General features: G+C 42.0%; 9 protein-coding genes and 1 pseudogene across 30 annotated transcripts in view; 1 reads left to right on the top strand and 9 right to left on the bottom strand.

The window, feature by feature from the left end:
• LOC309701688 (SH3 and multiple ankyrin repeat domains protein 2-like) overlaps positions 1-132,958 on the bottom strand; it is a 303,803-nt gene extending 170,845 nt beyond the window's left edge. Inside the window, exons 1-8 of one of the 2 annotated variants that reach the window (XM_082525846.1) lie at positions 132,503-132,958; positions 36,666-36,893; positions 26,963-27,166; positions 25,399-25,470; positions 22,816-22,924; positions 11,256-11,407; positions 10,479-10,646; positions 6,066-6,182 (exon numbers count right to left, since the gene is read on the bottom strand). In XM_082525846.1, the coding sequence (XP_082381972.1) occupies positions 6,066-6,182; positions 10,479-10,646; positions 11,256-11,407; positions 22,816-22,924; positions 25,399-25,470; positions 26,963-27,166; positions 36,666-36,869 (1,026 nt within the window). In that variant the 5' untranslated portion in view covers positions 36,870-36,893; positions 132,503-132,958. Of the gene's footprint in view, positions 1-6,065; positions 6,183-10,478; positions 10,647-11,255; positions 11,408-22,815; positions 22,925-25,398; positions 25,471-26,962; positions 27,167-36,665; positions 36,894-54,269; positions 54,300-132,502 lie in introns of those variants that run through there. The other variant, XM_082525845.1, reaches the window with a different exon arrangement.
• Positions 132,959-204,086: 71,128 nt separating this feature from the next.
• On the bottom strand, positions 204,087-244,940 carry LOC309701583 (uncharacterized protein). 6 transcript variants are annotated; one of them, XM_082525786.1, is made up of 30 exons: positions 244,557-244,655; positions 242,696-242,754; positions 241,847-242,002; positions 238,718-238,852; positions 238,413-238,526; positions 237,057-237,212; positions 236,696-236,872; positions 236,489-236,611; positions 236,292-236,405; positions 235,646-235,949; positions 235,361-235,476; positions 233,211-233,328; positions 233,033-233,124; positions 232,785-232,935; positions 228,289-228,395; positions 227,277-227,400; positions 225,199-225,332; positions 224,556-224,665; positions 222,144-222,312; positions 221,959-222,063; positions 217,495-221,856; positions 210,136-210,218; positions 209,871-209,904; positions 209,093-209,221; positions 208,683-208,799; positions 208,465-208,562; positions 208,244-208,336; positions 208,042-208,156; positions 205,300-205,497; positions 204,087-205,079 (listed from the first exon to the last, which is right to left on the bottom strand). In XM_082525786.1, the coding sequence occupies exons 1-29, from the start codon at positions 244,564-244,566 to the stop codon at positions 205,339-205,341; spliced, it is 7,764 nt and encodes a 2,587-aa protein (XP_082381912.1). In that variant the 5' UTR covers positions 244,567-244,655; the 3' UTR covers positions 204,087-205,079; positions 205,300-205,338. The 6 variants fall into 6 exon arrangements, with proteins under 6 accessions (XP_082381912.1, XP_082381914.1, XP_082381913.1 ...); XM_082525788.1 differs by lacking the exon at positions 244,557-244,655 and adding an exon at positions 244,813-244,940 and having other exon boundaries at positions 204,087-205,497; XM_082525787.1 differs by having other exon boundaries at positions 204,087-205,497; positions 209,093-209,218; positions 244,557-244,657.
• Positions 244,941-249,399: 4,459 nt separating this feature from the next.
• Positions 249,400-255,215, bottom strand: rdh14a (retinol dehydrogenase 14a). The gene is made up of 5 exons (XM_082540928.1): positions 254,806-255,215; positions 251,431-253,897; positions 250,382-250,513; positions 250,229-250,302; positions 249,400-249,452 (listed from the first exon to the last, which is right to left on the bottom strand). Exons 1-2 carry the CDS (start codon positions 255,046-255,048, stop codon positions 253,280-253,282), a joined length of 861 nt encoding a protein of 286 aa, XP_082397054.1. The 5' UTR covers positions 255,049-255,215; the 3' UTR covers positions 249,400-249,452; positions 250,229-250,302; positions 250,382-250,513; positions 251,431-253,279.
• A 1,641-nt stretch (positions 255,216-256,856) lies between these two features.
• LOC309710972 (ras association domain-containing protein 8-like) lies at positions 256,857-265,013 on the bottom strand. 4 transcript variants are annotated; one of them, XM_082540889.1, is made up of 5 exons: positions 264,514-265,013; positions 260,120-260,248; positions 259,228-259,869; positions 258,873-259,135; positions 256,857-257,752 (listed from the first exon to the last, which is right to left on the bottom strand). In XM_082540889.1, exons 2-5 carry the CDS (start codon positions 260,220-260,222, stop codon positions 257,600-257,602), a joined length of 1,161 nt encoding a protein of 386 aa, XP_082397015.1. In that variant the 5' UTR covers positions 260,223-260,248; positions 264,514-265,013; the 3' UTR covers positions 256,857-257,599. The 4 variants fall into 4 exon arrangements, with proteins under 4 accessions (XP_082397015.1, XP_082397016.1, XP_082397017.1 ...); XM_082540890.1 differs by having other exon boundaries at positions 258,879-259,135; XM_082540891.1 differs by having other exon boundaries at positions 257,611-257,747.
• Positions 265,014-282,317: 17,304 nt separating this feature from the next.
• On the top strand, positions 282,318-439,233 carry LOC309701726 (serine/threonine-protein kinase BRSK2-like). Of its 11 annotated transcripts, XM_082525926.1 has the most exons (22): positions 282,319-282,825; positions 361,646-361,740; positions 385,352-385,437; positions 390,980-391,120; positions 393,169-393,285; positions 395,389-395,422; positions 397,801-397,869; positions 400,648-400,794; positions 401,610-401,641; positions 402,308-402,472; positions 402,708-402,805; positions 405,745-405,898; positions 409,993-410,052; positions 415,868-415,928; positions 418,917-419,574; positions 420,087-420,135; positions 421,101-421,224; positions 423,697-423,877; positions 425,760-425,852; positions 429,651-429,698; positions 436,601-436,859; positions 437,097-439,233. In XM_082525926.1, the coding sequence occupies exons 1-21, from the start codon at positions 282,732-282,734 to the stop codon at positions 436,816-436,818; spliced, it is 2,724 nt and encodes a 907-aa protein (XP_082382052.1). In that variant the 5' UTR covers positions 282,319-282,731; the 3' UTR covers positions 436,819-436,859; positions 437,097-439,233. The 11 variants fall into 11 exon arrangements, with proteins under 11 accessions (XP_082382061.1, XP_082382052.1, XP_082382062.1 ...); XM_082525935.1 differs by having other exon boundaries at positions 282,318-282,825; positions 419,367-419,574; positions 436,601-439,233; XM_082525936.1 differs by having other exon boundaries at positions 405,748-405,898; positions 419,367-419,574; positions 436,601-439,233.
• On the bottom strand, positions 432,105-433,698 carry LOC309701889 (piggyBac transposable element-derived protein 4-like). The gene is made up of 2 exons (XM_082526215.1): positions 432,814-433,698; positions 432,105-432,724 (listed from the first exon to the last, which is right to left on the bottom strand). The coding sequence occupies exons 1-2, from the start codon at positions 433,426-433,428 to the stop codon at positions 432,176-432,178; spliced, it is 1,164 nt and encodes a 387-aa protein (XP_082382341.1). The 5' UTR covers positions 433,429-433,698; the 3' UTR covers positions 432,105-432,175.
• Positions 439,234-444,806: 5,573 nt separating the features above from the next.
• LOC309700729 (ankyrin repeat and BTB/POZ domain-containing protein 2-like) lies at positions 444,807-468,305 on the bottom strand (annotated as a pseudogene). Its single transcript, XR_014280884.1, has 17 exons — positions 467,241-468,305; positions 456,627-456,755; positions 455,454-455,661; positions 455,213-455,365; positions 454,717-454,882; positions 453,644-453,733; positions 453,464-453,565; positions 453,240-453,336; positions 452,767-452,893; positions 452,424-452,676; positions 449,810-449,988; positions 448,950-449,055; positions 448,762-448,864; positions 447,169-447,241; positions 447,016-447,084; positions 446,220-446,333; positions 444,807-445,630 (listed from the first exon to the last, which is right to left on the bottom strand). The product of XR_014280884.1 is annotated as an ankyrin repeat and BTB/POZ domain-containing protein 2-like (transcript).
• A 2,482-nt stretch (positions 468,306-470,787) lies between these two features.
• Positions 470,788-498,831, bottom strand: LOC309707550 (USP6 N-terminal-like protein). Its single transcript, XM_082534944.1, has 14 exons — positions 498,512-498,831; positions 493,546-493,619; positions 485,739-485,824; positions 485,607-485,646; positions 485,442-485,522; positions 482,934-483,041; positions 482,287-482,396; positions 479,038-479,086; positions 476,300-476,420; positions 475,965-476,059; positions 475,806-475,871; positions 474,351-474,450; positions 473,610-473,762; positions 470,788-473,505 (listed from the first exon to the last, which is right to left on the bottom strand). The coding sequence occupies exons 2-14, from the start codon at positions 493,609-493,611 to the stop codon at positions 472,811-472,813; spliced, it is 1,770 nt and encodes a 589-aa protein (XP_082391070.1). The 5' UTR covers positions 493,612-493,619; positions 498,512-498,831; the 3' UTR covers positions 470,788-472,810.
• Positions 498,832-503,808: 4,977 nt separating this feature from the next.
• LOC309701939 (coiled-coil domain-containing protein 42 like-2-like) lies at positions 503,809-509,216 on the bottom strand (the record flags this gene model as incomplete). The annotated part of the gene is made up of 6 exons (XM_082526261.1): positions 503,809-503,931; positions 504,013-504,171; positions 504,269-504,490; positions 505,962-506,153; positions 506,237-506,323; positions 509,157-509,216. 6 exons carry the CDS (start codon positions 509,214-509,216, stop codon positions 503,809-503,811), a joined length of 843 nt encoding a protein of 280 aa, XP_082382387.1.
• Positions 509,217-518,503: 9,287 nt separating this feature from the next.
• On the bottom strand, positions 518,504-542,617 carry LOC309706940 (para-nitrobenzyl esterase). Of its 2 annotated transcripts, none has more exons than XM_082533948.1 (10): positions 542,527-542,617; positions 539,945-540,215; positions 536,359-536,779; positions 532,369-532,476; positions 529,809-530,005; positions 528,797-528,996; positions 528,657-528,715; positions 526,466-526,633; positions 522,873-523,100; positions 518,504-521,024 (listed from the first exon to the last, which is right to left on the bottom strand). In XM_082533948.1, the coding sequence occupies exons 2-10, from the start codon at positions 540,206-540,208 to the stop codon at positions 520,882-520,884; spliced, it is 1,788 nt and encodes a 595-aa protein (XP_082390074.1). In that variant the 5' UTR covers positions 540,209-540,215; positions 542,527-542,617; the 3' UTR covers positions 518,504-520,881. The 2 variants fall into 2 exon arrangements, with proteins under 2 accessions (XP_082390074.1, XP_082390075.1); XM_082533949.1 differs by lacking the exon at positions 542,527-542,617 and adding an exon at positions 541,997-542,099.
• Between the last annotated feature and the right edge of the window lie 34,099 nt (positions 542,618-576,716).

The raw sequence follows: 576,716 nt of genomic DNA, 5'->3' as shown, positions 1-576,716 counted from the left end.
ACCAAGAGTTTGCAGTGCTGTCAACAAAGCAAAGGGTGGCTACTTTGAGGAATCTAAAATTTAAGACATATTTATTTATCCATTGATAAATAACTCTACATATGGAGGCAAATTGTGAACATTGTAGTGAAGACATTAATACTTTGAGTTTTTTAATAAAATGCACCCCATTACCTGGCGTGGTAATGCAAACATTATTGCACAGCAGTCAAAGTGTATACAAAGTGAAGAGCAGTGTTGGGACTAACGCGTTATTAAGTAACGCGTTACAGTAACTACGTTATTATTGTGGTAACGAGCACGGTAACTAGTTATTATGCCAAAATCAGGAACGCGTTAGTCGTTACTGGGATTTAGATAGGCTCGTTACTCATTACTTCGTGTGGTGGCTATCGCGGAGCTTCCACAGATTCAGTAACATTAGCAAGTGGTGGAAGCCAGCAGGTGGATGAAGGAAAAGGGCCACAGAAGGAAAAGAGACCCGAGGCGGCCGCCGGTCCAAGTGTGAACTGAACTTCAGGTAAGAAGTTATGACCTGCAGTCTCTCTGGGTCAGATATAAACCAAGTTTAGGTGGAGTTTATTTTCGTTATTCTGACTTTTTCCGTACTGCGTGCTAGCTAGCATGACGGAGTTTCTATACAGCTGGGTGGTGCTATGAAGTTAATGATGTTGAACTTTTATTTTGTTCATAAGTTATTAGAGTTGCCAACCGTCCCGTCTGGTATTCAGAGAAATTATTAAGCGTTTCTTATTGAGGTGAAAAGGAACAGTTTGTCCCGTAATTCAGCTACAATGAAAAAGGCACAAAGCTGGAGTTACTCTGTGTCTTTGCTGCACAGCTGCCTCTTCTTCTCTCATTCTCCCCCTCCCTCTCCTGTTTCTACTTCAATCATGAAAACTGATCAATGATCAGCTGATCAGCTCTCTTGTTTGTTTATCGCTCACTTTGCGCCGAAAGAGGAAACCAGCGGATGTCGCGCTAAACAACAGCAGCACGTTTAAGCTTGATCAGCTGTTGTTAGAATTTATTTAATATTAATTTCTAGTATCAGCTGATGTTTGCTGGAGCCACAGCTGTAAAAGCTGCTGGTCATGATATGGTTTGGTTATGTGATGAGAGGGAAACATGAAGATGAAACCAGGAGATGTCCTTACTGAATCATCAGAGCTGTGATGGAGAAACATGTTTACCTTTTAGGTGACATGAATGAGTTGAAGGGAAGTTATGAACTGTTTCTGAGAGACAAATAACACCAGGATCCTTTTCTAAGTAGCTGACAGCTGGTAACTGTGCAGGTGCGGATCTAGCAAAGTGTTGCCAGCTTTTAAAAAATAATTATCTGAATCTTACAACAAACGATTGATAGATTGATGCATATATACCATCAAAACAGTGTACATCACTGTCACAACAGTGTTTATTTTCATTCAAAGGCTTTATGATTTTTCCTATAATGGTGGGCCATTATAGGGCCATCTAGTCAAAATGTCCGGGCCAATTTTCTGTCCCAGTCCAGCCCTGTATGCAGCTCATCTGCAGTCTGGTGTTACCTACATCTTCCTATTCAGAAGGCAGAATTTCCGAGTTCTGAGTACAATCGAAAGCACCACGACTGCAGTTTTTGTGTTGGATGTAAAAGGCGCACATGACGCTGTGACGTAGGCTAGAATCATGGCAGCAGTCAATGACGGTCCAGGCGTGGGATTTCTCTCGTGGAAATATGCACGTTATCATATCCTTTCTATTGGTAGGTGGAACAGTGCACTTGTGGCAAGTAAGCAAGCTAGAAGACTGGCAAAGTTATGGAAGCAACACATTAACAAGAGAATTCTGAGTAAAACCAAAGTTACTTTCCCTAGTAACTAGTTACTTTGAAAGTAACGAGTAACTTGAAGTAACTGAGTTACTTTTGAGAGAAGTAACTAGTAATGTAACTAAGTTACTATTTTAAAGTAACTTACCCAACACTGGTGAAGAGTGATTTTATATTTCGACCAGATGTTACAAAAATAACTAACAATAATAATGCTGCAACTGCTCAATTTCAAAAGCTATATGTGTGAAAGTTTTTTAAGTGTCCACATGCAGTTGCTTGGGTTGGCTTAATTGGTGATTTTAATTAGCCATAAGTGTGGCATGTGAATTTGAATAGCTGTCTGTCCCTGTGTGATAATCCAGTGATGTGTCCAGGGTGTACTGTGCCTCTCACACTATGGCAGCTGGGACAGGCTCCAGCCCACCCCCAAGCCTGAATTGGATCAACGGAAGACACCAAGATCTTAAACATTTGACACCCCTACGTTATAAGTTTTGAATAGGTTTTCGTTTTTGACCCATTAGTGAGGTGGCTGTTTATTGAAATCTATTTTTCATTGTTACAAAGGTTTGGTCTGCGTCCGAGCATCCCATGACGTAATTAATATGCGACATGAACGCTGCAACAAAGGTGGACATCAAGGCAAGAATATACCTGCTGCTCGGTCTGTGGCTTCTCGTCAGACTCGGGGATCATGGCGTTGTTTTTTGTGGCCATTTTCCCCGTTTCTGGGTTTCAAAAAATTTGGTTCACATATTCGGAACCCCGGCCGAGCAGGTACTTTTTAATACGTGGTACCAGGTGGTATGACGTAATGGAAAAACCCTGAAAACCATGGTGAACCATGGCAAGTCGATCTGAGTAGGTAGTAATGGAAAAGGAGCTTATCGGGTCACACTTTGAGAACCTTGGCTAGGCTGTTTTACAGAAGAAAAGATTCCCCAACCCCCAAATTATAGAGCAAGTTAATGAGGAAATAGAATCGACATTATACAGCAAACTTTAGTCTCAGTGACTGCTCAGACCAAATTCGGACCACATGTCACATTCAATCATACATTTATAAGCTTCTTTTGGATTTTTCTCAGCACATCACCCTGCAGATGAATGTTTGCTGTGGCACTGATTTTATACCAGATGCCTTCCCATGTGTCTGGGTTTGGGACTGGCACTCAGAGTACATTGGTTTTGGGCCCCCTAGATTATGTCTTGAAATCTTTTGCACATAAAGAAAACTATCACACCACAGAGCCACACTCTATATTACTACAGCACTTTATTCTATGCACTTAAAGCACTTTATCTGTCTCACATCCAAGGCCAGTTTAGAATGATCAATTAACTTAATGTGTACACCACTGGACACCGCTGCCCAAAGGTGAACAGAGGTAGTGTATGTACAAATTTCATCTGTTCTCTGCAATCCTTCCTCCAACCACAAGCATCACCACCCCAACAACCGCACTCCAAACCCCACTGACAACTTCACTATGCATATGGTTCATATACTGATATGGAGTTTTAAGCTGTTGTCCATAAAGAACACAGTCTCTTGTAAAAATAACAGGAAAGCTGAAAGGATTTAAATAGTCACCTTTCATTTGAAAACTAACTCTTTTTAAATGCTTAGAACATATTGGTTAGGTCCAAGAACTGCTACTGAAAAATTCTTTGTAACAGAGTAGCAGAATTATTTGGAGCTTACAATTTAGAACTGATAAATGTACAACTTCTGACAAAATTCACATGTAATTCTCTGGATGTGTTGGTGGTCAAATCATTAAACATCTGAAATGTGCTAAATGAAAACTAATCCCTCTTCATAGCTTTCAGTGTTATCTGTCGTGTAATGGAGAACTGTATACCTCTCACACAGAAGTGGCAGACTCGAAAATGAACTTTTTCATCAAGACTGGAAAATGTGAAATGATTATCATTAAATTTAGGCTATGAAGAGATAAGAAGTACAATGTAACTAAATTTCCCATTGCACTAATCTTATGAACCTGTCATTGGAGTTGGGGAATGGTTCATATGTCTTTTTTCTTGTTCTGCAATCAGCTGACTTCAGTGCGTGTGCATTATGGAGAAACGAGCTGTCTGCAGCTTCTGAGCAGTAATGAATATTACTTAAAGCTTTATTAAACGGTAAATGACCTGTATTTATATAGCGCTTTAAAAGTCCCTAAGGACCCCAAAGCGCTTTACACAACCAGTCATCCACACATTCACACACTGGTGATGGCAGCTACATTGTAGCCACAGCCACCCTGGGGCGCATTGACGGAGGCGAGGCTGCCGGACACTGGCACCACCGGGCCTTCTGACCACCACCAGTAGGCAACGGGTGAAGTGTCTTGCCCAAGGACACAACAACCGAGACTGTCCAAGCCGGGGCTCGAACCGGCAACCTTCCAATTACAAGGCGAATTCCCAACTCTTGAGCCACGATCGCCCCAATTATTAAATGAAAGGACAACAATACGATGGTGCAAAGTACACCCAGGACATAAAGAACTATCCACTTCCGCTGACATGATATAAACTCTTTCAAGCACTAGCATGGACAGCATGCTTACACAAAATGGCAAATATTCCAGAATGATGTTAAAGCTGGAATATTGTATCACGGCAAAGCGTGTAATAAACATGCTGGTAAACCATTTGTACTTGAAATGGACATGCATACTGAATTTGCAGTACCAGCAGGGGGAGCCAATATTTAAAGCCAAGAAGTTGCTAATGACCAAGTAATGTCAGTGTCACTTTGTCATATAAACAATTATGCTAGGTGGATAATGTGTGTTTTCATGTAAATGTCTCAGTGACGTCTCTCTAAATGCTTTCCCATGGTCTTTGGAATTAGCTTGAAACAAAATAGCCACCTCCACTTGTACTGGAGCATATTCCAACTTAAGCATGCTTTCCCATCTCATGCTAATGAGAAGCAAAGCACGACACACACAGGGTGGGCATTAGACCCTTTGCCGTGATACTGAGTTGAGACCAGCCAGCTGCCAGAGCTTGAACGTCAACGGGTACAGAAGCAGTAATGACAAGTCAGGTTTGTAGCTTCATAGACAACGTTTTTGTTCCTTTGCTGTTAAATATGTTTTGAGCTTGTTGCTTTTATTTTTGTGTTCTTGAACAAAAATATCCAGTTTTTCCTCATTAGGACAGAGATTTGATTCACTTAATTTATAATTATGTGACAATGCATCTCAGCCATCTTACAGAGTAATGCAAAACTAATGTAATACAACACAACAGTCACAACATTAATGCGTATTTAAAATGAAAGTTATCCAGATTCACAAACCACAAAAATGTGGGATCAACCAATCTGAATAGCAGATGGATTTCAAAATAAGCCAGGCTGTAGGTGTAGCACCAGGAATATACCAACCACAGAACACACAAAATACACACTCAATGTGTGTATATAAAATAATTAACCTACATGTTTTAAGCAGAGAATAAGACACAGAGTAAGCTCAAACTTTCAAATGATTGTTTTTATTAGCACACAGCTAAATTCAGAAGCTACTACTTCTAGTATAAAAGCTAGAGTTTTACACCAGATACCATCCCTGATGCAATCCCAAAGGATTGTGTCTTTGGCTGGAAACACAATTTTTACTCACAAATTTAACACAAATGGAGACGCCAGGCATAAAGCAAAAGTAACCCATGCAAAATAGACGACTGATGGTTTAGCTGCAAATCTTTGCAAATTTGCAAATGCCGCAAATTTTGCAGCATTTAGGTGCATTTAAATATTGCACTTCCTCTCTCTTTCACCACAACTTTGTCTCTGATCTAGAGGGTGCACGTACACATTTACTTGTGCCTCTGATGTGCCTGTTATAGAAACTGTGATGAGAGCATACTGTCTGTGAGTGAGTCACACCTAATGTGTGGATTCTGGCCAAATCACTCCTTTACTGTTTCACACAGGGAAAGAGGTTTGGAAAGTTTTTTCCCTTAATAAATGAAATCATCATTTCACACCTATTTGCATAGGTTATCTCTGACTAATATTAAAAATCAGGAACGGGGCAAAAATGTTTTTACGGCACTGTGTGCCTGCACGTATGAATAAGACACTCAGAGTGGCAAAAATGTTAAAATGCCAAAAAAATACCCTAAAAATGGATTTGAATAAGAAATCAATATTAAATCTACATTAACCCTAATAGAGCTCCAGTTCATGAACTGTCAACATATGTAATCGCCCACGGCTCACCTGGTTGTATAGGGCACAGATGTGTAGAGCAGCATTTCCCGAGGCATTCTGGGCGCCCATGTCTGCTCCATAGAACAACAGATGCTCCAGGTGCTGCACATGGCCATGACGACAAGCCTGCACATACACAAAAAAGTCAATTGACGCTTCCACTCGAGAGAAGTTGCAGTAAAATGCCTCCAACACTAGATGTCAGTGTGCTGCAAAGGAGATAACATCAAAATGAGACGCAGCTGTACCCTCAGTTTGAACCCAGTCATGAAAAGATGGAAGGATAGGATGAGAGGAGGAAGGCTTAAATAAATCCGATAGCAAATCAAAATGCAACAGAATGTACAAATGAAGCCATCTGGTGTTAAAAAACAGACTGAGGAGGAAGTTACTGCGCTCATAAACCAATTTCCTCGTCAATATCAGTGAAGTTAGGAGTTATAGTGACGGGTGCCAGTTATTGTGTGAGGAAGAGCTTATTGTGAAATGGCCTATTTACTCTGGAGCTTCTTTGAGAGACTGATGGGTCTGTCAGAGGAGAAGATCAATAACTGCTCATCAACTAAAGCATGTTACAGTGAAAAGAAATTCATTATTACAGTATTCAGTATCACGCATCTAAACCCTTTCACTGGGCTCATTTTTTTGTCGTTTTTGTAACATATAATATTGAAAAGCCTAGAGCACGTGGTCCTGTGCACGTGTTCAGAATTTTGAAAAATTGTTTCAAAATTCACCAAATTTGTTTTGAATAAAGACTTGACACAGGAGCCAACACTCATGGGAAATCCAACAAATACAATAAGGAAAATGGTCTGGGAAGCATTGGGGACTCCAGCCCTGAGATCTCATATGAAATCTGGCACTAAACAAGCTCATGAACATTTTTCTGTATTAAATGTTTTGCTAAGTGAAGAATCCTAATATTACAAGTTTTACCATCATAACATACTTACATTACCTAAAGTAGTCACTATGTAGAGTGGCCTTATTCAGAATGACACACACACACACACACACACACACACACACACACATACTGTGCCTGCATTAGGCTGGAGCCACTCTTTGGGGGTTATGGCTCAAAAACACTCCTATTACCAACTGCTCCTGATGTTACTTCAGCTCCTGGTACTTGACTTTTTTCCAGTGCTTCTTCATTCTGATGCTGCTGTGTAATGTCTGCTGGGTTGTCACATCTATTGCAAATTCTATCTTCTGCTCCTTGTCAGCTGCCACTGTGTTTGACTGGTTTGCCAGCAGCTCCTCTTCTGTCTGGGGTCCCACATGATCTTAGCCCCGCTGTTCTCAACCATCTTTGGTGGTGTCTCCTATCAGAAATTGGGGATATCCTAATCCACATGTGCCGCAGATGTTCCGGTGCACTTTTGCATCCACTTGATTGTTCCTCCCAGTGAACGCTGAGAGGCAGATTACATCCTACTACTATTTGCTGAATACTCTCTGTGGCACCTTTGCACAGCCTGAACTTGGGTCTGTCAGCTGTGGTAATTCAATTCAATTTCATTTATTTAGCACCAAATTACAACAACAGTTGCCTCCATGCACTTAGAGACAGACTGTAGGCAGACTCCTGCCTCTCTGGATCTGGTGCTTGGGGCCTGTTCTCATGCTGCCATGATCAGGGCCTCTGTGCTTCCCACTTCTATTTCACATCACAATTTGTCTTCAGCTGTGTGATGTACACTTTGAGCAGCTTATCTTGGGGGGAGATTTTATTCCTATTGTTTGAGCTTCCTTCTTGGCATCTATCTTAGCTTTTGTGGGTATTTGGCTATGGCTGACCGTCCATCTTCATCATGCTTCCCATTGGTCTGTGGGGCACTCAGCTACTTATAACTGTTCTCTTTGTCCACTATCCTGCCACTGGACTAAATGACTACAGACCCGTGGCTCTGACATCTGTGGTCATGAAGTCTTTTGAGCGCCTAGTTCTCTCCCATCTCAGGACCCTCACGGCCCCCCTCCTGGACCCCCTGCAGTTTGCATATAGAGCCAACAGGTCTGTAGACGACGCCATCAACATGGCCCTACACTTCATCCTGCAGCATCTGGACTCCCCAGGAACCTACGCCAGGATCCTGTTTGTGGACTTCAGCTCTGCCTTCAACACCATCCTTCCAGACCATCTCCGAGACAAGCTTTCCCAGATGAATGTGCCTGATCCCATCTGCCGGTGGATCACTGACTTCCTGACGGACAGGAAGCAGCATGTGAGGCTGGGAAAGAATGTCTCGGACTCCCGGACCATCAGCACCGGCTCCCCTCAGGGCTGTGTTCTTTCTCCTCTGCTCTTCTCCCTGTACACCAACATTGTGGCGTGCAGCTCGGATCTCAGCTGACCCCTCTCACCCTGGACACAGTCTGTTTGACCTGCTCCCCTCAGGCAGGAGGCTCCGGTCCATTCGCACCAGAACCTCTCGCCATAAGAACAGTTTCTTCCCCTCTGCTGTTGGACACATGAACAATAACCATATGACTGTACCCGCCACTAACACATGACCCTACGCTGTGTTCACTGCATCATTCCATGTTTGGCACTGATCACCACCTGCACTCATGTATATATCTTTCAACGTAGCACTCTTAATTCTTATTCTCATGTATATATCTCATGTATATCTCATGCACATATCTTTCCACGTAGCACTTTTAATTCTTATCCCTACTTTTATTTTTTTCCATGTCTATTTAAGTGCTATTTATGACACTATGTTTGCACTGAAGCACCGCAGCAATTTCCTAATGTTGTAAACCTGCTCAACATTTGGCAATAAACCCCATTCTGATTCTGATTCTGATTCTGGTATCTCCATATATTCAGTCCAGATCACTTTCCCTATATTTGCAACCATTTGGCCAATGCTCATGGATCAGTGAGTTGATGTCTTGCCCACTCCCGGCATATAGTTTGATGTCATCCATATACAGAAGGCAGGTGATGGTCACTCCAATCCTGAATCTATTTCCATATGAATGTCAGTCCCTGTACTTTGACCCTCTGGACTGTGGGAGGAAGCTGGAGTACCAGAGAGAACTCATGGAAACTTCACACAGAAAGGTAGAGATGGTAGAGTGAAAGTCAGGAGCTTTTTGCTGTGAGGCAACAGTACTAACCACCGGGCCACCATACTGTACACCCTGAAGGTGAGCGGTGGAGCAGATAGAGAAAGCCTCCAACTACGCCAACAGGGTGCTTCTCTTCTCATGGAAGAGAAGGAGCCGGTCTCACGTCTAAGAACAATCAAACCCTACTTCCTGATGGACCTGATGGCATCGCTCATCCAGGACCGGAGGCAGTCCTGGAGCTGGCTCTTAGGATGAGCACGGCCAACACAGACCCTTTCAAAGATAACCTACTTGAAATCTATCTATCAAATTCAAAAGATGGTGATATAAACATTAGTTCTCAGGGGAAAGGGGAGTTTTTTTATTTTCCTTTTTATTCTTTCTTATTCTGGGATGAATCGAGGAAAACTTTTAACTGTGTAACTGACTGAACATTGTTTTAATGCAACTTGGACAAATAAAAGTTGCTTCAAAATAACTATCAAAAAAGCATTTCTCTGCCAAGTACCAAGAACTGGTCTACAAGAAATGTAACATAAAGCTTTAATATCTCCCCAATAGGCTTGTGTTATTATTGTGTTAATATTATTATGCTGAAGTTAAATTATGTGATAAAAAATGATCTTTATGTGAAGAGATAATAATTGGCTTCTTGGTGGTTCTTTTGGGATAGAACTATAAAATAAAATAATTTCTTCTCAGAGACCAATACAATTCATTTCAAGATCAATTAATCTGTCAAGCGCCAACAATACAATAAAGCCATTACTGTCCAGTGAAGGGATAACATTCTTGTGTCCATGAAGTTTGTTACATTACTAACGCTCAGTGCTTTGTTTGCCTGTTAGCATGAAACATACCAGCGTATGGTGTTCGTTACGTTCCTTGATGGCATTTTCCAGAATTTTATGGATTAGTAAAGAAAACTTTACAGTCTGAGCCACCATCAGCCATCCTATACATGTAATTGTTAATTGACAGCAGAGTGTTATCATGTCTGAAATGGGACAGTTGGGGGAGGGCAGAGTTTTTGACAGCTCCACAAGGATAACGAGATGTAAGGAATCTGATAAAGCAGATGGCTTGAACGCAACCTCACACACGCTTTGTGGAGATGCTCACAGTTTGTTACTGCTGCAGAGTGGCTCTCTTTAAATGCCTTTATCTACTTCAACGGGTAACAGCTGCCAAGACAGTCGCCCACAGCCGGAGAAAGGCTATGTGTGTGCGTGCCTTACTAATACAAGCTGTTCCAAATAACCACAGAGGAAATTTTTTTAAATCTATTTTTATGTGCGTGTCTAGAGGTGCACGTCGTGCACAGGGTCGTACCTGGTGAACTTCATGCCAGCCGTTCTCGTCTTGGCAACACACAGAAGCGTGGTGGTTCAGTAGAAGCTCGCAGCAGCCTGGGTCCCCACCCACCACCACACTGTGATACAGGGGAGTCAGACCCCGGCTGTCCTTGTAGTCTGGAGAAGCTCCCAATTCTAGCAGCGTCTAAGGATGGACAGGTAAGAAAGTTAGACAGGTAGCTGCTACATTAGTATAAAGCAGATAAGCTGTGATTCTTTCTTTGCAAAGAGCTCGCAAACCTGCACACGTGCTGTGTGCAAATGTGAGTGATATTTCAGTTCACCTAAAGTCACAGGAGTCACTAAAACAGTTTTCTGGAACCAAGTTTCTTTAACATTTACATAAATTTATAATCAAAATATTTTTACAGACTCAAAGCTGTTAAAAGCTGATATAAAAGCTGATGCATGTGCACATGACACACACACACATACCATTATGAAACTGACTGTCCATTGTGAGATTTCAACGATAAAACACATTTTGTTTCTCTTGCAGAAGTCTTGTCTACACTCACCTATAGCCTTCACTTCACGAGTACAAACAGTTAGAGGCATCATCCCTTAATCAGCTCAACATGCTGTGAAATGACAGGTCTGCATGCATTAAGAATGCATGTCGGTTACGTTGCAGCAAAACATCTTCGAGCATGATCTATCAGCTGTCAGACTTTCATTGGGCTTCTAACACAAAGAAAGCCAGCAATGCACAAGTAAGCAAGTGCTAAACAAATGAAAGGAGAGGAACCTTCACCGTGAGTATAATCTGGTTCTTCGACCTTGCAGCTTTGTGAAGAGCAGTCATGCCATCTTTTGCCCTGAAGTCCAAATGAGCTCCTCCATTCTTCAGCACCTTTATGATCTCCCCCGCATTGTCCAGGTGAGCTGCAAATGTCAATGGGCTCTCTAGAAAAACAAGAAATAACAACAACAAATAAATATTTTAATGACTGAAATTCTGTCTGGAAAGAAGAGAGAGTGAAGAAAAAGAAAGTGCAGACTGAAAACTCAAGGGACAGCATGTGTGCTATCATTCAAACCACATTTTAAGATTTGCTTTTACTTTAACACTTTAGGACACCTGAGAAAATTAGCACTTGTTAAGTGGTATAAGCAGGCATTGTAAAGTGAAATCTGCTGCTGATGAACCCAATGAAAGTCATGAACCAAAATGCACTGATCAAATAATATTCTTCTTCTGTATACTCTGCACTTGGTTTCAGGCAGGTTTTTCCACTTATGGTTTTGATGATGAAGAATTGGAATCAGAATAGGCTGTATCCGGTCTTTACGTCTGACATCATTAGCCCTTTCTGGGTCCAAACTCCACGTCAGGTCAAACAAACACTGCAGCATCACTCAGAGTTAAAAACTGTCTAAATTCTTTCATTTTTAATAAAATGATCAGCGTTGCTGCTTTACCAGGTGCAACAATTAAGTTTAACATCCAGGCATCCATGAAAACAGAATTTATTAAATTTAACAGAGTTAGAAGTTAGCAGGAAGTTAGCTCGCTAGTTTCCACCTAAGCATGATATAGCATGTTCTGACTGAGAGATTTCTAGAAAAATTCAAACGTACAGCTCTGCTATCACTTCCAACATAAATGAAGACAGAAAACTAAACAGCAGTGACGTTTGTAGGGTTACTGAAGTTGGACTAGCTGGTATATAATGATGTGCCACGTGATCGCTAGCGACACAGCTATGTTAGCATAACATAAACACAGTGAAGCTGGAGGATGAACGCGAACTTCTTTCCACTCGATAAAAGTTAACGTGAGGGTTCCTGATGGTTAGAGACAAATGCAATCGCATGGCAGGATGCTGTAAACAGACCAAACTTCAGTCAGGAGAACAACTGAGATAATCCATCCACAATACGAGGTTAGTCATTCATATACTGTTGCATGGGCTGGGCTGTAGTTACATCGTAAGGGTTTAAAAACGGAGCTTTAAAATGAACAGTGATGATAAAAACTGAGGGAGGTGACAGTGATCATTGACTGTTTTTAGGGGCTTTTTCAGATTAAATAGAACAAGATACAAAGCACTTAAACATGTTAGAAACACAAGTCTTAACAAACGCAGAGTAGTTTGGACCTGGAAGCAGGATTCATCACGTCATCACTTAAAGACTGAACTGACCAAGTATGTGTACAAATATGTAACAGAGTAGACGATAGACACGACTGACAGTTTGACATCAACATGACAATGGTGCAGAGTACAAAGATGCTGGAATAAATAAAAATGTGCATCAGCTTCTGCTTGGCTCATTTTTGTCCTTAATAAATCCAAAACTGACTCCCAGCTGCACGGTGCATTTTAACAAGATGTGTTTTGTGATGGTCTCGTGCATTTGGCTTCTTTTAGACTCACTCTTAGTACAAATAACACTTGACTGTAGTAAACTGGTGGATATACAAGTTTGAATGGACCTATACTTACATACTAAAATGAGGTAAATATATACGTGCTTCAGAAAGCGCAATCTGAATTTCAATGAGAGCGCTCTCATGTATACTTTCTGATGCAACATTTGGGAGTTTGTAAATTTTCATATTGCTTTTTTCACCATTCCATAATTCAAGTGGGGTTTCAGCACACCTTTCAGCGCTTACAGTCGAGGTTCAGGTTGTTACCTCATTTAAACTGACATGAAGCGGGCCGATAAAAACAGGTCAGTTCGCTGTCAAGACTAATTAGAGTAGTAAGGGATAAACTTTGAGGTGATTTAAACATCGACGAATGTTTCTCAATTAGGTCATCAAAATAAGACACTTTAGCAACAGCTGTGACCCAGTTTGATGATATATCAAACAGTCATGCTCAATCATTTCTAAACTGACACAGAAATCATCTATGGAAAGCATGTATGATTTTTCTGTAGTTATGTCAAAATAAATGATTTCATTCCAGCCAGCAGCAGTTCTTTCAGTTACCTTATTATATTGAGAGATAATACTGTCTCCTGCACACTTGTGTAAGTTTAGTTTGTCATTCTTGTAAAAATGTCACATGTGAGAAATATTGTTGTGGCAGAGCAGAGCCCAGTGTAGTGAAACTGGATAAGAGCGACCAAAAATTCAGTCGCTATGTTTGTTGTGACAAAGAGTCATGAGCACTTTTTGAGAGTGGGAAAGCTATTTCTCGCCTTGTACCAAAATGAATGGCACCAAGTGGGTAAGTGGCAGCTTCTGAAGGGATGGAAATGAGGCTTGATTTGTCCTACTGTGCTGACATGGGGAGCTAGACGAAGACGAGTGATTTTATTTTGTTTCTGCGATCACGTGGAGCTTTTGCTCACTGGCTGTAATCAATAGCTGGTACGAGCTGAGTCCTGAACACCAGAGACGCCTCTTCCTCTAAGCAGCAAGACATTCATTTAACAATAGCGCCCAACAGCTCTCAAAGCCCAATATGATAACCTCAATTCTCTGCCTAATAACCTCTTCTGCTCTTCTGCTCTTCACTCCATCTTTATTTGCCTTGGTAGACCATTTTTATGGCCAGTCTGTCCACTCAATACTGACCATGTTAAGCTCTCCAGCACTGGACATATTCATTAAGTGGACATAAATAAACATAATTGTCATCCTTAACAATCAGGTGAGTCAACAGCACTTAAATCGGTGCTTACCAAATGATTGGAGAGAGGTTTTTTGTGGGGGGTTGAACAACAATAAGGTCGACAGACGTGATCCCTTCTTACAAAAGGGTCTTCTGCTTTCTTTTGTTTTTTTAAAGGAAAAAGAGCAGCTTGATGTTTCTTCCTCACAGGCGGTTCTTCTAAAGTCCTCACGGTCTGATTAGCATCCTCTCAGGGGCAAGTACAGCTGAACCATGAGTGATTCTCTGTGCCATAGTAATACATGCCCTCCAGAAGCTCAGATCTCAGTGTAAATGTCTCCTCTTCCTCCTTGTTGTTTTTTTTTAGCAAAAGCTTTGAGAGTTTTCTGTCAATCCCATTGTGGTGTGAATAAGGCACGGCGGGACCACAGATCATCATTTAGAGCCATTTATTGTCATCAGCTGCAGCTCTTAAGCTGCCAGCCGCACATCACACCACAACTTACAACACACAACCCCTGCTCCCCCGGTTTTACCACGCCGGGTGTGATTGCAGATGCCGTGCAGGTGCGTCTGCACGACATCACCGACAACGCCTCACCACGCACCCCCATCGCCTGATTGAGGCCAGGGAGCCATCCGGCCAGACCTACTCCCCCAACCAGTTTCCAACCCGGTGACAGGACTGTGTCTCTTCTGGCAAGCTGGCACAACCCCGCGGGCATGGTCGTGAGCCCCTGCTCACAGGGACCTGTGCAGATGTCCGGCATGCACTGGCCTCTGGTGGATGTGAGGCTGGTCTGGCGAGCACGCCGATCTCAAGCTTGGTGCACGCCAGCTCCAATCGAGCAGGCTCCCCTGGCTCTGGGACCTCCGTCTCCTCTGTCACCGCCGCCGCTCCCGGCTCGATCAGCCACTCCTCTTCCTCCGGCCGGAGCAGACCCCTGCTCCCCTGTGTTTTACCACGGCGGGCGTGATTGCAGATGACGTGCAGGTGCGTCCGCACGGCATCGCCGACCATGCCTCACCACACCCATTAACTGTTGAATCTGTAGTGAGCTGGAGAGTGGGTGATATTTTAGTGAAAGGCTGATAGGACCAGTGCTTAGAGCAGCTGGTCCTAGCACACTTCAAATCCTGTCTCCCCCCACCCTGGACCCCCACCAATTCGCATACCGCCAGAACAGGAGCACAGAGGATGCAGTCTCCATCGCACTGCACTCTGTCCTCTCACACCTGGACAACAACAACACCTACGCCAGATGCTTTTTATAGACTTCAGTTCAGCATTCAATACAATCCACCCCTCACAACTCATCAGGAAACTGACAGACCTGGGCATCAGTTCCCTCATCTGCAAATGGTTACTGGACTTCCTGACCAACCGCCCCCAACATGTCCGGCTGGATAACCGCTGCTCATCTACAATCACGATGAACACCGGTGTACCACAAGGCTGTGTGATGAGCCCTTTCCTCTACTCCCTCTTCACCCACGACTGCAGACCTGCCGGTGGTTCTAACACCATCATTAAGTTTGCAGATGACACCACGGTGACCTACAGGGAGGAGGTGGATCGTCTGGGTGAGTGGTGTGACACAAACAACCTGCTGCTTAACACTGAGAAGACCAAGGAGCTCATCGTGGACTACAGGAGCAATGCTGACCCACATCCGCCCACCTACATTAAGGGGACGGCTGTGGAGCGTGTGAGCAGCTTCAAGTTCCTGGGAGTCCACATCTCCGAGGATCTCACCTGGACGACCAACTGCTCCAAACTGGTCAAGAAGGCTCACCAGCGCCTCTTCTTCTTGAGGACTCTGAGGAAGAACCACCTGTCCTCAGACATCCTGGTGAACTTCTATCGTTGCACCATCGAGAGCATCCTGACCAACTGTATAACAGTCTGGTACGGGAACTGCTCTGCCTCGGACAGGAAAACGTTGCAGAGGGTCATGAAAACTGCCCAGCGCATCGCCGGAGCACCACTTCCTGCCATAAAAGACATCTACAGGAAGCGGTGTCTGAAAAGGGCTGGGAAAATCATCAAAGACCCCAGTCACCCATCACATGGACTCTTCACCCTCCTGCCCTCTGGGAGGCGCCACAGGAGCCTCCGGACTAAGACCACCAGGTACCGGAGCAGCTTCTTCCCCACAGCTGTCAGACTCCTGAACTCTGCCTCCTGACATCTGACCCACATTAAACTCATGGACTGAACATACACACACCCACAATGGACAACTGTACCCTCAAACACAATAATAACATGGACTGAACCACCACTCACAACCACTAGCACTTTATATAGCCTCTGTAGAAACTATCTACACCCTCACTTATCTTAACTGCACTACTGTATAGCTCTGTGTAAATAATCATTCTGTACATTCGATAATCTTTAATCCTACAACTGTTTACAACTTGCATAGTTCCCATTTCTGTATAGCTCTATATCTCAGATTCTGTAAAGTTATTTATTTCATATTCTGTATAGTTTTTCATATTTATATCCTGTTCATATCCTGTACATAGCTTGTACTCACTACAGCCTGTACATACTTATAGTTATAGAATATTCACAACATACTTCATACCGTGTACATTATAACATACCATAATAGACCCATTTCTGTAATATACTCACATATCTATATTATAATATATATTGTAATATATCTATATCACTAAAGCACTTCTGGATGGATGCAAACTGCATTTCGTTGCCCTGTACCTGTGCATGTGCAATGACAATAAAGTTGAATTCTATTCTATTCTATTCTATATAAAAAGTCTGTAGCTTTTAAAAATAGATAAAGTTGTTACCGCCTTTAAAATACAAGTATGAATTATTAACCACAGTCAAGGAACAAATTTATGCTTGAACTAAGAGAACCCACCCCTTACATTTCCAAGAATGGCTTTTCACACAGTCTCTGGTGTGATGCTATGAAATGAAGGGTTTATGAGTTACATGTTGCTTGTTTAAGCATTAAAGCTTTTGGATATTAGCTAAGATGTTGGTATTATCATTAGAGGAGCAGCTCTATTATTCTTCCATAATCATAAAGGGTTTTGGTTTTTTATTTCCCTGCAAACTTAGAACACTGAATGTGTGGGATTTTGTGTTTTACACCACCGCTCATCAGAATGAACAATGTTTACTGTTGTACTAAAGTGCATGTTTGGCTTCTTTCAGTTGAGTGGCACAGGTGAGTGCAGCTCCATGTTATTACAGGTCAGACATGTCTCCTAATGCATGCTTATGGGCCACACATGTTTACAACACCATAAACACAGGGACAATGGCAAATATTGATGTGCTGTTGTGGAGAACTTGGACTATCTGTGTAACCTCTCAAGGATCCAGCTATCGCCTCAGGATGTTTTAAAGCTCTCCATTATCTATCAAGATGATTCCACACTGAGTGAAAGCTCAGTGTGGAATCACTGAAATGAAAGCTATGCCATGACAAAGCCTGCACTGCATTTTATACAGTAGATGTAAATGTAAATGTTTTCCTGAACTCTTCAACAGTCATCAGTGATGATTTGATGGAAACTTTTTAAATTTGGATTTTCAGTCCAGTCCTTTGACTCTTTCGCCCTGTTTCCTTTTTTAGGTGTGGCATCTTGACAGCCACTCGAAATCCACTGAACGGCCAGATGATCTACACTGAACAAAAATATAAACTTTTGTTTTTGCTCCCATTCCCCATGGGATGGACGTAGAGACCTAAAATTCATTCCAGATACACAATATAACCATCCCTCCCAAACAGTGGTCACAAATCAGTCCAAATGTGTGGTAGTGGGCACATCTGCTATATTGAGATAATCCATCCCACCTCACAGGTGTGCCACATCAGGATGCTGATCTGACATCATGAGTAGTGCACAGGTGTACCTCAGACTGCCCACAACAAAAGGCCACCCTGGAATGTGCAGTTTTGTCTCACAGCAAAATGCCACAGATGCCACAAGCAATGAGGGAGCGTGCAATTGGCATGCTGACAGCAGGAATGTCAACCAGATCTGTCGCCCGTGCATTGAATGTTCATTTCTCAACCATAAGCCGTCTCCACAGGCGTTTCAGAGAATATGGCAGCACATCCAACCGGCCTCACAACCGCAGACCTCGTGTAACCACACCAGCCCAGGACCTCCACATCCAGCAGGTTCACCTCCAAGATCGTCTGAGACCAGCCACCCAGACAGCTGCTGGAACAATTGGTTTGCACAACCAAACAATTTCTGCACAAACTGTCAGAAACCGTCTCAGGAACGCTCAACTGCATGCCCGTCGTCTTCATCGGGGTCTTGACCTGACTCCAGCTCGTCGCCGTAACAGACTTGTGTGGGCAAATGCTCACATTCGATGGCGTCTGGCACGTTGGAGAGGTGTGCGCTTCACGGATGAATCATGGTTCACATTGTTCAGGGCAGATGGCAGCTGAGAATGTCCCAGTTCTTGCATGGCCAGCATACTCACCGGACATGTCACCCATTGAGCAGGTTCGGGATGTGCTTGACCGGCGTATACGACAGCGTGTACCAGTTCCCACGAATATCCAACAACCTCGCACAGCCATTGAAGTGGAGTGGACCAACATTCCACAGGCCACAATTGACAATCTGATAGACTCCATGCGACGATGTGTTGCACTGCATGAGGCAAATGGTGGTCACACCAGATACTGACCGGTTCTGGGTCCCCAGACCCCCAATAGCGCAAAAAACTGCACATTCCAGGGTGGCCTTTTGTTGTGGGCAGTCTGAGGTACACCTGTGCACTACTCATGATGTCAGATCAGCATCCTGATGTGGCACACCTGTGAGGTGGGATGGATTATCTCAATATGGCAGATGTGCCCACTACCACACATTTGGACTGATTTGTGACCACTGTTTGGGAGGGATGGTTATATTGTGTATCTGGAATGAATTTTAGGTCTCTACGTCCATCCCATGGGGAATGGGAGCAGTAACAAAGGTGTTGCGTTTATATTTTTGTTGAGTGTATAAGATCCTGTTTTAGGTAATGTCCATCTGCTGTGGATTTTTTTCAAGAACATACGGCACACCATGCTGAGATGCGGCAAATGTTTGGCTAGCAGCACTTGGGAATCATCTTGTTGGTGCAAAAATGCAATTGTATGCCAATTATATGCTTGTGTTATTACTGTTAATCGATCATTTTAATCACTGCCTTGCTTGCTGTTAAAAGTGATTTTTCTGAGAACCCTTGAGTGGTGTCTGTGGCATAATTACTTTAAGGCAATAACTTGATAGTAATGGAAAGATCACGGAGCAAGCCTTTGGTAAATGAACATGACCACTCACAGAGGAATAATAATACGCATACCTCTAATGCAACTTTATTTCAGTTTTAGGTCCGTCACCATCTGCAGTTAAGGTATTTAAAGGCCTTGCCATATTTTAAGAATATATCATCAATAAAAATAAATAGATAAGCACAACCTTTCAGAATCATAGGAAACCCCAGATGTACATGATGTATTTGACATGTCCTTCATTTCCTATTTTCCCTGAACACGTCTCATCCTATTCCATATTTTTCTGTTTTCACAGTCAGCAGGCAAAATGTTTCTGGACAACCACAGGCAGCGTGCATGTGCTTCCTGTTATATAACAAACGAATATTGTGTGTATTTCGTTTTGGTCTTTTGAAGCTCCTGTTTAAAAAAATGTGCCTGTGTTGCTCCTGATAGATTTCTCATCTGTTTAACAGAGAACACCGATGATGTTAAGTGGAAGAAGAAGTTCCACAGCAAATTAAGTTGAGTGAACAACAGAGTGGTGCAGTGCATGCTTGGAGATTATATGTTGTTGTACTTGCGGGGTGTTAGTCTCCTCAGTCTGCTTCCAAGTGGTCCTGTGAGGACTCCTAACTATCATCCTGGCCTAGTGCAGCATGAAACACCTGCTCACTTTGATTTTATGGAACATTTGTGTGTTGAGTACACACTGACGTTAGGACATAACTCATTAGCTGGGTAGTAGCTGCCCACCCTCCATGTGTGGCTCCAAAGACACAGAGCCATGCCTCTGGCTGGGATAACTCTATTTGCCCAGGATGGAGCAGCCAGACCTAACCCACATTTTCCTCAAGGGAATTTCTATACACCACTCACATGTTCACACCTGGAACAAAGAAAATCCTTCACTGCTGCCCACAGGGCAGTGTCCTCCACTTCAGCAGGTTTCTGAAGCAGTGCACATGTTTGGTATTTAGTGGCTCCTTTTATATTTGACACCAAGGCCAAACAGCTCTGTTTTCTCGGTTTAATTATAGAATACTTTCACAAGGCACTCTAGCTTGTCTTGAAGGGTGAGTTCAAAGCTTTTCTCGCTTTCTTTTTTGAGTTCAGCAGAATTGAATGGCTTCTTCTTTATGCCATAAAAATTACATATATATATATTTTAAAAATGCAGTGTCCCCAACATACATGTGAGTTCTTAAAAACAAAGCCTTCATTCCCCTCCATCCTCACAGATTTTTACATGTACCATTTCTAATTTAGAGTGCAACTTAGTGCCTTGACAGCCATTCAAAAATTGAACTGCCGATTGCATCGAACTGTTGCTTCTGGAAGGATGCTGCTTTCCCTACTAGTATTCCTAAAACGACAAGTCACTTAATCCTGTGCATGGAGCAGCCTCTGGTCATGATGGGACTGGAAGTAGACCCCTTGGCTTTGGTGTTGGCTTTTTTTTTTTTTCCAATGAAGGGCTCTCGACCTTGGTGGACCACATATGATATCTTACACAAATCAGTACTTTTTTGGCTCTGGCGTCTCCTCCCATTTAGCTACATTTTAATACATTTCTTCAACAACATTTTACAACAACAGTTATCTCAAGATCATTTCATTGTAAGAAGCTACAACATTACAGAGAATGATTCACAAATAATACTCTATGAGCGAGCAAGAACCAGTTCAACAGAACAACCTGGCTCAGGAAGGGTTGGTTAATGACATACAATATTGCAATTAATTAGAGTAAAAGGGTGAGTGGAGAAAAAAAGGCTCCGGGTGTAATGGTTAGCACTTAAACAGCACGAACCTCCAACAGTTTAACAAAGAGGCAGTTCAGGATCACCTGATTCAACTCTTTAGCAAAGAGAAATGTTCTTAAAGTTATACGAGGTCTCCGTGTCTTGAAACCAAACTGGGAGCTGGTTCGATGGGACTTTGCCTCTCATTCTGCTTATGTAAACTCTTGTAACCACACTTTTCCATTTGGATAATATGTTCCTGTGGGGGCTTCAGATACGATGGAATCTGATCACTCCGATCTTAATTCTAAATTAAATTCTCCTCGTGTATGCTTCAGGGAGCTTTTAGGACAACCTGATTATAAGGAAGTACACTTTGACCAGCCTAAAGTAAGAAATACATGGACGAGGTTTTCAGTATCTTTTAGATAAGATGCTTCTAATTTGGTATAAAATTAGCACACAAAATGGGGAACTTGAAGATCATTAAAGGGCTTTTGCATTTTTAACTTTTTAAATATAATCAAAGTCGAAAATAAAGGCAAAAAAAGGTGTGGGCATACTTGGGGACTGACTCTTTTAACTGACTCATGCCCGTCCACAGTCTGCAGAAGGTTGTAAAAGTGCCAACAAGAGGTCGCTGTGGAAGCATACTTGCTCACTTTGGGAGATTTACACAGATGTCCTGGTAAGAGCGAGGGAGAGCAGACGCTAACATCCAAAAATCCACATCTCATTTAGGTGCTACCATGAGATCCACTAATGATCCTTCCACAGGTTCATGAATGGTAAACCTTTGACTACCTTTGCTTCTAATAAGCTGTCTTTTCTTCATCTTGGCCAAACTTCAAATAAATGGTCGATTTTTAAGCAAGGGTTGATAATAAACTAAAAACTTCAATACAATAAAACAAAAATAAAATCCAGCCAATCCAAAAAAACCCAGCTCTATGTTTTTGTAACTGGATTCTCCAGGTCCATCCATCCATCCATCCATCCATCCATCCATCCATCCATCCATCCATCTTCTTCTGTTTATCCGGGGCCGGGTCGCGGGGGCAGCAGCCCAAGCAGCCCAGACCTCCCTCTCCCCAGCCACCTCCTCCAGCTTGTCTGGGACCAGCCGAGAGATATAATCTCTCCAGCGTGTCCTGGGTCTGCCCCGGGGCCTCCTCCTGGAGGAACATGCCCAGAACACCTCACCCAGGAGGCGCCCAGGAGGCATCCTTGTCAGATCCCCAAACCACCTCAGCTGGCTCCTTTCGATGTGGAGCAGCAGCGGCTCTACTCTGAGCCCCTCCCGGATGGCCAAACTCACCTTATCTCTAAGGGAGAGGCCAGCCACCCTTCGGGGGAAGCTAACTTCCGCCGCTTGTATCCGCGATCTCGTTGGCGGGTGCATTGTGAGATGGGCGGCAGCTAGGAGTGGAGGTCCTGGCGGACCGATCCCCGGATACCAAGACTGGCAGTTGGGAGTCTCCAAGTGTTTTTACATTTTCTTTTTTGCAAATGAAGAAAAAAATGGACATATTCTGATAACACCTGGTGAGTTTTCTTCTTCTATTATGTGCTTCTCTGCTGTTGCTGACCCTCCTCAGAGTAACAGTGTGTATACATACACATTATCAAACCAGGACTTGCACTTGTGTAAACTGTAAATTGTGCTTTTAGTGTACTTGAAGTGTTTGTTGTCTGTGCTTATGAGCAGCATGTTGCCTTACCGCCAGTGTCACTATCGTGATAGTTGGGATCAAAGCCTCTTTCCAACATCTTGGCCACTTTGTCCACTTGATTATGCTGAACAAGGTCCATGAACTTCCTCAGATTGGCCTACACAGCCAGAAAACACAAAGCGCTATTAGAGTGAGGAAAAAGAACAAATGGTAGTGGGTGTGTGAGAGCGAGAAAGACAGGATAGAGGTTCAGAGCTGCAAAAAGACTGAAATAGAAGTTGAGATAAAGAATAACGAAGGGTGAAAAGTGGAAACGCTTAGGAATACATTGTTAAACTGAGAGAGGCTTGCAGATGGAGATGGAAGGAATATAAGGTAGAATACAAGGAAACTGAAAGCAGGCTACACAGAAAGGGACATGACAGGACTGAGAGTGTGGCGAGTGGAAAGAGTGGAATGGTTGCTCCTTCCTGTTCTGTCTGCTTTCTTTCCAGGCCACATGATAAAAATAGATAAGAGAGCAGCTCCCCAAAGGACAGGAGTAAAATGAGGAATGAAGAATGAGATGGCAAAAGAAGAGAAGGACAATAGGTAGCAAAATAAGAACGGACTGGAAAGAAAAGCAGGAGAATAAATGAGGAGGAGATTTTTCCTTTAAACTAACCAATAAAGAACGAAACAGTTTAAAAAACATTCCAAGCTTTATTCATAGAAGTAAAGGAATAAAATAAATAAAAAGCAAAAACAATAATCAAGCATAGATTTACCTCAGACTGGTCATGTAGTTGAGCTAAGCTGCCATTCAGCTGGATCAGCCAGTCCACATTAGCTAATGTGACAGCTGATACTGTTCTATCAGGCTGATGTGACCGAATGAAACGAAGCTGGTTTTCATCACAGATGCATAGAGCTGCTGTTTAAATCTTAACCATGATGAGTCAGTTAAATACCCAGAAATGTCAAGAGTTCATGTGTTTTTCTGGAATGTTTTATTTAATGTAGCTGATACGTCCCTTGTGTGTGTGTGTGTGTGTGTGTGTGTGTGTGTGTGTGTGTGTCTGCGCGTGTGTGTGTCTGCGTGTGTCTGCGTGTGTGTGTGTGTCTGCGTGTGTCTGCGTGTGTGTGTGTGTGTCTGCGTGTGTCTGCGTGTGTGTGTGTGTGTGTGTGTGTCTGCGTGTGTGTGTGTGTGTGTGTGTGTGTGTGTGTGTGTGTGTCTGCAGGCCTGATGAATCAGTCTGCAGGACGGTACCCTATCCTTCTCTCTCTCTTTCTCCTTTTACTGAAATAGTTTGGGAAATTGAAGTTTGATCGGCTCTCTCAGTGTGAGCTCGAGCCAACCGCAGGGCAGCAGACTGCATGGCAAACAGGATTAGCTCCGAAAAGTTGGGTCAAGCCAAGAAACAAACATTAGAAACATTAGAAACAGATGTCTGTCAAACGCATTTGCTAAACTGACCCTTTTGTAAACTTGGTTTGAGCACATTAACCACCGTGCCCCATATTTATTGAACATGTGCTTTTTCTGAACTTTTTGGATTCTAGTAGCCTACCACCTCTCGTCCATCCTCTCTTCCCTATAGTTGAGGTGGAGTTAGAGCAGCTGTCAGACTGTTTCCCATAATGCCGGTAACAGAGCGCTGCCAGAGACACTTATACTTTGGCTGCAATACAGGATTACAGTAGCAGTGGGAAAGCAGCCCAGAGCTAGCCTTTCACAGCGATGGAGACGCTAGAAATCTTCAATTTACTGTATACATTTATTTCAGTTCATGTGGGAGGAACAGAGATAGAGTGAGGGAGCAGTCTGCTGTTGGGCTGCCAGAAAAAAGAACAGCCTTCATCTGAGCAGCATACAAACTCACAGAGTTTTCTCGACTATCACACAGGAACAGCAAAGCCAAATAAGCATAACTGACAGGTAAGTCGCACTGTACGCTTGCTTGGACTTTCTATCCCTCACTCTTTTCTCGTCACAACTCGAGCTGCCAAGAAGCACAGCAAACAGATGCAAGCGTTAATCCAATTGAGAGAGTGATTATTGAGGCCACTACAAAGAAACGCAATCTGTGAGCGTCCTTTCTTTTCTCATTTTTATGATTTTATTTTGGCAACACCTTTGGTGTGAAACAGCCATTACTGTTGTGTTTTCACACTTCCCAGGGGTCAGCCAACAGTCAGAGTGAGGTGGGTGGAAGTGTGACATTTATTGTCGCACATTTCATTTATTATTTATTCTTGGATTTCATGATCATTTGTCTCAGCTACATGTACCCGGTTTCTAAGAGCATTTATCTGCTGTTCCAAGCACCCAGTGTCAGGTAGGTGCAAAGAGGCGCATCCTCGTTAAATATCATCTTTAATGTGTTTTTACCTCACTGGGATTTTTAAATCCATTCAGTTCAGCTGAATTGTGGGTAAAAGCTTATCGATAGTCTTATCGATGATCCTCTGTCTCTATGTGCATGTCAAAATCAAGGTGAAGTAAACATGTCAGGTCATGTGGCATTATTTGGAAAACCGGTCTCTGCTTTTAGTCAAAGTTGGCTCATCATAAATGACTTGCAATCCCTGTCTGAGAGTCAGTGTGCTTCCTAAGCATGTGACTAAATACTAACTCAACAGAAATCCTACCTTTGTATGAAGTTTGGCGATCTGTTTCTCATCGACATTGGGCTGTCTGTAGACTCTGCTCTTGTATCGGAACTGTTGAGTAAAAAAAAGTAAGCAAAACGGTTACAAATTGTAGGCATCAACAGAAATTCAAGAAAAATCATTATGACTTTATATTTAATATTTCTCCTGACAGTCAGTAACTTCTTACTGTAAAGCAACAGTTATATTATACCTCATTACACGTCTGTGCTGTACTGATCTGAGATCAGATACCACAGAGTGAGTGCAACTATGCCTTGAATAAAAGTCCCGAATCAAAAGGGTGGCTCCAGTAAGCCCTCTATTAAATTAGTACACATTTGGGATAATAAGTCTCAGTCACAGCCAGTTTACTTTGCACCTCTGGGTGCATCTTGAAAGCAACTTTTCCTCTGGAAAGGAAATCACTGGGGATAATGCCTAAGATGCGTCCTTTTGATCAAGAGCACACTTCACTACTTTTACGGGCTGTCTGCTGTCAGCTGTAAACATTTTACTGCAGGATTCGTTAAAGATCCATACTAACAGGATTTTTTAAATTACTTGCAAACTTATATCTAAATCAAAGTATTGCACAGAACCTTTGAGCCACATAAGCAAAAGAATGATTCCTTCAGTCCTTCCTCACTTTTCAACGATACTGAATTTCAGTGTTGATTTGAATTTTTTAAAATATACATCTCAAAAAATACATTTGCGGTTTGAGGTTTACACACAGTCGTCATGGGCATGGATGTCATTGTAATTTGGGGATTTTAATTATTTGTTTGAGCTGTCCTTTTTCCAGGCTACAGCATATATCTTTAAGAAGAAGAATTGGGTGCACAATGTTGGCTTTATTTAGGGTTTTCTATGACCAACATAGGATAAAAATCTATATATTGATTAAATGTCTCTTAGTAAGTTGCACGTTGACCAGGCACTTTTGTTGGACCATGTATTCCAGTAGTTTCCAGTTCCTGAACATCCTAACCACTTCCCTCTCATCTGAGGCTAACAGTTTGGCAAAGTGATGACACCAAATAACTTGTGCTTCGATAAAATTGTTTGAACTGATTATCTTGGAATCTGCAGCTGTGTAAAAATGGCTCCAGTAGACTTTAATGTAAATGTAGAATTCTCCTTGGATCTATCCTGTTATTCTGAGTATTGGTCAGTCCAATGAGTGCTGACAAATCCTTTTTATGCTGACAAAGAGAAACTACAAGCTACAGCAAATCATGCTCACTAATGACATTTGAGCCTGTACATATATGTTTGACCATGTGTGGATTAGAGAAAATCCAAGATACATTTATGCATCTAATTCAGATTTTTTTTTAAGTGATTAAAATGTGAACTGTTTTTCATTCCACCCTGGAAAGAAAAACAGTATAAAGAAATTTACCCTGATATTCATGATGATGAGTGAATGTAAACTTCTAACCTCACCTGTATTATTTACATCAGAATTTAAACAATTTCCCGTTTGAACTTTTAGATTGTGTAACATAAAATATCCAAAAAATGTGATGTGATTCACGTAAATTTGTCAACAGTTTACCTCCAGAGCTGGGACGCCCTTGCTGATTGGCTGGGGGTATTCTCGGAGGATGCGTTCTTCATCCAGGAACTTGCCTTCTCTCCCGTTGCTCGCTGGCTGGAAAAGCCCATAGTTGAGCACATCTTTCAGGCTCTGATTAAGTGTACAAAGGATCCGCTGCTTGGCAACCCAGACCGTTGCATCCGGGTTGAAGCGCATGCATTTCTGGTTGGGTTTGGAGCGCAGCAGAGGGGGAGGGGGGATATGTGAGAGGAAAAAAATAGACAAACTGATTAGAAAGTGATGCCTGAAGTGTTGGCTGGCAGACACAAGCAAGAAAAAGTAAATAATCACCTCTGAAAACAACAAACATTATGTGACACACATTTCACTTGTACTGGACTTCCAACTTTTGACTGGCAGATGCAAATAACTTGGACCATAAGACTCAAGAGAAGATTAGACCAGAGCTAAAGAACAATGGTGCCCAATTAAAACAGTTCTAACATATCCAAACTGGTGTTTTAATAACCCAAACCCTGTCCCAGTTACGAAAACTAGACACACACATCACTGCCAAACCTTTTTTAATTTGTTTTATTGTTAGGATGCTAAGCGGGGCCGCTGTCCTCGCTGCGGATGTAATTGACAGAACCCTTCTGCCCCTGCTCTTTCTCAGCTCCAGCTTCTGTGAAAAAACCCAAACAAATAATGCAGGATTTCTGGTCTGAATCAGAGAGGATTACGGGCACTGTGCCGTGGCACTGCTCAGCCAGTGATAGCAGGCCTGTGTCTTTAATAAAGTCTGAAGTGATGAACAGTTTGTGAACTCTGTGTAGCTTTAATCCTCTTGCCTGGCGTTGAGACGAAGACAGGAGGTGAAGGGTTGGATGTGTACAGAAACAGATGTCTGGCATCTGGCAGGGGCTGTGTGGACTGATAGGGCCTCCTGTCCTCTTCTTACAATAGCAGACTTCCATCCACTCCCATTGTTAGTGCTTCCTGAACCGACTGTGCTCAACTTCAGCATTATATATGAAACAGTGATAGTGTGTGCATGTGTTAGGGTTTGCTCTTGTACACCAGTGTGTGAATGTGTGCGTGAATGGGTGGATGACTGGATATGTAAAGCGCTTTGGGGTCCTTAGGGACTAGAAAAGCGCTATATAAATACAGGCCATTTACCATTTACCATTTGGACGTCAGCACAGAGATATACAGAATAAAAACTGACAAAACTGTGTTTTCCAGTGGTCACGCTTGAACTGTAGAGATATTCTCCTGGAGAAACAGCATCTGGCCACCTAAGACTGGAAATAAACCACTCATTCTTACCCATTGCTGTGACTTTATCCCTAACACTGTAGAAAAAAAAAAGCAACACTTTCACTTAGGTTTTTTAAATTTTTGTAATTATTAAGGACAAAGACATCACAAAAGTATGCCAAGAGGACAAAAAGGCTCACGTCCACTGAGATCTCTCAGCACCTGTAAGAACTAAATGCTGCATATGCTGACCACTGCAATGTTTAATTAAACATTGAATACTCTATACTGTTCCAGGTGAGATCCATGGCTCTGCACTTGGAGCTAATTCTTATCACAGCCACTTCACATTGGCTGCAAATTACTGCAGGAAATGTTGGAGATCATCACTCAGTAAAGCCCAGACATTTTGTGCATAAATGTTTTTAAAGACCCTAAAAAGCAGGGCAACCCTGAACTTGAACTTTTGCTTCACAAAATGGACGTTTGTACCACCAACCCTGGGCGTCAATAACTGATGGTAAAGATGCAAAACATATTATTTTAAAGATGTGACAAGACGAGCTCCAGAAGAAATGATGTGCTGGTGTTGAGGATGTGTTCAGTGACATTCTCAGGTTTGATCCTTGGTCCTTTGTGATGCTTAATTTCACCTGTCATCAAAACCAAGTAAATTCTCCCGTCAGTGAACCTTCATTACACTGGCTTACTCTCATGACTGGATGCCCTGCAGGAGGTTGTAGGGAGTCCTAGCTTTTTAAAAACTAGCTTAAACAGAAATAAGATCCCTTAGTATTTTGTGTCATCTTTGCTACTTTGGTTGTGACCATTGAAATTGGTGAAAACCTAATCTGTTATCATCTCCACTGGCACCCACCTGACTGTGAAATTAGCATGATCCACAGTGGCCAGAACTGATAGTGTAAGACCCAGACCACAAATACAGAATATTTGAAAAGATAATTTCAAACAGTGAGCATTTGCTGCAGCAACTGCTTTACATGGCACCCGACTAGGTAAAATCATCTTATTGGTTACTCCTCTTGTCAACACACATTTGATGGTGCTGGTGTCTGAGTTAATGACAGTTAGACTAAGCATATGTCCACAGCGGCTTTCTGGTGTTCACAAACCCGTCGTCTCCTGTGGTCCAAGCATTCAAACCAACCATGTTTGGAAAGCTCGCTTTGCTTGTCACTGAGTCCAGCCTCTGAATTTTTAGCAGAAATTAACTTTGAAAAGATGTTGTCTCTGTCTGGATGTAAGAACTGTGTACTGGCATTGAATGACAGTGGAGATGGATGAAATAAAGTGAGAAAAGAAAGCTTGTAAGAGAAGAACAGTGTGAAGATTGTGGAAGAACCAAGAACACAGAAAAGCATGTGGGAAAGAGGAAATGTTGTCACTCCCTACACCTGCCTTTTCTTGTCCAAGATGTTGGTTCTTTTGAAACATTATACATTGCTGCAGCTGACTTTTAGACTTTTTTGGATAAATTGCAGCGTGACAGAGATTATTACACTGTTAAATATTTTAGACAAAGTCTGGATCTCTTTTTCTCCTGCTTCTAGTCTTTTCACTCAGAAATGATATGAACGAGCACAGTTTTCAGGAGCCTGCCTCACGTGTCTGTGAGCAAGTGTGTGTTTGTGTTAGCTTGAATTATTCACTTGATTTTGATTTCCAAGCGGACTGTGTGACTCAATCATGTGATCAAGTGGCACCACTGAGTACTCACTGATGAATGTGAAATCAGAAGCACTAGTGCATACTCGTGAGAGAGCTTAGTGTACATGTGAACATGCACATACATATTTTATGCTGCAGTTCTTTTCACTTTGATAATTACGTCAACGGGTCATGAGTTTATTTCATCACTGTACATTTCAATCCACTGGATTGTACAAACTCAATGTGCAGCATAAAAGGGCATTACAAATGAGACAGAAAGGAACGAAACTCAGGAGAGGAACATCAAGTGGCTGAAGATAGAGCTTTGCCAAGCAGCAGCCCCGCCATCTTTGGTCCCTTTTACTCCTTTGTCCTTTTACACATGTGCATCCAATAAAAAGCTATTATTCCTCAAGGACATGCACGCATCAAGCAAAGAGCTGCAGTTCAGAGCAAACTCAAACTACTGCACAGACTCCAGAAGCACCTAGCTGCTCTTTCACATTCACACTGGCAGTCTTTTATGACGACGTTTACTTACAGATTCTCACTGTGAATGAAAGGAAGGCTGCATCTATGTACAGTTAAGGTCGCCTACATGTGGTACATGGTCAGTGAGGATGTAGGCTGCTTGTACTGTATGCACATAGTTCTCACAGAGCTTTAAAGAACAAGCAGCACCATACTGACCCACAGTGTAAATGTACCAACGCTGCAGTTTATGAAAAGCTAACAGCTAAAGTCACAGTTCCCACAGTTCATGTAAAACAAACAAAACTCTGTGGAGTCACTGTTTACCAGAACGATTTTAAAAGTAGAATCTTTCTTTTTTTTGGGGGGGGGTGATTTATTTTATTTATTGTTTTCTATTTTATATCCTTTACTTTTGTGTGAGTCCTCATGACTTGTGACTTAAATATTGTCATAACTAATTTAATCCAGGATTCTTCAATGAGTTGTTGTAGGTGCTGATGGCTGTGGGCAGGAAGCATCTCCTGTATTACAGCAGGTCTGAAGACACTCTGCTGCTGTAAACTGACTCATGAAGAGGATGCTCAGGGTTGTCTGTAATTTTCTTTTTTTTTTGATTTTGTGAAGAATCCCTCTTTGCACCATCATCTCCACTGGTTCCACAGTAGGACAGAAGCAGTGTTCTTCATCAGGTTTTTGAGCCGTTTTAAGTCCCTGGCTCTGATGCTGCTACCCCAGCAGGTGATTTAAGAAGACTCTCCACAACACACTTATTGAAGGACCCAAGCTTCCTCAGGAAGTACAGTCTGCTCTGACTCTTCTTGTAGATAGCTTCACTGATCAGTCTCCAGTCTAGTCTGTTGTCCAGGTGGACACTGAGGTATTTATACTCTTCGACCACCTACACTTCTAATCCATCCATCCATTCGCTTCCGCTTATCCTTTTCAGGGTCGCGGGGGACGCTGGAGCCTATCCCAGCTGTCATAGGGCGAGAGGCGGGGTACACCCTGGACAGGTTGCCAGTCTGTTGCAGGGCCAACACACAGGGACAGACTGACAGACCATTCGCACTCACATTCATACCTAGTGACAATTTGGATTAACCAATTAACCTATCCCCACAAGCTGCATGTCTTTGGACGGTGGGAGGAAGCCGGAGTACCCGGAGAGAACCCACGCAAACACGGGGAGAACATGCAAACTCCACACAGAAAGACCCCGGCCTGATGGTGGAATTGAACTCAGGACCTTCTTGCTGTGCAGCAACAGTGCTAACCACCGTGCTGCCAGGTAACATCCTAATCCCATGATGGAAATAGCGTTTGACGTAACACTTAACATGGCCGATCAACACAATTTAAAAACTGGTATAAAGTCCACACTTTTTCCGTCAATTGTTCCGTCTGTCCTGCTCACATCTCCAGTGGTTGTACACGGTGTCGTTAACTTGGCTTCACTCCACATCAGCCGCTTTGCTAGCTAAACACCGGTGTCGGCACATAAGGACGCTGTCATAGCCTGTCAACGATGTTGATTAGCTGTGTATATACGAATGTGAATCGCATCATTGGCTGGACTATGGGATAAGGCGGCATCGTTCTAATCCCATACAGGAGCAGCCAGTCACTTACTGACTCACACTGCAAAACAGAATTGTTAAAGTATTTCAGGTTAGATTTATTTATTTATTTTTGTGCGCAACGCAGATTTTCTGTGCGCAGAAACCAGCAGTGCGCAAATGCGCACGCGTGCAGCTTAGAGGGAACGTTGGTCAACAGGAGAATAACTTGGTGACTTTTTTCCTTAAACAATCACACAAACTTAGAATTGGGACTAACTGGATGGTCAGTCAGGTCCAGTAGTTAAGTTAAACTGAGTTGATCATTTGCTGTGAAGCGTTTGTGTGATAGTCTTTCACGCACATATGACTGTTTGGACAGTCATAGCGACAACATTAGATGACAAATTTTACACTTTGAGGTTTTGGTCCTACTGGATTACAACTTCCAAGAACTTGGAATCTTATTGGATTATATCCACACAGAGATAGGCACGTCGTGGCCAAGGCATGCCCACTCTGTCCAACCTGTCTCGTCTCTCACATCAGAATAAAATCAGCATAATCTCAGAGTAGGTTAATGAGATAAGTCCACCGATTTGATTGTGTGATTATTATGATTTGATGTGGCTTTTGCTTTGTTCCTGCTGAACTGCTTTTAGTAACACGCCCTGTATTCAAAAAGTCTAAATTGTGGACATTCCCTTTTTAACTTTTTTGAACAGTGAAGCATAAAACCTGCATATTCTTATAACATCACTCGAAGGGCTCTTACAGGTTACGCTAACCTTAAAATTAACAGTTAACTTGGTTTTCAAGGCCACTAAATGTAACCCAGTTATTTACCAAGTGCACCAATTTAGAGAGCCGTAGATAACCGGCGATACGGTCTCTCAATCACACCACCACACAGTACTGACCCACACATACAGTTCTTACACACACTGGACATTCTGGACATTGTTTCACTTCATTACTTAAATCACGCTGCTGTTATTGTGTATATATTTATTTATATTTCTTCATACATTCTTATATAGTTCTATATTGTGTATTTTGTTGTACAGTTATTTTATTTTCAACTTTAATTTATATATTTTATCTTATTCTCCCAGTTAAATTTACCCTTCATTCTAATTTGTGTTGTACAGTTATTTCATTTTTAACCTTAATTTATATTTTATTCCTTCCTAGTTAAATTTACCCTTTTTAATTTTTCATATTTATTTCCTATCTTATTCATAGCCTTTTCCTTTAGGTCACGAGCAGTTGTCCAAGCATTTCACTACATATCGTACTGTGTATGACTGTGTACGTGACAAATAAAATTTGAATTTGAATTTAACCGGTGTGAAGGTGCACCAGGGCCACCCTGGTAAACATGCCTTCAAAGGGACCAGGTTCGTCTCCCATAGGGACTCAGTATCAGTTAGAGCTGGGCAAGTCTCCTACCCGACTCCATCTAAGCTCTCTTTGCCTATTGGGTAATTCTTAGAGAAGAAACAGAGAAACACCGGGGACGATACACAGAATGACACGCAGACGCTCCGACGAAGAACAGAGGTAACCACACACTAAAAATACACACAGGGTAACAATCTAACTATACAAGACAACAGGGAAACAAAACAGAACACATGACCTGGGACACCTTTTAAGTAAAACAGGAAATACAACTGGCTCAAGGACACGGACTTGAAACTACACACGGGAGTACAGGGACCAAAACCTAAGAACTAGAGAAACCATCACAATTGCAGTGAAGCGCCAGATAACAACAAAGATCAATAATAATACACCCTGGACCGTGACAGTTATTGGCTTGCGAGTTGTGAGAATTTTCTGTGTCATGAAAGTAACTCTCTTTTGACCTGGCTAAATCCATGGTAACATGCTGAACACATAACCTGATTATATTCAGATTTTTACTTTCGTGGCTCAAGAGTTGGGAGTTCGCCTTGTAATCGGAAGGTTGCCGGTTCGAGCCCCGGCTTGGACAGTCTCGGTCGTTGTGTCCTTGGGCAAGACACTTCACCCGTTGCCTACTGGTGGTGGTCAGAGGGCCCGGTGGCGCCAGTGTCCGGCAGCCTCGCCTCTGTCAGTGCGCCCCAGGGTGGCTGTGGCTACAATGTAGCTGCCATCACCAGTGTGTGAATGTCTGTGTGAATGGGTGGATGACTGGATATGTAAAGCGCTTTGGGGTCCTTAGGGACTAGAAAAGCGCTATACAAATACAGGCCATTTACCATTTACTTTAGAATCTTTAAAAGTGCCTGAGTTTAACAGATTATTTAATTTACAGCATGGTTTAAGTGAATCAGTCCTGCTTGATTTACCAGAACCATCTGAAATTTGGTCAGGAAAGCCTTAAAGAGTTGGAACAACTTTGAGTAAACTCAGTTTTTTCAAATGGCCTCAGTGTTTTGCTATGAAGCACAAAAAATACTGTAACTTAAACACGCATTTCTAATCTGTCCCAAACTTTACATTTGATCAAAGTCCCAACAAATAGGCACCGACAGCCAGAGCAGCACCGAGTGGGAATAGGAAATGTTTTTGCTTTGAGTATTATTCCTCACAGGCTGACCACATCCACTTAGAAAGAGGTCTATATAAACTTCCAGCCTTGATGATGCCTTTGTGTAAAAATGATGGCTTTTCATTTAATGGCGGCTCTAGTAGCATGGCACGAAAAAGGAAGCTGTAATTGAGGGGTAGGATTTTAGAAAATCATAACATTATTATCATTATTATATATTATACACCCACTTATATATATATTAGTGGGTGTGTGAAACCATGAGGCAGGCCATGTGGTAGGTTTGTCTGTGTTTGAGGCTGAAACAGCCAAAAACCTTATGAGACATTTTAAATTTAAGATTGACAGACAGACATTTTATTGTCATTCAGTGAACAAGGAATGAAATATTTTTGGAGTTGGCTCACCAAAGGATGAAAATGTATCAAAAATATGTTAAATATGTAATAAGTTATGTTGCATCCCACTTCCATCCCGCACAGAGATGCAGCTGGTCACACACTCAGTGTACAACACTGTGACATAAACTTAACATGTGTTCTTGTACAATGTCTAGCAGGCACAGGAAGTGTGCCTTGTTTATGAAACAGACAAATTAGAATTTTCTGAAAGACTGCAACAAACATCTCGAGTGAGTCGAGCCCGGCACACGTACACGGCAGCAGGCGCGATGCCACGGTCCTACTGCTGCTCGCAGCTTTAATGTGGAATATGAAATAAGGGCCTAAAAATAAGATTAATTAGGCATCATTTACTTTCAGCTATTCATCTACCTGCTATTCATTTACATATTAATAGGAAATGGAAGGACAATCTAACATTCATTTACTTTCTCCTTTTGGCTCCCACATCTGGGTTCATCATCTTCTATTATAAACTGCACAGCAATATTAAATTGTATAATCAGTATTTGAGTCCTAAGGGCAAACTGTGTCATTAAATGTTGTAGTGTGACTCTCACCAAGCACCTAATCCAGTAAACGCTTTTCTTCACTAATTTTCCAAATAGCCCCGCCCACCTCATGACCCACCTTAACTTTTGATACACACTCTTACACATATGCAGCTATATATAACAACCTGCTACACGTCTCCCATTCAACAGTCACAGACCAACTAATATCATATTATGATTCTTGATGGCCAGAGCTCGTTTAAGTCCCCGGCTTTAAAACTGTAAATGAGTGAAAGATTACTGGTAAGCCTACTTTAAACAGCAGGAAGCCTCCAAGGCTGAGATTACACTCCTTTGCTTCCTCTGAAAACATCCATTTGCTTAAAGGTTAATCTCACACAAATGGAAGAGATAAGGATGTGTTATATTATCATGCTAGAGGAGTCTTATAATGAGTATAAAATAAGATAAAACAACAAACCGATGGAATGTGCTAACAGGTGTATGTGTTTTTCAAGTTTTGGCAAATGTCTTTGCACATTTCCTGCAAATTTCTTTTATCTCTCCAGGTATATACAACAGATGATATATACCAGGGGAGCTAATAGGGATACTACTTTATACATGAAAGGACCCTTAAAGAATATTCACCCTCTCAGAAATGCCAGTGATTTCGTTGTTGGAGTTGGAGTGAGCAGAGTGCAGTGAAGCACATTTGGATCACTGTAAAACCTTTAACATCTGGAAATGCACCTGTTTCTTTCTGCCTGCATTATCAATTTTTATAAAGATTCCTATCTGTTTAATGCATGGTGACACTGTTTGTAAGCCACAACTGAAATGCCACCGACTGTACCTTTCCTGCAGGTCTCACACATTAATGGCATCATTGCGTTTGAGTTTACTGCAAGCCAGCTTTCAATAAAAGCTTTTAGATCACAAAAGAGGTTAGAAGGTGTTAGAATACACAGCATTCATTTCCAGTACATATCAAGTCGCAAGTTTATGTTCATCAGTCACGTTAATATTTCACACAGTCACAAACATGATCAATTCGAAACATTTATCGGGTTACTGGCATCCCATCTAGGGTTAGGGTCGAGGTCGTTTCCCTTACTGATGAAATCTCATACGTTAATGTTAACATTAATATTGTTCTGTTAAACGCTTTGAGCTCTGGCGTCCCAAAAAGATGAAAATTTTAACAAAAAAAGAGGTGGATGTTTGCCTAACCCTACCCTAGATGCGGGTGAGCTGGTGGATGCTACGAGGTTAACATCAGCACTCTCAAAAGCTCTGTTCTCATCCTTCACAGATACTCACTGTCTGCTGCAAGTCAGGGATCAAGAGACGGATAACCAGTGAGTTCGTGTGAATGTCGTCCATGCGGTTCTGCGATGGCTCTGCAGTGGCCCTTATAGTCTCATAGATGGTTTCTTCGCGGGAGCTCTCGGAGGCACAATCATCAGAGTAGTCGGAAAAGCTCTGGGCCATCTCATCCTCACTGGAGGTGGAGCTTTGGGGCATAGTCAGCAGGCCCGGGGAATTCAGCTGGGACAGAGAAGCAAACAGGAAATAATATCAGGCTCTTGCAAAGAGATGATTAAAGAAACTAGATATTCAAATTGAATAATCTCCTCCTGTTCCCATCAGACACCTTCTGTCATTTCAGACAGCCGTCAAAGACCACGCATGCTACTTTGTCTCATCCATCCTGTGCTAACAGCTTGTACAGTGGGCTTCAGTAAACTCCCAGAGGTACTAATATCACCTAATATATGCAAAAACATGGTCTGGCTCATTAGTGCTTTCTGTATATCACTAAATGAACTTCACGAGGGTGAAAACTGCACCTGAGAGTTAATCTATTCCCTATGGCCAAATGATCCACTGGCAACATGATTTATGGTCTTATCAGTCAGTGCCTCCAGCTGTGTGCTTGTAAGTGACCCGGGCAGAATGAAGATACTGAAATAACCCGAATGTCTGATTAAATATATTTTCAACTTTTCTCAGAAGTCAGTGTGTGGGGGATTTGGAGGTTAAATGTTTTATATTAATTAAATACTAACAATTAATATCCCCATATGTCATTGACCTTACACTGACAAAAAAGATTTCTTTTTTAAAGTAACTGATTAAAACAGTACCCAACACTCACACTGAACTATTCTCACTTGTTGACATTAGATAACAGTTAGAGGTCTAACATAAGTACCAAACACAGACAGAGATTAAATGATTTTTAGGTAAAACCTTCCCAGTGTATAACTTATTCTTCATTTCGTTCATTAAATATTATTTTTCATTTTTAAAAAACTAATCTATGACCTTTTCTTTAACTAAAGAAAACACTTCAACTTGGAAATACAAGCAAAAACCATGTAAGTCAAAATCTGAAGGTTATAGTTCAACATAGGAAATGATCATGCTAAGATGTGCGTATTTCACTCTACTTCTTTTCAGAGTGCCAGCAAGATACAATATTTCACAAGATGACTTTTCAAACATCTGTCTGTTTAACTGCGACTGCTGCAAAAACCAAACAAACAAAAAAGAAAAAACCCAAACCTGGACTCTGTCACGGGTTCATAACTCTAGGAACAACAAGTAGGCCTGCAGAGCGAGAGCGAAGTGCTCTAATAGGGTGATATGGTACTACAAGGTCATTAAGATAAGATGGACCTGATTATTTAAGACCTTGTATGTGAGGAGCAGGATTTTGGATTCTGGATTTAACAGGAAGCCAAAACAGGAGAAATCTGCTCTCTTTCTAGTCCCTGTCAGGACTCTTGCTGCAGCATTTTGGATCAGCTGAAGGCTTTTCAGGGAGTTTTTTGGACATCCTGATAATAATGAATTACAGTCGTCCAGCCTGGAACTAGTTTTTCAGCGTCACTCTGAGACAGGATATTTCTAATTTTAGAGATGTTGCACAAATGGAAGAAAGCAGTCTTACATAATTGTTTAATATGTGCGTTGAACGACATGTCCTGGTCAAAAATGACTCCAAGGTTCCTCACAATGTCATACTACACTGAGGTCTAGCAGGACAAGCACAGAGATGAGTCCACTGTCAGAGGCCATAAGAAGATCATTTGTAACCTTCACTAAAGCTGTTTCTGTGCTGTGATGAGCTCTGAAACCTGACTGAAACAAATAAACCTCTGCAGATGATCTGTTAGCTGTTTGACAACTACTCTTTCAAGGATGTTTGATATGAAGGTTGGAGATTGGCCTATAATTAGCTAAGACTGCTGGGTCTAGAGATGCTTTTTAAGCAACAAGATGTGTATTTAGAATCCTTGTCTTTTTTGAATCCCCAATCGGGTCCAAGTTTCAGCTGTCTAGCTGTTAATTTGAGGTGAAGTTGAAGAATCTGAAAGTAGTCCTTTTTATTTTTTAATCCACTTTGTTCAATGTCCTCGTGCCACTGGTAGTAAAAGAGCCCCACAGGATGATTCCTCTACCACCATTCCTGACAGCTGGTACAGTCTATTTGAAAACGATTTGTAATTTGCAGTTATTTAGAAATATAGAATCTTAAGCAGCACCTTAATGAGTGTATATTTATATTTGTATATATTTAAACAAATACCGGTATATAATTTTGACCCTGTGCAGATTATAGAAAATCCATAATAAATTGTACATCCACTCCCTTTTTTTTTTAAGTCATCAAGGATATATGTTGTACAATCATGGAAAAAGAACAGTGCAAAGAAACCATAAAAAGCCCAAAATGACTATGACATTCATGGCTATGATGAGTGTACATATCCAACCATATATGCCCATTAGCTGAGATGTCCCGGATTTGATGACACTGCAGGTAACAATAGATAAAGCTGCCATTTTCAGTGACATGTGTAATGGATAGATTTGCCTTTTTCCAGATTTCTTGAGTTCGTATTCCCACTCGTGATAACAGATAACTCTACATTGTATTCCTTGAGGATTTGAGAAATGTTTTTAACAAAGAAGGATGAAAATGGGTGAGAAAAGATGAAGAATCAAGGTGTGACAGTTAAAAAATGCCAGTTTTATATCAGTTCGAAAAGCAACTCCTGATTTTGTTTTTGCACATTTTCATTTCAGCCTCCTGCTGCGGACTTTATTCTGTAATGTGTATAATTTCCTCCCATGCTTTTCCAATCAGCATGTGGCCAATTACAAATGCACTCGAAGTGTCACGTAACATGTGTCATGTTTGAGCATTCAAGTGATACGAAGGAAACCTGGTCTTGTTAGGAGAGACGGCATCCATCCCACTTTGGATGGAGCAGCTCTCATTTCTAGAAATATGGATTATTAAACCCCCCAAAATATGACTATCCAGAGTTGGGACCAAGAAGCAGAGTTGCAGTCTTACACTCCTCTCTGCAGCTTCTCTCCTCCTGCTACCCCCCCCCCCCCCCCCGAAAAACCCCCCATCTCCATAGAGACTGTGTCAGCTTCCAAAAAGACAAAAAACAAACTAAAACCAGCAACAAACAACTTAAACATAAACAATTACAAAGAAAGAACAATACAGTATCCACATCTGAACCAAAGAGTAAAACAGTGAAATGTGGATTATTAAATATTAGGTCTCTCTCCTCCAAGTCTCTGTTAGTACATGACTTAATAATTGATCAACAAATTGATTTACTCTGCCTTACAGAAACCTGGTTGCAGCAGGATGATTATGTTAGTTTAAATGAATCAACACCCCCGAGTCATTCTAACTACCAGAAATCTCGAAGCACAGGCCGAGGGGGCGGGGTGGCAGCAATTTTTCACACCAGCCTATTAATTAATGAAAGACCAAGACAGACTTTTAATTCATTTGAAAGCCTGATGCTTAGCCTCGTCCACCCCAGCTGTAAAACTCAGAAACCAGTCTTACTTGTTATCATCTGTCGTCCACCTGGGCCTTACTCAGAGTTTCTGTCTGATTTCTCAGACTTTATATCTGATTTAGTTCTGAGCTCAGATAAAATAATTATTGTGGGTGATTTTAACATCCATGTAGATGCTAAAAATGACAGCCTCAACATGGCATTTAATCTGTTATTAGACTCAATTGGCTTCTCTCAAAATGTAAAAGAACCCACCCACCACTTTAATCACACTCTAGATCTTGTTTTAACATATGGCATAGAAACTGAACATTTAACAGTGTTTCCTGAAAACCCTCTCCTGTCTGATCATTTCCTGATAACATTTACATTTACAATAATTGATTACACAGCAGTGGAGAGTAGACTTTATCACAGTAGATGTCTTTCTGAAAGTGCTGTAACTAAGTTTAAGAATATAATCCACCCACTGTTATCATCTTCAATGCCGTGTACCAACACAGAGCAGAGCAGCTATCTGAACGCTACCCCAACAGAGGTCGATCATCTTATTAATAATTTTACCTCCTCACTACGTACGACTCTGGATACTGTAGCGCCAGTGAAAACTAAGGTCTCTAATCAGAAGTACCTGACTCCGTGGTATAATTCTCAAACACGTAGCCTAAAGCAGATGACTCTTAAGCTGGAGAGGAAATGGCGTGTCACAAATTTATAGGATCATCATTTAGCCTGGAGAAATAGTTTGTTGCCCAACGGGCCTGCCTTGGGTTGAGCTGCTTGGCAGAACGAATATGGATCAGGTTCTGATGATCAGTCCAGATCAGAAAAGGGTCTTTCGCTCCCAGGAGCCAATGCCGCCACTCTTCTAAGGCCCACTTGATGGCCAGGAGTTCTCGGTCTCCGACACCGTACCGTTGCTGCGTGGGAGAAAATTTCCTTGAGAAATAGCAGCATGGGTGAAGTTTTCCATCCGGGTCGTGTTGAGAAAGGACGGCGCCAGCGCCAACATCGGAGGCATCCACCTCCACCACAAAATCTCTGGCAGGATCAGGGTGGAGCAGGACGGGGGCCATAGTGAACCGGTGGATAAGGTCTTGGAATGCCTGTTTTGCACCTGGGGAGAGGCAGAAGGGCTTAGGCAGGTTAGCTGGTTTGGTGAGGGATGTCAGTGGGGCGACAACGGTGCTGAAGTTACGGATAAAGCGCCGAAAGAAATTGGCAAAGCCCAGGAAGCTCTGTAGCTGCTTAAGGCTGGAGGGCTGAGGCCACTGGGTCACGGCTTGGACCTTTTGCGGGTCCATGGTCAGGCCATCGGAGGAGATGGTGAAGCCTAGGAAGGTGGTGGACTGCTGATGGAAAGCACACTTCAGTTTGCAGAACAGCTGGTACTCAAGCAGCCTGCTCAGCACGGCCCTCACATGGTGAATATGGTCCACTTCGGTGCGGGAGTTGATCAAGATGTCGTCTAGATAAGCAAACACCCACCGGCCTAGCATATCCCGCAAGACATCGTTGATCAGATGTTGGAAGACAGCAGGGCTGTTGCAGAGGCCGAAGGGCATCACCAGGTACTCCCGGTGCCCGTTAGGGGTGATGAAGGCCATCTTCCATTCGTCCCCTTCCCTAATGCGCACCAAATTGTAGGCGCTGCGTAGGTCTAGCTTGGTGAAGATGCAGGCCTGGGAGAGGGAATCGAGTGCGGTGGATAGCAGAGGAAGAGGATGGCGGTTCTTGACAGTGACTTTATTCAAGCCCTGATAATCTATACAGGGGCGGAGCCCGCCATCTTTCTTCTTGACAAAGAAGAATCCAGCAGCAGCAGGAGAGGTAGAAGGGCGAATAAAGCCCTGTTGGAGAGCCTCAGCAACGTACTCCCCCATGGCCTTATTCTCTGCGGGTGACAGAAAGAACAGGCGACCACGAGGGGGGACCGCTCCCGGGAGGAGCTCAATGGCTATGTCGTAGGAGCGATGAGGAGGTAGAGTAGAGGCTCGCCTCTTACTGAAGACCTCAGATAGGTTGTGGTAAGCCGGAGGGATCTTATCCAGATCAATGGGCTCCGGGGGTGAGGCCTCTTCTGACTTTGAGTTCTTTTGGGTCCGAGAGAGAAGGCAGCGGACATCCTGGACACTGGGGACCCCAATCCAGGATCTGGCAGGAAGACCAGGAGATGTGGGGGTCATGTTGACGGAACCAGGGGTATCCAAGGATGAGAGGAGAGGAAGTAGCCGAGACTACTAGAAACCGGACCTCCTCCTGATGATCCCCAATAGACATGCGAACCGGCTGGGTCTGGAACAGGATCGGGTAGGGTTGGAGGGGTCGCCCATCTACTGAGGTCACCGGGAGAAATTGATCAACGGAAGTTAACGGAATGCAAAGTCGAGAGGCTAGTTTTTGGTCGATGAAGTTCTCAGCGGCTCCGGTGTCCAGGAGGGCTTCAGATGAGAACTGTTGGTGTTTCAGGTGAAATATTACTGGTAACAGAAAACGAGAGGGGTCAGAGGAGTGTGAAGGGCCAGGTGGGACTCCCCGGCAGTCTACCTGGCGTCATCGTTTCCCGGACGTAGCGGGCACTGGGGACGACGGTGTCGAGCTGATCCACAGTAGGCGCAGAGACCCTCATGCCAGCATCTCTCTCTCTCTTCTTTGGAGAGTCTACCCAGCTGCATGGGCTCCTCGCTGGATGTACTGCTTGGGCTAGCAGCGGCTCCTTCAGAGGGGGGAGGAGGCTGGGAAGACGTGGCCCTCTGAGGCTGGAAGGGTTTGAAGGCCCGAGGGGTGTGGCGAGGCCGCGACATCACTCGTTGGTCCACGGCCTCATCCAGAGTTTTTGGGGCCTCACAGCCGGTCATCTCATCTCGGATGTAATCAGCCAGTCCCTCCAGAAAAATGGAGCGTAGAGAAGCGTCTCCCCACTTTAGCTTAGCGGCCAGGGTATGGAATTGGGAGGCAAAGTGACAGACGGGTCGACTGCCCTGGCGTAAATGAAGCAGCTGTGACTCCACTTCACTGCTCGGGGGAACAAACGTCTTTTTTAATTCCTCCACAAACAGGGCATAGTCATTGCAAGCTGCAGATTTATTGTTGTAGAGCATAGGTGTCAAACTCTGGCCCGCGGGCCTAATTACATTTGGCCCGCGAAGCCACACCAAATTACTATTAGAGCTGGCCTACTGGTATTATACAGCTAATATATATATTGTTTAGTATTAAGCTTTGCTTGTTCCATATTCAGTTTTTCAGCAAAACTTGTTTGAGTCCATAAGAAGAGATTCATTCTTAAATCTGGAGGAAGATTTTTTTTTTCAATAAATATTAATGTAAGCCCGCAACCTTGTTTAAGTTTTGAATTTTGGCCCACTGTGTATTTGAGTTTGACATCCTTGTTGTAGAGAGCCGCGGCCCATTCCTGAGCCTGGCCAGACAAGAGAGAGGTTAACATTGCAACTTTTGCACGGGCGGTGGCGTATTTAGTGGGCTGACATTCAAACAGCATGTCTAAAGTGGCGAGCAAACCATCAGGCTGGCCATCAACTCCATTCCACTTATCTGGTAGTCCGATCCGGGGCTCCGCGCTCACCGGTGCTGGCTGACGTTGCAGTGAGGTGACGGAAGTGGAAAGTTGGAGGACAGTTTCGGTGAGAGACTCCATTTTTGTGCTCATCCGATCCACCACACCGCGAAGATATAGTACTTCGGCTTTCAGCCGTTCGAATTCCGCTGGGTCTATATGTGGCTCAGACATCCTGTCATGATCGGGCGAATTACACACAGTAATTCGGCGTGCCCGTGTGGCATGCTGGCTAGATCCAAACGCGGCGAAGGCTAGCGGTGGGTTGGAACAGACACGCAGTTATTCTAGTAACGATCAGTGCACGAAGCGTGGCTTCGGAACTGGCGTTACAGACGGAGAGCGAGCGGAGCCGAGATGAGAAAAAGAATTGAAGGGAAAAACACTCACAGTTGCTGAATCAGGCGGAGACTGACGTCGGCAAAGTTTCGGAGCTCCTGACATGAAGAGAACGATGTCTGAGCGGCGAACAGGTGGGTGGCGTCTCTTTTAAACCCGGCCCCGTGATCAGCTGATCACCAGCTGACACCCTTTAACGTTAACTAGTAATGACTTCATGAACTTCTTCACAAATAAAATTTTTATCATTAGAGAAAAAATTACCAATAACCATCCCACAGATGTAATATTATCTACAGCTACTCTTAGTACCATTGATGTTAAGTTAGACTCTTTTTCTCCAATTGATCTTTCTGAGTTAACTTCAATAATTACTTCCTCCAAACCATCAACGTGTCTTTTAGACCCCATTCCTACAAAACTGCTCAAAGAAGTCCTGCCATTAATTAATTCTTCGATCTTAAATATGATCAACCTATCTCTAATAATCGGCTATGTACCACAGGCCTTCAAGCTGGCTGTAGTTACACCTTTACTCAAAAAGCATCTCTGGACCCAGCAGTCTTAGCTAATTATAGGCCAATCTCCAACCTTCCTTTCATATCAAACATCCTTGAAAGAGTAGTTGTCAAACAGCTAACAGATCATCTGCAGAGGAATGGCTTATTTGAAGAGTTTCAGTCAGGTTTCAGAGCTCATCACAGCACAGAAACAGCTTTAGTGAAGGTTACAAATGATCTTCTTATGGCCTCTGACAGTGGACTCATCTCTGTGCTTGTCCTGCTAGACCTCAGTGCAGCGTTCGATACTGTCGACCATAATATCCTATTAGAGCGATTAGAACATGCTGTAGGTATTACAGGTACTGCACTGCAGTGGTTTGTATCATATCTATCTAATAGACTCCAGTTTGTGCATGTAAATGGAGAGTCCTCTTCACACACTGAGGTTAATTATGGAGTTCCACAGGGTTCAGTGCTAGGACCAATTCTGTTTACATTATACATGCTTCCCTTAGGCAGCATCATTAGAAGACATAGCATACATTTACACTGCTATGCAGATGACACCCAGCTCTATCTGTCCATGAAGCCAGATAGCACACACCAATGAGTTAAACTGCAGGAATATCTTAAAGACATAAAGACCTGGATGGCCGCTAACTTTCTGCTTCTTAATTCAGATCAAACTGAGGTTATTGTACTCGGCCCTGAAAATCTTAGAAATATGGTATCTGACCAGATTCTTACTCTGGATGGCATTACCTTGGCCTCCAGTAACGCTGTGAGGAACCTTGGAGTCATTTTTGACCAGGACATGTCGTTCAACGCACATATTAAACAAATATGTAAGACTGCTTTCTTCCATTTGCGCAGCATCTCTAAAGTTAGAAATATCCTGTCTCAGAGTGACGCTGAAAAACTAGTTCATGCATTTATTACTTCCAGGCTGGACTACTGTAATTCATTATTATCAGGATGTCCAAAAAACTCACTGAAAAGCCTTCAGCTAATCCAAAATGCTGCAGCAAGAGTACTGACAGGAAAAAGGGAGTTTTTCCTTCCCACTGTCACCAAAGTGCTTGCTTATAGGGGGGGTCATATGACTGTTGGGTTTTTCTCTGTATCTATTATTGTGCGATCTACTGTACAATATAAAGCGCCTTGAGGCAACTTTTGTTGTGATTTGTGATTATATAAATAAAATTGAATTGAATTGAATACTGTGTGAATAAAATTGTACTACAATAAAGACACAAAAGACAAGTCACAACAGATGTTTAGAGCATTTTTGATCATTAGATTGTATGTGACACGGCTTTAATTTCATGGGAACCAATCTGTGCTGCACTTGTTGCCGACAGTTTATATACAGTGTTGTGTTTGCCCCCTTTATGATTTCTTAAACTTTTCCATACTTTTAAATCAAACTTCTATATTTCAGGTCATCAAACAATTTTATTATTAAAGAACGATAACCTGAATAACCAAAAACTGCATTTTTTAAAGGAAAAATGTCAAACCTACCTGTCCTTATGTGAAAAAGTAATTTCCCCCTCATTACATTTTTATTTCATTTCATTTTTTGGAAACCCGAGTTCCACTAGCCACATCCAGGCCTGATTTCTGGCAGTCCTGCTGAATAAAGAAATCACCTGTAGGAATGTTTAGCTGATTTTAGAGTTTAGAAATGTGTTAACATAGAATGTAGAGCTATTGTAGAGATACTGACACTGCCCTCAATATAATAAAGGCCTCACTGTGTCGTGAACTTAGGAGTAGATTGTAGGAGACCCCTCCCCCACTTGAACTGTGAAAGTAAAACAGAGAGGAGTTAATGCTGAGTGGAAATTCCCCAGAGAATGTTTGGGTGGGGGTCTCAACATTTGTGACTGGATAACTGTGGTCTGGAAGGGAGATGGGTTTTATGACCTAGGGAGTCACCTAAACCCACAGTGTTTTAACTGTCACGCGCACACATCCACATGCACACTCACTCATGTGCACACACATGTCCACATGCACACTCACTCATGTGCACACACATACACACAGGTATGCGTACACAGTCACTCACGAGCACTCACAGACACATGGGAACGCGCACATGTAGGCATTCATGTGCTCGTGCACACAGACACAGAGTTTGCAGCACACCGTGGGGGTTTTATGATGGGGTCACTTCTATAAAACTGTGTTTCACAGACAAAGGAGTGAAGATTTGCAGAGGGACACACCGGCCTGGCAAGTCTTCCCTTCTAGAAGATGCATGCTTAAATGAGGATAAATGAAGAAGAGTAAAGATAAATGAAGATGAGTAAAGATGAATAAAGGTTTTGTGAAAATGACTACTGAGTCCGGTGCCATCTCTGGATGCTCGAGGAATAAAAAGAACCGGGGTAAAACTGATTTCGCAACAGTTTTGGTGCCGTGAAACCCGGGATTTGCTCGAGGCCCAGAGAGGAATTGGCAGAGCTGAGATCGTGAAACGAGGCGAACAGAGAGCTAGCTCACATGATTAAAAGGTAAGCAATCCTAGTGATCAAATAGGAAAAAATGAACTAAAGTAAATAAAGCAAATTAAAAAGTGGATTAGTGTTAAAGTAATGATAAATAAATTGATAAAACTAATAGTGACATTTAAAGGTGATCAAGTACTCAAGGATGAATGGAGAATTTGATTGCTGACTGTATGAGAGCTGTTGGGGTGATAGGAAAATGAGGTTGGAGGAGTGAGTTAACAGGTTAATGTGTGGGTATAAAACAATGGGGTAAAACAGGAGGACAAAGGAGGGGGGAACAACTAAGCTGTAGTGCCTCTTCACCTCACTGTGCAATACCTTTTGTGCAATACTTTTGTAAATAGTCAACGGTGCAATAGACTCAATACTTGAAATGTGCAATTCACTTGTATTTTTATTTTTATTCCTATTTATTATATTTATCCCCTTCGTATATTTTATTTATATTGTCTCTGTATTTATATATATGTGTGTGTGTATAACTCTGTAACTTCTGTCGGTGCTGTGCTTTTTTGGAAATCGAATTTCCCAGAGGAACCCACCCGAGGGATTAATAAAGTTCTATCTAATCTATCTAATCTAATCTAAAAAAAGAGAGAAAGAAAATGATGAAAACAAAGAAAATAAAAAGTGTGGAAGTATGAGTGGGAAATTGTCTCCAACTGGGGGAAGCAGTGATAGTAGAGGTCACCTTCTTCCCCTGCTGGACACAAAAGAAAACATAATTTGGAGTGCTGTGGATGAAAATAATTAACAACAACATCAAGAAGATTTTTGTGTTTGCGGTTAAGAACAAATAAAAATTTTATTTTTGGGGTTTAAAGTCAGAGTTTAAAACAAAATGAGTGGAGATGTGTTGCTTTAGGGTTAGTGATGAAAATATATGCAGTCACAGTGAATAATGAAAGTCTCTCAGTCTGTCGATTACAGGTGGGGAACGGACCTGGATCAATTCTCCACGGGCAGCAGTCGGAAGAAAATTATAGGTTAAAATCATTAGAAAAAAATAGAAACACCCAGCCAGAATTTTTGGCTGAATGGTTTTGCAGCTTCCCGTCCTCATCCTGAACAAGCAAGCTCCAAGGAAGCTGATCTCTCCCTGAAGACACAGAGTGCAGTTTCAGAAGCACGAGTATGAACATCAACAGTGGACAGGAGTCCAAGAGACAATACCAGAGTCCTGAGCAGAGAGGTCCAGCAGCGCTGTGGGCAAACGGCATCAGAAAGAGAAGAACCACCATCTAGATTGGATGGATGGAGATGCGTTTCCAGCAAGCTGCAACCTCACTGTGTGTGAAGGACTTTTGAGAAGACTGTCTGAGTTTGACACTTGCCATGTTTGGAGTGAGATGGCAATGAAAGAGACAGTGGGACAAAGAGAGACACGGGACAAAGCTGAAGAAAACTGACTGCCATTGGACTGAAAAGTGGGAGAGAAGAACGGAGAGAAAGGAGAAGTGGAGGGCTGAGGCTGCTGTTTTAGTGTGGGGAATCAAATTGGGTTAAGGAATCCGGGGAGACAAACGACTGCCTGGAAGTGGAGGATTGACACAGTGTCCAGACCACCACAAAAGGGGGAGGAAGACAAGCACTGAGGTATGCAAGTGTACTGTTAGCAAAATGGAAAGGTGACACCACACATGCAGATAATATGCACCAGAGATAACAAAAAATCATACACAAAGTGTTACACATTAAAAGAGGGTATTTGTAGAAGGGGTTGACAACACTCAGCGCGGTTGCCTATGGTAACCTGCAAGCATTTGGGGTTTAGCTGTGCCTGACTATGACAGAGTTTTTCATTTAGATGTTTCTGAAACAAAATTTGGAGTGAACGGAGTTTTGTTTCAGAAAAAAGGGGGAGTGTACATAAAAGGATACATAAAAACAGAAAATGTATTAACCCGACTAACACACAGACACACACACACGTAATTAAGATCAAACACAATTTTAAGTAGGTAACACTGTTACCATCATCCTGTCTGGTTTATTGAGTGGGTTGAGAACTGATACATAGACGACTGAATTAGTATTATTTTGGGGAACATGATAGCAGGGGTGAACAGAATCCTGCAGCCAGAGTTTAAATGAGTGAAACTAGCAGATTTTTGTTTTTGTTTTGTTTTGTTTTTTGTTTTTGTTTCTGAAGTATGGGGAAGGTTTTACCATGGCCAGTAAAGATGAGTAAAGATGAATAAAGGTTTTGTGAAAATGACTACTGAGTCTGGTGCCATCTCTGGATGCACGAGGAATAAAAAGAACCGGGGTAAAACTGATTTCGCAACACACCTGAAAACGTGCCAGAGAGAAGTTGGCTCAAAAATGTCAGAAAGCAACACAAACACAATCTGAAGAACCTCCTGAGAAGCAAACGTTTGACTTTTACCAATTTGGAAAGGGTTGCAAAACCATTTTAAGTACTCACTGTACTGAGGCGTCAAGTTTTCATCTATCTGCTCTTTGGAAATCACCTTTTTGTTGAAAAAAACACTAATTTGTACCTTTCAGACTGAGCTATCTTTGGTGTTGACAGGTTGCTGCGGCGCAAAAGAATAGAATTTGAAATCGGTCCTTTGTTGGCTTCCGTTATATGTCAACAAAGCATTGATTCATTTCTAGAGTTGCCATTTTAAGCTTGAATGATTCATAGGTCAGTTTGAAGTGGCATTTTTTTTAAATTGCTCTAAAAATTAGAAGGAAACCAAGGAGTGGACTGAGAAAACAGAGAGGAGCTTCCAATCAAAAAACTTTAAACGACCTTCAGAAAACCTGGAGATGTTTTTCTCAAGACCACTTTCAAAAATGGCAAGACCAACAACCTGCAAATGGAGGAAATGTCAAACTCTTGTTACAATTCATTCCTTTTGTGGGCAAAATAGGTGCAATGATCACACCAAAAGCAAAAAGTGCAAACCTATACGAGGTGAAGGAGATCTTAAGGGAAACAGCAACACCCTTCAAATCCTTAAAGATTCCTAAAACCTCTGTTTACTTATTCACAGGACGAATGACACTGAATCGATTAAAACAAGATTTGGAGTCCAGATTTTACAGAAAAATGTCAATTTAGCAGTCTGTTACCTGTAACCTAGGCTAGGCTGGCTGATCCAACAAGACTATCACCTCATAAGTAAATCAAAAAACAAAGAAAAGTCCCAACTGTGGTGGTTACTCAGTGTTCAATTATGATAGGGAAAGCAACACTGGCTGAAACTGAGAAATAAAAGAAAGAATTGCTACGGAGCTTCTGATTTTAACCAAACCTGTGCAAATTATTAATCATAACAGGCCACAAGCACACACATAACCACACAAACAGTACGATTATCGGAGGAAATACATTAATGAGACACAGTCCTCTCATGCAGGGTTTAACTTCCAGTCTCCAACATGAATCCTAATTCTGTGTTTTTAAAAAAGGCAACTGAGGACACAAATAATCTCTTGATAATTATCAACTGATTTCCATGATAATTAATTTATAGCCAATTATTTTTCAACGACAACACCAACAGATCAGACATGCTGGAAAACATGTTGCCTCAAACATCTCCATGGCGATCATTATGTCATGGCTGAAGCTAAACTGCATGTTAAAAAACTAAACCTGACACTAAACACAAGTTATATTTAGATTTATGTGACTAGCCAGTCATTATTCCACCGAACGTAGTGTCTGATGCAGTCCCAAAGTTTGGCCCAACTTTGGGGATGATTGACAGTTTTCAGGAGATTACATCATTCCAGCGACTTCTACAGATAAACCTCATTAACTCGATTCTGCCTCACGCACACAGCCACATCTATCAGGTTTCTATTGTACAACCCAATCACATGGAAGAACTTCTGTGCGGACTAAAATTCACTTGCTGGCTTTAAATGCCTTCTCTTCCTCTGGCTGCTCTTTTGAAAGTGAATGCGTGACCTGAGGTGGAGAGAAGGAGAGGGAGCATTTCTTTTTTCTTTTATTTATTTACACAAGCGCGCGTGCACACACACACACACACACACACACACACACAGAAGGGGTTATTTTGAGGACTGTGCATAATAGTTTCGGCAGTTCAGTTGTCTGTATGATATTTTAGATGACACAAGAATGTATTGTGAAGAAAGTTAAATGAGCCAAAGATACTGTAACTAAGGATACAGTATGGTGACCAACAGGCAGTATTCCTGGGACATTACAAGGCAATGTCCTTTACTAAGAATGTTCTGTTAATGTGCAGTGTAACGTCACCAAATGTTCTGCAAACCCAATGCAGAACATCCTGAATGTCTCCTGAAACAACATACAATTTAAGAAACTCTGCATTATATTTTCTTTTCTCAAAATATTACATTTCTTGCTGGGTATAACAATTGTCAAAAAGCCTTTTCTCGTCATCTCCGAACAATGCTTTCTATCACAAAGACTTTCTTGGAGTTTTTAAGTACCTGAGAGAACATGCAGAGTTCGGTAATGAACACATTAATTTGCTTTGATTTGCATGACTTGAATATTCATCTGAAAAAGCAAGAAAAACAGGGCGAGAGGAAGCCCAAAGAGCAATGTTCTCTGCGGCTGAAATGTCTGTGACATAAATAGATTAGGGGTATGCTGATCACCTGTGAAACTAAAGCATGGAGTTAGTGCTCGGAGCCATTAGAGCAGATGAAATGCATTAAATACACTTTCTGCAAACAGTTTTAATTGCTCTTTGAATTAAATTTAGCAGAGGCTTTCTTTCACTGTCAATCAAGGGCACACATTCCTTTATTTTAGTGTCTGCAGTATTTGAAGGGCAGGGGGAGCTTAGGATGTCTTCATTGTTATCTTTGCGGTTGACACGGAAGGTGTCAGTCATGATGGCGGATGGTTGCACTCATCAGCTGGGTGACTTACCTTTGCTGTGAGAGAAAGAGTGGCATCCTACCAGCTCAGACAAATATTAAACACACACTGAAAACCAACCATCTGAGTTTCACCTACTGCACGTACTTTAAATTAGTGTAAAAACAATAACATCAGCTGCTGCTGTGATGATGCCAGTGCTACTTACACTAACCACACACTGTAAATAAGCCAGTAGAGAACATTTTCCTGTGCAACTGACACAGAGGCCAAACATGAAACAAGAATACAGTATTTCTCACAGACAACCTGAGCTTTAGGAAACTCATTTACACTCCAATAGCCTGAAGTCAACTGCTTGTGCTGGAAGCCTTTTTGCTATTTGAACCTTCTACCTAACTGCACATGACAGACAGCTGGAGTCAAACAGACTTAGTCTATTACAGTCTCGAATATAGAGATTTGTAGCTGCTTTCCCTTGGCAATGGTCATAACCATGAAGTTTGAGTTGCAAACATTTTAAAATGACAGAAACTAACCTTTATAATCATGTCACGGTTTGCACTGGCAGACCGTGTGGAGGGGGGAAGAAGACACAAATGTACACACTTGGAACAAACTATAATTTAACAAAAGGCAAGCTGTTTATTTGTGGCTGGGAAAAGGTACAAAACAAAAGGCAGACGCACACTGAGGCGAAACTAACCAGAACTAAACTGGGAAAAACTAAATGCCAAATCCTCCCTTAGTTATGCTGCAATAGGCATAGGCTGCTGAGGGATTCCCATGATGCTTTGAGTGTTTCTTCTTCACTCACTATGTGTTAACAGACCTCTCTGCATTGAATCATATCTGTTATTAACCTCTGTCTCTCTTCCTCAGCCTTTTATCCTGTCTTCCTTCTCTCACCCCAACCGGTCGCAGCAGATGGCCCCGCCCCTCCCTGAGCCTGGTTCTGCTGGAGGTTTCTTCCTGTTAAAAGGGAGTTTTTCCTTCCCACTGTCGCCAAAGTGCTTGCTCATAGGGGGTCATATGATTGTTGGGTTTTTGTCTATAAGAAGCTTTGTTTAACCCTCCACTGCTGGATAAACTAATAAGACGACTAAGTCAGCAGTACTTACAGGCTGCATGGTTAAAAACAAACAAACAAAAAAAACAAAAGTTTCAAAAAACCATGATAATCCTTAGACATCTACAAATAAAACACTTTTGGGTTTTTTTGTTAGTTTTATCCGCGCCCTTTACCAGAGGGTCACTCTATTTGATTTTATATTGGCTCTCGATTATCTGGGCTTGTGACTACCACAAAAAGTACATGACACATGACATTGTGACTGTGCAGCCAGTCTACAGCAGACACTGAAATGCTGCTGTAGTAAATAAAAAAAATGAAAACATTTTTCAGCAAGACTTTTCAGATGTAAATTTGAAAACAGGAACATTTCTGTTATCTGATAGTGTTTTACTCAATTACTGCGGTGTAGTGTGAATGGCCACGAGGGAGGTCTTTATTAGCAGAAAAAGCTGTTAAATATCTTTGGCCCTCCTTCAAATTTTCCAAACCCATTAGAGTCAATCCCGGGCCAATTCTGGGCCCCGGGCCTAGTGTAGACCAGTGTTTCTCTTGGTCTACAGTAAAATCATTTGGAGGACTACTTCTGTGCAGTCCTACAAAATCCTAACTGTGCATTGCTGGAAGTAGATGACAGATGTGTCTGATGAATGCTGATTGGTTGACAAGTGGGCCAGAATAGGAAAGGGAGCAACAGCAGAGTTCAATGCCAATGTGGGAATCGTGAAATAAACATCAGTCATCAAAAAGAAATCAGCATGAAAAGTGCAGAGAGTAGACGTAAGATGACAATATAAGCCAGAAGCACTGCTATGGCAAGAGCAGGAAAAATTCTGAATAAATAAAAAAGTAAGTAAGTAAGTAAGTAAAATTTATTTATATAGCGCTTTTCACAGATAAAAAATCACAAAAACTGAAACAAAAGTATCTAAGAGAGCAAGATGGCTTTGAATTAATTAGTTCATTAATCAATCAAAAAAGTGAGGCTGAATTATTTCCAGCTAAAAAAGATTGAGGTTCATAATTTTGTTTCCACTGAGATACTAGTAAAGTAAGAGTAGTAGTAAAAACAAGGTTAGCATTAGTATTCAGTTTAAATGTGTGCATTTAAATTTTGTAAGATAGCCAGCCTTTGTTTGTTGGGGGTGGCTGTAGCTCAGGCACACGTCATCTGCTAATCCGAAGGTTGGTGGTGTAATCCCAGTCTGCACGCCGGATGTCCTTGGGCAGGATACTAACCCCAAGTTGTTCTCTGATGCATCCATCGGAGTGTGAATGTTAGGTTGAAAGCACTTAAACACAGAAAAACAAGCGCTTGTATGAATGGGTGAATGAGACTTGAAGACTGATTATCTTATGTTACAGTGAAACACACTGGGCTCTTTTTTTTCACAAACTGATTTAGAAGTCCCTGCAAATCCCACTTTTCCTTGCTTTTTCAGCTTGACAATGCAGCATTACTCCAAGCATTGACATTCAATTCAATTCAATTCAATTTTATTTATATAGCGCCAAATCACAACAACAGTCGCCTCAATGCGCTTTATATTGCATAGTAGATCGTACAATAATACATACAGAGAAAAACCCAACAATCATATGACCCCCTATGAGCAAGCACTTTGGTGACAGCGGGAAGGAAAAACTCCCTTTTAACAGGAAGAAGAAGATGTAGATGATCTGCTCTACCTCCTAAGCTACAGCCACCCCAACATGTTAAAAAAGAGCATGAACACAAGGACATCCCAGGTTAAAGGTTCTAAAGAGGCTGCTTTGCATTTCTACAGTAAGGATTAGGGTTGGGTCAGACCAGGGGTCGGCAACATGCGGCTCCGGAGCTTTTTAGTCTTTATACTGCGGCTCCATGGTTTGGGAAAATAAATTGTAAGTTTTTAGCTGAAGTGTATTTTATTTGTGTTAGTTCTTTTTTAACTTGTAGTTCTAAAAGTTCTGGAAGATTATCATGATCTTTAAATATAAAAATAAAATGATATTTTGTTATTTTTTGTCGCTCAAAATAAGAGTCACACTCGCGGAAGCCGGTATACCCCCCCTCCAAACGCCACACATTTATCGAGACTTTCAATCCCAGGTAGGCCAAGTATGGAGAAATTTAAGAAAAGAAAAATATCTGAAGAAAATAGAACATTTAATGATGCCTGGGCAGATTTATTTGCATTTACTTCTGACGAGAGCGGCCTACCAGCATGCCCAATTTGTGGATTGTCGACATTCAGGTCCACATACATATGTGAGCAGCTATTCTCCACCATGAACTATGATAAAAACAAAAAACGCTCACGCCTCACAGATGACAGCTTACAGTCCTGCGTAAAGATGAAGTGACTTCCGGTCTGCAGACGCTGTGCACAGAGATTCAGGAGCAGAAGTCCCATTGTAAACATATCACGGCAGACCCGACGCTGTTTGCATGTACATGCTTTACAGCTTCTCTATATTGACCACTTTTCACACACGGTTGCTGTACACATGCAGCTGGCTTTAGCTTTCCAGCACACAGCCTGACACATAACACAACAGCAGAGAGAGCACAGACTGTAAGGCGGCGAGGCGTGATTGCGGCACTGTGGTTTATAAATACTTTGACCCAAACTTTGTAACAAAGCAACCATGGACTCATCTAAGCAGCTTTGTAGTGGTCTTAAAACTTGAATAACAGATTCTTCCATCAGACTCTTTTTAATGTCTCTAAGAAATCGTAGCTGGCATTCACAGAGAAGCTCAAAGTGGTCAAAGAAACCAACGAGACTTTTGGAAAGAAATGGTTGCAGGTTTGCTAAAAAGACAAATTAGCTTCAGATGCAGAAAGAACTGACTGCATGAGCACATGTGTCAATCTGGGGGCTGGAACCACAGTAATAAATAAAACTGCTGTTAAAACTACTTTAAACGATGTGACTGGACTACAGTTTGTTAAACAGTGGGCCTGAGCCTGAAGCAGACTGATAATGGCCCAATATATGGATAGAGTGGATTCAGTTAAAAGCTAAGCAAGGACTGAAGTACTAGAAGGGCAGAAGTTACTACACACACACACACACACACACACACACACACACACACACTGTCTTTTAAAAGTAATGTAAAAAGAGGAAATCTTGAGCTTTAAACTGTACGGCCCTGTCAGTCTCGGGTATTTAGTGGTACATTGCACATTGAGTCACACCCACCACATGTATGCACACACAAGTTCATCAATATAATTGTTATTAATCTACATCCTGTTGCTTTAATCAGCACAGAAGAAATCCACATTCACATTCAGCAGCTCATCTGTGTTTTTCACTTCGTGTTCTATGCTTCTCAGATAGACCAATGCTGATACAGACAAAAAAAACTACAGCAATAGTGGTCGTTACTTAAAGCATGTTAAACAGCAGAAAGGAAAGCAGAGATGAAAAAAATCCACTATTGTATTATTTTATAGCCATCTAATTTGCCTTTCTGCATTTCTTCTTGCCTGAAGGATTAAAGACCTACATATAGACCTAAATAAAACATGTTTAGGTCTATTTGTCCATGTATAGCATGTATATAACACCACTTGCAACGCAGGAGGTCTTTGTTTGTTCTTCACGTTTACCAGAGGCCTGGGAGCTTGTCTTAGTATAAGTTCACAGTATCTCAGCTGTCCCTAGGGCTATGCAGCTATAACGTGCAGTGGCGCTGCCTGTCGTCCTGTCAGAAACAGAGTAAAACACAGAAAAAAACATTTTGCAAGCCTTCACTAATTCCAACAGAAATTCCTATAGCATAGAGGATGAGGATGAGGATGAGGGCCCCCCCGAGTTCATGAAGGCTCTGCTTTTTGTAGGGCTATCTTGGTTGACACGTCTCTACAATGTTGCATGGAGATCAGGGGCAGTACCCCTGGACTGGGAGACCGGGGTGGTTGGCCCCAAGGAAGGGGACCGGAGGGTGTGTGCCAACTACAGGGGAATTACACTCCTCAGCCTCCCTGGGAAAGTCTATGCCAGGGTGCTGGAGAGGAGAGTCCGTCCGTTAGTCGAACCTCGGGTACAGGAGGAACAATGCGGTTTTCGTCCTGGTCGTGGAACACTGGACCAGCTCTTTATCCTCTCCAGGATACTTGAGGGTGCATGGGAGTTTGCCCAACCAGTCTACATGCGTTTTGTGGACTCGGAGAAGGCATTCGACCGTGTCCCTCGGGGTGTCCTGTGGGAGGTGTTGCGGGAGTATGGGGTGTCTGGCCCATTGCTACGGGCCATTCGATCCCTATACAACCATTGCAAGAGCTTGGTTCGCATTGCCGGCAATAAGTCGGACTCGTTCCCGGTGGGTGATGGGTTCTGTTCCCGATTCTGTTCATAATTTTTATGGACAGAATTTCTAGGTGTAGCCAAGTGGCGGAGGGCTTTCACTTTGGTGGCCTGAGAATCTCATCTCTGCTTTTTGCAGATGATGTGGTTCTGTTGGCTTCATCAGGTGATGGCCTCCAGCTCGCACTGGAACGTTTCGCAGCCGAGTGTGAAACGGTGGGAATGAGAATCAGCACCTCCAAATCTCAGTCCATGGTCCTCACCCGGAAAAGGGTGGAGTGCCCACTTGGGTCAGAGACGAAACCCTGCCCCAAGTGAAGGAGTTTACGTATCTCGGGGTCTTGTTCGTGAGTGATGGGAGAAGGGAGCCGGAGATCGACAGACGGATTGGGGCCGCGGCTGCAGTGATGTGGACGTTGCACCGGTCTGAAAAGCGTCTGGACTTCTTTAAGTTGCTTGAAGACGTTTCACCTCTCATCCGAGAAGCTTCTTCAGTTCTAAGGTCAAATGGTGGAGAGTCCCAGATATAAACCTAGTGGGAGTTTCCCCCCACAGAGGGACAAAAGGACCCCCTGATGATCCTCTAATCACCTGAGCCAAGGTGGGAAACTGGGCGTGGGTCCCAATCAGCCAGAGTTTCGGGTGTGTTCATTGTGAAACCTGGCCCCACCTTATCATCCGAATTCCTGAGGTCAGACGGCCCAGGATGTGAGTGGGCGTTAAGGTGTCTGGGAAGGGATCTCAAAACTGGATTATAGATGGCAGAGAGTTGGTGTCGTAAGCCCCGCCTCTGTTCAAAGATTGTCGCTCACAGTGGACATAGATGGCTTCTTTCACTCCTCTTTCAAACCATCTGTCCTCTCTGTCCAAAATGTGAACATTGGCATCCTCGAAAGAGTGTCCTTTATCCTTAAGATGCAGATGGACTGCTGAGTCTTGTCCTGTGGAGGTGGCTCTTCTGTGTTGTGCCATGCGCTTGTGAAGTGGCTGCTTGGTCTCTCCAATGTAGAGGTCTGAGCATTCCTCGCTGCACTGTACAGCATACACCACATTGTTAAGTTTGTGTTTTGGCGTTTTGTCTTTCGGGTGAACCAGTTTCTGTCTGAGCGTGTTGCTGGGTCTGAAATACACTCTCCACCATTTGACCTTAGAACTGAAGAAGCTTCTCGGATGAGAAGTGAAACGTCTTCAAGCAACTTAAAGAAGTCCAGACGCTTTTCTTTGCAAGCTCCTTTGACAATTTAGTTAGTAATTTTTCATACAAGTATATTTAAATAATAACACGACATAAACACAAAATTAGACTTTTTTATACCTTTGTTTGTAGGTTAGGTCAGTCACATTATGTTAAACTTATTTATATTTATGCTAAGTTGGCCTCAGTTTAAGTCTGTTTAGTAGCCACCTTTTGGATTTCTTTACATTTTCGATTTTATGGACACTGTCACGGTTCTGGGTCAGTTTGACCCAGTGTTTTGAGTTCTCATGTTGTGGTTTGATTTTTTATTTTGTATTGTATTCTGATTCTTTTCCTTTCTTGATTATTATTAGAATTCTATGTTTCAGTTTATTCTGGTTAAGGGGTTGTTCTTAGGTTTTGCTTTGGTGTCCTCGTTTTTTCCTGCAGGTGTAGTCCGGACTTTAGTCTGCGTCTTTGTGTTGTTATTTCCTGTTTTATTGTGAAGGTCCATGCCTTATGTCTGTGTGTCTAGCTTCGCTCCCCCTGTCTCGTTAGCCCTAATCTCTCCCAGTTGTGTCTCCCTCCTGTTTTCTATTCCTTGATGACTTACTCAGTTTATTTAAGCCCCGTGTTTCTTTGTGTCAGTGTCGCGTCGTACCCTCAGAATTGCCTGTGTGTTCCAGTTTGTGTTTTCACGGTTTGGTTTCTGTTTTTGTTTCGTGCCAGCAATAAAGCTGAGGTTTTCAGTTACAATTCAGTCTCCGAGTCCTGCATTTGGATCCTCATCTCCGCCTGCCCGCGTACAGAGCCCTGACAGAACGACACGACCAGTAATGGATCCAGCAGACTCGGTGAGGGAGCGTTGCTAACCTTTTGATGGGACTTGGCTAGCGCTTGGAGGGCCTCCATGCTGCCGTTCCTCATTTGCCACCTACCCCTCTACCCACTCATCCGTTTCCTCCCCACTGTTGACGCCTGCATCTCGGACCCGAGGAAAGCGCTCCAGGCGGCACCAGGAGGAATACTATGAACCTATGAGCAGCCAGCTCATGCCAGCACAGGCGTTTCATAAGATGCTGGGGATCATCATCGTTCCCCCCAGTTCACCCAGCATTTTCCAGGAGCAGCCGCGGCAGAGCTTGTCCACATCATCGCAGTGGACAGATTTTTCCACGTCACCTTCAGCCAACCCTGATCCCTCTTCAACAGGGAAGCGGCACACGCGTCGCCAGCATTCACAGCTCCAGCGGGAGCCTGGGATTTTTTCTGGACAGCTGGCTAGGGTGAGTGGTGGGGCTACTCTTTTGCCTCCTGCTGAAATAAAAACTGCTAATGAAATGATTGCTTATTTGAAGGACAATTATCCCAGTTCATTGAACTATATAAACTGTCCCACACGTGTTCTTTCTAAGCCTGTTGATGAAACCAGAGAGTTTTGTGTCTCTAAGCTTCATAATGTTCTGGGTGACTGTCATGCTTCTGAACCCGTCAAGCATGTAAAAACTGCTCCCAACGCCCCCAACTAAACACTTCTGTGAGAACAAACAACGTGTGTGTCATCCCAGAGACTTAAGTTCATGTCAGGCAACTAGGAGCTGTTAATTCAGAAGTTGCATGGCCTATTCCCATGCCCATGTTTAAGAATGACTGCTCCTCCTTTGCTTCTTTCAGGTCAACAGTAGCTAATACAAAAACTGCTAACAGCATCTCTGAAAATCAAAAGACCGTTCGTCCTAGTGTTGAGTGGTTGTGAGCTAAAAGCTGAAACGAAGGGTCCTGAGGTTTCTGTTAAAAATGCACTGTGTTGCCCAGCCGCCACCAGCTCAGTCTACCACTCCACCTGCCGCTAGCTCAGTCTACCACTCCACCACCTATTACACCTCCACCACAATCAGCCCCGCTACCTGTAGCTCAGTCTTCAGCCCCCGCTACCTGTAGCTCAGTCTTCAGCCCCCGCTACCTGTAGCTCAGTCTTCAGCCCCCGCTACCTGTAGCTCAGTCTTCAGCCCCGCTACCTGTAGCTCAGTCTTCAGTTCTGTCAGCCACTCAGCCACCATCACAACCAGCATCACTACAACCTTTATTGCAGTCCATAGCTCAGTCAGTAGCTCTGTTAGTAGCTCAGTCATTAGCTTTGTCACCAGTTCAAGCTCCAGTGTTGTCACCCATCCAGTCAGCCACTCATCTACACCTTCAGCCAGGGGCCGCAATGCCTTCTGGCCATGCATCAGCTCCTACTGGAAGCTCGAGTGAGCCAATCCAGCACTTCGCGGCTCACACTTTCCTGAACTGCCAGTCTTCGCTGGAGGGTCCGGGGGGCCTATACAGTTGTCTGCTGTTTTAGCTGGGGGTTCAGGAGAACCCAGCCAGCATCAAGTCTCGTCAGCTGGGCATTCTGGAAAGCCCGGGCAGCACCAAGCTTCGTCAGCTGGGGGTTCAGGGGAACCCGACCAGCATCACACCCCGTCAGCTGGTTATTCTGAGGAGCCCGTCAGCATCACATCTCGTCAGCTGGGGGTCCTGGAGGACCCAACCAGCACATCCTTGTTGTCTGCTGACAGCTCTGGGGAGCCCGTTCAGCCACCACATGCTCCACGACCTGCAACTTCCACACTGTCACCTGCAGCGTCTGATTCCGCAGCTGCCATGCTGCCGTCTGGTCCCGCGGTTGCTACACCGCTGTCAGATCCATCTCAGCCTGTACCACCTAGCCTTCGTCGGCCGCTCTCCAGGCCCCTAGGCTGGACGTCATTATTGTCGAGGGCGGCCTCCTGAATGAGTTCGTCGCCGCCGCTGGCTTCGCTGCCGGCCGCTGGCTTCGCTGCCGGCCGCTGGCTTCGCTGCCGGCCGCTGGCTTCGCTGCCGGCCTCTGAACCTGCTCTGTCGCCGCCGCTGCCTTCCGCGTGGCCGGCCTCCGGACCTGTTCTGTCGCCGTCGCTGGCTTCACGGTCGGCCTCCGTACCTGCTCTGTCGCCACCACTGCCTTCCACGTGGCTGACCTCCTGATTTGCTTTGTCTGCGTCGCCGCTTCTGTCTGCACGGCTGGCTGAACTGTTTTGGATGTGGCTCATATGCTGTCGACCTCCAGGCCGACCCCTGAACTTTTTTGTGGACTCAGGTTTGGTCTAGTTTTGTTTTGTTTTGAACTGTTTTCTTGGGTTTCTGGAACCATGCTCCTTGTCTTTTGTTTTGTTTCTGAGGTTTGTTTCTGTCACAATTTCTAATTTTCAACTGAAATAAAAAAAACTTTTTTTTTTTTTTTGGTTTACTGCTTAGTCCTTGACAGGCAGTTTGCCTAGCATGCAGTTCTCCCATCAATTTCCTGTGAAAATTTAATACAAATTAAAACTTGAATACAATTTGACAGGAGAGACAATTAAAGATATGATGGAGAAATGGATGGGCAGTGAATATAGAGAGACAGAGATGAAGGGAGGCTAGTGCGACAACCGAAAAGAATGAATGTCAGAATGAAATGCTGAAAACTACAGACTACATGCCTTTGGGAACAGGAGTCGTTGGTTTGACTCCAAACCAGGGCGTCTGTATCCAGTAAGGGTCCCTAGGCTATCCGTCAGGTCCACGTAAGGAACAGGGAAACACTGATAAGAGGTGGGATTCTGGAACGAGAAGACATAAGTGGACAAGGAATGATGAGAATCCGGTCTTTAAGTGATGACGTGACGAATCCTGCTTCCGGGTCGAAACTGCTCTGCGCTTGAACCCATGTTGCAGAGAGGCATTTTTTGAAATATGTATTGATAGCAATGTTGAATATTATACACAGGAAAAAAACAACTACACGTAAAATAATCACACCGTGACACCTCTGCCTTTGTAAATGGAGGGACAGTAACTGTGTGTGTATATGTAAGCGTGTAAAACTTGTAGATAGTCAGATTAACAGTATTTTGCCTCTATCTCCCATTTTGCAATTCATCTCATGTAAATAATAACGTGCGCACAGCATGACGTGAAATTAATTTATCAACATTTACCAACACAACGGAAGCAGGATTCATAACGTCATCACTTAAAGACCGGATTCTCATCATCCCTTGTCCACTTATGTCTTCATGTTAGTGATGTGTCGGTTGCGAACGAAATGGCTCTTAGAGCCGGCTCTTTGAAGTGAACAACGCGAGCCAGCTCTTTTTTTTTTCTTCTTTCTCTCACCCTCTCGCTCGCACTTTTTTTCCGCTTCACTCTGCATGCAAGCCTTGTGCTGGGCAGAGGGGGGAGGGGCGGTAGTTACAGGCTGAGTAGCACAGGAACAGAGCGGGAGGTAGAGAGAGAGATAGAGAGCCAGGAACAACAGCGTCACATTAGAAAGGTATAGTAATCATCCACAACGATTTTCAGTTGCAGATGATAAAGGATTCAGAAAGTTTATTCATGCAGGCCCATATGACAGAGAAATCAAATCAAATCAAATTCAAATTTTATTTGTCACGTACACAGTCATACACAGTACGATATGTAGTGAAATGCTTAGACAACTGCTCGTGATCTAAAGAAAAAAAGAAAAGGCTATGAATAAGATAGGAAATAAATATGAAAATTAAAAAGGGTAAATTTAACTAGGAAGGAATAAAATAAAATATAAAAATTAAAGTTAAAAATGAAATAACTGTACAACACAAATTAGAATGAAGGGTAAATTTAACTGGGAAAGAATAAGATAAAATATATAAATTAAAGTTGAAAATAAAATAACTGTACAACAAAAAACACAATACACAGTATAGAAATATATAAGAATGTATGAAGAAATATAAATATATATACAGAATAACAGCAGCTGTACAAGTATTAACTGGAAATGAAGAATATAATGACCAGTGTTGTGCAATCCACATTATTTAGTGTCTTGTGCAGTGCGAATATGCTTAAAGTGATTTAAGTGATGAAGTGAAAACAATGTCCAGAATGTCCAGTGTGTGTGTAAGAACTATATGTGTGGGTCAGTACTGTGTGGTGGTGTGATTGAATGTGCATCTTCTTTTTGTTTTCATATTTTAATTTATATTTAATTGTGTTGTGGTTTGCAGTTTTTGTGTTGTTTCACTTTAAATTTGTTTAAAAGGAAAAAGCTGAAAATTTAAATAGTTAAAAGTTGAAATGTGAATAGTTGTTTTTATATTATATGATTTATTTATTACATTTTATGTGGAGTGAATAAATAAAAGTATATTTACGGCGGCACCTAGAGACAAAATACGTACAGACTCCGAAGCACGTACAAAAGACAACAGAAGTGCTCCAGGATGCTAGGGGGCAGTGTTGAGCTTTTGTTACCTAGTGGCTACACAAGCCAGCAAGTACCAACGACCGGATTTGGTGTGTGGTAATAACAGGTAAATGAAGTTTTTAAAAAAAATTTTAATTATTTGAATATATATGAGTGCTTGTGTATAAATACACAAACAATACATATATGTTTTCAATTGTGTAATTTAAGTGATCTAGGTAGCTCTGTTTTGGAAGTTCAGTTAACGCTAGCAATGTGTTTTGGAGGTTGTACGTGCTTTGTCTCTAGGGGACACTGTATTTATTTATATGTAAACATATAAATAAATCCACGTTTTTTTTACATTAGTCATTTTTTTTGTGCATAATTTTATATTGTTGTTGATAATAAATGAATTAAAGAAACAAAACAACCTGAAGAGCCGGTTGGGAGCCGAAAGAGCCGGCTCTCCAAAAAGAGCCAGAATTCCCATCACTGCTTCTTGTTCCAGAAGCCCACCTTTCATCAGTGTATCCCGGTTCCTTATGTGGACCTGACGCCAACCTTGTTAATCTAGGTATTGTTAATCTGTTAATTGCTGGCATGTGGTGGTTGACAAGGACATAGAAGACCGCAGTTATAATAGATGTTGTAATGCCAGTGAACAGCAACATCAGGAAGAGTGTGGATGGGAAATCAGAGAAGAACCAGGTGAGCCAATCCAACAAATGGGCTACTTTAGCTCACATTTCTGAAAATGTTAATACCAAGAAAACTAAGTTTGTTGCAAATAGAGGTGCATAGCTGCAGAACAGAACAAACTGTATTTCTGATGTTTTTAAAAGTACTGTTTTGTAATGTTAAAGTAGATTTAAAGTTACAGTAACTTTTGGTTTCTGCGCTTTGGATTACATAGATTAATAATCATTTTAGAAACCCAGTATGAGCAGTGATTTGCTTCAGTTAAAAGTTGTCTCACTGCCCAACGGTAACTGCACATACAATAACATTATTCCTTCAAGCAGAGTGGCAGCTTTTGTGCTCTTTCCTCCACGCTACATGTCACCACCATCACTCAGTAGCATTATGCCCTACGATTCCTTCCCTACTGACCCAACAATCAGACGGGATTGGAGTGAGTCCCTGCTGAGACCTGAGGAGAGAGCAGCAAATGCAGTGAGGAAGGAGAAAAAGTGCAATATAGTGAGAAAAATGCTCTGCTTTTTTTTTTAACGATGAGGAGGGGTGTCTTATAAAAGCAGGTTGAGCAGCAAAGAAGTTGGTAGTTGAGATAATAGAGGGACTGACATTCAAAGTCAGTGCTTGTTTGGAGTTAAATGAAGTGAAATCCTGCTGTGGTTCAAAGAAGAATGTGTGTAGCATCTACCAAGGTCAATAAAGAGATGCCTCCCATATAAGTGGAACTTCTGCTAAATTACTAAGTCTATGGTATAAAATATCTAAGGCAATCGGCTCACAAGCAACCCCAGCATATGGCTTTGATTCTTCTTTGAAAGAAAACTTCTCTTTCTTTTCTCATAAAGCAAAGGAAAACAGAGCACGCAAGGACACAGATGGTCCAGTACTTTTAGAGAGAAAACCCTTTCTCGCATGCCTGTGTGCATATTTGTGGATAAAGCAAGTGAAAGGAGTAGGGGAGCAAAGGAATAATCATACTCTTCATTTCACAGTGAGTAATTGCTGTGCCAACTTGAGAGCATGTGGCCAGTGATGGAAGTGCTCTCTGGCTTCTGTCTTCCTTGAATTCACTAATCTTGAGAAATTGTAAAACGGAAGTTGTTACTCTGAAACCGTTTCCTCCAGCTTTCAAGTGTATACTTTCTTTGGATGAATTCTGATTTTTACTTTTCATTCAGATTCACTCATTCAAATTTAAAAAAAAGCAAATCAGCAATATTGTGAATCCATGTTGATTTGAAAGATATGCTCTCTTGAAGACAGAGACAACGCTTAGAAGAAATTTGAAGTCAACTGAAGTTCACACCAGAGGTTGGAAAGAAAAAAGAAATAATATTTTCTATCTCTCATTTTATCTATTTAACAATAAGTGAGCAATCAGGGTGTTGAGGTTGTTCTGCAGTACAGTGAAATAATTCACACATAACACCATAATTAGTTTTCAGTGTCAGAGTTTGAACTCTTTGTTAACATAAGAAAAAAAATCTTGTAAAATCTGCTGGTCACAGAGTGTTGCAGAAGATAAAGGCTGTCATACAGGCCATTTTTATGCATTGTTAGCGTTTTAAATATTAGCGTGCTAAGTTGTCAGCTGAGGCTAGCAAGCTTAGTTACTAAGATGCTTTCAAAAACTATATGGGAGAAACACAATGATTTGTAATTGCTTAAATGTTCACGTAGCACTTGCTCATGCTAATAAAAATGTATTTTGAAACTATAAACCAATTAACTTTGCAATCAACACTTCACAAAAACCCTAGAAATGTTAAATGTAAGGTGAAGACCCTCCAACAACATCTATCAGAAAGCACTTGGCAACGCTGGGAAGGAAGAAGAAAACAAAAAGAGACCGGAAAAACACAAACTGTAATAGAGAGCCAGAATTTAATAATTACTGGTGATTAAATACAGTAGCGGTGTATGAACACAAAGAGAGTAAAAAGAGGTGAGAGAAGAAGAAGAAACACTCAGTGCATCCCGCTAACAGCCCTATTTTAGCATAGCTAAGGGAGGGTTCAGATTCCCTGATTATTCAGAAGGATTTTTAATTCTGGGTTTAAAGCAGTGAACAGAAACCGATATAGGAGAAATATGGTCTCGCTTTCTAGGACTCTCACTGCAGAATTCTGAATCAACTGGAGGCTTTTCAGGGAGCTTTTAAAGCAATCTGATAATAATAATTAATTACAACAGTCCCGACTAAAAGCAATGAAGCATGAATTAGCTTGTCAGCATCACTCTGGGACAAGATATTTCTAAATTTAGCAATACTGCACAAATGAATGAAGGCAGATCTACAGTGTGGAGCTTTTAACACTAAAGCAGGCACTGTGTCTAAGAATCCCCAAACAATGATGTCATTTAAAACACAAATCTTCCATATCTCATACAGAAAACACGCAAATCATTAGTGTCACTATCTTCTTTTCTTCTGTGTCGATTTAAATGGCTGTAAATGACGATGCCTGTGAGTGACAGGCATACTGACAAAATTGTAATCATGAAACTATTCAAGCTCCTCTGCACCATACATTGTTGGTTTTGGCTTGTGAAGGCAGATACGGCATCCAGGCCGTATTCATTAAGATTTCACTTTTATCTGTGGGACATCCTCAAAAACAACTTTATTTTAGATTATTTTTTCAATTTGCAAGAGAGAAACAATATAACAGTATACCAACAATTATATCTCTGTGAGTAAACTCAAAAATCTATTCTGTTACAGTCGCCTTGTACTAAACGAACATATAAATACTTTAAAAACTGGATCTGCATGCAACTACACTGCATATAATAATGATCTCAAATCACTCCAGGTTGAAATTGCAAACCAAATTGTACGAGAAGAGACAAACCAACTTTCTATTTCCATAGGGGCTGTGATGCACACGCACAGAAGTAAATAGTATAATGCATGTGGAGAAGTAGAAGAGTGCTGTATGAGTGTCCACATAGTTCATCCTAACGGTCTGTGGACAAATTATTGGATTGAGGCGGTGAGCAGTTTGCTGACAATAATCTGAAAGAGATCAGAGGCAGCAGACAGGAAGAGACATTCATTAACAGCAATCCCAGTTATAGAATTGGCATAACAGCTTTAAAATTGCTTACAGGATCAATAATGTGTGGGTGTGTACACACTCCTGTGGGCTCTGTGGTTTGAAGTATACCCTACAATTAGGGTGAAAACTAGGGTGGAGGTGGGTTGGAAAGCGACTTGCAGGGGCAGCCTGAAGTAGCATTGTGATTTTCTAATCTTCAGAGATTCCTCGGTGAGCTTCACTCTGCAGCCTGTCAGCATTTCAGAAGAGTTTATATTGACATGAATATGAAAAGCTAACAGTTAAAGTGCATGATGACAATGATTACTATTGTACTGCAAAGTGATGAACAAGCTGAGGATGTAAGGAACAAATTAAATCACATTGTGGAGTGTGGTGGAAAAATGGTCCCAAAACACCTCAGAAAACAAAATCATATTATTCATAATAAACAGCTGGTAGACTGTGATGTTAGCGATTTATTAACACAAGTTTTGTGTCATTTCATGTAAGAAAAAGTATATTTGTTGCTTTTATACTAACTGGTTAGCTCTATAATCTGAATCACTATGTTATGTTATTGTTTTTTTGTTGTTTTTGATCATAATTCATGTCTAAATACACAAAGAATATCAAGTTTGTTGACTGAACTCCTATACCTGTTTTATTTTGAAATATTGTGAGATATATGGGATGCACACACAAAGTAGATGAACAGCTGTTGCACTGTGCCTCTCCTGACATAAAAATAAATGACTGTAAGTTTTGTTATTTAACATTGTAGTTACACAATCTAGGTTACTTTCTATGCACGGTGCAGTGTTTTTTGGTTTCTCACCCGAACCCCTAAAGGTTTTGGCAATATACAAAATTGCGCTGATGGTGTCAGTACAGTATATGCATATACCATACCATAGTTTATTTATATAGCACTTTAAAAACAACACATGGCTGAATAAAGTATTGTACAACAGAAATATAAGAGGTATAATAAGAATAATAAATACAATAAATAAATAACAATAAAATAACAGGGTCAGTTCCCCACTGAGTCAAAGGCCAGCGAATGAAAATGATTTTTTAACCTGGATTTAATGATTTAAAGATGTAGATTGCATAACGTGAAGACGAAGATCATTCCAAAGCTTCGGGGTCTCAAAAGCGAATGCTCGGTTTGTGCCCCCATTGGCACAAAATGTTTTATTCTAGAGTGTAATATTTTGTTGAAGAGCATAATTTTTGTGGTTAGTTGTTTATTGCATTTTGCCAAAGTGGATGGGAGAACTGTAACTGTAACCGTTTTCACCTGCGTATTTTGAACCTGAGGCGTTCACACAACACAGCGAATGCTTGGCGGATCTAGGAGTATAGATGCAGTTCACCACAAGAAATCTCAGCTCAGACAATAAATTGCCCATTGCTGACTTCTTGTTTAATTTCATGATCACAAATTTTAGCACCATGTCCCACACATCTGTCAATTTACATTTGAAACAAGCTGCAAGGGCAGCACGGTGGCACGGTGGTTAGCACTGTTGCCGCACAGCAAGAAGGTCCTGAGTTCAATTCCACCATCAGGCCGGGGTCTTTCTGTGTGGAGTTTGCATGTTCTCCCCGTGTCTGCGTGGGTTCCCTCCGGGTACTCCGGCTTCCTCCCACCGTCCAAAGACATGCAGCTTGTGGGGATAGGTTAAATGGATAATCCAAATTGCCACTAGGTGTGAATGTGAGTATGAATGGTTGTCTGTCCTTGTGTGTTGGCCCTGCGACAGACTGGCGACCTGTCCATGGTGTACCCTGCCTCTCGCCCTATGACAGCTGGGAGCTCCAGCACCCCCCGCGACCCTGAAAAGGATAAGCGGTAGCGAATGGATGGATGGGCAAGCTGCAAGGTTTACAGCAGTGATGAAAGCTGCCTTTCAGCCTTGTATGATGAGCCTGAATTATTAGCTATTTGCAAAGAGCAAAGACATGTTATAATATAGCAGTCTTCTTTCTTAAATAATACATGTGGTGCATATTGTATGAATATAGGAGTTGTTTTCAGCAACCAAAACTGACAAGACAGGTGGTGTAATCTGGTTCAGTGCTCCTAGGGGTCGCTTTACGAACCTTTATGAGCCAAGCTTATCCATGCTTATGACATCTCTGTACAATACAAACAAAGACGAAGACAATCTGACTGCTCTAATAAACATCCTGACAGGAAATTGTGACTGCCAACAAATACGAAGCCTCAGCAATCAGGTGTGTGAGTCAGCATGACTGTCTGGAAACCAAAATGGTGTTGCACATTTGAAGTGAGAACTGAAGACAGCTGGTAAACATCTCAGTGCTCGTTGGACAATTTTCTTACAAAAGTATTTTGTTCTCCATGTATAATCTCTTTATGTGAATAAATCATGTGTGCTACTTGGAAACTACAATCCAATCACTGTTTTTTTTCTTCTTTAAACCATTTCAGTCTATCAACAAAATATGACCTCTCACTCAGGCCATGAGTGCTCTGGCTCTTTCCCTTTTTCTTATTTGCTTTGGATGTGAGTGTCAGCTGAATGCCTGGAAAGTAAAGATACAAAAACTGTGCAGCAGGCATGTCCATTTGGGGCCAAACAAACAAATGAGTCGAAGCTCTCAAAAGAACAAGGCTTTTTTTTCTCTCTTGTTTGCCCAATTTCTGCTATGTTCTCTCCACATCAAAATCCTCTGGCCATTGTTCAGCAGCATACTGCATCTCTTCACATGTTTAGTGATTGTTCAATCACACTGCTTTTACCACCTGCCCACTTCTTTAACAGACCATTTTGACTAGCGTGTTACATTAAAATGATCTCTGCAGTAATATCATTCAGCCTCCCACAGCACTGCAAAACAGTACTGTCCACCGCTCAGTCTGCTGCTGTTTGAAACATGATAGCTAAACATTAGCATTAAAAAATGACAAGGGTCATAAAGGGGAAAAAAAAAGAAATTCTTGCTTACAGCTAATTTTAGGATATCCCACACCATTTAGAAAGTGTGGGTGCTTCACTCATGTCATGATATTATTCAGATCATGCAGTTTATGGGGCAGTGATTTCTACAGTTTAATATTTGAACTGAATATTCCACTGGAGCAGAGATTGGTTGAATAAACATAAGTGAGTGGAAATAGGGCAGAATAAAAATGCATTAGCCTCTTAATAGCAGCTTGTTGATAACCTGTCTAGAGTTAAGAATTGGGCCACTTCCGTTTTTTAACCCAATGCTCAACAGAAACATTTACAGAAAGCTGAAAATGTTAAATACTATACCTAACTCCTACTAAATGGTAACAGATTAAAACGTAATATAAATAAATACATACAAAGAAAATATGATAGGAAACAAATCATTCAGATATCCAGGATCAATTATGACCATATACTGTGGAGATGGAATAATACAGCATATGCTGACCCTTAAGACACACACAAAGAAAATAAGACAGGAAGCTAAAATTATTTAAATTAACTTAAATTATATATGCTATTTAAGTTATTAGTCCGATCTTTAAGTCTGACGTCATTAGCCATTTCTTCAGGTCCCAGAGTCGCACGAACACTGCAGCATCACTGAGAGTTACAAACTGTCTAAGTTCTTTCATCTTTAATAAAATGATCAACGTTGCTGCTCTACCAGGTGTAACGATCAAGTTTAACATCCAGGCATCCATGAAATGTATTAAATTTAATGGAGTTAGAATTGTAGGAAGCAGGAAGTTAGCTTGCTAGTTTCCACCTAAACATAATATAGCATGTTCTGACTGAGAGATTTCTAGAAAAATTCAAACGTACAGCTCTGCTATCACTTCCAACATAAATGAAGACAGAAAACTAAACAGCAGTGACATTTGTAGGGTTACTGAAGTTGGGCTAGCTGGTATATAAGGATGTGCTACGTGATCGCTAGCGACACAGCTATGTTAGCATAACATAAACACAGTCAAGCTGGAGGGTGAACGCTAACTTTTTTCCACTCAGTAAAAGTTAACGTGAGGTTTCCCGATGGTTAGGGACAAATGTAATCGCATGGCAGGATGCTGTAAACGGAGCAAACTTCAGCCAGGAGAACAACTGAGATAATCAGTTGAAGAAGCTTCTCGGATGAGAGGTGAAACGTCTTCAAGTAACTTAAAGAAGTCCAGACGCTTTTCTTTGCAAGCTCCTTTGACTACGATGACCTGGATGACTGAGAACCTTCACAGACCAACTGAGATAATCCATTCACAATATGAGGTTAGTCATTAATATACTGCTGCATGGGCTGGGCTGTAGTTACATCGCAAGGGTTTAAAAATTGAGCTTTAAAATGAACAGTGGTAATAAAAACCGAGAGACACCAACAGCGATCACTGACTGTTTTAAGGGGCTTTTTGAGATTAAATAGAACAAGATACAAAGCATTAAAACATGTTAAAAACACAACAGCTTTATTAAACGCAGAGTAGTTTTGGTTCATCACGTCATCACTTAAAGACCAGATAAGCTAAACCTTTAGATATGTCACAGGTTATCTGCTCTAGAAATCATATGGTAATCTGAGATATATTTCAAAATGTCTTTCTTCTTTATATGAAATTCATCTTTGATGAAATTACATTCATCCAGTCATGTTCACTTGATAGACTGACATAGCCATGACGAGCCTTTGATATACTGTTTTCTTCACTTCAAAATATTATTAAACATTATCAACTGTTAGCAAGGGTCACATAGGGCTGTTTGCGGGGCAGCAACTAATATGGCTGCAAGACTGATGAGCTTCATTTCTAGCATTACAATTACCCCAACCAACTGCCGGTTAGTCAAGGTATGTCTGATATAAATTAGGGCTGCCACAAACGATTATTTTGATAGTCGACTAGTCACCGATTATTTTTGCGATTAGTCGACTAATCAGATCATCATCCATTGGACGTACAGCTTATTGCACCAGCAGCATCTGGTCTTATATAACTATCATTAGCTTACAGCTTGAAGTGTTTGTGCTAACTAAAAATAAAGACAAGATGGTAGTTTATTAATTTTTAATGAAATTTGCAGATTGTTTCGGTGAAGTTTAATAAACTCCTTGCTTTCTAAAATATAACAGGACACCGGAGTATATTCTCCAGCATCTCACACTTCTGATAATCAGCTGTCTGCTTGACAGTTTTAGCTGTGCAAAAACTATAACTTTAATCTCAGCCAAACCGATTTACTCAGGAACAAATAAAATACTAAAGAAAGCCAAACAATAACATTTTTAAGTTATCTAAGTGACTTATATATATGTTTAACCTGACTAGCGAAAGACGGCGGTGGGTTTGAAAACGATTTGCCGGGAGTCCGGTGTTCTCACGGCTCTAGTTAGCCTTGCCCCCGTCTAGCTAACGAGCTAGTGGGGAACAGACGTCTCCGAAAATGTCGGAGCGCTTTTGAAAATATGTGGTGTCCTGATAAACTGAGCAGATATTTGAGGTTTACACAGCTACATTCTCGCCTGAAAATATGTTAAACGTTTATTTTGTGACCCAGAAAGAATAATAAGAGTAATATTAAAACTAACTAGCTGCCGCCATTGTTGACAACTGCGCTGGGCTGCGCTATGAATTCTGGGACACAGCTTCTTCTTCTTCGGGGTTTAACGGCAGCTGGCATCCTTGTACATGCAGTGCTGCCATCTTCTGTTTCAGTCCGTTATTACACTCTTAAATCCTGCTACTTATTCCTGCGTCTTTTGGGATCTTACAAAGCTTCAAACGATGCGTCGACTATTAAATTAGTCGTCGACGATTTTAATAGTCGACATAATCGTGACTAGTCGACTAATCGTGGCAGCCCTAATATAAATTGAAGAAAAAAAAACACAATGGAAACCTACCAGTCATTGTTGAGCCTCCCTAGAATCAGTGTGGGATTATCTTGAGAGAGAACACGACCAAAGGAAGCCAACATCCAAAGAAGAGCTTTAAAATATTCTTCATCAAGAAGTTCATGCAATGATGGAGAATAAAGGTGTTCATACCCAGGAGTTAAAGTGGGATTTGGCAGGTGCGGGAACCCTAGTATCGGGTGTAGCAGTACAGCATGCAGAAAATAATCAGACTGTGATCACCTGACCCGTCCTGCTACTATGATATTCATTATTACTTATTGTGGTTTTTAGCCAACTGAATTCATCAAGCACTAAGCAGATTTTTTCCACAAGCAGTAAGGTTGATTGTCCAATCCCAAGACAATATGAAGTCTGTATAGAAAGTAGAATTGAATGAATCTAATCAACATGTTCGCCACTGACCACTTACCATGTCTGTTCCGTGCCACTCCAATATGAAGTGCATTACTCTAAACTTCACCAAATTCTGCAAATGACCAAGTGCTTAGTAGGCCCAGAGTATTTGCATGCAAAGTTTGAATGACACAAAATTAGTATACTTCAATGTGTTTTGCAAGACGTTTTCCAAAAACAAAAAACACAACACATCAGGTATAGACCCAATATCTGGTTTGAAAACTTACATATTTATCAGAGTTTTACATTATTTGTATTTCACACTTCCTGTCAAATTATCAAGAGCCACATTTTGTTTCTGACACCTTTTTATCAGAACCAGCAAACTGAGCTGCTTGTTTGTTGGATTGGAAAGTTGGAAAGCATGAAAGTAAAAGTGGATACAGGTAACACCTGATGTCTCAGCATTTCTCTATCAAGTGATTCTGTGAAATACTGTGGAGCAAACATAACTGCAACATACTAAACCACTGCACTGCTTTTTGCACAATCACATGTAACGACCGTGTGACAGTGATGTTAAATTATTGTGCTGACTAATTTGTAAGTCTGAGTTATTAAAAGACTTTCAAAGACTTTAAAATACTGTTCAACACAACATCAATAGAAAATAAAATAAATAGCTCACTGTGAAAAATGCTCCACTTTTGAAAATAACTTCAATGTCCTTTTAATCATTAAAAGCAGGAAAAACAACAGAGATGAACAGGAGGTTTATAAGGAGGAACTCGAAGAGAGCCCAAATGTGTCCCGCTCTGCTTTGGGACAGCATGCTTCTTCAGTGTAAACATAAAAAGGCCCAATACGTGCCAGATAACTGCAAGCATGCAGTTACAGCAGGTACAGAGGACGCATGAAACTGAAGTGGACTATGCTATTCATCTCAGCTTGACACATATTGACAGCAGAGGTGCTGAGATCCATCTTGTGATGACAGTTCTCTCTGTGGTTCTATGTCTTCCTGTCAACATGAAAGCTCAAAAGGCCTTTAGAAGGTATATGCTGACATCACTTTTGATTACAAAACTACACCCCACTCTACTACGCTGTTATGAAAAAACAGCTGCAACAAAAAAAGAAATAATTCCAGAAAGTGTGGCTGAAACTACCTAAAATATGGATACAATGAAAGTACTATTGGATACAATATAGATTCATAATACTGTACCACATTTTCCAGAATTTAAGATTGTTAATCGTACTTCATCTGGAAAACACTCATCAGTCTATTGTCCAAATAGTTTTGTGCCTCTAAAAATGACTACTCTACTGTGGTAGTTCCTAAACGGTTAATGAAATCTTAATTAAAGCTTGAATTGAAGCTTAAATTGAAGCTGAAAGTGAACCTAAATCAGATTTGAATTGTTTTGACCTGAATATCCACCAAATACTCTTTCCTTCCTGTTGAACGTTAATGTTAATTCACCTGCTTCAATGCTGCTTTACAGCCCAATGAATTGACATTAGTAGGAGTCCCTACAGCACCACACTAAATGATGGCTGAAATAGCAACAACTGTTCACATTTTGGCTGTGTTGGTGGTGGCATAACTTTTGCTGGGCTTTCATCCAAAGAGTTGGAGTTCATGTGGAAGATTTATGTCACACTGCTGCAGAGGCAAGAGAAAACATGGGATTCACAAAACATGAGAAATGGATGACCAAAGAGCCTCTGTTCAGTCTGAAGAACACTTACAGACAGCAATCAAAGCACATGCATAATTACCATGAACATACATGCTAAGGTTTATTGTCACTCAGTCATATCCTGCTGACCCAAACAATCACAAAAGCACCAAATGCAGAAAAATTTACGACTGAAACAGCCTCCAACAAATGCTGCCTTGTTGGCATTAAACATGATGAAATCTAGCTGCCAACTAGAAATAAGTCTACAGTTTTAGTAAAGCTAAATACATAGACTATAGACTTTCATCACATCTAAATGATTCTGATGGTTTATTTTTCAGAATTAGATCATGAACATGTGTATTATATTGTAGCCCACTCCTTTAAAAGCATATCCTTGCTCAACTGAATATCTAAGGTTGAATCACAATTCCGGCTCAAAACTAATTGCATAACTTATTATTTAATCATTGTCTATTTTTTTTATTTTTTTTATTTTTTTTGCCTGTCCCGTTTTGCTTTTTTGCCATCAGAATTATTGTCTAAAGGCAAAGAAAGATGCCCAACGGATTTACTTTACCAAATGGACCATCCCAGCCTTGCCATATTGGTCTATTTGATTCACCTTTTATTGTTTATTTTATTTTCACTTGATAAATACGGGACAGACTTGACTGGGGAAAAGAAAGAGGGAAAGAAAAACAGCAGGGAAGAGGAAACGGGGATAAGGGGCAAAAAACAAACAAAATAAGCAGACAAAAAATACAAATATCAATCACCTGGATCACCTGTTGAGAAAGAAAAAAGAGAAAACAAGCAGAAGAAAAAAAAGAGCAACATAATAAACAACATCACGATGATCTATGGGAATATAACAGTAAATGCTAAATATTAAACATTGTTGTGCAGCACGTAAGATCGACAGCGCACAGTGTGCTTTGAGGTAGGAGCCAAAAAGGGTGTAGTTTGTGTTTGTGAGCACCCGTGTGTACAGCCTGTGAGGGTATGTTTTAGCCATCCTGAGATAAACTGAAGCCTGTTGGCTAAGAAGTAGTGCTGAAAGTTAAGTAGTTCTAATCCTCCTTTATCCTTGGTCTTTTGTAGTGTTTTTAAGCTTATACGTGGGGGTTTATTTTTCCAAAGGAATTTGGACATACATGAATCTAGAGATCTGAACCAATCTTGTGGCGGTTTAGTTGGGATCATTGAGAATAAATAATTTATTTTTGGTAAGACCATCATTTTTATAGCGGCAACCCTTCCCATGAGTGATATGGGTAGACATTTCCACCTAGCCAGATCACCTTCTACCTTCTTTAAAAGTGGGATATGGTTTAATTTAGTCAGATCTGCAAGCTTGGGAGAAACATTAATACCTAAATATTTTATATTTCCCGATTGCAGTAGTATAGAAGAAGAATTATGGAAGGAGCAATTAATCGGGAGGACTGTAGATTTTGACCAGTTAATTGAGTAATCTGATATTCTTGCAAAAGAGTTTATCAATTCAATCACCCCAGAGATATTGGTTTGTGAGTGTTGGAGAAAAAGTAACACATCATCTGCATAAAGGCTGATTTTATGTTCCACGTTCTTGCATTTTATGCCCTTAATTACTGAATTCTGTCTAATTGCTGCTGCTAGTGGTTCCAGTTAACTCTGTCAAACACTTTTTCTGCATGTAAAGAAAATATTGTAGTTTCGATGTGTGCCTACCTTTTATGAAACCAGTTTGGTCAGGATGAATTAAGAGGGGGGTTATTTTCTCTAATCTCTTTGAGAGAGTTTTGCAGATTATTTTAAGGTTTACCTTTATAAGGGATATTGGACGATAGCTTGAGGGATATACAGGGTCTTTGCCTGGTTTTAGCAGGAGATTAATGTTTGCAGAATTCATATTTGATGGAAGTTTGCCCTTTTCTTTGATTTCCAACAACGTTCTGTAAAAAACTGGTGCTAGAATCGACCAGAATTCTTTGTAGAATTCTGCAGGAAAGCCATCTGGACCTGGAGCCTTATTATTGGGCATACTTATCAGGGCTTCCTGGAGTTCACCTGGTGTCAGTGGTGAATCCAGTGCCATTGCTTGAGTGTCTAATAATTTTGGAAGAGTTATGTTGTCTAAAAACTGATCAATTTCCTTTTTAGATGGTTTATTTGTGGTGAATGCAATCTTTTATAGAAATCCCTGAAAATGTTGTTTATTTGTTTCGGGTCATATACTGTGTTCCCAGATGAATCTTGAACAGCACATATAGTTGTTTTTTCTTTATTTGTTTTTAGCTGGTTTGCTAGAAATTGACCGGATTTATTACCATGTTCGTAATTTTGTAAGCGTAGTCTTTGTCCTAAGAATTCTGTTTTGGTTTTTTTTAATCAATTATCTCATTTAATTCTAGTTTTGTTTTGCGTATTTTGTTCAATGTTTCCTGATCTTGGTGGGACACGTAGGCTTCTTCTAGGGTTTTGATGGTTTTTTCTAATTCCTGAATATTTTTGTTAATCAATCATTGTCTATTGCTAATGCTCGCTATTTCAACTACACTTAGGTTTATCGTTTTGTTTATAAACACACATTTCTGTGGTCATGTCCCTGTGCCACAGTGGATTTTAAATGAAACAGTCGTTTTTGTTTTGTTTTCTTAACCTCTGGGTGGTCTTGGGTCGATTTGTGCCATTTTTCATTGTTCGTATACACGCCATTCGCACTGTGTTGAATGGAATATAGCGAAAGTCTGCAAAAAAAAGTTTGGTCACATTTACTATTAAAATTCCAGTATGACTTCCGGAAATTAGCTTCAGTGGCTAAGCTACAGACAAACTTACACTATTGGTCTTAGTGGTCGATTTGTGCCCCATTGAAACCCATTATAAACGCTATTTTTCACTGCAGATTAATTACGGTTAAAGGGATCGTGATCGTTCCACCTTCAGTCTTTGTGGGGAGCTTGCCAGCAGCTGGCCGCCTGGGGGGCTTTTTATGCTCCTGCGAAAAAAAAATAAAAGTGGATCGAAATACATGTTGGTGCTAACCCTAACCCTAACCCTTAAAACAACGAAACTATAATTAAAACTTTGTATGAATATTTCAGGGAGAAGTAGTTATAACAGACTGGCTAATTTAAAGTGGAAAAAAATATTAATATATAATCTTTTTATAGCACTTTTTATGGCGTGGTTGATTTGTGGCTCTAAGACCAATAGTGTATGCATTTTTCTAGGACCCCCCAGAGGTTAACCATGGAAATAATTCTGCGATCTTCAGCTGTCATCTGTGGTCTTTTGATGTTGCTGAGCTGAAAAGCACATCTTTTCTTTTCCAAATGTACCTGAATATTGATTTGGCCATTCTTAATCATTTTGTTATCTGCCTAATTGATTTGCTTTGTTTTACAGCCCAGTGATGATCTTCCTCATCTCTTGAAAGCCTGCTCTTCAACCACATTTAAGTATGTGATTCAAAATCGCATGTACAGAGGCAAAACTAAAAAAATCTGTCTCTCAAATTATGGACTTCCATTAAAATCAAACACATTTGGAAATGAGTGTTTGGGGGCTGTAATTCCAAAAATCCTGATTTAATCCTGGTCACATCTTTAATGAGATTAGATGTCTCTGGATGTTTCACTTCTTCAACAAGTTTGTTGATTGACTTTTTAAACCATCTGGGAGAGATTTCTACTCTTCTGGCAACAACAAAGACTTTAACTGAACAAACACACACATCCACACATGTGCAATAACACTAAGTGCAATAATCTTTTCTGGCATCGTTGTATTTTTACTCAGTTGTATATAGCATTCGTATTCTATTTTTATCTTATTGTATATTTTTATTCTATTTTATTCTACTGTATATAGTATATTATTTTATTCTATTCTGTACAGCTGTGTACTGTATTTATTCTTATTGTATTCTAATTTTTGCGTCATAACTTTTGCACTGTCCACTTCCTGCTGTGACAAAACAAATTTCCCACGTGTGGGACTAATAAAGGTTATCTTATCTTATCTTATCTTAACTGTTTGTTGGAGTTGGATGAGGTTCAAATCTCCAGTGGGTTTACAGGAAGCTGGAAAGATTAGAGCAGAGTGGGCTCACAAAGGAGGCAGAGTCATCAGAGCTGCAAAAAGTGTTCACTATGTGACAAAACAAATGTGTAACAGAAATATACTTCATTCATTGTATTCATATATTGTTATACAACTCAGGTATGATGTGGGTCATAATTTGATCGAGCTGAATCTCAGGGCCTGGAGCTTATCCCATCAGACATTGCATCCAGGGGGAAATTGCAGGATTGACTGCCAATCCATCCCAGAGCACACACATTCACACATTGGGGCAGATTTAAACCCTCTGACATGCTTGCATCACACTGCAGGGGTAAAACCAAACCACCTTGAAGAGCAAGAGTCAAAGCTTGAATCTTTCTCAGCTCCCTTTGGTCACTAGACCTGTCTTGTACTCTTACACTTGCTATGATCAGTGCATGTCAAAAAATCAACAAATTCCCACAACAAAATAATTGCCAAAGCCTTTGAAAATTAGAATGCTGTTTTAACATCTACCAGCATGATGTTTATTGTCCTGTCTAAACCTACTGACCATTCTCGCTGAGGTTTGGTTACAATTGAGCACAAAAAGCAGCTTATAAAACTATCATGATGTTGATTAAAATATTTGCCCAAAAGTATTTTTTTTAATGAAAATATTCTCCATTTCCATTTCTATTCAAGTTTTGAAAAAACAAATCAAAAACCAAAACACAGTGCTAAGGATAAGATAATACTGGTGATGCATGTAAAGACTTACTTAATTCTCTTTTTTTCTTACAGTCGTATAAAATAAGTAGGTCCCAGAAAAGCAGCTCATGAGATATAGTGTATACACATCTTCAGTATACTAAAATGTCAAATTTGTCACATCTGCAGCGGCAGACTGTGTGGACCCAGATGCAGACAATGGAGACCGTACTGAAGTAAACAAAGGTGAGCCATTTATCTTTTGGCTGCATGGAAATACAAGCAAAAGGTGAAGGAAGACCAAGATTAACTAACAAAATTAAACTGAGAAAAAGGAATACTAAACACAAGGTACACTAAAAATGAAAACCTGAAACATGGAATCGGAAACAAGAAACCTGAGAATGGAAACCTGAAAGGAGGAGAAAAGACGATCAGACCAAGGGAAACTCACACAATACATACACAGAGGAAAACCAGAGGATGGGAAACAGGAGGGAACACAGCTGGAACTAATCAGAGAAAAAGACAATTGAAAAGACTAGTGTCTCTAGCGTCACACGTCTCAGACCAGAGACAACAATAACCAGAGTTTGATCCCCGGTAGATGTGTCGCCGAGTTTAGAAAAACAGTTAGACACATGTGGCGTACTGGGGGCTTCTGCTTAAGACTATGCTTCTTTCTTACCAACACCCAGACATGTTTCCCTGGCTGCTCGGGACAAAATGCCAAGGGAGAGCTAATGAAGTTATCTGTAAGTTTTTAATTATATTGGATATGCACAAAGGCACCACTGTGTGTTGGAACCAGAAGTGATACTGTACCGCAAAACTGTGTGGTAGAGCTACATCACATCACTTTTGGTGTTACAGTGAAGGTGTCTTCAATCAACTAAATAACTTTAAATAGAAGGATTATTTTGAACACTCGATTTGCATTAACTGACATAAAGTTTAGAACCCATGGATGTCATCAAACGCTATGCTCCCTGTCTTGAGATGCTCTGCTCCACCTCTGCTCCACTGAGTCTTTCTGCATTCAGTTTTACCATTTAAAACTAAAAAAGCTCTGTTGGGTTGAGGTCAGGACTTCATCATTGAAGAATATCCCATTTCTTTGCCTTGAGTAACTATTGAGTTGCTTTTTCAGAATGCTTTGGGTCATTGTCTATTATCCATCTATTTGCTTTGTGAACCGCTGTCCAGTCAGCTCTGTGGCCAGCACCCTGGACAGTGGTCCCGGTGGAGCAGCCCAGGACAAGCAACAGGTCTCATGCAGAATATTTTAATGAGTTGAAAGCTCTTGTGTCCAGCTTTACAAAACAGGTCACTTGTGAGAGACCCACGGGGAACGGAGAGGTCCCGGACGCAAAGGCAGTGTGGCTGAAGGTCATTAAGCGAAAGTGGAAGGAGCCCCGCTGGACTGGTCCGTATGAGGTGACCGCCCGGACGGCTACAGCAGTCCAGCTGAAAGGGAAAGGCGACACCTGGTACCACTGGTCGCAGTGTGCACCCGCACACGAGAGCTTGGTGGAGGAAAATTCGTCTTTAAAGAACGCAGGTGTCAAGAAACAGAGGCAGAATAAACCTCTTCACCTGTGTAACGGGCCGACCAGTAGTCTACCTGGAAGGCCGAAGAAAGAAGAGCAGCCTAGGAGGAGATCGCCGCGCCTACAGAAAGGAGTGGTAACAAATTGAGAGTTTGAAAAGGGGTGGTTTAAATAAAAAGAGTAAAAAAAAGGGAAAGTGGAAGGGGCTTGTTCTGTCAATTATGTTGTCTCTATCTGTATTGGTGGGTATTTTGGTGACCTGTGGTTGTTGTCTCATTCCTTGTGCCCGAAGGTTGGTAGAGAAAGTGATTGTAAAGGCAGTGGACCCTGGGGCGGTGGCCCCTATGTCCATAATGCCGATGATGGATCTGGAGGTAGCCGAGTGGACTGAGGAGTGAACAACAACCTGTGTATCGACCTCTGGTGTGCCAGAGGTCGAAAGGGGGATTGTGGGGATAAACAAAAAGTATTTTACCAGCATAATATAATCTGCAGTATGATCATTGCTTTAACAATGTAACAGATAGCTTTAAGATGGCCTTAAGATGTTTATGATGATGTTAACTTTGTATTTCAGGTGCAGTTATAACTATTTTATACATATTGCATATCTGTGCTTATTTGAGTTGATGTTCAGGTTCTTTAAAGGTCGTAAGCCTCACTGACGTGACTGTTCAGGTGATACATGCTGAGGGAAAACTAGAACATAGAAGGAATTGCAATACATGCTTACAAAACACTTATATCAGTTTATTTTATTATCTTTTATATGTTCATATTCTTATATTAAGGTTTTAGTAGAGGTTCTTGGTTAAAACATTTATTTAGTAGAAGACATACACATAGTCTCAGTGAGCTTCTGGTCTGGTAAAAGGTCAGAAGTGCAACAGGTGAATTGAGAAAGAGCATTTGAGGACGAGACACAGACAGTAGGTGAAGAGGTGACACAAAGAGCATGTGAGGTCAACACACACACACACACACACACTTTAAGTTAGATTTATTTAGAGGAGAGGTTAGTTATGTTTGGCTGTAACTGCAAAATTGTCTTGGTAAAAGAGGAACCGTTTCTTGGTGTCTCGGCAAGAAAGAGGAACAAGACAAGAACTGAAAGGTAGACAGGAAGGGCTAGCCATGAAAATAGAAGATGATTTTCTAGGTGAAAAGTCATGATGATGTTGATCTGATCTATGTATAAAATGTATCTGTGACGCATGAAGGGGCGTCAGTAAACAAACCCTGATGTTATAAAATAATTGTTTGTGCTTTAGTAAGTCGAAGATCAATTGCTGTGTTCAGTGATCTTCCCACATGTGAATTAAAATCTTCGTTTGACTTCACCCGGCCGGACCAGTGTGGTTATTTTTCGATCACCTCTTGTACCCTTTCTCAATTCTTGAATCTTAACATTATTCTGAACAAAAAGTCAGAATTCATGCTACTGCTTCAATCAGCAGTCGTATCATCAATAAATACTGCTAGCACAATTCCACTGACAGCTACAGTATACATGTCCAGACCAGAACATTTTGTAAACTCCCTCGAATTAAAAGTGTAAGTTTGTACACAAATGTGTGTCTTTTTCCAATATGTTATACTAGAAAAAGCAAGAGGTGAGCAAAGACTTTAATATCTTTTATCAGTTCATAAACAACGACAGTTCTAATTTGCTTTAGTTAAACAGTCTAAGAAGAAAAGTGTTAAAATTATTTTGAACAAATAAAAGCACCAAATCTTCACATAAAAAATATAGTGAATTGCAAATTACGTCAGAATTCTGAGTTGCATTCATGAGCACTGCAGAGTTAGAGGATGGTTGATTGTTTTCACAGCAGTCCAAACAGGCATGAGCAACATATGGAAGAGTCTCCTGTTCCCTTTGTGATACATGAGCTGTGACAAACAGGGTCTGCAGACAGTGCCTTTGGACACACTGCCCACTTACAAATGGGACTGCTGCCATGGACGTGTCCATGTGCAGGCTCTAGAGGTTTTTTAAAAAGACACAGAGCCTGAGAAGCAGCCTTAGCTGAGCCATGCCATGTGAATTGTAGATCCTATTTCTATGCTGCAAAATGAGCAATGTTCACTGCCTCATTACCTCCCAGCCTCTCTGATATGTTCACTGTTCCAGTCAAACTGTTTGTGTCTGGACATATATCTATGTTGAACTGCTTCAGCTCAAATTAATGAGCACGCTGCTCACTGGTTGGGTTCTACTTACAGAGTTAAATATCATCTGGTGATGTGATGTCCAAATGGTGATTTGTACCCTTGATTTCAGCATAACAGCCGTAATTTCCAGAGCATCTCCTGCTGTCAGAATGAACCACACAATAAACCCTGTAACGTAATGTGTATTCATATGATATCAAATAACTCGTTGTCTCCATGAGAGGATGTCAAGTTGCATCCAAAGGCAGTCCTGCAGTAAAATCAGCACAGCATATTTAGGCTTTCATGTGCTTAAATGTCAAAGCCTGCTAATATATTAGAGTGAAAGACCGGCTGCAAACAGTCCACATGACTCAGGCACAGAGAGGGATTTGGCTGAGGGAGAGAAAGGGTCTCTGGGCTGAACACTCTCCGTCTGCCACTCTCCTCCCCACGATATCCTCCAGACCCCCAAAATCTGTCATACTATGTCCAGAGCGGGAGCTGAAAACACTATATCAAAATACATAGGAACATCAATTATTTCACAGCCTTTCTATTCTAAGCACTGTAAAATGATGTATGATATTTAATTTATTTATTATTTCTTTATGTATTTAATTCAAAGTTACTTTTAAATTATCTGATGCTCCCCCAGAAGCTCATAAATAGTGACTTTGAGGAGAAGGTTTTCTGTGGTTTACAGCTGCAGAAAATTTGAAATGACATCAGTGCAATTTCCTTTTTGCAGTTTCATGCAGGACATGAAATTTTAATTTTAATAGTCATCCCTTGGTTGAATGCTGAAGTACAAAGTATGGAGCTTTCATACGATCCACAGATAGTGAATTATTAATTATTAATACATCATTAGAGTTTCGTCATGTGAAGATTTTACCAGAGTTTCCTGTTAGCTTGACTGAGCATCATGGTATCATATACTGTATGCACCTATTGGACAAATCTGCAGCACAGAGTGAGCAGTGCAGAACTGATACATTCTAACTCCTATTTTCATTCCCAGGCATAGTGCCAGGGTTCAGGCCAGTTTCACAAGGCAAGATATTTTGGTGATCAGGACAACACTGTTAGATGAAACTGTCTCGGGTTATCATGGAAATTGCTAAGACGTGCACCAAACACTGATTTGCTACAGCATTAAAGTCATTAAGCCCATGCTGTGAAAAACTCAGATTTTCTTATTACAATGTAATATTCTTCTGGGAGCTATAGTGTCTTGACATTCATATGGATGCTACCTTGATACTGGTTTTATTTTGTTGATATTAGGAGACCTCATTGTTATTTTGCATCTTGTAGATGTAAGTTCTCAGTGCAAGATTTACCAAGTTTTGCAAGGACACATGTTGAACCTCTTAGCATCAACCTGTCTATTGTCACAGTTAGTGCTGAGTTTTATTAAAGCCAATATGTTTTAACGTAGTGAAGTTCCTTACATTTTTCTTTAAACGAAAAAGACAAAAATACCGAATAAAGCATTCACCTAATTAATGTCATGTAAACCCTCCCCTAAGCTTAAATGATTTGCCTGTGACCTAGTGGACATTAATAAATAAATGCTGCAAATATTTTATCACTTCCGACACTAACGAATTATTAAATCAATCAGTATCATGAAAGTTTGAAAAATATGTTCTACAGGTTACTGTGGCATTGTGCCAAGAAACAGTAGAGAGCTTCATTTTGTTTTTTACACAAGACCAACCGGTGACGCTGACTACACCAGAAATTCTGAATGGAATGAAACCTATCATCTCTTAGGCGCTACAAAGGAGACAAAGCTGGAAATAAACAAAGAACTGAAAGGAGGAAATGGAAACCATCCTTTCTATGTTACAGTTCATGGGCAAGAAGATGGACACGTTTGGTGCACAGATTAAAACCCAGAAGGAATAACATAAGTACAGTATTATGTGCTTCATAGAAACACTTTCACACACTTTCTGGGATTCTGGAGGTAGCTGACAGGAACCAGCAAGCCAAGTGGGTTCTGGCTCTGCCATCAGCTGAGGCACAAACTCAGCTGTGGGTAGAGTTTGGTGAGGCTGTGGACCAATGCTTTCAGTTAGCCTCAAAATGGCTCTAGGAAATATTCATATAGCTTGGAAAGAGGAAGCAGCTTCCTACTCTCACTGTATACATTGCGATGGTGTACTGCTGACTTCAAATAATGGCACAGTACGGTTGTGGAAGGAGTATCCCACTGACATACCTTCCATAGAGCAAGCTGAGTCTAGAGATGAGGAGGATGACTCACCCACCACTTAGAGAGCTGTCACGGAGACAGTTAAGGCTAAAACCACTGTAGACATTTTGACCTCATAGAAACTAGTCTTACCATATAAAAATATAGCAGGTTGTAATAAAGAATAAATGACTAATTACTGTAGAGCTGAAACGGATGGTTGGGATATGAAATAGTGTCAAAGCAGGCAGAGTGTGTGACTCTGCCCTTCTCACATGAAGAACCAGGCAGACTGTTAGCTGTGCAGATTGGAGCAGATCAGCTGAATCAGACAAGCTGGTTTCTGTCCTGAGGAGCTGAGCTCAGAAGGACAGAGGCAGAGCAATGTCAACAGTGAATGAGAGAAAGGCTCCAGGTCTGGTGAAGCAGAGGCAGCTGTGGAAGAAGGCAATAGTCTTGCTTTGTCCTGCTTTTAAAATAAGTAGAAGTACAACCCTAAGCACCCAACCCCCACGGGTTTGGAATACTGGTAGTGTTAAACAAGTCCTTGGTGGCAGGTCCCCTGGGGTGGATGACTTTTTCAAGGCTGTGGACATTGTGGGTTTCTCTTGTTTTGTGGATGTGGAGAATGTCTAAAACCACAGCCTTTGAGGTGTCCTGTTTGGATGCTTTGTGAGTATGGCACATTTGGCCCGTTGTTACCGGCTAATCAATCCCTCACTGCAGCTGCAGTGAGAGTTTGGTTGGCATTGGTGGCAGTAAGTCAGACCCAGAACTGCTTTTTTTCTCCTCCAACTTTTTCTTCTGAAGATTTTTGCCTGAAATATTACAGCTTGACATTGTGTAGGTTGACATGTTTGTGCAAAGTGGAGGATAAGCAGATATGCTTGAGCTGAAGAGGAGCCAAGGGGTGGGTGGAGAAGCAAGGGCTAACTTCCATACTCACAGATCCACCCATACTAAAGAAGGCAAAGGTGTAACATTAGATCTAGTTCTAATTCAGAGGAATGTTTTTTCTGTCTTTTTAATAGAATAGAATAGAATAGAATAGAACAGAACAGAATAGAATAGAATAGAATACCCCTTTATTGTCATTTTACTTGACAATGAAATTGTGGGTGCTCCAAAACAACTGTGCTGGAATAAAATATGCAATATAAAATATGGAAATAATGCAATGGATTCATTGTTAAATTTTATATCCAATGTTTAAAAAGACAATTATAAAATATCCAGTGCACATTTTAACAGTGAGATATGTGAATAGTATGAATAGAGTCAGCTGACAACACCAGATACTTTAATACACACTATACTTACTATACTGTAATTATCTAACTGAATCTGAAACACTATTCAGGAAACCAGTAAGGAAAAATAGTTACTACACTAAATGACAATGAATCAGATGATGGTGCATCATCATCTTTCTTTCAACAACAGAAAGAAAACTCAGTAGTGCCTTTTACAGCATAATCAAATTAGAGTGTTTATCCTGCCATGCTCTTACCAACGTATGGCTCTTCCCTAAGAAGAGCAAAACTAGAAAACTATTCTGGATGACCTGATTGGCTTTGTCCACTTGGGCTTACTGGTGGAGGCAAGCTACAGTTGTAGCCACAGCTGCCCTGGGGTAGACTGACAGAAGCGAGGCTGCCATATCGCGCCATCGGCCCCTCTGGTCATCACCAGTAGGCGGGGATTCCCATGATGTGTTGAGTTTTTCCTTTCCAGTCACCTTTACTCACTCACTATGTGTTAACAGACCTCTCTGCATTGAATCATATCTGTTATTAACCTCTGTCTCTCTTCCACAGCATGTCTTTATCCTGTCTTCCTTCTCTCACCCCAACCAATCACAGCAGATGGCCCCGCCCCTCCCTGAGCCTGGTTTTGTCGGAGGTTTCTTCCTGTTAAAAGGGAGTTTTTTCTTCCCACTGTCGCCAAAGTGCTTACTCATATAGGGGGTCATATGATTGTTGGGTTTTTCTCTGTCTGTATTATTGTCGGGTCTACCTTACAATATAAAGCACCTTGAGGTGACTGTTGTTGTGATTTGGTGCTGTATAAATAAAATTGAATTGAGCTATCTATGCTAGGCACCTACATGGGAACATGGAGGAAGCTAAGAGCAAAGAGTCAACAAACTCACACTGAATAGTGCCAACAGGTATTTTACGACGTCAAACCTTCCCTTTGTGTGTTTGTAACTGGAGTTAGTTATAATCACTTTCCATGTTTAGGTTTGACGTGGGTTATTATCACACCGTAAGTGCAATAATACACAACACATACAAGCAGAAACGACCATTAATCACAAAAGCATATAGTAAAGACTCACACTGAGCTGAAATGAGACGAGTACAAATAAATAAAATGTGATGAATGTATTATGTTATTTTTTATTTTATTTATTTTGGTCCTCTCGTTGTTTATTATTTTCCTAATATATAACAGTATATAAAGTACTGGAAATACTAACACAACTGTAAAAGCTGAGATCAGTGCACTTCTATTTCTTCTTCTTCTCTTGTATGGACATTGTATGTATATGTGTAGTGTCACCAGATTATTTTAACAATTTCTAAAAAATATCCAAATCTTAAAGGAAAATATACAAGATGGACACAATGCAGTTGTTAAGAGAGAAAGCAGGTGTGGGTGACATGTGAATTTCAACTGTCACTTTTTGCCACAACAGTCCATTCTTGCAGAATCAGTCTTGCTTTCATTTTGTTACTAATCATTATAGTAAGCACACTGACACAACTCCACCCAGATGGGTCTCTGCCTCGCTGAAGTCTCCCTCCGTGCTTCCCTGACTCATCGACACGAACGCTGCCATCCCTTCACTCAGCTCTCCCTCTCTTCTCTGTTGATGAGACAGTGTAAAGAGGCCAACACACAGTGGAGTTCCTCCAAATTGAGAAGAGTCTAAATGGAGCCTAATAGGCCAGCCTCCCCTCTTTCTCTGTTTCATCTGCTCTGTCACTCTCTCCACCCGCTCTCCTTTTCATAGTCTTCCTTTCTTGGCAAGTGACTGAACATTTATTTCCTCAAGAAGCAGGCGTGCGACCATTCATTGACTAAAGTCTTGGTGTGTTCTCGTCACACATGCTCTTTCACATTGTGTTTCTGCAGGTTTCTACAAATGTGTGTGCAGTGCATGCATCATACTAACATATGCACTGATGGCTTTACATCAAGTGTGTAACTCAAGAGGCTCAAACCCCAGTAAATGCTTATAAAATGACAGATGGAGTTTCACATACAGGGAGTGCAGAATTATTAGGCAAGTTGTATTTTTGAGGAATAATTTTATTATTGAACAACAACCATGTTCTCAATGAACCCAAAAAACTCATTAATATCAAAGCTGAATGTTTTTGGAAGTAGTTTTTAGTTTGTTTTTAGTTTTAGCTGTTTTAGGGGGATATCTGTGTGTGCAGGTGACTATTACTGTGCATAATTATTAGGCAACTTAACAAAAAACAAATATATACCCATTTCAATGATTTATTTTTACCAGTGAAACCAATATAACATCTCCACATTCACAAATATACATTTCTGACATTCAAAAACAAAACAAAAACAAATCAGCGACCAATATAGCCACCTTTCTTTGCAAGGACACTCAAAAGCCTGCCATCCATGGATTCTGTCAGTGTTTTGATCTGTTCACCATCAACATTGCGTGCAGCAGCAACCACAGCCTCCCAGACACTGTTCAGAGAGGTGTACTGTTTTCCCTCCTTGTAAATCTCACATTTGATGATGGACCACAGGTTCTCAATGGGGTTCAGATCAGGTGAACAAGGAGGCCATGTCATTAGTTTTTCTTCTTTTAGACCCTTTCTTGCAGCCACGCTGTGGAGTACTTGGACGCGTGTGATGGAGCATTGTCCTGCATGAAAATCATGTTTTTCTTGAAGGATGCAGACTTCTTCCTGTACCACTGCTTGAAGAAGGTGTCTTCCAGAAACTGGCAGTAGGACTGGGAGTTGAGCTTGACTCCATCCTCAACCCGAAAAGGCCCCACAAGCTCATCTTTGATGATACCAGCCCAAACCAGTACTCCACCTCCACCTTGCTGGCGTCTGAGTGGGACTGGAGCTCTCTGCCCTTTACCAATCCAGCCACGGGCCCATCCATCTGGCCCATCAAGACTCACTCTCATTTCATCAGTCCATAAAACCTTAGAAAAACCAGTCTTGAGATGTTTCTTGGCCCAGTCTTGACGTTTCAGCTTGTGTGTCTTGTTCAGTGGTGGTCGTCTTTCAGCCTTTCTTACCTTGGCCATGTCTCTGAGTATTGCACACCTTGTGCTTTTGGGCACTCCAGTGATGTTGCAGCTCTGAAATATGGCCAAACTGGTGGCAAGTGGCATCTTGGCAGCTGCACGCTTGACTTTTCTCAGTTCATGGGCAGTTATTTTGCGCCTTGGTTTTTCCACACGCTTCTTGCGACCCTGTTGACTATTTTGAATGAAACGCTTGATTGTTCGATGATCACGCTTCAGAAGCTTTGCAATTTTGAGACTGCTGCATCCCTCTGCAAGATATCTCACTATTTTTGACTTTTCTGAGCCTGTCAAGTCCTTCTTTTGACCCATTTTGCCAAAGGAAAGGACGTTGCCTAATAATTATGCACACCTGATATAGGGTGTTGATGTCATTAGACCACACCCCTTCTCATCACAGAGATGCACATCACCTAATATGCTTAATTGGTAGTAGGCTTTCGAGCCTATACAGCTTGGAGTAAGACAACATGCATGAAGAGGATGATGTGGACAAAATACTCATTTGCCTAATAATTCTGCACTCCCTGTACAAATACCACAAGACCTACAGAGATCTCGAGAACAGATAGTAATGAAGTCATTTAAAGCAAACTGTCATGTCCACAAAGACGTGATGTGAAACAGGGAGAGAAAGTAACAGCGTTTTAACTGATTTGACCCCTTTTTCCTCTCTTTCTTTTTCCCTTCTGTGCTGGAGACAACCTTATTGGGCATTTCAGTGTTTCTCATACATTTGCCCTGACCGGGACACCCAGGTATATTAACACCTGATGAAATATATAGAAACTCATTTCAGGATTGTGGTTTTTCCACAGGATCTGTCTGATTGTGACCAGTTTTGCCAAAGAAATTTTCAGTAACTTCCCATTTTGGACTGCAGTTGATGAAAAGCTCTCAAAGACCTCCAATAAAAAAAAAAAGATGTCCAAATTTCTGATATAGCTGAATAGATTGGTTGTTGTTTAGGCTGACAAAAAGCAATTGAGGGAATGGTACACCACCTACAGCATTTAAAACACATATGCGCACCACCTTCTTCAGTGCAGATGTACAAAAATGCGTCGACACAAACAGAATCTAAATTTGTGAGTTTGATTGATCATCAGAGGATCTCTCTCTTTGCTCTTGCTCTTGACGAAGGCGGTCGCACTTATCTCCTCTCCTCCTCTCCCTCAGCTTCCCTGCTTAGCCTCTTATGTCCTTGTCTAGTCTCGTGTTTTTTGTATTACTTTTCCCTGGAACACTCTCTCACAGTCTGTTCTCTAAAACCTAAAAGAGGAATTATGGATTTGATCAACTGGTCCCTAAATGCAATTGACACCCCTTTCTCATCGAGAAGTTTGGGCTCGGGTGAGCCTGAGTGCTGAAGATATCTACCCATTTGGAACCATGGTAACAGGGTTCTTGCTGATTGGAGCTGGCTTGGCCCTGACTTATCGAAGAATTAAGAAAGCGGAACCGGCTGTTCAAACCCCCACAAGGCTGCCCGCTGGGATTGGAACGATGGGAGAGGCGTGAGTTTCTCAAAATGGGCTCATTGAGTGCAGCAAGGATACGATCTTGGAAAGGCTGACGGCTGTCGTGAATACTCGAATAAGATCTCTGAGTGCAGACTGGATACATCTCGGAAGGGCTCGCTCGGAATAACATCTCTGAGCGCAAATTGGATGACATCTCGGGGAGGCACACTGCCGTGAGTTCTCAGAATCGGCTCTTTGAGCACAAGAAATGACAACATCACAGAACGCAAGTATGGCGAAGCTCGCGGCCACCTGGGTTGGCTGAAAGACTGTTGACTTAGCCTAGCAGGGCGAAGGACACTGTCTCAGCTGAACTCTGGACACGCACACACATACATATACACTGATATGCACACACTCATCCCCCCTCCCTTTCCAAACGCCTTCGATGCTTGTTCCCTCCTGGGAACACAGCGGGTTTGAGCCCGCGCTGGAATGGTAGCGCTGGGCAGGATGGCTGCTGTGTTTGCTTCGGATTACTCCTCACCCCCCACCCGACCCTGTGACTTGTCACGCGTTCCATAATGTTGTGCCGTGGACATTTATGTGCTTTTTTGTGCAGAGGAGTTTTTTTTGTTTCCTGTTCTCATGCTGTCCTCCCAGGAGCCCAGCATGAGCAGAGGTCTCTTTTTTTCCTCTTGTACTTTCCCATTGTAGTGTATATTTCAGGTTTTTTTTTCTGTAACGCTACCGATCTCCGACCTGTATCCCCATGTGATGTCTGTGTTGTGTGTGTAAGGCGAATAAATTCAATGAGAATTATATTTATTTACTTTGATCAGAAAATAAAACCAGACCACAGGACAGTAATTCAGTAATTTAAAAAAAGATTTTCAAACATAGTTTGTGCAGCTGTAATCATGGAGTCAGTCAGGTGGTGTAACTTGGTAACTAAAGTGGCCCATGGGTTTCTCTTTTCAAGCCATAAATATAGTATATTAATAAGCTACCTTTTAGAGGGTTGTTAAAAAAGTGTATAAGCTAAAAAAGGTTCAGTTCATATTTAATTCTAATCTGAGCTGCATCTGACAGCCAAAGGATACCAGCACTGGAATTTGTGTGTTTAATTTGTAGGTAGGCTGGATGGATAATCAGCACTACATGACAGAGCAAAAATTTCAGTTTGATTTGGGGCTGAAATGTTGTTTGAAGGAGTAAATACATTTGAAATCTACAAATACTGAATTATTTTACTGCAGTAACACTGTACTGCATAGCTCTGAAATGATATGCTGATTATTTGATCAGTGAAATGGCAGCAAAAATAGGCAGTTATGTTGATGAATGATGAATCCTTTAAATTTACTATGCAGAAAACAAACTAATTCCAGCATTTCTAACCTGTCATTGCTCATGGGAATGGCACATAAAAGCATTTCTGAAGTGGGGACCTTTGTCTGTTCCAACATACCTAAAATCTACAAAAATAACTATGAAAGGTAATCACCTGCTTGAATGTGCATGAATTTAATTTCACGATAAATTATTCAGCTGACACTGGCCTTAACAATAAATGACAGATAAATGAGTCTCCCCTCTGCACAGTTTTAAAAATATATATTTAATATACATTTTCTTTAGTATAATGAAATTTTGTTCTGAAACACAGGCTAAGGTTTTAGAACAAAGAGCACAATGATTAAAAGAAACAACTGTTATGAGAAAGGATGTTCTTGCTTGGTACGGTTGTGCGCCACCTACTTGCAGGAAAAGACACTACAACATCAGTATATGACTTCTGCTGTGATTCTGAGACATAAGAATCATAATTTCCAGGGCTACAAACAGACGTTGTTAGGTAAACATAAAGTTATTTTGGGCATTTTACCTCGGCCAATGAGAGCATCATGTGTGCCATTTCTTTGTCATTTAGAGGACCAACATACTTTTCATGAAACCATGTAGAGAAACATTAAATGTACAGAATAATAATCAGTTTATCAATAAATATTGGTACAGGTCTTGCTTGATTTCCAAATCCTGGAAACATTTTTCAGTCAAAACTGCCACTATCTACATGTCACTGTGCTCTGGGTCATTAGAACTGTAATATGCTCCCTATAACCAATAAACACTTTGCATTGACATCTCAGTTGGAAAACTATGTAAATGGGCCCCACTTAGGGAGCTGTTCAAAGAACATGAGCTACTTTAGTATCTGTGTTACAAATGGAAAGTTATAATTAAGGTGGAAAGCAGATACAGCACAGCAGCAGTGGAGAAGATAGTGAGTTGATGAGAACTTAACATGGCACAGGTCTGCACTCATGAGTATCAAGGGTTTTTTTTTCTTTTTTTCTTGGTACTTTTTTTAAAAGTAACTTTTTCAGGTGGGTCAGGTTGGGAGCTAGCACTGGAGGTACAGACATGTAATCTGTTATCCATACGTCATAGACAGCAAATGTTCAAAACTTTCCACTACAAATTTCATAATCATGCAGATTATTGCACATGTTTACCCTTCATGCTGGTATAATTACTTCAGTTCACTAAGGGATGAGCTGCTGGAATAGAAATGAATAAAGTGGTTGGTTTGTTCCACTGGACAGCTTTTCAAATAAAAATCAAGTAGCAAACAGAAAGTGAAGAAACATTTTTGCTGCGCACACTGAGCCCAGAGCTTCACTGTAAGAAAGTAAAAAATAAATAATTTTTTTAAAACTGCAATTCTCTGAGGACAGTTTATAAAAGCAATTTCTCCTTACACATGATGGCGGTTGTAGACGATCTTGTTTTGCTGCAGAAAGGTGTGAAATTGTGTTGTCTGAAAACTAACAATGAAATCCAACTGCAGCACGTCCCAGATAACAGACTAGGTAAGCTCACTTATGGTGCCAATCAATCATGTTTACCAAGCCAAGCAAACCACAGCAGAAAAATCAAGGCCAACCAGCACATTGTCTAAGCTTCCTGTCAGTTACTGCAAGGCAGCATGTTCTTATTACAATCACACTGTCATCCAATTTCCTACAAGAACATTTGCTTTGTCTTAAACAATGTGAAAGCAATCACAGCATTGCTATTTTATAGCAAATTTCTTACCTCTATTTGTGATAGAAAGATTGAAGGAGCCGCATCCCACTTCACTTCCTATAAACTCAGCAGGCTTCAAACAAAGTGGTGTTAGTCTGAATGTTATGTTTGCAGAGACAAAGTGATTTGTGTCCTGCATTAATGGTGTAACGTTTGCAAGAATGTGAAGGAGCCTGTGTCTAAGCATGAACCACAAAGTATAAAGCTTTTTGCTCATGAAGGTTACGTGTACATACAGCGTATCGAAACTTTACGTACATTCATCTTGGGCATTAATACCATTGTGATTTTGTGCTTTTAATAATGTCTTTGAACTGCAGAAATTGCACAATTTATTTTGGATTTTCTTTGATTCATATACCACTGGTCAGTTTTTCCAGTTTTGTATTGAAAATAATGCAGTTTAATGTCTCACTGCACTAAACAAATAGAGTGACTCATCAGAGTAGCCAACTTTGTCAGATATAACAGCTGAACACATCCGTGGCTTCTTACTACAATAGAAATCAAATATTCTCCCATATCTGTTGCAGAAGTTCCCATAAATGTGGACCTTGTAGGCTGCTTTACTTTCACTCTTCTATCCAGTTCGTCCCAAACCTGCTCGATGGGGTTTAAGTCTGGAGACTGTGCTGGACATGCCATGTTTTCAAGCTCACCATCTTGTTCTTTTTTCCTGAGGTGGTTCTGGAATAGCTTGGACTGATGTTTTGGGTCATTATCTTGCTGTAGGATGAACCTCTGCCCAACTAGACACCAGATGGTACTGAATGGAGCTGCAGAATGGTGTGGTAGCCGTTTTGGTTCAGCGTGCCTCTCACCCTGAATCCATCAAACAGACCCAGACCATCACACTTCCTCCTCCATGGTTGACAGTTGATGCCACACACTGTGGAACCATCCTTTCGCCTTCTCGACTGTGTCAAAGATCCTGCGTGACGAACCAAAGATGTCAAATTTTGAATCATCAGTCCATAATACCTTCTTTCTTCTGTAGTCCAGTGGTGGTTTTTCAGGGCCAGGCAAGCCTCTTTGTCTTGTTCTGACATCTTAGCGATGGCTTTGTTGCTGCAACTCGTCCTGTCAAACCTGCAGCTCAAAGTCTTCTCTTCACAGTTGAAACTGAGACTTTCTTACTACGACCTCTATTAAGCTGCGATGACGCTGTTGTCCTGTGAGCCGCCGATCACACACAAACTTGTCCTCTGACTCAGTCGTGTCTTTGGGTCTGCAGACCTCTTCCTGTCACAGTTTGTTTCTGAGTACCTTTGATGGTGAAGGAAAGTGTACTCACTGACACCTTTACTTTCTTTGCAATTTCTCTGTAGGACAGACCTAAGAGTTATGATGATCTGCCTCTCTTCTATTTTCTTTTTCTTTTTCTTTTTTTTTTACCTTTTCTCACCATTTTTGTAGCAACACACTACTTTCTGCATTACTGTTCAACTGAAGGTATGGTACCACAGTGTGTTCCAACACTGCTTTTATGCAGACAGAGGGGTTGTAAGTAATCCAGAAAAGTTGGATCAGGTGTAGGAATTAGTAGCACAACAGCTTTAAATTTTTAACCCAGGTTTTGTTCCCTGAAAAGGGCCTTTTGTATAATTCTGTACATTATTTTTTCCGTTTTGGGTAACCTTGCCTTTTGTTAACCTCTGGCAGTTCACCTGTTACCTTTGTACCATTTCAAGCTCTTCATTGGACTTGAACGACTTGAACTGCAATAAATACGTTTGGCCGGTAGTGTGTAAAAATTCACTTAATTTTTTTAATAAGTGGTGCTGAAGCTTGACAAGGCCAAGGCTTAATAAGCTCTCAAGATCAACTCCAGCTGGTAGTCCCTCTTTCTTAGCATTAAATTGATTTGTTAGAGAGAAAACATTGCATTAACCAATACTCAGAACAACAGGAAAGTCTGAAGAACTCGGGAAGATCTAAGAAGTAGAACTGTAAATGTACACAAATTGGGAATGTCTCTTGGAGCCATTTCAAAACAACTGCAGTGACCATCTGTTCAGAAAACTTGAATACATCACCACTTTTCCAAACTCTGGAAATGAGAGAAAATTGGTTAGGATGTTCAGGAAATACCCAGAAAACAAAGATCGAGCTATTTGGCCAGAACGAGGAGAGGTATGTTTGGTATTTTGCTGCCAGTGATACTTGTATATTTCACAAGTACTAACAGGAAACAGGATCTAACCAGCAGGAACAATCATCAAAACTGGTTTTGGAATGGAAAGTCCTGAACTCAACCCTACTTTGTGGACTGCTTAATAGAGCTCTGTTTCTAGGTATGGTATAAAAACTGACAGCTAATTGTGTTCAGAGTCAGTTAAGACCCATTTAGCTGATCACGTGGATGTAGCTGAATGTTTACCACCTATGAGGCCATCGACTTTACAACAGTCTTGAGCCATTTTGGTTATAGTCATGAGGTCCCTTTCTAATCATAATGGGTCTCAGTGTGAAGCAGTCGTAGCATGCAAAGTAATTGTGGTTGGTACCTGCTGTATCAGAATAAAGACAGTCTGTCTCTTTCCCCTCTTCCCTGTATTCATGATACTGATGAGCACAGCAAACAAATGAAAAGCTTCAATAACAGCCGAAGTGATAAAACGCCTCTCTTGTTGTTGGTGAGCTGGAGACCTCCTTTGAGCCTCCATTCAGCAGATAAGACAGAGAATCTCCTGGAGAATCTCCTGGAGAATCTGCGTCTCGTATCACATGCCACAATGGTGTTGGTCACAAAGCGACACTTGATCTCCATTACACAAATGTCACACCTCATTCCTCTGCAACTATAAAAGCTTCTGGGATATCCAAGCCACTATATATACTGCTGTTTTATCTTTCAGACAATCAACTTAAGAACTGACACTGAACGAAACACTGCTGAAAATGTGTTTTTCGTGCATCACTTAACACTCTGAGTCCAGTGTCCTGTTCTGTTTTTATGCTCCTGTGTATATTTTGGTGTGAAATTGGTTTTCTTCTGCTCCAAGCTACTGTGAGCATCTTGATCAGGGAGATGGTACAAACCAATTTTTTGAGTTAAATGGCAGTGAGGGTGGCAGCCCCTTAAATGAAAGCAATCACCAGGCTTTATCTCAGTGCCAGTTTGGTACAAATGCTGCCTGCAAATCTATTAACTGAACAAACCAGTTAGATTTTAGAACAAGAGAGAAAATGGTAGCAAAAAACATGAATATCAATCAACAGAGATATCACAACCGCAGAGGAGCCATTAATAACATTTGTAATTTGATTTTATACGAGTGGAGTAAATGATGTTTAAAATCAACCAGGAGGAGAGAAACAAAAGAGTATTTTGTGTTATATACAAATAAACACATTTCTTGATTTTGCTTCAATTCAATGCAATATTCTGATCATGCCAGCTGCTGCAGGTGTGAACACATAACAACAAACTGCTTTTTCTTTTCTACTCTGGAGCTCTCGGGGAAGAAAATGTGATATTGAAATGATTACACATTCATTCAAGAGATCTAAACAATCACTGCACATGAGCATCGCTCATACTGTTGGATTTCACAACCCACTCTGAATCCTTTCCAGGTTTCCACCTTATTCCACCTTACACAGCAAAGATTAGATATACATGCTCCGATGGTGGGGTCTGTGGCTCAGGTGTAGGATTGACAGATAGCAGAATGGTTGTAGGTGTGGCTTTCAGTTAAACTTTATTTATATAGAGCAGCGATCCCCAACCTTTTTTGTGCCACAGACCGGTTAAATGGCAGACATTATTTTCACCTTTAAGGTGTCGCGGATAAATACAACAAAATTAAATGATAGGAACAAGACCAAAACTGTGGTATTTTGTAAATATAATAAAAAACACAAATTCACTGTGTAATTGTGTAACTTTATTAGCAGCGTCCTCCTGAAATGTGCCAACAACATTGAGAGTAACATCCTCCTCTCTGCCCCTTAATGCTCTCTCTCGCTATAGCAACGCGTAAATATTTCTTTCCAACAACTACAACACAGGAAAAGACTCGGGGAAACCGAGCTAATGATAAAAACCCTGAAAACCATCAATTTCACACCTGAGCCTCAACTCTCACAGCCCAGAACCGAACAACCGGTCCGTGGTCCGGGGGCTGGGGACCACTGCCAACTCATAACAACAGTTGACAGTTACACGAGTCCCTATGAGAAAGAACTTTGTGACAGTGGGGTAGAAAAACTCCCTTTTAACAGGAAGAAACCACGGGCAGAATCAGGTTCAGGTTGAGGGTGAAGGCAAAGGGAAGAGTGCAAAGAGAGACGGGAAAAAAGACAAACTTCTGGAGAGAGAGGCAGAATACAGTAGTGGTGTATAAACACAGAGAGTGAAAGATTTGGATGAAGGAGAAAAGCTCAGTGTATCATTGGAAGCCCCCCAGCAGCCAAAGCCTAACATAACATAGCTAAGAAATGATTTAGGGTCCCCTGATGCAACCATAAGTATAAGCTTCATCAAAAAGGCATTTTTAAACCTAATCTTAAAAGTAGAGACAGTGTTTGTCAAACTGGGAGCTGGTTCCATAGAGGGTTGATATAATAATAAAACCAACAGGGTGTGTCAATTTTAAAATGAACTCTAAAAGACACAGGCAGCCAGTGCAGAGAGGCTAGCACAGGGGATATATGCTCTCTTTTACAAGTTCCTGTTAGGAGTCGTGCAGCCGCATTTCGAACCAGCTGCAGATGTTTGAGCAACGGCTGACTGACCCCCACATTGGGTGAGTTACAGTAGTCCAGGCGGGATGAAATAAAAGCATAGGTCACTGCTTCAAGGTGCTGCCTCGAAAGAAAAGATTTTACTCTTGCCAGTCGCCTTAAATGATAGAAACTGGACTTCACCACTGCTCTGATTTGGTTTTCCAATTTAATCACTGTCCAACTTGAAACCAAGCTCAATAACAACAGGTTTAAAATAGACTTCCAGGGATCCCAAATCAACAGAGGAAGACTCACAGGGACCACTGGGTCCAAACATCAACACTTCTGTTTTCTTTTCATTAAAATGTAAAAAAGTTTAGAGCCAACCAAGTTTTAATGTCATCAGTTATGAATAAAGGTGATGATGAGGGTTGTGATAGCTGAAGGGTCAGCTTCCCATTCTAAGTGTGTACATGGGCATATCCACCAATATGGTAAATAGACTGATTCTTACAAAGCACTTTGCTGCTCTCCCAGAGTATTCAAAGCACTTAGTACAACATGCCACATTCACCCATTTACATAAGCACTTTCTTCTATGATTTTAAGTGCCTAAGTACAAGGGCAAAATGTATAGACTATAGCTGCTAACATGTGGACCTCCTGAGAGGTAATTACTCTCTCTACAGAGAAGGGAAGGAGACTTTTGGACTGACTGAGAAAGGCAGGAGGACACTCAGAGGTTGGGCAGCTGTGCAGCTTTTCCTTGGATGTGGAAATAAAAGCATGTGAGCAATAATCACTCACTTTCTGAGGAGAACCTGCTACACATGCATGTCACAACACATGATGTCATTAACATAATTAAGGCAAAACCATACACTAATTAAACTGTGCTTATCTGATATTCAAAGTGTATGGAGTGCAACTATTTAATCAGCATAAATAAGCACAGTAAATATGGGTCTTTATCCACCTCAAGTGTGGAGAGATTTTTCTTTTCACTGAAATGCAATCATCATTACTCTGGTGTTCATCAGCTGTTACAGAAGCTAAAAATCAATCTTCACTGGCTTCTAATGGAAAACATCTATAGGAACTGATGTGTTTTATCAGCAGAAGCTTAACAAATGACAAATTAACAGCAAACAGGAGCAGTAAGTTTTAGTGTTAAAAACAGCAGCTTCAAGCAGTATTATATTTACTTCCTTTATTTTTGCTTGAGTCATGTCACCAATAACTTGCTTCCCCTTCAACTTGTTTTACTTCCACTTGGAAGAACAAGCAGCTTTTTTGTTCAGTGACATTTATATGGACTTTTCCTTGTATGCTGAGAAAAAGAGGAAAATAAGCCAAACTTCTCAAAGACAAAGGAAATAATACAAAAAAGAAGACTAATTTAAATGTGGAATGTGAGTTTAATGGTTTTTATTATTGTCAACAAATCACAAAGAAATACTAAAACCAATACTGCTTTAGTCTTTGTCAGTAATATCTGACCTCTCTGCTCTATGGCTTCCCTTGTGCAAAAACACAAAGTACTTAAATGTTTTTCTTCTCAAACAGGAGAAAATGTATTTAGTTGGGCCTATTTTCAGCACTCAAATAATCAGTTCTTGGTGTTTTAGTGAGTTTATATTATATTAGTAAAGTGTACAGTACTGTATTTGAGTCTCTCATAATCATTTGTTTGGAAAACAGGAAATAACTACAGTGATTTACTGAAGAGTACAAATATACATGGAAATGCAGCATACAAAGCAAAAAAAAAAGAAAAAAAGAGTTTGCACCATTCTGAAGAGCTGGAAAGTTCATATTTGGTGTGGCTACCATATTTTTCAACACTCTTAAGAAAACTTGTAATTTCTTGTAGAGATGGCACGATGCCACTTTTTTTATGTCCAGTACCGATATCATAAATTTGGATATCTGCCGATACCGATATGAATCCCATATAGTGTGTTTTTTGATCAATAAAACTGTTTTTTAATATCTTGCTGCTTTTTGTATAAGTTCATACTTAAGAAAAAAAAACAAAACAACAACACTAAAGCTATTCTGTTACACCTGTATGCAAAAAATACACTGCACCCAAAATATTTCATAGTTCAGCAACACTGATCAATCTAATAAACTTAAACTTGCACCATCCTCCCTATTCTGGTATTTTAAAGAGTACTTAGCAGAAATATTAAGCAACCTAACCAATAGGGTTCCAACTCCCAGCAAAAAAAAAAAAAAAAAAAAAATAGGGAACCACCCTCCACCTCATGATGCTAAATCGATGTAATCAACTTCAATTTGATGCAGTGTGGGAAAAAGATGCCCAGAAATAAATTATTTTTCAAGAATAATTAAATAGATTCAACATCTTTCTTCAACAGAACTGCAGACTGCACAGATGGTAAGTACTATAGCTTACTAGGGTATATTAGACTTAACAGTCACTATATACAGTAATGGACTTCTATATATTTTACATCAGATTAAAACTTTGGGTGTAAGATTCAGATAATTATTTATTAAAAGCTGGACATTTTAAATGAGAATAAGAAAGAAAAGTATGTCTTTGTGCCCCCTTTTCCCTGTTAATGCCCTATCGGCCCCCCTGGCTAAACTTTGCTAGATCCGCCCCTGCACAGTTACCAGCCGTCAGCTACGTAGAAAAATATCCTCGAGTAGAAAGTAATATTAAATACATTCTAACAACAGCTGATCAAGCTTAAACGTGCTGCTGTTGTTCAGCCGCTGGTTTCCTCTTTCTGGTGCAAAGTGGGCCAAAAACAAACAAGAGAGACGGACTCGCGACAGAAAAGCCGATCAGCTGATCATTAAGCAGTTTCATGATTGAAGTAGCAGCCGGAGAGGCAGTCGCTCCATATATCGGTTGTTAAGCTTAACGCTGCAATGCTTTACAAACATTCAGAGACGAACTTACACACTTGCTTTACTTCTCTCTGGGATCACTTCCTCATAGATGAAATGCTGGTTTGGTAGCGAGGCTACAAATACACACTCTATCACCTGACGCATAGTGCTGCGACTGCTACGGTTATGAGCCGAGTTACGCCGTGTCGCAAGTTTTGTGAGGTGCTTTTTAGATATTTAATGGATCGGATTACATTTTTTATTTCTCTCCGATATCCGATCCGGTAATCTACGTCAGTATCAGACTGATACCGATACGTGATATTGGATCGGTCCATCTCTAATTTCTTGTCAGGACTAGTTCTCCGGGCCTCTTGAGGGGCAAGCTATTCTTTGGATGTTTGTCCCATAAAGGCTAAAAATCCAATCTTCCAGTTGTGCAGATTTTGGGTTGAATTGAAGACATTCAGAATAGCAGGATGGAAAGGTGTGTGCCAGCATTTTTAATAGCTGAGTGCTCAGCCTCTTAGGTAGAATTTGTCTGTTTTACTTTGCAGGCAGTCAACAAAGGTGAAATCCTCAAAATAGAAGACAATAGGCAGATTACGTGTTAGTTAACACAGGGATGTCATCGGATCCAAACACCTTTCCACTTCCTGTTCAAGACTGTCCTAATTTCCTCCTAATTAACCTCTGCACTTCTTGATTCACTAACTTTCCCTTTATCCAGCCTTATCTCTCTCATCTTTTTCATTCATGAACTCCTCAAAATACTCCTTCCATATTCTCAACATCCTTTCTTTAATCATTAGTACTTTTTTCCCTAATATGTGGGACATCCTTTCCAGTTCAATCTCTCAGTCTTGACAGTTCTTGATGATCTGCATGTTGGATATGTAGCTTTTTTAGACCAGAGGCCCCACCTGACATAACCCTTCCCATTTATCCAGGCTTGAAATTCTTCGATCTTTGCCCATGTACGGATAGATGTTTTGTTGAATTTTGGTGAACCTTGGCTTTTCTGGACATTCATTTCACAGTTTATCCAGAGCAGTTGCAAAGATTAGACTATTATCTAGTGCTATTTAGCAATCATTTCATGTTTGGTTTGCATATCTTCTGCTATCTCAACCCCTTCAAACTAAATCCAGGCTCTGCATAATTCAGCTCAATGCTCTCTTCAGCAAGCCGGTCCGTGTTACCAAGCTCAAACTCTCAGTCTAATCACTGCACTCGATCATTCCAGCAGCCACCCCTTCAACCCCCTTGGGGCATATACTCATGCTCCGCTAGAGACAAATTCTTTAGCAATTCTAGTGAAAATAATTGTATTTGCCCCTCTGCTCTGCAGTGCTTGTAGCAAGAAATTCAGAAGTGCATACATTAAAGTTTGTTTTCCTATGAATTGCATCTCACTCTATGTAGAAGATGATGATTGATTCCACCCTCCAGCTCAGTCCTAGGTCCAGAAGCAGAACTTTTTACTCGAGTCGCTTTGCTATTCAAAAGCCTTACGGACAGTACACTCATAGTGAAATCTAGTTGCAGCCAAAGCAGAAGTCCTCAGGAGAGACGTTTTCTTCAGGGGCAAGAGAGATCTTTCCTAACTGAAATAGTAGGAACTGTGCAGAAGCTCAAGACTGCTCACTCAAAAGAATTACATGAACTTGCACTATGATAACATACGTGCGACAAGGGTGTTTGAGTTTTTTCTTTACCAAATTATATTAATTAGTGTAACTTTTAGTCAGAGTGTATCAATAGAATTCAGAGTGACTTTATTGGGTGGGACTGGACTACCAAGCTGCCTCCCCTGCTTGGCGGTCTGAATCTCTTTAATATCACTCCACAAGACATGCAGAATTTCTCTCGAATATTCAATTTTGGCAGTGTGACTCTCCTGTTTGGTTGCATTAGATAAAGGTTGGCTCAAATGTTATTTGAGGGGGCTCTAGGGGCGCTCTACCCAGAATTAGAATCAAAAACAAGATAGACGAAAAATCAATGCAAAGAAGAATACGCTACGTTTTCTTTAGCAGATAGAACACGCACGACAAATTGTCAACTGGTAATTATTTTCAAATCCTCGCCCCTTCATCATGGAAACCACACAAAGAAGTTCATATGATGCAAGTTTTAAGTTGAAGGCCATCAATCTTGCTATCCAGGAAGGGAAGAGCTCATGCAATGCCAAAAGTCGAGAAAAGCTTTCAGTGAACATATAAGCAGGTGGACTGAACTTGAAAATGTCCTGGAGGACTGGGTGAACACACAGAGAGCAGGTGGCTCGTACGTCACTGTCATGAGACACTCTCACAAACAAAATCATGATTTAATAACGCAGTAATACAGAGTGCTTACAGGAAAGTAACAGTAATCTAATTACCTTCTTTGCAATAGTTATCCCTTACTTTACCGTTTACTTGAAAAAAATAATCGGATTACAGTAACGCATTACCTGAAACGTGTTACTGCCCATCTCTGGTCATAACTGCTCAATAATTTGAATGGTGTGTCCATTTCTATGTCTTTATATTTTCTTCTGTCCTCAATTCTTCCTGCATATAGCGCCACCTACAGGTTTGTGAAGTACTATCATTGGTGATAGTTAGCAGGAGTAGAGCTTCACAGTTTCTGCTGTTTTCCAGTCCTCCAGAGGAATAACTTCTGTCTCATGGCATGCTTGTTATGAGATTTAGAATTAGCAATACATGCATCCCCATATTACATGTCAAATATAGTCTCCCTGGACTTTTTCTTCTCGCATCTGATTCAAGTCCAGCATCATCTTGGATCCATATGTTTGCTTACATAATGTTTTCTTACCCTGTGGTTCTGCTTTCCCATTTCTAAGTCACTCAAGTCTAAAACCACTGCCGTGTCGACATATAGCTGGTGGTGGTACCAAAGTCTCTTCCATCTTTAGTTACATTTCTCCTCCTATTAACAGGTGTGTCATTCTCTGAGCTTCATCAGCTGGTAATCTTTCTGTTGGCTCTCCTTTTACTATGTCAGGGGTCGGCAACCCTGGCATGCGTGCCACAGTTGGCACGCGAAGGGTTAACTGATGGCAGGACCATAGCTGGACTGGCCATCGGGCACACCTGGCATTTGCTCGGTGGGCCGATGGTGATTTTTCATTTTTATGGGCCAATGATTTTTTTATTTTCTTATTTTATAACAGTATAAACAATGAAAGGAGTCAAGTCAATTCAAGTCAAGTTTATTTATAAAGCACATTTAAAAACAACCAAGGCTGACCAAAGTGCTATACAATAAAATACAAATATAAAATACAATAAAACACAGGTACCTCACTGATAAAACAATAAGTTAAAACAGTAAGTTAAACCTTGCTAAAAGCCAATGAGAAGAGGTGAGTTTTAAGAGCAGTTTTAAAAGTTCCTAGGCTTGTGGAGAATCTGATGTGAGGAGGTAAACTGTTCCACAGTCTGGGTGCAGCCACAGCAAAAGCCCTCTCTCCCTTAGTCTTTAATCTGTACCTGGGAACATCTAAAAGCATCAGGTCTGCTGACCTCAAAGATCACCTGGGGCGGTAAATGCTAAGAAGCTCTGCCAGGTAAGGAGGTGCAGTACCATTAAGAACCTTAAAAACCAGCAGTAAAATTTTAAAATCAATCCTAAAAGCAACTGGGAGCCAGTGGAGAGAGCAGAGGACCGGAGTGATGTGGTCTCTCTTTTTGGAACCGGTCAGCATGCGAGCAGCAGCGTTCTGCACCAGTTGGAGGCGATGCAGACAGGAACGATCTAAACCAGCATCAAGGGAGTTGCAGTAGTCCAGCCGTGATGTAATAAAAGCATGGACCACCCTTTCTAGATCGTTCCTGCACAGGTAGGACTTGACTTTAGCTAAAATCCGTAGATGATAAAAAAAGATCCCTTGACTACGGAGCTGATTTGTTTATCAAATTTAAAAGCACTGTCAAAAGTAACACCGAGGCTCTTAATGGAGGAAGTACATTTGAAAGTTAGGGGTCCCATAAAATCAAAGGAAAGGTTGGGGTCTTTAGGAAGCCCAAACACAATGACTTCAGTTTTACTTTCATTTAGATGTAGGAAGTTAAGAGCCATCCAAGTCTTAATGTCAGACAGACAGGAGAATAACAGCTGCAGAGACTCCTTACAGTCTAACTTCAGAGGGAGGTAGATCTGAATGTCATCAGCAAAGGTGTGGAAGGACACATTATGTTTGCGCAGCACATCGCCCAGAGGGAGCAAATACAGAGTAAACAGCAGGGGGCCTAGAATGGACCCCTGAGGTACACCACAAGTTAAAGGAGCTCTGGGAGATGACAGTTCACCGAGGTGAACAGAAAAACTCCTGTTATCCAGGTAGGACTGGAAAAACTTTAAGACAGTACCTTTCAAACCGACACAGTGTTCTAGGCGGGACAACAGTATGTTGTGATCAACAGTGTCGAAGGCTGCAGTCAGGTCTAAGGTTACTAGGACAGCAGCACAACCAGAGTCTACAGTTAAAAGCAAATCATTAAAAACTCTCAGTAAGGCGGTTTCAGTGCTGTGACGAGCTCTAAAACCAGACTGAAACTTCTCATAGAGATTGTTGTTGTCTAAAAATGACTGGAGCTGCCTGAGGACAACTCGTTCCAGTACTTTGGACAGAAAGGGCAGATTGGAGATGGGCCTATAATTAGAGCGTATAGATGGATCCAGGTTAGGCTTTTTGAGGAGAGGTTGAACAACAGCATGCTTAAAATGACCAGAGCTGAGACAGGCATTGATCAGGACCAGAAGGAGAGGTCCAACTGAGTCCAGGACCTGCTTCAGAAGACGAGAGGGGATAGCGTCAGTGGAACAGTTGGTAGACTTGACCTTGAGTGATTAGCTCAAACTGGTTAAAGGCAGCAAACAGAAAACCAGAAAACAGGTGGAGTGACGGCGAGCCGAACATACTGGTGCCATCTTGTATAGGAGGTGGATTGGCCAGATGCTGGCAGATGTGTAAAAATAACTCCGTTGTTTGGTGGTGGCTGTGGCGGAGCTGCCACAGAGGCCAGCAGGTGGATGAGGGAAAGGTGAGGCAGGAGGAGCAGAGACCCGAGGCGGCCGCCAGGTGAACTGAGCTTCAGGTAAGAAGTTATGACCTGCAGTCTATCTGGGTCAGATATAAACCAAGTTTAGGTGGAGTTTATTTTCGTTGTGCTGACTTTTTACAGTCCGTTACAATAACTCATACTGCGTGCTAGCTAGCATGACGGAGTTTCTATACAACTGGGTTTGATGCTACCGGTAGTGAACTTTATTTCATATGGTTAGTTAGTAGAGTTTCCAACCGTCCCGTATAAAACGGAATCGTCTCGTATTCAGAGAAAATATTACGCGTTTCGTATTGAGGTGAAAACGAACACAGTTTGTCCCGTACTTCAGCTAGAATGAAATAAGACACAAAGCTGGAGTTTTTCTGTGTCTTTACGCTGCAGCCGCCTCTTCTTCTCTCATTCTCTCCCCTCTCTCTCCTGTTGCTACTTCAATCATGAAACTGATCAATGATCAGCTGATCAGCTTTTCTCTTTTGTTTGTTGATCGCCCACTTTGCGCCAGAAAGAGGAAACCACTGGATGTCGCGCTAAACAACAGCAGCACGTTGTTTAGTGTCCATAGCCCCTGATCCCCGTTGCAGGCTCAGCCTTTACTCTGCTTTGCTTTACCCCTTTGCCATCTGGAATTTTTCCTTACTTTTCTCACTCACCATCATGCAATTTATTCATGTTGTGCCTTACCCTGTGCCTTTGCAAGTATGCTGCCAATGTTAATATGTTTTATATTGTGTAAGATGGAACTTCCAGCCATGGTAAGACTGCTTTTTATTCTTTGGGGCCCTGGTATAATTCCTATCGCCACTGAGATTCTGTGATGGCCATTCGAGTTTAACTTCCAGATAGCTTAATTGAATTCTGTATGATTGTCATGAAGCTTGTGCTTAAGTTCAATAAGGAACTTTTCACGAGACGGCCTACCTGAAGGAGATTAGGAATCTGGAGAACTGGTGCCAGAGGAACAACCTCCTTCTAAACGTCAGTAAGACAAAGGAGCTGATAGTGGACTTCAGCACTAAGCAGGAGAGGAACTAGCAGACCCCTGTCATCAACGAGTGCCCAGTGGAGAGAGTGGACAGCTTCAAATACCTCGGAGTTCACATCACGCAGGACCTGTCATGGTCCTGTCACATCACCACCGTGGTGAAAAAGGCCCGTCAGCGTCTCTACCACCTCAGACGCTTGAGAGACTTCCAACTGCCCTCCAAGGTGCTCAGGAACTTTTACTCGTGCACCATAGAGAGCATCCTGACGGGAAACATCTTAACCTGGTTCGGGAACAGCACCATGCAGGACAGACGAGCTCTACAGAGGGTTGTGCGATCAGCTGAGCGCACCATCCGCTCCGAGCTCCCTGACCTGCACTCAATCTACAGCAGGCGGTGCTGGACCAAGGCCAGGAAGATCGTGAAGGACCTCAGCCATCCCAACAACAGACTGTTCTCTCTGCTGAGGTCAGGAAAGCGATTCCGCTCCCTGAAGACCAACACAGAGAGACTGAGGAGGAGCTTCTTCCCGCAGGCGATACGGTCTCTCAATAACACCACCACACAGTACTGACCCACACATACAGTTCTTACACACACACTGGACTTTCTGGACATTGTTTTCACTTCATCACTTAAATCACTTTAAGCATATTTGCACTGCACAGGACATAATGTGGATTGCACAACACTGGTCACTACATTCTTCATTTCCAGTTAATACTTGTACAGCTGCTGTTATTGTGTATATATTTATTTATATTTCTTCATACATTCTTATATAGTTCTATATTGTGTATTTTGTTGTACAGTTATTTTATTTTCAACTTTAATTTATATATTTTATCTTATTCTTCCCAGTTAAATTTACCCTTCATTCTAATTTGTGTTGTACAGTTATTTCATTTTTAACCTTAATTTATATTTTATTCATTCATAGTTAAATTTACCCTTTTTAATTTTTCATATTTATTTCCTATCTTATTCATAGCCTTTTCCTTTTTTGTTTTCTTTAGGTCACGAGCAGTTGTCCAAGCATTTCACTACATATCGTACTGTGTATGACTGTGTACGTGACAAATAAAATTTGAATTTGAATTTGAATTTGATACTTTGTAATCACACATTTGTCAGCTTCCCAGGTGCTTGGTGGGTAATCTATGCTTTACATCACTTCCACTTTCCCAAGATGTCAAGCCTTCTCCATTGTGGAGGCCTTCATGCAACCCACCTCTGCCCCCATCTTTGCCTCATTCATATTATTCAGTCTCCATCCAAACCTTCATCTTCATCTTCACCACCAGCATCTATACTATGTGGGGTCCTGGTCTATTTCCCATTACTGCTGGAATTCCATTCTGCAGTGATGGGTGATCTAATCATGTAATAGCTTGACTGAATTCTGTATATCAATAAATCCTGTTCAATTCTTTCTAATGATCTCTCATTATTAAAATAAAAATTGAATTGAATTGCTCCAATCAACCCGGGGTTTCTTAAAGTCAGCAAAGAGGCAGAGAAAAGAAGACCAGACACCAGCGAGGGAGGATAAGAAGGACAGACGCAACAACATTGTCATCCCCTATGTAGCCGGTGTATCAGAGAAACTCAGGAGAGTTTTCTCCAAGCATGACATCCCAGTGCATTTCAGACCCAGCAACACACTCAGACAGAAACTGGTTCACCCGAAAGACAAAACTCCTAAACACAGACTTAACAATGTGGTGTATGCTGTACAGTGCAGCGAGGAATGCTCAGACCTCTACATTGGAGAGACCAAACAGCCACTTCACAAGCGCATGGCACAACACAGAAGAGCCACCTCCACAGGACAAGACTCAGCAGTCCATCTGCATCTTAAGGATAAAGGACACTCTTTCGAGGATGCCAATGTTCACATTTTGGACAGAGAGGACAGATGGTTTGAAAGAGGAGTGAAAGAAGCCATCTATGTCCACTGTGAGCGACCATCTTTGAACAGAGGCGGGGGTTTACGACACCAACTCTCTGCCATCTATAATCCAGTTTTGAGATCCCTTCCCAGACGCCTTAACGCCCACTCACATCCTGGGCCATCTGATCTCAGGAATTCGCATGATAAGGTGGGCCAGGTTTCACAATGAACTCACCCGAAACTCTGGCTGATTGGGACCCACGCCCAGTTTCCCACCTTGGCTCAGGCGATTAGAGGATCATCAGGGGTCCTTTTGTCCCTCTGTGGGGGGAAACTCCCACTAGGTTTATATCTGGGACTCTCCACCATTTGACCTTAGAACTGAAGAAGCTTCTCGGATGAGAGGTGAAACGTCTTCAAGTAACTTAAAGAAGTCCAGACGCTTTTCTTTGCAAGCTCCTTTGACTACGATGACCTGGATGACTGAGAACCTTCACAGACAACCCGGGGTTTGGTTACTGGTGATCCTAACTGCCCATAGATGTGAATGTGAGTGTGAATGTGGTGGTCTCTCTGTGTTGGCCCTGCGACAGACGGGTGACCTGTGCAGGGTGTACCTTGATTCTCATCCTCTCTCGACTAGGATAGGATCTGGGATAAGTTCTAGGGTTATCTCAGATAAGCCTAGGAGATTGGATGGGTAGGAACTAATGGAACTTCTAAAGGAGTAACCACACTCAAAAATGAGTTCATAAAAAGGTTTGTAAGATAAAATATTCTGGCTTCAGATTTGTGACTGATCTTTGATCTTTGTCACAAAATCCTCAGTTTTAGACTAGAGGCTGCATTTGTTTGTTCTGCTTCTCCTAAAGGTTCTGGCTCTTAAAACCTCAGAGTTGTGTATAACACGTGTTAAAAATTAAACAAATAACAAATATAGTTAATAATCACATTACTCTTTTTCCTCCAGTAACCCAGTACTAAATAGAATAGCCATATTACAGTTACTAAGTAAATTAAGTTACTTAAGTTATATAAGTTGATATAAGCCTTCTCGTCCAACATCACGCGTGCTCGTGGAAGAATGGTCAAAAATTCCCATAAACACTCCCCTAAACTCTTCCCAGAAGAATCAAATCTTATGGATTAAGAACAGGATATTACTCAAGTTCATACACATTTGAAGGCAGATGAGTGAATACATGCAATATATTCAAACTTTAAACCATAGCATTTTCATTCTTTCATTCTCAGAGCAGAAATGTTAAAAAAAGCCTCAGAACTGGAAAATGTTCTGCGCAGTCAAAATCTTTACGTAGGTCTACTTCCTGTTATCCAAGTGTACATGTAATTTTTACCTGTCTGTTCTTATTTGTATGTATGTGTTTTATGTATATATGTATACATGCCTACTATATATTTTGGCTATGTATTATTCTTATATTTTGTTTATGTTTAAAACATCTAAAAAAAATCAATAAATACATTTTTGTAAGAAAAAAAAGATAACAAAACCTGACTGAATATAACAAAAAACAAAGTGAAAAGAATAAGGAAATTACACAAAACAGATATGTTGGCAAAGTTAGCAAAGGGAGGAAATACTTGCAGTAACATACTTTGTTCTGGATACTGAAGAGCACAGGGGTAGCTCGATGTTTTCGCAGTATTGTGAGGGGCTAAACCTCCTCAAGCAGTGTGTAGGTAGCTGCTCGATATTGTGCCTCCACCTGCTAGCCTCTCTCCTCCTTCCTCTCCTCATCTCTGCTCCTTGCTTGCATCAGCTTAAATAAGAGCATCAGCAGAGTAATGAGTTCTCCTGACTAAGAGATCAAACTGGTGCATCCATCGTCCCCTGATTAATAACTGTCACCACACACACTGGGGAATGTTACCCATCTCCCAGAAGCAGAAATCAGGGGACCAAGAGGCAGTGTGCATAGATGTGCATTCATTATGTGTTTGTACTACACGCATTAATGGGAGCGAGGAGTAAAAATGGCTGAGAGACATCAAGAAAGACTGGAGAATTTGTGGTGTGTATTGTACACCACACGTGCACTCCAGCCTAACCCCCAGCTTGCCAGAAACTGCAGCTTATTAAGGCTAATTGGCTTCTTTATGGACCCTCAGCTCATTATCTGGACATTTTCAGAACCCTTATAGGATCTGTTTGGCCATCATGTGAATCTGGAATATATACCACACGTCTCGGGGTTATGATTAAGCTCTTGTCTGGTATTTCTGGTACTGTATGATTAAATTCACTGCACTTTGTATAATGCAATCTTATATTGCAACTGTTTTCACTGCAATGTACATTTTTAAAACTATTTCTATAACAACACTAATTCAATGTACTTCGTATCGTATTAATGATGGATAAGCGTTTTTGTGAAATTCAAATCACACTTACATAAGAGCTTTACAGCAAATATTACTACATTATTGTTTATATTATTGCAGAGTCTTTACCACTCCACATGCAAGGTCTTAAATAATCAGGCCCCATCTTATCTTAATGACCTTGTAGTACCATATCACCCTATTAGAGCACTTCGCTCTCGCTCTGCAGGCCTACTTGTTGTTCCTAGAGTATTTAAAAGTAGAATGGGAGGCAGAGCCTTCAGTTTTCAGGCCCCTCTTCTGTGGAACCAGCTTCCAGTTTGGATTCAGGAGACAGACACTATCTCTACTTTTAAGATTAGGCTTAAAACTTTGCTTTTTGCTAAAGCATATAGTTAGGGCTGGACCAGGTGACCCTGAATCCTCCCTTAGTTATGCTGCAATAGACGTAGGCTGCCGGGGGATTCCCATGATGCATTGAGTTTTTCCTTTCCAGTCACCTTTCTCACTCACTATGTATTAACAGACCTCTCTGCATTGAATCATATCTGTTATTAATCTCTGTCTCTCTTCCACAGCATGTCTTTATCCTGTCTTCCTTCTCTCACCCCAAACAGTCGCAGCAGATGGCCCCGCCCCTCCCTGAGCCTGGTTCTGCCGGAGGTTTCTTCCTGTTAAAAGGGAATTTTTCCTTTCCACTGTCGCCAAATGCTTGCTCATAGGGGTCATATGATTGTTGGGTTTCTCTCTGTGTATTATTGTAGAGTCTACCTTACAATATAAAGCGCCTTGAGGCAACTGTTGCTGTGAATTGGCGTTATATAAATGAAATTGAATTGAAAAATTACAATATAAATTGAAAATATATGTTGTTAGTGTTTGTAATTATCTTTGTGACACAAGCCTTCCTGTCTGTGCTCATAAACAAACATGTTTCTCATCGATGGACCACAAAACAAGACACTTTTTCGTCAGTGGTTTATTTATGGAATGGAGTGATTAACAGCTACAGTGAGTTCATCAGTTAACAGAAAAGGAAAAATACTGACTAATGAATCCCTACAGCCTACAGTATGAGTCGGTGTACTAAACGTACCCACGTGTTGCCTGATTCTGTCTTCTGTCAGAGTAGCAGCTTATTTTTACTGTTCTTAGGCAATACAAGCCTGTGCTAATAAAAATACACTTAGTGTTACAACCTACAGTATAACATGTCAGAAAGTAACACAGTATACTTGCTTGCTTGATTGATTGATTGTGGATAAGGACCAAAACATGATTGTGGCCAGTCACAAAAGAATGAGCAAATGCTGTGAACACAAATCTTTCCACACAGTAGGAGTGGGTGATCTGAACCAAAAAAAACCCTGACACCAGACAGCTCTTTCTAACAAGAAATTTAAGCTATTACACTAAACCAGACTTCACATGGCGCTCATAGTAGAAAGCTCACTGAGGTTCAACTCAATTTCTAATTCAATAATTTAGTTTTGTTAATATGACACTAAATCACAGCAGCAGTTCCCACAAGGTCCTTTATACTGCAAGGCATACAATAACACAATAACACAACTCAACAATCATATGACCCCTTATGAGTAAGTGCTTTGTTGACAGTGAGAAGGAAACAGTCCCTTTTAACAGGAAGAACCTCTCTAGCAGTACCAGGCTCAGGGAGGGGTGGCCATGTGCCACAACTAGTTGGAGGTCAGGGAAGGAAGACAGGACAAAGACACACTGTAAAAGAGAGGGTCAGATATTAATATCAATTAATGATTAAATGCAGAAAAAAAGGTGAGTGAAGAGGAAACACTCAAACATTGCATCATGGCAGGCCCCCAGCAGTCTAGGAATATTGCAGCGTAACTAAAGGAGGATTCAGATTCTCACCATATGCTTTGTCAAAAACTAAAGTTTTTAACCTGATCATAAAAGCTAAGAACGTGTCTGTCTCCTGACTAACTTTAGAGATATTGAACAAATGAAAAAAGCAGTTCTTAAAGAAGTTTATACTAAAGGACAAAAAATTACTCCAAGATTATTTACAGTGTTACTGGAGACCAAAGCAAAGCTATCCAGACTAAGCATCTGGTTTGATACCGAAAGATTTTCAGGGCCGAGTACAATAACCTCAGTTTGATCTGAATTTAGAAGCAGAAAGTTTGCGGCCATCCAGGTCTTTATGTCTTTAAGACATTCCTGCAGTTTAACTCATTGGTGTGTGTTATCTGGCTTCATGGACAGATAGAGCTGGGTGTCATCTGCATAGCAGTGAAAATGTATGCTATGTCTTCTAATGATGCTGCCTAAGGGAAGCATGTATAGTGTAAACAGAATTGGTCCTAGCACTGAACCCTGTGGAACTCCATGATTGACCTCAGTGTGTGAAGAGGACTCTCCATTTACATGCACAAACTGGAGTCTATTAGATAGATATGATACAAACCACTGCAGCGCAGTACCTGTAATACCTACAGCATGTTCTAATCGCTCTAATAGGATATTATGGTCGACAGTATCGAACGCTGCACTGAGGTCTAGCAGGACAAGCACAGAGATGAGTCCACTGTCAGAGGCCATAAGAAGATCATTTGTAACTGTAAATGCAACACTGGCACGGCTTTGTTGAAGAATTTGTATTTCATCAGTCAGGGGTTTGGTGGCTGTGCCCAAGCTTTTAAATGTTCAAGATAAAACTATATTGATATAAATAACACTGTCATAATCTATACCTGTGATGAAATCATTTTGATATATTGCTAAAATTCAATATATTCTCCAGTCTCCTGCAACACAGTGGTGCAGCGGTTAGCGCTGGTTAGAATTGTGGTTACTCTGGATTCCTCCCACAGTCCAAAGACATGGGTGTTATGTTAATATTACATAAAGTCCTTAAAGCATATAGAAAAAATACTGTATTAAAGCATGGCCAACTCTGGTATGCAGTTTAAAGTGTTTTGAATACAGTAAATGCCATTCTCCACTAAACCAACATGCTAATACGAAGCCAGTACAAAAATCATCCTGGACTTTGATTAGTGCAAAAAACTAAGGGTATAAAATTTCATTTTCAGTTTTTTTGAAAATCAATCTTTTCATTTTAATTGTAGAGAGATTTGTCCAGTTTCTGCAGACAAGTCAGTCATTGTATTTGTCATAGCAAGTAACAGTTAAGTAGACTAGCAACTGCTAATTTCATACAATGTGCAACAAGTTATTTCAGAATACTTGCCCCCATTTTATGTAAAAATGTCATGAAAATACAACAAAAACCAACTGAATGATCTGTAAGCAACAAAACAGCATAAAAGAACAAAGGCCTCGATTCTATGCAGCTGATACCTCTTTTAAGTGAATGTGGAAGCCATCCTTCTCATGGATCTTTCCTGTGAATATTTCCAACCACTGTACTACATACAGACATACATAGATACAGTGGGGACATATAGGAAATGAATTATTTATATGTCCTGTAAAGGCTAAAAGTGGGTCAGTGTACTGAGAGGTACAGAACGAACAATCTTGACTATAACCCCCCCACCAACAAAAAAAAATATCAGTAAAATTTAGTTTCATTTTAATAATCTCTAAATTAAAAACTGCCTTAACTCAAAATGGCTAAACCCCCCATAAAATGAGAGGTAGCAAAAATTAGTTAAAGGTAACATCTCTGGTTGCTCATGCTAAAGCACATAGTTAGGGCTGGATCAGGTGACCCTGAATCCTCCCTTAGGTATGATGCAGTAGGTGTAGGCTGCTGGGGGATTCACATGATGCATTGAGTTTTTCCTTTCCAGTCACCTTCATCACTCACTATGTGATCATACATCTCTCTGCATTGAATCATTACTAATACTGATAATAATGTGTAAGTGTATGCCAACCAAAGCCCAACAGCCTGAGCCAAACCTTCAACAGGTAACAAAAAGAGGGATAAGCAGTCAGTCTTACAGCCTTAATTTCAACATATTTATGTTTGTAAAGACGAATCAACGTTTCTTTGAAGTCTCTTTGGACTGAATTTCAATATTGTTTTGCGTTTGTATTCATACAAAAAACAGTAAAAGAAAGATTGTGCGTGTGTGGGATTTGTGTTAATCTGTGGAACTGTAGCCTCAAGTTTATATTGTTAACTGGTAACTATGTGACACTGAGTTTTAGGTCATTTTACAGAGTAACAATGTAAAGTAACGAGCAGTGTAACAAATCGCTTTCTCCTGTCAGTTATGAATTAACATATATACATAATGTATGATATATGACTTTTTTCATTAGCTCCCCCAACGCTCTTTAAAGGTCAGCAGTTCAGAGAGTCCCTATATGATCATCTATTTCTAATATTGTTGGTTTCCAAGTGCTGGAATTATACACCACAGTTAGCATAACCTGTAGGAACAAACGCAGTGATACCGGCCCAAGCAGAGATTGAAACTCAAAGCTCCATCTTCTAGCACATTTTCAGGGCTTTATTGAGTGTTGACTTTCTCTTGAGAAGGTTACCACCTTCACGGGTCAAGGTTATCCTCTTTGAGTTCTGCCACTTTTCATTTCTGCCATCTAATCAGAAGCAGCATCTACTGCAATGTGAAAGGCAGCAGGTCAGAGGACTGTGATTTCGAAGCAGGACCTTCCGTTTCTCTCTGTATGTCTCTTTGATTTAGTGTCTGCTCTGCCTGAATTTGTGCCCTGATTCTCAGTTTTCTTTGCCAAATTTGTTCACTTGGCTGGTAATTTGTTTGCTCACTCAAAAACTTGGAACCCCACCTCCCACACACAAGCACGCAAACGCACAAACACATACACACACACACACACGCACTCACTCAGACATTTTTATTTTTCAGTGTCCCACTTTTTATCTCAAAGCACTCATATTGTCATCTGCCTAACAGACTGTATATGCTCATCTCCTTTGTATTAGTAGCCATCTGGGTCCACACTTAAATGAGTCCAATTTAAAAAGAAAAGCAACTCATCGCGGTCACAATGAAACTTCTATACTGGGAAAACACTCTTATCGAGCATCCCATGTCAATGTTTGTTGAAATAACAGCAAAAAAGCATAAGGTTAAAAAAAATGTCGAGGAAAATGGAGGCTGAAATCAGCAGCAGCTCAGAGAAAAGTGAGTAAAAAGTGTCCAATCAGTCACAGGCAGGGAGATGGGGATGGGGGGTTGGGGGCAATCAATGAAACTGCGTGAGATAAATGACACAGATTTAAAGGCTGTGAGATGAACAGAGAGAATAAGCACCATCCTGCATAAACACAATTGCAAGGTTAGTGAGTGGTTGGATAATGAGATATAATGACCATGAAAACATTGCACTGAAACCAACTGAATTCTCATTTATATTATTATTTAAGGTGCTAGAATGAAAGACGTCAGAGGTTTCAACAGGAAATTAAATCACTGGAGTATTCTATACACGTCTATGGTTAAATATTATCAGCTTTAAATATTCACATTTACAAAAAACCTCATATCATATTTCATATGGGGTCTATGTATTCTGCAAACTTTCACATGTCGTACAGTGAATATCGTTTGTCTCATGGGTTGTCGTCTTTAAGACTTCTACACTGAGTGATACGAATTGCTTGTTACATGCAAATTCCATTTATGATTACGCAACATGGTAAACACAAAGCATCAGCATTAATCACATCAACTCATCCACCTACAACAGTTTTCCTCCCCACTAGTGTCCCTGAAGTGAAAAAAGAGTGGGTGGGGGAGGGGTAGTCCTTTGTGAAATTTGTTTCCTGCTTGTTGTTTATTTTATGTTCCGTGTGCATCTCTGTGCTGCGCTAGGAAATTTACAATGTCATAAAATATTACTAATTCTGCCTCTACCACTTCATTCTTGAGGATGTCATTCAAATGACAAATGCAAGATTTGATTGGTTGAATAATGCAGAGTCTGTTTTAAAGTTGCAGAAAAGGCCCATTTATAAACAAAATTATACGACACAATAACCTGAAACACAGTTACTTCCAATATCTCCTGTAAGGTTTGGACCTAGAATTAGAGGCTGTAAATAATTTATTATATTCTTGTAGAGTAAATGCATTTAGCAGTTATTGTATGTTTCAGTAGAATACGATTACACAGTAAAGTTGCTGTTGATGCAACTGCCTTTGCACACAGTCAAATCTCTAAGGAAGGGTGGGGAGGAGAAACGGGGCAAAACAAACAAGTAAGCATCTGAGGATCAAAGATGATGTGATGTGATGAGTCACTACAACAGTTAAACATGATCCCGGTTTGTACTTGTTATTGGTTGATCAGCTGGTTCTGCTATATAATCAAACTTCCTATCAAGGTTTAGTTTTTGCACAACACATGCTCTGTATTTATTACCAAATGGATTTAAAAAAAAAAAAAAAGACATTCAAGCTCTGTCATGTAGCACGGGGAGCATCTGCACATCCATCACACAGATGTTCTATGAAAGTACAGGAAGAGTCTTAAAGCCACTCCAGGATTGTCTTGGTGAAGAACGAGGAAGCACTGTTTCAATGCTGTACTCTGTAAACTCTCTGAACTCTTTCATTCCTTTTTTCTAACTAGTCTGTATAATTCCTGGGACTCCTCCTGTTTTTCAACTCGGTCCATCACAAACCCACAACATAATGCAGTGGCAAACATCAGTGATGGTTATATTTGCAGCAGAAAGAAAAGGTTAGCAAATGACGACTGGTAAAAATACAAACATCACAGTGTGTTTACATCTCTACTGGTCCTACTTGCAACGTGTATGCTGCAAACCCGTTTTCATTTTGGTGGCACATCGTTTTTAAGCTTTTTAAAGAAGATGGAAGAGTATTAAAGTAATCAAAGTAATCCATTCCTTCTGCATACTGACATGCCTGTTTCTCCATGTAGGCCGTGTGTTTATGCTGAGGTGGATCACTGAGAAATGAGTGATAATGTCCTAAGAGAGCAGCCTGACAGCTAAAGAAAAAAAAGAATTTCACTAAAGAAACTGAAGTGTCAAAGGATTAAACCAAAATGGCCACACCTTTCCAAACAAACAGAAAGTGGTGTATCCACTTAAACATAAACTGTGGTTCACCTTACAAGAAAGAAAAAGGCTGACATCGGAGTTAATACCAAAGAAGAAGAAAGCAGATGGAGGACAAAGGAGCACCTGATCACTAAGTCCATGATGAGAAACACACAGCAGTTACTCAGTAAAGCAAAAAACATCCTTAAGTGGGCCAAGTAATGTGAGTAAGAATAGGATAGGATTTATTATTTCTATTTAATTCTGAAATTGCAATGAAACTGGAGGTTTCAATCTCAGTAACCACTCAACAACATCACCGAGCACTCGGGGAATGATCAATTTTCCCTTATTAGCAACTGACTTCACAACGACTGCCTGCACCCACAACTGGTCAGGGAATACACATTTTATCCTAGTGACTGGTGGTTACCAGGAGGTCACTAACTGGTCACCTGTGTGACTGGGGCCTCAAGCCCAAACATTCCCACGTTACCAAAATAACTATAAGTGTTTGTACAACGGGAAATTATGAAAGGATCTAAAAGTGGGCACTGTAGTCAAAGTTTTTTGGGATAATGTATGCAGGTAAGAAGCATGAAATATAGACCCAATATCAATCCTCCAGTGCAATCCGCTGCGTCACAAATACCAGTCTGAAGCGGCAGTGGGCATGCTGGTGATTCCCTGCCAAGACTAAAGATCAGCCTTTTCCCCAACAGATGCGAGTCACAGCAGGAGAGGGCAACAAGCACGCCGGGTGGGCGAAGAGATAGAGAGAGAGAGAGAAGTAAAATAAAAACTGGGGGGAGTGAGGGGACAGGAAGGGAATGAGAAAGTTTTGAAGCACGACAGATTGTCAACCACCTCCTCCCTCCCATCTTCTCCATATCTATACAATCTCTCACTTTCATAGTTATCCTCATTTGCTGTATGCCTCTCTTAAACTGCTTTTATACATGGACATCAGTTCAGTTCAATGCATTTACTTATTTACTGTTACGACCCGGCTCAAGAGTTGCAACACAAATATGGAGACTAATACCAGAATTTCACAGAGATGAGGTTTTATTTTAAATTATATAGGGGGTTAGCTAAAATAGCTGGTGTGCTTCCCCGAAAGCCTGCCTCAGGTACGCCTTTATCCACACCTCACCAGGTGTGATCAATTAGCAACAGCTGAATACTCTTGCACTGCCGCTGCAAAGAGATTAGGGGCTGCAGAGGGGCGTAACATTATTTGTATGCTACCGAATCACAAGGACAATCAACTCAAAGCACTTTATATCACAAGCTAAAAACTCTGCAACAGCACACGTCTCACAGCGTCAGGAGAATCCCATCCTGTCTCTGTCCAGAGTTGCCCTTTCACACATGTAGCCATGCAACAGGAGATGGTTTGTGTCAGACACATTCTCACTACCTCAGATTGGTTTGGGGCAAGGATGCTGCCTAGACAGAGCGTGCATGAAGAAGGACAGAGAGTAGCGTGCTCTATTCACTCAAGCAGTCAATCAGACATTACAAAGACTTTTGGCTAGCGACCCTACGGCGTACATTTCTAATAAGAGTGATGAGCGACTCCTTCAGGGCTGATAGAGGGTTTGGACCCTGACATCAAAGTTTAACTTTGATCACGTCTGAAGACAAGTTCAAAGTTTGCTCTCTCTCGTTCTCTCTCACACACAAACATTTCCTGTTGTCCCCTCCCCTCCCTCGGCTCTGTGTCAGAGAAGAGCTAAATGAGGAGCAGGAAAGGGCAGCACTCTCCAGAGACATGAGGGCGACTTCTTACTGGCAGCTCAGGTTTTCCATTTAGTTTCTGTCTAATACTCTTATATTTATCTTTATTATGGTAAGGCAGATGTGGATTTCTCTTCTGGCTTCACATTTCCCAGAATGACTCAAGAACCCTTAAAGTGAGGAAGAAAAAAATCTCTTTTATTTCAGTCAAGCTACAGAGCTCATAAATCTGGCTTGTAAACTCCTTCAGAATGGCAGCATCTCCTGTGGCTGCATTAAACCTTGGTTTACTGAGGCAATTGTAAGTGCAGATAATAGTGTCTTTTTTTCTACAGCAGATCTGTCCATTCAAAAGATGCATCATACAAAACACATCTAATACTAGTGTGCTTTTCCAAATGCTGCAGGTTTCACACTTTAGATGCACAGGCTTAAAGCACATATGCACGTCTCTGCTTTAATTATTAAGTATTATTCACCTCTGGCTCTCTTCCACAGCACGTCTTTGTCCTGTCTTCTTTCTAAAAGGGAGTTTTTCCTTCCCACTGTTGCCAAAGTACTTACTCATAGGGTGTCATATGAGGGTTGGTGTTTTTCTTTGTTGTCTTTGTATCGCTGTGTGTTCTTTACGTTACAATATGAAGCACCTTGAGGCAACTAAATTTAATTGAAGGTTCCTCAGTCTTTTGTCTTAGGAAAAGACTTTAGGGTTTGTTAAATTTTGAATTAGTCAGCTGATTATTAACACTATCTTAAAAAAAACACACACACTAAAACCCCAATATTCAAATTCCCAGTGTCTCCAAAACATGGCTCAATGTGCCTGGAAAGAATCCAAGAAACATAACAGCTAATGGGAGGAGGAGGAGGAGGAGTACACCGGGAACTTGTTGAGCAGCCATTTCCAAAGTCAGGAGTCATAAAAACCCAATCCCAGATCTTTATTTTAATTAAAATACAAGAGACAGTGATGTATTTCTTTTAAATATTTAAACAAAACATAAACAACACAGGATGTTGACTATAAATGTTAAGGCATAAACAATGTGTAAGGCCAGTGTTTGACCCACCTGCCACTGGAACACTCGGTTAGTGTCACCTGTTACCTTAGCACTCAATGCTCTCGTCTAGATATTGAACATATTTGGTCAATATTTGATCATCTTTAACCTGTATATTTTAGTTTATTAATTTTTTTTTATCAAAATAAAGCTGGTTACAGTAATAAAAATATAACATTCACATTTTTAAAATGTTAGAGGGTCTATTTCCTTATTTTTTCACCTGCAGTAGATGTATAACTCTGCAGTAAAGTCACAGTTAACCACCCAGCCCCAGTATTTCCCAGCCAGGTGTCTGTTTGTGGTCCTTGAGATCTGGACTTCAACTGGCAATGTCTGTACTTGTTTAGTTCAGGAGATATGAGGTGAACCTTCATGATCTGGAGGTTCACTCCAATCAGAACCTGCAACGGACCTAGAATTGCTTCATGTGCTGAGCTTACCAAGGCTGCAGGGACAACCAGCACCGTTAGAGTTCATCCACAGCAGAGCACAGAGCTGATTATCAAGTTACTGGCATACCTGGCAATTTAAATATTTGCTTAGGAACAAACCATACGCAAAATTGGTTGGCTTGCTTCCTCCATTCAAGTGCACATGTACACAAATGCACATAATATTACCTATGCTAGAGGTTAGGCTTAATGTTAAAATAAGGTTTAACCAACGTTTAAAACCAAAGCTATTAAAGTTGCGTGTAATTTCGTAGATGAATCCCAAGCTTGTTATTCTATTTATCATCCCCCTTTATTTTGTGCTTTTTCCTCTCTGTGGTCTCTCTCCGTGCATCCCTGGCCCTGCACCTAAAGGCTTCTGATCTGCAGCTTCTAGACTCACCAACCCGAGTGTTTGCACTTCTCTGTTCCGGATAAGCCAGATGGCTACCTTCCCTGACTCTAGTTCTATTTATTCTTGTTAAAATGTAGTTTTCTTCCCCGCTGTCTCAAAGTACTGCTTGAAATAAATTATAATCTTTCTCTTTGTGCTATAGTAATACAATTTGACTTTTGCAATACAGTTCGAACTATCGGATGCTGTCAGTGGTGAGTTTTCTTTTAATTTCTGATTAAATCTGATGCTCTCCTTAGCATTTATTACCCAACATTATTGCACATTTAATACCATATTTAATATATATATATATATATATATATATATATATATGAACTATAAACTATAAAAGAAATTTGTTGTAACAATGCTTCTTGCCAATAAAGCTTTCTATTGGAAAATGTCTTTATTGCTCCTTAAATGGTGCCACATTTGTAAAGAAAATATTTTTTGGGAGTTCAGTATGTTGGTTGCACCCATGAAAAAACTACTGCAGCCTATTCTTCTATCGACTCTTGTTTTGAGCTTCTGGTACTGCGGTGCTGATAACAAGGCACCTGGTTTTCACCACCTGTGAGCATAGACCTTGCTAAAGTGGTCAATAGGTGTGTTTGACCAAGCATACCATGATTGACTGGTCTGTATTGCCATAGAGCAACTTCAGGCTGGTGTTCTGCAACTCTGGGCTGCAGCATTATTTGGAGTGAGCCATGGTACTACCTGCAAACTGAAGGCCAAGTTACATTTAAGAGGAAATGTCAGAAACAGGCCACGTCCCAGTGTACAGTATAGTACTACTGTAGGCAGTCTTCTACAGATTTTAAATCAAGGTTTGCAGGACAATATGGCCGACGGCTCTCTAACCCAGACAACCAGGAAGAGACTGCACACAGCCAATCTCCGGTATCATAGGGCTGCCAGGAGGCCTGTCATGATTATGTTTCAGTATCAGGCTGTTTGTGCTGGTGTTCACAGCATGGACATGGAACCTGAACATGTGACAAAATTCTGCAGCTTGGGTCGTAACTTGCACTCCGTCAAGAGCTCATATTACCCCAGTTTTTCAGCAGCTTCACTGGTTGCCCATAGAAGCCAGGATAAATTTTAAAATCTTACTTCTTACATACAAGTGTATCCATAAATCTGCTCCTTCATATTTGTGTGACCTGCTCCATATCACCACTGTTTCCCGCCCTCTCAGATCATCATCTGCTATTCATCTTTCTGTTCCATCCTCACACCTTATTACTATGGGGAACAGAGCTTTCAGTCGCTCTGCTCCTCGGCTCTGGAACTCTCTTCCTCCTGCACTAAGAAATATTGACTCCTTCTCCGTATTTAAGACACAGCTCAAAACACATCTGTTTAAACTGGCTTATTCGCTTTAATGCTGATTTTATCTGTTGTCAAGCTCTGTTTTGTCATTTTAACTTATTTTATGTATTTTATGACTATTGTTCCTTTTATTGATTTTGTTTTTTGTAAGGTGACCTTGGGTTTCTGAAAGGCGCCCTCAAATAAAATGCATTATTATTATTATTATTTATGGATTGTTATGTTCAGCGATGAGTCCAGCTGCATACGGCAGTTGGATTCCCACAAAGACTTGGAGAACACTATGATGACAGCTGCAATGATAGGGTAACAGCTTTCAGTGGAGGCATTGTGATGGTGTGGGGCAGCATCTCTCTCACTGGAGACACAAGGCTTGTAATCATTGGACACAATCTCTGTGGAGCGAGATATCAAGACGGCAACCAATGGCAATTCTAAATCTCCACCTGTCGGTAATACCGATTAATGGTATACTGAGGTCCTCAGATCTCCTCTGCTAGCATTAGCCATGGCCCAGGTAGAGTGGTGGAGTGCAAAATAAAGAAGGGGTAGCCATCCCACAGCAGTATGTAACCAGCGTGAGGATGGGGTGCATGGTTCTTTCACATGTTACTGAGGAGCCTGGTGTCGTGATTTGATTTGTTATATGAATAAAACTGAACTGAATTGGAATACTATATGTGCACATCATAATACAATATCTGTACGACCGCTGTGAATGCATATGCAATGCACCAAAAAATTCAAGACATTTTTCATCTTTGTTGCATTGACTTCAGAGTTGGAAAATTGAATGTAGTTAATGGGAGTTGTATGCACTTACATCAAAAGACTGATACCAGATTCTGAAAGGAAGGAAATAATTACACTGTAAACAGTACTTCCTGAAAACCATAGCGAAGAAGAAGAGTTTTACAGCATATAAAGAGGCAGTAATTAGGTTTAACATTTACCATATCTTTTTACAGTAACAGTGCTTTTTGAAGCCATTGAGATACTCTGGGACGCAGAACACTCATAGACTAATAATTTGTAAGTCAGACAATAAACCAGTTTTATAATAGAGTTAGAATAGAATTCAACTTTGTTGTCATTGCACATGTCACAGGTACAAGGCAACGAAATGCAGTTTGCATCCATCCAGAAGTGCTTTAGCCATGATATAGATATATTACAATATATATTAGCAATAATATAGATATGTGAGTGTATGTTATAATGTACACGGTATGAAGTATGTTATGAATATGCTATAACTATAAGTATGTACAGGCTGTAGTGAGTACAAGCTATGTACAGGCTATGAACAGGCTATAAATAAAAAAAAACTATACAGAAATCTGAGATATACAGCTATACAGAAATGTGAACTATGCAGGTTATAAACAGTTGTAGAATTAAAAATTATCGTATTGTACAGAATGATTATTTACACAGAGCTATACAGTAGTGCAGTTAAGATAAGTGAGATATGTGGATAATTTCTACAGAGGCTATATAAAGTGCTAGTGGTTGTGAGTGGTGGTTCAGTCCATGTTATTATTGTGTGTTTGAGGGTACAGTTGTCCATTGTGGGTGTGTGTATGTTCAGTCCATGAGTTTAATGTGGGTCAGATGTCAGGAGGCAGAGTTCAGGAGTCTGACAGCTGTGGGGAAGAAGCTGTTCCGGTACCTGGTGGTCTTAGTCCGGAGGCTCCTGTGGCGCCTCCCAGAGGGCAGGAGGGTGAAGAGTCCATGTGATGGGTGACTGGGGTCTTTGATGATTTTCCCAGCCCTTTTCAGACACAGCTTCCTGTAGATGTCTTTTATGGCAGGAAGTGGTGCTCCGGCGATGCGCTGGGCAGTTTTCACAACCCTCTGCAACGCCTTCCGGTCCGAGGCAGAGCAGTTCCCGTACCAGACTGTTATACGGTCAGGATGCTCTCGATGGTGCAGCGATAGAAGTTCACCAGGATGTCTGAGGACAGGTGGTTCTTCCTCAGAGTCCTCAAGAAGAAGAGCCTTCTTGACCAGCTTGGAGCAGTTGGTCGTCCAGGTGAGATCCTCGGAGATGTGGACTCCCAGGAACTTGAAGCTGCTCACACGCTCCACAGCCGTCCCCTTAATGTGGATGGGTGGATGTGGGTCAGCATTCCTCCTGTAGTCCACGATGAGCTCCTTGGTCTTCTCGGTGTTAAGCAGCAGGTTGTTTCTGTCGCACCACTCAGCCAGACGATCCACCTCCTCCCTGTAGGCGGCCTCATCGTTGTCACTGATGAGGCCAATCACCGTGGTGACATCTGCAAACTTAATGATGGTGTTGGAACCATCAGCAGGTCTGCAGTCGTGGGTGAAGAGGGAGTAGAGGAAAAGGCTCATCACACAGCCTTGTGGTACACCGGTGTTCATTGTGATGGTAGATGAGCAGCGGTTATCCAGCCGGACATGTTGGGGGCGGTTGGTCAGGAAGTCCAGTAACCATTTGCAGATGAGGGAACTGATGCCCAGGTCTGTCAGTTTCCTGATGAGTTGTGAGGGGTGGATTGTATTGAACGCTGAACTGAAGTCTATAAACAGCATTCTGGCGTAGGTGTTGTTGTTGTCCAGGTGTGAGAGGACAGAGTGCAGTGCGATGGAGACTGCATCCTCTGTGCTCCTGTTCTGGCGGTATGCGAATTGGTGGGGGTCCAGGGTGGGGGGCAGACAGGATTTGAAGTGTGCTAGGACCAGCTGCTCTAAGCACCTTGTGATGATGGGGGTGAGTGCTACTGGGCGGTAGTCATTGAGGCTAGATGGGTTGGAGTTTTTGGGCATCAGGACGATGGAGGTGGATTTGAAGCAGGCCAGTACCACAGCGTGGGCCAAGGACAGATTGAATATGTCTGTGAGCACTCCTGCAAGCTCCCCAGAACACGCTCTGAGAACACGCCCGGGGATGCCATCAGGACCTGCAGCCTTGTGGACATTGATCCTGCTCAGCACCGCTCTTACATCGGTGGGGGAGAGAGTCAGAGGTTGGTGGTCTGGCGTCACGTCTGCTTTGGTTGTGGTTGTTGGATTCCCTCGCTCAAAACGAGCATAAAGGTTGTTGAGCTCGTTGAGGAAGGAGACATCAGAGGATGCGGGGGAGGGTTTGGTGGTCCTGTAGTCTGTAATGATCTGGAGTCATTTATGTTGGAAGTGATAGCAGAGCTGTACGTTTTTTTCAGAAATCTCTGTCAGAACATGCTATATCATGTTTAGGTGGAAGCTAGCGAGCTAACTTCCTGCTAACTTCTAACTCTGTTAAATGTAATAAATTCTGTTTTCATGGATGCCTGGATGTTAAACTTAATTGTTGCACCTGGTAAAGCAGCAACATCGATCATTTTTTTTGTTTTTAGCTCTCAGTGATGCCGCAGTGATCATTTGACTTTGGGACCTGAAGGAGATGGAGTTTTGGACCCAGATTACTCAGCAAGGCTCCTGACTACGGTAGCCGTAATGCTCTGACAATTCATCAAGCAGTGCAGCTTCGTAGCTTACCAAAGTCGGGCTAAAACATTTTTGACAGATTTGTGAGCGCCGTGTACCACATAAAATTGGTTCGAGGTCAGTAAGCACAACCAGTGTTGCCAATTTAGCGACTTTGTCGCTATATTTAGCGAGTTTTCAGAGCCCCTTAGCGACCTTTTTTCTAAAAAGCGACTAGCGACAAATCTGGCGACTTTTTCTGGTGTTATTGGAGACTTATTTATGACGACTTTTTGACGTGAAAACGCCTATCGCTCTTACTCTCAACAAGCAGCGGTGCTGCGGTGGGCACCTCACCCGTGCCAAAGCACTCACGGGCGGAGGATAGTCCTCACCCAGCTGCTATCAGGGCAGGAGACGTTCACCCCTATGCGTCCAAACTGCAAATGAATGGCACATGAGCGAAGCTGCTGCTCCCGCACTGACTGTAACGCAGTCAGTTCTTCTTTTACTGTTATGCTGTTTTGTGGATCACAAGGTTTAAAACTACTTATAAACACACACACACACAAAGTAACCTCACCAGAGTGCCTATTTCGGGTCACTTTTGCCGGTCCAAGCCCAGATAAAGAAGCAGGGTTGGAATTGTGACATTAAAAAACAATAATTACTAAAAGAAATTTCTAGCGACTTTTAGGACAGCCAATAGCGATTTTCCTTACTGAGGAGTTGGCAACACTGAGCACAACCAAAATTCATACATAAGGCGCACTGACGATTTTTGAGAAAATTAAAGGATTTTAAGTGCGCCTTATAGTGCGGAAAATACAGTGTATGTAACTTTTAATATACAGTTACTCTTGAAACAGACCTTTAAATTTGTAATTTCTAATTGTATGACATAAAATAGAAGACAAGAATAGAGCTGAAGAAAGACTTTTCAGACCACTGACAACATCTAAGAGAACCAACAAGCCTTTTCAGATCAGTGATCTAAGTAGTGGATCTGAGCATGGATCGGTTTCTCTTGTGTCCAGGAAACAAAAACAGGCTGTGGGAGGAAATTGAAAGCTACAGAAATTAATATTCCTTTTCAAAAACCTGTGGCATGATGCCTGAAATACATACTGTAGCACAGAAAGAAGGCAGCAGGTGCAAGCAGTACAACCGTCACACATTAATTAAACATCTCTAGGTAAATGAGGCGGTCCACCCACCTATATGCTTACACCTGACATTTAGGTAAATTAGCCAACAGTAAATGCCAAACCTTGGTTGCTCAGATTGGAAGTCACTTATGAGAGATACAGGGGGACTTAAATGATATGGTTTCATGAAATCCTGGCACAGCTTCCTTTAACAGCACACAAGTAACGTGAATCCTTATTTCTGAAAAAAAAAATGCCTATCTGGCTGAGATTTTTTAAGAATTTTAAAAGAATGAAACTTTGAAATGTTCCCCAGTCCTTAAACTGTTTCTGCAGATATTGTGTAGTACCATTTATTGTTAAAAATTGTCAAACTAAAGCTGGATTAACTTGGAGGATGAAATTCCCACTCAGTGTGCCTAACATGCAAAGAAAAAAATCCCTGGTTTAAGAACAGGAGGGTACACAAATCCCTGGGAGAGCTGTGTCAGGATGGGCATCTGGTGTAAAAAGTCTGCCAAGTCAAACGTGCCACTCTGCACTGTGGTAACTCCTCGTGAATAAAAGAGCAGCCAAAAGCTGCTTTTTTATGGAATGCCCACCCAGAAGGAAAAAAGCTTTCTTCTGCTACCTCACAGTCAGTCGCATCAAGTTTTTTAGTAAAGAGGAAATAAATAATATGCAAAAAAAAGATAAATAATATGCAAAAATATACTTGAAAATTTGACACAGCTGCTAGCAAAGTGTAGATAATGCCACCGAATATAAGTGTATATATAAAAAGTTTTCTGGAGGAGGTTTCTAAGAACTTAAAAAAATGGATAAAAGGAATTCAAGAATGAAATAGGTGATCTCTCCGGTAACATCACTGTTTCTCCTAATGCATTTATGTCAGGACAGGAAGTCTACCCACATTCAAAGAATTGTGATTTGATACTTTTAACAGATTTTTTGGCTTTTTTGTTGCAAACAAAACCAATCACTAAACAAACGTGATTAAATCCTGGCTAATTTAAATGCATATTTAGTGCAAATTAATGACCTTTTTCCAACATATTTTCTGTAATTTCATGAGATCTGATTAAGGAAACTTTATTTTTGCAGGTTATAATTCTTAGAAAGAAAAACAATGTATTGGCAGGTCACACATGATATAAAATGGAGCAATAAGTAAATCTAGTCATAATGGAGAAAACTAAGAGTGATGCCTAAAAATCTTAAAAACTGCCCAACTATTGGACAATTTTAAACATTTTTCTAATGGATTTTTAAAGGGTTTTGTTGAAAATAAATCAATCACACAATCAATCTAACAAAAAAGTACAAATGGCACATCAGAAACCCCTTTCCATTTTAAAATGCCTCCTTCAAAAAGAAAATGAACCCAACAACATTTCAAGCTCAATTTGGCTCTTTGTCAGTTACAGGGAAATGAACACACTCAGCTGTGAGTCAAAAGACTATTTTCCACTGCAGGAACTAGTGGGCTGCTTAAGGGTTGCCCACAACTTTTTGGTTGGACTGTTTTTGAAATAAAAAGCATCAGCTCCGGATACAGCAGCAATCTAAAATGAAATCTAATGTATTTACTATCCTGTCACTAAACCGTGTCCTCATGTGTACTGGTAGCCATGGTAATGACGTACGGATAGTACGGATGTCATTATGTTGTCACCTGAAGCGTCATCAACATCTCATGGTCTCCAGGTGCTACATAACTGCTAATATAGTCACTTTAAAGGTACAATGCCTATACTAATAGAAGCTGGAGCTACTGCACATGACCTACATTCCCTTTAGTGTTGCAGCTACTTTGGCGCAGAAAGAATTTTCATGGCTGAAAAAACTATTAGACAGCCATTCTTATAAAAATTAGCACTATCACACACATGCTCCTGGGAACAAGGGAAAAACTACTATTGGAGAAACTGTCTTAGCAGTGGCACTACACAATAAGACATATTCCAGGAAATATAAACTTAGTGGTTATGAAAACATTTATCAGTGCTTTGCCCCACCCCTTACCCCCACCGCCCAAGTGGTAGGACATTTGCCTGCCCATCATGGTCAAAATTAAATAATGCCCAATATAGTTGTCTTGTTTAGTCTAAAATTATTTTTGCCTCGTTCATCATACATGTAAGGATATTCAGTTTACTATCACAAATACCTGGGACAGGAAGAAAATATCAGAATATGTGAGACGAGTGAATCAGTCCATTTTGATCTGATTGTTTCGGATTCATTGATTTTCTAATTGATAAACTAATACACATTTGCTACCTCGTTTTTTGTATTAAGACTTGTGTTTACAAATTACAAGTTGTAGCTTCTGGCTTATGACAAAGTGAAATATCTATGACCTGTGATGCTGCAGGTTTATCACAGCCATTCCCAAAGAAATTCTCCACACCCTCGTGTGAAATATTCTGCAATCCAATCACTACATTAACTGTGCAAAAAACAACAACAAACACCTGCAGCAGGTACAACACAAGTTAAATTGCACTGTAATAGTTCTCTTATTTCTCTAGCCTGCCTCTTCATTGTGACCTGTGATAGCAGGAAAAGCAAGAGGTGGTCAGAAAGGCAATTAAGATGTTCCAGCAATTACTGCAGCCTGGTGTAGCAGTTAGTGATGCTATTTGCTGTAAGTGTGTTTGACAAGTCAGAATGTCTGCTGTGAAAAACGTAGCTTCAGTTTTCATCATGTATAACATTTCATATGGGAGTTTAATAAAGAGTTACTGTTTCAGTGTAATTTTTACATTTTAATTTGTAGTATGTATATGTATGTATGTTGCTATTATTATAATAAAACAGCCAATTATCAGCTGCTGTTTTTTTTTATTCTAATAGCCAAGAGCTATTAGCTATATTATATAATAATATAACAAATGTGCCTGACCTGTTAGCCACTGATAAAGTTGTTGTTAAAGAAAGGTGGCGCTGAAACGTCTTTAAGTAGGTTAGATTAACCAACATCATGCACAGCTCTAAGTCCCGCTGACTTAACACACATAACAGTAACATTCAGCATATGAGGAGATGCTCCACAAACTCTGTTGCAAGACTTTTAAAAAAGTCCATGTGCTGTGTACAGCTCAGTCAGAAGCTACTGCAGGGTTCTGTTTACTGTAAAAAGTGATAAATAAATAAATGTTTAAAAGCCACATTTTTACCTTGGACGTCTTCGGTGGTGACTCTTCTCAATGATTTATTCCTTTCGCCTTGTTGGCCCCTTCCTCTCTTCTTTCTTCTCTTAGTGAAGCTTCATTTCTCCGACTCTCCGGGCGCACCGAGGACAGTGGAGCGGCTCTGCTCTGGGGAAACTTCCAGCCCAAGTGCGGGTCTGTGGACGGGAGGAGAGAGGGGGCAAGTAGCGATGGGAAGGAGGAGAGAGCGTCGAGAGAGAGAGGAGAGCGAGAGGCGGCGAACGATCTTTAAACCCGATCTTCTGGAGAGAAAGCCGACTGCTGTCGCGCTGAAATTCAATACGAGGCGACAGACACTCGGCGCGGCTCCGTGCGGCACGTCTCCCTGCCTGACAGGGAAACAGGGGAGTGAGAGAGGAGGTGGTGGGAAGGGCGACGGGGGGCCGTGTATTATAGGGACACCAAGAAAGTGCCTTCCTTCAAGACAAGTGGATGTGTGTCTGTGGACGGCAGTCATTTCTGCATCCAGAGCAGGAATCATCCCCACACTGCGTGTACCGTCATTTTAAAAAGGATTCAGATATTTCATTATCAGCAGAGGAGGTTACACTGAAGCCTCTCGCCGTTTAATAAAACATCTTCATTAAAGCCTGGCAAAAGCTGGAGGTTTTCTATGGAGCTCATGAAAAGAAATCAGGTATTAAAGGATCTGAATTTCTTTATAAAAGATGAAGCAACCCCCCTGACACTACATATCACCAGGGTATTATTAAAATATCATACATAGCACAATGTAAGAGCCCATTGAGGAGTTTACACTCTTTTTTTCAAGCATGATAGTGGCCCAAAAGTAACCATCGTAATAGTTAGAATAGTTATAATAATAACTATTTTTTAATGTTGGATTTTGTAACGAGTTGACTGGAACCAGAAGAGGTTATAACAAAAACAAGTTTCCTGATGTCAGGGTGCATTCACACAACACGAAGTTGCTGTGTGCTTCAACAGCGTGGCTTATCATTAACAAATAAGGGTGTCCTTGTGGTAGAAAGAAGACGAAGAGATAATTCCATGGAAAACATTAGCAAATGAAAAGTCTGATAACACAGGGTCATTGCCGTGGTTGAGTTTGACTTCATTGCTTGTTAAAAGTACAAGTTAAAAGGATGTTACAGTGTCCAGCAGCAGCCCTTATACCATTAGAATATTGTGATAAAGTGATTAAAGAGAAACAGTCAGTGTTTTGTTGGGTTGTAAATTCAGTTTCACTGTAACGTTTATTAGAGATGGCACCATACCACTTTTTTATGTCCCATACCGATACCGATATCATAAATTTGGATATCTGCCGATACCGATATGAATCCGATATAGTGTTTTTTAATCAACAAAACTGTTTTTTAAATATCTTGCTGCATTTTGTATAAGTTCATACTCAAGTTTAAAACAACAACTACACTAAAGCTATTCTGTTATACCTGTATGCAAAAAAAAATATTTCATAGTTCAGCAATACTGATCAATCTAATAAACTTAAACCTACACCATCCTCCCTATTCTGGTATTTTAAAGAGTACTTAGCATAAATATTAAGCAGCCTAACTAATAGGGTTCCAACTCCCAGCAACAACAAAAATAAATAAATAAAAAATAGAGAACCACCCCTCACGCTCCACCTCATGATGCTTAATCAACGTAATCAACCTTAATTTGATGCAGTGTGAAAAAAAATGCACAGAAATCAATTATTTTTCAAGAAATATTAAATAGATTCAACATCTTTCTTCAACAAAATTGCAGACTGCACAGATGGTACCTTCCCAAAGTAAAAAGTACTATAGCTTACTAGGGTATATATTAGACTTAATAGTTACTATATACAGTAACTGACTTCTATTCATTTTACATCAAATTAAAACTTTGGGTGTCAGATAATTATTTATTAAAAGCTAGACATTTTAAATGAGAATAAGAAAGAAAAGTATGTCTTTGTGCCCCCTTTTCCCTGTTAATGCCCTATCGGCCCCCCTGGCTAAACTTTGCTAGATGCGCCCCTGCACAGTTACCACCGTCAGCTGTAGAAAAAGATCCTGGTGTAGAAAGTTATATTAAATAAATTCTAACAACAGCTTATCAAGCTTAAATGTGCTGCTGTTGTTCAGCCGCTGGTTTCCTCTTTCTGGTGCAAAGTGGGCCAAAAGCAAACTAGAGACAGAAAAGCCAATCAGCTGATCGTTAAGCAGTTTCATGATTGAAGTAGCAGCAAGAAGAGGCAGTCGCTCCATATATCGCTTGTTAAGCTTAACGCAGGAATGCTTTACAAACATTCAGAGATGGACTTACACACTTGCTTTACTTCTCTCGGGATAACTTTGTCGGAGATGAAATGCCGGTTGCTAGCGAAGCTCCACATGCTATCCAGACCACTGACAGGTCTGGCATGCCACAGCCGCTCTATCACGTGATGCATACTGCTCCGACGTGCTAACGTTCTGAGGTGAGTTACGGCGTGTTGCAAGTTTTGTGAGGTGCTTTCCTGATATTTAATGGATCGGATTACATTTTTTATTTTTCTCCGATATCCGATCCAGTAATTTAGGTCAGTATCAGACCGATACCGATACCTAATATCGGATCGGTCCATCTCTAACGTTTATCTTTAGAGACAACAGAGAGAGCGGGGAAAGGAGCGACACAGCTAAAGGAGAAAGAGCAAAAAGAGAAACAGGTGAGAAAATAGAAAATATTCACTTTGTAAAAGAACTTATTCATACCAATGGAAGAATTGAACAGAATCTATGTCACACAGCTCGAACAGGATGGCTGCTGATGGCTGAAGTGCAGTGTGATGCAGTGTTTATGTCTGTACTAAATAAAGCTACTTAAACTGCATAAAGTAAAATGGACTGACTTTATGTGGTTGTGAGACTGAAACAACGCTGAGCACGTTTCTCCACTGATCTGATTTACAACATATTTTTTATTTGACCTTCTTTGAAAACTTCTGGTCAGCTCAGCTAAACCTTTGCCTCAGGTTTAAAAAATGAAGTTAGCACAACTCTAAAGCCAGTGTATGATACTGAAAACTGGGCTCTTTCAGTCGTTCTTAGACTCTACAATGTCTTAGGCTGCGTTTAAAGGTAACACCTTAATTTGTATACTGTTAAACTGAGGTTTGCAAAGATGAAAAGGATTGAATATGATATGGGATAATACGTTGATTATTTAGGGAGCTAAGGCCCCCTAAAAGTTAACTTACCCAGTCGTGTTCATAAGACTTTTGAGCAGAGTTGCTCCAAATGACTGACATCGAGATCAGTCTTAGTCTAATATAGACGTGTAGCCTTATGCACAGCTGCATGTTAACAAACTTCATTTTAAATTTCGACTTATTATTATCAGAGAATCTTTGCAGTATAGGAAATAGACATAAATCTATCAAACTGAGTGGCAGTGCCACTCAAACAATTGTAAGGATGTGACATTCAGTCTTTTTCAGTTTCAGTTCCTGCATATACTGTAAACAAAAGATGGCAAATTACCTATTAGTTTGTGAGGTCCAGTTTTTAAAACCTTGATCTGAGGGTTTTCACAGTGAAACCAGGGGACACTGTACAACTATAAAGAAGTGACTTGTCAATCATAAGGAGCTCCCACTTTAAACCATACCGTGCCATAATTTACAACATTCATCTTAGTTACAACCCCAAACTTGCAACTGAGCACTCACCAGTAAAGTGTTTACTGAGGTCATACGTTTAGAGAGCTGAAGACAATGTTCCCTCAGACTGCTGAGAAACCAGACTTGTTTTTGCAGCCATGGTATTTAAAAAACAGCTAACTGTCATTAACTGTCCATCCTAACTGGACACATGCTGATGCTTGGCCAGGACCAACAGGCTTTACATTTTAACATCAATGATGCTCTTCAGCATGTTTGTTCAATTCACACATTTATGCGGTAAATTTGGTACTGACCCATCAAATTTGGTTTGTCTTATTAAATATATTAAAAAAAGATTCAGTGGTACTGATGATGAGTAAATTTTCTAGGCCTGTTTGTTAGTGTTGCTGTTGGCCCACAGATGAATATGAGCGATATGACACTGATTTATCTACCTGCCCTTTGAACAGATTGTCTGTCTGGCTACTCCCATTCTCTCTTTGTCTCACCTTCACTTTCTCTGTCTTTGTGTTTCCCGGAAATATTGGAGACTAGAGTGCCCCCTGCAAATAAATGGTCATTACCATGACAACAGCGGTACAAGCTGCAGCCGATGTTGATCATGGCAACAGTGGCAGGCAGCCAGATCAACAGCCTGGCTCTACCCCAGGGGCGAGCCAATGTGTGAACTCCGGGGTGTGTGCATACGCTGACTTTAACTTCTATCGCAAATATAGTGACAGCAGCTCAATGTAAATGACATCCAGACCCCAAATCACTGGAATCAAAGTGTGATGCTATTTTTTTTTCTCCACCGCAAACACTTCAAGTCAAGTCAAGTCAAGTCAACTTTATTTGTCAATTCTGCCACATGTACAGGACATACACAGAATAGAAATTGCGTTACTCTCAAACCCTAGTGATTAGAAAAATGCAAATAAAATAATTAAAAAGTAAAAATTTAAATAAATACAATACAATTTTACGTATAACAAAAAAAAGCTATGCAATATACAATATACAATATTCAAGTAAGAAGGCATAGTGGTGCAAAATAGGCAAATAGTGCAAATGGAGATTTAGTAGTGTACGGTAAGAGATAGTGTAACAACAAAGTCTTATGAGGTCCAATGCTTAAGCAGTCCAATGCTCCACAAAGTGACTGGAGCAGGCCAGTGAGTGCGTCAGAGAGTGAGTGTGTGTGTGTGTGTGTGTGTGTGACAGAGTTCAGTGAGACCGTGGTGGAGAAGAGGGGAGAGGGGGGCAGAATCGGGAGGGAGTTTAGCTTCCTGACAGCCTGATGGATGAAGCTGTCCTTCAGTCTGCTGGTCCTGGCCTGGAGACTCCGCAGTCTCCTCCCTGACGGCAGCAGCTTGAAGAAGCTTTGCATTGGGAACAAGAACAAAAGGCTTTGTTGGCTTTAGACTGGCGTATTTATGTTGTTTCACACCACCTCTCCAATAGTCAGCCCTCCATCTTTCCCTTAACATAATGTTTACCCGCAAGCACGGCTGACTGTTCCCGAAAAAGTCGTTTGACATCTCGACAAAGACACTTACTTGGTTTATTGCCAACATTTTGATAAGAAGAGTGATTATGTTCAATCTTCTCAACAACAGAGGCAGAGGGCAGTCAGCTTAACTTTGCAAAATCCACGTCATGTGACATAGAAGGTAATAACAACGTGAGAGATTTTCACGTCTATGACTGAGCGACAATAGATGTCAGCCACCAGGTTTTTTTGTGCTCCTTAATCATAGCAGGAAATGCAGTTTACAACATTTTTATTTCTTAAGTGTTTGAAAAGATAAGGACAAGCAAAGACAATTAAAATCATAACATATTGCATATCTATCACTCTGTGGGAGAGAGCGCTGTGTCCGTTTGCTGGGCAGTGGGGTGAAGACAGCTGATGCCAAGGTTCAAGGTTCTTTATTATTTGTCACATGCATAGTTATACAAGTATAACACACAGTGAAATGTAGCCTGACACGCTCCTCGACATGTGCAAAACTTGGGGGGGGTGTAGAGGAAGAACATTTTATATAAATGGTAAATGGCCTGTATTTATATAGCGCTTTACTAGTCCCTAAGGACCCCAAAGCGCTTTACATATCCAGTCACCCACCCATTCACACACACATTCGCACACTGGTGATGGCAAGCTACATTGTAACCACAGCCACCCTGGGGCGCACTGACAGAGGCGAGGCTGCCGGACACTGGCGCCACCGGGCCCTCTGACCACCACCAGTAGGCAACAGGTGAAGTGTCTTGCCCAAGGACACAACGACCGAGACTGTCCAAGCCAGGGCTCGAACCGGCAACCTTCCGATTACAAGGCGAACTCCTAACTCTTATATATATATATATATATATATATATATATATATATATATATATATAAAAACACCCAGCACGCCCCTGCGGGCGGTTTATCCTTCAAGCTCGGGTCCTCTACCAGAGGCCTGGGAGCTTGAGGGTCCTGCGCAGTATCTTAGCTGTTCCCAGGACTGCGCTCTTCTGGACAGAGATCTCCGATGTTGTTCCCGGGATCTGCTGGAGCCACTCGCCTATCTTGGGAGTCACCGCACCTAGTGCTCCGATTACCACGGGGACCACCGTTACCTTCACCCTCCACATCCTCTCGAGCTCTTCTCTGAGCCCTTGGTATTTCTCCAGCTTCTCGTGTTCCTTCTTCCTGATATTGCTGTCATTCGGAACCGCTACATCGATCACTACGGCCGTCTTCTTCTGTTTGTCTACCACCACTATGTCCGGTTGGTTAGCCACCACCATTTTGTCCGTCTGTATCTGGAAGTCCCACAGGATCTTAGCTCGGTCATTCTCCACCACCCTTGGGGGCATCTCCCATTTTGACCTCGGGACTTCCAGGTTATACTCGGCACAGATGTTCCTGTACACTATGCCGGCCACTTGGTTATGGCGTTCCATGTATGCCTTGCCTGCTAGCATCTTGCACCCTGCTGTTATGTGCTGGATTGTCTCTGGGGCATCTTTACACAGCCTGCACCTGGGGTCTTGCCTGGTGTGATAGACCCCAGCCTCTATGGATCTTGTACTCAGAGCTTGTTCTTGTGCTGCCATGATTAGTGCCTCTGTGCTGTCTTTCAGTCCAGCTTTGTCCAGCCACTGGTAGGATTTCTGGATATCAGCCACCTCCTCTATCTGCCAGTGGTACATACCGTGCAGGGGCCTGTCCTTCCGTGATGGTTCCTCGTTTCCCTCCTCTTTCTTGGGTTTCTGCTGCCTGAGGTATTCACTGAGCACTCGGTCAGTTGGGGCCATCTTCCCAATGTATTCTTGGATGTTCCTTGTCTCATCCTGGACTGTGGTGCTGACACTCACCAGTCCCCGGCCCCCTTCCTTCCGCTTAGCGTACAGCCTCAGGGTGCTGGACTTGGGGTGAAACCCTCCATGCATGGTAAGGAGCTTTCTTGTCTTTATGTCAGTGGCTTCTATCTCCTCCTTTGGCCAGCCTATTACCCCAGCAGGGTACCTGATCATGGGCAGGGCGTACGTGTTGATGGCCCGGATCTTGTTCTTACCATTCAGCTGACTCCTCAGGACTTGCCTGACCCTCTGCAGGTACTTGGTGGTTGCAGCCTTTCTAGCGGCCTCTTCATGGTTCCCATTTGCCTGCGGGATCCCCAGGTACTTGTAACTGTCCTCTATGTCTGCAATGTTGCCTTCTGGTAGTTCAATCCCCTCAGTTCTGACTACCTTCCCTCTCTTTGATACCATCCGACTACACTTCTCCAGTCCGAACGACATTCCAATGTCATTGCTGTATAGCCTGGTAGTGTGGATCAGTGAATCAATGTCTCGTTCACTCTTGGCATACAGCTTGATGTCATCCATGTACAGGAGGTGGCTGACAACTGCTCCGTTCCGTAGTCGGTATCCGTAGCCAGTCTTGTTAATGATCTCACTGAGGGGGTTCAGGCCTATGCAGAACAGCAGTGGGGACAGAGCATCTCCTTGGTAGATCCCGCACTTGATGGTGACTTGTGCTATGGGCTTGGAGTTGGCCTCTAGTGTTGTACGCCACATCCCCATTGAGTTCCTGATGAAGGCTCTTAGGGTCCCATTGATCTTGTACAATTCTAGGCATTCCAGTATCCAGCTGTGGGGCATTGAGTCATAGGCCTTCTTGTAATCAATCCAGGCAGTGCACAGGTTGGTCAGTCTGGTCTTGCAGTCTCGGCTGATTGTTCTGTCTACCAGTAGCTGGTGTTTTGCGCCTCTGGTATTCTTGCCAATTCCTTTCTGTGTCCCGCTCATGTATTGACCCATGTGCCTGTTCATCTTAGCCGATATGATGCCTGACAGGAGCTTCCAGGTAGTACTGAGGCAGGTTATTGGTCGGTAGTTGGAGGGGACCGGTCCCTTCTTGGGGTCCTTGGGGATCAGGACCGTCCGGCCTTCAGTTAGCCATTCCGGGTGCCTCTCGTTAACTAGCAGCTGGTTCATTTGTGCTGCCAGATGCTCGTGGAGTGCAGTCAGCTTCTTCAGCCAGTAGGCGTGAACCATGTCGGGCCCTGGTGCTGTCCAACTCTTCATACTGGAGACCCTTTCTTGGATATCTGCCACTGTGATGGTTACTGGACCCTGTTCAGGGAGGTCGCTGTGGTCTGCCCTCAGATCCTCTAGCCACTGAGCATTGCCGTTATGGGTTGCATCCTTCTCCCTCTTCCAGTATTGCTCCGTCTCCAGCCTTGGTGGTGCTGTTCTCTTATTGTTCCCTTGCCACTGAGAGTACACCTTTGCTGGTTCTGTGGAGAACAGCTGGTTTATTCTCCTGCCTTCTATCTCTCTGGTGTACCTCCTCAAGCGGCTGGCCAAGGCTGTGAGTCTTTGCTTGGCAGTTTCCAAGGCCTCAGGTATGGACAGCTTGCTGTATTTCTTAGGCACCTTATTCGTCGCACCTTTCTGCAACTCCGTTAGTTGGCTAACCTCTCTCCGTGCTACTTTGATCTTGCCCTCTAGCCTCCTTCTCCATGGAGGGTACTGCCCCTTGTGGCTGTTCAACTTGTAGCCAAGCATCTCACTTCTGCCGTATTGTAGATCAGCTTGTTAGTGTCGGTAATCGTGGTTGTAGGTATTGCCCGTAGTGCTGCATTAACATCATCTAGCAGACCTTCTGAGGGTACTTCACGTAGTCTTGGTAACCGGCTACGGGGGATCCAGGTTTCAAGCTTGGCCATGATCCTATTTTTCAGGTCAGTTCCTCTCGCACTCAACGATCCTTCTCCTATCACACTTGGGGCTATGTACCCAATCTCGGGTGGGGGTGATGATATCTCCCCCCTGACCTGGCGTCCTGACTCCTCCTTGCCGTAGCATTTGTGTTGTACCTCGTCAATCTCTAGCTGTGAGAGCAGTCCCTTCTTTCGAATGTTGGAACACTGAGCTACTAGTTGTTTCGCAGTCATTGTGGATGTTGGGTATCGAAGAATCCATAGGTCCCTCATCCTATTCATGTAGCCCCTTCCGCCGGGGTTACTTGCGTAGTAGCATTCCAACAACGCCCTGTTTTCGTCCCTTGCCCACCGATGCCTTCTTGTTCCAGTAGCCCACTTTTCGTCAGGGTGCCCTGGTTCCTCAACACCTGACGCGGACCTTGTTGATCCGGGCGACGTCCGAGCCGGCATGCCTTCACATTTATCTGTCTCGCTCATGTCTGCGGTAGGCTTGCTTAGCATAGGGGGTCTAGCCTTAGGACCCTTACTGGATACAGACGCCCCAGGCAGGAATCGAACTTGCGATCCTCTGTTCCAAAGGCGTGTAGTCTAACCACTACGCTATCCAGCTGCTTTTATATATATATATATATATATATATATATATATACACATATATATATACACATATAGTATATACACTGGGTGAATGTGCAGTAGTAGCAGCAAGCAGGTGAATTCTGTACATTAATATGAATAGATATCTGACTATTTTATAGGATAGACAATATAAACATATTTAAAATTAAAGGAATTGAAATGTACATTGTGCCTGGGTTTAGAGTGTCTGGAAGAGTCCTGTCTCAGTCAATTATAGATGATGTGAGAGGGCGGGTGTGTGTGTTTAGGGCACGGATGGCTTGGGGATAGAAGCTCCTCTTGAGTCTCTCTGTCCTTGCCGGGAAGATGCGGAACCTTCTACCAGATTGCAGAAGTTGGAACAGTTTGTTGCCAGGATGGGACGGGTCCTTCAGTATCTGCGCTGCTCTAGTCCGGCATCTCCTGGTGTAGGTGTCCTGAAGCGGGGGGAGAGCAATCCTGCAGCAGCGTTCTGCTGTACGGATCACTCTCTGGAGAGCTTTTTGGTCCTTCACACAGCTGTTCCCAAACCACGATGTCATGTTCTGTGTGAGGATGCTCTCCACAGCGCCTGTATAGAAAATCCTGAGGATCTTTGGAGAGACCCTGAACTTCTTCAGTTGTCGTAGGTGATACAGACGCTGCCTAGCCTTTTTGGTCTGGACCTGAATGTGGGCAGCCCATGTCAGGTCTGAGGAGATGTGGACACCAAGATACTTGAAGGACTGCACCCTCTCCACTGGAGCTCCATTGATGATAATGGGCTTGTAGTCTCTGTGCTGACCCCTTCTGAAGTCCACCACCAGCTCCTTGGTCTTGCTGACGTTCAGCTGGAGGTGGTTGTCCTGGCACCACGATGCCAGATTCTTCACTTCATCCATGTAGGCCGCCTCATCGTTGTTGGAGATGGCACCCAACACCACTGTGTCGTCAGCAAACTTCACAATGGTGTTGGAGCCATGGGTGGCCACACAGTCTGAAGTGTAGAGGGAGTAGAGCAGTGGTGAGAGGACACATCCCTGAGGTGCTCCTGTGTTGATGGTGATGCTGTTGGAGAAGCACCTGACCACCCTCACCACCTGAGTTCTGCCAGTGAGGAAGTCCAACACCCATGCACACAGACGGCTGTTAAGACCCAGATCCCTCAGCTTTGTGAACAGTCTGCAGGGCACTATTGTGTTAAACGCTGAACTGTAATCAACAAACAGCATTCGCACATAGTTACCCTGTTTCTTGTCCACGTGGCTGAGAGTGGTGTGTAGGACGTGGGCGATGGCATCCTCTGTGGATCTGTTGGATCTGTAGGCGAACTGCAGCGGATCTGTGGTGTCTGGGATGGAGGAGGAGATGATGTTCTTCAGCAGCCTCTCAAACACCTTCATTACTACCGAGGTCAGTGCAACTGGCCGGTAATCGTTCAGGGATGAGGGTTTGCTGTTCTTGGGCACAGGGATGATGGTGGATCTTTTGAAGCATGTGGGGACCACAGACTTCGCCAGGGACTCGTTGAAGATGTAAGTGAACACACCTGCTAGCTGGTCAGCACAGCAGCGCAGCAGACGGCCGGTGATGCCGTCTGGCCCCGCCGCTTTCCTTGTGTTCACTCTCCTCAGTGCCGCTCGGACGTCATGCTCCGCGATGCTGGTCACCGGTCTCTCGCTGATGACGTCACTGTCCTCGGTAGTCAGGCGGTAGATAGCATTAGCCGCCTGGCTAACCTCAAAACGGGCGTAGAACCGATTCAGCTCGTTGGTGAATGCAGAGTCGGCGTTGATCGGCGCAGTGTCCCTGGCTTTGTAGTCCGTAATGGTGCGTAGTCCGTGCCACATACTCCGTGTGTCGCCCTGTGGAAGCGGGACTCCACACGTTCCCGGTACCTGCGTTTGGCATCTCTCACCGCGCGCCGCACGCCGTATGAGGCTGCTTTGTAGGCGCTCATATCGCCAGTGGCGAGACCCGCGTTGTAGGAGGCGGTCCTGGTGTTTACTGCAGTGCGGCTCGATCTGTCCATCCACGGTTTCTGGTTTGGGAATGTGGTGACTCTCGCAGTGGGGATAATCTCCTCTGCTAGCATATTGACGAAGCATACTGCTACTTCTGTAAACTCGTTGATGTCGACTGCGCATGCTCTGAACATGTCCCAGTCTACGTCGTTGAGTGCGTCCTGTAGCGTAGCTTCTGATTGGGCAGTCCACCGTTTTACTTCCTTCGTGGTCACGTCTTCCCTCCATATGCTTTGTTTATACTGGGGAACAGTATAACAGGCTGAACAAGCTGATTAAAAAGGCTGGTTCTGTCCCGTGTGTCAGACTGGAGAACCTGGTGGAGGTGTCTGAGAGGAGAACACTAAAAAGCTTCTCTGTTTCATGCACGCCTCCATGATGGACCATCAGAGCACACGCAGCAAAAGACTCATCGCCCCGAAATGCAGAACTGACTGCCACAGGAAGTCCTTCCTGATGACGGCTATGAGACTGTAGGACTCCTCCTCGCTCTGTCGTGATTTTTTTATAGGATTAATATTAATGTTATTATGTTCTCATTCAGATCGTGCAATATTACTTAACAGTATGTTATTGAATGTTTGTTTCATCCCCCGTCATATGCTGCTACTCTCTTTTATTCATCACACAATACTATGTCACTTGTTTTTAAAAATCACCTGCACTGATAGTTACGTTATTAATTTTACCTGATATAGTTATATCGTTACTTTGTTACAGTTATTCTTACTGTATCCTGCAGTTCTTATTGTATATTATTGTATATATGTTTTTGCCTCTGTTTCTCTTGCTGTATTGAGCATGTTTATGATGAAAGAATTTCCCTCGGGATAAATAAAGTTCTTCTTATCTTACCTTATACAGTGGGGCAAAAAAGTATTTAGTCAGCCACCGATTGTGCAAGTTCCCCCACTTAAAATGATGACAGAGGTCAGTAATTTGCACCAGAGGTACACTTCAACTGTGAGAGACAGAATGTGAAAAAAAAATCCATGAATCCACATGGTAGGATTTGTAAAGAATTTATTCGTAAATTAGGGTGGAAAATAAGTATTTGGTCAATAACAAAAATACAACTCAATACTTTGTAACATAACCTTTGTTGGCAATAACAGAGGTCAAACGTTTACTATAGGTCTTTACCAGGTTTGCACACACAGTAGCTGGTATTTTGGCCCATTCCTCCATGCAGATCTTCTCGAGAGCAGTGATGTTTTGGGGCTGTCGCCGAGCAACACAGACTTTCAACTCCCGCCACAGATTTTCTATGGGGTTGAGGTCTGGAGACTGGCTAGGCCACTCCAGGACTTTCAAATGCTTCTTACGGAGCCACTCCTTTGTTGCCTGGGCGGTGTGTTTTGGATCATTGTCATGTTGGAAGACCCAGCCTCGTTTCATCTTCAAAGTTCTCACTGATGGAAGGAGGTTTTGGCTCAAAATCTCACGATACATGGCCCCATTCATTCTGTCCTTAACACGGATCAGTCGTCCTGTCCCCTTGGCAGAAAAACAGCCCCATAGCATGATGTTTCCACCCCCATGCTTCACAGTAGGTATGGTGTTCTTGGGATGCAACTCAGTATTCTTCTTCCTCCAAACACGACGAGTTGAGTTTATACCAAAAAGTTCTACTTTGGTTTCATCTGACCACATGACATTCTCCCAATCCTCTGCTGTATCATCCATGTGCTCTCTGGCAAACTTCAGACGGGCCTGGACATGCACTGGCTTCAGCAGCGGAACACGTCTGGCACTGCGGGATTTGATTCCCTGCCGTTGTAGTGTGTTACTGATGGTGACCTTTGTTACTTTGGTCCCAGCTCTCTGCAGGTCATTCACCAGGTCCCCCCGTGTGGTTCTGGGATCTTTGCTCACCGTTCTCATGATCATTTTGACCCCACGGGATGAGATCTTGCGTGGAGCCCCAGATCGAGGGAGATTATCAGTGGTCTTGTATGTCTTCCATTTTCTGATGATTGCTCCCACAGTTGATTTTTTCACACCAAGCTGCTTGCCTATTGTAGATTCACTCTTCCCAGTCTGGTGCAAGTCTACAATACTTTTCCTGGTGTCCTTCGAAAGCTCTTTGGTCTTGGCCATGGCGGAGTTTGGAGTCTGACTGTTTGAGGCTGTGGACAGGTGTCTTTTATACAGATGATGAGTTCAAACAGGTGCCATTCATACAGGTAACGAGTGGGGGACAGAAAAGCTTCTTACAGAAGACGTTACAGGTCTGTGAGAGCCAGAGATTTTCCTTGTTTGAGGTGACCAAATACTTATTTTCCACCCTGATTTACCAATAAATTCTTTACAAATCCTACCATGTGGATTCATGGATTTTTCTTTCACATTCTGTCTCTCACAGTTGAAGTGTACCTCTGGTGCAAATTACTGACCTCTGTCATCATTTTAGGTGGGGGAACTTGCACAATCGGTGGCTGACTAAATACTTTTTTGCCCCACTGTATAACATGTTCATTGTGTTGACATTTTCTGTATTTAATTACCTTCACCAGTCAACTTTGGGTGTTGTTGTTAGCCAAAAAAAATCAGCACTTCTAATAGAAAAACCAGAAAAAAAATGACAATTTTTCAATCAAGATTTGGATATTTATGTCTCACAAGTAAGAAAGCAGCTATTACAATAACAGATTTAATACAAACTCTAAATTTAAAATCTTTTATTTTCAATTGGTGCACAGCCATGTTTGTAATCATTATTATACAAAAAGTCAAATGTATGTCGTGACACAGGCGCTGCCTCAGTGGGGCCGTGAACACAATCACTGTGTAAAGTGTACATATGCAGCCTTCTGGATAAACATCTTTAATGTTGCAAAAACGAAATGTACTTTCAAAAGAAGAGTCATTTGAAACAGATCTTAGTGTTGTAGAGAGTCACAGTCAATAAAGGCTGCGTAGGCTGATTTAATAAGGGGGACTTTTATATCTAAGGCAGGGGTCGGCAACCTGCGGCTCCGGAGCCGCATGCGGCTCTTTTGTCCTTATACTGCGGCTCCGGGTGGTTTGGGAAACTAAATTATAAGTATTTAGCTGAAGTGTATTTTATTTGTGTTTAGTTCTTTTTTAACTTGTAGTTCTAAATTGGAAGATTATTCTGATTTTGAAATATAAACATAAAATTATATCTTATTATTTTTTCATCGCTCAAAATAAGAGTCACACTCGTGGAAGCCGGTGTACCCGCCGAAACGCCAGTATTTGTCGAGACTTTCAAACCCAGGTAGGCCAGTTATGGATCTTCGGATCCACATTATGTCGGCAGCTGTTCTCCACCGTGAACTATGTTAAAAAAAACACCGCTCACGCCTCACAGATGACAGCTTACAGTCCTGCGTAAAGATGAATGGTAAATGGCCTGCATTTGTATAGTAGCGCTTTTCTAGTCCCTAAGGACCCCAAAGCGCTTTACACTACATTCAGTCATTCACCCATTCACACACACATTCACACACTGGCGATGGCAAGCTACATTGTAGCCACAGCCACCCTGGGGCGCACTGACAGAGGCGAGGCTGCCAGACACTGGCGCCACCGGGCCCTCTGACCACCACCAGTAGGCAAACATGGGGTTAGTATCTTGCCCAAGGATATTTGGCATGCAGCCAGGAGGTAGCCTGGGATCGAACCACCGACCTTCTGATTAGTGGCTGACCTGCTCTGCCACCTGAGCTACAGCCACCCCGATTTGCAGACGCTGTGCACAGAGGTTCGGGACCATAAGTCCCATTGTAAACATATCACAGCAGACCCAACGATGTTTGCATGAACACGCTTTTCAGCATCTCTTTATTGACCACTTTTCACACACGGTTGCTGTACGCATACAGCCGGCTGTAGCTTTGCAGCTCACAGCCCGACACACACCAACACAACAGCATAGAGAGCACAGACGTAAAAGCGGCGAGGCGTGATTGCGGGTGCTGCTCAGGTGCGTCCGCCTCCCCTGCAGCGGCGCTGCAGACCACGCCCCGCCACACACATTAACCAGATAAAATACATATTTAGGCAGAATTTTGCAAATATCTATTTTTTTTAGCAGCATAGAGCTTTTTTTCCAATTATTTTTTAAAAGTCAGGTCAAGGCTCCAAAAGCCCAGAGGAGATATAAGGGTTGTTTGCTACACGGATCATTTCAGTTCTGTCTTTCCTTTTCTTTAAGAGTTCAAAATGTGTTAATTACATAAATAAATGTAATTTTCTCTGTAGCACTTCATGGATTTCATAAGCAGCACACCTTAGTTGCTCTGTGGATTCTTTTAAAAAGCAGTTAAAAACGTTTCTGTTCAAACGAGCCTTTTGTTGATCTACATATTTTATATTCTTTACATTATGTACATTTGATCTTTTACATTGTGTATAATGTCTATTGATTGTATTGTTTATTTTAATATTTGTGTAGAGCACTTTGTGACTGCCTGTCTGTGAAAAGCGCTTAATAAATAAACTTTACTTACTTACTTTAGTTGTTCACACAAAGTATAAAGGTAAAAAAATAAACAATATATGCAGTGTTATCTTCATTTTAGATGTCAAAAAGTATTTGCGGCTCTTAGTGTTTTCTTTTGCGTGGAAACCGAGTCCAAATGGCTCTTTGGGTGTTAAAGGTTGCAGACCCCTGATCTAAGGGATGAACAGTGTGTGTTCAGTCATGTCAGCAAAGGAAGGAACTGAAAGCTTTATAAATTTAAAGCAGTAATAGTAGTATTAAAATGTAGTTATCATTATCATGTTCTTGTTTTACTGAAAATAACAGGAGCAATGTGTTCAAACCCCTCGGTATTTTGTATGTTCGGCACCATTCTGAATAAGATGAAGTGCATTTAGCATCTACCAGTCCAACACTGCAGTGCATCACAGCAACCCGGTAACATAAAATAAGAACATGAGGCACAAACAGACTTCAGAGAGACTCTACTGGAGAAACAAAACCAAATAATGTAAGTTAGAAAACCTGTGATTACTAAAACAAAATGAACTGTGGCTTCAGCCTAACTCTGTTACCAGTGACCACCTGTGGCTGGTTTCACAAGGGCAGAATTTGGCTTATATGAACCAAATAGTTTGACTTTGTTGGTCTAACGCTGGAGACCAGTCTGAAGCATCTTTGTGAAACCACTCTCAGAACGTCCACAGTTACCTTTGGGCTTCATCACATCTTCATCATGGCTCCACACAGGAAACAACTGATAGAAGAAGTAAAAACTTAATTTAACTGTGAGATTTGTGTGACTAAAGTGAACAGTGTGAAACTTCATAAAGATGCTTTTAAAAATGAACGCCAGAACATCTGTGGCCAACTACAAATCAGTGGAAGCACAGTGGCTGCAGCAATCAGGAGGCACAGAACGAGCATTAGCTCCACTAATCAGCGCCACCACGGCTGTCCTCCTAAAACGCTGCCACCGACAGTGTACTTGTTCAATCTAGATGTTAAAATGGGCAAGTGCTCAGACTTGGCACGGACATCATCAGTTTAAATTAGAATTTCTGTGACAGCTCAGACAGAACAAAGACAGCGCATTACATCAGTCCAGACAAAGAAAACTGCATTTGGGCATGATGAAACTTTTCATAGGAATATATAAAGAGCTGTATACTATAAGAGGGGAATTACTATCTGTAATGCAGATTCTGTAAGCTGATATTACATAACAGTGTCCTCACATTAGAAGATGCATGAACTACCTTACCAACCATGTCATCTAACACTTCAGTTTCTTTTTAATCTTTTGCTCTGACATTGTTTGATATACTATAAAGTCAAATATTTGGTGCTGTCACACTAGAATGTGTTCTACCCAGTACAGTACAAAGTCTTGAGCCACCCCACAGGTCTCTATTACTCTAATGGAAAATACTATATGTTTAGCAGTTTATTGCAATGTCAGATGCATCTCTGAGGTCCTTTGTCCAGTTGCTCACTTAGGTTTTATGTTTAGTATAATTTTCTCAGTGTTTACTTGTGTTTGGTCAGCGTTAACCAAAAACATTTGGTTAGGTTTAGTGAAAACAAAAAACATTAACCCTGAAATTATATTAAAGGGGGATCAAGCGGACTAAAAAGATGTGTTGAGGTATATAAGATATATAAGATTCTGGGAGAGAGTCCAGCAGCACTCAAGCAATGGTGCGTGAATGTGGACAGCTTGGAAAAACAAGGACGTGAAAACAGAAAAGCTGTCACTGAAAATGAACCGGCCATTTCTGTAAAAGCAATATTTCTCCACTGGAACAACTAAAAAGCACTCCCAAGGAGCACAGCTCCATCATGCCTGCCCAACGCTAAGTCATAACGTTTAACCTCTGAGTGGATCCAGCTTTGCATAGTGAAGCATGGGATACATGTGCCAGATAGTTTTTATTCAAGTAGTAATGTTTCAAAATGCCTCTCAAACAGGGAGCCAAACGCAAACTGCTCCTCTGGCAACGGAGAAATACTCCAAATGTAATTTATATTGGTAAACAAGTTTTGGAAATATGCTGCTAGCTACGAAACAAACTTGACCAAACACATAACCTTCACTGGCAGAAAAAAATGTCCAATAAAATATGGGATCAGTTGAAGATTTTGATGTCATCACATTATCATAATGAGACAATAATGATTCCTGCTTGTATGTTCATGTCTTAATAACTGCTATGGCTGATCTGTAGGCCCTCAAGAAAGACAAAACATTGTTGTGGTTGGTGTCACTGACTGTGAAGTTTAGAAAAAGGATCAGAAACAGCAGCTCTAACCAAAGCAGCAGCAGGGGCACCACACTGTCTCAGCGCATTTCAGCCTTTGTCAGAGGTTCTGCAGAAGCAAGTCCCTCTGGGTTCAGTTCTCGCAGTACTTGTGGAGTAATGTGTGAATGTGTGTGTGAATGGTTGTGGCTACAATGTAGCTTGCCATCACCAGTGTGTGAATGGGTGAATGACTGAATGTAGTGTAAAGCGCTTTGGGGTCCTTAGGGACTGAGTAAAGCGCTATACAAAATGCAGGCCATTTACCATTTAAAAGCCGCCTTCCTAAAATGGTCAAATACTCAGTATATCTTGGTCCAGTTAGTGTTATTGCTGGCACTAAGACTCATATTGTTGAACTGGAAATAAAGGAAACCACCCACCCATCTAACGCCATAGAAACATGTAACGAATTGGCTGAAAAAACAAATCAGTCCTCAAAGACTCGGATTTGGTTTTTTTTATCAGATCATATTGCACCATAAAGAGCCAACTAAGAGAGTTGTTCTTATAAATCATTGGCTCTACTGATATGCCTTAAGTTGGTTTCCTATGGTTTCTTGTTCATTTCATCATTAACAAGAAGAAATATTCTTGCATCCTTAGTTGCCTTCCCTTTGGTTAAGTGGGTTTCCATCACATCGCTGCCTACAGCCCAGCACAGCTATGTAGAGCTCAGCCAATGAAACCCTGCTGACAGCTCTCCTGGCTCATCTTCTGACAGCTGTGAGGTGGCCACCAGCTCATCTGTGTTTGGGGACTTTTCTTTAGACACCTCCAATTCTGTCTTTTATAATTCATTAACTGTCTCTTGGATTTTGGAAAAAGCTTCCAAGTCATTTTTATGAGCACAGAAAATAAATTAAATGTCAAGTCACGAGTCTTATTACAAAAACAATTACAATTTTAAGTAAATGGGGGTTTTTTTGTTTTGTTTTTTAATCTTTAAAAATGAATTTATTGCAGTAAAATCTGTTCCAAGAGTCTGGAAGAGATAAAGGGATTGATAACCTTTTCTGAGTCAGCAGAAAGAAATGGCCCGATCTTGGTTAGATATCTCAAAGGACTGTAGAACCCTTTGCAAGAGCATACAGGGACAGTTCAGTCAGAACCACAATCCCAGTACTTTATTATAGGCTGTAAAGGTTTGAGAACTCCTCACCCCTTCATGTCATACATGGAAAATTATGGAAAGAAAGGTATGGAGAGCAGCAGCAAAGTGCCATCACAGAGCCACTGAGACCAACTGATCTGTGGGGACTTGTGACCTCCCTGTAATGACCCCGTGCCTGATTTCTGAGCTAAAAATGACAAATTCCAGGCCCAGATACCCAGATGTGGAGACTAATATTGTCGCTTGTTCTAGGGCCACAATGACTCCTTCTTCAACGAGGCAGGAAACTATTAGACATCTGTGTTTTCAGTTGGACATAATTTAGAATGCACTGGTGAAACCAGGTTTAATAGATGCATGAAATTGCATGCATCTGAATAGTGTGCATACAATTTTCCCAGGTAGAAATCAAACCCCCACCTGTAACATGAGTACAGACCACTGAGACACCCGCATAGAAAAAGGTGAAGACATGTTTAGGCATCACAGAGAACTGCCCATGTGAAATATAATAAATCCCGAATTATAGACTTCTTCAGATGATTGACCAAGTAAATGCATTCAACAGTTGCTGAGCTCAGATTCCACCATTGTTTATATCGTGACACAGGAGTGAATACTCCACATCCAAACTTTTAATTTTTCATTGTTGTTCACAATATAGAGAGCGTTTCTTCAACAGACAGTAAACAGTGGCATGTTTAAACCCGGAGGGGAAAATTCCAGTGAACAGTTAAATGCGGCTACAATATCTGGATCGACCATCTAGAACGCAGCTTTGAGAATGAAGTCTGAAGGGCAGATAAAAGTGCGTTTCAAGGTTGGCAGAGAGATTTCGCTAATGTGGGCTAATGCCGAGGGTACGAGTCAACATGTAACTCTGAATTTAGTGGTACAGTTCTGCTGAATCTCTACAACTTAAATTTTTTTAAAAAGTAGCTATTTTCAGCTGCTCCCTTATTCACAAGGGGTTGTTATCCACACGTTTGAGTTGGCAGATTATGGCAGTAGTATATAACTGGCTCCTTTTTGCGTTTTTCTGTGTGCAGATTGGGAGAGATGCTATATTTTTTAAACTTGTCCAAGCCAACAGCACCAGTGCATTGTGAGACCCCCCTGAGTCTCCCCCAGCACTGTGAATTCAGACATCTCGTCCATCTCCACCTCTGTGTGACTTGCAGGGCACATCTGGACCCCTGGAGCTACTTGAAGAAACTGTGAACAACATCAAAGTCACCACTTTTCACCTGCTTTGGAGAAGTATCACAAAAAAGTCATGTTTCGTTTGTGAACGCCGGTTCCCGAGGTTTTCTACACAGGCTACTGTTGAAATTATTAAAAGACTATGGATGGCAGATGAACATCCCTGCCATCAATGAACATTGCAAATGCCTCCTATGAGACTTACAATTCCTTGGTAGATGATGATGACTGGGACGTATGACTGGGAATCAGTTGGGAATTACTAGAGAGAAAGCAGAAGATTTAATGGTTAGGGCCTTCCAGTCTTATTGTACAAAGCTCAGTATTTTCATGTGTAATTTGAATTCAATAAAAGGTATGTTAACAGTACAGTCCAGTCATCTTGTGTCTCACAGTGATCATGAAAATAACAGTTTCGGGCTGATATAAATCCACCACTGTAGAAAGTTTTAACAGAAGCTTTTAAAGCCTCTTGTGAAAACATGAAAACTCATGATCTAAGCTCCTGGACAAGCCTGTAACAAGTCTTATGACAGATCAAAGTGACTCCCACTATGGTGAACAAACAATGAGAAAAGATGAAACATGAAACCCAGGAAGATGATGACTTTTAAATGTAATGTGGGTGATACGGTACGAATATCAAAACTGTGAGGTTTGTTTAGAAAGAGTTACAAACGGATGAATTATTTCCCTTCAAAGAAGCATTTAGGAAGAGCTGATATGTCACATTACCATCTAATGCTTCAGAAAATCTTAATCCACATAATGAGACATGGAATTAGCTAAGCTTATTGTTCTGAATGAATTGTATGAAGTATGTGAAGTACTGCATTTAGATGCCCTGAGATCTGGACAGTTTTTCCAAAATCATTTGCAATGGTGATTGTTTATGTCCGAAGTGGAAAAAAGATGACGTGTAGATTTCCTGTGAGTTATTACATTTCTGATGACATTGAAATTGAATGATAACCAGTGGATCACTGAGCTTTGTCTGCCTTCTGTCATTGTGTGGTAAGCGTAGCATTTTGGAAACCCAGAGACAGACTCTGTGATGTAATCCTCCCCTCCCTCTCCATGGCAACTGTCCATTCATCTCATCAACCCGCTCGCTGAGGTAGGGACCCAAGGCAGGGACCCACTCACCGGGTTGAGAGGTGAAAATAACATTTTTTGGATCCCAATACAAAACACACTTGTGTGGTTTGTCTATCAAATCACACAACCCGAGCCTTGCATAAGGCGTAGTCATGGCACCCACAAAGACATCCTTCACGCAGGACCCTCTGCCGTCAGCATGACGACACTGCACCATAGCAACATCATCAGAGATGCAACAAAACTTTTGCACTTCGTATTGATCCCTAAACATAGCCTCTGTAGAAACTATCTACACCCTCACTTATCTTAACTGCACTACTGTATAGCTCTGTGTAAATAATCATTCTGTACATTCGATAATCTTTAATCCTACAACTGTTTACAACTTGCATAGTTCCCATTTCTGTATAGCTGTATATCCCAGATTCTGTAAAGTTATTTATTTCATATTCTGTATAGTTTTTCATATTTATATCCTGTCCATATCCTGTACATAGCTTGTACTCACTACAGCCTGTACATACTTATAGTTATAGAATATTCACAACATACTTCATACCGTGTACATTATAACATACCATAATAGACCCATTTCTGTAATATACTCACATATCTATATTATTGCTAATATATATTGTAATATATCTATATCACTAAAGCACTTCTGGATGGATGCAAACTGCATTTCGTTGCCCTGTACCTGTGCATGTGCAATGACAATAAAGTTGAATTCTATTCTATTCTATTCTAAAAACCGCTCGCGCCTCACAGACAAAAGCTGACAGTCCTGCATAGATGAAAATTCAGGCCAAGGCTCTGCTACACGCTCCGAAAGCCCAAAGGTGATATAAGGATGATGGCTCACGACATTTTTGGTTTGCTACATGGATCATTTAAGTTCAGCTTTTTAATTGTGCTTCTTTTTTGTTATTATTCTTTTCAGAGTACAAAATGTTGAAAATGTGTTCATTACATAAATAAAATTGAATTTTCTCTCTAGCACTTCATGGATTTCATAAGCAACACACTATAGTTGTTTATAGTGTATGTACAGTATATACAGTGTTATCTTCATTTTAGATGTCAGAAAGTGTTTGCGGCTCCCAGTGCGGGGTTTTTGTGGAAACCGGGTCCAAATGGCTCTTTGGGTGTTAAAGGTTGCCGACCCCTGGTATAATCGGATCAATAATCACAGTAGCACTCACCATTTAAACATGGTTCAGCTATGGCAAAACTATTTTGCGCTGGCCTTTTACCATTAGGGCTCAAAGAAGAAAAACAATGAACACAACACAATAGTTTCAGAGACAAAATCTTTGTAAGTGCTAAAACATTCACAAATAGTGTTTGATCCTACAATAAGACAATACAAGTATGTATTATTGTAGGGTCGACCTTACGACATAAAATACCTTGAGGAGACTATTGATGTGATTTGTGTATAAATAAAATTAAAAATCTGTAAAAATTGTCTGAATTTGGTAGAAGACTGTTCTCTGGACATAGAACTACATCTATAAAAACAGCTATTTTAATAACCTATAACCAAAATTAAAACAGCAATATAATAGAAATAGATAAACCTTTATTCTTCTAGACAAAACAAAATGAACAAGACTGAAGTGAGTGCTGACAAATAGCACAATGGTGGTATAACTGAGAGGGTTAGAGTCCAAAAGCCCTTTTGACCCACCCTGCTTCTGGTTGTCGTGGTCCCCAGGGCCTCTGCCTGCTCCCTCTTTTCTTTCTCTCATTCACTCTTTTCTGATGTGAATGTGTGTGAGGTGGTGTCCCTTATAATGTATAATGTATCCTTAACCACTCATACTCACACATAACAGGATGTGCTTTTCACTCACTTGCTGCCAGCTAAATAGTACTTAGCTCAGGCTTAGCTGTACTTCTTTTTTTTTTCTTTTTTTTTTGTGTCCCGTTTGGATCTTTAGCCATCAGAATTGTTGTCTTAAGGCCAAGAAAGATGCCAAGTGGATTTATTTTACCAAGTGGATCATCATGGCCTTGCCATATTGGTCCATTTGATTGACCTTTATTATAATTATGAATTTATTTTATTTTCAGTTGCTACAAACGGGACAGACATGACTGGGGGATAGGACAGGGAGAAAGAATGAAAGAAAGAGAGGGAGAGAAAGAAAACCAAAGGGGGGAAGAGATGGTGAGAAGGGGGGGAAGAAAGAAAAAACAAACAAACAAAACACCTGGGTCACCTGTATGGAGGAAAAAAACAGAAGATAAAGCAAACAACAAAGAGCAACATAATAAAAAAACAGCACCATCACAATAAACTAGCTAGCAGTAGATATCAGTAGATACTAAATAATAAACGATATTGTGCAGCACGCAAGATAGACAGCGCACAATGTGCTTTGAGGCAGCAGCCAAGAAAGCTGTAGTCCACGTCTGTGAATACCCGTGTGTACACCTGTGTGTACACCTGTGTGGATCAGCATGCTTGCATTCCAAAGGTTTCTCCATGTAACGATCTGCTAGGGAGTGTGGGGGGGCCACAGCCCCGTCCTCCAGGGCATGAAGCAGGTATGGAGGAGATCAAAACTCCAGACATCCAGAGGCCCCCAGAACACAAGAGACCAAGGAAGACCAACAGAGGGGCAGCCGCGCCACTGTCCCAGAAAGAGCTGAGGAGAGTCCCAGATGAGGGGTCACTCAGCAGCCGCGGAGCAGAAGCCAGGGGGGGTTGCAGTGACGCGCCCGTGAGCTCCGCCGGCAGCCAGCTGTGCCTGAGTGACCGAGCCCCAGGCCGAGAGGCCGGGGGCACCCCACCTCCGAAGTGGCCCGAGCGAGCCCCAGGCTCCAGGCCCCGATAAGCGGCCGCCAAGGAGTGAGCCGGTGTGTACCCGGACGCCCACCCCCAGACACAAAGAACCACCAACGCACCGACACCTGAGGGAGTCCGCCACTGGCAGGGGAAGTGGTGGTGGGTGGAGATAGGCCTCCAAACCTTGGAGGGCCTGAGATGTCCCCAGAGAGGTGGCGTCTGACACCCAACCTGACATATAGACACAGACATACAGGCACACACAGACACAAACATCCATTCCCACCCTCATGCTCTCATATGCACTTACTCCACACTCAACCAACGTGGAGACAGACATAAAGGGACGCTGTACACACGATCACACTCCCCAAGCGTACTCTACAAACCGGGTCTAGGTACCCTTGCCCCTGGAGGGGGGAACTGCACCCAGACCCAGGTGGTGTTACCCTTTTCCCTGCGGTGGGGAGAGGCAGACCGCCCCGACTCCGCAGCAGCAGGGAGGCCCCACATTGCAAACCGCAGTCGGACGGCCAACTCCTCCTCCTAGCCCCCCCGCTCCAGCAGGCCGCAGAGAACGGGGGTGAGAGAAGACTCCAAACCTCCCTCCACCCGCTCATTGTAGTGTTGATGCATGTGTGTTCTAAGGTGCATTTAAAACCCAGGAGGGCATGGAGCTACCTGCCAGAGAGCAGCAGGTAAGCGCATAGTCCCTCCTGCTAGCCCTCAATGTCTACGTGTATTTAACATTGAGAGGTGGGCAACGACGCCAGGCTTAGCTGTACTTCTGCAAAGTGTTTTCCAGTTACTTACCTTAGCTTCTGCCTCTGTGGAATCCATCTGCGGAGTCATACTCACCTTCTGCCCACTCTCCGTCTTGTCCCTGCTTGACCCGTAGATGCATGACTGACTGGACACTACACACTTCCATAAGGGTCCAAAATGACCCGTCTTAGAATCAGTGTGTTTTTATGACACTTTTGTCATTTTGGTCAAGAATAATATTAATATATTATTAATAATTTTTTTGTTTTTTAACAAATTGGAAATTTAAAAAAAATGACACAAAATCAGTAGAACAATGTCAACATCAGTTTTGTGTGTGCGTGCACATGTGCAGGATAGAGAGTACATGCATGTTTGGGTAACTGTCAGGACAGTTTCTTGCTTTGTCTCCTCACTGTTTGGGGTTTGGACAAACCACCTGTTACTGGCTGTGATACCTGCACACAGGTACGCTGCATTTCCTGCACCGACTGCTGACTTTACATTACTTGGATGGGAAATCTTTTCCTTTCGTTGGCCTCGTCTGCTTTCTTTCTGTGGCAGGGTTGTGGCTTTTGTTCCCTCTCACCTTCTCATTGCTTCGGTGATCAGGGTTCACAGTTTGTGGTCATCTTCCATTTAATTCTCATATGTGTTGTGGCTCCTTTGTGTCACGGGCCTGAGTCTGTGGACTCAGTGTTTTTCTGTTTGTATTAGTTATCTTTGATTTCATGATGTGTTTTTATTCTCTTGGGTTTGATTTCTGTCGCTAGTATTCCTAACTCCCTAGGTCCTGGGCATTTCTTGTGTTCTCCTTCTTAGGTCGTGGTTCTGTGTTACTTCTGTTAGTATACAGTCGTCTCTGTCAGTGTGTCTCTTGTTCTGTCACTGTATCCCCTAGTTTAGTCCACGTCTGTTCAGTTTCCTGTTTTACTTTGAAAGTCTGTGTACTATGTCAATGTGTTGAGTTTTGCCTCCCCTTGTCTTGTCATGTCTGATGAGTCCCAGCTGTGCTCTCCTCCTGTTTCACATTCCCTAATCACCTCAGTATGTATTTAAGCCTTGTGTTTTTCCCTGCCAGTTGTTGCGTCCTCCACGTTTGTTGTGTGTGTATCCATTGTTGTCTACCTTCAGCATCTCCTGTCTAGTTAGTTTAAGTTGTTGTTTATGTATCGCCAAGGGTGACTCTCCACCAAATAAAGCTGTCGTTTAAGTTAATGTTTTGTAGTGATGGCCAAATGAAGTTTTCCGAAGCACTGAAGCTTGTATTGAAAAACGGTTCATTACTCGAAGCTGGACAGGTTCATACAAAATATTAGATTAGGCCAATTGTCCTATACATATTTTTGACCTAGGGGTGGGATTGATTGTGAACTGGAAAGGGAAAATGCTTAGGAAGCTGAGTACGGCTGCATCGTCACTGATTTGTAGAATCATTTTGATTCGATACAGGATCCGATTCAATTTGATTGGAATCTGGAAAGTTTTGCCTCAGTCAGAAATATTACAATTCTGATCATTTAACAGTATATATCCATAATTTCGTATCTATTAAAAGAAAGCTGACACATGTGAGACTTAATTAGAGATGTAAACAGAGAGTTATGAAACCTGCAGCTGCAGAAGCCAGCGGAAAAAAAAGAGGCAAACACAGCGCGGACCCGACGACGCACCAAAATCTGACTCTGACGCGTCGGGTCCGCGCTCTGTGTTTTCGTTTGTATGCAGAATCCGTAAACCTGCTCCCAGTTACTGTTTTAGCTGTATGGTGTTTGACGACATGTTGTGAGGTTTAACCTGAGATGCTGGCGTTTCAGGCATAATAACGTTAATTTACAAATCGACACGGGATTTTAATGAATCAATATCACTTTATTCAATTTAGCATGGATTGTAATCAGAAAGGCGATAATCAAAACCCACCCCTAATCAAGAACTTGCAAAGTAAAAACATGATCAATGTAAGGTAGCCCTTTTGTTATTTACAGTTAACAAGAGGATTAGTGTTACTGTGCGCTGGCTGAGTCTGTTTCTTTTCTTAGAAATAGTTTCTCCTGCCCTGGAGAAAATCCACTTGCATGGAACAGAAGAGGCTGTGGAGTGCAGGAACTACACTGCAAGCTGGTAGATATGCAGGTATTCCTGGGTCCTGCAGACTATCACCTAACAACAATAAACAAAATGATTTTCTAAACTGTGTAGCAATGTAATGTACGTATAGTGTCAAATACATTGTTGTAGTCTTCATTAGCTTTAATTCACATGGAAGTGTTCCTAAAGTCATATGCTGTAATGATATTTCCATTATGAAAACATGATTTTGGACATTTCAGGTTTTTCACTTCGGCAGATAAAATGAATTGAGCAAAATCAACTCAAAATATTCCCACACGCCAGAACGTCCTCTCTTCCTCGCTGGCTCCATATCTGTCAGTGGAATGATAACCTCGTCGCTATCTGTCACCATCAACACACTCCACGAATCCCGTGGATGATTCACTTCCTTATATCTGTTTGAATCAGGTACCGAAGCAGTTACGTGCGTAATGAAGCTTCGGACGTCACTGGTCACGTGACTTTTGCCAAACGAAGCAAGCCTCGACACAGTGCTTCTGAACCAGTGTGTTGTTTTTTTCGACACACGCTCCGGAGCGTCAGCTTCAAGCGGGCCATCACTAATGTTTTGTCTCCGAGTCCTGCACGTGGGTCCAGCCACTGACAGCCACACAACTCATCGTGACACTTTGAGAGCTCTGTGAGGAAGAGCAGTCATGTATTGGTGATACCATTCTTGTACTCAGGGTGCTGAGCCTTGAAAATGGTGTCGTCATTCAGGGTGGCAAGGCGTGAAGTTGTACCACAGCACCATGGGCCATCACTATGTTTTACACTTGCAGGTGTACAGTAAGTGCCATCCATCTGGTCCATAGTTTCCCCCCTGCCTTGGTCTTGTTGTAGAATGTCAACAGTTGGGCTTTTTTCCTTTTTTGGATATTTTCATCCATCATTTTGTCATGTCCATACATTGCATAGCAGAAGTGTGTATCACAAACCCTGAAGATCTTTAGGTCATATTTGACGGGCTTGTTTGGCCTCTGTGTAGAAATCTGAACCTCCCAGCTGTTCGTCCACAGTGACACAATTATTGGGGAAAAATCGCTGTCCGGTTGCTGAATGAAGGTTGTCTCTTATTTCTCGCTGTGTAAAATGGTCTTCTTAAACAGTGGCACTCTTTGTGGTCCACAAAATATATATTTCTGACAGTCAGAGTTAATAAGGATCAAATGCTCCCATGAAATTCAATAGGACATGAATGTGGCTCATTTTTGACACACTTATGAAAGTTTGGGTTATTATCACAAAAATACAAGCTGTGGAAGAGAGACGGAGATTAATAACAACTTGGAACTAAGTGCTGAGACTGAGGAGTCTACTAAAACATCCTGTGCTGGGGCTTAGTGTCGAGAGCAGTTTACTAATAAAAACAGAACCCCCACACTCTTTTAAGAGGTTGAAAAAGTCAAAAATCCCTTGTTGTGAGCTCAAACTGCTGATGGCCTGTATCATTTGAGCCTACATTGACTAGCACTCGAGAAGTAATGAATGGAAAGCATTTCAGCAGTGCAGGGACTTCATCCAGGATAAGAGGGACTGGGAGTGGCGTCTTGGAAACACTGTGTGACTGCATTAGAGAAAGCAAATATTTCTAACAATAGAGTCACCCACGATAGAAGTGGCTGGAAAAAAGGGGGATAAGCAGGTGAAGGTGTGTGTGTTCATATAATACCAAAGAGCTTGATGTCGTAAACCACCGCCTCTAAGCAACCATCTTTGAACAGAGGCGGTGGTTTACGACACCAACTGTCCGCCATCTATAATCTAGTTTTGAGATCCCTTCCCAGACGCCTTAACGCCCACTCACATCCTGGGCCATCTGACCTCAGGAAATCACATGATAGGGTGGGGCCAGGTTTCACAATGAGCTCACCCGAAACTCTGGCTGATTGTGACCCACACCCAGTTTCACACCTTGGCTCATGTGATTAGGTAGAGGATCATCAGGGGGTCCTTTTGTCTCTCTTTGGGGGGAAACTCCCACTGGGTTTAAATCTGGGACTCCCCACCATTTGATCCTTAGGACTGAAGAAGCTTCTCGGATGAGAGATGAAACATCTTCAAGCAACTCAAAGAAGTCCAGACCAGGGGCGATTCTAGGATCAGAGCTTTGGGGGTGCTGAGCACCCAGAGAGCTGCCCAGCCAGGCAAGATAAACCCGTCTCTGTCAGTTCCTGCATCCTTAAATGTTGTCCCGAGTTCTCTCTGACTGTCACTTTGGTGCATTTAAACCCCTGTACCTCCCCGTCCTTGTCGTCTGTTGTCTTCGTCTCCGTTATCAGTCATCATAATTTTACCATCTCTGCGTAAGTCTGCAAATTTCTTTATTAAATCATAAGATTCTTAAATTCATCAAGTCTCTCTGTGCCTGGGTCCTCGTCACAAATCATGACATCACTGTTTTGTGCATTTTAACACAATTTAATCCCACATTTGTGAAAGAAAAGCAAAACACTTTTTTGAAAAGTCTGTAACAAAACCATCAAATCTGATAAAGGTTATTTAAATGCTGCAAAAGAAGAATGGATTGGAATAGAAAAAATGCATATAGTTCCTTAATTACTAGGGGGAAATTATGAATGATGCTCATAGTGAGTGAAAAGTAAACTGAGTGCATTTTTTGGACAGAGATTCATTTTTAATGTGTGTGTATAATACAATACAGATACATAAAAATACTCCCAAAACAGAATAAATTATTACAAATAAATTATTACAAAATATTAATAAAAACTATAAAAAATGGAGGCAACTTTGCCTGTGGTAGAATGTATACAATGTATGAAAAAATCTTTACTGCAGATGCTAATTTTACTAATTTAATAAGACTAATTTTGTGTTGTAAGATTTATGAGTTTCATGCTTTCATAGTGGTCCTTAGGAGAGCTTGACATTTTTATCAGGTGGTCCACACTGTAAAAAGTGTGAGAAACACTGATAATGTGTGCTATTGGAAAACATTTACAGCTGCTGTACAGAATCTTTGAAACAAGCTTAAAACATTTTTAGAATATAAACAGAGCATCTGCTTCTCTTTACAGCTCCTCACTCCACCAGGGCTGTTTGGCGCTGATAGTGTGCAAATGTGATGTACGTACTGCAGCAGTCATACAGATAACTGGACGGTCCAAAAGTTGGCCTACCTATTACTGGCTGAGGTTTTAGTAGAGTTGTGGCTGATTTTATGTTGGAATGTTGTTAAAGAGGGTCAAAAATGTTTCAACCTAGTTTGTTTTGCAGATTCTGTACAGCAGCTTTAATATAGGGAGGACACAACTTCCAGATTGTGAGTAAAATCAGTTTTTTTTTTCTTTGTCAGTTTAACAGTTTCTGTTGTGCCTGTCACTGTTCCCTGTCTGTTTGCTTACCTGGTTCTTCCTGACCTTGTACTTTCTCCTCACGTTCCCTCTTTCCTCTCTCCCTCTTTGGACTGACAATCATACACAAATAGATTCAATTAGATGAAAAATTACATTAATATGAAAAAAATTCTATTAAGATCACTAACAAAAAGTCCTCTCTCAGTGTACTTTCAACCAAAAGGCAAATAACCAAACCACATGAACATCTAATAAAAGATATAAATATTGAAACACTGATCCAACATTAGTCTTGATTGATGGATCATTTGATTTTACACTTTTACCTGAATGTGGCTCCTTTTTTTGAAAAAAACTTCCTTATATCCATTATGAACCTGGCTGTCTCTCTGTACACAAACACACACACACACACGCACACAACAGGAGTTATAAGGTTAATGGGCATTCAGTCAGTTAGCTAGTTAGTATCCATTTCAAACAGGACAGTGGCAACAACAGCAGGCTGCGGACAATTTAAAGTTTTAGATTTTAAATAGGCTGTATACATTTCAATGGGAGCAACAGGACGGTCAAATGTTGCTGATTTTACTACAGAGCAGGACGGATTGTAGGGTAGCAAACATCGTCGGAAAACACGTTTTCAACACTGCAGGTTACCTGGTGTAATGTTTTTCAGCTAAAAAGAAACATGGCCTGACTCCTACCAACTATATAAAGAGTAACTGAAGGTTAAATGCAGCTAATATGTCCTGTTTTAAGCCAGGCACTTCCACCTCCGCTCTGCTGAGTCTCAGCCACCATCGCTCTGGCAGCAAGAGCGCTCTTTCTTTCTCCCCTTCTTTCCCCCAGTCAAGTCTGTCCCGTATTCAGTAAGTGAAAATAAAATAAACAATAAAAGGTGAATCAAATGGACCATTATGGCAAGGCTGGGATGGTCAATTTGGTAAAATAAATCCGATGGGCATCTTTGTTTGCCTTTAGACAACAATTCTGATGGCAAAAGAGCCAAACGGGACAGGCAAAAAAAAAAAAAAAAGCAAGAGCGCTAGAGCCAGAGCAGGGGAGAGGCGAGCTGGAACAAGCCATTTTGGGAGGGGGGGGGGGGGGGTTATCTATACTTTTGTTGTTAAAATGTTACGTCTCAAACAAGTACAGTACTGTATGCTTTTTATATTTTTAGTAGTGTGTCACACAAACAGCAAATATTGTCAAAAAAAAAAAGTAAGAAATCTTTGGGGGTGCTTTGATTCATTTTTGGGGGTGCTTCAGCACCCTAACCCTGCTGAAGCACCCCCAAAAATGGGCTAAAATCGCCCCTGGTCCAGACGCTTTTCTTTCCAAGCTCCTATAACACATAAGCATTTTATATAAAAAGGTGAACATTACCAAATCCATATCCTACCCGTAACCCTAACCCTGACACCACATGGACTGAGAGGTTAGATAATCAGTAGGGTTTCTTGTTTTGCCTAATAAACTGATGAAATGTGTTTTTTAGCAGCTCTGTGTAATCTACTGCCAAACAGACAAATAGAATTGAAGATGCTTGCATTCTTTTTACACATCAGCATGTGATGTTTGACAGACTATTTGGCTTCCATCAGTATCACAACACATCAGTATAACTGGTAACAATTTATCTTTCAACGTATCCATTTTGAACATTCTCTGTATCTAAGACATTTTTCCTTCTCTTTCAAGTTCCTGACTACAAAGCTGTAATCTGTTCCTCTTTAACTTCCCTTTTGCGTCTAAAGAAGCTGATAAAAAAGCTTTCATGTTCCAGACTCTTTGTCTTCATTTCTTTTAAAGAGTTTTGTTTTGTTTTTCTTCACTAATAGATTAGTATTAGTATTAGTAATTACATTATTGTAATTTTGTTTGTAACCTTTTGTTGTTTCTTTTCTTAATTTGTGTCTTTTCCAGAGTTTTTACTTAATTTTTGCTCCTGTAACTTTGCACTGTCCACTTTCTGCTGTAACAAAACACATTTCCCATGTGTGGGACTAATAAAGGTTATCTTATCTTATATCTTATCTTTGGGGAATTATTCCATATTGTTTTGTATGAATGTTTGCGGGGACCACCACAAAAACAAACTGGTACATCTCAAGGGGTTTATCCTGCACTCTTTGGAATAACTACACTCACTTTCTGTCAGGAAACATTCTGGTGATAGTTGGCTTGTGCTTTGTTTGGGGGGCCCTTATCTCTTCACTGTGAAAGAACACATAAACACATGTACAGGAAGATATGTGACGGTAATGCAGACAGGCAGCTGTGCTCTTATAAAAAGGTCACAGCCTTTGAAGAGCAGAAAGGAAAATAAACGAAACCTGTCCCATAAATGAAGATTTACTGTGCTTAATAAATTAGTAGTAATATGGATGCGGCAGTCCAATATGGCGGCCAGTCAAACCGGTTTGACAGCCTGTTTGACATGTTTCGTGCGTGTACGCATGCGCGTTCAGGTGTGCTCAGGGTTATGTTTGTTCATGTGTGGAAACACTCCAGTGCGACTGTTGGTTATATGAGTTCATGTGTTTTTAACTGGGTTTTAATTTAGTCAAACCATAGGGTTTTTAATTAAACTATTTTTATCGCTTTGGCATGTCTCAACATGCAGACATATGTGTTCTTCAAAGCAATTCTTTGTTTTGCGTGGAGGGGTGGAAGCCGTTTTGTTTCACTGTGCACCTTCACAAACCTGGAATCGGTACTTGCTTTTTATTTACATCTAGTCAAAAGTGTTACTAATTGTGTTTCAGTGACACTAATTTTGTGATTCTAATGTCTCAGGATGCTGTGATGCAAGAATTTTATTTAAAAATGTTTCAAAAGGGAATTTCCTCTGTACAGGGTTTCATAGTTTCAGAGCCTGTTAGTTTTAACACAGCAGATGGTCGCAAATAACATTCCGCCCCTTTAGAAAATTTACGCTATTGTGGTACTTCTAAAACACGTTGCACAGGATCTCGTCTTTTGCCGCAAGCAGTCAGTATCATTCTTTCAAAGAAATTGCGTTTTAATCAGACTAATTTTGTGATTCTGATGTCTCAGCATGTATGATGCATGCATTTTTATTTTAAAAACGGCACAAATGGGAATTTCTTCTGTACGGGTAATTTCAGCCTTCAGGACTGTTCACAAGCATTTCATTTAATCAAACCACTAGTTTTAATTTAACTAGTTCTTACGCATCTACTGGGGTTTCTTTCACGGGGTGATGCGATCCTTTTATTTAAAAATAGAGATTTTGGAATGTTGAACTAAGAGGGAGACGAAGCCAGCTAGTTTTTTAACACAGTGGATGGTCGCAAATAACATTTGTAATTTATTTGAACAAATCTAGGGAGACATATCTCCTTTTTAGCTTCAGGGACACATATACTTCACACACCTTAAACTAGATGTTAATGTTCTTAAAGTTAACACGCTCATGTTACCATCGCGTATTTCTAAAACACAGGTATGGCATATGCCCTGCAGACTCTCAGATGGAAACACCAACAATCTAGATATTTACAAATATTCATCAGGCCATCTTTAACGTCTTAAGTTTTGTTGTTTTTATATTTTACATATATCACTTGATTAAATTAAAGTTTTTTAAACTACACAGGGATTTATTTTCTCATCTGATATAGTTGTCATATTGAACAGGCAAGTGATGAAAGCTAGAATATAAAGAAAAATAGTAAACAGCTGGCTAATTAAACTGTTCCTGTGACCCTTAAGCCCCAATCAGCCTTAAATCATCTTTTAATATGTTCGATGTTACAAATTTGAAGAATCACAGAAAAGATCATCAGAAATTAATCTAATCAGTTTCAGGCTTCATTCATATTGAAATGTTGAAATCTTCACTTGATACCACTGAGCATAACATTTTATTACAGCTATTACAGTGGGGCAAAAAAGTATTTAGTCAGCCACCGATTGTGCAAGTTCCCCCACTTAAAATGATGACAGAGGTCAGTAATTTGCACCAGAGGTACACTTCAACTGTGAGAGACAGAATGTGAAAGAAAAATCCATGAATTCACATGGTAGGATTTGTAAAGAATTTATTGGTAAATCAGGGTGGAAAATAAGTATTTGGTCACCTCAAACAAGGAAAATCTCTGGCTCTCACAGACCTGTAACGTCTTCTGTAAGAAGCTTTTCTGTCCCCCACTCGTTACCTGTATGAATGGCACCTGTTTGAACTCATCATCTGTATAAAAGACACCTGTCCACAGCCTCAAACAGTCAGACTCCAAACTCCGCCATGGCCAAGACCAAAGAGCTTTGGAAGGACACCAGGAAAAGTATTGTAGACCTGCACCAGACTGGGAAGAGTGAATCTACAATAGGCAAGCAGCTTGGTGTGAAAAAATCAACTGTGGGAGCAATCATCAGAAAATGGAAGACATACAAGACCACTGATAATCGCCCTCGATCTGGGGCTCCACGCAAGATCTCATCCCGTGGGGTCAAAATGATCATGAGAACGGTGAGCAAAGATCCCAGAACCACACGGGGGGACCTGGTGAATGACCTGCAGAGAGCTGGGACCAAAGTAACAAAGGTCACCATCAGTAACACACTACAACGGCAGGGAATCAAATCCCGCAGTGCCAGACGTGTTCCGCTGCTGAAGCCAGTGCATGTCCAGGCCCGTCTGAAGTTTGCCAGAGAGCACATGGATAGGGTTGCCAACCGTCCCTTAAAAAACGGAATCGTCCCGTATTTAGAAACAAAAGTACACGTCCCGTATTGAGCTAATAAGGGACGCACTTTGTCCCGTAATACAGTGAGAATCAAAAGTAGTCTATAAATGTTTATGGAATTAACACTTTGTTTGAAAACATAATTCCCAGCCCCTCTCCTGCTTTGTGACCAATGAGCTGACAGCACACTTATGACAATTCGAGTATAACAATTCAGATTACCGCTCATCTCATTGGTCGAGGAAAGGTCGCTTACGGAGAAAATACCGGAAGACAACAGATGACCACAACAAGAAGCATGGCCAACAGGGAAACAAACGCCGACACTGCGGTGCAAGTCTCGGACAACAGTACACCTAAAGCTGGGCAAACACTGTGCGATTTTTTCAGTCGCGTTATTCAGCTCCTGCTCAAACTGCACGATTGACTCGCAGGGGTTAGAAGTTGGTAGGTCACGATGCAGGTCTCACACTATACCGCCCGATGATCTGATGCGACCTGAGTGCTCACACTGTGCGTCCATAAAATTAAGGTTATAACAGAAAATCTGTCGCTCTCCCTCTCTGTCTTTCACTCACACAGACACACCACCACCATCAACTTTGCTAAATTGCTAATGAAAAACATTGATCAGGCAGCTGTGACTGAGCAGCATGTAGATCCAACTATTTTCACGGTTGTTGTGGTCGTGATAATTTTGTGATGCCACATCGAAAAGGCTCGGATGAGCTTTCCAAAGTTCTCCAAGTTGTGCCTCCATCGCTTGTGTCCAGATCACACGCTGCACAGCCGTGCTGCTCCGTCTTTTACACCAACGTTTACGTGTTTGCGCGTGAGCAGTGAGCCCCTGTGGTGACACCCTCACGAGCGATTGATGATCGGGAGCTGGTCGTGAGGTGTTAATCACTTCTCGTTACCCCACGTATACTACACGACGCACGATGAAGGCCAAAATCGGTCCGATCACTCAAAAATCGTCTCAAAATGGGCCTAAAACCGCACAGTGTGAGCCCAGCGTTAGAGCAGCAATGTTTGTTCCCCTCAGAGAAAGGGAAGAATGGGAAAAGGAAAACACCTGGCTGGAAAAAGTTAATATGGGCATGTGCAGTGAATATCAGCGCTATGTGGCCAGAAGTGTGATAATATAACTTATTTTGTGTAATAAACAACTGCAAGAATAGATGATTACAACAAATTGATGACTAATACATAAAAGTAATACATAGATGAATAATGATGATGAGTTATGATACGTAATCATGGGAACAAGCGGGTTTACAAACAGGAGCAGCTGATTAGCATTAGAAAAGCTGAAATAATACCTCAACTGAAGCCAATTGTACTAAATGCACTAAATGTGCACTGTTACAAGAATGTTTTTCTTTCTATTGTTTTCTATTATTAGTTAAGCAGGACAGAGTTCTTTTAAAGAAAGATTTACTTATATTCTCAAAAGTTAAGCATGACAGGCTTCTGTTTAAGAAAGAGACCTGTTTTCTTGTGTTAATGTTGTCATTTTGAGCTAAAAATAAATGGCTAAATGATCACTTGTTTCACATGTGTTCATATCACAAAGAATAGAATATGCATCTACTTAAATCAACTTCAAGTCAAATGGTTAAAAAAAAAATTTCACACACAAAAAAAGAGCTAGAAAATTCACCACACTGGGAAGGGTGAAGACAACTGGGTCGCCCGGCCCTGGCCACGAGGTGTCCCTTATTTATTTTTCAGGGAGTTGGAAACCCTACACATGGATGATACAGCAGAGGATTGGGAGAATGTCATGTGGTCAGATGAAACCAAAGTAGAACTTTTTGGTATAAACTCAACTCGTCGTGTTTGGAGGAAGAAGAATACTGAGTTGCATCCCAAGAACACCATACCTACTGTGAAGCATGGGGGTGGAAACATCATGCTATGGGGCTGTTTTTCTGCCAAGGGGACAGGACGACTGATCCGTGTTAAGGACAGAATGAATGGGGCCATGTACCGTGAGATTTTGAGCCAAAACCTCCTTCCATCAGTGAGAACTTTGAAGATGAAACGAGGCTGGGTCTTCCAACATGACAATGATCCAAAACACACCGCCCGGGCAACAAAGGAGTGGCTCCGTAAGAAGCATTTGAAAGTCCTGGAGTGGCCTAGCCAGTCTCCAGACCTCAACCCCATAGAAAATCTGTGGCGGGAGTTGAAAGTCCGTGTTGCTCGGCGACAGCCCCAAAACATCACTGCTCTCGAGAAGATCTGCATGGAGGAATGGGCCAAAATACCAGCTACTGTGTGTGCAAACCTGGTAAAGACCTATAGTAAACGTTTGACCTCTGTTATTGCCAACAAAGGTTATGTTACAAAGTATTGAGTTGTATTTTTGTTATTGACCAAATACTTATTTTCCACCCTGATTTACGAATAAATTCTTTACAAATCCTACCATGTGGATTCATGGATTTTTTTTTCACATTCTGTCTCTCACAGTTGAAGTGTACCTCTGGTGCAAATTACTGACCTCTGTCATCATTTTAGGTGGGGGAACTTGCACAATCGGTGGCTGACTAAATACTTTTTTGCCCCACTGTATTAAATGGAGAGTTGTCTTCACACACACTGATGTTAATTATGAAGCTCCACGGGCTTCTGTGCCAAGACAGTTATGTTTACATTATACATGCTTTAGAAGGCATAGCATACATTTTCACTGCTATGCAGATGATAACCCCTTTTATTGGTTAAACTGTTTGGATGTCTTAGATACATAATGAGCTTTAAAGCATGAAGTATATGTGTCCCTGAAGCTAAAAAGGAGATACGTCTCCCTAGATTTGTTCAAATAAATTACAATTGCTTTGCATAACTTTGATGCATAATACAAAAAAAAATGTACATGAAATAGTTCACATCAACTATGCAAGAGTTGTTCGGAATCTCAAATGTTAACGTACACTTACTGCGTACATGCGCTAGTGTAGGTGCTCTAAAGACACCCCGACTGAAAAAGAAGCGTTTGGAGAAGCTGTGCTGTCACTTCACATATTGTGAAGTTTTCTGTCTTTTCTTTGAGAAAACACAGAAGCCATATACTCCTTGCCATGCCGATATTATGTCTGTAATGCACACAGACAACATATGATATTGAAAAAAAAAAAGAAAAAGGAAAAGGTGAGCTTAACAGTTAAGGTACGGCCCCCCATACAGTCCATACATACATTGTCATAGATGTAAGAGCACAGAAAAAGGGGTAATAATAATAAATACAGCCATAAATATTAATTGAGTCTTTTTATTTTTCTAAATTCAAAATTACTTTCTGTCCACCATGTGTGTGACTAACAGTCTCACTAGCAGGTGACTGTTGTTGTAATTTGGTATGTAGAAATAAAAGTGAATTGAAACTTCTGCTGTACATTTTAAAAGGAGGGCCTGTGATGGGACGCTGTGCAATCACACAAGAAAACAACTTAAAATTCTGTATAACCCTCCCTGGAACAAATCTAGCAAAAGCTACTTCTAACACGCTTTTTATTTCAGATCAGTGTCTAAAAGCACCATTAAATAAATTTTCTCCTGAATCTATAAAAGCAATTCCTGTTGTATAAATTCACACCCAAAAACCAAAATACATACCAGGGTGATAAACAGAATGAACACGTTATTGTCTGCAGGTTACCGAGAAGTTGTTCTGAACCTGTCTCCCAGAATACGGTATGATAGTGCTGTTTTATCTCGGATGAAAATTTGTCAGGTGAGTTGTCTAACAAGATCCCTACTCTGGTAGGCATTGCCTTGAGCCGCTGTTGTAGTGATTTGGCGCATTATCATTAAATTGCTGTGTGTAAACCTTAGATTGAGGGGTGGTCCAACGATCAGTTGTTAAGAACTATAATTTTACACCAATAACCTTTCATCATTCTTAAAGTCAATCATGGATATCATCCTCTTCTTTCTCATTTTATTCATTTATTTATTTATAGTTTGAATATCATTGTTTTGTATAGAGGGCAGTAAATAGTGACTTACTTAATCTGATGGTGAAATGCAGCAATTAACAGTGAGTCTCTGCCCTGCATTCTCTCTTTGAACCAGCTGATCATGTTTTTGTGGATGGCTTCACAGCGATGTAAATAAACCATTGAGCTCTGGAATGTGAAACGAGGGAACCTCGCATGAACTGATGCGTCCTCTTGGTAGAGTTACTGGTTTTTCATTCATCAGCATTTCTCTGGCTTGACATTTCACTGCACCCAGAAACACTGTAATCAAGTTCATCAGTGGACAGTAGCACGTGTAGTGTATGTACACATGTTTATGTTTTTAAAAACATCCATCTGTTTTCTGAATGAAGCTCAATGTGACATAAGCTAATTATAAAAGGGTTACCAGGAACTACCAGGAATAGTTTGTTTTTTGGAGATTTTTTAACCTTTTTTTTTTGCCTGTCCCATTCCCACTGTAGCAATCAGAGTTACCGTCTGAAGGCCAAGAAAAATGCCCAACGGATTTATTTTTCCAGGTGGATCATTATTGGTCCACTTGATTGATCTTTTTAGACATGACTGGGGGACAGGAAAGGGGAAAGACAAATAGACAAGAGAAGCTCAAGAAAAACAGAGGGGAAGAGGGACAGTGAGAAAAGACATTAAAAAGTCCACTGGATCACCTGCTGGGAAAAAAGAGAACATCACAGTAGGGAGACCACAGCAACAACCTAGATAACTATAAGTAACAGTAAATAATAATTATTGATGTTGCTGAGCAGCACGCAAGACCAACAATGCACGGTATGCTTTGAGGCAGCAGCTAAGGAAGATATAGTTTGTGTCTGTGCACACCTGTGTGAACGCCTGTGTACATGAACACGCTTGTATTCAAAAGGCTTCTCCGTATAACTATCTGATAGAGGGTGTGGGGAGCCATAGCCCTGCCCCCCGGGACATGAAGCAGGCATGGAGGAGATGCCGGCCCCAAACATCTAGAAGCCCCTCAAGCCCCCCAATGCAAAATGATATTTTGCATTTTGCATTTTGCTCCCTTCACCCCAACAGTAAGGAATATTCTTTCTTCTCACATGTTCATCACTCCTACTCTCGTCTGGATTATTTTCTGGTCAGCAGCTCACTGCTGAACGACATTTCAGACACTGAGATTCATCCTATAGCTGTCAGCGATCATGCTCCTGTATCTTTAACACTAATACAGAAAAATAATACTACACCAAGTAAAAACTGGAGATTTAATACATCACTGCTCAAAGACGAAGAGTTTAACAAATACTAAAGAATGGACTCTATATTTAGGCTTTAATGACATTCCTGGAACATCAGCATCTGTCCTCTGGGAAGCAGGGAAAGCCGTGATGAGAGGTAAAATAATCTCTTTCTCATCACATAAGAAGAAAGAAGAAAACAAAAATATTCAGGAACTAGAGAAAAACATCAAATTCTTAGAAAAAGCCTATGTGTCACACCAATATCAAGAAATATTAATCAAAATACGCAAGACAAAACTAGAATTAAATGAAATTATTAATAAAAAGACTAAATTCTTTTTTTCTTTTTTTCTTTTTTTTGTGTCCCGTTTGGATCTTTAGCCATCAGAATTGTTGTCTTAAGGCCAAGAAAGATGTCAAGCGGATTTATTTTACCAAGTGGATCATCATGGCCTTGCCATATTAGTCCATTTGATTGACCTTTATTATGAGTATGAATTTATTTTTTTTTCAGTTGACTAAAGACTAAATTCTTAGTACAAAGACTTCGCCTGCAAAATTATGAACACGGTAACAAATCCGGACAATTTCTTGCTAACCAGTTAAAAATCAATAAAGAAAAAACAACTATAAGTGTCACGGTCCTGGGTCGGGTCGACCCAGCATTTTGAGTTTCTTATGTTTTGGTTTATTTTTGCATTATGGATTGGTTATTCTCTGGTGATACTGTTTTGATTACAATTATATTCTGATTCTTTAGTTATCTGATGATGATGTTGATGACGATGATGATTATGTCTGGTTTAGGTTTTGTTATCTTGCCCTTATGTTTGGTTTAGGTTGCCTGTGCTTGGTCTTCTCTGCCCGTATGTCCCTCTGTTTGTCCATGACGTCATTATGCCTGTTTACGAGTCTGTCTCTGTCTGGCGTGTGCTTCCTGTCTTATTTTGTAGGTCTGTGTCCTTTGTCAGTGCGTTCAGCTTTGTGCTCTCCCTGTCTCGTCAGTGTAATCAACGTCCTCTTTGCTCCGTTCACCTCTTGTATTTAGTGTCTGTGTCTTCCCCTACTCGGTGTCGCATCGTTAACGTCTGTTCACCCTCACTTGCTGCGTGTTTAGGATTTCCAGTCCTCCTGCATCTCTGTTTAGAGTTTTGTTTGCTTTTGTGAGTTTTATTTTATCTTGATGTTCTGCTCCAGCAATAAAGCTGCATTTTCTGTCTAAACCTCGTGTCCTGAGAATCCTGCATTTTGGGTCCACCACTCCTGCCTGCCTGCCACACAGCCGACCATGACAATATGTGCTGTTTGTCATGGTCTCCGCTCCTCGTCAGCTGACAGCCGTCAGGTGCTTTGTTTTTGTTTACCTTTCTCTCTCACCTGTGCTCTCCCTTTCTCTCTCGCCCTCTTCCATTCTCTCTTTCTCCTGCCGGGGCGGAGCTCAGTATGGGCTCCTGCCCCTGGCCTACGCACCTGGAGGTGATCAGCACATCTGTCGCTGATCATGAAAGATTGGAACCCTTCTTAAGAGGGCGAGTCTGCTCTACTCGTCGCTGGATCGTTGAGCCATCAGCGTCAGTCGTCCTGTATTTTGTAAAGTCAGTTTGTGAGCATGTCTAAACCAGGAGACTAATGTTTTTTTTCTGCCTGTGCATAGATTGCCTCTGGACTTATTCTTCCCCTGTGCATGGCGACTGAACGGGAGCAAGAGAGATAGAGGAAAGGAGAGGAGATGTGCTAGGACTGAATGGAAACCTTCCCTTCCTGGACTCCTGCCTCTTTCACTCCTGGACCCTGGAACCCCGGCCCCTTTTTTCCGTTGACACCATTATGTGTATATATGAATTCCACTGTAGGAAACACTGTAAATAAATGCACCTTTTGAAGACACTAGTGGTCTGCGCGTGAGTCCGATCTACGAAACTTGACAGAACGATCCAGCCACAACATGGACTCAGCAGATCAGAATACCATCGGTCAGGCACTGGCTGCCCAAGAAGCGGCGCTGACTCGCCACGAACAAATGTTACATCAGCTGCGAGGTGAGATCGCTGCACTAACTCAAGCTGTTTCCGGTTTGACTACGCCAGGGGGAGTACAGCCAGGGACCTCCCAGCCGGCTCGCCCTGCCCCGCAGGAGACACTCGCGGCGGCTACGGCCGGTCCCTCATCGGCAGCCACCCCATCCTCTGACGGTCCTCTACCTTCGCCTGAGCCCTTTTCGGGGGAGACAGAGAAGTGCCCTGGCTTTCTGGCCCAGTGTTCATTGATTTTCCGCGAACAGCGGCGTTTTCATAACAATGACTGGGCAAAGATTGCGTTTTTGGTACAGATGCTTCGTGACCGGGCTTTGAAATGGGCCCAGGTCGTGTTAAACTTCAACCCGGAGATCTCTTTTGAGAGGTTTGTGATTAACTTTAAGACTGTGTTTAATCAGGGCTCTGGAGTCGAGGCTGCGGCGCTCCGCCTCCTTAACTTTAAGCAAGGTAAGCGGAGTATGGCAGATTATTCAATCGACTTTTGGATTTTGGCAGAAGAAACCGGCTGGGGACCGGATGCGCTCAGGAGCACATTGTTAAATAACATCCGGGAAGATCTGAAAGATGAATTGATTATGCGGGACCTACCCACTGCTTTTGACGAATTGATGTCGTTATGTATTAAGGTGGATGAGCAGCTACGAGCTCGTCGGCAAGCACGGAACTCCAGTTTCCAGGAGGCCGCAGGGCCGCGAGGGGCGGAGGCTTCGGCCAATTACCGGTCCTCCCGGACATCAGGGGGCGCCCACGGAGAGGTACAGCCCATGCAAATCGGCAGCTCTCACCTAACTGCTGCAGAACGTCAGCGACGCATCACGGCCGGTGAGTGTCTGTATTGTGGTAATAAGGGACACATGATTGCCTCCTGTCCGTCGCGAGCAAAAGGCCGCGCCCGCCAGTGATGGTAGGAGTACTGGTGGGCGGTTTGAATCAGGATAAATCTCCTCCACGTTTAGCCCTGCCGGCTAAGCTTCTGGTCCACTCCGAGTGTCATTCACTTTCTGTGCTTATTGATTCTGGAGCAGAACAAAATTTCATTGACTCTGAACTAGCTAAACGACTCTGTGTGACTGTGGAGTCACTACCCCACGCCTTACGCGTCACGGCTTTATCAGGGCAGCGCCTCCCCGACATCACACACATCACTGAACCGCTCACCCTCACACTGTCTGGCAATCATTCGGAGGAGATTAGTTTTTTTGTTTTTCACTCCACTCAGACGCCGTTAGTTCTCGGTCATCCCTGGCTCCAGCAACACAACCCCACGATTAATTGGCAGAAAGGAGGCATTACGGGCTGGGGAGAGGAGTGTCATATGACTTGCCTTAAGGCTGCCGTACCTCTTAACAAATCTGTCACCGGCCCAGAGCCACCGCGGTCTTCCGACTTAGCAGATGTGCCGTCTGCTTACCACGATCTCGCTGAGGTGTTTCGGAAGGACCGAGCCCAGTCGCTGCCACCCCATCAGCCCTATGACTGCGCCATAGACCTGCTGCCGGGAGCTCCCTTACCGACCAGCCGCCTCTATAGCCTCTCGCTGCCGGAACGGGAGGCTATGGAGAAATATATAACTGAATCCCTCGCTGCCGGCATTATCCGGGCCTCTTCCTCACCCGTCGCAGCTGGTTTCTTCTTTGTGGAAAAGAAGGATAAGACCCTCCGACCCTGTATTGACTTTCGGGGACTCAATAACATTACGGTCAAGAATAAATATCCACTGCCCCTGCTCACCTCCGCTTTCGAACTTCTCCAGGGCGCCGTCATATTCAGCAAGCTGGACTTGAGAAACGCTTACCACCTGGTCCGGTTTCGGGATGGCGATGAATGGAAGACGGCGTTTAATACCCACCTTGGACATTTCGAGTATCTGGTCATGCCGTTCGGCCTCACTAACGCACCTGCAGTATTCCAGGCTCTGGTCAATGATGTTCTAAGGGACTTTATTAACCGATTTGTGTTTGTCTATCTAGACGACATTCTGATCTTCTCTTCCTCCCAGGCTGAACACGAGACCCAGGTCCGGCTGGTGCTGCAACGCCTTCTGGAGAACCGGCTGTTCGTCAAAAGCGAGAAATGTGAGTTTCATGTGCCCTCGGTTGCCTTCCTAGGGTACATAATCGAGCGGGGAGATCTTCGACCCAACCCTGTGAAAGTCAAGGCTGTTGTGAACTGGCCAGAACCAGACAACCGTCGCCAGTTGCAACGCTTCCTTGGCTTTGCTAACTTCTACAGGAGATTCATACGGGACTTCAGCAGGATTGCCTTACCATTAACCCAGTTAACCTCTCCCAAGCTTGCTTTTCAGTGGAGTGACGCTGTCCAATCATCCTTTCAGGAGCTCAAGAAACGGTTTGCTTCAGCGCCCATCCTGGTCCAACCTGATACCACTCTTCAGTTCGTGGTAGAGGTCGACGCATCCGACTCAGGGGTGGGGGCCGTCCTTTCCCAACAGAGGGAAGGTAAGATGCACCCTTGTGCCTATTTTTCCCGTCGTCTCACCCCTGCAGAACGTAACTACGACGTGGGCGATCGGGAGCTCTTGGCGATTAAGCTCGCCCTGGAAGAATGGCGGCATTGGCTGGAGGGCACCACTCAACCCTTCGTGGTCTGGACCGATCACAAAAACCTGGCCTACCTTCAAACGGCGAAACGGCGAAACGTCTCAACGCTCGACAGGCCAGATGGGCCCTGTTTTTCACCCGTTTTCACTTCTCAATCACCTACAGACCCGGTTCCCGAAATGTCAAGCCGGACGCTCTCTCCCGTCAGTTTTCCGCTGCTGACGAAAAGGCGGATCCGGATTCCATCCTGCAGGCAACCTGTACTATTGGGGTCATCACCTGGGAGATCGAGGCGGCCATCCAGGCGGCCGGGAGGCCCCCCGTTGTTAAAGATTTATCTGGGAATACAATATATGATCTTAAAAAAATAAACAAATTTTTTAGGGATTTCTATGAAACTTTATATACACCACAAATAAACCCATCTAAAAATGAAATTGATCAATTTCTCGACAACGTAACTCTTCCAAAATTATTAGACACCCAAGCAATGGCACTGGATATGCCACTGACGCCAGGTGAACTCCAGGAAGCTCTGATAAGTATGCCCAATAATAAGGCTCCAGGTCCAGACGGTTTTCCAACAGATTTTTACAAAGAATTCTGGACGATTCTGGCACCAGTTTTTCACAGGATGTTGCAGGAAATCAAAGAAAATGGTAGACTACCACCAAATATGAACTCTGCAAATATCAGTCTCTTACAAAAACCAGGCAAAGACCCTGTATTTCCTTCAAGCTATCGTCCAATATCCCTCATTAATGTAGACCTTAAAATAATCTGCAAAGCTCTCTCAAAGAGATTAGAGAAAATAACCCCCCTCTTAATTCATCCTGACCAAACTGGTTTCATAAAAGGTAGACACTCATCAACAAATACATGTAGATTACTTAATTTAATAGACTACTCATGCAGTAAAAACATTGAAACCATAATATTTTCTTTAGATGCGGAAAAAGCATTTGACAGAGTTAACTGGAAATTTCTATTTGCAACTTTACACAAATTTGGTTTTGGAAACTCTTTCATAAACTGGTTAAAAAAATTATATAATTCCCCAACAGCTTGTGTCAGAACAAATGACCAAACATCCTCCAGCTTCTCTCTTCTGAGGGGCACCAGGCAGGGATGCCCACTCTCCCCTTCACTGTTTGCAATTTTTATTGAGCCACTAGCAGCAGCAATTAGACAGGCTACAACAATTAAGGGCATAAAATGTAAGAATGTAGAACATAAAATCAGCCTTTATGCGGATGATGTGTTACTTTTTCTCCAAAATTCACAAAACAATCTCTCTGGGGTAATCGCATTGATAAATTCTTTCTCAAGTGTCTCAAATTATTCAATTAACTGGTCAAAATCAACAGTTCTTCCAATTAATTGCTCTTTCCATAATTCTTCTCCTTCCCCACTGCAATCTGGAAATATAAAATATTTAGGTATTAATGTCTCTCCTAAACTTTCAGAATTAACTAAATTAAACCACATCCCACTTTTAAAGACAGTAGAAGGCGACCTGGCTAGATGGAAATCTTTACCCATATCACTCATGGGAAGGGTCGCCGCTATAAAAATGATAGTCTTGCCAAAAATAAACTATTTATTTTCAATGATCCCAAATGAGCCATCACAAGATTGGTTCAGATCTCTAGATTTGTACATGTCCAAATTCCTTTGGAAAGATAACCCCCCACGTATAAACTTAAAAACACTACAAAGGACCAAGGATAAAGGAGGATTAGATCTGCCTAACTTTAATCACTATTTTTTAGCCAACAGGCTTCAGTTCATCTCTAGATGGTTAAAACATACCCTCTTAGATGAACCTTGGATAGATGTAGAACAGGCACTATGTAATAACCTAGAAATTTCAGACCTACCATTTATCAGCTCAAACATCAAACGACATGAATGCTTTAAAAGCATCAATATCAGCTCTTCTCTGACAGCATGGTGGGAGTTTCTAAAAATGACAGAGTCTTAATTAATCCCATGCAAACGTACACCTATCTGGAACAATCTGGACATATTACAAAACAATAATATGATAAACTTTCCAGATTGGAGTTGCAAAGGAATTAAAGGAATTGGAACATATATTGGAAGGAACAGACTTTATTTCATTTGACAGACTAGTTACACAATATGGGATCAACAAGAAACGATTTTTGGAATATCAACAAATTAAATCCATAGTAAAAAAGAAATTTAATCCCAGTGAAGCTGAATTACAAATACCACCAACTGTGGTACAATTTTCTAGTCTAAAACCCCCCAAATTATTGTCTAAAATATACAGAACACTTTCTAAAATAGATGAATCAATATCCCTTCTATTGCAAAATGGGAAGCAGATTTATCAATCAGCTTAGACCCAATCCTTTGGTCTCAGATATCCTTAAAAACCTTTCAATGGATTCAATGGGCATTGAGTCATAGGCCTTCTTGTAATCAATCCAGGCAGTGCACAGGTTGGTCAGTCTGGTCTTGCAGTCTCGGCTGATTGTTCTGTCTACCAGTAGCTGGTGTTTTGCGCCTCTGGTATTCTTGCCAATTCCTTTCTGTGTCCCGCTCATGTATTGACCCATGTGCCTGTTCATCTTAGCCGATATGATGCCTGACAGGAGCTTCCATGTAGTACTGAGGCAGGTTATTGGTCGGTAGTTGGAGGGGACCGGTCCCTTCTTGGGGTCCTTGGGGATCAGGACCGTCCGGCCTTCAGTTAGCCATTCCGGGTGTCTCTCGTTAACTAGCAGCTGGTTCATTTGTGCTGCCAGACGCTCGTGGAGTGCAGTCAGCTTCTTCAGCCAGTAGGCGTGAACCATGTCGGGCCCTGGTGCTGTCCAACTCTTCATACTGGAGACCCTTTCTTGGATATCTGCCACTGTGATGGTTACTGGACCCTGTTCAGGGAGGTCGCTGTGGTCTGCCCTCAGATCCTCTAGCCACTGAGCATTGCCGTTATGGGTTGCATCCTTCTCCCATATGCTCTTCCAGTATTGCTCCGTCTCCAGCCTTGGTGGTGCTGTTCTCTTATTGTTCCCTTGCCACTGAGAGTACACCTTTGCTGGTTCTGTGGAGAACAGCTGGTTTATTCTCCTGCCTTCTATCTCTCTGGTGTACCTCCTTAAGCGGCTGGCCAAGGCTGTGAGTCTTTGCTTGGCAGTTTCCAAGGCCTCAGGTATGGACAGCTTGCTGTATTTCTTAGGCACCTTATTTGTCGCACCTTGCTGCAACTCCGTTACTTTTCGTCAGGGTGCCCTGGTTCCTCAACACCTGACGCGGACCTTGTTGATCCGGGCGACGTCCGAGCCGGCATGCCTTCATATTTATTTGTCTCGCTCATGTCTGCGGTAGGCTCGCTTAGCATAGGGGTCTAGCCTTAGGACCCTTACTGGATACAGACGCCCCAGGCAGGAATCGAACTTGCGATCCTCTGTTCCAAAGGCGTGTAGTCTAACCACTACGCTATCCAGCTGCATATATATATATATATATATATATATATATATATATATACACTCAACAAAAATATAAACGCAACACCTTTGTTACTGCTCCCATTCCCCATGGGATGGACGTAGAGACCTAAAATTCATTCCAGATACACAATATAACCATCCCTCCCAATGTGGTGACTCTCGCAGTGGGGATAATCTCCTCCGCTAGCATATTGACGAAGCATACTGCTACTTCCGTAAACTCGTTGATGTCGACTGCGCATGCTCTGAACATGTCCCAGTCTACGTCGTTGAGTGCGTCCTGTAGCGTAGCTTCTGATTGGGCAGTCCACCGTTTTACTTCCCTCGTGGTCACATCTTCCCTCCGTATGCTTTGTTTATACTGGGGAATGAGGAAGATGGCGTTGTGGTCAGACTTCCCAAAAGACAGCTTTGTAGCCCTGCTTGTATGGCGTGTAGCAGTGATCCAAAATCCGATCCCCTCTCGTTGGACACGAGACATGCTGGTAAAAGTTTGGCATGACTTGTCTGAGGTTCGCTTTGTTAAAGTCTCCTGCTACAATGAGGGCTGCGCCCGGGTCCTTGTTTTGAAGCGAGCTCAGCACATCATGTAATTCGGACAAAGCCATACCTGTGTCCGCTTGAGGTGGGATGTAGACCACCGTGGCGATGACCGAGGTGAACTCACGGGGCAGATAGAAAGGGCGGCACTTAATACTCAGGAACTCCAGATGTGGCGAGCAGCCGCTGGAGAGAGTAGAAATGCTCCTGGCATCACACCACTTTCTGTTTACCATGAAACACACTCCTCCACCTTTGGTTTTGTTCGACTCTGCCGTTCTGTCCGCGCGGAGCACAAAGAATGAGTCCGACGGAGTTACGGCCTGGTCCGGCACGGTGGGGGTCAGCCATGTCTCCGTGAAGCACAGAATGTTGCAGTCCCTCATGTCACGTTGGAAGGTGACCCTTGCTCTTAGGTCATCGAGCTTGTTCTCCATGGATTGTACATTGGCCAGTAGGATACTGGGCAGTGGTGCGCGATGCGCCTGCTGTCTCAGTCTGTTCCTAATACCAGCGCGTTTTCCCCGGCGCTTCTTTGTTCTGCGCCTCGGATGAGCGGCCCGTCCTTTGTTGTTCTCCGCGCCGCGTAGAATCTCTGGCGGCCAGGAAGGGTCAGGTTTAAAAGTGTCCAAGATTAGATGTGCAACCTTGGCACCGATGTTTACACGTGATCCGCTGTCGTATACTATAAGACTAGAGGATTTTGGGATGTAAACCAGAGCAAAAAATAAGTAAAAAACAAGAAAAGTGGATAGTCGGAGCGGAGCGGTCAGGAAGGCGTCTGGACGTGGCCGCGCCATCTTACATCTGGCCCATCAAGACTCACTCTCATTTCATCAGTCCATAAAACCTTAGAAAAACCAGTCTTGAGATATTTCTTGGCCCAGTCTTGACGTTTCAGCTTGTGTGTCTTGTTCAGTGGTGGTCGTCTTTCAGCCTTTCTTACCTTGGCCATGTCTCTGAGTATTGCACACCTTGTGTTTTTGGGCACTCCAGTGATGTTGCAGCTCTGAAATATAGCCAAACTGGTGGCAAGTGGCATCTTGGCAGCTGCATGCTTGACTTTTCTCAGTTCATGGGCAGTTATTTTGCACCTTGGTTTTTCCACACGCCTCTTGCGACCCTGTTGACTATTTTGAATGAAACGCTTGATTGTTCGATGATCACGCTTCAGAAGCTTTACAATTTTGAGACTGCTGCATCCCTCTGCAAGATATCTCTGTCACAAACTGAAAGCAGGGACTCAAGCGCAGAGCAGGTTGACGTATCAGAACACGATTTATTTACACACCAGTGCAATACTATATACAGTGACGGGGGAAAGGTCAGGGTTCCAGGGAAGGCTCTCTCTCTCTCACGCTCGCTCACGTCCTTACATCCGACTCACACACGTCCGTACCGCGGGGAGGTCACAGGTCCGGGAAGATAAACTGGAATAGGGAAGGGAGAAATCACTCACAAATCACAAAGGTAGGTATAAGACCAAAAGAAAGACTAACGTCAGTAGCTCAATCATCCAGCGATGAGAGGATCTGTGACCCAGCCTCAAATAGTAGACCGGTAATCAGCTGATCGCCATCAGCTGATCGCCAACAGCTGTGTGAGCCAAGGGTGGGAGCCAGCTGTGAGCTCCGCCCAGGCAGAGAGGTAGGGGAGAGAGAGAAAAAGCAAAAACACAAGTGTAGCCTTGTGAGGCCGGCTGGGCAGGCACAGGGACCATGACAATCTCACTATTTTTGACTTTTCTGAGCCTGTCAAGTCCTTCTTTTGACCCATTTTACCAAAGGAAAGGACGTTGCCTAATAATTATGCACACCTGATATAGGGTGTTGATGTCATTAGACCACACCCCTTCTCATTACAGAGATGCACATCACCTAATATGCTTAATTGGTAGTAGGCTTTCGAGCCTATACAGCTTGGAGTAAGACTACATGCATGAAGAGGATGATGTGGACAAAATACTCATTTGCCTAATAATTCTGCACTCCCTGTACAAAAGGACAGTGGATGGGATATTTAGAAGTAGAATGGGAGACAAAGCTTTCAGGTTCCTCTTCTGTGGAACCAGCTCCCAGTTTGGACAGACGCCATCTTTGCTTTCAAGATTAAGCTTCAAACTTTCCTTTTTGATAAAGCATATAGTTGGGGCTGGAACAGGTGACCCTGAATCCTCCTTTAGTTTTGCTGCAATTAAGATGTTACGATGCACTAAGGTCCTGCTAGACCTCAGTGCAGCATTCGATACTGTCGACCATAATATCCTATTAGAGTGATTAGAGCACGCTGTAGGTATTACAGGTACTGTGCTGTAATACCTACAGCGCAGTATCTATTAGATAGATAATTGGAGTCTATTATCTATCTAATTATTATACTGCTGATTTATAAGAAATACTGTTTTCAGAGCATTACCTTGGCCTCCAGTAACACTGTGAGGAACCTTGGAGTCATTTTAGCTTCCAGTTTGGATTCAGGAGACAGACACTATCTCTACTTTTAAGATTAGGCTTCAAACTTTGCTTTTTGCTAAAGCATATAGTTAGGGCTGGACCAGGTGACCCTGAATCCTCCCTTAGTTATGCTGCAATAGACGTAGGCTGCCGGGGATTCCCATGATGCATTGAGTTTTTCCTTTCTAGTCACCTTTCTCACTCACTATGTGAGTCGCCTTGAGGTGACTGTTGCTGTGATTTGGCACTATATAAATAAAATTGAATTTAATTGATGTTATCCCTTACGATGTTTTGCCTTGTCAGAATCAAGCATAAAGATTTTTTTTAATTAATAAAATACATATGTAGTAGATATCCATCTACACTTACAGAGAACATTGCCATCAAATTTGCTGTTTGTGCCATAGCCAATCAGCTGCTCAGCAGTGACACCTCCAACACTGATCAATACAGAGAGGAGAATCCTCTCCAAAAACGTCAGTAGTTATGTTGCTGTTTACCAATGGTCTAATTGGATAACTCCTGCTGATCTGATGTTTGCTATTCTGTTCTGCCTTTCTTTACCTTGCTTGGTGTTTCTTACATAGATTAAACAAATGATGTGCAGGTTAGAACAGTGATTTGATTTCCTAGCTGACAGCTTCTTTTTGTTTGTCAGGTTAGATTACTTGGCAGTCTGTGTGCATGTGCTGACTGTCCAGCTCTGTCCATCCAGGTATTTTCTTTTGCTTTGATCTCCTATAATTGCACAACAACCGGACCTGCGGCTAATTTAGAACCACGCATTAATCCAACGTGCGTGTTGTTGAATTGTGTGAGGACGCTCAGACAGGCACATGCAAACTTCACACAGCAGGCTCCTTGCCAGAAATTAGGGATCGTCTTGCTGTGAGCCAGCAGTGCTGCCCATTATGCCACTTTATAGTTGTTATTCTAAGTAGAGGACATTACAGTGCACATGGCAGCAATGAGTCTGAGAAATTGTGGTAATAACAGGTCATTTGGAAAAGTGATTCCACTTCAAAGGAAGCAAATCCAAAGTTAATTATAGCATCTAACAAGTCACTTTGAAGACACTGCATGTCAGTAAAATGTTCACAACATAGACTAAAATGACCTTTTCTGACAATAGCAGATATTTTTGTGACACATAAAGAAATAATTGAGCAAATTATTAGTTCTTTCAGACACCTGAATAAAGCACTGCCAGAAATGCAGCAGATCAGCCGATCTCATGCATTGTCTGATTGCTACCGAACACCAGCTGATAACTGCAGAGTTCAGATTTCCTCCTTTTTACATTTGCATTGCTTTACTGAACACAAGCCAAAAGCAGAATTACAATTTCAGGAAGCAATATTTCATTACAGGTTCAGCCTTTTCAAATTTCCTTTGTGCACATAAACAGTCAAGGAAAAAATAATTGCAGGAATTGCCTCTGACTGGCTCTCCAGCTGTGGATACTTTTGAAATTCATCCAGTCGGCCCAGTTTACAGCAGCTGATGTCAGAACAGTGCACAGGTGTGGAAGCTCCAGCAACACTTGTGACATAAAGATCAACTTTATATCTCAGTTTCCAGCCTGTGGCCTTCGTTTGCTTCGTGTTCTGTGTGTTTTCACACCAGTGCAGGCTCTACAGGGTCACCACCAGCTCTGTGTGGTGCATGCAGGCAGCTCACTCTTCAGATGACTCTGATATACAACTGAAAGCAACGTTTTAAATATGCTGTATAATTAACTGCCAAGTACTTAAGTAAAAGTGCTTATGTGTCACTACAGTTGGGTTTAGTCATCAGACGCACTCATTTTGTATGAGTGCAGTTAAAGTACATGTATTGTAGTGTTTGCAGAACGTTGTACAACAACTCTTTGTACTATAACCACGAGATGAGAATAAAACTATGAATTTAAAAAATGTAGGGATGCTTAAATTCTCTTTCAAACAACTTTTCTGCTGATGAAAGATGGAAGAAGGTACTGTAGGTAAGATGGCTGATGCCACGTTCTGATATGGTCTTTGTAATCCATTGTTTCAGTTATAAATCTGTTTTCTAGTCTCTCACACACACATTTTAAAAAAACTGTTGCAGAGCTCATTGAGTTTTAAGCTTGACTGTGCTCTCTAACGCCTTACAACTTTGGTATTTAATAAAAGCGATTTTCACAGAGGCCACTGTTGGAGTTCTTTACCTGGATTAATAATCATACCATGTGTAAAGTACTTCACCTCACCTCTTCAAGTAGAACAGTCTACCCAATGTCCTAAGACATGTTTTTCATTGCAACAGCCAAAGAACTGACTCTTTTGTTATTGTTATTAAAATTATTATTATTATTATTTAGGAAATATAGTTAGACTTTCATGTTTAAATGTCCATGTAACGGTGGACCCAAGAAATACCAGCCGGAGCGACTTTGACAGTGCAGAACTTTTTATTAAGCTCGGGGTTGTACGTGGACACATATACTCCGCGCTCTCTTTCTCTGCTGTCACCTCCGTCTCCGTCTGTCACTGCCAACACATAAAGAGACACAATCACTGTCAGATCCCAGCACACCTGTTCACCCCGCCCCTGCGCCGCCCCGGGAGCTCACTGCGTCACGCCTCCTCTGCAGCTGGCCAAGGACCACACCCACGCCACACATCCCCACCGCCCGACTGAGGCCGGGGCCCATCCGGCCGAACCTACTCCCCCCCCCCCGCGAGCGAGAGAGGAAATCGGCCACGACCATCTGCGCGCCCGGCCTATGGATCACCTTGAACTTAAAGGGCTGCATGGCCAGATACCACCGAGTGATCCGGGCGTTGGCATCCTTCATGCGGTGGAGCCACTGCAGCGGGGCGTGGTCCGAGCAGAGGGTGAACGGGCGGCCCAGGAGGTAGTAGCGAAGGGAGTCGACCGCCCACCGGATCGCCAGGCACTCCTTCTCTACGGTGCTGTACCATGACTCGTGGTCCGTGAGCTTCCGGCTGATGTAAGCGACCGGCCGGTCAACTCCCCCCACCTGCTGGGACAAAACGGCCCCCAGCCCTCTGCTCGAGGCGTCAGTCTGCAGACAGAAAGGGAGGGAGAAGTTAGGTGTGAACAGCAGCGGCTCTCCACAGAGAGCCCGTTTCACCTGCACAAACGCCGCCTGGCACCGCTCCGTCCACTGGACCAGATCTGGGGCACCCTTGCGGGTGAGATCAGTCAGGGGGCTGGTCAGGTCCGCGAACCCTGGGACGAACCGCCGGTAATAGCCGGCCAGCCCCAGAAACCGTCTCACCTCTTTTTTCGTCTTGGGACGCGGGCAGGATGCAATCGCCGCCGTCTTCTCCACTTGAGGTCGCACCTGCCCGCTCCCCAAGTGGTACCCCAAATACTGTACCTCCCTCCGTCCAACCGCACACTTCTTCGGGTTGGCCGTGAGCCCTGCCTGCCTCAGGGACTCCAGCACCGCGGCCACACACCGCACATGCCCCGCCCACGTGTCACTGTAAATGATGACGTCGTCTAGGTAGGCGGCAGCATAGGCAGCGTGGGGCCGCAGCACCCGGTCCATGAGGCGCTGAAAAGTGGCAGGGGCGCCGAACAAGCCGAACGGAAGCGTCACGAATTGGTACAACCCATACGAAGTGGAGAAGGCAGTCTTTTCCCGGGACTCTGTAGACAAGGGAATCTGCCAGTAGCCCTTGGTTAAATCCAGAGTCGTAAAAAAGCGAGCGGTGCCCAACCGGTCCAGGAGCTCGTCGACCCGGGGCATGGGATAAGCATCAAAACGTGACACCTCATTCACTCTGCGATAATCGACACAGAACCGTATAGACCCATCCTTCTTCACTACAAGGACGATGGGGCTACACCAAGCACTGTGTGATTCTTCTATTACTCCCAGCCTCAGCATTTCCTTCAATTCCCGGAAAACAATTTGCCTTCTATGTTCCGGCAGCCTGTAGGGCCGTGAACGCACCGTCACGCCAGGCCGCGTCTCAAAATGGTGCTCTATGAGAGAAGTACGGCCGGGCAAGGGGGAGAACACGTCGGCAAAGCGCTGTTGCAATGCAGCAACATCCGCCCTCTGGGCCTGTGTGAGATGGTCACTGCAATGGAGGGAGGCGGGGATGCTAGACTTTGGCGCCTCCGGCCCCAACTCATCTCTCCCTCTTACCAAGCTCACTAGAGAAGCGGTCTCCGCCTCCCTCCAGGCTTTGAGGAGGTTGAGGTGGTAAATCTGCGTGGCCCCGCCCCTGTCCGACCGTACCACTTCATAATCAACGTCCCCCACTCGCTGTGTGACCACGAAGGGTCCTTGCCACTTGGCGAGTAATTTAGAGCTGGAAGAAGGAAGTAACACAAGCACCTTATCTCCCGGTGAAAATTGCCTGAGTCTAGCCCCTCTGTCATACAGGCGTCGCTGCCGCTGCTGGGCCTGGAGCAAATTCTCCCGCGAGAGCCTCCCCAGTGTGTGCAGCTTTGCTCGCAGGTCCAGCACGTACTGAATTTCACTTTTCGCAGGGCTCGGACCTTCCTCCCAGTTTTCCTTAATCAGGTCGAGCACCCCCCGCGGCTTCCTGCCGTATAACAGCTCGAAGGGAGAAAATCCCGTGGAGGCCTGGGGCACCTCCCGCACTGCAAACAACAGAGGGTCTAACCAGCGATCCCAATTGCGTTCATCCTCGCGAATGAACTTACGAATCATGGATTTTAAAGTCTTATTCAGCCTCTCCACCAACCCATCAGTCTGAGGGTGGTAGACGCTGGTCCGAATAGATTTAATACCCAGTAATTCGTACAGTTCCCGCAATGTGCGCGACATGAACGACGTGCCCTGGTCAGTCAGTATTTCTTTCGGAATACCGACTCGGGAGATGACCTGAAACAGTGCCTGCGCCACGCTCTTCGCTGAAATGGTGCGTAGCGGCACTGCTTCCGGGTACCGCGTTGCGTAGTCCACCAGGACCAGCACAAAGCGATAGCCGCGTGCACTCCGGTGCAATGGCCCGATGAGATCCATGCCAATACGCTCAAACGGGATCTCCATCAGCGGTAATGGGCGCAACGGCGCCTTTGGCACGGCCGGCTGGTTAACCAGCTGGCATTCGGGGCACGACGCACACCAGCGGCGCACGTCGGCCCAAATGCCCGGCCAATAGAATCGGGCCATTATGCGCTCCAGAGTTTTCTCGCCACCCAAGTGCCCTGCCATGGGGTTCGAATGAGCCGCCTGGAAAATCATTTCCCGGCGGCTTTGCGGCACCAATAACTGTGTGCGGATTTCATTAGTGTGAGTGTCACGGCTCACTCTATAAAGCCGATCGTTCCGCAATTGGAAATGAGGGTACGTTCGCGCAGCGTCGGGGCGCACCGAGCGACCATCAATATCCATCACTTGGTCATAGGCTGAGCGTAGGGTGTCGTCCCGAGACTGCTCTAGTGGAAAATCTTCCGTGGGGTACACAACGGGAGGCGGCGGGGCTTCCGTGGAAGTCCCCGCCTCCTCCTCCCCCCAGAGTCAGCGTCGGTCGACCCCGCGTCACCGCCGAGCGCCGCGCAAACGTCACACGAATTTACAGACCGCGATCGCATCCCCGCGTACTGCCCCAGTAAGCTGTGGAACCCCGGCCAATTCGTACCCAAAATAAGGGGATGCGACAGGCGCGGGCTAACCGCCGCCTTCACTCTATGCGTTTTGCCCCTGAATTTCAGCAACAGTGACACTACTGGGTACTTGTGAATATCCCCGTGCACACATTTAACCTCCACCCAGTCAGCCTCCAACAATGCCCCGGGGCGAACCAAACTTTGGTGGACCAGAGTCTGCGTGCAGCCCGTGTCCACCAAAGCATGGCGAATACCCCCTTGACACCTTACCGGCACGCGGTACGTCACTCCTGGACCGGGGGCGGGCGCTGGAGCGCCGGCAACGCGGAACACCTGCCCCACCTCCATGAGCGGACAGTCTCGGCGCAGGTGCCCCGGCCGCCCACACTTCCAACAGTCCGGCCCCGGCGTCTGTGCGGCTCCCCATGGCTCCGGGGCAACCTCGGCGGCCGCCGGGGTTCCGGCGGGAAGCAGCGGCCGGAACGGGTTCCTGGGGCTCCACCCTGCTGCCTGCTCCGTTCCCGCAGGGCCGCCGCCTCTCCTCTGCGACGCCGCCGCCGGTGGCCTGGGCGGCGGAACACGGGCGCCCCGCCGCGGCTCCTCACGGCCCGGTACCGGGTCGGCCGCCAGATGGTCCTCTGCCAGCGTCACCGCCGCCGTCAAATCCGCCGGGCGGTGGCAGCGAACCCAACGAGCCGTCGCCTCGGGCAGGCCTCCCACGAACTGCTCGAGGACGACCATGGTCAGCATCCGCGTCTCCCCAGCCGAGGGGCCCGGTCGCAGCCACCTCGCTGCCGCATCCTCCAGCTGCCGAGCCCAGGCAAACGGCCGCTCCCCCCCCCCGACATCCTGCTGGCCCGGAACTGACGGCAGTAATCCTCCGGGGAGAGCCCCAAACGATCCAGCACCGCCCGGCACACGTCCTCGAACACCCCCCGCGAGCCGGGGGGCAGGCTCAGCGCCGCCGTCTGGGCCTCACCCGACAGAAGCGGCAGCAGCCGGGCGGCCCACTCCTCCTCCGGCCACCGACAGGCCACCGCCGTGGCCTGGAAAGCCTCGATGAAAACCAGCGGGTCCTCCCCATCCCGCATCCGGTGCAACGTCACCGACAGCGGAGGGGCGGGAGCCGGCGCGGCCGCATTCCCCAGCAGCTGCCCCAGAGCCGCGGTCTGCTGCTCCGATTGCAGGCGAAGCAACGCCAACTGTTGGTCCTGCGTGGCCGCCTGACGAGCCGCCATCGCCGCCATGTCCACCATCATCTGGCCCAAGATCTGCAGCGGCTGGGCGGGCGGTGGGGCGGGCGGCGGCGCCGCCGGGGGAGCAGGGGGAGCCGGCAGGGGACCGGACATCACGCGTGGGTTTCGGCACCAGTGTAACGGTGGACCCAAGAAATACCAGCCGGAGCGACTTTGACAGTGCAGAACTTTTTATTAAGCTCGGGGTTGTACGTGGACACATATACTCCGCGCTCTCTTTCTCTGCTGTCACCTCCGTCTCCGTCTGTCACTGCCAACACATAAAGAGACACAATCACTGTCAGATCCCAGCACACCTGTTCACCCCGCCCCTGCGCCGCCCCGGGAGCTCACTGCGTCACGCCTCCTCTGCAGCTGGCCAAGGACCACACCCACGCCACAGTCCAATGCACCAAAACCTTTTTCATGTGTATGGCTGATTTCTAATTTTTATAACTGCAAACTGCACAGGGATGAATTTGTTTATCATTCACTCATTTAAACTGTATTAATGCAAAACATTTTGCATTATTATAAGTGTTGCATTGAGTGACTGGTGAGTGTTGTTGTGTGGATGGACAAATTAGCAAATTTGAGGCTTCAAACCAGTTGACAAAATCATAGGAATGTCACAGTGCCTGTGTGTAATTATTCTACAAAGTGTCGTCCCCAGTTTGCCCCACCTGAACCTAAATTGTATTTGCGTCCCCTTGTGTTATTGCTCTAACCTACTACCCAGCCTAGGATTTATGTAAAAAACAATTTCTTTGAGAAAATATGCAAAAATCTCTGCTTTTTTCTGGCATAAGATTAATCACTGTATGTTTGAAATACCTTGGGAGCAAGCAACTGTGCTGCAAAGATATAAAGCAGTGTATAATAGTCCTGCTTTTCTCAGATCTTATCTCTAAAATCACTGCTGTCAGCACGTTTACGTTTTCATCTGTGTATAAATTTCTTCAAGCACCGAGGACAAAGAGCAGACATCTGGACATGCTATATGATGTACGGTTGGATGAGTTGGGGGTCTTGAGCTCATAGCCAGAGAAGACCATGTTGCTATGGTAACTAATTAACCACACTGAGAGGGAGGTCATGCATGTAGCATTAGATCTCTGTTAAGATGCTTTAGTGGGCCATTTCAGTATTTGTAATAAACCAACTGTTAGAGGAGCACAGCTTCTTATACAGGACGTAATAGAAAACCAAGGTCAGAATGGAGAGTTATTTAGATGACTGGATCACAGGTTTCTGTGTATAATGGGACTGGTGACTTGTAGTAGAGGAGGTACACAAAGGGAAGCAGAAGAGAAAGAGGAAGAGTTGAGAGAGGCATGACCAGCTCTCGAGAGAATGGCAGGCGGGGTGTCTGTCAGGACATGTCTGCAAGCGAACCCAATTTCACATGCAACTAAAGGCAGTCTGAAAGTTTAGAACAGCGCGAGGCTGGATCACAGATGACCTGACAGACACACACACGCACGACAATCTGCAGCACAGACGAAATCTCCATCTAGCTGTTCCTCTCTGTACAGCAGAAGCAGACCTAATTGCAAAGTGGGACATTATATAGGGCACACTGGAAAAAATGTTGGGCTAAAAAGAGAATAGGAGGCAAGCGGGAGCGGTGCGGTACAGTCCTACAGAGTCCAAACAACACAAGCACTCTCACTCACCCCTGACATTTACAGCGTGGGCCCAAAGGTGCTCCATGGTGTCAGCATCACTGTCATTACCATTATCATCAAATATGATGCTGTTAGGGTTATATTGTTGGATTGTCATTTATGCTTGGAAACATATACTCATTTATGCTTTGAAGTATATAATCGTTTGTAGATGGAAAGAATGTCTCATCCTAGGAGGTCTGCAACAACCCTGTGTACCGTGAAGAGGGGAGTACGTTCACTCCTCTTCAGAGGATCACACGCTTCCTAGGGTCATGAGAGAGGTTGTATCTTCTCTTTTGATATGTGGTATAGCAAACACGCCTATATCTGTTTGAGTGTAAGTGAACTGCTGGACTCCCTGGAGCCAGCAGGTCTGGGGAGTCTTCACAGGGTCACATCTGTGACACACACACACACACACACACACACGCACACACACCTACACGTACATACAGACTGGTACTTTATATGCATGCCTGTGTAAGATGTCATATGTTAATATACTTATGCATATTCATGCAACCACAATAAAGAGCAGTGCTATGGGGGAGCATACTGAGAGTGACTGGGGTTCAAGCGTCAGGAACAGCGCTCGTCAGTTCTCTCCCTCGTGCACGAGATTACCCAAAGAGTTCAGCCTGGTGTCTAATGCTTTTGCTGTTGTAGTAGAATTGTCTTGGTCGTTCCAGCAATAGGTCTGTGCCAGCAAACCTATCAGATGCACATTTAAAACTCCCTTTATCCTGACTGATTGGTTCATAAATTGCATTAATGTGTTACTTCAAAACTAGTAAAAATCAGCCTGGTATTTCTGCATTATCATTTCATTATTAGTTAATATGCAGGTCTCATTTGTTCATTAGACAGAGGATGTCCTATTACTCCTGTTGTTGTTGTTTTTTCCAGCTTGATATGTGGTTGATTGCTTTGATTGACTGCCTGCGAATTAAGTTTCCCCCGCAGGGACGTTATTGTCTGAATTACACTGATGACTGATCTGCTTACATCACAGGAGTCGTGTGTGGGATTCTTCTCTAGGAGCATAAATTATAGTTTTTTAAAAGTCTATTTAAAAAAGGTTAGTTGATGTTTAAAAGCTTGGCTTTCAAATTTAGCTTGTAATAACTGACAAAACATGACAACGATTATAACGGTGTAATCGTACTCATAAAACGATGATGCATTATGTAGAGAGAGAGTAGATTTTTTGAAAGACCCCTCCAGTCACCAATACACTAATGAGGAAAAGAAAAAAGGAAAGCATTACAAACACTTATAGTGCTCATGGTTTGAAGACAAAACATGACTTTGGAGTCGTCTTCCACGTCACAGCGTGTCCAAATCCTAAATAAAAGAAACTGGACTCGCTCGAGGTTATTCGAGATCCTTCACCTTACCTTTTCTCCAATAGGCTCCTTCAGTTCTGACTGGTGAGGAGTCTCCAAGCTTTAATCTTCTCCTTGGGTGGTTTGAACCTTAAGATTTGCTACATCTAAGTTACCAAACCACCCAGCAGTGTCTGAACTGCTGCAGTGAAACTGAACTTTTTATGCTGGATTTTTTATCCGATGGTTTTCTATCCTGATACTTTTTGATCATTTATATTTATTTCATTTACAAAAATCAAATAGAAAACTAGGAGGAGATTATTGTCATGTGCTAATTATTATAGTGGGCTTACACGGCATACCAGAAAGACCTGTCACCAGTACACTTCACTGTAGTGTTAACACAGTACTGCTAGCCTAGATCAAGTGTTACAGTCAGATGACTCGAGCTGTGAAATGGTCCACAGTTAATCTTGACTTTTTAAACTCAACAAACCTGACAACACCCGACTAAAGGTCAATGAAAGTAAACAATTTAGAACGGAAACAACTTAATAGGTAATAAAATCATTAAAACTATTCAAATCATCTATTATCTATTCTGTTGAAAATGTTGAAATTCTAAAAAAAATAAAACATTTTGAAGGAGATATTAATGACATTTAGAAAAATCCATTTTTGTATATATAAAGGAATAATAATGATGATAAAGTTTAAATGACATTTTCACTCGGTTATTTTATGAATATAGCTAAAGGTGCTGAATCGACTGTTTCTCTGGCAGATGCTACATTTACAACGCGGATTTGATTTGTGAAAAATATTTGGTGTAATATTGAATAAAATAATGAAAGTTGTTGTATGAGTTTGTACTGTTTCCACATTTAATCTATTTGTACATATTAACCGGCTTCTGTGTGCGGACAGCAGAGAAAGTATTTCATTGTACAGAGAAATGTTTTTTCTTTGCATGACAATAAATGCTTTGAATCTTGAATTGACCCTGGTCTGGATCACTTCGAATCCATTTGACAAAACCGTCTTCAAACTGTAGAACACTTTAACGATGTTGGTCAGAGGAGCAGTTATTTAACGTAAATCATTAAAACTGTTCCATAAGCTTATCCTGGTTGAATTGTCAGCATGAACCGAGGATTCTGAGGCACAAGTTTTTTCTTTGTTGTAAGCTTCAAAGATCACTCAATCCTCAAAACATAAAGGCTACAGCAACTGTTTATTTAGCCAGGAAATAAAAGTAGTGGACGATGATGACTCACAGCAGAAACATACTGAAAAAGATTTCCCTAGACATCTTAACATCATTGAGATTTGGTTAAAAAGGCAAAGATGAAAAGGCATCTCAGGTGACACAAAAGACATCCTGAAAACGTATGTCCAGACATCTACACGAGACACTTTCCTTCTGTGTAAACTCTTCAAACTCCTCATATCGTGTTGCTGTAGCACACTCAACAGTAAATGGTAAATGGCCTGTATTTATATAGCGCTTTACTAGTCCCTAAGGACCCCAAAGCGCTTTAGATATCCAGTCATCCACCCATTCACACACACGTGATGGCAGCTACATTGTAGCCACAGCCACCCTGGGGCGCACTGACAGAGGCGAGGCTGCCGAACACTGGCGCCACCGGGCCCTCTGACCACCACCAGTAGGCAACGGGTGAAGTGTCTTGCCCAAGGACACAATGACCAAGACTGTCCAAGCCGGGGCTCGAACCGGCAACCTTCCAATTACAAGGCGAACTCCCAACTCTTGAGCCACGATCGCCCCAGTACAGAAAAACACAACTTACTTGTACAATAGAATAAACATGATTTTTAAATCTTTGATTTAATTTAATTTAAACTTTAAGAATTTATTTTTAAAAATTCAGTTAGACAAAAGAAGGAGCTCGGTTAAACAGAAATACAAAAAAGTGAAAAGCTTAATAGCCCAAACCCAAATGTGGTGCAATGAGGAGTCTAACAGCTCAGACAGACAGTAGTAGGGTCAGGATCCAGTAATTATCCAAAGCCATTCACCATGTCACAGTTATTTTCATGGCCTCTAAATCCAAACAGCAATTGATCAGTTGATCCAAAATTCTGCAGCAAGGATACTGATGGTGACTAGAAACAGAGAGCACAGTTTATTGAATTGTATTTTAAATCCTGCTCCTCACATACAAGGTCTTAAATAATCCGGCCCATCTATCAGAGCACTTCGCTCTCGCACTGCAGGCTTACTTGTTGTTCCTATTTAAAAGTAGAATGTGTTTATACACATTCACACCCTAAGTGATTAATCATGGTGATTAATCATTAGTTAATGTTCATTTTTGGCTCTCTTACACCACGTATCTTTGGCCGCCCCTCCCTGAGCCTGGTTCTAGAAGAGGTTTCTTCCTGTTAAAAAGGAGTTTTTCCTTCCCACTGTCGCCAAATCACTTGCTCATCGGGGGTCAAATGATTGTTGCAGTTTTCTCTGTTCTCTCTGAATTACTGTAGGGTCTACCTTACTAAAGTGCTTTGAGGCAACTGTTGTTGTAATTATATATATATATATACAAATTGAAGTGAATTGAATATGGAACCACTGCGAAGCTTTAAATTTGAAGTCTCTGAAGAAGTGATGCTCCAGGTTAGCGTACTGTTCGTCAAAGGTTTTATTAACATTTGGAAGAATCAGAATTGAATCGACCCCTTTCTTTGTGGTGCCATTGATCTTCTGGTATCAAGAGGATAAAACCAGGGTATATTATAAATCACTGTCGTACCTGTAGAGTCATTGGGGCATTCACATTTCTGCCTTAATGGTCATCAGAAAACACACAGGGAAAACAGGCAAAGTGGAGTTCTTATCCAAGAAAGAAAATCGCCTGATGTTAAGCTATCACTCTGACTTTGCAGGTATAATTCCTGCTGAATTGGTGAGGTAACAGCATCACCATCAACACGGGAGCGCCACAGGGGTGTGTCCTCTCACCACTGCTCTACTCCCTCTGCACTTCAGACTGTGTCACCACTCACGGCTCCAACACCATTGTGAAGTTCGCTGACGACACAGTGGTGTTGGGCGCCATCTCCAACAATGATGAGGCGGCCTACATGAAGTGAAGAATCTGGCATCATGGTGCCAGGATAACCATCTCCAGCTGAACGTTGGTGGACTTCAGAAGGAGTCAGCACAGAGACTACAAGCCCATTATCATCAATGGAGCTCTAGTGGAGAGGGTGCAGTCCTTCAAGTATCTCAGTGTCCACATCTGCTCAGACCTGACATGGTCTGCCCACATTCAGGTCCAGACCAAAAAGGCTAGGCAGTGCCTGTATCACCTCTGACAACTGAGGAAGTTCAGTCTCTCCAAAGATCCTCAGGACTTTGTATACAGGCGCTGTGGAGAGCATCCTCACACAGAACATGACATCGTGGTTTGGGAACAGTTGTGTTAAGGACCAAAAAGCTCTCCAGAGAGTGATCCGTACAGCAGAACGCTGCTGCAGGATTGCTCTCCCCCCGCTTCAGGACACCTACACCAGGAGATGCCGGACTAGAGCAGCGCAGATACTGAAGGACCCGTCCCATCCTGGCAACAAACTGTTCCAACTTCTGCAATCTGGTAGAAGGTTCCACATCATCCGGGCAAGGACAGAGAGACTCAAGAGGAGCTTCTATCCCCAAGCCATCCGTGCCCTAAACACACACACCCGCCCTCTCACATCCATAAGTAACTGAGACAGGACTCAGGACTCTCTTCCAGACACTCTAAACTCAGAGGCACAATGTACATTTCAAATTCCTTTAATTATAAATATGTTCATATAGAATAGAATAGAATAGAATAGAATAGAATAGAATAGAATAGAATAATCCTTTAATTGTCCCACAAGGGGGAATTTGGTTGTAATATTGTCTATTCTGTAAAATGGTCAGATTGTTTATTGTTATTTAATTCACTTAATGTACAGAATTCACCTGCTTGCTGCATACATGCCACTACTGCACATTCACCTAATCTATATATTATATATAATGGTGTCAGGTTTCATTTCACTGTGTGTTATACCTGTATAACTATGCATGTGACGAATAAAGAACCTTGAATTACTTTTATGCTTCACAGTTTCACATGGATGCATTAAAATGAAGATAGGATCATTTATTTGTTGAGCGTACCTCACCAAAGCCTACTTGTTCTCTCTCCACCATCACCACGTATCACAGGTGCCCTTGTTCTGCTCTCTCTCTCTCACTCTTTCTCTTGCGCTTTCTAACTCTCTCACTCACTCCAGCTCTGAAAGCACATTAATCATAGCAGTCTCCCACATGTTTTCACCTCTACCTCCTCCCCGCCCCTTTTCTCCTACTCCTCCGGTTCTCTTCCTCTGGTGCTGTAGGCAAGTGGGTCACCGGCAACTGGAGGACTGTTTTCACTCTGGCTGAGAAAGACAGAGATAGGGAGGAGAAGGCTGCAGGAGCAAAACCGAGATGCAGATTTCCTTCTTTTATTAGAACATGGTCGGAGCGGTTTCCTCCAGAAGCCACGAGATTCAAACCGAGCTGACTTTGTGTCAGTCTGACTGTGAAATTTCACCGTCCAGTCTTTAAACGTGGAAATGAATGAGTCATCGTCATCAGTATCAAAATGAAACGTCTACCTCAGACGGGCCACATTTCACATAAAAAGACAAACGTAGTATTACTAAGAAATGTGTCTCTTCAGTAATGAAAAATCTGCAGGAAGGCAAAGAAGTGTAATCCCTCTGTGATCAGTGTTGTATAGAAGAGCACAATAGCGGTCGTAGATTGATGTCGCACTGAGAAAACTTGGTTCTCAGTGTGGTCCACCCAATCACATATCTGGCCCCGTGACTTAAACAGGACACCGCAGTTTAAAAGATGAGATCCTGTCACAAAAGGGAAGAAAGGGAGAATTCTCCATGAATATTTATGAGACTGGACAGGCCTTCCAGGCAATAAATTAGCCACAGTATTGTATTCCACAGCTGAAATAACTCCAATAGAATGAGGAAAATGGGCCAAATTCATGAACAATGGCACATATAAGGACAAGATACAGAACCCACCTCTCTCATCCGTCCCTTCGTGGTTATCTCAGATAATACCAAAGTACAGCGCAGTTACATAAAAGGGTTGTTCCGCACCTTAACAGACTTTGCCATCTAGTGGCCTTATGTTCACATTACATCAAACATCAAAAACGTAAATGAAGAAGCCTGCAAGCCATTGCTGTTAAATGTTACATTCACCATCCACCTTATCAGGTACATCTTGCTAGTACTACTGTTAAGTCTTTTTCTTCAAGAACTGCTTGAATTCTTTATTGTCAGCAGCCTGACTGCTAATGCAGTGTGAGATAGAATGAATATTTGCTTTCATGTTCACACCAAGTTCTGATCCAGCCATCTCTCTGTCACTGCGGGAATCAAGACTCAGACCAGGTAATATTTCCCCAAACTTCTGCTGTCCAGTGTTGCTGGGTCCACGTGAACTGTACCTCAGCATCCTGCAGGAGAGCCGCACAGAGAGCTCTGCTGCTGCTGCTGTAGCTCATCAGTATGGTACCTTGGGAATAATGAGTGGCTGTTTGAGTTACTGTCTGGTTTTCAGCCCATTCTCTGTAAACCCTACAGATAGTCGTGTGGGAAAATCCCAACAGATGAGCAGCTTCAAGTACTCAGACCAACACGTGGGACCAAACCATGTCTGAACAACCATTTAAATACCATTTCTTCCTCACACTGATGCTCAGTCTGAACTTTTAACCATGTCTACTTGTCAGGATGCACTGAGTTACTGCTGTGTGATTGGCTGATTTGTTTTCATGAGCAGTTGAACAGGTTACATAAAGAGTCTGAATAGTTTTCAATTCTTTTAGACATATTTTCAGTTATTTTATTTTATGTGTTTTGGTTAAATGAACTAATTAATAAACAACTATAGTAATCAGTTTACTTTGAGATAATTTCAAATGACTTTTTTTTATAGCCCCACAGCCACAGTCATTTCATTGCACACAGTACAATGTTAGAGACATAACCACAGCAATCAGGTGATACTGTGAGCAAGCATTTGGCAACAGTGAGCAATACCAACCTCCAGAGTTGAAAAACAAATTCAACACTGAAGTGCCAAAACTTGCAGTTTGGCCCCTTCGAGCTGGCTCCAAAAGTCCCCATGGACTCCATGTTAAATGTCTACATGAACAAACCCAGTGTGGCCCGTTACAGGAATCCTAACACAGGCAGCTGTAGCCAGCTGGTGTGTGCTAAGCCTCAGCAGCCTCAAGAAGCCTGTGCTTCAACTGCGTGCACGTTTTATCAGTGCAGCTGGTTAATCAAGTTAGCTAGTGGTGGATGATAACGCGGCACTCCACTCTTAGCCAAACATTGTCACATCTGACTGAAAACCTAACATGGGGGGCAAATAAGGTTTCAAAATGTGCATTCAAAAACCAGTCGGTGGGCTTCACAGCAGTCGTCTTTCTGTGGAAGCCTGTTTCCGCCACTAAATAAAAACAAAAAAGCTAGTATCCATAACTCGAAATTTCGAGTTATTTTCTCGAAATTTCGACTTATTAACTCGAAATTTCATCCATGAGCCAACCCTCATTAGAAGAGAGGGACTCTGCCTCCTGAACCCAAAGCAGGTGGTGGTTCCAGACAAGAGAAGCCTGATAGTTAAAAGATTTTAACCTTTAAATATATTGACCCCTCCACTTCTTGACTTTGTTCCCAGGCTTTAGAAAATCTAGCATGTGATAAGACATTACATGAGCTATTATGGCCGATTTTGATCCTCTAGCATGTAAAAAGCATGGATTAGATAAAGTATGGCAAGTAATTCTAAACAGTGTCACTTAGTTGTTTTAGTAGCAGTAGTAGACTGGCAGCCTGCTCTGTGCAGTAAGATGCTGCCTTTAAATTATTCCTACTCTCAGACTGTGGATCTGCTCCTTATCAGCAGTGAATTAAGTTTCAGTGAAGCATTGTTCCTGGTTGGCCAGCAGAGGCTTGCACCTAGCATACATTACCAGCCTATACAGTAACTGAGTATAGGATCTGTAATTCAATTCAATTCAATTTTATTTATATAGCGCCAAATCACAACAAAAGTCGCCTCAAGGCGCTTCATAGATACAGAGAAAAACCCAACAATCATATGACCCCCTATGAGCAAGCACTTTGGCGACAGTGGGAAGGAAAAACTCCCTTTTAACAGGAAGAAACCTCCGGCAGAACCAGGCTCAGGGAGGGGCGGCCATCTGCTGCGACCGGTTGGGGTGAGAGAAGGAAGACAGGATAAAAGACATGCTGTGGAAGAGAGACAGAGGTTAATAACAGATATGATTCGATGCAGAGAGGTCTGTTAATACATAGTGAGTGAGAAAGGTGACTGGAAAGGAAAAACCCAATGCATCATGGGAATCCCCCGGCAGCCTACGTCTATTGCAGCATAACTAAGGGAGGATTCAGGGTCACCTGGTCCAGCCCTAACTATATGCTTTAGCAAAAAGGAAAGTTTGAAGCCTAATCTTGAAAGTAGAGATAGTGTCTGTCTCCCGAATCCAAACTGGAAGCTGGTTCCACAGAAGAGGGGCCTGAAAACTGAAGGCTCTGCCTCCCATTCTACTTTTAAATACTCTAGGAACAACAAGTAGGCCTGCAGAGCGAGAGCGAAGTGCTCTAATAGGGTGATATGGTACTACAAGGTCATTAAGATAAGATGGGGCCTGATTATTTAAGACCTTGTATGTGAGGAGCAGGATTTTGAATTCAATTCTGGACTTAACAGGAAGCCAATGAAGGGAAGCCAAAACAGGAGAAATATGCTCTCTCTTTCTAGTCCCTGTCAGGACTCTTGCTGCAGCATTTTGGATTAGCTGAAGGCTTTTCAGTGAGTTTTTTGGACATCCTGATAATAATGAATAGTCGTCCAGCCTGGAAGTAATAAATGCATGAACTAGTTTTTCAGCGTCACTCTGAGACAGGATATTTCTAATTTTAGAGATGTTGCACAAATGGAAGAACGCAGTCTTACATATTTGTTTAATATGTGCGTTGAACGACATGTCCTGGTCAAAAATGACTCCAAGGTTCCTCACAGTGTTACTGGAGGCCAAGGTAATGCCATCCAGAGTAAGAATCTGGTTAGATACCATATTTCTAGGCTTTTCAGGGCCGAGTACAATAACCTCAGTTTGATCTGAATTAAGAAGCAGAAAGTTAGCGGCCATCCAAGTCTTGATGTCTTTAAGACATTCCTGCAGTTTAACTCATTGGTGTGTGTTATCTGGCTTCATGGACAGATAGAGCTGGGTGTCATCTGCATAGCAGTGAAAATGTATGCTATGTCTTCTAATGATGCTGCCTAGGGGAAGCATGTATAATGTAAACAGAATTGGTCCTAGCACTGAACCCTGTGGAACTCCATAATTAACCTCAGTGTGTGAAGAGGACTCTCCATTTACATGCACAAACTGGAGTCTATTAGATAGATATGATACAAACCACTGCAGCACAGTACCTGTAATACCTACATCATGTTCTAATCGCTCTAATAGGATATTATGGTCGACAGTATCGAACGCTGCACTGAGGTCTAGCAGGACAAGCACAGAGATGAGTCCACTGTCAGAGGCCATAAGAAGATCATTTGTAACCTTCACTAAAGCTGTTTCTGTGCTGTGATGAGCTCTGAAACCTGACTGAAACTCTTCAAATAAGCCTCTGCAGATGATTTGTTAGCTGTTTGACAACTACTCTTTCAAGGATGTTTGATATGAAAGGAAGGTTGGAGATTGGCCTATAATTAGCTAAGACTGCGGGGTCTAGAGATGCTTTTTGAGTAAAGGTTTAACTACAGCCAGCTTGAAGGCCTGTGGTACATAGCCGATTATTAGAGATAGGTTGATCATATTTAAGATCGAAGAATTAATTAATGGCAGGACTTCTTTGAGCAGTTTTGTAGGAATGGGGTCTAAAAGACACGTTGATGGTTTGGAGGAAGTAATTATTGAAGTTAACTCAGAAAGATCAATTGGAGAAAAAGAGTCTAACTTAACATCAATGGTACTAAGAGTAGCTGTAGATAATATTACATCTGTGGGATGGTTATTGGTAATTTTTTCTCTAATGATAAAAATTTTATTTGTGAAGAAGTTCATGAAGTCATTACTAGTTAACGTTAAAGGGATTGTTGGCTCAACAGAGCTCTGACTGTTTGTCAGCCTGGCTACAGAGCTGAAGAAAAACCTGGGGTTGTTCTTATTTTCTTCAATCAGTGATGAATAGTAAGATGTTCTGGCTTTGCGGAGGGCTTTCTTATAAAGCAGCAAACTATTTCTCCAGGCTAAATGATGATCCTCTAAATTTGTGACACGCCATTTCCTCTCCAGATTACGAGTCATCTGCTTTAGGGTACGTGTTTGAGAATTATACCACGGAGTCAGGTACTTCTGATTTGAGGCCTTAGTTTTCACCGGAGCTACAGTATCCAGAGTCGTACTGTAAGACTGGTACTGTCATGTTTCTTTGTAGAGGAAATGGTAAAGACTGCACATCATAAATATTATTAGATATTTTACTCCTTACCTGTTAGAAGACAGCGTGCCTTTACTCTGTTTATTTCAATAAAATGTTGAAATGTCACATTAGGGTCCAAAACAACACCAAAGACCAGAGGCAGTGCTCAGACTGCATCTTGCTACTTCAAAGCAAAGTGGGATCTGTTCTCAAGACTGCCACAATTTGAATGTTTTGCTCTTTGACGTTCGACTATCCTTAATTTGGATGGTGTCAGTGGCCATGTCCATCTTTCATATACAGTCTTTGGGCTGATTTAGTGAGTCCTTAAAGACGCAGGAGAGCCTCTAATGTGAAACCAGAAGATATACAGGCTACAAAGTGGACTTTGACATGTACAGTACTCAACACTCAAACAACAGCACTGACTGGAAATGTTAGAATTGATACTTCTGCTATTGTTAAGAGGACGCATGCAGTGAGGGCTTTGGCGTTTATTACTCTGTCTTGATTGTTAACTCCACCTTTTGTTATTGCAGTGGTCAAATCACCACAGATTTAGTAAAAAACAATTCATGTGGGCAGAAAACTTCAATGAGCTTTATTAAAGTCCGTTCTAGATGGTGAAAGGCGATCAGAAAAGGTTCTCCCCGACACAGTATTGCATGACGTCAAGCCTCATGAGCCTCAAGGCCAACTGCTTTGCTAACGTTTAAAAATAGAGGCAGTAGAGAAAATATGCCATCTGAACATTTTTCAGTAGTTTACCTTTTTATAAATAGATTTCGGTCACTGTTCGTTGATTGAACCCTTTATATACAGATACTTATAACACAAACATGTGCAGAACTGCATTTTTCAACAAAAATGCATCAACTAACAAGCCAGAAAACAGATCCTGACGCTCATTTGCACTGTTTGTGTTTTTTTAGTTGAACCTACACAAAGAGAATTCTGGCTTGTTAGTCGAAGTTATTTTAGAAAAAAAAATTCTTACCAACCTGTTTTTAACCTCTGAACAATCAAGAAGAAATTTACAGTCAATAAACATCAAGCAGACAGGATAAAAATCATATGTACAGAAATGTGACATACTGTACAGCGTGCATGTGTGGATGCAGACATAAATACACTTAAATACAAACAACTCGTACCTGCTACTGCGTTGCAGTACAATTTCAATGGCACACCATGATACTGGCGTTAACTCGAGAATATTATGTCTCCCACTAGCTTTTACAGGCATGAGGGTGCTCGCCAAAGTAACAATACAGACACCTTTGGCTTTACAGTTTAAAGGGAACAGAGTGGGAGAGGTGTAGTGCTTCGGAGCTTCCACAAAATGATTACATACACATTTGGAGTTTCAGTGCATAGTTTAAACTCAGCATTTTGATTATGTGATCATGTGCAACACACGAACTCAGGCAAACAAGAAAAGCAGCAGCTGGTGTGTGCAGGAGATTTCTTAGTGTTAAGTACGGGTGTATATGGCTTTCTGCAAACTGTGCAGCTTTTCCCCGAGGGTCACATCAAACAAACTCTTTTCTCGTCTCCTGTCCAGTGTGGCTCTTAAAAAATGAAAGAAAAGAAATTGAAGGCAAGCAAAACCAACGGCTTTAAGGCTTGGTCTACTTACAAACATAAGAAAACTTAAATCAGATGCAAACAAACTGTCGTCCCCGCCCCCCCATTACCATTACATTTAAAAGAGAACAACGTGTCAGTTTCAGGTTTTACTGTGTATGCACAAAGTTATTCACTGAAATCTCTGTTAGCTTTCATATGTACCCTTCAGCCAGTTTGTGTTTAGTCCAGGAACGACTTTGCCTACAGGGTTCCAGTGAGGCACATGAGAACGAGCACATGTACGGTGAACAAGTAAGCCAGAAAGAAATATCGAGAGCGAGTGCGACTCGTCAGCAGCCTGGAGAAGTAAAGGCTCCGGCCTCGGAGCCACCGTCGACACGCCACCATCCCTCCTTTCATCTGCGAGGAGAAACAGAAGCAATCAAAGAAATGCTTACATTTGCACTGGAGAAGCTCCAAACACGGCTTTAGTGCACTGGCCCGAATACAGCGGGGAAAATAAGTATTTGACACATCAGCATTTTTATCAGTAAGGGGATTTCCAAGTGGACTATTGACACAACATTTCCACCAGATGTTGCCATCAAGCCAAATATTGAAGTCATACAATCAAATCAGAACATATAAGTATACAAGTTAAACCATAATAAATAAAGTGAAATGACACAGGGAATAAGTATTGAACACACTTTATTCAATACTTTGTAGAAAAGCCTTTGTTGGTGATTACAGCTTCTAGACGCCTCTTGTATGGATAGACCAGTCGTCTGCATTGCTCAGGAGTGATTCTGGCCCATTCTTCCACACAAACGGTCTTTAAATCTTGAAGGTTCCTTGGGCCTCTTTTATGAACTTTAATCTTCAGTTCTCTCCATAGATTTTCTATGGGATTTAGGTCAGGTGATTGACTGGGCCATTCAAGCAACTTGATTTTCTTTCTTTGAAACCACTTCATTGTTTCCTTGGCCTTGTGTTTGGGATCATTGTCTTGCTGAAATGTCCACCCTCTTTTCATTTTTAGCTTCCTGGTAGATGGCAGCAGATTTTTATCCAGAATGTCCCGGTACATCTCTCCATTCATCCTGCCTTCAATAATATGAAGTCTGCCAGTACCCCTTGCTGAAAAGCAGCCCCAAACCATGATGCTTCCACCCCCAAACTTGACTGTTGGTATGGTGTTCTTGGGGTGGTGAGCAGTGCCATTTCTTCTCCAAACATGGTGTGTAGAATGACTGCCAAAAAGTTCAATTTTGCTTTCATCTGACCATACTATAGTCGTCCAATAATCCACAGGCTTCTCCAAATGCTGTTGCGGAAATTTTAACCGAGCCTTGACATGCTTTTTGTTCAGCAATGGAGTCTTGCGTGGTGAGCGTGCATGGATGCCATGGCGGTTCAGTGCATTGCTTATAGTTTTCTTTGAAACAACAGTACCTGCTGATGCAAGGTCTTCCTGAAGTTCTGTCCGAGTGGTTCTTGGCTCTTGGAGAACCCTCCTGATTATTCTTTGGACTCCTCGGACAGGGATCTTGCGTGGAGCACCTGATCGTGGCAGGTTTATGGTGAACTGATGCACTTTCCATTTCCGGATAATGGCCCCCACAGTGCTCACAGGAACATTCAGCATTCTGGAAATGCACCTATAACCATTCCCATCAAAATGCTTTTCAACGATAAGATTACGAAGATCTTGAGAGAGTTCTTTGCTTTTACCCATCATGAAGTCTTTCCTGTGTGCCTTCTGGGTAATGAGGAGCCTTTATAGGCCATCAATTAGGACTAAAGCAGCTGATATCAATTGGTACTGATAGGGGACAGGATTTCTCTATCAATACTGACAGATTTCAGGTGATCTCCTGGCTTTCTATGTCATTTTGCCCCTTGTTATCTCCATGTATTCAATACTTATTCCCTGTGTCATTTCACTTTATTCATTGTGGTTTAACTTGTATACTTATATGTTCTGATTTGTTTGTATGACGTCAATATTTGGCTTGATGGCAACATCTGGTGGAAATGTTGTGTCAATGGTCCACTTGGAAATCCCCTTACTGATAAAAATGCTGATGTGTCAAATACTTATTTTCCCCGCTGTATATGGTGACCCTAATTAAAAGACTAACAAGACTTATTGGGGGCAAGAGTCCTCGTCATTAAGCCTTTTCTGTAATGGGCCACTGTAGGCAAAGTAGAGCAAAGAAAAATGTATCTAAAACTCTTTATTTGATCTCAATGACGTTCTAAAAATTCTCGGTCTCAGACAGTTTGATCCATATGTACTCCATTTTCTTATTTGTTTTGCATGTGCAATAAGTGACAGTTTTCACATCGCTGTGGAGGAATTTGTACTCATCCTCAAACCACACTGGAGAGTTCGGAGCATAATGGCCGGTTTATGGTCACGGCAAAACATCCCAACTGAATTTGAGTCCGGACTTTAAGCAGGCCACTTCAAAACTATAACTCTGGTTACTTTTTTTATTAGTTTTATGGTGGGTACGAGTTCACAGGGTCGGGTAGGATAATAAATGTAATCACCTTTTAAAAACTGCATTTTGTATTTACTCAGGTTATCTTTGTCTAACATTAAAACTAAGCAACCGGGAATGGGATTCATATTTTCCACAGCACATCCATACATTACATAGCTACATACAAATAAGTTTCCATACTTTTCTTTCATAATAAAAAGTCTGTCACACTCACACCTGTCAGGCTCACTTTTCACTGATCTTTGTGTTTCATTATCGCTGCACAGACCTAAACAGCCACTATGAACTTGTTTTCTCACGTCATCGATTTATATGACTACTCCACGACAGCAGTAAGGTTACGCTGTCAAACACACCGTTCTGCAAAAGCCAACTCGAAAAAGCTGTGTCATAGATTCACGCTGGATCTGTACAGTAAGCAAATCAAAGGAAAATAAAGTGTACCGAGTACCTTTCGAGTTATGAGAGGCTGGTTTGGGTTGAGAGTTAGAGCTTCCCACTCCTCTTCAGCTTCCATCTCGATGCTGAAGTCTCTGTGACTGTCCCTGGACAGACTGGAGGCAGCACTGCACAACAAAAAAACTCATTAAAGATCTGCTGTGTTGACGAATAAGAGTCAGGTGTACGGCTGAGTGACTGCATCTGGCTCCAACCTCTTTACTCTGTCCTCAGCAAGACGCAGAGCCTCCTCGGCCGTCTCTCTCCTGGCTCTCTCATCTGCCAGACTCAGCTCCACCTCCAGCAGCCTTAAAGACAACCACACCCAGGGATAATGTTAGCATGTCTACGACTTCAACCGACCGTACGGATCTCTCCAGGACAATGTGGAGATTTTTGCAGGGATCCAAACTGAAGGCTGTTTGTTTTTTTTCACCTTTCTCTCAGCTGACTGGCTTCAGCACTTTCACTTAACATGGAGTCGTTGCTCTTCTCCTGTGGAGCCCCTGGTGCAACTTCAGTGTGAAGTAAACCCTGGTAGGAACGAGTGCAGGATTACAGGTATAAACACACAAGAGCATACAGAGACAACGCAACTGGATTCAGTGGCAGCTCGGATTTGAGTTTTTAAAGCACATGTATATAGAGCTTTACCTGCACCCGGCCTTGGCTTTCCAGCCAATGACATCGATTCTGGGTGTCCCTCAGAGTCTGGGAAACAGCCCTTAGCTGAGCTGTAACAGCAGCTTTCTCCTCCACTGCCTCCTGCAACTGTGAGTATTGATAACCCAAAGAGGAGGGGCAGATGGCTGTTTGACTGTTTTGTACATTTAGAGTTATTCAGCATTCAGTTGCTTTTATATTTGTATATTATTTTGTAGGAAATGGGAAACAAAAATCATGAAATCAAACCTTGAACATTTGAAGTTTATTGTAGTGTGGTTTAATTAGACAGCTTGCCTACACTGTCTGTATCCTCAGGACGTTTTTGCCTGCTTACAAAGGGCTAGCTGAACTCTGATGGGTTTGGCTTTAAAGGACAGTCACCTGAAGCGTTTTCATACCTTTGTGTTGAGCTGCTGGAAGTACTGGTCTCGCTGCTGAATCTCATACATACAGCGCTGCAGATCTCTGTGAAGCTGCCTCCTCTCTGCATCCAATCGACTCACCACCTCCTCCAGACCGCTTTCCTGCTGTGTCGGAAGGAAGAAATGGGATCGTTTGGTGTCACAACTACCAAAGAGAGAAAAACTGGTTTATCAACCAGGATATCTAAACAGTTTAACTTAGGTAGGATTTCCTGTTCTGTGTGCTGGTTATTGTTTGTTTACATATGCAGATACATTTTTCAAAACATACAAAGTCAAATCACAGTCAGACATTAGCCAAGAGTTTTCCCTGCTTTGCTCTCCTCTCTACTAAAGCTTAAATATGACTCGTGAATAAAGAGCAATGTCTACAGATTCTACATATTCATATGCAGATATCTGTTTATGATTAGTCTCGGTCGTTGTGTCCTTGGGCAAGACACTTCACCTACCGCCTACTGGTGTTGGCCAGAGGGGCCGATGGCGCGATATGGCAGCCTCGCCTCTGTCAGTCTGCCCCAGGGCAGCTGTGGCTACAACTGTAGCTGCCTCCACCAGTGTGTGAATGTGAGAGTGAATGAATAGTGGCATTGTAAAGCGCTTTGAGGGTCTCGAAAAGCGCTATATTAATGCAATCCATTATTATTATTATTATGATTAAATTCACTGTGACCGTGAAGGTCAAAAGCTGCACAAGTGCATCCGTGAGTCACAGCCTCCCAACAAAGGAGGACGACTGAGAAGTGTAACTTACTTTAACTGGCAGGTCCTTCGGCTCAGCATCAGATCTACATAACAAAAAATGTGTTAAAAATTGAAGTAAAATGAATTTAAGCTGTGTGCATAACAGTGCTGCAGTCAAGCTTTCAAGCCTTCACATAGATGGAGGAACTTACTTAGCTTACTAGCAAATACAGTAACACACATTTCCTGTTTCTGCTGTATGGAAAAACCTTTGAGCCGGGCAGCTTTGGGAATACTTTTAAAACTTGAATAGGAAACCGTTTTCCTTCCTTTACCTCTGATCCACTGTTGCTTCCTGCTGGCTTCTCACTTCTTTGTGTGCCATTTGTTGCAGTTCGTCCATCTTCTGATGTATCCCCTGCGATGACAGTAAACAGAAAGAAAATGCATCATTCACAAAGACAAACAATGCATTTAACATTTATGTTATTGAAGTGAAGTTTTAAACAGACACCACAGCGTGAGTATTTAACAAAAAAAACGAAAAAAAGTATGCAAGTCATACCGATGGGATGTGAAACCAAAAACACATCTAAGCTGACCCTGCATGCTGTTTGAACCACAGAACCACAGCAGAGAAAAGGAAGTGCAAGCAACAGCCAAACTTGACTTACCAGCCCATCTGACTCAGTCTCCAAGGCACTGACACCACTTCCCTTTGACTTTTCCACGCTCGCCGTACCGACAGTCTCTGGGCTCGACCCTTGCCTGGACTCAACCACTCTTTTAGCCCCGGCCAATTCGTCCATCAGCCGTTCACGATCGTTTTGGAGACTGGCCATGGATCTGGAGAATGCTGACAGTTGCCTGCTGTAAGTGTTGTTTTCCAAAATGACTTTTTTTAGTTCTCTTTCCTTTTCTGGCAAGACCTCCGTCAGCTCGTCCAGCAGCTTGTTCAGCTCTGCGTGTGCGTCTTTACTCTCAAAGGCTTTTAATTTGCGAGTAAGGATGTCCCTCTCTTTGGCAAACATGGCCAAATCTGACGTGGTGTCCTGCAAACTGCGCTCCACCTTGTTTAAGGCTGCCCGAGTCTCTCTGAGTTCTTCATCGTATCTCTGCCTGAGGACCTTGAAGTCCTCGATGAGCTGGTCTCTGTCATTCTGCAAAGCAGCCATTGCCTTGCACAGGGATTCATTCTGAGCCTTGGTATCTTTGCTTTGCGATTTAGCCTCTGATAACTGCTGCTCTATTTCTAGTAGGTCTTTTGCGAGCTCTGCCACCCTCTGATCGGCAGTTTCTCGCTCATTCCTCATCAGCTCCACCTCGCGCTCAAAGGCATCCAGCTCACTGTTGTACTTTTCCTCAGCTTCTGATAATTTTTTGTCCGTTTCATCTTCCAGCTGCTGCATTTTCCCCTGGAGCTCATCAGTTGAGAGCTTCTGAGAAAGAAGTTTTTGTTGAAGGTCATTACATTCAGATGCTTTGGCTGTAACAGCTTCCTGCAAGTCAGCAATCACCTTGCCCCAGTTTGTTGACTCACTGTCTTTTCTCAGAGTTAACAGTTCCTCCTCCAGCTTGGACGCACGAGCTTTAAGTTTAGAATTCTCTTCCTTTAATGCATTGCTTGCTTCTTCTTCCTTCTGGACGTCCAGCTGAGCCTCTCTGTGTTGCTTTTCAGCCGCAGCTTTTTGGGTTTCGAGGTTTTTGATCACCTCCTGTTGCTTCTTTAGCAATACTTTCAACTGGTTGTCCTTAAGGGACAAAACCTGATTTAAATCCTCCCTGTATCGGACCAGTTGAGCCCTGAGCATCGCGTTCTCAGAATTGAGATCATCCATCTGATGTAACAGTTTTCTAATTTCGTGTTTAAGGCCTTTGGCTGCCCCACCTTCCCCATCGGGAGAGCCCTCTTTGCCCTTTAACCCCAACTGACTCTTTGCTTCCAGTATTCTGTATTCTGACATCAGCCGTTCCCGTTCGCTCTGCAAAGACACCATTGAGTTCTTGAACGACTCCATCTTTGCTTCCATCTGCTCCTTTTCCTGGATAGATCTGTTTACTTTAATTTGCAGACTTCGGACCTTGGCCTCAAGCGCTCTCAACTCCTTGTCTGTCTTTTCCTTTTGGTATCGTGAAGACGTCAGCCTGTCCTCATAAACGGACACCTGGTTACGATAGTTAGCCTGCAGTTGCTCCAGATAGCCTGACATTTGTCCATCTTTGCAGGACAGTAGAGAGGAGATCTCAGCATCTTTGCTCTGAAGGAGCGTTTTGAGCTGCAGACAAATTCCCTCCTGCTTCTCAAAGTCAGCTTGAGTTTTGTCATTTTGAGACTGCAAAAGGAATATCTGAGCTTCCATGTCAGCGTTTATCTTCTCCACTTGCTGTAGACTGAGCTGCATTTGGGAGATCACGTCTTCTTTGTCAGCCAGCTGTCGTTTCACTGCGTTTTTCTCTTGCTCTGTTCTTTCCACCTGAGCGCTGAGCTCCTTCACCTGCACAGTCATGAGCTCTGCGCTCTCACTGAGTTCAGCATTGCTTGCGCTCATAACAAACAGCTGCCTCTGATGCGCAGCGGCAGCTACAGAGTATTCATTCAGCGTCCTCTCCAGTCTCGACTTGGTCACCCGTAACTCATTCACCTCTTTGTCTTTCATTCTCATATCTTCCAGGAATCTTTTAATGATGAAACCTTGCTCAAGGAGCTGATTGTCCTTCTCATGTAAGGTTTTTTGGTACAAATCATTCCAAAGTTTGGTAGCATTAGCCCCGTGTGGTGTGGAAGCTAACGCAGACAGCTTTGCTTCTTGAGTCTCAGCCGCTCTCTTTAGAGTATTTATCTGCAGATCTCGAGAGTCTAGCTGCTGCCTCAGCTCATCAACTGTTTGACTTTCTTTCTCTTTCAAATCCTTGAGATCATCTATCTGCCGCTGTAACAAAAACTGATTCTCTATGTAAGAGTTGATTTTTGCTTCTTCTACATTTTGAGGTGTCAGATGTGATTTCTGATTTTCAGACTGTTTATTTTGCTGTGACACTTGAAGAGCCAGCTGGTCTCTTTCAGACTCGGCACTCTCAATCTTTTCTTTGGCTTCCCGGAGATGACTCTTGTGCATAATTAGCTCAGCTTCAGCTTGTTTACCTCTCTCCTCTAAATCTGCAATCTTCTCTAAGTTTTTCTTCAGTTCTTTCTCCAAGTGCTCACACGTTGATTGTGAGCTCTTCAAAGAGCTCTCCAAATCTAAAATCAGTTCCTGGTATTTGATGCAGTTTTGCTGCAGCTGATTTATCTCCTGATGCTTTTCTTTGAGCAGCTCTTGCAGCTCTTTCTTCACGTTCTTTGAACCCTCGTTGCCTCTCTGAACTGTCTTGAGTTTCTCCTCAAACTCTTTGACCAACTTGAGCTGCTCCTGTTCTTTTTCGTGACGAATCTGATCGTTCATCTCCTTGCTAGCTGCAAGTTGAGTGGAAAGCTGCGCAGTTTGGGACTGCAGGGCACCGACGGACTCGGTGAGTTCGTCGATCCTTTCCGAGTTCTTGAGGATTACAGTCTCCAAATATTCGTTTTCACTCTTCACCTTGTCTGAGATCTCTTGAGCGTTCTCAAGTTCCTCTTGCAGAAGTGACTTGTCATCCTCCAAAATTCTCACCTTCTCATTCAGGTTAATAGTCTCTTGGCGGTGCCTGGTGATAATGTCTTTGAGGTCCTTAACTGCGTCATCTTTTATTCCCAACTGCGACTCATAGTCATTCTGTATGTTCTCAATTCTCTCTGAAAGAGTCTGCTTCTCCCTCTGCACCAAGTTGTTGATTTCCATTTGAGCAGCAAGTTCAGTTTTCTGAGCTTCAATCTGAGCAGTCAGTGAACTATTCAAACTGAGTGCTTCGTCAAGTTTGTTCTGCATGTTGCTTGTGTATGTATTGGATTCCAGGTTCTTCTTTTCCAGCAAACAGGTAGCTTCTTCCAGCCTTTCTGCTAGCTGGATATTTTCAGCTTCCATCTCAGTAAGTTTCACTCTCAGAGCCTCGAATGAGTCCTGAAATGGGGCAGTCTCTGCCTCCGGTTGTTGGTTTTTATCATTTAGATCACACATCACCTCCATCACCTGTTTCTTGATTTTCTCATTCTGCTCCTCCAGCTCCTCGATTCTCTGCCTTTTCTCTTTGGAAACTTCCTCCACTTTTTCTTTCATTCTTTTATTTTCTTCCTCCATCTCTCGGGCTTGCTTCCCCAGGATCTCCATCTCACTTTCGTGCTTGTGTACTTTTCGGAGGGCTTCCTGCCTGTCTCTTTTAGCTCCCTCCAAAAGCTGTCTCATCTTGTCCATTTCACTGCTGACATTTTCATACGCTTGCAAAAGCGACTCGTACTCTTGCTTGAGCTCTGCGTGTTTCGACTTCCACTTGGTCAGCTCCTCTGTTTGAGAATCTTTGAGCGATTCGAGCTGGCACGAGAAGGCTTGTTTCTGCTGAGTGATGCTTTCTATAGTTAGTTTCAAACTTTCGCAGGCTGCAGATAGGTTGCGATTCTCGTTAAGGATGCGGTCGACTTCAGTGCTCATTTTGTCCTTCTCTTCGGAGAAACGTGACACAGAACTTTCCAGGTCCGTATTTTCTTGTTTGAACTTTAAAAGAGATGATTGCAGAGCAAAGTACTCTGTTTCTTTTGCTTCGTGTTTGGCTGACAGATTTTCTACTTCTTCCTTGAGCGCTGCATTTTCCTTCATGAGTTCTTTCCTAGAAACCAAAGCTGCTTGAAGTTTCCTTGTTAGAAGGGTAACTTTGTTTTGGTTATCCGGATCATTCATCCTGGCACCCTCATCAGGAGATTTCTGAAGCTCACCACCCTCTCTTCTCATCTTTTCAGTAGTGGTTTCAAGCATTTTGCTTTGCTGTTGTAGCTGAATTTCAAGGGCAGCAATTAGTTCCTCCTTTTCTGAAACTTGAGCTTGAGAAACTAACAAGGCATCATCTCGCTCCTTTAGTTTTGCTTCAAAGATTTCTGCACATTTGCAAGAAAAACAGACCCCTTCTTTGTTATGACCCTCTTGTTCAACGGGTGCATCGTGCTTCTTCAGCAGCTGCTCTTTTACCTTCTCTGACTCCTTCGATTGCTTTCTCAGGGAGGTCACCTCATCCCTCAGTTCATTAAATAATTGGACAAAATGTTCTTTTTCCTGCTTCAGCGAATCCATATTCCTCTGTGTTTCAGTAAACTGCTGCTGCAGATGTTTAAGCTCCTTAGCCAAAGATCGGTTGCCCTCAGTGAGCTGCTGCTCTGTTTGTTCTAATGTCTTCTGAAGGGTCAAAACTTCAAAGGATTTCTGCGAAACTAAATCAGCTTTTGTTTCAAGTTCTGCTTTCATCTGATTACTTTGCTCCAAAACAGCCTCCTTTTCTTTCAATAAGGTTTGATGCTTCTCTTCATTTGCATGCATATGTTCCTCTAGTGACGATTTTAGGATGCACAGTTGAGTCTCTAAAGCCTTGTTTTTATCAAATAAAGACTGTTTCTCCTGTTGGGTCTTAACCTCAGCAACTCTGACTGCATCCCGATATTTGTCAACCTCTTCAATTTTCTCTCTTAATTCGTTCTCTACGATGTGCAGTCTTGATTTCAAAGAATCTGCTCTTTGCTCCATGGCTATGAGAGACTCTTCTTTATTGGCCATCTCAAGAGAAATAGCCTCTAATCCGGATTTAGTAGCTTCAAGTTCTGTTTGCAGGCTTGAGAGAGAATGGCATTGGCTCTCTTTCTCAGCCAAAGACATCTTTAAATCTTGAAGAGTTTTGTCTCTCTCCTCGACGAGCTGTCTCAGAGTTTGCAATTCATCCAGATAACAAAAGGAGGTTTTGTTGAGTTCCTCCGTTTCTCTGGTCTTCTCATCCAAGCTTAACTGCACTGCGTTTAGCTCGTTCGTCTGCTGGCAGTGTTGCTCCAAGAGCGCCTTGTAGTCATCTTTTAGTTCAGCGAGCTCTTGAGTTAATTTCTTTTCATTTTCTTGAGCTTTCTTTATTGATTCTTTGCGTGCCAGCAAGGCGGCCTGGGCTTTCTTCTGTAAGGTCACCTTTTCTGACTTTACCTGTGCAAGCTCATTTTCTAAGTCAACAGCACTAGCAGCAGAGGAAGACTTGTCCTTTAACTCATCTTTGCATGTCTTGATTTCATTTTGAAGCTCTTCTAATTTCTGCATCAAGCCCTTCCTGTTCTGCTCAAATATCTCTTCCTTCTCGACAGCACTGGACTGCAGCTGCTCGACTAGTGAGTCTTTCTCACTGAGCATTTGTAATGTTTTTGACAAATGAGCTTCTTTATCATTTAAGATGGTTTGCAAACTCTGTTTTTCTGACTCTAGCTGTTCCAAAAGTGTTTTGCTTTCGGTGTTATACTTAAGAAATTCTCCCTCTTTCTCGAGAGTTTTCTTTTCAAGTTGGGAAATATTTTCTTTATGCAATTCTGCTGTAGCTTGAGCTTGACTTTTGGCTTCCTGCAATTGTTCATGCAACAGTGAAACCTCAGTTTTACTGCTTACGCTCTCTTCTTTTTGGTTTTCATATTCTTCAATCCTCCTTAACAGATCTTTTCTCACAATAAGCACAGCTTGCAGCTTCTTCTTCACTGCATCTTTTTCTTTCGATACTTTTGTGAGTTCACTTTGTAGCTCATCCTTTTCCTTAATTAGCATGAGCTTCTCTAAATTATTTTTCTCAGTTTCACTTGAACTGTGCGAAATCTGTTCTTCTAACTGTTGCAAAATCTCTTCATGTGCTCTCTCCATGCTCTTTAATTGTGCCGAGAGCGAGTCATTTTCCTCACCAAGTTTCATTCTCTCATTTGAGGCGGACTCCATGACCTGGGCAATGGATGCATCTTTTTCCTTTATCTGCTGAGTAAGGCCAGCAAGCAATTCCTTCTGTTGACTGATCTGAATGCTCATGCAGCTTATTTGCTCATCTTTTGTTTGCAATTCATCATATAAAGAAGAGTGTTTAACAGTAGCTTCTTTCACTCTTACTAACTCGGCATTAAGCTGAGTCTGTAAATGCTCCACAGCCTCTTGCAAAAGAGCTATTTGTTGACCTTTCTCGCAACTATTCTGCTCTCTCTGATTAAGTACAGTCTGTGTTTTTTCCAATTCTGCAACAGTTTTAGCCAACTCGGTTTGCAAAGCATCTACCTCACTTTGATGACTTTCTTGTAACCATTTTATCATGTCCTCCAAAGAGGCTTTTTCGTCATTCAAAGCAGAAGATTTCAATAGAGAGGAAACTTTGTCCGTTTTTCTCACTACCAGTCTTTGTAACTCGTCTTCCACAGCTTTGAGAGCCTGCTGCAAAATATGGTTCTCGTTCTCCTTTTCCTGGATAGATGCTAACACATTCTCAAGCTGAATTCTGGATGCGGATGCCTCCAGCTCTTTCGTGCTCAGTTGATTAGAGCCCTCCCTAATGGCAGAGGAAGCCTCTGCTAGTTTCTCCTGCAAGCTGTCCATGTCCTGTTTCAAAGCATTTACTTTAACATCTTTAGATTTCATCTCATTTTCAACACTTTTCAATTGTTCTGCAAGAAGGTACTTTTCCTGCTTTTCTCTATCCAGAACTAAAAGCCACTCTTTCTCTGAATCCTGCAGAATTTGTTCTATTTTTTGAATGTTTTCGTTCAACTGAGAAATTTCTTCATCTTTGGCACTAACCTTTGCTTGAAGGCTCTGCTTCTCGGACGTCATTCTCTCCACGAGTTCATTCACGCTGCTGGATTTCTGCTCCATTTGAACCTGCAGCTCCGCCAGCGTTTGTTGACGTCTTCTTTCTAGCTCTTCTTTCTCTGCAAAAAGTTTCCTAAATTCCTCTTTCAAATGTGTGTTTTCATTACTGAGAGCAATGTGAAGTTTCTGATTCTCTTCCTTTGACAATCCTATCTCCTCATTCAGGCTCTTATTCTGCTCTTCCAACTTCTGCATTTCTGAAACCAGCTGAGATGCATGTTTGGCCTGGGCGCTGTACTGACTATTGATTGCGTGGAGAGCCATTTCTCTCTGCTCGAGGTTTTCTGTCAATGCATTCATCTGTGCCACGACCTGAAGATGCTGTGATTTGAGTCTTTCTATTTCGACAGTCAACAATGACACGCTCGCTTGATGCGAAGCAAATGCGTCATCTTTTTCCTTTGAAAGACTGGAGTTCAAATCCTCAGCTTTCCCCAGTTTCTCCTGGATCACATGCAAGTTACTTTTCAGTGTCTCTACGGTGGTCTTTGCAGTCTGATATTCGTTATTAGAATCATGCAATGACATCCGGAGCTCAGACACCTCATCTGTCCTTTGAGAGAGTTGCTTCCTCGAGTCTTGTAACTCTTCTAAGGTGGCAGCATATTTCTCCTGCAGGTTATTGAAGGCACTTTGGGTTTCTTCTGCTGTCTTTCTACATTTTTCAGACTCAGTGGACAGTAACTGCATTTGACTTTGCAGCTGTGATGCCAACTCTGTACTTTCCATGAACTGAGTTTTGAACAGCAATGCTTCGTCTCCTCTTTTCTGGAAGTCCTGGAGAGCTTTCGCTTGTTCCAAAAGAGCTGCTTCTTTTTCTTCCAAGGCCATTTTGAGGTTTGTCACTTCAGATGTCTGTACTTCCAGGTTGCTGTTGAGCTTTGAGACAGATTCCTCAAGGTGTGATATCTTTTCTTTCAAGCTCTCACATTCTGCCTCTTTGGCTTGTAGATGTGAAGTCAGACTATCAAAGGCAGCGGAAGAAGTACTTTGATATTCAAGACTTGACTCCTCCTTTTTCTCCAAAGTATTCTTTAGTATGGAAGACTCTGATGTCAGACTGTCAACTTGGCCTCTGAGTGTACACACAGAATCTTCAAGCTCCAAAATGGTGCCTTCTTTCTCTTTCAGCAGCTCCCCCCGCTCAGCAATCTCACTGTTGAGCTGCTGGATCGAATTCTCCTGCTGTTTCAGGGCGTCATTTATTCCTTGGATTTCCAAGTTGAGATTTGCAGCTTCTTCGTTTGCTTTGGCCAGCTCTGCCACTGCTTTCTGAAGTTCAGATTTCAATCGAACATTCTGTTCACTGAGGGCTTGAATGTTGTCATGAAAATCAGTTACCTCTGCTTTCCTCTGGCCCTCGTCCTGGATCAGCTGACAATTTTCTGCAGTGAGTTTCTGCACAGATGCCTTCAGGTTAGTAATTTCCACCTCCATCTCTGAAGCGCTCTCATTCATGGCCCCAAGCTGAGCACTGAGCGAAATGACAGATTCATTTCGTTTATTCAGCTCATCTTTGTGGTTCTGAAATTCGTGTGTTGCTTCTTTCAGTGTTTGTTCTTTCTGCTGTAGTTGTTGTTTGGCCTCCACACATTCTTTCCTGAGCAACTCTACCTCAACCTGCATCTGTGATGCGAGCTCTTTCTGTAGCTTGACTTCATTCAGAGATACACTACATTCCTCAACTTTCTGCTGCAGCATGACATCTTTTTCCATTAGTCCTGACTTTAAAACTGATCCCTGCTCCTGAAGCATAGATACAGTATCCTGAAGCTGCAGCAGCTGGTCCTGCTGGGCCATTATCTGTGAAGTCTGCTCTGACACAGTTTGGTCTTTTTCAACCAAGGACATGCTCAGCTGATCGACCTGCTCTTGTAAACTCTGAAGCTGTTGCTCTTTCTCCCTCAGATTTTTCAACAGATTAGCACATTCGTTTGTTTTCTCGAGTAGACCTACAGAGATTGCCTGTTTGCTTTCCTTGAGGACCTTTTTTAATTCATCTGTTGCTGCAGCGAGCTCCTCTTTCTCCTTCAACAGGCTAGCAACTGTTTTTTGACTATCTGAGATCTGAATTTCAAGGTCCGAAGTTTTTTCTTGGAGAACAAGTCTCTCAGCAGTAAGTTCGGAAACTGATTTCATGTTCTGTGCCAACTCTTCCTGTAGTCTTTGATTATTTTCTGTTAGACTGCTAATCTTCATGCTAAAGCTGGAGTTCTGGTCAAGGGTCGCTTTAAGCTGCCCATCAAGGTCAGACAGAAGCTGCCTTCGTTGTGCAAGCTCCTTTTCTTTGGATTCACATGCAGCACGAAGCTGGCGGTTCTCCTCGGACAAAGCTTGGGTGTGGCTTTTTAAACTAGCCAATTCTGTTTTGCTCTGATCAGCTTCACACTCAAGCTTTCTAGCATTTTCCTCCATGACACTGACTCGGTCACTTAGAGACCTGATAGTTGTGTTTTTGTTATTCAGTTCATCTTTGTGCTTCTGACATTCCTGAGTTGACTTTTTCAACATTTCGTCTCTCTCTCCCAGTTGCTCTCTGAGTTGTGAGCGTTCCTCAATGAGCGATTCCGCCTCAGCTTGTAGCCTGGACGCAATATTTTTCTGGTTTTCAGTTTCCTTCTGCAAACTCTGGAACTCCTCCTGCTTCTGTTTATACATTGCATCCTTCTCCAATAACCCAGACTTCAGACTACTTTGTTGTTCCTGAAGCAGAGACAGAGTTTCCATAAGCTGTGCTTGCTCATTTTGTTGGGCCTCTATTCGTGCTTGAAGTTCAGTGACAGTCTGCTCTTTTTCGGCGAGGTCGCGCTGCATTTTGTCTATCTTAGACGTCAAGCTTTGCACCTCTTCCTGCTGCTGGGTCACTGTCTCCTCTCTTTCCCTGAGTAGCTGCTGGAGCGAACTACATTCATTTGTTTTTGCCAACATGATCTCAGAGGTTGAATGTGTGCTTTGCTCAAGAACTCTATTTAGCTCAAGAGTTCGAGTAGTTAGCTCCTCTTTATCTTTTTGTAGCCCTTGAATAATTGTGTTACTTTGTGAGTGTTGCATTTCCAATTCAGATATTTTGACATGCAAGGAATCCATCTCGGCTGTAGCCTGTGAAATATTTTTGACATGCTCAGTTACTTCCAATTCAAGCCCGTCTCTCTCTTTTGTAAGGACTTGCACTTGATTCTCCAGACTGCTGTTGAATTCAAGAGCAGATGTAACCTTTTCATTTAGCTCTTTTAAATTCCTACGTTCGAGTTCAAGCTCCTCATTCAGCCCCTTCAGGTTTTCTTGGAGCTGCTCTTTTTCAGTCGTCATGCTTTTTAAGAGATTTTCAAGCTTGGAGATATTTTCAGATCTGCTTTGAAGTTCATTGCACAGTTTCTCATTTTCAGTGTTGAATTTCTGCCTCTCGTCCTTTAGCTGGTTTTCGAGTGATGCCATCTTTTCCACTTTCTCTTGCATTACTTGCTTGACATTCTCTTCACTCAGAACTTGCTCGTCTAATTGCTTTGATAAGGTCTGAAAGTCATTGTTATACTTCTCCACCTGTGCCAAAAGCTTATTCTGTTCTTCCTTGAAAGACTTGAGCTCCTTTTCATACGTCTGCTCTTTGTCATTAAGCTCTTGCTGTAGTTTCTCATTACTTGCATTTCTATCCTTAAGCTGCAAAACAAGTCCTTCTGACTCCTGTAGTTTCTGTGCAGATATTGCCAGCTGTTCCTTTAGTGAAGTGATGTGCGTTTCACATTCAGAAAGATGATTATGATGGCTCACATTCTGCTTCTGGATTTCTCCTCGAAGGTCCTGAATAGTCGTCTTATCCTTTTCAGCCTGCTTGATTAAGTGTTCCACCTCAACTCCTTTAGACTCTCGTTCATCTCCGGCCTTGACCATCTCCATCTCAGCTTCCTTAAGTTTCTCCACCAGCTCTGTGATCTTATTATTAAGGGCCTGCTGGTCTGAACTCTGTGATTCTTTCATTATATTAGCCTCCCTCTCTGCCTTACTCAGTGCATTTTCTACTTGTACCAGGCTCTCCTCTTTGAGTTTGATCTCTTGTTTCAGTGCTGTGACCTGCTCTGCATACTCAGCCATGTTCCCAACAAGAGTTGATATCTCTTTATCCTTTTCCAGCAGAGCATCTTTAAGGTTATCGATTTCCCGCTCACAGCTTTGAAGGTCATAAATGAGCTGGGCTCGTTCCTCCAAATGCGAGGTGTTCAGTTTGTCCAGCTCCTCGTTTGTCTGATCAAGGTCAGTTTGTAATGTTTCAATGGTGACATCTTGTTTTTGCATCTAAAGAAAATTAGGGAGGAAAAACACCATTGGCACCTTTTTCTTAATCTTTACAGGCAAAACAACGAAAATCTTAAAAAATCTTTATCTTTTCAAGCATACCTTCTCTTTCAGCACACTCAGCTTTTGTGTGAGATCCATAACTTCTGCTTTCAACTCAGAGCATTGTTTCTCTGATGTAGCGTATTTCATGGAAATGGTCTCAAACTGAAAAAAACAAAACAACACATTTAAAGACTGAAAAATGGCAAATCATAACACAACGAAAAAAGGAGCCCAGCTCTTACAGTGTGCTCCGTCTGAAGGAGCTTGTCAGACAGCTCTTTGCACTGAATGTCTTTTTCACTCAGTGATTGTCGAAGGCTGCTGATGAGCTCAAGTTTCTCAGATGTCTTGGCCAAAGTATTCTCCTTCTCAATCAGGGAACTTTGCAGGCACTCCTGTGTGTCAGTCAGCCTAAAGAAAAAAGTGACAATCGATTGAAGGAAGTCTTGAAAATAATTAAAATCTTACGGTTCATATATTAATGTCTTGTGATCTAAACCATCACAAAGGACCAAAGCCATACTCTAGCCAAAACGTAACCATAAAAATCAAGTCTTTAACCCCAATGAAAAACTCATTCACTCATCTTGACTCTTTAGATGTCTGCAACCCACAACCCGCCCAGTCTAAACAACCATGTTTTCCACAATCATTTAGTGAGTGCATGTTCACAGCAGTCCTTTTCCAAACTAATAACTTTATGATTGCCGACATGGCAAAACATGTACTACAAAAATGGATTACACTCTATTTGAACATTCAGTGCACTAGCTTATTGTTAAAAAGTGAAATCCTCTCATTAATAGCCATAAATTAGACTAAATTAGATGATGTGAAGTAAGAGCTAGCTTGTTGACCAAAATTTGTCTGAACCATCTGACCCCAATTTAATCAAGTAGCCACTTAATGGTTTGGTGTAATAAAATCCTCTCGAATAACAATGTTGAACATAACCCAGAAACACCTCCTTTTACATTTACTATCTTTTGTTAAAAACACTTGTTGGTGGTTGAGCTTTATCGGCTAAAACTGACTGTGGACACCATCTGTAACGGTGGTACTAAAAGTATTTGTCAAAGCACTTAGGCTACGTTCACACTGCAGGCGAAAGCGCATCAAATCCGATTTTTTTGACCCTATGCGACCCATATCCGATCATGGTATGACAGTGTGAACGGCACAAATCCGATATTTTCAAATCCGACCTGGGTCACTTTCGTATGTGGTACTGAATCCGATACATATCCGATGTTTTAGAAAGCGACTGCTGTTTGATGGTCATGTCGCATTAAATCCGTCTTTTACGTCACCGACAGAAGACACACTAATTATCAGCACCGGAGAAGACATCGCGAACGCTTCCTGGCCATACGGTGAAACTGTTGGGAAGACAACGTGAACATTTTATTTGTACTGTATAATCTGCAGATTCTGACAGAAATCTGCAGCTATCCTTTGAAGCACCGCTCCTCTCTAAAACAGCAATAAGGATCATTATTAGGTTATTTACATTATTATGTAAATAACAAAATAACTTAAAGCAAAAATTGGGAAACGTAAAGTCCGAAGTCTTTATATTAAGGGCCATCGGTCAAACAATATTGTTTGCTTTGGGTCTAAACAGAGCGCGTTGTGTGTGACGTCTTCTTTTGCGCATGCGGGCCGCTTTGAGCGCTCACACTAGAGCGCGTTTGCTGTCGCATTTTAGTTGTAGTGTGAACAAGCAGACAAAAAAAAATCGGATTTGATCAAAAAATCGGAACTGAGCATTAAGACCTGCAGTGTGAACGTAGCCTTTGTGGAATTACTAAGGCGGGAAATATCAAGGCAAAGCAGTCTTGAAGAAAGAAAAAAACAAAAAACAACTTGTTTCGCCCAGTTCTCGAGCTCGCAAAGCAACTGGCGTTTGTAATTAATACACTACATTAATTTAATCCTAAGTTTAAGGGTACTGCAAATTACCAATATTACTGAATCATTTGATGAACATCAAAAATATGTACGGTTGTTTACTACTTTATTAGTTCTATCTGTTCAGCTGCTCATAATGCAAATATCTAATCAGCCAGTCACATTTCACATTTCGTAGGTGTGGTCAAGACAACCTGCTGAAGTTCAACCTGAGCATCGGAATGGGAAAGAAAGGAGATTTAAGCGACAGACAGCCTTTATTTACAGATATTACCCACACGACCATCTTTAGTCTTTACAGAGAACGGGTAAAATGGGCGAGTGAGCCTCGACTCACATTTGCGTTCAGTTTGTAGGCAGCCTGAATGACCCACTGAGTACCGAACCTGTTGGTTTAACAGTCCTTGTTTTACTATCCGACTCATTGCAGCCAAAACTAAGTACAGGTTATTCTGGATGCTTTAATGTCGTTTATACACTTTGTTGGTGATATTACATTTTTGAATTATTGGTTATGCAACCCTGCAGCTACCTAATTTACCGTGCATTGACCTCAAATAATTTATATAACACTTTACTTCTAACAATTACAGCACATATCACATACAGTCAGATGAACACTTCAGTTCCTTTTGCATGTCAAATAAACATAAGTAAACATTTCTTGGTCAATGAACAGATGAAGAATTTCGATGTAGCACTGTAATCACAGTGAAGGGTTATGGTTTGAATAGTTAACTTACCCTTTGAGCTGTTCATTGAGACTGTTAACCAGCAGCTGATGCTTCTCTGCCTCTCTGCTTTGTTGACTTCTGACACTTGCAAGTTGGCTCTGCAGTTTGTCTGACTCGTTCTGCAGCGGCAGAAAACCAAACATCAATAAATAACACAAAGATCGTCACTGGATGAAGACATCTGCACTGCACACAAACGTGGATGACAGCAGACCTGCTGAAAACAGCAGAACATGAAATCTGTTACTGCTATCATCAGTCATCTATTTGTGTGGACCACGCACGTGATGCAAAGGAACTTTGTAAATGTCAAAAGATCAGCAGTGTGAATACAGACAATCTGTGAGCTTTGTGCTTTGAACGTTACTTGACAAACGTATCCAAGGTTAAATAAGCACACCACACCATTAGCCATCACCGCCAGAGGTGCTCTCTAACGCACACAGACATGAGTGACCCAACACACCTGAGAGACCCAATTTGGCTGCTCATCTTCATCTACATCAAACGTCACCTGTGTTAGAAGGTTTTGTTACAAAATCCCATTCCATGCAGTTCACTCATCGTTTACTCAACAGTTGGTATGTTATACAAATGCTGCTGTCAGTTAACCCTGGGATAGCACATATGGTGTGTTGTTGGATGGAGCTACCTGTAATGCCTCTATACGGGCCTGCAGCTGCAGTCGATCCTCCAGGTCCTGGCAGCGCTCCTCCAGGCTCAGTATCTGCTCCTGTAGTTGGTTTCTTTCCAGCTCCAGCTCCTCCACAACAGACCGCAGGCCATCTGGAATCAATAGGAGGGAGAATAAACACTAGGTATACAAAAACAGGCTGGTAAGGTACAGTTAGCTGTAATGATTCACAGGGTAAATTCCACCGCTCTAATTTTAGCAGCAGAGCAAACTCTAAAAGGAAATGCAATATTTTAATCAATGCATTTTTGACATTTATAGAAATACTGTTTTCATTCACTTATTTTTTCCTTTTTTAAATTTCTGATCAAATATTTGAAACAATTCAAAGCCTAACCCATCGTTGCTAACTAAATTTAAAAACTCTGCTTTAGTGGGAAAGCTGGGAAAAAGAAGGGATGCCCCAGACCAATATATCTGATCTTGACCAAACATCAAGCTGAACTGAGTCTCTCTAGCAAAGGGCTGATTGCAGAGGCAGGAAGCATCCCTGACAGGTTAATAATAATAATAATAATAATACAATGCCACTATTCATTCACTCTCACATTCACACTGGTGAAGGCAGCTACAGTTGTAGCCACAGCTGCCCTGGGGCAGACTGACAGAAGCGAGGCTGCCATATCGCGCCATCGGCCCCTCTGGCCAACACCAGTAGGCAGTAAGGTAAAGTGTCTTGCCCGAGGACACAACGACCAGGACAGAGAGCCCGGGGATCGAACCGGCAACCTTCCAGTTACAGATACGCTTCCCAACCCCCTGAGCCACGGTCGCCCCAAGTTGCCAGTCTATGCAAGGTTAACAAATCTGTTGCTGAGAAATTCCAAATAGTGAAAAAGTTCCTGCAAAAGAGCACAGGCGCGCACTGACCTCGCTTTTATATACAACCAGCTGAAAAACAGCAGATTGAATCTCTTATTACAAAGAGATGAGTCGCCAATGAGTTGTGCTCATCAGCACAGACTGACTTAGATTGATTGCAATGTATGGCAACAAGGTATTTAAAAGTTAGCTAAAATGGTTTTAGTTTGGCTTTGACAACAGAAATAAAACCAAGAACTCGACTTTTGGTTGGTAATTCAGACCAACAGAATACAGCGGTCTTACCCTCTAAACGGGTCTACACAAACAGTAACGAGTACAGCTTCATTAAATACTGGCATCAGATCAGTACTATCAGCCCAGGGGTCCGTACCATGTGAGAACTGGAAACAGTTAGATTGGTGCATCCCTTGGAAAAAGGAGGATTTTCTTCTTATAAAAAAGAAGAATCCAGAAATCCAAAATTTAAAATTTAAGAAAACTGCATCTCCTAAGAGTATAGAATAATTCACTGACAACTTCATTTACTGCAGGGTGTGAAATAGAATTTCAAATAGAATTTCAGTGCCTATCCACAAACAACCAAAAAAGACACCAGTCAGTTTTCCAAAAGTCCTCAGTCATTAATTTTAATCTTCATTATAGTGCTTTTACTTTTGGGTGATCTTTTTTTTCCCCAAATGCTGGTGTATTTTTTGGTTTTATGACAGCAACAGTGCAGAAGACAGGATGGAGAAGAATTAAAGAAAAGGAGGTGATCATGCACACGACCAAAATATAAAAATAAAACTTACCACAGATGGAAAGCATCTTGCCACCTACATTTATATCATGTCACAATCAGTTCATTAAGACACAAACACTAGCCAGCTCAACCAGCATGCACATGTCCCCAAAACACTGGAAACTGAGTCACATGAATGAGAAGCAAAATATAAAAGTGAAGGTGCTCAATGTCAGGTTTTTCTTCATAAGGCGGGAATGAACTTAACTGTAGCTTTCTGTGTAAGCAGAAATATAAGCAAGCTAATCCCTGTTCCTACAGTCACAGCAGTCGGAGGTTAGACGACAAACAGAATAAACCAACCAGCACCAACAATCCAGTGCTTAATAAACTAAGTCATGGTGAAAACACAAAGACAGCTCAGGCCTCCCAAAGTAATGTGCAGGTGACTGTGTGCATGCCAGTGGAAACTGTCCAGCGGGTCTCACACCTGTGTCAGGAGTACTGTACTCGGGCCACCAACCTCCCATGTTCTCCCCTTCCATTGGAGTGGTACTCTCTGAGATACTTCGAGGATCCTGAAACGGGGCCTGCCCATGGAGCTCAAAGTCCTCCTGCCAGTGCAAAAGTTTGTTGTAGCAGGGGATTAGATTTTAAGCATTTAGGAAAAAAAGGCAAACTGTTTTTGCAAGTCTACTGTGTACGAGGCAAACAAGATCAAGCAGGCAGGTAGCGAGATTATTCTTCCTCTTTGAATAAAGTAAGCTTCTTGTTCTCTGTTATTAACCAAAAATAGAAAACTGGTATCCATCCATCCATTTTTTTTAACTATATATACATTTTTAGACACTAGTAGAGACTAGTCAAGCACAATCCATAGTTGAAAAACTGATCCGTATTTACAGCAGACCTTGTTACCCTCAATTATTTATTTTAGCTCCTTTTCCTCTCCTCCGGCTTATTGCTGAGGTCTGTGTGCTGCTCACATTAGGGATACCTGCTCTCACTGACATCAAGAGCAAAATGTGAAGAAACTGGGTGAAAAGGGGAGATTATGCTATTCTCAATGAAACTCAGACCAGTGAATATCTTTTGGTGTTTAATTGCAGTTAAATAAACTAAAACTATTATTTTTGTTTGCCTTTCTAAAGGATAACGCTCATTTTGCTGATGATTCCATGCATGTAGTGTTCAGCTCCCTGTAAAACCTTGTATTAATGTTAACATGAAAAACACTTCAAAATAACAATCGCAAAAAGGATTTTAAAAAGGCTGTTGTGAAACCGTTTTTTCTAGAAGGTCTGCCCTGAGCTGCAGGATTTGATCTGAACAGGATTTATTTCATAAAGAAAATGTTGCAAGACTCAGCTTCTGAAAATAACTGCAGACTGGTTGATATTAAGCTGTACAGTTAGCCCCGCTCATTCTTCAGCAAATGTCTGAGGCTGTGCTGGTATAACCATGATACAGCCACAGAAACGTCTATAATAAGAGCCGCCTACCTGCAGACTTCGCTGGGATGGAAGCGCCAGCTTCTTGGCCCTGTGCTGGTCGAGCCCCCGAGCTTGAGCCAACTCCTCCTCCAACTCCTGCTGCCGAGTGACCAGTGCTGGATCGGAGCAGCCAGGAAAGAACCAGTCATCCTCAATCAGTTTTGTGCCACAGGGAAAGGGGAATGATGGGTTGGATTGAGGGTGTATTTACGGATGGGAAGTGAGTTTAAAGTGGACTAGACAGAATTATCATAGTGTGGAACAGGATAATGTTTTTGAAGACAGGATGACAGAGATGGAGAGTTGACAAGAAGTATGATGGCATGAATGATGCTGGTGGTTTGGTGAGACACTTTCAACACCACAAACATACTCTGTGACAAAAAAACAGTTTAATCCAATAGTATAGGCAACGGGAGCGACAGTAAGACTGCAAGAGAAGTACAGCAATGACAAGAACTGAGGATGGAGAAATGGAAAGTTACTCCAGGTGTTTATGCACTTGTGTATTTGCATAAGGTAGTGAACCTGAGAAACACTTCAAAAGCAGCATTCTGGTCAGAGCCATGCACACCTAATTTGCATAGCAAAGAAACACACATTTAAACAAGTGGGAAACAGGGAGGAAGGAGAAAACCCATCTTTATGAGTCACATTCAAAGCGAGTGCTTCATCACTCTGTCTTCGAAATGAAGAGCAGACAGAAACACCAGGCAGGTGCATATCTGAGGGGACTCTGATGGTGCTTTGACTTGTATTTTCATTTAGCAGCAAGGGATTCAAGAAGGGCAACGTCAAAATGATTACAACTAAACATGTTCCCATCTGTTTTGTGACGACAGGCCAATTTTTGACACGTTGGGAGGAAAAAGGGGGGCAGCTCGTAGCAAAGGGTGGGGCAGGAAAAGGAAAGGAGTTCTGTGTGTTAACCGCGGTCAGTGTGGGTTCAGTGCACAAGCAGATTTAAACTAAAATGTATCAACCTAATTTTAACAGCGTAGCCAAAACAATCATGACCCTCTGCAGCAGAATAGAGCCAGTCTGCCACATGCTGGGCATTTCACCCACACTGACTACAGCAGAGCAGATTACAGTAAAGCACATGCAAGTTCAGCAGAAACGTGAGCATTATGCATGATTATGCATCAAGTCAAAAAAGTGCTGTGAAGTCTTATTACTAAAAATCAGCTGGTCTCAGGTCGGCTTTGTTTCTAGTGAAAAGCTGTGAAAAACATCAAATTCATCATTTAATCCATAATGTTAAGTAGTCATCTACACAGAGAGCTATCGATGTGAATATGCTAGGTAGGATTTTTTAAAAAGTGAACTTAACTCCCTAATATTTCACAGCAAAGACCTCTTTGCTGTCAAAATCATTGTGCATCATAATCCAACGTTTTAACAGCATCATTGACCCACACAGTACTGACTAACGTCTGCAGCAGACTTTAATCTGCACTGGTGAGCTGATATGTGCAAGTATATAGAAAATCAACTTGCAGATCATCTTTAATGGGAGATTGGCCAATTTGAAATCTGGTAAGACCTTTTCACATTAATGAGTTAATTCATGGAACTTAACGATCTCACCCTGTAGCCGCTAATAAGCATCAAGTTTGATACTTCTTAATTCAAATACATGAATATGAAACCAACATCACAGCAAATCACAGAAGACCCGCTGACAAAGGAGTATTTGCAGCTCATCATGAGTTAGAGCGCATGCTTCAATAGTAACTTTATCTGAATAAAATGACCAACATTACACCAGTGAGCAAGACTCAGATGAACTCTCTTTAAACTCAGTATGAAAAAGCACAAATTGTTTTCCTAAAATTGATTTTGGTTTTCTGTCACACATGGATGAAATGTCAGTGAAGTGGAACACGCGGCTCGACAAAACTCAAATTACCTTTTTTGCAGGGTTTTTATTGATTTATGAGGTTGACCCTTATTATTTGAGATCACGTCATTATTGTCAACTACACTTGATTGATTCATGAAACTAATACGCTGTGACACCACTAATCAAAATCAGGAGGAACAATTAGTACGTAAGAGACCATCAGCCATTTTTCTTTGAGTATGATGTTGGCTTCATCTAACTAGGATTAAAGAAGACTCTCATTTGCATGTTTACCACTGTGATAACATTCTAGATTATTCAAGCAGCGCTTTGGATTTTATAACAGCAGTATCATGTGATAAAACTGCATTAAAAAATATATACTCCCGTGTTAAAACCAAAAAAAAAACCTGATACGTTTTGTAATAAACGTTTCCAGATTTACAATAATGAGCTTAACTGAAGCTTGATTCTTATTGCTGACAAAAATCCAGCCTGTAATAATGAGGCTTGTGCATATTTTAAAAGCTAACTAACATTTTAGGATCACTCACTTAAAGATAATACCTGCTATGTCTGTCTCTGACAAGCTGAGTGGGACTATGTTGCTGAGCAGTAATACAGATGTTTCACAGATGTTTCACATTTCTGAGTATGAAATGTGCCATCTGAAGCAGAGGTGGCATGCATATTTTCACATTTAAAAACAACAACAAACAAACAGAAAACAAAAACAAAACAAATATCCAAATCCCCAAATTGAAAAGCACAAATACCTACACAATGACCGAGTATCTGAGGGCACTTGTGCATAGCTCTACTAAGCCAGGTGTGTCTGTCTGTATGGAGGATAGGCTCTGGTGTCAGCCTTGTAGCTCTGATGAGGTTATATGCATTAGTCTTTTTAATAGGGTTAGTGCAAACCTACCATCCCACCACAATAGAGCAGCAATTTTCTTTAATTATATTTGAGACCAGTTCATTATTGTTGGTGATTTCAGATATCTTAGCACACCAGAAATCAAAAGTTGAGAAGAAGAAACAGAAAGACAGAAGAAAACTAAAGGGTAAAGAATGGAAAAGAACAACACGGGACAGAGAAAAGAAGAGACTAAACTAAACAGCAGACTCGAACGTGCAGCATGACACTGTACTGCCTGTCGTTTCCACCAGCAAATGCAAAATTCAGGGAAACTCCAGGCAGTACAGTGTGCACGAGCTGCACTGGAGGTTTGGAGGAGCCTGCATGCACAAAACTGATGGGAAACTGTTCTGGGTGGCTGCTCCCATCCCTGGAGCAGGGGCTGGACAGGGAGAGTGGGGAGGGGGTGGAGGTCCATGAGATGGGAGGCAGCACAGAGTAAACCAAATCTCGCCAATGACAACAGTGAGGATGGGGAAAAATGAAGAAAACAAAGTACTGTTCAGTCAAACAACACATGACGAAAATGGTAAAACAAGCTAGCTCTATGAGAAAAACAAAGTGTGTGAAATATATTTGAAATAATTCCAATTAGTCCAGTCCTCTCCAGACTGAAGTTGACTCAGAGTTGATCAAACATTAACCCTCTGGGGTCCAGGGTATAACTGGCTGTTTTTGACGTCTATATTTCACCTTTAAACACGGTTTATCTTGCCTGTTTGGCATCATTCTTTTCAGCAATCTACCTTTGGAGGCTTTTTTGGAGCAACTGTGACATTCACTAGTAGAACTGACACACAAAACAAAACAACGACTACACTACACACTAAGTACACACTAACTATAGCCTCCGAACACGCTAAACATCACAAATCTCTCACATGTGAAAACTCGCTCTCTCTCCTAAAACTTCCCCCTCTTCCTAAACAACCAAGTGCCACATGTTGCCATATAAGTTTTTTTGATTGGTCAACATGGTACACTTTAACACCAATAGAAAAGGGGTGTTTTTACTTTTTTTTTTTTTAATTTTGCTCGCAAGCAGAGAGTGTTTGCTAGCGCTCTCCTTAGAAAATGACATTTTTACCGTTCTTTCCCACAGTAAACACCACTGTAGTTTTTATCTTAACTCTGGTTTTACGTGCCCTATCACCACAATTTAAAAACTGGTGTATGGTTCTAAGTCTGCACTTTCGACCCAAGTGGAAATGGAGACTGTGGGTCGCTGCATCTGAACTGAACTAAAGTTTCCCCAAAACCACAGCTACCACTAAGGTAACTTGACTCTGACAGAACCCCGTGATCCACATTTGTGTTAACAAACAAAATGCCAAAAATGTAGACATCAGAGTTTGTGTTTTATAGTAACACTAAGTTCCTTTTTAGATGCTAACAGAGGATGTGTACTCTGATATACTAACGGGTTTAAGAATGACTAAATAATTAAAGTCGAATTTTGAGGAACAGAAATACAGAACAACTTTAAAGTATTAAAGAACAGGTTTTACTACTGCGAGTCTTTTCTTGCATTTATGAAAAAGTTTTGTTTTTAGGTTCCTCACATATATGAATGTCAGCAGACGTGTGTCGTTATTTCACACTGGCTGAGGATTTATGAGCAGATTAACTGTGACTCTGATGTTCACCCTGCTTCTACCTCCTAGCTATAACTGATCCCACCATCATTAGCTAGTTTGATCTAAATGAGTTTGACTCATCCTCCAGTAAAAGTCTTACCCTCTCTTTCCTCCTCCATGTGGCTGATACGGAGGGACAAGGCAGCCTTCTCCTCCCTGGCCCGGTCTCTGGCACTGACCACCTCAGCTACCATCTCCTGCCACTCCAGCACCTGGCTCTGAGTGTCATCAGCGCTGCCTGATTCACTTGCCTACGTTCAGCAGGTGCAAAAAGGGATAAGAGACCATCCGTGAGTATTAAATGTAAAACAAAAGCAGCAGGTTTAAGAAAGCGTTTGGGTGCTGGACCTGAGAGGCAGCCCTCTTGGTGAACTGCTCCAAGTCTGCCTGTAGTGTCCTCTGTTGCTCCTCATACACCACCAACTTTGCCTCCAGCATTTCTAACGATAACATCGAACAAAAATAATGTTCATTTTTGAACTGAGGATTTCCCTAAAGCATTTTCCAGAAAGTTTAATTTTATTACCGTTTTTTGCTTTAACCTCCTCGTATTGCTCCACCTTCCAGAGGTTTTCTTCTCTCTCCTCCTCGAGTGCAGTGATGCGACTCCGCAGGGCAGTCAGGTCTGGGGGAGCAACTCCAGCCTAAATAGAGTCAAACGTGTCTGTTTACTTGGCAGCTTTGCTTACCAAAGGACTTTCAGCATTTTGACGCGTTTTCGATTTTCACTCTGGATAACAAATTGAAAACGGCGTCCTGCAGACGATCGGCTGATATAAAAGGAAAACGGATAACGTGACGGATGCTGCATCAGCTTTATGGTCATGACGAGCAGCGCGAGCAGTAACGAGCTCAAATCTAAAAACAGGTATCGTTTTAACAACGCCAAAGAGAAAGCGATCTCTCTCCCTACAACTCAGAACAGTGTCATATCCTGTAAGACACAGTGTTACATGATTTAACACTGTGAAATGAACTCTAAATCTACAAACAGTGGTCCCTCGCTGGTTCTCCTGTCGCGGCTTTGCCGTTTCCCGGATTTTTTTGTGCAATTTTCCATGATTTTTAATTAATTAATTTATTTATTTTTTACAGCGCTTTATGTTCTGCGTCCTGATTGGCTGTAGACCACTGTCAATCACTCTCCTCCGTGCTGTGTCTCCTGTACTTTACAGAACGCGTTCAGTTTGTCAAATCTACATAAATCTCTGATCGCCAGCAGTGTGGCTCTGAAGTGCTGGACTTTTTGTTTGTAAGTTTTCTCCCCAACAAAAACAATCTCGACGAAACGCTTTGGACCGTCAAAGGCAGCTGCTGTTGGTTTCGTTCTATAACACTGGACTTATTTTTCTATGAAGGTTTGAAGTTTGTGTTTAAACAAGAGAGAAAAGTGTGAAAATGTTCATGCCTGTCTGAGAAAAGCGTATAAAGTGTGTAGTGAGGGGTTTAAAACAGCTATAATAATTGTAAAAAACATAAAGTTGGCTACTTTGCGTATTTTACCTGTCGCGGGTTATTTTTAGAACGTAACTCCCGCGCTAAACGAGGGAGCGCTGTAGTATAGTACACCATAAACATCTACATTTCTATGTTTTATTGATAAAGATTGCATACAATTGTAACATTTATACTTGAATAACTGCTGGTTTTATCATTCATAGCTCAACAATTAGTGGCTTCTCTTGACTGCAGGAGTTATTTTCTTCAGCAGTGCTGTGCAAACGTTTTGAACAGCCCTTATGTCTTTATGTTTCATGTCTACCTAAAAAAATCAGTCAGACAACTACAGCTCATTCAGAACTCTGCTGCTCGAGTCCTCACTAAGACCAAAAAAGTGGACCACATCAGTCCAGCTCTGAGGTCCTTACACTGGCTGCCTGTCCGTCAGAGGATAGACTTTAAAGTTCTGATGCTGGCCTATAAAGCTCTGAATGGTTTAGGACCAAAATACATCAATGACCTCCTGACCCAGTATGAACCTTCCAGATCCCTCAGGTCATCTGGATCCGGTCTTTTATCAGTTCCCAGAGTCAGAACCAGACACGGAGAAGCTGCATTCAGCTTTTATGCTCCTTATATCTGGAACAAACTCCCAGAAAGCCTCAGATCAGCTGAAACACTCAGTTTATTTAAATCCAGGTTGAAGACTCACCTGTTCTCAGCTGCATTTGAATAAAGCACCAAATCCACACTTTAAGCTTAAATTTCAAAACTTACATTTAACTACTGATTTTATCTACTGTTCTGATTTTATCTGTTTTGATTTTATATACTGTTGTTTGTTTGTTTGTTTGTTAATTAGTTAGTTAGTTTATTTGCTTGTTTTAATCAATTTTAAATCATGCTTTTTATTTGTTCTTGTTTCTAATGTCTCTGTAAAGCACTTTGAATCACCTTGTTGTTGAATTGTGCTATACAAATAAACTTGCCTTGCCTTGCCTATGTTTGACCAAAACAGAGTTGTACAAGCCTGAAACCTGATATCTGGACATCTTTATTCAATACAGCCTGACCTCACTTTTCTTGTTCTGTGAAGGTCACGCCATGACGGTCTTCCACTGGGGTTTTTTTTCCCCTTTTACTGCACTGGCAGTGAATTTGGGATCTTTGCCATAAGCACAGCACAAAAGCACAAAATGCTTTGTTCATCCGACTTGGACAACTTGAAACCCTCACCTGGCTTCTCTTCAGTTCCTCCTCCAGCTGTCTGATTCGACTTTTAGACCAAGCTTTCATTTTTAGGAACTTGGCCTCTGATCTGCTGGCTTCATCTGTTTTCTGCTTTGCTTGTGCTGCAAAAATAACAAAAGAAAAGGTTTGAAGCACTGAAAGAATTTGAAAATGTCCTCATGTTCTGCTGCATTTTGTGAACAAACTAAAAATTCCCAGGATGTACATGGGAAAACGACACAAACTGACCTCTGAAGGAGTTCAGATAAATCATCAAAATGAAGAACCAACCTTCCAGCTCAGCTATCCTCTGGATGGAAGCTGAATCTGTGAGCACATTTCCACTTCCTGATGCCTCCTGACTGGCAGGTGGTGCTGCTGCCTGGGCTCTCCTCAGGTCCTCCAGCTGCCTCATGAGATCCTGTTGGGTTTGATCCAGCTGTGCTTGATGCTGCTCGGTCATTCGCTGCACCTCTGCCTGCTGCTTCTCCATCAGGTCACGGAGTTGTGCTCGCATCACATGCTTCTCTGCCTCCATTTTGGATTCAAGGCTCTCTCGCTCAACTTGTAGCCTCTGCAGCCGCTCTGAGAGTTCCTGCGTGGACAAAGTATTTGTTCCACATAAGTTTCAAGGTGTCATTATTTCAAGAGAGGTTGAAGAATGTCTACGAAACAACAATAGAGAATGTTCTATAGGCTGAATGAAAAGTGTCTGTCTGAAACAAGCTGTTTTAGCCCCTCCCCCTGAGCTCGCTACATGTAAGCAACATTAGGGATATTTCTTCTCTGGTCTGAAAACGAGTGTTTACAACAGTCTGAAGCTGCGTTTAAGCTCAAAGACATTTATTAAATATGGAAATTGATCTTTTTGACAGAAAACAAGGAAAAACACCAACGTCTTTATTGAGACGCAAACAGGAGCGGCGAGTCTGCTAACCTTTATCTGCTGATCTCTCCCGTCCACCTCTCCCTGGAGAACATCAATGACCTGAGTTTTACCCAGCAGCACTTCCTCTTTCTCATGAAGCTTCTGTTTTAGAGCCTTCAGAAGCTGAAAAGGAAAGCACAGATTCACAAACAACACAAAAATTCCAACTTCTTTTAGTTGCATGAACTCCTGACTGTCTGTGTTACCTGCTCCAAGTCTGCACTGGCATCTGACTTGGCTGCTAGCTTGAAGAGCTCCTGTTCATGCATCTGGTTGATCTCCATCAGCTGGCTGTCCTTCTGAATGATGATGTCTTTGAATGTCTGGATCTATAAACAAGCACACGACTCATTGTGAACCCGAGACAGCTAAATTCTACAAAAGAAGCTGTATTGTCCTCTTTGAAAACCTACATTCTGCTTGTACATGCTCTCCTTTTGGCTGTACTGCTCCTTCTCTGTAGCCAGCAGGTCTTTGAGGCTGTCTGTCTGCTCCTGCAGCAAACTGTAGCGCTCCTCTGCTTCCCCCACTTTCTTAGTCAAGCTCTGTACCAGCAACTGCAGCTCCTGCATCGCCCCGCCGTCCTCAGCCTGGGGGGACAGAACACATGAGTGACAGTGACCACATCTCTGAGAAAATGCAAGACATCGCCTGTTGTGACTCAGCTGTAATCCATTTTCTTCTACTTTTCTAACTTTGTCTGCCTATTATTAACACGTGCAATATTTAGAAAAAAGCAGTGAGATGATTCTACATGCTCAAAGCATTTATGACCTTCTGTGGTGGTGCAGGTGTGATGGGCTGATCTCCAGCCAGCGCTGTTTGCAGGTGGACAATGTAGGCCTCTTTTTCTGCCAGTTTCTTGTCCTTCTCTGTCAGCATAGCGTCCATTTCTTCACCACGCTGCCGCTGAGACTCCAACTCCTTCATCTACACAAAGTATTGGTCAGAAAAATTAGATTTCAAAGTGTAAGCGTACACCTAGGGCTGTTCGATATAACGATATATATTGGATGACGATATAAAAACGTCTGTCGTTTGATTTTACGCTATCGTTTGTTTCGTGGTGTCGCAAAATAAACTGTTTACGGTAATATTTCTTCATGGTTCTGATGGTCACTGTAGTAAAGTTCTCTCTTTCTCTTATATATAATATAACCACACTACGGACGGACAAGCGTTTGTTTTTATGCGTTGTCGTTAGCAACAACGACGGTAAAACCACCGCGTGTCCGCTTGTTTATGTTCCACATAAACCTTTCAGAATAAAGCTCAAGATCCTGTTGAGACTTAAACTGAGTCACGTGAAAGAGCAGATTATTTACGGATGAGAAGTAAACAAAGAGCCGCCAGGTGCTAAAAAATAAACCTTAGACTCAAACGTTAGAACGGGCTTTTCCCCGCAGCACGCCGTGTAATAAATACTCACAAAGAAAACGGCGCCGTTACAACTTATGTCTAAAAATGTATTGTTTCATGCATCGGTTAAAACACTCGACTCCAGCTACATGACGCGCAGCTGGAAACACTTCACGCAAGTCGAGATTCACAGAATTGACAGAAAATGTTACATTTCTGTGATTTATATCGTTATCGGACGATAGAATTCTTATATCGGGATATGAGATTTTGGTCATATCGCACAGCCCTACGTACACCTCAGGATATGTCACAACAGAAAAAGAAATGAATACATCCGTTTGCTCAGTGGCACCATTGTGGGTGCGCATATTCATGGAGAGGATGATTATTCTGTAACTACAAGAAGAAATGAAGAAAAAAATATGGAGCCAGGAAAAGTAGAGTAAACTGGATTCATTTTTCCATAAATGTACTGGATTCATCTCTGTCGATACGAGCTGCGTTTCCTGCGGCCATTTCTTTGTTCTCTGCTGAAATTAGCTGCCGTTGCTGTTCTTCTGTTGTGATTATAATTCAAATTAAGAAAGATAAATGTAATTATAAAAAAATAACTTCAAATAATTAAGTGGACATGGTGGGGACACAGGGTAAGGCTAGTTAGGCCAAGACTAGCACATATGTGTGTTCCAACAATACTCCAAGTAACATCAGTGGGAAATATCTCATTTCCCTTTATCTGGTAGGCATCAGAATCAAAGTATGCTTTACTTTGGTTTCCAGTTCCACATCTCTTTGTCCAAGCTGCTGTTCTAGTTCATCAACCTTCTTCTTCAGCAGGACAATCTTGCCTCGACTGGCTTGCTCTCCTCCTTCTGATGAACCCTAAACATGAAGAAAGCACTTTAACAACCCCAATGGAAACAGAGCAGAAACATGATTCAAATGGGATCCACATGGCATGACTGTGTCTGAGCTTATAAAGCCAATGGTGCACTGAATCGCTGGAAAACGTTTAGTATTTATTCATTTCTACGTTTAACCCTTCAGTTCTGGATGTGTGTGCACATCTCCACCTTTTTGCCGTGTGTTGGTGTGCTCGGCCCCTGCTGCTTCTTCAGCTCCTCGAGCTGTGCCGTCAGAGACGTCACCTTGGCCTTGTTCTGCAGACGCAGTTTGGACAGTTTGGCTTCACAGGCCTCCTTCTCAGCCTGAAAACACAAAGAAGAACTTTAACTCCAGTTTAGTGCTTCGTTACGTCATCAGACCAGATGGTTTAACTGTAATATTTTAGGACACGTTTAGATGTGTGTGTGTGTGTGTGTGTGTGTGTGTGTGTGTGTGTGTGTGTGTGTGTGTGTGTGTGTGTGTGTGTGTGTGTGTGTGTGTGTGTGTGTGTGTGTGGAAGCACAGCAAAGGTTTACAATGCAGGAAATGCTTGCACTCTCCTGTAGCGCGGTTGCTAAATCAAACACATTCCTGTCTTTACTGTGGATTGAAAGGCTTGACAGTTTAATATTTAACACAGTTGATGTTTCTCACTGAAAGATCCAAGTCAGAGAGCAGCTTTAAAAACAGTTTTGACCAATTGTGCCTGCCTCAATATTCCATTTCCCAATCTATGTGATGACTCATAGGATTGAATAATTTAAGCACAGTCCTTATAAATCAAGGAACACCATGCAGAGTCCTGCACACTGGAAAAACTTACTCATAGACTTAATCTTTGAAAAATGTATCCATCTGTGTACCCACATCCCCTTTTTTTGCTTGATTTTCTATCAAAAACTGAACAATGTTTACATTTTTAGCTATATCTGCACGCTACTCAAGAACACACTGACAGCCCAGCTGAGGCCACCATTTATAAATAGCACGTGTCAGTCTCTATTTAAAACTAACAATTGTACCTTTAGAGGTGGAATTTGCAAACATTCATTCAGAATTTGCTTCTAATCTGATTCTAATACAGTTACAGTTGAGTGTTTGGACAATGGCAAATTTGCCTCTGTGTGCACAGGGGATTTTTAATCAAACAACCAAGATGAAACTCAAGATTTTCAGCTTCAACTCGAGGTGTTTAACCAAAGTCTTGTATCAACAGTTTAGGATTTACAGACATCTGTTCCCTCATCATTCCATGAGAAAGTAAGTAGATAAAAGATATGAAATTGAGTGAACTGAGCACTAAGGTTGAACTTGTATTGTAAAGATTCAATAAGAGAAAGCAAAAACTAAATCGATAAACTGGTACATTCAGCCAATCCATCAAAGCCCAGACATGTCCACTAGCCTATCCAGAGGAACACAGACTTTTTCAGGCCGGCTGAGAATCTCTCCACTGTGTACGGGGTTGACCTGAGGGCCTCCTCCAAGTAGAACATGTACAAAACACCTCACCCAGAAAGCATCAGGTCAGATGCCCAAACCACCTCTCAATATAGAGGAATAGCAGCTCTACGCTTCACACTTACCTTGCAGCAGCAGATTTGAGCAGGCACCTGTCTGCCCAGCCTTCTTCAGAATGATGTCAAAGTTCTGCTGGAGGTGGGAATTAAACTTCATGTGGACCCAGGCCACTGCAACATGCTCCCAGCTAGGGCTGGGCCATATCATACCGTTCACGGTAATACCGGTATAACGTTGGGCAACGATAAGAAAATGAAATACCGCGATAGAATATGGGTAAAACGCACATGCCTTTGTTTACACATGGCGGAAAGAGCATGGCGGCGACGGAGAATGAGAAGGGTGAAAGTGGAACTGGTTTAGCTTTCGTCCGTCAGATACAAAGCACTATTTTTGGTAGCGCATGCTAGCAGGCCGTCGTTATTACCGTGTTGTATGGAAAATACGGCGCACTTAAAATCATCCTTTGATTTTTCTGAAAGTCGACAGAGCCCCTTATAATCCCGTGGGCCTTATGTATGAACTCTGGTTGTGTTTACTGACCTCGAAACGGTTTTATGTACACGGCGCTCGAAAATCTGTCAAATGTTTTAGTGCGACTTTGCTGAGCTACGAAGCCGCAGCGCTCGATGGATTGTTGGAGCATTATGCTATCGTAGGCGTAGACGTACTGCACCTCAACATGATATCACCGTATTGTGTGTGTATAACCTCTTTTTAAGTGTTGTGGATATTATACATGGTTATGCTGAGGATATGTCGGCCAGTTTCCACTGGAAATGCCTTTTGGTTAAACTGTCAGCGAGGAATTTGCACTGTTACATTTTTATATAACTTTAATGCACATAAAAAAACAGCTGCTTGTTTAAGTGAAAATACATTGATGGGGTTTTTTGCACTAATAAAGTTGTGGAGTCATAAAGTATTTTGTCTAGTGTCAGTTATATCGTCAGTTATATCGTTTTCAAATGTATATCGTGATAAATATTTTTGGTCATATCGCCCTGCTCTACTCCCAGTACACCCTCACTATGTGTTTGGGTGTGTCTAGCCTTTTCAGCACCTTCTGCCAAATCACCCCCAGGTGGTGAACAGGCGACAGTTCAGCTCCTCTCTTCACCCAACTGTCTAACAGTGTAATTCGGTGCATAAGCATAAAGGACAGTCAGGATCCGTTCTCTGACCTGAATACGTAAGGAAATGACTCTCTCGTCCGAAAGACTGTTTCCAAGCCATGTGCTGGGGAGACCCCAACTATATCTAGCTGGTATTGCTAAACCTCACGCACAAGTTCAAGGGGGTTAGGCTATATTCATCCAGGCACCACAGGCTGAGGCCTGCCTAACAGGTTGGGAACCCAGTAACTCGGTCTTGGGCAGAGTGAATCCAACTATTAAAAGCAATCCTTGCATTAAAAATTTTATAAGATTGTCCAATTACTTTTAAACCTGTGAAATGGAGGATGTATGTATGTGTATAAAAATAACTAAATAGCTATAACTGCTACAGTAATGCAATACTTTTGTTAAACCCTTGAATAAAGCTGAAAGTTTGCACTCCAATCATATATTGATGGTTTAATTTAAATTCCACTCTGATGATGTTAGGCAAAATTTCAAGAAATATATAATTATCAAAATACTAATGGACCTGACTGTATGATAACAAAAGCTAGCACATGTTTTTCATGGTTTAATCAGAGAAATATGATCCCAGTTTGGCACAACTGGACATCACTGTCCTACCAGATGCACAGCTCTTTATTGGACTAATATTGTAGAAGAAATTGTCCCCACCTTCAGCTGGTCATCTTTGGAGCAAAGAGCTGCATCTTTTTCACGAATCATCTCCTTCAGCTGAGTGACAAGCTGCTCAGTCTGGGTCAGCCTCTCTGCCATTTCTTCCACAGGAATCTCTCCGCCACCAGCATGGCTGGGTGGAGAGCCCGAGCCCTGAGAAGAGACGGACGAGGTGGTGAGTCAGTGAAAGGAACACTGATAATGTTGCAGTGAGTGCCCTCATGTTTATTTGCAACACAAAATGCTGCTTTGTTTAGAAACTGTGTAGAGTATGCAGAGACTGAACATATATATGAGTGAGAAGTATTAGAATGATAATGCAGTAATAGTACTGTAATATTATAATAGAGTGCAGAAAATGTACAATATGATTTGCAAATTGACACTGATTACATCAGTTAGTCAGAACTAATCCGAATGTCAACATATGAGCTATAAAGCAAAGAGGATCCAGATGTGAGGAGCTTTAAGCTTTAACAGTGACTCCGCGCCCTCACAGGCAGCCAAGTCAAAGCCAGCAGTCCCACTGCATAGCTTACACCAGGTTTCCTTTCAGCTAATTTAATGCCTTTTATATAATAATGACACCACGTGAAATGACATGAAATGATTCATCACAGTGTGAAAAATGCTGTCAGGTACATAGAAAGGTTACTCTGTAGCAGCTGTGGTTTTGAAAAGGTGATGGAGGCAAAATCTGGAAACAGTCCAGTGTTCCAGTGTGCCAAAGTCTAGCACTTTAAGGGCTTAATGCTTGTGTAATCTTTCAGAATATAGTTTGTTATCGGTGATAATCAGTGATTACTGAGCCTTCGAGGAATGGGAAACGAGCACATGTGTACTTACTCCAGAGCCGGGCTCTCCCTCTTCACCAGAAAACCATTTAAGCATGGTTACTCTTGGACCTGAAACATCAACACAAAAAGTAAATATTCACAGAGTTTCAGTTCTCTTCAGTGTGTTACAAGAAGAAAATCTGCATGTATTATTCATCACATCTTACGGCACACACCTCTACATCCCATCCCATCTTTTTTCACTGCTATGGTGAATATTCATATTCAACAATTTGCTCAGTGTAAGTACAAATACTCCCAAGAGGCAGTTTTGTTTTGGTTTTTTATCTTGGTTCTGTATAACGGCAATGAACAGATATTTGTACCATGGTCACCTCGGGCACACCGCTCTGATGGTGAGCCTAAAAGCCCCACCCACCTGCTGTTCAAACTTCTGTTTACAAAGAGTAGAAGAAGAAGGGGTGAACGGGAAGGAGCAGTATATCTTGTTTCAGATAGGATAAAATGAGGGCCTGCATTAAGGCTCAGCAGAAGCTAAATAATGCTTAGATGGAACTGTGAATCATCCAAAGCAATATGCTGGGCTAATTATCTCATTTCTTTCATATCAGCAAGGATTTTGGCATCCAACAACTCTCAAAACAAAACAGTCTAATGAGGATAAAACCATTTCTTTGCATTCACTCGTCACCTCTCTTACAGTGGTGCACTTTTGCCTCTTCAGACTCACTTTTGTTTAGTTCAGGATGAGCCAGGGTGACTCAAAGTCAGCCTTTGTTCAGGAAGGACTACGTGGAAGAAGTACAAGTCATAAGATTTCACTAAGTAAACCTTTAGAAGAACTATTAAAGCCTTGTGGTGATGCAAGTGAGTCAGCTGCTGCCTAGGGTGTGGAGATGGTTGCCCTTATGAAACGGGCTTTATGTCAGAAACGCCATTTAATCTGAGCCTAAAGTTCTCTAAAAAAATGTTTATAATTGACAACAAAAGCCTATAATAATGTAAATGAATTAGAAGGTCAGCGGTCACAGCATTACAGGCAACACAAGACTGTGCTCGCAATGTCCGCTCTTAAAATATTTACTAGCACTCTAGAATATCAGATTGACTGAGGAGTGCAGGAAGGTTTTCAGGTCACCTGAGCTAACAGGATAAAGCTATGCCAAGTCAGACAAGGGGCTGTTTGGATGGTGACCAAGGATAGATTTAAATATAACTGTAAAGACTTTCTAACTTTCCAAAAGGCCATCAGCTGATTTGGAGCAACAAAAGGCATGTCCTTCCTTAAACCCAGACCGACAGGTGTTGATCTTCCACTCAAACCACTGCAAGACTAAATGTAGGCTTAAACTGACCACGACTCGAGGCCCTGTGCTTCACATAGGGCACCAACAGGGTGCATGATCAGCCAAATTCATTCAGCTCGCTGAACCGTCCAACCCACGTGACGCAAGGTGGAAATATCAGGTCAAACTGGTTTTCCGATTCATGCCACAGTGTAGCTTTTCATGAATTTCAGGACTTTTTTAGGTTTCTGCGAATTATACCTACAAACACAAGTTTCAAGCAACAATGAGCCACAAGCAAGAAGAACAACTGAAGTCTGCATGAAGTCTATAACGCAGAATCATTCCCGGTCAGACTGGGAATGTGTGGTATTTTATCCTTAAATCCTCCTAGTGTGCCTAATATATGGAAATTAGGAGCACGGTTTAAGCTACTGCAGGCAAACATTGTTGAAACACAAGCTCGCGTTTATATGGTAATTATACACACACTAAATTCATAATAGAATCGCCATGTTACAGGAGGAAAAATAAGAAATGTAGCGTCTCTAACGTTTGCTCGACATTAGCCGAGCTTGAGTTAGCAACCGGGATCAGCAATTCTTACAACTGACCGTCCCGTACCACAAGTCATCCGACCTCATAACGCTTCGCACTTCGTTCAGCAGCAGGTCTTTAGGGGCTGCCCCGTGCAGGTCGGTCGGGTTTTTTTTTTTAAATGACCAGTTATAGCTAACGCTAATCCAACCAGCTAACTTAATCTTGTCAGCTATGCAGCTACATGCTAACATAGTTAGCTCTGAATTTCATCTTGGCCGCACGAGAAATTCGCTATGTCATGCGTCTTATACCCGGTAAAACATTACTTTCAACAGCTCACCGGGTTCACAAAGTCATGAAGAATCCACTTCAAAGATCGCCACGTTAAACAAATCCTGCAATATTACATTTTTATTCTTCTTGACGACTAAAGTGAAACGGGACAGATTGCTCACGTTTGTCAATAGACAATTGGGATGACAATGCGCATGCGCATTTCTGTTATCTTTGCGGGAGTCCGGAGGGTACCCATCTGTGTATAATTATTAACGAGTTACACATTGCATATAAAAATAATGTATTTGTCCACAATAAAGGAGTTAAGTCTTCCATTAGCTAAACATTTAAATTTAAACACTGGAATAGGCATGCTGTACTCTCCAATCCTTATCAAAGAGAAACCAGCGACCAAGAGAATAATCGTCATACCATTTCCGCTTTCGTTTAAACGGCCCTTTGCTGAACCCTAATTTTGTTGGCAAACAGTGTGTCACCACAATAGTTTTATCAAGCACCACTTTCAATCTGATATTTCTTTTTTTCTCCTTTTTTAAACGATAAAAACTAAAATGACTCTTTGCTTTCTCTAAGTATTTCAACAGATTTCTTTCTGTATTTCAAGAAATCAAAACAACAAAATTCAAATTGTCATCACCTTGCCTTTCTCCCCCCAACCGCTCAACCGTGGTATTCACGTGGTTTGGAGAAAAAGCAAGAGAGGTAAGGTTAGGGTGGTTTGGTGCAGAGGAGTAATAGTGGACATACTGGACAAAGGATGGCGCAACTAGTTAAGAAGAAATAAGGAAGACCAAAGAGAAGATTCATGGATATAGCAAAGAAGGACATGCAGAGGTTTGGTATGACAAAAGAGGAGGGACAGGATATGTTGGCAGGATATCCACTATGGCAACCCTTAAAGGGAGCGTGTTGTTAATAATCATTTTTTGGTTTTTTGCGACTAACAGTAAGAACAATACGTTTACATTACATATAAACATACATATAATGTAGGCAGTATGCTGTAACGTATCCAATGCTACATACAACTGGCTATTTTAAAAATGACCACAGAGGTGTGCAACCTTTTTAATCTGCTTAACTCTGCATTTATCAGTAAAACTCTTTTGGCTATTAACCATTGGTTACAAATTGAGTACAAACACACACATGTACACAGCGTAGATGTGTACATGTGTACAAACTGCTGACCTGAGTGAGTAACTAGTACAGTATGAAAAACGAAGAAAATGCAACATGATGTAAAAAAATATATATATATATATACATATATATATATATATATATATATATATATATATATATATATATATATAGTTTGATGGCACCAGGTGCAAAATAATCTCCTGTCCTGTCCTATGTCCTCCCACATGTACAGTATGTAGTGTAATTTGTACATAAAGTGACAAATCCACAGATAATTATACCAGTTTTAGTATCTCTCAGCTCCTTGTTTTGGTTAGTTTTTTACCGTATTGCCTGGTTTCATCAGAAAGTTTCTTTTAGTCTCTCTTGCCAAATGATAAAATGGCAGAAATACAACTTGCTGTGAACAAAATATGTTTTATTTTGCTGTAAAAGGGCAAAAGAAGTTGTTGTAATAAGTTTAAATGGATACATTATTACACGTGACAAAGATTCCAAGTGCAACAAAGAAACAAAAGTCATGCTCACATTCAGTGTTACGCTGCCTCCTTTGGCACACTCCTGCATGACATAATACAGTGTTATTGTTATCTGTTATTGTCTTTTCTTTAATAATGTTCTTAGACTTTCTGGCAGCACTCTTAGGTGGGAAAAGTTGCATCTGAACAAACTAGAAGACTTCCAGAATGTCCTTTACATATATGACACTAAAGTGGACAAGTTTAACCATAACATACCTCACCGAAGAAGAAACAGCACAGCAGAAACAGTCTATACCAACTGTCAAGCACACAGTGGTGGAGGGGTGATGATTTGGGCTTGGATCACTTGCAGTCATGGAAAACTCTGTGTTCCAAAGTGTTCTAGTGTCAAATGTGAGGCCATCTATCCAAGAGCTAAAGCTTGGCTAAAACTGGGTCATACAACAGAACACGGATCCAAGCACACCAGCACATAAAGGCTAAAAAAGAAGGTGTCAAAGTTTTGACTCAGCACAGTTAAAATTCAGACCTCAGTCTGAGTGAACTGCTGTGCATAAATTATTTACTTGCAAACCTCAATCAACACTATTGTAAAGAAGTGTTGGTCAAAATCCCTCAACAGAGAATGGATAGATTGATAAATTCACACAGTGAATAATTCCTTGAAGTTATTGCTGTGAAAAGAAGACCCGCCTGTGCCTCAATTTTATTCTGCAACCTAGACATCCACATTACTCACACTCTCACATAACACATACATATAGGGCCTTGGGGGTGGGCACATTTTACAGCATCCAGAGGATGGTCGGTGTATTCCAACCCACCTCTGGCGCTGGTGCCCTACCCTCAATTTTAAATGCATATAGACACTGAGGGTTTTTGGGAGGAGCCGTGCTGCTCTCTGATAGGAAGCAGGAACCATGCTCTCCTGTGTTTTAAATGTGGCAAAAAGAGCAGAGCTTCAATCTTCATGCAGTGGACTGTGTAATATGAATGCATCATTGTGGGCCATATAAAGCAAGGATTTTTAAATGAGCTTTGTTCACTCTGTCACTGTCATAGACAGAATAAAGATCTGATTAAAAAATATGTACATTTCTTTATACTGCCATAATTTATATTAGATATTGAAATCTGAGTATTCAGCTCTAACCTGACAGGACAAACTGTAGGTGACAGACACTGAACATTAGCAACGAGAGAACATGGCTCGCTGATGGGCACTTTGAGCACTCAAACAAAAGTTATTGTTCTCCTCTCATGGCTACATCTCAGCAAGACTTACTTCTTGAAGGGCTTTGACGCTACCATGTAGTCAAATGGACTAAAGATGGTGGAACATGATGAGGCTACCCTGAAATATTTATGAAAAGATGACCTCTTTTGTCATTTTTCTCACTTCTACACATTTATGTCAATTTATTATTTACAACCAATGCATGTTTAATACAAATAAACTGGACATGTCAACTCACAGGCCAGTGCCAAAATATTAGGCTTACCTGACAGGCACAGACCTCTCAGTTCAGTTTTGATTTCCCAGGGGAGTGCTCATCTACACAGACTAAAAGCTTTTGAGTGTCTACGTTCTCTACTGACAAAATAAACATGCCTGAAAAAAACATATAAGAACATGTAATCATAACTGGATTATTACATATGCCAGTGTTCTTCTGGGACTGGCTAATATGTGCTTTAAAGCAGTTTGAGTGCTCCAGTAGAATAAAAAAGCACTGCGTAAAAACTAGTCCAATCCATTTATTATGAAGACATTTACATTAACTTTCAACATTCAGTTAAACCTTCAGCAAGCTGTGATTATTATTCTGCTGTCATAAATTCTGTTTATAAACATTTTTTACTTGCATGTATGAACAGCATAGATAGATAGATAGATAGATAGATAGATAGATAGATAGATAGATAGATAGATAGATAGATAGATAGATAGATAGATAGATAGATAGATAGATTCCTCTGAGGTCAAGGGAAAGCTTCTGGTCATAAAAACATAATATCAAAAAAAATGCCATAAATAGTTTTTAATTCTCAAACATTTTATGAAATACACTCAAATACCAGGTCTCCTCAGCACACTTGCAAATAGTTTTTGATGAGTGGCAGTTAGGCTGTTCAACATCTTGAAGAACTTTTCTTCTTGTCAGCCTCTTCAGTCTCTTCGTGTGATCTCTCACTGGCTCTATGAAGCTGAGATCAGATTGGTTCGCCACTGGCAGGATGCTCGGGTTCGTTGCCATGGGCAACAGGTTTAGTGGCAAAATGTTTGCGACCCATGTGTAGCAGGGATTAGTTATCGGCTGTTATACACTTAAGCCTAACATGTCTTATTTCACAAATCTTAACATGGATTCAGTTGTTTTTCTTCACATTAATCTACACAAAGTCCTCAGCAAAGACAAATCTGTGGATTTATTAGCAGTAGGCTGTTAAATGTTAAATAGGGTCCTTTAAATTCAGTGCAAGTTTGCTTGATTTTGTTTTGATAGTTTACAGATCTAAGGTTCCACTGTTTCCTTTCTCCATTTACAGTAGAGTTACAGAGGCTCCATATGACCCTGAGACTGCCAAGCTCAGAGGATGCTCCTCATCCTCTACATTAGGAACCACAGAGATGTTCCAAACATTCACACATGTCTGCTGGTGGGTTTAGACGACGCCAAACTGAGCCAGGTCGCTCAGCTCCATGTCACCAAAGGCCTCCCAGGGACAGACCACTGCAGAGTCTGCAAGGTAAGAAAAATAAAAGCCAAGCATAAGATTTAAACATAAAACAGCTTCATAATAAACATAATAATCACACTCACCTCCAGGCTCCTCCATCCCTGGGACATCATTGTCAAAGCTATTGGAAAGGCAGATGGAAAGTATTCAAAGAAAGTACAAGAAACTGATGTATAAATGTAAATAATTACTCAACTCACCCCTTCTGTCCAGGTTTGGGAGCTTTGCTCTTAAACTGCCGAGATCCCTTCTGCTTGAACTTAGGAGGAGCAGGCTTGGAGCCCTCCGCTGGCTCGGCTGCTGTTGCATTCATCTTTAAAAAGTTCAAACACGAAAATAGTTTTATCTCTTTTTTTACGACTTCTGTATGCTAATAGTCTCTATTCCAAAACTAAAGTCAAAGGTCAGCTATGACCCATGATCGTGAATCAGCATGCAGCACCCAGGGATCAAAACGTGCCATCAAGTAAAACCTGTTTCAATTTTCAAAGGTGAGACTGAGCACATTTAGCTCCTGATCAGGCCTCATCGCTCCCTCATACTTACGTAAATGGCACAATAAATACAGAGGATTGTTTTCCACCCTCACATCAGTCATTTATTTCACGAGGAACCTTCTGTACCTACTGGCAGTGACCAGCTTGGACGACAGAGCACTTTCCAGCCTAATGATATCTCCAAATCAAACACCATAGCAGGTCCCTCCACCGTTCAGTAAATCTGTGACTTGTATTATTCTTCAGTCACCGACACTGCTCCAGCCACAGCATGTCAGTATCAGCAATGCTGCTGCACTGCCTCTCAGATATTAATACAACGATGTGTAGAGTATAACTGGACTATCATTCACTGTTCTTTAAGTCGTTGCATGAAGTCTTGTTCTGAATTTTTAACACTTTCAAGAGTTATTTTACATCAACGTGAGGATTTATGAGTGTAATCTGAAGTTACATTTTAACACATCTAAAAGAATAAACGCACACTCTTCTACACACAGTTAAACCAGGAAAAGCTTTCAAGATGTTAAAAAGTACTTTCATAGAAAGGTTTTTGCTACAGTGCGTGCTCATGTTTGCTGTCAGCTCTTACCCTGTTTCAGAAGAAGAAGAAAGAAGTGCGGTCTCAGTCATGCAGCCACTCTCCTCACAGCATTTATATACTGGCTGTGGTCATAACAAAGCTGTAAATAGAGCTGCGATGGTTTTTTTGAAGGATAATCTCATAATCCTGAGCCGTGTGTACCTGTGCTGCAATGCCCACTGTCCATGCCAAAACCTTCTGTGGGTGTTCACTAAACAGGAAGCATTTCGGGTCATCATGAACTAAGGGCTCATCGGTTGTGTTTGTGGAAGGAGGACAAATCTGCACAGGATGCTGGATAAATAAACCCAAAGAACAACACATCTGTTTAAGGCATGGGGCCACAGGGCAAAACATTCACTCTTAATCAGTGTGCTGCTTATCATCATTAGACTGAAATGCTCAGAGAAAGCAAAAATGTAAGAATACACTGAGCTAACACCTGAAAACAAAATCGGGTTAGCCTCCATTCCCAGAGGGTCTGTGACGATCAATTATTCTGTTAATGAAGCGAGTCCGACTCTGTTCTGCAAACCTCATTGAAAACTGAAATCACACTAGGATGCATCATCATAACCCTAAATACTTGAACATTACGTAACACAAATGAGATATTTCAGAGCCGTTTAGCTCACTCGTTATTTTCAACCAAAAACCTCCAATTTCTTTTGTGTTGTTTGTTTTTTCAGAAGCCCATCGAGGGTCCTCAGGCAGCAGGGCCATGTGAGGACTGCAGGGACACTTGCAGCATATGGAGGGAGCTGGTAAGTGTTAAAGTGGATTACTCTTAATCCCCTGAATTTGGTTCTTTATAAATAATTTGAATAGAATTTAAAAAATTATCCACAGCAACAAAGCATTATTTGTTTCCTTTCTTTACATAATCAGCTTAAAAACAGGCCGGAGAAATAACACAACGCTATGATCCATGTAATGAGGTCTAATTAGGAAGTGAAGTAAAATAGCTGCATTTACAAGCCTGACAGCAGGTTGTTACACCAAAAGTCTGAGTAATCATTATACATGTTGATGAAAGACAAAGAAAACTGTCACCAAGCAAGCTCTCAGCCATCAACTACATTCACCTCAGCAACAGGTAAATAAAGAGCAGAAGCTCCATTTTAATCCAGGAGGCTGAGAAAATAAACGTGTGTCAGTCAGTTTAAAGATCGTAGACAGAATAAAATGAATTTTTGAAGCTGGACTCTTACCTATTTTTACCTTTAGACTCATGATATGAAGGATCATACCTACACTGCCAAATGTATTCACTCATCTGCCTTCACACGGATATGAACCTGAGTGACATTGCTTTCACAGTCTGCAGGGTTTAATATGATGTCTTTATGGACGTTGCCTCGTGCACCGGTGTGCAGTCATGTCGGTACAGGAAGGGGCCATCCCCAAACTACTCCCACAAAGCTGGGAGCTGAAATTGTCCAAAATGTCTCAGTATGCAGAAGCATTAAGAGTTCCTTTCAGTAGAACCAAGGAACCGAGTCCTGAAAAACACCCGCACACCATAACCCCCCCTCCACCAACCTTTACACTCGGTCAGACTAGTACCGCTCTCCTGGAAACCTTCAAACTCCTCCAATGGACTGCCAGATAGAGACGTGTGATTCGTCACTCCAGAGAACACGCCTCCACTGCTCTACAGTCCAGTGGTGACATGCTTTGCACCACTGCATCCAACAATGAGTGAAATTCAGGTCAAATGGAAAATGAATTCATGAACTGAGCTGAGCTGAACTCTGAAACGATCATTCTACAACGGACCGTGGATGGAAACGTATAAAAGCTGTAAGGAGAGTCTGTGTTCAGGAGGATACGAGTGGCAGGCTTTCCTGCTGACAGCAGAAACTGGGACCATTTCTTGAGAGGTTTTGTGGATGTTTATTGACAAGAGTTACAAGGAAAACTTTTCAGAGATTTGTTTGAATAAAACCAAGGAGAATCTAGATCATTTTCATTTTGTACTGCATTTGTACACATGGACGACTCAATATTATTCAAGTTTGAGTCCATAAAACACTGACGTTGAAAAGGGCCACAATACAACACACTGTGCATGCTTGAGCCGATTTACACAAACACACAGGCCTCAGCTAAAGAAGCAGCTATAAATTATAGTGTAAGTATAACAAACTCTCTTATTTTGGACGACTGTCTGTGGTATAATTCCACTGCAACAAGTATTAGTGCATTCAGTTCAAAAAGACTTGTGCCTCAGTAGTCAGCACTGCCTCACAGCAAAAGCATCCTGGGTTTAAGCAGCAGGGCTCCTCTGTGTGTGGTTTAGATGTTCTCCTCGTGCTTTCTCAGGTTTCTCCAGCCAATCCCATTTCTCCTGCCATCAAAAACACGCTACAGCAGGGCCGACTGTCGCAAAACAGCCCAAGACTTTCACTTCCTAGTTAAATACAAAACTTACTGTAAAAATCCACTTCATGTGCCAGAGTATGATTTTCAAGAGGAAACAATATCGATTCACTTCAATTTTATGAGAGAAGACAACCGCATCACATTATGACAATGACTTTACATCCCTGAACAGGTTAATGACATTTTTACTGCACGTTTACTGCATGTGTTCCACATTCATTTACATCAGGAGCAAAACAACGAGGAGCGTAAATGAGAAATGTTGAGTTCATGGGAAGTTCCAAAGAATCCTGAACCCACAGTTTCACTTTCAGCTCTACATCAGCAAAACTGAGGGACGGTTCTGCCGCAGCCCTCATTACAAGCATTAACTAAAAATTTAACCGCTCCGAGACTGGGAGCAGGTTCCACAGACACGAACGCTCTGCTCCCGTTCTACTTTTGACATTTCTAAGAGACACAAGTAAAGCAGTCTGAGAGCAACGTGCTCTACTGGGAAAGTATGGTACCATGAGACTTGAACATATGACACTTAGGACAAACAAAAGTCTTAATTCTGGAAAACATGGCTTTGGATTTGCTCTGCCCTGTTTAACTTTGTGCTCTCTAGAAAGACTTTGGTTAATAAATGGTTATTAGATAATTGATTTTTAAGTCTCAAAATTCACGCTGATCTCATGTGATTATCCCCACCATGACTTCACTAATGTCCCACAATTTAGCGGCCAGTTCCTGATCCGTGGCTTTGTCCAAAAGAACCTGAGGCTGACAATCTGCAAAGCACTTTCCTTGCACATTGTCAACATCCGGGCTAGAAGCTACATAGACGGATGTCTGAGCTCCTTCTTCGGGGCTCCTAAACAAGCTTCGGGACAGCAGGTCAAAAAGCGGCCTAACAAACACAGCGATGTGAACGTGCCTCCCCAGATTAGTCCTCACTATGCCCGGAGTTACAGCATTCGCTGTCACTCCGCTGCCCTCCAGGCGACGGGCAAGCTCACAGGTGAACAAAAGGTTGGCTAGTTTGCTGCGACTGTAGGCAAAAGCTTTGTCATACGACTTCTCGCTGCTTAGGTCCTCGAAATTTATGTAACCGTGTTTATAGAGCTTGGAAGAGACCACCACTATGCGGCTAGGAGCTGATCGTTTCAGAAGGTCCAGCAACAAATGGGTGAGCAGGAAATGTCCCAGGTGGTTGACTCCAAACTGCATCTCAAAGCCATCCTCTGTCCTGGTGTAAGGACACTGGTAGATACCGGCATTGTTGATCAGCACATCTAGCCGAGGTTCCTCCTGTTTAACAGCAAAGAGGAGAACAGATTATTTCGTACACGGTTTACTTTTACTACTAGAAACACACTAGATATAAAACAGGTCTGTGGCGCATGTGCACACTGCAGCATAAATGAGCTTCCTCCAAAGAGTGGGTGAGCTCATTCAGGACCAGCTCAGACGACAGCCGCTACATACTTAGAAAACCAGTGACTTATTCCCACACTGCAGAGCTGCTCCCAATTTTAGGATGCCGCCACCTGCCAAATATTTTTCCACCAGGAAGAAATATAAATATTGTTAATTAACAAGCATTCAGTGGTATGTAACCCAGTACTGTGGACTGTCCAGCCAGTCGGGTGACACACTGTATGGATATTCAGCAATGCTGAAGGTTTTCTCCATCTGAGTCTTTTCAGCGTGTCTCAGTTCAGTCCTTTGCATGTTTTGGACTCTTTCACTTCCACAGCTGGTCCACTGTGTTCCATAAGATTTCTTTAATTCAACTTCTGTTGTGTTTTGTGGGTTTTTGCTGTTGAGTTTTCTTGAGTTGCAGTGGGTTTGACCTCTCAGGGCCACTGGCTGGTAGCCTCTTTCTGTTCCAGCATGAGTCTGCACCAGCGCCCAAGGTCTATAAAGGCATGACTGGTGTGGATGAACGTGACTGGTCCACACAGAACCTTGATAAAGCCTAAAGAAAGCCTTTTCCAGAAGAGTGGAGGCTGTTTGAGCTGCAAAGGGTAGAGCAGCTCCATATTAACGTCTTGGGATTTTATATGGAAAGTCAGAAAGGCTCGTTTATGTGTTATGTGTACATGGCCCAACACTTTTGTCCATTTAGTACATGTCAAATAAAACGCGGGTGGCGTGTAATCCCAGGTTTGGGGCTCTGGCGATGACACAAGTAACAAAAACAACTATATCGCTACCTTGATTATGTCTTCACAGAATGCGCGTACAGATGTCAGTGAAGCGAGGTCCAGCTGTTTGACCACCAGCTGTGTACTTTCTGCACCGGTGCCTTGCTGGATGTCCCGAGCTGCCTCCTCAGCCTTGTCCAAGTCTCGGCAGGCCATTATTACACGACCCTGGAGCTTCACAATGCCGGCTGCTGTGGCCTTTCCTATCCCGCTGTTAGCACCGGTCACAATAACCGTCTTTCCCTTCATCATTCTGCGGATTTAAGTTGGTACAGGACTCCAGAGTTCAACTAACCAACCACTGCATCCCCCAAACCAGCAGAAGCCTCAAACTAACAACATGACGGCTTCTTTTGGGGGGATTTTTGCGGTTGGCAAACCAGCTAAAAGGTGCGTCAGCACCACCTACTGGACTGGAGTGTGGCGTGCGCCTACAGGAAGGAAAGAAAAACAAGCATTTAAATTCTTTCTTTATTAAACCTGTCGCGCTCACAGATATCATCAGTTGTTCATAATCCTGTGACATTAGCTTTCTAAGAAAGGCTACGAAAGTAAAAGGAGTCTTAAGCTAATTTATCTAGTAACAAGGAAGGTCGCCGGTTCAATCCCCAGCTCTGTCTGTCCTGGTCGTTGTGTCCTTGGACAAGACACTTCACCCCACCGCTTACTGGTGTTGGCCAGAGGGGCCGATGGTGCAATATGACTGCCTCGCTTCTCTCAGTCTGCCCCAGGGCAGCTGTGGCTGCAACTGTGGTTTGCCTCCACCAGTGTGTGAATGAATAGTGGAATTGTAAAGCGCTTTGAGTGTCTAGAAAACCGCTATATAAATACAATCCATTATTATTATTATTATTATTATTATTATTATTATTATTATTATTATTGTAAAGTTCCTATTAATGCCTTCTTTCCTGATCACAGGCCCAACACTACATGTTGGACAGCTGTTTGTTTGTGTGCTTTTTCTGAGATGAAAGATGTTATTTCTTGTATTTGTGCGTTCCATCACAAACATGTTTTTGAATATTGTATAGATCCCTTCTTGTGTCGTTGACATCCCTTCTTCTGCCACATTTGTTGGATCTGGCTGCTTATAATTCTTTGAACATGAGCGTTGCAAACTTCCACCTTTGCTTAATGGTTTTTTGTTGTCTGCATTTTCTTTTTTATAAAATTGGTCTTATGGAGATCCCAAGTGCTCCCCTGTCTGTGTACTATTTGGCTGATGATTCCTATTGTTCTCCAAACAGAAAATCTAACCCCACTTGAACAGTATACCTCTTAAGCTTAGCTTGTGCTCTTTTGTAATTAATAATTGTTTCTATTCAGCGGTGCTTTTACTATGTCTGCTCTTACCTTGCTACACTGCTCATTCCACCAAGCACTCCTTTGAACCCTGCCCCCCCTCCTTGTAATTGTTTTTTCTGCAGCCTGTATCCTTTTCAAGCTTTTTGTTAAAAACCTCCACACTTATATTCTCCCTAAGAAGTTCTTCACACCAAGTCTTGCTTAAACTGCTCCACCAAAATTCAATTCGTGCTCTGTGCAACATTTCTTCCTGAATTTCTATACCTACATTAATTTAACCTTAATATAAGGTAAGGGTCGTTATCAGTGTTGCAATATCTTATATTTCTAATGATGTCAATGTTACATTTTTTGTGCTTTCCAGTATTTTGTAAACTACTATATACTCAGCAAGAGCCATTCAGTTCATCACTGCCCATATTCTATCTAACTGACGGCCTGTTCAGGGTCTACCCCTGCAATCTTTAAGAAAGGGGATACTTTTTATTTATAGGCTCGGCTGAGCACAGTTGTGTAATAGCCTGTGGCAGTTCCTACAGTCTGTGATGATCCATTCCTGTATGAACACTAATTACAAATGCATGTGCTTTGCTTTCCGAGTGAGCGCAGCCGTGGCTGTTGGGGTTGAAGATCTGTTCATGGATGAGCCTTTGGGGCCCTCTGGTGGAGCAAAGGCAAACAGTGACACGAGATGATGAAGAAACACGTATTAATAACATAATTAGAGTCATGTGATTGAATACAAACAGTAGTTATAATCAGTGGTATCAGCTTTATTTCAGACACTGGCAGTCAGAAAGAAAGCTACTTATGTCTCCTTCCTTATACACAAGTAATCACGCCACATATTTGACTTGGCAGACTTTTACGCCTTTCTGACAGGACGCCCGAGGGACTTGTGTCTCCTCCACATATTTACACTGTGGAGCCACGAGTGTAAATATTGGCAGTTACACATACAGAGGCATACGAGTGACATTTTTGAGGTCATGTATTTCTTACAGTCTATGTCCTGCAGATGAAAGTGAAATACCAGGGTCAGATATCAGCTATATTGGTGGATATATAAGGTGTTTTTCTACCACATTTTAGAGGAAATGTGGTACATTTGACTCCAGCAGTCATGTGACAGCTTAAGTGTTACATTTTTGATTAGAATGAGCTTTAATAAAAGTCAAATCTCAAAGACAGGAACAAAGGCCTGGCTGGAGAGATGTGATGATGTGTGACAAACTGACTGAAAATACACTCAGGGTGGGAACGAGTTGCAGATCGAAAGGAGTGAGATGAGGTACCAGGTGTGGAAGGAAATACTTTTAAAATAAAACAGGAAATAAATAACATATAAAAGTCCTAATAAAATCCAACATCGTGGCAATAAATTTACATTAAATATGGCACAAACATAAAATGGTATTGTAGACAAAAGATGTAATGTCTCGTCTTCTTCTTCATTTTGTTGCAGTCGCTGGAGTGAACAGCTCCCCCTCTGTTTCTACTCCCTAATGCCAGCGTTATTAAGGTAAACATCGTTGACTGGTAGGTTTGTCTGCTCCGTCTGTGAGGTCACACCGGTCTGCTGGATGAACTGCTGCAAGTTACATTGCCTCAGCTCTTTGTTCAGCTCCTCAATAATCTCCAGTCTGTCCTAGAAGACACAACAGGTATTATATTACCGGAGAACATTGTATCCACAAGCTGATATATCTTACTGTTCTTCAGGGCTGCATCGTTGCCTCCGCTACTAAAAATACAGCAGTGCATCTTTAGTCACACCTTTGCACCAAATGAGACACATTTCAAAAGAATGGAGTGATGACCTGTCCTCCTCCCTCCCTGGAAGGCATTGCAAATGCTCAGTACCATCCCAGAGCCAGAAGCATTATCCAAGACCTGTTTGACCTGCTGCCCTCAGCAGGCACTACAGTCGTCACCAGCTTCTTTCCTAAAACGCTGTTTGGAATCAACTCAAACATCCAAAATCCACATGGCTCTTATGCAACTTTTACAGTCTGCAGTAACATCACTGGTTTAATAACTAAAACTTTCAGCTCAACAGTCAGTTTCTTAACATTATACTGATCAATTAAGACTTTTCCTTCATTTGAGTTAATTAAAGTCCTTAGTTTTTGTTATCAGTGGCTCCACAGAGTACTTCTTAATACATTCGACCAACATACAAACAAATTCCTGGGAGAGTTGTGTCAGAGAGGGAATGTGGTGTAAAAACACATGCCCACATTGAATTTGCAGATTAACCCTTTTGTTTTTTGGTTAACACCAACTACTTTGCAAATGTGTTAATTACTGCTTAAAAGTATTATTTCAGTGCTCTCATTTCCACTGTTTCAGTTTCTGTGTGTGTCTGATCTCACCTTGTTACCGGGTGTGGTGAGGATTATTGGAAAAGTGTGATCCTTTTCATGCTATTATTCATGCATTCAGAAAAAAGCAGGAGGACGGAGGATTAATGCAAAGACCAACAAAAACCTGTCTGTCAGCTTTAGCCTGCACTTTCCCATTTACAGCGTCTTTTGCCAGTTGGGCGTGTCTGGAAAGTTTCAAGTGTGCAGTGGCCAATTTTTCTCATGTCAGCTATAATATTACGCAGCATTATGTATCATACTTTTCTTTCATTTCATCATCTCATATTAGCTCTATAATGGATCTAGCTCATATGAACCCTGATGTGCTGCTGAAACAAGTCTTACAGTAGTTTTTGTGAGATCAACCCTTCAGTTTAGGTAGAAATGATTGAAGAATTATACCTTTACCCTTTCCTCAGCCGTTTCCATCTCCTGCTGTAACTCAGCCAGTCTTACATCGAGTTCTTCTCCTAGCTGCAGGCGGTTGTGGAGCTCCTGCTTCAGGGACTTCAGGGACTCATCTTGCTGTGCTGTCAGAGAACTTTGCGTTTGGACTCTGACTTGCAGGTCCTCTTCTAGATGTGCAGAACGGGTTTGGAGTGTAGTGATTTCGTAACTTTGATCGTTTATGGATGAATGAATCTGATCCAGGCGCCTGTGCATACCTGTTGATAACAGTGTTAATGGTTTTTGTTTTAGAAATGCAATCTGGAATGCACCAAAAATGTTGGGAATGTAAACAGATATGAGCACATACCTTGTTCTCTTTCCATCTCTGCCTGTAATGCTTTCTCCCAGTCTTCCGTCTGCATCAGCTCTACCTCATTCTGTCTCACTCTCCACTGCAGTTCCTCCAGTTCTTCAGCAAAAGCCAGAGTTACTTCAGGAGATGACCACTTCTGCTCCCATAACTCAGTCTCTCTTTCCAGATCTTGAAGCTGAATCTCCAGATCCTGTAGTCTTCTCTGTTGCTGCAGAATATCCCTAAACACCTCGTCTTTGGGGTAAGAAGGATTTGTCTTCATGGAGTTCACAGGGTCTAGGAAAGATACCGGTGAGGCCCTCAGTTCTGGTGAGGATCTGGGAGATCGAGACCAGTCCTTCTTTGGTTTATTCCTTTTGGGAAGTGTTGAGGGACCCAGACTAAATGTCAGAGCCTTTTGTGGCTCTCTGCGTTTGAGGGGCTCTGGTTCTGAGGGTCTGGAAAGTGGAAGACGTCTCTCGTTGGCGGGGGTGTCTGGACCCTCGCTGAGGCTCGGGCCGGTCCTCCGCAGAACGAACTGGACCTCTGTGGCCAACTGTCCCAGCTGAGCCAGGTGCTGCAGTGGACAATCATCAGCAACCAAGTGTCTCTCATTCCCTCGTAACTTCAAAATGAGAATGTAACGACCTGTCTGACCTGAGCAGGGATACATAAAGGCTTAGTTTTTAACTGATCAACATATTGCTAATAACATGAAATGCAAATATCAGCTGAATGTGGTGCAGAGTGTAATTTACATTTTTTAGTCCTCCTAAAATGTCTGTATGTAATGTTTGTAGTTTGGTGTTCACAACTGCAAACACCAAACTAACACCATTCTGATAACAAAGTAATTCGGTGAGCGTAAAATGAGAATTTTCATTGTTAGTCAGACTGAGAGACTTACCGATTGCTTGTGCGAGAGCTATGACGACATCCTGACAGGAAGTGTTTAGTGATAGGCCACTAACAACTCTGACCACACCCTCCACCCACACCTTCAGCTCCATTGTTCACACGCAACACCAACTTTTACCTACAGGGTGACACATAAACACATCTGTAAACTACACCAATAAACAGTCAATACATTATAAAAATAAACAGTTGCAGTTTGGCAGTAATGTCAGGCTTCCACAAAGATTAAATGTATAAGTCTGCTGTCAGAAATACATACGGTAGCTTTGACCTTTATTTGCTACATCTGCTCATAAGGCAAAGTTGCAAACACTGAGTTTGTGTTTTATTGTGCTTAGAGTCTAATAAGTACAAATATCAACAGAACAATTTTCTACATTGTGTTCTACATTCAAAACTGTTCATAAAGATACTTCCAGCAGAATGATTAATCCATCAGGCATGCTCCCATCCATCCACCTGCTTAACTGCCTATTCAAAATATTGCAATATTTTTCTATATTTTTATGTATAAATATATTTTTGCACTATATATTTGTTAAATTGCAGTTACACTAATCTAATTGTAGTTCTATTTATATTTTATAAGGAACACATGTAACCAATAAAAATAGCAAATCTGCCTTCTCCTATAATCTTTAGAGCACAAATTTATTTGTATGTATCTATTCATGTATACAACATGTTGTATGTGTTTGGTGCTTTGTTTTTGTACCTGCTGAAGGTCTGTTTGACTGAAATGTTGGGATTTAATAAAATAATTGTAGGCAAGATCTATTTTTCTCTCTGATGGACAATTAAAACACTACTTTTTGAAGTATATGAAATAACATACAAGTGGCTTAAGACAGATTAATATTCATTGTTACATATTTATTTTCTTATGGTTTTATTTAAAGTTGTAAAATTACTTATTATTACCAGTACGTTTCACTATGAATAGTTGAACTTGATGGACTTTTCCTATTGCAAAACTTTGCTGCCAGTCTTACAAAACTGTTGGAAATGATACCAATTTTGTCCTGTTTGGAAGTTGTAGGTAGTCCCAAGTCACAAACAACAATTCTCAGAAAAATGATGTTGAATTTTATAAGCCAGCACTGGAGGTAACTAGAGGGGTCTGAGACTTTGAGGTGGAGTGCAGGAGTCTGTGGAGAGTGGGCAGGCAGGTTTGTGTCAGCGGGCTGCAGGAGGAGAAACAGGACGACTGTTCCTCCTGAAATCTTGGCTGGGAGCTGGAACCAATTTCACATGGACAAACTGATACCAGCACTCGGGTTTTCTCACACACTCTGCAATTTTTTTGCAAGAACAATAACAACAACAAAGGCTTTGTAGAAGAGCAGCCAGAAGAAGAGTAGCCTGTTTAAAGGTATCTGACTTATATAGCAAATAATTCTCTGTATTTCCACTGACACTGAAAAGGCCAGTTTACACCCTAATGAGACATTCCTCTTATGCTCTAAGACAAATGTAGGAAATACAGACCATTAGAACACATGTTGCTTTCACTTCCTATCACCTGGTAAATGGATGTGTTCGTATATAGCACTTTTTCTACTCGACCTGAGTATCTTGCTCTAACCCATGCAGGAGCAACAACCAACCACCTTTCGATTAGCAGATGACCAGCTCTGTGCTCTAGCCACCCCCGAACCCACCTGAATATTAACATTTTAAATCATTCATTTAAAAATCCGTCATCAATAAGATCTACACAGACACTGTAAGCTTACCCAGATTCTTTCCTGAAAGCAACTCGTTTGAAATGTAATTGTTAAAAATGCACTCTTTCATGTTGATATTATACAAGTGGTGATCAACGCTGTCCCACTGCTGAGTGTATACACTGTATTTTCTCTAATCCTCTGTGGATCGGAGAAAAAAACATCAAACTTGTGCACTCAGCGCTTTCTGTTTGCTGTACAATCCTGGAGAACAATTCAAAGACATCATTAAAAGCCCAAAGTTACCATGACATTTATCTCCACGATGTGTGTATGTAAACTTACTCCCAGTTACAGTTGATGGAATTCTACTCAAACTGTTTGTTTTTATCTAATCAGATCAGGGAATCTTTTGCCTCGTAGCTTTTTGCGTCAGTCCTCCTCCATGCAGGTTGCTCAAAGACGTACTGTTCTGTAACCTTTCTTTCACCTCTCCATCCTACTTGCTTGGTTATCCAGTTGGTCTAGGCGGCCAATGTTTTTAAGACTGCCTGTTCCAGACTTGTTTACCACACTGCTCTGCAAACACTCAGAGCTCAGTCTTTGATCTGATGCACAATGTAAATTCTGGGACCTTGTATAAACAGGTGCAATGGTTTTTTAATTATGTATAGAAAAAAACATCTAAATTATGACTGGTCATCTGTCTCTGTGCGTTAGCCCAGCAGTGGACTGGAGATCTATCCAGGCAAACTACCAAATGATTAATATTCCTGCTCCTATGTCTGTGAAGGTTCTCAGTCATCCAGGTCTAAGAAGTCTAAGAAGCTTAGAAAGAAAAACGTCTGGACTTTTTTGAAGACGTTTCACCTCTCATCCGAGAAGCTTCTTCAGGTCTAAGAGCAACTGGTGAGGAGTCCCAGATTTTAAGCCCTATTGGGGTGTCCCCAAGGGGGAAATGGACCCCCTATTGAACCTCTACCCAATCACACGAGCCAAGATATGAAAAAAAAAACGGGTGTAGGTCACAATCAGCAAAGGTTTTGGGACTCTCCACCAATTGTTCTTAGAACTGAAGAAGCTTCTTGGATGAGAGGTGAAACGTCTTCAAGGAAACTTAAAGAAGTCCAGATGCTTTTCTTTCCAAGCTCCTTAGACATTCCTGGTCCGAGTAAAAAGATGTACTGGGTGGTTTTCGGGTGGTTTGTCAAAGTAGTGTGTTGCTGTACCTCAACAGAAGCTGTTGTTTGACTGATGTGGGAATATCTAGTTTCCATCAGTTCTTGACGAACTGCATATTACTGTAACATTACATGCCATTAGTGTCAGTTCAGCCAGGAAATCCATAAAAAGTTAATGTCAGTAAAGCCTTTTGTGTTGGGATTGTAATGAGACCGAAAAATCTTCAGGGGGTTTCTGGAGTGACAACAAATATTTTTGGTGAAAATGGGCTGATTTAGGATTGTTAATCCATCATCATCACCGATATTCTGTCACAGGTCAGTTAATTAGACAAAGACCAGCCTTGCAGCCAACAGTGGTGCTTCCCGGCACATTCAGTGAACATTAGAGGGTTTTTCCTGGCTAAGATTCCTGTAACGTTGCAAATATACATGACTGGTGATTGATACAAAATTGAGTTCCTTACTTAAGACAAGTGTGATAAACTAAAGTGTAATCCATACTGGAGCCAGAGGGAGAGTTTTTTTAAACGACTCTATTCTTGTCATATTTTAGGGGAACCCTCAGAGTGAGCAGTTTAACATATGTGCATACTTACATTTCAAACAGGTGTTTGAAGTGTGGGGAGGTTTGTGTTTGCTGGGAAAGACGCGCGGCCTCACTGAGCAGGAATGAAGCAGAACATGTTGACATTCCTGAAAGAGTCAGACTCCTCCCACACATACTCCAGTCTCTGTTTACTAAATTCCACTGCCCAGCATCAGTTTCAGTGTCACCATCATTAAGAAAACAGTAGGTGCTATCACGCCCTTAAAAATACCATGAAACTGATTTTCTTTATGTGGAAAATGCTGATTTTCACTTTTATAAGACCTGTTGGGTCTTGATGGGTCACAAATACATTTTTGCCTAAAGTATCAGCCTCTGTGTTACCTTTTTACCTTTTTTTGTAATGATTGACATTAAATTTTAGTCCACATCCGAAGATTTTGTTCTTGATATAGGATTATTTTGGGGGTCTTTTCAAGCTATTTTGCTTAAGTTAACCAAATCACAGCTTTGTCTTTGATTTGATAAACATGACAGGACATTTTATGCAAAACAATTTCTAATCCACGGATACAGTTAAATAAAGGAAAAACATTTAGTAGCTGAGTGAGGTGATGATTTCAGAGCCTGTTGGCACTCTCCTCGAGTCTGTAATCCTGCTGAAATGATGGAACATCGTCCTTTCACAGATATTACCCCATTAGCTGTTTTGATGGTGGTGCTGGACAGCACTGTCTAACTATAAATCTCCCACAGGTGTTCAATTTGGGTCGAGAGCTACACACTATAAAGGACATGCCAAATGATTCCCAGCAGTTTTCTCCTCATCAAACCGCTCAGTGAGCTTTTCTGTTAGTTTGTCTCTCATCTGTGTTTCACTTCATTGTTAGTCATTTCTGTATGGGTAATCTAAAACACTTTATGTGTAATGCTTTTTAATAATTCAAAACTGAGAGATAAGCAGAGACAAATGTTGTACACTTACCTTCTATTTCAGTTTCTCTCTGTTTCACTGAAGGTCCCGCGGCTGTCAGTCTGTTTCGTGGTCGGCCTGCTGAGCAGCTGAACGGCTGTGACTCAAACACACCTACGGACTCAGCTGAGGAGGAGGAGGAGGAGGAGGAGAAAGAGGAGTGCAGCTGTGGAATGCAGCTCTTCTGGGTGTGCTGCGTGTAATGTGATGTCACTGTGAAAGTACTCGGAAGAAGTAAAGTGCATTTACTGTAGCGGATTTTTTTGTGCCACAATCATCCTGCAGGAAATCACCGGCTTTTGTTCTGAGCTTGTTATCTTTTTCTTTTCAGTCCTTCGTGAAAATGCCTCAAACCACCACTACAAGTTCCCACCAGACAGGTCCACCTGTGCTTACTCATTATTCACTTTTTCCCTAAATTCTACAGCCTGCATCTGCCTGATTTTAACAAAGTCATGTTAAACCCACAGCTTTGAGTTGCACTGGTGTGATCCTCTGTTGCAGAGAAAAAGTTTCAGTGCTTTTACTCCAGCCTGTGGCTCCAAGCAGTGATGTCACTGTGACGCTGAAACTGGGCTCCTCCCAAACTAAATAGGAGATAAAAACAGAGAGGAGTGGCTCCTCCCACCAACTTGTTCTTTCTGCACATTTCCAACATTCCACTTCGAGGTATTAGTCTCTCCTTTTCTCCTTTTGTCCTTTGCTCTGTTTCCTACTCTGTGTTTCAGTGTGTTTCAAGTTTTATTGTCATGTACAGATAAACAGTGTAGCCACGTTTATCCATAATGCATTTTCTCGTGCTCCTCAGCCTTACATGAGCATATAGAGAGTGCAGTTATATTACGAAGAAAATAACAGAATTTAGCAGTTGTAATAATAATGATAATAATAACAATGAAAATGAGAAAAGGAGAGAAAAAAGTAATAAATATTAGAGAATTTAAGACCAGTTGGTATTTACAAGTTTGGACAGGAGTATTTACAGGTTGAAATGGTTTTTGTTATGCGTCCTTTCAATGCAGCTGGTTACAGCACCAAACCAACAGCAAACATCAGCATCAGGATGAAGATAAATGAAGCTGAAGTCGTGCTTCCATGTAACGTTTCTTTTACTGAAGTTATTATTTTGTGTGGCTCTACTGTATACCATTTATACACTGACTTTGTGAATTAGGTCTAAAGATCTCATTCAGTTAGACTGGAAATGTTGACAATGGGAGGAAACCAAGTAAAAGTCTTTCAATCTCTCATCAGGACAAACACAAACTGGTTTGTAGTCAGGTCCCATTGAAGACTGTGCTCAAACACAGAGGCCAGTTATTCATGTGAATTAACATCTTGACATCTCCCTCGACTGGTAGAAAGATGAACTGGAAATATTCCTTTTTATGGATGGACAGAGCTGCTCTTCAGCAGTGAAGCAGCACTGTACCACAAACATGTTCAGTGGCTCATTTTACTCAAGGTCCGGTTAATCCACAGTTGCAGAAAAAAACAGGACAATGAAATCTTGCTAATGTTGTGTGAAATTGATGAACCATTTATTTATTTCCCCAAATTAAATTTTTTGTGCCTCGAGATCTCTTGGCCAATCCCATTTTTGATGTTTGTGTTACTGAGAAATGCCTTAGTAACCTGCCAAGTCCAGAACTCATCAAACACCAGTATCATAGAATATCAATGATACTTGATCTTCTATGATACTGGTGCATGATACTGTATCATACACCAGTATCATTCATCTGCCTTTTCATAATTCTACACCTATGAGTTCCTTAAATCCATAACCCTCCCCCATTTTTCTTATGATCAATTCAATATCTTTGAAAAACTTCATCTCAAGACAAATGATTTTGTCAGTTTGAAATCACGTGGACCGGATGGTTTCCCTGCTGAGCTCTGCAAACATTTCTAATAACTTTTTCCCTTCTATTTATAAGAACGACTTCAGAATGTAGCTCCACTCAGCTGATTACTAGACACCGTCTCCTATAAATGCAGACATTAAAATTCCAAGTAAGGGCTCAGCATCCAGATTAGATAAAGTGATTAAATTTGCCCTCTCATTCACCCTGACCAGACAGGTTTTATTAAAGGCTGACTATCTATCAGTGCTTGCAAACCCAACACTTTAATGCAGCTGTCCCACATTAGTAAATCACTGTAACGTTATCATGTAGAAAAAGCATTCAACAGGGTTCACTGGAAATGTCTTTTTGCAACACTGCAAACATTTGGGGAATCATTTATTAGCTGAATCAGGGCTCTTTGTATTTCCTCAGTGACCACCGTCACCATCAGTTAGTTGATAACATTCATACAATCTCATTCTTCACAGTGGGACCTTTTTCACTAGCAGCAGCAGCAGCAGGAGTGAGATAAGATGGAAATATCAAACGTGTTCAAACAATCATTACACAACGCATATTTGTTTTATGACTCCATTTAGACAAACATGATTTTGCAGCCCTAGTTTCTCTCACAAGGTTAATATTAAATATATCAGGATGAACATTTCCTACAAGCTTACAATCTCACTCCATCATGCCTAATAGTACAAGATGATTTCAGTCACTGCTCCAACCTTCCTGCCTCCCTTTATAAACAAACTGCAGTAATAAAAATGTCACGCTTACCTAAAGTCCATCATGTATCCACAGTAGAAAAACCTCAATCTCAAGCAGGTGTCCTGGTGCTGGGTTTGGTGAGCTAGTGTTTGTGTTTTTGATTTAATATTCTTTGATTATTGTTATTTGTGGTTCTTGGTTCTCTGGTTCTTGATCTTAGTGTTTATCTTAGCCTGTGTTTAGTCTCAGCCCCGTGTTACTCGGTGTTCCTCGTTTCACGTCGAGTCACCCTTGTCTCTATGTTCATCTCCTCTGCCTCCCCAGTCAGTCATATCCCTGTGTCTCATGGTTCCTGTTTTACTTTGACAGTCTCGTGTTCAGTGATTTCAGTTTTGTTTCCTCCCCGTCTCATTTTGTCAGATTAGTCCCAGCTGTGTTTCCTTCTTGTTTCTCCCTCGTTATTTCTTTGTGTATTTAAGCCCTGTGTTTTCCTCTGGTCGTTGTCGCGTTGTCCCATATGTTGTGTATTCTTTGGTTTCATTCGCGGTCACCAGTTCCTAGCTTCTAGATTCCAGGTTCCTGGTTTTCAGTTTTAGGCGACATTGTCACTGCGGGGAACGCCAGTGTATTTATGGAACGGACCCAAAAGCCGACACGGGAGAACAAAACTAAGGTTTAACACTAGGCGAGCTTTTATTGTGGCTGAATATCATAAAAAACTAAGATCAAATATGAAAAGTGTGACAAAAACATGAACAAGAACCTGGACTGGAGCATGCAAAACAATGAGGGGAAACATGAGCATGAACCTGACGAGACTCGACATGACGACAAAAGACGACCTGACAGAGGACTTAATTCCACAGGAGGGCATTGAGGGTAAGCACCCGGGGAGACACAGCTGACACCAATGAACATGACACCATAAGGAGAAGTAAAACTAAACACACGCAACATGGAAACACCAGAGTCTTCAAAGTAAAACAGGAAACGTGGAGAGACGCAGACATGACGCACATGACGGGCTGGACAGGAAACATGACACATAACAAGGAGAGATGAAACAAAAACACAAGAACTTACTATCACAAACGTAACGTAATAAACTTAAAACGGTCACAGACCCAGCCCCTGCTTTCTTATTTCTGGTGTTTGAGTTGCGTCACAGCATGATAAAGCTGCCTCCTTCGGTTTACCCTTTTGTTTCGAGTCGTGCGTTTGGGTGCTCATCCTGCCTGCCACAGCGTTCTACATGACACGATTAAAAGCTCCAAACTATTCATTCTGTTTCTTGCTCAGCTGCTCTCAATCTAATTTTACCTGCTAGTTTATCAGATATTCTCAATATTTCAAAATCATATCAATAGCTGGGATTCTGACAGCTTGAATAAAGACACTTCCAACCACCAGCTCCGGTTTCACCATCCCATTGTTCCATTCTGGAACAAGCCAAACCTTATAATCAATAAGAGCACATTCAGTTTGACAAAATGGAAAGACAAAGGAATTACTGACGACTTCATCTATTAAGATAATACTTTCATGAACTTTCAGCAGTTTTTTTAAAAGAGTATTTCTTTTTGTTTTATTGGAGGACAGACAGGAAAGTGGGCTGAGAGCGAGGGCACAGCAGAAGGCCACAAGTCAGACTGGCTCAAACAAACTTAAAACATTAAATTTGATTATCTAATGACAAGAGAGAAATTTACACGTTTATTCTATGAGACTAATACTACATGAATGTGTCTGTCTGTATTTGTTCAGATTTATAATAATGTGTGTTAATATGGACAAACAAATATTTAATAATTGCATACGTGACCATAGAACACCCTGGTTAAGAAAGCCCGTCAGCGTCTCTTCTTCCTCAGAAGACTTAGAGACTTCCATCTGCCACTGAAGGTGCTCAAGAACTTCTACTCCTGCACCATCGAGAGCGTCCTGACGGCAAACATCTGCACCTGGTTTGGGAACAGCACCAAGCAGGACAGACGAGATCTGCAAAGAGTGGTGCGCTCGGCCGAACGCATCATTCAATCAGAGCTCCCTGACCTGCTGTCCATCTACACCAAGCGGTGCAAGTCCAAAGCTAGGAAGATTATGATGGACCTCTCCCATCCCAACAATGGACTCTTCTCACTGTTGAGGTCTGGGAAGCGCTTCCGCTCCCTTAAGGCCAAAACAGAGAGAATGAGGAGGAGCTTCTTCCCCCAGGCTATTCGGGGCCTGAACCAGGTGTAGGACTGGACTCTCCCAAACACGTCACTATAAGGCTGGACTCTCACACATCACCACACGCACCACCACACATTTCCTATAATTTATAATCTTTATAATCTCTTTCTGCTATTTGTACATTTTTTACTGTAAATTTCTAAGTTAATTTGTAAAATTTGTAGTAACCTGTAAATTGTAAATACTATAAAACTTTTTTCTGTCATTTAATGGTCGGGCATTGTACAGCTACAAGCATTTCACCTCATGTCATACTGTGTATGGTTGTGTGTGTGTGACAAATAAAATTTGGATTTGGATTTGGATTTAGAAACACTGGGTATATTGTTAGATCATTACTATCATTACTTAATATTAGAATATTATTAAAATATTATTAAAACACAAATTCTAAAACAGTAAGAATCAGAATTTCTTTGTAACTCAGTGATGTTAACAATTACATTATATTTACTACTGTTGTTACTGATATGAAATAAAGCTTTACAGCAGTAAATCATATTAACACCTTCTACAGCGCTGCAGCGCCTGCTTTGTGTTTGATTTTTTCTTTAAAAAAACATTTTTATGCATCTATGTTTGCCCTTGCTTATGTCCCATTGAGGGCACTGGGCTTTTTAGACAGAAACCAGTTAAAGTAGTCCCAACAGGTGTTCAGCACGGCCAGGCCAGCAGGTTACTGACTTCCAGTAACAACACAAACAGTACTAGTCATTAAGAAGGTGAAGGTGGGTCACTTCTTACTTGGTTAGATTGCCACAATAAATTGTGCTGTGAATTTAAGCTGTTCTGAAGGAGATTATGTTCAATTTTAGAGATCAGCAAGCGTGAAGTCACTGACCAAACAAGTCTCCAGAATATCACCATTCCTGGAAGACTCCTCAGATCTCCGTGTCCTGATAGCAGGAGGGTCGGAAGTCTTTGTGTTGAATGATTAGATGTTTTTTTTTTTAATCTTCAAACTATTGTACAACCTTTTCTATAAGCATTAAATAATAAATACATCAAAATCAGTATTTGTGGCTTTATTTCAGTTACCCACAGACTAAGTCATTTAAACTGGTTTTGTTTTCATTCTTTACTTGTTCTCAGACCATCAAACATCATTGGACCTGCAGCTGAAAGAATAAAAACTGTCTTATGATGGCATTCGTGATTATAATTGATCAGATCCCATCTGCACTCTGAAACCTGAAACATTTAGTACTGCGTCCAGCGCTTGTGCGTGCCATGGTGGAGGCAGGATACTCTGAGTGGGTGTGTGGTCAGGAGTTTGATCCAGCAACTTTACCCCGAACCACTATTGTGCAGACTCTGCCTAAAATGCAGGATAGCATCTCCCACAAACAGGAAATTATGGTTCACGTGGGTTGAAGGGACTACAGGTCATACATGTACAGTCACTGTGTTTAACACAGTAGCTGACGTTGGCAAAGTGACAAGATTAAAGCAAACACACTGAGTAATGTGGATCATGAACAAGAGCTTTGTGTAACAACTGAAAATAAATACAGAACTGCTAAACTTAAACTGTCACTCTTTTAATGTTTATTGTATCGGGAAAGACCAAAAAAACAAAGAAAAAATGGTCATTAAATCACTTAATACCAACAGGGTGATTGTAAGCAATGCAAGACAGAGTTAGTTTTTCATATGCTGGCCTTCAACATTAAAAATGAAGCACAGTATTTTCCTGTGATGGATCAAAATCATCAAATTTAACTGACTTTTTATGGTGTGATGCTGATGTTGACATGACAGTTGTTGTTCCTAGAGTATTTAAAAGTAGAATGGGAGGCAGAGCCTTCAGTTTTCAGGCCCCTCTTCTGTGGAACCAGCTTCCAGTTTGGATTCAGGAGACAGACACTATCTCTACTTTCAAGATTAGGCTTCAAACTTTCCTTTTTGCTAAAGCATATAGTTAGGGCTGGACCAGGTGACCCTGAATCCTCCCTTAGTTATGCTGCAATAGACGTAGGCTGCCGGGGGATTCCCATGATGCATTGGGTTTTTCCTTTCCAGTCACCTTTCTCACTCACTATGTATTAACAGACCTCTCTGCACTGAATCATATCTGTTATTAATCTCTGTCTCTCTTCCACAGCATGTCTTTTATCCTGTCTTCCTTCTCTCACCCCAACCAATCACAGCAGATGGCCCCGCCCCTCCCTTAGCCTGGTTCTGCCGGAGGTTTCTTCCTGTTAAAAGGGAGTTTTTCCTTCCCACTGTCGCCAAAGTGCTGCTCATAGGGAGTCATATGATTGTTGGGTTTTTCTCTGTATCTATGAAGCGCCTTGAGGCAACTTTTGTTGTGATTTGGTGCTATATAAATAAAATTGAACTGAATTGAATTGAAATAACTGCAGTGATGTAACAGTTTAATTCACAATTCACACAGGAATAAAGGAACATATACTGCCTCCTGTCATAAAATGTAAAGCTTTAGTTATACCCATCCATCCATTTTCACTCCCAGATCTCGCAGTGGTGCCGGCAGTCTAAGCAGTGAAGCCTCCGCCCAGGCCTCGCTCTCTATGGTCACCTTATCCACAGGCACACCAACGTGTTACCAAACCAGCCAAGAGATATAATCTCTGCAGTGAGTCCTGCGTCTGCTTCATGGCGTGACATAGGAATGTCGCAGGCTCTTAGAAGTTATTTAGGTCTAAGTGGTTTGCGATGCAGCTGCAGGGGAGATGGACACACCTCTGTGCTCTCTGGTTATTGTTGTTGTTGGAGTGTGTAGCTGTGGGCTGAATAAAGTGCTGGAAAGCATGAACGTGGACGGGTCTGCCGTGGAGTTATTACAGTGGCGCCGAAACCCAGGATGGGGCACGGCAGACCCGTCCACGTTCATGCTTTCCAACTCTCTCACAGTTGCTTGTTTACACACTGGCTGCAGCTTTTTTTCAGCCCACAGCTACTCACTCCACCAACAACAATCAGACAGCACCGCGCCTTATGTCGGCGAGGTGTAATTGCTGATGCCGTGCAGGTGTGTCCATCTCCCCTGCAGGCATCGCAAACCACGCACCGCCACAAAGTGGAATTCCAAAATGTCCACAAGAGGTCTCTGTCAGCCAGTCACCACTGGATGGCAGTGTCTGCACACAGAGTGTGCATCAGTGTTTCTCTCTAACAAGCTGATTCACACAGAGGAAACATTTATCTTGGCTATTATATTTTATTCATTTTTGAAATGTCATCTTAAGTTGTGCCAAAAATAGCTGTCAGTAAAAATTATTTACTGCAAAAAACATTGTAGACTGCAGAAAATAAATCATAAAATTCTCATCCCACTTAGTGATACTATTTCATTTCAGTCTGAAAAGGAACTTTTAATAACTCTTGTATGGTTTTGGTTTTCTGTCTATTTGTTTTTTGAACAGTGGAGCTGATGTTGAGACGTGTATGAGCGCCCGAGTGAGTTTTGGATAAGAAGCCGGTGAAAGGAAACATGAACAGAAAAGGATCAGATGTTTGCTCATTCAGTCTACTACATCTCATAATTTTCATGAGGTGTACCTTTTTTTTATATTACTATGTATTGTTTGACACGAAAACAATACCTCTACGGGGGGGAGATTTATCTGTGCTCATATCTCAGCTTAGCAGCTGTAACATAAAAACCAGTCTTAAAGCTGTGATCAAGCATGCAACGAGCCAAACTGGTTTCTGCGTTCGAGGTTTATTGAGAGTGTATTTATACTGCATTGCACTTGTTCCGCCTCACGGATGAAGGAACACACAGACACATAGACTTATACAGGCTCAGAGGTGGTAGTGAGTGAAGATTTGGCCCTGTGTCAGTCTGTTAGCTGTCAATCAATGGCACATATACAGCCACAGAAAGATCTGTGAGTAGAACAAACTGGCCGTGACAAATAAACAGAAAAACTAAATAATATGTAAGCCTTCACATTGTAAGTGCTGTTGGTAATTATAGTCTTTTGCCAATTTAATTGCAGCACTGTAATCTAAATGGGTTTACAGAGCAATGGTCTAAATTAGCAGTTTTATAATTACTACTGAGCTGCGTGCATGTCTCTCTATCCCCCACTTAATTACTAACAATTTGTCTCTGGAAAAGCTATTTTTAAGCAAGAAGTAATTAGAACAACAGCCTTTGTTTTCCATGCGTTTCAGATGGCCTTTCTTATTGTTCCACCAAACACTGTCACTGGTGATCACAGCAGGCACTGAGGTTGTAAGGCACTCTGCAGACTGTGAGGGAAGTGGCAGTGGAAGTGTTTTCTGTGTGGTCATAAAAATAGTTTTGGAAACAAAACAACAAAATTAAAGCCGGTTCATTTTTCAGCTGTGACGAGACACCAAGAAAAGACTGCCAGCTGTTCTGTTTGTCAGGAAGCTACCGTTCATGTCACCTGTGGAGTCAGCACCGGATGATTAAAAGGTCTTAAGATCTCCCTCGTTTCTTTTTTAACATACTTGAATCTTCTAGCTGGTTGCATTTTTGCTGCTAACCTGCAACATGTTGTTATCACCTCTGAGTCTTTGTGCACTCCTGAATGGTTTTAAAGTTTCTGAATCAACAGATGGGACTTTTAAACATGAATTAGAAATATTGGGGTTTAAAAAAAAAGAAAGACATTTTTTTAATTTAATCTCAAACTTCACTGTTTTCATTGCATTTTTAAATTTATATAATTTTATTGATTGGTGATATTATTAACACTTGTGCTGATCAGGCTAAATGTGAACTGAAAGAGGATTATCATCATCGATGCATGAACAGAGTTCACTAAGTTTTTACCTCAATGAGGAACTTAATTAAATGACTTTACATGAATCAAGTGCCATTCAAAGACAAGCCAAACACAGACACGAGAAACTAAATAGAATAGAATAGAATAGAATAGAATAGAATAGAATACCTTCATTGTCACTATACAGATGCACAATGAGATACAGAGCATTGCCAACTCAGTGCAAACATGTGGGAGAAGAAAGGGGGGACTGCACAGTTTCTGCAACAATATATACACATGAACACTATTTAGAAAAACAAGAAAAAATATATTTATATAAAATGTACAAATGTCAAAAAAAGGAAATAAATACTTAAATAAATAGTGTTATGTATTTACAGTTTGGGTCATTGCATATGGAATTAAGTATTGCACAGTGGTGGTTTATAGAGGGGGGGGGGGGGGGGACTGTGTTATCAGTGCATGTGTGAGTTCAGGGTGGTCTTGGCTTTGGGGAAGAAACTGTTCTTGAGCCTCTTGGTCTTTGTGCTGATGCACCTGTAGTGCTGCCCTGAGGGAAGCAGGTTGAACAGGTCAAACCCAGGGTGGGAGCTGACCTTGATGAACTGCAACATGCAAAACTAACAAAGCAACTAAGCTGAGGCTGGCAATTAGCAACTTAAAACCACTGATGTTCACGAACAGCTTAAAACAGGATGTAAAGGAGCTGAAAAAGTCTGAACAGTTCGTCGCCTCCATATTAAAGAGTCTTTATTTAACTGAGAGACTCTCACTTTCTGAGCTCAAAACATCAACAGCAAACCATGTGCCAGCACCTGTTTTTGCGTCCTGTCCTGAAGAATGTTTGAAGTTCCTGAAATATTTTGTTGAAAAGATGGAAAATATGTTATAAATGACTCTCCATCACATTGTTAGATCCATTACCCATATCATCCCCAGGGATCTGGATGTGTTCTAGACTTTATGGTCCATCCAAAGTTATAAAATGTTCTGTAGATGTCCTGCATTCAGTTTGGTGTTTTCAGAGTCCTTTTGAGTTTCTTAAATCTGGCCTTGTTCAGACTATTTTAAGTATTTTAAATAGGAATCTGTTCAACTGCTCCTTTTTAATCCAATTTCAATTTAACGCTGTTTTCATTTTCCTGACTGACTGCAGTGTTTGACCCAGTTGACCATACACTGACTCAGAAGACCCAGGAACTGGTTTGGCCTGCTCTCAGTTGGCTTTCATCCTCACTGAGACGTCTTGTTTCTTTCTCTATGAAACACAACAGTGCTGCAAACTGTGCATAGGCACCACCGTTAAAGAGTGGAAGAGTAGAGGAAGCAGTGTGTTGGCGTGTGGGGTGGATCACGGGGCATTGCTAATGAAATTAAGATTAGGACATTAACAAAAGGAAGAGTGCCCAAATCTATGCAACATGCTGCAAATGCAGAAGAGCACACACACTTACAGAGGACCCATGAAGTAGGAAGTCATGGTGAAGGCACGAAGCAGAACTTTTTCTTTGATTATTGCCATGTTTTCCTTCACTTCCTGCACTTTTATTACTCGTTTATTATAGAGCTGAACACTAAATACATAAAACAGCTCATTTAAATGTATAGAGGGGAGCACAGTCTACACTTGTAATCAACACAATGGCTGAGATTTCTGCCTGAATATTTAATGTGCTGACAACAGCAATAAACTGTAACTCCCTGCTAATTTTCTCTGTGAAGTTTTGTTTTATGATTTCTGGGGAAATGTGTGTTTTCCAATTTGGTGGTATCAAAAATGCTTCAGAAAAACAAGCTGATTTGCATTGAACTACAAACGAGTCAGTTTAAACTGACAGGAACGGCTTGTCTATCTTCCAAATATGCAAATGTGCAAAATCGCGATTAACAGTGTTTGTATGCATGGACTGGCAAAGACAATACCAGTTTTAGGACTGCAAAAGCACGAGCCAAGACTTAACTGGTTATAGTTCAAAGGTTTTATTGACACAGATTCGATAATGGCAAGGGAAACCTGTCAACTGGGCAGCCACTGGGAAACTGGTAAGGAGGTCGCAAGAGGAACACAACAGCGAGAACCTCTGGTTAAGGTTTCTTTGGCAAGTCAGCACCACGGACAAGCAGGTAAGTCAGAGAGGTGAGTATTGTGCCAGACGTGGGTCCTGCAGGGAGCATTCAACACAGGAATAACTGGAAAACAAGAGAATTGGAGTGATAACACCGAGTAATAAAACTATGAATTCAATTTAATTTTTTAATTTTTTTTATTTAGAAAGAGGGACAATTCATATTAACCCCTGGAGGGTCTTAGAAAAATGCATACACTATCGGTCTTAGAGCCACAAATCGACCCTAAGACTCTCCAGGGGTTAATGAATATTTGTAACAAATGTAAATATGCCATTAAGCTAATTTCCATCTGTACACCCTCTGGCAGGTTGCTGTATGTTTTTACTAACATGCAGCGTATGTTAGTAAAAACATACAGAGACACTATTTACAGCCCATGTAGATAGAGACAAAAACAGTGATCACATCATATTAGAACAAACAATGACAAGAAGAGTAGACAACAGAGGACAATATTCAATTATATTGAACAAATATTACACATGCCCTCATTGTCCTGATATTGCACTGACCCATTACACTAATAGTTGTTTCCCTTTTTGTAATATGTATCAACTTCATTACTATTACTAGTAATAACAATAAGAAGAATGAAATGCAGTAGTGGTGAATAAACACCGAGTGTGAAAAGAGCAGAAGCACTCACGAGAGTCTGGGCCTATTACAGCGTAATTACAGGAGGGTTCAGGTCACCTGATCAGGCCTAACACTGAGCTTCACCAAAAAAGGAAAGTTTGAAACCTAAAAGCTGAGACTGTGTCGCTCTCATGATTATCAACCAGGAGTTGGTTCCACATCAGAGGAGCCTGATAGCTGTTAGGATAATAATGAGGCACTATCACATCTTTAAGATACGATGAGGCCTGATTCAGGATTTTGTATGTGAGGAGAATGATTTTAAATTCAGAATTAAACGAGGAGCCAATTAAGAAGCCGATATGGGAGAAAGCATTCTGGATGCTTGTCACACAGCTTTTAGAGTGACCTGACAATAATGAATACAACAGTACCGTCTAGAGGCAATAATTGCTTGAATTAGCTTTTCAGCATCGATCTAAAAATAGACTGTTTCTCATTTTAACAATATTATGCAAATGAATGAAGCCACTCTGCATATTTGAAGGACATGTCCTGATCAACGGCGACTCTGAGACTCTTCACAGTGTTACTGGAGGACAAGGCAATGCCATCTCAAGTAAGTATCTGGTTAGATACCATATTGCTAAGATTTTAAGGACCAAGTACAGTAACCTCAATTTTGCCTGAATTTAGAAGTTGGAAATTCGAGACCATCCAGGCTTTTATGCCTTTAAGACATGCATGGATTTTGGTTTGTATGATCTGGCTTCAGAAATAGATAAATAAAGCCGGGTATCATCTGCATAGCAATGAAAATGTCTGCTCTGTTTTCTAATAATACCGTCTAAGGCAGGGGTGTTGAACTCCAGGCCTCGAGGGCCGGTGTCCTGCAGGTTTTAGATGTGTCCTTGATCCAACACAGCTGATTTAAATGGCTAAACGACCTCCTCAACATGTCTTGAAGTTCACCAGAGGCCTGGTAATGAACTAATCATTTGATTCAGGTGTGCTGACCCAGGGTGAGATCTAAAACCTGCAGGACGCCGGCACTCGAGGCCTGGAGTTGGACACCCCTGGTCGAAGGGAAGCATTGGTCTCAGCACAGAACTCCGTGGAACTCCATGTCTAACTTTTGTGTGTGACAAAGACCCTGTAAGCTGGAATCTATCAGATAAATATGATTCAGACTCACCGCAGTACAATTCTTTTAATATCAGCAGTGTGTTTTAATATCTGCAGTAAAACATTGTGGTCATCGGTATCAAATGATCCACTGAGGTCCAGCAGGACAAGCACAGAAATGAGACCAATGTCAACGGCCATAAGAAGACCATTAGTAACCTTCACTAGTGCTGTTTCTGAGGTATGATGCACACTAAATCTTGAGGAAAACTCTTCAAATAAACCATTCCATGCAATTATTTCCCGCAGCTTAATTCTGCTGGCTCCAATCAGCTGAGTTTGGAGGATGGAGTTCAGAGTCATGGCATTGGACAGGCTCAGGTTACTGTGTTTTGTAGCAGCAACATACACGCTGTTTTAAACAATATCAGCTGTTGTTTGCTATGTAGAAACTGTCACTGGATTACTTTAACGCTCAGGAAATCTTAATAGGGCTCACTCTATTTCCCTGATGAATATGTCATAAACAGCTGGATCTCCATGGTGATGTTCCTGACTAAAAACAAAAACTGATGAAGTTTCTGTCCTCCTCTCAGCCTCGCAATCCACTCTATCAGTCTGCTGTCAGAGGAGATGTTCTCTCATCTGGCTTCTTTCTTTAAGTGTGTGTGTGTGTGTGTGTGTGTGTGTGTGTGTGTGTGTGTGTGTGTGTCTGCATTATCCCGCTCTGTTGGCAAGGCAGCCACAATAGAGCTGACTAATGCAGAAACAGACTGCGGGCTAAGCTTCTTTTTTCAAAGAAGTCTTGAAAAGTGAAGGGTGCATTGTGTGGCCCATTCCCCTAATATTTATACCTCGGCCCTCGGCCTTCGTCCTGCACTGCAGAAAAGCATCACCAATGTCAGGAACACAGAAAACACACCCACTCACGCAGAAACATTTGTATATACTCAGCAGGAGGGGAAAATGATTTTTCAGCCCCAGTTTGCACTTAAAGGTAAAAAACTAATTAAAAATCATTCATTGGTCAGACCTGTGTTTTGTATAGCACCTTGACAACTGGGCCTTTTGGCTGTTCCTGTCTGGGCTCTGTGACGTCAAAGGGAAATTAGGATTCAGACGTATTGTATAGCTCACGCAGTTTATCCTATTTCAGACAGCAACACATCAGAGAATGGCTTACTGTTTTTTATAGGAAATCCCAATACAGCTTTGTTGCTTTGATTTTGAAAGTGAATGCATTTTTTATGTATGTGCTTGTGTGTATGAGAGTGGATGTGGTGGAACACACCTTTGTGAGAGATGTGAGTCTGCTAGCCATGAAAGATGTAAGCTCACATTGAAAAAACGAATACGCAGAGAAATCAAAACCTTTGCTAGCAAAGCTGTAAATGCAACACAGACGTTTTTTATTTTTACCAAGCTTTACACGTCCAGGAATGAAGCTAAGCCGTTGTGTGATAGGGGAGCGTTTTGATAAACCAAAGCAGATCATTTTGACTTTTGTCCTCAGCTCTGGATGAAGCCCACGTTTCTCATCTTTGTACATCTTTGAAAGAGTTTATGATTATGGAGGAGCAGACAACAACTCGGTCAATGAAAGGGACTATGACAGGAAGTGATTTATTCATGTAGGTAAGTGCATGCTTGGAAATGGGACAAAATTGGCAGGTGTTACAATCGATGGCTGTCCAAATCTTACAGGGAAAAATGGCGGCTTTTTGAAGCAGATCCAAGATAAAACGACTGAAAGAATCCAGAACTGGAGTTGGTATTTTTGCAGTGTATTGCACACCAGGAGGTGTTCTGTAACTTCATGCTAAAAATGAACCATGTTGTAACTAAAATAATGACCTTAAGGGCAACAGCACTGCATCACAGACAGTTTGTTGCACTTTTGGAGGAGCATGACCCTGAACATGGTGACTCTGGGCTCTGGGCCAAGTGCTAAAGAAATGTTTTTAATATATGAAGTTCACATTTTCATTGCTTAATTGTAACATCTGTTCTTACCAACAGTAGTTTAGAAATTCACTGGGCCTCCACGGCAGTCCCAGTTTCTCATGTGGCCCTTGGGAAAATTGCCTGCCCCATCAAGGGCACATCAAATAAAAGAATATCTTTAGTAAGAATGCTGTTCTGGCTCCATGTGGTGATGTGAAGTCACCATGTGCCAACATTATTTTCATTATTATTTTCTCCTGTATGCACGTTAATATATAAGCCAAGTGTATGCCTATAAAGTTTGACTGGGAATGGGCCTGTGACAATAAAAACTTACCTGTTTTAAATGTTTGGATCTTACATGGAAGATCAGATGTCTTTGCACTTCTAGGGCATTTTCACTGTGGTCACTACTGTTTTTAGATCACTGTGTAAAAGTCATGCCGTCTCTCCTTTCTATGATTGATTGATTGAATCTTTATTTTGAAAATGTTGAAAAATTACAACAACATAGAATTAAAAACAGATAAACAAACAAAACAAAAGGAAAACGAGCAACCAAAACTACAAATAACTTTCATGTTCAAAAAGGAGCAGGAAGCAGCATAAGCTTATTTAATCCCACCCCCTTTCCAGTAATCTAGTAATCAATAGGCTACAGAAATACCTCCTTACAATTACATTATATGTTACGTGTATTATTTATTTATTTATTAATTATATGTATATCTATCTATTTTTCTAGCTATCCATCCATGATCCATGATGCATGAAGGGTCTCCTGTAGTGTGCCAAAACATGCTTCAACTTCACTTTCATTTTCAGCAAGTTGATGAATTTAAAGAGAGCCTCACCTCTGGGCAGCACGCTAGGTAAACAAGAGAGTCACAGCCTCTGTGCATGACACGATTATTGTAGGGAGATTTCCTCTCTGTGACATAACTCCCATATTGCTATGTTGTAGCAATATGGGAGTTTTGCCACATGAAGAATAGAAGACAAAAAGAAGATATTTGGGGTCAGCTTATCGCAACACCTTATTTGCACTTTTGTTCTCATTGAACAGCCAGTCCTGTTCTCCCATAGACTCACTGCAGGTGATTAGAACGGTGCAGCTTTACCACCACAGCTGTCTGCAGCTGTTAAACAGTGTTACAGCCACCGGGGATCAAAGGGGTGCGATCCTACTGGAAGTGCGCACGGTGGCATGAGTCTATGAGAGGACTTATGACTGATCTGTAGACAGAGGTCTCAACCAACAGCCAGGTCTGATCACAATAAAATGCACCATCGCTCACTCATCCCTGCCAGTCTTTGTTAGGGACATGGTTTTGACAGTGTGTGTGTGTGTGTGTGTGTGTGTGTGTGTGTTGGGGGAGGAGGAGGCAGAAGGACAAGTGGGAGGGAAGGTAGGAGGAGGTGGGGGGCCCATCTGCCACTGAGCGTGCTGGGTCAAAAGGCCTTTGTTGTGAAGGAGTGATGAGACAGATAGATGGTCTTTGTCACCAACTGCTGGTTTAATCAAGTGAGAGTGTCCCAGCATGTAACATTTAGTCGTACTCCACCGCCACGCACACAACCACAACCACCCACAGTCAAACATAATGATTCTTCACCTTCAATTAACAACTGAGTGTCTGACAGAATGCAGTGGTTACAGCAGAAATCAATTAAAAGATTACGAAAAGAAAAATGAGATGAACAAGTGCAAAGAACATTTCTGGATGTCTCTGTGCTTCACTATATTTTATTTTGTGTCGTATCTCAGTTATTTATATTTTTATTTTTTTAAAGGAACTTTTAAACAGTGGCAGCCTTTTATCCCCCACTGTCTCCCTCAAGCCAAATTCAATTGAAAATCCTTGCCATGCCAGATATGTGCGCATGTGCGCTTCATAATTACAGCAGCTGCGTCAAGCGGGAATGGAAGCGGAAGTCAGAACTGCCCTTCAAATTAAAACCAGACACTATAAATGGAATTTTAAAAGAGAAAAATAATAAATTCAGCAAAACACAGCTTTGCCAGAATAAGAAGGGATAATATTATTTGAATCAGAAGATATTATGATTTCAAAATCATTTTTAAACATCATTTTTGGGTTTTTTAGGCTTAAAATGAACCCTTACACTTTAGAATTGAACATGTAATAACAAAAAAATAAACACTGGTGCAGATCTATCCTCTAGTGCTGAATCAGTCCAAGGTTTTTTCATGGAAAATCAAAGGAACTTAAGTTAGTTAGCGCATCTGCGTATTGGTGAAACATGTCATTTACAGTGAGAAACCAAAAGGTTACCATTCCAGGAAAAAGTTTCTGAAGAACAAGAAACAAAAGCATCAAAACACCGGAAATGATGCTTTTTTCTCTTTTGTTGCATTTTGTGGACCTTCTTGGTTTATAAATAGGAAAAGAAATGTGCAAATAAGACCATAAAAGCTTATAAAAAAACCCATTTGATTCATATTTGACATTTTACCTTGTACAGTGGAGCCGGAAGTACTCTCCTGGCATCAGCTGTGACTTGACGCAGGCTGCTGGGGCGCCAGGCAGCAGCAGTAGCTGTCCCGTCATCAGCTCACACCCAACGGGGCTGCAGCGCACCGCTCCTCCGGCGTGAACATCATGACACCCCGATTCAAAACCGCAATCTGAGCCGCACTGAGGGAATCGGCGGAGGACTGTTAGCAACGGACGTGGATACACACACACACACACACACTCATGCACATATACATACACATTAACAGGCGCACACACAGGATCGCTAATATTGCAGCGGCCACCAGCAGCACAGCACAGACTGGAGCTGTGACCGAGGCGAACTCCACTGCTCCGTGGAATTGCTCTCTTCGCCCCAGAGACGCGTCCCGCTCGGACCCCTGCTAAAGAAATCCCTCCCCGCGAGTCGTTTCACGCCAAAAATGTCTTCTTCGGGCAAGGACGCCAACAGCGGGCATTACGCCAACTATGTGGGACCGTACCGCCTGGAGAAGACGCTGGGCAAAGGACAGACAGGTTAGTGAAAGCTCCCACATCACGCGTGGGTGCTGTGAGGACCGCGCTCGGCGTCACCGCACCTGCCCCGCTGACATCATGCCGGGTGATGCAGTTTTGCGTCCTGCGTGTCCCGAATGCGGGAAATGGGAGGAAACGTGTGCTAGTTGCGGATGTTTCTGGTGGATGCGGGGAGAGAGCTGCTGCTCTCTTCTGATCATAATGGTGGTGGTGATTGTGGTGTTGGTGGCGGTGCGCCTTTAATCCTTGTTGTCAGGCAGAGAGGGCTGATGATGATGATGATGATGGGCCCCTCTGATTTTTCTTGTCTCTAATTCCGTTCCAGCGTCCATCTGTCACATGGGCCCGCTGTGCTGAGGCTGCTCTCTGCAGGAGAGGCAGAGCGGTGATGCTGCACTGTCCGGTCCCTGCTCTCTCTCCCTCACTCTCTCTCTGTCACACACACACATACCGCAGCTGCAACGCAACACATCCCTGCATTGGCTGGTGCAGCGTAGGTATCATCGGCTTATTGCACTGAGGTCCTGCTGCTCTGTACATAGAATGTGTTCAGTATGGAGAACAGCAGTGGGTGATGATCACTCTTTGCTCCTGCAAAGTATCATTTTCAGCGGCACTATGAGTCATTTTGGTGGACTGGACTGTTTCAGGGCTTCGGTGCTTTGGCCATTTTGGAGACTGCAGTTCGAGGCAACGCTGCGAATGATCTGGAAGTGTTTATTATTTAATCTTTAGTTTATAGCTAAAAGAGCCTAAATGGGATGGACACTGAAAATATTGTTCAGGTATCCCCGTCAAGCTGCCAGGTGATGTCATCACAGCCATATTAATGAGACATCAGGCAGAAGGCTGATTTTCATCTGCAGCTCAAAGTCACTGCACTGTGTTGTCACTGCATCAGAATCGCCTCTCAGGTACTGTGACAGTAATGTGGCTGCTCTGGCCTGGTTCCCTGTTTCGGATGCCCCACCATCTGTGATCACATGCGTCTAGAAACTATAAAGGTTCTCCCTCCAGTTCCTGCAGGTAGACCCGATGCACTGCTCAGTTCCCTCAGGGGGGTGAATAATTCATAAGCAGCCAATTAGCTGCTTGCTGGAGTTGGATTGTAACAGCCCCACATTGCTGCTGTATTACTCACAGAATTCTCCTGTTTAGCAGATGGGATAAAGCTGCAAGAGCAATTTGTCACACAAAGCAACCCAGATAATTTGATTTGTTCGTGAACAAAGAACTTGGAGGCGACTAAAGTTCCAAATTTTATATTAGTTCTATTTATAGTAGGAGTCGACTTTGCGTGTAAGAGCTTTCCTTCTATTGAAAGCGGACAACCTCATTCTTTTCCATTCCTTCTCTCTGTGGCACCGGCAGTATAATAGCTGCTGTTCAGCGCGACTAAGAAGGCGTGATGTCATCACATCCGTTCTTGTTGTGATGGCTGTCTTTCAGTGTTGCACATATGCTGAAACAGGATGGGGACGTCTGCTGCCCAGGTATATCAAGGATACTTATAGCCCAAGCGTTCTTGTGGCTCATTTTTCAATCCACTTGCTCTTATTTTGAAGGTTCTGGATGCTGAGAAGCTTGCTGTTGTCCTATCAGAGGTAGCTACCTCTGTACACCACCTCCATCATCTTGGACTTCAGCTTGGCTCAGCAGTCTTTCTTCTGTTGTGGAGCTCACTGCGAGCTGGAGGAGTCTCTCTCACCAGACCCTGAACTCGCTGAACTCACAGAGGCTGCAGATGGTTGAGTCGGACTTCGTCGCCACGCTGGAGCAGTAGCTGTTTATTGCTCCATTGTTTATTGTCACTCTGCAGTATTACTTAATGATTTATTTAAGGAAGTTCTGGTGCGCCTCCTTCCACATGTGCATGCGCTCTTCCTGCTGCCACAAATAGAATCTAATTATGTGGAAACACTGCTCTTCACAGGCAAAAACAGCACTGAGATGTTCTGCATTTCTGAAGTTTTCTAGACATTACCTGCAAAGCTTCATGTGAAAATGTCCAGCGCAGCAGGACATTAATGTGCCAGCTCCTGGTACAAAGTCTGCACAATGCCCATTCGAGATATTGGAATGGCGAGGATAGCGGCGAGCTGAGTTTACAGCCAGCGGTTGGTGGTTCTGCACCACCTCAATCCAAGCAGAGTGTTTCCTGTTGTGACAGCTGAGGGGTGCTACGAGCAAGGTTCAGACAGCACTCTAACCTGATTCTGATGACATTTTTCACAGTTAACATGTGAAAACTTGCAAGAATCTACCCCTCAGGTTATCATGTCACTGACCTCTGAAAGAGGTACGATATCACAGACACATGTCGCCTTCTCTTTTCCCGTGCCATCATCTTCTCTGGCTTAAAAGAGCCACTACCAGTAGTGGTGCTGTCCAGTGCGTACATCAAGTGACCCTGTGAGTGCTTCTCTGTAACTGGATACAGTGGTTGAGTGCATATGCTTGTAGAAATGAAGATTCATGCAGGAGTGCATGTGTGTGCTGGCGTGGTGAAGCGACAGCACTGCAAGAAAGGCTCTTCGTATAAATCTAAAGTGCTGGTGCTGAGCTGGCAGATGGGGAAGTCCGCACATCATTAAACCTCCTACACAAGTGCAGAACAAGCCCACGCTTTTTGTTAGTCTGTTTGTGTGTGCTTCCCTCTCTGCACAAGTGGCATACTCGCTGTGCAGAATCGCCATGTATCAGCTTTGTGGTATGATTCTGAAGATTAATTGGAAAGGACAGACGTACAACATAAGATGTGATTGTTTCCAACTAATAAATGAAAGTTTTTGGTGACAATGTAATTATCTAAAGCTTTAGGTCAGCACTGTTGTTTCACACCAAGGTGGTCCAGGGTTTGAATCCACACACCAACTGAGCCTCTTCTGTGTGGAGTTTCTATAATCTCCCCAGTTTCCTTCAGCAGTCCAGAGACATGCATGCTAGGTTAACTGATTCTAAATTGGCTGTAGGTGTGACTATGAGCATGAGTCCACCCGCATCACTGAGTTGGATAAACTGAAGCAAATGTTTGCATGGCTCTTTATATTTCACATGAGTTTATTTATATCAGGTCTGCTCGTAACAACAGTCACCTAAAGGCGCTTTATAAGTAACTATTGTAGAGTTATAGCCGTACAGCTGATTATAAGCAAGCACTTGGTGACAGTGGAGCAAAAGAACTCCCTTTGAACAGGAAGTGAATGACAGAAGATGACAGAAAATGTGCAATCATCTCAAAGTCTCTTCACTTTTCCTTATAAGCGATTAACCAAAGTGGCAAACATCCTGCGATTCCATCCTGTCAAAGTTAGGATTCCCATCTTCATTATTGGAATGTTTTTGGATCGTTGGCCCGGTGAAACAAGGAGTTTGTTCGGAATCACCTCGTGCATCCTGTGGAAACCTGGCGTGGCTGTAGCTCTTGTACACTTTGTGTGTTTTTCTATGTGTATTTGTGTGTATGTGTCCACTGCTGCCAGGACACTTGCTCGTGGTTCAATGAGGGGAAACATGAACAAATAATAATTGAATTGTATTTCCCAGGATGCTCAAAGTGAAGCCTTTTCAGGCAAGATACTTCATACATCTAGAACATTCATTTATTCTTTTCTGTAGTCGGTTAGTGGAGGGCTTTCCCTGCTTTAGAGGCGTTTGTTGAAGGCTGTCCACCTGATTGGATGTGTGACACACTTGCCCAGAGCTGCAACAGGATGGCTTTTGTAGAAAGCCATTTATTTAGACATTTTACAGACTCAAACAGCAATCGTTTAACTGAACGGGCCTTTAATCGATTCATAGACAGTAACAGCCGTTGCTGTTGTTTAGTTGCTTGTCCTCTGGGCTGCTTTGCCGTCCTTTCTCATAGATGAGGAAAAACTGTGTTTTCACACTGATATGATGCAAAGTGCGTTGCTGTCTGTGCGACCACAGACGCTTCTTTGAACATTTAAAGTCTTTTTTTTTTTCACTTTTGAAGCTCCCACTGTGATGAATGCCTTATTCCTGCACTTCTGGAGTTGGAACAATGCCTTCATGGTGTGTCTGCTGGTCAGAGCTCAGTGGCGAGAGGCTGTGCTGACTCTCAACAATTAGTCAGTCTGTTTTCATGTGTGTGCGGTGAAGTATTTCTCTTCTTACACTGGTTTCCCAGGCTCCACACAGCGCTCATTTTCTAAGTGTTGGCCAACATTTGGCATGTTGTCATGGTTTCATCGCTCCTCCTGTGACAGTGGCTGTTCGTTTCCTTTTCACTGCAAGACTGAAAGCTGCCAGTCTTTTCTTTCCTCTCTCTACACACACACACTGTATGCATATGTGTGTTTGGTAGCTCACTATCCTGTAAGTGCAGGAGTGACAGCAACAGTTATTTTTATTTGACCATAATGTTAAAATGATTTTCTGTGTACATGTTTCCCAGTTGTGTTATAATGAATGTCATGTGGATGTAAAGCATCCTAAGGACAGTAGTCCCTTGGGCCCTGTGTGTGTGAGTGTGTGTCTGTGTGGGAGTGGGGGTGTAAGAAGCAGGGACAGCCCCACCACAGATGGCTGCCTTTAGGTGGCTGAAATACAGCTTCATTATCAGCAGGTTGCAGGTGGTAACACTCCCATCATTCTCACTGCGTATGGATGCATTTGTGTGTGTGTGTGTGTGTGTGTGTGTGTGTGTGTGTGTGTGTGTGTGTGTGCGCATTGTGCTTAGATCATGAGAAATTACTGTGAGTGCTTTTTCTGGGTCTTCACTATATTTTATTAGACTTTGCTTCATTATTCTTTGTTGAATGTAAAACAGCAGAGGTCTGTGCTGCCTCGTGTGCATACAGAGGGATGTCTTGATAGAATAATGCTAACAATTCTACACAGCGTTTTACAAAAATAATAAATGCAGTAAAACAGAGTCATGTAGGTGGAGAATTATCAATTAAAATGCACAAAGGAGAATAAAATCCACCACAAGTCGATGCTTATGTATAAAATTTAAGAAAAAGCTGGAAGCTTTAAAAGAAAATCTATAAAATCAGCCCCCCAGGATAAACAAGTCCCCCCCTCACCAAAATCCAAAAAACAGGGACTCATGCAGTCTGGCCTCAACACAAACTAAAATGTACAATATTTGTTAATTAGAATGTGTCAGCATAATGTGAACCAGGAGTGATCCTGTTGTCCTCACAGTGCTGCTGGCAGAGTCGTTCTCTGCAGGCAGGATTTAGGATCATCAAAATTACGGCTGGTGTCATACACCCCTCCTTTTTCTCGTCTTCTTTCTCTACCCCCTCTTTCTCTTCTGTGCATCCTTTTGGCACTTGCTTCCCTTCCCAGCTGAGGGCTCGTTACCATGGTAACCGGAGGAATGCTCTCTTCTGTGGCTGGTTGGCGGTATCCTCACGCTGGATCTCAGCGCCCCTCTGCTCAGCCCTTAAGAGGGGGTGGTGTTACGCCTGAAACATTAAACAATGAGCAAGAGACTACCCCCCATGATCTCTCTCTCTCCTTACATAGCTCACTCTCATGCCTGTGCTCTGTCTTGCTGTCTCTCCCCTCTCTCTCTCTCTCTCTCTCTCTCTCTCTCTCTCTCTCTCTCTCTCTCTCTCAGTTCTTCAGCTCAAGACTGTCTTTGAACTCCTGCTGCTTGAATGAGTCATCACTGGGAGCCAGAACTATTTTCATCTTCGCAGCCCGGCTAATGCCTCTTTGTCTGCCAGATTATCCACAGCTTCATCTCACAAGTTCAGTCTGATTCCCCCCCCCCCCCCCACAGAAATAGTAAATTAAACTCGGGCTGTAGTTTGAGGTATTATTGTAACAACACTTGCTGGGAAGTGTTTGTTGCAGCTAAGCTGTCATCAGGTCGCTGTTGGTTCCTTCAGCGCTACATGCTGTACTTAAACCCCTCCCCCTCTCACCTTTACATGGCGACAGACCAGCATGTGCATAAAGAAGTTCAAAATGCAGTAGACTTTCATACTGAATTAAACATGGGTGCATAAATGAGCTAAATTGCAGATTTTTTTTATGTATCTATTTTTTTGTGTAATTTTTATGTTTGTGCGTTCTGCGGGGACAGAGGACGAGGTTGCGGGGCTCTGGTACATGTGTGATTACTGAAAGTTGATTTCCATGCGGGAGAGATGTACGTGGAGCGACCACGGTGAAGATAGAAGCAGACGTGTGGACATTGCTTGCAGATGTGTTAAGTGAATTAGTGATGCAAGAAAAGAAAGAGAACAATTTGTAGATCAGATAAAACGGAGTCTTTGAAAGCGTGGGAAATCGGAAGAACAAAGTCTGTTTATTACACTGCAGCTCATCGAAAAGATGCTGTTTGTGTGATACAATTAGCTGCCCCACACACACACACACACACACACACACACACACGGATGCACAAAGACATGCAGTGCTCGTTTGTTCCTGGGCCGCCTTGAGACAGCTCGATGTGATTTAGTTTAGCTTGATGCCTGTTGGCTGTCGGTCACTATCAGCTGTGCGACTGACTTCAGGTGGATGAAGCTCCGAGTGTAGATCACTGCGAGTGTGACTTCTGCTGGTTTACACTTCATTCCTGATGTTGTGATTTTCACTAAACCGACTCAGCTTTGTCTCCATTAGTCTTTAATGTTAAATACTTTCTGGAATTTTCTCATCAAGTTTTATCAGGTTTGTTTATTTTCTGTTTCCAAGCGATACTGAATGATAAAAAGTATTTGAGATATTAAAGGTATTAAACTCCAGACATGAACAGGTTACACCTGTGCATTTTCTAGCAGATTGCTGTGGTTTCCTGTAGTTTGCAAGGAAGATGGCGTCTTTTACTCTCAGAGCTCGAGTGGAATTTGAAAACACGTTAAGTAGAGCTGGGCGATAGAACGATAACGATATGTATCGCGATATAACTTTTACTCGATAGAGAAATTAAGCTATCGCGATAGACCTCGCCGCTCTTGTCCTCAAAAAAAAAAAAAAAAAAAAAAAGGTCAGCCAATCCAAATTAAGTAGCGCAGAGCCGAACCAATCACAGCCGCAGCGTCACGTCGCGTGACTTGTTACGTACAGCACAAGTGCCAAGCCGCACGTGTGTTTGTTTGGGAAGCAGCCAGCGGGTAATGGAGCCAGCGCGTAATGGAGGAAATGAGTGTGCTGACTAGAAAAATCAACCGAGCGTGACCGAAGAGAAAACAGATGATGGTTCCAACGCCGGAGAGATTGTCGAACGGAAGAGCCATAGAAGTTCCGTAGTGTGAAGGTATTTCGGCTATTTCAAGTCTGACAAAAACAGAGTAGCGTGCACTGTAAATTGTGCCGAAAGCAAGTCTGGAAATACAATAAACTGGTGCATGCGTCACACTGTGCGCCACGTTATTGTTTCGGTGAAATGAATTTCTACAATACTGTTACTGTTAATTCTACTCTCTGCAGTGTTTAAATGCTTACATATACACACAGTTACTGTCCCTCCACACATACGACTCGGTTCTGCTTCTGTGCCCCAGCTTTGTTTACTTTTTCCCACCGAGGCTTCTAGACTTCTGATTGGCCAACATTTCTGCACGGTTAGGAATCTAGCGCCACCTGCTGCTTTGGCATGTTCATAGCAGCGTTTTCCTTCATTTCTGCCTTTATGTGTGGACGGGATTATTTTTTAAAACGAAAACGGAAAATCTCCGTTTTCAAAAATACCCGTGTACGTGTGGACGTAGCCTCAGTCTCTGACTGGAAGCGCTAATTCGTCATTCGGCTTTTGTCAGACTAAAGTAACTGTTAAAACTGTTTGAAAAGCTCAGCTATACAACAAGGAGAGATTGAGAATTTCCTTTTAGTTCTCAGTTTATTTGATATTGACAAAAGTTAGTCAGTTTTGTCTGTTCTTCTGTAAAACAAACTAAGATTTATTTTTAGAATTAATATTTTGTTTCTAAGTGGAATTGACAATTTAGTCTGTTTCGTTTGTTCTATTTTGAAACTTAAACGCTTTAGCGGCTGCCTTTTGTGTAGTTTGCAATATTTGCCTTTATTTATCTGAAAAAGTCTCATGTTCCTTAAGTACATCTACCCTGTTGAACTTATTATGGGAAATAAATATTTAAATAAAAACAAGCTGCTGATTATTTCACATTTTACTTGTGAGCAACGGCACATTTAAATCTTACAAATATAGTTATTTGGCTTATATCGTGATAGATATCGTTATCGCCTGAAATGAAAAAAACATATCGTGATATGAAAAAATCTCATATCGCCCAGCTCTAACGTTAAGCAAACTAGAAATGGAGCATGTTCACCTCTCTGTTCTTTGTGTATGCAGGCAGACAGCTTTTTGGGACCATAAATTACGCTTCATCTTGGTGATAGCTTTACATGGTAAGCACGCGCTCGGAAAGATGCTTTTTGGTCACCTGTGGAATCATAGTCCATCACAGTATCTTAGACCAGATGATCATGTTCAGACCCCAGAAACATTCACTTGTAATTGTAAAGGTGAACCTTCTTGTTAGTTACCACAGCGAGATGGATAATTAGATCAAATTTCTGTTATTTTTCACTTAATTCTTTAAGGTCTTTAAAGTCGGAGATGTGCTTTTTAACTTTCTGCTGCTTCCCTTCAGCCTCCAGCTTCAATGCAACTAGGGCTGCCACAAACGATTATTTTGATAGTCGACTAGTCACCGATTATTTTTGCGATTAGTCGACTAATCAGATCATGCATAAAACGTACAGCTTATTGCACCAGCAGCATCTGCTCTTATATAACTATCATTAGCTTACAGCTTTAAGTGTTTAAGGTATGTGCTAACTAAAAATAAAGACAAGATGATAGTTTATTAAATTTTAATGAAATTTGCAGATTGTTTCGGTGAAGTTTAATAAACTCCTTGCTATCTAAAATATAACGGGACACCGGAGTATATTCTCGAGCATCTCACACTTCTGATGATCAGCTGTCTGCTTGACGTTTATTCAGCTGTGTAAAAACTATAACTTTATCTTAACTTTATATAACTTTAAGTTATCTAGGTGACTTACAGTGGGGCAAAAAAGTATTTAGTCAGCCACCGATTGTGCAAGTTCCCCCACCTAAAATGATGACAGAGGTCAGTAATTTGCACCAGAGGTACACTTCAACTGTGAGAGACAGAATGTGAAAAAAAAATCCATGAATCCACATGGTAGGATTTGTAAAGAATTTATCTGTAAATCAGGGTGGAAAATAAGTATTTGGTCAATAACAAAAATACAACTCAATACTTTGTAACATAACCTTTGTTGGCAATAACAGAGGTCAAACGTTTACTATAGGTCTTTACCAGGTTTGCACACACAGTAGCTGGTATTTTGGCCCATTCCTCCATGCAGATCTTCTCGAGAGCAGTGATGTTTTGGGGCTGTCGCCGAGCAACACGGACTTTCAACTCCCGCCACAGATTTTCTATGGGGTTGAGGTCTGGAGACTGGCTAGGCCACTCCAGGACTTTCAAATGCTTCTTACGGAGCCACTCCTTTGTTGCCCGGGCGGTGTGTTTTGGATCATTGTCATGTTGGAAGACCCAGCCTCGTTTCATCTTCAAAGTTCTCACTGATGGAAGGAGGTTTTGGCTCAAAATCTCACGATACATGGCCCCATTCATTCTGTCCTTAACACGGATCAGTCGTCCTGTCCCCTTGGCAGAAAAACAGCCCCATAGCATGATGTTTCCACCCCCATGCTTCACAGTAGGTATGGTGTTCTTGGGATGCAACTCAGTATTCTTCTTCCTCCAAACACGACGAGTTGAGTTTATACCAAAAAGTTCTACTTTGGTTTCATCTGACCACATGACATTCTCCCAATCCTCTGCTGTATCATCCATGTGCTCTCTGGCAAACTTCAGACGGGCCTGGACATGCACTGGCTTCAGCAGCGGAACACGTCTGGCACTGCGGGATTTGATTCCCTGCCGTTGTAGTGTGTTACTGATGGTGACCTTTGTTACTTTGGTCCCAGCTCTCTGCAGGTCATTCACCAGGTCCCCCCGTGTGGTTCTGGGATCTTTGCTCACCGTTCTCATGATCATTTTGACCCCACGGGATGAGATCTTGCGTGGAGCCCCAGATCGAGGGAGATTATCAGTGGTCTTGTATGTCTTCCATTTTCTGATGATTGCTCCCACAGTTGATTTTTTCACACCAAGCTGCTTGCCTATTGTAGATTCACTCTTCCCAGTCTGGTGCAGGTCTACAATACTTTTCCTGGTGTCCTTCGAAAGCTCTTTGGTCTTGGCCATGGCGGAGTTTGGAGTCTGACTGTTTGAGGCTGTGGACAGGTGTCTTTTATACAGATGATGAGTTCAAACAGGTGCCATTCATACAGGTAACGAGTGGGGGACAGAAAAGCTTCTTACAGGAGACGTTACAGGTCTGTGAGAGCCAGAGATTTTCCATGTTTGAGGTGACCAAATACTTATTTTCCACCCTGATTTACGAATAAATTCTTTACAAATCCTACCATGTGGATTCATGGATTTTTTTTTCACATTCTGTCTCTCACAGTTGAAGTGCACCTCTGGTGCAAATTACTGACCTCTGTCATCATTTTAAGTGGGGGAACTTGCACAATCGGTGGCTGACTAAATACTTTTTTGCCCCACTGTATATATATTTAACCTGAGTAGCGAAAGACAGCGGTGGGTTTGAAAACGATTTGCCGGGAGTCCGGTGTTCTCACAGGCTCTAGCGAGCCTTGCCCCCGGTTAGCTATCGAGCTAGTGGGTAACAGACGTCTCTGAAAACGTTGGCGCGCTTTTGAAAATATGTGGTGTCTTGATAAACTGAGCAGATATTTGAGGTTTACACAGCTACATTCTCGCCTGAAAATATGCTAAACGTTTATTTTGTGACCCAGAAAGAATAATAAGAGTAACATTAAAACTAACTAGCTGCCGCCATTGTTGGAAACTGAGCTGGGCTGCGCTATGAATTCTGGGACACAGCTTCTTCTTCTTCTTCGGGGTTTAACGGCAGCTGGCATCCTTGTACATGCAGTGCTGCCATCTTCTGTTTCAGTCCGTTATTACACTCTTAAGTCCTACTACTCATTCCTGCGTCTTTTGTGATCTTACAAATCTTCAAACGACGTGTCGACTAGTAAATCAGTCGTCGACGACTTTGATAGTCGACGTAATCGTGACTAGTCGACTAATCGTGGCCTCCTCTGCTCTGCTCCATTACCTCTGCTGTATTACAGACCCATGTCCTGTTTGTCTCTGGTCAACTCCTGCAGAGTGTTTGCAAAGCCAGATAATTGTCCTTAAATTGCTGCTGATTGTGTCATTGTCAGCTTTAAATATACAGCACATTTGTGCACCAGACAAGTTGATACGTTCATGTCTACATGTTGTTGAAAGTGGACCACGTTGCCACCTGCCATGATGGTTCCACCTGCCTGCAGAGTACACTATCGAGCTCATGTGACAAAGTCTTGATGATGTCTGCCATCGACGCTATTGATCCTAATCATCAACATGATGACGTTGGAGCACTTGTTGTGATTAGAGATGGTGAACCTTTGCTGTACAGCATGAAAGGTAGTGAAGCAGAGGTGCTGCTAGCTATTTGACACTGTCGGTGCAGATGTGAACCAAAGAGAGAAGCCGCGTCTCGCCTCTAAACATTAAAAGCTTTCAAATTAAAATCTGTGGGTTGATTTCTTTTTTTAATCATTTCATTTATTAATTAAACATTTTCCATGACTCTAATTTAGGGTTTTTATTTACATTTAAAGTTTTTTGTTTCTTTTTGTTACTAAAGAAACTGATTGCAGAGGTGAATAATTTTTCTAAAGTAATTCAAACAGCAGCTGAGCCGTCCCCTACACGGCTTATTTTGTCCTTTAGCTCAGCATTCAGGACACATGAGACTGCAAAGAATGAAGTGGCTGCGTGGATGCCCTGGCACCCACACAGCCCTTTCTGAGGGACTCGCCTGTGTCTCCTACAGGCAATAAGAGGCAAAGGGCAGGTCCCGTGCCTCAGTCTCCCCACGAACTACTTGGTGCCCAGAGAAGGTGCTGATTAGTCAAGATGCTGAGGAGAGCCCACACAAGAGAGCTTCCATCATTCAGTGGTGTTTGGTGACTGTTCAGGAGAAACACTTCTCAGTTTTATGTATTTAGAGTCAAGTGGCACCAACAGCCTCCTCAAGGCAAAAGCATTAAAGAGAAAACCCTGTGAGAGCTGCTTGGCGACAGTGGCAAGGAAGAACTCCATTTTAACAGGAAGAGACCTTCCACCATACTTGGGGAGGGGCAGCCATGTGCTGTAGTCGTGACATTTCCGTGGAGTTCAGTTTGTTAATCATGGTCCCCAGTAGAATGAAAATGGGTAGCTTTGTCTCTCTATTGTGTGAGTCTTCACTGTCCCGTTGTTTCTGAGTTAGAGCCACTCTTACGTGTCATTTCTGGTTTCAAAACATCCAGATCCTGATGGTACTCAGCTCAAGGCTCAACATTTCACTAACCAGTGGGTGATGTCACAGTGGTTAATATAACGTCAAATTGCAGAAAAACATAATACCGCAGTTCTGTTTTTTCCAGTTCCTGCAGCTCTCGTGCCTTAGCTTAATAATAACTGAAGCACCTGACTGAAATCCAAACCTACACAGGTTTTTCCAGCAGAGGTAGCACACAGCCTCACACAGAGCTGCTCATTCACGTAGCTGAAGGTGGCCACCAGGCATATCTGCAATCTCCTCTTTTAATCCACTCCCACTTCCTTACACGCCTGATAGCCCGACTTCACCTGCTGTCATATTGAACAGAGACCAATTTAAGGCCTTCATCAATAGCTGGTAATCGAACAGGAATAGCCTATGGCTCCAGATAAGCCCCTTAAGGTCCCGCTGACCTCTTTCTTCAGCCAAAAACTTAATGAAATTGAGCATAAATTCTCCCCCTCTTCTTAAAACTCTTTCATCCTGTTCCAAAAGCAATCTGGACTTTCCCCCTGAGTCAGCACTTTGAGCGTCCAGGAGTGAAGCAGGGGAAATTACCATTTGAAGAGCGGCTTTACTTCCTTCTCTCTCTGATCCAGCCTTGCGCGCACGCTTGGCCCTCACTTCATTTTGCAGCAATATGAACTTTCCGGTATCTCGTATTAGATAAATAAACTCTCTTCCACTCTGTTTCCTAAAACCCCTGACTAGTGCATGATGGAATGACCAAGTGCTTCTGGTACCAAGCGATTTCATGGCAAAGAGGACACAGTCATGGTTGGAAGGTCCTGTTAGGCATCAAACCTTAATGAGGTTTTTGCTCTTTGCTCATTAGCATTACCTAAGCGCATCAGGGACAGGCTGCGGCCGCTTGTTGCTGTTTCATATCCCTTTTGCTGTAGCCAGCTGTGCAGATGGTCAAGAATCTGGGAGAGGTCCTATCTGACTTTCACTCGGCATCTAGTCCACCCAGATGGCTCGTAAGCGGTGGCGCGTGCAGATGAGATGCGTCCCCTGGAACTCACTGCCTGCAGTCACAGTGAAACATCCAATCATGTGGCATAATCAGATTAGGGGGCGTGAGAAACCCCACTATACTCACTTTACGGGTAGCACTGGCAGGGTGATCCCAGGATTATGTGTGTGCCTGCGACTGTGACAGTCTGGAGGTAAGAAAAGTCATACATCTGAATAGAAACTCTTCCTCAACCCTTTCTGATATACACTAAAGCAAACTCACATCCTATCACACAGTAGTAGAAGTAGTACACTGGCTCTACACTGTGTGTCTGCACATCCATGTGTGTTGTTTTGCAGCATTTTAAGGGCCTGCTGCACTTCTGTGACTTGCATTGGGGCATTAGGACTGCTGGGGCGTAGTGCTGCATTACAGCAAAAGCTGGCCGCAGCCTCTCTGCAGTAAACGCACAGACAGGGTGCAGCCAATAAGAAGGTCACCCAACTGGTTTGAAGCCACTCAACACTGTCCTATGAATCATTCGAGCATAAAAAGGCTCCGAACTCGAAGGATGAATCAGTGCTGTGTCTGCATGTATCAGACAATCTGCCAAAGAACATATTTGACATTTTAAAGGCACTTTAGTAGCTGCTTACAATAACTTACAGTAGGTGACTTTCTTAAGGGGATTGTTTAAGAATGAAGGCAACACAGTTTGAAAGGCTTAACATAGTATTTTTGCACCAATAATGTGATTCCCAAAATGTTATTAGCTAAAAATCTGGCATCTCTGTATATGGTGTGTAGTGTATTATTAACACTGAGTAAATTGGACAAGTGGAGGATAAAAAACAAACAAACAACCTGTCTACAGCAGATTAACAGTGTTAGCAAAGGCCTGACACAGAACCTGAAAGATGCATCTGGCCTTTCAATTCATCCATCTACTGTTCACTGACCCTTCATCACAAATGGTCTCAGTGGAAGAGCGGCTCTCAACAAGCCAATCTGAAGGAAGGGAGATTCGGAGGGGGAGGCTGAGGTAAGCCCCATTACTTAAGAACTGGACTTAATCAGTGGCAACAGGTCTTAGGAAGATGGGAAAATTAGGTTGAGCTCATTGTTCAGTATATACAAGGGAATTTAGGGGATAGTTATGAGTCAGTTATGAAGACAAAGTTAAAATGACTAACCGTATTTTTCAGACCATAAGGTGCATTAAGCGAAACAAAACAGTCAGATAAGTCAAACTTTACTCAGCTCATTCTTCTTGCTTCCTCCACTTCCGTACCATTGATTCATTAATGTTGAATTCTCTGCAGCTGCTCTATTCCCATGTTGTTGCAGTATATTAATGACTAACCTCGTATTGTGGATGGATTATCTCAGTTGTTCTCCTGATTGAAGTTTGGTCCGTTTACAGCATCCTGCCATGTGATTGCATTTGTCTCTAACCATCAGGAACCCTCACGTTAACTTTTATCAAGTGGAAAGAAGTTAGCGTTCATCCTCCAGCTTCACTGTTTATGTTATGCTAACATAGCTGTGTTGCTAGCGATCACGTAGCACATCATTATAAGATAAGATAAGAAAAGCACAGCACCAACAGAAGTTAGAGCGTGAGCAGAATATTATATATATATATATATACACATATATAAATACAGATACATATATAAATAAAATATACAAAGGGGATAAATAGAATAAATAGGAATAAAAATAAAAATACAAGTGAATTGCACATTTCAAGTATTGAAGTCTTATATACCAGCTACCAACTTCAGTAACCTTACAAACGTCACTGCTGTTTAGTTTTCTGTCTTCATTTATGTTGGAAGTGATAGCAGAGCTGTGTGTTTGAATTCTTTCAGAAAATCTCTCAGTCAGAACATGCTATATCATGTTTAGGTGGAAGCTAGCGAGCTAACTTCCTGCTAACTTCTAACTCTGTTAAATTTAATAAATTCTGTTTTCATGGATGCCTGGATGTTAAACTTAATTGTTACACCTGGTAAAGCAGCAACGCTGATCATTTTATTAAAGATGAAAGAATTTAGACAGTTTTTAACTCTCAGTGATGCCGCAGTGTTCGTTTGACTTTGGGACCTGAGGCGGACGGAGTTTAGGACCCAGATGACTCCGTGAGGCTCCTGACTACGGTGCTCCAACAATCCACCAAGCAGTGCGGCTTCATAGTTTACCAAAGTCGTACTAAAACATTTTTGACAGATTTTTGAGCGCCGTGTACCGCATAAAATTGGTTCGAGGTCAGAAAGCACAACCAGAATTCATACACTGTAGATTTTTGAGAAAATTAAAGGATTTTAAGAGAAAAATACGGCACTGTAGTGAGTGTTTACAGCCGTCTAAAACAAGATGGAAGCTCTGTCAAGGTTTGAGCTTCAGCCAGTGGTGCTGCGTTAAAGTAGAAAGGCTGGTGGAGATTTTAAAAAGCATATGCTCTTAGTGTTTAGATGGCTGTAATGAACTTTGACCTCTTCTCTCAAGTGCTGCAGGTTGCCCAAATATGTGAATGTAAAGTATATCAGCAGTTGCGACCACAAAACTGAACATATGCACAAGCAGACGTGTTTTCTTTGTATATATATTTTATTATACAAATTCTGTATCAGTGGACGATGGCCATATTAAACATGGCCAGTGTTTCAAGTAATGAGGTCAGTTTTGTGCAAGTAACCCCTGTAAGCCAACACAGCAGCTGCCAGACTGCAGAGGAGCTCTTTTGTCTTTTAAAGGCACCTCATCAGAAAACAGTTGGTTTGTAGGAAATGGGATGTGACCTGAGATCGTCTTGGTTTAGACAAATCATAAAATTAAGACTCAGCTCGAAGGCTGCAAAATGAGAATAAATCAAATCAACAGGTGTTGTGTATTATTGTATACTATCTTTTAAATCTTTTGTTGTAAAAACCAATAGGACTGCAACATTACGTCTCAACAAGCTGTTTAAAAAATCCAGACAGGAAAGTAAAATGCATAGACTTGTTGGAGTTGGGTGACACAGCCTTTTTTTGTTCCTTCATTCGTTTGGAATCATCAGTAACGATAAGATCCTGACTGATGTGCAGCCCAGCAGCACAATAACAAGTCTGATGAATAAATCATTGGATTGAGAGTTTATATTTGAAGGAGAGATGCTTAGTTAGTTAGTTTAATTGTTTTTTTGCTCAGGATTCTCTCTTTTCAAAAGATAAACATCATCCATTGCTGCAGTTAGTGAAGCTAACGCCAGTCTTTACCAAACATTCACCCATAGCTGGATGCAAATTTTTAAAATGATTGAGTTTAAAGTTGTTATTCAGGACGTTATCTCGCTTCACCTCTGAGCGAGCATGGGCAATGTTTAGTGAGAACAATGACATCATTGCTAGATATGACAAAATGTGCAAACGTGTGAAAATTGGGCCTAAGTTTTGATAAACTGTAATAATGGCACATTTTCTGCTGTGCCTTCTGTTCAGCCTCATGGCTCTTTGTACGTGGCAGCTTGCTAATATCGTCGTCGGGGTGCAGTTGGTTCAAACCGGCATTGATGCATAGGTGCGAAGGAATTTGTCCCTCACACTGAAACCAACACATTCACTGTAAAAAGACTGAGCGCAGTGAAAGACCAGAATAAAACTGCTGAAAGTGAAGATTGAATAATATGATCTGCCTCATTGTTGCTTTGTGCAATGATGAACACAATGAGGACATCATAGCTCTGAGGGGTAAACTGGGTTTGGTTTCCACATGTATGACACCCTGATAGATGCTCTTTGTGAATTATGGTCCTGTGCAACTAATAAGAGAGTGGGTGGTGGGTGAATCGGGCCCTGGAAGCAGCACCCTGATGGAATGGCCTTAATCTGCTGTTAATCTGAGCATCTGGTGTACGGGGAGTGTCGGCTGATTTCACCAAACAACACAGGAAGCACCGCACACTCAGTCACAGTAACTCACAGAAATGGCATTGTGGGAGTTTGTTTCTGTACTTCATGTGGTCCACAGTGAAAACGTGACATCTCATCTGTGTTTTCATACATTTGCAGCGCTGCAACAGCTTTTTTTCTTTTTTTTTGTCACTGCCTGAAAAAGGCCAGATTGCTGCTGTTGTGAAGATGTTAGCCTGATAATGGAGGGAGAGGGGGCAACAGGAGGTCGTGACCCTCATTACACCACCTGCCAGATGGTCCAAGACCACGCTGCATGTGTGGATGAATTCAGACATTCATGTAGGTGATGATGACACAGTAAAGCCAGTCAAACAGACTGGGAAAGCACACAAAGGGTTTCCGCGAAGGTTTTGATTGGCCAGGGAGCACATTTGTTATTTCGGTTATGTTTATGGCATTTCCTGTTTTAGAGGCCTTTCTCAATTCTGAAAAAAAAGTTAAATAATTTTTGATGCATATCAGTTAAAATGCTAATTTTATGTATTCTTCAATCTTTAATCACACCAAAAGTTTCAAATATATTTTATTTCCAACTTGTTTCCTGCTGTTCTGGATAAGCGACGGATGAATGGATGGATTTGGTTTTTCATTTTGCATCTTTGAAATTTACCTGACAGATTTATAATTTGAACAGTTGGAAATCAAACTGTAACCCTAGACGGTCTCTCACTGAAAGGAAGAAACAACGGGAACGAAACCAAGGAAAGAACGATGGAAGGAAGTTGGGAAACAGGGAAGGAAGTAGAAAAATGAGAGAATGGAAAGAGGGGAAGATGGAAATAAGAAAAAAGAATAAGAGGAATTTAAGAATGAAAAAGAGAAAAGAAGAAGAAGGGAAGGATGTGATGAAAAGAAGGGATAAGAGGAATAAAAGATGAAAGTAACAAAGGAAACAAGGAGGAAAGAAAGAAGAAAGGAAGATCTGGTCAGAGTATCATGAAGAAGTGCAGACGTCGTTTTCTTACTCGACACAGTTCGTTGTGAACATGGCTGTCTGCCTGTCATTTCATCTAACTGATTTTATCCTGGAGGTGTTGATCCATATCTCCACCACTTTGACTCTTATGCTGGTCCAGCTGGTCCAGTCCCAGTGTGACTGGTGTGGCACAGAGTACGGAGCTGTGTGTTGTACAGACAGCGTCACTGAAACCCTTTGATTTTGCAGTCATGACTCAGTCTTCAGAAACATCTTCACTGAACATAAAGTCACACAGAGAGAAACTCTTATTCCCATCAGCCTTCTTCTGCCCCACCACCTCGCGCCCTTTTTCTCCTCTCCCCTCCCTTTAAATCCTGTCTCCTGCCCTAAGGCGCAGGCAGCAGGGTGGGAGGTTGGGGGTAAACGAAGTCAAGTCCCCTTGTTTGACCGTGCTGTTGCAGCCTTTGTCCTTCAGGCTAAAACCCTCCCACAGACTTGCACAAACACCTCCACAGCGCTGCTGGTGTTCAGTGACACCGACAGACATGCTGCCGGGTCCAGTCTGTGAACGGGGCTCAGCACCTGCTGTGGATAACAAATGAAGAAAACCACTCTGTCTCCCATGTGCCAGCGAGATCTGAGAGGGTTTTGTAGAAACACAACTCTTAGTTTTTAAAGATGCAGTGTCTGATGTCTGTGATACTTCAGAGTAAATCTAGACATGCATAGTCTCTAATTTGATTTAATCACAAGCTTTTAGAAGACCTGACAGCACCTTCACCCTGCAGTCACTGGGCAGGTAGGTTAGGGTGGGTTAAATAAAACATACAAGGCCCCATACACTGTCTAATGACCCCTGGGACTCCACTCCAACCCTAGCACATCATTGCAGAGATAAAACACACACATTGCCACAGCATTTATTCCCAACTCACAAAGAAATGGCTGAAAGTGATGGTTTGTTATTTGTTACTGTTACAAGCTGTCTTATGTCCTGTAAGAACCATTAAACATAACTGTAGTGCAATGTCTGTTACTTTGGAAAAAAAGGACCATATGGCACAACGTATGTTTCACAAACATGTGGAATTGCAGTGAAACTGAGCGTACCAGTTACAAGTAAATGAGTGAGATTAAGTGGCTGTGCCGGCAGTGGAGGACTCAGGGGGCTTTGGGGGAGGTTAGCAGAAGTATATCAGCTCAGCTCGAGCAGGCCTCACCTAACAAGGAGCTGGGAGAGCTGAGAAGAGCCCGAGCACCCGCTAAAAATACAACCCAGCATCTCAGAGTCCTGCAGCGTTCTTTAGTTCTGGAAGCCTACCAGCAGATCTCATCGGACACACACACACACACACACACACACACACACACACACACACACACACACACACACACACACCATACAATCGGCATGGAAACAAAGACGGTGCTTCAAGCAAATCTGGAATTAGAGAGGGAGGTGGGCGGGGCAGAGAAGAGGATGGAGTGAAAGAGAGAGTGAGAGGGGGAGAAGCATGCATGGAGGATGAATGCAAGCCAGTGGGGGGAGGGGACGGATGAACAGAGAGGGAGGGGAAAGGGGGGGCTGAAAACAGAAATCCTGAAAAAGGAATGAGCAACCAAAGAATAAACAAGAACAGATATGAGCAAGTTGATCATTAAAAGGGTGAAATGGAGGAGAAGACTTTGTGATGAGCTGTGATGATACCTTGGCTATTGTACAAGTCTGAATGGCAAACTAGGCAATGATGTAATCATTTGTAATTGGTCCCAGTTGCTCGTTTGATTTTGACTGGCATTTTAGCACAGCCAATTAGATCCCAGGGTGGGACAGTGGCATCGAGCTTCATGTCTTACACGCTGTGTGCTGGAGGAACATGGTTTTTCTCTGATGCAGAAGTCGAAGCAGGAAATGTAGCAGAAAAAGTATTACACGCATACACACACATGCACACATGGACACAGTCGCATGACTGCAGGACCTGCAGCAGACATGCAGTGTTACATGAAAGGCATTCATGCTTCAGATGACGAGTTTTTTGTCTATTTAAAATAACATGAAAGTGTTTCTTATCCATACACATGCATTTGTAAATGTTTGGCTAAAGTCTCAAATTGAATTGGATTTGAGAAATGTAAAGTAGCGACTGCCTTTGTTTGTTTGTTCAGTTTTTTATCAGAGTAACATCCACCCATCTATTACTGCTAATCTGGATCCAATTCATCAAATTACATTTGTTCCTCATTGTTCACCAAAGTTCAGTGTATCAAAATATGACATGAAATTAAATCAGCAGACATTGTTGAGTTCTTTCTGTTAAAATAAGGTGTTTATTTGCCTAAGTGCATCCCTTAGAAGCAAAATAGTCTTTCACCTCTTTCGATTACCAGCCTGATGGATGTGAATGAAACGATAATTTACATATTTCCCTACCATTTTCTGCTATTTCCTCCACAGTTCTTCAGGTTCTGCCTGTTCTGACATGACAGCAGATCTACAGGCTGAACTGAACATTTAATAAACTCAAAAATAAAAAAATAAATAATCAAACTGTGTCTAATGCTGACTTTCAACTTCACTGCCCAGTGCTGTTGTACGTCCTGTTATCGTCGATGGTTAGTTTTGGTAACTGTAGTGAAGTAAAAGTAACTGCCTAATGGCTGAAACATTATTACATAAAATAGTCAGTTTAGTGGCTGTTTATTGGTGCTGCCCATCTGTGTTCAGATTTGATCTCTCTCTGCCAGCTGCCATCTGCATTCAGCCCGGCCACAATTACCCACAGCCAGAAGAGAACGCTCCTTGTGACCCATTCATGCTCCTTGATGCGAAGTCAACCCTTAATTGGCTAGAGTCCCTATCTGTCCCACAATACGGGCCTTTGAAAGAGAGAGCTGTGATTAAGTTGTGGCTGTTTGGTTTTAGCTACACAAAGAGAGACTCTCTAAAACACTTAGTGGCTTCGAGTAGCCTAATTCAAGCCCTTTTTGTTTACTCTGATCTCTTCCACACCTACCAGCAGAAGAGGATGAACTGCAGGATGGAAAACACACACTGGCTTGTAATGCTGTACTTGAATATCTACACATCAGTATCAACTGTAGAAACTATAAGTGGTGTTCAGCAGAGTTCTGAGCAATCAAGAAGACAAAAGGAAACTTCCTGGGTCTGGGACCATCTACTCTTAGTGATTTGTGAAGATCTAGAGAGGTGCTTCACATGGCTTTTGGAGGACGGGGTGTAATTGAACATATTGCTTAGTTCCTGCAACAATCAGTGCTGCAAAGTCCAGACGAAAAGGTCAGAGTTTCATTTTAAACTATGCATTTATTGCAATTAGTGAGTAAAACTAGAATTGATGTCGATAGAAATTAGGGGTGCAACGATACACAAAATTCACGGTTCGGTTCGATACTTTGGTGTCACGGTTCGATATTTTTTCAATACAAAAAAAAATGTTCATGCCTTTTTAATTTGTCATTTATTAAAATGATAAATATATATTTTAACTCAAAAATACAGTTTTTAAATTGAATGTTGCTGAAACAACAAAGTAATAAAAAAATAAATCTATCTGATCGAGAAATCACTCTTCTTTGGAAAAGAGAGTTTATTACAGAGAAATGTCTCTTTCCAAAATAAAAGCTATACTATACGCTTCTTCTGGGCTATATTCTCAGCAGCATATTAAACATATCAGGTCCCCATAAGGAGAATCCTGTGCTAACGGCTGTCTAAATGACTCGGGTAAAGTTTGTACCATGCGTGCTTGTTTTTGTCTGCTTCCACTTGTCTTTGCACTAGGATGATGTCGGAGTAAATGTGCAGTCATATTCGTTGTGTTCCCACAGCTAACTGCGCTAACGCACTATTTCCCACCAATGTAATTGAGCATTGTGTGGCACATCCAACATACTGTTTTACTTTTGTCCATGACGCGCTTACCTTCAGGGTCATACGTCACATGAAAACCAAAATAGTTCCAAACGCCAGATCTGAATGAGGGTGGGGGAGGTTCAATTTGCCATGTTACAAGGAGAGCTTAACGTCTGTCTCGCTAGCTTGCCCTGCGCTCAGTGAATCTGCGTTGGACTACTCCGCCTAGGCTGCACTGTCGAGCGCAGATCCACTGAGCGCTCAACACAGACAGCATCGTCAGAAGGAAAGTTGATAAAATAAATTTAAAATGTTGTATTGTTCGATACATATGCGTACCGAACCGAAAGCACTGTATCGAACAGTTCAATATCGATACGAGTATCGTTGCACCCCTAATAGAAATGTAGAATGTGAAGAGTTGGACCATTGAAGCCTACTGGAAGATGTTTTTCCGACATCTGACATGGTTGGGTTTGATTAGGGTTAGAGCATACATTATAGCCAATGGACCATCGTGATCTAGGCCCTGGAGTACTCAGATGCAGTACGCAGATGGATGGAGGAGATGGAGGAGGCAAACACAGATAGCAAAGATTGTAGCTTGATCGAAGAAGCGAGTTAAAAATGGAGGAATTTCTCTAGACTCGTCTCCTTGTCAGGATAGAGTCAGGTGGGAAGGTAGATGGATGTGAAGCTATAATGGTGACTGTGTCTGAGGGATGAGGAGCTTACGGCCTTGTCATCAGTCTACCTTAGTCTTCACTGTCAGGCCTTATGAACAATTCAGCTCAGCCTCCAGCAGACTGAAGAGATTCTGTCACAACGTATAGATTTATCCCATGTTAGATATATTAAGTACAGAGGACCACTTGGAAGGTAAGTAACCTGACGACCCCCAAACCCTTTCAAATAGAATTATATGTGAACAAATATATCTTGGAGTTATTTTTGCCTGTCTGATCATGTTTTTACCTGTTATGTCAGCCTCCTCTTCTTAGATATATCAGAATATTTGTGGCACCAGATATTTGCAATTTCGATCCCTTGGTGCTTGATAGTTTGATAGAAAGCACCTAAGCATAGAAAAAGCTTTGTTTGATTGGGTGTGAATGGGTGAATGAGGTGAAAAGTAGAAAAACGCTCCTCTTATATAACCATCATTAGCTTACAGCTTGGAGTATTTAAGGTATGTGCTAACTAAAAATAAAGATGATAATTTATTAAACTTTTAATGAAATTTGCAGATTGTTTCGATGGAGTTTAATAAACTCAGCTGTCTGCTCCTTGCTCTCTAAAATATAACAGGACACTGGAGTAAACTCTCGACCATCTAACACTTCTGTTTAATCAGTTTTCTGCTTGACGTTTATTCAGCTGTGTGACAACTGTAACTTTAATCTCAGCCAAACCGATTTACTCAGGAACAAATAAAACACTGAAAAAAGCCAAACAATAACATTTTTAAATTATCTAAGTGACTTATACATCATGTTTAACCTGAGTAGCGACAGACCGCGAGGGTTTGAAAACGATTTGCGGGGAGTCCGGTGTTCTCACGGGCTCTAGTGAGCCTTGAATCCCGTTGAAACCAAGCACATCATTGTTTTTCTTGTGACATTACCAATAAGTCTGATGTGTCACATGGCCCTCGTCCTATTGAAAAAACAAAAGTTGTATCCAAGATGGCCGACTTCTAAATGGCCACCATGGTCACCACCCATCTTGAGGAGTTTGCCCCCTCACATATACTAATGTGCCACAAACAGGACTTTAATATCACCAACCATTCCCATGTTATTACCGTGTATCCATATAAATGGCCCACCCTGTATATACATGTGCTGTTCATAAAATTAGAATATAATAAAAGAGTTGATTTATTTCACCAATTCCATTCAAAAAGTGAAAGCTGTATAATGTATACATTCATTCCACACAGACTGATAATCTACAAGTGTTTATTTCTTTTAATTTTGATGATCATAACTGACAACCAATGAAAACCCCAAATTCAGTGTCTCAAAAGATACTGAATTTGGGGTTTTCATTTTTTGGATGTTAAACTTAATTGTTACACCTGGTAAAGCAGCAACGCTGATCATTTTATTAAAGATAAAATAATTTAGATAGTTCTTAACTAGAGCTGGGCGCTAGAACGATAATGATATGTATTGCGAAATAACTTTTTCTCGATAGAAAAATTAAACTATTGTGATAGGCCTCATCTCTCTTGGCCTCTTAAAAAAAAGAAAAAAAAAAAAGAACAGCCAATCCAAATTAAGTAGCGCAGAGCCGAACCAATCACAGCCGCAGCGTCACGTGACTTGTTACGTGCAGCACAAGTGCCAAGCCGCACATATGTATATATGTTTGGGAAGCAGCCAGCCGCCGTGCCGCCCGGGTAAAGAAGGAAATGAGTGTGCCGACTAGAGAAAAATCAACCGAGAGCGTGAGCGAAGGTTACTGAAGAGAAAAAAGATGATGGTTCCAATGCCGAGAGATTGTCGAACGGAAGGGCCATAGAAGTTCCGTAGTGTGAAGGTATTTCGGCTATTTCAAGTCTGACAAAAAACAGAGCAGCGCGCACTGTAAATTGTGCCGAAAGCAAGTCTGGAAATACAATAAAGCGGTGCATGCTCAATCTCTGGCTGGAAGCGCTAATTCGTCATTCGGCTTTTGTCAGACTAAAGTAACTGTTAAAACTGTTTGAAAAGCGAAGCTATACAACAAGGAGAGATTAAGAATTTCCTTTTAGTTCTCAGTTTATTTGATATTGACAAAAGTTAGTCAGTTTTGTCTGTTCTTCTGTAAAATGAACTAAGATTTATTTTTAGAATTAATATTTTGTTTCTAAGTGGAATTGACAATTTAGTCTGTTTCGTTTGTTCTATTTTGAAACTTAAACGCTTTAGCGGCTGCGTTTTGTGTAGTTTGCAATATTTTCCTTTATTTATCTGAAACCAAAGTCTCATGTTCCTTAAGTACATCTACCCTGTTGAACTTATTATGGGAAATAAATATTTAAATTAAAACAAGCTGCTGATTATTTCACATTTTACTTGTGAGCAACGGCACATTTAAATCTTACAAATATAGTTATTTGGCTTATATCGTGATATATATCGTTATCGCCAGAAATGAAAAAAAACATATCGTAATATGAAAAAATCTTATATCGCCCAGCTCTATTCTTAACTCTCAGTGATGCTGCAGTGTTTGTTTGAATTTGAGACCTGAAGAAGACGGAGTTTTGGACCCAGATGAGTCTGTGAGGCTCCTGACTACGGCAGCCGTAATGCTCCAACAATCCATCAAGCGGTGCGGCTTCATAGCTTACCAAAGTCGCACTAAAACATTTTTTGACATATTTTTGAGCGCCGTGTACCGCATAAAATTGGTTCGAGGTCAGTGAGCACAACCAGAATTCATACATAAGGCGCACTGTCGATTTTAAAGAAAATTAAGGGATTTTAAGTGCGGAAAAATACGGTAGCTAATGTAGTAAGCTAATAGTTTAGCTAAAAGAAACTATGAAGAGAACAGCTCCAGATTCCAGGCTGTTGTTCATTTCACACACATGTGAGCTGTAACAAAGACTTTGAAAAACAAGCTAGTTACTTTTGGTTTATGAGACTTCAAACATCAGACTGGTTTGAACCAAATGAAGGGAACAGTAAGAGATAAAATGTAATCCTATTGGTTTATCCATCACTGGTGCTTGTTACACACAAAATGATGAAAGAGGCTAATAACATAATATATGCATTATTCATAGCAGTATAGTCCAGTGTTAAAATGAACCAGAACTACAGAATGAATTACATTTAGGCTGATGCTGTTGATTAGATTTGGAGGATTCCACCTTCATACCAGCTTTATTCCGGCTAGGGTTGAGAAATCAGGCGTGATGTACACTGAACAAAAATATAAACGCAACACTTTTTGTTTTTGCTCCCATTTTTCATGAGCTGAACTTAAAGATCTGAAACATTTTCTACAAACACAAAGGACCCATTACTCTCAAATATTGTTCACAAATCTGTCTAAATCTGTGTTAGTGAGATCTTCTCCTTTGCCGAGATCATCCATCCCGCCTCACAGGTGTGGCATGTCAAGGTGCTGATTGGACAGCATGATTATTGCACAGGTGTGCCTTAGACTGCCCACAATAAAAGGGCACTCTGAAATATGCAGATTGATCACACAGCACAATGCTACAGATGTCACAGCTTTTGAGGGAGTGTGCATGTGGCATGCTGACTGCAGGAAAATCTACCAGAACTGTTGCCTGTGAAATTAATGTTCATTTCTCTGCCATAAGCCGTCTTCAAAGGCGTTTCGCAGACCACATGTAACCACACCAGCCCAGGACCTCCACATCCAGCATGTTCACCTCCAGGATGGTCGACCAGGTGGAGACCAGCCACCAGCTGCAGCAACAGTCGGTTTGCATAACCAAAGAATTTCTGCAAAAACTGTCAGAAACCGTCTCATGGAAGCTCATCTGCATGCTCGTCGTCCTCATTGGGGTCTGGACCTGACTGCTTATTTTTTAAAATAAGCATTTTATTATTGTTCAAAGGTCTTAAGCTGAATTAGAATCACAGTTTAAGTTGAAATGAAGTTTTACATGCTGGTCTTCATGTTTAAGTTGACTTGGTACCAAAAAGAAGAAAAAACTGGTAGAGTTACCGTTTACCTACGCGTTGTATGGATTTCAGAGCGTGTACTTTTTCCACTGTTAAAGGTATAGGAAGTTTTTTTTTTTAAGTTTCTTTAAAAAGAAAAGAATATTGTACTCATAAATATACACTGGTTTGCTTGTCATTACATCAAGAAACTGATGCCTTTTCATAACATTAGAATGAATGGAGCGAGTCCGGGTTTGTGAAAGGTGCCAGACTGCCCCGCTGTTTAGGATACAGTGGCTGAGATGGACATTTGCTTTTGCCTGATCACATTTCATGTTTGTGGGTAGAGAACGACCGCAGTGTGCAACTTGGTCAGATTAGATGTTTCTGTAAATGATGAGCATATTTATGTATGAATTCTAGTGCACAGTAGCGTGTTGCAAAGACATTTTAGAGAGGGTACACGGTAGGGCTGGGCCATATCATACTGTTCACGTTGGGCAACGATAAGAAAATTAAATATCGTGATAGAATATGGGTAAAACGCGCATGCGCAGTGCCTTTGTTTACATACGCACATGGCGGAAAAAGCATGTCGGAGAACGAGGAGGGCGAAAGCGGCTCGTTGAATGAAACGGATGAACCAGAACTGGTTTGTAAAAATGCTGCAACTACAGTGGTGTGGAACTGGTTTGGCTTTTGGCCGTCAGATACACAACAAAGCACTATTTTTGGTAGCGCATGCTAGCGGGCCGTCGTTATTACCGTGTTTTTTGGAAAATAAGGCACACTTAAAATCAATTCTTTGATTTTTCTGAAACTCGACAGAGCCCCTTATAATCCCGTGTGCCTTATGTATGAATTGTGTTTACTGACCTCGAAATGATTTTATGTACACGGCGCTTGAAAATCTGTGAAATGTTTTAGTACGACTTTGCTAAGCTACGAACCCGCACCGCTTGATGGATTGTCGGTACATTACGGCTATCGTAGGCAGGAGCCTCGCGGAGTGATACAAACTGTGCTTTAACATAATATTACCGTATTGTGTGTGTTTGTGTGTGTAACCTCTTTTTAAGTTTTGTGGATATTATACATGGTTATGCTGAGGATATGTCGGCCAGTTTCCACTGGAAATGCCTTTTGGTTAAACTGTCAGCGAGGAATTTGCACTGTTACATTTTTATATAACTTTAATGGACATAAAAAAAACAGCTGCTTGTTTAAGTGAAAATACATTGATGGGGTTTTTTTGCACTAATAAAGTTGTGGAGTTGTAAAGTATTTTGTCTAGTGTCAATTATATCGTCAGTTACATCGTTATCGCAAATTTTCAAACGTATATCGAGATAAATATTTTTGGTCATATCGCCCTGCTCTAGTACACAGTGTGTGTGTGTGGGGGGGGGGCTTTGGGGAAAAAAAGGCTCCACTAAACATCTGATAGTATTTCTGTTTGAAATCTGTTATTTATTTTTAGTCCATTGCAGAAATCTTTCGATTAGTGACTTGCTGGACACAAACTGCATGCATTACATAGAGGAAGTAGCAGGTAGCTGGACGTGTTCTGGTCTTCCTTCTGTTCTTGTCATTTCAGAGCGACTCTGAGCAAAGACAAAGAGTGACATCTTCCCTGGACAGCAGCCTGCTTATTATTGTCCTCTCCGACTTTAGTCCGTTTTAATAATGGAACATGACTTGGGGAAAAGGTGCAGTGCCGCAAAGACACACAGATCTGAGTTTACTTCTGCTTGTAATTGTGGCTGCTGACAGGGTCCAGCTGCAGTGGGATATCTGACAGTAGCCTACACACACACACACACGCACACACACACCACATTATTAGGGTTTGTGTGTCTCTTTGAGCTGTGCTCAGGCTTCCCGCTGTCTGCCGTTCACTCTGTCACAGTAAGAGGATATGAATTTGAGTCTGGCTGACATACACGGCTGAGTAGATGAAAATGTGTAGTCTTGTTTACAGTTAGATATTTTTTTAGTGCAACAGATTTATAATCCTAAACTGTAGACAGAGGAGTTTGCAGCTGTCATTTGACCCGGATGCTGGGAGATTAATGGCTCTCTGGCTGATGTAAGCTGTATTTACACTTGATGGGTGACAGTGTAATGACTTCTCGTACACTACGGCATCAACACTTTGTAGCAACACGTTTTCATACAAATGAAAATACTTTCCTGAATAGTAAATGTCGGCTTTCCTGTCCCGTAGTGACGGTCATGAATTCTAAACAATGACACAGTAAATGCAGTGAAAAACGATCTACCTCTGTTAGCTAGGTAGCTCCGAGTGATGCTGTCAGCATTAGTGACAAAGCTGCCTTCTATTCCATTCTATTCAATTGTACAGTAGACCCTACAATAATAGATACAGAGAAAACCCAACAATCATATGACCCCCTATGAGCAAGCACTTTGGCGACAGTGGGAAGGAAAAACTCCCTTTTAACAGGAAGAAACCTCCAGCAGAACCAGGCTCAGGGAGGGGCGGGGCCATCTGCTGTGATTGGTTGGGGTGAGAGAAGGAAGACAGGACAAAGACATGCTGTGGAAGAGAGACAAAGAGTAATAACAAGGATGGTTCAGTGACAAAGCCTTTTTCTATTGGCTCAAACGTATTTTGTGGCTAAACCGTTGAGAAAGACACGTTTGGAGCACTCCCTTTTGACCAGTGTCAGTACACCATGCAGGTACCCAGTGCACAGCTTGTCCCTGTATCTCTCAGCGTGAGTGCAACATTGCAGAGAGCGGGTCCTCTGCTAATCAAAAGGTTGGTAGTTTGATCCTTGGCTATTCAAGACACAATAACAGCAACAACTCCAGCTCCAGGAAAATTCCACAAGCAGGGAATACGCATGATCATTTATTTATTACAGATGTGTGACTGCTGGATGGCATCTTGGCCCACAGGGCAACTAATGCTAACGATGAGGGCTGGAACAAACAATAGGACAGCAGTTTATGAAAATATCACAAACGAAGGAGAAGGATTGGTGGAGGTTTGCTGAACATGCCTCGCAGCTACAGCTTGTCAGAGTATCCTTGGGCAACATTCTTGAACTGTAGTTGGATGTGTGTGAGTATTAGATAGAAAGCACTTTGGAGTAGAATTGGTGGATGAGGAATGTTGTTAAAAAAGTGCTTTCTCTCTAACAGTGTTTTTAAAAAAAAGCTGTAGCTGCACTCATAGCAAACAGAAAAATAAATCACAGCGATAAGGAGAAACCTTAGCTTTTTATGTTTTGTGGCAGAGCCAGCATGTGTGTGTGTGTGTGTGCCTGCTGCATGTGTGTACTGTGTATGGGAGCTGTTGTCCCCTGTGTCTCAGGCCTCCCAAACGGCAGTGATTTAGGGGCAGCCATTATGAGCAAAGCGCTGTTAATCCATCCGCCAGACTGGAGTGATAAAAGTTTCATTAAACCATTGATCTGCCACCTCTGTCACTGGAGGCTTGGTCAGCATGTCGCCACACTGGAAACACACCATCGTCATTTATAGAGGAGCTGCCTGCATGACACAAAGACGCTGAAAAAGCAACTCACACAAGACAATGAATTTCTTTAGCATTAATGTTTCAGCCTGCCAGTAGGGTTACTGGCCCATCTGATATTATGTTTATTATGTTTCTCTGCTCTCACTTTCACTCTATGCAGACCTCCCAATAACGCATTGTTGCAGTAAGTCAAATACGAACAAGTGTTACAGCTAACATAATGTGACAAACACGTAGAGGGAGCCGACAGGGAAAGCCAAATCGACTGAGCTTTTCTGTGCACAGTTAACACCAAGTAGTGCAAACACATAAAGTCGTTGGCATGTCGTTCTAGCACACACTCCTGTGCTGTTATGTCTTGTAGTGAACATAGACACAGATGCACAGACCAAACCTCCTGAGTGGACTCAAGAAGTAAGGCTGAGTTCAGGGCTGGTGTCCCTTGACAAAATACTGGGGAGCTGACTCTGATGTGCAAGATGGTTAGAAAACGTTAAATCCACACAAGGAAAGAGCTACATGTAAGTGCAAGTACCAGTTCGTTTAACATTTACATCACTAAAGTGAAAAAAGTGAGTACAGTGGTGAGCAGCATGCATGTAAAAAATGACAGGGTCATTAAGTTTTCCTCTTTGGGTTTAGCTGGCTGTCCCCAGGGAGCTCTCATATTCAATTTTAAGGTCTCTGACCTTACACAAGTCCTTCCTCTTTGATACTAATATCATGAAGTCATTATCTAGCAGTTCATATCATGATTATGTTTTCATATCTCGTACCTCAAGCAGCATGGTGGTGCAGTGAGGGGGTCTGTACTTGCTGTACTTCACCTTTCACACAGCGTCAGGACGGCCTTCATTCTTTTTTCGCGGCCCTTGAGTCTGAGAAAAAGTCTAATCTAATCTTGAGCAATCAGTTACTCAAAATCACATTAATCTAGAGTAAGTAAAACACTGATCACTGCGTCGTTTACTTCATTAGCACAATTCTCTAAAGCACAGTCGTGTGCCTCAGTCTGGGTAATCTCATTTACAGTCATCGCGTCAGTGTAAAACAGGAAGTCTGACTGTCTTTGGACAAAGAACTGTGCACTCGCTGGATCTACAGCCGTATATGTGCATTACTGAAGGTCAGCTCTGCTCAGCCAACAGGAAATTGCTGACGGAGCGAGAGGATGTAGGAGCAAGCTATTAGGCAGTTATCTGCCTGCGGGCTTGTGGTGAGATGAGTTTGCCTCCCTGGTGAGTTTCTTCATCTCCTCACAGCTTGATGCTCTCAGAGCAAATGTGTCAATACTTGCTGTAGGCCCGACCATCTTTCCATGTAGTTGTTGGTCAGATTCACGTACAGATGCTAACGTGGACGCTCAAGTGGCTTATCCAGCTCTATAGAGTTGATTGGAGGAGAGGTAGAGCTGAGAAAATGCTACAAATGCTCTGTTTGCAATTTAATGTAGACAGAAAATGTGAAAACTTCCATAAAGCTCTCTAACATCAAGTTCCCAGATAGGAAAGACATTCTAATTGCAGTCATTGTTTCCCACTGCAGGGCCAAACACGCCCTGTCCGTGAGTAGACAGAGCTCATTCAATTCAATTTTATTTATATAGCGCCAAATCACAACAAAAGGCGCTTCATAGATACAGAGAAAAACCCAACAATCATATGACCCCCTATGAGCAAGCACTTTGGCGACAGTGGAAAGGAAAAACTCCCTTTTAACAGGAAGAAACCTCCGGCAGAACCATGCTCAGGGAGGGGCGGGGCCATCTGCTGTGATTGGTTGTGGTGAGAGAAGGAAGACAGGATACTCCCAGAAGCTCTACTGAGCATAACCTGTTCTCTCATCCTCGATAAATAGAGGCAGTAACCTCACAGCTGCACTGTGAAGTAAGAACTGGAAACCAGACTGACACTTACTGTTGAGCCTCAGTGTCAGACCTCTCTAAAGCCAAAGGGGAGCAGAGCTGAAAGCAAGAGCAGGAGCTGCAGAAGCTGCAGAGTGTAGCTGCGTGGCATGTTCAGCAAACCTCCACCAAGCCTTCTCCATCGGATTCGTTTGTGATATTTTCATAAACTGCTGTCCTATTGTTTGTTCCAGCCCTCATCATTAGCATTAGTTGCCCTCTGGGCCAAGATGCCATCCAGCAGTCACACATCTGTAATAAATAAATGATCATGCATATTCCCTGCTTGTGGAATTTTCCTGGAGCTGGAGTTGTTGCTGTTGTTGTGTCCTGCATACGCTCCAGATTTAAAGCCCAGACGCTAACATAAAGCCTTATTATACCACTGTCCTGTTTACTGCTGTTTTAATCTTTAATCCTCATATAGCCGGGATATATAAAGTGGGCCACATACTGGCAGAGAGACATCATGCCCTGGTTGCCTGTGGTGTGATGTTGGGGCTCGGTGAGAAAAAAATGCTTCAGGCTGCAATAAAAGAGATTTTCCATCCCAGAATAAAATGATCTCATAGCTCTGTTTTAAATGAAAGCAGTACATGAGCCTTTCATCAAAGGCTGGATGTATGGTTTTGAATAATGGAGCCGAATGTTGTTTTATTGACCGTAAAATAGATCATTTCATTTTGGAATAGCATAGGGACAATGCTCCATCACCAGTCATCCCCTGAAATTCCCTTTACATGTGTACGTGTTTAATTTCCTGAGCGGAAAGAAATCAACAAGGTGTAAAACCTGTAAAACCATTTTGGAAACTTGTGAGGTTTCAGTCATCATCACCTTGATTTTTGGAAACCTTTGGTGCTGAGCGATTTTTCAGGCCCTAATGCTACATCCATCTTTTTTATACTGTCTACAGTTTGATCAGAGATAATCTGACCAGCAGATTTAAACCCTCAACTGTTCAGTTCATTTTTATTTCAAACATATACATTCACCAACATTTCATAATATCATTCCATGTAGTTGTTTGAAAAGGAGTAGGCAGAAGTGTATACGTATTTAGCCCCACCCCCTTATGTTTACATCTTAATCATTTCCTCATCATCTAAATTTGAACAACAAAACTTATACAATGTTTCAACTTAGAACATAGCACAAAAACTATTTTCTCATATTCAACTAAAAATATGTTTCGATTTACTGATTTGCAAAAGAAAATAAACATCACTTTGACTGCTGTCTTGGGTTAATTGCATTTTCTTCATTCTTATACTAATTTAAAATTAATTTTTTGAGTTTTATTTTAAACTGGTTTATATCACTACTGACCTTTATTTCTTCTTTTGAAAACACTGAAACACTCAGTTTATTTAAATCCAGGTTGAAGACTCACCTGTTCTCAGCTGCATTTGAATAAAGCACCAAATCCACACTTGTAAGCTTAAATTTCAAAACTTACATTTTAACTACTGATTTTATCTACTGTTCTGATTTTATCTACTGTTTTTTAATCAATTTTAAATCGTGCTTTTTATTTGTTTTTGTTTTTTAATGTCTTTGAATCACCTTGTTGTTGAATTGTGCGATATAAATAAACTTGCCTTTTAACTCGTTCCAGAATTTAACTCCCACTATTGAAATAGACATCCTTTTCAAAGTTGTTCTTACTCTTTGTATTTTTAAATTCCACTTCCCTCTAAGATTATACCTCCCTTCTCTCTCTAAGAACCATTTACTTATTTCGATTGGGAGCATCCCTTTCCTTGCCTTATATATTATTTGCACTGTTTTTCACCAGATCCTGGAATTTTATAGCTTGCGTCTTAATAAAGAGTGCATTTGTGTGAGCCCTATACCCCTCCTGATTTATTAATCTAATAGCCCTTTTCTGCATTATGATTATAGTCTGAATATTACTTTTATATGTATTTGCCCAAACCTCTACACAGTAACTCATGTATGGTAATAGTAAAGCATAATATAACATATACAATATTTTCCTATCCAGGAATTGTTTTGCTTTCCCCAAGACAGCAATGCCCCGAGCTAACTGTCTGACTATAGTTTTTCTTTTAGCCACAGGCTAAACAAGCAAAATTTCAGAAACTAGAGGATTTAGCCATTTAAATAACAAAAAGTCTGTAGATATATTTTCGACTTAAAGTTCACAAAAAAAGGTGGATGTGAACCAGGTCTTCAGTTTAAACAGGTTGCCAGCAATTTGATGGATGTTGGTTAACCTCATGTTAACCCCATCTTCATCCATGGCCGATGTGTGTAGTCCCAAACTGTTCTGTGCTCTGATATTTTAGTTCTGACTCATTCACAGGGATGACCTTGATTCTCTTTACTGTTCTCTTCACTCTCAAAAAACTCTCATCATGTAAAACATGCCAAGGAAACCCAAACAGTTGCTGTTCCTGTAATCACAATCACAAATTAAGTTGACTCGAGTTTGAGATCGGTCCAAAAAACTCCACCTTTTCGAATTATAACTTAAATTTCAGTTTCAAAAACTTAGAGGCTCATTTTGATCGTGTAGACATTTTTGTCAACTGATCAACTGCAATGAAGCGCACAATACAGACTCTGTCACTGAAGCTTAAGTGAAAAGTCAGAGACTGAGTCAGTGATGACTGAGTCAGTGATGACTGAGTCAGTGATGACTGAGTCAGTGATGACTGAGTCAGTGATGGATGTCATTTTGGAGCCTTTGATTTGCCGAAATATTTATTAATATTGTTCAGAACCAGGAGAAGTTTGTATTGTCAGTTTATTGAGTAATACAGTTTGACAGTATAAACTCAGCTCCATACCTCTTTGTGCTTCTTAGCTGCGGGTGTGTGCCAGTTGGAGAGCGGTTGCAGGCTGTTGGCTCTCGCCGCAGCAGCGGGACTGCAGCAGTCTGCTGCTGGGTGTGAGGAGGAGGCCATGTAGCTTGCAGCTACCGCTAACCCCTTGATCATCTCCCCTGGAGAGTTAAAAGAGAGCAAAACAGGAACACCGGCGCTGCCGTATTTTTCAGCCTGCACTTTAATCTTTTTTTGTTGAGTCTGTTGTTGCTCTGCTTCGTTTCCTTTGGGGGCGGGGTTTGAGACACTGACGTTAGTTTTTGACATCAGCCATGAGCTACTGAATTCAGAGTGTGATGAGATGAATAGAACTGTCAGTTCATGTCAGATTAAAAGTCTCATTAGTATCAGTTTGTAAGACTGAAGTTTTCAGTTTGGATGAGTGTCAGTGTTGTCACCAAACGACCCAAAGAGGAGCCAGCTTTACCAGAACTAATCATGTTCAATTTGTAACACTTTGAGTCTCATTTCTGCAGTTTTGACCACATATTCTTGGGAAAAAGTAATTACCTGCTACACAAGCATGACATCAGGTCAACCGGTCATACTAGTTTATAAATGCAACTGACAATTCTCATGTAGGGAATATTATTTCAGCTTCTTTAGCGTGGGCTCAGTTCCTGCACAGCTACAAGCCGCTTTGCAACCCACCACCTCTCCATTAATGTAGTATCTGTTTTCACTGATACCTTCTATATTCTTTGGGTCATGCAGCTGGCTTTCAGGAAGTGTGAGGGGTCCCAGAACAGACTCATGCAATAGTGGCTGTAATATGGTGCAAGACAGAGTACAGCCTGAACAGGTCTCCAGTCTAGGACTGTGCGATTTGACCAAAATCTCATATCCTGATATAAGACATTTATCGTCCCGACAATGGTATGTATCACAAAAATGTTACATTTTCTGTAAATTCTGTGAATCTCGGGCAACTCGACTTACATGAAGTGTTTCCAGCTTGGCGTTGTGTACCTGGAGTCGAGTGTTACATAAGTTGAAACGGACGCAATTTTCTTTGTGAGTATTTATTACACGGCGTGTTCTAAGGTTTATTTTTTAGCACCTGGCGGCTCTTTTTAGCTTCTTGTCCGTAAACACTCTGCATGCTATTTCATGTAATTCACTTTATTTTGAAGAATCTCAACAGGATCTTCAGCTTTATTTTGAAAGGTTTATGTGGAAAATAAACAATCAGACGACGGAGCCACGCAATGGTTTTACCGTTGTTGTTGCTAACGACAACGCATAAAAACAGGCGCTTGTCTGTCCGTAGTGTGGTTATATTAAATATAAGAGAAAGAGAGAACTTTAATAAATTCTACAGTGACCAGTGTTGGTCAAGTTACTTGAAAAAAGTAATCAGTAACTAATTACTGATTACTTCCCCAAAAAAGTAATCCTGTTACTTTACTGATTACTTATTTTCAAAAGTAATTAATTACTTAGTTACTTAGTTACTTTTTAAAAACACAATTTACAACCTGAAGAGGTGATAAAGCGATAGATCTTTCAGCCCAATTCTACTTTTTCTACATAATCATCATACAAAATGTAATCTTCACAATTTCACTCACATGTGCTGTACCAATGTACCTGCACATGTGATGTGACAATAAAAGTGATTTGATTTGATTTGATTTGAATCAAATGGAAACGTCTCTTTTTAAAACTTGTTTTATTAGTTTTAATCTTTTAACTTTATGCATCAAGCAAAAATTTAATTATATGCAACATTCTCTGACTGGAAGAAATTTGTTTAATATTTAAACCTATTTTCTGCACATTCCAGCACATAATTTTTTTTTTTTGTGTTTACACTCAGTCTTTCAAATAGATGCAAGTAAAACACAGCAGAAAATAAATAAAGTCAAAGACTCAGCGGTCCTGTTGCTCTATTTTCACCTGTAAAGCAGGAGCAGGGTAGGTGGAGGTTTACCCTGGTGCAGGTGTGCCGCAGTGGTCAGTGGAAGAATCCGCGAGTTGTCGTTGCGCACTCGGTGCTTGCTCGGAAGTTTAGGGGTGGGGGAGGTTTCCCTGTAAAAAGAAGTTTTCTTCCCACGCACAACGGACACTAATGTTTTTGTCACGTTTTATGGAATCAAACTCAAAGTAAGGTCAGTGCTTCCACGCTTTAAACGCTGCACGCTCATACTCTCTCTGCACTCGATATATTATCCATTGTTGATCTGCACACAGCTGTTGTCACTAACGTCGCACTCGCTTACGTCACTGTCGTGAGACATTCTCGCAAAAAAATCACGGTTTTATTAACGCAGTAACGCAGCGTTCCTATGTGAAAATAACAGTAATCTAATTACCGTTTTTGCAATAGTAATCCCTTACTTTATTTGTCACTTGAAAAAAGTAATCGGATTGCCCATCTCTGACAGTGACCATCAAAACGATGAAAAAATATTTGCGTAAACCGTTTATTTTGCGACACCACGAAACAAACGATAGCGTAAAGTGAAACGATAGACGTTTCATATCGTCATCCGATATATATCATTATATCGAACAGCCCTACCTCAGTCCATCACAGGGGGAGCGTAGTCTGCATTAGTAACATAGGTTTCATAGGTTTCCAATTTCTTCTGGCTACACAGGTCTGGCTACACAGGTCCTGATTGAACTACAGTTTCTACAGTTTTGCACCTTATCGATCCTGCCAATACTTCCATGAGGTTTATTGTTGACAAAACATGACTGTTAGGTTAATTGATTATTTGTAAATTGGCCTACCCTAAATTTCAGACAGTGTAGATAAGTGTTTTCTTATTATTTGTAAACAACCAAGGATTTTGAGTTTTTTCCTTCATGGACAGTATTTAAGGTTCTGTGTACTTCCTGACCTCTCAATGCTTCTGTCTAACCATTACAGTCTGTCTCTTGTCACAGTCACTCCCATCTTTGCCTGCCAATTTTTCCCGCTTGTAACGCATCAACTTCAAGCAGAGACTCTTCGCCTGCTGCTCTTTGGCAGATGGCATTGGGACAAGAAAATCAATGTTATTCACTTCACCTGTCAGTGGCTGATCAGTCTAAGCCTTAAGCAGTCAATGACTGTTGGAGGTCTCTGACCCATAGACTTGAAGAATTTGCCGTGTTCCTTGCTGGTGCTTTGCTTGGCGTATGCTTCAGCCAGCACAGCCTCGTGTTTGTTTTTGATGATCTTTGCCTTCAGGCTGGGCTTCAAAAGGTCACACAAAAGGTCATGTTAGATCGAGGTCATCAACCTGGCCAGACAAAAGCATTCCACCTGCTGGGCCACAAACACTTGATGGCTGAAAGGTGGAGTTTTCCAAGGTGTTTCCATTGGGAATGACGACAGGTAAAAACACACTAAAACAATAACAGGCTGAATATTGTTTCCTGTGAGATCAGCTAAAAAGAAAAACCATCAGAGCTGATCAAAACCTGAAATGCGCATTCACCGTGTCTATCAGACGGATGAATCGATCCCAGATGCACGCTGCTCATAGTTGTATTTTCTAGGATTATTGAGTACAGGATCTCACTTTGGGGAGGCGGTGACAGCAGACGTGTACAGTATTAGTGAATAGAGTCATAAAATGTGGAGGTTCTTTTATTTGTTTGGGGATTTGCTTTAGTTTCCACCTATGCACAGACAGGATTGGAGTGAGATCAAGCCCTCTCCCACCTCCCCTCTCATCCTTTTTCCTTCCAACTGCTCTGATCCAGGCATGGTGGGATGTGAAGCTATAACAGCTTAACCCCACCCACAGCCCACAATGCCCCCCCAGCCCTCCCTACACACACACATGCAGCACATCTATAGCAACCCCACAACCCCCAATCCCCCTTTCTCATAAAGCCCCCCATCGCTCTGTGGATGAACTCGTGCTCCACTTTTTTCATCAATACATGCACAGACTTTAGGGAATCCCTTTGTCTGCTGTGGAAGTGGAGTATATTGAAACATGGAGAGAAGAGATTTATCTCCTAGCACAGAACAAATTTGATGAAAAGACAAAAAATGAAAGTGTCTTTTATTTTGGAAGCTTGTAGGCAATTTCATTCCCTGAAGACAAAGACTCTGGTTTTGGAGCTGTTTTTGTTTTATTTTTATGAACCACACCGATGGTAATGAAAGGCACCACTTTTAGCATAACATAATGGGGATTAGTGTGGGGCTGGGGCTCTGTCCCAGTTTTCTACCATCAAACATCACAGTTGTCAGCTGAAACCCAGTTGTGTCAGCGGAGGGAGGCTGATTGGTGAAATACCTGAAGGTAATGCCCAGCTGTATCCGTTCCAGTGTCCTCTGCAGTGTATTGCTGCTGTGTTTGTGCAGTTAGACAGGATGGCAGCAGCGCGTCTGGCAGAGAGCTGCAGTCGGCAGGCTCCTCACTGTCAATCAGTCGGCTGTGAGCGGCAGCACGCGGAGGCCTTTGATTGTGGCGAGGAGCCGTGCGGCGGTCTGGTCTCTGCCCACAAAGATTCACAGCTCGGTTTTTCAGCTCGCTCAGCAGCAGCACGTGTTACACACTGTGACACAAAGATGGCTTTGATGGATGGACGAAGCTTTATGATGCATTTAGAAAGATAGGAAAAGAAGTGAGACTACAAGAGAGCGCATGATGTTCTGTGGGATTTATTTATTATCAGCTAAGCTTCAGGGATGGTCACCGCAGCACTTTAGTCTCTAATGAAATGCCTTATGAGCAAATTCTGGATGAGCACACTTTATTTTTTACACACATTCATGGTTCCCTTGGTTAATGTATGTATAGATGTCACTTTCTTGTCTTCCTTATGATGTTTTGTCTGATTTTTAAAAGCTAATGGTATTGTAACATTTTACCTTCTAACTTTGTTTAAATGAAATTTGTTTCAAACTTTAATTGTGATTTTCAGAGCTGACAATGTTATATGATCAGCTCCAGTGCTGAAAAAGAATGAGGATTCAAAAATGGATGAAAAAGAAGGGAACTTATAGTATGGAGTCAAATTTTTAATCTATCATTACTAGTGCAGTCAGCGTTAATCTCGTTAAAATGACGTTAACACCATAACTGCATTAACGCGGCAAACCTCCGTTAGCGAGTTAACGTGTTACCGCCGTTCAGCCCCTCGTACAGGGCGATCTGCGTTAACTTGCTAATGAAGATTTTTGGCGAGATTATGGCGTTAACGTCATTAAAATGACGTTAACGCTGACAGCACTAATCATTAGTTAACATAATCTCAATTTCACCTTATTCCACACTGAGAAATCCAGTCGTTAAGTGATGACGTGACGAATCCTACTTCCGGGCCTAAAGTAGTCTGCGTTTAATGTGCCTTTTGTGTTGTTAACATGTTTAATGTTTTGTATTTTCTTCTATTTGATCTCAAAAAGCTCCTAAAACAGTCAGTGATCCCTGTTGACCTCCCTCGGCTTTTATTACCGCTAATCATTTATTTAAGCTCAGTTTTTAAAACCTTAGGATGTAACTACAGCCCAGCCCGTGCAGCAGTATATGAATGACTAACCTCGTATTGTGGATGGATTATCTCAGTTGTTCTCCTGGCTGAAGTTTGGTCCTTTTCCAGCATCCTGCCATGCGATTACATTTGTTCCTGACCACCGAGAACACTCACGTTAACTTTTATGGAGTGGAAAAAAAAGTTAGCTTGTTTATATTATGCTAACATTGCTGTGTCGCTAGCGGTCACGTAGCACATCATTATATACCAGCTAGCCAAACTTCAGTAACCCTACAAACGTCACTGCTGTTTAGTTTTCTGTCTTCATTTATGTTGGAAGTGATAACAGAGCTGTACGTTTTAATTTGTTTCCAAAACCCCGCAGTCAGGACATGCTATATTGTATTTAGATAGAAGCTAGCGAGCTAACTCCCTGCTAACTTCTAACTCCGTTAAATGTCATAAATTCTGTTTTCATGGATGCCTGGATGTTAAACTCAATTGTTACACCTGGTAGAGCAGAACGCTGATCATTTTATTAAAGATGAAAAACTTTAGACAGTTTTTCAACTCTCAGTAATGCCATAGTGATCGTTTGATATATGGACCTGCAGCGGAGTTTAGGCCCAGACACGGCTAGTGACGTCAGACTTAACGACCGGATAGGGAATCTCATTGGCACAAACAGCCTGTATCATATTCTTACAATTTGGTCCACATAAAACACAACACCACAGAGATTAAAGAGTTTCCTAATGATGACTGATGACGTCTGGTTACAGAAGTATGTAATTTAATAAATATTTCTAACATCTTAACGTAAATGGAAAAGGATGAATCTTGTTTTTATCGCCTTGACTCTATTGTGTCATCACTCAGACAAACATACTGGGCTTAACCTCTAATAGTATTGTCCTTTATTATTACCTTTAGTTTTATATGTATTATTAGTAGAGATGGTAAAAGGATATGTAGCATTAAAAGTTTTATAGGTTATGATTGATCTGTGAGAGAGAGAGTGTGTACTGATACTAATATTACATGATACTACTACCTGACAGTTTGTACTGTGTGCAGTACGAGCAGGAGTGCTGACACTACTGAAATTCTGGCTGCCGTACAAGTAGAGCTGTCCGTGGTGCTGAACCAGCACAGACTAGAGTCCCGGCTGCAAGGAAGCACATTCACTTCCTATCTAACCTCCAGCTTTTGGAAGACAAAAGAGCCCCGGGGAGCGGCTACTAATTTGAAATGGCTGGAGTGATTTGCGTCAGCATACAGCGAGTCTAAATGACGACTCGGAGAATGGTCTACATTTAACAGCCCCACGGAGCGAGCGGGAGTGCCAGGATTTCTTTGATGTACTGCGAGCCTCAGGAGCATAGGACTCTAAATCAGCCCGTCTCAAAGCAACAGACAAACACACAAACATGCTCATGCACATGCTCCACTTTAGCCTTGGGGCTGTAATTTGTCTCTGGCACCCCCCTCCTTGGAGATTGGGGAGTATTTATGTAGATTATTGCTGGAAAGTAGGTTAAGATGAATGTTGTTGTGCCCAATACAAGCACCATCATCTGCCTGTGAGTTCAATGTGCACTTTGAAAGCTATTTTTAGGTGGGCAGGGGGGTCTTCACTCCCACTCTAACCTTTATCTCTCAGTCTAAGCTCCTCAGTCTGCGACTGGGGAGAGTGCCCGCCCTATGGAAGACATCCTGCATCGTCCCGGTCCCCAAAAAGAACCGGCCCAATGAGCTGAATGACTTCCGACCGGTGGCACTGACGTCACATCTTATGAAGACTCTAGAGCGGCTCTTCCTCAACCTCCTCCGACCACAGGTACAACATGCCCAGGACCCACTACAGTTTGCATACAAGGCGGGTGTCGGAGTGGAGGATGCCATCCTGTACCTCCTACACAGAGCCCACTCACACCTGGATGGGGGAAAAGGCACGGTCAGGATCCTGTTTCTTGACTTTTCCAGTGCCTTTAATACCATCCGGCCCTGTATGCTTCAAGAAAAACTGAACAGGATGGAGGTGGACCCCTGCCTGGTGGCTTGGATCTCCGACTACCTCACCGACAGACCACAGTACGTCAGGCTGAAGGACATCACGTCTGACACTGTGGTCAGCAGCACAGGAGCACCACAGGGAACTGTGCTGTCCCCTCTTCTCTTCACCCTGTACACCTCTGACTTCTGCTACAACTCTGAATTATGCCACATTCAGAAGTTTGCAGACGACACAGCCATCATGGGGTGTATCTGGGATGATCAGGAAGAGGAGTACAGAAGTCTGGTGAGGAACTTTGTCGCATGGAGTCACACAAACCACCTGCAACTCAACACCTCAAAGACTAAGGAACTGGTTGTGGACTTCGGGAGGTCTAGAGCAGGTCCACTGCCGGTTCAGATAGAGGGGGAGGAGGTGGAGGTGGTCAACAAGTACAAGTACCTCGGGCTGTGGGTGGACAATAAACTGGACTGGTCATGCAACACAGAGCACCTGTATAAAAAAGCCCAAAGCTGACTGTACTTCCTCAGGAGGCTGAGGTCTTTTAACATCTGCAGGAAGCTCCTGAGGATGTTTTACCAGTCGGTGGTTGCTGGAGTACTTTTCTATGCTGTGGTGTGCTGGGGGAGCAGCACAGCAAAGAGGGACTCATCCAGGCTGGAGAAACTGATCAGGAAGGCTAGCTCTGTGGTCGGCATGAAGCTGGACACTCTGGTGACAGTGGCAGAGAAAAGGACATTAAAGAAACTGATGGACATTATGGACAATGCCAGGCATCCTCTGCACACGGCCATTAACAACCAGAAGAGTCTGTTCAGTGACAGGTTGCTTCTCCCCAAGACAAGAACTAACAGACTTAAAAACTCCTTTGTCCCACACGCCATCAGACTGTTTAACTCCTCTCTGGAGGGGAGAGGGAGGGGAAACAGGAGGACAAAGGGGGGAACAACTAAGCTGTAGTGCCTCTTCACCTCACTGTGCAATACCTTTTGTGCAATACTTTTGTAAATAGTCAACGGTGCAATAGACTCAATACTTGAAATGTGCAATTCACTTGTATTTTTATTTTTATTCCTATTTATTCTATTTATCCCCTTCGTATATTTTATTTATATTGTCTCTGTATTTATATATATGTGTGTGTGTATAACTCTGTAACTTCTGTCGGTGCTGTGCTTTTTTGGAAATCGAATTTCCCAGAGGAACCCACCCGAGGGATTAATAAAGTTCTATCTTATCTTATCTTAATTGGCCTGGACTGAGGTCCCATCTATTTACAGAGTAAGTAACATAAACTAAAACTTCATCTCCCAGCATCCCCGTGCACGTCCCTTGTTTTTAGAGCCAATATTCACATTCACTCTCCACAGTGTTACTGCTACATGGGTAACGTGGAGTAACGACTCCATGTTACTGTCTTCCCTCCTTCACTGTTTATTTGCAGAGTCCAGTAAAGCAGCGGTCTCCAACATTTTTTGCGCCACGGACCGGTTTATGCCCGACAATATTTTCACGGACCGGCCTTTAGGGTGTTGCGGATAAATACAACAAAATAAAACTAGTACCGGTACCGAAAAAAAGAAGATTTATTCATAACACACGTGAAAAGACCCAGGAAAACCGAGTTAACGATAAAAACGATAACAAAATAACGATAAAAACCCTGAAAACCACACATTTCACACCTGAGCCTCAACTCTCACGGCCCGGTACCAAACGACTCACGGACCGGTACCGGTCCGAGGCCCGGGGGTTGGGGACCGCTGCAGTAAAGCATCCTTACACAAACAGGACGGCCACAACGTTTACGTTGTTTTGGCTTCTATACAGTCTTTAAATGTCAGCCTCTCTGTACCAACTCGAGATTAAATTTGATTGAGACATTTCGCAGAAGTGAAAAATAGCTCTCTGACCTTTATGAAAGCCTCTCTGACAGAGTTGAAGTCTGTTTAGAAGGCTAACACAAACTAATACTGTGTGTAACAATGTCTCTTTATTTAATGTTTTGTACATGTCACATTTTTTTGGTAAACTGAACGTTTGTTCATTCAGAAGCCATCTTTATTATTACTACTTCAGCTTCACAGGTTAGCACGTGTCACTTCCTCACACTCAGACCAAACTAAAGATTGTTCTTAAATGAAAAAATGAATATTCGTGCGAAATTCTTGCCTTTGATTACACATGATGTTACATAGTGTAATACTTACAAAATAAACACTAGTGTTTGCTAATTGAATTCACTTCAGTTGCCTCAAATCCCCGATAACAATATTGCAGTACTTATGGAATACTAATATTTAAGGCTGTCAGTCTAATCTGTGTTTTTTGGGCATACAAATAATAATAATAATAATGGATTGCATTTATATAGCGCTTTTCAAGACCCTCAAAGCGCTTTACAATTCCACTATTCAGTCACTCACACATTCACACACTGGTGGAGGCAGCTACAGTTGTAGCCACAGCTGCCCTGGGACAGACTGACAGAAGTGAGGCTGCCATATCGCACCATCGGCCCCTCTGGCCAACACCAGCAGGCGGTAGGTGAAGTGTCTTGCCCAAGGACACAACGACCAAGACTGTTGGGGCTCAAACCGGCAACCTTCCGGTTACAAGACAAACTGCCACGATCGCCCTATAAATACATGGATGTAGTTAGAGTCTATGATATTACTACAGAAAGCACACGTATGGAGTTATTATCATATGTGCATTAATATTTTTTAGATATCTCTGTTATCGCAAAACTTGAGTATGAAATCATTTATTTCAGATTTTGATTATTTGCTTCATGCACATCAGCACATCCCCAGTTTAGGTTCTGCTGCACAATGAGCTTATCAGGATATATTAGTATTGACTTGTATAATATCTGATATGTGCTACAATGAAACTAACTTTAATGATAACATGTTGAAATCTGTTGTTGAATGTATTTCTAGAAAAACCTAAACATACATACAACAGCTTTCAGTCAGAAGTGCTGGTGTAGAATAATCCAGAAACATTATATTTCATCTGCCCACTCTTCTGAAAATATTAGGCGTACCCACAGCTACACATAATATTTAATTGAGTTTATTTTAGATTTCACACAGTCGGCCTGGTTTTCCGTCGTCTATTTGAATTCACTGTGACAAACACGCCGTGACACTGTAGCAGCAGCACACAATAAACTCCAGCTGGCAGACAAAAAAGTGATCGTTTGTTCCTCTTCAAATCAGAGAGCCTCCTGTCAGGCTGAATGGCAGTGCGCAGTGTCCTGAACACTGTTAATGGGCATATTTGTTGAGTGGATGGGAGGGGGTGGGGGGGGAGTCTTTTTTTAGATATACATAATAAAGGTGGAAGGAGGGGAGAGAGGGTGGGATGATCTCATAGCTGCTGCAGACATCAGGCAGGATGCTTTGTCTCTGTGCTGGTGTGGAGAATTGTCACTGATGTCATTTACAGCTGCAGTCAAAAGCTAAAGCTGGATTAGCTTTACATTTTTGTGCATTTGCACAGCTTCAGACTTCCTGTTTGTTGAGAACTCTGAGGTGATCATTTCCGTGAGGGCTTATTTCGAGTCAAACAAAACTAAAAGGCCTCGGGGATGCTCGTGGCCCTGTGACTGCAGCAGACACGCACCACAAAACAAAACCCTCCAATAGATGACAACAGACAACTTTGCTATTCTTAGTTATTTTCTTTCCTGCTAACACTATAGTGTCACACCTGAGAGTTGGCATTTTGTTTTAGCATCTCAGTGAAATCTGGCCACGTTTCTTTTGCTAAAACTCTCACAGAAAGACCAAAACTGAAGACTTTCTTAGTGCCACTGGTACCTGCTGAAGGATACATCAGATACAAAACCCAGAAAAACACCTCATAAACACCCCAAAAAACCCAAGTAGAAGAATAAAAATCTTAGAAATTGCTGGCCATTGTTCATTTTTGGCAAATGTTACTTAAAGAGTTAGAAATGCTGCATTTTTTGGGGACTAGTTTCAGTGGATTAATCCACATTTGTGGCTCCAGAATGGTTTGACTAAATGAAAAGCTTCATGTGTTCATGTAGATTCATTGTTGGCTGTTTCTAAAATCCCATAGTATTACCAGTTGTAACCTTTAGGCTCACAATATAATTAAGCCTGACTTTTACACACAGAGCAGGCCTCATTAATTTTGATCATTTTATAGCTCCGCTGCACTTTCTCATTAAAATTAAGATGAAATGTTTATGGATGAGAATTCCACTAATGAGGAACTTAATGGCAGAATGTCTACACATGGAAGCTGTTTAGTTGCACTTTTATTGTAACAAAATAAACTTGGAGGTCCCAAACATGGGTCATGTGATCACGCCTGGGCCAGGAAAAGTATGAGATGCATTCATAAAGGAGTTTTATGTTCTGCTAAAAGCATTTAGTTCAGTTGAACAGTGGGTCAGTAAACAGTTTATTTGAGCTGTTTTAAGGTTTTACACTAATCTGTGTAATTTTTGGACATGACGAATGAATCTGAGAAGAACGTTCCACCAACACTGTACCCTGTGTGTCTGTGGTTAGTAGGTCGGGTAGTCATGACCGTGTGGAAACAAACTAATAGTTTGCTCCAGGAGCTCTAAAGCAGGGTGTGGGGGCCTCCTTCACACTTTTACCCCCACGCTCTTCTGAGGAGACAAATAGGAAGCGGTTATAGTTTTATAATATTACTATCCCAAGCTGAAGAGTTCAGGTTTGCCGGGGTCATGCTAAGAAGTGAGAGTGTGAGATTGACAGTTGGCTGGTGCGGTGATGCTGATGCTGCACAGGTCGGTCGTATTGAAGAGGGAGCCGAGTTTGAAAGCAAAGCTGTCGATTTACTGCTCAATCTACCCACCCTCACCTTTGGCCACGAGCTTTGGGTGGTGACCGGAAGAATGCGATTGGAGGTACAGACGGCAGAAATGAGCTGCCTCCAGGGTGTGTGGGCTCTGCCTTATTGACACAGTCAGGAGCTCCATACCGGATACAGGGCTCAAGAGTAGACCTGCTACTCTTCACGTGGAAACGAGGCCTTTGAGGTGGTGACTAGAATATCTTCAAAATTCCTGCGAACGCTCCCGGCATGTCCATTTGAAAGGAGACCCAGGATTGGTGGAGAGAGCGTGCGTCTCGGCCGGTTTGGATCTGCCTCGGAGGAGATTTCGTGTGACCTGCACATAGATCAGCAGCAGAAAATGGATGGATGGGAATTCTAACCAAAGTGGTTTTAGCAGTGTTGATTGTGCCATGGGTTTAATTTAATGTAACGAGTCTTTCATACAAATGCTATTTGTAAGCTGTTTCTAAATGTGCCTTCAGATGGTGGGAAAGATACATACAGTACACAAACTGCTATTGCTCACAATGAGGCAATCTGGCTGTGTGTGTGTGTGTGTGTGTGTGTGAGTTCTCATTTTCTCTGTGTTTACTTCTTCTCACCAAGCCATTGTCTCCTTCTATTGAAAAGGAAAAGAGGATTCCCTCTTCTTCACTCCTTTCTCTTTTGACACCTTATTTTCTGGGTTTTAGTATCAGTTCAGTTCAGACAGGATGATCCCTGTGACTCATCAGGCTTTATTACTCTGAACACTTGTATAAGATTAAATATTAAAAAAAGGGGCCATCCTCCTCCTCACAGCGTCATCAGCTCTCCTCTCTCTTTCAGTATTTATCCTTTTCTCCTTCTATCGCTCTCATCTTCCTCTGCTCTCCTCCTCAGGGAGCTGAGAGGAAATGACAGCGGGTGAGGTAATTAAATTGCATTCAGTGGTGGGAGAGAGCGCGCAGGAAGTTGATGATACCGGGGAAGTTCCTTTTCTTCCACGCTTCTATTTTTTCTTGCACGATATTTTGTGTTTTCACGTTCTTGCACGTGTCAAACGTAGGCCTGCCGGTTATTCTCATCTCCCGGAGACGCAGCCTCTGCTCCATCCTGTCACTTTGTCTCAGATCACAAACGTTTGAATAGATCTTATGAAATGATGTTCTGGCACTGATTATGAAATCAAAATGCCCCCCCCCCCCCCCCCCTTTTTTTTTTTTTTTTTTTTGCTCGTGCAGCAGCAACCAAAAAGGTGTTGTCTTCAGAAAAAATGACTTTTTTTTTTCATAAAACACACGTCTTTCTGTATAACTTCAATAGATGCTGCAGGAATAGTATTTACAGATGTCCATCTGCTGTATATCTGCTTATGAATCATAATAAAGCTGAAATGATTATTTCCAAAACAGTTTTCACAACTCTGTGGTCGTTCTCAGCAGCAACGACTAAACTTGATGTGTAGTGTCTGAGTATATTGGTCTGATTTCAGTTACGAAGACAAAGTTAAAATGACTAACCGTATTTTTTTGAATCATAAGGAGCATTAAGTGAAACAAAACAGTCAGATAAGTCAAACTTTACTCAACTCATTCTTCTTGCTTCCTCCACTTCTGTACCATTGATTCATTAATGTTGAATTCTCTGCAGCTGCTCTATTCCCATGTTGTTGCAGTATATTAATGACTAACCTCGTATTGTGGATGGATTATCTCAGTTGTTCTCCTGACTGAAGTTTGGTCCGTTTACAGCATTCTGCCATGCGATTGCATTTGTCCCTAACCATCGGGAACCCTCAGGTTAACTTTTATCAAGTGGAAAAAAGTTAGCGTTCATCCTCCATCTTCACTGTGTTTATGCTATGCTAACATAGTTGTGTCGCTAGCCACCACGTAGCACATCATTATATACCAGCTAGCCCAACTTCAGTAACCTTACAAACGTCACTGCTGTTTAGTTTTCTGTCTTCATTTATGTTGGAAGTGATAGCAGAGCTGTACGTTTGAATGTTGTCAGAAATCTCTCAGTCAGAACATGCTATATCATGTTTAGGTGGAAACTAGCGAGCTAACTTCCTGCTAACTTCTAACTCTGTTAAATTTAATAAATCCTGTTTTCATGGATGCCTGGATGTTAAACGTAATTGTTACACCTGGTAAAGCAGCAACGCTGATCATTTTATTAAAGATGAAAGAATTTAGACAGTTTTTAACTCTCAGTGATGCTGCAGTGTTCGTTTGACTTTAGGCCCTGAAGGAGACGGAGTTTTGGACCCAGATTACTCCGCGAGGCTCCTGACTACGGTAGCCGTAATGCTCCGACAATCCATCAAGCGGTGCGGCTTCATAGTTTACCACAGTCACACTAAAACATTTTGACAGATTTTTGAGTGCCGTGTAGCACATAAAATCGGTTCGAGGTCAGAAAGCACAACCAGAATTCATACATAAGGCGCACTGTCGATTTTTAAGAAAATTAAAGGATTTTAAGTGCGCCTTATAGTGCGGAAAATAGGTTAATATCAATGAATCCCTGAGATTTTTCAGCCCATGGTTGTCCTGGACAACAAATACTCTTCCTCTCATTTTCAGATGTTCGTTGTGTGAAAACTCAATTTGAGATTCTTTGAACTTTTTCTCACAACATCTGTCTGTGTGGTGAAGTATATGAAATGGTAAATGACAACATGTCTTAGCGGCCACATGACGTGGTCAGCTAGGACGTGTGGTGACTGTCTGACATGGAACTAGAAATAGAAACGGCAAAAAGCTGACTCACTATGATTTCTGAGCTGTTCTAATCTTTGGAACGCCATGGTGTAGACGTTAACCCGTTTGTCTCACATGGCAAACGTGTTGCTGTTGTCTCCTCATCTTTTCAGTTTTAGTCATTTTTCCCTCTCCTCTCCTCTGGACTCATTCTATCAGTCTAGCAGTGTAAAAGCGGCCCAGCATGAGTCATAGCTCAATAGCTCCTCCCTCCCAGTAAGGCTCCAGCTTTCAGTTTTCTCTCTCTCCTTTAAATTGACCGAGTCGGTGCAGCAGCTACGAAATCATTATTGCCCCTCTTGTTTCATTCGCCACCCTCTTCTTCTGTCTCCGTGTTGTCTATCTGTCTCTGTTATGTCGGCTTATTCAGTAAAAGTGACAGTTCCTCTCTCCTCTCCTCATTCTCCTCTGTGGGAAAGGCTCGGCCAATCAGATTAACATCGATCAGACATTCCCAGAGATGAGGGAGTGAGAAAAGGTCCTCGAACTCGATTGTCCTCTTCCTTTGTTGTGCGTATTACTCCTATTTAGTTTTTCTTCTGTCTCTCCTCCCAGTGCTTCAGATGCTCACATAGTGGAAGTTATATCACACCAGTCATTTCCTGGCTCGTCTCAGGTTTGCCTCGGTCCTTTTAGCTCGCCTGCTCTGTTACGTAAAGCTGACCAATTAACAACGCGGCTTCCTGGCCTCTGGTCACGGAGCGGCTGAGTCGTGAGCCATAATTAGCAGATCAGACGTCCACTCTGGACTACAACGTGCAGACAGAGATGGTTATTGCTCTGCCAGTGCAGGGACGAGTCTGCTGCTGCTTTCATCTCAGCCATCCTCTGATTTTTAGATCTCTGCTCTGCTCATCATGAATTTCTGAGCAGAGGTGGTTCGAGCGCAAAAACACCTGCAATATTTGAACAGTGCTGCAGAAATGTGAAAACCATGGGCAGTAATCTGCTACATAAACATGAGTTTGTGTGCTATGTATATATAACAGAGTCCTCTGGCTTTATTAGTAAAATCTGATAGGCCAACTGTTCCGACTTGCTGGAACGGTAAGTTGTTGTCACCTCGTTTAAAGATGGCGACGGCATAAATCAGAGGACATTTACTCAGTCTAGTCTTGTTTTTGCTTTTTGAGTTTATGCTCCGAATCCCGTAGCCTGACTTTGTTCCCAGAGCTTATTACTTTCATTTTGTTCCCACAGCGTCCTTACTTTAATATGACACAGCTGATAATAGCTTCAAAATCTTCCTAAAGACACCTGTGAGTCATCTACAATACAATGACATCTAGTCTAGTTTTGAATTTTGCAGCTGACAGACTCAGTCAGGCAGCAGACTGTTGGCCGCACACTCTGGTGTGCTGTAACGTGCCGGGCAGCGTTTTCTGTTGTGCAGTGTCACAAGAAGACATGTTCATCTTCCTGCCTCGCTGCCTTGTTTGTGTCCCGCTGACAGTGGTGTCATTGTGAGCTGCAGTTTCATCGCTGGTGGCGGCGGTGTTGGTGACGCCTACACGCCAAGTCAAACAGCACATTCCTCACTGCACCAGACAGAAACCATGGAGACATTAGCTACACACCACCAGCTTTCTCACTGGTTTTTTCCTTTTTCCACACAAATTGAAATCTGCTGACCTTATTAGTGAGAAGTGTCCCCAGCAAGATGCAAGATTTCCCTCAGCTGTAAGGTCTATGCGCTCACCCTGATGGGAAAACTGTTGAAGTCGTTCTGCAGAACACCTCAAACACATGCTTGGTGTGTGCGCTGTATAGAGAAACGTTGAAAGCACGGCCTGATACACATACTGTTTGGTTTCACTTGCAATAAGTTTTCAAGGCAAACCTCCTTCACAAAGTCTGTCCTGTCTGGTTGATGTCTGCTTTTCTGCTTTTTAAAAATGTGTATTTCCAGAATGTCAGCAGTTGGAAAAACATATGACGCTTCTTTCGGCTCACAGGCTGGAGATAAACGGCGTAAACACAAATAAAGCTGTTCATATGAACATGAATACAAAGTGAACAACTAATGATGTGAACCTGCACGTCAAAAGTACATTTCACACGTCAGGAAGATGTTATTACAGAGTAATATTCAAAGCTGTGTGGAGAAATGTCCTCTTTCACGAAATGTCAGTGACTTCCTAAACATGATGACTTGATAACCGAAATCCACGAAGCTGCTGTGGAGAGGAAAGATTGGCTTTGTCTCACCAAAGCAAACAGAAAGGTGGTGAGAAACGTGGAGATGGAGGAGGTATGAATCACAGACTGAGCGCTGGCTGGGGGTTTGAAACGGTGATCCGTCAAGTGAAAGGCGAGTGTGCATGAAAGAGGGAGCTAAAAATAGTCGAGTGTCTCTAAAGACATCATGCAGAGAGTAGAGGAATCACCTCTGCAGCCTCCGGCACAAAGACTGCCAGAGAAACAGGATGAGCATGTGTGGACTGCTGAATGGGACATGCTGTGTGCTTTAAAATACAGCTGTGTGTGTGTGTGTGTGTGTGTGTGTGTGCATGTGTGTGTGTTTTCTCTTTTGTTTATTTTTTGGGGGTTTTCTACTTTCTGTAAGGGAATGTTTGAGAGTATGCTGAGCTTACTGAGCAGAGAGTTCAGAGGGCTTGCAAACAGAGGTGGAGCAGGGTGGATGGTGGATGCAGGTCCAGTGCAGATGTGGAGTTCATTTCTTAGCTTGCCTCCACTGCCGAATATTCTATTAATATGTGTGGGCCACCTGCTAAGTAATGTCTGTGTGTGGGAAACACTTTCAAAGTTGAACTCTGTGGACTTAGCTTGACACAAATTGACTCTGCCTTTGCAAAGTAATCCGCTCGTGGCAGCTCTTCTGGAATAGCTGCCATGAAATTAAATCGAAAATTAATTCCCTAAGGACTGAGGGGCAGTTATTTCATGCTGAAAATTACACTGGAATTTGATAAATGACAGTCAAAAGTTTTAATAGGACTGCGTGCTGTGGTGTGGAGACACAAGACACATACCCTCAGTGCTTCTGTAGAATTAAGAGGGCAAGCAGCAGCTGCTGGTCAGACCCACCTGATGCGCTGAAACCAGAGCGGAGATGTTTGGCCATAACGCACAGTTTGGGCAGAACTTTGTGCCATCAAAAACTGGATTTGAATTGGCCTAATTTGAAATCCAATGTATTGGTTTGAAAATAATTGTCACTAAATTGTAACTGAATTTTTTCTTTTTTTATTTAATTTGACTTTCGGCTTTCACGAAGGACCCAGATGTATGACCTCAAAAACTGAATCTATGAACTGAAATTGTATCGTGTGAAGTGAAACTGAAAGCATTCAAGAGCTACATTTAAAGAAGGATGGAATACAATTTCAAATTTAAAATATGAAATTCGGTTTGAATTTAGTGCCGATCATTTTCAAACCAGTACATTCAAATTCAGTTTTATTCAATCTGAGCAATTCAAATTCGAATTTAACTTATTCAGATTCAGTTCCTGATGGCACACAGTTCTGCCCACACACAGTGGCGTGTTTGGTAAAAAACCAACACAGCAAATCTGCACAAAGATCTCACGTGTACTGTCGAGCACGGCAGCGCAGGGCTTGTTTTTGAGCCACAGCACCCTGCAGTTTTTGAGTGCACACCAACTTATTCCAGAGTGTTTTCTAGAGCCAAACGTGAGGCCGTGTGTCTGACAGGTAAAGCTCGGCCAAAAGCAGGTCATGCGATAGGACAGTGATCGGTAGCACGCTGTGTATGAATGCGTGCTGCAGGACTGTCCTATGAAAACCATCTTTCCCACATGACTAGAGCGCAACATAAGCACAGCCTGCTTTATATTCAAAGCCACTTTTTTTTAAATTAAATGCAGTGTAACATTTCTAAACTACAGCAGGAGGTGCTTGGGATGGTTGGCAGCTGTAAAATAGCGCTAACTGCTATAAAGCAAAGGTTGTGATGTGAGCAAATGTAAATAAAGTATTTTTTCAAGAGTTGTTAAAGTTTGCTCTGATATTAACTCATTCACTGCCATTGACGTCTATAGCCGTCAATTGCAGTGAATGAGTCAATGGGTTTAACTCATTCACTGCCAATGGCTGGCAGTGAATGAGTTAACAGAAGCCCGAGTTTATTCAGCAGTGGGAGCAAACAAAAAAATCTGCGTCTTTCTGTTCATCCATGAGAGATCGTTGGGATTTGCCTAGAAAATTACTTCACGACAGAGGTGAGGTATTGCTTCACTTATGCAAGACGTTATTTTGCACCAAGTGTAAAGCTTGCAGCTTGCAGCATGTTTTCACCAGTTACTTTCCACAGTCACTACTTCCTAACTTCTAGCAGTGTTTATCAAGTAAACAATGAGGGAAACTTCATTGATATCCTGATATCATAGATGATGAAAAGGATCAGGCCACCTGAGGAACTCAGCAACACCACAGGCTCAGAGACCCTGTTTATCCTCACATGTTTGATGTAAAGTGGAACAAAACTCACAAGCAAACATTGTGCTACAGTCAGTGATACGTGTAGCCTGGACACTAGTGACAAAGACGAGAGACGTCCTTTTTAACCCGGAGAATCCCGCTGTCCACGTGAAAGACGTGAGGTATTTCTCAGAGAGATACACACTCTTTGCATTAACAGTTATTTATTTCAACAGTGAAATCACAAGCATTAAGTTCACTTTGGGCCACTGAGGGTACAGGTATTCCCCAGTGACACGACCCGATCCTCTCTGCCGGCTCCGGGCCAGAGTCTCGGTCTCCGGCGCTGAGCAGACTCCTGTGTGTTTGTGTTGTACACGCATGCTTAAGTGAGTTCTGTGTCATATTGATTGGCGCTCTGCTCTCTAAGCGCTTTGGCTGGGATGTTTGGATTTCACCCGAACATGCTATCACGCTGCGAGTGTGTGTTTGAGGGAGAGCGGGGATTACTGGTATTGATAATCAGATCATTGTCACCGACACTGGCGTCGGAAACCATCCTCGGACTAGCTGTTGGACTCAGCAGGTCTGTGGCCCGGGGGAGCTACACAGTGTCAACACACACTCTGTGTGTAGCCTTGGCCTCTGAGGTGTGTGTTTGTGTGCACTTGTGTTGCCATGCAGCACCTTGGCAGTCCTCCCTGTAGTGATGTGGGCCAGCTGAACATGAAAGAGTGTCCTCCAGTCTTTGTGTGTGTACTGCTGTGAATGTTTGGACAGAATATTAGAAACACCTCTTAGCTTAGCTCAGTGAAGTTTAGCCCCACAGAGGACGGCGTACTGTAACCTGCAGTATAGTCTCTTATTTACAGTAACATTTATAACCTTTATGCATGCAGGACCTGACTGCGCTGTGATAAAATCAAACAGCTGTGATGCTGGAGACAATCTCACAGTGTTTTTGTATGAGTCAGAGCTTTTCCCACTAATAAAACAGGAATGATCTTAGATTAGTGGACATTTCTGCTCTCTGTTTGAAACGAAATATTTGAATATTTTTCTGCTACAGACACTTACATTACAGAGGGAAATAACTTTTAAGAACATAGGATCCCACAGCTAAAGAAAAGGACTTTCACGTCCCTTAACGGTGTATTTTAAGCAGCGCAAATTGGAGTAAATGTGTGAAACTTTTCCCACTTTGTTACTGTTAGATTGCCATCACATTGCTACAGCGTCGGTTCTTTACAGGCTCACTCTTCTGGTTAATTCTGTATCATTTCACCAAATTTAAGACAGATTCCCAGCTCAACATTTCTAATGTCATTGGAAAAAACCGTTCCAGGGTAATGATGGACTTCTGCCAAATATAAGCTCTCTGGTGTTATTAGCCCGCTCATAAAAATCTTTTTGATTTTATGTGATCAGCTCGAGGGCCGTTTTCTGCAGAGCCATTTTCAAATAGCTTCATCTGGAGAGTGACTGAAGCTATGTCATTCAAATGACCAAAAGGCCAAAGATCTGCTGCTGTGACTGCAGGAATTTGGAGTTTCAAAAGTGTAGCTGAACATGAAATTTCAGGAGCTTGAATTTGTTTGAAATATATTTTCATGCACGTTTATTAAAAAAAGACTGTGTAACAACTTTTGTAGAAGGTCTTTGGGACGTCACCATCAGTGTTGGTCAAGTTAGTTAAAAAAGTAATAAGTAACTAATTACTGATTACTTCTACAAAAAAGTAGTCCCATTACCTTACTGATTCCTTATTTTAAAAGTAATTAGTTACTTAGTTACTTTTTAAAAACAACTTGAATAAATAAAGCAACAGACGTTTCAGCCCAATTCTATTTTTTCTGCATATGAAACTGCATCAAATGAAAAAGTCTCTTTTTAAAATTTGTTTTATGAGTTTTAATCTTTTAACTTTATGCACAAAACTTCATGCAAAAATTAAATTACATGCAACTGTCTGTGGCTGGAAGATTATTTAACATATTATTCTGACAAAGTTGTATTTTTACTCAGGTGTATGTAGCATTTGTATTCTATTTTTATCCTATTGTATATATTATTTTATTTTATTCTATTCTATTCTGTACAGTTGTGTACAGTATCTTATTCTTATTGTATTCCAGTCTTGTTGCTATGTAACTTTGCACTGTCCACTTCTGCTATAACAAAACAAATTTCCCCCGTGTGGGACTAATAAAGGTTGTCTTATCTGATATTATATATTTAAGCTATGTTCTGCATATTCCAGCATATAAAATAAAATCATGTTTTGTGTTTACACTCTTTCAAATAGATGCAAGTAAAACAGTAAAAATGAATAGAATCAAAGACTCAGCAGCTCTTAAATCTATTGTCTGTGTTTAGCAGGAGTGGGGCGGGTGGAGGTTTGCCCACAGCGGTCATGTCAGTGGGAGGATCCGGGAGTTTCTCTGTGGATGTCACGTTGCCGTGGCGGCGTGCTCGCTGCTCGCTCAGATCTGAAGTTTAACTTTTCGCTGTAGAAAGAAGTTTTCTTCCCACGCAGAGTGAACAGCAGACGCTAATGTTTGTGTCACTTTTTACTGAATCAAACTCAGAGTAATGTGATTACTCGTACTCTCTCCATCACTCCATGTTATCCATTGTTGATCTGCACACGTCTGTTGCTGCCACGGACGTCGCACGCTCGGACGTCGTTGTCATGAGACACTCTCACAAACAAAATCACGTTTTAGTAATGCAGCGTGCTTACGGGAAAGTAACAGTAATCTAATTACGTTTTGCAATAGTAATCCCTTACTTTACTCGTTACTTGGAATAAGTAATCAGATTACGCATTACTGCCCATCTGTGGTCACCATAAATAATGTCTCCCACAAGAATTTGTTTTAGTAGAGAGGTCTGTGCTCAGTGGTGCAGACAGGAGTGTAAAATGTAAGGCAACATTTCTTTGGATCTCGAGCAACAGCTGTCAGTTATGTTGGAGAAAGCTCAGCAAGTCGTTCAGAGGGGTTAAAGCATCCTGCCAGGAGTTGGTGTTCTCGATAACAGAGGGAAGTGTGATTGCCTCAGAACTCAGATTTCCAAAGCTCATGGTAGGAATCCTCAGGAACAAGAGAGGAATTTTGGCTCGATTGAGATTCATCACGTGTGGATTTAGGTTCATTGAAGCTCCTTAGTTTTCATGACAAAATTTTGAATGAAGGCTCTGTCGTGCATTCCTGCTGAGTCTGAGCTCAGACAGTCTGACAGTAACCGAGCAGCTAAGAAAGTTCTGTATTTCACAGTGTGGCACTCCGTGCCTGCAGGCTAAAAGGCTGCCTCTGCCACTGTGGCATCAGCAATTATAGGAGTAAACTCATAATGTAAAGGGCTATAAATAAATATAAATACATTGCAGTATACCAATAGGAATCCCCATATGTTGAGTCTTAGGATATATCGACAAATATGCACAGAGTGGCATTTTTCCCTCTTTCTTCAGGGTGGAAGGAGGCATCATTCTGTCCTTCCCCTCCTCCACCATCTCTCTCATATCATCTCCCAGCCAATCAGAGTGCAGCAGCTGGCAGACAGGCAGTAGGCTTATATTTAGGTCACAACAGTAGGATGCCAACTCAGCTAAGTGAGCCACAGAGCGGCTTGTGGAGATGCTGGCACGAGCCTGCTCATTGACTCGAACACATCCAAGCACTGGGAGGAAACTGGGGGAAGCTTATGAAAAAATGTGTGGCCACAATGCACGGCTCATTTGAAAAAAATAAAAATAGTGGTTTGCGTTGGTTGTCCCTACATCGGGGAAATCAAATATGATTGGTTACATATTTTATAAAACTGTTTTTATTGGCGTATTAAACTAATTCTGGGATCTAAATCATCTGTTACAGTCAGATGTTGGTGTGGAAGCTTCAAAGATCTACATGTACACCAATCAAGCTGCTCAAGGTGTGTGTGTGTGTGTGTGTGTTTTATTCATGGAGATGCCTTATTACAGCAGAGGTGAGTGAAGAAGAAGGAGCCAATAGTAGAGAGCAGTGGAACTGAACCAGATGTTGCCCACCACCTGTGGGAGATGCTTGTGAACACTGGCACTGAGCTCATATATGTAATCCCAGAAGATAAGATCAAGGATTCATCTAAAGAAACCATCCATCCATTTTTCTTCTTCTCATGTGAATGAATGGAGGAAAGGGAGGCTGCCAGTCTGATGATTACACCTTAAAACTAATCGGACCATATTCACCTGCTGTTTAAAAATCCACAAATATCGTGTGTGGGAAATTTGGAGAGCAGGCCTCATTTACTGCACACCCAGGCTTCTGTTGTCATGTTATTTGATTTCCACTTAATTTTTGACCACAGGAAGTGATGAAAGTGTTTCTTGTCCGACACGAATGGTAAGACTGATGGTGGATGCGTCCAGCAGGCTCCGGCAGGGCCTGAATGAACACTGCCGATAAGTGGCTGCGAGCTGCGGCGCTTCGTGTCGTCAGCTGTGTGTGTTGTTCAGGGAGGTGGCGGTCAAGCTTGTGCTAACTATGTCAGTATTTCTCGTGCTTTTGTGAGAAAGACGTTGGGGCTCATTAACAGCTTGAATCTGACAAGCAAGTTGAGTCAGGTCGGAGTCATGTTGGAAATTAATTTGCAGTGGAAACGTTATTACGAGGTATTTGTGTTGTAGGAGAAGAGCGATGGAGCCTCTGTGGAGGAGGTGACAGCACAGGCTAACGCTAATTATGAAGCTCCAACTTGGGGCACTAAGAGTTTTGCTGCAGGACTGAATATTTCAGTGAAACTCACTATATGGCTTTATGTTTAACGAGTTCTAATGTACAGTTATCACCTTTACCTCTTCGATCTGGTTTTACCATCAGTCTGGCTCAGAGTTCGATTCGCTGCTCTCACTCCCGGCGGTGGATTATTTCCTCTGCACGCCTCTGTGATGTTTGGATGTCTGCTGGGTTTTGGTGGTAAGACACATCTGATGCATTCGCTGTGTATTTTCCAGCCTGAACTGCGACACTAATAGAAATGGAGACTTGATAGTAAATCCTAAGGCGATATTTTTGAGGTCAAGAACTCAATTCAGCTTGAAATTGAAATGACCAGAACCATGAACCATGGTTTGGGTGTAACAGCGCTGTTTCTGTGCAGGCTTTGAAATTAATGTTTTTTTTGTTGTCACAGTTTCTATCGCTTCAATTTTGCATTTTTCCCCATTGTACATGTTCATGTTTACAGAAACAATGGTAATGGAAACCTTAGAAGCATCTTAAGACCTGACTGGTGTTAAAGTTTTTGTATCCCGGTATAACTGAAGTCAATTTTAGAAGTTAATTAATACTTAACAATGATTTGCCCAGAGGAATTTTACTGCAGATTGATGTGACTGAATTCTAAAAGAACTTTATTTGACTCTATCTCAGTATAACTTCACTCAATACAGCACTTTGTTTTTCCATCTCACAGCATCCTGGAAAGAAAAATAGGTGAAAAATTAAAGTCTGTTTGATTTTAGTAAAGCCATGAGCATGTAGCTCTTTGAATATGCAGAGACAAGGATTACTGTTTTGTGTTTCAGAGGATGTGCAGAGATTCTTCACTCTCTTTTTGGTTTGATTCGTGGACCAGAATAAATTTTTCGGTATACGAAAAGATGGTTTGGAGTCAAATAAACATGTTGCAAGTTCCCAAAAGCTGCATTTTGGTGTTAGATGGGTCACGATCAAACATTAGCACACGTTTTACACTCATTGCCAGAATTTGCTGAATTTAAACCAGAACTACAGGCTGTAGTATTTTGTTTTTTTAAATTTACAGAACAGATCCTGTCTTGATAAACAATTACACACTTTTAATATTGACATATATTAAATATGTCCCTGTAAGTCTTTGTTACACTGACCCCAGCGTGACACACACACACACACACGCACACACACACGCACACACGCACACACACACACACACACCTACACACGCACACACACACACACACCTGCGCACACACCTACACACACACACACCTGCGCACACACCTACACACACACACGCGCACACACCTACACACACGCGCGCGCACACACCTACACACACACACACACACCTACACACACGCGCGCACACACACGCGCACACACACACGCACACGCGCACACACCTACACACACACACACACACACACACACACACACCTACACACACACACACACACACACACACCTACACACACACACACACACACACACACACACACACACACACACACTGTCCAGAGCTGGTCGCTCTGCTCGGCCTCTCTCTCCTGCTCAGCCCAGCTCTGTCCTCAGTCTGTACTGTGACCGCCCCGTCCCCCGCAGCCAATAAGGGAAAGCGTGATTAACCCACTGCTCTACCCCTCCCCTGCAGCTGAGCCACAAACCACACCCACCACATTAACCTAAGTACAATCCTTGTGTGGGTCGCTTGATGAGTCTTATGTTCTACTCTAAGATGGTTTTTATTCCAAATATTCTAACTTACAAGAAGCTGGACTCGGTCCTTCCACACATCTGCAGCTTTACATTTACTGATGGAGACACAAGAAGAACAGAAAATGCTGAAATGAATTTGTTGGTGTTGGTACGGGATTAGCATCAGTCGTTAATGAAATGTAATCGGCTGTCAGTGTGGGGGTAGTGGTGCAGCAAATGTTACAGGATGCAGAATTATTCCATTATTCATGTTCAAGCTACGAAAACAAGAATTTAGCTGTATGGAAAAGCAGCTGGGTTTGCATCTGCAAATGAATCCCTTTGGGGAGGTTGAAAGATTTAAATTGAAAATCACAAACTCATTAGTCCTGAATTCAAAGTGGCTTCATGCTGAGCAGGAGAAAGGAACGCGTTTCCACTCTCTGCAATAAAATGGGCTCCTACTGTATGTGTAAGTGTAGCGTTAGCAGCAGGATGATGCTTTATCTCTCACTGCACTGTGGCCTGCAGCTATCAGTCGATGGTCAGTCTGGCTGCCTCATCGCTGCACAAGTGAAAGATACAGCAGAGGATTAGCTTTGTGTGCTTTCTCTGTCACAGGCTCAGTGGAGCATACCTGGTGCTACAGCTGCTTTAGCCAAAGTACGACCGGTCTCCTTCTTGTTAAATCTGACTTTAGTCGGGTTTTCCAAATTACGGAGAGCAGTCGAAATGCTTGTTTGAGATGTTCTAATAAAGCTCTACTTCCATGAGGAGGATTCCAAACTAATTGACATCTAAAGTTAAACATGACTTAGTGGGCCATGTCCTGACTGAAGAGGTTCTACTGCACTGCTATAACTTTGGCTCTAAAAGAAGCACCGTTAGTGTCTGGAGAATTAGTTGGACTTCATATTTAATGAAGTGCGACTTAATAGCTAGATATATGGTTAGGTTTTAAACACAGTATCACAGGGAAGATGAGGAACGTCAGTGGCAAAAACTGAAAATGGTCCAGCCAAGAGACTGTCTCAAATGATCCCGTCGACAACGTCACAGATGTGAGGCAGATATCAAGTCCTGAAAAGTCTCGATCCAAATGCTCATCATCATCGTCATCTATGATTAAACTGCATTGGTGGAAGGGTCCCCTCACCATCGAAGATGCTCATCTAGTATCTTACATGCATCTCAGTGTGATGCAGATGTGTCCTCTGTAGCTCAAAGCAGGGACATAAGGGTGTACGCAGCATGGAGGACTCTTAACAAGTTGGCTTGGCACATTATGTGACACAGTTTATTCTCACAGGGGCTCTGGAAGCGTGCGCAGTTCAATCAGTAGAACGTAAATGCTGTGATGCCGTCGAGTTTGAAGATAGATTTGGTCCAGTAAGTGAGTTCAGAGAAAACGAGGTGGAAGCGAGCAGGTGCCCCACTTTACGCCCTTGCAACACGTTGTCGTGGATTTTGAAAGCTCCTCACACTTAGTGTTTTAATCTGGTTTAAGCAGATCTCTGGGAGATGTAAGTCAACTCATCCTCAGAGTAAAAGCACAAAAGACAAGTAGGTTTTAGTCTAATCAGTTTGGAGAGGGGTTGCATCATAGAACTGGGCGTTTGGTTCTACCTCTTGGCATCAGCACCAATTTTCTGTATTGTCAGAAGTGTTTCTCCTCCTCTCCTTTGCTTCTCCTTTCATCATGTGGCTGATGTGAAGCTCCCTTTTCATCGTTTTTTCTTCTTCTCCTACTCAGATTTGGATCGGTCCCCTGTTCGCTCGCTCGCGCTCTTTCTCTCTCCAGTGGGTTAATTACTATATGTTGCAGCTTCCCCCTCAATCCTGCGAGTTACATAAAAGCAAAGTCATTAAAGTGAAGAGTTGGAACTTTTGCCGTTCTTGTCGTGACGAGATTTGCATCTGATGCCATGTTGGCAGCGAGGCAGACTCGTGGCCATTAAAATGGCCTGAGAGCTTTCAAAAAGACTTTGCAGAGCTCTGTGCCATTGCAGTGTCCTCCTCATAAGGACTTTAAGTACAGTGCAATATGATGACGACTTAGGCTACCTGCAATGAATGTGCCTAATGGAATTTTTGGCCAGGTTACAGAGAAGTGCCTCATATTTCTGCATAATCGACAGATAGTCTGATTAGATCACAGGGATAAATCTCTGTTCAAAGAAAGGCCAAAACAGAGAAATATTTCAGAGGATGAGTTGCATATATGCTCAGATAATTCATAAGGCATACATTTGTTTTCCCAAAGACAACTGGCAGCCAAGACAAACACATTTCCACTGCTTCTATCAGTCAGCTTGTAGCCATAGGTGGGGCTTGCTTTATTATACCCCAGAAACTTCAGCTCCACCTCCTCATCCCGCCTGAAGCAGGCGATCCACCTTTTGCCAGCTGAGAACTGGCCAAACATCCACCGTTGAGATAAATGTACCGACTGTAGCTGCTTTAACAAAAGAAGCTTTTATATCTTCTTTCACCGCTCACAGTCGAGAGGAAGCCGTGTTCTAAAAGTAGCACTTGTGTGTCATCAGTTGCTTAATTGAAAATGGGGGTATGGACGTCATACTGTACTCACAGCTCATGTCTGCACAATGCCGCCGCAGCATGGAGCAGCTCATTTGCTGCAGCTTTTTAGGACTTCATGTTGATATGAGTCGATTTTAAAGGCTTTGGTATTCAACGGTGCGCTCAGATGGTCAGACATAAAGCTTGGTCGCTACTCCAGCATGCTGCATAAATCTGCTGTGTCATTCATAATGTTGGCAGAGACTAAAAACAGATGCCAACAGTAGGGCTGCTCAATTAATCGAATTTTAATCTCGATTACGATCTGGGCTTTCAACGATCATTAAAAATGACTGAGCCGATTATTAGCCCCTCCCTCGTGCTTTACTCTCGCGCTGCTCCATGTGGCAAATCGAGCGCACCTCTCTGCGTTTCGAACACGTGTCACAACAATTAAGAGCAGCGGTCTCCAACCTTTAAGGTGTCGTGGATAAATACAACAAAATAAAACCAGTACCGGTACCGAAAAAAATAAAATTTATTCATAACACACGTGAACAGACCCAGGAAAACAGAGTAAACGATAAAAACGATAACAAAATAACACTGAAAACCGATAAAAACCCTGAAAACCAGACATTTCACACCTGAGCCTCAACTCTCGCGGCCCGGTACCAAACGATGGTACTGGTCCGAGGCCCAGGGGTTGGGGACCGCTGATTAAGAGGACCCGAGGGAAGCTCGGAAAGCTAAGCAGAAGTTATTTGGAGAGGAGAGTGACTGCCGTTGGTTGAAAAGAGAGGTAAAAAAAACTTCAGTGGTGTGGAAACATTATGGGTTCAGTCAGACGTGGATCAAGTAGACACAGTGTGTAAACTTTGCAACAGTGTCGTAGCTGCACCACAGAGCAACACTGCAAAGTTCACTAAACACAGATGTTTACATTTCATTTATTTTTTACATTGCAAACATTTGCACTGTTATCAGTATTTGCACACTATTTTATATTATTTTTGACAGTCTTTAAAGTCATTATCCAACACATTGTTATTGTTAAATAAATATCGTCAAATAATCGAGATCTCAATTTCAGTGAAAATAATCGTGATTATCATTTTTGCCATAATCGAGCAGCCCTAGCCAACAGTATGTGGGAATGTTTTTTCCAGTGGATTTAATGGACAGAGATGAGATGGGAGCAAACATGCAAAGCTATTGGTCAGGTGTTGGACGGCCACCTGCCTTGAAGACTGTAGGATTTCCCAGATATAGACTTTACTTGGATGGGCCGACCATGTATTCTCACGGTGCCAAATTTGAATGTTTATTTTTTGTCATCTTTTGATTCCATCCAGAACAGAGCTGTCCACGGCTGATCCAACTCCACTGTGTTTGACTGCAGCTACTGACTGTAGTCCATTTGCTCTGTCAGCCCGACGGCCATCTCTCTGTGTGCTTTTAGTACCAGCAGCTGCTTATCGACATTTACACTATATTTTTATGGAAACTTAGTTTCTTAAAGAGCAGAAGAATTTTTCATATAATGTTAGCTTTACAACTCAGCCCCACTGTGGTGTGTGTGTGTGTGTGTGTGTGTGTGTGTGTGTGTGTGTGTGTGTGTGTGGCTCTCGGTGTTGACCTCCACTTGCTAATAGCTCTCGCTGCGGGAAGCTAACTCATCCACAGTGGGCCATTAAAGCGCACTCTTCACTGTAATTTACTGTAATTTCGTCATCTTCAGCTTCTCCTTTGCAGCCCATAGAGCTGAGGCTCGTGGTTTCTAATCGACTGACAACACTCGGGCAGTATCTCACCCTGCGTCCAGATGGAGACGGATGGTTGAATCATGAGCTTGAAGACATAATACTGAGGAACTGTAAATATAAGCTACACAAATGTTAACTTGTTAAGTTAATGTTAAGTAACCACTTGTATACATTTGGTTTTAGCAGTTTAGGACACATGCCACATATCCTTCCTTACTGCCTACGATAACACTTTATACCTTAACCCTTTCCTATACTCAAGGTTTTCTTATTCTCTTCTCCCAAAAGCTTTGCTTGTTCTAAGAAAGAAATGAATGCACAACATTTTCTGGGCCATTCACTATAATGCAGCTACTACAATATTTCCTGTTATCCCTTCTACCCACTGAATGACACATTTGCTAAACTGCACATCCTCAGTTTGCACCGGGGTCCTATTAAAAGTCTAAGTAGAAATAGTAGAGATAACCCTTTTGACATCATTATGACATCAGCCAGATTTTTCCCAGGCTCAGTAAAAAAACAACAGAGGACTTTAACAGAAATATTTTACATTAAGGAAGTGCTGCATAATTTTATTGCAGCATTTCTTCATGTTGTTTTACAGTAAGTAGGACACGTGGGATTTGTGCCACCTCCGGCTGCAGATTATCATACTTATGTACAAATTTGCATACATTACCCAAACATACTGATATGGATCTTGTTTGTCACTGATGGCGACCTGCGTTTTAGCTTCAACGCTGCACAAAAGCTTCCATGCTTTCTGTCTTTGCTTCCCTCTCTTGAGGCCTGACCTGCTTTCCTCTTATTATTTTCTTCTCCTCCCCCTCTCACTCCATAAGAAAAGATGGGGGGAAAAGGAGGAGCTGGTTTTATTAATTACCTCATTAATGGAGAAAGGGGAGTTGTTTTTGTGAGAATGTGGAGGAAGAAGGATATTGAGTAAATTCATATCATCAGGGGAGCACAAGGGAAATGATGAAGGAGGGGAGGCTAACCTTGACATAGATATGCTGTAACTATGTTGCCTGTTGGTCTTATTTTCTTTAATTGTCAAACAGTCGAGGGGTGATTGGATGTCTGAGCTATCAGCTGTTGCCCGGTGTCTTTGGCTCGGCTGTTAGAGTTGATACGTATACATCCTAATGAAGGCTGACAGAAGGATGCTGAATTGCTGAATGTCACCGGTCTGCTTTGTCAATATATAACTGCAATGATTCAGGATGACCTTTCCATCAGCTGTTATCACCTGGTGTGTCGCTATCATCGCTGCGGGGGAAAAATATATTTTTTTGACACAGATGGAGAGATTAATCCAACCAAAGCAGAGGGAACAACGAAACGCATTAATTGGTGGACGATCAGGCTGCTGTCTGCACTGCGTTTGTCTCCATTTGTTTAGGTTTTAGTTTGAAAATCACCGTAAATATCTTTGGACCCATTTGGTTCTCATTGGTGTCCTCACGTTCCTTTCAGTCGGATTTGTTTCATCGTAAACAAAACACAACTAAATATATTGTGTTAGGTTTTCTGTTGATCGGACGAAGAAACCAAAAGATTTCTGTCAGTTATGTTGGCGACATTTTTTGTCCATTAACAAGCAGGACATCTTGAGACATTAATATTAGATCAACTTGGCCCGATCGAAGTCAGCTCGAGTGCTGAGCGAGTTTTGACTGTTCAGAAATCTTTCTGAATCTTTCTTTTCCCTGTTCTTGAGTAAAACGAATGCAATCCTGATATCACAGTTACAGATGAGTGTTTTTCTTTTTCTATGCGCGTGTTAAGTTTGACATTACAAACCTGAAATCCAGGGAACATCTAGAACTTTGCTTTAAAAAATGCCTGGACTGAAATGTCTCTGACTAGATCTTCTGTTTCTCAGGAACGCCACAGTTTTTTATTCAGTTGCTGCAAATATCAACTAAAGCCCAAAACCACAGCTATCCCACCAAACCTGATCTATTGAAATTCAGTATTTTTTTTGTACTGATCTGGAGCCAGGAGTGAGTAAACTATGTCCAAGGCTTCATTCATGGTATGAAATCAATGTTCAAGCCCATTTCTGTATATATGATCTCATTAGGCTCAGTTGGCACCCATGACATCGAGCATTTCCTCCAGGCCTGGTTGCTACGATGACCACTCACCACTCAGCCTTTTTGGTAAACCTGAGGCTGGAGTCGATCAATGTTCCAGAGCAGCGGGGGAATTTGACTCAGACGATTGGTTGGAACAAAAGGGGTTTGCATCAAAATGATTGACAGCGAGGTGGGCAATTACAGGGGTGACGTGAGGATAAATCAATATGTGCTCGTGTTGATATGAAGGCAGGGAAATGAATACGTATCGACTCTTATGTTTATTCTGTTTGGGTGTATGAGGGAAAAGGATGTTCTCGATCTCTGTAATAAGATGTAAATAGGCCAGAACTCGTGTTTAGTGGTTGGCAGATCTGACTCAAAAATGAGAAGCAGTGTGCTCATCAATCTGGTCGGACAGATACAGATGGCTCCCAGACAAGCAGGAAACTCCATCAGAGTCCTGCTGAGTCCCACACATGCAGGTCTGCTGCTAAATGACAAGCGTTTTCCCCTCATTTTCTCTGTGCCCCATTGTCCCCCACCCCCCACTGACAGTTCCCATTTTAAAGTTTTCTCTTGATCTCTCTCGATACATCAGCCGGGCTCTGATTGGTATTGTGTATCACAAAGCTGTTGTGCTTCACGTTTGCATTCGGTGCTGCAGCTTGGCATGAGAAATGTCTCCCTTCAGGATGTTAATGTTGAATGTACAGGAAGCTGGAGTCGGTGAGGATTGTACAGATGGATGATTTAGTAGGTCTTTATGCGGTACGGACACCAACTTCAGAGGTGGTAATAGTTTGGTTGCAAAAAGAAAATTCCTCGTTTGGGGACACATTTAATGAACCTTAAGTCCATTTTGTAAATTATATTCATATATTTTGAATGTCAGAAAGAAGGACTCACTGGTTAACAGTGTACTGGTTCCAAGTCATTAGTCAATGGGCATCCAAATTCAGTCTGAGCTGCCCATCACCCATCACAGGAGACACCAAGATGGCAACAATGAAAATGCTCATCCTCAGGGTTCAAAGCAGGACCAGTGGGTGACACCGTGGTGGCTAGATGAATCTTTCTCTGTGTTGCATTCATCAGTGCCACTGTCATCACCAACGTCAAAAGGGGCAGGACTGTGACATTTTAACATTATGCAGCGCTCCCGCAATGAGCTCATGGGAGCGGATTCAGCCAATAGAGCTTCATGTCCAATCAACACCACTCCAGCAGTCTAACCTTACCGATATCGAAGAATACATTTACTTTTAGAAACTCCAGGATCCGTGGATCATCTTCACTTAGTGCTTGCTTGTCTGTTTTGGTCTGAGTGTCGTTATCATGTGGTCGGCTCTTCTAAAGGTAAGATTTGGAGGCCTTTTGACTTTCACAGATCGAAACTATACGTAGTGGGCCAGCGTCTAAATCACGCTCCTTGTGAAATTGCTGCCTGAACTGTGATGAGTATCAGACTGTTAACTGCTGACTTTACTTGGCTGTTACTTCATAGTTTGAAGTATGTGTGGGTGACCGGCTGTGGCCTGTAGGTCCGGGTTCTGAGAGCTGCGTGGTAGAAAAAATGTATCTGAACCAAAAAAGAAAATAGTTTTACACTTTTCAGTTCAGTTATCACTTGACTCTTATTTAGATATATCCTGTTACAATGGTGGATATTTGTATTACAAAAGTTTCAAATGACATAAGGAGGTACAAATATGGAAGTACAAGTTGTGCCTGTGAGCCAGAAGCTATATTATTGGATCTGTATGTTTACATACAGCGTGGATGTCCTTAATACGGTCCTGTCAGGCAGGTATGAGCGAAGGAGCCCCACTCAGAGTCAGAAAGGTTTGGCCAGTGAACTTCATTTGGGAATGTCTCCCAAAAAATGTGCCAATGCCAACATCACAGAGGGTTCTTTTGTTCTCAGGGACAATAAATGTAAATTATGTCATCATATGCATCCAATTGCCCTCCAGTTCACCATACCTCACTATAGGTAAGGGGAGTTGTCACGATAGTACAGGGTGGGCCATTTATGTGGATACACAGTAATAACATGGGAATGGTTGGTGATATTAAAGTCCTGTTTGTGGCACATTAGTATATGTGAGGGGGCAAACTCCTCAAGATGGGTGGTGACCAAGGTGGCCATTTAGAAGTCGGCCATCTTGGATACAACTTTTGTTTTTTCAATAGGACGAGGGCCATGTGACGCAACTTATTGGTAATGTCACAAGAAAAACAATGGTGTGCTTGGTTTCAACTGTGGTACTCGCTGTAAACATGTATGAAGCATACAGTGTGTATTCTATATTTATGCATACATTACCGTCTCTAAATAACTTGGTGATGTGTGTGCATGTGTGTAACTGCTGAGGTCACCAGAAACAGCCGATCTGTTAGTTGACTGTTAGCTGACAGTTAAGGTTTTTCAGATTTTTGTCACATCATAGGAGAAAGTTTGTGTCATTTACAATCAGCTTCATGGAAAGTTAAAGTCTGCTGTTCCTGTTGTATTAGTCTTTAAAAGTAACCAGTGCAAACTTGTCTTCCTTAGGGGGGCGCTGCAGCTGTCTCAACTATATTAAAGAGTACGACAGAATTTTAAGGTAAAGTCAGAGACCAGTTGGCAACCATCTGGCAGCTACTGGTTGCCAGGGAAAAATGTGTATTCCCCAACTGATTGGAGAAATCTTGCAGTTGCGAGGTGGTATATGGTGCTGCATTGAAAATCAGAAGAAAGCAAAAAATCATATAAAAAAAGGCTGAACCCAGGCTGAGCCTCGGCCCTTTGGCTACTTTGTTATTTCACTACCGACAAACGACAACATCTGTTTCAGTTCAAATGTAACTGTTTTGAAATATCGAGTGGGTTAAAAAATTACCACCATTTTTGTCTAATAAGCAGATTAGCGAGGCTTATATCTTATATACATACTTTAGAAAATAGATGGTGGAATGACACAGAAGTTCATTAAAGTGAATTTCCAGCCGTTATCTTGAGCATGTCAGAATAATTATCAGCTGATGTGTTGGTTCCAATTAGGCTACAAGCGAACAAAAATCACTGCTTAATGTCCAACAGCCTCAAACAAGGAGGGAAAAACTCTCTTTAGGGTTTTTAATCGACCTAGGCCTCTAAATGCTTTAATGTGGAGAGCTAACAATAACATCAGAGTCCTGTAGGAGTAAATCATACCCGAGGGTTATTTAACAGATGCCATTTATAAATATTCCAGCTTTGTTTGTGAGAAATGGTAATTTTTCAGTTGCTCAAAACCATTAAGTACTGCAATTCTCATGAGTCTTATTAGGAGTTGCTATGGAGATTACTCCAGTCATAGCCTTGAATCTGCCTTGTTCAGAATATTCAGAACACAACTTCTCAGTCTGAAACTAACCCAGACCTGCGTTATTTATCTAAAATGTATTAGATGCCAGAAGTGGCCATTGAAAACCATACGCATGTAGTCTTTGACTTTTTGGATTCCACTGCCTGATTTATTATATGTGTGTATTCATTAAAGAACCTTAATTGGGACTTTGAAAGCAATTTGTGCTTTCAGCTCCAAAGCACAGAGAGAAAACACAGAAGGTTTAATGAGACAGGAGTTTAAGACTCGAGGGCACATCCCCTCTGGCAGAAGCTCGGTCTGCAGAGTTCACAAGTCCTGGACATTATTGATCTGATTCAGAGGACCAAACTGATCGAGGGGAGAGAAATCAATGAAACTGAGTCAGTTGTGGCTTCAAACAGTCGCAATGATTCATTCGTCAGAGTTCATGTAAGTTAAAAACACTTTTCTTAAGAGTCAAAATACAGTAAATTTGTAATCTGCTGTTCCGTTGTGAAATGTTGAAGCTTCAGGTCTGCGTAGTGAATGAGTTCAAACTGAACATGGAGCAGCAGCGGTCAGTGTTTGTGTTTTAAAGGTGTTCTTTAGTCCATTACCACTTCATTTTGAAGAAATGGAATCTGGGACAGTTATTCACAGCACACTGCTGATAGGAATCTACCAGCTGGATAGATTCTTTCTGTAGGATTTTACATATTCCCCCGTATCTGCTGGGTTGTCCTGGGTACTCCCAGGAGATGCATGCTGATCCTAATTCAGTTTAAGTGTGTTGGTGTAAATGGCTGTCTGTGTCTCAGTGTTGGCCCTGTGATGGTGACCTGTCCAGGTTGTATCCCGTCTCACGCCCTGTGACAGCTGGGATAGGCTCCAGCCGCTGAACTGTGGTCAAGATAATGCGATGGATAATTGTTTTGAGCTAACAGTGCACTATGGAAACCTATCAGATATATTCTAAATGTAAATCCATATGTCTTTAATTTGAGTTAAAAGTAATATAAGCCAGTAATTTTTAAAACTTCATATCCTTCCATGTTTGTTGTTGGACTATAATGGATGGGGGAAATTCAAAATAAAGATAAAAAGCTGTAAGCTAATGTCGATTTATCCAACGTGACTTAACCGGGCACCTGAAGTCATATTTAAATGCAATAAGCAAAACTGTGGCCGCCCGCCGCCCATGGCGGTAACGCCGTGCCGCCTCATGCTCAGGACGATCCACAGTAACTCATTAACGGAGATTTGCTGCGTTAATGCGGTTATGGCGTTAACGTCATTTTAACGAGATTAACGCTGACAGCACCATTTAAAACATAATCCTAAACAATGAAACAGGTCGTGAAAGCTTCAGCTCCCACACATCTTTCCATTGTTGTCTCTGATGTTTGTGCGTCTGGATGTTTCATGTTGCAAAGGAGAAAACTGTATTTTATTGTACGACACTCGCTGATGATGTTCCTCTCCTGTAATGTCCTTTATATTTACATCGCAGCGCTACACTTCACATCACACTCAGCCTCACAGAAGGTGATGTGAAATAAGCTTCCACTGTGGCTGCTGTGCACTTTTCCCCTTCCAGCAAGCAGCATTTTCCAAATCATTTAACCTCGAAAACATAATGTACAGTTATTTATGCTGTTCTGATGCTTTAAATAATTTTTTGCATTTTTTATCTTCTGGTTTCTGGTTCCTTTGCAGGAAACTCTTTGTAACATAATGCACATATTACATAAATTACTTCAGAAACCATCTGCTAAAATTATGCTTATATTTTTTTAAAAACATAAGAAAAAGCTGAAAAATCTCTTAGTCTTTCATTAAGTGCATGCAAAATGTTCTCCCTGTTAAGAAAAGCATTTAATAGATAGAATATTACATTTAATAGAGTACTTTAGATGACTGACGAGGACTGTCTGACTCTAGGTCTAAATGCATTTTGTAAAAATGTCATCTTAAAATGTTCTAATGTACGAGATTTGCCAAAGCTCCATTAAACGTGCCATGTAAGCCATGAAAATGTCTCATTCTCGCACAAAGTTTAAGGAATATTCTTCAATATCTAAGCACAATTTCATGGAACTATTCCCAAAGGAATAACACTTCATATAGGGTCCCTTGACTGGTGGGTAAAGTTCCAGGATCTAAACTCAACTTTCCTTCATAAATAACCAAAAAAGACCAGCGTGTGCACATCGATGGGGCTGTGTCAAACGGCAAAGGTACAAGCTTTTACGGACGCTTCCTTGCTGAATTATACAGGAATGAGAGAAACAGCGGTTGTTGTGTAACATGGAAATGTCAGAAGTTTTTACATAAGGGCCTAGTTGGGAGTTGTTTTTTATGATTGTAAGAACAGAGAAACAGTGAAAACTGTTCAACATAAAGTGCTTTTACTGTTTTCATACTGTATAGAATTAAAAACGTATAGCTTTCTGTTGAGACAAAGTCACATTACAGTGTCAGAGGAGTAATTATAAGACGGAGGAAAAACTGTGAAGAAGACTATCGGGACACAGCTGTGTTTTTAGTGGAAATGAGTCATCTTTATCGCCTTCATTGGGCCCATGTAGCTATAACATACACTTTAAATACCTTTCATAGAGGTGCAGGGGCTGAAACATTACTGCACTACAACTTCAGTGAGAAACCTCATTTCATTGGGTAGACTTCTTAGATTTATGTGCCATATACACATGGAAAGGTTTTCTAATGAGTGATGTGATCAGAGAGAAGTTCAGCAGCAGAACTAACTCAAAATGACAATAAGCAATTCAATTTAGTTTAGTTTTATTTACATAGCGCCAAATCGCAACAGTCGCCTCAAGGTGCTTTATATTGTAAGGTAGACCCTATAATAATACATACAGAGAAAAACCCAACAATCATATGACCGCCTATGAGCAAGCACTTTGGTGACAGTGGGAACCTGAGCCTGACAGAACCAGGCTCAGGGAGGGGCGGGGCCATCTGCTGCGACCGGTTGGGGTGAGAGAAGGAAGACAGGATAAAGACATGCTGTGCAAGAGAGCCTAATAACAAGTATGATAATCAATAAGTGACCAGTTTGTTTAATGTGCCTTTGGGAAGTAAGAGATATATGGACATTTACGCAACCATTACATGTATTGGAATTTACCGTTGGATTGTTTGGAGTTGTAGTCTGGTATGAATTTGGAATAATGCATTTTGCATTGCTCCTGCTCCTGTTCAACATATGCATTATGCATTCACTTTCTTTTATTTTGTGGAACAAGACCAGTTCAGTGGCAATGTAAGAAAAATGCCTACATTATAAGGTAACCCTCCATAATGGAAGATGATCCACAACCTGTGGGACACTCTCTTATAGCACTGCTGTGCTGAACTTTACAATGCAAGAGATGGTTTGCTCTGTACAGTCAAGGTAAAAAAAAAAGTACATCTTCAATTCTGAGGTACTCCATGTCAGAAAACATAAAAAATGGAATACACTCTGTGATTCAGTAGTTTTTACAATCACATTTAGCTACAATAGCTTGATGTAACGATTTCCTATATGCCTTTATCAGTCTCTCACATAATTTTAGCCCACTCTTTGTTGTGTCATTGTTTGAGTTCATTTAGGACTGTGGGCATTCATGTATGCACAGCTCTCCAAATATCCCTCCACAGCATTTCAGTTGGGTTGAGGTCTGGACTTTTAGCGGGCAGTTGTACCACCTTGATTCTTTTGTTTTTCAGCCATTCTGTTGTAGATTTTCTGGTGTGCTTGGGAACAGTGTCCTGTTACATGGCCCAATGAGCCAAGCTTTAGCTGTTGAACAGACGCATGCATGTCACTCTGCTTTGGGATAAAAAGGAGTTGAAGGTTGACTCGGTTACCTCAATGTGCCCTGGACATGCGGTGGAAAAACAAGCCGTGCGTTATGGTCATAACGCTGTATGTTATGACCAGACGTCATTGTGGTCTTGTCTGTCCAAAAGACATTTTGTGGTTTATTCAGATGTAGCTTGACAGACCTGAAATCTCACACATCTTTTTAGAGAAAAAGAAGACATCTACCTTAAACCAGCCATGCTTACTCAGTCCTTTTCTAATTGTATGATAACAAAGCCTGGAGGTTAGTTATGAATGTTAGATTTTGACATGTAGGTCTTGGCTTTTTTACCATTTGTCTGACCATTGCACAGTCTGACCTTAAGGTGAAGTTCGTGGGGCATTCACTGTACTGGTTGTGGTGAATGCTCCAAACCAACTAACTTCTAGAACTCAGTGGTCATACTGGCGGATGATCAGGTAATCAAGTGTAATTGATTGGCAGCACCTGGGTGCTACTTAACCTCTACAAAAGCAGTAAAGGTGTGATTGCAAAGAGTCGTAGTTATGATTTCTGCTTGGTCATCGCCGGTTGTCACTGGTTACTACTACTACAGCGCATAGTTATGCTAAACATGTGACTTGCTTGTTTTACCTGGTGGAGTTTTCGTGTTTGTTTGGTTTCTTCATCTTTATTAATTTTTTAGGACTATTTGATGGGAGTTTCTCCTGACTTTTACTTTGGATGTTTCTCTTTGTTATCACTGTACCAAAAAGTAGGGCTGTTTGATATAACGGTATATATCAGATGACGATATAAAAACGTCTGTCGTTTCATATCACGCTATCGTTTGTTTCATGGTGTCGCAAAATAAACTGTTTATTTTTTCATGGTTTTGATGGTCAGTGTAGCGGCTATATTAATTTCTTAAAGTTCTCTTTTTCTCTTATATTTAAAATAACCACACTATGGACGGACAAGCGACTGTTTTTACGTGTTGCCGTTAGCAACAACGACGGTAATATCAGCATGTGGGACCTGTCACTACCCGATCCGTACCGTAAACCCGATCCGTACCACGCACGTGCAAAAGGCCACTATTGCCGCTCAAAGCATTTTCCGATAGTTATGGGTCAGAGTATCTGTTAAGATGTTAAGAATAACAAGTATCTCTTAAAATGCTTGCAATAATGAAGCATTTCAGTACAATGTAGACAAAAACGAAAAATAAAAAGATAGTTACGGATCAGGACTCCCCGATCCTTACTGCGCATGTACAGATGTTTTCTTCTTCTTCTGTTCGTTTAATGGCAGTTTACTCCCCAGTGTACGAGGATACTGCCATCTGCTGACCGAGCGAATGAGCTCTGTTGTAAACTGAACTAGCGTCATTACAAACGCGTGTTAAATTCTACCACCGATGCAAGAATCACGTGAAAGAGTGTGCAGAGAGTTTACGGATGAGAAGCAAAAAAAAGAGCCGGCAGGCGCTCCAAATGTTAGAACAGACTTTTCCCCGACGCATGGCGTGTAATAAATACTCACAAAGACAATGGCGGCCATTCCAACTTGTGCCTTAAAAATGTACAGTTTCATGCATCGGTCAAAACACTCGACTCCAGGTACACGACGCCCAGCTGGAAACACTTCGAGTCGAGTTGGCTGAGATTCACAGAATTTACAGAAAATTTAACATTTTTGTGATTTATATCGTTTTCGGGACAATAAATGTCGTATATCGAAATATGAGATTTTGGTCATATCGCACAGCCCTACCAAAAAGACCAAAGTTGGTGGTTATTTCCTCTGATGTTCAGCGCCAGTCATGAGCCCTTTATGATGCTGTGCAAGTGGAACAATAATTGCTTGATGCTCACATTAAAAATAAAAATTATAATTTTCTGAAAGCACGCAATAGCTGATTCAAGACATTTAAGCTGTAGGTACAGTATCTCTGCTTCCTAGTTTGCTACTTTCTGCTCAGCTCTCACAGAGTACTCTCCTCTATAGCACCTATCATAACTTGTTGGGTTGAATGTGTTCATACAGAGCAACCTTTATAGGGCTTTCTTAGTCCTGAATTATGGCAAGCAGTTGTAGCCGTCCTCGAGCCTCTCTGACAGCAAGATCAATAAGACTCGGCGAATGTCACGCAGGAAGCCATTTCAGTTCTAACTGGTGACATAAAAGAGCCCCCAGGCTGCCATATTGGCCCAGAGACCCCCGCTGCTCGCGGCTCCGCTCGCTTCCTTGTGAACCACCGCAGGGAAATCACCTTTCAAATAGTGACACACTCATCTCCTGTGAAATATATATGCAGCGCCACGTAATAAAGAGGTGCATATGCACAGTGGCATTTCCACTGCTGTCTGAAGACCTTCAGCACAAAGTAAAATATAGTCCCCTGGTGTCGGAGCTTTGATAAAGATGAATGGAGTCATTGTGACTGTAATAAGATAAAGGTAGTATGTGTTGACATTTCTGTTGGAATGGTGGAATAACATCAGGGCAGCTCTCAGAAGTACACAGTGATAAAGAAACCTGGGAGATGTAAGCCGGTGACATTTTTATCCATGTGGTTAACAAAGCTGAGTTTATATCAGCTTGTAGTAAAGCCAGCTATACATGTGCAAACTAGAATCATTAACTTCACTTTTAGTCTGCTACTGGGTCTTAGTGTTTTATTAATTATCATATATTTCTTTTAATGTGTAACCAGTTGCAGTAGTTGTTGTTTGGATAAAAGAGATATTCCTTCCAGATCCTATGTCAATGAATGTGTTAGGCAACAGAACCAATGCTCTGATACAGCGGTCCCCAACCTTTTTTGCGCCACAGACCGGTTTAATGCGACCGTGGCTCGGGGGTTGGGAAGCTCATCTGTAACTGGAAGGTTGCCGGTTCGATCCCCAGCTCTCTCTGTCCTGGTCGTTGTGTCCTTGGGCAAGACACTTTACCCTACCGCCTACTGGTGTTGGCCAGAGGGGCCAATGGCGCGATATGGCAGCTTCTGTCAGTCTGCCCCAGGGCAGCTGTGGCTACAACTGTGGTTTGCCTGCACCAGTGTGTGAATGTGAGAGTGAATGAATAGTGGAATTGAAAGTGCTTTGAGCGCCTAGAAAAGCGCAATATAAATGCAATCCATTATTATTACACAATATTTTCACAGACCGTCCTTTAAGGTGTCGCCGATAAATACAACAAAATAAAATGATACGACCAATACGAAAACTGTGGTAATTTGTAAATATAATAATAAACGTGAATTAACTGTGTAACTTTATTATCAGCGTCCTCCTGAAATGCGCCAACAACACTGAGAGTAACGTCCTCCTCTCTGCCCCTTAATGCGCTCTGGTCGCTATGGTAACGCGCAAATATTTCTTTCAAAATAAGACACACGACTACAACACGGGAAAAGACCCAGGGAAACCAAGTTTACGATAAAAACCCTGAAAACCATAAATTTCACACCCGAGCCTCAAACGACTCACGGACCACTACCGGTCCGTGGCCCAGGGGTTGGGAACCGCTGTGTTAGGCAACAGAACCAGTGCTGCAATAAAATACCAGCAGTACCAGCAGAACTACAGAACTAGAACAAGAACATAGGTAAAATCCTAAAACTCAAAATATTGAAGAAATTGATTCTGATTCTGAAGTGGGCTTATTTGTTCCCATACTCTGGTGAAAGAAACAGATATGTCTGATTCTATGCATTATTTTTTTAAATGTATATATTTATATGTAATGTTAATATGCAGTTGTGTGGTTTGGGATCAGTGTGTAGTATTATAAATCGTTCCTTTTAAACTATGAAAAAAAATCCTGTATCAGGATTTGTGGTTTTCTTTCATCTTTGTTCTGAAATACATCAAAACAAATTATTTGTTTTATATTCTTTGTGACTCGTTTCTTCAAAAACAGATAAAATAAGGTAAGACTTTGAGAACTAAACTTAGGAAAGGGCACCTCGAGTACATCTGCTTCAGAAAGTTACGGACTACATTGTCTAACAAAACTTTATGTAGGACTTGTGTGACACAACAACCCCAACCTTATCCCCACCCACAGCGGCTCATAGAAACCCCTTCCTGATGCAGGTCTGTTCCTGCTTCAAAGGGAGTTCTTCCATCTTACTGCCATCAAGTGCTTGCTCACATCGTCTTCATTGTTCGGGGTTTTCTTTCTATGATGGTCAGCTATGGTTAGACTTCGTCCTGCCATGAAAACCTCTGTTCAAATGTTTTTGTTATGAGTTTGCATATTCCGAGTGTGACTCAGAATATGAAGAAATGACGACTGATGTGAAATTTATTTACGTTTTTGTGTTTCAGGTCTGGTGAAGCTGGGTGTCCACTGTGTCACAAACCAGAAAGTTGCCATAAAGATTGTCAACAGAGAAAAGCTCAGTGAGTCAGTTCTTATGAAGGTAAGACCAATTTTACTCTCTGCGTATGCAGTCATCCCCGGCTCATGTGGTTTAGTTGGGGTTCTAGTTCATCACCTGGTTCCCGGTCATGTCAGTGGGATTTGGAGAGAAAAGCAAAATCACTGGCCGTGTCTTGTCTGTCATGAGTGCATTGTCCCATGTACAGGAGTTAGGAGTTTGATGCACTGTTCTTTTTTTCTATGTGAATAATATTTAGCATTGCATGTTTTCCAGATTCTTTGTGGTAATTCTTACAACATAGTAGAAAATGTTCAGGTCCTTAGATTTCTATAACTACTTTTTTGCAAAGCTGCTATTGGCAAATATTCACTTTAGACACCAACAGGAGCAGGAAATAGACCAGAACATGATGCAGGTACAGTGCATTTCTCTCTACATTTCAAATATAAAAACCTCAGTTTCTCATGTACTTTCTCCGTCGCCTCTCTGTACAATGAAGGCGAATTTACTACTTTACTTCTGTGGGGAGATTTTGCACCTATGTGATTGTCAGACGTCGTTGCCCACATTTATGCTTGTGTGTGGTCACCAGTGTTGGTCAAGTTACTTGAAAAAAGTAATTAGTTACTGATTACTGATTACTTCTCAAAAAAAGTAATCCCGTTACTTTACTGATTACTTGTTTTCAAAAGTAATTAATTACTTAGTTACTTAGTTACTTTTAAAAAACATGATACACTACCTGAATGCTTGATAAAGCAATAGACCTTTTGGGCCAATGCTATTTTTTCTGCATAATCCATCATATAAAAGTGAATCAAATGGAAAAGTGTCTTTTTAAAAAATTGTTTATTACTTTTAATCTTAACTTTATAAACAGTGCATCAAACAAAAATTAAATTAAATTCAACAGTCTTTGACTTTAATAAATTTGTTTAACATTTGAACATATTTCTGCACATTACACCATATTTTAAGAAAATAAAGGCTTAAACTGTATTTCTGCATACTCCAGCATATAACATAAATTATTTTTGTGTATACACACATCTTTTCATATAAAAAAATAAATAAATAAAATAAATAAAATTAACAAAAACATCTTTTAACAGTTGGTAAAGTGCAGAGAGGCATAATATTGAGATTACAAAAACAGAAAATGCTATTGCATGCTACATTCAGGCTGTTAATCCAGTCTCAGTTTGTGGCAACCCTGAAAAAGACCTATGTTTTATTGTTTTCTTTTGGACTGAAACAGTGGTTATATCGCATCAGCAGAAGCTTCTCAAACCTTCTATCAGACATTCTGTTCCTTTTTGGGGAAAGCACCAATCCACCTAAACTGAACAGCCGTTCCACTGGTGCACTGGATGGAGTTGGACTGTTGTATTTCATGTACATCTTTTTGAGATTTGGGAACTGATTCAGAATCTCAAGCTCATAGCCTGACCTTAAAAAGTCAGTTATTTCTTTTTCTGCTGAGAAGCTTTCTGTGGGCTGATTCTGAAATTCAAAAAAGTCCATTTCGGCTGGGCTGGCTGGGATTTGGGACACATTAGTGTTCTCAGTTGCAGGAGCAGCTTTACGACACTCTGTTATCAGGAGCTCCTTCACATACTCTCTCCTACGCTCATCTCTCAGCCAACGAAGTTTAAACTTGGGACAAGTGGCCGCTGCGAGAAGTCCTTCTTGGCTGTCCAGAACAGCATCAAAACGAGTCTTGATGGCCTGTAACATACAATATGATGCAACTAAGAATAAAATTATTTTACTGTATAATTACCTATTGTCAATATTTTGTGGGCTTTACAGCTCTAAACCATCTATATTTTCTATTATCAATACTGTATGAGATTTAATTTTGGCTGAGGCTTTTGTTGATATTATGATTAATATTCATGATTAATGATGATCAATGTCCCTGATATTTAACAAGGGGTGAATACTTGGTCTTTTATTCTATCATTTTAATAATTGTACCCACTGCTTAAAACAAAGTATAACATCCACCCACTGTGAATGGTATAATAAATTTAACAAATCCACCCAAAGCAATTAATAATAATCTTACCTTTACAATGACATCTGGAAGGCTGGCTGTCATTCTAGAGAGGTCATCTTTCAGGGCAAGGGTCTTTGACATCAGGCTTGTGAGTGTTGGCAGTAAAGCCCCGTAGGTGCACTCATCCCCTTGTAAGATGTCCAGAGCCACTGTCAGGGGCTTCATCACAGTACAGTACTCTTTCAAGAACTGGTACTCCCTTTCATTAAGGCACTTGATTCCCAGTTTTACACACAGGGGATTAAGTTCATTCAAGGGAATTGTGATGATTCTAGAAATGGCCTCATACAGGGAATTCCACCTTGTGGATGTCGGTACCATTAGTTTCCTCCGACTGACTTCCTCCACCTGTTCAGAGGCTAATGTTGATCGACTTGCTTTAGTCCAAAGAGCAGAACATTTTGCAATGCTACTCCTATATACAGCCTTGGTGTCTGCACAGGAATTTAGATGTTTGTCAACATCGCTTGTTGAAATCAAGTTAATTGTGTGCGATGCACATCTGTAGTGTGGAGGGAGGCTGAACTGTGCATCACCAGATGCAGCTGAAAGAGCTTCTATGACATCAGTAAAGGTCGGTTCCTCGTCATCACCTTCTTCATTTTCAGATTCAGACTCCAAATGACAGGGCTGACATACTCTGAATGCTTTGGCAAAATTGGATGCATTATCCGTTACAGTGGCAATAACTTTGCCTTGTAGTCCATATGATGAATGGATTTCTTCAATCTCTGCTCCAATTACATCATAGGTATGGCTGCCTCTAATTCTCTTGCATGCTAGAGCGGCCTTGTTGTGTTGTAATGTGGAATTAATCCAGTGAACTGTTACACGCATAAAACTTTTATTATTTACCGTCCAGATGTCAGCAGTGGTGGAAACAAACTCTGCCTCTTCGAGTGTAGCCTTCAAGTTAGAGTTCATTTTGTCATATTCTCTCTCAAGGTATCCTACAAATGACTTTCTCTGGGGCAGCTTGACACCACTTTTAGTTGGTATTTTTTCTACGATGCGTCGGAATGATTCAGAGTCAACAGTGGAAATCGGCAACATGTCCTTGACGATATAGGCAGCGACAAGCTTCTTCAGTTCAGCGGCACTAAGTCCTGTCGCTCTTACGTCTAGTTTAACCTGTTTAGCAGGAGTGGGTCCATCTGAGGTTTGCCCGGTGGAAGTAGATGTGGTAGCCACAGCGGTCACGTCAGTGAGGGGATCCTGGGGGTTTTCTGTCAATTTAACATTCTTGTGGCAGCATGCTAGGTGCTTGCTCAGGTTGGAAGTGGAATTTTTCGACGTAGAAAGAAGTTTTCTTCCGATGCAGAGTGTACAACGTACGCTTATGTTTTTGTCGCTTTTTAAAGAGTCAAATTCAAAATAATGTCGGTATTTCCAAGTATTAAATGCTGCACGATCGTACTGATCCCTCGCTCCATGTTTTCTATTGTTGACACACGAGCTACCATAGCCGTCGCACTTGCTCATTCGTGTCATGACATCTCGCAAAAAGTTCACGGTTTTAGTAACGCAGTAACGCAGCGTTCCTACGGGAAAGTAAAGGTAATCTAATTACCGTTTTTGCAATAGTAATCCCTTACATTACTCGTTACTTGAAAAAAGTAATCCGATTACAGTAACGCGTTACAAGTAACGCGTTACTGCCCATCTCTGGTGGTCACATATTAAAAACTGTGCGGTCATGTCGTGGAGTTTTATTTGCAGTCCCAGCCGATAGGAGGAAAAAAAAGCGTTGGGCCTTTTTTTCCCTCGTCAGTCTTGTTGTTTTAGTTTTGTGTTTGTCACATCATGTCCCTCTCGGTACTTTCAGCAATCTCTTTCCTGCTGACATTTCTTCTATATTTATGATTATTATTCTTTATACCGAGATGATGTGATGAACCCTGCTTCCAGGTCCAAACTACTCTGTGTTTATTAAGGCTGTTGTGTTTTTAACATGTTTTAATGCTGACATGGTTGTGTTCACTGCCAGCCATTCCCTCCTCTGTCTGTCTGGGGGTTGCCCCTGTAGCTTTCTCTAATCTTTCGCGCCTCGGCTTTATTTCAGAAGAAGCCGAGGCCCTGTTGTCATGGCAACAGGCAGCTATTGGCTCAAGTTATAACCGTTGCGTTCTCGCACAACGAAATTTAACCAGCTACCTAAAAATATAGTACCAAACCCAGATGGGATTTGAAGGAGGTGCATGTTGAAAGCATCACTGAGGCGCCGCTCCTCCTGCTTCCGTTGGCATTTTGAAGAGACCCCATCTCGTCCCATTTTGTTTGACATTTTCAGATGTGCTGCAGGTTCCCTTTTTTGTGTCTCTCCTTTCCTTTGCTCCAAACTTAGCGAAGCATTGGATTTATTCTGTCGAGGTTTTGCACACGAACGTCTCTTTTGTTCACCGCACAAGACCCATTTACATTTCCCTTGTTCGTCGTTAGACGCCGGATCACCCAAATCATTTCCATATAAATACATTTTGTTTTCTTTTTGTCATCTCAGATTTTTATCCATGACTGATAAAGTTGAAAGAATTTCTACTGGCTTTGCTAAACACACCAATATGAGAGAACAGGGCGAGGTTACTGGCAGATAGCGGTGTATTTTAAGGCTGTGTGAATTATACAGGACTCAACCTGCTTCCCTCACGGGGATGGTGTCTGTCTGAAAATCATCTGACTCTAGAGGACAGTGATGGTGCCATACTACTACAGAGGCCGACAAATAGTTAACTTTATATGCTTGGTGAGTACAAAATGTTTGATAAGCAGCTGAATAGCTCGGGGACCGAGTAGTCCCTGTTGTAGTTCCTTGCACTGGTCTCCTCCAGGTGCTCCACTTTCAACCTTTCAGAGACTAATTAACTAGCCAATCAAGTGATGGCGTGGTGGTACAACAGTTAGCACTGTCCCCTCCCAGAAAAAAAAATGGCTTCAAGTTGAAACTTTGTGGCTGGCCTTTCTGTTTGAGCTCATGCTCTTCCTGTTCTTCCAAAGGTTTCATCCCAAAGTCCAAAGACTTGGATCTTAGGTTAGGTTGGTGATTGTAAATCGGATTTGGATGTGGATGGGAATTTGTTTGCTCACCCAGCTGGGATTGGGTCCAGGGAAGTTGGATAAGCAGTGGATGAATAAATGATCAAAGGATTACAATAAGCATAATAATGCTAAAAATGAAGCAAAACTATATAATAAATAAGAATTTAGCAGCCAAACTGTTAATCACATTTTTAATAAACCGGTTATCCCCCTGAAGTGTGTGCCATACACAGTATATAAGATGGATGTTGCTGCTGGTTTCTGAAATATCATTTTGAAGATGAACCCTTCCATCACTGTCATCTTTGTATATGGATGTTGGATCTGACCGTGAAACTGCGTGCTTATTGGCCAGTGACATGTCAGTCACTAACTAATGAGCTCATCCTGAATAATCCTGTGCATGTGAAATGCAGGCGTGTTAAACTGTGCTGGGGTCACACAGGTCACATATAAGCCAATTTAATTAACAAAAAAAAAAAATCCCTTTTTGTTAGTTTAAAGATCATCCTGACAGGGTTCATGATTAAGAAACCTTTTAAAATCACACATTAAAGTTATTCCATGTTTAGTAATTTGGTAATTATGGGCTTATTGACTAGCTGCCATATCTGTACCTACTGCACCCCAACAAGTTTGGATTATATAAATTGACCATAGATGTGACATGGTCGTCTGTCTTTGTGGTGGTCCTGTGCTGGACTGGTAATCTGTGGAGAGTCCATACTTTTCACCCTACGTAATCTAGAATGAGAGCCTGCATTCTCTCAGGAAAACTGTGCAAATTTAATTATTGAAAATATAATAATATTTTTATGTTTTAAAAGCAAGAAAATAAGTTAAATAAAAACAGAAACTAAATAGACATTTGTAATAGGGCTGGGCCATATTATACCGTTCACAGTAATACTGGTACAATGTTAAGCAACGATAAGAAAATGAAATATCACGATAGAATATGGGTAAAACGCGCATGCTGACAGCACACTTATGACAATTCGAGTATGACAATTCAGATTACCGCTCATCTCATTGGTCGAGGAAAGGTCGCTTGCGGAGAAAATACCGGAAGACAACAGATGACCACAACAAGAAGCATGGCCAACAGGGAAACAAACGCCGACACTGCGGTGCAAGTCTCGGACGACAGTACACCTAAAGCTGGGCAGACACTGTGCGATTTTTTTCAGTCACGTTATTCAGCTCCTGCTCAAACTGCACGATTGACTCGCAGAGGTTAGAAGTTCGTAGGTCACGATGCAGGTCTCACACTATATGACCCGATGATCTGATGCAACCTGAGTGCTCACACTGTGCCTCCATAACATGAAGGTTATAACAGAGAATCTGTCGCGCTCTCTCACTCTCTCTGTCTTTCACTCACACAGACACACCACCACCATCAACTTTGCTAAACTGCTAATGAAAAACATGATCAGGCAGCTGTGATTAAGCAGCGATGTAAATCCAACTATTTTCACGGTTGTTGTGGTCGTGATCATTTTGTGATGCCACATCGAAAAAGCTCGGATGAGTTCTACAAGTTCTACAAGTTGTGCCTCCATCGCTTGTGTCCAGATCACACGCTGCACTGCCGTGCTGCTCCATCTTTTTCACTGACGTTTACGTGTTTGCGCGTGAGCAGTGTGAGCGGCTGTGGTGACACCCTCACGAGCGATTGATGATCGGGAGCTGGTCGTGAGGTGTTAATCACTTCTCGTTACCCCACGTATACTACACGACGCACGATGAAGGCCAAAATCGGTCCGATCACCAAAACGGTCGCACGACTCAAAAATCGTCTCAAAATGGGCCAAAAATCGCACAGTGTAAGGCCAGCATTAGAGCAGCAATGTTTGTTCCCCTCAGAGAAAGGGAAGAATGGGAAAAGGAAAACACCTGGCTGGAAAAAGTTAATATGGGCATGTGCAGTGAATATCAGCGCTATGTGGCCAGAAGTGTGATAATATAACTTATTTTGTGTAATAAACAACTGCCAGGATAGATGATTACAACAAATAGATGACTAATACATAAACGTAATACACAGATGAATAATGATGATGAGTTAAGATGCGTAATCATGGGAACAAGCGGGTTTACAAACATGAGCAGCCGATTAGCATTAGAAAAGCTGAAATAATACCTCAACTGAAGCCAATTGTACTAAATGCACTAAATGTGCACTGTTACAAGAATGTTTTTCTTTCTATTATTTTCTATTATTTTAAGTTAAGCAGGACAGAGTTCTTTTAAAGAAAGATTTACTTATATTCTCAAAAGTTAAGCATGACAGGCTTCTGTTTAAGAAAGAGACCTGTTTTACTGTGTTAATGTTGTCATTTTGAGCTAAAAATAAATGGCTAAATGATCACTTGTTTCAAAGAATAGAATATGCATCTACTTAAATCAACTTCAAGTCAAATGGTTAAAAAAATAAATAAATTTCACACACAAAAAAAGAGCTAGAAAATTCACCACACTGGGAAGGGTGAAGACAACTGGGTTGCCCGGACCTGGCCACGAGATGTCCCTTATTTATTTTTCAGGGAGTTGGCAACCCTATGTGGAACTGGTTTGGTGTTTGTCCGTCAGATACATGACAAAGCACATTTTTTTGTAGAACATGCAAGCAGGCCATCGTTATTGGACTAAGGTGCTCTAAGGTGGGCGACCGTGGCTCAGGGGGTTGGGAATCGCATCTGTAACCGGAAGGTCGACGGTTCGATCCCTGGGCTCTCTGTCCTGGTCGTTGTGTCCCTGGGCAAGACACTTTACCCTACCGCCTACTGGTGTTGGCCAGAGGGGCCGATGGCGCGATATGGCAGCCTCGCTTCTGTCAGTCTACCCCAGGGCAGCTGTGGCTACAACTGTAGCTTGCCTCCACCAGTGTGTGAATGTGAGAGTGAATGAATAGTGGTATTGTAAAGCGCTTTGGGTGCCTTGAAAAGCGCTATATAAATCCAATCCATTATTATTATTATTATTATTATTAAATCTGGGAGTTATCTGAGTCCTAAACTCCCTCCGTTTCAGGTCCCAAAGTCAAACGAACACTGCAGCATTACTGAGAGTTAAAAACTGTCTAAATTCTTTCATCTTTAATAAAATGATCAGTGTTGCTGCTTTACCAGGTGTAACTATGAAGTTTAACATCCAGGCATCCATGAAAACAGAATTTATTACATTTAACAGAGTTAGAAGTTAGCTCGCTAGTTTCGCTAGCATGATATCCGGTCGTTAAGTGATGACGTGACGAATCCTACTTCTGGGCCTAAAGTAGTCTGTGTTTAATATGGCTTTTGTGTTGTTAACATGTTTAGTGTTATGTATTTTCTTATATTTAATCTCAAAAAGCTCCTAAAACAGTCAGTGATCACTGTTGACCTCCCTCGGCTTTTATTACCACTAATCATTTATTTAAGCTCAGTTTTTAAAACCTTAGGATGTAACTACAGCCCAGCCCATGCAGCAGTATATGAATGACTAACCTCGTATTGTGGATGGATTATCTCAGTTGTTCTCCTGGCTGAAGTTTTGGTCCTTTTACAGCATCCTGCCATGCTAAACAGCAGTGACATTTGTAGGCATGCACGTTATCATATTTAGAGATGTAGGGCATAGCTACAAATAATCATCGTCCTTTAATCCACTTTAATACATTTGTTCCTGACCACCGAGAACACTCACGTTAACTTTTATCGAATGGAAAAAAAGTTAGCTTGTTTATATTATGCTAACATAGCTGTGTCGCTAGTGGTCACGTAGCACATCATTATATACCAGCTAGCCAAACTTCAGTAACCCTACAAACGTCACTGCGGTTTAGTTTTCTGTCTTCATTTATGTTGGAAGTGAATAACAGAGCTGTATGTTTTACTTTGTTTCCAAAACCCCGCAGTCAGGACATGCTATATTGTATTTAGATAGAAGCTAGCGAGCTAACTTCCTGCTAACTTTTAACTCCGTTAAATGTCATAAATTCTGTTTTCATGGATGTTAAACTCAATTGTGACACCTGGTAGAGCAGAACGCTGATCATTTTATTAAAGATGAAAGACTTTAGACAGTTTTTCAACTCTCAGTAATGCCATAGTGATCGTTTGATATGTGGACCTGCAGCGGAGTTTAGGCCCAGACACGGCTAGTGACGTCAGACTGAACGACCGGATAGCATGTCCTGACTGAGAGATTTCTGAAAAAATTCAAACGTACAGCTCTGCTATCACTTCCAACATAAATGAAGACAGAAAACTAAACAGCAGTGACGTTTGTAAGGTTACTGAAGTTGGGCTAGTTGATATATAATGATGTGCTACGTGATCGCTAGCGACACAGCTATGTTAGCATAACATAAACAGTGAAGCTGCAGGATGAACGCTAACACTTTTCCACTCGATAAAAGTTAACGTGAAGATTCCTGATGGTTAGAGACAAATGCAATCGCATGGCAGGATGCTGTAAACGGAGCAAACTTCAGTCAGGAGAACAACTGAGATAATCCATCCACAATACGAGGTTAGTCATTAATATACTTCAACAACATGGGAATAGACCAGCTGTGATAGAATACAGCATTAATGAATCAATGGTACAGAAGTGGAGGAAGCAAGAAGAATGAGTTGAATAAAGTTTTATTTATCTGACTGCTTTGTTTTGCTTAATGTGTCTTATAATCCCGTGCACCTTATGGTCTGAAAAATACGTATTTGACTTTTTTATTTGGCACACTGCAGTTTAATGTTGCAAAGCACCTCTTTTTAACTTCAGTGGATATTATACATGGTTATGCTCAGGATATGTCAGCCCATTTCTACTGGAAATGCCTTTTGGTTAAACTTTCAGCAAGGAATTTACATTTGTACTGTTAAATTTTTATATAGCTTTAATGCACATAAAAACCAGCTTCTTGTTTAAGTGAAAATAAATGGATGGTGTTTTTTTTGTGCTAGTAAAGTTGTGGAGTTGTATTTTGTCTCGCATCAATTATATCGTCAGTTATATCGTTATCGCAAATTTTCAGATATATATTTCGTGATAAATATTTTTGGCCATATCGCCCTGCTCTAATTTGTAATAAGTTGGAATAATTGAAACCATTAAAAACAAAAAGTGATTTAAGCCGATGAGGTCATGGTTGCAAAAAAATGTTGAATTATAACTGAGATGTAAAGGACAACTTCAGGATTTAGTGCTTGATCAACATAACCTTCAGAATCATCTGTTCTGTCATTCATTCTGCTGATCACTGGTAACTCAGTCCTTTCACCTGTGTTTTCACCCTCAACCTTTTCCCATATCTACCTCATAGTCCTTAGTGGCCTTTGTTGTGAACTAACATGCACTTCATGCAAAGATGCTATAGTGTGTATATCTACCACCAATGCATGGTTCTGGTGGGATGAGCAGCCTGACATTTATAGCAATGCTTCGGAGATCAACACCTTACACAAGACTTACCATCGTCCCGCCTAGCACCCACATGTCTGCCCTGGCTTTACACTGGCGTCACGCTGGTTTTAAAGGAGCGTGTTGTACAGGAAGCACAGGTTACTAAGAGATGGAGGACAGAAACTGCTCAGGACAGGATAATTGAAGCAATAATAGTGCATGCCAATCTCACACTCACACAGACTTTGACAGTATAGCTGTGTGCTGTGGTCTACTACCTTTACTGTTGCCTCATTGCTGGTATTAAATGGTACTGGGAGACTCAATTTTGACATCATCAGTTATACATTAAAATCTGATGAGACATAAACCTAATCAAGTCTTTAAGATTAAAAACCAAAAGAACATTCCACGTAATCTCGATACCTAACAGCACTCAGGGTTCTGTGGCCCGGAGATGTCTGTGTGTGCCTCCCCAGACTATCACTGACCCACCATCAACTTGGTAATACTGAGAAGGCAGCATAACGTCCTGTCACATGTGACATGTGCTCAGGGTGAACTTGCTCTCATCTGTGAACAGCACAGGGAGCCGCTGGTGTACCTGCCAATTCTGGTATTCTATGGAAAATGTCAGTCGGGCTCCACAGTGCTGGGCAGTGAGCACAGGACCCACCCGTGGCACATACTTGTGCCGTGAGAAGTGTTCAGGTGTGCTGTGGAAGATTATCTGGTTCCACCTGATTAGTACTCTAAGCGACCAGCGTGAGTAACAGGCAAAACAATCACATTGTCTTCCACTAGAGGGCAGTAAAACTACCTGCTCTAATTCAATGGGTTGCTAAATGCCAGTAAAACAGAAGAAGACGAAGAAGAAATGACATAATAGTCATGCTGTGAGATGATGCAGCATGAATAGCAATAGATAAATATTTGAAAAGAGGAAGTAGTCCGCCTGACCTGGTCCTGGAGAAAACTCTGATCCAGATGAGGGCCCTACCATGAGTAGTGGTCAGAAGAAACCAGCCAATTCTGCTATATCTGGTGTGTGGAGAAAAATGATCAATATGCTTTTCGGGACATTTTTGTTTGGTGTCGTGTGATTTTTGTAATGTGAAATATGTGCCGTGGCTCCAAAAGGTTGGGAAACACTGCACTAGAGAGTGTTGGGCTCTCAGTCCACCCTTCAGGAAGTCTGTTTCTGATTGTTTGGTCAAAGACATTGACACCAGTAGCCTGCTGGAGGTGTGGGGCTCTGGCAGTACTCATCCTGTTCCTCCTACAAAGGAGCAGATACTGATCATGCTGATGGGTTATAGGTCCAGCTCTTGTAGTGTAACTGCGTGTCTCCTGAAATCTCCATGCTCTTGAGACTGTGCTGGAAGGCAACAGGACACCTTCTGGCTTTGGCACGTTGCAGCATTTTGGAGTCGTTGAACTACCTGTGCAACCTCTGAAGGGTCCAGGTATGATCTCGTGCTAGCAGTGGTACCACTGATCCTAGCCAAACGCAAAACCATTCAAAAAACAGGAAAGATGATGGGAGACCAGCGCACCAGGGAAAGATAGTTGTCTCATTGTGAGTCCTCCAGTGCACCTGTTAATAACTTCATTAACACCAAAGCAGCTAAGATGGATCAACAACTCCCTTAACTGACCAGATCACATGTCAATATCTCAGAAGTTAATTTGACTCGATGCTGATTAAACTTTTTTCTTGTATTTTTTAACAGTGTATATAAATTGAATGAATGAAGACAAATAGTCATTACATGTTGCTACGTTGTAAAGGTGAGGTGTTTGAAGGCACATTAACATTACTGTCACCTGTTTGCATATTTACCAGTCACATGATGTTGCTGTCATGTTTGTCCATGAGATTATGCTGTTGTCTCTGGGAGCATGGGGAAGAGTGGGTGAAGGTCCAGGATTTTAGAAATAGAAACAGTTTATTGACATTGCAAATTTATAAAATATGATTCATTTGTTTTGAACAACTTCTCTATTGCATTTGCTACACTGAAACGATTGTGTTTGGGGGGAAAAACATAATCGAACCACCTGAAAATGCAACTTTCATGAATGTCTTGTTCAATTCATTGCAACAATACGTAGCAATGACACTTTAGAATTATGTTGTTTTGGTGATATTTGAATCAGTTCATTACAGCTAAATCTGTTTAATCCATTTAGTCCATCGCCTATCCTCTGGTCCAGCTGGTATCCAACAATGGTAGCGTACAATTTAGAAATTTTTACCAAGTGCTTTTTCTGTCTCTGCTTCATGCGCTGCCTCTTGTCCTGTGGGAGCACTCGTGTTGTAAGCGTGAAAATACAGAAACAGCATGTGGACAGGGAGGGTGATTGTGTGTGTGTGGATTAAATCTCTTTTTCCACTGAAGTGCAGTGGATCGTTGGCTAACCTCCTCAGAGGTTGAATTGGGCCTCCTCATGCCTGACCGGACTCATTTCATCTTCTCAACGTGTGGTTGGTTGTGTTAATGGTGCCAATACGTGGGTGGCTGTAGCTCAGGTGGCAGAGCAGGTCAGCCACTAATCAGAAGGTCGGTGGTTCGATCCCAGGCTGCATCCTGGCTGCATGCCAAATATCCTTGGGCAAGATACTAACCCCGTGTTTGCCTACTGGTGGTGGTCAGTGTCCGGCAGCCTCGCCTCTGTCAGCGCGCCCCAGGGCAGCTGTGGCTACAATGTAGCTTGCTATCGCCAGTGTGTGAATGTGTGTGTGAATGGGTGAATGACTGAATGTAGTGTAAAGCGCTTTGGGGTCCTATGGACTAGAAAAGCGCTATACAAATGCAGGCCATTTACCAATACTGTCTTAAAGTGTGTTTATGCTGCACACAGCCGCTGTTGCATGTGTGTGTGTGTGTGTGTGTGTGTGTGTGTTAGGCTGATTTTCGTCGTCCTTGGAGATCGAAAGCTTCTTTTGTAAAATATGTATATCTCTATATACATATATATTTGGAGATTATGTTTATTTTACCATACTGTCAGTGGCTCACCTTTTGCATTGGGACCAAAATGCCCCCCTCCCCCCGAAATTAAAAGGAAAACAAAAAAGGGGAAAAAGAAAGTGTGAGGGCTTTGGGGTATGTTTTATATGAAGAAGATGATTGTAATTATTCTTACTTTATTCACTATTATTTCTTCAGTGTGGGAGTAGGCTAACTGGGCCTTTCTTGAACAGTTTTAATGTTTGTTTGTTTGTTTTTTATGTAAGGGCATGAACCTTATTCTTCCTGTATGTCACCTAAAAGTCCGCTCAAGCCCAACCCAACATTTCCAAAGGGAACTGAAAACTTCACAGCTGAAAATAAGTGTCTGACATTTCAGATGATATGATCCCGGCCAAACTAATGCACTTTTCACAACTCCTTATCAATCATGTAATTAGTTTTATAACTTGGATTTGGCTGTTGTAGCTCTAACCACTGGTTCTCTCCCAAATAATGAAAATAATCTCATCCATAGACAACATATTATGCCATTTCTGAATGTCACCATTATGCACAAGGTGTCTTTTTGTCTTTCTGTGTCACTGCCTTGATGAACTAGGGATAGTGATGGTGGATAGGGCTGTGCGATATGACCAAAATCTCATATCCCGATATTAAGACATCTATCGTCCGATAACGATATAAATCACAAAAATGTAACATTTTCTGTAAATTCTGTGAATCTCGGGCAGCTCGACTTGCGTGAAGTGTTTCCAGCTGGGCGTCTTGAGCTTTATTGTGAAAGGTTTATGTGGAAAATAAACAAGCGGACACGCGATGCTGTTACCGTCGTTGTTGCTAACGACAACGCATAAAAACAGGCGCTTGTCCGTCCGTAGTGTGGTTATATTAAATATAAGAGAAAGAGAGAACTTTAATAAATTAATATAGCCACTACAGTGACCATCAAAACCATGAAAAAATATTGCCGTAAACAGTTTATTTTGCGACACCACGAAACAAACGATAGCGTAAAATGCAACGATAGACGTATCGTCATCTGATATATATCGTTATATCGAACAGCCCTAATGGTGGATGTCAAGATATAAGCCCATAATGTTCATGAATGAAGGTTAGAGTGGTGTCTGTGGAATAAGTAGGTGTAACAGATAGGAGACCCTGGTTTGTGTCCCACTTGAACTTTTGGGTTTTGCTTGGTTGATGTGGGGCATTAAACAGTACTTATAGCACCTTTATATATAGAAAATATCATGGTTTTATTTGAAATACATTTATTTCATTGAAAAATTATGAATTGGAAGCACGTCATGCAGCTCTGCCAAAGGATGCCTTCTGCACAACTGAAACACACCAAAGGGATTAAGCCTAAACGAATATATTAGTTGTTAAGAAACAAGGAAACTAAGTTTGTCTGACCTGGAGATGGTGCTGGCCAGTGCAAGTGGTACAAAACAAAGTCATCTTTAGGTAATATTGATTGAAATGCTCGTAAATTCATATAACAATTTATGTGTATGTCAGATTCCCCCCGTCTGTCTTATGTCGGTAAGTAAGAAAAGCTATTTTTAGAGATTTGAATTACAACAAAAATTGCATTTTAAGAAGTGAAGACCAAACATTCTTAGTAGGGCTGGGCGATATGGCCTAAAATTCATATCGCAATATAATTTGAAGCATGTACGGTAACGATATATATCACGATATATTCTTTTCTTCTGTATAACGTATTTTCTACACTAAAAATCCTTTAATTTTCTCAAAAATCGAGAGTGTGCCTTATGTATGAATTCTGGTTGTGCTTACTGACCTCGAACAGATTTGGGCGTGCAGAAATCTGTTAAAAAATGTTTTAGTACAACTTTAGTAAGCCGCACTGCTTGATGGATTATCAGAGCATTACGGCTGCTGTAGTGAGGAGCTTTGCGGAGTAATCTGGGTCCAAAACTCCGTCCGCTTCAGGTCCCAAAGTCAAACGAACACTAAGAGTTAAAAACGGTCTAAATTCTTTCATCTTTAATTAAATCATCAGCGTTGCTGCGTTACCAGGTGTAACAATTAAGTTTAACATCCATGAAAACAGAATTTATTAAATTTAACGGAGTTAGAAGTTAACAGGAAGTTAGCTCGCTAGTTTACACCTAAACATTTCATACCATGTTCTGACAGAGAGATTTTTGAAACTAATTAAAACGTACAGCTCTGCTATCACTTCCAACATAAATGAAGACAGAAAACTAAACAGCAGTGGCGTTTGCAGGGTTACTGAAGTTGGGCTAGCTGGTATATAATGATGTGCTACGTGATTGCTAGCGACACAGCTATGTTAGCATAACATTAGCACAGTGAAGCTGGAGGATGAACGCCAACTTTTTTTCCACTCGATAAAAGTTAACGTGAGGGATTCTGGTGGTCAGGGACAAATGCAATCGCATAGCAGGATGCTATACACGGGCCAAACTTCAGTCAGGAGAACAACTGAGATCATTCATCCACAATACGAGGTTAGTTATTAATATACTGCAACAACATGGGAATAGAGCAGCTGCGAGAGAATTCAACATTAATGAAAAGTGGAGGAAGCGCAGTTTTTGGCTTTCCCCATATTTCAAAAGTGCTTCATCTCTTTGCTATGACTGTCGCCCGCCATAATTTGCAGATGATAATGTTTTTAGCTGCTGCAGTGCTTTCGACCAAAACAGGCACAGCTTGATGACATCATCAACATGCGATAGAGCGATATAGTCAAAATTTCTATCGTTGGCCAAATTTATATTGTTTATATCATTTATATCGCCCACCCTTAATTCTTAGGTAAATTAGGCTCTTTTACTGTGATGGTGCTTTTGTACCTGCGCGACCTTTAGCCTGTCATCATTCAGAATGACTGAACCTCTCGAGTGACACGGCAGCGATGGAGCGGACAGCAGATACGTGGAATTGTTCTGACTGTAGTCCTCCGCATAGGACAGCGTCTACCCTTTAACTGTGATTAACCACTGACCTTCATCCGCTCACTGTCACATCAGCCAGCCTGCGCTCCGCATGATTGTTGCTCATGTATTCTGATTGATGCCGCTGCACAGTGAGGAGGCTGTGAAGGCTGCTGGCTTCGTCTCACTTATCACGAAGATATCTGCAGGGAAACAACTGGGCACACCGCCTGATAGTTATCCAGCAGCTCTGGCAGCAGGGTGGGAGACGCTCCCTGGTGATCACTGAGATGCAGACATCTCCTCTGACTTTATTGCTTTTCTTCTGTTATTCTTTACTTTTTACTCTTCTTTCCTCCTCCATTCCGATCTTTTCCCGCTTCCTTTCCATTTTTTCTGCATTCTTTCCCTTTTATCTTGTCCTTTTATCTTTCCATACTCTTCTCCAGTTTTGCACTTCTCTCTTTCCTTCTTACATCTTTGTTGTATTAGATTTGCACAAAGATGTTCTGTCTGTCGTTTTTATGGAATACATCTGCATTGCTTCATAAACTGCTTCATTGTTCTGTCTCTTCTGTTGGTTCACACAAAACAGTCATCGTCAGGACTAGCGGTTTGATTGTGGGATTGTGATTGGATACTGGAGTGGACTGGGCTTTTCGTGGTTCCAAGATCACCGAGACATCATAGCAACAGATGGCGGGTTGATTACCGAGTAGATGTTCCAATCTATTGCCACTTGTGCCCCTCAGCCCGGCATCATGTTTCAGTTAAATAGAGATTTGGAAGCATCATCAGTGCTGATAATTCATTAAGAGTATCTATCAGGTGTGGAGGCATCAGTCAGGAGCTCTGAGCCCCTAATGAAACATGACACCTGGCATGTGACAAGAACTGGTAAAATTAGGCATCACCATAACGCTCAGACTGAGTTTTGACATGATTGTATTCAGGCTGCATTCTGAAATCTTAGTGCACTTTACACCTGTGGACCACAACACACTGTCTACTGTCAGCCAATAAAGTTGCACATTGAGTTAAGTGTGGACATCAAAATCATAAAACCTATTATATGGATTCACTTGGTACAACACATAAGTATCGGATATCAGCAGAAAGCACTTTGAGGACTCAGTAGTAGAGATGGACCGATCCGATATTACCTATTGGTATAAATTACTGGATTGGATATCGGAGAGAAATAAAAAATGTAATCCGATCCATTAAATATCAAAAAAGCACCTCACAAAACTTGCGACATGGCGTGTCAAGGTGCCATTCATACAGGTAATGAGTGGGGGACAGAAAAGCTTCGTACAGAAGACGTTACAGGTCTGTGAGAGCCAGAGATTTTCCTTGTTTGAGGTGACCAAATACTTATTTTCCACCCTGATTTACGAATAAATTCTTTACAAATCCTACCATGTGGATTCATGGATTTTTTTTTTCACATTCTGTCTCTCACAGTTGAAGTGTACCTCTGGTGCAAATTACTGACCTCTGTCATCATTTTAGGTGGGGGAACTTGCACAATCGGTGGCTGACTAAATACTTTTTTGCCCCACTGTATATAATGTCATTGAGAGCACAGACACCTCTGACAACAGAAGCCCAGCTCATCAAACCTTCTGCTTATGAGAAACAGCCAAGACGAATAAAGTTGGCTCAAAGAGTAGCATTAAAGAAGGAGGAGCTAAAGCCACTTGTTTACAGAGTGGATGAACTGTCAGCCTGCATCAAGGCCCAGTGTGTGATACACAGCGACTATTTTTGAACGATGAGTCATGGAAAGCTCAGGTCCCAGAATAAAAATCCAGAGCTTTAAATGAGCAGAAGAGGTTGTTAGAAATACCAACAGCAATATATTTTTAAATTCTGTCTTTCAGATAAAGATAAGGCTCGAAAACGACTTTGAATGGGTTCAGCTTAGAGATACTCCATCTCTGACTGACAGTGTCCAAGATATGAATGTGTTCTAAAGCTATAATGGCTTTACATTAATGCATCATTAATGTTAATTCAATTTAAAGCCGACACTTCTTTGTGTCTTATAGGCTGCATTATGCATGCTCTAACTTGATAAAAGCTGATATGCTAATGCCTTTTTGATGACACTGAGCAAAGCTGGAGACCTCAATGGAGAGGATGAGGCAAAGTTAATTAAGTTGAGCGGAGATGGTGGTTGAAGGATAGACGAGTCTCCGACGTGATCACAGTAACAGTGTTTCACCTGTGCTGCCGCTCGCTTTTACTCCCACCCCACCCCCAGCCTTCTCTACGTGCCTTCACACTTTATTACCACACATTAAAAAACCATATGGGTCGTAATCGAGCTTAATAAATGTCAGCGTCGTAGCTCGCACGGGGACGGCCGGGGTTCAACGTCTGTTTGTCTTGTACATGAGTTTAATTAGCCTCTGCCATGCTACAGTGTGTGCCCGATTGTGTGAGGAGATGAAAATGAGGCTAATTAGATGTGATAGCAGGAGGCTGGGCTGATGTGCTGCACCTGCAGCCATCCTGCTTTGAGAGCGCTTGTGGGAGGTGGGAACATGCACACCTCGTTACCTAAAGTGTGCTGACCATAGATTGCATCGCTATAATGTTAAAAATACTGACCAGTGAAAGGTATAACACCAAGACGTGTACCTCCTACCTGAACATTGTTGCAAACTAAGCACAATGGTGGCATTTACACTGTCCTGTGGGAAAGTGCAACTAGACTGAGGAACAACAAAGAGTTCATGGCATTGGCCTCCCAACACATCAGATAGCAATCCAAACAATCATCATGTGCCAGGACAAGCCTGATCCACCGGGACCTCACTCCATATCCCTGACAACGGAAAGGATCTGATGGAGAATTTGTCAGAACAAGTTCCCGGGAGAACCCCAGAGCTCCTGGGTTCATTCACGCTCCAACTGGTCAGAGCTGTTATGAGAAGCACACAATATTTAATCCTGGTAGTTTTAATGGCTGATTGTTGCACAGACAAATCGATGAGATGACAACAACAAAAAATCTGCAGTAAGGTTAGGGTTAACCGCCGCCAACATTAGCAGGACGCTTACATTAGAGCTGCTTATTGTGTGTTTTGTTTGGGTTTCTGGCAATGTGTGGAATTACCACAATTAGGGAGGGGATAGGCTAACATATGAAACAGGACATGGCTGCCGTGTGATGCATTTATTTCAACAAAGTAACTGTATTCTAATTATAACTTATTTAAGCGGTAACTGTAACAGAATACAGTTACTCATATTTTGTGTTTTAAATATGTAACGCTGGTACATGTACTCTATTACTCCCCAACACTGCCTGCAGGCAAGATTTTTGAACGTTGGCAGTGCAAATTGCATATTTTCCACACAATTCCATAACTTCCAGCTCTGTCACAGGGAAAGGAGTGAGCCGTGTGGGAGAAATAAATGAGGATCCATGTGAAGGTGGTTTATTGTAACATAAAATACAAGGAGAAAAATGGCAAAACAGAGCTAAAGCTAAACTGTACTGGGACAAAACTAAACTACAAAACAGCAAACCAGAACACGAACATGAAGGCGAGTCAGCAGAGGCATATGGAGGGTGATAGCAGGGAGAACACACGGTAGATTCACAGACAGACCAGCAACCAGTGCACCAGTAGACACACAGAAGAACACAGGGAGACAATCTGAATACACTCACATGAGACACAGACCTTCACAATAAAACAGGAAACCCCTTCATAAAGACGCAGACTAAACACAGAAGTGAACCTACACTAAACATAAGACACAAACCCTAAAAACGAATAAAGAGAAACAGAGAATTCTAATAATAATCAACAAAGCGCAGAAAATAATCCATGATGCAAAAATAAACCAAAACATAAGAAACTCAGACCCAGCACCGTGACAATTACCAGCATTGACAACGCAGGCAGCTTCAGATATGAAGTAAGACTTGTTTTTCATTTTCTTTCTTTCTTTTTTTTTTTATTGGAAATGCAAATAAATGTAGAAAAACTTGATTGCATTTTATATTATCTTCCATAGACCATGTGACCATTGTGAGGAAAAGTTTTTACATTTAACACTTCATTCATAAAGTGACCAGAACGTTGTCCAGCGGGAAAAAGAACCTTTTTTTCTCTCATTTCTTAACTTTGTCATCCGAGTGCATTTGACAGCTAGCCTGTTGTTTTCTGTTTTTTACTATCACACAGTAAAGCTCTGTACTGCAGACCAGTAGTAACTGCTTTACAGCTGATTTTAACCTCATCATGTCAGCATCTTTGCAGATTCTTTCAGTATTACTGTTGACATGGATATTTCTCATTACTAATCTTGACTTCCAAATATGACAGCAGCTCGCCTGGTATTCTGAAAAGCCATTTAATTAAACTCATGGACAGTTTTTTTTTGGAGAGCTGGTCTCACTTGAGTTTGCTTCATTGGGCTCTATTTGCATTTGTGCAAAAAAAGAAAAAGGTTAATAATTATTTTTAGTTTGCTTTGAGGGCTGAGAGAGACCGAGCATAAAACACACTGAGTACATCCTTGGCCTCTTTTACTGCCTCCCGTTTCTACCTCGACCACACATAGACATGTTGCAAGGGTGTCTGTTGAAACAGTGATGATTAGAGGGAGGGCAAAATGATCAATATTATTATTTTCTGTTAATGCAGCTTAAATTTCTTATATCAGAACGATTAAAATCAAATGTTTTATGCCTTTGCAGCCAACAGAGATGGATTTAACCCTGAAAAATTAACCTGATGATATAAAGAAATGCGTCGCCTTTCTCACCAGCTTTGGGAGAACAGTTGCAGGTTAACCAGAAGAAAGGGAAATGCTGGCGTGGTCTGGGAAACAAATACTCCAAAGATTAAAGGAAATTCTTCTCTTATTTGTTTGCTGCAGCCAGCACAGCTCACTGTGACCGAGCTTTGATAGAAACAGAATGTCATTTTCAGGCGTCCTCTGCCTGCTCTCTCAGACCTGTCACATCACCCTAAGCAGGAACACCAGAGGATCACTCCCATCTCAGGCCAGCCTGTTGACACATAAAGAGCAGGAAGCGTGTCGTGAGGACAGAGTGAGTGATGACGGACTGATGGCATTTATGTGTTCTCCTGCTTAAAGCACAGCAGTGATGAGACTCTGCAATCAATAGATGTCAGTGGTGTAGTGTAGATCCCCACTGACTTCAACACTCAAAACGGCAACAATCAAGCAACTCCCCTTTAAGAAAGCACTCGGTGACAGTGGAAAGGAAAAACTCCTTTTTAACAGGAATAACAGGCTCGGGGAGGGACGGCCATCTGCCTCGACAGACAGCTGATCATCAGTTGTTGTACAGGTCAGACGCCCACAGTGTAATCAAGTCAGAGTGTGACACACTGAGCTGTCTCACAGTTCAGTTTTATTTATACAACAGCAGTCGCCTCCAGAAGGTAAGGAATACGTATCCGAGTATCCGTAATTGATTGATTGTAATCTGTGTGCCACGTCCAGATCAATGTGTAACTTTTATGCAATGAGTGTTTTTTGTGTATTTTTGGTGACATGGAGAAGGTAAAACATGCCTTTATTTCAACATGGCTTGACTGCTGTAATGCTGTTTTTTTGGAGTCAGCCAACGATCTCTTGCTCGTCTTCAGCTCATTCAAAATGCTGCTGCCCGCCTCTTAACTGTTACCCACAGCAATGAACGTGTAACATCTGTCCTGTCTTCTCTTCATTGGCTTCCTGTTCGTCACAGAATTAATTTCAAAGTCCTAACACTGGTTTATAAATGCCTTAATGGTCTTGCTCCCCCATACCTTTCTGAGTTACTTCAGCCTTATATTCCTTCACGGACCCTCAGATCAGCTGACCAGCTGCTGTTGGTTGTCCCAAAATCAAGGCTTAAACGTAGAGGAGAACGAGCCTTTTCAGTTATGACCCCAAAACTTTGGAATACGCTGCCTTTAAATATTAGACGGGCACCTTCGTTTCCTGTTAAAATGCTTTTGAAAACACACCTTTTTTCGATAGTGTTCAGACTGGCTTGAGTTGAAATGGTTTCTATGTGTTTTATTATGTTTTATGTGAGTGTCAGTGGTTGTATGTTTTGTTTCTGTACAGCACTTTGGGCAAACTTTTTGTCTTTAAACGTGCTATATAAATAAACTGGATTTGGATCTTCTGTCTAAAACTGCAATAAATCAAACTACCATTAAAAATGAGAGATTGTGATTTCTTTGTCCCCCTATGGATTCAGCATTCATCGCCCTCTGGTGGTTTCCTTCCTGTGTGATAAGCTTTGAATGTTTTCTGCTTTCAGACTGGATTGTCTGACTCGACATCACTCTTGTTCCCCGTTTAGCGATCTGTCCACAGGATTTACATTAGAGCAGCAGACATAAATGGCTCCGAGATGCTTAATAAGATATCAGACTGTGGGTGTCCACAGAGAAAATAGTGCTATACTTTACTTTGTGCAGCACAGAGGTCTAAACTCTGTTTACCCTCCGGCCTGCTGAGGTGCCAACTGGCAGTAAATCCTGAGCACAGCAGGCAGGTTAGCACTTAAACAGCTTTGGGCAACATCTGTGCAACTACTGTATCATTTCATGACACTCACCTGCTGGCAACAATGATTTAAAGCTCCTCTCATATAATCTGCTGTTATGTACTCTTCTGCAACACGTGTTTTGCAGGTTTTTTGGTGGGGCTTGTTTTTTAGATAATAAAATATCACTCAAACAAAATAAAGACATTCATAGCGATGTGTGTGCATATTTGAAATGAGGCAGCCAGTTGATTCTGCATTCAGACTGCTTCCTGTGAATCGGTCAAATACTGGAGTCCTTCATCTAACACGAAAACATGTTTTTGTCCGAACATTCGTCCATCTCTTCAAATCAGGAGACTCAAAAACTGAAATGAGTCATCGAGCGTTTTGCTGTTCAGATGTGTAATCACACACTGAGCTGGACGCAGGATGAGTAATCCCTGCTCTGACAGTTCAAAATAAATATATAGAAACATCCTCAAGTGTCTGAGATGTGCAGGCGCCGTTTATCGCAGCCGTCGCAGAAACGTGTCTGTTTGTGTGGCACGTTAACAGTCACCTCTGTGGTATCACGTCAGCTTTTAAAGTTAGACAAATGTACAAGCTGAAAGTGTGAGAAACTTTTAGCCCTCATTATGAGTGTTGTTATTCAGAACATCGGGCTGTCTGCTTCCATCTTTTTGAATCTTTTTCTTGTGTTTGTCTTCAGGTGGAGCGGGAGATAGCTATTCTCAAACTCATAGAGCATCCTCACGTTTTAAAGCTGCACGACGTCTACGAAAACAAGAAATACCTGTGAGTATACCCCTCCCTCAGTCAACACTGTTGACACACTCTTTTTTTAAAATATAATGTGTGAAAATACAGTTTTGTTTTTCTTTATTGTTTAACAGAGTTAGGAAAGTTTGTAGGCTTTGAATATAGCAGGTACTGCGTTAAAGCAGCGGTCCCCAACCCCCGGGCCTCGGACCGGTACCGGTCCGTGAGTCGTTTGGTACCGGTCCATGAGCGTTGAGGCTCAGGTGTGAAATGTCTGGTTTTCAGGGTTTTTATCAGTTTTCAGCGTTATTTTGTTATCATTTTTATCGTTTTTATCGTTTTTATTGTTAACTCGGTTTTCCTGGGTCTTTTCACCTGTGTTATGAATAAATCTTCTTTTTTTCGGTACCGGTACTAGTTTTATTTTGTTGTATTTATCCGCGACACCTTAAAGGCCGGTCCGTGAAAATATTGTCGGGCATAAACCGGTCCGTGGCACAAAAAAGGTTGGAGACCGCTGCATTAAAGTGCTCGTCCAAATGTTAATGTATCCAGGAGAACTTTAGCTTTGAACTTTTTAACTCGCGCTGCCACAAGTTTCAAATAAAACTGACTGATAAGTGTGAAGTAGTCAGACTCGAACGTCAAGGAACGTGATGGGGAAGCAGACTTAGGTTTCCAGAGGTGAGCAATTTATTTACAGTGAACTCCATCTTACGTGAAACTTAACAAAACTTCCCCCCAAAGTAACTAAATTAACAAAACTCAAAGTACATGGATGCAGCAACACAGCTCACCTCTCCTCCCTCAGTCTGGCAGAGACTGGCTGTGTATAGGCCCATCAATTTCCCTTCAGTTAGTGCAGCCAGTGCCACTCACTAGAGCTGACCGACCTAAAACTCTACACAGATGACTAAGAATGACAAAAACCTCCTCTCACTTCTGATTAGCACATTTACACAGCTAAACGGCTCTATTTATAAAAACAAAAGATTCAACAAATCCATTCGGACCTGGAAACAAACAAAAGGAAGCATTTCTATGGTAGAAGAAACCCCTCCTCTTGGTTCAACCTGCTGATGTCATATCTGACATCATCAGCACTTTAAAATGAAGAAATGCTAGGCGGGCCTTTCCCCACACCTGACCTGCATGAAGACTGAAAGAAAGAACAAAGTATGAACAAATGACTTAATCTGCAACATAATAAAATATAAAGAAACGTGTAACTGAGTATTTACCTTAATTTGCCAGCAACAGAACGCTTGCACAAACAAGCCCAGGTTAGTCGGACAGCAGTGTTACTTTGATACAATAATGTGCATAACGTGCAAGAAAAGTCAACACATCTGGGACCCGTGGAGAGCATTACAATTGCTCATCTACTTTGTCACAATGAGCATGATGCCAACTCAAATTAACAACAGCACGAAGGCCTTTCATCAGTCCGCTTAAACCTGAAGAAATCGAACCCATTCATCCAGAGTTGAGTTATAAAAATATAAATATATAAAATGCTAATCTAGTAAGTAAACGTGGTGTATTGTTAAAATGAATATAGTCATTATTAGACACATTCATTTTCAAATTATGGGTAATAAATTTATTCATATTTTTTTAGATTAAGTCATTCATTCATCCTCAACTTCAGGCCTCAAAGATGATTCAGACACGGTGTCCATAAACAAGCTTGGAAACTGTTGCTATTGTGAATCCACAGAGAACGATGCTACACTCTCATATTAGGAGAATTGTAATTTTGCGACGGCTCTTTAACGGCTGACAAACAGCACTGATAAATCAAACGTCTAACTAACAGTCGGCAGCACTGTACAACAGTACAACGTTTACACGAGCAGCAATCTGAGCTCCGGGATTTGATTAGAAATGCTTCTTTGGTTCCCGTCACTTTAACCGGCCCCCGGCGACTCAAGCGTTCGTGTACGGGTTTTATTGTATACATTAATCTCATGCATGTGATGGCTGCGCTCCAGTGGCATGGCTTAATATGTTGTTCAATAATTGATAAAGGTGCTGCTGTCAAATGGAGCGGGAATTTGTTTTCTTAATGTTGCGAGGACGGGGACGAATGGTCATCATGGATGCAAACAGTTTGAAATTCTCACACTCACAAATCACGCCCGAGCGTGTTTTTAATTTAAATAGCTGTGATGGGTAAATGCTTGAGCAGATCCCTTAATCTGCTAATAAATCAGGCCCCGGGGAAGACGGGCTGCAGGAGGAGCCGGCTCAGCACAGGAGATGGATAAAACCACAAACCCACATGGGTTGTGGATTTTCTCAGGGATTTATGTTGTGCATCAATGTGGTGACTGCAACACATCACAGCTAAATACTCTTTAGTTTATAACCCAATTATTTCAATAATGCTTCTTTCGATTTGAGGTGAACATGAACCAGAGGATCTGTAGGGACTCGGATGGGAAGTACATTTAATGTAATGTTACATGATTGGAGGTTCTTTACTAACAAAACTGTGGGAGATCTTTTAGTTTTGGTCCAGTAAATTACACAGATTTCTGTTATCGTGTGTTTTACTTTACTATTTTATAGCAAAAATTGCGACGGCTGAAATAAGGTTTGTCATCTCAGGTTGTGTTACATTTCTAGGCAGCAATCAAACTGAAAGCGACTGACCACGAGAGGTCGCTTTTCTCAAATTGTTTCTATCTGCAGAAACATTCTGGCTAATCCGAGGCGTGTTTTCAACACATTACTGATTAGTTCAACACACAACTAATCATTCCCTTTATATGTCTATGCGTCTTCTTACTTTGCCTTGGAGTTAGGGCTGCTCAATTAATCGAATTTTAATCACGATTACGATCTGGGCTTTCAACGATCATTAAAAATGACTGAGCCGATTATTAGCCCCTCCCTCATTTATCCGCGACACCTTAAAGGCCGGTCCGTGAAAATATTGTCCGTGGCGCAAAAAAGGTTGAGACTGCTGATTAAGAGGACCCGAGGGAAGCTCAGAAAGCTAAGCAGAAGTTATTTAGAGAGGAGAGTGACTGCCGTTGGTTGAAAAGAGAGGTTTAAAAAAAAAAAAAAAAAAAAAAAAAAAAAAAACTTCAGTGGTGTTGCACACTATTTTATATTATTTTTAAAAGTCATTATTCAATACATTGTTATCCCTTTAAAGCCGGTCAGAGCAGCACACTGTTTTGTGTAACTATTTTTAAATCCCTGTAGAACCTGAACCGTGTAAGCTAGCGCAATAATCTGTTTTGCATATGAAACTTACATCTTATGTCATCAGCTTGTCCTCGGTCACGGTTTCCTTCCACATAAATTGCATAAAAAGCGCTTGCAGGAACAAAAACATAATATTCCAGAAACAGGCTTTGCCGATCCGATCAGCTGTTCGTAACACTTCGCACATTGAAACAGACTCACCGCTAACTATCACATGTCCGCCATTTCCTGCCCGAAACCGGAAGTGATGTCATTTTCGCGGAAAATGTAGTTTTTTTTTTACTTGTAGGCCTTAAAAGCCTATACTGGTCATGTTTGACTTTTCTGAATAGTTTCTGGGATGCTTAGAACTCGAATTGCACTGCTGGAAATAGTTTATTTTTCTTTGCAAATTTGCATCATAGGATTGTTTTTGTTTTTCCTGCAGTATATAAAAATTGGTGTATCTCCAAAATAAAACTATAAAGACACTCAAAATAAATTTCCTGTTGTTGTAAACTATTTTTTGCAACTTTTTTGTATTTAAAGTTTTGAGGGATAAGCCTCTTAAATTTCTCCAAGTAGAAATATATGTTAAAAAACAAAAACAATTTTCAATTTTTTTGTAGTTTATTGCACTTTTTTGCAATTAATGTAATTACTATGGACTTAATGCATACATATTATTAAAATATGGGCTATAACAGTTGTATAGCAACTTGAAATGCTCCCACAAATGGCACTACAACATGTAAAAAATAATATAAGCTCTGGTGGACTTGGTTCTATAGTAGGTCTTAAAGGGTTAAATAAATATCGTCAAATAATCGAGATCTCAATTTCAGTGAAAATAATCGTGATTATCATTTTTGCCATAATCGAGCAGCCCTACTTGGAGTCACAACAAAAATGGAAAGCAGGCCGATGTTCGCACACATTGCAGAGGACGGGGTTCAGACACACCCTAAACCATTGGTTGTGTGTCTTCACTCAAAGTGTTCGGCTAAAAGTCCCTCACACTTTCAGCTTCTACATTTGGCTAAGTGGCACGATGTCACATGCACGTGGTAGTGGTCACACAAACATTTCTGCGACAGTTGTGATAAAGACTTGCAGCTGCAACACAATTTATTAACCTTCACTTCATCACTTCAAGATAATGATCTTATCTTTTGGAGGGAAGCAGCAGAAAACAATGAATTCTTCTAGGAGACGGTTCTTTAAGAACCCCACGTTGCAGACACGTGGCCAAAGACTTCTTACTAATTTATGGCTGTGGGTTGTTTTGGCTTTGTTCCTTATATGTAGTGAGCTGTCAGGACAGGTTAGTATATTAATTACAACAAAAAGTGGTCATGTTGAAGGTTTCTCTAAAATATTATTATAAAAAGAAAATTGGGCTAAAAATGTGTTTATGGTGATCAAACTGCATCTCAGTAGCCCTAAAAACTGGCTTTTGTTACAATGTGGGAAACTCCATTATCAATCAGACATTAACTGTCCAGGTTCTCAGTCACCATCAGTGACAACTCTAACTGCACAAAAAGCCAGTTTTTCAGTTCAATTCAATCCAGTTTTATTGATATGAACAGTCACCTCGAGCAGAATGATTACTCTCTTTGTGTTGGGAGAACAATTGAAAACATTTACATCTTCTAATAGGGTTAAAACTGCTGATGACATCACAGGGTTAAAATGCTAATGTATAACTGTAATACTAATGTACAGCAGTCCCTCGTTTGTCGCGGGAGTTACGTTCGAAAAATAACCCACGATAAGTGAAATCCACGAAGTAGCCAACTTTATGTTTTTTACAATTGTTATAGATGTTTTAAGGCTGTAAAACCCGTCACTACACACTTTATACACTTTTCTCAGACAGGCGTGAACATTTTCTCTCTTGTTTACTCACAAAGTTCAAACCTTCATAGAAAAAGAAGTCCAGTGTTATAGAATGAAACCAAAGGCTCCCGCAGGTGACGACGTTTCGTCGACATTGTTGTTTGTTGGGGAGAAAACTTACAAACACACAGTGCAGCACTTCAGAGTCGCACTGCTAGGATCGAAGATTTATGTAAATTTGACAAACTGAACACATTCTGTACTGTACAGGAGACACGGCACAAGATTGATTGACGGTGGTCTACAGCCAATCAGGACGCAGAACACAACGCGCTGTAAACATAAATAAATAGAAAATAGAAAGTATGCAAAATTGCACAAAAAACCCGCAAAACAGCGAAGCCGCGAAAGGTGAACCGCGATTTAGCGAGGGACCACTGTAGACATGACTGCAGCAGTAACTGCTCCTTGTTTTACTGGTATTGCAGGTTTCAGAGGTTTCCCGTCACATGTATTTGGCCTCTGTCTTCTTTTGCAGATACCTGGTGCTAGAGCATGTGTCTGGTGGGGAGCTTTTTGATTACCTGGTGAAGAAAGGCCGGTTAACACCGAAAGAGGCTCGAAAGTTCTTCAGACAAATCATCTCCGCTTTGGACTTCTGCCACAGCCACTCCATATGGTTTGTCACTCAGAGACAAATATTGGGTTTTATCAGAGGGTTGGGTTTTAGCTAGGAGTGCTGGGGAGAAATGGACTTTCCATGTAACTCTGTTCTACAGGGCAAACATCAGGGTGCAGTAAAACAGATAATTTATCACAGCAATTTGTAATAATACATTTTCAAAATTACACCAGTGTGTGGGTGAGTCTCAGGTAGCTCCGCCCACACACATCAAACGGACCAGGCTCTGCTCTGAGCCATTATAAGTGCGACCATACACAATGAACTGATCTCGTTGCCTTTGCTCAAACGATGGGGACCAGGTCTGCAGCTACTCTCAGGAAGTTGCTGCCTTGAAAGCAACTTTGGTGTGTTAATACGGCAAAAATAGGACAGGCATCAGTCTGCTATCAGTGTGACTGAATGAGGTCAAAGGGCAAGTAAATGTAATCTGTTTGTATTAATACGCCAGTTAACTGTGATAAATCTGCAAAAATTGCAAGTCTGTGTCGGTTTCTTCAAATCTTTTGTCATCCTCACCCCACACAATTAAACAAAATGAAGTGCTCAGTGTCCAGCTGAGTCTCGTATAGCAAAGACATGTTGCAGATTTGAGGTCAGGCTGACTGCAGCGTGAGGGCAAAAATCTCTTTACCAAATGCAGTATCGTAAAACTGAGGCAGTCATAATGATAGTTAACAGAGTTCATTGCCCCGGCCTGCTTCTTCACCTTTGAGAGAATTTGCATTTAGTTTAATGTGCACTTAACGAACTAATAAAACGATCAAAGCATTCTTACTGTAGTTTATATTCTAGGGATTGTTTATGACTTTTCTATCGTTTCTACAAACACTGGAGTGTTTGCTCCATTCGGATGTGTGAAGAACGGGTTTCCTCCTGCAGCCTCTTTCCTCATCAGCTGCAGCCGGCGCTGACTTTAGAGGCTGCAGCTCCTCTCGATCTCTTTTCATCTCTGAGACCACCTTTAGTTCCTCCACACATGACTGCAACACAAGAGCAATTGCACATCAAACATGTTCTGCCTTTGAGCCTCAGCGTTAGACATCAAGTGTTCGACTTTTAAGAAGCACATTTATTCTCCGCTGTGTGTTTTCTGTAAGAAAGACGCACAAAACTCGAGCTCTGTATGTCTGCGTTTTATGTCCCTCGCTGGTTTTAAGTAAAACTGTGGACTCGTATTTGACTCTTTCAGTCGCTGATGAGTTGCAATCACCTTGTCTTGATTACAGAAAACATTAAAGGCCGTTTCCCTGAGGAGGTCGGGACATGACTGCGAAAGCTGGCACAGCTCTGATGACCTTCTGTATTCACTACTTTGAGTCGAGCCTCTCGGGACAATTTAAAACTGCTAAACTGATCAGTGTGGAACAGATTCTTACAGTGCATGATCCTGGTGTACTGTAGAGGCACCAGTGTTCACACTGGGAACATCACAAAATGGGAAAATGAATGTTACATTTTTAAAAGATGGACGTCCCATCACGTGTTATTCTCTGCCGCCCTGGTTTAAAAGCATCAAGCTGATCTGGCTGTCACCATCACCCCTGTCCTAAAGCATAGCATGCTTCATCCTCCCACGTGACTTTAATCAGAACCATAATTTACAAAATCAATTTGTAGACTCGACTCTCTATAAGTAACGTGTTCACTGAGGTCACAGAGCAACTGAAGAGTCATTTTCCAATAGTACTTTGTAATGTCACCATTCCTGAAGGATCCTGTGGACCTCAGCGTGCAGACAATAAGACCTTGAATAAAGGTTAGAAACCAGTCTACGCTCCAGGTTCAATTATGTGTTTACTTGTTCTTTACTTGCCCTCAGACTGTTTAGCACCACCAGGGTTGCAGCTGAAAATATAAGGCCCATGTGCATGTAGAGTCATGGCTCCAGCTGGGCTCAGATTGTCTCTTATTATTTCCTCCTGTGATGTTTGTCCTGTTGAACAGAGTCATATAACCAATTCAAGTCCCTTGAAAAGCCACCACCAAGAAAATGTATCACGAGTAGACTCATGTAAGGATCTGTCTTTGCTGTTCTCTGGCAGCCACAGAGATTTGAAGCCCGAGAACTTGTTGTTAGATGAGAAGAACAACATCAGGATAGCAGACTTTGGCATGGCGTCTCTGCAGGTCGGGGACAGTCTGCTGGAGACCAGCTGCGGGTTAGTATTCAAGTTATTGACTTGCAAATTATACCAAGTGCATGTCTGACACATTATGCTTTGAGTTCTTTATAGCGAGCACCAAACATGAACATGCTGAACAGAACAATAGATGTTATTACTGTTCTAAATGTAATCCATGGTTATTATTTGCACATCTTGATTTGCATGACTTTAAATCCCTTTAACTCGCCAGTCTTTCCATTTACCTCTCAGCTGAAAACCTGCTTTAGCTCTTTGTTTCTGACTCTCTCGAGAGACATAATGGTTCACAGTGTCATTTTTCCAGCATCTTGTTAGAACCAGTTGCTATAAATCAAAAGCGTAATGAAAAATGATTGTTCCAGCAGTAGAAACCTTTCCTAGTATTTTGTTGTGTAGTCTTTGTGGGCTCTACAGGATATGTGCTGGTCAGCTGTAGGCCAAGCAGCATTTCCCAGAGTCAGCCATGTGGAACGGCTAAAGCTTGGTTGCTCTGGCTCAGAAATGCTGCACAAAGCAGGAGGGAGACAAATCTCTGCAGTCCAAGTGCTCCAGTATACAAACATGTGGACAGTTTGACCCTGTGCTGTACATGTTGTGTGCTGGCTGTGTGTCCGAATCGCCAATAAAACAAAATATGATGTGGAAATGTTGGCAAATCTGACATGTGATGTACCGATACATGCCGAGTCTTTCTTTGGGGCGTACCTCATAGTCTGATAGGATGGATACTGGAAATCTTCCATATAACTGAACCAGTATAGGGCGTCCTTTACTTCTGGACCTAGTTTAGACTTCTGCACATGGATTTTTTATCTGCATATTTTCAGTAATTTATGGCTGTTTGCTGGGCATTCAGTGCAGCTGGCAGTACGCGTGCATCGATTGGATTCAGTGGGGCTTTCGAGTCGTTAATAGTCTTCAAGCTCACGCTGACACTGTGTCCGTGTTGGGGTCTGTCAGATTAGTCTTTCGCTGAGCGATCCTTTAAATATCTCTCGTAAGTCAAAAGATTCTTTCACTTCATGTGACGTTAATGGAATTCATTAAATGAGCAAGCTGCCTCCAGCAGGAAGGATGAAAATTAGCTCGGGTGTAATTAGATTGCAGTTAGTGTATTTTGACATGACTGTGTTTGAGTAGTTCAGATCGACTGGGTTTACATACATTATCATAATTAAGTATGTTGCGAGTGAAGATGGAGTGTGTGTTTACTCTGCGAGTTTAGATGGGATGCTGCTGGAAGAAGTCATGCTCTGTGCTTCGTTTATTCCATGATGAATCCGCACAGGGAAGCTCCAGAGTACAGTTAGTTCTGCTGCAATTGTGCAATTATTAGATTATTTAGAATGCAGACATGAGAGGAAATACTAGAGAAAAATGACCATGTTTCAAAAAGCAGAAAGTGCAATATTTAAACAGGAAGGCAAAGAGCACAGAGCCCATATTTTGGCACCGTGCATTGTCAGTACTTAACGCTCCCTTTGACTCTATCACAGCTCGTGGCGCTCTTTCTGCAGCACTTCAGATTCTTTCACTTTCTGGCATATTTTCGCTCATTGCTTCTGCAAGTGTCTGCTACGACCTTGAGATTCTTTATCCATCTTCCTGCACTGCTCTTTGAACACTCAGATTTTCACTGATGGGGGTTGTGAACTGTGAGAAACATGGCAAAACTTTTGTGCCTCTTCAGGTCGTCTGTTGTGGATTTTGAAGGATTATTGTTCTATTATAGAGGATTTTCTCTTTGAAATTGTCTTGCAAAGTCTGACAACCATCACAGCAGAGATGTCTGTCTTACTACAACCTTTTTATGAGTTTGTATAACTTTTGTTTAAAATTATTATTATTTTTTGCCGTGTGCTGGATGCTGCCGTGCGTTATCCAATAAGCCGAGCCACCACAGCACAAGATTCTGTTTTGAGGCTGTTCGATGTTATGTAATACTCTTTAAGCATAAAGAAATCTGTCATGCAATAAAGACTGATGTCATTATTTTAATGCATGTGAGGTAAAGACTTGCGTGTTTCAAGGAACTGCTATCCAGAGCATCAGCTGATACTTCCCCAGTGTATTTATTGTGCTTCATGTTGTATCCTGAATGGCCGCCTCTTCTTACAGATCTCCACACTACGCCTGCCCAGAGGTTATCAGGGTAAGTGCTCGCTCTCTTCTTGTCTGTCTCTTTCTTTCATTCAATAATAGGAGCTCTGAATCAGAGTGGCTCTTACATCACTGCTCCATCCTCTCTGCATTCACCAGGCTTCCTCGTTCCCTCTCATTTGTGCGTCTCTATTGCCATATTTCTTTTTATTCCTACTTCCAGCTGCCCATACCTGTACATCTTCATAAAGTCAAGACTTTTTCAGTTTGATCCCTTTTTCTGTGATAGGGTCTTAGTTTTGATTATCATGGGGCACTTCTATCAACAGTATGCCCCGAGTGAGTGCTCTGTACTCTCTGAGGGAAAGGGTTGTAATCTGCATGGTTTATTTTTTTATTAAATATTTCTCCCAAGTCGAAAACACAAAGTTGCTGTTTAAAAATGACTGTTTCAAATGTAAGAAATAGACATTGTTTTTAGTGGACAGCAGCCCAGCTGTGTTTCTATGCTGTCAACATTCAAAATAGTTAAGCATTGAACACATGACTGTAAAATCAAACTGCGACAAAGGGCGGTACTTTGGTTCTTTTCAAGGTTTAACCCCCAAAACATCATTAATTATGAGCATTTGTGATTTAGTGTTGTTGTTTACTAATAATTCTTCATTAACAATTCTACAGTGGCTTGCAAAAGTATTCGGCCCCCTTGAACTTTTCCATATTTTGTCACATTACAGCCACAAACATGAATCAACTTTATTGGAATTCCAGGTGAAAGACCAACACAAAGTGGTGCACATGTGAGAAGTGGAACAAAATCATACATGATTCCAAACATTTTTTACAAATAAATAACTGCAAAGTGGGGTGTGCGTAATTATTCAGCCCCCTGAGTCAATACTTTGTAGAACCACCTTTTGCTGCAGTTCCAGCTGCCAGTCTTTAAGGGTTTGTCTCTACCAGCTTTGCACATCTACAGACTGAATCTTTGCCCATTCTTCTTTGCAAAACAGCTCCAGCTCAGTCAGATTAGATGCACAGCGTTTGTGAACAGCAGTTTTCAGATCTTGCCACAGATTCTCGATTGGATTTAGATCTGGACTTTGACTGGGCCATTCTAACACATGGATATGTTTTGTTTTAAACCATCCCATTGTTTCCTGGCTTTATGTTTAGGGTCGTTGTCCTGCTGGAAGCTGAACCTCCGCCCCAGTCTCAAGTCTTTTGCAGACTCCAAGAGGTTTTCTTCCAAGATTGCTCTGTATTTGGCTCCATCCATCTTCCCATCAACTCTGACCAGCTTCCTGTCCCTGCTGAAGAGAAGCACCCCCAGAGCATGATGCTGCCACCACCATGTCTGACAGTGGGGATGGTGCGTTCAGAGTGAGGTGCAGTGTTAGTTTTCCACACAGAGCGTTTTGCATTTTGGTCTCATCTGACCAGAGCACCTTCCACATGTTTGCTGTGTCCCCCACATGGCTTGTGGCAAACTGCAAACTGGACTTCTTATGGTTTTCTGTTAACAATGGCTCTCTTCTTGCCACTCTTCCATAAAGGCCAACTTTGTGCAGTGCACGACTAATAGTTGCCCTATGGACAGATTCCCCCACCTGAGCTGTAGATCTCTGCAGCTCGTCCAGAGTCACCGTGGGCCTCTTGGCTGCATTTCTGATCAGCGCTCTCCTCGTTCGGCCGGTGAGTTTAGGTGGACGGCCTTGTCTTGGTAGGTTTACAGTTGTGCCAGACTCCTTCCATTTCTGAATGATGGCTTGAACAGTGCTCCGTGGATGTTCAAGGCTTGGGAAATCTTTTTGTAGCCTAAGCCTGCTTTAAATTTCTCAGTAACTTCATCCCTGACCTGTCTGGTGTGTTCTTTGGACTTCATGGTGTTGTTGCTCCCAATATTCTCTTAGACAACCTCTGAGGCGTCACAGAGCAGCTGTATTTGTACTGACATTAGGTTACACACAGGTGCACTCTATTTAGTCATTAGCACTCATCAGGCAACGTCTATGTGCAACTGACTGCACTCAGACCAAAGGGGCTGAATAATTACGCACACCCCACTTTGCAGTTATTTATTTGTAAAAAATGTTTGGAATCATGTATGATTTTCGTTCCACTTCTCACGTGTGCACCACTTTGTGTTGGTCTTTCACGTGGAATTCCAATAAAGTTGATTCATGTTTGTGGCTGTAATGTGACAAAATGTGGAAAAGTTCAAGGGGGCCGAATACTTTTGCAAGCCACTGTATTTCTATAAATCTGGGACTACAAATGATTTTAGATGCTAATTTTATACATTTTTGAGAAATGAGGGCTGCGATTTTTGGTCAGTTAATGTGTTAAGGCCCAGAGCAGCCAGGGTGATGTTTGGGAAACATTTTAGGATGAAGCTCATCTCTGTGTGTGTCTGCATGTGTGCACCAGGGGGAGAAGTATGATGGGAGGAAAGCCGATGCGTGGAGCTGTGGAGTCATCCTGTTTGCACTTTTAGTGGTAAGTGACTTCTCCTACTGCACTGCAATGGCAGAAAATGGCCTGGACATTGTGCTTTTACAGTCATTTTTTACACGCGTTTGGCATCTTCATGCAACAGCAGTGAAATTCATAACATTTCCAGACACAACCAAAATATTGAAGAGCTGCAAACATTGCAGAAAAAAGAAGCAAAAAGACAAAACACTGAGATTAAAAACAGCTACAATTGTGTGATAAATGACCATAAAGTATTACTAAGAGATGCGAAATGCCCACAAAGAAACCAAATAGTTTAAATATAATATGTAATGACAAACTGAACAAAAATACAAAAAGGTGCTAAACAAAATCAAAAACTCATGAAGAGGGATGCGAACAACTGTAAAAAGAGGGGCATCGTATCCACGAGGAAGCACAACAGAATCATAACATTAAAATAGTTACATTTTCTAAATCTGGCAACTCCTGATCTGATACAACATGACAAGGGAAAAAAACCAAAGGGGCGGAGTTAATTCAGCTTTTTCCTTGGCAAAGTATTTATACTGTATGCAGCCGGGATAAAGTAAAAAAGATCGTGAATTACTTCTGGACAAAGTAAATCACCTGATGGGAGCACTCTGCATCCTTTGGTACACCTGGAGTCTGTGGTTTCCACCAGCCAGGATTAAATTAAAGATGGGCTGCTGGAAACACAATGTGTACTGATAAAATATTAAAACCACATTATAAATAAAATGGGTACAGACAGGATGTTCTCCTTTCCTTTGTAACGGGCCTCTTTGTTCTAAATTGTGAATCGACAAATGACCGACTGCAGAAGAATGTTTCCACAACAGAAATCTGTGTTTCATAAGTGACAAAACACGGTGATCGATCATTTAAGGCCAGTCATAGGCTGGTGTGTGCAAATGTGGCTGCTGGTTGCATACATCTACATGCACATTATGTTCCTGTGCCGTAACGACCGTAGCTTTGCCTTTTCAGGAGAACTCTGTGGAATTTCTTGTGTTTGCAGTGACTGTTTATCTCTGCAGGAGATGCTAATAGCACATTTGTGAGTGAGAGTCCACCTCTGACCTTGGTTTGTCTCATTGTTCCCTCTTGCTTGAATGGCTAGCTTAAATGATTCGTTATTACTAAATATTATTATACCAGCATATCATATGTATGTGCACGTACAGCCTTGATGCCCTGAATCTAAATGAGACTTTAGTTCTTTAATCACTGTTTTGTTGAAACTAGTGCTGTCAGCGTTAACCTCGTTAAAATGACGTTAACGCCATAACCGCATTAACGCAACAAACCTCCGTTAGCGAGTTAGCACGGATCGCCCCGTGCGTGGGGCTGCACAGTGTTAACGAGCGATCCGCGCTAACCGCCTAACGTAGATTTGTCGCGTTAATGCGGTTATGGCATTAACGTCATTTTAACGAGGTTAACGCTGACAGTACTAGTTGAAACATGAGAAAATGCAGGTTAGAGAGCTCACTTTGTTTGGTTTGATCAAAGGATGCTCAAGCTGATAGACATTTAGACCCGGACCACGTGTACGAGGCTTTATTATGGTAAATATGGCAGCTTGTATGTAGTTTGGCCATGGGTAAAACTGGGCCTCTGAAAAACTCTGGATTTTGTAAATTCCAGGTTGTGGGAAAATAAAATATTTATGTGGGGAAAATCCAGTTTATCCTAATATTGTTTTTTTCTTTCCCCTACAAAATGATTTGAATATGTCAGCTTTGCTTCGTGCGGACACATCACATACGAAGGCTTTTCATACCAGCAGCTCTGTAACGTGATAGTAGGGAGTAAATGACTGTTTGTTTTGGTGCCGTGTGAACACACGAGTGTTTTATCCTCTTGATGAAGATGGATCACATAACACAGTCATCATGTGAAGATAAATCTCTCCGCTGGTGTTGTTTTGATTACCACGCAGTGTCAGTGACCATCTAGCTTCATCCTGCTTGTTTTTTTTATGAGGAGGAAACGGTATCAGTCATCATGTTATTGAGCGTGCGCCCTAGCTGGAGAGCAGAGGCAGAGCCGGCTGGCTGCAGTACAGAGTGCCTCATCATCACTCACTCTGATGACTGATACCTCTCGCAAAACTGCCTCTGGTCACCTTCTTTGTCAAACGGCAGATTATCTCTCAGGGCACACCTGACAGGCCGGCTACATGACAACAGGCAGATGTCAGCGCTGGGCCATGTGATCTCGTGTTGCTGGTGTGATTTTAATACAGAACTGCTTAAACAAATAAATACAAAGAACCAGGATCTGCTGTGCTCGTTTTTAGCTCCATATCTTCATTCTTGGTAGTTTGCATGATTCACAGAGCAATCCACATATTAATAATGATAGTTTATTAATAATTATTGAGTAATTATTTAGGTTGTACCAGGCCTAGAGGCGACATCACTGCTCATCCACTAACTGAAAGCTACTTTAGCTCCTCCCCCTTTAAGGCTGTCACCACTTTCCTCTGATTGCCTTCTGCTCATCAACAGAAAGCTTAAGTAGCCAGTGGGCGGGGCTTCTGTGCTTCATGTGACCAACTGTAGATATCCACTCTCACTGACATTATGAAGATCTGGGAGTACAGAACAATCTGAAGTGGAGCGTTTACAGAATTGGGAAGACTTTAGACTCCAAAGGAGTATCTATAGCTATGCTGACCTTTATTAAGACCACGTTATTAAAAAGTAACCACCACTACAACAGGATGTATAACAGAAAATAAGGGATTGAAATGTGTAAATGTTTAGACGTTACCATTGTGCCTTTTCTCAGGGTGCTCTTCCTTTTGATGACGACAACCTGAGAAACCTGCTGGAGAAGGTGAAGCTGGGAGTTTTCCACATGCCTCACTTTATCCCTCCAGACTGTCAGAACCTTCTGCGTGGCATGATTGAAGTAGACCCCATCAAGAGGCTGACGGTAAGCTGCTGCAGTCTGCCCACGTCACATCACCCCCTGGCCCGATTCGTTATAGACCCGGAGAGGACTGAGGTCCTCCATCAGCGTGACTGTGGTCGCTTTGCATTTTTATGATCTCCGGCTGCTGCCTTAGGAACTACATGCTGCACTTGTGCTAAATTTAGCACATTTGCACTGTGACTGACCTTGCAGCTACTGTTCTTTCCTTTCATCTAAAACCAAAGATTTGTTTAGAAGACAATCATTGCAAATATAACAAAAGTACTGTTAGATAATCTGCTTTCACTTCATTTTCTTCTGCAGGTTAAGCAGCTGTGTTAGGCATCATACCGCAGCTGATAAATCTGTAACTCAAGAGTAAGAACAGCATAAAAGTGTAAAACGAAATCAAACACCAAAGAAATGATAAACAAGTCACAGAGAAACTATTTTTAAAAACTAGTTTTATAAAGAAGATTTGAAAGAAAAGGCTTTTAAACTTTTACACTGCGAACCTCCCTTCCTGCATCTGTTTCCCTTTATTCCAGCTAAGTCATAGCCTAGGTTTACTTCACTGCAGTTAGCCGGACGGTGGCTGTAGGGTCTGCTCCTGTTCATTGCTCCTGAGCTTTAAAAAGGCTGGAAAAAGCTGCAGCGTGCAGTTAACCAGCATGCTCACCAGTGTGCCTCGTTGTGGTGAAGTGGACACTGGATCCTGCAACTTAATGCTGTTTGATAAAGACGCCCATTCCCTGGATCTTCAGAGACCATTGAGCCTGCTCGTCTTTGTCAGTTTCACTTGGAAATCATTCATTAATGTTTATTTGTCCTTACAGTTGGAGCAGATCCAGAAGCATACGTGGTATATGTGAGTACAGACACTTGAGTTTATTTTCGTCTGCTTCTGTCTTGGTTCAGTGTGTACGTGCATGTCCGCTTAAAGTGATGTGATGAAAGAAAAACGCCACAGCAGATAATGCAGAATGAAAATAATAAGAGTGTTTTTTGAACTCTCTGATGGAGACCTCTCAGAGAGGAATCGTGTCCATTAGTCCTGAGAGTGAGAGCTGTGTTTGCTCCAACGTTGAGAGGCCAGATCATCAGGATGCTCTAATGCACCTCTGATTTCTAATGGATGTAATATTTCTGGATTTTAAAACTCAAATTATTTTGATTTGAAATCACACAGAGGGTCACACAGTTCAGTAAAACCTTATTTCACTGATTTTTGCCATCTTACTAAACATTTTAGATTGAATTTTTGTGTCACCACCAAAACACCACCACCACCACTAAAACTCTTACTGTGTATAAATGTATCCTCTTATCAAAAGCAAGTCTTGCCAGATTTTTGGCCTGCTTGAAAAACCTCTGTGCATCTTTGGTTCGATTACTTTACTACTTACTAACTTTCCACCAAATTTAACTTTTCAAAAGCTTTTTCTGATCATTGAATTTAAGGACTGAGCTTCTCTTTTGTTGGGAAGCTTTAGTGTCTTCACCAGAGCGTTTGATTGTGCGGTTTATGTTGCAGAGCTGGAAAGAACGAGCCAGAACCCGAGCAGCCCATCCCCAGGAAGGTGGCCATCAGAACACTCGCTTCGGTCGAAGAGATCGACCCCGATGTCCTGGAGAGCATGCACTCCCTGGGCTGCTTCAGAGACAAGGACAAACTGACCAAAGATCTGCTGTCTGAGGAGTGAGTGACAATCAAGGGACGAGGGAGCAAAAAGTCATTTACAAAACCACACATGAAGCAGATTGAAAGGGTGGGAGGCGCTGAGACGGAGAAGAGAAATATATTAGAGACTGCTTGACAAACTGTCAGCTTGATGAATTATTTCATTTAATATCTTGCGATGATCAACCGTCTTTTTGTTCCAGTCTCAACTGCTGGGTGCTCAGCTCACGGTCATCTCTCTTTGTCTCTACAGGGACAACCAGGAAAAGATGATCTACTTCTTGCTACTGGACCGGAAGGAGAGGTATCCCAGCCACGAGGACCAGAACCTGCCACCACGCACCGAGATCGGTAGGCCAGTCTAACCAATATCTGTCATTGGTCCATACATGAATGCCTCAACGACTATTTGGTGTTTTGCTAATATCTTTGGAACGCATGGTCATTAACCCCACATGACTGAATTTTAATACCTTTGGTCATCCCCTTAACCCCTTAGGGTTTGGCTCAGCAGGTTTTGTTAACATGCTAAGCATGTTTATACAGTAAATCAAACTAGAGTAAGGCAAATGAAGCAATGAAGGTTTTAAATGCCAACATTTTTTTTGATCCCATATGTTTTGATTTTTTTTAATTATTTCATCCAGGATTGCCACAAACCTATTTTACAAAAAATATACGTGTTGTTTGGTTCCAGTTTTGAACTATCTCTATTAACTTTGAAAGCAACTCAAATCTACCAATAACCTGTTGTCTGTCAGTGTCCATGCCAATTTAAACTAGTTTAATTAAGGAGTAGCATTCAGACTCCATCTTATAGAGATTAAGTATTATCTGCATTTCTGTTTGAGTAAGTTCCTACTAATTTTTATTTTAATATTAATAGAAACTAGCAACTTAAAAAAGGTGTTTATATTTAATTCATTCAGGTTCATCAAAACTGATGGCTATCCGGTCTTTAAGTCTGATGTCATTAGCCATGTCTGGGTCCAAACTCTGCTTCAGGTCCCAAAGTCAAATGAACACTGCAGCATCACTGAGAGTTAAAAACTGTCTAAATTCTTTCATCTTTAATAAAATAATCAGCGTTGCTGCTTTATCAGGTTTAACAATTAATTTTAACATCCAGGCATCCATGAAAATAGAATTTATTACATTTAACGATGTTAGACGTTAGCAGGAAGTTAGCTTGCTAGTTTCCACCTAAACCTGATATAGCATGTTCTGACTGAGAGATTTTGGAAACAAATTCAAACGTACAGCTCTGCTATCACTTCCAACATAAATGAAGACAGAAAACTAAACAGCAGTGACGTTTGTAGGGTTACTGAAGTTGGGCTAGCCTTTATATAATGATGTGCTACGTGGTGGCTAGCAACACAGCTATGTTAGCATAACATTAGCACAGTGAAGCTGGAGGATGAACGCTAACTTTTTTCCACTTGATAAAAGTTAACGTGAGGGTTCCCGATGGTTAGAGACAAATGTAATCGCATGGCAGGATGCTGTAAACGGACCAAACTTCAGTCAGGAGAACAACTGAGATAATCCATCCACAATACGAGGTTAGTCATTAATATACTGCTGCATGGGCTGGGCTGTAGTAGTTACATGTAAGGGTTTAAAAACCGAGCTTTAAAATGAACAATGGTAATAAAAACTGAGAGCGATCACTGACTGTTTTTAGAGGTTTGTTGAGATTAAGTAGAACAAGATACAAACATTTTAAAACACAACAGCCTTATTAAACGCAGAGTAGTTTGGACCCGGAAGCAGGATTAATCACGTCATCACTTATAGTAAGCTAGTTTATGACTGTCTCTCTAGTTAGCCGATTTTCTATAAATGTAGGTTTGCCATTTTCACTTTTCATGCTGTTAGTGACTTTTGCTTTGGTTTTTGCTTGGATAGTTAGTTAAATACACTCTTTTTATGAGTATAGCTCTGTGGTTAGCTATCTTTTTGTGGAAGAGTGCAGAGTGAGCTAGCTAACAAAGCTACACAGTCTTTGTGTACTACATGTAGAACCTTTTTTCATCAATTTTTGTTGTTACTACTAGTTTAAAAATACGTTTTTGGAAATGACATACATACACACACATTTTTTTTTTGCCTGTCCCGTTTGGATCTTTAGCCGTCAGAATTGTTGTCTGAAGGCCAAGAAAGATGCCAAGCGGATTTACTTTACCAAGTGGATCATCATGGCCTTGCCATATTGGTCCATTTGATTGACCTTTATTATAATTATGTATTTATTTGATTTGATTTTTGGTTGTTACAGACGGGACAGACATGACTGGGGGATAGGACAGGGAGAAAGAATGAAAGAAAGAGAGGGAGAGAAAGAAAAATAGAGGCGAGGAGAGATGGTGAGAAAGGGGGGGAAACAAGAAAAACAATCAAAACACCTGGATCACCTGTATGAAGATAAAAAACCAGAAGAGAAAACAAACAACAAAGAGCAACATAATAAAAACAACACCATCACAATAAACTAGATAACAGTAGATAACAGTAAATACTAAATATTACATGTTATTGTGCAGTACGCAAGATTGACAGTGCACAATGTGCTTTGAGGTAGCAGCCAAGAAAGGTGTAGATTGTGTCTGTGAACACCTGTGTGTACACCTGTGTGGATCAGCATGCTTGTATTCAAAGGGTTTCTCCTTGTAACGATCTGCCAGGGAGTGTCATCAGTATTTTAATGTGTTGAAGTAAAATTTAGCTAATGTTAGCCATTTAGGAAAAAGCTAATTTACCAAATTAAAGCTAAATATATGCTAATACAGTCATGTTTTGACATACTGATTAGCTTTTTAATGTGAAACTGATAATAGCTGCGATACCAAGAAAAGGTATTTTGTGTTTGTTTGCTATCTTCTTTATCCATGAGCGTCTTCCTTCCACAGAAAAAAGTAAGTGGAAAATCCTGACTAAATGTATGTCAAATGACAAAATTTGGTATGCTTGTCCAAATACAGGAACGCATTTTGTTTTCTACTCTGCTCCTTTAAAGTGGTGTCCTAGGTTACATGTAGAGGGATAAAAAGAGCATAATGAATAGCTTAGGGGGCTGAAGTGTTCTGATAAACTGAACCTTTCAGTTAGTATTTCACCTTTAATTTACTGTTTTATATCAGCTTTATGAGATTCTACCATTTGATAAATATAGAATAACGTGTTATTTTTATATTCTTCTGACTGTTTTTTGTTTTTTAATGATCACTTTTAATGTTTTTGCCTTTGTCTTTTTCCTTCTCATCTCGGCTCACCCTGGGCCCGCTCAGCAGACCCTCCCAGGAAGCGTGTAGACTCCCCCATGCTGAGCCGTCACGGCAAGCGGAGGCCGGAGAGAAAGTCCATGGAGGTGCTGAGCGTCACAGAGGGAGGGTCTCCTGTACCGGTGCGGCGAGCCATCGACATGGCCACACACGGACAGAGGTAAAAGACCGAGATTGGCACGTGTGCTCGTGTGCATGGACAAACATGTTTCTCCAGGTCAATCAAGGCTGTTTGCTGTTGTTTAAAGTGTCATTGATGAGTTTTGAATTGATTATCAGTTATGATAAATAATGCATTTAATCACAGTTTACAGCACTTTATCAAAATTGGACTGGTCTTTTAAAAATATTAATTTCACACGTGTACTGTTTGCCCTCAGTACGACTTTACTTCAATCTTTCGTTTCACTGAGCTCTGTCAGGTTTACTGGGAAGTCTCTCAAACAGCTGTAAGTCCTTCCATGCTTCAGTGAACTGTGGTTAAATACATGATGCATTATTCTTTCTCTGGTGGTGTCAGACATACAATACACATCACAGAAGGCTTGATGTAATCTCTGGGTTTAGATCTGCCTGAGACTAACGGTGCACTCTTAGCTCTGGCGGAAATTCATCACAGATGTTGAAATGCATGGACCGGTCTCTCAGGTTTGTGCGTGGTGTGGGTAAAGTGTGCATGGAGCATGCAGGACAAGAAGCATCCCGGTTTGAGAAGCTGTGAACTGAAATCCATTTAGCAAGCGGGCGTGCACGAAATCTGTGGATGTTTTTGTAGTCGAGCTGTGACAAAATAATGGAGGAGATTGTAATCCATGTGTTTCCTGCTTCCTAATAACCTTGTATGGACATGGGTGTACACACATATACTGTATGACAAACAGAAAAAAATAGATGATAATGTGAAACCCTACATGACGAGCTGAAGCAACAGCATGTTGTTTACTAGAGGAGTGAGGTATTAGTATGAGACAAATGTTCTAAATCTTCTAAAAACATATATATATAAAAAATATCTTATTAACTTATTATCTGATCTAATGCGAGTGAGCGGTCTTCATCAGTCCTGGCTCTGCAGCTCCCTCACCAAAACCAGAGTAGGAGTGAAAATGCAGCTGAGGATCAATCCCATGCTGCAGGAAACGGCAGACGATGTCCAAACTGTATTGTCGTTGTCGGGGGTTTATGTGTGAAAACAAGCTTTCATCAATCTACCACATTAAATTACTTACTTTATATTCAGATGCAGTAGAAACGATTGATGGAGCATCAATTTATTGGCCTGATGGACTTCTGTAGCCAATGGTTGACACTGTGGTGGCTGTATGTGTTTTTTATATTATCTGTGTATTTAAAAGAGAGCAAGCTAACACATTTAATTCAATATATGCTCTGGATGTGTTTTGAGTAATTTATGGTGTCATAGAAGAGGTTAAGTAGAAGGAGCTGAAGATCTTTGTGGTTCTCTTTCATAGCATTCGTTTCCTGTCTCATTATGGGAATGTCTCTTGTGTGACCTTATCAGAAGCTCAAATGCCTTTATGCCAGCTACATGATGCCCAGACAGTGGGATAGCTCAGTAGAGTGTTTGCCCCATGACCGGAAGGTCGGGGGTTCAAATCCACCAAACGGCTACCTTGAGGTACCCTTGAGCAAGTTACCGTCTCTGCACACTGCTCCCGGGCGCTGGATTGGTATCTGCTCACTGCTTCTTCTTGTTTTTAACAGAAGAGTGGAAAGACACCTGTGCTATTGGGTGCTAGCATACAAGGAGTAGCAATACTGTCCTGTGGCTAATGTTGGTGTCAAGTAGCAATACTTTCACCCCGGGAGGTAGCAATCTTTTCCCAAAGCAAAGTAGCAACACTTTGCTAATAAAGGTACCACTAGCTTTATCATCAGGTAGCAATACCCTTCGGCGCTAACGGTTTCTCACATTAGGTAGCAATACCTGTAGAAAAGTACTTTTCACCCCATGCTAGCTGAAGAATAGCAATATTCTCTGGACTTTAGTGAGTTGTAGAGCTCGCTAACATTCACAACTCTCTAGCTAACCATGGCTATGACTGACAACAAAGTTGCAAAACTTTGTCCTTGCAGCAAGTAGATTTCTGCCTGGGATACACACCCCGTGTGTGCGGCATGCCTTTGCTTATCGCATGCACAAGCTACCATGACATCCATACACAACTGTATCCAACGCGCGGCTTTCACACACAAACTACTCCGCCACAGGCTAGCTCACCAGGCTAACCTGTCGGGTGGCGACCCTTTGCTGTGTGAGGCTGCTGTGGCGCAAGGAGAAATTTAAATGCCCAATGATTTGGCCGCAACACCAAGCCCGAGCTGGGCAGATGCAGACCCTCACCCCATCGTCACTGCTTTCCCGTCACTGGAGACACATGGAATATGTGAATTTTTCCCCCATGCTTGAGTCACCCTGGATTGGAGATGCTAACGAGGACAGAGATGAGTCAGGTGACACGGAGCTCCTGCAGTCTGACGATGAGGAGGAAGAGTCCAACTCCTTGGCTAGCATCAGCTTGGTTGAAAAGCCCTCGGCTACCGGTGAGGTAGAAAAATCTGCACTGCCGTCTCCCCTGGACATGCAGGACGTGTGCAAGCGCACAGCTGCTAGGCTCAACATCCCGTGGCACGGCGTGCAAAGCGAGGTTGTAAAATCTCGTTTTGATGGTGAGAAATATCCAAAGGCAAAAAAGACGGGAAAGCATGTGTTGCCCGTTTCCCCAGAGCTACTTGATGAGATATAAGTGATGGGGAAAGAAAAGACATACAGCGAAAAACACCCCATCGTGGGGAGCTCCCTTCTGGTTTGTGAGAGGATGGAGTCAAATGCCACAAGTGGAACTGTTAATATTGAGCCATCTTCACCTGAAGACATCTATGTCCTCATCACCCCATCCCTCCTCTCCAAGACAGACCGCTTCCAGTCTAGCCTTACAAATAAAGTGCTAAAAGGCAGCAGGTCTGTGGGTAAGAGCCCACAACGCCGCCTCTATGCTAATGGCTTACCAAGCCAAGCTAGAAAAGGACATGACAGCTAAATCAGATACCACAGTGTGGGAAGAAAACTGCGTCATAACTCACCACGTCCTCCACCTCCACAAGGTAGCTGTACAGGCTGCTGGGAGAGCCATGGGTCTCATGATTATCCAGGAGCCGACACTCTGGCTCGGGCTCACCAACCTGCTGACTAAGAAAAAAGAGGAGCTCCTCGACACCCCTGTCGCCCCTCAAGGACTCTTCGGCGCGGCTGTTATATCATTGCAGAAGAGATGTGAGGAGAAAAAGAGAGGTGACAAGGCTCTTCTCTAGGGCCTTGGGCCGCTGTGCCTCTACCCAGGTCCTTTTCAGAGCAAGTTCAATGGGACATGTTCCACACAGAAGGCAGAACCCGGGCCGGCGTTGACGTCACTGGACCTTTCAGAGGGAAACAGCAAAAGATTGCAGTGTTGTTTCACAAGCACGTCTCTCATGCATTCTGGATTAAACTGCGATAATGCAGACGTGCCCGTTGCCTCCGTCGCAGGTGAGGAAGATGACAGGACACCGGGATGGCGAATGTTGGCAACCACAATAGTGCAGCCTGCGTGAGCTTTGAGATCACCTGGTCTGCTGTGTTCTTGTTGTCAGAACATGAAAAACTGTTTCTCTTCATATAAAGCAAATTGTACATTTGCAGTATATATTTTTCTTGTTCAAAAACCATATTCTAAATGCTGACATATGCTATGCTGGAGTTTTCATACAAATTGTTGTACGCTGCTCTGCTCGTGATGAGCTGCACTCAGCAGGTGCTGTCTGATTTGTTACACTTCAGCAGCTTTAACAGCCAGAAAGCCCGCGCGTCTGGCTGCGTTCTCCTATTTCTGAGGATGATTCAGACAATAAAGCTGAACATTACAGCTTGTAAAAATGTTTCAGAGGTGCAAAAATACAGAAACTGATTGTTTACGGTAAGGGAGTGTGTTGAATGTCCCACTGACTCCAGCATGATCCATGAATGTGTGTCTCCTCTTAATTTTTGACTCCTTAGTTCTCGATCTCTGCATGTATTTGAGGTTTTTTAGTTCTTGGGTTCTTGGTAATTTTTGTCTTGTTTTGTTTTAGTTTCACAGTAATAAATTAGTTTCAAGATTTATTTTTTAACAGGCTCGCATGTTGCACATTAGGTTTTCCCTTGCTTGACTGCCTTTCTGTCTATCTCTTGATTTTTCTTTTCTGCCCCCTTTTTAGCAAATCTGTTTTCAGTAAGAGCTTGGATATCACAAACGCTAACTGCAGCAAGGAGGAAAGGTATTGGATTTCTGAGTTTCTGTGTTGTTGTCTGTGTTATTTTCTTCCCACTCATCTCTTTGGTTTTTCTTATTGCTTGCGAAAGTTCGTCACACCTTTGTCTTTCACTTTTAGATGTAGCATGTGGTTCCTCATAGAAAAAGTTTATTTACCTTTTGTTATGAAAATCTGTCTGTGGCCACTCAAATATTTGTCATTGCTTTTGCATCATTTTTGCATTAATTGATCATCTAAAAAACCCACATTGTGACCAAAGCAACGCCACAACAAGATATTCTCTTTACTAACAAATCACTTCAGACGCTCAATATAAATACGACATTAAGAAAAACAAAAACATCCCCAAAAAGAAACACAATCAACATTTTTAACAGCTAATGTCAATAATATTTTATTTTCTGGACAAAGATGGAGAAAGTCTTATTTTGTTATTAGTGGATTGAAATCTCTGGAGACAGGCGAGCATCATTTCTCTCAGCACCGTCGTTGGCTCCGTTTTTTACTACCTTTGAACTGAAGGAACAGAAAACTGAAGATTTTGAAGAATGATATTTATGTAATGAGTTTGGGTCTCCGGAGAGTGACATCACTTATAAATGCATTGGTCCAAATAAAGGTAAGGCAGTGACTCAGTGTTACTGCCTTTGACAACATATTTTCCTCATATTTTAATAAATAAAAATCAATTTTATGTTTGGGTAAATGCAACCCTACTTCAAAAAACAGGTTACAAATATTTCCATTACAATCCTGGTGAATAAGTCTAAAATCATTTTGGTGGATCACGTTTACCTTTTCTGTTTTTGTCTAAATGCTGTAGTCAGTTTTCAGCTTTCTTCTTATATGTTCTGACTTCTTTTCATTTTAGGGCCACTGTAGGTGCCCCTTATTTACTGTAAATGAATCCGTCTGTGTGAAGAGTGCCTGGACAACAACAACTTTTACATGTTAGATAGGGCTGTGCGATATGACCAAAACCTCATATCCCGATATAAGAATTCTATCGTCCGATAACGATATAAATCACAAAAATGTAACTGGAGTCCAGTGTTTTAACCAATGCATGAAACAATACATTTTTAGATATAAGTTGTAACGGCGCCGTTTTCTTTGTGAGTATTTATTACACAGCGTGCTGCGGGGAAAAGCCTGTTCTAACGTTTGAGTCTAAGGTTTATTTTTTAGCACCTGGCGGCTCTTTTTTACTTCATCCGTAAATAATCTGCTCTTTCACGTGATTCAGTTTATTTTGAAAAGTCTCAACAGGATCTTGAGCTTTATTGTGAAAGGTTTATGTGGAACATAAACAAGCGGACACGCGATGCTGTTACCGTCGTTGTTGCTAACGACAACGCATAAAAACAGGCGCTTGTCCGTCCGTAGTGTGGTTATATTAAATATAAGAGAAAGAGAGAACTTTAAGAAATGAATATAGCCACTACAGTGACCATCAAAACCATGAAAAAATATTGCCGTAAACAGTTTATTTTGCGACACCACGAAACAAACGATAGCGTAAAATGAAACGATAGACGTTTTTATATCGTCATCCGATATATATCGTTATATCGAACAGCCCTAATGTTAGAATTGTAGGGACAGACTACAAAAGGCCCTGGTGTCCATCAGTGCATAATAAGACAAAGTGGATACAAATGGAAACTCAGGTGTATTGTGTCAGATAGTATTGGATCTAAACAGTATTTGGATCCAAGTAGCATGATGTAAAATGGTCACGCTGTTATCAGAAGCCTATATCAGTGTGAGCAGAGTATTCTGTTCACGCTGAAATCTGAAAAATGGCACACGATGAGTTTTGCACGCCCTTCCTCTTTGGTGTTGCTTCCTCAGCCGCTGAGAGGCAAACACAATTTTTAGGTCAACTTCCTGCCTCCGTGTCTAACAACGCCTCCTCCCCTCCTAACATCTTCACTCCATATCGTGTGTGTGTGTGTGTGTGTGTGGAGGAAGTACTGGCAAACAAACAAACTTTTTTGCACTTTGCCAGTGTGTTTTTCCAATGATGCATGGGGAGGGTTGTGTATAATGATTTGTGGATCCTCCCTGTGCGGCTGAACACAAGTTTGTCTATGGATTTGTGGCCTTAATGGAGATTAGCATAAATTAATTGCTTTGAATGCAGATGGAGCATAAACACGAGATGAAAATGAGGTTCACAGTCCCACTGAACAGCTTTTTATCTTGCTCGTCATCTAACTGGGAATATCCATAAAATGAAGCTTGTTGTGCCCACGAACAAACATCACCAGCAACAAACCAGGAATCCATTTTCCCGTTTCAGAGATGAGCTAGCGTTAGCGTCCTGGGTTTGTCCTGGATGGGCGCCACCGTTGATGAATTGCGTGTTACAAAAGAGCTCCTCTCCCTGGCGGGAGAGTCCCGTCGCCATGATTTAACGTAACATCAGTGCGTGCTTCCTCAGCATGAGGACGCAGAGCAGATAGAATATGTATGATTCTGCAGTATTATACTCTGTGGGACTGTATCACAGCGGGGCTACAGACAATAATGGAAAACAAAGAGCTTTTAAAATCATGAGGTAGTTGATACAATTAGCAGATTTTCAAAAAGTTAGGTTTGATGCTTCCAACTTCTCACGTAATGATTTCTTAACTCCAATTATTTATTTGTTTTTGCTCTTCGGTTATTTTAAATAACTTTGATGGTCCAGTTTTTGGGTTGAAAAACAAACATCATGAATGAACTGTGATTTCATCATTTCTTTAAAACTCTTTAAAACTATAAATGTTAGCTGCTGGTATATTTCTTTGCATAACCAGAAGCGCCATATTTGGATAAAACGATCAAGTAATTCTAAGAAGCTTAGGTAGCAAACTGCATTCAGAAAGAGCACTGGTGCAGTGCACAGACACACACATCTGCTAATTAGTTCAAATTGATATAATTTCACTCACCAAAACAAACATCGTCGATGATCTGTACCATTTAGTAAGTCATTGTTTGTCAGGTGTTTTCATTAAAAAATAGCCTAAAAGGTACTGACGGCACAAACAGGCGAGAGGCACAGTTCAGTGGCTCCGATTAGATGCAAAGATGAGGCCTGTCAGAAAGTGTGAAACGACCCATAGTTGGGCTAGCAGGCTTTAAATATACTCTGTAATGCTGTTAAGTTAGGCATTTTAAAATGAGACTCTGAGAGAGACCTTTGTTTAATTCATTTGGAAATAATATCAGTTTTTAGTTGCAGTTCACTGGTAGGAAACATAAGCAGTGATCACATTTAACGAGGTGCGTCTATATATTTAAATTAATGATAGCTGCTTCAATTGAAAGATTAGAAGTGGTTTTATTAACACAGGCTCACCATCAGGTGTTTGATGTTCGTCTGTACTTCTTAAATACGTAAATCATCAGCATGTTTAAGTCAGACTAATTCATCATGTCATTAAAAAAACAAGATTAATGTAGTTTTCTCTTTCAAAAAGACAAAAAAATCTGGATGATGAATCAAGTAGCACAGCAGCAGTTAGGCAGATGTTTTATTTCACTCACAGCTGAATTCAATTAAAGTAGAATGTTGAGTTCAGATGTAAAAATACTGTTTATAAAAGCTTTACACAAGCAGAAGAAGCTAATTGATTTCTAACAACTTGCTAATATTTGTTTTAGAAGTTTCTTCAGCTGCATCGCTGTAGAGACGCTAAAGCAGCCAAAGAGAGAACATTTCAACATCGGCATTTTAAATATTATTATTATATTATTTAAATAATATTATTATTATAATATTATCCATCCATTCGCTTCCGCTTATCCTTTTTCAGGGTCGCGGGGGGCGCTGGAGCCTATCCCAGCTGTCATAGGGCGAGAGGCGGGGTACACCCTGGACAGGTCGCCAGTCTGTCGCAGGGCCAACACACAGGGACAGACAACCATTCGCACTCACATTCATTCGCACATTCACACATAGTGGCAATTTGGATTATCCAATTAACCTATCCCCACAAGCTGCATGTCTTTGGACTGTGGGAGGAAGCCGGAGTACCCGGAGGGAACCCACGCAAACACGGGGAGAACATGCAAACTCCACACAGAAAGACTCCGGCCTGATGGTGGAATTGAACTCAGGACCTTCTTGCTGTGCGGCAACAGTGCTAACCACCGTGCCACCGTGGTTATAATATTATGGTTATAATGAAAATAGTAATAATAATGAAGAAACCATGGTTTCTTCATTATGACGGGGCAGCGTCATAGCTGTGCGCTCCAAATACTGCCTCGTGTGATGACAGCGCATCTTCAAAATCTAATTTGCAGTTGGCAATGTCATTTCTCCTTTATGAGAATTTTATTTATTTATTTTCTTATTTTTGTGTGTGTGCCTGTGTTTCTATCAGTCTGTCTGTGTCTTCAAGCATTTTTAATTATGATGTAGTGTTTTCATTTTTCACTGGCAACAAAGCCAAATCGTCTATGGGCAATTAAATCCCAAAGTCTTCAAAGACGTCAGCAGGTCTGAATGGTGAAAGTGGCGTACGGGCAAAAGCGAGAAGGGGGGGTGAAAAGTTAATGACACGTAAATGAAAAATGGAAACACTCATAAAAAGCAGAAAAGAGAAACCATGGTAATGAATTTTGCAGTAGCTCTCTGGTTCGGTGTGTGTGTGTGTGTGTGTGTGTGTGTGTGTGTGTGTGTGTGTGTGTGTGTGTGTGTGTGTGTGTTGTAACACTGACTGAGCTGCTCTGAACTATCTGAACTTTGTTTAAGGACATGAATTACTGAAGCCTTAAGTTGTCCTGTCACACCATAACTTTCCCCTCTAGTTGTATTAGCCACACAAAAGCTAATATCCTTCAGAATCAATGGAAGTGAAAATCTCCACTAACCACTTCCCCTGTAACTAACCATTTACGGCCAGGTTAGCAGCCTCTTACTACCATATCTGTAATGGTCATTGCACTAAATCAAATAGAAAAAGAGCAACCCAAAGACGGGAGGAGAGCAGTCAGTGAAGTCTGTGGATAGAAATCATGAGAATGGAGCAGAAAAGTCCAAAAAACCACAAAAAAATTACTTGGTCAGGATATTTTGGATAAGCGGAAGAAGATGGATGGATTTCCACCATAGCCCACATTTCCATCAGGGCTATATTATAGGAATATATTATATTAAAGATAGCACCTTAACTCCAATGATCAGGAGAAAAGGCTGCACTTTGGAACAGACCAGCTCAGGGGAAGCTGAGTATATAGAAATGTGGAAGATGAATGTTGTCTGGATGAAACAATGAATGATTTAAACATTTTCAAAAAGAAAAAAGAAACTTGCTGAGGTCCAGAACTCATGCCAGCTGTAAAAAAAGCATGCTAGCTTAATGGTGCTTATTGTGACTGTGACCTGGGGGGGAAACAGCCTCGCTGACAAATGCATTTTTAGTTCAGTGCCCCACGAGGGCAGCTCAAGAAGTTTGGTTTGGAGAGCTTACAGATGTTGATAAGAGGAAAGGTTTCAGCAGGACGGAGACAATAAAATGTATTTGTAGAAGGGGAAAAAAGGAAGAGCTACACAGAAAGGTTCAGCTCCTTTGGATGAAGTGTGTGTACATGTTTAGGCATCGCTGTGAGGACAGAAAATTGGCACTTGTGGGGACCAACAGTCACTTATGGGGACAAAGTGCCGTCCCCACGAGTTTGAAGACATTTTTGAGGCTCAAAATGTGGCTTTAGTGTCAGGGTTACAGTTAGGTTATGGTTAGGTTTAGGTTCAGGGTAAGCAGCAAGGGAAAGCATTATGTCAATGAGATTGATTTTACCTTGTGTGTGTGTGTGTGTGTAGGTCACGGTCAATCAGTGGAGCGTCCTCTGGTCTGTCCACCAGTCCTCTCAGCAGTCCCAGGGTAAGTATACGTCCCTTCCATGAAGTGATTGGTTCCCCACAAGCACCTTGCTGGCTGACTGGCTCTGCTGGCATATTGTTCCGCTCATACACACATACTTGTTCACATTTCCCTCCCATTGCCTCCCATCAGCAGCTCACATTGTGGACTTCATCATAAGCCTGTTTGACGTACAGCACAGCCTAAATGAGGGAAACGAGTGAGTTGTACATCATGTCCGGGCAGGTGAAGAAAGAAGAACTCTGCAGTGAAGCCAATCTGGAAATGTTAAACTAACTAAAGCATGAAAAGGCCAAAGCTGACTATATACAACTAACAAAGTCCATCTGAGAGCCATTTGTAGTTCTCTCATTGTAGCCTGCTGAAGATTCATAAGACTTCGTTTAGTTTTATTGAAAAAGTCAAAGCAGAAGGAAAAAACATGTCAGTAATTTTCTAACAGCTGGTCAGTGTGGGCTTCAGCTAACATTAGCTGGAGGAACTCGAGTAAATTTCAAGTTCTGCACATATGATATTAGAGTATCTGTCATAAAAATCCCCACAAAGTGCTCACTGTAACGACAAAACAAATCACTAACCATAAAAAACGAGTCCTCTGGTGAAATAACAGTACAGCTGCGGTAAATAGTCAATTAATTTATGTAACTGATCGAAGTTTAATAGCTTAATAATTTGAGTTTTCAGGGAAAAATGTTTTAAAAAGTATCTATCGAGTCTTCCATTGTAGTAAATGAAATGTTTTTTCAGTCATATGTCATAAACGCTCAGTTTTCCTAATGAGCCACTAGAATACGCCAGCGACCTCATCGCTACGAGGATAAATTAGTGTTTGCCTGTTGATTGAATTTAAATTTTTTTGTGTGTTTGGGTTCCGGCTAGTCACCAAACAATCAAATACTTTTTGCATTTTGTCCTTTCTTTCCAATGAACCACTTCTTCTTCTGAATAAACTCTAAATATTGGCTAAAACCAAATATTTGGAAACAAACTAACACGTGTATAATTCACTGTAATAACTTATGTTTAAAAAGTGAATGGTGAAATCGTCAGGGGAAACGTAATAAGACATTTAACAGATGCTATTTGTTGGGTTGATGATGATGTCGCTCCATTACTAACTAAAACAGTTTCCACCAAATTACTGAAAAACAAATCATAGTCAGTTGGTCATCTGTGGAAAATAAAAGATGCCCCTTTTTTATCTATATCGTCATCTAACTGCTCTGCAGCTGTGAAATAAATAAAGGCCTTCTTGTTCTTATTCTTTTTATTCTCGTTGTTATTCACAGCAGGCCGATCTGATTTAGGATCATTTGAACCCAGTGTGTGCTGCGCTGTACGTCACACAGAGCTTTAGATGAAGCGGGACCAGATCCATCTATGAGCGCAGACCAAACTGAGATCTGGCGATTAATATCCATGAAGAAGAGATTCTAATGACGTGGCAAATTAGTGGAAGAACACGTCTGTCAGTCTCTGAGAAAACCCTGCTGCAGAGTCAAAGCAGGGAGGAGAAGTGTGTGAATCAGTTCACAGCCTCCAGGTGCTGCTTTGCTGTTTCCTTAAAGTCATTCATTTTTACTAACCAACGCTCAGAAAGAGCACAGGCTGGGTATCGTAACATTTTCTATCCTGTGAGGACGTGCTGAAGTTTTATGTTTTGTCCTTGTGAGCCGCACATTGTGATGTGTGACACAGCGAACTAAAGAGGAGATAGATTGTAATCTTCAGCTCCTCTTCCTATAAGTGATGCTGATTCGTTCAACAGACCCACCTGAGTTTATTTGCTCAGTCTGTTTCATACATGCTGAAGAGAGGATGCTTTTGAAACTTCCTAAAAAGGTTACTGTTTTAATTACTGATAAGAATCAATGAGTAGCTGTTGAGTCTTCTGATGCATTTCTTTTTTCGGTAATAAGAAAATACTGAATCAGAACTGCAGAACTCTCAGTGTTAAACTCTTACACAGACATGACTGTATTACTTTATACACATGCTATTCCAAGAACGGGCTGACAGCTCACCACAGGCTCTGCAGCCTCGCTGTTTTTGATTTGCTGAGGTCTGCTGTGCTGCTGCAGTTTGTTCAGCTGTGGATTCTCACTGCTCTGACCTGTCTTATCAGTGATCTGCTCATTCATCCCACAGTATTGTGCGTCAGCACTGGGCATGCACTCTGGCTGCTTTCCCAGGTGGAGGGTGAAGCTAAATCGGTTAGCTTTCATGCTGGGTCACTTGCTGGTAATTAGGGATGCACCGATGTATCTCACAGTAGTGGAATTCTGTCAGGTGAAAGCCTTAGTTTCAGGAAGTGCAGCTGATGGTTGGCCCTGATATTAAGAGGCCAAAACATTTAAATAAACTCCAAACCTTCATCTTTTCAGTTAAAAGTTGTTGCTTTCTCCACATTCTGGAGATTTGCTGCAACATTCCGGCGTGTTCAGTGTGACCACAGACCACAGTGACCACAGAGGGGTTTAGCTTTTAAAGAGGTGGACACGCTGCTAGCTCATATGTAGGATAGATAAAGCGTACGATGCTTTATTCTCCGTGTAAACAGTGATTTACATGGTTATAATGCACTAAAGTAATGAGTCCAGGTGAACCTTGGAGAACAAAGCTAGACTGTGATATTGTGTATGTTGTAACACTGCAGAAGCGACACAGTATGAGAATGTGGACAAAGTGACCACGTTGATCTCGGTGCATCCCTTCTGTTAATGCATCATGAATGCTCCACTGCTGCCTCGTGATTGGCTTAATCACTCTGCTAATCGCATGTTCTGTCTTTCTTTCTTTCTTGCACTCTCACCACTTCCTGCCTGCTCCACTTCTCAACCATCTGCCACACTCCTTTTTTATTTCCTGGTGTTTGCTTATTTTTATTTTTGTTGAATGGGAATGAACCTTCATTGGGCCGTGGTGTTCCTCTGGCTTTTTTTATTGGCTGACCCTGCTGTCATCTGTGACGGTGCATGACAATCGCAGCCCATCCGGCGGTTTTTTATCCCACCCCAATCTCCAGACCTATGCCAGTCCCCCAACTGCAGCCCCACCCACTCCCCCGAGGGCCGCCTTAATGGGGTGGGGCCCCGTACACATAACTCCTACCAGCCAAAGATGGGCTCGCCCATCATGCACCCCCGCACACAGACCCTCCCTGCTAAGCCCAAAGTATCTGAGAAGCCCCTGCAAACCACCAGGTCCAACCCACTCCCTAACACGGACCAGACTGCCACCACCCCTAAATCTGAGCCCTCCACCCCGAGCCAGCCTCTGGCCCCTTGCATCCCCAACAGCCCCCGGGTGAGGCGCCACCCTCCCCTTACCGTTCCCCCCAAGCTTTCTATCCCTCTCTCCCCGGTGCCTCCGATGTCCCCACTCCGCCGCCACCACCTCCACCCTGACCACAACGCCAAATCTGTCCCCATCACGCAGGTGACTCCCCACCCCTCCCCCAGAGGGAGCCCTCTCCCAACCCCCAAAGGCACCCCAGTGCACACGCCCAAGGACAGCCCGGCTGGCACGCCCAGCCCGACACCACCGCCCAGCCCTTCCATGGGTGGCATGCCCTGGAGGACGCGCCTCAACTCCATCAAGAACAGCTTCCTCGGCTCACCACGCTTCCACCGCAGGAAAATGCAAGGTATGGTGGAGGAGACAGGTAGGGCCCAGGAAATGAAACCTCATGATTTGGCTTAATCAGATTGAATTTCTTACTCTTATCCATGTGATAATCTACTCAGCAGAGTGTGTTTATGCAATCCATCCTTATCGCTCAGGGGAATAACAAGGACAAATAATCTCTTAATGACTGCGTTTACCTGCAGTTAACCTGACGCCAGCCTAACTGTGAGAATCTGCATCCTGAGGCCATGTCATAAAGAAGATAACGGCCTCATTACAGAAAGTGGAAAATTTACAAAATTCCCTAATTTTTTCATTAGTTTGGGTAGTTTTCTTACAGCTGCTTTGATGCTGCTGAACCAACCCCCCTCCAGACAAACCGAATTAAGTCATGATGAGGCCCAGTACTCGTTTACACTGATGATATCTGCTTAGTAGTGCTAAAAACAAGACACAGAAGTATCTCCCCAAGTGCCGTTTCCATAAGTTATAGAGCCGAATCTAACATTTAGCCTCTGTTTGTGTCCACAGTTCCCACCCAGGAGGATATGTCCAGTCTCACCCCAGACTCCTCGCCAGAGTGAGTACCACAGCAGCAAACATGAATACCTCACCTGTCCATTATGTTTATTTAATAGCAGCACAAGTGTTTCAAATGTGAACCTGCAGCAGCTACATTATTTTAGCATATTGGGAATCTGAATGGTAGACTTATCCATGTGATAGCATTTTAAGTTAGCAAGCGAACTGCGTTTTTTCATTTCAGGTCAATTCGATGTTATTCATATAACACCAAATCACAGTATTATAGTGTAAGGTAACGATCCTGCAACAATACAGAGAAAACATAGGAACAGGCTCCCTGTTGTTAGGTAGTTTATTATTTAGCAGTTAGCAGTTTGTCCCTGTTAGCAGGCAGGCTAATGACGGTTATCATAAGTCAGACGACACCAGCTACAAGTTATTTTAAACTCCAAAACCAAATCTTACCCCAGTCAAACACTCGGCCTTCTTCGCTGGAGAAAACTATTTTTTAATTAATTAGCTGAGTCATTGATAAGCATGTAAGACATTGCCCTTTTTTATTAGGGATTTTATCAGGGAACTCAGTAATGTGCTCATTCTGTGCAGTTATACCATGATTAATAACCAGCCAAGCTGCGTGAGTGTGCAGCTGTCCACTTCCTAGAAAAGCATGTTTGCTGTGAAAGTATCTCCTCAGTCAGAGAGAAACGCGTGTGTCCCATCAGGTCTGTGTTTTGGGAAAATGCTTCAGTACAAATCTTTCAAAAGCATAATAACAATTTAAAATTAGGTAAAGTAATCATCTGCACAACTCTACGTTAGTTAGCAGTGGTGATGGAGCTGATGGAGCTGTCTGTTACAATTATTAGTCAGGTATCGGTCTCATTTGTTTGGGTTTCTTTGTAATTGTTACAATCCCACCTCTTTTCTTAGCTAGTTGTTAGTTGTTAATAAAATATAACCTGGGTATACTGAGTGTGCTTTGTAACGCTGGAACCAAACTTTGAATCTTTTCTGCAGACTGGCTAAGAAGTCATGGTTTGGAAACTTCATCAATCTGGAGAAGGAGGAGCAGATCTTCATAGTCATCAAAGACAAACCTCTTAGCTCCATAAAGGCCGACATTGTGCACGCCTTCCTTTCTGTAAGTCTCCCTCCTTACTCCTCTCTTCGGTTCTTCTAATCCTGTAACATTTCATTATTGATTACATTATGCCCGATTTGAATGATCTATGCTACAATGGAGGCTGATCTGATAAATAACTGTTCTATTGTTGTAGCTTTCTTCCTTAATACAAGAAGTCATTGCTACAACACAGCAGACTGGAAGACCCGACAGAGCATGTTCACATCAGTTTGACCTCAATCTGCCTTTTTTCCTCCCACATCTGAACTTTGTTGATGTCTCTGAAGTCTTATTCTCAGATATCAGAGAAAAAATAAAGACAATAAAATCTTTGTTAGCATTTTTGCGTACATAATTTTACAGTCTTACAGTCAGTGTTGGAAAATTTCTTTTTCATTTTTCTTAAAGAAATCACCTACATCATGTTGTTCATCATGTTTTTATGTCATGTGTAATTTCCATTGCAAATATTAATCACAGTTAAATTAACAGTGGATGCAGCTGTGATGTCATGTACACGTCCTGCGTTCTCGGGAAGTCCGGACTCCCGTGTGAACTTACAAAGTCCGGACTAGTGAAAACGCGAGTACGGACTCGTGTACATGAGTATTTAAAAATGGCCTAACAGTCTGCAGTCTATGAACAAGCTAACAATGTTCGCTCGGTGGCGAGTAGCCTTCAGTAATAGTAATAAAAATCACACAGCAATAGTACATCGAAGATACTGAAGTTTCGTCCGTCCCATTCTTCTTATGAAGTGGTGTCGGAAACGCATTCCTGCCTGTGCACTGCTGCCTCTGGGTCCATGGTGTAACTGACACCACCAACATTAACAGGCCGCTTACTAGGGGTGGGGGAAAAAATCGATACTGTGTAGTATCGTGATATTTTGTTTGCTAATAATGTATCGATACAGGGACGGCAGAAATCGATATTTTGTTACAAAAAAGGTTTTTGTGCTCTGACTTCAGAGCATGTTGATCCTTTTTTCTGAGCAAGGATCCTGACATTCCTTCACTGTCCAAATGTGTTTAACTTTTTTATGGCAGCAATAAACATGACAGTTTACTTATTTTCATTTAAGACATGTTTTATTTTAATTAAGTTTAAAACTTTTTTATTTAATGCAAAATTATATTTTGTTTTAATTTACTTTCAAATTCTTCAGTTGCTGAATGGGCTGCATAGTTTTCATAAATTTCATAGTTCAGAATAGCTATAATTGTACCAGATGGTTGCATTCAGTTAAGTTGGACTAGACTGTAATACAAACCGTTCAGTTTGTCAACAATAAAACTGAAATGAGAGAAAGACTGAGTGTGAGACTTTGATATTAGATAAAATGAATATTGATAAAGTTTACCTTTATATACAGAATCTGAATATCGCAAAATATTTTTAGAAATTGCAATAATATCGTATCGTGCGTTAAGTATTGTGATAATACCGTATCGTGGGATATATGGTGATTCCCACCTCTAATGCTTACATTAGAGCCTCTTATTACATGTTTTGTTTGTGTTTCCAGCAATCAGAATCAGAGAAACTGTATTAATCCCAGATGGAAATTAAATTAGAAAAAAAAAAGGGGGGGGCGTCGGACTCAAACCCGGAGCATTAAATCTCCAAAATTGGAGAAGGCATAGAAAGGGGACAGCTTAACATGAAACAGGAAGTGACCCCCGTGTATTCTATTTATTTCAACAAAGTAACTGTATTCTGATTACCACCTATTTAAACGGTAACTGTAATGGAATACAGTTACTCATATTTTGTATTTTAAATACATGACGCTGGTATTGTGTTACTTCCCAACACTACTCACAGTGTATGTGTAAACCTTCAAAATAAAGCACAGATGAAAACCAACATTATGTTCATTATGACTCACGCTGGTACCTGGAAATACTCACTAAGCAAATCAAACAGGAGGAGTAGTGATATTTTTTTCTTCTCACATACACACGTTTGAAAAACATGATGCGTTAACTTATAGATTTTGCATTTTCATCCCAAGTTACAAAGCCTGAAATATAAGGTGAAGGTGCTCCCTCATGAGCGTGATAAAAACCTGCTATAGTGAGCGCGAAACTCACCAAGCAGGACCATAGAAGCCCAGCAGTCCAGGAGAAAAATGCAAACGCTCATGTACACCAACCAGCCATGAGATTAAAACCTGACTAATATCGTGACGATCCACGCTGGTCCTCCACAACAGCTCTGTGCAACAGCTTGCTGTCTGTTCACGTCTTGGTGTTAGCGTGGCCTCCGCTGATTACGCATCAAAATGTCACCACATGTTAGGGTGTAGCACATCCAACAGTGTCTCCTTCTGCTCCCGTCTCTTTCTCTTACATCCATGCTGCCATTTTAACTGATGTGCAAGTTGTCTTGTGTCTGCGTGCCCAGTGCTGCTGACTCAGAAGCACTCCGCCTTTGCTCTTCCACCAACCTCACCCTCCTACCCTCTCCCACCGTCTTTCTCCCCAGATTCCCAGTCTGAGCCACAGCGTCATCTCTCAGACCAGTTTCCGGGCAGAGTACAAGTCCACAGCTGGTCCGACGGTTTTCCAGAAGCCGGTGAAGTTCCAGGTGGACATCACCTACACCGAGAGCACCAGCGCCACAAAGGAGAACGGCATATATTCTGTCACCTTCACCTTGCTCTCAGGTAAACCACATACATCACAACACATAGAAAACCATGGAAACAACACTGCGCATCGAGGCATGCAGACTTGGTCAGGATGACCTGCTGAAGTTCAAGTCGAGTATCAGAATGGGGCAAAAGGGGATTTTAAGCATGGCAAGATTCTCTACAGTTTACAGAGAACAGTCTAGAAAAGGAGAAAATATCCAGTGAGCAGCAGTTTACTGGGTGATCATCCCAGTCAGAGGAACAGCAAAGCCAGCAGCAACCTCAAATAACTACTCATGGCAACCAGCGTATGCTGAAGAGCTTAATAATTTTACATGGAGTGCTGCAGCATTCAGAGGCTGGAGTCAGAATTGCATGTAAACAGCAAGAATGCATGACTCCATCCTACCGTAGTACCAGTTATTATTGCCACAGCTCAGATCATCTCTGACTGCTTTCTTGAACATGGCAAGGAGTTCAGTCTACCCCTCTGGGGTCTTTTTGTTAGATCTGTGGGGGAGCGAGAGATTGGTGTCATAGATCTGAGGAATGTTTCCAGCACCTTGGTGAATCTGTGACAGTCCTGAGGGCCAAAGGAGGTCCAACCCAGTCGTAGCAAGGTGTACCTAAAAAAGTGTTTGGTGAATGAGTGTAGGTCAGGCGTGTCCAACTCCAGTGTGTCGGAACAAGGACGCATCTAAAAGCTGCAGGACGGTAGCTCTGGAGGACTGGAGTCGGACACCGCTGGTATATTAAACAGGAACAAACATGCACATTTCTGCTTTGGAGAACTCGTTGGGACGCCTCAGCAACACGAACAGGGACTGTTTTCTTCTTTCCTGTGACACTGAACACAGCACTGTGCTTTTCAGTGACTGTTCTGCTCACAATCTACAACCATTTGGAGTAACTTACTGTAGCTACCACTTACAGCATGTTTATGTATGTGTTACTCACATACCAGGGAAAGCTTATTATCTGAAGCTAAACCTGCGATCTATAGCACACGTAGGTAACACAGGTTACCCGCAAGAGGTTTAGCAGTCTCTTACATTGCTGTTGCTGTCCATCAATCTGGAAAAGGCCTCTCCAAACAGCTTGACCCCATCATTCTGCACTGAGAAAGACTGTTCAGTGGAAAGTTTCCAGGAGAAAGCCCTCATGTTTGCATGTTCTGAAAGGACCACAGTACTTCTGTACGATGCCCTTTTGGCACACAAGGCCAAGATGTTTGGCATGTTATTGGACAGCACAGAGTCCAGCTGTTGGTGGGGGAGGGGTGATGATTTGGGCTTGTTTTACAGCCACAGGACCGGGAACTTTGCAGCTTTTGAGTTGACCATGAACTTCTCTGTGTACCCAAGTATTAAAGTGTTAAATCTGGAGCCAGCTGCTAAAGCTTAGCCAAAATGGTGTCATTTAGGAGGAAAGTGATCCCAAACACAGCCAGCAAAAAGAACCAAATCCAGAAGTCAGCCTGAAATGCTGCTGAACCTTAAGAGAGCCGTGCATCGGTGAATGCATAGGAACCACAACAAACTGAGACAACGCTCCAAACAAGCCGGTGTGAGAGACTGAGAAAGTCTTACAAACAATAGTTCAGATTACTGCTGCTCAATATACTGAATCATGGGTTGCACTTAGTAGAAAGCCAAAAGGAAACAGAACAGCCGTCAGAGATTTGCCTGTGGTATCAGGTGATGTGGGCTTACATCTGCTGTGACTGCTGGCTGAGCTGAACCCGTGGACTGCTAGTGCTAACACTAAATGAATTCAGTGGGAAACACACAATATTGAAATTATGCTTGCGAAAACCACTCGTGCACCCCTAGTATTGCTTTTTTTAAGTACTCCTTGCAGCCCTGTGGCTACAGTGTCAAGTCTGGATTATAACACGGACCCGGTTTCTCAACAGGCCCTAGCCGACGCTTCAAGCGTGTGGTGGAGACCATCCAGGCCCAGTTGCTCAGCTCCAACGACCAGCCTGGCATCCAGCCACAAATATCCGGTAAGTGGAGTCCCTCGCCACTCGTCCTCGACCACGCCTACAACCCCCACCCTCCACGCCCTCACAACCTCCCTCCCTCCTCGCATCACAGCACAGCCACACCTGCGGCCCACCTCGGCTCAGCTTAGCCCGGCGCACTGCTTTTAGCACACGGCATTTCCACGTGCATGTCCCTGCCACATACCATGGTGTGCACGTCAACACACCAGCACACACACACACAGTCTACATGGCAGTGTTATGTACTGAGATGTATATACACATTCACAGGACTGATTACAGCCACTAAGAAGTGTATCTCAAACTGTAAATAATTCAACATAGACGAGCAGCTTGGCTCTGACCTCACACTTGACTCAGCAGAAACACACTCTCTCTCACACACACACACACACACACACACACACACACACACACACACACCCAAGCAAACTGTAGGTTCAGCTAATGGATGTTTACAACTGTTCATTTGTGGATTAGCTGCTTGTGCATGCAGCATTTTCGTCTGCAAGAAGGAGAAAAGTACATTTGTCTGATTAGTGTCAACACGCTGGAACAATCCCACAATTCTTTCAAACCTTTGATGTGATTGGGACGTTTGCCATTATTTTGGGGGCTGCCTATATATAGATGGAAACATTAGGGAAAAAAATATGGAAGAAAAGAAAGTCTGTGTTCTCCAGCTGTCCGTGTTAGTTTTGTTTGTCAGTGTGGTATCCTGGTGGTCTTCCTCTTGTTTTATCTGTGGTTATTTACTTGATAATGGTCCCCTCTTGTGGTGAAACAGAGAAATTACAACCTGACCTTAGCGTCACACACAGGAGCACTGACACGTAAAAGTAGTCACTCTAAGTTTTGAAATGGATGATTCTGCCAAACAGCCAGTCATGATCATTATTAGTGATATTGTGAAAGATGTCCACCTGCAGGAATCGCACACTCAGCTTAAAGGACCCACTATCAACAGTTACTGCCACAGATGGGAACTGCTATCACGCACTGTATGCACAGCCTCAGTCGCTTCCACCATTATGTAGATGTGCCAATGAGCCACATCTCTCTCTCTTTCTTATCTCTCTGTCTCTCTCCCTTTGGCCTGCCTCTCCATGTCACCCAGCTTCTGTCATCCACAGCTTCCTCTAAAGCCTCGTGGATGATTTGAATGGCTCGCATGCTGAATGAAAGCCCAGAACCATGCACATTCACACACACACACGCAGTTTTGCAAACTGGCCTCTTTACTGGGGAGAGCCAGCATTTCCATACTGTGTCGCGTTTCTCACGAATGTGTCTTGATGGTTCTGGGTGAGCTGCCATTCACACACACACTCACACACGTGACTGTCTGGTACTAAAATGAAAGCATGCTCTACAGTGTATGTCGAACAAACATGTATGTGATATGGTGTGTGTTGATCTCTGTGCAGCAGGAAGAAGGCAAATCTGCATGTGTGATAAAATGTGCTAAACCCCTGACAGCTGTAAAGACGTCAGTCTTCTGGGCTTCTGTGTGTATTTGTATATATGCAAGGTTGTGGAAGGTGAATGTAAAGAAATGTCAGCCATGTGAATGTTCAGCCTATTTCTCACTTTCTTGCTGATAAACAGCTACAGAGGAGCAAGTTTCTCCCCGTGGTTGTTTAGTTTGGCCCCACAGTTGTGATGATGATGATGATTAGGGCTGGGTCGTCACTGATTTCTAGAATCGCTTCAATTCCGATTCACAAGGTCCCGAATCGATTCGATTCAATTCGATTCAATTTTGAATCGGGGAAATTTTGCCTCAGACAGTCAGAAATATTATAATTCTGATCACTTATCAGTACATATCGATATTTTTATATATATAAAAAGAAAGCTGCCACTTGTGAGACTTTATCAAAGGTGTGAGCATCACAGCAGAGGCCTTTGTGTCAAAGTAACTGAAGATAAAACACAGAAAAACATGAAGGCGTTTTCCTGGTCGGGGTTTTTAGCAAAGTTACAGAGGTTTGATTAGAGACTAAGCATTTTGCAATTTTAAATTTAAAATTTTAAAAAGTTTACATTTGTTCAGTATTGAACAGCAGAAATGAGGCTTTCTTGTCAGAAGTAAGTAAAAAAAAACAGCGGCCAACACCGTAGACTTGTGGGTAATAAGTAAGCGAATAATGCAAAAAACGGATTTTTAGATGGGAAACTGTTCCTGAGAGAGAGAGAGAGAGAGAGAGCTCTACATGCAGTGTGATTTTTATCGTGGTGGAAGCAAAGCAGCAAAAGTCAGAGGAAATTCATGACTATGTTTATGTGAAGCGTAGTTTGGATCGTCTTTTGCTGCTGGTTCAGTCAGTATTGTTCGGAGAGAGATGAAACCTGCAGCTTCAGAATCGAGCGCAAAAAGGACGTAAACACAAAACGAGCTGCCGACGCTTCAAAACCAGCGAGCTGTCGGCTTTCAGCCCCGACGACATGTCCGTGTTCGTGCCGTCGGGGGATAAAGGCGACAGCTCACTGATTCTGATGCGTTGGCGGCTTCGCGTTTTGTGTTTATGTCTTTGAGCAGAATCCGTGTTCCTGCTCTCATTTACTCTTTTAGCTGTTTGGTGGTTGTAGAAATTTTGTGAGGTTCAACCTGAGATTATTTAAAAATGGATTCAGGATTTTAATGAATTGATATCACGTTATCCAAGCTAGAATCGGTTTTAATCGATAAATCGATCATCAAAACCCAGCCCTAATGATGATGTTTAGATTTTACTTCTTACCCAAAGATTTAGAACAGTCACAGTGGTGCACTAGCTTCTTTTTGTCTTCTTTTTCAGTCCATGCTAGCTTTGTCAGAAAGTCGTGTTCGATTGTTCTTTCTAAAAAACAACAACAAAGAGGTTCAGGTACGTTTGAATTAGGAGGGCAAACCAACACGTGAGGGACGTACTTGCATTGTACAATCATGTCAACATCTTTTAAAAGATCGGGAAGGATTGTGAACGTTCAGCACAGAGAAGTTTTGCTCTCTGCTTCCCTAAACCCAAAGTCTTTGCAAACAGAGATCAGACTGTAAATCGCTCGCTCTGTAGCACAGTTGGGCCTTTAAGTCTCATTATTTCACAGTTTTTGATGAGACCGGTCCACATTACCAAGGAATGCTTTATTTTTTGCATATATATTTGTTTTGAGACTGAAAGAGTTGAGGACATAAAAAGAAAAATCAGGCAAGACTTTACACCATCTGCAGATATCCATCCACTCCATAATTACAGTAAGATGTCATTTTTAGGACATTTATTTACAGCACTTGTCCCTGCTAAGAAAGTATCTGCTTACACGACCAACAAATGTTGAGATTTTTTCTTTCTAACTGTCAGTTTTCTTTAGGTGTTTTTTTCATTTTCACTCATTTCACCAACATCCTGTAAAGTTTGGTTCCTATAGAAAAATGGAACGAGAGCGTCAGACTAGCTCGCCACGCTGACTAAACTGTTTGCAGCAGGTTCGCCCATAATATGCTGAATATAAGTTAGTAGGCTCAATACTCCCAACATTAAGGTTTTTCAGTTGGATGTTGGATTAAGTCGACGTGTTTCTACCTAAACCAATCTAGCAATGACTGAAACACAGAAAATATCACAACAAGGAAGGATCGCAAAATAGCAAACAGGAGAAAGAAATGAGCTGAACATTCATGTGTTTGGAGTCCACTCATGCCAAGAGGGAGTGTAATGTGTTGCCCTGCTGATGTTGGGCTTCAGCTCATGTGTTGATGAAGCACACGGCCTCAGTGCGTGGGTTGGTGTTTCTGACACTGTCCTTTGCTCTCAGATGGCTCTCAGCGCTCAGCTTCTTTGCCCAGTAAATCCTCCAAGCGTGGTAAGGCCCAGAGCGTCCGGGAACTCCCGGCAAACCACCTTAACTCTGGCTTTTAACACACTGGCAACGTCCTGGAGGCCCTTTCACCAACACACTCTGTCTGCACTAACACGTGTGTCTGGGAGCGTGTGAGCTGCAAATAAAATATAATTCATCGTAACAAGTCATTTTAATGGAAAGAAATGGAGTATTTCCAATGAGGAGTAGAAAGTGCTTTGGGGGTTTTTACAACAAGAAACTGAATCCACCTCTTCATTTTTCCAGTTGTTTATTCTGAGACAAACATTAGTGTTGATGAGGGCTTTTGAAATTTGGTCTCTTTAAAAAAAATATGCCCAGAATGTGCGCAACTCAGTGACTTCTTTTAATCAAACAAAACCAATGTGATGCATCAACATACTGAGCCAATTTCTGACCCAAGCTCCACCAGTGTCAGTAACACAGGCATGTTTAAGTTTTATTGGATTTTAATAATGCTCTTTGAATAGGAACTTTTTTTAAAAAATGTAATTAACTAATATTTCTTATGGCTCATTTTAGCTAGTCAGTTTTAGCTTTTCAGCTAGGACCAAGCGAGTCTGGGCGCAGGTTTATCTCAGTGGGTGAGCAGGCGATCCTGAGCTCGAGTCCGATCCGCTGCATGTCTTCTTCCCTCTCTCCCGGTTTTCCTGTCTGTCTTCACTGTCTGAATCCAATAAAGGCCAAAAAATCATCGTAAAAAGAGGATTAAGCAAGGTATAGAAATTATTTCTAAAAATTAGATTCAAATTCTTTCAGTTTGTGCCAGAAAGATAATGCTCGTGTAGCCGCTTATTCACATTTGTTCCTGAGTCTTTCTTTTTCAAATTTTCTTTAATTTGATGAATATATCATTCTGAAACAAAAAAATATAATTTTTGTTGACTGATGAAAGTCATGAACAATAAGAAAACAACGTATGATGACAGCAGTGTGTTAAAAATTAGTGCTGTCAGCGTTAATCTCATTAAAATGACGTTAACGCCATAACCGCATTAACGCGTTACGTTAGCGAGTTAGTGCGTGGGGCTGCAGGACATCAAGGTGTTAGCGCAGTTAGCTCGTTAATGCGATAGCCCCGTCCAGCCCCACGCACGGGGCGATCCACGCTAACGTAGATTTGCCGTGTTAATGCGGTTTTGGCGTTAACGCCATTTTAATGAGATTAACGCTGACAGCACTATTAAAAAGGTTTTCACCTGACAAATCTAAAAGGGCCTCATTGTTAGTGTTTAACAACTTTTTTTTATTGACGGACAATAAAAAATAATTTGTTCAAAAGCCACACAGACTGACCATTAAGCTTTCTAAACACAGAGACATCCAGTTTATGATTTCATAAGGACGATGATGGAAGGCAGTGAATTCTCCAGTCTGAGGGGCAATGGGCATCTTTCTTTATGTAAAAGATTATTTTAAATGTAGTGGGGCCCACTAATTGGCCACTTGGTCAAAGTTACTGGGCTATGTAGTGTCAGTGATGTTTCCACGGTAGTTTTGGCTGAGTTAGGGAACACAATGACTTGATACGATGACTATATTTCTGTGTGTTTGGGGTTGGAGGTTGGCATTGGGGCTTTACTAGCCTGATTAAGCCTTTGCATGATAATGCTTGATACCAGGTTGTTCACCCCTCCTCTATAACTCTCCATATTTAACCTCACTTGAACAAAAGATCAGACACAAATGGAACACATGTGTGCGTGTTGTCAGAGGGGGACGATGGTAAGTTCTCAGGACACGCCTTCACTCTTCACGCACATTCAAAACCAACACCAACAGATGCTCACTGAAGGATGTACCGTTTTAAACTAACCCTGTAATGTGTATTAATGTGTGCACCGTGCTGTATTGTTGCATGTTTTATTCATTCATTGCTGTTTAAAAGCACTGATCAAAAGACTTATCAAATGTTGTTGTGATGGATGTTGGTATAATGGGGAGTTAACTGGAGCTTTGGAAGACATTTGCACTGACATGGTTTACCGCCCTTTATTTCACTGCTTAATGCAAAAGTAACACAATAAAAAACAATGGTTAGAGACTGCAGCACGGTTATCATGATTATTGTGATTGTGTGCAATGAACTCATTGTTGCCACTTCTGCATCCATTCATAGCTAGATTAACACTGGGATTTCCAGACTTCTACCGTTCTACCTTTAAAAGCCGGAGAGCAGTCAAATGCTGGAAGTGGAAGCTAAATTGGCTAGTCATTCATATGTATATTAGGTCGTTACCTAGGAATTCTGGAGGGAGGGGAGTGGGGGTGAGTGATTGAGGGGGTGGGGGAGTGGAGTGTTTCAGTTTGCCATCTTAGGGAGAAATCAACACATGTCCTTTGTATGTCCTTTGTTGCTGACATTTATTGATGAAAACAGTACAAAAAACCAACCATTTGTACACATATTTACAAATTATGATAAAAAGTGAGTGAGTACATTTCAACATTTTCAGCAATCACTCACAATCCTGGCACTGCCACGGTATCTGTCGTCTGCATTTACCACATGTGTACCTGTAGCAGTGAACACATCGCACAGTGGCCTGATTTTTTTTGCATCTGTGTTTGACCTGACACGTGGCCCTTTTTCCAGGGCTCGGTGTGGAGGGTTGTGTCCGAAGCAACTGATCTTTTCTTGCCTTCTTCGCAGCTACATGAAAGCGAGCCAACTCCCTTGCAAGCTCCACCAGGAAGTCCACCCGTCTTTCCTTCGTCCCGGTGCATGCTTGATACAGCACATGTGCATTCAGTGCTGCCATGTCAATCATGTTATAAAACACGGCGACTGGCCAGCGCCGTGTTCCTTTGCGGACAGTGTACTCCCGAACCATCTGGTCCATCACATCCACGCCACACTTTGTTTTGTTGTAAAGGGTGACAGTGTTTGGCTTCCTTTTGGTAGTGTTATCAGTCTGAACCACGCTGTGCATGCTGCTAAGAATATAGACTGTCTTCTTCCGTTTGGCCGCATACGCCGTCAGCGTGGCAGCAGAGGTTGAAAACACCTAAGAAATAAGATAAATTGTTATTTCCATAGCCCTTTTACACACAATGAAACACATAAACATAGAACCACAAAAGACCTGCAACATACCTGAGTGGTGAATTCATTGCGATCTGTCTGTCTAGTGGATTGAGGAATTTCCCTGCGAATCTTGTTGACTGTGCCGAGGATGGTGGTTTTCCGTCCAAGAAGTTTTTGCGCAAGTGAAAGCGATGTGAAGAAATTGTCCGTGGTAACATTTCTGCCCTTGTATAGGAATGGTTCCATCAGCCTCATTACTACATTTTCAGAAAGTCTCTCCCCAGTGGGACGATTGGGGTCCTTGCCAAGATATGGGAAGACATTGCAAATGTACTTGGATTTTAGGTCGCAGGCCACCCAAAACTTGATCCCAAACTTGTCCGGTTTACTTGCAATATACTGCAGGAAACAGCACCGAGTCTTTGATGGGAAAAGCTGTTCATCAACGGTGATATGTAGACCAGGGTTGTAGCACGTGATGCAGTTGGTGACAAATGATCCCCACACACTGGAAATTGCAGCGAACTTATCAGTCTTTGCTCGATCACTGCGGGTGGACTTGTCATCAAAGCGTAGGTGTTGCATGATGTCTTGGAAGCGGTTTCGTGCCATAGTTCCAATTATCTGTGGGTTTCCCAGGTTTGCTGACCAGCCTGAACTAATGGCATTTATTGCAATTGTCATCTTGCGGGGGGTTTACAGGGTTCCATCGGTAAATGACTGCTGGTCAGCAAACCTGGGAAACCCACAGATAATTGGAACTATGGCACGAAACCGCTTCCAAGACATCATGCAACACCTAAGCTTTGATGACAAGTCCACCCGCAGTGATCGAGCAAAGACTGATAAGTTCGCTGCAATTTCCAGTGTGTGGGGATCATTTGTCACCAACTGCATCACGTGCTACAACCCTGGTCTACATATCACCGTTGATGAACAGCTTTTCCCATCAAAGACTCGGTGCTGTTTCCTTCAGTATATTGCAAGTAAACCGGACAAGTTTGGGATCAAGTTTTGGGTGGCCTGCGACCTAAAATCCAAGTACATTTGCAATGTCTTCCCATATCTTGGCAAGGACCCCAATCGTCCCACTGGGGAGAGACTTTCTGAAAATGTAGTAATGAGGCTGATGGAACCATTCCTAGACAAGGGCAGAAATGTTACCACGGACAATTTCTTCACATCGCTTTCACTTGCGCAAAAACTTCTTGGACGGAAAACCACCATCCTCGGCACAGTCAACAAGATTCGCAGGGAAATTCCTCAATCCACTAGACAGACAGATCGCAATGAATTCACCACTCAGGTATGTTGCAGGTCTTTTGTGGTTCTATGTTTATGTGTTTCATTGTGTGTAAAAGTGCTATGGAAATAACAATTTATCTTATTTCTTAGGTGTTTTCAACCTCTGCTGCCACGCTGACGGCGTATGCGGCCAAACGGAAGAAGACAGTCTATATTCTTAGCAGCATGCACAGCGTGGTTCAGACTGATAACACTACCAAAAGGAAGCCAAACACTGTCACCCTTTACAACAAAACAAAGTGTGGCGTGGATGTGATGGACCAGATGGTTCGGGAGTACACTGTCCGCAAAGGAACACGGCGCTGGCCAGTCGCCGTGTTTTATAACATGATTGACATGGCAGCACTGAATGCACATGTGCTGTATCAAGCATGCACCGGGACGAAGGAAAGACGGGTGGACTTCCTGGTGGAGCTTGCAAGGGAGTTGGCTCGCTCTCATGTAGCTGCGAAGAAGGCAAGAAAAGATCAGTTGCTTCGGACACAACCCTCCACACCGAGCCCTGGAAAAAGGGCCACGTGTCAGGTCAAACACAGATGCAAAAAAAATCAGGCCACTGTGCGACGTGTTCACTGCTACAGGTACACATGTGGTAAATGCAGACGACAGATACCGTGGCAGTGCCAGGATTGTGAGTGATTGCTGAAAATGTTGAAATGTACTCACTCACTTTTTATCATAATTTGTAAATATGTGTACAAATGGTTGGTTTTTTGTACTGTTTTCATCAATAAATGTCAGCAACAAAGAACATACAAAGGACATGTGTTGATTTCTCCCTAAGATGGCAAACTGAAACGCTCCACTCCCCCACCCCCTCAATCACTCACCCCCACTCCCCTCCCTCCAGAATTCCTAGGTAACGACCTAATATACATATGAATGACTCCAGCATTTGACTGACTGCTCTCCGGCTTTTAAAGGTAGAAACGCAAAATGATGACTCCGCGGGGGTCTAAGGTAGAAAACCAAAATGACTGCTCTCCGGGGGTCTAAGTTTAATAAACTGGTAAAGATCTGTTGCCCTTCTAAATAGACAGAAATGTATACTAACTGATTAGAGTCCAGCCAGAACCTCAGAGATCTAAACAGAAATTCCTGATGTAGTTGCTGCAGGACAGCGATTTAACTGCAGAATGACAAAGTCACTCAGCAACTTTGTCTTCATATAGAAATATAACCAGGATGCAAACAGCTGAGTCATGTCTGACGAGATGCTTCTAAGAGAAGCTGCAGTCATTGGCACAAACCAACTTGATTGATTGTAATTTCCTTTTGTAAATTAGGGGACAGTTTGCAGACCTTCCCTCACCAGCTGTCCTGTGTAAACACTGTGCTTGTTTCAGCTGCAGTCAGTCACCAAATGTGAAAAAAATCAATGTAGGGAAAACCACCAATTTTTTTTAATCTCCTCTATTCACAAGGAGGATGCTGTCCTATTTTTACTCTGTTGCAGGGAAGATGTGGAAGACTAAGAGTGCTCTTAGAGTCTGTATCTCTAGAGTCTGCTGAGAATCGGGACATTTTTTTATTTTTCACTGTCACAATAAACCAGTTATTTGATCATCTACAGTACAGACGGTGGCTTTTATTAAATAACACGTTAATGCTGCATTAACAAAATTAGAAAGTAATGCAGGCTCAAAGCCTGTTACGACAGGCTGACTAAGCTTTTTTATCAAAAATATTTTATTAGACATAGCCACTGCGATCTCGCCCTTCGGTTTGTCGACATACGTTCTTGAGCCGTTTGTGCTGTGAAGTCATATTTTTTAATGTTTGTGGGGAAACACTTTTGGACTCAAATGGCTAAAATTATCATCTGTTGAGGGTGGCAGTCTATGTGTTGGTGGTTTATGAAAATGTAATTGAACGCTGTTTAAAGAGCACAAATTATACCATTTGGAATCATTCTTGTGTACAGCAGTGAAGCAAAAAAGTGAACTTTTAAGCCATATGTTCCTATTGGTTTTTCCCTTACAGCTTCATAGTTGTACTATGGTTTTACAGGAAACACTGAGTCCTGGGTTTTTAGTCATTTATTTTTTTTAACAAAGACTTCAATTTACTGATCCCTCTAAAAACCCCGCAAGAAATGTCCCTCTAGGCTAGCTGTTGAAACCAAAAGCTGAACCCAGGTATCCGTCAGGTCATGATAAACTTCCAGTTTAAAATCTCTTCCCTCTGCGGTGTCAGCTGAGATTTGGTGGCGCGGTTCTGATGGTAAGATTCAAAATGTCTTCCAGTGCTCCTGTTGGTTCTCCATGTTGCAGGGAAACTGAGACTCAGAGACCAAAAAAACCTCTCGCAGTAAAAGTGATGGAAGTCCTGATACAACCAGTGTCGTTTTGGTGCCACCTCTTCTTCGTCTGGCCTGAAAACAAAAGCTCTGACTTCAGTTGTCTCGGTCGTAAGAGTCTCCTTTCCTAGCTCCACTCCTCTCATTCCTCCATCACGTCCTCTTCCTCTCCTCATGTTAACCTCATTGCTCATTTGTTGTTTGTTCTCTCTCTCTCTCTTTCTCTTTTTTCTTTTCTTCCCGTCTGTGTAGGCAGCCCGTTGAGTAACTTCTTTGACGTAATTAAACAGCTTTTTTCAGACGAGAAGAACATCCAAGCGTCCCACTCCCCCGGCGCCACGCCTAGCTCCCCCACCAAGCATACCCCCAGCAGCAAGCCCAACCAGCCCCCACCTAATGACTCTAAATGCCCCCCTGGCAAAGACAAAACAAAGATGGCTGCCAGCAGCAGGACACAGGAACAACCTTAAGGAGCCGTAGCTGTGCATGACTAGATGAAAGCAGTAATCAGGTCATTAAATAAGAGAAATTAGGAGAGCTGCTAACTTTGCCCTTTAGTTAAGAATAAAACAAGAAGATCTACTTTTTGCCTATAAATTTTGTACTTAATAATGGGAATGGCTATTTCAGTTTAAAGGTCGATCAGTATTTTACAATAAGTAGCAGATGTAGCTTCGTCGTCCCTACCTTGTGTCCCTCTCTGTGTCCTCCTCACATGTGTGATGGCTTGACTTGTCTCTGCCACCAGGGATCATCCATAATAACTATTAACCTTGGCGAGATGGCTGACAGCGGCCTGCTGGGCCTGCCAGCACCAGGAGAGTTTGAAACTGGAAAAGACTGAGGACCACTTCCCTAGCCCACTTGAATCCACTCCCCCCGCCCTATATCTTTGAGTCTCTTCCTGCTGCCGCATCAGTAGAGTACACTTCACCCCGCCAGACCAAACACAGACACGTCTTGGAAGACTTGTAAAAAGAAAAAAAGCCTTAAGACAGTGACGTTTGTCAGTCTGCACACATGTATACCCTCTCCCTCTTTCTTCCATTTCTCCTACATGTACATAAAAAAATGCACCCACACATACACCTCGGCATAAACAACCTGTTCGCGTGATGAACTTGAAATCGAGATGGGATGCAGGAGCGATGGAAGAAAGCAAAGGTGGACGGATGGATCAACAAACACTGGCTGGATTGTAATTCTTTTTAAAATCATATTTCTTTGTGAGCAGCAGGTTCTTTTAGCTCGCTCTGTGGTGTTTCTGTACATGGGTTCTTGCAATTAAAGACTGCCCATAAAAGTATGATAAAGAGGGTTGGCGGTGGTAATATTATATAAATGAATGATCTATTCTGTTGTACAGACTAAACTATGTCCCTGCTTAGTGTCAAAAAGTGTAGTAGTGGCATTATGTTTTAGAGTTTTTGCCATATTTTCTTTTGTATTCACGAACAGGCACGGCCACACCAGCATTTGAAATGTTTCATTGTAACAGTAGATGGTGCTCACATACAGGAAGAGACCTGCAACAGAGGTCGTGGGAAGTCAAGAAATAATGCAACTGCTAGCGATAACGGCAAAACAACCTTTGTTAATGTGAGGTACACGAATAGTAATCTAAATGAGCTAGTTAGCTAGCTGCAGACTTGCTAGCTAAACTTAGTTTCTCACTTCAGACGGAAGAGCCCATTACGGTAAAAAATAGAAAATGCTCAAAAAGCCATCTTGGATTTAGCGCTAGCAAGTTCTTGCTAGCTAGCGCGTTGACCGTTAACATTGCCCAGGAAATTTTGCTGGTGTGACCAGGCCTTTTTGCTTAGTCGTCTCCTTTTTATTTTGCACTTTGAACACTTGTCTTGAGTTACACCATTTCAGTATGTTTTAAATTTTCTCTTTTATTCCCCAAGTTCTTTTAGATTATCTGCAGGTTTCAGACAATATTGAACTGCTGTGTATATTTTTGTACTTTACTGTATTTTGTCATTTTTTTAATTTAATTTATTATTGTTTATTTATATGAAAGATGTAGAGAATGTTTCTTAATGTCAGATTATTTAAGGATATTTTTGTCATGTTTAATTTATTTGACCACTGAGAAATGAAAACATTTGTGTCTGTTTGTTGCTTTCCCTGGGTTTTGATGCAAGAAACCTTGTAATATATGTTTGGGAAAATAATTTACTGTAATTTAAGAATGTAGTTTTAGCCTCTTTGAGAGGAACAAACCCTTTGTTGATAACTGTCCTTTTCCCCATGCCCCGTGCGCGTATGACGGCTCAGAACTCACCAAACACTCATTCTGTAAATAAGCCGAGTTTACTGGCAAGCTTATTTAAAAAAGAAAAGAAAAAAACCACAAAAAAACAAGGGGATCCCTATTCTTAGCTTTGACCTTGTATGGTTGTTTGCATGTTCAGCATTTGTCTTTTCTTTGCATGTTGTCGTTGGAATTGTTCTCCTCTTCCCCTTTTCTCTACACGTTTCAGTTCTTTATGTGCATTCATTTGAATTTGCCTTTTTGTTTTTTTACATTTTCATTTAATTTGCTGTCCTTTCTCTTTTTTGATTACTGTGTGCACACAGTAACCGTGCAATGCATTCTCCTTACTCATTCTCTCAAAGAGGGACCTTGCTGGCAATTGGGTCACTCACTCAGCCCATCTGGGTGTGTGTTGAGTTGTCAGAAAGGAAAATTAAAGCAATACCTTTCATCATTCGCTTTCCTCTTTTTCTACTGTGGGAATCCAGAGCACACAGAATGGACTCTTCGGTACTGAGCGCTACTACTGAGCAGGATAACCATTTGCAATGTATTCCCTTGTGATGTTACTGTGAACAACTTCAGTGCTAAAGGAAATAAATCTGTTGACTTTGGAGTAGTATTTGTGTTGCGCCTTTTTTTATTTTATTTATTAGGTTTATTCGTGTAAAGAAGTAAATCTTATATGTTCAGAGTTCCAGTAGTGAAAAATGCACAATTTCTGTTCAAATCTTGGCCTTTCAGACTTTCTGCTGCTCTAATAACTGGTCCAACATGGCCGGTGTCCTGCAGGTTTTAGATCTCACCCTGCGTCAACACGCCTGATTAGTTCATTACCAGGCCTCTGGAGAACATCAGGACATGTTGAGGTCATTTAGCCATTTAAATCAGCTATGTTGGTTCGAGGACACATCTAAACCTGCAGGACACCGGCCCTCGAGGCCTGGAGTTGCCCACCCCTGATATAGACCAAGATGGCTTGAATGAACCTTTACATTGTCTTTGTTACATTACTACTTTGATGGTCCACCATTCTTCCAAAACATACTTTGGTGTTTTGATGATAACCCTGGAAAAATCTGTGTGACCCGTTGGTTCAGTAGAGCTGATCAGTTGCAAAAATGAAAGTCTGCTTCTGTGATCTGCACGTCACCTTCATTGGGTTGTTGTTTATCCTCAGTCAGCCAATCAAAATGATGTAAGACTCTTCACCTGAAATACCTTTTTGTTGAGAACTTGGGGGAAGACCTCCTTAAATTAGCGTTTCTTTCTTGCAAGTAGTGCTACTGCATAAACGTAATGGTCATAACTCCCTAGTAATGCTGCAGCCAAGCATAGAAAATACTTAAATTATACTAAACATCATATTAAAGCAGTCAGTTGAAAGAAATCAATTCTGCAAGTTACAGTTCTTAGATCATTTAAAAGACTAATGTACATCAAAGTGCTTCACAATAAAACCGCAGTGCAGGCAGGGCAAAGTACAAATAGTACAATTATACTTAAAATTGCATTAACATGGTGTAGTGCAGGCAAACTAATTTGAAAGTCAAACTAATTTGTTTCAAAAGCTAAGTACAAACAAGTGTGTTTTTAAACAGGATTTGAACAATTGAATCGATTCCGAAGTACGGATTTCGACTAGGAGGTTATTCCAGAGTCTAGGGGCAGCGATGGCAAATGCACGGTCACCTCCGTTTTTTAAACGAGACCTTGGTCGCATTAGGAGCAGTTGGCTGGAGGATCTTAGTGCTCTCTTTGCGTTGTACGGATCAAGGAGATCAGTTAAGTAGCTAGGGCCCAGGTTATTTAGAATTTTAAAAGTGAGCAGAAGGATTTTGAAATCAATGCAATATTTGACGGGAAGCCAGTGTAGGTTAGCGAGGACAGGGGTGATGTGCTCATGCCTTCTAGTGCCAGTTAAGAGGCGTGGTGCTGCATTTTGGACTAATTGCAGGCACTGAAGGAGGGAGAGTTGCAATAGTCCAAACTAAAAGTGATGAAGGCATGGATAAGTTTTTCGAGTTCTTTATATGATAAATAGGGCTTAGCTTTGGAAATTTGGCGTAATTGATAAAAGCTGGTTTTTAACACAGTGGATACTTGCTTGTTTAATTTAAAAGAACTATCAATGAGCACTTCGAGGTTTCTGGCAGAATGAGAAAAGTGGCTGGCAAAAGACCCCATTGTATCAGTTAGCTGGCCCAGGGGAACGTGGCTATCAAAAGCACTAATTTCTGTTTTTCTTTCATTTAAGAGAATTCTGGGATAGCCAGTCTTTAACCTCCCGCAGACATTCGAACAAAGGCGAGAGCGGGGACGAGGCATCCAAATTTAGAGGAAAGTAAATTTGGATATCATCTGCATAGTAGTGATAGGAGATGTTATGTTTTTTAAAGATGAGTCCCAAGGGCAGCATGTACAGGGAGAACAGCGTGGGACTTAATACGGACCCCTGAGGCACACCACAATTAACAGGGGAAGAAGAGGAAGAGTATTTCCCCATGGTGACAGAGAAGTATCTGTCTGATAGATATGATTTAAACCATGAAAGAACATTACCTTTAAGGCCAACTACATGTTCTAGCCTTGTTAGGAGAATATTATGGTCTAGCGCATTGAAAGCAGAAGTTAGATCTAATAAGACTAGAGTCACAGGGCGGCAGTTAGGAGGAGATCATTAAAACCTCTCAATAAGGCTGTCTCGGTACTATGACAGGGTTTGAATCCAGATTGAAATTTGTCACTGACACCACGTCTCTAAGAGGGACTATTTGTTTTTACATTTTAGACATGAAAGGAAGTTTAGAGGACTGTTGGGGTCAGCGTTGCTTTTCTTGATTACAGGTTGTACGGCTGTGTGTTTGAAGGCAGTCGGAACCAGTGGCGTGTCTAGAAAATTTTTGTTGGGGGGCCAGGTAGGGGCACAGATTTGGAGAAGGGTGGCAGATGTAATCTAATGTTAAAAAAAAATTCTACCAAGCGTTAACCATAATTCAATAACCCTATAAACCTAATAACCGAATGCGCTTTTAACTCTTATTAGAATGAGATTTTAAACACTACAAGTGGGATAATATACAAATATTACATTTCATTAAATTAAAAAAAACTGTTATTTAAAGAAGGATTTTGTTTTACTTTCCAATTATGTGCCACAATACATATATTTGCTTAGTTAATTATTTATCCCCAAATATTAGGATCGGTTGAACACTTGACAATATAAACATCCCTTCCTTGCATTTTCCTTATTCATTCTCACATACCTTCATTTGTAGAACTCACAGGTGACAATGATGACTGCTGCTCAGTCCACCTTTCCCTGACATTGCTCTCTGCTTCTGGGTGTATTTTAGCCTTCTTAAGAAAGAAATTCTCAATATTTTGAGATCTTTTCATTCTTTCTCTTCTTTTATCTCTACTGGTTGGCCCTGAAGTAATAAAGCAAAAACTTATGTCACAAACAACAACTTTCCTGATGTATGACCTTGACTAGAAGTCAGGGATGTCAAATTCTGGCCCTCATGGACCCCTATCATGCACGTTTTAGATGTTACCTATACCAACAGAGCCAATTCAAATCAAATAATCCCCAAACACCTAGTTGTGCAGAAGTCTGTAAATGATTCTTTAAATCAGCTGTGTTGAAGTATGGAAACATCTGAAACCGGGAGACCAGGAGCCTTGAGATCCAGAACTGCACATCCCTGCAGTGAACATGGCACAGGGGTGATTTACACTCTATTCATAACATGGAGCTGGCAGATAGGATAAGTAATGAGAGGAATTAGATAGACCGCACAGTGTAGTGTAAGTGCTGCCTTATGGTCAACTTTGGTAATATTGATGTATAAAGAACAACACTGGCTGGTGATGAAGTACAGTCAGCTGGCATGGTGACACTGCCAGTATTAACCTGCAACCAAATCTGCAGCTCCACACAGCAATGTTACGACTTGGATTATATCTTATAACTCATAACTCTTATGCTAGCTCCCCCCAGCAGCATACTGTCTGAAATATGCGACGGCTGCAATAATTCTTTAACTGTTATTTTTTCCTTGGTATTCTAATTTCACCGAAGTTTACTAAACTCAACAAACTTAATATTACTTACAGGGACATTTATTCTCTCCTCATTATCTTTTGCCGAAAAATAGTTTTTCCTAACGTGATGCTCATAGTGCAGAAGCTGATGCTGCATTCACTTGCACTCAGATATCCGAGCTTAACTGTTAAAACATAATCGTACATTTGATTGAATTTTATTGTTTTAGCTTTGGGGTGGCACCTGGGGTGGCCTGTGCCACCCCGCTGGACACGCCACTGGTCGGAACACAGCCTGATGACAGTGAAGAGTTCATTAGAAGTAAAATAGAGAGACCGATAGTAGTCAGAGGTTCCTTATTAATGTGGGAAGGCAGAATGTCATGCAGCGTATTAGAGTTACTCATATGATCAATAATTTCTTTCAGAGTCGAAAAAGATACAGGCTCAAACTGTTGAAAAACCATAGAGCATTCAGAAACTGGGGTTTGGTTAACTGCCGGTAGATATGGTGCCCTTAGTGCTGAAATCTATCTATCTATCTATAAAGTAATGTAAGAATTTTTCACAGAGCGCCAGGGAGGCGTAGAGCAGGGATTATCAACTGAATTAAAGATTTTAAACAGAACTTGTGGCGTGTGACTGTGGTCAGTAATAAGTTCTGTCAGGAAGAAGGCTTTTGCAATTTTGACAGTCTTCTGATATTTTGATCGGCAGTTATGCAGGATTTCCAGGGACACCTGAAGTTTGCCTTTTTTCCATTTCCTCTCGGCTCGGTGACATTCACGCCTGAGAGCGCGGGTGGATTCATTCAGCCATGGTTGGTAAGCCCTTAATGGAGCCACAGTGTTTAAAATCGAGGAGCATATTGAAATAAAGGAGTTAGAAAATTCATCAACCGATATAGCTGAATTAGAGTTGGTATCATAAAAAGTAGAGTTAGTAAAGGCCACAGAGAAGCTGGTAATCTCAGGATTAATCGTGCACACTTGGCACAATTCAATTCCACATTACAAAGTTCAATATCAAACATGACTGGGACCGAGCGTCGCTTATATCCGTAATGTGCATGTCCAGACCATATGACAATACCAGATCAAGTGTGTGGCCTTGGAGTACATGGCAGGAGGCAATTGCCGTACTCGAAATTTGTTTTTAAAGACCAAGGCTAGCCCTCCACCTCTACCCGAGGTCCTGGGACAGCTCAGAAAGGCACAGTTTGGGGGAAGAAGTTCCAAAAAGGAAAAGGACTCACAGGGGCGTACCCAAGTCTCCGTCAGGAACAAGAAATCTCACCTTGATTAGAGAAAAAAGTCATTTAGGATTAAGGACTTGTTCTTTAATAAGCTGGTGTTGAGCAGTGCCATCCGGATCGTAGTCACATTATCACTTCTATGAGTGCGCCTCAACAGGCGTAGATTGCTGTGCTTCACGCCACCTCTGGAGGTCTGCATCCAACACCAAGCAGGTAGACCGAGTGAGCATGCTGGCCGACATGGCGAATCAGCCTAAAGGTAGACCAGTCCTGGAAGGATGGGGAGGAACGTAAAATATCCAAGATAACATAGTGGTTAATCACTTCGTGTGACTTTAGGTAGGCCTTGATGCGTTCACGGATACCGCTCCGTTTACCCTGTCTCCTAGGTCGTTTTTTCTGTAGGAGGCAAAAGACAGGTGGCGTACGAGGGGAAGAATATCCGTCGAAAGCGGGGGGAAAGTCCCTGGTTCCCAGCGTACGTCTGGCGTTTGATGGTTCAATGGTCGAAGATTCAAAAGAGTTTGACGATCATAGGCAATTAGTGCAAAAACAGCCGGGAAGCATACATAAAGCAAAACGGCAAGCAGTACTCAGAGCTTGGGGAGATGAAGACGGCCTGGCGTACACACTGGCACCATCTTGGATTCGCTACACTAATAAGATATTCTGTAAATGTAGCCATAAATGAAGCTCGCAGTCACTCAGGCTCATTGGTGGTATTCTTTACAGGCAGTCTTTTTCTCCCACTTTCAAAAAATGAATCTGTTCTTAAAGCCTATTGATGTAGCACCTTTCACCTTATCAACGGTAACACCTTAATATTCCCAGACAGTCCGTCCTGTTAACAATATATGGACCAAACAATTAACCAGTCAATCCTGAGACAGCAGTGCTATCATCTATGATGGTTTCAAACTGAGTTTCCTTATATTTCCCCAGACCATAAATCTTTATTTAAATGTCACCAAACCATTTAGCAGTTTCATGGAGTACTTTTAAAATAGTGTTCCAGCTTCTCCGTTTATGTCTGTCAGTTAGCTAGCTCAGCGGTCCCTAACCTTTTTTGCGCCACAGACAAGTTTATGTCCAACAACATTTTCAACATTTTCACGGACCGGCCTTTAAGGTGTCGCGGATAAATACAACAAAATATAACCAGTACTGGTACCAAAAAAAAGAAGATTTATTCATAACACACGGGAAAAGACCCAGGGAAACAGAGTTAACGATAAAAACGATTAAAAAAAATAACACTAAAAACCCTGAAAAACATAAATTTCACACCCGAGCCTCAACTCTCGCGGCCCGGTACCAAACGACTCACGAACCGGTACCGATCTGTGGCCTGGGGGTTGGGGACCGCTGAGCTAGCTAATAAAATCTGCTAGCAACAGTTTTTCAGATTACCACAAAAACAGGACTGAATCTGACAGCAAGTCGAACACAGTCAACATTTCCACCATTTCTACTCTCGACATGCAGAGTGGAGGATATAAAGTCTCTGGATAAGTACATTCTCCAAGTCCCTTAGGAGGACCAGTAGATCCTGATCTTGGTCGAGTCCAGATCGGGTGCCCAGGCCTGGGTATAGCAGCTCTTGACTGAAACCTCCTAGCAGCAGGCTGTGGAAGTCCTCCCTGTCCAGGAGCTGATCCATGTTCTGCAGGAAGAATCCTTCACAAAACCTGCAGAGTTCAGCTCCTCCATGGTGCTGCAAGTGCAGAAGCTGAGTCAGTGTCTCTGCGATAATCCATTTTATATATGATGTTGATATAAGAAATTTTTCCTTGGAGATTTTTTTCGCAGCAACATTTATGCAAACAGTTGTTCCTTCTATTATGATCTTGAAATTCGAGTCACCATTAAAAAATACAATAATTTTTACACCTAAAAGAAAATAAGGCTCGAGTTTTTAGTTTCACAGCCTGAAGCATGAAGGTCTAAATAGAACATGGTCCAATCAATCAAATGTAATATGAGAAATCACAAATTCTGCCTATTCTTTATTTTCTCTGTAATCTAAAGTAATAAAGTGAGAGAAACAGTTTGTGGTGGAGTTTATACGAGTCCTATCATCAGGTTCTGTAACTGCCCATCAAAAGGCAACAATCCAAAACTTTACCTGAGTTATGTTTGATCAGTCTCCCCTTCAATTTCATCTTTTTTGGGATATTTAGATTTGCCGTGGCTACTACTACTGCTACTTTTCATGACAGTGCTTTCATATGCAGTCTATGGTTTGAATAAAAGCTGTGTCCCAGATATCTAACTGTCTTACATGTCAGCTTGTGTGTTTTTACCTTAGCAGCCTTGTATATGCTGACAGTATTGTCCAGAGTAAGGCTTTGCGACAGTGACATTTCACAGCGTCTTTGCAGACCTCGGAGCTGGTAGAAAGTGGCCACTGGCAACAGCTATGAGACAGATACCAAAGAGTAAACCATCAGTGTACTTTACACTATTTACAAAGCTGGATATGCACACACGAGTGGTGAATACACATTAAAATCATTTGTGGATGTGTACTTCTGCCATAGTAATAACCTGATGGTAAAAATGGCCTGTATTTGTATAGCGCTTAACTAGTCCCTAAGGACCCCAAAGCACTTTACACATCCAGTCATCCACCCATTCACATTGGTGATGGCAGCAACATTGTAGCTACAGCCACCCTGGGGCACACTGACACCACCGGGGCCTCTGACCACCACCAGAAGGCAACAGGTGAAGTGTCTTGCCCAAGGACACAACGACTGAGACTGTCGGAGCCAGGGCTCAAACCGGCAACCTTCCAATTACAAGGCGAACGCCCAACTCTTGAGCCACGATCGCTGCTCCTGTCCAAAAAAGCACGTTACCAAAAAGAAATGTTTGACTGATTTGCCAGCAGAAACAACAGAAAATAACAGATGCCGTCTAAAATATTTGCCCCGGTGACAGAAGTAAGTCATAAATAGTTTAAACCTACCTCACAGTCAGTGGCTTAAAGAGATTCATCTAATGAAACACAAACCAGTACAATCCACAACAAGCTGGAAATCCTAAAAAAGGCCCAGACTGGAGCAGGCATTGACTCACAGTCTGTGGGACGTTTACCTTCAAGGCTTCAGAGGGAGACACAGACAGCCCCTCAGTTCCTCCACAGTACAGAGACTTCATCATCATCTGCAGGGAAACAAACAGCCTTCATCCACCTAAAGGTCTCAGTCACATCTGCACCGAAGCACAAGGGGTAAGCTAGTTCCTCACCTGGAAGGTGCCGTAGGTCATGTGATTGATGTGGACGATGTTATCGGGGGAATCTGCGAGCAGCTGGCGAAACCTGCCAGGACAGAACGCACATCAGGACACATTTCATTCTTTAAAAAGGCGGTGACATTCGAGGCCACTTGTTCACATAAACTTTCTAAATAAAGTGTAAGAGCTGTTTTGAAAGAATTAATGATCAATAATCACATTAAAATGGATACTTTCTCTCATTGGTTATCATAGCACACGGAAGCTCACTGAGGAATGCCTCCTATTAGTGGATGAAAGGTTCATTTCTAGGTAAGCAGTGCTCAGCGCCATTTGATAAAATGAACATTTAAAGTTTGGTTCTAAATCATGATGTGTCCGGGTGTGGTTGGTGGCTCGGCTGCAGGGGAGGAGTGGAGCAGCAGGTTCAGGGTGTGCTGTGTAGGTCTTCCCTATTTCAGTAGCAGCCGGGGCCGGAGAGAGAGGAGCTGCTGGAGCAGCGTGCGCCGGAAAGTGCCACGAATAATAAAAACGGATTGTATCAAAATAAAAGAAAAAGGCAAAAACACACCCACGGAGCCGTGTCGGGTCACTCAGTGAAGTTACACGTGCTATTTAAAAAATAATAATATTGGATCCATTTCACAATGTTGATATTTTGAAATTGATCTCACATATTGTGAGAAGAAACAATTAAGGTATAATCATTTTGTATTACTCAAAGGTTTCATGAAAATACAGTTTGGTGCAGGTTAAACTGCTTAGCGAGCAGTACTGTGGTGAAGCTTACGGCAGTGCAGTGTTAGAATCAAGGGCGGCAAGCAGCAACCACAAACAGGTCAGCTGATCACAGCCTGTATGCAAAGACAAAAAAACTGCTCAGGCGTATTTGTCTTATTTCTAAATTATTTTCTTCCCTCACACTGGTCCAACCTGCCAAATCCCACTTTACTGGATCTGAACACACCTACTCCAATACATACGTACATCAGAATATTTAGTGTAGTGGACAGGTTCCTCTGTTATGAATCATACAAAGCTGCTTCACATCTTAGGTTAATTTCACACTGTCAGCACTTTATAGTGTGCTTAAGTGTTTTTGAGTCAGCAGCATGTTTGGAGAGTCTGTTGGGGGATTTCACTTATCATAACTCTTCTAGACGAGCTTTGCTTAAATAAGAGCTCAAAATAACTTTACACTAGAGCCATGTGCAGTCCCTCATGTCCTTCTCTGTCTGAATTAGAGCTGTAGAGTTAATCATATTAATAATATCTGCTCTCAGTGACATCATACAGATCCAAGAGTAGAAAAACTGTGAAATGTAGCGTTTAGAGGAGTCAAAAGCTTGAGCCGTTAGCTCACCCAGACTTCTTATTTACACATGTACCCTGACCTCATTATTGGAAATTTAACTACTTACAATTTACATGTTATGCAATTTCTCCAAGCATTGCGTGCACGAGCCTATATTCTTGCATTGTATAGTCCTTTTGCTACATGCCCTTACACATTAATTTTGTTTGCATTGACTAGAACATGTCTGCAGCCTCTTATAGGTTAATAATAACAGGCAGCTAATGTCAGTCAGAGAAGAGAGATGATACCTGTCTGACGCAGACATCAGCAGCACTCGGTGTGCAAAGAATGGGCGCCCGTCCACCATGAATGTCACATCTGACATCTCTTTGTTGTTCAGAAAATGAATATCTGAGCAGAGACAACCATGTAATCCTTCATAAGTTGGTCAAATGTAACATGTTAAACATTGACACTGGCAGGAGGGGAGTGTTACCCAGCTGTGTGGACAGAGTGACGTCCAAAGGTGGGACCGGAGGAATGGGAGACGAGCCGTAGCAGAGAGAAAAGACAGTCGCCAGACGCTTTGTTACCACGTAGTCCTACATAGAATAAAACAGAACAGGAGATCATCGTAGCACTGACCTCTGCACATTCAGCAGCACACATCCACACACACAGTCCTTTATATATGCTGTATTATATAAGAAGACTGATGATCCAAACTCTGACTCCTCCAGTGGTGAAGCATCTGCGGGAAATTTTCCCCGAAGCATCCATCAGCATGTGAGAATGACACTGATGGATGTGTGAACGTGGCTCACACTAATGCCACTGCTGAGTGCTGTGATGAACTTTACTGAGAAATTACCAAAGAACAAACAAGTATGTAAATAAATGAGAAAATATTTTTATAATATGGTGTCATAGTTTGAACAGGTTTGAATTTCAGAATAGTCCCCAGTGCAGGTATAAATGTCCCCAAATGGTTGGCTCTGTGTACCTTTTCAAAAGTGTGGGAGTGGTCGGGAACTACGCTTCGTCACGTTCTGCAGCAGTATCATTGTGACACACAGTTTGTCTTTCATGCATGGGAGCAAAAAACCAACTGAACATCCGCCACCTTGTAGAGCTAGTAGATGTTTGTTGTACTGGGCACAGAGTGTGACACCACTCTCTAAAATCTGTTTAACAATAAAAATGTACCATCGCTATTTTTCAAGACAGGTCAGGAATCATCATTTCTGTTTCTTTTGTTTAGCTGCTCTGCCTCAAACCCTTTATCCGCATTTCCATGAAATTATGGAAAGACAGGAAAATCCACATAATCAGAGATGCAGAGGTGCTGAGTTGTACCTTGGTGGTCTCCAACATGCTGAACATGAGCGGGATGCCCGTGGAGAGAAGCCCGGGGCTGTAGTCCTCCGTCCTGATAGAGGTGAACTCTGTGAGGAGGGAAATGATGACATCGTCCCTACACAGCTGTTGGGCTCTGAGCAGAGACTCTAACCAGATGTGCAGCCTCCAGGGGACACCTGGAGAGATCAGCGAGAGGGAGGAACCAGGGAACGTGTTTGAGGTCTTTGTGCAGTTGGAGCCAGAAGCAACAAGCTGTTAAACTACTCTGTGTTTTTTCCCGCCGCTCTCTGGATTGCTGCTCATCAAAGCCAAAGGAAATAGGAAGCTGCAGGCAGGTGATTGCAAATGTTCCTTTTATAAAGACGCTTTCAATGCAATATATGGAAAACCACCAAGTTTCCTGGCATCATACAAAGTTTGGATTTTGAATGCTTTTGTTAGTTCATTCAGTTTATTTCACTTTCATTTGTTGAAGCACACAAATACAAAGAGAACGTGCACACCTCATGGACAACAAAAAAAGGGTTCAAATTTATATTGAAATTTGTGCTGTCAGCATTAAACGCGTTAACGAGCTAACCGTGCTAACGCGTTTAACGCTGACAGCACTAGCTGTCACATCCTCAACTTCTTTTACGTCTCTCAGTGATCTAGTATTTTTATATACACTCAACAAAAATATAAACGCAACACCTTTGTTACTGCTCCCATTCCCCATGGGATGGACGTAGAGACCTAAAATTCATTCCAGATACACAATATAACCATCCCTCCCAAACAGTGGTCACAAATCAGTCCAAATGTGTGGTAGTGGGCACATCTGCCATATTGAGATAATCCATCCCACCTCACAGGTGTGCCACATCAGGATGCTGATCTGACATCATGAGTAGTGCACAGGTGTACCTCAGACTGCCCACAACAAAAGGCCACCCTGGAATGTGCAGTTTTGTCTCACAGCAAAATGCCACAGATGCCACAAGCAATGAGGGAGCGTGCAACTGGCATGCTGACAGCAGGAATGTCAACCAGATCTGTCGCCCGTGCATTGAATGTTCATTTCTCAACCATAAGCCGTCTCCACAGGCGTTTCAGAGAATATGGCAGCACATCCAACCGGCCTCACAACCGCAGACCTCGTGTAACCACACCAGCCCAGGACCTCCACATCCAGCAGGTTCACCTCCAAGATCGTCTGAGACCAGCCACCCAGACAGCTGCTGGAACAATTGGTTTGCACAACCAAACAATTTCTGCACAAACTGTCAGAAACCGTCTCAGGGACGCTCAACTGCATGCCCGTCGTCCTCATCGGGGTCTTGACCTGACTCCAGCTCGTCGCCGTAACAGACTTGTGTGGGCAAATGCTCACATTCGATGGCGTCTGGCACGTTGGAGAGGTGTGCGCTTCACGGATGAATCATGGTTCACATTGTTCAGGGCAGATGGCAGCTGAGAATGTCCCAGTTCTTACATGGCCAGCATACTCACCGGACATGTCGCCCATTGAGCATGTTCGGGATGTGCTTGACCGGCGTATACGACAGCGTGTACCAGTTCCCACGAATATCCAACAACCTCGCACAGCCATTGAAGTGGAGTGGACCAACATTCCACAGGCCACAATTGACAATCTGATAGACTCCATGCGATGATGTGTTGCACTGCATGAGGCAAATGGTGGTCACACCAGATCTGACCGGTTCTGGGTCCCCAGACCCCCAATAGCCCAAAAAACTGCACATTCCAGGGTGGCCTTTTGTTGTGGGCAGTCTGAGGTACACCTGTGCACTACTCATGATGTAAGATCAGCATCCTGATGTGGCACACCTGTGAGGTGGGATGGATTATCTCAATATGGCAGATGTGCCCACTACCACACATTTGGACTGATTTGTGACCACTGTTTGGGAGGGATGGTTATATTGTGTATCTGGAATGAATTTTAGGTCTCTACGTCCATCCCATGGGGAATGGGAGCAGGCAACAAAGGTGTTGCGTTTATATTTTTGTTAATATATAAAAATACTAGATCACAGTTTTAAACGCTCGCTGTTGAAACATGTTTTCTTTGTTTTCCAGATTGTTCTATATGTCGACACACCCTCCTGTCAGATTATAATAACTCTATCAAGCAGTGAACACTTGAGGTAGATTTTCATGTCCCAGCAATGAGCTTCATAAATACACCTCTGTGCCTGTTTCTTGGTACTGTGCTAGGGCTGCACACTAGGCTAATAGTTTCAATGTGTTCACTTCACTGGACGTGTGTTTTTTAATGAACTAATTTTTCAATCAATTTGATTTCATTCGAGCCAATTAAAGTAACAAATAAGGTGTAACTGGGCTCATTATGAAGCTCATGATGAAGCTGTCTGATATTCATGGATATTTTCATCCTGAGCTTTGTAATAAAGGACTGTAAATCTCACATTTTGCTCTCCTCTGATTTCTTCAGCATGAAATTTTGTTTTTATCTGTCACAAGTTTACAATTAATTACGCACATTTCAAAATTATACCAAGGAGCCTGCAGTGCATATGTATTTACTTCTTAATTAAAAGTCGATTACCCCAGTTCAGAGTTCCTCAGTTTGACATCACGTGCTTACCCATGTCTCTGAGCTCCATGGTGACGTCCAGGTAGCCGTGCTCCGCGCTGTAGTAGGCTGCCTGCTGCAGGGCCTTCATCCTGTTCTTACACAAACTCGGAATAATGCTTGGGGAGTCAGGAGCTAGAGGCTGTGTTGAAAATTTTAGTTCCTCTTCCTCCTCATCCTCCACTCCTTCAGCCAGGATCTCTTCCCAGAGAGGATGTCCTCCTTCCTGTGCTGTGGCTGCTGCAGAAGCCTCCTGAGGATGTTTCTGCAGGTGGAAAGGGCAAATGTGTTGCTATATATGTGTGAAAGAGCAAGGTAAAACAGGAACTGGAAAATGTGGAACTTTAAGTCTCACCTGTGCCCATGTGCTGCTGCATAGCTAAAGCAGTTCATGTCTTCATACAGCGGTGAATTCCCATGATGCACTTTGATCAGAGGGTCTGCTCCGTGAGCGAGCAGCAGGCTAACCATGTCGTAGTAACCTGAGAAGATCGGATGTTCTATTGGTGGATCCATTCGAAACATGTGACATGTGACATGTGTGACTCGTGGTCACATGGCCCCTCATAGAGCCTAAACTGGCAGCGCTGTCAGTATACAAGTCATTATTCTGCTAAAACATCTATTCATACAAATAGTTTTCACCAAACAGTCAACCACGGAAAACCTCAAAATAGATGTTATATTGTAACCACTTTTTATTTACACCATTGTAATTTATTCTTATTAACAATGTGTTTCTGATCAAAAAGGTCCACTTTGGTAAAGCTACAGTTTTGTCAGTTAACTTCAGATTACATACGCTAAAATGTTCAAGCAGAATGATACCTGCTGCAGCAGCTAGCTGTAGTGGTGTCTCAGCTGAGCTCTCCTGACTGTCCAGCAAGGCTCCACCCTCCACATCTGCACCGGCCTCCAAAAGCAGCTGCCAGCATGAGAAACACGATACTGTGAGAGACTCATTCAGTCAGACCACTGCAGCAATTAAAATGCTAATTTCAGTAGTCCAGTGAAATGTTTTTCTGCTGATGAAGTCTGTTTGAAGGACTCACCTGAGCCACGGACAGGTGACTGTGAAGCACAGCAAATGTTAAGGCCACCCAGTGCCGACTGCCTGGGTAAACAGACGGATGTCTGGCAGAGCTGCCAGGGACCTGAACATAAAGCACACACATACTTCACAACCTGTTGTTATGCAATGAGGTTTTACCTACACCACCATCACTCTTTACCTGCATGTCCAGGTGAGCTCCGGCTTCAATGAGCATCTGCACTAGTGCCTCATCTCCTGCTGCTGAGGCGTACATTAGAGGGCTCATTCCCTGCAAGAACACATAGTAGGTTTTGTTTCTTTTTATTTATGTACATAATTTAGATACAAAGTAATACAATGGAAAACACATCAGGAGACAGAGGAACAGAATGACATCCACCAGTGCAACTATGTACACATGATATGTAAGATGTATTTAAGATTTTTAAAATGTTAATGATTTTGCATCGTGAAAATAGATACAGTTGTATCTCATTATTTGTGCACAAAAGAAGAATCTACATTTTTACATTTGTAGATCGTAAATCAATGCAAGACAAAACAAACGGACTAATGCATCGTTTGGCTCGTAGTCAGCTAAAATGAGCAGATCACATATAAAAACACATAATCATTTTAATTTTGCAATAATGAGCACTGGACAATACATGTCATTACAGTAGATGTCTTTCTCAAAGGGCTGGAACTAACTTTAAGGAAGTGATACCGCCACTGTTATCTTCTTCCATCCATGTGCCGAGACAATGCAGAGCAGCTACCTAAACTCTGCTACGACAGAGGTCCATGATCCTATTATTACGGTTACTGTTATCTAGCATATGATAATGTGACTACTCTGAAGAAGAAGCCAACAAATCAGACACACTTCAAACTCTATAAATCTATAAAATAAAGCTTTAGACATCATCATGTCAGTGCAGTCAGACTGACAAAGAGTCACAGCTTTGTTGAACCAATTATTCCTTTAACCTTAACTAGCAATGACTTGATGAATTTCTTCGCAAATAAAATTGTAACCATTAGAAAACAAATTATTCATAGCTGTCCCACAGCTGCTGATATTAGACTCTGTCTCCTATGAATCTATCTGTATACTGACAAAGGTATCACATTTATCCAGCAGAGCTCTTCTGACCTTACTCTGATTGGAGTCTTCTCAGTAAATTTTTAAGCAGTTTTCTGAATTACATTTTAAACGTATAAACATCAACCTAGTATCTGTTCCAGTCACTGAAACACAGCTGCACTCACCTGATCGTCTATAGTGTTGACACCTTCAGCTCCTAGAAGCCGGGCGGCGTGGTGGAGCAGGTCTGCTCGGCCACACGAGAGCATCCTGAATCCTAAATCCAACTGGAATTTAGCCGAAGCAGCTTCTGCATCCAGACATTTAAACAACTGGAAACAGCACTCTGGCCTGCAGAGTAACACAGTAAAAAAACAGGTCATATCAATTTAACTCCTATCTGCACGGCATTTTTAGAGAACATCCACCTATTAGAGGACTAGATGCTGCTCATACTGATATCCATACAGCTTGTTTTGATATTCAGGGTTCCTGATTGGAGGCTCGATTTCCTTTTCTTTTTTGTGGTCACTAGGCAGTCTTTCTGTACCTGGAGGATCTAAGGCATCCTTTCAATACAGTCTAGTTGAGAAGGTTGAATAATGCCAGACAGGTTGGTAATCAGTCAACTCCAGCTTTGACAGTATACACGATCAGTGGTTTTATTCTTTGGTGTCCTACCTCAGCTGCCTGGGCTCACAGTCCAGTCCTGGCAAAAGCTGTCTGGCCGCCTGTCTGACATCATCACTATCAACCAATAGGCTACGGCGATGTTCAGCGTGCACCACGGCAACACGGATCCACTCCATGAGAGGAGGGAGGAGCAAGAATGGCCTGAAAAAAGTTTAACATAAGACAGTATAGAGATGGCCACACACACACACACACACACACACACACACACACACACACACACACAAACCTCTCTCTGCTCAGTGTCATGGTTGGAGGGTCAAGGTTGGGATTCTCCAGTGATTCCATCTGTGGGCTGGACAGGAAGTAGTAGAGTGTGCGGAGGGCATCTGGAGCCCAGGATACTGGCATTTGATTGGCTGAAGAAGAGTGGCTGATGGAGGCACTCGAGCTTCTTAGACGCTGCATGTGGTGCATTGCTCGACACACCAGATCACCTGCAAAAAGACGGGAACCATCATTTCCCACCACCACAGGCTGTCATATTTCAGAAATTTCAGAAAGTTTATAAACTTAATATATTTGTAGTTATGTCTATTTTATGGACAAAGAAATAATGTAAAAAAAAAGAAAAACAACAGCAATAATGAGGCTGAGATTATTTGCCATAAAGCTCATACAGTTACAATTTAATTTGCATTATTTTTCCCTCTGATCTGCCATTTACCTGCTGATCCAGTGTTTTTGAGTTATGAACCTTCCAGTTTTGTTGACATAGTGAATCACAGTGGGTCTGTAATAGTCAGAGTTCTGGAGTAACAGAGTACATGTACCAGCATAATGTATTTAAAAACACAAAATATGAGTAACTGTATTCTGTTACAGTTACCACTTAAATAAGTGATAATTAGAATACAGTTACTTTGTTAAATGCATTACATGGCGGTCATTTCCTGTTTCATATGTTAGCCCATCCCCTCTCTAATTGTGGTAATTCCACGCATTGCAGGAAGCCCAAACAAAACACGCAATAAGAGGCTCTAATGTAAGCGTCCTGTTAATGTTGGTGGCGTCAGTTACACAATGGACCCGGCGCCAGCACAACAGAGCCAGCAGTGCACAGGCAGGAATGCATTTCTTATTGACCATGCAGCCAAGCTGCTCTCAGCGTCAAAAGACTCCAACCTAAAGAAACATCTGGAAATAAGTTCTTTTTAAAAGCTAACGTTAGCCTACTGCAGCTAGCTTGTTTTAGTTGTGGTAGCTACCTAGGTTATGTGCCAGATAATGAGGTGCGGTGGCCTGCAGGGTCTGAAAGTGCTCTTGTTATTTGGACACAAGCCACAGGTTATGGAACCAAGTGGAAACACTGTGTCCCAGGAGTCCGACGTCGGTCACAGTTTAAATAAACACACACAAAACACAGGAGCCTACTGTGCTGACTGACACAACACACACGTACTCAGCTCTCCAATGCTGCCAACGCAGGTGGCAAGGAGCGCCTGCTCCAACATCCGCAGCTCCAGCTGGATGTAGGCATCTTCCCTGCTCTCTGTGTATGGGCTGATGTGGGCTGGGAGTGACAGCTCACCTACAAAAACAAAGAACATTTATGAAGCTGTAAGTTTTTAGCCAAGTTTCCTGCATAAAGGTGGGAGTTGGTTTGTTGCATCACTTTGGCCTATGTACGTGGTTGGAGAAGGTTCTGTCTTCAGAAACTCTTTGCCAGTTTTAAACTCATCACTGCAACGTAGCATTACAAAAGTATCTCACAAACACACAGAACATCATGGATACAACAGTTCTGAATGCACTGCAGCACAAAAGCTCTCTCATGTTATTGACATGATGCACCACCACTTCAGGCCATCTGCTAGTACGATGCGATGCACTCACTCTCAAAGCCAAGCAGCCACTTTAGAAAAGCCCATACAGATATACGCCAACACACACACACACACACACACACACACACTCGTAGATCCCTGACCATTGTGTGCTTTTGAATCGGGGATTTGCTGACTCGTAATCTTACGCACAATGGAAGCCACATCACTGATGACAATCTGCAAAACCTAAAGCCCAACAGAATACAAATCCAGCTTTAGTGAGGCATTCACAGTGATCATGTATGGAGACTTGAACATGACTGACCAGCCAGGACAGATGGGGATGGTGAAGTGGTTGTAACCACTGGAGCGTTTACAGGTACTTAGTTTTCAAGTTCAATTCAATTCAGTTTTATGTATATAGTGCCAAATCACAACAACAGTCACCTCTATATTGTAGAGTAGATTGTACAATAATTGTAAGAGCTAGCTAGAGTAAGCTAGCATTTTCTGCATCCTTACTATACTCCAGTGTTTTTAAAACTTAAGATCCAGCAGATTTCACAGTCAGAAGACAGACAGATCTTCATCCTCTTTGATGCCTTCCCTGCAGATGGCGGCCCCTCCCTGAACCTGGTTTTGCAAAAAGAGGTTTTGGGGGTCTTTTTCTCCCCACCGTTGCCAAGTCCTTGCTCACTGTGAATCATGTAATTCCACTGGTTCTCTCTATGGTCAGATCTTTAGCCTTGACATGACCATAAACCACAGGTGTCGAGGGCCGGTGTCCTGCAGGGTTTAGATGTGGCCTTGATCCAACACAGCTGATTCAAATGGCTAAATGACCTCCTCAACATGTGTTGAAGTTCTCCAGAGGCCTGGTAATGAACTCATCATTTGATTCAGGTATTTTCACCCAGGGTGAAATCTAAAACCTACAGGACACTTGAGGCAGTATACAGCTCAGTGTATTAGAAACAATATTCACCGTACGGTGTGGCCCAAACCTCATCCAACACCTCTGGGATATACCAATGTTAATCAGACTGTTTATCAGCCTGAGCTGATTCATTCCTCTCTACTGAAAAAACATCTCTGCTTTCTAAAACCAGGCCTGGCCAGAAATAAAGAAATCTTTGGTTAAAAAACGGACTTGTGTAGGTGATAATCGATGCTCATTACCCTGCTATGTTTACAGACAGGAGACAGGGTGAACAGGCATCTATTCACTGGTGCACAACAGGGGACCAGTCTGCAGTGGACAAAGCACAAATCACTGTTCTCTAATACCGACCCGTGTAGGACCGACCCCCCCTAAAGACACGCCTGAGCTCCTGTTCCCAACACTGCCCTGCTTACATCCAGAATCATGAGTGATTAAGTCATTTCCTTTGACGGTCTCCTTGTGTGTACCTGCGGCTCAGTGAAAACAGTGCTCAACAACCCTCGAGCCTGCAAGCACACACTGTGAGAAAGACTGAGTGTATGTGTGTGTGTCCCAAATGGAGAGAGAGGCTCAGTCCCCGGCCCCGAAAACAACAGCTCTTTTCTGCTGCATGGTATAATACTGCAAGTGTTTGGTTGAGACAACAGAACCAGAGAGTCAAAGGTTGTGTGCGTGTTTCAGTGAGTGTTTGTGTGTAAGGGTTTACGGTTACAATCTCAGTCCCGATCCAGACTAAACCAGGAGAGAAGGAAATACATTAAAAAGAAAGAAAACCTCTGCAGTGCTGTGAAAACGGGTCAGATAGTGACAACATGGAACATTTACATGCAGAAGGTTTTATTATTGCTACAAAAATAATTTAGAGTAAAGACTAGTAACAAGAGTAAGAGTAATGCTCATGGCATCAAAGCAATAGAAACTCAACAACATCCAACTGGAATCATGTAGGCAGACCTCTGTCACCTTCTCACTGTGTTTATTCACCACTCCCCATTTAGTCATGAGTTATTATTAATCTCTGGCTCTCTTTAACAGAGGGTCTTTATCCTGTCTTCCTTCTCTCACTCCAACCAATCGCAGCAGATGGCCCCGCCCCTCCCTTAGCCTGGTTCTGCAGGAGGTTTCTTCCTGTTAAAAGGGAGTTTTTCCTTCCCACCTGCGCCAAAGTGCTTGCTCATACGGGGTCACATGATTTTCAGGGTTTTGTCTGTTGTATTATTGTGTGATCTTTACCTTACAACATAAAGCACATTGAGGCAACTGTTGTTCTGATTTGAGAAAACGGGGAATCACAGATTGTTGCTAATCAAATAAATTAAGGCTTTTTTGAACTTCTGTTAAAGTCATTTATAACCTGTTGCTGTTCTAATATTTTGGGACTACATCACACTAGAGTAAAAATAGGATGTCAACTAGCTGGGAACAAAAGGTTACCTGGTGATCACATCTTCAACCAGCAAAACTGTGGATGCAGTCGAGCCTCTGCATCTAAAAACTGAGTCAGTAGTCTCGAATTCTTTCTAATGGTCATCAGGGTCAAGTTTAAGAAAATGATCTTATTAATCATTTTAAATAATTTATTGCATAAAGGCCTTCTTAAGTATATCTCCCTGTTCATACTTTGGTTCGTTAAAATAGATGATAAAGGCAGAGCATGCTTTTTGCGACTGACAAATTGTAACCAGACCATTAGGCATGCTTTGGATGTAAGATGCATCCCTCACTTATTTGGCTTTCATTCTACTAAGGACACGGCGTTTCATTTCTTCTGACTTTTCTCAATTTAATTAGCCAAAACCTGTACCCCAGTTTAAATAAAAGTTAATAACTAGCTGTGGTATCCATGGTGTCAGTGTCTCCACTATAGCACTGCCTTTTTTTACCTTGACCTGTTGGTCAGAATATTAGAGAGATGGATGCTTAACCCAACAATGTAGACAAGAGCCTGCAGCTACAGAAATATTATAACCATGAAAAAGGGATTTTTGAATTCACACAGTTCACCCAAAAGCACCAGTAAGTCACTTGTTTGTGTAGTATACAGTATGATAATACAGTACAGTACAATACAGTATGATCCTAAACAATCTCAGTGTTTTAAGCGGAGGTCAGAAGGTCAGTCAGAGCAGGGGTTAGCTCAGTGTTCATAACATCAAGGAACCTGAACAGACTGTTTAAAGTCAACTTATGGTAGAAACAATCCGTATCAGGGCTTTTATGATACGATCTCTGTTTCACATGGAGCCAACATGACAACACTAATGGAGCAAACATGAAGAAACATGAAGTGCCAAATGGCACAGAAACAGAGAATCCTGTGCTCCTACTTGGGTGGGATTAAATAAAGCCTCCGCTCAGAGAAATGTCAAACACACAGGCAGAAGATGTTGTTTTCGTCGTATAATCTGGTTAAAACCTGCAGGCCGCATGTCTGGAGCGATTCTGTGTTGGCTTGGGGCAATGAGCGCACAGAGCCAGGAATCAGCAGCCATGAGATGCTGTTAACAGCAGAGCAGAGCTCCAACATCCAAACGTCCTCCTGTCACAAAGAAGTTTACAGTTTGATTAAAGCTGGTCAGGACAGAGCCGTCCAATGTGCTCGACCTCTGGTTAACCATTTACTTTGGTGCAGTTGTCCATAAAATGCTCCTGCTGGAGCCTTCCTCTGTGGTGGAGCTCACAGATTGTATCCTCCTGCTAATACAACCCAAAGTAGCCAAGCCATTAAACATTAAACCACATTTTCCTTCTGTTTTATAGTTTCACATAAAGGCCAGATGGAGATGACATTAAGTGACATTTGGTAGCCAATGAGTGTTGGATTACTCCATGTAATCTGACCCAGCATCAGATACTGTCTCCAGCTGGCTGCATCCACGTCCTCCTCAGTCATAGCTGACACACACACACACACACACACACACACACACACACACACACACACACACACACACACACACACACACACACACACACCAAGTTTACCAAACATTTCAAGTGTTCATTAGTAAACTTTTTTTTTGACTGTTTTATCCTTTACACTTAGTTTTCTTTTATGCTTTCATATGCAATTTCTTTTGCTTTTGTGTTTTAATGCCATTCAACTTGCTAGCTGTTTTGGTACCTTGCCATAGCCCTCATCCTTCCCTGTTACTTCATCCTATTCTCTTGCATGTTAAGCACTTTGGTACACCACTGTTTTTTTGTTTTTTTTGTTTTTTTGTGTCCCGTTTGGATCTTTAGCCGTCAGAATTGTTGTCTTAAGGCCAAGAAAGATGCCAAGCGGATTTATTTTACCAAGTGGATCATCATGGCCTTGCCATATTGGTCCATTTGATTGACCTTTATTATAATTATGAATTTATTTTATTTTCGGTTGCTACAAACGGGACAGACATGACTGGGGGATAGGACAGGGAGAAAGAATGAAAGAAAGAGAGGGAGAGAAAGAAAACCAAAGGGGGGAAGAGACGGTGAGAAGGGGGGGAAGAAAGAAAGAAAAGCAAACAAAACACCTGGATCACCTGTATGGAGAAAAGAAAACAGAAGAGAAAGCAAACAACAAAGAGCAACATAATAAAAAAACAGCACCATCACAATAAACTAGCTAGCAGTAGATAACAGTAGATACTAAATAATAAACGATATTGTGCAGCACGCAAGATAGACAGCGCACAATGTGCTTTGAGGCAGCAGCCAAGAAAGGTGTAGTCCGCGTCTGTGAATACCCGTGTGTACACACAGGTGTACACACAGGTGTACACCTGTGTGCATACCCGTGTGTACACCTGTGTGGATCAGCATGCTTGTATTCCAAAGGTTTCTCCATGTAACGATCTGCTAGGGAGTGTGGGGGAGCCACAGCCCCGTCCACCAGGGTATGAAGCAGGTATGGAGGAGATCCAGGCCCCAGAGTACAAGGACCCGAGGAGGACCACCAAAAGGGGGGGAACCGTGCCACCCTCCTGGGAAGAGCTGAGGAGAGCCCCAAACGAGAGGTCACCCAGCAGCTACGGAGCAGAGGCCAGAGGGGGTTGCAGTGGCGTGCCCGTGGGTTCTGCCGGCAGCCAGCTGTGCCAGAGAGGACCGAGCTTCAGGCCCAGAGGCCAGAGGCCTGCGAGCATCCCACCCCCCCGGAAGGGGCCCAGCCGGGCCACAGGCGCCAGGCCCCACCAATCGGCCACCAGGAGTGAGCTGGTACACCACTGGTTTTTAAATGTGCTATATAAATAAAGTTTGTTGTTGTTGTTGGATAATGCTTCAAAATATCTGCCCAAAGATAGCTCCCACGACCTTGCACAAAGGATTGTGACATCACTAATAGTACTGATTACAGTAATATTTGGTTGTTGAGATCCTGCCTGTAGAGCTGACACAGTAAATAAATCTAAGTCAGCTTTCACATAACCAAAGCGTTCTTCAGGTAAGCCATCTTTGTTGGTGACACGGCAAACACCATCATGACCGGGTGCGTCTGCTCTCTGAGCCATTACCAGTTTGCAGCAGAACAACTGTAACCACTGTATTTGCTGCAGAGTAATTCATCTGCGCCTCTTTTTCTGTTCTCTGTCATCCTGCTCATGACCCAGAAATCAGCCTCATCAGTGCATCGTGTTGAAGGACGTCAGAGTTATTCAAATATATTTGGAGGAAAGAGGAGAGTTACTGAAGGATGCTCAGGAGTAAAAATAGTTCACTGATTTTTTTAACCTACACAGAAGCAGATGAAAACTACAGATGTCACAAAGGAAGACAAAAAAAAGCCTCATGTAAGGAGTTCGCTCTGAGCTGATCTGACAACCATGTGTGTTGCAGTGTTAGCCTAAATCTGCTTTCTGTTGTATTTATTATGAGCTGTGTCTGTAGATGCTATCAGCAAGCTGTCTGCAAACAAAGTGGAAATATTTGCTCAGGTTTCACTGCTTTTCTTGCCAGATCAGGAAGAACACTGTGGCTGTGTGTGTGTGTGTGTGTGTGTGTGTGTGTGTGTGTGTGTGTGTGTGCGTGCGTGCGTGCGTGCGTGCGCGCGTGTGTGTGTGTGTGTGTATGGGTCAGAGGCTAACAGCACTCATTCATTTACTTTCCCTGTTCGTCCTCATTTGAGGGTTGGGACCTGTAGTATCCCAGCGTGTTGCAGGCAGTTTGAACATATAAGGGAAACGATTCAATTCAGTGTCATTTATATAGTCCCAAATCACAACTCTGTTTCACCAGGTGTGGTCACTAGGTTCTGTAAGCATGCTGTTGTTGAGCCAATATTAAAAAGAGCGGTTTGGATCCAACACAGCTTAAGAATTATAGGCTTATCTCTAAGCTTTCATTATTGTCAAAAATTCTGGAAAAACTAGTTGCAGATCAACTTACCACTTTTTTTTAGAAAAACATGAAATTTATGACAAATTTCAGTCGGGTTTCCATAAAAGTCACTCAACAGAAACCGCAAAATTAAAGTCTCTAGTGACATTATGATGTCAGCTGACTCCGGAGCATCCTCAGTCATGGTTTTGTTGGACTTAACATCTGCCTTTGACACCGTTGACCATACCATCCTGATTAACAGGCTCCGGGACATAGTCGCTGTATCCGGTCTGGCTCTGGAGTGGTTTCAGTCACACCTCTCCAACAGATCTTTTAGTGTTTTTGCAAATCAGTTTATGTCACATTCTAAGGATCTGACATGTGGGGTACCACAGGGTTCAGTTCTGGGACCGATTCTTTTTCTCCTGTACATGTTACCTCTAGAACTTATAATCAGGCAGTTCCCTGAGGGGTCTTATCACTTCTATGCTGATGACATTCAACTCTACTGCTCTTTTAAGCCGATGGAAGTCCATAAACTGTCCTCTTTAATTAAATGTTTAGCTTCCCTTGAGCAGTGGCTTGGTGACAACTACTTACAGTTGAACTCTGAGAAGTCAGAAACATTAATTATTGCCCCCAACAACCAGATATCTCTAATCAAACAGCATCTTGGTTCTCTTGGCTCATCTGTTCACCCGAGCCTCAGGTACCTTTTTTTTAAAATTCTGCCATGTCCCCAAAACAACACTCTCGACAGTTCATTAGGAACTGCCTTTTCAGCTAAGAAACATCTCCAAACTGCAAACTTTGTCTAAATCTGAGTTAGAAATGGTTATTCATGCTTTTATTTCATCTCGCTCAGATTATTGTAACAGTCTGTATCTTTGTTTGAGCAAAAGGAATCTTGACCGTCTCCAGTTAGTCCAGAATGCTGCTGCAAGGCTTTTAACTAAAAACACGAAAAACGGAGCACATTACACCAGTGTTACGCTCATTACACTGGATTCCAGTACATTTCAGAATTCATTTTAAAATCTTGGTACTGATTTTTAAAGCTTTGAATTGTGATGCCTCTGCCCACATTTCTCAACATCAACCCCACACTCCCTCTCGCAGCCTGAGATCATCTAATCAAAGGCTGTTGGTAGTCCCACGAACTCGTTTTAAGACCAGAGGTGATAGATCTTTTAGAGCGGTGGCCCCCAGGTTGAGGAATGCTCTAACTCCATCATTGCGTTGCTTTAATTGTATTTATTCTTTTAAAAAGCAGCTTAAGACTCATTTATTTAGACTAGCTTTTAATTAGATTTCTGCTGTAAGTTTGATTGTGCTGTTTTTTTTTATGTATATCTGTTTTTATATTACTGTGAAGCACTTTGTGGTTTTTATCCTGTGAAGAGTGCTATATAAATACATTGAACTGAAGAGAACAACAGTTGCCTTGAGGCACTTAATGGAAGGTAAAGACCGGTGACGGTGGGAAAGAAAAACTCCCTGACAGAAAACCTGACAGAACCAGGCTCAGGTAAGGGTGACCATCCGCTTGGGATAAGGGGAGAAGAGTAGAGATTGTGGAGATACAGAAATAATTTTTTTATTGCTGCCATATAATCTGCATCATTATAATTGCATTAATAACATTCTTTACAGCATTATTTCATTTAATAATATTTCTTACAGTATTGATATTGCATTTGAGGACCCTTCCATTAAGTATTTTATACATACTGCATATCTGAGCTTATTTTGAGTTGATGTTCGGTTCATTAAGGGTCTTAAGCTTCACTGGCGTGACTGTCCAGGTGATACATGCTGAGGGAAACTAGAACATAGAAGGATAACTGCAATGCATGCTTACAACACATATAATCTAGGAATAGGCCTGAGCAGAGGCCCAAATGTTCCCAGCTTCTTGTTGCAAACCTGTTGCATTTTACTTTCTGGCAACAGATGACCAGAGTCAATAATTAGCCTCAGAGACCCTGAGGGCTTGAAGTTTATTACCTTGCATGGAAGGTGTTATAGAAAAGAGAAGTTCTATGTCTGCTTATAGCTATCAAAGATGTACAAGATGTACGATTAACTGTGACTAATGTCTGGAACCTATTTTAATCTGTCATTGACGCCATGGGGGGGGGGGGGGGGGGGGGGGGGGGGAAGAGGGGGGGGGGTGTAACCCCACTGCTTTATAAGTGTCCACAACATGTATTTTGGTCAGAAGACATATGTTGATGTTTTCTCCGGGCTGTTAATAAACTCAACGTTTGATTGCACTTTTCTGGGGCCTCCGTGGTTTGCGACACTGCTCTACATTGATCGATTTCACGACAAGATGAATGATAACTAATGATGAAACGCAGGGTGGTGTATAAACACACAGTGGGTGAAAAAAAGGTAAGTGAAGAGAAAAAAAAGACAGTGCATCATGGGAAGCCCTCACCAGCCTTGGCACAACCAAGGGAGGATTCAGGGTCACCTGATCCAGCCCTAACTATATGCTTTATCAAAAGAAACAAAGTTCTAATCCAAATCTGTAAAAACGTAACCATCTGTCTCCCGAATTCAAACATGAAGCTGTCAAGCCTCAGTCCTAGCATTCATGTGGATCTTGCTTTAACATGTACCTCCCACTTAAAAGCTGCAGCCGATCAAGCACACCTAATGATGGCAACAACACTCTCCATCAGCAGCACCCTCTCACAGCAGGAGCAAGGCCACAAAGACTGCTCAAGAATACAATAAAGAGCCCAAGGAATTAATCTGCCCTTCAAACTCAAGGCCGAAAGCATCTTTTGTCAATTTTGTGACATAAGATTCATGCAAACTTTGCTCTGTAACACTTCCTCAGTTGCTCATTGTCCATGCTGTGATTATTCAAAGGCAAAATATGTTTAAGAAGAACAAAGCTGACCTCAGTGAGTCTAACAGACAGTGTTTCCTACTTACTACCCAAAATGCCTCTTTCCTGTCTGAAGGATTTTCTAATTGCTCTCTCTGTGGTGTTTGTAGACTTCTTAAGCTTCTGGTTCTTATTATCGGGACTCTGGAGAGTTCTCAGCAATTTAATGCCATCATCAACTCGTCTAATCTGTAACACTACCCAGTTCAACAGAGGACCGAGTAGGAAGTCAAGGTTTTTCCCCTCTGTAGTGAGGTCAGCCTGTGAAGATGTAGCCCACAACCGTCAGTCACAGATGCATGTATGCATGTATGCAAGTCCTGGCACTGTACTGAAGAAGAGTTTTTTTTCAAAGACTGATTGAAATAACAAAAGCTGGCAGGTTTTCATCCAGACATCTTCCTCTTTCTCACAAGCTGTGATGTGAAAGTGTAACAGAGAAAGAAGAGGAAATATCACATATTATAAGATAAATGTGACAAAAATTTGGAAAGAGAAATCTCAGCAGAGCCTCAGACTAGCCTCAGACTAGCATGCTACAGCTGGACATAGTGTTGTTGTCTCTATATATGACATATATACAGTATATATATATGACTCCTATAACAGCAGAGGTCAAAAGAACACTGCTTCACTGTGACTGACAGTGAAGTAAGAGCTCCAAAACAAATAAGTCCTAATGGACAAATCGTTTTGTAACCAGATGAACATAATTATAATAAAAGTGAACATTAGATTGGAATGTTGCACAAAGAACACATTGTATCCACCGTATCAGAAAAAAAGGTGTCAGAACCTTTTTTGAACTTTCTGAAGCACCGTTTGTGGATCTGCTGGAAGGTAACTTGGATGAGTTGGTTGTTGTAAAGCTATTTCTTATTTTGGATTTTCTGTAGTTGTCATTTTTTAATCTAAGGTTCTTGACAGGGGAGAGAAAAACAGCCTGTACATGTGCATATAATACCTGCTTTAAACTTAAGCGATAAATTAATAACATTTGCATTTTGATCCTTTTTTGTCTTTTTATTTAGATCAGAATTTTTAAAGATCTATACTTTATTAAAAGTAAGCTTCAAAATCTCGTCATGAGGTCACTGAACTCACCACTGGCATTTTTGCCACATATGAGATGCTCGTAGACCTGCAGCAGCCCCCACAGCTCTGCGTCGTTGCTCACAGCTCCATCCAGCAGCTCGGTGGTCACCGGACCGCAGATGACCCCGTCGATCTGCCCTCCCTCCTCTTCAGCGGTCAGCCTCGCCGCCTGCAGCCCACGTCCTGCCACTTCCTCTGCCAAAGTTTCGACACAGGCTGTTAGGCACACTGCAGCGTACTCGTGCACACGAACCGACACCCGCGTCTCCACCATCCACCTAAAGAAACGGCCCGCGGAGAGCGTGAGGCCGCAGCGCGAGGACTTGCCGCGCTGACGCGCGGTGTTGCCTGAGTTCATGCAGTACAGGGACACCGCCTTCACAGCAGATGAGATGCACTTCTCTGCGAGACCCCAACTCAACACCAGCCTCACTGCGCTCTGCACTTCCAGCCGTGTGCACCGCCTGTGCAGCTCACTCAGCCGCTGAGCCTCCCGGGAGATGCGCACCAAAGCTCTCCGGAGCAGGACAGAGAGCCGGTGGACCGCTTCCCTCGTGTATGACGCACGCGTGCGGGCAACTTTACGCACAACTTCCAGCAGCTCCTGTTCGATCCAGGGATACTCCTCCAGCTCGGGCAGAAAGGGGCATTTCGTTAGGATATCTATCACGTCCTCCGGCAGCGTGCTCACAGTGTCCCAGCTACCGTTTCTGCTGTACAGGGAGCCGGCGTGCTGCCAGCAAGGACCCCGGTGAGGTGTGTTCAAATTTGGCTGCGAGTGCCCCGACCTGCCCGAGGACAGGCTGAGTGACGGGCAGTTCTCCCCCGCCATATAACCTGAGTCCAGGCACAGGCCCTCTAGGGTTTTAATCAACACATTGTTGGACATGATGTGGAGCTCTTTACGCACAATAAAGAACCCAGCTAGTGTTTACCATTCCAATTTTGAGCCCCAGTTTAAAGAAGAGAGGCTCCTACATCCAGTTGCCAGAAACACACAGCTGTAGGAGAGGCTATACCAAACCTGACCGCAGTTTAAAGAGGGACGGAGTGTTTTACGCACAAGCGACCAATCAAACTCGAACTCACAGTACTGCCACAACATCCTTTTCACCCTGCTCGTCAGCACCTCCCTGCGGCTATAACTACGCGTGATTATCTGTGGGTGTGTTAAAGTCATTGGGAAAAAAAGTCTGGTGTATGATGTTCACATTAAAAACTACGCTGGACTAGAACTCCTTTTCACCTCAGCTGTTTTTACTTTCCAAGTTGGAAAAGCCCAGATGAGACATATTTTATTAAAAGCCAGCATGAACAACACGGAAGCTGAACTGTATTTTCAAAAATGTAATTAAATTTGTCCTCTGAGACAAGCAAAGACCTTATTCAAAGCTACGAAACCTGAGGCCTCTGATATGATGCAAGATTTCACCATATTCAGGTAAATTCATTGTTAACCACGAGCTTTCTATACAACGAATGTGGCTCTCTGGGGTACACCACCATTGTAACTTATGGTGCAATCAAACAACACCCTATAAGCAAGCACTTTGCAACAGTAAGAGAAAAATTCCCTTTTAACTGCAAAAACACAGGCTCAGGGAAGACCAGCCATCTGCCACGACTGGTTGGGAGTGAGAGGCAGGAAAAAAGACAACACGGAAGAGAGCCGTCGATTAAAAAGAATGAATAATGATTAAAGTCTAAAAACACACGGAGAGTGAAAAGAGGAATGAAAAAGAAAAGCTCAGTGCATCATGGGAAGACCCCAGCAGCCTAGGCCTATTGCAGCATGCCTAAGGGATGGCTCATGTGACCTGATCCTGCCCTAACGATATGCTCTAGCAGAAAGTTGAAGCCTAATCTTAGAAGCAGAGAGGGTGTCAAGCACCTTGAGGCAGCTGTTGTTGTGATTTGGTGCTGTATAAATAAAATAAAATAAAATTGAATTGTCTTTAATATCTTTTGTGGGCCTCTGCCATTAAGGATTTTTTAAAAATTTAAAATAATTATCCAGTCCAGCCCACATCATAGCTCTCAGCCAGTGAGACTTCAGAGCCTTGTTTCCCTCCTTCTTTCAAACAATAACCGAGGTACAAAGATTTGCCCCAGAGTAATTTGCCTTCACAGAATAAGTCAATAGAAGAGTTTTGCTGTCTGAGTTAAATATTTTGTTCAGTAGCATTAAATGTTGTTCTGAGGTCTAAGAGGACACACACAAAAATAAGCCCACTGTCAGAGGCCACAAGTCATTAGTAACCTTCACTTTACCTCACTTGGGATGACTGTTACTCAGGAAGTAGACCGGGTCATCTACCAGTCGGACGTTTAGCGGTTTAATCTCTGGCTGCTCCAGTCTGCATGCCAAATATCCTGGGAATAACACCAAGTTGGTCTCTGATGCGCCATGGGAGCATGAATGTTAGATATGACGCAAGAAAAAAGAGCTCGTTTGAATAGGCGAATGAGGTATGTTGTTCCTGTTTCTCCCGAAGACCTTCTATGACTCTGTGGTGGCCTCAGCCATCTTTTACGGTGTGGTCTGCTGGGGCGGCAACGTCTTTGCAGGGGACAGGAAGAGAACGAAGAGGCTGGAGGGCCAGCTCTGTTCTAGGACGCTCTCTGGACCCTGTGGAGGTGGTGAGTGACAGGAGAAGCTGTCATCGCTGTTGGTCAGCATCTCCCAGCCCATGCAGGAGACTCTGACATCACTGAGCAGCTCCTTCAGTGGCAGCTGCGGCACCCACGAGTGGGACGGAGAGACTCCGCAGGTCTTTCCTTCCTACTGCTGTCAGACTCCACAACATGGTCTCTGCAGAGGATCACACACGTGCAGACAGACACACACAACCATCCCATACACAACTGTAACTCTCGCCCTGTCTCCTTGTTTTGCAATGGCACTAAGAGCAATTTTCCCAGTGTAACAAAGTATTTTATTCTATTTGTACTTTTTCTATTGTATATGGTGTTCTGTCCGTTTTGTGTAGTATGTTATTCTGTTTATCTTATTCTATTGTTTTTTCTCTCTTGTACTTCCTGCCGTGACCAAAGATTTCCCACGTGTGGGACTATAAAGGTTTCTCTTTCTTTCCTTCTTTAAAGAGGCTTTGAGTGCTCAGGTACAGTAGAAAAGCACGATGTATAAAAACCAGTACATTTACTACTTTGTCTCTGCTTGCCTTACTGTAAAAGTCCCCGCAGACAAAGACAAAATAAAAACAGTGTTAGTGTCCAATGTTAACATTTATTTGTATGCTGTGTGTATTTATTGTATGTTAACTTTATGTTAGTACGACTCAACACACTGATGTTAGGTTGCCGACCGTGTTACCGGGGTAACGCGCAGGCGAAGAATCTCTTTTGAATAGTAGTTATTTTTTTAGGTTTAATAATACATGTTTGAATTCTCCTGCTGGTCTTTACCCAGCACCACCACATCGGTCATATCGTTGCCTCGTTCTGTCCCTTTCAGTTTAAAAACATCTTAGACCCATAATCTACTATTTCCCCGACATGATTTTTACTTTGCAAGAGTCAAGGAAGACAAAGAAAATCAAAATTAAAGTTTATTGTTTCACCTCCAAGGCTTCAATCAGCTAATTGGTTGGACTGTAGCTACTGGACTTTGGCACATCATTTCTCCAACCCTGGAGGATTTTCAGGATGTAAATATAGTCAAATACCATAAAACATATTTACATCATTCAAAACAATGGCATTACATTGTAAAATATGACTAGATTTATTTGGAAAAAATGAAGACCTTTCTAGAACACTTCTCTCCTTCCTGGCTCGTCTATAACTGGAGAGAAACTCTTAATCTAAACTAACCACAAGATGTCAGCGTTTCATTATTTCTAAGAACAGAACTGAAGTTTTTCTTCCTTCAGATGAACAAACTAGTCCCAGCTGTGTCTACCTACTGGTTCTACAGCACTGTACAATATTAAACACATGTTCAAATCATCTGATACATACACATTCGTATTTTGCGTATTTTCACCGTTTAAGGAGGAAACACACAAGATGCCTTTTCTGAGATGATACAAACAATAAATTACAGAGCTAGAAAAAAGCACTTCTTTGAAATGAGCTCAACAGGTTTCAGTACGTATCATCGCAACAGTGAGCCTGCTCACCACGTCAGAGATCTGCACAATCAGTACAGCGCCAGGAAGCTGCTTCTGTTTCCTGATGTAGAGTCAGGTTAGGTTCAACGGGGTCCAATGCAGAACTGAAGCCAATCCAAATAAGGCATCGCGACGTTATTACAAAAAATAAACCTGTAACTCTCCTAGCAAACACTTTACAAAGGCCTAGACTGAACACACAAAAAGTTAAAAAACTACAAACGTGTTTCGTCTGTTGTAAAGGATGATGCTTCAGACTTGGAGTCCTTGGAAATCACTTTCCCGCCAATCCAGACCTAGAATATGATGTCTTGATTAAAGCAGGCGACGGCAGTTTTAGTCAGTCAGTATGATTGGGGTGGCTGTTGCTCAGGAGGTAGAGCAGCTCACCTACTGATTGGAAGGTTGGTGGTTCGATCCCTGGCTCCTCCAGTCTGCATGTCAAGTATCCTTGGGCAAGATACTAACCCCAACTTGCTCTCCGATGCATCCATCAGAGTATGAGTGTACTTAGAAAGCACTGAGTATAGATAAAGTGCTTGTGAGAATGGGTGTGATTGGGTGAATGAGGCATGTTGCATAGAGCGCTTTGAGAATAGAAAAGCGCTCTATAAGAATCAGTCCATTCTGGGCAAAAATGCTTTGTGCCCAAAGTTGAACGATGAAGTGACGTGTTTTCCACAGATCAGCGATTTTAGCAGGTACTCAGGTGTTTTTTAATGTTCGGTTAAAGTGGAAAGATCGGTGCCCACAAAAAAACCCCCCAAACTACTGAAGCTTCTGCTCAACTGGAGAAAAGAACTGAACTGAAAATCAATTAAATCTGACAAAAGTTCTCAGCTGATCCTCTCAGAATATGCTGATATATTTCTTATCAGTTACAGGCCCAAGCCATTTAAGGCTTATAAATGGCTTGGGACATTTGCTTATTCAGCAAAGCATGTGAGGGTTGTATTAAGACAGACATCTTCTAATTAAGACATTTAAAAGCCAGAATGACAGCTAGCTAGCATGTCCTTCTCCCACAACTGGATCTAACAGAACAGCACATACATCGTCCTGTTCACTGCTTCAGGACCAAACAAACCCATCTGCCTTTCACTATGTCGACATATTGTCTTTGTAACCTACATCTGGAACTTTCAGCCACATAAAGGGCAAAAATCTACCAGTTAAAATGTTACCTAACATGAAAAAGGGCTGAAAAGTCCGAAGGAGGAAACAGCTTCTTGTAGCCAAAAGTCTTTAGAAAGTCAGTTTGAAAATTGGCAAATACAAAACTTTTATAAATACTGGTCCCGAAACTGAAAGCACATTTTGAAGCAACTGTTGCTTAACACTGTAAATCTGACTAATAAATCACACCAGAACATTAATCACAGACTTAACCTTTTTACATGTAAAAGCGTCATAAATAAATTAGCGATCTACACTTTTCTGCTCTTCTCATGAAACATCGGCAGCCGATGTGTCCTCTGATTCTGCACTCGAGTCCAGGTTCACGTCCCTGCTCAGTGCTGAGGCCTGCTCTGGCAGCTGAAGCCTCTCTGCTGCAGGCAGACTCTCAGACTGGGCCATGCCCAAAGCCGGCGAGGCTACCTGAGACACGGGCGCTGAAAGAGTCCGCGGGACTTTGCAGCAGAACTGACCGGTGACGGCCGAATGCGCGTCTGCAGTGAGGTCGTTAGTAGAGGCCGAGTGCGGGGCGCTGGTTATTTCTGAAGGTGAGGGAGGTCCTACCGGGACATCTGTGTCAGCTTCTATTCCAACCCTCTCCGGGTTGGACCGTGGTGACGGCTGATCTGCTGCAACCACAGTTTGACTCCATGGGGGTTGGTAAGGCGGAGGCCCTGCTAGTGGGGAGCTGTCAGGGGTGAGTGGGGCTTGGCTGTGGATGATGATGGGATCTGGGGAAGGCAACGGAGTCTCCTCTTTGTCCACACCTTCAAGATTCACAAGGTCCTTGGAGGGACTCTGGTCTGGGGATATGGAGTCTGGCTGGTGGGAGATGATGCGGAGGCACAGGCCGGCTTTGGGGAACCCGCTAGCTGACGTTGGCTTCCCTTCAGAGGGCCGCACTGGACTCAGCAGCACGGGTAGCTCTTGGCCCAGCGGCTTACGGGGCAGCTCCTCAGGCTTCCCTAAAAACGAGCCATTAAGAACTGTTTATTTTCTTTAAGTGCACATTATTGACACCGAATAATGTACTGGAGTACTGGAGACTCCTAAAAGGACAGCCGCGTACCTGGAGGCGGGAGATCCAGCTTCATCTTTCGCAGCTCAGCCATGGAGGCCTGAAGCTGCTCAACGATCATGTCGTCGCTGTAGAAAAAAGTCTGAGCGATGCGCTCCTGCAGGAACTCTCTCAGCTCCTCCAGAGACATCTTCAAGAGGCGCTCTGTTCACAAACCAGATGTTAAACTCACAGAAACGTGCAGTCACGTCTCATCTGTCTTGTATTGGAGCTGTATTCAGATGACATTTAACCCCTGTTTTAAAAAACTGACAATAAAAAATGTTTGTGTAAACTGAGTTGTGTAATCCCACATATGATTTTGTAATGAGCACATTAATTATAAACATCTTTATATTTATATAACATCTTCTATTTTCTGCAATAATAACTTGTTTGCTACAAATGAGATTTAAACGACTGTAAACATCTATACACTTGTAGATATCCACACGAACACAGAAACCCTGAATCACACAAGTATACAGACATTTATGCAAAAATCATAAAGATGTCTCGAGACCAGACACCAGTAAGTAGTACTTAAATTGCAAAGTGTGGCCTTGCGAAGTTTCACTTTTGCAGACTTTAGGAAAGCAAACAAAAACTGGAAAACTTCAAAATCACTTGATTTCAGGAGGTTAATAAGAGGCTAAAGTTAACACAATGTGGTTGTTGTGTAGAAGGCTCAGTGAGGAAACTGAGCAGAGAGTGATTTATTGTTTCGTGGCGACCCATCCATCATCTCCTTACTCTTGTGTATCTTGAGGATAGTGTAAGACATGGCGGTGAGGAGCCGCTCTCCCTCCAGGATGAAAATGTCCCACAGGCGGAGCGTTAGGGTGAACGGTGTCTGCCGGATCACAAACACAAAAAGTTAGAGAATCACTGCAGCTTAGCTGGATTTGTTTGTGCCAGTGGGTTCATGTATGTGCTGTTCTCCTGCTGGCTGGAGTCAGGAAGTTTGTTTGGTTCCTTCTCAGACCTCAGAGGCCCCGAGGCCCCTCTGAGCCCGGCAACTCAGCGGGATGGAGAAGTGCTGACAACAGCCAAACGCTGCCAGACCACTACCACAGGATTGTGGGCATGCAAGTAGAAGGCTAATAACAGTTTAGGCTGACAGGTCTTAATGCTCTCCTCTAATGCGATGCACCCGAGCTCTGCTGAAATCATGTACAGTATAACTGTGTGAAAGGCGATTCAGTGTTTTTATGTTACAGAGATTAGCATCTGCTAATGCTAACTGCTATATTTACACAGGCTTAACTTTCCAGTTTTATTAAACATGCAGTTGGCTATATTCATAAATTCACATTGTAACGAGCAGCATATGAGCAGCATTCCTTCTCTCACCCCAACCGGTCGCAGCAGATGGCCCCGCCCCTCCCTGAGCCTGGTTCTGTCGGAGGTTTCTTCCTGTTAAAAGAGAGTTTTTCCTTCCCACTGTCGCCAAAGTGCTTGCTCATAGGGGGTCATATGATTGTTGGGTTTTTCTCTGTATCTATGAAGCGCCTTGAGGCGACTTTTGTTGTGATTTGGCGCTATATAAATAAAATTGAACTGAATTGAATTGAATGTGTAATCTGGCTATTTAATGAATAATAATTATCATTCAGAGCACTGAGATACCAGGTTCCTCCAGAACCAGCTCTCAGTTTAGGAGACATGAAGCATCTTTTCTTTGAAGGTCAGGATTAAAACGTTCCTCTCTGATAAAGCTTGTAGTGACGGCTGGATCAGGTGACTCGTTATGCTGCCACACGCTCAGGCTGCTGAACACTTTTTCTTCTCTGTATTCTTTCATTTCCTTCCCCTCACACCCCAACCAATCACAGCAGGCGCTGCCAGAGTCTGTTGGTGATAGCTTCCTGTTGGGAGGGAGTTCTTTTTCTCCACTGTTGCAGGTGCAAGATCGTTATTCGCTTTAGTTTAGTATGTTTCAGGCTCTGATGCAGGGTTCCACCTTATAATATTAAGCACTGTGTGTTGACTGTTGTTGTGAACTGGCACTATAGCAAAATTGAATTGAACTGCTTTAAAACTTCCCAAGCAAAATAGAGAAGATACATGGAAATGATATGACATAAAACAAGAAGAGGGGAAAGCAACCTCTTCACACAGTGAGAAAATAATCAGATGACCTTTTATTCAACGTTTAACAGGCAGAAAAAGATGATCTTACTCGTTTACCCCAAGATAATGACTCACCCTGTCAATGAAACACTGCAGGAACCATTTGGTGCTGTAAATGCCTGCAGACATCTGCTCTTTGTCCTTGAAATAGAGAACACGAGTCAGAACTAGCACGTATCCTGCTTGCTAGAGCGTTACTCCAAGTTTTTCAAAAACAGAAAAAACTGATCTCACCAGATGTTTCTTCAGTTTGGGAACGAGCTTGGAAATAATCTGATCATGATGTGCCTGGAATCTCTGAAGTTTTGGAAAGCCTGGAACAAAAAAGCCTTAACAGGGCAGAAGGGAAGTGAGAACTTTTTAATCTAATTTCATGTCAGTCCAAACCAAATCTGACAAGCAGTACAGTTTGTAATCAGTTCCACCACCCGCAGAGCCAAAGACTGTCATCTGCACGGTTGGTGCAGCTGCAGGAAAATGATTTCAGTGTTTAGCTTCATCGTATCTTGCAGAGAACACGTTTGCTGTTAATGTTCAGACGAATGAATGAATCCTCTGGGATGTCTCACCATGCATGGCGTGTTTCTGGTTGGTGAGCAGCTGTGACAGGGCCCAGAAAGCGTCTTCCTCATTCATGTACATGAGCAGCAGGGCGGCAATCTGACTCATGCCCTGGCAGTAGCTCACCTCCTGCAGGAAACGTGCAAAAAGACCCCAATAATGGGCTTTCCGCTGTTGTGGTAACTGTAACTGACACTAGCTTAACACAAGTTAACACAAGACTATCAAACAATTATTAACTTTTTGTCATCATCCTGTGGGACCATTCTCCACCACGGATATTAGTTTTATTATTATCAGCAGTAGTGTTATTGTTGTATTTGTATATTCTATAGTGCCTTAATAGTCAGTAGGAATAAAGCAGATGGGCCATGATCAAAACGAATTAAAAACCCCAGAATATATTAAACATGGGCAAATTTTCAATTACTTAGTCATTCCTATTTTGAAATGTTAATCATGCAAAGCAAAAAACAAAAGCACGGAGCTTTGGTCACTGAGGGGAGTGGAGTCTATCTTAGCAAGTGCAAGGTGAGAGGCAGGGTGCACCCTGGGCAAAGGCCATCGCAGGATCAACAATGAAAGACAGACAGCCATGCAAACTTGTATGCACTCCTAAAACTTTAAGATGCATGTCTCTGGCTGTGGACGAGGACCCACACAGGCACTAGGAGAACATGAGAGAAGGACCCCAGCTGCAGCAAGCACACTACAGACACAATGCTACATGATTTTATTCATATGTACAGAAGAAGCAATGGTGATATTGTCTTAATAGTATATTGCAAATATGTTTGTTTGGTGTGGGCAACTGTATTTGACATAGTACATTGCAACACTATTCTATAGGAAGTGCAGAATTATTAGGCAAGTTGTATTTTTGAGGAATAATTTTATTATTGAACAACAACCATGTTCTCAATGAACCCAAAAAACTCATTAATATCAAAGCTGAATGTTTTTGGAAGTAGTTTTTAGTTTGTTTTTAGTTTTAGCTATTTTAGGGGGATATCTGTGTGTGCAGGTGACTATTACTGTGCATAATTATTAGGCAACTTAACAAAAAACTAATATATACCCATTTCAATGATTTATTTTTACCAGTGACACCAATATAACATCTCCACATTCACAAATATACATTTCTGACATTCAAAAACAAAACAAAAACAAATCAGCGACCAATATAGCCACCTTTCTTTGCAAGGACACTCAAAAGCCTGCCATCCATGGATTCTGTCAGTGTTTTGATCTGTTCACCATCAACATTGCGTGCAGCAGCAACCACAGCCTCCCAGACACTGTTCAGAGAGGTGTACTGTTTTCCCTCCTTGTAAATCTCACATTTGATGATGGACCACAGGTTCTCAATGGGGTTCAGATCAGGTGAACAAGGTGGCCATGTCATTAGTTTTTCTTCTTTTAGACCCTTTCTTGCCAGCCATGCTGTGGAGTACTTGGACGCGTGTGATGGAGCATTGTCCTGCATGAAAATCATGTTTTTCTTGAAGGATGCAGACTTCTTCCTGTACCACTGCTTGAAGAAGGTGTCTTCCAGAAACTGGCAGTAGGACTGGGAGTTGAGCTTGACTCCATCCTCAACCCGAAAAGGCCCCACAAGCTCATCTCTGATGATACCAGCCCAAACCAGTACTCCACCTCCACCTTGCTGGCGTCTGAGTCGGACTGGAGCTCTCTGCCCTTTACCAATCCAGCCACGGGCCCATCCATCTGGCCCATCAAGACTCACTCTCGTTTCATCAGTCCATAAAACCTTAGAAAAACCAGTCTTGAGATATTTCTTGGCCCAGTCTTGACGTTTCAGCTTGTGTGTCTTGTTCAGTGGTGGTCGTCTTTCAGCCTTTCTTACCTTGGCCATGTCTCCGAGTATTGCACACCTTGTGCTTTTGGGCACTCCAGTGATGTTGCAGCTCTGAAATATGGCCAAACTGGTGGCAAGTGGCATCTTGGCAGCTGCACGCTTGACTTTTCTCAGTTCATGGGCCGTTATTTTGCGCCTTGGTTTTTCCACACGCTTCTTGCGACCCTGTTGACTATTTTGAATGAAACGCTTGATTGTTCGATGATCACGCTTCAGAAGCTTTGCAATTTTGAGACTGCTGCATCCCTCTGCAAGACATCTCACTATTTTTGACTTTTCTGAGCCTGTCAAGTCCTTCTTTTGACCCATTTTGCCAAAGGAAAGGACGTTGCCTAATAATTATGCACACCTGATATAGGGTGTTGATTTCATTAGACCACACCTCTTCTCATTACACAGATGCACATCACCTAATATGCTTAATTGGTAGTAGGCTTTCGAGCCTATACAGCTTGGAGTAAGACAACATGCATGAAGAGGATGATGTGGACAAAATACTCATTTGCCTAATAATTCTGCACTCCCTGTATGAGTGCTGCAGTTTCAGCAATTTTTGCAATCCACATGTTTCAGTGGCACGTCTAGTAAAAACCCTGTTTCTGCAAATAATAAAAGCAGCTCAGTAAGACAACCATCAGTGCTGTATCAGCTGCTGTCCACTTAAAGCACTCAATGCATATCATGTCAAAAGCATGCAGTACTGTGTGTGGGGTGTGTGTGTGGGGGGGGGACAAGAAACCACAGTGGAAAATGAAGTCTCTGCCCACGAAAAGAAAATTTAGACGTGACTGCAGATTTTTATCAGTTCACTTGAGTTGCTGGTGTTTTAATGTTTCATGTAATTTAGAGAAATCAGCTACTTACTGTGTTGTAGACTGAATATGCAGAGAGGACATGAAAGAGAGCCTGCTGCCTGTAAATCAAAGAAACAGGAAGGAAAGGATAGGAAAGGAGAAGAAGCAACAAAAGGAAACAAGGAAGGGAGTGAGAAGGAGAGGAAATGAAAAAATGAGTGTCATGAATCCTGACACTGTATGTGAAGCTGTAAGCAAACCCCACAGCAAACAGTGTGCTGGACACACAATTACAAACCAGAAGTGAGAGGAAAGGAAAAAATAACAGTAACACAGAGAGACTACAGTCTCTGCTCTTTAAAAATCCTTTTTGTATCCTGAACATCTGTTAGATACTGAAATGTTCTCCAGCTCCACACTTTCCACTGCTGCTTCTGAACAGGACCATTACACTGACATCACTCTGTTACAGGATCAGGTTACACATAAACCCACGCCATCCAGAGCTCAGCCTGCCCACCTCTCTCTCACACTCAGTCCAAGTTCACCCTGAGGTCTCTCTGCTGCAGACACAGATTTTTTTCCTCTCGCACTTTTTTAATCTGTTTGAATATGGTAACAGTTACAACCTGGAAAATGATATGTAACACACACTACATGACCCAAAGTATGTGGACATCCAAGCCATGTGCATCAATGTCCTTCTACAACAACCTTAATTAGTCTTGTCTCAGGTTTTCCCTCTGACGGGAACCTGGATGCAGGGATTTCAGTGCTCAGCGCTACTCATTTCAGCCTACTCTGAATCCAGATAAAAAGGGCAGCTTAGATATTGGTCTAAAGTTTATTAGTTTATTATGTTTCATGTCGCACTAGTGTAAATGGTAAATGGGCTGACTCTTATAGAGTGCTTCATACAACTTACCTTATTCACCCAATCACACCCATTCATACAATTCATACAGTTGTTTGCTAAATGTTGTCCTATAATTAGTAGGGGTGGGTTTTTATAATCGATTTATCGATTAAAATCGATTCTGGCTTGGATAACGTAAAATCGATTCATTAAAATCCTGAATCGATTTTTTAATATTAATTTATTTTGCCCGAAATGCCAGAATCTCAGGTGAAAGATCACAAAATTTCAACAACCACCAAACAGTTAAGACAGTAAATGAGAGCAGGAACACGGCTTCTGCACAAAGACGTAAACAAAAAGCGCGGACCCGCGGATCAGAATCAGTGAGATGTCGCCTTTCTCAGCTGATGGTCGGGGCTGAAAGCCGACAGCTCGCCGATTCTGATCCGCGGGTCCGCGCTTTTTGTTTACGCCCTTTATGAGCCGATTCTAAAGCTGTTAGTTTCATCTCTCTCCAAACAATATTGACCGAACCAGCAGCAAAAGAAGATCCAAACTACGCTTCACATAAACATCATCATGAATTCCCTCTGACTTTTGCTGACTTTTCAGGATAAAAATCACACTTCATGCACAGCTCTCTCTCTCTCTCTTTTCTTCATTATTCGCTTGCTTGTTACGCACAAGTCTACCGTTGTTTACAGCGCTGTCGGCCGACGTTTTTTTTTCCCTTTTACTTACTTCCGAAAAGTAAACCTAATTTCTGCCGTTCAATATTGAACAAATTTAAATTTTTTTAAATTAAGCAAAATGTAAAACGCTTAACCGTGTCTCTAATAAAACCGCTGTAACGTCAGAGGTGATGTTCATGTGTTGATTAATGGTTTTCTTTCGTTTTTGATGTACTGCAGATTATTTTTATAAAATCCCAGGCAAGGAAAATCACCTTCATGTTTTTCTGTTTTATCTTCAGCTACTTTGACACAAAAGCATCTGCTGTGACGCTCACACCTGTGATAAAGTCTTGCGTGTGTCAGCTTCCTTTTTATTGATACAAAAATATGTAAATGTACTGATCTGAATTATAATATTTCTGACTGTCAAAATTTCCCAGATTCAAATCGAATCGAATTAAATCGAATCGTGGATCGAATCGATTCGGGACCTTGTGAATCGGAATTGAATCGATTCTAGAAATCAGTGACGATACCCAGCCCTAATAATTAGCACTGCGACCTAACAATCTTAACACTTTGCTGAAAGCATATGATAACTGTATGCTTTCACACTGTATTCCTCTTTAATGTGCAAGTTACATCATTTGCTCACAGTGTTGGGGAGTAACGGAATACATGTACCGCCGTTACGTATTTAAAATACAAAATATGAGTAACTATATTCCGTTACAGTTACCGTTTAAAAAGGTGGTATTCAGAATACAGTTACTTTGTTGAAATAAATGGATTACACTGCGGTACTTTCCTGTTTCATTTTGTCGCGGGTCAGGACTGTTTGGGTTTTGTTTGACAGCTACGTTCTGTTGTTCCAGGCGGCAGCGTTACGGTTGCCATGGTTACAGGGCGACGCTCTATCTCTCGCGCGGCTGTGTGTTTCCTGGGTGAGAGAGCGCCTTTTTGTTGTTGTTGTTGTTGTGCTAAGCTAACAGGCAGAATGCTACAAGCATAGCTCTAAAGAATGTAGCATCATGGGCAGTGTAGTCCGTGCTGCAGGGAGAATGGACTGCCATACACGTTATGTGTCTGTGAGCGCGAGGAGGGAGAAAAAAGGGAGTGGAAAGGTACGAGTTGTCATTGAGGAAAAACGGGAGCTGGAAGCATGTAAATATAATAATAACCACTGCAGCCAAGAAGAGAGCCTGACGAGCCCAGTTGTAAGTAAGCTATTAAGACTCGACTGTACACCGTGTTCGTGTTTTCCTCCGAAAACAATAATTTCCGTTGGAGCAGTCTTTCAACGCCTCTCTCTGTCTCTCGCAAGAAAAGTTGACCCACACAACAAAGTAAAGCTATTTTTCTGCTACGAGCCGACAGGGACCCCGCCGTATTAGTCAGAGGTCCCTTTACTACAGTTCGGAGCTGCGGACCTTCAGTAATGGTAATAAATCACACAGCAATAGTACATTCACGTTGTTGTAAAAAGCATGATAATATGTTAAGTAATCCAAAGTATTCAGAATACGTTACTGTCATTGAGTAACGTAACGGAATACGTTACAGAATACATTTTGGGGCGTGTATTCTGTATTCTGTAATGGAATACATTTTAAAATTAACCTTCCCAACACTGTTTGCTCAGTACTTTGAAAATATGTCTCTGTAACTTTGGATCCCACCACTGAGCTTGGCGGTTATAAATATTCTTTGAGAACAGAAAGTCCGAGCCGTTTATCCGTCTGAAATCCATTTCAGCTGCAAAATCCGACTCAACAGTGAAACTTACTTGACTCCAAAGCGATCCATGAACATGATATGGTTTCGAAATGTCCTGTTGATGTCCAAGTCAATCTGTTTGATCTCAGATGAGCACAGCCTGGCCTGCTCCTTCATTTTCTGAGTGAAAAACAGACAAAAGTCAACAAGGACATGTGGAGGTACCTGTGCTGAAAGACAAATGTGTCATTCAGTAGAGCTACAAAAACAAGTTTTACATATCAGGGAATATATATTGTAAATTCAGTCAGAATGAATCTATTATTGATTATGCTAACTGTTTATGTGTGTCATCAGTTTTCTGAAACATCTCGTCTATCAGAGAAAATGTGATTGCATCTATGAATGTGCTGAAAATGTGATTACAGGTTGGTGGACCATCTTATCCTTTACAAATATGTGTCAGTTAAGATCAGTCTGCCAGGTGATAAGACTGTCAGCTTTGATATTTCATAGCTTTAACTTTTTTTAAAACATGCTACTTTATACTTTTACTTTATTACATTAGACTTGTAACATTTACAACATAGCTACAGTTTATAACAGTTATAACAATGTTTTTCTCTCAGCTTTTTAAAAAACGTATTTATATGTCCAACTTATTTTTATGCTCAGAACAGATTTGCAAAGAGACTCATTTCAGACGTGAATAAATACCTCATATTTGCCCTCGTTCTCCTTCTTGGCCCTGTCCACGTCCAGCATCAGTGCCCAGGCCCGGCCTCTGAGCTGCAGGGGGATGCCTTTGTATACTCGTTTTACCATCTGGCAGCAGAGAGCAGAGGGAATCATAAACACTGAGTGAATAAAACGCCACAAAGTTTAGAGAACAGAAGCTACAAAGACTGAATCATCAGAAAGTTAAACCACCTACCGATCGCCTACGACCCCGTTCACAGTAAAGCCAAAAGTTTGAAAACATTTTCCGTGAGCACTCGAAACAGGTTTGTAAGTATCTCTCTGTCGTACAGTTTCTGTTAACTTGGTTGGCTTTGCAACTTCTACCTCAAGTACCTCCACTCATCAACATGGAAACACCCCCCCAAATCCTTTGTCTTGGGCCAAGTGCTTTGTCTTTTGGACTTAATGCTTAATTGTATTCAGCGTGAGTTTTAGTCTGTCTGTTGTTTTGCTTTTTTCCTCTGTGTCTGTGAGTCTGCGTTCGGGTCCAGTCCTGCCTGCCACGCACAGTTCATCCACCTTGCTTGCTCTCATTGCTGTGTATGTATTTGATGTACTTGTGCTTTTCTCAGCTCACTGACCACTCAAAGTGCTTTAGACTACAAGTCACATTTTAGCCACACATTCATAAAGCACTTTACACTTCTAGCTACAGATTTTTACAATTTTCTGATTACTCTGTTTTTTTTACTTAGACAGGCTGCACAACTATATTTTTTAATGATTTATTATTATTTTTCCATCTTTCCGAGACAGCAACATGATATTTACTCCTGCAGCCTCCCAGCCCTGACTTTGTTCAGTCACTGCTAACCAACTAACTCTGGTCCTTATACACTAATGTGCTGCCTCTGAGTAAACTGGTCAGCTTGGTGTTATGCTGGTGTATAGCACAGTTTTGTTGAGTTTGTAGACTTCAGCTGGTGACAGAAGTGCTTGTTCTGCTTTAGGGATCTGCTATAAACTGGTGGCTCTTTGAACCAGAATCCACAGCAGTCAGAGATCTGCTGCCACTACACAGAGTTCACCACAGCTGCAGAGCAGAACAGAGACTACTGTCAGCAGCTTTAGTCAGGTGGAACTGTACATATTGTATTATTTATTCAGTCATTTGGAAAAGGAAACTAGAATTACAACTAGAACGAGCTCAATGACGACTTTAAAAGAGAGCGTTAGGCTAACAAAGAGCTCAAATTCATGCTTCGAGCACGATAATGTTTCATGTTTTTAACAAAGACAGATGACAGAAATGCTCAATGATGGATCAAACTGAACTGAACTCAGTTCAGTTTTATTTATATAGCACCAAATACCAAAACAGTTACTGCAAGATGCTTTATATTTTATGGTAAAGACCTTAGAATAACACAGAGATTTATTATTTATGAACAATTTAGGCAGCACGGTGGCACGGTGGTTAGCACTGTTGCCTCACAGCAAGAAGTCCTGAGTTCAATTCCACCATCAGGCCGGGGTCTTTCTGTGTGGAGTTTGCATGTTCTCCCCTGTTTGCGTGGGTTCCCTCCGGGTACTCCGGCTTCCTCCCCAAAGACATGCAGTTAGTGGGGATAGGTTAATTGATTAGTCCAAATTGCCCACAGGTGCGAATGTGAGCGTGAATGGTCTGTCTGTGTCAGCCCTGCGACAGACTGGCGACCTGTCCAGGGTGTGCCCCGCCTCTCTCCCTATGACAGCTGGGACAGGCTCCAGCACCCCCTGCAGCCCTGAAAAGGATAACTGGAAGCGGATGGATGACTTACTGACACTAGTGGAGACCAAGCTAACGGTGGATGTACACTCAGCTGCTCTGGTTGAGTCTATTGATTTTCCAGCCACAGTAACAACGATCAATAAGCATAGCAGCAACTCTCTCACTAATGTAGGTGTTTGTCCAGAGGGTCGGAACCAGTCAAGCTAATTTTCCACCTTTCCACATCCCGTACAAGGACGCACATCGTCTTAGTGAGGAAGAGTGTCGGTGCAAAACCAAAGAAACTAACCCAGAACTGCAGAGTGTCAGAACCCAACCTCTGCGTTGTACAATGGGATTTTTTAATACATTTTAAAAAGTATAATGGAAACATGAAATTAGCATATAAGAAATCTGATTTCATCATTTTTTCAGCAAAATTGTTATTGCTAATGACTGCTTGTGAGACTTATGGGGACACTTGCCAGAAGCTTGTATGAGGACATCATTATCGAGATGGAGAGAAGATTGTAGGTTTTTTCCTCTCCTAGTGTGATTTATATTCTGGTGAGAAGCTTTGATTCAGAATTCTTAATGAGGGAGTACATTTGAGCTGAATATGTTCTGGACTCAACACCGACACTTGCTGTGATTCAATCTGTGTTACAAAACTCGCTGACATCAGAGAAACCAGCTGCAGTTTTACATGTTTGTCAGCAATTGTCTCCAGCAATGAAGTCATTATAAATCTGTTCTGAATTTTCCATGTGCTCCGTGTGCAAACTGTTACTCACCCTGTCACTGTTCTTGTATTTATCCCACTTCTTCACCATCTTCAGCCATTTCTCTGCTCTCTCAATCTCCTGCTGCTTCAGCTATGAAAGTAAAAGAAGCTGGTGAACAAAAACAACCTACTGCATGCATTTGTCCTGAAAGAAATGTGGCATTTGCCTCTTTACCTTCTCTTCATGTGCAGTTGGTGCCGGCAGCTCATCTTCACTGGCAGAATGAAGAGAAACAAATGATGAGATGCAACAAAACAGGGCAGAGTGGTACCAACCGGCATGACTTTACTTTGAAGACAGACTTACTGCATGAAGCCGAAACGGTCGATGACTTTGTAGATGCTGTAATCAGCATCCTCCCAGGGGTAGATCTCCACCCCGCCCTGCCTGCCCTGGAAACAGTAACAGGTATAAACTTACAAACTACAGTCTAGACAAATAGATACGCACATGTGTACAATTACTTACATAAACAAAAGGATCTTATTGTGCTGAAGCGCACCTGCCCTAAAGGAGGAACTACAAAGGCCCCAAAATGGAGTTTAAAGACTCTTGATGAGCCCAAGGTCCTACAGTATGGATATAGGTGCTCCTTACATGGGTCAGTTCTACATCTGGCCTGCATCTGGCCCATATAACACATGTAACCCATGTAAAGCCTGCCTCATTGCTTTTGGCCTGTGCCTGGCCTGGATACAGGACTTGCGAGTGCTGTGCCAAAAGAAGTCCAGATTAGGCCCCCATGTGTCTTCTATCTGGGTCCATGCACAAACCTTTGCACACAATCGTGTTTGTCGTTAGTTAGGGACGACGACAGGCATATTGTGATGCTCCTCTTCCTCTTTAATGCTACAGTTATTATTATTACAGGTATTACAGAACTAGCAGTAAGGTCTGGGGTTGATAAGCTGAAGTACTGTAGAAGTAGCAGAAACTAGTTCCTCCTGGGGCCACTTCAGGCTGTCTCCAAAAACAGTCAGTTAGACTGACGTGACACTGACTGATCACTAGAATTGCACCCTCTCATCCACAAATCATCACTTCTGCCTTAAAATAAATCATAGTTTGAGTCCAGAAATCTTTGATATACAGTGCTCCCTCGCTATAACGCAGTTCACCTTTCGCTGTTTCGCTGATTTTTTTGGTGCAATTTTGCATCCTTTTTTTTTTAAACAACACATTGTGTTCTGCGTCCTGATTGGCTGTAGACCATTGTAATCAATCTTGTGCCGTGTCTCCTGTACAGTACAGAACGTGTTCAGTTTGTCAAATTTACATAAATCTTTGATCCTAGCAGTGTGACTCTGCTGTACTGTAAGTTTGTAAGTTTTCTCCCCAACAAACACGACAATGTCGACGAAACGTTTTGCACCGTCAAAGGCTTCTGCGGTAGCACCCAACAGGCAGAGGAAGCTGCTAACCATCGCACAAAAAGACATGCTCATTCTTCTCGCTTCCTCCACTTCTGTACCATTGATTCATTATGTTGAATTCTCTGGCAGCTGCTCTATTCCCATGTTCTGGACCTGAAAACAGGGTTTGATCTTTGGCTTCATTCTATAATAATGGGCTTTTTTTTCTATGAAGGTTTGAACTTCTCTTCCACATCGAAAGGAGCCACCTGAGGTGGTTCGGGCATCTGACAAGGACGCCTGCTGGGCGCCTCCTGGGTGAGGTGTTCCGGGCATGTCCCACCATGAGGAGGCCCCGGGGCAGACCCAGGACACGCTGGAGAGATTATATCTCTCGGCTGGTCCCAGACAAGCTGGAGGAGGTGGCTGGGGAGAGGGAGGTCTGGGCTACTCTGCTTAGGCTGCTGCCCCCGCGACCCGGCCCCGGATAAAGTGGAAGAAGATGGATGGATGGTTTGAACTTTGTGTTTAAACAAGAGAGAAAAGTGTGAAAATGTCTGTCTGAGAAAAGTGTATAAAGGGAGTAGTGAGGGGTTTTACAGCTTTAAAACATCTATAATAATTGTAAAAAATAAAGTTGGCTATTTTGGGGATTTCACCTATCGTGGGTTATTTTTAATAACGCGATAAACGAGGGACGACTGTACAGTATTTTTTTAGAGCTTACTTTTGGAGTAGGGCTTTGCCCCTTGGAATCAATGCTTGAGGACCAAGCATGTCATGATCATGTTCATTAGGGTTCACATAAGCCACATTGCCATACTGTAAATCCTCTACATTTACAGTTTGCATTGGTACTTCGTGATATCACTAGTTGCCAGTTGGACATTTTTTAAAATACATCTATTTAAATATTTAAGCTTTACATCGCAGTCAAAAGCCAAAAAGTACACATGTGACTAACTAAATGAATAAAAGCACAGTATGAACATGGACAGAAAGCTCCACACACAAACCTCCTCCCCTAATCAAGTAAGCACTCAGTCTCTCTCAAATCAAATCAAATCAAATCACTTTTATTGTCACATCACATGTGCAGGCACACTGGCACAGCATATGCGAGTGAAATTCTTGTGTGCGAGCCCCACAAGCAACAGAGATGTGCAAACACAACAACACAAACGAGCAAAATACAAGAATGGCCAACCTGAAACTAATAAATATATGTACAATATATAATAGTGTATGCATTTCTGGATGTGTATACTAAATATTTTCCTACGTGTGTGTGTGTGTGTGTGTGTGTGTGTGTGTATACACATTTTTACAAATTAAATAGTAAAAAAATAAAATAAAATAAAATAATAATAATAATAATAAAATATATAAAATATACAGAGTTGAATATGTGCAAAACAAGTGGCATTTATATACAGTGTGGAGTGCTCCATAGTACAACTGTACATGACATGCATTTAGAATCTCCTTAAACCTGCACAAAGTTTAGAAGTAATGCTTTTATCATGGAAAATCCATTTGAGCAACAATTTGATCCCAGTGTTGACATAACACAGAGGGAACTAATCCTCAGACAGACAGCCTGAGAGGCTTCTCACTCCACTCGACTGTGGTTGGCTGCCTAACTGGAAAGCAGCCAATCAGCGAACCCAAAGAAAGTGTAAAGCTTCACCATGGCTGAGTCGGCTCTCTGAGCCTCAGAGGCCCTGCATGTGATGTCGGCGTCATCAGAGTGAGAGGACTAAAAATAATTTTACACCGAGGGCGTTTGGAGACACACAGTGTGTTACAGAAAGACATTAAAGCCAGAGAGATGGCTCTATTTGAATCGCACTCATTTAAATTTTGCTACGCTGATTCACTACAACTGAATCGAATTCACTAAATGAATGACTCACATCATTTGTAAGACACAATAAGATTTGATGGAGTGCATCAAAACACAAGAGCACCAGTGTCTACGGCTGCCTTATTTCACAGCACTAATGACTGTCAGGCCACTTTAAACCATTCGACACAACCCGACTACTCTGCCTTGTTTTCTTTCATCTTTTCTGAATGACACAGCTACTGTGAGTTACAGGTGCCAACAAACAGACAGCCGATCTTACCCTGATCGTACTTAGTGGTAGCATTTACTTACAGAAGTCAAGTGGTAAGAGCTAGCGATTAGCACTATGACCGCCTGCTTAACATTGTGTTGGTCCCCTTTTTGCTGCTAAAATAGCACTGTCCCATTGAGGCATTGACTCCACTAGACCCCTGTAGGTGTGCTGTGGTATCTGACACCAAGATGTTAGCAACAGAGTCCTGTAAGCTGTGAGGTGGGGCCCCCGTGGACTTGTTTGTCCAGCACATCCCAGAGATGCTCGAATGGATTGAGGGAAATCTGGAGTCCAAATCAACACCTCGCTGTGCTCCTCAAAGCTTCCTGAACACTTTTGCTTTCTGACAGGTTGCATTATCCAGCTGAATATTGTTTCCATGAAAGGGTGTACATGGTCTGCAAAAAAGCTTAGCTAGGCGGTACGAGTTGAAGTAACATCCACAATGATGAAGGTTTCCCAGCTGAACATCGCCCAAAGCATCACACTGCTTGCTTCCTCCAACACAACAAACAACACACACCCAGCCATCCATGTGATGTACAAGTGATTCATCAGATGAGGCCGATCTTCTTCCATTGTGCTGGGGTCCAGTTCCGATGCTCGCTTGCCCATTGCTGGCACTTTGGGCAGTGGACAGGAGTCAGGATGGGCAGCCTGACTGGTCTGCATCTATTCAGCCCCATTCGCAACAAACTGTGATGCACTGTGTATTCTATATATGCTTTAGTAGATGTTGGATCAGACCATATGGGCCAGCTTTTGTTCCCTGTGTACATCAGTGAGCCTTGGCTGCCCATGTCCCTGTCTCTGGTTCACCCCATTTCCTTCCTTGGACTACTTTTGATAGATGCTGACCACTGCAGGCATTGGAGATACTCTGACTTCGTTATTGAGCCGGCACAGTTCAGCCTTAGTCAAACTCTCTCAAATCCTTACATTCACCAGTTTTTCCTGCTTTTAAAGACAAAATGTTCACTTCTTAAATGCACCCACTAACAGATTCCACGAAGAAGAGATAATCAGTGTTATTCCTAATGTTTCACTAATTTCTCATTTTTAATGTTCTTAATTTTATACTTACCATACTGATAATGTTTAGAGCATCATTTTGGAGCTCTGGCTTCTTTTGAAAATAATGGCTTCTTTTGGCATCAAAAGAAGAATAATTTTGTTATCCATATATTCTTTTTCAAGATGATCATACACAGTGTCATTTATTTGAACTGTTCTTTTCCAGTTTGACTGTCCAGGGTACATCTTTAATCTTTTAAAAAATAAAACAAGAATTAGGCCCACAAGTTTGAACTTATTTTGACTTTTCTCTAATCCAAGTAAACCCACATTTTCAAATATATCTGTACATTATTATTTGGTTTAATGCCCCTTAGAAACCTGCCCCTCAAATATATGTTTTTGGTAGTCATCAACTAGCTTCTGCATTATTTTGGCTGGATATTTAATGACCCTTGTTGGCAGAATTGGTATATAAAAATTGTTGTTTTCCTGGCACAGAACTGGCGTTTAAGCACAGCCCACAAATTTAAAATAGGGTTGAGTTTGGGGCATTGGGAAGACCATTCCAGAAACTCAATGGGCCATTTCTAAACAGGTGCAGATCATCGGTTCAAAGAATTGTATGTAAAGACAAAATTGATTAGGATGTTCAGGAACAAACCAGGAACCAACAAGATCAAGCCTACCAAGAGCTGGAAACTGCTGGAAGGCCAGTGTTGCTGTCCACAGTCCACTGACCTTCCAGCTTTTTACGCTACCACGGACTAAGAAAGAGTGTCGACCAAAGAAAAAGTCCATGCTTATGAAATTAATAACTTCAGGTTCAACTGAAATTTGCAGTTGTCCACATGGACAAGCCAAAAGCCTTCTGGGGAAAAGCTTTAAGACTGAGCTATTCAACCACAATGACAAGAGATATGTTTAGAAGAATAAAGGTTAGGCTTTCAAACCATGGATAGAATAATGAAGAACATAGACAAATATTAGTTGTGTTTTCGAACTTCAGAGCTGCCTCCTGATGAAATCAAAAGAATTTTGAAATCGTTCCCACATTCTGCTGCAGCCAGGTTTGACAGAGAAACACTAAATCTCTTAAAAGCAACAAATTACTGCAATTCAGATTAGCACAATAGCTAAATTAGAGTATCGCCTGGGGTTGTCGAGTGGCAAACACTGTGTGGAAAATGCTGTCCCTGCAGGTCAGTGTCAACTCAATTACTGCACAGTTTGTCACAGATGTTGCTATGGCTAAAAAGCTCAAACCCCTCCATTGCCATCCTTTCACTGCAAGCCGCTGAGCTAAATTTAACCTGTGGCATCACCAACCCCACCCGGCCCCAGCTCAGCTCTGCATCAGCACATTTACCACTCTGACCAAAGCTCCTTTTCTATGTTACAGCTTGAGAAGCTTTCCTACTTACAACAGCTTTTTTTAAAGCACGAACACTTGTGCAATCATAATAAAACAATTATTCAAACTGAGAAAATCAAAGCATTGATATGTTTTTTAAAAAAAAGTCAGTTTTGCCTTGCTCCAACGCTTTAGGCTAAGGTAGGGTTATGGTTACCACCTATGATGATGTGGTCATGAGGAGTTATATTTCCCAGTAATGGTGAGAGAAAGTAGTGTTTTTTTGATTTTTTTAAGAACCATGGTGACAGAGTGCTGAGGATTGCCACAAACATGCACCTCTGCAGTGACTGTTTTACATTTCAATACATTATTAACAAGCTAGCTAGTAGGGGTGGGGGGAAAAAATCGATACTGTTTAGTATCGTGATATTTTGTTTGCTAATAATGTATCGATACAGGGACAGCAGAAATCGATATTTTGTTACAAACAATTTTTTCGTGGACTGGAACATGCTCCGACTTCAGAGCATGTTGATCCTTTTTCTGAGCAAGAATCCTGACATTCCTTCACTGTCCAAATTTGTTTAACTTTTTTTTTGGCAGCAATAAACATGACAGTTGACTTATTTTAATTTAAGACATGTTTTATTTTAATTAAGTTTAAAACTTTTTTATTTAGTATAAAATTATATTTTGTTTTAATTTACTTTCAAATTCTTCAGTTGCTGAAGGGGCTGCATAGTTTTCATAAATTGCATAGTTCAGAATAGCTATAATTGTACCAGATGGTTGCATTCAGTTAAGTTGGACTAGACTGTAATACAAACCGTTCAGTTTGTCAACAATAAAACTGACTGAAATGAGAGAAAGACTGAGTGTGAGACTTTGATATTAGATAAAATTAATATTGATAAAGTTTACCTTTATATACAGAATTTGAATATCGCAAAATATTTTAAAAAATTGCAATAATATCGTATCGTGCGTTAAGTATTGTGATAATATCGTATCGTGAGTTGTATGGTGATTCCCACCTCTACTAGCTAGCTCCAAATATGTTAACTTTTCGCTCAGAAAAAAACCAAGATGGCTACATGCAAAAAGCTAAACTCAAAACTGTAGTCAGCGATAGGGCAGCGCAATATGGCAAAATATATTTGTCACGATATATATTTGAAAACTTGCGATAACAATATAACTGACGATATAATTGACGCGAGACGAAGTACTTTACAACTCCACAACTTTATTAGTGCAAAAAACCCTAAAACATTGATTTATTTTCACTTAAACAAGCAGCTGTTTATATTAGTTTAGTTCATTAGTTAGTTCCCCCCAACGTTTGCTACTTGTGTCATAAGGCATGCAGCTATTTAAAGCTACGCTGATTATTTGTTGAATCAGCTTCTTTGGTCTCACCACCACGCTAGTTGAAGCGGACGCCTCTTCACGTGCTTTAACAGCTTTGTTGTACTCCAACAAGCGCTTCTGTTTCAAATGATGAAACGTGTTCTGCCAGGTGTGTATGAAAACAAAGCCACTGCGCATGCGCATTTTACCCATATTCTATCGCGATATTTCATTTTCTTATCTTTCTTAACATTGTACCGGTACTACCGTGAACGGTATAATATGGCCCAGCCCTAGTCAGCGACTCGATAGATAACATTTAGGTGGCTACACCGGTCGTTCATATGAAAGTCCATGGTCAAGACTTTTTACTGTAGACATGAAGCCTGATTTTGCTTCCTGGATAAAAGAATGATTTCCAGTTTCTTGCTCAGACTGAAGAATAGGTGGATCATTAAATTCCCAAAGCCGAGGTATCTGGATCATTAGCAGGACTCTAAAACCTGTACTACATGTGCACAGTGGATGGCTTTCTTCTCAGTCCATTGAAGACTAATCAAGAGGAAAGGATGTAATGAATCATGTCTGTTTAGTTTTTAATGGCTGCTTTTAATGTTAGTTTCCACTGCAGTCACAATCAATATCTGTGGTCTTCGTTCTCCGAGACATCGCACCGCAGGCATAAACATATTATTACACAACATGTTATTAATGCACTTTGCCAGCATACTCACATCCACCCACACACATACACGCTTGTTGTCCTCCACACATGCAGAAATGTGCTGCACACAAAGCAAACACAAGAAGACATTTGAATTTTTGTCCTTTTGTGTTTTTGTTAAGCCCAAAATGAACCATGTGAGAACTCTTCTTCCAAGACACGAACGAAAACACAAGTGACAATGTAAACTCACCGTAGCATACTTCAAGATGATATCAGCTCGTTCTTCTGCGATTAGACTCTCGATGTCTTTCTTCATGTCAATATCTATGGAAAAAAGGAAGAGCAAGATTTGCATAAACTAGAGAAAACAACAACTGACGATGAAAAAAATAACACGGCTAGATGTGACTAACAGCACGATGAGCTGGTATACCTGAAGCATGCTTTGGTTTTAAAGAGAATAAACACATCAGTAGATGGTTGCCTTGGATTTAGTAGAACAATATCATAGTGGGGCTTTAAAATATCAGCTGCAAAACTGCACCAGAAACGTGCTAAAGCAGCGGTCCCCAACCTTTTTTGCACCACGGAGTCGCGGATGAATACAATAAAATAAAACCAGTACCAGAAAAAAGAAGATTTATTCATAACACACAAGAAAAGACCCAGGGAAACAGAGTTAACAATAAAAATGCTAAAATAATCATAAAAACAGATAAAACCCCTGAAAACCATACATTTCTCAAGTCTCGTGGCCTGGTACCGGTCCGTGAGTTGTTTGGTACCGGTCCCTGGCCTGGGGGTTGGGGAACGCTGGTCTATAGGACTGAACAAGCTCGGTAAAGACGTGGTAATTAATTTAGTGATCTGAAAACAGGTTCTGGTGAGTGTACTGTGCATTTGTCTGTCAGCTGGATTGAAGAGCTGTGTGAAGGTGTAAAAGTATAAGTGCTCATATACAGGCGCACCAAGGCCCTGTGCCAAACTGTGACATGACAAGGCCTGTTTAAAGAGCAATACATACTCTTCTAACTTATACAGCCTCTAGTACTAATAAGTAATAGTAATAAGAAAACAATACAGTACATTTCATAATTTGACTTAAATCCAATAAACGGGAGCCACCGAGAAAATGTTCCCTCTCTGTTTCATGAAACTGAGCATAACAAAGTCACGCTTATCTGCAGGTCAGTGATTTATGGCCCCCCGTCGAATGATTTAGGAAGTAATAAAAGTTAATGGCAGTTATCATTTTGATGACTATCATAAAATTATGATATTTTATAACTCAGTAATAATCAATAATCCGATGCCCAAAAATATGTGATCATGAAAATATGGCGATGGATGAGGATGATGAAGAGGTGGTTTGAGACAGAAACGAAAACTGTGGAATATTCATATTTTTGTGCTGTTGTCATTTTAAGCCAAAAAGTTTACTTTTTTAGACAAAAAAATGTTCCCTTGGCAGAAACCTGTGTGTGTGTGTGTGCGTCTGTGAAACTGTGTTAAACCACAGTAAAAAGGTTGTTTTTGGTAAAGCCAGTGCTTTTGTAAAGATGGGGAGAGTTGGAGGCTGCGTGCCCCGATGGATACATTTTGTTTGTTTAATCCAAAAAAGTTAGACTTACAAACGCTCCGCCTCAGCGTGAGACCGTCGTACCGAAGCGAGAGCGATGTTTTATGTGGAAAAACGCCTGAATGTGGTGAGGAGACCAACAACACTGGTAAAGTTGTGGGGCAGCTGGTAAGGACTTTCTGCAGCATCTGCAAAGCTGTCTTGGTTGGTTTTAAAAAAAAACGCGCTTTACTCGTCAGAAGGCCGTAAATACAGCTCATTGGTCAGATCAAAACCGTCCTTAGTGGCTGAAGCGAGAGCCTGCCTTTCTAAAATTGCTTTATTGATCAGTGGTTTTTCTCATTGGTAAAAGCGAAGGCCACCTCTGTTTTAAATGGTTTCATTGGTGGATCGGGGAGGAGCTCCATCTTGCACCGTGAATCAGAGAGAATTTCACCCACACTGACCAAACTGTGCAAAGTCACACCTGACTCTCTCGGGGTCTCACGCTGAGGTGGAGCATGACTATATACTGATGTTCATCATCAAACAAAGCAGCAGAGGTATTAATCCAGCTTAATCTGCATCCTCTGTTTGGCTCTACACCAGTGACAGACCTGGAGTGATGATCCGGACACATTGCAGGACAACGCAAATCATCTGGATTAGGGAAAACCCCAAAGCGGGATTATGCAGTGAAAATCTGTGTTTGTCAAAGCCTGAACAAAGAGAAACAAAGAGCTTTGAGGAGCCAAACAGCAGACGTGCAGAAGTGCGGACACGTAACACTGATGGCTCCTTCTTGGTTTAAAAAGTCCACAAAAAGGATCCACCTTAAGAGTGTAGCTCTGATATTTAGACAAAATGCCACACTGTAGTGTCACACTGTAGCAACAGAATTTACTTTACTTTATATTTGAGTCCATTTGACCTCCTTGTGTCCTGTTGAGTTTCTATAAACAAATGACACAGAGAGCAAACTGAGCGTCTGACTATGCAAAGTGAACTGAATGTATGTTTTTACCCAGTAGGTAGCAGGATGCTACCTTTCTGCTGTGTTGCTGTTGTCTGAAGACAAATCTTTCCCGTCTGTTCTAAGATGGTGGCTTGTAACCAAAAAACGTTTAACGACTTTCATCTAGAGGCTACCAAGGAATGGGCACTGAAGCTTTAAATATGAGCTGTCCTCTGAAACATATGGCAGCGGCTGCATGTGGTCAGCGTACTAAATCACAGACGAGCTCTGGCAGGAGACCCAGCACAAAGGGTGGAGACCCAACCTAGGAGAGGGAACAGAGACGGGACTGCACCCTTTCACACTACCTGACTGATGAACATGTACTCTGCCTTTGCAGGCTGTGTTTTACTCTCGGAATACACGCTGAGCTTTATTTAATAAACCTCCGAGTGGAGACTTGGGAGCTGGACTTGAACCAAGTTTTTTGCTGAAGTGGTTCATGGTCGGAGGTAGGATTGTTGAAAGTGGGAAATGAGTCACATTTTGCCCTCTGCACATTTAAGTTACTGCGGGTGCATAAAGTGTTTGGTTGCATCGGCTAATTTTAATGTCATAAGCCCAGTTTCACAAATGAAACTAGCTAAGATTACTCTATCAGGATACGTACTGAATCAAAACATATTAACACATTAAGTCATATTCATTATTAAAGAAGTGGTGTGTTCATTTAATATCATGTGGAGGAGTTTAAACTCTTTTTTGTCAAATTGAATTTTTTTTTATTCTGACCTCCAAATCTTTAGACAACAATATAAAAAAATGACATATTCTGATTGGATTAGGCTTGTAACTGATGACGACTTCAATCTCACAGGTTTAACACGGAGCTGTTATTCCTGTTTAGAGTGTCGTGCTTCTTCCTTGGATTCCTCTAGATTCGCTTGTCTAGTTTATATATTTTTTTCTCAACCTACAATCATATTTATTCAACTTTCACTTCATATTATACAGAAAACTATTAGCTATAAACTACTACTAATTTTTTTTTTTCTGATGATCTAACCTCTGTTCACTAATTATCTGTGCTGATGTCTGGATGTCTCAAAACCTGAGACATTTAGAACTGAAGGCAAACTTGAGACAAAGTTTCAAGTCAGAAACCTTAGTGTCATTTGGACAGCGATCTCACTTTTGATAATGATAGCAATAAGGTCACCAGGCCAAGTTCCAACCAAAATGTAACAAATGTTCTGTAATATTCTAAACTGCAGATCTTTTAACTATTTCTAGATCAAAGTGTGCAGACGTTGATTTCGGTAAGTGTGGTCCTGTTCTTTGGAAGTGTGTGTGTGTGTGTGTGTTAACTTGCATTTTATTTCTTTGTAAAGTTTACTTTGGGTTTTTTCCCTGCCTTAAAACAATACAAACCTACACAGGTCTAATGTTTGTGTTTAGTGTGTTAAGCACATAGAGTTTGAACTGTAATGGTCACTGCCAAAATCTGAGGTTTGGACTTTTACATAAACTGAATATCCATCCGTCCCCGGGTACTTTATGTTGACTGGGAGCCCTGTGGTTAAAAACTTCCTGGTGGACCACAAGCCTGGGAATTTGATCAAATGCCATTTAATTTAGGAGTAAGCATCATTGGAGCTCTAAAGAGAAGGAGAGAGTGAGAGAGAGAATTCCAACACAAAGTGAGTACAGCAGGACATACTTAAATGTTTTGTAACTGAATGACTCAGGTTCCTGTGCAGTTACTTGAATTACTAAAGATAAAGAACACCCAGTGAATTAGGGATTTTTTTTTTTAGCCCTTGGTGGTCTGGAGCCTACTCTCGATGATTCTCTCTGAAGACTGTAAAACATTAGCTAATCAAGTACAATGGAATCATTGCACTTTGTTGATCTTTTTCATTGGTTTCAAACTGGATAAATAAAACTTTTACATCTTCCCAGCGAAACCTCACAAACAGAATCTCTTTTTTTCTGTGCTCCAGAAAAATTAAAACATGTACAATGATTAGAAAAAATATTCATGTACTCAGTATTCAAGAACTGGCATACATTGGTTCAATTTAAGACCTAACCGCTGTGTTGTGTTTGTGCTTACTAATATGCATCACATGTGAGTTACTGCGCAGAATGTGTATCAGTGAGTGAGGCAGTTATTAAGCCAATAAAGACTTAATAAGACCCACAAATGTTGCGAAAACTATGTGAGACTCAGAGAGTACAATGTTACGGGTTATCATTTCAGGACAAACAGGAGTAGCAGAAACACGCCAGTATAATAAAGCGTAATGAATATCTGAGCAGTGCTTCTGCTTTCAGCTGTCAGGAAAAATGTTGAATAACTTCGCTGTATTCTCGAAGCTCCCCCAGCAGGCCCGAGAGCTGCTGCCGCTGCCTTCAGTGTCTCCATCCCAGACACACGCAGGGCCAGGCTGCTGAAGGATGCTGCCCACGGTGTGGACGTGTTTCGCTGACATCAGGACCTTTGTAGCGGCTCAAAGTGTCATTTAGCGCTGGTAAACAAACCCACAGCCTCCGATAGTACGAGCCGCGCGCGATGCTGTGATTTGACACCATTCTACAGCCTCGCGCGAGACCTCGTTTTTATTCATTATTATTACTCCACAGAGAATAAGAAACAAATCTGGGGCATGGCTACAAAGAAACAAATACGCTTGTAATTACCTTGATCCTCTGGTGTATTCCTGCGCTATCCGTGCAGTTACCGCTCCGTTTGCTTTGGGCATTCTCTGCTGAAATTGCAGCTGCAGCAGAACAAGCCACCAGGCTGGTAACAATAGCCTCCCCCTCCGTCAATCCATGGGTTACCATCAGACACAGCACACACATACGCGCACACAGGAGCACACGGACGGGACAGAAACCCTCCAGGTCCGCGATCCAAGCAGCGGCAGCGGAGAAGACGCACTGAGCAGGCGCCGATCGTCAGCCGTGTGTGAGCTGTAAACCAAAGAAACAGAACCTCCGACAACAGCTGTCCCGGTGGAGACGCAAACACCAGCATAGAAGCAGTAACTGGGCTTTCTGCTGCCGACATCTGCTGGAAAAACACTGCAGTGCAGGGATGGAGCCAGAGAGGTATGGAGCGCCGAGAGTGCCAGAATGAAATAACTGCGTGCAGTTCATCAAAAGTGTCATTGATCTAGTCAAGTTGGAAATACATAAACAATAAATACATATTATTAATTAATTAAAATAAATATATTAAATGCATAATTAATTTCATTTAACATAATTATTTGATGGTGCCTGCATCTGCATCATAAAATAATTAATAAATAATATTTTTTATTGCTCATCATCAGATGATACCCAACATCTGATTGGCTACCCTGCACAGAAACGCAAGACAGACTCACTCGGATTCACTCGGGCCGTATCTAACTGGTTTGATTTGTTTGTTCCTGAAGCTTCATGACTGGATAGTTTTAGTGCCTGACCGGACAGAAACATTTAGAGCAGTGTGTTGATGCTGTTCATTGATATGCTGAAGAGCGACGTCAAGCAGAGAAATGATTAAAATGCCCGTTTTTAATTTTTCTCAACTGGAATTGAAAGTTTTGGAAATGTACTAATAAAAATACAATATAAAATATTAATAATAAAAATAATATTCTTGTTGCATATGTACCCTCTCTCCTCCCCAACACGTGGACCAATCTCATTTAAACGTTGCACGAACATCATCACACATACAGCCTAAATACACAGTTACACAAATCATGCGTTTGGGTCTCCACCTGAAGGTTGTACTTGCTAATGTAATGATGTAAAAGAATGAACATGGTTTTGTCGTGGTTAAATTCCTGTCAAACTTGGGATCGCAACCATGGGTTTATTTTGAAAGATTCGATTTTAAAAGTCTGCTACTGGTAAACTGGTTTTCCCTAATCTTATCCCGTTAGTGGCAATGAAGCTTTTGCTGTGGTAAGTTCTTCCTCAGTCCGCCCTGACTGAACATGAGTTTAAAACATATTTGAAAATCCTCATTGAGGTTAACATGGCAGTGCATTAACAGCATGAACTGCCCATACAGTAGCATCTGAGTAGATTTCAGTTTTATGATCTTGTTTTGAAATTAATGGTTTAGACGGTAGGAAAAATGGACACGCTGAGCTAGCGGCTAACAGCTAGAGGAGACTGTCGTGTCTAATAATTTGAAACTTCTCTTGATAGTTTGGGCGGAATCCTGTTGCTGGAAACCCATGGTTACTCATGTCCCATGTTATTGCAGAGACCCACAAAAGGGGAATAAACCACGCCTGAGCTCTACCCATCTCGAGTCCAGAGAGTTTTACTCATACACAGTGTTGGGACTAACGCGTTATTAAGTAACACGTTACAGTAACTACGTTATTATTGTGGTAACGAGCACGGTAACTAGTTATTATGCCAAAACCGGGAACGCGTTAGTCGTTACTGGGATTTAGATAGGCTCGTTACTCGTTACTTCGTGTGGTGGCTATCGCGGAGCTTCCACAGATTCAATAACATTAGCAAGTGGTGGAGGCCAGCAGGTGGATGAAGGAAAAGGGACGCAGGAGGAGGAGAGACCCGAAGCAGCCGCTCGTCCGAGAGTGTCAGGTGAACTGAACTTCAGGTAAGAAGTTATGACCTGCAGTCTATCTGGGTCAGATATGAACCAAGTTTAGTTGGAGTTTATTTTCGTTATGCTGACTTTTTCGTACTGCGTGCTAGCTAGCATGACGGAGTTTCTATACAGCTGGGTGGGTGCTATGTTACTAATGTTGAACTTTATTTTGTTCAGAGAAAATATTACGCGTTTCTTATTGAGGTGAAAAGGAACATTTTGTCCTGGACTTCAGCTACAATGACAAAGACACAAAGCTGGAGTTATTCTGTGTTTACGCTGCAGCTGTCTCTTCTTCTCTCATTCTCTCCCCCTCCCTCTCCTGTTTCTACTTCAATCATGAAACTGATCAATGATCAGCTGATCGGCTTTTCTCTCTTGTTTATTTATCGCCCACTTCGTGCCAGAAAGAGGAAACCAGCGGATGTCGCGCTAAACAACAGCAGCACTTTTAAGCTTGATCAGCTGTTGTTAGAATTTATTTAATATTAATTTCTAGTATCAGCTGATGTTTGCTGGAGCCACAGCTGTAAAAGCTGCTGGTCATGATATGGTTTGGTTATCTGGTGAGAGGGAAACATGAAGATGAAACCAGGAGATGTCCTTACTGGATCATCAGAGCTGTGATGGAGAAACAGGTTCACCTTTTAGGTGACATGAATGAGTTGAAGGGAAGTTATGAACTGTTTCTGAGAGACAAATAACACCAGGATCCTTTTCTAAGCAGCTGACAGCTGGTAACTGTGCAGGTGCGGGTCTAGCAAAGTGTTGCCAGGGGTCCATGTAGGGCATTAAAAGGGAAAGGGGGGCACAAGGAAATACTTTCTTATTCTCATTTAAAATGTCTCACTTTTAAAAAAATAATTATCTGAGTCTTGCAACAAACAATGGATAGATTGATGCATATATACCATCAGAACAGTGTACATCACTGTGTGTTTATTTTCATTCAAAGGCTTTATGATTTTTCCTATAATGGTGGGCTGGTCTCTAGTCAAAATGCCCGGGACGATTTTTTTGTCCCAGTCCAGCCCTGTATGCAGCTCATCTGCAGTCTGGTGTTACCTACATCTTCCTATTCAGAAGGCAGAATTTCCGAGTTCTGAGTACAATCGAAAGCACCACGACTGCAGTTTTTGTGTTGGATGTAAAAAGCAGGCTAGGATAGAACCAGGCGCTGGATTTCTCTCGTGGAAATGTGCACATTATTTTTTCCTTTCTATTGGTAGGTGGCACAGTGCACTTGTGGCAAGTAGAAGACTGGCAATCTTGCTGGGTATCCAGTTACGGAAGCAACACATTAACAAGAGAATTCTGAGTAAAACTAAAGTTACTTTCCCTAGTAACTAGTTACTCTGAAAGTAACGAGTAACTTGAAGTAACTGAGTTACTTTTGATAGGAGTAACTAGTAATGTAACTAAGTTACTAATTTAAAGTAACTTACCCAACACTGCTCATACAGCACCGGGCATAGAGACTGTGTGGGTGGTCATAAAGGGATGGACACAGTCAGCAACGATACTCAGGTAAGCTGTGCTCAGTGGTACTAAGAGATCCAAATTATGTCAAGAAAATGTCCATCATTACACCAGGAGCAGCAGGAAGGAGTCACGCTGTTTACACTAAATTCTGGCCCTGCCATAAATGTCACAGCAGACATCAGGACTCCTCAGACCAGGCAATGTTTTTGCAATATTCTGCTGAGCCCCTGAGAGCTGTAGCCTGGGTTTCCTGTCCTTAACTGAAAGGAGTGGCACCAGATATGGTCTCTGGCTGCTGTAGCCCATCCGTTTCAAGGTTCAATGTGTTCAGAGATGCTCTTCTGCATAGCTTGGATGTACAGAGGCATTTCTGAGTTACTGTTGCCTTCTTATCAGCTTGATGCAGCCGAGCCCTCTCCTTTGACCTCTGGCATCAAAAAGCCGTTTTCACCCAGAGAACTGCTGCTCACTGGATATTTCCTCCTTCTCAGATCATTCTCTGTAAACCCTACAGAGGTCATGTGGAAAAACTCAGTAGATCAGCAGTTTCACACTCAAAGTCACTTAAATCACTCTTCTTTCTCATACTGATGCTTATTTTGTTCTTCAGCAGGTTACCTTGAACATGTTTGTATCCCCAGAGGCACTGAGTTTCTGCTACATGACACAGAATCAGGTTTTCATTCATTCTTTCCTGTTCTTGAATGAGTCTTTGGTGCTTTGTGTTCACTCTGAGAGCAAAATCAAATATGTGTTGTAAATATCTGAGGTTGTTAATGAAACAACAGCAGCAGACAAGAAGGAATCTCCAAGAGCGTAAACATTAAGGCCAGTAAGGCCAAAGCCATGTCACAAATGTCCACCAGCACCAAAATGTAGCAGCTTCTTCTTTTGCACATGCTCCACCTCTCAGCTGAGTTCATTGATTTTTGTTCTTGGTTTTTGTGTAGTTCTGCTGACAGGGAGCTTTAGAAATGACACCAAAAACAATCTCATGTCACATTTTTATTAGTTCAACAGACATCTACACTGATGTGTTACTCACAACTGCACTGGACTGTATTCACATGGCTGTGCCTTTGTGTGTGAGCTTTGCTGCATTCTGAGTAAACATCTTGTGATTAAGAGATGCAACAACCTCAGCAAATATCCAACATGCTTCTACCTAACTATTAATTAGAAGCACATCTAACCAGCCCAAGAAAATAAATGGGCTCGTTCACTGAGTAAATAAAATACTCTTTGATGTCCACAGGGTGGCAGTGTTGTCCTCTGTGTTTTCAATGATTTGCATAACAGTCACGTGGACACCCAAAACCATCTGCATGTAGGCTTTCTGGATATACAGTATTGTATGTATATGTATGTATATGTATGCAATGCCACTTCACAACTACAATTGCCTCAAGTTGCTTTATTATGAGGACTACATAATGAGGTTTTGCCTCCTTTTAATGTCACTGAGAGTGCACATCCTAAATACTGTAACATTAAGACGTGGAGTGTGTGTCTGAGGTGTCAGCCTACTAAGGATGACAGCTGGGTTCACATATATGTCCTGATTCTACTGTTTAATAAAACAGGCACTGGATTGAAAAACAAAATAAATAAATTAAAACCAGTCGCAGTAGCTCCACTCGAATGCTCCACCACTGCTAACTGAATAAATACAGCCAGGAAGACAAACTAAGGAGCCTTTCCAAAGTAACTAATCAGCTGCTGATTGCACATGGAATTGAGTTTTCAGGTATTATTGAAGTTACCTGTCCTAGCTAAAATATTAACTATTCAGTTATATTCAGTTTGAAAACAGCTCAAAAACCTCAATATTTTCAACCTTTATTTGAAGTAATAAATGATTCGGTATGCCAAGAAACTGAATATGCGTTCATTTTTTTCTGGGTTTTGTGTTCCCTTTGTCCTTGTTTGGCTTCTTTCCATCACTGGCTGCATGAAGTCTGGCTTCATATTGTTTCACTATGTCATTTTCATCCTCAGAGAACACCTGCAGCTATAAGAAGAAGAACAGGCGGTTATGTTGATCATTTCCTGCTGCTCTAGCTCTTTGTCAGTAACTGATCTGCGAGTTTACCTTGTTCAGCTGCGTCTCTGTGTCATTCATATCAACTCCTTCCTTTTCTCCTATGGCACCTGCTGTCATTTCATAGAGGTTTAGGATCGCCATCTTAATCTTTCCCAGTTGTAGTGTCTTCTTTGCAGCTGTTTCCTGAATGTGGTTCCACTTTTGTTCCTGTATGAAGACAGCAACACATAATGCCATTCACAGTGTATATTTGACCTAGCCTTAGTTCTGCTGCAGGGATGTGATCCAGGATTGTGTCCGGTACCCATGTGAGAGCTTCGGCCTGAGTCTTCTCTAGCTCGGTCTGGAGCTGAGACAGCAGACTGTTTTTCTGCATTACCACCAAGTTGTGCTGGTCCTGCAGGGTTAACAGTGCTTTCTTCTGCTGGTCGACCTCATCCTGCAACTTCATCTCCTTCTGGTAGAACTGATCTTGAAAATGGAGCAGACTCTCTGTGTAGTCTGCGAGAGCCTCAGTATCCCCAAACTGTAACACACAGACATACACACAGCTTTGCTTGCAGCTTTATCTTCAGTGTTTTCGGTGGAGGAATCACTGTTTAACATTATTATTATCATCATTAATAATTGATACAATACTTATGGATGGTGCTCTGTGCTCTCTGTGCTGGAGTTTGACACACAGCAGGTTTTCCCCCACACGTTTTCATACAAAAAGCTCTGTTTTATTTCGGTATTCCCTGTTCTGCATGGTTACTGTTAGTTTTACTTTTCCCAGTCTCATTTTCCCCTTTGACTTTCAGCGGTTCCTTCACTCACCCCTCTGTCTTCCCCTATTTTTTCATCTCATTGTCTGCTTTTGCTTCTTGTTCCTCTTCCTCGTTAGCTTCCAGTGTTCCCCTTTTGGTATTTTGTTTAGCTTGTGGGTTCTGCTATTAGACTGATAATAGTTCACCTGTGCTTGTCTCAACACAGCACTGGGACTACATTTTCCTGCAGACTCTAACTGTATGCTTTTTAATATTGTAAAGCTGGTATTTTAACATGGGAGTCATGAATGGATGGATGGATAAATAGTCAAATATTGATATTTGATATCTGAGATATTTCTGAAACAGTGTTTGGTACTGTTGTGATAACTGCTGTGTATATTCCACCAGATGCTGACGCTAACTTGGCTCTTGTTCATCTGCATCACACAGTCACAGGATGTATCCTAAGGCTGTTCACATCATAGCAAGGACTTCAGCCACGCTGATTTAATAGCAGTTAATCCTAAATTCCATCAGCTACAAGGAGAGCAGATACACTGGACAACGTCTCCCCCAGCATCAGGGCTAACCCTCTACCACACCGGGGCCAGTCTCTATGTCCCTGCTCTTGTCCCGAGGATCCTCTGAAAGAACCAAGTCAACTAAAAAACAACTGGTGTCCTTCTCTTGCTGCTCCATAAAGTGCAGATTGACATATTTAATCTGTATGAGATTTGACAGCTGCACAGCATCAGAGAAGAAAGTGCTCTAAAGGGTCCTCATCATCACCCAGAAGATCATCAGATGCCTGTCTCTCGCCTGTAAAGTCTTTGACAATTCCTATTGCCTCAAAGTAGGACATTAATAACATTAAAGTAAAATTAAAACACCACAATGAGACGTTCATCCCACCCTGGTCACTTTGTTTGAAAGTCTGTCCTCTGGCAGACGGTTCAGGACAATAGAAACACAGATAAGGGTAAAAAAAAAAATGACGTAGTAGATCAGCTATGGTATGAATTTCAAAATCATATGTCTCCTCATACTTGTCGCCAAGTTATTACATTCACCAAGTTGTCCACGCCGCCCACCATTAGCCTGGAACAGCTGAGGGGTGAAAATGATTTGGATCCAAAAGTCAAAAAATAATATATATATATACACACATGATATGCATGTGCACTGACAATAAAGACATTATTTAAATGAACTGATTACTGTTAGCATGAAATAAAAATACTGTACCTTTGTTATTTTAAGCACACGCTCCATGAAGTGCTTGTACATTGAGTGCCTCTGAACTTGATGCTGTAGCTCCTCTCTCCTCTCCATCAGTTCAGCATACTCTTTCTTTAATCTCTCTAACTCTGCCTCCTTTTGAATGAACTCTTTGCTGTCTGCCTTCGCTTCCTCCAGAGCATCATCAGCATCTTCATCCTACACAGTTTCAGGTCCAATTTGAGTTTCGTTCCAACCATAAAACTGAAATTCAGCTTGTGTGAAATGGTCTTCTACAGTACCTCAACAAAGGCTTCATGAAAGCGCTCCTGTATTTTATTAATGTCATCCTGCAGCTCCTTTGTCTGGTCCTTCAAACTTTTTAGCTCCTACAGAAATGCACACAAAGTAGAAAAGGTTTACGTTACTAAGGGAATACTTGTGATGACTTTCAGGACAGTAGGCCTCAAGGGTACTTATGGTGAAACCGTGTGTTTGAAAAGAGCTTAAAACTGAGGACATAAAGCTATCAACAGACTCTCAAGAAACAACTGCTTCGTATCCAAAACATCTGTGTTGAAGAGATATCAAGTGAAGCTGAACTAGGGCCAGGCCACACAGGCGGGTAAACAGTACAAGGCAGCAACGAACAAATGCAAACAGAGGTTTAATTACACATTGGGGTAATCGGGGGAAATGAAAACACTGGGGAAAACAGCTGAAACTAACCAAGAGAAAACAAGATGGAGACAGATTAACAAAATAAAACAGGAAGCAACAAAACGTGAAAATCAACAAGATGGCCCGGGGAACACAGAGAAATCCCACGCCTGGACCGTCGTTGACCACCGCCATGATTCTAGCCTACGTTACAGCGTCATGTGCGCTTTTTACATCCAACACAAAAACTGCAGTCGTGGCGCTTTTTGATTGTACTCAGAACTCGGAAATTCTGCCTTCTGAATAGGAAGATGTAGGTAACACCAGACTGCAGATGAGCTGCATACAGGGCTGGACTGGGACAAAACCACCACATATCCAGCTTTATGGCTCCAGCAAACATCAGCTGATACTAGAAAGTAATATTAAATAAATTCTAACAACAGCTGATCAAACGTGCTGCTGTTGTTTAACGTGACATCCGGTGGTTTCCTCTTTCTGGTGCAAAGCGGACGATAAATAAACAAGAGGGAAAAGCAGATCAGCTGATCATTGATCAGTTTCATGATTGAAGTAGAAACAGGAGAGGGAGGGGAGAGAATGAGAGAAGAAGAGGCAGCTGTGCAGCGTAAACACAGAATAACTCCAGCTTTGTGTCTTTTTCATTGTAGCTGAAGTCCGGGACAAATTGTTCCTTTTCACCTCAATACGAAACGCGTAATAATTTCTCTGAATATGAGACAATTCCGTTTTTTACAGGACGGTTGGAAACTCTAATAATTAACCGTATAAACAAAATAAAGTTCAACATCAGTAACATAGCACCACCCAGCTGTATAGAGATTGAAAATGTGACGTCATTCACGGGTAAAACCGCAAAGGATTCTGGGAACTCGTGGCAAGAGGTACTAGCGCACGCAGGCTTTCAATTGAAATCAGTTACACAGTGATAAAAAGAAACACAAAAATGTCAAGAAGCTGTTGTATTATTAACTGCAATAGCCGGTCGCATGACAGCCACGGGAAGCCGACGGGTAAAGAGATCGGTTGTTATCGGATTACGACGTTGAAGAGAAATTGTTCGAGCCATGTTTCTGAAGTAACAAAGAGGCGACGGGTGGCCTGGATTGCAGCCATTCAAAGAGCAAATATAACGTCCCAGAACCCTCCAGCTCACAGGTTAGTCTGCTCCAAGCATTTACACAAAGGTCAGTGTTTTTTAGTAGTTAATGCGTCATTTTTCATAACATAATTGGTGATATAGGTTACAAGCAAGTCTGGCGCTGAACAGAAATTGTCGCGCTATGCTCCTTTATTTATTGTGCATAAATAGTAAATTGTCCTGACTCAATATTGCGTTTCGCTTCTGTTATTATGGTACATTGACAAAAACATATGCTTTTATTCACAGGATAAAACAGGTTTTTTGTATCACTAATTGCCCAGTACGATTACAGCATACAATATTATTGTCACTGCTACATTTCTGTAATGCGTACCAGAAATTATTTCCACTGCTAATTAATTAACGTTGAGCTCAAAGGTCCTATTAATAAACAGTTAATGAATGTGTATTTATGAAGACGATTTGTGAGACTGGTAAACTTATGATACGTACGATGGTCTTTACTTTCTACACGGTGCATTTCAAGGTCCTGCACCCATCCGTCGGTAAACTGTACCTGGGCTTGTTGCAGTGACCTGAAGTTACTAAACTTCATGAGTGTATGCACTCACTCCAAGAACCGTATAATTATAAATATGAGCGTGGTGAAAGTTGGGCAGCACGCTAACATCTTTGGTCCCTCTGTGTGCTCGTAAGGGTCTAACCCTTTCACTCCTTTGATTTTTTCCTCTTATCTTTTCTTTGACTTTTCGTCGAGTCTGTCTTTGTACGGACCGGCATTGTTCTCCTTCGTTTTGAACATAACTTTTTTGGGGGGCAAAGAAAAAGCAAGAAGGTTTTGGAACCGGAGAATGAACGTTTTGCGGTGCTGCAAATGCTTGCATTTGATGCGGTACTTGGATTGTTTTGCCACGAGTTCCCGGCATGCAATGCGCGAAAGTCACGTGGTCTGTCAATCTCTATAGAAACCCCGTCATGCTAGCTAGCACGCAGTACGAAAAAGTCAACACAACGAAAATAAACTCCAACTAAACTTGGTTTATATCTGACCCAGATAGACTGCAGGTCATAACTTCTTACCTGAAGGTCAGTTCACCTGATACTCGGACGGGCGGCCGCTTCGGGTCTCTCCTCCTCTTGCCTCCCCTTTCCTTCATCCACCTGCTGGCCTCCACCACTTGCTAATGTTATTGAATCTGTGGAAGCTCCGCGATAGCCACCACACGAAGTAACGAATAATGAGCCTATCTAAATCCCAGTAACGAGTAACGCGTTCCTGATTTTGGCATAATAACTAGTTACCGTGCTCATTACCACAATAATAACGTAGTTACTGTAACGCGTTACTTCATAACGCGTTAGTCCCAACACTGACCATTAACACTGGCTACCTGATAAACCTTAAACTGCCAGAAATGCCAGTGACAAATTCACACCTGTGTGCCTTCCTCATCCTTGGCTTTAAGCCCTGCGAGCTGTCTTTCTCCCTTCAGCATTTCACACAGGACAACACTCTGATCATGGGTTTTCTTCTTTTCCCCCAAACCACACGTGTTCCTGCAAGAACAGTAAAAAGTAATTAGCATACATCATTTACCGAATCGGGCTTCACAGAGAAAAACAGTAGAAACACTCCACAAAAACTTACTGTGAAAACTGCTTCTGGCTTCTGGGCCTTGAAGACATGGCTGTCTGTTGAAGACTTTTCAAAAAGAGTTATTGGTTCACTTTTCTTATGTTATCTTTTTCTTCTTCTTCTTCGCTTATTATGTTTTCAAACTTTCTAAAAGTGTGCATCTCCAGGCTCTAACAACCTTGTTTCTATGGCAACCAGAACTTGTAAAGACACAACTCACAGCATTTCAGTTTGAAGAAACACGTCTCGACCAAATGTGAAAAGAGCTTTTTTTATTTTGAGTACATCTGTAAGACTGAAAAGATGAAATGATGATTGAGTTAGAGGTTTGCAAAAAGGTCCTTCACAGCTGATATTCGAATATAAATTCAGAGCAGCAAAAAACAGTTAACTGGCTTGTTCAGTTGTATCAGAAAACAACTGGAAATTTGCTTACAATACTGCCTCCATGTTAACTCCTGAAGTGATTTTAATAAAATGTGAATATCTCAAAGGAATCCTAACACCATATTATCCCGACGGAGCACTTCCCAGAGTCCTCCTACAGATAGGGACTCCTCAGCTATCAGAATTCCCTGCTACAGAAACATTTCCTATGTCTGTTTCAGTTTTCAGACACTAACTTTAAAATTAGGCCTAAAACTTTTTCTTTTAATAAACTTCTAGTGGGAGAAGATTATTAAATGTTATCACAACTGGCTTAAGAATGGTGCCACAAAACACCAGAAGAGTGTGGAAGTCAGAAATATCGCAGGAGGACTTTTATGCGATTCACATTTCTTTGGAGCTGGTGGCTGGTTGCTTGGACATTTCAGGCTCTGGTTGTTTAGTTAACCCTCTAAATTATTTACTGCAGGTCATCAACAGAGTCTCTCATTAGCAGTCGCTTCAATCACTCACCTGGAAGTAAAGTTTCTACTATAGTTGCTTGAAGCTGCTGAACGTCATTCACATTCTGTAGCCTCTGCCCACATAGCAGACAGGTCTGGCCCAGATCTGGTGTCAAGCTGATACTTCTGACTGACTGGCGTCATGGCAGGGTGCATGTCAACCAGATGTTGGCTAGGCCTGGCAATGATGGCACTATTTATGTGATGGCATGCCATATCTGGCCTGATTATGGTTTGGTTTATATGCTTTATGTGGCCCAGGCTCATACAAAACAGGCCCTCCCTGGATCCGGGGGCTGTAAAACTCCTCTTTACACACTTTTTTTTTTTTTTTGTGTCCCGTTTGGATCTTTAGCCATCAGAATTGTTGTCTTAAGGCCAAGAAAGATGCCAAGCAGATTTATTTTACCAAGTGGATCATCATGGCCTTGCCATATTGGTCCATTTGATTGACCTTTATTATAATTATGAATTTATTTTATTTTCAGTTGCTACAAACGGGACAGACATGACTGGGGGATAGGACAGGGGGAAAGAATGAAAGAAAGAGAGGGAGAGAAAGAAAACCAAAGGGGGGAAGAGACGGTGAGAAGGGGGGGAAGAAAGAAAAAAAAAAACCAAACAACAAAAAAAAACAAAACACCTGGGTCACCTGTATGGAGAAAAAAAAACAGAAGAGAAAGCAAAAAACAAAGAGCAACATAATAAAAAAAACGGCACCATCACAATAAACTAGCTAGCAGTAGATATCAGTAGATACTAAATAATAAACGATACTGTGCAGCACGCAAGATAGACAGCGCACAATGTGCTTTGAGGCAGCAGCCAAGAAAGGTGTAGTCCGTGTCTGTGAATACCCGTGTGTACACCTGTGTGCACACCTGTGTGGATCAGCATGCTTGCATTCCAAAGGTTTCTCCATGTAACGATCTGCTAGGGAGTGTGGGGGGGCCACAGCCCCGTCCTCCAGGGTATGAAGCAGGTATGGAGGAGATCAAAACTCCAGACATCCAGAGGCCCCCAGAACACAAGAGACCAAGGAAGACCAACAGAGGGGCAGCCGCGCCACTGTTCCAGAAAGAGCTGAGGAGAGTCCCAGATGAGGGCTCACTCAGCAGCTGCGGAGCAGAATCCAGGAGGAGTTGCAGTGACACGCCCGTGAGCTCCGCCGGCAGCCAGCCGTGCCTGAGTGACCGAGCCCCAGGCCGAGAGGCCGGGGGCACCCCACCTCCGAAGTGGCCCGAGCGAGCCCCAGGCTCCAGGCCCCGATAAGCGGCCGCCAAGGAGTGAGCCGGTGTGTACCCGGACGCCCACCCCCAGACACAAAGAACCACCAACGCACCGACACCTGAGGGAGTCCGCCACTGGCAGCGGAAGTGGTGGTGGGTGGAGATAGGCCTCCAAACCTTGGAGGGCCTGAGGTGTCCCCAGAGAGCTGGCGTCTGATACCCAACCTGACATATAGACACAGACATACAGGCACACACAGATACAAACATCCATTCCCACCCTCATGCTCTCATATGCACTTACTCCACACTCAACCAATGTGGAGACAGACATAAAGAGACGCTGTACACACGATCACACTCCCCAAGCGTACTCTACAAACCGGGTCTAGGTACCCTTGCCCATGGAGGGGGGAACTGCACCCAGACCCAGGTGGTGTTACCCTTTTCCCTGCGGTGGGGAGAGGCAGACCGCCCCGACTCCGCAGCAGCAGGGAGGCCCCACATTCCAGACCGCAGTCGGACGGCCAACTCCTCCTCCTAGCCCCCCCGCTCCAGCAGGCCGCAGAGAACGGGGGTGAGAGAAGACTCCAAGACTCCTCTTTACACACTTTATACACTTTTCTCTGTTGTTTAAACACCCTCAAAGTTCAAACCTTTGTAGAAAAATAAGTCCAGTATTATAGAATTAAACCAAAGGCACCCGCAGCTGCCTTTGACGGTGCAAAACGCTTCGTCAACATTGTTGTGTTTGTTGGGGAGAAAACTTACAAACTTACAGTACAGCAGAGTCACACTGCTAGGATCAAAGATTTATGTAAATTTGACAAACTGAACGAGTTCTGTACTGTACAGGAGACACGGCACGAGACTGAGTGACAATGGTCTACAGCCAATCAGGATACAGAACACAATATGCTGTAAAAATGTATGTACATATATTTCTTTATATATACATATATATATATATATATATATATATATATATATATATATATATATATATATATACACTCAACAAAAATATAAACGCAACACCTTTGTTACTGCTCCCATTCCCCATGGGATGGACGTAGAGACCTAAAATTCAGTCCAGATACACAATATAACCATCCCTCCCAAACAGTGGTCACAAATCAGTCCAAATGTGTGGTAGTGGGCACATCTGCCATATTGAGATAATCCATCCCACCTCACAGGTGTGCCACATCAGGATGCTGATCTGACATCATGAGTAGTGCACAGGTGTACCTCAGACTGCCCACAACAAAAGGCCACCCTGGAATGTGCAGTTTTTTGCGCTATTGGGGGTCTGGGGTCCCAGAACCGGTCAGTATCTGGTGTGACCACCATTTGCCTCATGCAGTGCAACACATCGTCGCATGGAGTCTATCAGATTGTCAATTGTGGCCTGTGGAATGTTGGTCCACTCCACTTCAATGGCTGTGCGAGGTTGTTGGATATTCGTGGGAACTGGTACACGCTGTCGTATACGCCAGGTCAAGACCCCGATGAGGACGACGGGCATGCAGTTGAGCGTCCCTGAGACGGTTTCTGACAGTTTGTGCAGAAATTGTTTGGTTGTGCAAACCAATTGTTCCAGCAGCTGTCTGGGTGGCTGGTCTCAGACGATCTTGGAGGTGAACCTGCTGGATGTGGAGGTCCTGGGCTGGTGTGGTTACACGAGGTCTGCGGTTGTGAGGCCGGTTGGATGTGCTGCCATATTCTCTGAAACGCCTGTGGAGACGGCTTATGGTTGAGAAATGAACATTCAATGCACGGGCGACAGATCTGGTTGACATTCCTGCTGTCAGCATGCCAATTGCACGCTCCCTCATTGCTTGTGGCATCTGTGGCATTTTGCTGTGAGACAAAACTGCACATTCCAGGGTGGCCTTTTGTTGTGGGCAGTCTGAGGTACACCTGTGCACTACTCATGATGTCAGATCAGCATCCTGATGTGGCACACCTGTGAGGTGGGATGGATTATCTCAATATAGCAGATGTGCCCACTACCACACATTTGGACTGATTTGTGACCACTGTTTGGGAGGGATGGTTATATTGTGTATCTGGAATGAATTTTAGGTCTCTGCGTCCATCCCATGGGGAATGGGAGCAAAAACAAAAGTGTTGCGTTTATATTTTTGTTCAGTGTATATTGTGGAGCAGGGAAATTATTTTACTGCTATTGTTAAATAATCATCATCATTACTATTGCATTAATAATATAATCTGCAGCATTGATATTGCATTCAGATGTTTAAACAGTGTGTGTGTGTCTTTCAGAAAGACTAAGTTGCAGTTGACAGGAAGTTGCAGGCTTTGCAGAACTGAAACCGAAAGTTATTCTGAGGAGCAGGTTAGACGAGGCTATTTGAATTACTAGGTTATTCAAATTGTCTGTTATACTTTTATATTCTATTATTAAGCTTTTAGTAGAGGTTCTTGATTAGAACATTTATTCAACATAGTACATGTAGTTTCAGTTAGGTTATTACACATAAGGATGAGCCTCTGGTCTGGTAAAAGGTCAGATATATATATATTGATCTGGCATTAAGCTGGCACTTCTGACTGACTGGTGTCATGGCACCACTTAGACTTTACTTAGTCTTTGCCATGGATGACCTCTGTCTCTGCCTCACTTTCCTGAATAGCACAGTAGAATATAATACCACTAATATAATAACAATCAAGAACTTCCACTTTCAAGACTTCTTTTTTTTTGGGGGGGGGGGATTTTTTGGGAGCACTCACTCACCTACAGCCAGGATGTAAATTTCAAATGGTCATCATATTTTAGATCGAGTACAGTTCTATATGTATATAAACCCAACTTTAATAAAGTTGGGAAACTGTTAAATGTAAGTAAAAATTCAATGACTTGCAAATCTTGTTAACTTATATTTTATTCACAACACAATACAGAAAAACATACAAAATGATCAAAATGATTAACTGAAAAAAAGTGTCATTTTGAGACAGATATTAGCTCATTTTGAATTACATGGCAATAACATGTTTAAAAAAAATGGGACAGGACTTCTCTCCATGGAGAAGGAGGCTGGAAGCCAACATCAGAGAAGCACAGAATAGGCCAGTTCTCCAATTCCTGATGGGAGGCACCGCCAAAAGTGGTTAAGAAGAACAGGGCTAAGGTCCTGTGGGACTTTAAGTTCCAGTCAGACATACTGGCCAACTAGCCAGACATAATGGTGGTTGAGAAGAAGCAGAAGACTGCAGCTGTGATAGGTATGGCAATCCCAGTGGACAATATCAGAGTTCTCTGTCCAGAAGAATGCAGTCCGAGGGATTGCTCTGATACTATCGCTCCACAGCTCTTTGCTGATTCCAAGGGTCCGTCAGCTGACGTTTGTGAGTGATGGGTTTCAAGTGTTTCAGGCTTTTTCAGGCACATTTATAGCTTTTCCTCACAGAGAGATAAGCCCACGATGGAAACCTCTGCAGATTGTTTCAGCAGTGCACGGAGCAAGCTTTTCTTCCATTCTTCCATGCCCTTCATTTCTTAATATTTTTCGAGGAGAATGGGAATGAGGTGCAGCACTTTACTGAAACATGCAAGCATGAATGGAAATACTAAATTAGATTTTTTGTATGGCTACATCCATTCTTCAATGCAGCCTGAACTCTCTTAGAACTCTTGCAATTTATTTAAGTAGTCTTCAGAAATAGTTCTGCAGGGTTCCTGAAGGACATTCAATGCTCTTCTTTGGACGTTGGCTGCCTTTTGTTCCATTCTCTGTCCAGATTTTCCCACACTGCTTTAGTAATGTTTAGGTCTGGGCTTTGGAGAGAACAATCCATGACTGATACTGTTCCAGTGTTTGTTTTTCTATCCAGGTATGCTTTGACTGCACTGGCAAAGTGTTTGGGATCATTATCATGCTGAAAAATGGGGTTGCTGCCAAGGAGGTAGAGCAGGTCATCTACTAATCGGTGCTCTAGTCTGTATGTCAAGTATCCTTGGGCAAGAGACTAACTCCAAGTTGCTCTCTGATGCATCCATTGGAGCAGGAATGTTAGATAGAAAGCACTCAGATAAAATGTATAACGTGTTTTGAGTGCTCAGGTAGATTAGAAAAGCACTCTATAGGAACCAATCCATTTACCACAAAACCATTCTTGAGCATTTTTGTTGGTGCAAAATGTTATTTTATGCCTTTCAGACTTTTTTTTAAATCTTTCATTTATTTTTTACATAGATTCAACTAAATATAAAAAAGTCTGAGAGGGAAACTAACCTGGGAAACCAATGAAATATGAACAAAATATCAGTTTTTGTGACAGACTGCCAGTAACAAATTAGTAAAGATACTATTTGAAATGGTTCTTCGCTGTTGTGTGTTATATGTTCTGTGTAAACACAACACTGCTTCATTGAGTTGTTTATTTTAGCTTCAAAGATCCATAGGTCCATGTTAAGTAGCTTAAAAAACAACAATAAGAAGTTACTAATGGGACATCTGAAGTGCAAATGAGTAATGTGCTTATTTATGAATGTGGCACAGTAAAAGTATCTTCCTTAACACTGCGGTGGGGTAGCAACCTGTCGGTAAGTAATGTTTTGTGTTCCTTTGCATTTTCCACGTCATCTTTATTATCACATAGCTCTGAAAAAAGTGAATCCCCACAAGGCTGTGGGACCCGATGGAGTTCCTCCCAGAGTTTTGAAGGCCTGTGGGGAACAACTAGCTGTGTGCACTGATATCTTCAACCTGTCACTATCCCAGGCAGTAGTCCCATGTATTTTTGAATCCTCCATTATTATACCAGTTCCCAAAAACTTGACAGCTTCTCCCTGAACGACTTCAGGCCAGTGGCCCTCACACCAGTCGTTATGAAGTGTCTAAAAAAACTGGTTCTCACACACATCAACCACAGGGTCCTGGACACCATAGACCCCCATCCAGTTTGCATACCGTCCCAATCGATCAGTAGATGATGCAACAGCAATAGCTACTCTGCAACACCTGGAGAGCAGCAGATGCTGGACTAGAGCTCAGCTTTCAACACCATCCACCCGGGCAAGCTGATGGAGAAGCTGACAGACCTCGGCATCCCAACTCCCACTTGCAACTGGATTCTGGACTTTTTGACAGACAGACCACAGGTGGTGAGAATGGGAGGCCACGTTTCTGCTGAGCTCACCGTCAGCACTGGATCTCGACAGGGCCGCTGCCTCAGCCCCAAACTCCTGTACACCCATGACTGTGTCTCCACCCAGGAAAACTCCATCGTCATCAAATATGCTGGTGACACCACCATCCTGGGGCTCATCAAGGGGGGGGGGGAACGAGTCTGGGTACAGGACTCTGGTAGACAGTGTTCTTGCCTATGGAGAGGAAAATGACCTCATCCTCAACACGGACAAGACTAAGGAAGTAATACTGGATTTCAGGAAGAACCCCCCCTCCCCTGCAGCCTCTTATCATCAAAGGGACAGAGGTGGAGAGGGCCAACGGCCACAGATTCCTGGGCCTGCAGGTTACATCAGACCTGAGCTGGACTCTCAACACCACAGCAACAGTGAAAAATGCCCAGCAAAGGCTTTATTTCTATCTCAGGAAAGCTGGCATGAATCATCGCCGTCTCACCCAGGCCTACAGAGGACTTGTAGAGAGCATCCTCACCACAGGCATCACTGTCTGGTACGGGACCACCACACAGGCAGAGAGGAAGGCTCTGCAAAGGGTCACAAAGCCTCCTTCCATGTACTCTCTGTACACAACAACGCTGCTGAAAAAGAGCAGAGAATAATCAGGGACTCACACCATCCAGCTCACTCTCTGCTCAGACACAACAGAGCGGACAGCATCATCACACACAGAACAACAGCAGCTTTTCAACAGCTTCTTCCCTGCAACTGTCAGACTGATGGCAAGCAAAAGACACTGAACACTTAAAAGAACACAGCACTACTTTACCTCATTTCAAATGTACGATGGGATAAACAGTTCAGTTGGATAACTCTATTTCCACCTGGGATTAATTCAGTTTCTCTGATTCTGATTGCAGGACACCCAAACAAAACACGCAATAAGAGGCTCTAATGTAAGCGTCCTGTTAATGTTGGCGGCGTCAGTTACACAATGGACCCAGAGGCAGCACAACAGAGGCAGCAGTGCACAGGCAGGAATGCGTTTCCGACACCACTTCATAAGAATGGGACGGACGAAACTTCAGTATCTTCGATGTACTATTGCTGTGTGATTTTTATTACTATTACTGAAGGCTACTCGCCACCGAGCTAACATTGTTAGCTTGTTCATAGACTGCAGACTGTTAAGCCGTTTCTAAATATTCAAGTATGCGAGTTCGTACTCGCGTTGTCAGGACTTTGTGAGTTAACACGGGAGACCTAACTTCCCGGACTTTTTAAAAAAAAAATCTTTTTATATCATGAATACTACTAGAAGATTGCTCCACTCTTTGCTTGATCTCTACTTTCCTTTATTTGCTGTTTCTACCTTTTAAAAATGTGACTTGACCTAGAGAGCTCTGCACAACAATTCCAGTGTGGATGGACTGTTGTGCATTTCCTGTCCTGTGCGCAAATGGCAAATACAAATCTTGAATCTTGACAGAGGTTTTTAATAGTATTCCATCTTAACTTTCACGATTTAGCCAGTGAATGGCTCTCAACCTACCCAACCGCACACCAACTGTGACAATTTCTAACAGACCTTTATATCAAAGACATATTGATTTTATTTCAGCTGCATCTCTTTAGATAAATTCCTGCTCTGCTTCTAGAAAGAAACACATGTAAAACCTTAGCTTGTGCTATATTTTTTCTTACTTGGTTCCTTACTAAGTCTACTTATTTCTGACTTGGTAATTTGTGCTACTCTTATTGTATTGATCAACAAAACTGGACAGTTAATACAGGAAATTCATTAAACTGTAAAAAACAAACAAACAAACAAAACGTTTACATCCTTCCAACCAAGAGAACGATACTAATTTACTAATACTAATCCTCAAGTTTAGCAGGTTAACAACAGTCAGCATGATGCAGTTTTATTGAACATACAAAAGTGAACATCAACACATGAACACACAGCCAAATATAATCATCAAAGTGCTGTTTCCAAAAACAACAGAAACACGATGCAAAACCAAAGCAGATAGAAACAAACTGATGGCAATGATTAGTGTCGTTTGATTAAAATGGAAATGTGGTACATCTTTAAATACATACTGTCTGCTGATTGGATTCACATAACAACACAACAAATGAGGAGCAAAAGGAAGCGAGCATTTAAAACCAATCAAAACAAATTAAATCAAATATACAAAGAACGAAACGTGTTCACATGTTCGCAGTGGCCAAGCTTGAAATCAGTGCAAACAGCAGAAAGTGACAAAATTCAAAACTAACATCCCGTGACTCAACAGCACATTCACAGTTGACAATAACACGGACACATTTGTCTTGAAATTATAAAGCAAAAATCTCTTTTTTAAAAATATTCCCTTCATACCTTAATATTTCCTCTGTAAATACAGACAAAGAGTCCGTGTGAAAATGACCTGGGTGTACTTACATACTTTTACAGCTGTAACAACTATGTTTGTGTCTCTGTCTGAGTGGACTTTGGACATTAGACAAATGGTTACAAAGTCGCGTTAAGCTTCTTATTAAGATCATTTCTTTTTAACTTATTTTGCGATTTCACTAAACTTTGTGAAGCAGGAGGAATGTAACTGCAGTCTTTCATTTAAAATCTGAATAAAGGACACAAAGTAAATCCTCGAAAAGCCTTTTAGTCATCAGGACTGGATGTGTCCTGGCAAACCCCGAAATTCCAGGTTGACAGAAATGATAGTGAAATGATATCCTTCCTTTGTATTCTCAAATATATTTAACAAGACTTTGCACGTCTTTAGAAAACAAATGATCTGAAGAACCCTTGCACTTCTTTAAAAACATTAGAAGCAGTTAAAGGCTTTAGCAGCAACAATCTGCAAAGATGAGAGACACACTGAGCCTTCGTTAAGGTTATTATTGCTTTATATCAGCTGGAGAAGAAATGTTCTGGCTTATAAAAAAGAAGAAATCAAATGTGTCTCCTTGTACGCCTCTGAACTGCCCTCAGAGCAGCTGGTACTTTCTGAAAGACCCAGTCCCCACTTACACTTATTCATCTGCAGAGTGCACTGGATTCTCTTCAGTTTCTAAAAACCTTGAAAGACACTTCACTTTCATTTTCATTTTTGTGAGTGGATGAAGTTGCAGGAAGGCAAATCTTTCAGTTAGCACAGTTGATAAGAGGAGATTGTGTTGGTGTGGCCAAAGTGTTTCCTCTGTTTTCAATTTGGTCTCGCTTCATGTCCGACTTGGCTGACACGGCTGCTGAGTTTCAGCTGCAGACCCGCTCTCATCCCAGTGATGACCATTCAAAGGTCAGAAACAGAAGCTGCTGCACAGCGTGAGCGGTCAAACAGGGACTTCTTCTTAGAGACTCCAGGTTTAGAAATGTTTCATCATATTACATATAAAGAGGAGGAAAACAGCATTCCTGCCTTTATCCAAATGTTTTACCTTTTTAAAGCTTAATTTGAGGAAAGAAAAACTTTCTTTTGTATATTTCCAAAACTGCTCTGAGGAGCCAGACTTGAAGAACTTTCCCTCGGTCGAGTGGATTTCACGAGGTTTTTGAAGAGGGTTCTAACTTGTTTTTGATCTATAAACATTTTCAGCAGATCAGCGAAGTTTAACTTCCTGTGTGTTTTAAAGTAATGTTACATGACTGCACCCAGATAAAGGGGACTTCATTTCATGTTTCAGATTGATTTGGCACAAACATGTTTTCTTTGAAACCCATAACAACCCAAGTTCACTGCAGCTCCCATTGGTCTGCTCCATTACACTTACACACCTAGTTTAATGTACAGTTACTTTATGCAGACCCAGAGTCTGTTAAGACTTTCTCACCTCGCTCTAATGCAAACAAGTTAAGCTTCCTTGAATATAAAGCTGTTAATTTTAAAACGGTCCATAGCGACATCCTGTGGATCAGCCAGAATTCCCTGCACCTCTAACTGAAATTTATTTATTAACCTTTATTTAACCAGGAAGATCCCATTGAGATTAAAAACCTCTTTTTCAAGGGAGACCTGGCCAAGATAGGAAATGTAACTGGAAAAAAAAACCACACAAACTTAAACTAGGAATGAAGTGAGAAATTATTTAAAACACAAATATGGCTCGTTGCTGGACTTTAAAATAATAGATTTAAGATTGAGCAATCAAACGCTGCCTCAAACAAACGTTTCATCTCTGTTGAGGATTCAAACTAACAGCAGCTGCTGTGGGATTTGAGCTGGATGAGAGACAAAGCAGAGAAACTGCAAAGTGACTTCCAGCTGCCGTCTGTGCTCAGTTCATCCAGGCGTAGGCATACAGGCCGTTCTTCCTCCACAGATCACACTGAGGAGAGGTGTAGTTACTGTCCACCTCAAGGATGTCGGACAAGAAAGCAATGGCTGATGGGTACTCGGACCACTTTGTCTCCACCTTACCTGCAAGGAGTAAAGAGAAACAGTGTAACTTGAAGGCACAAAAGTATCAAGGCGGGAGCTGGACGAGGTCAAATCCCCTCGTCCAGCACACAGTCTAGTGTACAGTATGTTTTCCTTTTTAAATCTGCATCTGGCCAGTTCCTTATCCTTTTTGGCTGCCTCTGAAAGTGATATGCAAAAAGGAAATTAGTGGAGTCAACGTGTGTCCCGCTCCCTTTGTAGCCATCTGTCACCACTGTTGTATCAGCCACTCTTGTGAGGGTGTGCTTGGGTCTCAGTAGTGGACGTTATATCCATCAGAATTTCAGATGAACCCACATCTCTGTGTGTCCGACCATTTACTGTCCACCAGTGTGCTAAGGGGTGAGCGATATAACCTCAAAATCATGTCAATATCTGGAGAAAACGTGTGATAACAACTGATGATATAGAAAAAGAAAATACTCGAAGCTCTCCTTTACCATCATATAACTGGATCCATCATTTCAACCCAGCATTTGCTCTTCGTGTCATATGGAGTGCGACTAGCAAGTGAATTAGTTTGAGTCATTTTTTAACTTTTCAGTCACCACCTGCTTGTGTCTCCCACCTTTGGTGAGAACAGTTTTCATGGATATTTTTCAAAGCGTTGTGCTTTGCTGGAGGTTGTTGGAGTAGCTTCGGTTTTACTAAATCAATCATTGGACACGTGGTATGACACGCCTGGGTTTTTCTTGTTGTAGTCCACACTGAAAAATATAAACACATGGTGTGCTTGTAGCAATGATGTGACAATATGACACTTTCATGTAAAATTGTGCACAATATGATACGGCACAGTCTGCAGCACACGCACACAGCCGATGGGTAAAAGCCATGTGCTGGCAATCAGCCACAAACAGGCTTTAACCCTTCAAAGCAAGCAAGTGGATCAGCTACACAAAATCTCACCACCTTACATTTGTTACAAAACGGCAAACTATCGACGGAGTCCAAAATCTTTGGGAGCCAGCCTCAAATTGCCAGTAATGCAGTTTCATTTTCAGCATTGGAGGCTGCTGCTTAATAAAGACACGCCGTGATGACATGAATTTCAATGTACAAAGGCAAAGAAAAAAAAAAAACACGTCACACTAATACACTGAGTCATCAAATGAGAAATCCAAGCTAGTTCCTTATGAGCCCTTCATAAGGCTAAAAGTCTTTTACATCACATTTTTCGATGGATGAGGATTGTTTCTGCTGAATTTGTTCAAAGTACCTCCTGAGCTATAAGTTAACTCACAGGTACTCTGAACAAAGGAACATCAGCAAGCTCCGAGCACTGCTTAACAAAGGGCACAGAGGTCAGCTGATAGAGATGTGCAGAAGGAGAAACACCATTTAGTGTTAGGAACCTGCTTTTATCTCGGATGCTAAGAGCAACCCTATTCTCTTATTGTTCTCTTCTGCTCCTTAGAGGAATTTTAGGGGTCATTTTCTGGTCCTGAGTGGCAGCAGTGAGATGGGCGAGCAGCACAAACACTGATGTGTAATACAAATACAAAAAGACGGGTTCTTGCCATCATCACATCACATCTGATAAAGTAGGGTTTGCTCACTTTGATTTTTTTTAAAACACAAAGTGTAGCACCTCAGTTAACTGTTTTTATTCCTCTTCTTCTGATTGGCTGCACCTCGCAAACAGAAGGTTTAGGCAGGTGGCATTTTGTTCATTCTCAAGCACAGAGATATCTGAACTTGTCTATTAGCCTGAAGTTTTGGCTCACAGCAATTACTTGCAAAGACTTATTTGAAGCCCTGAATCCACTATTTTAACTCCACACACACAATAACTTCTCTTATCTATGATTTACAAACAGCCCTCACCTGTTTTGGCAAAGCTGACGAGATTGCGTGTGATGAGATCCTGAAAGCGCCGGTCCTTATCGGAGAGAGGTTTCCCTAAAATGAACTCCAGCCCTCCAAAGAACGCCACGGCATCCAGACAGTGGAAGGAGAAGCGGCTGGGGAATGGCAGCAGGTCGCTGGACGTGTTGACAGGTCCGGATGGCGTGTGCCTCACCACGTAGCGATACACCGGACTTTTGAGAGCAGCTGAGAAATGGTTACAAAAGAGCTTATTAGACTGTCAAAAATGACAAAAAACCAAATGTATCCTGCTGTAAATGTTCCACTTTCTATCTTCATAAACACAAAAGAAAACAAATCCTGCAGTTGCAGCATCAATGCCTCTTTATTAATTGTTGTTATTAAAATTACTCTTGTCACCTGAAGAAAAAGAATCTTCAACCAAATGTCAAATGTGAAAAACACTTTTGACATTTGTTTCAAACACTTACGACAAAAGAAACTTTGAATTACGCAAGCATTGCTGACATTACACAGGTGGAAGCGACCTCACATCTTTTTTATGATTTCTTTGCTTCCACAGTGTCAGAAAACTGAAAATGTCTGCAATAGTCTCTTGAAGCCAAAGGCAAAGTCACCACATTCTTTTTACCATCATTCCTCAATATAATGAGAAATAAATGTACCAACACACTAAAGCGAATACGAGTGGAATGTTTGAGTCGTGGACTTTAAAAGTAACTTAAATGGAAAAATAGTTTTAGATTACCCATCTGTCCTCTGGCTTATTAATTAATTGGGCCTTTGTTGAAGCGACTCTAGTTTGGATTTATATTTTAATGCTTGACATTCACGAATACGATCAAACGTTTAGTGCGCAAGTCTGGGGGGGAGTTTTCACTGGAGTGTTCAAATTACACATTTTTTGGGAGATTATTTTAGCAGCAATTCGATGTGTCTGCAAAACCTCTGATGCAAGTCAGCGAGGATGGAAGACCAGCTGGATAGAAGTTCCCTCCAGAGATCCGAACTATATGCAAAAAAAGTTGATCTTTGACATCCAATGACATCTCATACTTTTTGTTCTTTCTCGACACTCATGACAGGATGAAATAAAAAGCTTAGCTACACTGTTGCTGATCCCTCACTTGTGAAATCTTGGGGCAGCAGTCCAAACCTTCCTGAAAAGCAGCAAAGATTTAAAACAGCTGGAACTGTGAAATATTCATGTTTTTAAAGCTAAAACTTCAAATTGCCTGCATGTGACACATTTAGGGGCTAAAGTTAAGTTCTTGTACTCCAGTTTCCTCCCTTAATCCAAAGACGTGCATGTTAGCTTAACTAGCTAACAAGGCTGTGAGAGTGAACGGCCATCTGTGAAGGACCCAGCTTCTCACCCTGTGACATCCTAGACAGAAGTGTCATTCATCACTTCAGAGATCATGTCTCCACTGCTCTACAGTCCAGTGGCGTTACACCCCGTAACGTAAGGCTTAGACGCAGTTGCTCAGCATAGGAAACCCATTCCATGAACTGTTCTTCAGCTAATCTGACGAGCACATGAAGTTTGGAGGTCTGTAGTGATTGGCTCTGCAGAAAGTTAACAACCTCTGCACATCCACTCGAAGATTTCATGTGGTCTTCCACTGTGTTATAATACCACTAAAGGTTGACTGGAAATTTCCTGACTGGGCTTATTGCACAGGTGGTGTATTATCGTGGTACCATGCACGGGTGTATGCACCTGTGGCCACGGAGGTGATTAGACCACCTGAACCTTCAGGGATTTGGTTGGGTGACTGAATACTTTTGGCAAATTAGGGCGTGTGAAAATTGTTGGAAAATAAGTATATAGCAACAAAAAATGTTAATATGCAATGAAAGTGTAATGTGAGTACATACAGTCGGTATATTTCTGTTCTAAGAAACATAAAACCTACCTAACTGTGTTTTTTTGGTGTTACGTACATTTTTAGAGTCAAATGTTATTTGAAAAGCTTTTTTCTATTATTTCAGCCACAAGCAATGTTTCATTTCTTGCTGAAACCAACATGTAGGTTCCTTTTGAATCTCCCATTTATCAGTCATTTCGAGCCCAGATTGACTGTGACTCAGCGAGAGATGAAAAAAAAGACAAAAAAACAAACAAAAAAAACCAAGCTGCACAAGATAAAAAACCCAATGAAGCAAGTGGAAGAAAAATCACCCAGGATGCCCTGCAGTCGCCTCACACAACAGCTAAATGTCACTTTACTCAGAGTTTCACCGCTGACACCAAACCTACACGAAGCACAATGGTGCCACACTGCAAAGGAAGGAAGGGGGCTTGCTACTGTGAAAAGAAAACGACTTGTAACATATATTTGTGTTACATTATACTAATATGTCGGAGATCACTTCACTTTTGGTATCAGCAGAGAAAAACACTCAGCTTTTGTCGCTCTCACTAAGAACCAATAAATATATCAGAAAGTATTATAAAGTAAAGATTACAAAGCAAAGAAACAAAGAAAGCAAATAACTTCTGTTCTCAGATACTTTTACTGTAATATTTAGATTTTCTTCTACTCAACTACATGTCAGAGTAGGGTTGCTCTGGGTGATGGATCAATATTATCAATATGAGGTACTGTATATGTTACACTTTGATAAAGTTTAATATAGCCACATCTTTGCTTCTAAATGAATGTGTGTGGGGATCCATCATCATCATCTCCAAACTAGAATAAATGAAAAGACAGTGTGCTGCAAGAGGGCAGCTACCAGGGCCATGGCCAAGACTAAAGCTGAGCACTGCAGCCAAGGAAAGGTAGACAGCTTTTACTTCCTCTGCCTCTTACAATAAGGGTATAAACCAGTATGCTGACTAAGCGTGCTGACTGAATCTTGACTGATGTGGTGATTGGTTAGAGCAGTGGTTCCCAAACTTTTTTTGCTGGGCCCCCCTTTGTTTTACAGAAAAATGTTTGCCCCCCCCCGCGTCCGTGATTTAAACAGCCCAGCGCTGCTCCCGACGAAGGGAAAACCAATTCTGCAGGGAGACCTACCTCGGCACTTGTGCAGGTGAAGCCAAAGGGAAGATTTGCTTCACCATATTTTCTAGTCTTTGGCTTAGAATGAAGTTGGTTTGGAAACATATTCAGCGATGCTTCATCTCCTGCTTTGCGTTTCTGTAGGCGCCTGTGCTAGCAGTGTCCAAGCGTTTTGTCCCCCCCCCCCCCCCCTTTCATCCTGCACCCCCCCTGCCATGGCTCTGCACCCCCCCTAGGGGGCGGGCCCCACACTTTGGGAAGGTCTGGGTTAGAGAGACTCAACTCTAATCCCCCACATATACTGGTTAGAGTGGAGACAAAGTGAAGCCTAAGATGGAAATTGGGTGTTGTGAAATAACAATTCAGTCAGAAATTGGTCAAACTTTATTCAACCAGTTGCAGTAACCATGGTGAGGCCTCCACTTCAAAACACTTAGATGATCCACCCTGCTGGTTTTCCAGCTGCCACTTAATCATCACTGAGCACTGCACATCTGGGTTAAAGCTCTTATTATGGGAGAACCTATTATCAATTTTATTATTATAATCATGATATTATTCAGTGATCCATGAGTTTACCTGCAGCCCTCTGGGCCAGGTCGTTGTTGGGACAGGTGACCCTGATGTCAGACACCATGGTGGTATAGGACCTCTCTGGGCAGCGGTCTTTGGTTGGACACCAGGCTGAAGATGGATACAGCCGCAACGCCTCCTTGACGAGACCGTCGCCGAATGACTTAAGTTTAGCTGAGAGGAAAACGACACAGACATATACAGTCCACACATAATATGTTATCATGTGAAGTGCTTACACAGATTTTCCTGTTTAAACTCAGTTTCAGTCCCTGGCATCATACGTCAGTGAGCAGGATGCAATCAAACAGAACAGTGGCCTGAACTATGAAACTGGATTTGGGCTTAGTGAGGTAAAGCCTAGTTTTCAGTGTCAAGAGCGTGGTTGACTTCTTAATGGGCTACACTGTCATGGTACTTTATAGAGCACACCTAACCTTATTTTCTAAAATCTTTTTCCTCCACGCTAATAATTTTACCTGATCAGGTAAAAAATATACAGTAAAAAAACCTTGAATGTTAAGCACATGGCAACAGTAAGGAGGAAGAACTCCTTTTTAACAAGTAGAGACAGTAGAAAGCCTGGGTCTGCTTTAAGGCCCAATATCTTACTAATATTTTAGGAAATTTCTTTCAGTCTGTTTGTTCTTTGCCTATCCTGACAACCTTTCATGTGATCATGTGATTCACATCTTTTAGATGTGTTGCTAGGAAACCCAGAGTGTAAGTGAGACTGACCTTGTTTGAATGAATGATTCTCATATTTAGGATAAAGGTTCTGTTACCAGTGTTTCCCTGAAGCCCCAGTCACACAGACCTAGAGAGGGGGCGTGGCTAATCACTACGCAAAATTCTGTATTCCATGAGTAGCTGCTGGAGACGCCCAGCAGTAGCAAGGTGAAATGGATTCCTGAGAAGTATACGATGCTCAACATTTCCTTGGTTGCAGGTTGCAGCCATAGGGTACTCTATGGCAGCGGGCCCCAACCTTTTTTGCGCCACGGACCGGTTTAATGTCAGACAATATTTTCACAGACCGGCCATTAAGGTGCAACAAAATACAACAAAATAAAATGATATGACCGAGACAAAAACTGTGGTATTTTGTAAATATAATAATAAACGCGAATTCACTGTGTAATTGTGTAACTTTATTAGCAGCGTCCTCCTGAAATGCGCCAACAACACTGAGAGTAACATCCTCCTCTCTGCACCTTAATGCTCTCTGGTCGCTATGGTAACGCGTAAATATTTCTTTCAAAACAAGACACACAGCTTCATCACGGGAAAAGACCCTGAAAACCATAAATTTCACACCGGAGCCTCAACTCTTGCGGCCCGGTACCAAATGACTCACGGACCGGTACCAGACTGTGTCCCGGGGGTTGGGGACCGCTGCTCTATGGTGCAACCAATACACACACACAGGCATGTTTATTGGGCCATGTTTGTAAAGATATTGATTCATTAATGATTCAAATATTCTCAATCAAATTCCCAAGCCTCCTGTGACTTCATTCAACCATCACTACAAACTACAAAGCACTAACCCTGATTTTGGTCTAATTCCCTGAAGCCAAGTGGCTACAATCTCTGAGAGAATCCTTGATCGTACCACTCTGACCAAGTGGACAGACTTGTCATGTGTTGCTGTTGGTAAACTCACACTCTCCATCTCTTTGTGTTCTCATCAGTCTGCTGTCACAAAAGCACCGAAATGACCCGATCTAGCTTTCCAAGTCAGTTGGACAGATATCTGATTTAAATATGTTTTAAATCAGCGATCGTGGCTCAAGAGTTGGGAGTTCGCCTTGTAATCGGAAGGTTGCCGGTTCGAGCCCCGGCTTGGACAGTCTCGGTCGTTGTGTCCTTGGGCAAGACACTTCACCCGTTGCCTACTGGTGGTGGTCAGAGGGCCAGGTGGCGCCAGTGTCCGGCGGCCTCACCTCTGTCAGTGCGCCCCAGGGTGGCTGTGGCTACAATGTAGCTGCTATCACCAATGGGTGGATGACTGGTTGTGTAAAGCGCTTTGGGGTCCTTAGGGACTAGAAAAGCGCTATACAAATACAGGCCATGTACCATTTTACCATAGCAGTCATTTCTTCCAGCACAGTGGCTCCATGGTTGCTTGCATGCGATAAATTTAGAAGACGTCTACAAAAAAAAACCTGGGTTACACCCCCTTTAAAGCCGTTACCTGTTACGAACCACGTGTAGTCCCCCCAGGTCCACTCGGAGATGTTTGTAGATGGAGGACTGTGGAGGAAACACAGCACTGAAGTGGAGACTCATCTCAGCACAAGCTGAATGTGGAGAAACGGAAGCAGGTGAACTCACGCGAAGTCAGCCTCTTGCTCTGTTGTTCCGACAAGGAAAGGGACGTCACTGTGCTCTCCTTTCTTCTCCCACAGCTCAAAAGGGGGCGCTTTGAGGACGTAGCCGTCCACTACTGCAACCGGGCCGATGGATTTCCCTTTGGTGGGGAGGTCAGTCATCTCATCTGCTGCCCAGGAGGGGTACTCCTGCCATGGGATGGCCTAGGAATACATGCTTGTTGTTTTTAGCATAAGATTCAAGACGAAGGAAACAAACTTATATTCATCTTAATGGTTCTTTTGGACAGGAGAGGAGCACAATGTATGTAAAGACGACTGGTCCACAGTGAGTTTAGGTTTCGCTTTCATAAAACACGACTATTTTTTAATTTGTATTTAACAGAATTACGGGGTAAAATAAGACGGAAACTGCTCTTTTTCCAGTCTCCGGAGTGGCATCTTGAATCACTTACTTTGACATTTTAAAAACCTAATAACAGTAACCTGCAGTCTGATGACTGTCACAGTTTTAAAAGTTCAGCTGTCATCATCATTTCATGACATACATTATTCATAATTCCTCCCGGGGTCATCGTCATGTTGAAATGAAGCTCTTCATGTACCTACAGGTTCTCTTCTCATCAGAGGATCCTCAGTTTAATGAAGCTCAGTGGTGTTTGAGGGAAAGCTGCCTGTAATCATGGCTGCAAATTATATTTAGTGTCCCATTTATTCATCAACTGCATAGGAAAATTAGAGATGTCCAGGTCTTTTGGCACCTGGACGTGACATTATGAGCCATCAAAATGAAAAATGTAATTTTAATTTTGATCAAAATGTCAGAACCGTTTGGATAGATGAGCTACGAATGAGGTATTTCCTGATATCTTTAGACATTAAGGAGAATATTACAGAAATTAACGTTTTTCTGTTATTAGATTTTTTATTACTGTGATAGCTTCGTTGCCTTTCACAGATTTTTTACAGCAAGGCTCTCCAGTTAGGATGGATTGTCTGCCTCCTCCTCCCCCTACCTGCAGGACCTGTCCGATAGAGAGGCGCCTCAGGCAGGCCAGATCTCCGCAGCCCGTCTTATTCAGGAACGCCAGGTTGTCCACCTCGGCTTGTTCCAGGGTCGCATTGTAAATGTACGAGCCGCTCATGTCCACTGCTGCATGAAAGAGACCCTTGGCTAATGGTGACATCATCAGGGTCCACACTGACGTTCCACCTTTAGGAGAGCAAAGTACAAAAATGGGAGCAGCAGCTGGTTGCAGGTGATGGAGCGGTTCTACTGGTTTGCCTTATTATTAAATACATAGACAACATAGCAAGCACCTGCACGTTCAAACTCTCCCAAAAGATGTGAAGTGTACACTTATGTTTTCAGGACTTTTAGGAGCAAGTAATTATCTTTCATGTGGTTGTGGAAGAATTTTGGCCCACTCTTGTTTACAGATCGCTTCAGTTCATTGAGGTTTGTGGCATTCTGCAGTTCTTATTAGGTTCTGTGATAGCATTTCCATCAGGCTGCACTGCAAAAGGCATTTTGAAATTTCTGGTATGAACATAGTCATAAATTGCTGATTTGTGCATCTGCACCATTCACACACAGATTGGTGCATATACCGTATGTTTCGGACCATAAGGTGCACCGGATTATAACCTAATCTCATATTGTGGATGGATTATCTCAGTTGTTCTCCTCACTGAAGTTTGGTCCGTTTACAGCATCCTAACCATTGGGAACCCTCACGTTAACTTTTATCGAGTCGAAAGAGTTAACGTTCCACCTCCACTGTGTTTATGTTATGCTAACATAGCTGTGTCGCTAGCGATCACGTAGCACATCCTTATATACCAGCTAGCCCAACTTCAGTGACCCTACAAACGTCACTGCTGTTTAGTTTTCTGTCTTCATTTATGTTGGAAGTGATAGCAGAGCTGTACGTTTGAATTTTTTCAGAAATCTCTCAGTCAGAACATGCTATATCATGTTTAGGTGGAAACCAGCGAGCTAACTTCCTGCTAACTTCTAACTCCGTTAAATGCCTGGATGTTAAACTTAATTGTTACACCTGGTAAAGCAGCAACGCTGATGATTTTATTAAAGATGAAAGAATTTAGACAGTTTTTAACTCTCAGTGATGCTGCAGGGTTCGTTTGACTTTGGGCCCTGAAGAAGATGGAGTTTAGGACACTGATTACTCCGCGAGGCACCTGACGATGCTCCAACAATCCATCAAGCGCAGTGTTGCCAACTTAGCGACTTTGTCGCTATATTTAGCGAGTTTTCAGACCCCCTTAGCGACTTTTTTTCTAAAACGCAACTAGCGACAAATCTGGCGACTTTTAGGACAACCAATAGCGATTTTCCTTCCTGAGGAGTTGGCAACACTGATCAAGCGGTGCGGCTTCGTAGCTTACCAAAGTCGCACTAAAACATTTTTGACAGATTTTTGAGCGCCGTGTAGCACATAAAATCAGTTCGAGGTCAGTAAGCACAACCAGAATTCATACATAAGGCACTCTGTAGATTATTGAGAAAATTAAAGGATTTTAAGTGCGCCTTATAGTGCGGAAAATACGTTACCGCAGTTAGTAAATTGTTCTAGAGCTCTTGTTCAGTGGTTTGCTGCCGTTTTCCCTTCTAAAAAGGCCATTTTGTTCAATATTTTTCTAATTCTTCTGTCACAAACTTCGTGAAGCCAACTGAGTCTGAAGTGTAGCTCTTTGGTGTTCTACAGTTTCTCTGAGCTTTGGCAGAGGGTTTGACCCAGGGATAAATTTGCTGGGGTGCTAAGACTCTGACACTGGTAACATCCGCCTGAATACTCCAAACCAGTAAACTGCCACAGCTTCTGTTTTTATAGATACTTTAGCAATGATCAGTTAATCAAGGGCATTTCATTAGCATCACCTAGCTGCCAGTTAGCCTCTTCAATCAAATTTAAGCAGTGACCATGTACTTCCACAGGACTCTAATGTCTACCACTGCAGACGGTTTGATTATCGCCCTGTTTAAATGATATGGTCATAAGGTATACAAAGTATACTTGCTACTGCCATTAATACAATATAATACTGTGGAAAACACTGACGCCACACCCATCTCTTTTTATCAGTTTTTTGTTTTTACTTCAAATGACAGTTTTCTTTATGTCAGTATACACTGCGTTCATTCGCAGTACAATACTGACCAAAATACTACCAGCACATCAGTGCTTAACATGATTTGTCTTTTAAATAACTGTTATACGACTCTGGCAGTGTCTTTAATGCTTCTGTAGATTTGATCAAATCGCTGTAACTGCTTTGGGCATTCACTATAAATAACTTTAATGTGCACATTCTCTACTAGCAAGTGAGTTACTGCTGTAACTGTAGTGAGTGTTATATTTTATAATCACAACACCACATGACAGATCTAATCTGTGTTCCTGTTAATATATTTTATCTCTTCTTTTAATTAGATCGAATCTTTTCTAGGACACAGACATAAAACATTCAATCCTTTAGGGTAAGTTTGAGACTGCATGTGTCACAGCATGTCCCGATGACACTTTTAATGATTTTTTTAAATACTGTTTATACCTGAGCTCTGTCCAAATATGGTAACTTTGCCAGGATCTCCTCCAAACACACGGATGTTCTTCTGAACCCACTTCAGAGCTGCGATCTGATCCAGGAAGCCATAATTCCCTGCAGAGGAGGGAAGGGGAGAGTTGAGAAGAGATCGATTAGTCAGGTTTTGATGCAGCCTTTTTTCTGATGTCCTATTTTCTCAATCAGAAACCAGCTTTCTGTGGTGTTCTGGCAGCATGAACTAAATTTAACTCATCTCAAGCTGAGGGAGCGAGGAAATGGGGCAGGGGATGATTACAACTATTAAAAATGAGCAGTGATAGTGAAGAGGACAGAGAGGAGGCTCTGGAATGCCGAAAAGGAGTCGTGTGCCCTGCCATCACACCATCGTGTCACGCAAGGCTCTGTCACATCAAGGTCACAGTGGGCTTATTCGGGTTGCGTAACAGAAATGACCCACTTGACTCACAGCGCAAAAATGCAAACAAGCAGGAGGAAGCCTAGGAAAGAGCTCCATTTATAAAGATCGCATTAGCATTCATTAAGTATACACATCTTAATGGAAGGCTATGGACTTCTCAGCATTCCCTCTAACTGGGAGCACAATGTAAACACCATAAATATTAAAAGGGTCGGTTTAAGTGGTAAATGGCTTGTAAGAAAATACACTACAGCCATTAGAACTTCTTTAACTCCACACGATGCACTGCAGCGACCTAACAGAAGCCGTTAAAAGCTCCCTGCAAGTGTCACTACTTCTGAAACTCCACGACGCTAATTTGGGTCTTTAACTGAGCATGTAAAAAGGTTTGTTTGTTCAAATTCGGCTGCATTTTATTCCACTTTATTTGTTTAGTAAATGGCTCACGGTTCACCTCTGAGGGAACCAAACAATAATGAGAACGGGCCTGAAGACGGAGCGCAAGCTGTGTCTCGGTTCCACATCGCATGCCAGCTGCGTACGCTAACCGTGCGGTCGATGGTGACAGGGAAAGGCTTTGTAGTTTAGAGGCTGTTAGCCAGACTGTGTGAGCGATGGAGTGGTTTTAAAACGTCATTAGTAAGCACAGACAGCAGAGTGAATGAGGTGAAAGTACCACTCTGACCAAGTGGACAGACTTGTCATGTGTTGCTGTTGGTAAACTCACACTCTCCATCTCTTTGTGTTCTCATCAGTCTGCTGTCACAAAAGCACCGAAATGACCCGATCTAGCTTTCCAAGTCAGTCGGACAGATATCTGATTTAAATATGTTGATTCGTATAATCTATCACGCATCATATTTCAGTGTTACCTCAAAATTCTAATATTCAGATCTTTGTTACGTGTTATAAATACCCAACGTTTGGTCATCTCACTGCAGGCTTCTCAATTCAGTTTTATTTATATAGCGCCGAATCACAACAGTTACTTCAAGCCACTTTGCGAGGCAAAGACAGTACAATGATACACGTTCCATTTTTATAGTTTCAGATTATATTTAAAGTCGATGAATAATTATCAGCTACACCTTTATATTCTACTCTTGGTCTCCTTAAGTTACTTTGACAGGTCAAATAATTTTTACTCATCTTAAACTGGAGATTTGTGCATTTTGAAAATACTGGAATAAGCTCGTATTTTCAGGCTCATTTATCAAATATGGAGTTTTGGGCTGCGAAAAGAAAACATGACCACTTATACCTAGAACTGCAGAGGATGTCATCTTTACCCCACAGAAATTATTGCAAAACCATTACTATGGCATGCTGGGTTGCCTAGCAACACGCCCGTTTACACAACAACACAAGGCTGCTCTTCCTTTCACAGCTAGCAACAGCTGATTGATAAATGAATTTAAGGCAGCGTAGCTAGGTAAAATATGAATAATTAATGCCGGGCTGAGGATGCAGAGCAGAGCGGGCAGTGTGTGACCAAGCGTGTGGAAAACCAAGCAGGTTGCTGTCTGTACAGAGCAGCAGGGGAACGTAGCTAAACTGAGCAGGGAGCCCAGACTGTGGAGAACTGATATGATGCTTAAAAACGAAGTGAAATCCACAGCCCGGTAGCCAAGGTTTCAGGACTGTGCGGAGCGCTCAGGCAGAGGTGGACAAGATAATGAACTTGGACTGATCTACTATTACAATATTTTTTTAACCTCTGGGTGGTCTTGGGTCGATTTGTGCCATTTTTCATTGTTCGTATACACGCCATTTGCACTGTGTTGAACGGAATATAGCCAACTTTTCCAAAAAAAAGTCTGGTTACATATATTTCAAAATTCCAGTCTGACTCCCTTAAATTAGCTTCAGTGGCTGAGCTACAGATAAACTTACACTATTGGTCCTAGTGGTCGATTTGTGCCCCATTGAAACCCATTATAAACGCTATTTCCCATTCCACGGTCATTACAACCAAATAATGGGCCATCTTCCGAATGTTGGTGGTACTCGGGAGTCCGGGCCTTGGAATTGTATCTTTTGGGAAATATTTGATTTCTTTGTTTTTTGGGGCTAAAAAAACAGTGCGGCCATGTGACGAAACCGGGATATAAAGGGTTAAAATCCGCGAAATGTAATTAAAACTTGATATGAATATTTCAAGGAGAAGTAGGTCTAAAAGATTGGCTAATTTAAAGTGGAAAAAAATATTAATATATAGATATTTTATGGCACTTTTCATGGCGTGGTCGATTTGTGGCTCTAAGCCCAATAGTGTATGCATTTTTCTAGGACCCCCCAGAGGTTAAATGCATTTCTATGATTTTGTATTGAGCTGCAAGGTCGAGTTTAAAATTTAGGCAATAGCTGTTCAGTCTATTTCACAGCAGTCTGTTTTTATACCGTCTATATTTCAGTGCAAATAATGCCAAACTTAATTTTCAACTTTTCATAAAGTTCTTCTTCTGTAAGAACTACATTTTTTCAGAAGTGTTAGCTGTTGTGTTATCACTTTATTCTAATGTCACTGTACTGGGCTGCGACCCAGTACTTGTATTTCTGACTTTACAATTTGATATATTGTTCATAGTTTTGGTTTCCTTTAGTTCTTAGTGATTATAGTCCTTCCTCTCTTTGTGTTTATCTTCGCCTGTGTTAGTCTCTGTTCCCGTGTCTACTCTGTACTTTTCCCGTGTCCCACGACTGCGTATTGTGTCGTGTTTCCTGTTTTACTTTGAAGGTCTGTGTCTTATGTCAGTGTATTCTGTTTTGCTTCCTCCCTGTGTCGTAATGTTTATGGAGGATCAGCTGTGTCTCCCTCCTGTACGCCATTTCCTCGTTTCTCTCTGTGTATATATAGTTTGTGTTACCCCCGGATTACCTCTGCTCTCCATCCCGTTTCCAGGTTTTCAAGTTTCTTGTTTCTAGTTTCAGGTGTTATTCCATGCTTAGTTTTTCCCAGTTTAGGTTTTCTTAGCTTTCCCTGTTCCACCTGTTTGTAGTTTGGTAGCAGCCAAAATAAAGACTCACTTTTTGTCATTATCCGTTCTGGTCTCCGTTTGCCTGCACTTGGGTCCACGCTCCGCTCATATCCCGACAATTTGCCTCGCAGATCGTGACATCTAATCTGTGTCGTAGCTTCATTTTAGGTCATTGATATTACAGATCATTGAAAAAACTAATAAAAGGTATGAAAAGCCAGTGGGCGGGGCTTGTGCGCTGACATAATTGTGGTGCTGAGATCTCTGTCACTGACAACATACAGAGGCAAACGTAGGAAAAGCTTGTTTAGTGTGAAGCCTTTAGGCTCACAGGGGAGAGTTGTATGCACAGTGACCTCATTATTTGAGACATTAATCATGTCAAAATCCATTGCAACAGGTTACATAAGGGTCAGAAAATTGGAAGAGTTGAACAGGTCTCCTTTAACCTTTCCTGATATCTAACAAATGTCTTACAGAACATGTATATTCATTAGCTTGTTTCAGCTAAGGCTTCAGGCTACAAATATCATGCAGCCAGTTGTTTGCAGGCTGCAGTAAAACACTCCACATTCGTCCTGCTGTGCATCACCGACTAACCTGAGGTGTTTCTTGGAGAACCTTCTCTCAGCATCTGTAGGGCGAGAAAGCCAAAGGCATTGAGTCTGTAGTTGAAGCTGACGTAAACCACTTTTGTGTCGGCGGCGAGCTTCTCCGTAGGCGAGTATCCCTTCTCTCCTCCGCTGAGCATGTGCAGGTATCCTCCGTGGATCCACACCATGACGGGAAGCTTGGCGTCAGGCTGCAGGGTGGGGGTCCAAACGTTGATGAACAGGCAGTCCTCCTGGCCCATCACCTTCCCCGTGCTCGACAAGGGCCTCACCTGAGGACACATGCTGCGAAAGTGGCCCGCATCGATAACCCCACTCTTGCATACCGGTTCAACTGGAGGAGCCCAGCGCAGGCCACCAACAGGTGGAGCAGCGTAGGACATGCCTTTAAAGGAGTAGGCTCCATTTTTCTACAAAGAAAAGATTAAAACTGTCAGAGCATACTTGTTGTACTTTCCTGAAGATCTGAGTTTTGGAGGAGGATCCCAGGACCCACTGCACTGTGGTGGATTTTTGTGTGATATGTATAACTATGTAACTATATACACAGGGCTCTAGAGTGCGACCAATTTGGTCACAAATGTGACCAAATTTTTCAGTGGTGCGACTAAAAAAAAACATTTGGTTGCACCTGTGCGACCAAATGTTCGGGTAGCAAAAAAAAAAAAAAAAAATCTGCAACCTTCCTTGTGGTCAACAACAGACACACATTATGCCCCTATCGTGGACTAAACCAATCAGAGATAGTAAGGGGCGGGACCTCTCTGATTGGCCGTGGTCCAGTTGAAAGTGCAGGTGGAAGTGGGAGGTGAGTAGCTTGAATAAAGCGATATCAATTCATTAAATCCTGAATCGACTTTTAAATATAACTGTGTTTTGCCAGAAACGCCAGATTCTCAGATTAAAGCTCACAAAACTATTTCAACAACAAACAGCAAATGAGAGCAGGTACACGGACTCCACACGAAGACGTAAACACAGAGCGGACCCGACGCATCAGAATCAACTTTGTCTTTTGGCCCGTAGACGGACACGCTGTCGGAGCTTAGCGATCCTGATGCGTCCGGTCCGCGCTGTGATTACGTCTTTTTGCGCTGATTCTGAGCTGCAGGTTTTGTCTCTCCAGCCAAAATTCACCGAGCCAGCAGCAAAAGAAGCAGCAAACTGCGCTTCACATTTGATCAATGTCGTCATGAATTTTGCTGTTTTGCTTCCACGACTATTAAAATCACACTTCATGCACAGCTAGCTCTCTCTCTATCTCTCTCTGTACTTCAAGAACAGTTTCCCGTCTCCAATCTCTGTTTTCTGTATTATTCATTTGCTTATTACCCACCAGTCTACCGTTGTTTACAGCGCTGTGGCTGCTGTCTTTTTCTTTTCTTTTTTTCACTTAAATGACCTCGGACAAGAAAGCCTATTTTTTTCTATTATTCAATACTGAAGAAATTTAAACTTTATGTGCAGAACATTGTAGAATCTTTTTAAGGTTATCTGCTATAAAAAGCCAGACCAGGAAAATCTCCTTCATGTTTTTCTGTGTTTTATTCTCAGTTACTTTCACACAAAGGCATCTGCTGTGATGTTCACAATTCTGATGAAGTCAGTGCTGATAAATGATCAGAATTATAATATTTCTGACTGTCTGAGGCTAAGTTGAATCGAATCGGGACTTTGAAAACCGGAATCGAATGGATTATAGAAATCAGTGATGATACCCAGCCCTAGTGAGCAGCCTAGGCACGACAGAAGTGGATGTAGCTGTAATAGGAAAAGAACTATTGCTAACTTTTCTGTTAAGTTAAGGCCTGATCCTTCTGAAATTCATAGCCAGTGCTCTGACACGGTGTCATCAATCTTTGAATGCTGAAAAAGCACAGTGTATCCAGAAAAACACATTATATTATATAAATTATTATAAAATTTGTGTGCGCCTAACTTTTGTGCCGGTAAGCCTAACTTTTTAAAGTTAGGCGTACCGGTACGCCCATGGCAAAAAGTTAGTCTAGAGCCCTGATACACTATATATCTATGTGCACTGAACATATATATTTTAACTTTCATGTAGAGTCTTAAGAGCAATACATTTTGCTTCACCAAGGTTTATTAAGGTTTTACAGTAACAGGGCAGTTGATGTTGTTGAGAGTTCGCCTGAATAACTCACTCTCCAGCTAACTAACCTTCTCTAATACACACTCAACGTCTTTCATGCAGCACAACCAAAACATTAACAATGTAACAGAGATCCTGAACACATCACAATAAAATATCATACGATATAATCACACACACACACACACACACACACACACACACACACACACACACACACTTTGAACCCACACTGAAGTGGTTTTATATATGAGAAAGCATGTAACCTATGTAGTTATAAGATTATATGTTATAAGATTGTGCCACTTGCTGTGTAAGATTTAATAATTAGGATTAATGTGTGATGTTTGACCGTGTCATACCTATTGTGATAAGCCAGAGCAAGGGGTAGTCAGAGTCCTGACTGGCCTTTGGCCAAGACCTTGGCCGCTACCTGACCCCTGCAGCTGTGTTTGGATGGGTGGGAAAGTTACCCAGCAGCAGGGGGCGGGGATACTGGTCCCTATATATTAGATGACCAGAGGACACCCCCAGCTCGTTTTTCCCCTCTGCTGTTTCTCTCTGTCCGTCTCTGTGTTGCTCTTTTGTCTGTGCTTAAGGCTGTACACCCCGGGGTTTTGCTTTGCTTGCTTTCTGCTATGTATTCTCTTGCTAAATGTCTGTATGTATTTTTCCTGCTGTTCATATGATTCATTGTTTTAAACTCTGTTCCAAGAATTCTACTCTTTTCCAGAGCATCTTTTTAACTCATTCACTGCCAGCCATTGGCAGTGAATGAGTTAAACCCATTGACTCATTCACTGCAATTGACGGCTATAGACGTCAATGGCAGTGAATGAGTTAAGTGTCTTGATTTTAATTGGATCTAAAAGGGTTGGATCTCCACATCGTTGGTGGGAGAAGGTTATCAGGATGGCTTCAAAATTTGCAGGGTCTGAGACCCGGTTCTGGATTTCACCCCAATACTCGAAGCTGATCCGGGTGCTGTTGTCTAGAATATAGACGTCTGTGTGTCCCTGACCCACCATCAAACAGTCAGGCTGATGTTCCTTTACTGCTTTTAAGCAGTTTATTAAACAAACTTCTTCTTTTTTTTTTGAGAAACATAAAAAAATACTCAGTGTGCGAAAATGATCATTAAAAATAACTGAATGTAAATAAACTGAGCTGAGCGCTGACTGCATGAAACTCATCCTGCAGCAGCCAGCTCGTGTTCACAGAAAAAAAGACACAAATTCGATCACGAGCTCTACTTTGTTATTTCTGCAGATGAAGCACAAATCTTGTGTGTTGCAGCATCCTGGGGAAGTGAAAGCAAGGCTAAGCTCGGTTAACGATTACATTTGGTACAGGATTACAGTTACAGACTTCAGGAAATGAGGGTTAAATGAATTAAAAAGTAGTTTTTGAAAAGTGGTTGCAATACATTTTAGATCTGATATTATGAAGAGTACAAACTCACATATCTTCCTCTAAAGTCGCCACAGTCAGTTGACACCTGGGCGAGTCCCGGTGGCAGCGTCTGGGCTATGTAACCCAGGTAGGCGGCCAGAGCGAGCAGAGCGAGCACGCCGAGGCAGATGAGGAAGATGCAGCGTTTGGACAGGACCAGGAAGGGGCTGATGTAGTGTCTGTGACGCACATACTGCACCTCCTCCTCATCCTCCTCCTGTACCAAGTAGCGGTACTCGGTCCTCTCTGGAACCTCGAATGCATCCTCATTCATCTTCACTCTGGGTCAGGAAACGGAAAATGATAATGACTTCACCTCAGACCAGATCAGATCTCGTCTGCATGAGGGGGACACGGGAATTATGGTCCGTCCAAAATGCATGTTTACAGGTTAGACATCACCAAAACACACTCCTCACACATCAGGAAGATTTCTATCTGATGCTTCCAGCACCACAGTCACTGGGATGATATTAGTCATGTAATGAGCAGTGCCTGCTGTATAACAAATATGTGCTTTAGTTCTCCACAAAAAATAAAGAGCAGCTTGATCAGAAGCCTTTAATTGAGTTTCGCTCAAAACCAGCTGTTGTATATCTTCTATATAAAGTAGCTCCGGTCCAGCTGACCCAACATCTCTGCAGAGAACTTCTGAAACATTCTTCCAGGCTTTTGTCAAGCTCTTGATTTAGAACCTGATTACGAAGTTACCCATCGGGGTGGATGACATTCTTAGCTTTAAAAACCATTTCTAAACTTTTTGTTTATACCCTCACTCTCACTGCCTCATAAACAAGCTGAAGCCTCCATTTATGGCTCTAAAAATGAGACTCCCATGTAAAAATACCCGACTATAAAGCACTACAGAGAAAGTTTACAGCCTGCTACAAAAATACAAACTGTTTATTCTGTTCACAGCAGCTGTAAACGAGGTAAACGAGGTCATTGAACTGGAACTCGCTGTTTGTGCTGCTGGTGCCCGTTGGAGCCTTTTAATGTAATTATCAGACTGATCTGCTGTGTGGTACAGACAACCCAAGACATCTGTACTTCGGTTGTGGTCAGTGTTTTATTAGTCTGTCACTCAGCACTTACAGTATTCAAGCACAGTTTATGGCTGGAGCTTGCTAATCAGGGTAGTTAACATTCAATTCCATTCAATTTTATTTATATTTTAGCGCCAAATCACAACAAAAGTCGCCTCAAGGCATGAATCGATAACTTGGCAGTCCATGCTTTCATCCAATTAAGACTCCAAATAACTGAAAAAAATAAAAACACACATGAAGGGTGGAGCTTAAAACTTGGAAGCCAGAAACAAATGAGTGATGTCACAGTGGCCCCAATCCTTCTTTTATGTACAGTCTATGCATACATCAGGGTCAGCAGCTGTGCTACAGAGGGAACAGCTGATTTTACTGATATGCAGTGTGAATTGTGGCACCTTGTGTATTGTTCTTTGTGTCTCGCTGCGAATTCTAACCAATCTGTTCAGTTTACCTCAGGACCAGCTGTACAACGTTCCCTCCACATTCCCCCCATTCCACATTTGTTCCCACCAGTTTACAAAATAACAAGAAACATCAGGAAGAAATGTGCCGATGAACAGAACTACTTCTACACAAACTCCAAAATGACCAACAGACAGAACAGACAGCAGCTGGAGTTGACTGAAATGCAGAATACAGACTGCTCAAATCAAAAATAAGATTTTATATCCATCAAAACTTTGTTATCGCCGGTATTTTTCATACGTTCAAATAATGAGAAGAACTTCTACTTTGTGACAGGCTTCTAGTAACAACAGTCTAGTAAGTGCCTAAAGACACGATAACAACTTGGTTTGACTGGTTGAAGTGAAAATGAGTGAAAAAGCAGCCAATTCCCAAAGAAACACGCGAAAGCCTCGAGAACTACTGCTGAACATTAAACAAACACGAAACAGAAGAATATGAAGACATGAGGAGCGGCTGTCCGACACCACCGCAGACGTGTGCCGAAAATACAAACACACAAAACGGGAAAACGAAAAAAACTGTGCGGGAACAATAACCGGACGTACCAGCAATAAATCAGAGCTGCCAACAGGTTACAGCGACTTCAACATGTAGGCTCAGCGTTTCAGCTGCTCGGGTCACAGATTTCTCTCACAATTAACCCAAAAAGAAGACGAGAAGCTAAAAGAGCGAAATCGTTTTGTCTGACGTTAATATGCTGTCAGCGCTTTTCGCCACAATGCACTTTTCCCTCAGCTGCAAACAAGTTGTTCAAATGTTATAAACAACTTGTTGGGCTGAAATCTGTCAAACTTGTTTCTCAGGATTAAGCCTCAAACAACATTCGTGTCACAGGTTAGATCCTGCAATCAGTTTTCAGCAGTGACTTTTATGCATCCCTGTTTTTTTTAATCCGGGTACAAAGTGTCACAGTGACATAAATAACGCATAAAAACAAAACCCTTTATGGCAGTCGATGACTTTTGGGCATAACACCGTTCCTGCCCTCAATCTAAACTTCCTCTCGCTCGACAGATTTATTACTAACGCCTCAGATAACTGCAGAAGAAATTAACATTGCAGTTTCTTAACTTACCATGTCCTATAAACTGCCAAAGAACGCAAGAAAGCACAAACTCTCCAAAAACCTCAACAGTTGACGCGTTTAGTTCTCCAGTGGGCGGAGCGCGGACATGCATGGACATTTAAAGGGACACGAAACTTAGAATATACGGGAAAATAAATAAATAAATGAATAAATAAAATGATTTAAAAATCGGCCCTGATTAGCTAATCACAATGGTTAAACTAACATACACCCCAAACTCCGTCTGTGGATTTCCACATCATCACACAGGTGTTTGTTAATAGGATCGTTTCTGATTACTAGTGCGGGCCAGCAATACCATGTGTAACTGTATTAAATGCAGTAATATATTACAGTAACATACCAGGTATAGAAGGTTAACCATCAAACCATGCTTTTTTCTTCTGCCTGACTTGTGCTACAACCAGACCATTTCAGTTTCTGTGCACGGACGAGGAAAATGGATATTACATGTATTTTTATTGCACACAAAAAAAGAAAGACGAGACTGCAGTGGAGAAACGCAAACTGTGTACAGGACAGAAAGAATTGCATGATTTACTAACACAACTTCAGTAAAGCGTGTGAGTTATCATTGTTCATGTGCTGTTTATGTTTTTAGAATAGTTTTTGTTCCCTAAGGAAATACATTAATTTTTCTTGTATTTTGATTAGTGGAGATGTAATATCGCTTGGACTCCATAGGATTTTAAGTGGGCCACAGCACTCTTGACTTTGGGAATGGCTGATTTAAAGTATAATAAGAAAGTTTGTCTCTATGTGCCAATTATCAGGACACAAAAAAAGGATCCAGTGCATCACAAAGATTATACCCTAAGTGTCTGAAAAAGAATAATTTATACAGTGAGGTTTAAATAAAGTGGCAGAACTGTATGTGGTTATTAGCAGTTATATGATAATAAAAACATCTAAGCAGAGAACAGCAGCTGCCTGTGCTCAGCAGCCAGTGATACAAGGAGAGGATGTTCTTACCTTCCTACTACAGCTGCTGAATGTGCAACAGTGCACGGATGCTTAGTTGAGCATGTGGGATATTATGTCAAAAAAAATAAAATCATTAGAAATGAGAGCAGTCCCATTTTAAGGCAATTTGTTATCCACTGGGTGGCAGCAGATTTCCTAATGTCACATAAGGACAAACAAGAATACTCAACCAGAATTCCATGAATGAACTTTTCCAGGTAAAGGCTCTTTCAGCTGTCTCAAGTGGTAGAGCATATGTGGGAGCCATCATCTGTATAATGTAGTTATATATAATGTAGTTACCCTGATGTAACCCACTGGTCCCATTTATGAAATCTCACGATGAGCATTTCTGCTGTTGTTGTTTTGGTGTTTTAAAGACAGATTTTAACCACAGGGGTGCGAATCTGATAAGATAAGATACGGTGGACAGTTTTCCCCACTGACTTCTATAAGACTGGAACACAACCACAGGATTCACCCCTATATTAGAAAGAATGCACATTCAAAGCACTTTTCATACTTGATCCATGTCTTGTGCTCCTCCTGGTCCATTATGGGAGCTTGGTTTGTTATTGGAATTCACCGATCTAACCACTAACTTCTTGAGATCCACGAGGTCACCAGTAAACCACTCGGGCAGGTTTAGGGTTAGGTTGAAGTAAAACATTTCAGAAAATAGAAAATGTTACCCTTTAAACAAAATTAATTTGCATTTCAGTATCTGTGTGGAAAGAGGTTAATATCTGACTACAGCTACTCTGTCCAATTAAGCATTTGTTAATTCTGTTATAGCACTGTTGATACGCTGCTCAGTCCAAAGGGATCAGCTGTTTTCTTGAGGTGGTTTCAAGTCTAATTAGAAAGAAACAACAACCTTCCCCAGATCTTTGCTCAGCTTTCTGCCTTTGAGGTTGTTATTTACTACAGTCAGTATATATCACAGATACAAACACAGGGGCCTAAAGCTGGCTCTATAACGACAAATACAACAGAAGCCACATTAGTCAAATCAATATGGATCGATACAGAGGACCGCCTACACGTTCTCAGCATTCGTTAATAGGTTGATCTGTGTTGGGATCAATAGGGAAGCAAAAGCAGGAAAACTGTGTAAAGATAAGAAATGTTGTTTGCTGGCAGGGACGCAAAGTAAACCAAAAGTAGTGGCAAACTCCAAGAAGGAAGAGTCCACACAAACAAATAAATCCACAAAGGATGTAAGGAAAACAAGCAAGTAAAGAGCCAGGGAGAAATGGAACAGGATAACCAGCAAAACCAACAAGAAGAAGAAATGACATGTTCGAACATGTGATGATGGACGGGATATGTACAAATGGGGACAGAATTATTAGTCCCCTAATGAAAATTTCAATTTTTGAAAGTATTTCCCAAAAGCTTTGTTTGACAGCACTGCCAGCTGCCAGTACTCCGGTTTTAATATAAAACTGTAACAGGGACAAAGCAGACAGAGTAACCAGTAAAACATACACTCAAACTTCAGGACAAAACAAACAACTCCACCTAAGAATTACAGCAACTAACAATAACCATCATGCAGGCCATGGCAAATATAGATGAGGACACGATTATTAGCCTCATTTACCAAATTTAAAGTTTTTGTCTAAATCTTTCCAACTGCATTTTTTCAACAGAGCAAAGGATTTTCAATAGTTTTCTCAAAAAAATTAAAATATTTTCTATTTGCAAACGATAACAGAACCATTTTAGAAAAAACAAAGATTACCAGGATCAATATTACAAGCCCTCAGAAACTCCGTTTTGCATTTATAGTTTGTATATTTTTATATATTTTATACAGTAATGAAACCTTTCTGGGGGGGTTTGTACGAAGATTGCAAAGTGAACCTGGGAGAAATTCCTTGTTTGTGTGCAAATATTGGCCAAATGAAAATGATTGTGATTCTGGCCTCTTTATTGAGCCACAACATCACTGCTGTGCAAGGCTGTGGGTTAACTCTGTAATGCTCAAAGTTTGTAAAATCACTGGTGGCCTGCAGGCTGAGTGAATACAGGATCTGTTTTTGTGTGTCTTTATACACATTTGCATGTATAAAGAGTGGCAGCTTTAAGTTTTGTGAGAAATATTAATGTAAAATCTGCAGGGCATCAAATGTGAGATGTAGTGCTTAACATTTAAGTTCTATATCTAAAAGTGTATCTTTTATTAGGTTGTAAACACCAGCGTTGACGACTGTACCTGTTAGGTTGTTAAATGTTGCCATTATTGTACTGAAATTTGTAAGTCTTGGTTCTTGGTGGGATCAAAGACCTTTGTTTCTGACCCCTCCCAGCCTGTTGAATGGTGGGGGAGGCTGTAGTGTTTTATTATAGGCACATCCTATGTGAAGGTTCTGGTTTCTTGCTTAGTAAACTTCCTGCCTTTATGACTCTTTGGTGAGCAGGAGGTCACACAAACGCACCCCCAAACACAAACGCACACATGAATACACACACACACACACACACACACACACACACACACACACACACACACACACACGCACTTACATACATATACACACTCAGTGCCTTAGGGTTTATGATGCACCATAGGGGGATTTTACAATGAGTGTTTGTGTAAACTGTGTGTCACAGAAATAAAAGGCTGCAGGGGAAGCTGGTTCTTTGGACTCGCTTGACACCGACTGCTACCGTCCGGTTCCCCTTGCTAGCATGTGAAAACCGGTTGAGCTGTTCGTCTTGCTTTGTTAACGGGAATACGTTTCTGAACCAGCTGGAGCACAGACCCAACAGTACCATTCTTGAACAAATGTTGTCTCTAAGGATCCATTTTTAGATACAGCATCAAGGGCGTAGATTTGGCATGGACGGAAGGGACGTGTCCCCACCGATATCCAGCGATTATTGTCCCACCAATAATTTGATCTCTTCGAGTAAAGAAAAACAAACCCGATCGAAAGAAAAAAACGATCTGTCAGCGTCTCATTCACCCAGCGGTGCAGAAAGAGTTAAATTACGTCCTCTACTGGAGTCCTACCTCATGTGACAAATATGGCCAATATGATTGGCTGAGCCTTTCAGGGAGCTCTGTTTAGTTTTAGCAGCGGCAAGCCTGCGCTGCGAGGAGGAGAGGAGGATGGCAGCAAAAAGGAAGAACCTGGATATAAGAAAGTATTTTTCAAAGAAACCTGTAAGTTACTTAAAGCCAAATTAACTCATAAAATGTGTCCGTCGTAATACCGTTACAGGCTATGCTAGGCTTTGGCCCACATCAGTCTAAAACTGTATGTAACCATGAATAACGTGTTTTGGAAACTAACTGCACAACAGGCGGCACTATTAGTTCTCTCAGTCTCCCAGAGCAGCATTTCTAATTTTGATTAAAACTGTCAGAGAAAACGGCAGCCTCGAGCAAGCCAGGATATTAGTTTACAGAGGAAGTTAAAATTATATGTCTAATGTTAAAATGTTGGTAACACAATAATTTCATCCTAATGGTACTGCCATATTCATAGGGTTCATTTTTGAGACAAAATATCATGAGGTAGTCATGATTTCGCAAATAATCCACCTTGTAGTGCAGTTTGCACAAATTGTTTTAAAAATGCACTCACCCTACAAACATTACTGATGAGTCAAGATCTGCACAAATTGACAGAAACACATTTTATTCTTATTGTCATGTGTAGGGATGGGTATCGTTTAGGTTTTATCCGATACCGGTGCCAAACCGGTACTTTTGAAACTGTGCCGGTGCTTAAACGGTGCTCAAACACAAAATTGGTCCAAAAACCTCTCATGTTCAGCTGTTTTTTTTGTAAAAAGATAACAATGTTAGCCTTTTCTGCAGCTATGGGGCATATATGGTATCATTCTTGGCTGGAAGCAGTGCTTAAACAATGGAGGGGAAAAAAAACAAAAAAAAAACAAAACACAAACTTTGTCCTAAACCTCTCATGTTTAACTGTTTTCCACTTTTTCTTTGGTCATTTTAGCCTTTTTGGCCAGGGTGAAGGGAGTATCTGCCATCAAACAAGAGGACAGCCGCATGTAGCTATGATGATGTTTGCTAGTTCACCTTACCTGCATTAATGTAATAACGTGGTTAGCCTACTCAACGTAAATTACACACGAACAACATTAAGCTACTCACGCAGAGAAGAACGGCTGCTGCTGCATCATCATCCTCATCATTTCTGCTACACTGGCAGGGCTAGGGGCCAGGACTTTACTCTTCGTGTTTTTGGGGGGATGTTGCTAACTCCGGGTCCGATAACAGGCAACCCACCCACAGTAGATGCGCTCGGTGTGAGGTCTCACAGCAAGCTATCAAATACGGCGCATTTCTCGGCTTTAAAAAAAAACAAAAAACGCTATGCGTCGCCAGGTGTTTCATCGGATTTGAGGTGTTACCTCCTTTGACAGTATCACAGTATCAGCTTAAAGCACTTGTTGCAGGCTGCTGAGTTTGCATATTTTGCTGTGAAGTACAGCCAGACTTTTGACCGCTTCGCCTTGGGCATTTTTAATCTGTAGCTCTGCTCTAAAAGAACGTACGTACCTGGCCCCGCCTACTATCCTCGGAAATGTAAAATGATTGGCTAGAATCTAAAGTGTATCACATCTCAGGAAAAAAAAGCACCGAAATAAAGCACCGAAATGTGCGCTGCTTTTCGGTCTGGTTACTACCGTTTATGTCAGAACCGGTGCCATCATGGCACCGGATACCGGTACCCATCCCTAGTCATGTATGTCTGTTAAGATATTCATTGTGTGTACTCATGTTGTACAGTGTTTAACTGCATTATGGTTACTGGGGTTTAACAGAGACAGTATTTTAGTTGTCACCACAAGGAGGCACTGTTTCATTGTAAGAGCACGGATGCTCACGCCCCTAAGAAGAAAAAAGTATACCACAACGAAAATGGCACCCATGAGGAAAGTTTTGCCGCGTGTTGATGTGGAATAAAGTTCCCAAAATATTAAGGACATTTTTGCCTCCGTTGTCATTTTCCTTCGAGTTGATCGCTGTCGATGCAGCAATACTCAACAATGTCCTATTTGTCAGGTGACAGAAGAACCAACACAAAGCTCAGAGAGTAATGGTGACACAAGATCACAGGTGGAATTGATAATTTTGTGGTATTCTTAGATGAGTAGTTTTATGGACAAAAACCAGCAGGTCATTCAGTGTTCCCTTAGTGCTAATGTGTAAGAGATGTTGGTGCACTATAACTGAAGTAATGTTGTTAAGTCCTTAAAGTCATATTCTTTTATTGTCATGACTGTATTTGAAGCTATTTTTATTTTAGCATGATACCTGATTTATATGGAATATGGCTGAAGTAAATTAAAGTCTAAAATACTTAGTCATTTGTTTAATAGTACTTTAACATTATATAATTCACATATAAAACTATGAATTGTGATTTTAAATGGTTTAAAAGCATGTAGAATAGCATATGTAGGCTAGTGTATTTCTCCTTTTTTTTTTTTATCAAGAAGCAAAGACAAAAAGGAAAAAAAAAGAAACAGGGCAGGGTTCGGCGGTGGAATCATCTGTCCCCACCAACGCCAAAACCAAATCTATGCCCTTGTACAGCATATAAAATGGTACAGGTACACACCCAGTGTAATATCACTTCAAAATGCATTTTTAGCAGAACAACTACAAAGACTCCAGTGAGTGACTTAATCGACACATTGTAGTCTACAAGAAGGCAGTCGGTGCTTGTAGAGGCTACGCTTGAAGCCACTGAGGTGTTCGATGGGTTGATGCCACTGTTGTGAATGAAACCTTTAGTAACTATTGATAAAGTCCAATAAATCCAGCTGTACTTATCTTGTTCAATTTACATCCAGTAAACAAAAGAAAAAAAAGGCTCCTACAGTGTTTCTGGATCTGTGGATTTCATCGAGGTGGAAGGAATCACAACGACAGAAGAATACGTGAAGATTCTGAAAGAAAACCTCGAGCAGGTTTCAGTCTGTCAGTCTGAGTCACTGCTGTCTTCCAACATGAACAAAACTTACATCATTCCTGCTGAAGAACTATGTCCAGAAGACCAGAGTGAATTTACTGAAAATCTGTGGGGCGAACTGAAGACCATCAAATCTGGAGGACCTTGAGCGATTCACCAAAGAAGAATGTGCTGGGATTGCACACGGGGAGGTGTTGTTGTTGTTGTTGAAAACTGCAGCCAATGACTGCAGGGTATTATCTAGCAAAAACCCCACAACTGACTATTAGCATCAGGGGGAGTAAGAATTTTGCTGCACTTCCAGCTGCCAGTGCGGATAATCAGAACAAGTTATTTTTTAATGTTCTTTTTGCTTATTTTGGAAAATTGTTGTTACTATTTTATTGTATAAAATACCGAAAAATAATAATTATTAAAAATCGTATCTTAATCTTATCATAATCTATCTTTTACTTTGCACACAGAAACAACATTATTTTGCAAAAGCTACCAGGTTCTTTGTATACTGTGAGTGTGTCTGACTTCTCCCTGACCAATGAAAACTTCAAATATCTACAGTCAGATAAACCTCAGTGTCACTGTTCCTGTGACAAATGATTTCAGCTTCTCCATTCATGTGTATGGGATGTTTGTTCCTCTGCTTCAGTTTCATGTCTATCACCTGACAAAGCTCAGCTCCAGCCTCCAACAGACCAGCTCTACCATTTCCCAGCCAGAATTCAGGCCCTGCCAGCTGCTCCTCTATATCTGTGTACAATAGATCAGATACAGTATGTACAGTCCCTGACAAAGATACTTTATAATGGGATGAACATAAATATTAGATATACAATAAATAAGAATTATAGAAATAATTAGCTTGAAGTTGAACATGATTGTTTAATTCTTCAAAAGTCTTGAAGTCTTGATCCAGTGTGTTCAATTCAGTATTTGGTACGACTACCTTTATTCTTAGGCACAGCCTGAACTCTTAGTCAGGCTTTCTTATAATTCCTCTAAGCGGTCTTCAGTAGGTTTTCTGGGCTTTTTGGAGGACAAAGTTCTTCTTTCGATGTTGCCTTTCATTTGTTCAATCATGATGATCCCACGCTGCTTCAATAATGATGATGTTCAGGCTGTTGGGAGGACAATCTATGTTTTCCTATCCAGGTACGCTTTCACTGCATTGGCAGTGTGTTTGATGCTACAGATGCTTTCCAGATGATTAAAATTGAGTTCTGTGTTAATAATTAGATCCCCAGTACCACTGGATAAAACGAACCCCCAAACTATGATGGAGCCACCAGCTGTAGACAACCATTTAAATACCAATCTGAACAAAAAGATTTTCTCAAATTTGAATTTCCTCACTTCATAACACCTGTTGCCACTGATTTCTAGTCCAGTTCTTGTGAAATTTTGAGCTGTTTTTCCTTCCTTAAGAACGACTTTTTGACAGTCACGTCAGTATTGAGACCATTTCTGGTACGTCTGCAGTGAAGAGCAGATGGATCGTCTCAGAGGCCATATGTTTCTTAAGACATGACTTTAACATAATATTTGCCATGATCTCTGGTGGTGGAAATGTGAACTCAAACGCAGATGAGAGTGGAGTGGATGAAACAAAAACTGACCGTTATTTGATGTTTCATTAGAGTTTAACAGACGACAACGTCCACAAATCAAAACTGAAGGTGATACAGGGAACAACACATGCAAACTAATGCTTTCAATACAAATGGGATTCATTGTTGGAACACAGAGAGCGGAACAGAGAGGGAGAGAGAGGAACAAGAGCAGGTGAGACACACATGTTAATCAAATGGTTGTTTACCAAAAGTATCACCGTATCATAGGTCCTCATGTATCTTGTACCTAGTGTTTCTTTTTAGGTTTGTTATTTTTCAAATTCTATATTTATTAAGTTTTGCAGGCTTGTTTGCACAACAAGGCTAAATAATTATATAAAGTTTTCTGAATCTAAATAGTGGACTTTGGTAGAATTAAAAAACAAGTGTAGTGCAGGTCTATGATGATTTTTAGTGCTACTATCATCTAGTTCTGATTCTGGGTCTGTTTTGGTTAAGTCCTCAGTAGTCCTGATTTTGAACTGTTGTAGTCCTGTTTTAATTCAGGATCAGTTCTGGGTCTGGTTGAATTGGGGTTTAGTCCTCGTGTCTTGATGCAGCCCTGACTTTTTTCTGCCCTGCTGCTTAATTAAAAAACTAGTTTAAGGTGTCCTGCATATGTGATATATTTTTTTCTTATATGAAGTCATTCTTTTTTGAACAAAACTCAAAACAGAGCCTATTAATCTTTCAGTCGTTCAGTCCAAGATGCACCAAGTTTCTACTCAGTTTTACCTAATAGCTCTTTGTTGGTGCAAGAAAGCCATTTTATTTCATGTGAAATACACACAGAGAGTGTGATATTAGGAAGCTAAAAAGAACACAGGCGCACACACTAATCTCAGAAGTGCACTATCCAAGACTTGACAGAAATGTCATCCTGAAACATTCCAAAAGTGCACCAGAGGGGACTAAAAATAGTGCCGAGTCAGACTGCACAGGGCCGATTAGTGCTGGGTGTGTATCTCGGTTAGCAAGGTGCATGCATAATTCACTGTGACATAAAATATGATGCTAAATTTTGGTTCTGTATATAGTTTCACCTAGCATTAGAAACCAAACCCAGTGTTTAGAGCTGTAATCATGTTTGTTTCTGATGTAACTCTGGTGAGTTTGACGTTGGAGTCTGTGGAACCGACTTTGTGATGAATCCAAGCAGTAAGTGACCATTAGAGGACTCGTTTGTTTTGGGTAGTTCTGTTTCATTTTGCTACCCTGGAGGCTGCTGTTTTTCTGCATATTTCATTTTTTGGTGTTTAATAAACATGAGTGCTACTACATCTATGCAGATATTTGGCCTTGTTTGCCTTCTGTTCCTCAAATACTATTTACTGGTAGTATTGTTTCCCTAGACAGTGTGGTGGCACAGTAAGGCTGCAGACTGGGAGAAAGAGGGATGATTGGTTTCAGTTTCACTCAGCTGGGTAATATTAACATGGTTTCAGAATCTTGTTTGCTTTCTGGGTAGAAACATTCATCTAAAGCAGTGAGCCAGGAGGCCAGAATTACACTGTGACTTATGAATGGCAGTGAACCATTTCTGTGTGTGTGTGTAGTGATTTGGTTGGTTGATGTGTGCCTCGCTGGCAGGAGCTTCAAGTCCACGTAAATAAAGCCCAACCAAATTAGATTTTTTGCCTTTTTCCTTCGGTCTGGAGTAATCTTAGAATAACGGAGCTTTTTTCCTCTTCTAAACATTTTTTCCTGCTTAAGGATATAATTAGGCGGCATGAAAGGGCGAGGATGGTGTGGTGAGCGAGGCTTTCTTTTGTGTAGTGTCAGCTTCAATACAGGTCACAAAAAGTAATACAACCTAAATATTTACTATTGATTTGCAGCTTCTCACATTTTCAAATAATATTGATTTTATAAGTGTGTAAAAATGTGTTTCTTTATCTTTACCACTTTATCATAGGGCCACATTTGTACGCAGACAATAAGGTGATCAGTAACCACTCTTAAAGGTAGTAAAATAGAGTTGGTTCTAGTGATGGGATTTCCAGCTCTTTTTAGAGAACCAGCTCTTTCAGCTCCCAACCTGTTGCTTTAATTAATTTATTATTAACAATAATATAAAATTATTCACAAAAGGAATTACTAATGTAAAAAAAAAAGTGGTTTTATTTATATATAAATATTTACGGTGGCCCCTAGAGACAAAACACGTACAAACTCCAAAACACATTTCTAGCTTAAACTGAACTTCCAGAACAGCTACCTAGATCACTTAAATTACACAATTGAAAGCATATGTGTATTGTTTTCATATTTATACACAAGCACTCATATATATTCAAATAATTTAAACAAATGTTCATTTACCTGTTATTACCACACACCAAATCCGGTCGTTGGTACTTGCTGGCTTGTGTAGCCACTAGGTAACAAAAGCTCAACACTGCCCCCTAGCATCCTGGAGCACTTCTGTTGTGTTTTGTACGTGTTTTGTCTGTAGGGGCCACCGTAAATATACTTTTATTTATTCACTCCACATAAAATGTAATAAATAAATCATATAATACAAAAAACAACTATTCACAGTTCAACTTTTAACTATTTAAATTTTCAGCTTTTTCCTTTTAAACAAATTTAAAGTGAAACAACACAAAACACTGCAAACCACAACACAATTAAATATAAATTATAATATGAAAACAAAAAGAACATGCACATTCTCTGTCATATGGGCCTGCATGAATAAACTTTCTGAATCCTTTATCATCTGCAACTGAAAATAGTTGTGGATGATTACTATACCTTTCTAGGCTCTCTTTCTCTCTCTCTCTCCCTCCCGCTCTGTTCCTGTGCTACTAAGTGTAACTACCGCCCCTCCCCCCTCTGCCCAGCGCAAAGCACAAGGCTCACGTGCGGAGTGAAGCGGAAAAAAAGTGCAAGAGAGAGGGTGAGAGAAAGGAAAAAAAACCCAAAAAAAACTCCCCACGGCTCACGTCAAAGATCCGGCTCTAAGAGCCATTTCGTTCGCGACCGACACATCACTAGTTGGTTCACACGTATAAATATCTGGGTATCTTGATTGAGGGCTCGCTCACTTTCAAACCAAATGTAGAGTCTTGTGAAAAATCTGAAGTTCAAACTGAGATTTTATTTTCAAAATAAGTTTTTCTTTTAATACAAAGAAGCAGCTTGTTGCTGGAACATTTTTACCTGTGCTGGGTTATGGAGATATTCTATCTGAATGCTTCTGCTCACTATCTTCGAACGGTTGATACTGTGTGTCGTGCTTCTCTCATCACTAACTGTAAATCTCAGACTCACCTCTGTGAGTTATACTCTCAGGTAGAACGGCCTGCTTTAGCCAGTCGGACGAACTCTCATTTCTACTGTTTTATATATAAGGCGATTGCTGCCTTCTTATATATGTTCCCTGCTTGCTGGTCGGTATTCTGTTCGTCCGCATGGTTACTTGTTGCTTTCTGTTCCATTTGCCTGAACTGAATTTGGCAAAAGAGCTTTTGTCCATTTAACTCCCTCAGCTTGGAACAAACTGCAGAACGACTGGAAAATGACTGAATTCATTTCATTAAGTGCTTTTAAATCTAAACTAAGAATCCTTGAGGCCAAGTCCATAACATGCAACTGTTTCAATTAGATTGTCATTTTGATTGAATTTTTATTTGAATTTTATTTTTATTGTATTCATTTCTTTTTTGCATGTGTGTTGTTGCTGCCTGTGTTTAATTGAGTAATTTCTGCTGCTGCTGCCTATCTTGGCCAGGTCTCCCTTGAAAAAGAGGTTTTTAATCTCAGTGGGATCTTCCTGTTAAATAAAGGTTAAATAAATAAAAAAAGGTGTCATTGATACCTGCAATTAATTTTGGAATCACCAGTTAACCGCACATACATGTATGTGGCCTGTGGGAGGAAGCTGGAGTCTCCAGCTGGAGCACGCAGACTCCAGGGAGGGCCAGCAAATCAGTTCAGTTAGCACCTCACAGCTAACCACTGCATCAGCCTGCTGCTCGTCTTTTCTATAGAATTCTGGTGATCAGACGCCCTGAAAGTTCAAAATGTGAGCAAAATGTCAACATGTCTGCTTTAACTTGTCCACGCCTGAGTCTGTCCCTGACTTGCCAAGTGCTTCTCCTGTTCTTACTCACTGATGAACACCACCTCTGCTCAGGGGAGACCATTACAAGTCATTTACAGAGCGTAAACCAATTTTTTTTCCCTTGATGTTTCACAGCAATCTCTCACAAGCCGCTCACTACATTACTGACTTATGAAGCTGATCAATGCGAGTGCCTGCAGAGTAAACAAGTCACACCACAGATCAGAGCCACATAAAGATTTTTGAACAACCTCTATCAAAACAGAACTTTTAAACCTCTGATGCAAACTGCTGAAATTGCTCCCAAATCAAATGAGAAAAGAAACACAGCACAGTGCCGACATTAAAGTCTTTCTTTTCTTCTTTGGAGTGAAACTCTGACAGTACCTTCAGAATCATTACACTGATTTAGGAGCCAAATATCACCCACAGCTGCTTCAGATGCACACGAGAGCGTACAGTGTGTCACCGGGGAGGAAAGGAAAGATAAGACAGCCTTTTCACAAGAGACTAAGAGGTCTGTGATTTGCCAAAGCACACATCATTGTCCAAAACTAGATAAAAATGTAATTCTCAGTTTAATTATTCAAAAACATCCATGTTAAAATGCCCAGTGTGCACAGTTAGAAAGCATTTCTACGACAGTTTTGGCCTCTGTGGATTGTTTTCTTTATCAACTCCAAGTGGGGCTGATTTATGTTAACGAGATACTGGAGTTAGAGGCGTGGCTGCTTTTATTGACAGGTGTCCTATAGATACTTGGAGTCTTTGAACTCCATGCTACCATGTTTGTGCTGTTGTTGACTTTAATGGAATTATTTGAATGTTATTATGGCTTGTTGTGCAGTACAGACAGTCCAGTAAGGATGTGCTTCAGTTCTGGTGAGTGAAAATACTGGCCAGTGTTATGACTTTACTGAAGCTTCAGAACTGGACCTCAAAGACCGATGAGTGCTATCACAGTGGTTACATCCATCTTTTTTCTGTGTGTTTATAAGCTGATGGCAATGGTCGAGATGGCTGACACCAAGTTTTGGAATCAAATGCAGACACAGATTATTTAGAGGTATGACTTTGTTAAACACAGGAGACTTTGTCAACAGGTAATCAGGAGGAGTGAGTGGATCTAGTTAGGAGAACGGGGTTAATCCGCTAGCTCCGTGTTGATAAGTTTGGAGGAAGAGCGAGCAAGGCTGAATATCTTACTTGGAAAGTAGTCTAACGTTTTAAATCTGGAGAATGGCGGTGAGTAGAAGAGCAAGCAGTGAGCGTTCGATATGAAGGCCAGCACCAGGTGAGTAAACAGGTAAGTTGCACATTCTGAGCCCAGGGAATGGATAAGTAAAGACACACAGTTTACAAAGTTAACTTGAGGAGATGCTAAATAACATGGTAGCAACATGAGAGCAGATTTATCACAGAGAGGTAGCAGATGGTCTGGAAGGTCAGGAGGGAGGAAGCTGGATTCAGGGGCAGACATACACATTAGGGGAGCCAGGGATTGAACCACCAACCTTCCTACAGATATATGACCCACTTTAGCTTCTGAGTAACAGGACTGTTGCTGACTGAGGATGTAGTTCGGTGGTGGAGGAACTATTTGAATGATCTCCTCAGTCCCACTGACACGACTTCCTTAGAGGAAGTAGAGTAAACTAGGAAGGATGTCACATGGGTAGTTAAACAACTCTTGTGGAGGGTTGGTTCCAATCACAAGGGGGATCACGCTCCTCAGGGGAAAGTCTGTGCCAAGATACTGAAGAGTAGTTTCCTGGTGATGCCAAGTGGAGGAAGGTTTCCACTTTGGTGGCCTCAGAATCTCACCTCTCACTTGCAGTGAGGGTGTTTTCAACTGATTGTGAAGTACTGGAAATGAAAATGAGCAGCTCCAATTTTAAAGCCACGGCTCTCTGCTGGAAAATCAGTGGAGTGCCCACTTTGGGTCATGAGGGGCTCAGAATGGAGCCACTACTCTTTAACATAATCCTAGGTTGTAGGTGGTGATGTGCCTCTTGGGAACCTCGTAGGTGAAGAGTTCTGGGTGTATGCTCCCAGGAAGGGGACTCGAGTAGCAGAAGGTGGATGTGGAGAGGAAGGTCTGGTCTTTTCTGCTTAATCTACACTTTAACACTTTAAGTCAACTGAATCAGATTTAGTCTTATATTTAGTCAACTAACAATAGAATAAAACTAAATGATGTTTTAGTCAAAAGACTATGAATAAAACACAATTTATATTTCCTGCCAAAATTAACACCGGCAGTTTGTTGCGTTTCTCTTAAACCTGGTATAAGAACAAAAGGCTGCGGTGGTATTTGCAAATTTTTCTGCCAGAAATGTTGTTCGTCAACAGCGAGAGGGGTATGCTCCAAAAGAAGTAAGACTGAAATCTAAATGCCACCGTAGGTAGAAAGATTCAACAACGCTCTACAAACAGTGTTGCTCAACAGTTATGCTGCAGTGTTATGAAAACTCTTCAGTCTAGAGATGATAACAGAGCTGAGATTCTGCATGACGGCTCAGTTTGTGTCGGGTTGTGTGAGGATTACAAGGAAGGGGAGCGCAGCTGCTGCCCTGTTTGTCTGAAGCAGCTGATTGCTAAAAGATACCAAACTACAAAAGTGCATCTTCAGTTGCCCGGGGGTGCACAGCCATGGTTTGTGCCATGCCGAGGTCAGCCTGGGTTCTGACTGTCAGCAGGGCGGTGAAAACGACAACAAGATCAGCCGACTCTGAAGAGGACACGCAGATGTTCTGTCGTGTCTATTCATAGTATCTGGATTTTTATTCTTATTCTTGTTTCTGTGTCACTCTACACAAATAGAAGCTGACCACAGAACGCATCTGGATAATAAAGTGTTAGTAAGATTATTTCTCCAGCTAAGATCCTAAAACTCAAAATAACTACATATCAAACATTCTTACACGGAAAAGAAGTAAAAATCCTACTTGGATATGGTGCTGAGGTTAGTTATAGGCTACCACTGGTTTAGGGCACAAACAGTTCCCCTGCTTTCAGTCTTTGAGTTAATGTCCCCAGTGCCTATATCCTGGATAATTCTCCACTGAGACACTTTAAATAAGCAAATGCAAAATGGATTTTGTGCCTTATGTCATATGACCCGAAATAAATGACTGAGGCCGTGTCCACACTAATACGTTTTCGTTTGAAAACGCATCTTTTTCTCTCCGTCCACACTAAGACGCCGTTTTTAGTCAAGGAAAACGCAGCGTTTTGAAAACGCTCTTCAAAGCGGATAAAAAACACCCTTTTTGTGTCGCAGTGTGGCGGACAGTATTACACAGCAGTCGTTTTGTTTGCTCTCAGTTTTGACAGCCCTATTAAAGATTAATATCAGTTTGTACATGCTGCAGAGAGCTTTTCTTCAAATTCTTTAATTCTCACTCGCTTTTGCAACTTTGTACTTTTGTGTTACTCGCAGCAACAACTCCACCTCATTGTTAGTCCATTTAAAAAACTCGGTGCTTTTCCTCGACATTTTGCCGCGACGTTTCAAAGAGCTGGAAAGTAAATAAATGAGACAGAAATGAGGCAGGCCGAATCTTCTTGCATTTCACACATGTGCAGGACTGGAACGTAAGCGTTTCTGGCCGTTTCAATGTGGACGCACAACTCTGTGAAAACAACTGAAAACGCTAGTGTGGACGCGGAGTGTTTTCAGATGAAAACGCCATTTTCTTTTTTGACACTTTTTATTTGTTTAGGAACATTTTTATGCAACAAGATAAAAGAAAAAAGAAAAAACAGAAACAGTATGAGGTCATGGGAAGATAACATACACCTGTACATACATCTGCACATCCACACATACATACGTCAACAAGTCTGCATCGCTAATTCTATGCATCAAAGGGTGCTGCCACAAGCTGTAAAGTCCAGCCATTTTCTCCACCGTCTCCTTCCCAAATCTTCCACTATAGAGGTAAAAAGTGTTACAGTGGGAGGATCTCTACAGAGCCAGCGTTTTGTTATGGCCTTCTTCGTAGAAGCCAAGAGAACTTTCAGAAGGTAAACATCATCTGCAACTAAATCGTCTGTAAAATACCCCAGATACAATGAGGTAAATGTACAAGACACGTGGAATCCCAACACCTCTGTAATTATCTTTATAACTTCCGTCCAGAAGGGTCGTATGAGTGGGCAGGACCAGAATATATGACCGTAATCAGCCATGACTTCCCCACAATTCCTCCAGCAAAACGCAGGTGTAGCACTGAATTTAGACTTCTGTTTAGGCGTTATGAAATAGCGTATAATGTTCTTCCAGCAGAAGTCCCGCCACATGTTGGAGTTAGTCGTGGTAAACTGTGTCTCCCAGATCCGTGCCCACCCATCTTCTGTAATCACAATGTCCATTTCTTTTTCCCATTTCTGCTTTATGTAAATCGTTGAGTGCCCTTTGAGCTTAGTCAGACATTTATACAGTTTACTTATCAAGGCTCTGTTACTCCCAGAGTCATAAGCATCAATGAAAATATTAACAATCGAGAAGTCTCCACGGACACAGCTCTTCAGTCTTTTGCCAATATAGTCACGGAGTTGCAAGTATCGAAAAAAGTCTTGTTTCCCGAGATCGTAAGTCTTGCATAGGGTATCAAAAGCCATAATTTTAGATTTTACAATAACCAAACACCCAGCAGTGATTCCATGCCACACCCATTGTTTAAATCTACTATCGTGGGAAGCAGGTAGAAAATCAGGGTCATACGCTGGCCACCTCAGAAGTTTTATCTCTTCCTGGAGTTGCGCCTGCTTGACCACTCCGAAAACGCCATTTTCAAATCTACCTGGGCTAGTGTGGACGTAGCCTGAGCCCATAAATTCATCAGAAAGTGTTTAGTGACCTCAGGGCTGAAGGTTGTTTGACCGTAGAAGAACAAAAGTCGTTTTGCCATCACTAGTGTCGCCCTTAAAGGCACTAAAATTAATGGATGCAACAGCCTTTTTTATTTTTTTGTATTTGGGTCTCTTTCACCTTTTAAATTTCTTTCTGTCAGGCTAGGGTAACAGTATCTCCAACTTTCTAAGATAAGAATTGTTTAAATAACAGTAAAAACTCATTGTTTTAAAATAAGGGGATGGGAGAGTGAACCTAATCAGGCAAGAGGTAGGATGCACCGTGGACAGGTCACCAGTCTCTTGCAGGGCCAACACAGAGACAACCATTCACATTCACACCTGTGGGCAATGTCGAATCACCAGTTAACCTAACTCTTACACAGACACAGGGAGATGGTGATGGTGGAGAATACACTCACTGAACCTCCCGAGTCTGCATTTTGAGTCTGTTTGCATCGGTTATAATAATAATAATGATAATTATTATTGCATATATATAGCGCTTTTCGAGACCCTTAAAGTGCTTTACAATTCCACTATTCATTCACACACTGGTGGAGGCAAACCACAGTTGTAGCCACAGCTGCCCTGGGGCAGACTGACAGAAGCGAGGCTGCCATATCGCACCATCGTCAGTGAGGAAACACCAGCTCACCACTTTTGTGATAAGTTCTCCGCTTTAGGTCGGTGTTTATTGCTAAGATGAGTTGCAGAAAAGATTGTATATTAATTATTAATACTAACAATTTGTTTTTATTTTGGGTTAATCTGTTAAGTGTTCAAACAAATTCCAAAACAGTGAGAGATCCTTTAACAGACCAGTGCACCATGGGTCCTGCTAGTAGTGACTAACCAACATATAATGCCAGGGATACTTTTAAATGAACATCATAGAAAACAAACACATACATATGTTTCGAGTGAACATGCTTTGGCTTTCAAACTATACTCATTTCAAGGTGCTGGCCTTTTTTGGGGCTTGTTGCCAACTCATTAGATGTATCCCCGATGGTGCTGTGTGATGGATGAGAACCTAAAGGTGTTTCACAGGACTTTGGTTGTCCATTTTTCTGAGGATGCATGCGTCTTATAGATTAGGGTTTGTGTACGATGTCTTTCTGGCCTCACCCAGGCCTCTGACTTTATTACTGAAGATAAAAAAGACATCAGTGCTTCTAAAGTGGTTGAAGCAAGAAGGAGGAGACAGATTTATCCCTCATAAGAAAATAATAAAGGCCTATCTCTCACAGCAGAAGGAGCAGCAAAGACAGCTACTGGCAGATTTGGTCAATTATAGAAGAAAGAGAGGGGGGCACGAAGAGGCCCGGTACTGCTTTTCAGCACAACAACCTAAACATGTTTGTGTGCACTGAGCCCTCCCGTACAGTTCAGGGGGAGAAAGACAGGGGCATCAGGCATACAGTACAGACATGAGCTCCCCAGAGTCTCCTCCTGTCTGTTTCTGGGTTTCCACGCTCAACTCAAGTGGAAGAATGTAGTTCAGGTTCATGCTGCATCGTTTCAGGTCTGATAAACACACTGAGACCATGCTGGATTCACACACTTTCCTTCAAATCCCCCACCGTGGAGACAGATGTGGTGATGGTGCAATGCTTCACTGCCATCTTTCATTTAGTCTGCGAGTTTTTGCACAGTCCACCACCCGGGACAGAAACTTTCAGGAAATGCTCTCGTCCAATCGCAGTGGCCGTATTTATTTGTACAGGCGTGTGTCATAAGAGGATTTCATTTAAAGACAGGGTGGGCATAATCCCAGCGTTAACTGTAAAGAGTTTGTATTGGAAGCAATTTCACCCTTAATCTTTCTAAACCTTTCAGATTAAACTACAAGTGGGATTCAGAGGTCATCAGGTCAAGCCTGTCTGTGACTGACTAAAGCTGAAACAGTTCAATTAACAGAGGGAAGATTTACAACTTGATTAATAATGTTTTAGTTAAACGTACAGAAGCCAATCACCACACACTTGTTAATTGTGGAGCAATTATTCTTCTGTTTCTTATTTTAAAGAGTGTTTGAGTGTTGAGTGTTTACCTTCAATCTCTCATTCATCATTTCTTTCGTTAAACTTGGAAAACTAAAGTGTCTCTCTGTATTTTATGGGTCCATACACACTGGATGCTACGCTCGAACTCCATCTGGCTTTTTATCAGTACTGTTTATGAGCAGCATGTCTCTAAGCTAAGTTTGGGAAAACTCCTGGTTATTATTTAGTTGAATTATGCTGACGCCGGGTGTCTCAAAAATGCAATACTTTAACAAACTCCTCACAGACACTGATATTTGGTGAGACCTGCATGGTGCTAAATTGCAAAGCTGTGTGGCTGTGTGTGTGTGTGTGTGTGTGTGTGTGTGTGTGTGTGTGTGTGTGTGTGTGTGTGTGTGGCACTGCAGTGATTTTAGTGTTGGTGCAAACAGTATATGTTCACATGTGTAATACAAATCTACGTGCTAATATTTAATGAGAGCCACAGTGCCACCTACTGACATAAATGACATGAAACGAAATGACAATACTTTGATATATTGCTCCCGGCTGATTGACCCGTGCCACCCTCGTTAGGAAAGCCCGAACAAGTTGATATATTTTATCGTGAGAACTTTGAGCTTTTTGTCAAATGGCGACAACCTGATAGCACGGTGAATCAACACAGGAGGAAGTTGTTCTTATGAAATGGATAAAACTTGGTGAATACAAAAGTCATGGTATTCTGTTCATACTTTGGGGGTAACACATGTTGGTGAAGTAAAATGGCTCTGCATCACCACCTGCAATAAATCAATTCAATTTTATTTATACAGCGCCAAATCACAACAACAGTCGCCTCAAGGTGCTTTATATTGCACAGTAGACCCTACAATAATACATACAGAGAAAAAACCAACAATCATATGACCCCCTATGAGCAAGCACTTTGGCGACAGTGGGAAGGAAAAAGTCCCTTTTAACAGGAAGAAACCTCCAGCAGAACCAGGCTCAGGGAGGGGCGGGGCCGTCTGCTGTGATTGGTTGGGGTGAGAGAAGGAAAACAGGATAAAGACATTCAACAAAGTAGTCCTGGCGCTGTTCAACACTTTACCCATGAAAGTATGAAATTAGGTAGCACTGTACTAAAGAGTGAAACTTTCTGTTTTTCTATCTGTTTATTTATTTTTTAAGGCCGTGGCATGGCAATGTCTGTGTTTCACCATAAATCTGAAGTTGTTGTAATTCGCATACAAAGCATGATGGCAGTTTGCAGTTGGAATATGTGTATAAACTAACTTGGGACTTGAGTTGAGTGACTAATAAGTCGTGCTTGTCATTCTTATTTGAACTAGAAATTTTTCTGTGGATCTGTGGAAAAGTCTGAATGTGACTTTTAAATTAGCAGTTTCAGTGTGTCTGCTTTGAGTCTCTGAGAAATTCATACATGACAGCTGAGAGTGAGGTGCATAATTCTGTTTAAACAAGCAATAAAACAAAAACAAAGAGGAGATGTTCTTCTGGGACTGAAAAAAGTAAGATAGTTATAAGGAAACCAGAGGATAACTGTTAACTATAAAGCTGAATAACTAAATACTGCTACTCCAGCCTTAAATGTCGGGGTGATACAACTGAATGATGAAACTTCCAGTAGGATTGCATCATTTCCTTTGTTTACGTTGATGTCAAACAGTGGAAAGGATACAGGAAAGCAGGGGGAAGATTTGCAGTAAATCCCTCGGGGTGGGTTTAAATCCATGCCTCACTTTGATGTTGAAACTATTTCTAGGATAATGTTTCACCTGTTTTAAAGGACTGGAGATGGTGGTGTCAGATTATTTAAAACATAATATTAATGTCATAATGAGCACTGGTCTTAGGGGGTCTCCAGTAAGGTTTTGCTCAGGGCCCCAACAGTACTCTAGGATCGCTACTGGACGCCAGTGAAACTGACATAACTGAGCAGGTAGTTTATTACATTACACTGACGGGATGTGTTCCGCTGGTGTGTTACCTTATTTTTACTGCTTCTAATTTAAATGCAAAGAACAAACCAGAAACTGTCCGTCTAACTTCCTTGATAACAGAAGTACTGTACAAACTGAAAGAGACGTACAGTGTCGAGAAAACATCAGTTGGAGTCTGTTGTTTTCAGAGCAGCTCCCAGGTTTTTCTCAGCAGGCTGACTTTGGATCTGAGGGTTTTCTGTGAATGTGCCTGTCTGGCTCCTACATCAGATATCAGCTCTGCTGTGTTTTTGTGTGGATCAGTGCCCAGACACCTCATCTCTTTTATTTATTCTACCCATTTCTCACACTATTACACAGCACAAAATGGTTCATCCGGCCAGAATAACTCACGTATGTGTCTGCCTGCATGTCAAAAAGCAGCTTTTAACTAATTGTGTGAATTTCAGATTAGTGGAGGTAATTTGCGTAGTTTTGAAAATGCTGATTTTATTGGTCGTCATTCTGTTGGTGTCTTTTTGCTGAGCAATAAAGTACTGACTTATGTTGAAGAGGCTGAATATGTTTTTGCAGGTAAACAAAGAACTCATAAAGCTTACATTATAATTTGGTGTCTGTTACCCAGCTGTGACATAATGTTTTAGTATTTTTTCCACAGTAAGTGAGCTAGTTAATGACTCGTGTCAAATGAATTGTTTTCCTGCAAAAAACACTTCAGCTCTGCTGAACGCATTGAGTAATGTAATAATGATTACTGTGTGTGTGTGTGTGTGTGTGTGTGTTTATCATAACTGCAGGTTATGACTCAGTCACTTTCAGTCAGCTGATAAAAGTTTTCAAAGCATTATTTGGTTTTGTTTTTTTAAATTTTGCAGCCCTACATCACTACCACTATTGTTGACATCAGTCAGTCACGTAACTGTAATGATTTAACCCTTTAAAGACAGAACTGTGAAATAAATGCCAGAAAATTAAAATATTTTGAAAATGGAGTGTTTAGTGAACCTTCTGAAAGAAGACAGTTGATGGTAGTTTCTTCTGTCTTTGCATTTTGCACCATGATAGGATTCATATTTTATTTTGTATTTTGCTTAGTGGCATTCATGCGCAAGTCACACAAAAACAATATTCAGAGCATTTCTTTTATTTTGTATTTTGCTTACAGCCTGCTCTTCTAGGGGTGGCTGTTGCTCAGGAGGTAAAGCAGGTCACCTACTGATTGGAAGGTTGGTAATTCGATCCCTGGCTCCTCCAGTCTGCATGTCAAGCGTCCTCAGGCAAGATACTAACCCCAAATTGCTCCCCGATGCATCCATCGGAGTATGAATGTATTTAGAAAGCACTGAGTATAGATAAAGTGCTTGTGATTGGGTGAATGTGGCATGTTGTATAGAGCTCTGGGAGAGTAGAAAAGTGTTTTTTCTGCAGCTATAGGGCATATATGGTATCACTCTTGGCTGGAAGCAGTGCTTAAACTATTGAAAAAACACAAACTTTGTCCAAAAACCTCTCATGTTTAACTGTTTCCCACTTTTTCTTTGGTCATTTTAGCCTTTTTGGCCAGGGTGAAGGGAGCATCTGCCATCAAACAAGAAGACAGCCGCATGTAACTACGACGGTGTTTGTTAGTTCACCTTACATGCATTAATGTAATAACGTGGTTAGTGTACTCAACGTAAATTATACACGAACAACATTAAGCTACTCACGCAGAGAAGAACGGCTGCTGCTGCATCATCATCCTCATCATTTCTGCTACACTGGCAGGGCTAGGGGCCAGGACTCTCCTCTTCGGGTTCTTGGGGGATGTTCCTAACTCCGAGTCAGATAACAGGCAACCCACCCGCAGCAGATGTGCTCGGTGTGAGGTCTCGCAGCAAGCTATCAAATACGGCGCATTTCTTGGCTTAAAAAACCCCCGCTATGCTTCGCCAGGCGTTTCATCAGATTCGAGGAGTTACCCCCTTTGCACAGTATCACCTTAAAGCACTTGTTGCAGGCTGCTGAGTTTGCATCTTTCGCTGTGATGTACAGCCAGACTTTTGACCGCTTTGCCTTGGGCATTTTTAATCTGTAGCTCTGCTCTAAAAGAACGTACGTACCTGGGCCCGCCTACTATCCTTGGAAAGGTAAAATGATTGGCTAGAATCTGTCCCGATTCGAAATATTGAGATCCAAAACAAAATACCAAAGGCCCAAGAGAATGCAATCAAACAGTTTATTGAACACACACGTGGAGAGATGCACACTGCCAAACATCAGATGTAGATCTCCGCCCAAACAGACACTTCAGCTTGCTTTTGATTCATCAGGGTTAACGGCCCCTCATGCGTTTACAAGAATATCATTTGCATCTTAAGAACATTATTTGCAATTTTTACAGACATAATAAATTTTAAGAGATAAATGCAGACATGGAAGTTCCCCTCTCTAGCATCTTCTTCCAAATATGGCGATGAATTCAGGGCCTGAAGGTCCCCCAGGACTCGACATCTTCTTTAGCCCATCGTCGGTCACCTGTTACTAAGCAAACTCCAATGCAACAAGAAGCTGAATACATTCAGATCTTCACTCAAGCCTGTTTCTAGATTACTTACTTACTTAGAACTTAGTTCCTCCTACGCCGAGCGGCGCATCGGACAGCTAGTGATCTCCATCGATGTCGGTCAGCAGCGACTGCTTCAGCTTCGTCCCAGGCAATGTCGACAGTTCTCAGATCGTCCATAAATGTTCGACGCCATGTGGTCTTTGGTCGGCCTTGCTTTCGCTTGCCAGTGCGTGGACGCCATGTCATGGCAATCTTAGCTGGGCGATGAGAGGGTAGGCGTAAAATATGTCCCGCAAAGCGAAAGCGCCTTTCTGCAACAACATCGGCTAATGGGCGGGTGCCTGCTCTTCGTAGGACCTCCTCATTTGTTATTTGGTCCCGGTAGGAAATTCTCAGGATTCGCCGCAAGCCACGTTGTTGAAGCACGTTCAGGTGTTGAATAATTGCACTTGTTGAGTGCCAGGTTTCACTAGCGTAAAGTGCAGTAGGGAAGACGATAGAGTTCAGTAGTCTGATCTTGACCCTTACATTCAGGGAGGTCGAGTTCCAAATAGGTTGGAGACGTTGCAGGACACCAACTGTCTTCCCTACTCTGGCGTCGACATCCCGATCAGAGACCCCGTCATTCGAGATGATGCTGCCAAGATATGTAAAATTCTCCACCTCTTCAGCACGTTGTTGGTTGATCATGACAGGAATGCGGGCACGTGCATAGCCAACTCAGAGTACCTTGGTTTTTTTGGCGCTGATTCTTAATCCAACTTTCGTTGCCTCCCTCTGCAGGGCCGCGGTCAACTTTTGGAGGTCTTCCTGAGTCGAGCCCAGCAGGGCGATGTCATCTGCGAAGTCCAAGTCAGTGAGATTACGCGCTTCGTGCCAGGGCACACCGATGCCAGCTTGGTCAACTGATCGTCGCATGATGAAGTCAATTACCAACAGGAAGAGGAAAGGGGATAGCACGCATCCTTGTCGGACGCCAGTATTGATCTTGAAGAAGATTTCTAGATTATATATATTATATGTGGTGTGTAGGCCTGTTCTCAAACAGGGTCATCACACTTCTTTGGGTCACTCCTCGTCCCATTCGGCCACCTCCAGCTCCATTAAGGGCATCATGGACACCAAACTCACCAGTTCAGAGTGCACAGCCCTTATTATTACCTTCTCCAGCAGTCCTCTGGCACAAGGAATGAGACAACAACCACAAATGACCAGAATTCCCAAGAAACAGGCAACAGAAAGCATTACAGACATAATGGCATTGTGCTGGGTGAATTTTGTATTTTAATAAAACTTTCACTCCCTTTTGTGAGTTTTCAATTTGTTACCACTCCTTTCTGCTGGTGTGGTGATCTCCTACGTTGCTCCACTTCTTACTTCACCCTTCCAGGTGGACTACTGGCCGGCCCGTTGCACAGGTGAGAGGGTTTATTCTGCCTCTCTTTATTTTCACCTGTGTTGGGTGGAGATTGATTTTCCCCCACCAAGCTCTCGTCCACGGCTGCGCACTGCGTCCAGTGGTACCAGGTGTTGCCCCGCCCTTTCAGTTGGACGGCTGTTGTGGTTCTGGCAGTCACCTCGTACGGACTGGTCCCGTCTGCAGAATGTACTCCAGATGTCACCTGCTTTGTGAAACTCGAGACAAGTGGTGTCTGGTGGTGGTCAGAGGGCCTGGTGGCGCCAGTGTCCGGCAGCCTCGCCTCTGTCAGTGCGCCCCAGGGTGGCTGTGGCTACAATGTAGCTGCCATCACCGGTGTGCGAATGTGTGTGTGAATGGGTGGATGACTGGATATGTAAAGCGCTTTGGGGTCCTTAGGGACTAGTAAAGCGCTATATAAATACAGGCCATTTACCATTTACAAGAGCTTTTAATTCATCCCAATATTCTGCATGAGACCTGTGACTTCCCCGGGACCGCTGTCCAGGGTGCTGGAAACTGCCTCCCAGTCAGCAGCTCATATGGCGTGAAACCTGTGGATTGGTTAACAGAACATCTTATGGTCATTAAAGCAATTTGGCAGGGCTGCAACCCAATTTTAGCCCCGTCTGCGCGCAGATTTTGCCTAATTTGTTTTTCAAATTTAGATTCATTCTTCCTACTTTCCCTTGAGACTGAGGAACATACACTGTCCCAAACTTATGCTGAACCCCCAACATCCTCCCTTTTAGTAGCCCATGCTTCTGGCCAACCGGTCAGAGCATCTACACACACCTGCAGGTACCTGACTCCCCCCGGGCCCGTTTCAATCATGTCTGTGAAATCAATAACAATCTCTTCTCCCGGCCTCTCAGGCAGGAGAAACTTACCTGCTTCCGGTTTTACTCCGGGCTTCGGATTGTGTGCCCCGCAAATTAGGCACGTTCTGACTTTTCCTTTATCATACCTTTCCATAGGCTTCCATTTTCCAAGCTCCTTGGCTTTGCCACCACACCCCCTTTTCCTCTGGGGATGCCTCTTCTTGAGCCTGTCGGGCTTCTTCTAGCCCGTTAGTGCTTGTTTCTTCTTCAGCAATTACTTGCACCATTTGCTGTTTTCCTTTGTACCCTGCTGCTTCCTTGGCAGCTTCATCTGCTTTCTGGTTTCCCCTTGCCACCATTGTGTTTGCTTGAGAGTGTCCTTTGCCTTTTATGATACTCACCTCGTCTGGGGCATCCAGGGCTTTTCCAGATCCTCCGTTTCTTTCTTGTGGGAAATGGGAGCGTTCGTTGTCGTTCTGAATCCTGCTCTCTTCCACTGAGCGAGCTCCACGTGTGCTGCCCCAAATGCATAGACTGAGCCTGTGTATATGTTCACTCTTCTGTTTTTAGCCAGTCTCAGGGCCTGGCTCAGCACAATTACTTCTGCTCTCTGGGCTGACTGTTGCCCTTCGAGTCTCCTGGCCTCTCTTATCTCAAATTCAGCTCCTTTTCTGCAGACTACAGCATAGCCTGCTTTCAGTCCTTCTTCATCAGGATGGCAGCAACCATCTGTGAACCAGTCCTCGGCTCCAGGAATAGGTTCTGCCTTCAAGTCTTCTCTGACTGTTTCTTCAGCTTCAGCTTTCTTGATGCAGTCATGTGGTTCTCCTGACCCCATTAAATCTGCCATATTGATTCCTTCATGTGTAAATGTCAGATTTGGAGCATCTAACACTTTACTCAACCTCTCTTGTGTCAGTGGTGTCATAGTGAATGCTTGTGAGTTCACATATGCCACTACACTATGTGTGGTCAGTACTTTTAGGGGATGTTCTGTCACTATATGTGCTGTTTTCTGAATTATTTTGGCGACCCCTGCTGCGTGTTGTGTGCATATAGGATGTCTTGCTTCTGTCATGTTCAGTCTTATACTGACCTACATGAGTACATCCCTTCCTCCCTCTTTCTTCTGAAACAAAACACCGTTTACGACTCCGTGTGTTTCAGAAACATCTAACTAGAATGGCTCGTCATAATTGGGTGTGGCCAGGTCCGTGGATTGTGACAGGTCCTGTTTCAATGCAATGAATGCAGTTTCAGTGCCAGGCATCTGGTACTACCAGACCGAAAAGCCATCATGGCACTGGATACCGGTACCCATCCCTAGTGGTAACTGTATCGTGAGATCTGAGGCATCTGACCTGTAGAGCTTAAAGGGTGTTCCAAGGGAGGCTGGGGACAGTGAACCTGATCATGTTCCTTATTTCCTGTGCAGAGCTGGGGCAGCATGATGGTTGGAGCTTCTTTTGGCAGAAATCCCCAAACTAGATGGTGGACAATGGGGGTGAAGGGAACTGGAGGCAGCTGATGTCTGTATAGACTAATGGTGTTCCATAAGTTTCAGTCTATGAGGGTGTGATGGTAAGCTCCTCACCTCACTTGCTTCACTTTAGTTTACTTTGCAGTTACTACTTTAAAGATATTTTACTTATTGTCCAATATATTGTTTCTTTACTAAATTTATTTTTTTTCCCATCAACCTTCCAGTTTTTATATGGAGTGCACACATATCAACACTGCAAGGTCAAAGTTCTGTTTTATGTTATATTAATCTTTCTTTGTCTGAGGTACCTGGGGGGTTAGGCTTCTCCTTCCTCGTTGGCAAAAGGTGTAGCTGCTGACAGCCTCATTGGACTAAACCACATGCTTCATTTCCTGGGGGGTATTGGAATTTATTTAATTGTTTTGTATTAATTGGTTATATGGCTGCTATTTTGTTTCCCTTTTGTGTGTTATTTGGTTTAGCCAAGCCAGTATTTAAGTTCCCTCGTGTCAGTTTGTTTTCTGTTTGTTGGAGGTTTTGTTAGTTGTTATGTTGAGCTTAGTTTATTGAGCTGACCTCTTTTATTGGTCTGCCTGTTTTTGGCTTTGTTAATTGTCTTTCATATTTTTGGGTCATTTAAAACCCCATTTTTGAATTAAACACCTGTGTCCTCTATGCCTTACTGCTTGGTCCCTGACAGAGGGCAATGTTGTCTCATTTATTATTTAATTTTCCAGTATATGCAGAGCTAAACAAATTTATCAGACCACCGAGAAACAAGAACACGCAAATATTTTCGAAATCTATCAAAAATGGAACTGAACTCAGAAAATAACATACGCTTTGCCATTTTTTCTGCTGTTTTTAAAATAGTACATTGTAACAGTAACAACAGAAATATATATTAGCATTAAAAATATAATTTGGGTCAAAGAGCTTGAGCACAGTGGTGGATCACTTATTAGAGAAATAAAGAATAATTTTGTAATTACCAATATTGTTAATTTAGGTCAGCTGTGGCGGTCTGTAGACCCCAGTCTGTGTTTGTGTTTGCATGTGCGTGTTTCTGTGTGTGTGTGTGTGTGTGTGTGTGTGTGTGTGTGTGTGTGTGTGTGTGTGTGTGTGTGTGTGTGTGTGTGTGTGCACATGGCTGTATTAAATCTAGACACAGTATTAGCGTCTGTGTCCTCTTGAGTGATGTTTCAGCTGCTTTGATATCTCGATCCTACAGGAAACGATCTTCATGCTGCAGCTTTGTTCTGCTTCCACATGCTTCATTTGTACAGACATCCTATCTTTTAACAAGAGCCAAGAAACAAGTTAATGTCTTCTGTACTCATGGATCCTCTTTTCAAATCTCTTCTCCGTGGTCAGTGAGCAGATTTAACATGACGCCTGGGTCCCTCGTTGCTCCACTGATTGGCAGGGTCCTTAATTGGGACCACCTCTATGTGAATAATATATGCTCGTCTAGCTAAGTGGAGTGTTTAAATATTAAGAGGCTGAGAACGTGCCATGCAAGTCGAATCTGAAAGAGAATGAATGAGCAGGAAAGTCAGAGAACCCCCCCTTTCAGTAGGGGTCTTGTGTTCTTCATGCTTTGCTCCAGGCTGCCAGATTAATATGCTTTTCCCATGCAAGAAATCCATACTTGGCAACATCTTGGTAAAATGTGATGCCCTTCTCACCTATTTCCAGACTTGAAGGGACACTTGTACCACTTTCAGGGAAGCATTCACACAAACTGCATGCACACATTCATTGAGATGAACCATCCAGTTAACCTGTGACAATATTAATCACTTTTTGATAAATCACCCAGTAATGAGAAAGCATCAGTGCTGTCATGTCCACACGATTAACTCAAACATGAGTTCCACTAGGACCAGGACACTGCAGTAACTTAGATTTGATGGTATAACTCTGTTGTAGGAGCTCCATGCATATAACAAACAGAACAGGCTTCAGTGACATTTGTAATGGCAGACACATAATGAAAGAGAGACCTGGAGTAGAAAAAGGATTGAAAAGTGGATTACAGATGTGCCGTGGAAATCAGCTAAAATGCAAGAGCACTGAGAGTTCCATTACCATGCATCTACCTTTAAAACATCTGTGACCGAGCTCACTAACGGTAAATGGACTGGTTCATATATAGCGCTTTTCTGCTCTATCCGAGCACTCAAACCACAACTTGTGTTTTCTATCTGACATTCGCACACATTCATACTCTGATGGATGTATTTTCAAAGGATATTTGACATGTAGATTTTTCTGCTGTTTCTGAGACTTTTTAATAGGATGCCATCATTACAAGAGGCAGTTTGTAAACTTAGATATTTTATGATCAACTGTGTATACCTTACTGTAAAGTTAGGATCTACAGCTGGAGTTCATAACCTCCTCTGGTATTAACAACAGCACAACAGTTGTTCACCTGGAGTTTCATGGCAAGGATCGTTGTGTCTGAGCAGTTCCACAGGTGTATGTGTAGGTGTCACAGTAGTTTTGTTGACATACTGTAACATGCCCTGTATGAGATTTGTCAGGTGGATCTGTAGAAGGGTATCAGCTGTTATTAGTTAATGTAGGCTGGCACTGTGATCAATCATGACTGAGGCTGATTTCCTGGGTTGCCTGAACTGCAGAGGTGTGAAGTAATAAAGTACAAATACTTTGTTACTGTACTTAAGTACAATTTTCAGGTATCTGTACTTTACTCGAGTAGTTTCTGTACTTTCTTCTTCTTACATTTTCAAAACAGACTCGTCACTTTTGATTTTAGCGTTTGGGTCGAGTTATTACATCATGACTGGGAAGCTCCAAACATCAAACAGAAACACATGAAAGGCAGTTTAGTTTGTTTATGAATCAGTGTCACAAAAAAAGACACAATGTGTCCCAAATAAAAGGGTTACTGTGGAAGGGTGGGTTTTTTTGCCACAACACCGGAACGACTGCAGATGACCATAAGTTACACTTCAGCATCTAGCTAACCCCGCTGAACAGGAGTGAACATAAAGGGCATCAGGTAATTTCAAAGGCAGTGTTTCTGTCAGCTCAACAAACATCAGCAAACACACAAACTGTTTGTGTGAAGTTTGTCACACAGTGTGTTGCAGCTAAAGGTCCAGCTGCTGTATTTCACAGGGAGAGAAAAGAAAGAGCTAACTTCAAAGATAAGAAAGACAGGACGGGAGAGAAAGAAGAGAGGTCAGATGTAAAGGAAGGACTGCTCAGTGGGGTTTGATAAACTGGAAATTTGAAGCTTACATATAAGTCCCCATGTTTTTAAATCAGATATTGGGTGTGTACATGTGATTTAAGAACAGTGTGTGGTGCACAGTGGCCGTGGGTTCATGGTCAGAGTTACGTTAGATCAAGTGTAGCAGAGATTCAAATGAATTTTAGCTGATGGTGCTGAGATCCACTGACTGAATTCCACCTTCATAGCAACTTTATACCATCTAGAAAACAGACAGCATAAACAGGGTACTGTCAGTGTAGAGGATGGAAATCAGCCAGGACAACTCATGAAACATCTGCCCACATCTGCTTTAATTAAGTTATTTACATCCACAGAGTGCAGCAGGTCAGCTGATCACAGCCCGCACACTAAGATGATTTACTGGAGCTCACATTAGAGATGATTGTGAGTTATGAGTTATTTTCCCCACATTGAGCCATTACAAACAATTCCAGGGTTCCTCCACCTGCTGAATCCCACTTACCTGTTTAGAGGCAAAGTCACCCTCTACAATGTCGGCAACAGCAAATATACTTTTTATTTTCCTTCTTTTTCTTCAGATTCAAGCTGAGTATGATTAGAATGAAAAAAGGCAGACTACAGTTTGTATTCCTATCCAGTGAATTTTATCATTATGTTTCTGTTTTAGCAAACAGTTCAGTTAGCTTTGCACAAAAATAGAAACTTCCTCCAAAGAGCTACTTTTTACTTTCTTATTTGAGCACAGAAGCTGAATCAGTACTTTTACTGGAGTAGTTTTTAACACTAGTATTGGTATTACTACTTAAGTACAGAATGTGTGTGCTTTTGCAAACTCTGCTGAACTGCCTGCCTGTTTTTTTCTAATCCAGGCTCCACTGTTGCCAGAAAGAGAAGGGCGATGTTTACTAACATTCTGAGATCTAAGTCATCGTAGATGCCAAACCAACCATAACCTTAATAAAGAAGAAAGGAAAAACAGACTTACAGAGATAATGTAACTACTTTTGGTGGGTGTCTGATTGCCAAGACGAAAAAATGTAAAAGAGTTATAGTGATAGGGCGTCACTTAGACCTATGAGGGTTAAGCCTTAAATCCTGCATTCAGATCTGAAAAGGTTTCCTGCAAAGAGTCATAGGGCAAAGACTCTCGCCTCCTCTTAGAGCTCAACAACTGTTCAAGGTCGGAGGTCAGCTTTTCTGAAAATCACCTTGTACTGCAGGTATTTTTTTTTTCAAACCTATGTTTGCTTAAATGGGGCTAGAATTAAATTTAACCCTGAATTTGTTTTCAACAGCTTTGTGGTTGTTAAGAAATTAACAAGTCTCATAGAAACTGTAGAACCTGAAAGAATAATTAAACTTTTTAGATGTCAAGAATAGCTACATTGTAACCCAAGCATAAAGAACTAAATATGTGTGCTTGGGTAATAAAAAAAGCTGGCAGGCAGAGATCACATTAACAAATTAATTAACAAATGAAGTGTGAAAGTCTTGAGGTTATAATGTGCTCAGAATCACAAAGCATGTCTTTAAGCCCATGTGGGATTACTTGCATGTATGGATACATGCATGTATGATTGGCCATTTCAGGATAATGAAAGCGAGGAGATTGTTCTCAGCTCTCACACACCTGGTACAGGACAGAAATAGAGGCCATGGCGACAACTACACTGAGTACATGTGACAGCTGTGTTCAGACTAGCTGCACCGTGTGTGTGTGTGTGTGTGTGTGTGTGTGTGTGTGTGTGTGCGTGCGCAGGAAGGACTGTTGTAGACCGGTAGTGAGTATGTAGGCCACTGTAGCTCTGCCTAATTCACTGCAAACTAAATTGGCTCTGGGAGTAGATGTGATAGTTTTAGCTGGACCTGTCAGCAGAGCTTAAGAAAGAAAAACAGCAGCTTGTAATGAAATTATTCCTCAGATTGGTAATTTTTTCCCCCTGCACACATGGCAAGGCTTTGTGTAGTGGCAGGTGGTCTCAATTTTATTTTATCTCAACGGAAATTTGCCTCAAAAATGAACACAGGAGATCTGCTGTTGTGGTCTGCATCCATAATAAGTCCCATTGCATGAAAAACGTGGATATTTGGGAAGAATAATGTTAACTCATTTACATTTTCTCCACCAAAACGCAGAAAGTGGAACACTCTTATTTCTTGTAGGAGGGTTATTTGAAAAAATAACTCATTCTACCTCCAGAAGTCTAAATGAAACATTATGCTCATGATGATGTTTGAGACTTCTGTGGTATTCACAGTCCTATGAAAGCAAAATCTGCTCTGCACTTGAGAACAAGAAAGATGTGACACTCACTGGAACAAGCTGAAGCTTGTCCAGCAGCCCTCTCTATAGTTGGTGGTGAATTGGTGGAGATGAAACAAAAAGCATACCAACATTTCATATCCTCAGGAACAAAAGGACTCGTGTGCACAGTGTATCTCTGGAGTTTTCAAAGCTGAAAATCTATAAGAGACGTGAATAAACTGAAAATAAGAATGTTCTGTCTTCCTGTCAAGATGTGTTCAGATCAAATACTGTGTGCAAAAGATGGACAAAAGTACTGGGCCACCTACACATTACACCTGCAGGAGTTGGTTGGCTGTGGAAACCCATGTCACGAAGCTCCTGGAACACAGTTGGTGTGCTGATGTTAATGTTTGACCCTTGAAACTGTGCAGGTATTGAATCAACAAAGCATTGGTGACTTTTCAACAGCACTTGCTGGTGGCACTCTGGAGCAATGTTCCCTCTAATTTTTCATGTGTCTGAGCGAACACACAAACTCCCTGAGCGATCCCTTGGACCACTGTGAGCAACAGCAGACGTGTGCACGGTGGTCACACCAGCATCGAATCCATGCAAGTTACATGGTTTATTAAAATAATCAAATTACAGTATTTCTATTTATGTTAGACTACTTTTAATTAACTATTTTAGCCCACTTACAATGAAAATGTAAAAAATCTTTCTTCATGACCTGTGCAGTATGTTAACACTATTGGAAATAAAAATAACTTGAACTCCAAATTTGAAAACAAAACTTTCTTTTTTTCTTTCTTTTTTTTTCTTTTTTCTTTTTATAAAGCTCTGACTTGTATTATGAGTCTGTGGTCTGGGTGTCACGGTTCTGGGTCCGTTGGACCCAGTATTTTGAGTTTATTGTGTTTTGATTTAAGTTTGCATCAGGGATTGTGTTCTTGTTCTCTTGTCGTGTTATGGTAATGTTTATGTCTATTATTAGAGTTCCATGTTCTGTTTATCT

This window comes from Aulonocara stuartgranti, assembly GCF_965226115.1.
Source record: "Aulonocara stuartgranti genome assembly, chromosome: 1".
Lineage (NCBI taxonomy): Eukaryota > Metazoa > Chordata > Actinopteri > Cichliformes > Cichlidae > Aulonocara > Aulonocara stuartgranti.
This window is presented reverse-complemented; position numbering and strand designations above follow the sequence as displayed.

Excerpts from the sequence above, each read along its gene's own strand:
- LOC309710972 (XM_082540889.1), bottom strand. The coding sequence starts at position 260,222 with ATGGAGCTGAAGGTGTGGGTGGAGGGTGTGGTCAGAGTTGTTAGTGGC. Across the intron at positions 259,870-260,119 it reads AGCTCTCGCACAAGCAATCG|GTCAGACAGGTCGTTACATT; the intron begins GTAAGTCTCTCA and ends ATCCCTGCTCAG. Across the intron at positions 259,136-259,227 it reads AGAGATGGAAAGAGAACAAG|GTATGCACAGGCGCCTGGAT; the intron begins GTATGTGCTCAT and ends TGTTATCAACAG.
- LOC309701583 (XM_082525785.1), bottom strand. Across the intron at positions 233,125-233,210 it reads GGAGGTTAAAGCAAAAAACG|AAATGCTGGAGGCAAAGTTG; the intron begins GTAATAAAATTA and ends TGTTATCGTTAG. Across the intron at positions 208,563-208,682 it reads AAAGCCAAGGCCGGGTGCAG|GGTTTACTTCACACTGAAGT; the intron begins GTAAAGCTCTAT and ends CGTTCCTACCAG.
- LOC309701889 (XM_082526215.1), bottom strand. The coding sequence starts at position 433,428 with ATGACAATTGCAATAAATGCCATTAGTTCAGGCTGGTCAGCAAACCTG. Across the intron at positions 432,725-432,813 it reads GCAATGAATTCACCACTCAG|GTGTTTTCAACCTCTGCTGC; the intron begins GTATGTTGCAGG and ends CTTATTTCTTAG.
- rdh14a (XM_082540928.1), bottom strand. The coding sequence starts at position 255,048 with ATGATGAAGGGAAAGACGGTTATTGTGACCGGTGCTAACAGCGGGATA. Across the intron at positions 253,898-254,805 it reads TCTGTGAAGACATAATCAAG|GAGGAACCTCGGCTAGATGT; the intron begins GTAGCGATATAG and ends GCTGTTAAACAG.
- LOC309707550 (XM_082534944.1), bottom strand. The coding sequence starts at position 493,611 with ATGAAGAAAGACATCGAGAGTCTAATCGCAGAAGAACGAGCTGATATC. Across the intron at positions 482,397-482,933 it reads AGAACGAGGGCAAATATGAG|AAAATGAAGGAGCAGGCCAG; the intron begins GTATTTATTCAC and ends TTTTTCACTCAG. Across the intron at positions 476,060-476,299 it reads CCAGAAACACGCCATGCATG|GCTTTTTTGTTCCAGGCTTT; the intron begins GTGAGACATCCC and ends TGCCCTGTTAAG.
- LOC309706940 (XM_082533948.1), bottom strand. The coding sequence starts at position 540,208 with ATGAATGAGGATGCATTCGAGGTTCCAGAGAGGACCGAGTACCGCTAC. Across the intron at positions 532,477-536,358 it reads TTCTCCAAGAAACACCTCAG|GGAATTATGGCTTCCTGGAT; the intron begins GTTAGTCGGTGA and ends CCTCCTCTGCAG. Across the intron at positions 528,997-529,808 it reads CTATCGGACAGGTCCTGCAG|GCCATCCCATGGCAGGAGTA; the intron begins GTAGGGGGAGGA and ends ATGTATTCCTAG.
- LOC309701726 (XM_082525926.1), top strand. The coding sequence starts at position 282,732 with ATGTCTTCTTCGGGCAAGGACGCCAACAGCGGGCATTACGCCAACTAT. Across the intron at positions 391,121-393,168 it reads TGCCACAGCCACTCCATATG|CCACAGAGATTTGAAGCCCG; the intron begins GTTTGTCACTCA and ends GTTCTCTGGCAG. Across the intron at positions 401,642-402,307 it reads CAGAAGCATACGTGGTATAT|AGCTGGAAAGAACGAGCCAG; the intron begins GTGAGTACAGAC and ends TTTATGTTGCAG.